Source organism: Bombus pascuorum, chromosome 7 (genome assembly GCF_905332965.1).
Source record: "Bombus pascuorum chromosome 7, iyBomPasc1.1, whole genome shotgun sequence".
NCBI classification, from domain to species: Eukaryota; Metazoa; Arthropoda; class Insecta; order Hymenoptera; family Apidae; genus Bombus; species Bombus pascuorum.
The window spans coordinates 9,151,642-9,728,357 of NC_083494.1; the positions used below are offsets into that span (position 1 = coordinate 9,151,642).

The following is a 576,716-nucleotide window of genomic DNA, read 5'->3' on the forward strand; positions in this document are numbered from 1 at the left end:
ACTTTCAGCCCTAACGAGGCGAGGGGTTAAACGAACGAGCGGTGTGTTCGATTCGAGGGCCAGCATGCGGTGACCGCGTGCATCCGTCGACGCATGTGATTGATCGAACAGCGTGCAGGCATTGCGGTTTGTCTCGGGGCCGACGAGGTTCGCCCCTGTAGGTTAGGGATGGCAGTTGCCGCGATCGCTTTGAACCACCCCACCGGCACACACGGCACAGCCTCCGACGGGCCGGACCGCGCCAAGACTTTTTTCCTCTCCGGCGAATCGTCTCGCTCCGTTGCCTCGAAGCGGTTGCACCTGCACACGCGTGTACGCTTCTTCTGGGACAGACGCTGGGACAAAGAGAAGATAAAAAGAAAGCGGAAGAGGCTAAAGACGGGTCGACGGAAGTAGACTCTTGATAACAGGGGATGAGGAAAAGAAGATTCTTGGAGGAGAGGATGGAGGAGGAGGGAGATAGCGGGATGAAAGGGGAGTGGATGTTTAACGGAGGATGAGGGCTCGAGGAAAAGGTGCTAGGGCAGAAGAACGAAGGGGTAAATATTGAGAGCTTGGAGAGTACAAGCTGCTGAGATAAGCAACGGCTAATTGGGAAGATGTTAGCAAGCGGAAATGTGAAGAGGAAGAAGGAAAAATTGTAAAACTGAATTTATTCGATGATTCTTCGTGTTTGACGATCTGTCGTTTAGAAGAGAACTCTGTCACACGTCGGATGTTTAATGGAGAACGAGGCTTGAAAAAAAAGACGTATCGTGGGAGGCATAGAAAAGGGGTAATATTGTGAGCTTGGTGAATATAAACTAATGAGATAAGCAAGAGCTAATTGGGAAAAAAGAATTGTAAAAAGGAGAGAAATCGTAACGACGATGAGTTACAAGAGTGTTACCGAGCTTATGTCTTTTATGTTGGATGATCTGTCGCTGGTACAGAGTCATATCCTGTTCGTGCGTGGTCCGCTATACGACAACTTTCCAGACGTCTACTGCTGGAGCCAGACGACTCGAGACTTCTGCTTTCCAAGTCTGCTTAATTTGCTTTGCTCCTTTTCACCTGGAAAAATACAACAAACCCATTGAACATCTATGGATACAAACACATATATATATAGTTCTTCTACTTACAAACTTTTCGCCCTCATACAAAGAGCAGAGTAAGCGAAACAACGCTTGGGAAGAGTCACGAAAAGAACAAGGGAAGTAAACTTATAAGATCGGGGAAGGGAAAACTCTTCATCCGAAGAAGGGGTTAACGAGAGGCCGAGGAAGAGACGGAAAGGAGAGAAACCATCGAGGGAAAGGGCAAAGATCAAGTCTGGCGAGAACGAGACGAAACAGAAGTGGAAGTAGAGAAAGAAGAGGAAGATGGTGGCCCAGAACGGGGATTGCGGACTCGCAGGAGCGAATGGACCTCGCCTCTGGGGATGTTCTTTTGACAGTCATGTCGCTGTCGTCTCCTAAGGTCCCCCGGCGGCGTTGCATTAATCTTCTTCTTCCGACCCCGCCTTATTGAAAATTCTACAGAGCGCTTCACAGTTTTTGCTACCGGTTCGCCCTTTGTACCCGGCGCACACCCCCTGGGACGTCACCTACGGATTCACCTGCGAAGTCGATCGTCGCGGCTTCCGTTTCGTCTCGTCTCGTTTCGTCTCGTTTCCTTTCGTTCCGCTGGAACGAGTCTTCAGTCTCGACGAATCCTTCCAAATGACGACCGCCAATCGCACGAGTAATTTACTGCCGACGAATTTCAACCGATTCCCCGACTTCGGTAGGTTTCCAAGTATGAGAGGGAGGAATCGAGACGTGCCTGAAGGGTTGCGAGAATTTACCACCGCAAACAACATATGTTTGGCAACGTGCAGACTATCTTAGATACAAAGAGGAAGTAGGTGTTACTGCCTCGAGGTACAGAATTGCGAACATCTCTGACCTTATCTGCTGATATCTCAACCAGAATGCGCGTTAACGTAAAAAATTCTTAAATAAATTTCTTCGAGTTTTACCACCGATACCTTGCAAAAAGAAGCGAACAAGGGATATCGTGCTACAAGTTTGAAAAAGAAGAACCAATTTTATACGAAGCACCTACGATACCACTGCTACACATTCTTTTCTTCGACTACTTTGCTTCTCGAGAGAATTCAACCTACGATTACTTCCTAATGGTATGTTTCTTCGTGACGTTAATGGTAATGCCTTCTGCTATCATTATACTACAACATTTTTTGCCACTTACGCAATCTAATTTCATGATATTCAGCTTTTTCATTCAAGACATCAAGTAGTACTTAAAGAAATTATCAATGGATACGTAACTAAATATCGAATGAAGAGTGAGACTATATTTTGAATCACTTTCATGTCTCTGTTTTAAGAAATAAACGACAATCAGAATTTCGTTATGACGTACAGTGTAATCTATCTTCCGCGTCCTATCGCCCAAAGCAGAAATAAAAAATCAAGAAGCAACAACCATGTTTCATCAACGAAACGTGGCATTAGCGGCGCGTTCGTTTTAATGTCACCGGAAGTGGCAGACTTCAGGAACAGCGTCGACGCCGCGTAATTGCTCGTCGAAGGGGGAAACCGTACTGCAGCCGAAACTGGAGGCTGGAAACGAAATGAACGATCGAAGTTAGCGGTCGTTGACGCGCGCGCGAGCATCGGAGCCGGCGCGGCGTTTTCACGCGCGTCTACCCTTCGCTTTCTAATTCGATGGGGCAGCAGCGCGTTCCTCGGCGAGGATTCCGCGCGCGCGTCACCACGCATCGCTTGCGCTCGGATACGAGTGCTGCCATGGCGATTTCACGCCTCCGGAATCATTCCCAGTAGCCGTCCCTTGCGAAGCCCGCGCTCTACGCGCTAATGCACCCCCGACTGTGCTTGATTCGCGCGCGAATCGCTCGCCCGGAGCGTGGCTTTGCAGCAAGATGTTTTAGAAGGGGAATGGGATGGTCTTTGGAATTTGGTATGGGGTTCGTTGCGTCGATTCACAAGGAGATTGTGTTAAGAGTAGAGGGCGGAAATGGGTGGACAGGACTGAAAATTGTATTTTAGTGGAATTTGCGCGAGCATAGAGATAATTGGAATACTTCTGTTTTACGTTGTAAAATATAAATCGGGAAATTGGAATTCGCCGGATATCGAGGATAAAATTTGCGATAAATCGAAATAATAAATCTCGAGTGATATCCAATTTCGAAACTGCAGTTTATTTCGCGCTCGTAAAGACACACGGAAAGTATTCGAACACTTGTAGATACGTTTTATGAATAAATTATGTGTGTTATCGTTTATATGGAACATTTTGAAATTTTACAAGCTCTGTTACGAAACTCGACTGTCACGATCGTGTTGATAAAGTTTTTGAAACGAGTCAATCATTGGCTTCAAATTTTGCTAATATAGTTATGACAGTCATCGATGTGCTAATAAAATTTCAAATTCCTCTTGTGTAACACGTAAAATACAGATATAAAAGTCATCCGTGAGTGTTTGTTCAAATACGTTCGCGAGCCAGTGTACGTTTTGAATTCGAGAAGTTGAAATTTCGAAGAAAAAGCAGCGCGATTCTCGCTACCGCGGTGTGTTAATCACGCAATCATCGAAGCGTGCAGCAGAGATTGAAAATTAAATTTGGATCTCGGTAAATGGGTTTGAACCGCGAGACCAGCAAAGTTCACGTTCCTAGACTACGATGTTTGAACGGGGAAATCGGAGTGTGAGAGCTCCCTGGGAAGTTGTGCAACAAACATTCTCATTGTTAACTTTGCGAGCTATTCCACTCATCAAAACGTTACATAAGCGTCACGGGTGAAACGCAAGACTCTACTTTCGGCACTCTCCCATTACGCGGCACTGAGGCTGAGACGAGCTCGGATTTTCAAGATGCCGCGTTTCGGATAAGCGAATCGAAAATTCAGCTGGAAAATGGCGCGGTAATTATCCCTGCTGTTAACTTTCTCGAATAAATCCGCTCGTTAAAACGCGACGCCCACCCCCTGTTCTCATTAAAATCAAGAATAATTAAATCGGATATCGAATTCTCAAGACACGATATATATACAAATTTACCATTAACATTTCTTCCATTATCCCGTTCGCGTAAATGATTCCAATCGTCATCGATCCCATATCTATTACATTTATTAAAATATACAAGATATCAGAAAATATATGTAAGATATTTCGAATGACGAGAAAAATTTACCTACAAAAATGAGTCTTATCTTTCAAGTTACAATTTTATTTTTCGTCAAAAACACGCCGACATCGATCAATGTGCCCCTCGCATATTTTGTTAAAAACTTTACCGATATAATCATGTTGGTCGAGTCTCATTAATAGCGTCAATGAAATTTCAAAATACTTCGTATACCACACGCCATATATTCGTAAAAGGTTGTCGATAAGTGTTCGAATATTTTCGTGAATCTGTACACGATCTGTAATGTAATAGAATAATGTAAAGTAATGAAAAGTAATAGAAACGGTAAAACTGTCCTCGTTGAGTGTAGACATACGAGCGCAAAGGATTGCTCTTTCTGATGGACAAACGAAGATTTCAAACTGCTTCTCCTTGAATATTAATACCGAACACTTTATATTTCTGCTAAACATTTTCTACTATGTTGCTAACAGTCATCTATCCTGGGCTACAATTTCATTTATTCAGTGCCCTTGTCAAGTATAATTCCATTGTACAAAATTATGGCCTCTCTTTGTACTACATATTTTTTAACATTCTTTTGTCCACTACTATTATATCCACGGATTCCGATCATCAATTTTCTATAATGGAACCACCGAAAAGAATTCTGAAAGAATCATCCTCACACCCGTGGAAACACACACCCTAAAGGCCCACCTCGCTGTCGAGGAAATCAGATTGCCGTCCGCCCTTTCGTTCCACGTCGCTCATTAGAATCCACGAGGGCAACAGGGAGAACTGGATCCACGGGGCGCCTGGTAGCCGCGTTATCAATCAGCCTTATCGATAAAGGTCTCCGACCCCTGTGGTGGTCTGGTACACGAGACGCGTCCCCCGACTTTGTCGTCGTCTTGCGATGCCCGATAAACGCGTCGCGACGTCGTGACTTGCGGGAAAGACGAACACTATGAATCTGCTCGTGGACCGAGTTAATCCGGCGTTAATGCGCCGGGAAATTGGTAACGTTGCTCGTCGACGAGGTCCAAGAACCAGCCACTTTCCTTTTTTAACCAGACGACGTTATTCATCATGAAAAAAAGCGGGATGACAACAAGGGATGAGAACGTCGAAGGGTGGCGAACGATTAATTTTAGAGATGGAAGAGCGTTGGCAACTATGGCACGATTTAGATGAAGGAGAATGGGAAAAGTAATGGCGATGGCGTAATTGTTCTTAGCTCGGGACCATTTTAGGAAGCTTTTTTATTCAAAAGAAGAAATAAACAGGTTTTTAGGAAGGTTTGTTTGATTATGTTCGGTAATCGGCTTAAGTTCTCTTTACATTTTTAAATCTTCCGAGATGCCTCTCGTAGATTCTTGATGGGACATGGTTGGTAGTATCTCTAAAAGTTAATTGGAATAACATAAGCATCACTGTATCAGATTGCGGCTTATGAAGTTTCTAATTTTTAGTGACTCGTGTTTTACTAAATCTTAAAAATCTTTCGTAGGTGGATATTAAAAGATACAAGTTTTATATGAAATAGAAAATTTGCAGCTTTAAAATGGTACATAGTGATAAACATTCACAAAGATAAAATTATTTATCGCCAGAAGGAAAGCTTCTCTGCTTATTTTAAATAAAAATTATAAGTTTGTCGTACTGAGAATGAAAGGATAAAAATTCTCTTCCTCTTGCTTTCTAACGTAACTTGCCGATGAACGTCTCTATCTCGAGGACGAGAAAGAATACCGTCGTAATTATTCTTTCGCGGAAGAAATACAACGTGGCTGAATGTTTTAGTTCCTCCTTACACTCGTTTCTGTTCCCGTGTTTCGTCGTCTTAAACCGTTTCCACCGCTATTCCAGCATGGCAAGCGTTTTAAACGGCGATCAGAAGTTGAATATCAAATAGTTGTCGCAAGGAAATTGGATATACATATTAACCTTCTCCCATAAACCCTCTATTTTCTCCTATTCCAAACGAACGAACGTGGTATCGATCGAACGTCTGAACTCTAAAGAAGAAACTTAAAGCAGGCGTCCGGTGGAAAATTCGCGAGCAGAAAAGAAGATAGAAACGAGACTTCTTCATTGATACGTTATCGACGAGACTTTTATCGCGAAAGCAAAAGACGAATGGCGTTGTAATTATTCTCCGCTGAATCGCTCGCGGTCTCGTCGAGTGTTTTAAATCTCCCTCTTCTGTCCTTTCACCCTCTTCCACGATCTCCCAATCGTTCTCAACCCCTCCACCCTCCTCCTCGTCGTTCGATTTTCTTTTCTTTTTTTTCTTCCGGCTCGTCGGTTTGGTACATCATGTATTTTACATCGACGAGTCTCCGGAGGAGCGAGCGACGAAAAACACGGAACCATCTCATGGAAATAGGATGTATTTACCCTTTTGTGCGTGCTAGAATCAATCAATCTTTCGGCGGGTTACGTTGGCTTGTTTTTCTCCGCGAGTAAGAAAACGCGCCGTCGCTCTATTGATCAAATATTGCGCGAAGAGGCTGGCAAAGTGGAAACGTCGGACGGTGAGAGAGAGAGAGAGAGAGAGTCGAGAAAATCGCGGATTTTTCGCTGCTTCATTCTGTAAATCGTCCATCGGATTTTTATCGCGGCGGTTTATTCGCGAATCGTTTTACATGACCACTTTTTCTCCCTTTCTCGCCTTTCTTTTTATTTCTTCTCTCTTCCTTTTTTCCCTCCCCTCCCCCTTCTTTTTTGTTGAATCCTGTGAACGATTCATTCCATTCGATAACAGGACGTTTATTACACGAAAGGATATTGAACAGAAAGGAATCGGTGATGTAACGCTCGTTACGATCGTTACATGGTTAATTAGTGATCAGCGTGGCACACGTGTTATCTTTCGAACAAAGACCAGCCACGCGTTTTCATGACATTAACGGATCTACCGTGACTCTTCGTGTCTAATTATATGTCTTACCGCGCCTCCTCGACCATTGTCCGATCCAATCGGACATTTCTTGCGCGCTTTTAGCGTGTCGACTGCCAATCAAAGTGATCCATTATCCCGAACGATCGACGTCCCGGTCCTGTCACGTACCCGTACGAATCTTGACGATTCGGACGGCTGATTCCACCGAAAAAATGAAACACTACATCCCGTGAGACGTACTATGTCATCGAGGTTGGTAGAAGGTATTTCGTTAATTTTCTTATGTTGCCTTTGGCAGATATTACCTACAGTTTCTATTTTGTATATTTATCTTATGTATTTAGATTTTGCTTCAATTTACAAGTATGTATTATCGAATTATTTCTAAAGTGAAACAGCGTTATTATCAGGAAGATGAAGATGAGCTCGATTACTATCACATTTTTGAAACTGTACTATAATGCTAGAACAATCGACTTGTGTGCGTTTTTAAGTATATCATTGTTTTAACCAGTTGAATTGAAACGTCATTTATAATTTTACAGTTGTGGAACATTGTCAACTACGAGGATCTCCTTCCATACGAGTAACCATAATTAAAACGAAACTCAACGTTGATTTTGTCACAAGTTTCCATTGACTGTAAAGAAAGTTGATAGTGTTAATTTTTCACGAGAATTTTACATTTTCTAATTTTTCATATTCTATCACCCTCCTTTTCATTTGTCTTGCGATCGATGAATTTTCGTCGCGATTGATTAGGGGACGTACACTTCCGACTAATCCTCTTCGATCCTAATCAAGATTTATTCTCGAAGGTGTCAGATCGCCGTAACAAGGCGGAACCCTGTCGCGAGTCTTACGAGTTTCTCGATTGTCGCGTTAATTCCGGCATCATCCAGGGTATCGAGATTAAGGAGATTCGAAGCCGCGCTTAATTTGAGAACCCTCGTTTGCTGTCACGTGTAAACACACGGCCCCTCCGGCCAGATTTCCCATTAGATTAGAGAAATCAAAGGCTTATGCGTCTTGCCAGCACTCCGCCTCCTCCGAAAGCACCCCTTCAAGTATGCAGAATATACCCCCTCCCTCTCCATCATGGAATTTTCTGTTTAACGCCACTATTCTAGATCTCGTCGCCTGAAATTTGTGAACACGCCCTCGTCGGATCTGAGAAATCAAGCAATTCTAATAAAATAATAGCCTCTATGTTTCTATTCTCCGTCTCTGCTTAGTTTCTTTAAATATTGAATTTTGGATTCTTTTCTTTCTTTTTCTTTTTTATTTTCTTTTTTTTGTTTCTATTCTTTCACCTCTACTTTTATAAAAATACAATATCTGGTTTCATTTTCAAGGATACTAGACCACGATCATTGATCCAATTTTCAGATAGAAAATTTATTCAACGACGCTAAATGTTTTTTTAAAAATGATCGCATCTGACAATTCCTAGTCGAATCTGCTGTATGAAACAGTTCTATCAATTTCAATATTTCTCTCATCCATCTTTGTTTCCTTTTTCAATCGCGGGAAATCTAGATATCTGTTTCTATTCTTACGATCCAATAGTTTATCGAATGTTTCCAATTATTTGTGAAATGCGATATCGATCAGATGGCCACCACAAGCTGCTGATTTCATAGGAATTTCTATAACCCTTCGCGTATATTCGCGCTGAACCACAATCTGCCCACGACAAGACGTCATCTTTATTAATCTATCTTTGCCGACGAAATTGGTTCACGATCATTAATCCATTCTCTAGACGGAAAATTTGTTGAAAAACGCTAAACGATCGCCTCTGATGCATTAAAATAGCATTTCCTCCGACGTACCGCTGAAAAATAGCCGGCTATCGATTCGACGCGGCGTTTGTTAATCGTCGACAGAAAGCAATACGTTCACGGGGATGAAATCGAGCGTCGCACTTATCGCGGTCGATCTTTTCACCGCTCCACCCTGGCCTTTCCTTTTTTCAATCCCTTGGTTGATCCTCGAACGCGTATCCCAAGATTCACGTCCCGTTATGATTAATAACGTTTTCCAAAAAAGGAACACTCAGCCGTATGACAGTCGAAACATGTTCGCCGCGAGTTCTCTGCGAGAAAGAGCGAGAGAGAGAAAGAGAGACAGAGAGAGCATGGATCGCTTCAACCTCGCTTCAACCTCGCTTTAACCTCGTCCCTGTCAGTCCTACAACTTGGCAGATTTTGCGCCCCAATGACTACCTCCGCTTCACACGCACCTTTTTTCCTGCTTACGTCGCGGCGATCCCTCGTTTGATGCGCGGGGTTTGGAGCTTTGAATTGTCTTTCTCGTGAAAGAGGGTTTATCGAGCGAATGTAGAGAGGTTAAGCTTTGAGTACGAGTATCGAGTTTTGGGGGTTGGTTTCTGTTTCTGCAAGCTTTCATGCTTGTTACTATGTATGTTGGAGTTACAATATTCTTTTTTAGATGTATTTTTAGTACAGTTAGTAGAGTCGGATTAAAGTTTTTGAGGATTGCGACTATTTACCGGTGGAAGCACCATTCATAGAAAAATGGGCGACCAGGGTAATGTTAAATGAAATAAATGTACGTAAAATAATATGAAACAAAATTAATAAGATATATCTAACATTTTTTAAAAGACAATTCTTTTTTAGTTTTTTTTTTTAATGGACGAGTGAATATACTCGTTGTAATCGTAATATAAAATGAGTTTTTCTTGAATTATAGCCTCGATTCGCGCATGATAGATAAGCTTGTACAAAATACGTTAAAATTTCAACGAACAGAGGGTGCTAAATCTATTCTTTCGAACACGTGAGGGATGATTGAGAGAAAAATCGCGCAAGATCTCATTACTCTGGAGGCGAACTCATGTTCGCTCGGGAATTTCCATAGAAAACGAGAAAACATTCAGCTAGGATACACCGTCGAAACATTAATCCACGTCGGCGGCTACGTGATGACGCCTCCACCCCGCCATTGCTGCCGTTCCCACGACTCTTCGGCGAGGATGGAAAAAAAGGCCTCGTTATGAACGTAAACAGGTACGTGGAAATACGTTTGACCCCGGCAGCACTCGCGAAACTTCTCAGATTTCTTTTTATACGCTGTAACACGGTTGTGATTTCAATGATGTGGGCGTAGGACTCGACGACGGACCAAAGTTTCGTGTAAATATTAATTTTCGGAGAATAAAGCCGGTACTCGAGGAACCAAGCCTCACATAGTGTGTTGCTGGTGCATAATACCGCGCTAAACTGTGACTTTTCAGGTCATCAAAGCGCTCCATTGTTAGCCTTACTCGCGTATGACGGACTACTTGAAAGGAATCTTAGCCGCTGGGTTTCCGAAGGAAGCCGGAAGTATACTTTGAATTTCGCGGATGCCGTGTGGTCAACTACCTCGACAATTATTTAAAGCACCGTTCTACTAAGACTTCGCTCGGTATATCGATCGATCGATGAACAACAAGCAACCTTCATCCATTGTTTCAATTTTGTCTGGTTTTTTCTTTCCCCGTCTGAAATAATGAAACGAGCCTGAACAACAATGACGATACCAACAATGACGCTCGAATTACGAGTAAGAATAAAACAATTATTCGACGCGAGTCTCGTCAATCGGAGCATCGCCACAGTCGCCAGGAATCGCGGCAGCTCGATAATGTTATCGATTCGCGATTCGGCCGTGGAACGCGCTTGCGTGCGCCGGGGTGCGTGCATGCGGAAGTGCACGCATCGCTGCACAATTCGTGATTGCACGCATATGCCGACGACTTGATGACTCGAGCCGTCGTCGAACAAGGAAAATGGTAATTCGTGGTTTCGCGGTCTGTCGCGACGCAACGCGATGGATAGGAATTCGATTAGAGAAAAAATGGAATAAAAAAGATATAGGGGTTGGTTGGTCAGGTCGAAGGCGAGAGGACGATTCGAGGCACTCGAATTCCCTCTCTCTTTCTCTCTTTGTAGAGAGGAAAAAAATCAAAGGAGCCGCGCGTTCCACCTCCCCAAGGCAGAGCGTGCAACAATAAAAGCCAGGGGGTTGTTTCTGGAGAGAGGGTCGAAACGCCACCCCACGGTGTTTAATGTTTTATGCCCGTATATATCCGCGTCCAACTTCAGACGGAGAGAACTCCATCCAGTCGCTGTTATATTTATCACTCTGTTCACCCGCTACTTCCACCCTGTTATCGGTTAAATGGTTATTAAATGAATCGCTTTGAAACGAGCGCGCGCGCTTTCGACGCACCCCTTTTTCTCTGCCCCGTTCTTCTTCCCATCGGTTCATCTGTCTGTGACTTTTCGACTTTCTTTAGGGTTCGCTTGTTTATGGATTATTTTGTTTGTCTCCCTTAATTACGTATGTGGTATTTTTTAAATTGTTTTTCATCGCCTTGAGGTTTCGAATAATGGAATTCACCTTCCTGCTGGTTCATCTGTCTGTGACTGTTCGATGTTTTTTAGGATTTAGGGTCGCTTATGGATTATTTTGTTCGTTTCTTTCTAATTATTTGTTCGATATCTTTCCAATTGTTTTCTATTGGAGAATGATTGAATTTGAGGTTTTGGTTCGAATAAACGGATCTGTATTTGAATAAGCACTATACGAAACGTAATATATAGACTGCAGATATTTATGCATTTACGGGAAATGTAAAGGTGCAATAATGTACAGAATATACGATATACATACATGTATGTTCATTATATCCAAAGTAAAGTACTTGTCACAATATCTAGAAATTGGAACAAATGTCTATTTAGGTTACGTTTCTTTAATTATATACATAGAAACGTGAAAGTGCATAGATATTGACAGTACAAGAACATTTAATGATATATTTACTCGTATTACGCGTTCACTGTCCGCGCCGCAGCGATCGGAAGGAGAATAAGACAGCAAGTGTCAGCCGTTGTGCCGTAACAACCACAAGAGCGCATGATTAGCCGATTCTACTGAAATTCGAAATCATTAAGGCTATAGTCACGATAAATGGCACACTGTCGTTTCGAAGAATACGTCGGAATAATCAAACTGTGTAATAAGTATGCATACATACGTTTCAGTTTTCAGATGTTTCATTCGTTAGAATCTAGTTACGTATTCGTTGTGACGATAGCTCAGCAGATATTACGATTGCATCGTAGAAATTGTAAATTCTTGTTGAAACGGAAGAGATATTTTCCGTAATGGAAATTTTTGATAAGAAAAGTCGTTCGAAGGTGTTCGACAATTTGCAAGACCGCGTTTGAAAGCGATTCGGGACATTAAGTTTGAGGTGTGCTGTAAGTCAAGAACGAAGAGGCCTGGAATTTGCATGCATATCATGGTCGAAGGAGGATGCTTTGATCAGCCATCAAGAAATAAAGGGGAAATTCGAGCGGACCCTAAGTCGAAATTGATTTTACCATTTTGCCGCGTTCTCATTACCGCGCAGCGGTGGAGCCTCCAGCAAATCGCCGATCCACCCTTGTCCTTAATGCAAAACCGATTACCGAAAGTGGCCTGGGAGGAAGAAACGTAATTCCTGTACTATCGAAACACTGGATTATCACTGTGGAATCGTGGTCTTTTTAAACACCAGGTAGAAACACGTAGTTTCCGACGTCTTCACACTCGATAGGAGGAAAGTTAAAGACTTCTCTCATAAAATACTTTAAATTTCACATTTTCATCTCGGAATCATGGCACGAATTCGCATATTTTTATTCATTTTCCTCAATACTTATGTTATAGTGGCGTAGACTGACAGAGAAGCACGGCGACGAGCACTTATCTTCTCCTATCCTTTACGGCCACTAAAAAGTCGCGAAGAATTTCATCTATATTACACATAACATCGACCTCAACCCCTGAAGAATTATGGCTCGCATCTTTTAACTATCCAACCCCATAGACGTTCGTAATGAAATTTCCAACGTTATCTCGACCTGACATCCCGTTCGTCGTAAAACTGAAACGCGAGACAGAGAGTGAAACAGAATAAGGTTTGCTCAGCATCGATTCGACGATTCGAAGTATTCTGTGAAATCGAAACGAATCGTTGGCATCGTCGATAATTATCGCAACGTCGCGTCGTCAGAATTATCGCGACACTTGAAGAAGAACGAATCGATTCTACAGGATGGCGACTGAAGTTCGAAATAAATTCGCGGTTAACGTTTTGTGCCGTTGTCTCGATCGAGGGTTGCCACCCCTGCCAACAGACAACCGGGCATGCTGTTCGTTGGCTCGACATTCTATTTACTCTGGAGACGCCGATATTATGCAATCGATGGCGGCCTCGTGTCTTGTCGAGAGCATCGTCGTTCGACCACCGCCCCATCCTGTTTTTCCATATTTATTTATTCGTTCTGTTTAACCCTTCCGTTTGAATTCCAACTCGTGTTTTTTCAGGCGGATCTACGGTCATTGGTTAATGATTACCCATCGAATTTCTGTTAGCAACCTTCCGTGTTTATCATTTTTTAAATTGTTGCAACTACAGCAAACATTTGTTGAATTTTCGTTGTTTCGTTGGAAATTTCATTGTTTTATACATTTTTCATATTTCATATATTTTTTATATCTCATATAATTTACATTTTTTGTATCTTTTATGTTCTATATATTTTCGTATATTATGTATCATTCTGTACATCCTTTTACAGCCATAAATTTCCCACAAACACATAAACATTCGCGGTCCATTCGCAACCGAAAAGCGGTAAAAACAATTTTTCGAAGCTTCTATAGAAAAAAACACGAGTTTCATTCCGTACCCTTTTACAGCCATAAATTTCCCACAAACGTATAAACATTCGCGGTCCATTCGCAACTCAAGAGCAGTAAAAACAATTTTTCGAGATTTCCATTAAAAAAACACGAGCGTCGAAAACCACGATTTCCATCCTATTGCATCGTGTCCGTCAGCATACGAATAGGAGCTTGTCCATCTTCCTCCGTTTCGCAGCTAACCGCTCATCAATCAAAGCAACATACATCCAAACGCGGTTTCCGCCGCTATGAAGCAATCATTATGCTTCTCGATGCATGATCCTCCCTCTCCTCCATAAAATGAAAAGAGCTCAACCAACCCAGGCGCTGACTTCACTCTGCCATATATTCGTTTTTACAGTTCGACGAAACGTGCGATCGAAGGATCGAAATTTCCGATTTCTGCCTGCATGGTAACGTGACGACGTATCGTCAAACGCGAAAAGAAGCGACTCTCTACGAGGATGGTCCCATCGACCTCGCGAACTTCCATCGTAGAAACAGCAAAACGATCTCTGCTCCCTCCTTTCTTTCGGCCGTGTGAGTTATAGGAACGGTTTGCGGTATCGTTCCAACTCGCCGTTGCATAGACGTTGCCCATATATTCGGCTGGTATTGCGCCGATATTGCACCCTGTCTCGTCGCCCCTGACCCGTCTCCATCCTCTATGTGACCTTGCGTATCTGAGTAGCCTTCTTCTGTTCCAGTGTGATGACTTCTCATCGACTATTTCATTATTCCACTTCTATGGATTTTCGACAGAATTGGAAAGAATTTTTGACAATCACGTGTATTTTGAGAATACTGTTCTCTCGCATTGAAAATGCATTTATAGTTTCGAACGTTAAGATGATTAGAATTAAATAATACGATTATTTAGAAATAGATTAAAATTCTTTCTTACATAGTTGAGAACACTGTTCTCTTGCTCTGAAATACCTTCGTTGATTTATTGAGTTATCGACAGTAGAGACACTTTCTTTGTTTTATCATGGATTTATAGTTTCGAAGGTTAAGATGATTAGGATTAAATAATAAGATTATTTAGAATTGGATTAAGATTCTTTCTTACGTAGCTGCAGTTTCGTATCTTCACCAGTATTTAAAATTTTACCATCACATTATATCGCATATCGTTGACGAAGCATTCGATTAGTATAGTATAGAATAATGCTTGTAAAGTTGCATTAGCTTTGAAAATTTACGAAAATTTACAGAGGAATTTGATATATATATATACCAAACAATTATATAATATTATTCGCATCTCTGCACTTAATACTTTTTAAGTTCCAACTCATTGAGGGCTCAAGGAAGGAATTCCCAGAATAATACCATTCCAGGCAGCTGCAGTGATAATGTTCCTTGCAGACGTTGTATTCGAAACTTATTCGACGCTATAGTGCCCTAAAAGTGTCTCGTCTTGACATAATCTGAGCATTCTACGTGTCTTACTTTAACTATACAGTATACAGAATAACCCATAGATGTAATCTTGCATGGAATTATCTCGCAAAGTATTGGTCATTCGAAAAAAGATTTCAAGTAGAAGTTATCCTATCTTAAGAGAGACATTTTATGACGGACACAAATTTCACCTAGAATGAAAGAATGCAATATTTTACAATCTTCTGTGGTACAATAGAATCTTTTTCTATATCTTATCTGCAAGGAATTCCTTAAAAACCTCCAACTTTCAATCCGCTGAATCAAACTTAATCCTATCCGCAAAAAGGTACTTTGTTAAACTATTCCACTGCGTTCTTCGTACCACAGAGCTCGCCCCTAATCCAGCCAACTGAGATCTATCGGAATACTCGGTAATACCGTTACATCTCTCGCAGAACTAGCTTCCAAACGGAAAATCGATCGTAACCTGCTCGAAAATTCGTCGAGATCCACGCGCCACCTTCTCCTCTCTCTTCTTGCCGTTTCTTGCCGCTTCTTAAGCATTCCATCGGGCCAGGCGAAAACGCATAACGATAATTACCCCGATTAAGTCTTTAATTAAGCCCGGAACGCATTCCGGGAGTTCCATCTTTCCATCCGCCTCGGGGTGGATTCCACGGTGCAACGTTGGCCTCGAACCGAACGACGTCGATTAAGATATCTTTCCTACCGTGGATCCACGCTAGTAAAGAACTTTGTTGATCGTCGTTTCGAAATACGCCGGATTTCTCACTTCCTTTACAACATATCATACTTTTTCACCAATAGAATCCAAAAATACTAGTTTTAAAGCACAGATATCATCATTTTCGAAGTTTTGCCTATATAAAGTTCCGTAGAGTCGTCATGACGACGATCTCTCTTGCGCATTTTTAGTCTTTCGTAGCCCACCAATTTGTTTCTATCAAAGTAAATTAACAACTAACGGTAAACAGGTACCATTTAACGCGTTTGATACCAATAAAATTTGGAATAAATTAGCATATCATTTTCTTTACAAGACAAGTGTCGACTGTTTTTGAAGTCAGGTCCGCACCTTCGCTGCAACAGTTCCCTTTACTGCAACATCAAAGGTGTTTCTACGACCACGCACCACCTCCTTACATCGGTCGAAAATGTGATAATCGAACGCCATATTCGATGCGCTACAAATCAATGTTCAAGAAGGGACTTTGTTCATCGATTTTGTCGTTCGCACGCCGCGCAGCTTCCACCCCGATCCAAGACGCAACGCGTACAAGAAAACATTCTCGCTCACCCAAAGAGGACACCTTAATTACGGTTCAGGTCGAGAATTCGGGCTTATCTTATCCGGGTCGAGTCGGTATCGGGGCCGATGTTCTCCTCGCCGACGTTATTAGCATAACATAAGGCTGAACTGCGTGGGCGGCTCGAGGACCCTCGCGACGACAAGCGCAGAACTCGAGAGCTTGGCAACGCTGCTATGGATCGGACAAGGTCCTTCGCTGACGTTTACTTCTGATTGCGACTAGGTACTGCGACAATCGTTTCGTAGGATGGTCTGCTTTGGGAATTTCGACGCAAGAGATTGTTCTCGGTAAGATCGTGGTCGATATTCCGGACACGTTTCGGGGCTTAGGATATTAAAGATTTAAAGCTCGTCGTGTCTCGATGTTATCCGAGGAACTCGGATGCGAATGGATCAAGCGATTTGAGAATCGTATCGATGGAAAAATAGACAGTACTTGAGCCAGCAAAATCTCTTGAACATTTTTAATCTTGTTTTACTGATCGTCATACTGTGGCGAATATTGTATTAATAGAAAAATTAATTCTAATTTCTTGGACATCTGCAGTGAACATCTGCATTCATCATCTTGACGATGAATGACGTGACCTCAATAATAATCTCTCATGATCTTTAAATGGACATTACTTCAATAGACCTAACTTCACAATCTCAATGATCTATGATGTTGGACACTAATCACAGGATCTCTATCTCCTTCTATGATCTCCAAATAATTTTGATTTCCAACGACGTAACTGCTCGTTGACCTTCCACGATCTACAAGTAATCTTGAATGCAAAATTAATTTCTGAATTGATAGTTTCGAATAGATTTCTGTGGCAGTATGTTTATTAATAGAGTATTTCTATAGTAATATCTTTGGCGAAAGTTTTCTCAAAAAGAAGAGTCGAGTAAAGTTAAAGTAGATTAATTTCCAATTTTGATTACCCTCTGTCATTTATAGTGCCATTATATCTGTTAGTAACTATATTCCTATATATTCCTTTAGAAGTTGTACAATATTGTACTTGTTTATTGCAAGGTACTGTATTTTCTTACACCTGCTTATTCATCACAAAACATAACACGGTTGGTTAGGCAGCAAAATCTTGGAGCCCTTTCTGAGAGCTCGTCATCCCCCAAACGTAATTGACAATATTGTGTATTCTTGGCTATTCGTATTCTGCACCGTTTGCGTTCCACGCTTATCACCGTCCACAGGATCGAATCGATTCTCTTTCTTATCTTCTCGACGGCGCAAACACGAACCAAGAAAACTGACGAACTCACTCTCCCCAGTCTCTTTCTCTTTCCCACCGTCACGACTCTCTTATCGGGGGTTGGGCCTTAACTCGTTCGCGGTCCAAGTCGCAGTTTCGTGGTCGTTGATGCTCGACGAGATCAAAGATTTCGGTATCTATCTTCGCTCGGAGATACGCTCGCTTCGCTTGGAAAATTATTGTGTCCCCTTCTCTCTCATGGCACGGGATGCTATTGTTCCCTAAGACCAGCGGAAAGGATTGACCCACTGTTCGTCGACTGTCTTGGTCGTTTCCAGATATCTGTTCTTCTTTTAAAGGAAAGAGACTTGTTTGCCTGGGCGACTTTAAAAAGAGGATGGATATTTCATGTTTTCCTTGTTCCTCTTGAGGAAAAACACACGACTCAAGCCTGGTTTCCAACATCTCTGGCAAGTTTCTTAACTTTCAACTTCTAACTCTTCGTTACTCTTAGTAAGTTTGTCGACGTACAAATATTAATTACCATAGTGCCATTTGGAAGAGAACGCGGAGCTTCCAGCATTTGGAACGGTTTGCCATCGTGGGATTGCAGAACACGAATTTTATGACATTAGGTACATAATAAAAAGAGATGAAGCGAAATGAGAGAAGAAGGAATTAAGAGAAAGCTACGAAAGATTTTCTTCCTCCTGAGAAGCTTTTACAAATATATGTGTTCACACGTACCAAATTACACACACCTACACGTATAAGGAGTCTAATTTTATAATTAATCCCTCAGATTCTTTAGTCTTATAATTTACCGTACGCAAATTATCCAAGAGACAGAGAGCAAGAATGGTCAAGAGCCTGAAACTTCACAAATATCAAGACATACGACAATATGCAGATCGTGCCGTAAGTCCATAAAAGTAACTTTGTACAAATTAAGGAAGAAACAGAGAGATAGCGAAGAATCAAAGAAACGCTTGATAGCCTCGATCTTTGTACGTACCAAGACGTAAAACGACTTTAATTTTAGAATTCATCCCGCAGAAGTCGTTTTTAGGAAGTCTTTGTAACTTGCTTCATAGAAATTGCGGAAGGCACACAGAGCGAAGAATCCGAGAAACGATCAACAATCTGAAACTTGTATGGTACCCTAACGATTCCTTCAATAACGATCTCCTATACTCAGAAACGATGGAAGTGGTCCGAAAAGCCGCGCGACAACGGTTACAGTTGGACGGCGTGGCAGGACACGGGACCCATATACGCTCGTCGTTACCGGTCGCTTGAATAATGCATGCCGCATATATTGAAGCCGAGTCAAGATTAAAACGACATCGTGGACCTGGGGCCCCGGTTCCACTCGGGAATCGTATCGAAACACGGGGCTTACGATATCGCTCGTAAGGCCCCGGGCACACACGGCTTGAAAAGAAGCAAAGTGAAAGAGAAAGAGAGAGAGGTGTTCGAGTGCCGTGGCCCTGGCTTTGGAACTCGTTTTATCGGGGCGAGGCTCTCCGCCAAAGGACTCGAAAGGTTGATTTTATTAAAAGAATATATGGCTCTATTGTTCTTGCTGGGCGAATAAGAGCAGCGGGAACGGCGTTTTAATTAAGCCAGATAGCGGTGAACAGGAACAAGCTGCATGGGAACAGCCAGCAAAGGGGTTGAACACCAGGGATAAAATTGTTTTTTCGTACAGTGGAATTCGGCGGGGGAGTCGCTTGCACCCGGGGATGTCGTTGATAAGTGGTTTTCGGGAATTGAATGTTGCGTTGTTGGCGGTCGACTTGGTAAACGTTCGTTTAAACGTTTTTTAGTATCGTAAGACTCGAGTATAGACGATTTCGACAACATATAAATTAAAAATGATTTGGCGATACGTTCTTCAATTGATAATATAAATAGAGTAGTGGAGTGTTTTTAGTTGAACAAACTATTACTTTCCATCGTGATTTCCTCGTTTCCATATTTTCCTCGAGGCCACAGGACAAATTTTATTTACCATTTCTATTGCCACAAAAATTTTATTTTCTCTCCCCGAAGCGATTGTTTTTTATCAAAAATATTTTTACTCCTGATATTGCTCAAATTCAATGGACCAATTTTGTGGATTTTTACGTGTTTATATTAAAAATAGATTCTTCTATTAGAACATAATTCTGCCTATGATTTCCCCCAATCAAATATATTTCCACTTATACCTTTTTTAATCTATCAGTGTCATTGCCATAATATTCACAAAGCAGATTATAATTTCTTCAACGAAAAATTTTCGGAGCCAAGTCTATCCAAATTGATCATGCGTAACAGACCTGGAACATATGTCCAAGACGTATAAATCATCTATTATAAACGATCTGTGATGTGATACCGAAAGTAATGCTCGATCAGGTGGAAAAATGGGGAACCTTCGATGACGATTGTCGCGCTCGTTCATGGAAAATCGAGGATTGAAACGTTGCCGGGCCGTCGAATCGCGAGCGTAATCAAGCCTGCGAGCTCTAACAAATGAATTGGAAAATTGCCATCTCATGGGCCACGCAGAACCCAAGTCGAGAGGAGAGCTTGAATTTAACTACACGAAAACGATACACTGGAAGTTGCGTTCGAGCACGTCCCGCTTCGCGGCCATTTCCCAAATGAAACCAAAGGACCGTCGTTTTATTAACGTCTAACGTTCCAACCTAAAATGAAACGTTGCAGCTCTAATATCGCTTCTGACTCACGTCCTTTAATTCTTCTCGTTCCGTTTCTACTCAATCGTTCGATTTTTCTCATGAGATATATTATACGATTTGTGGAAACGCAACTGGTGGTTAGAGACGCGTGAACAATTGACGCTTTATAAATCCACGCAATCTTCGATATTTAGAACAATGATTTTCAAGCTTCTTCCATTTAACGACCACAGGATATATTTTTATTGATTTTCTGACTTGAATGTTACATTGGGATTAAACAGGGAGATTGAAATGGGAGAAAAATAACTGAGAAGTTGATCGAGTTTTATGGAAATTAAAGATATAATTATTAACGATTAATAATTATTAATGATTCAAGCCCATTTTAAATAAGTTATTTAACGTTAGAATTTAAATCTCTGTAAAAAAATCGGAATACCTTATTTCGCCTCTGTAGGCATTCGGTTTTACGTATCGTTTGACCAAATATCGTACAATGTCGGCCTTCGCAGCGAGACAAAAGTTTACAATTTGTCAGTTTGAAAAAAAAGTCGAAGCTCTCGAAAATGGAATTTTCCGAGTACTCGACGCGTTCTATCGAAATTTTCAAGCGTTTGATGCCTCTAACCGCGCGTGAACCTGCCCTCGGTACAAAAGTGACAAAAAAGACGCGAGCAGCCGCGAACGAATTGGAAAACGATGATCGTGTTCGTTTCCAGTTCCGTCGTGGCGACCTTTTCATGCAAAGAATCTCGTTTCGAGGCCAATGCCAGTTTACATAACGTCGCTTTCGCCCGAAATCGTTCGATCGCTCGTTTTGCAAATTTTCTACGCGGCGGAAAATTACAATGTTCGACCCGACGACCTCGTCCGTCGACTCGATGACCCAAATGCGGTGGTGGAAATTAAAATATCAAAGGCACGGCCAGTACGTAAACAGCGCTGGTCGAAAAATGGCCGAACAGCCCGAGAATCTTGCACCGGCGGCCTGCAAACGAGTCCCGATTGTGGAATAAATTTTTACTGTGCGGTATCCTCGTCTTTGGCCTGTTTTTTGCCGGCTGAGAACGACTTTGAAATTCAAGCTCGTGAATACTTGAACAAAGTCGGATTCGACGTGGACCGTGTCGCCACCGTCCTTTGTTGTCCGAGCTTTATAAACGCCTTGCTTCCATCGAAATTGGCTTATTAATCAACGACTCTGTAAATTGAGATTCTTTGAAAAGTCTCGCAGCACTTTGTTTAGAGACTTCTTTGGATGCGTTGCTGCAGTATTGCAGCATTGTTTCAGCACAGTGTTGAATTTTGAAATTCGAGAGAAATATATAACGACAAGTATAGCAGAGTGTGCTAGGAGGAACTAATTAGTTCTCTAGAACCTTACTTGGCTTAATATATACTAAAATGCATACGTGTATATGGGTCTAGGACACTAGAGTATAGAGCAAAGTTACAAAGACAATGACTTGGGAAGCTTTAATACAAAGTGGAAAATAAGTGGAAAATATACGTGCGCAATTTATTTATTGCGTCCGTGTATAAGTTAAATAGTTTCCTTCGCACTACTTTGCGAGCTTATGGTTAAAAGTATACATCAAAATTGTCACTGTTGAAGAACAAACAATTGAACTAAATTACCAAGCAATTTTGCAAGCAATAATACAGACGTCCATATAATTAATAATTCAATAATTTTTATCAGTTAGATCTCTTTAAAGCATTATTAACAGATTCGTATTGTCAATAAGCGTTTAGTTTATCGCTATAGTAATATCGTTCCGCATGTGACGTGGCATCCGCATTTATTTTCATATATCAAATTCACGCAATCAGAAATATTTAACGTCTCAAAGAAACGAATCTTAAAGTTTAGGAAAAACACATATCCTCGAAAGTGCGACAGTTTGCGATTACTTTTCCATCCACCACATATGAATCAGCCATAGTCGCGTCAAATAATTCCACGTCAAACACACGATCGATCAAAAGTTTAACACAGCTGCACGAAAGTCTGGATACAGAGAAACTTCGAATCGACGTCGATCCCTTAAGTCCAGCGTGGTTATCCGAAGGAAAGAAGGAATAAAGTGGACGAAGCTTATCACGCAACGACAGAGCGACATTCGCGAGGAGAAGAGAGGAGAAAACGAAGAGGTCGAACGACGTGGTTGCAGCGGTGTCTTGTACAGAGTCGATGATAACATCCGACAACTTCCGCCGGCTCGGCGGAACGTCGCGTTAATTTTATTCGAGATAAGCCGGGTGGAAAGAACACCACGAGCCCAGGGAGCCAAAATTTATTTACCGCCATCCGTCTCGCGGTGAACGGCCGATCTCTTAACCGATGTCGTGTCAACTTCACCGATCATTATGATCCATCACTCGGCCGGAAGACGCGACCGAACGAAGAAAGGAAAAAATCGATCAACAAGCAAAAAGATACTACTATTTTTGGCCCGGGTTAATTATCTCGATAATACTCGATGGAAGATACGATCATGTATATCGCGTCCAATTCGTTCACAATTATCATCCGTCAACCAAGCAAAAGGGACACAAGATGAAAAAAACAAACGAAATTCAACGAGCAAAGAAGCGTTTCTACGATATTTGGTTCGGTTTAATTATCTAGATAATATTTGATGGAAGACATTCCAGTTTGACTTGCTGGAAAATTGTAGACTCGTTCGGTTGAGAATTAGGCGATACGGAGAGACTTACAAATAGTAAGCTCCGTTCTTTGATCGACAAGATGATCAGGAAGCGATGGTTGTTGAAAGGTGATGAATAAGTGGTGAAAAGAGCGTCGTTGTTCTTTGAGATGAATACTACTTATGTATTTACGAATCCTATTACATAAAAGCATAAGTAAGTTCATTTTCTCAGAGATTTGTCGCGTACTCGTCCCATTAGCGACGCAAATGATCGAAGCTCGAGAAATCGATACTAAACTTATGAAAAATCGTGACCATCTCGCTAGTTTAACAAACTCGGTTCTCTCGCATGTTTCAGCGTTCTCCGGCCGGTATATTAGAGCCTCGTCCTCGCGACTTTTACGATCGCTCATTCTTCCTCCGCAAATGTAGCGATACTAACTGCTCTCTCGTCATTCCTTTTTCCCCTCTTCTCCCTACCCCTCGGCTGTTCCCTGACTTTTATGCCGGAGTTTAAATATATGGCTCGATTATTCTTCGCTGTGGCGCGGAAACTTTTTCGAAAAGGAGATCCCATTAAAGTGCCGACCGCCGCGCGTACCTCGAACATTATATCGACCGAAGCGTTTCGATCTATCAGCCCTTATCATCCGCATGACTATAGAGATTCGCGAACATTCAAGGGAACGTATAGGTACGAGGTTGGATAAGTATAAATTCGGCCAACTATGGGGGTAAACGCCCTCGAGTAGGCTGAGGCTCGTGCAGCCCCTGTTTAAAACTTCCAACCGCACGCAGGAACGTTCCGAGCACGCGAACTTTCGGTCGTTTCCAACTTCTTCTATCGATTCTTGTTAAAAGGATTCTCCGCGAGATTCGAGGGAAAAACGAAGTGGTTTTTCCCTCTACTTGCTACTCTGTTGAAACTGATGCGTTTACGATCTTCTATGTTAATGGGATCTTACGAGGCTATTATTGCGGGACAAAAATGAGTTTCCTCCGAGTATGACGATTATATTTTTGGCTGGACTGTTACTAGACGATTTTTGTATCTATTCTTCGATTGTTAGAAACGTTTTTATTCGTCGGTTTGGACAGCTGGAATAATAAATTGGTAATAAATAATAAGATATGAATTTAATTAATACGCTAAATCGAAATTCTCTGCTGAATATAGGAGGGAAATGATATTATTTTGAAAAACGCTAGAGACGAGAAACTTCAAGCGTACCTATTATCTCATCTGAATTTTATTTTTATCGTCTCTGCTTACTTTTTATTTCCAATAACATATTCTTTAAATAATGTATAGAATAATAATTGATTGATCATTTGTACACGTCCAACTTAATGCAGGTCCCAGGAACGTCTGTTGCCGTCCCATTATTAAATCAATATTCTTGCTATCGTCAAATAGACCGATCGTCTTCTTTTTTCTACTTCATCACCTCGGAGTCCTCGTATCGTATCGTACAAAGCGATCGTAACGATATTTACGTTTTAATGCAACGAGCTAATTTTTTCGTCGCGCGCTGGTGATATCGAAGCAATCGAGCCTTCGTTCTCGACGTCGTAATGAGAGAAACCATGGTATCCGAGGTAAAACGAACGTGTTGTTACGCGAAATATTAAAAACCCTACTGTTGGGGTAGGAGGTAGGGACGGTTGCATACTATGCGTTATTATTAGCGAAATTAGACGTGTATTATTCATTCTTACCGGACGCGTACAATTATACACGGAATACGACGCCCACCCTATACCGGTCGGCCATATCTCGCGTTTTTTAAATGAGAATTTCTGCCAACAAACAACCGTATGCACCGCGTTAAGCTACATTAATTATACGCAAACGCATTGTACGAGCGAGAGAGGGAGAGGCTAGTCTCTCTCTCGCTCTCTGTTTCTCCTTTCTCCCTTTCTCGAAGGGCAAACCGGGAAAACGGGATCGTGAAAATAATTTTCACATTACGCCTGAACTGCAACCTATTGCGTCAGGCTATTACATAAGCGCAAATTATACTTTCGCCTGAATAATCACCACAAAACACCAAATTTGATTCGTGCTATAATGATATGCAGGAACTCGTAGTGCAAATATCTTGGACACTTGATTTGAAATTAAAGTTTCAGGCAGTTTAAAGTTGCACTGTTTTTAGGCTAAAAAACCCTGAAATTTGGAAATTTGTTTACTATGTATTTACTGGTGGAGCTGTGATAGCTTTCTGGTTGCTGTACATAAGCCATGCGGTGTAGCTCAAAAACGAAACAAGCCATTTTTGTGAACGTCACTGTTAGGTAAACATATATTTTTCATTACGATTCTGCAATGGTAAAGAATTATGTAAGAATTTTCTGCAAATAAATTTCTTTATCTTATGGGAAAGTTATAAGATGGAAATTAGAGGACTAAGAACCTGCAAACCGCAAGTCTCAGTTAAAATCACATTATCCTTCGTGTAAGATTTAAAGCGCTGAACAGTCTGGAAAGAAAAAGGTTTTCGTAATTTCGTTTACAGGCTCATAAAAATATTTGCACACTCGTACCCATCTTTTATGAATATATTATATATTCATAGTTTCATATATATATATATAGAAAGAAACATGTTACATATATTGAATCGGTGATACCATTATAATTTCGATCAGAGTCCGATTTAACGGAAGTGAAACGATTCGCTGCACAGAACCAAAGCGAAGAACTTGGTTTCGTCTCTAAATAACTCAATTAGGTTTTCGTCAGGTATTTCCTGGTACCTTTCATACGTCGACGGATTACGACGAGAGGCAACTGATCGTCAAGTTCCCCGATCGATTTTGAGGTTTCCTTGGCGGTGGTAGAGTACCGTGAACTTCTGGGTCCAACGCGACGCGTTTCGAAAGTTCGTATCCCGTCCCATCGACGATTTCAAGTACATCAAATAGAGAGAATCGAATGTAGAAACTACGATTTCTGCGGATTCTTTTATTTACCTCGCGGAGTAACTTCGTCGCTGCGTTTGTTCCCTACCTCCACGCGAAATGGAGATTGACGTTATGGGATCCTGGGATTTGAGTTTCACCGACTGTCATCGGTTTCCTTTCAAATAGATGTTACCGAAGAGTCTACTTCAAGAATAGGTGTTTTAGCGTTCTTCTCGCTGAAATAACGCACACATGCACGCACACAGACACGCGATGTATACATTTACGTTATATAGCACTCGTTGATTTCCACTTTCCTGCAGTGTATATTGTTTAAAACAGAATTATCCTGGGAGGAAAAAAATTGGTTTCTCGTTTTAACTCGTAACAGCAATTTGTCAGAAACGACGTCCCTGGGAGAAAATGACTTTCGAATGAAATTATCCTCGCGTTTCATTCGGTCCATGAAGTCGTTTAACCTTTATTTTAACCTCTCCCTCTCCAACATTTCCCCGATAGAACATCCGTTAAGTACCATTTCACCTGTTAAAGCAGCGAGCTCGGGATTTGACCTGATTCGAGGCAATTTGTCTTGTCCTTAGTCAATTTACGTTTTTATCGCGGACTTTGAAAATGCTCCCTATCAACTGTTCCCTCGTAATCTTTCTCCGTCTCTTCTTTATTCCTCGTAATGTGTTTTATGAGTATCAAAATCTCGTCCTAGCTATCTTCCGGCCTCGCTACCAGATGCGACGGTCTTTTTGTGCTCGTTTCGCGACCAATTTCGCTTTCGTCTCTATTTTACGCGTTACAAATAAAGCGGCGGCTCGAATTCTTGGTTTCATGTGATTTGTGTAATACCAACGTGTATTATTATCTAGCGTCATCCAGCCTCTATTAAATTACGAATGGAAAACAAGAAATATTTATGTCACATTTTCTTGACTTTTTAACTTGGATTTAAAAGTCAAGTCTAATATTCTTTCCCTGCTAATTTTAATTCCAACGTGACTGGCTGCTTTCTGGCTAAGGATAGTTATACCTTTCAAAGAATCCAGTTACTCTTTGTCAAAGATGACGAACACAGTAATCTTTAGTTTTAATTCAAAAAACGGTATTCCTGCTGCCTTATTCTTCATTCTAACGTATATTTTTTAACACGACTCGATGGTCAACGAGGATATTCAGCCTCGAAAGAATCTATGTATGCTTTATGGAAGTAAATGTACAAAGTAACTGTTCTGTAACTTGAACACCAAACTTAAGTTGTTCCGTTCTTTATTCTAACACGTATTTTCGAACATGTTTCAATGGTCAAGGATGGTATTCAGCCAAAAGAATCCATCAACCATTCGTCAAAGTCGGTACACCACATTCGCAATCACCCTTATCAGCGGAACATTTCAACTATTCCGAGCCGTCTCTGCTCGTTTCCTTATTCCTTCACACGGCTGCCGGGTCTGCTAACGGATAAGACGACTTAAGCCCGCAAATTCTGTCCGCGTCCCCGTGAAACCCGAAACTTCCCGTGTGCAGCGGCGCTTTTCCCCCAGCGCGTTTCCTCGTTCTTCGAATTCGAGTTGGCCGAACTCTCTCGCGGTGCGGGACACGGAAAAGCCGAGCAAAAGGAAGCTAGAAAAAGGAAAGGAACGCCAGGAAAGGAGTCGAAGAGGATGGAAAAGGACGGGAAATGCGACGTTGACTGCGTCGTCCAAGCGTCTTTTTTCCTTTTTCTCTTCTTTTTGCTCGGCAGAGAAAGTGAAGGCGTGCCTCCGTATATACAGTGTACTCGTGGCCGCACACGTATGTACACGCGTACGTATGAACACGCGTGCGAACCAGGCGTTCACTTAGCCGACGAGAGCACACACGGAGGCGCACGTACGCGCTTCACGATGGCAAATGCATAATACATGATCGCGGCGCGCTGCAGGCGGTCATGTTTAAGGATGTGTACGGAATATAACGTCCGGGGCTTCCTTTTTCAGGAAAATGAGATTAGAGATTGGCGTACGCGAGTGAGTGAGAGAGAGAGAGAGAAAGCGAGAAGGTGCGAGCGAGCGAGCATACGCTAGCACGTGTGAGCATGTTGTGTATTCGCGCGATCCTGCGCGCGGCTCCTCGGCAATTTTCCTGACGAGAATGTCCTTTCCTAAGGACCAACCTCTCTCGTGTCCTTTCGCAGGTCTACGCGCTTTCACCACGTATGCCACCGGCGTAGATTTTGATGGAGAGTCATCGTGTTTGCAGCATGACGTCTCATGCAAAGGGCAAAGGATGATTCAGGGCATGTCCTGAGCGAGAATGTGCAGCATAGTTCAGGTAAAGGAAGATTGGTTTCGGTCGCCTAGTTAAGTCTTTGGTTCAGATTTAAGGAAAGTACATTTTTTAGGGACGAGGATTTGGATCTGTTTGACGAGGTTATGATTAGGCGTGATACGAACCACTTGGAGGGAAAATTAATCATTTTTTTAAAGTTTTTTTATTGTAGTATCAATATACGTTATTAATGTTTTGTTTTCTCAAAATCAAAGAAACAAGCTTGATGTGACGGAAGAAAGAAAGTTTAGAAATAGAAATGGAAATTATATTTTGACATTTTGTCAGCATTGTGGCTATTTACTTAAACGGTTAAACGATATATGAGAAACTTGAAATTTTTACAACTATGGAATGTCGAGCCTTGGTAAATTTTTATTAGCCGAAGTGGAATTTGACCGGAACGTGATAGAGTTCGAGTGGAAGTTTTAATTAGGTGGAAGTTTGCGCAGCGCTTCGATAAATATTTGTTAACGCATTCGTGTTGCTATTGAAATGTTTTTCTTAGAAATTGTATAGATTTTTCTTCTGCAAGAAATAATTGTATTTTTTTAATTATTCCAAAAATTTCGATGTTGTGCATTTTTGAGCTACCTGAGAAGAATTCAAACTTCAATTTTTTCTATCGTTTATCAGGGGCTAGTTTTCCATCACAACGCGCGAAGAATTTCAAGTTAAAAGTTGCATCGACGATCCAGTAACCCAATTCCGTGTCCTTGCCGCGCTTTTCTTATATTTATCGAGCAACCAGTTTTTCACGCAGCCTTCCGGATCCCTTTCAGGGACTTAAAGTTCCTGATGTCGTTCATCCTCCCCGACCCAATTCGCTTTTTCCTGTTCCCAATGTTTCGCGTCTATGGCGCATCTTATTTTCACGCCGCTTCCACGCGATTCTTCCAGCATTCTCGCTCGCAAATAGATTTTCTGTTCGAATTTCCTCCTCGTGAATAGTATTTCCCTGGAGCATACCGCGACTACGTTATTTAGAAACTTGAGATCCTCCAAAGTGCGTCTGTTTAGAAAGTGACTAAATGAAGATTGAGAGAACAGTGGTTGACGTAGAAGGAAGCAGAGACATCGATAAGAATCGCTAGCTTGTTACCTTCAATTACGTGTATTAACACAAAATGAAATTCGTTTTTCCCAATCATAATGATTCCGTATTTCGCTGAGAAAAGATCCCTTTTTCCAAATCATACAATTTAAAATGACGCTACAGCAGCAAACAGTGAACTTTCATCCAAATATCACTATTAGTCCGGTGTACATATTTCACAGTCAACTAATTCCAATTCAAACCGCAGTAAGGAACTTCTAACGAGCAATCTATTCATTTCGAGCGTAATTCTAACCCACGGACAGTTACGCCGTTGCAGGATAATTACCTGGCACGCTACTCTAGTAATATGTTTATCGCCTCGGTCTCTCGAGTCCACTGCGATGAATAATTTAAAAGGCTGCGATGGCCGCGCGTCGGAAGAAGAGCCTCGCGACCAAGTAGCCGTTCGAGAGAACTCCAAAGACAGAGATTACGTTTCCCGAGCTCTGCCAGACCAGTTGAATTGCAAATATCCGGTCATGTACTCGCCGCGGTATTAATACAGTCTCTGGCAACGCAACGATGCATGGTAATTCCGGCCACCCTGAAACGTTCGCGGTGAAATCAACCCACTACTCCATATCGATGGGCCCACACGCGAAAACCATATCTGCGATATCTTTCCGTCGAACCTCTTGAGAGATTCGCGATTCGACCCGAGTCGACGATAAGTTGAGCCTTTAATAGTCGCGTCGTAACTCTCGGGTAGATTATGTCGGTAATCTGTTGGTTTTTATGGCTGGATTTGGTAGATGAGTTGGTTGATCAGGTTCTAGAAGATCAATTGGGATTTTTGGTTTACGTAGTTGTTTTATTTCGAACGAACTATTAGTCTTATATAGTGACTTTTATTTCATTTTAATTTTGTTCCGCGATTTCTGTGTTAGAAGAAAGTTCACGTTGCCCGATATACATTTGAAATAATGGTTATTTTTCTGAAAGCTTTGTAACTGTAGTTGGAGATATAATTGATACATGCAACCTAGATTCTTCGGAAAAGAAAACTCACGTTATTATAAAAAGTATTGTGAAGATATTCGATACGTCTAACCATTGAACTTCCTAATGAGAGAGACAAGCGAGGAACGTTTCATTAACTTGCGAATTTCCGAATAAAGTCAATGTTCCGAATAATTGGAAAACGAGCATCAAACAATATAAAAGAACATAGAAAATACAAATTTGGAAAAATGAGGTAATCCTCAGTTTCCTTAATAAATCCAATTAACATCGAATAACAGGATTAAAAAATCTCCGGACTGTACAACGAGATTATTAACCATGATAATCACCCATAGCAACCTCAAATTCCAATTTCGGCGGAAAAAGGAGCTCATCGTGAAAGAAGGTTTCACAATGTAGAGAGGGGGAGAAAATTGAACCGCAAAGCGTAGCCATTACGTGCATCCCAAAGTCCCCGAAGAACCGCGGCGAGACATTGTCGAAAATAGTTACGCAATAACTGCAGCCGGATCGCACCGCAAAAGGGTTAACGGCAGCTGGCAGTCGGGTTGGGTCCCCGAAGAACCGCAACGGAGGGTTGGACGTGGCCGCGTCTCCGTTCGATCCCGCGACATTCTCATTTCCTCCGGCTCGCAGACGTCGTTCCGGCGGCGCGGCTCTCGCTTCCAAGGACAGGATGCGTCGTGTTCCCGCGGGGCGCCGGCTACGCTTCCGCGTCGCGTAATAAATCCATCCTCTGTCCTACAGCTGCTCTGCGACTTCGTCGATACAACGCGAATTTCGGACGAATTGCCGTGAATCGTTTAACTCGTGATGAATCTGTATTTTATTATATTTCATTTTATTTCATTCTATTTCATTTTATTTTATTTCATATTATTTTTTGTATTTCATTTTATTTATTATATATTGTGAAGGGGAAAGGCATTAATAATACAAAAGGGGAAAGGTAAGTGAGTAATCAATTAGTAATTATAATCATCACAAACTTAATAGCTAAGGCTAATTCTGGCTAATACGTAATTAACAAAATATAACTAAGTAATTAAATAGAACCTAGAAGTATAATTTTTAGAATCCTAATTTCCACAGGACCAAACGTATTATAAAACACAGTTATTTACCGTAAATAGCAAGAATTTAGATTTCTGCTCCACGATGGGTCGAACGAATTGAAAGAAATACGAATTCTAGAAACCCGATCGACCAATTTTATTACAATCAATCACTCATCCAACAACGAGCATCGAATCAAATCGTCCTTTCTAACTCGCAGGACCCTCGAAACCATTTACGACCGGAAAAAATTCAGGGAGATCCAACTGTCTCGTGAGACTGGACGTCTCCTGAAAGAGCGAGACGTCCGGTGGTAAAAAACGCTGGGGGTTCGGGGCGCGTGGCACGACTCGGCCCAGTCAGCAGCCCTCGACGCAGTCGAGAGCACCCTGGGGTGCACATCAAAAGTTCCGAGCGAAAAGTACAAATGCGCTTAAGGAACTTTCTCCTTTCCTCTCGTCCTTTCGTAAAGGTCCCTTCGCCCTTGTCCGCGAGACGTTCCCGGACGGAATCCTAAGAATCTCGTTACGATATTCCCGGCCTTTTGTCGTCGAACGTGTTAATCCACTCGCGAATCCGAGTTACGTGGCATGGCTCACCGACGGAGGCCAGCGTTAATTAAATTTCTTCGGGACGCCGGGCGTCTTACGACGACGCTCGTCGCTTTCTCGTTCGGGAGTCTCTGTTTGACGTGGCCCGGCATTTTTGGGTAAATACCGGCATAGGGTTAATTCCGTTCGCTATTATCTGCTTGGCCTTCCGTTGTATCGTCGCCTTTAGGCTGTGTATGATGAGCGAATAGCGACGTTCTTCCTTTTGAAAATTTCTTCCATTCAGTGCACAAGAACAGGATTATTATGCTATCGTTTTTATGGAAAGTCGAAAGATTTGAAGATAAAAGATACAACGGCGATAATAAGTATACCGTTGTTATAGCAGTTATTGCATTTTCTTACCGATTAGTTAGGTTCGAGTAAAATCGTGTAATATCTTTGTACGATTAAAAAAATGTTATACTATGAAAATGATATATATAGGACTTGATAAAAAAAAAAAAAAAATCGTTGCATTGGGAAACTGTATATATGTAAATTCGATTACTATTACATTTCCATATTTATATTCGGTTTTCGCAATTTGCAAAATTCCTATCACACGTTGTACGAGTTTACAACATATTTTTGCTCGTTACGTATGCGTTCATCTCTTAATCTCAGGAACTTCTACAATTACGAAATTAAAGATTAAAAAGGTTAATAAAGACAGAATAAATTCGATCCTTGCAAATGTAAATATGATGTAATTTACGTTCTTACAGAAATGAAACGACTCGGAAAATATAAAAATAACTTAATTTACTTTTAACAGAAATGGAACATTTTACATATTTCATATTATTGTGAAAGAGAATTACATTATGTTTATCATGCTATAATTTATTCTTAATAAAAATGAATAGACACAGGAAAGACAAAAAATTTCTAAATGAAAATATTATTACGTCCAACAAATTGACAATGTAAATGATGAATTAAACGTTCACCAATGTTTCGTTTCTATTATTACCACTAACTACGATTCTAATAAATGAATTATAAAAACAGATATTCAACGTTTAAGGAGCAAAATCGATCATCAAGCCCCGACAATTCAATCACATACTCTGATCGCGATCCGCCAGACTCCCTTCCGGTTTTTTAATCGGCCGAAAACACGAACGAAAATAATGTAGCGGGGTGCCGAGGCGAACGTGCCACCCCATCAATCGCTATAGTTTACCGACTCGCCCCCATCCCTCATTATCCGGGTCTCGGTCGACGAAATTCGTGGCGGTAAATCATCCTCGCGTGCTGCCTTTTTAATAACTCGATTCCATAACGAACCCGTTGCTCTATTTATAAACTGGCGGGAGTGTTTTAAATTAAATTCGATCTCGCGCACGCGGTTCGCCCGCTGTACACGTGGCAACACGGTGACTCTTCGTTCGAAAGGAGAGGCGAACACGAAGAAAATCAAACAACGAGAAGCAAAGAAGGAGAAAAAGCGAGAAAGAAATATAGTGAAATAAAGAGACGAACAGAGACGAACGTGGACCTTTACCGAACGGATTATTCCACCCTAAATCGTGTTTTCGGTTGGAACATTGGCATTCGTTGCCGTAAGCCGACGCAGACACACAGGGGGACACCTGCGTGGGCAGAGGGCTTCGGTCCCCCTGCCTTTTGTTGCTCGATATTTGTTTTTTCCCTAATGTTCCCGGAGGCTATGCCGTGGCAAAGAGACGCTATTCGACATCGACTGGAAAACGTTGAAAACTTTTCTCTTTTACTCGAGGCACCACGGATCCGGCGCCAAGCTTGTGTTCCTTCTCTTTCTTCCGCTAATGAGTTTCGTAATTTTGCTCTTGTTAACGAGTTTTTAATTTTCTCCCTTAAATCTATGAGCACGGACTGGCCCCACCACTGCGGCATCTCGCAGCCCGGAAAGGATCCACCCTCGATACTAATATATTTTTCAGCCAAGTCTGGGCTTTTTCCTTCGGTTAATTACAAATTTCTCCTCTAGCTGCCTGTTCCTTTTCTACCCTGTTCTCACGTTAAGGTGCTTGTTTTATCTCTTTGAAGTTTCTCGTTCTTTTAGAGTTGCAAGACTCCTCTAAAGTTTCCTTTGTTTCGTTAAATATTTACTTCACGCGGAAGTACGGCTATGCGACGTGTAACTATGGGTGAACAGGAAGAAAGATCGCAAAAAACCGGATACTTGAGGCCGGGTGGTTAAATTGGCTCGAGCAGGCAGCAATTTGCCGGAAATTTGAATTTTTCAGAACGCACGGCCGCCGGTTGTCGAATATTCCGACCGGTGTATCCGGCCGTGACTTCAAACGAATTAATAGCCACGTCGAACGAGGTTACGAAAAGCGATTCCGATTTTTGTGTTTTTACACGTTTGACGGGTGACGAATGAATTCCGTGAAGAGTAAATAAAACTCCGATTCGGTCGCCTGTGTACGAACGTTTCGAACACGCCATGCGAGATGTACCAGAAAAATCTTTTCTCTTCGATTTGTTTTTTCTCTCTGTCCCTCCGGCGTGCGAAACATCGATTCAAAATCGATTTTCCGATCTGAACAACGACTGGTCGTTGAATATTTCTTTTCTGTCCATTCGTAACGGTGTCAATGGAAATAAAAAAAAATGGGAGAGCGAGAGAGAGAATATAAGTTCCTTTAGATTAAATCGATCCTACACGATGAACGAGACTTTTTAGAAACATTTATCGAACACCTTCCTCGATGTATCGAACGACACGACGATCCTCTCCGGTAGATCGACACGTTCCCTCTACATCGAATCGTTCTCGCGAACGTTCCAATACGATGGTATAAATCCGTGAATGGATCGTAAAATCGTCCCAACCGCAAATTCCGATTTTCAAAGCGTTCGAGCGGACGCTGACCGGATCGTAAAAGTCCAAGGGCTTCTTTCCAAATTTCTTAAGTTATCTCGCCTCACCTCCGATGTAATGGAGATCGGTCGGTTGATAATTGGCTACAGGTTTAGTACGTAATTCTCCGATATATAGCCATGGGCTCGGATCCTGTCCGATAATCTCGAATAAATTGATTCGCAGCGGCACGATCGCTGGACGTGTAAGAGCGTGTAAAATCGCGGCTCTTTAACGATCATGTAAAAATCGATACAGCATGTTTCATAGCTAGGGGATGAATTGGTAAAATTGAAGAGAATTCTAAACTTAGAATTTTTCATATCTGCTTCGCTTATTTCCTCCAGATATATGGAGAATTTATTCATTCGGCATCCGTTAAATTCTTGGCGTCAAATGACGTATCTGGCACATCATGCATTATCTATACGAAAACACGTGATAACGTGCCAAAAATATCGACCGAAGATTTAACGATAGAACTATTAAACTTTAACGTGTACTTGAATACATTGTACATAAATATATAACTTGTACATACGATCAATATACGTGCAATTTGTCGCTCTCACTCACAATCATAAGTTCGATTTCTCTTCCTCCTTCTAATAACAACAAAGTGGTTGTACAGTCGCGTTGTCGAATGTGCACTCTTCCATATAAATGAATGCCCTTTTCGTAAGCGACAACAATATTGTGCAGCAAATTATCGCTAGTTTAGAGTTAATTTTGCCGAAAGCACCTGTATCTATCTAATAATTAAAAAAAAAAAAAACAAATATATGAAACTCCTGATTTTTATGAGTTTAATGCTTCTAGTAATTTTTGTTACTATAGTTTAAATGTCTATTTTACTTTTAATATAATGTATATGTTATATTCGTCCTGACAATTGTAGATATATATGTATATGGAAATTCGAAATGAAAATTCAAACACAACAAGATCGTAGATACTCGTGTTTCTTTTTAAATATCCATGAACATGATCATACGTAAAAAGATTAATTTTACTAAATTTACCGTCTTCGAAATACCGTACGTCCATTAACCAAGTCTTTCATGCCCGGTGCACCGGAAGTCGCAAGATATCTCGTTCCAGATTTAACATTGTACTCGAAGTACACACTTTTTTACACAAAATCTATCCCCGTTTCGGGTATTGTAGAGGCGATTCGTCGCGTGGGACGTTTGAACGAGTGTGTTTGAAATTATTGGTAGCGTCGAGACATGCATAACGAACGCATTCATCGCAATGGGCGTCGAATTTCCATCAAGCACCGGCTAAACGCGTCACCTAGTTGCTAAACTTCGTCGGCTGGCCTCTCGTTAATAATTTGCGGATCTACCGCCACCCACTCGATCGTCCGTTTCTCACGATACCAAGCGGTGGCGTGGCAGTTTCGCCAGCGAAGCGCGAACTTCCTAAAAAGCCACTCGACGCGAGCGCAAAAAGCGCCAACTTCCACCGGTGTGCCATCTCCCTCACGTTCAACTTTTAATAACCGGGCCGGAAATCACGCGTGAAACGACGACCCGTTTACCACCTCCGCGTTACACGCTTCCAACAGATTGACCGAGTTCCTTTCGAGCGTCCTCAACGGTCACCTTCTTTTTGTCTTGGATGACAATTTTTTTTACTACACCTGCTTTGTATTCTGTCCTTCCTTTTAAAAGCGCTGTTTACATCTTCCTTTGTGAGAGATCGTGCATAATAAACGAGGATCGTGGTTCAGAAATTTTGAACATGTTACGAGCAAGGATATTTAATAATAGCATAGAAGACTGGAGAAACTTGCAAGAAATTATTCTGGTTATTTATCTCGATAATGAATGTCAATTGTATAACTTGACTTCGAAGTTTTGCAGGAAAAAACAAGTGTATTTAACGACGCTTATTATCGCATGAACCTTTAACTGGAGTCTTGGAACATAGGTACTTCAAACTAATTTTGCTGCCGAGTTACAAAATTAGACTAAATATCTTTAATTAGATTAGGAGGAGCCTTGCGATTATATTTTACAAATTCATATATCTCAAGTTTCTATTAAATATTATTTTAGCTACTCGTGAGAAAGCTAAGATAATTTGCACAACACCAATTGAGGATTAAAATTGCTTCTACTTAATAAAGAAGATAATACTTCATTCTTAACCTAACGATATTTAGAATAACTTCTCATGCGGACAGGCAATTTTTCATTACAAAATTACTCTTCCGATAAACCGCTTATAGTACCCTCCAACCTCTTATCGAATATCCAATCATGTCACGAACCTCATCACCCTGTCTTACTCAAGTATCATCTATGAACAAGAAGTCAACCGCTGTCTAACCCTTCTATATCTATTTTGCATCAAAAATCGAGGCTAATCGCGACGATCGAAGGGGCAAACCACCCCTTATGAGACTTTGCGGTTTTTCCTCGATCAGCCAGAAAACTTTCAGCCGCCATTGTAGGGGTGATAATTTATGGACAAGACAGTATCCACGGACTTTGTGGATCGAAGAGGCTCGAGAATAACAGAGAACACGAAGGATAGAAGAGGCGGAGATGGTGTACGACGAAGGAGGTGGACGTAAGTGGATCGAGAAGGTAGGTAACGTTGCTCCGCAGCACGTATCGTAAACTGCTAGAACTTCGCCGAGACTTTGGAAGTAGCGCGCAGATATTATTGAAGCCCTTCAAGATTCCGGATAGACGTGTTCCACCGCTGAATATTGTGCTTTATATGTACAGGGTGTTCCCCAAGTTCGGCCCGGCTGGCTTGGTGTTTCATTTCGCGGCAAGAATGACGGCTGCTGTCACGCGATAAATCACAGCCTCCGCTCGACGGCCTGGGAAATTAGCGGGCTTCCTTCGCGACCTTATTCCACACACCCGCACCTCCGTTTTCCCATTATCTGGAATACGAAATTGATATTTAACCCCTTGTCGAACTTCCAGCGAGTTATTAAACGTATCAGTCGAAGGTAACCTAGGCTGATCCTGGGCAAATCTTTCTGAGTGTGGGTGTTTCGGAGCAAGTTTCAGGGATAACTTTGTCTCGATTACTCCATAGACTAATATGCTAATATTTCAATATCATTAATCCTAATTTAGAAATAGGTACTTTCATTTCTTTCTCACGTTCTCCACATCTTTGTAATAATTGCGGGGTTGACACTAGAGCTAGCAGAATAGTCAAAATAACGAATTGATAATCTTTGAACAGTGAGACTTACAACGATATACTTTTGGAGATTTAAAAGTTCTTTTTCCTGCATTAAACCTGTATTTTTACAGATATTTCGTATTTCGATTTCCTTGGTAAAGGTTCTCTACACTTCGATCGTCGATATTTCCAATATTAACAGAAGGTAGAAAAACGACGCTTTTTATAGATCTTTGAAAAAGAAAGCACGTTAAAGAATACGACCTCCAGGGGTGAAAAATTATTCCAGAATTCCTGTCCCTTCCGTTTTATTCAAAATTTTAGACGGCGCCCCTACAGCCACGCGACCCTCCGGGGAATCAACGATTATTGTGCCGGTAATACGGAACTGCCTGCTAATAATAAGCAGCGTTTTCAACCCCTCGCGATAGCAGACGATGTCCACAGGGGGAAACAGACTTTTAGAGCACACTGTGTATGGTTGGTGTAACGTGGCCGCCGCACGGCGCCTAATTAATTTTCTTTGCAACTAACTACGCGCCGCCGCGAAAACGACGAAAATTATGCAACGGCCCATCGAAACTTTCTACACTTTCTCATCATTACTTTGGACGCGTTTCTGCTTCCGAAACTCATCCTTCCCTTTCTTTTTTTCTTTTCGTCTCTTTCTGTCTTCCTTCACCTTTGAATTTCCACCTTCCTCTCGACTCCTTTCGCCCGCGGAAACAGCAAAGTTCGCGCGAGTCTTACGCGTGTTCCTCGCGACGATGTCGTCGAACGAAACTTTCGCAAGATTAGCATTAGAGTTTCTGCCTGCACTGCTGGCTCTGCATTAGACAACACGACACCTTTTTCGAAGTAGTATTCCAGGGGACCGTGTTCTTTGTACGACTGAATCGTGTTACGCTTCGGAATTACGTTTGCAAGTTTTAACGATTCTATATGCAGTTAGCAATGGTGATTGGAAAAGTCTACGCAACATTTGAGTATGATAGTTTTGGGGATATGAGAGGATCGTGAAGTTGGGCGTGAAAGTTTACACGTTCCAAAGTCTCGAGCGAATCGACAGGAATTTGGGGAGATAAGGGCCATAAATCTGAGTGATGGTTACAGGGAATACATTTTAGCTTTGGTTAGGTCCCTATAGAAAAACGGGAAATGCTGCATAGTGGTGTCACTGTATAAGTGAATGTCGCTATTTAATGTATTTTGTGGATATTAACCTAGACTAACGTACAAAGGTCTTAAATCATGTGCCAAGAGAAAATGACTATCTTTTGTGAATAGATTTAGGGATGTTTGGCATTATTCGCTTTAGGAATTATTTAGTTTTCTTTCAAGAAAATGTTCAAGTTTCTTTTGTATTTTCAAGAGTGAAGCCACTTGGTAAATTTTTAATAAACTCGTCTGATATTTTCAGCTGTTTTACCTTCAATATTTTAAAAAGCTTCCTTTCTTCAGAAATTCCTTTTCTTCGCCTGTTTCAAATAAATTCATATGTATTCCATACGTAACTGAAAGCTTTGCTTATTGTAGATTTTTGCAAGAACTTGCAACGATCTACATCTCTAATTTCATTTTCATAATCTCATTGGAAGGCGCCTAGCGGGGATATGTTTGAATACAAGCTTCTCTTTCTTTTGCTGAACACGGTAATTGAAAGAATCCCAACAACCACTTCATCTAGCAGGGCAGAATTCCAAAGATATCAACTTACAACGAAACCCAACCGTCGCAACACCTGTAAAAACCGGTCGAAAAAGAAAGATCGCCGTATGTATTCGCACTGGAGGCGGTTCACAGATAATTTCGAGACCCGGTTATCCAACAACGTGGCTTTTCTTTCCTGCGATCGCAGCCACCTTTCGCTCCGACAGCGAGCAGCTGCGCGCTATCTGCGCTGAAACAGTGTTTCCCGTGACTAACGACGTTTTTTTGTACCAAAGTAGAGGCCTGGTTCCCCCCAAAGGAACGTGTTTTCCAAAATAGTTGGAAAGTGGGACGTGTTCACAGATCCGTATCTCTCGCGCCAATTAATTCTTCAGTGTATCCCTACGCCCATTTCCTCTTACTTATCCCTTCGAAACGACTTCGTTACGACTCCTCCGACTGGTGCCGAATATCGTACAACAAGAAAGCACGCGTTCTCGCGGCTGGCATACACATTTTTGTTTATCCCGATGGAAACGAGCTCGATTTATCGAACTGGAAATACGAGCTAGTCACCGCTAACGACCGATTCTCTTCGACAAAACGACCGACGAATATCTATTAGACCCGGGACAATGCTCCGCCGCTAATTACCAGCAGCTGCTGACGCCACGATCAATTTTCGAGCGGCTCTTAGTAGTACGCTATTCTTTTAGCTAATAAGGCTAACTCAAAGCCGGCCCGAGCTATGTTTCGAGGAAAAATTCGTTTCCTTCCTTTCGAAGACGACCGACCGAATGTCGGCCCATGTGTCGGCCAAATTCTCGTTTTCCACCATACCCCGACTGACCCATTTAATTACCAGGATGGCGACAGATATCCTGAGTCGAGGAATATTTTACGAGACTCTCTTTCTTGGAAGAAAGCACAGGAGAATTCGTTTTCCTGCGAGACGTGTCCCTTACGCGCTTGCGCGCTCTCACAACCGAAAGAAAAGACCCAGTTTTCATCGTATCCTGTCCTCTTTACGTGGTACCAATCCCCGATCGAGGATAATTCATTCCACGGGCAGTTAGCGAGGAGAATAACCGAGGAACTCGTTAACGAACGGCTGATGCTCGGTTTACGGAAGGGCCGGTTCACGCAACGATGAAAACGATGGCTTTGTTCCCAAATAGAGGCATTAAATAAAACACGAGTTATTCGTTGTTGCGCTTGCTCCGCAATTTATCGATGCTGGTGACCTGACGATAAAGCTTTTTATAATTTAGATCACGAGTAATAATGTTGCACGAATCAACGCGAGCATACGTAATTATTAACGTTTCTGGGGCATTCTCAGCGTGTTTTTATGAAATTACATTGGTCTTTTTAGTTTGTAGAATTCCCCACAGCCGCAACCTCCTCGTGTCCATTAGTATGGATATTAAAGTTTACCAATGCGATCGTTATTAAACGCGCGCGTTCACAGAGCAGCTTATACTTTCCCCGTTACGTCATACGTTTTATTTATTGCTAACTTTATGACAGAGAAACGACAAATTATTTCAATATTTTAGGACACTTAACCCAAGCAGGAGAACCAATTTGTACGAAATTTTGATCATTCGATTATTTCATATTTAGAATTTGATAACGTGAATGCTACATGTTTCTTAAAAAATTTATCCGTCAAAAATGTATTTTAATTCATCTACGAACCTTAAATTTTTATATCTCAATTTTACTCTTATCGCAATGATGCAAACGTCTTTTAACGTTTTGAGAGAAAAATCATTAATTTGTGCACGATTGAAACACGATGCCCTGCGTGTCAACAACGATTCTATTCAAAAGAATCGTTTGACAATGGGAATATGTAGTAGGAAAATGTACAAAAACACGTATCGATGCAGGTCGTAGCGAATACATGGTGGGAGTGATTCTATAGAGAATTGAGACACTCGTTTCAAGATTAAACATCATTGCAGTCTCAATTTTCCAAATTTGAAAACCAGAACGGGTGTTAAAGCAGAAAAATCAATACTTGCAGACATTAAGCATACTTCATCCGTCCACGCTTTACATTCTCACGGTCTTTTCAAAAACACACCGATGCAGAATTAAAAAAAAAAAAAAAGAAAAAATGTAAAAATGGAACAAGAGCGTGTTTCACTACGATCCGGTTAAAATCTGTTAAACCAAACAGCGTACCGGTTGCAGCTATCTAAAATGGTAGGTTGAACTCTAGTTGGAAATCATGGTATTAATCGCGACACACGCGAGTCGTTATTGCCACGAGAGTTATCGCTAATCGAGCAATAAATTCCGCGGGACGGCCAGTGAAAAACGGATTTCCCAGCACTATTACGTCGGAAATTCAATAAACCGTCGGTGGCGGACGCAGAAAGAAATCCCACCACGCGATCGTCGAGAAGCTCGAGGTCGGCCAAGCAAACCCCATACCTCCCCGTTCTTCTGTACACGGGCCGGCTCGACGTCTAATTAATTTTCTTTGTAACTCGATTCTCCCCGCAATCGTCAAGGTGGCGCAAAGGTGTTCTAGCCACTGAGAACACTTTCGTTCCGCGAGGACGCGGGCAGAAAGGGCGAACGAGAGACAGAAACGTGGAAAAAGTAAAGAGGAAAGAGAAGCGAAGAGAAACGAAGGGAACTTTCGCCACTGTCGTATTGCGGATTTAATAAAGAGCCGCTCGGCGAAGTTCCGTCTCCTCTCCGAAAAACCGACAGAAAGTAACCGGCCAGGATTGGAACGGGAAGAAAAGAATTTCCTTTTTCGAAGTAATCAGCACCGCTTCTCTGTCGCCAACTTCCTCCGAGCAGTTGTCGTTCGAACGCGCCGAAACGGAGAAGGATTCCGTTGGTTAACCGGGAATAGAACGAGAGAGCCGCGATGGGAAGAGTAACAAGAGTATAGCTAGTGTTGATACTTCGCCTTTCTTTACGCCAGATTACCAGAAACAGGGAAGGTTCTTTTTGTCGTACGTTCGCACGCCGGTTCATTCGGTTTGACGTTTTAAGCTTCACCCTATTACGAATATAAAAAGATTTTTTTTTCAAAGGTCTCTTTCGAACTATTCTTTCGTTTTAAACTATCGATTGGAAAGTTGAAGAAATGGAAGGAAATTTTCTTTGAATGTGGAAGAACAAAGAGGGAACAAGAGGGTGCAAGATAGGAGAGATCGCGTGAACCGATGGTAGGATACGAGCGGCAGCTGCAACAGAGCGCCAATAGGAGGCCGTGCAGCATTTTGGAACAATGTCACTCTGAACTAGAGACCTCGCCCCAGGAAATCGTGCGATCGTTCCACGTCCCTTTCTAGCTTATTTCTCCGTCTTCCTCGAACCTGTCACTTTCCTGATGTGTCGTGCACGCCCTGCTGATATCCCATGCCACCCCGCTGGCCCGGTCTAATGAAATGTGCATCGGTGGGCGTTGCTCGGTCAGGGGCTCTTAAAGACCGCGTTTTACGTTCCTGGGATTCCCCCAGAGAGACAGGCCTTCTTGATAAATTTCAATTCCGTGCTGTCATTCAAGATTCTCTTGCTCCTCTTCGGACCCAAACCGCTACATTTACTTTCGTAGCGAGTTATTGGAATATGTTTCATCATTAATTTCTTATTTTCATATGTTTCTGGGGTCGTATTCTCAATAAAATATCATGGATCGATGTCAGTAATTTTATTTGTTAAATCATTGTGCTGTAAAAGTTGGTCCAATGTAATTATCTCATTGAATAATATTTACTTGTTTGTTAAGATTGTGTGAACGTGGAAGTATTCAAAGACTAAAGATCGTAGAAATGAAATAAACGTTCTCGCTTCTCTTAACGCGCGGTGGTCTGCAGTTCGAAGCTAATGAGGTTAAGGGTTGATTGCCAGTCGAATTTTATATATTTACAGGGTACCGTTATATTGTCATATAGATATATAATAATTTATAGTAATAGTTTAAGTATATAATAATTTAAACGCTACATGGCAACGCTTCGTGTAAAGCATATGACATGATAACATAATAATAATATGTAATAATACGTATAAATAGTTCTATAATTTAAGTTGCGTAATTAATTCTGATCATCAACGAACTTAATGCCAGTCAACGTGTTAATTAGTAGAAGCACTCCCGAACTTAGCGGTACAATGGCATGTGGCGTGACAAAATAGTCACCTTTGCCAGAGAAATCCCCTAAAACAACGATGGTTCTCTATAAAGCAGCGACACGGTTCAAGTACACAACAATGTTCCTTTCCCCTCGCCAAAAACAAAGCAACAACTCCGATAGTATGTTTCTCAAGCCACCTCCAAGCGACTGTGGTCGAGCCAGTCGAACCAGAGAACCAACCTGTCCTGTAGACTGGTTTTTCCGAATCTAATGGAGTTCCTTCGCTCGCCGTCATAACGTAACGAACTTTCAGTCGCTCGAGAATTGTCTCCATGAACAAGGGGCTCGACGAGAGAAAGAAACGCCCCTAATCAATTTCAATTCACGAAAACCTTCCACTCTCGCCGAGAAACCCTTGATCAATTGGCTTAATTCGGTGGCTGGCAATTAATTGGTCGATGTTTGCGAAATTCGCGTAGCCACCAACGCCCTGGAATTCTTAATAGGATCTTTGCAAATTTTTTACGAGCTCGCTGGTAAATCCACCTCGGATTAGTTACCCGATGGGGTGCTGGATTCCGAGCGGTGAAGTTCAGCGCAACACTTAAGAATCTTAAGATTCGTTAAGATGCTATTCGTGGCTATTGCATGTTTTATAACAAAATTCTTACGTTTTGTATTTAGAGTCGATATGCGAGACGCTGTGAAATCAGGCGCTGATCTATTCTACAAATGAAAAAGTAGAGGAAATTGATTAGATACGTTGCAAACATTTTTATGATCTAATTCGAAATTTAAAGCTCCTCATATGATGTCCGTATCATAAATAACTAAATTTATGAAAGTAATAAATTTTTTGAAAAGTTCGATAATATACTCGGCTGAAAGTGATTTATCGTGGTCTGACATCTACAGTTATAATTGTGTCGCATGATACCATAGCAAACTAGTGCGAATTATCCAACAACCAGAACTTTTTGTCGCGCACATTCTTTCGCGAAAGAAGACCATCGATCATTCAATTTCTTTGAATGCCCGTTCCAGTCCGAGAAATCTCAATATCTATCATTACGTGCGCTTAAATACGATAAATTTTTAAATAACGCACAGAAGGCACATATGCTCTATTTAATGAGATTAGTATCGTTTGCCACGTAATATGACATTAAGCATACAGTATCGCGCTCTTAATAAATGGTTAAGGGTGTCGCGACCACTGTCGAGAATTAAATTGATGACGCAACGATCAAAACAACCGGGCAGATCGTGTTCCCGGATAATTTAGTAGAATGGGGGACTGCTACATAGGGGTTAGGAACAGGAAGAAATATTATTAAACCATAATTTCTTCTTGGAACTCTTCCACTATAGTAGTTATATAATCGAAAGTGGAGCAATCGAAAAATCGAACGATTTTGCATGAAGTTTCAAAGAAATTTGTTTGCGAGGTTTATCGCTTTTCGCGACTATCAGCGCGGATATATTCCTCACTCGCCTTCGCAAGCGACTTCCACGTGTTCTGGATTCCCGGGCTGCGTGTACCGATAAATCTTCATAAATTCCGATTCACGAGGTACGCGGAACCGGCTCACGCCATTGTATTCGCCCCTCAAAGCCACTCTGTGTTTAAAATAAGGGCTCGACGGAGTCGATCCTCAACTTAAGCCGCCGTTCGGGACGCGAGTTTACATCGAAGTCGCGTAAGCTTTTCCTAAGAGCGACCCTAGCCACCGATCCCCCTTTAAACGTGCTTTCGTTTCTTCCTATCCCGGAAGAAGGGGAGGAAGGAAGGAGGCCGGGACTGTGCCCTATAGCGTAGAAAGTATATAGCAAGAGAAAGAAGCGAACGACTCGATGGAACGAGGCAACCACAATGTAACACCTGATCGAGATTTACTTTGGCTTTAAGATATATTTATCGTCGGCTTAGTTTAATTGCAATTGGGATGAATGTCATTTGCATTTGGATTCGGTTTGGGTTATTTTAGATCGATTGTGATGTAAGATGTTATTTGCATAGATATACATGTTAGACGATTTTAATTGAAACGTGTGCCATTTAATATGATACCATGATGTCATGTTACGATACGAGCCACGTAGAAGCCAAATTACAGTCAGTTTTTGGAAAATCGTACATTAATTGTATTCGATATAAATCATAAAACGCAGAATATACTTCGGAAAGTGAAGCTTTCAGTTTCATTTCTAAAGCGTAATTCAATTTAATTTAACGCGTCTTAGTTGTAGTAACGATAATTTAACCAATTCTAAATCAAACTTAGTCTGAATTCCCTTGTGTAATTAATTAAGACTTACGAGTATATTTAATTTATGCGCTTATGATTTAATCACAATGTAATCACTAATGAATACATTTAATTGATATCTACGTGGCGTACGATTTGTATAGCTACAGTACGAAATGTATTTCAAATGAAATTCACCAGATTTTAAACTATGTTAAATCAACCATAAGGCTAATTTCCCGCAGGCAATATCTAAATCAACATTATGCTTCGTTTCTAATTTACTCTCGACCTAGAATTCAATTAAGAAGTAGTTCAAAGCCAACCCCAATCTACAATATCGTCAAACCTAAGCTAAACTTCAACCTTCCTCAAATTTACTCGATACTTAATCTAAACCTAACAATGTAGCACAGATAGACCCATCCAAATTCGATCCACCTTTGACCCGAAACTACTCTAACTTTAAAACAATTCGATACAATCTTCAGCGTGCCTAGTCTATCTCAATCTACGTTTAAATCAACGTAACCTGAATAAGCCTAGATTTTCGATTGTTCCATCAGCCTCTAGCTTCACCGAGCTCCACCAGAGTCTTTCTTTTTTCGTTTCTGACGTTCGCGAAACGGCTGTCACCCAAACGTCTCGCGGCGACTTCTCTTTCGAAACTTCCTTCTCGGTTGGTTTTTGTTCACCGTCTCGGCGAAAACGAGCGACACTATTCCGCCTTAAAAGAAGGCTTTTCGTAGTTGTGGGATTCTCGCGACGTGTACCGATAAATCTTCATAAAATCCAATCCACGCAGCCGGCTGGTCGAGTGTCATTGCACTCCTCTCGGGTAAAGAGCTTAATGAGAGCTCGCGGCAAGCCTGACGGATAATTTGATGCCGGAAAAACCGGCAGCCTGCACGGTCTCCCCGCCTAGCTCCTTTGCTCTCCCACTTTTTCTACTTCGTCGCGAAATTCCTCGCTGGAATTATTAATAAAAGGCTGCTTTCTCGCGGCAATTATCTGAACATAAACAAGCCTGATTATTAAAGGAAACATTGATAATAAATTCAGTTGAGACTATTAAAAAATTTACGATAATATAAGGCTCTTTCGCTGCTTTATTCTCGACAGGCAGGTCTCTAACTACAAGGCAATCGCTAGGAATTGATGTCGTTTCGAAGCCTTGATGGCTTTGGTCGAGGATTGTTCGTTTCTTCCTTTATTTATCTAACTTTATTAATCACTTTTTAATTTCACATTATTCTCTGCAACAGGATTTCTACTATTATTTTATCTAACTTCATTGGCTTTATTATTATTATCTTATCTAACTATATCTACCTTTATTTTATCTAACTTTATTGACTTTGTTATTATCTTATCTAACTATATCTACCTTTATTTTATCTAACTTTATTGATCACTTTTTAATTTCACATTATTCTCTGCAACAGGATTTCTACTATTATTTTATCTAACTTTATTGACTTTATTATTATTATCTTATCTAACTATATCTACCTTTATTTTATCTAACTTTATTGATCACTTTTTAATTTCACATTATTCTCTGCAACAGGATTTCTACTATTATTTTATCTAACTTTATTGACTTTATTATTATTATCTTATCTAACTATATTTACCTTTATTTATCTAACTTTATTGATCACTTTTTAATTTCACATTATTCTCTGCAACAGGATTTCTACTATTATTTTACCTAATTTTATTGACTTTATTATTATTATCTTCTCTAACTATATCTACCTTTATTTTACCTAACTTTATTGATCACTTTTTAATTTCACATTATTCTCTGCAACAGGATTTCTACTATTTTCTTACAGTGACTGCAAAGGATGACGATGTGCCAGTACTCTTTATCTATTTATTTATTTAAGCGTTTGTTACAACATTTACGTATTAATTCATTAGATCCAACTATATTTCTCATACGATTTAGTGGTACTCTTATGTGACTACAAAGATTTATCTTGCGAAAATACAACCGCGAGACTGGAATGTAGAACCGGATAAAAAGACGCTTCATTAGAGAATAAAGGTACCAGCGAATATTTTTTATCTCTTCAACTGCGTTTCCAACACTATCTGATAAAGATAACACGAATTCCTTCACGCAACGTACGAAGTGTACAAAGGCTACATAAGACGCACGTTGCATCGCCGGTATCGAATTGATAAAACGCGCAAGAAAGAAAACAGAAGAACAAGACGAAGAAGTTCTCGCAGTTTGTGAGTTTGTCCTAATGATTCGCGATTTACTTTTTCACGGGGGAAAGAATCAAGGGAAAGTTTAATCGCATCGGTACAGTTTGCTCGACACAATCCGCGGTCGTTGATTACTGAGTAATTCGTTTCGTAGCCAGAGTCAAGGCGTAGCCTGTATTCGTAGCCGCGGTTCTCGATGTCGTCTTAAGAAACGTCCGAGAAGGGGAGAGAGTGTCCAGGGACTCGGAAGATAAATCTTCATGATCTGCGGCAGTTCGTGGCTGTGGTTTCCCTGTACCTTCCTCTGGTCTTTGTTTTCGCATAGGAATATCCGGCCAGGGAATACGATTCCATCGACGATCGTTTCAAGGAAAATATCCGACACGACAAAGCAAACGACCGTAGCTGAGTCATTGGGCGTGAATTTTTTTCGGATACTTGCAGATTCCAGCGAATATTAATATTCGATTGAATCGACACAAAAGAATTCCAACGGCTGGTTGCGACTAATAATTGCCATTACACGAATGATCCGCGTGCCGCGCGTACCTTCCTCTTCGAACACAATCGCAGGTTCTCGTTGTTTTATCTCTGCAACGTATGACGCTTCGAACTGGATTCCGGTTTTCCTACAGCCCGATAAATACTGATATATCGTTTTTTCTGCCTCGTCCCCGCATCTCCGCGCGTTTATTACGCAATCATGAGCGAGCGCGAATTTATACGGGCTAATGGAGGCGAGAGCTGCTGCGTGCGGACACCGATAGCCCAACGCAAATGAATGAACCGATGCGCATCCACGAATATCGAGATACACGAGCCCGTGTTACTGCCTACCTTTACATCGAACCTCGCACATCCCGGCTCTATATTTCTCCAATATTTGGTCCAGCCTCTGGACCATCCTCTACAAACGAACTAATATTATTAGCGAAATTTTACCAGTCACAAGATACGAGTTATCAGAATCCAATAAATGTATTTGAACAATAGTTACATGACAATGCTTTTGCACATTAATTGACCAACTAGTAATAGTAGTAAATTAACAAGATATATTATGGATTGTAGGTTATAATATGCACTTTATTTTTGTAAATAATTTGTAAAATGTACTTGTAAAATAGTCATTTCTCTTCGTTATCACATTTATTGCTGTTAGACAAGTATATTTACTGCACAAGTACTTTGTAACTTGCGATACGTCACGCTAACTCGCTCGACATTTTCAATTTTACACATACTAAATTTTTGCAATAAAATATAGGTCGACTGTTCGTGGCGATTAACTCGTGTTCCTTTTCTATCTTTTCATCCATTTTTCTCGTTCTTTCGTTATTATATCGAAGATCGATGTTATCTCGCAATATACGGCAATTTTAAAGATTCTGTACAGAGTTGAAGATTTAAATTTTATGATTTGCAAGCTTAGACGACTCGAATAATCTTATCCTATTATATGATTGGTATGTGATCCAGGTAGAAGAAGGACTCGGTCAAATTGGATACGATTCCGGCGAAACAATTTCACGTTTCCTCGCGGCCCGATTAGAGTGATCGACGACGTGTCGCGTCCACCGTCATCCGGCCCCGTAAAATGCATTTTTCATGAATCCAGAGTGGTGGCCAGTCACACGCTACACCCGTGTGTTTGCTTACCATTATTATACAGTTTGCTGGCCGACAGACGGCCAGAAGCTGACATAACATTCACGAAACTGTGTCCTCCTTTGAGCACGTCTAAAACAACATTGTAGGGACATCGGCTGAGCGGATCTTTGCCTCTCCACCTCTTCTTTCACGTCTCATTTCTCTTCTCTCGGCGGTGACGCGGTCCTCTCTCACGTGCAGAGCACATACGAGCGTGTGCATAGGTTACCCGAGGCGGCCAGGAAGGCGACTCTAATCCCTAACACGATGGAAATTAACGACATCAACAACTTTGTGCCACCGGGCTGCTGTTTATGCGCCGTTGTGTGGCCGACGTTATTGAATTTCAAGCCGTGCGAACGAACCTGGACGAACGCAAGTTTCGAGTCGTTGTCTTTCGGTCTGTTGGGAAATTTCCACGATTCATTTATTTTTTTCGAGCAATTAAAATTTATAAGATTGTTATACAAATTGTAAAATGCAGTGTCGTCACTTGTGATAAGAAATATTAATCCGTTAATTGGGGTAGACGAATCGAATCTCAGGATCGACGATCTATTGGATCTACTAGTTTCTTCGATTCGCGATTTTCCATTTTATACAGCGACTTCTTCGTTCAAAAATCCTTTCATCGATGTACTTCTATTTTTACTGAAAAAATAGATTAATATTATGAATGGGTTATGGGGAAAGTATAAAGTACGTGTTAGTATTTATTAGTAGATGAAAAACGTAAATTGCGGGTATACCTAAAAGGAGACACGAGCGTGTAGGAAATGGACATGTTCGGAAAGTTTTCTAGAAATTTCTAAATGGAAATTTACATGTGTAAGTATTAAAATCAACCCAACCTTCGTCAATGAAAGTTTATGACAGATGAATGACTCGGTTAAGAAGCTAAAGACACCTGCGAGGATCAAGACGATTTAATAAACGACGTGACTCTCTCATTTCAATGAAATTCAGGAAAAAGATTTATACAGATTTATAAGTTTCCCTTCTGATTTCACAAGCACGAAATTCACAGCAAAGCGCGCGTCAGCCCCTAATGAAGTCGTTCCTCGCGGTCCAGCTGTCGTGTCGAGCGTGTACACGGCGAACGAAAAGTCGCAGGCGAAACGCGTGATTAATATACACGTAAGTTTCACGGTTCATTAAGAGACGCGTAGCTCGCAACGTTGATAAACACTTAGCGCTGTCGGGAATAATTTATTTAATAACCGGCCGTACGTGAGTACGAACTTCGCGAAACAAAGTCCGTGTCTACTCGCTCGCGTGTACGCTTCATCCTTCATCCTTCTTTCTATCTTTTTTTCTCATGGCGAATCAGCGGTTAGGCTGCCTTTGAATCTCAAGCAGAAAAATAACCTAACGATCGTGGGCGAAAAAGTTCGTTAATTAGTCGTGAATTCGGGGAAACGAACGATAACGAGGATGTTTTCTTACGCGGCGGCCGCGAGATGCGCTGGCACTTTTATATTTTTCTGATAGGAACTTCCCTCGTGCTATCAACTTTTTTACCTTTCGCCGCCGCCAACTCTTTCTCCGGAATATAAAGCCGGTTCTTCCTCAGTTTCGTTCGTGGCTGGAAACAAAAAGAAAAAGAGGACGAGCCGCTGATACTGCCTTTAAATACAATTTTCCACGACGTGACGCCACTGGCGTCGACCGGGGGATATTGCCGATGGTGGTGGTAGCAGTGGTGCAATCAACGATAAGGTATTCGTACGTGTGCGGAATACACAACCTGTCCCAATTTCGCTGTGCCGCTCCATTTTGCGGAAAAATTCGAGCGTTCAGGGACCGTCTTAATAACGACAGCCCGGATTGAAACGTTTCTCGCCGCGCCAAATCTTCTCCGGGGGATATCATCGGCCAGAAATTTATACCGTGTACGTGTGCCTCCTTTGCGTGTCCCTTTTTCTACCGTTTCTTTAAATGGACCGACTAATTATCGTACGACCGACCCAGCACCCATAATATCTACCGTTCATAATTATTCAAACGACACACCCTTTATGCTTTATATGTACTTTCCTCCCTACTATAAGAACCAAGTAAAGACCTCCGACTATTATTTATACATAGAAATTCTTCTTATCTGAAACTTAACTCTGGTACGATACTTGAATCTTTATATTTCAACTTTATTCTCATTGTAGGTAAGCAACGAAGGATCTTGATATTCTAAGAAAATCGTTGGCACAGATTTGAAACGAGAAGTTGTACCAATTACTTCGTATTTTAAACAAACTCGGGTTTTTCTTCAAATTATATTTTATGAAAGTGCCATCGGCTGGAAAATGCGAGAAATTATGCGACAAGTTTAAATTATCCAAGCGATGCCTTATCGACTTTTAAAGTTGGTCAAATAATTATAAACCATAGCTGAATAAGCTAGAAAATGAAATGTATCATCTAGAACATACACATAGCGATATTCGTTAGTTAATGCAATAAAAATTTTATACCGAGGAGAGTGGCAGAAGGATCGGATCGACCTGGGCTACCATAAAGTTGATTAACGAAAGCGACTCTTCTAGTTCCGATAATTATTCAGTCTCGCGTTTTGATAATGATCTCTCCAAGGACAGGGCCGGTAGTCATTAGCCGCGTAACGCCTGCCGTGCAGGTATTATCGTTTCAATGAACAGTAGAATGCACGGGTTATTAACTCGCGTACGTAAGAGCTCGCGAATTAACAAGGTAATTTGATCACTATTACAGCAGCCTAATTACAGCCATTCTCTTCTCTTTCGTTTCTCTCCCTTTCCATCTTCTGTTGCAAAGTATTCCGTGATGAGAATCTCCTTTCTCGGTGGATGCTCGTTTCATCCTTCGAAAGTACACCGAAGACGTCTTCTTCGCACTTCTCTTCGACGTAGCTACATTGGAAGTTTCGGTTGTCGCGAATTTACGATTGGCTGCTTGCAAATCGGATTTGAAAAATATTTTAACGAAAGAGGGCTGATGTTTCAAATTTGTAACAGCACCGTTACGATAATACTAGTGTCTCCTGAAAGAAAAGAAACACTGATATTTCTACAAAAAGACGTATCATTCGTTGGATTACAATAAGTTTTTCGCGGCACACAATTAATTGTAAATTATAGATCGACTTTTATAATTTTCCAAGAGGTTGATTTATTTGAAAAACTTGTGCAATTGTAACGTTTCATTAAAATTCCGCATGTTATCTTTTATAGAAAATTTATGGAGCAGGAACTGATATTAAACTGTGAATTTATTTATATTGCGTTTTGTAATTTTACACGGCTATTACCGCTTGATACAAAATTGCATGACGAAGCATCAGCTCGCCATTGTAGCTGTTTCTGTTCTAAAGCGATTGAATGGTGAATTTTAATTCATGCAATTCGTAGGTTGGCTGCAGAATTTGTTGGCAAAATAGCCACGGCCAGACGATGAATTTTTTCGCGAAGGGCCGTCGCACGTTTCGCGGCAGACAGTAAAATTGCGGTTGGGGCGGAACGTTGACGTGTGCAGACCGCAGTTTCTAACCGAGCGGAACGAAAATATCGGCGCGCCGTCGAAGTGCACGGCCAATTAAATATGGTGGACACGCGGCGTTCTGCTCCGTGTTTTGCGTTTTCGTTCCTGCTAACGGGAGGAAAAAAAATATTTTAATAAGTGCGACGTAGCGCGAAACCCAACCCACCCTCGCCGCCATTTCCTCCCTTCAAAGCACCGAGTTGTAAATGTCCTGCACTCTTTTAGTTCAATATACCCTTTCCCTTCCGAGTAATTATTATCGATTCGTAGATTGTTTTTACAACGTTGTTTCTTGTTCCTTTTGTTGTTATTTTCTGGTATCCTCTTGCTTTGTTTTTTTATTACCAAAATAATCCTCGTTTCCGTTTTCCTTTTTACTACAATTCTTTTTTCTATTTGTTTGCATTATTTCTCTTTTTTTTTTTGTACCGGTATACAAACTTTTTTTCTTGAAGTGGTAGAGTTGATTTTTTGTAATTGTGAGGATGTTCCTTTTTTTATTGTTTTTAGACTAAATTTTTATTGCCAGAATTGTTGCTTTCGTTATTAGTGTCTTTAGTATTGTGTTCTTTATCACTGGAGCTTCGCTATCTGATTTTCGTTGCTGCAATCCTCTTTTGTGAACTTGCTTTGTTCTCTTCTATATCGATATCCTTATCGTTCTATTCTTTTTCTCATCTGCTACTGTTTTCCAATGATATCTTTCTGTAGTTGCAGCTTCTTATTTAGTCTCCTCCTTATAAATATTCTTTTAATGCTAGTAACTCTCTCTCGACTTGCCTGTCTTTTCCTCTATTGCTGGTATTTTTTCTATCCTAAGGAAGCTAGTAGCTGTACTCCCACTGGAAATATCCTCTCCGAATGTGGAAATTTTTCAAAGCCCCAAAACTTCATCGCGTTGGAGTGTATCCTAAGAACATATAGCCGACGAAAAGAAACCCGTGGGTGTGGTAGATTATTTCCCGCCAACTGATCCAAGCTGTACCTTTAAACTGGAAATGATAGACTTTCGAAAATGTCAAGGTATAATTAAAAAAAAAAAATATTTACCATTGGTGAAAAACGTTTGCCAACCATAATAAATAGGTATCAGTGTCACGGAGGCAGCTGTGAATTCACGAAAGGCAGTCAACTGTTGGTGAAACTAAAATGTGGCCAGTCGACGGGCGTATAATTAGCGGCGTGGAAAGAAGATTTCAGCGATTCCGTAGTTGTAATTGTTCGGAGCACGCAAGGTCGTCGTGACATCAACTATAATTCATTTTATTCGAGCCACGCTAAGCCCCGTGTATCGAGCAATCGCGTTTGTAGCTACGTAGAAATTGTTCAACTGCTGGAATCTTAGCGGAAGAATTATACCTCTGGAGGGAGGCCGGGTGTAATCGCGAATCGTTGGCAAATGATTAATATTTTCTTGGAACACATCGTTCCTGAATCTCTCGAGTCAGAGATTGGTCGGAAAATATTCCCTTGTATCGTCTATAATTAAAATAAATAGATTCTACGTCTATATCTATTCCATGAGTTTACTTAGTAACTTCGAATGATGTTATTATTTACTTTAAGTTCTCTTCTTCGCGGCGATATAGCACGCGCGAAACCACTACCAATGGAACGATTTTAACCCAGATATGTAACACGGGTACTCTAATTTGGAGAACAACTACGCACTCAAACGGTACTTAACCATATCGGAACGTCACGATTTTCAAAGTAAGCACGCTCGAAATCAATTGCACGTTACACACAACCGGTTATCATTTTCATTCAGGGGGAAATCGGTGCAATGGAAAGTCAAGCGTCTGTTTGATCTGTAAATGCAACAAAATTTACAATCGATCGCTCCTCTCCCTTTCCTACTGGTCGAGAATTCTCTTAATTCGTTCGTTCTAATAATAGCGACGCGTGTTACGCGTCCTGGCCCACTCCAATAATATGCCGTGGAAATTCAATTAAACTTCGCCAACTTCATAATTGCGTCGCGTTTTCTTCGTCTCCCTTTTATCATTGTTTCAGCCGCGAAACTTTTCGGCGACAGCCACCGAATTGAAACAGTTTCCACCGCTCTGACTATATCGACATCGCAGTTATTTTTCTTTATGTCGCATCTCTTTCACTCGTTCGTTTCATCATACTATATCTTCATTTCTAATTGCGTCATATGAAAATTCTTCTGTTTAATCGGAGAGTATCATTAAAATCAGAAAATCAGCAAGAATATATTTTCGAATGTAGATCGTTTGTTCAAAGCCTTGCCAGTGACATATCAAAGTTAAATATACGATTCGCCAATGTTAATTGATCTTAAATACTAGACTTAATACTAATTGCTAGAATTAATTAATCACTCTATAAATCTGGGAGAACCTGTAGTAAATATATTAAGACCGAAGAAAGTTACAATCCTTGTTTTTTTAAATAAAAAGGATAATTCATACTTTCTGAAATTTTCGAATTCTGGCTTCGTTGTTTGAAAAGGACGAGTCACACAGGGAAACTCGAAGGTACATCGAAGGAGCTGCCGATAAAACGCGCCGCCGGCGATATCCCCGGAAGCCGAGCGAAAGGGGTTGAAACGAGGCGGATAAAAACGACGATAAGTACTTTGGATAAGGTACACGGCGCGCTCGTTACCTCGTAATTGAACATTATGTCTAAAATATTCCAACACAAATTATATTGAATGGTTCCTTTTCAAACCTAACCGTACAACAAGGGACCAAGGACCTACTATACAACCCTGTACAATAGAAGATACACCGACTATTTCAACGCAGTCTACGTAAACCAAAATCAGCACAGTCTAGGAATTCCAAATGCAGGGAATTTTTTACGAAACTTTGTTTCATTCTCGGGGAAACCAACCCCTGTGGTTCTCAATGAAACAAAGATCGCAGACTGTCGATGAATAATTACGGTCGACGAATTCCAGGGATTGCTCGCGGATGCACGTGGGACATGTCAAAGGAAACCGTGGCCAAGATCGTTTTCCACTGCGTGTAAAGGCCAACGAACCGGCGGTTACGTCGCAAGGTGTACAAAACACGCGGCGCGCATGGCTGGCTGAATCTGGATAAAGATTTCCCTTTTCACCCTCGTCACGGTGAACGCGACCACGTATACGGACACGGAATACTCGTACACGGATAGGAAACGCGAACACGGAAACGGGGTGAAAAGAAAGAAACCAGGAAAAAGGGAGTGAAACGAAACGTTTTAACGTCCGTTCAAGCGGACTCCGTTTCACGATGCAACGTGGCTTCGTGGGAATCAGAGAGACGGAAGAGAGAGAGAGAGAGAGAGATGCATTCCCCTCGAATGCAAATATCCTGGGGTCTCGAGGGGATTGTTTTTAATTATTGTTTATTATCGAGACGATGTTACAGGGCGGCCGTGCTTTGCCCCGTATTGTTCCCCCGAGGGAGAACCAAGCAAAGGGTTAATACACCGAGTGCGTGCCTCGACACGACGAAAAACCTAAAGATAACCGTCTGCTCCCCGTTAAGCTATTGTTTTTTAAGAGGGTCGCAGAGCGCGATTCTTTTCGCCTGTAGACTTTATACGTTGTTTCGACCACTAAGCCACCGACTTTGATATTAAACGAAGGAATTTAGTGGTCTAATCTCGGTTTGGATCGTGGTCACCCCTGCCCCCTTTACTTTCGCGAAAATGAGGGTGTAGATGAGAAGATACAGCGCAGGCATGAAATTAACAAATGGGGAAAATATCGTTGGAAGGTTTCGGATGCTTTGGCAACGTTTGTGTTTGGAATTGTTAGCAAGCTTTGAGTTTGCAAGTTTTACTTTGCTGTGGGTGTTGGCTTAAGAATTTTTCTATCGAAAAGATTTTGGTTTAGAAATGTTGCTGCGCGAAAAGATTGCTTTGAAAATATTGTCGTTAGAGAAGTTTGAATTTGGAAATTTTTCTCGTAGAAAACTCTTCATCCGGGTATTTTGGTCCTTGAAGAATTTAAGTTTGAGAATTTTGCTATTTGAAATGTTTAGCTTCGAGAATTTTACTTTTAGAAAGGATTTCGTTTGCATTTGGGTGAATTCCTCTATTAGATAGATTTTATTATTTTCATTGAAACACGATTTAAATGTTGCAAGCCATTTTTATTCCAAACTTTTTAATTTTCTTGCTGAAAGTAGTCTAAGAAGAGTGTTAAAAATTCCAAGATTACCGTCTCATCTGCGCAAGTTTTTGATCTCTTATGCAAGTGAGAGTAAGATAAAGTAATCTTATCGAAAACTCGATAAAATCGGTTTCTGATCACTCACTTACCACCCTCTATTCCCCTCTCGTTGTATAACCGTACCGTAAAAGCGAAATGCCTCGCGTTAAATCTTTATTATTGCTGGAAAGTGTTATTACCGTTAGTGAACGCGATGTATGGGGTCGTATGCGTGGCCCTGACACGTGCACACCCGTCTAGCCGTACATTACCTATACGAATATTACGCTTTTTACGAGAACTTCAATTTCCCACGGAATTAACGTGTATTTTCGAAACGCCCACGATACGTGCACGGGCAACTATGAAGAATATTAGAGGGCGCGAGGATGAAAATAAAACCAGTGAAAAAATTACCCAAGAAGATCAACAATATTGTATCTTTAACAATTAATCTCTATTAGACTTTCCTGTGAAACATTTTTCAATTTAAAATAAAAAACGAGAGGTAGAAATAAAAATAGGTAAAAAACCTATCGAGGATCAGAGATGGACTTTTAAAAAAATTAGACTATATTAAACTTCCTCGTGGGAGGTTTTTAACTGTAATGTTCTGATGGGACACCAGGGTAAAAATAAAAATAACGGGGAAATTATTTAAAATGGAGCAGAATGGGTGTGTTTCTCTGGAAATTAGACTATGTTAAGGTTCCCTATGGGACGTGTTCCACTTAAAATAAACCGAAGTGGATCCGATACTTGGCCCGATTTAATGCCTCTCGAGTCTACTTCACTTTGAGTCTACTTTCGTATTTATTTTCAATTCAAAGCACGATAGAGTCTGTCAATAAAGAGAAAAAAAAAAAAAAAAAATAGAGGGATGCAGATACGGAGGTACACTGGAACGTTCAAGGACGCTCGATACTACGTCATTCATCGGCGACCTAGACCGCTTTTAGCAAATTTTTTCAGCCCTTTGAGAACGTTCATTCACTTTGTCTCAAACACCCCTTTCCAAGTTAATCGCTTAAAAAAAGAAATCACACTTTTTACAGGATGTATGATCCTTTGGTAAAAAAACTGATGGTTCAACGATGCTTCGAATAAATTTCTAAAATTTCCAAACACTTTGCAAAGGTGCACATAATAAATATAATAACCGACATCCCTTTTGAAGACGATGTTCGATAGCGAGAAGCAAGAAATCGTTTCGCGTTTATAGGAAACTGCAGTGTGGTGGAAGGCTCGGGCCTTTGGATTGTTTTGACGGTGAATCAAAGAGGGTTTTTCCTGTTGCGGAGAAGGGGGCTCGCGTGTTTTGTTCCGTCTCGCGATATTTTATCGGCGACAGTCGGATCGTCTCGCTGTCATTCGCGCCGCTTCTCAACGACACCGTTCATCCCTTGGTCGTTTCCTCTTCGTGGCTTGACAACTTTTTCTCGACGGAATTGCACGTTTCACAAGTGCTACCGTCCTCTCTATATAGATCGCTATCATCTAGTATTCTCTTTTCCAACTATCTTGGCCATTCAATTCGCTTGCACGTAATTGCGCATAATACGAAAGTTTCATCCCCCAGATCGGATATCTGTTTCAAAGATATTGTAATTTACTTTAAACAGTCGGGCCGGCAGCGTTACAAGAGAAGACTCGTTGCAACGAGGAATGCGCAGAGTCTGGTCCGCAAAGAAGCAACGTTCGTTACGTTAGGAAGGGAGACGCGGGCAACTCGGTTTTATAAGGTGTACCGGGAATTCCGGGAAGCCCGCCAGACGAAAAACAATTTACGAGAGTGGAAATATTGCAAAAGTAATCGAAAGGCGCCGGGAAAATTAAAGCCACTTCTTGCCGCTGGAGTCTCGCAACGCCGAGTATTTTTCGCTTGTTTACGCGACCCCGCGGCGAAGTCAGAAATTTGTTGGTTGCCACGAAAGCCGCGTTCTAAAGCTACTTGGCTATAACTCGTCCACGATAATAGTCGTTTGACTGGAACACTTGGCAAAAAGGACAACGTGTAGATTCTACGAGGGGATGGAGTAAAGGGAAGAATAAGACGAAGAAGAAGAAGAGGAGAGATGGAAGAAAAGTCTTTGCCTTCATTATTATTAAAGTCGGCTAGATGAAAATGAACCACGAAATTGGCCCCTGAATGGCAGTAGTCAGGGGGTGGCCAATAACTGTACAGGGGCCAATAACTATATAACTTCCCCCTACCAACTCGCTTGATAACGACACCTAGATCGATATGAAACTAGCTACTCCGACCTCCTTCGCGTTACAGCCACCCTTCTTCTCGCTGCCTTTTCGAATCGACTCGCCCTCCCCACCTTTTCCTCTAACCCCGACCGGTTGAAAGTAGAGGAGACGCAGGGCACCGATTCCTCCACTTTCGTCTTTTAGATGGAAGCGTATCGTTGGATAATTTCGCGTTGCTCGGCGTGGCAAGGCGTTACTCTTTTCATTCGAAATACCGTACATCAGGATGAAATAGAAAATAAGGAAAAGAAGAATTATTGGAAAGGAAGTGAAAGAAAAGAAGAAAGTTGCGCTCTTTGACCCTTGAAAAGGAGTACCAAGTCCGATTCAGGGTGGATCCGCAAGTATTTTTAATTACGAGCGAAAAGAAACGACCGAGGCAAGTTTGAGGGCCGCGCGAGACCCCTCGCGGTTTCTTTATTAGAAGAAGCGGGTCTTCGTTACGCCGAATGATTTGTTTAATGCAACTTGTCCGGCCCAACTTGCTGGAGAATGCAGCGTATACTGTCAATGGAGAGCCTCCTTTCTTTTCACGTTTCTCGCGATTACGCGCCCAGTCCGATTGAAATCAGATTGAAAATGAACCTATTTTTCCCTCTCGTCTACTTCCACTCTCATCCTTAGTTCCCTCTTTCTCTCGTTTCTACTCCTTTTCTTCCTTTTTCTAGAGATTTTTTAAGATGGAGTTGCGTCGGTGAACGACATTGCTCGAAGGGAAGGAGTTACATTCGAAGCTACGAGATTTCTATTGGAGGATTCGTCTGATTACGGTTCGCCTCTTCAGAAACGACGCTTTTTGTCCTCCTCTTTCAGGATCCAGCGTAGATCTAGTTGCCAGGTTCTTTGAACGAATCTTCCCTACGATAGACTGGAACCCATTTCGCATCGTCCTTACGATATTGATAAATACAGGATATTTTTTTCAGGATTTATCTTGCCTATCGGAACAAACGGGAAGTGTTCGTTAATCCCATAAGCCGATTTCCCGGTTAAGCATTGAAATATCGCCTCCGTCAACAAGATATTCCTATAAAGTAGAATCAATCGAAACGCGTTTGTCTTGACATCTTAAACGATGTTTCGCAGAATCCCATTTGTTTCTCAGGTTTAAAGAAAGATGCCTCGACGGAACTGTTTTAAATCCCTAGATCCTCGTAATTCTCAAAACACGACAATACGAAATCCTGTATTACACGTAACAATCTGATTGTTTGGGAAGAATTCACTTTACGACAAAGCAACCTTATCCTTCGTGCCGCTGGCCATATTTCTCCGACAATTAGAAACTTCCGAGTCACGGAATCGCGACGATCAATCTGGGAACCGTGCTCTCCCCAAGAACTTGAATTCCATGTGGCACGCAACGTCGAACAAAGTAGCATAATTTACGGACGAGATAGGAATACACATAGTTCTCGACGAAAATTAACGGCTAGTGAGTGATTCGATTTTCATAAACGCGGTCTGACGTGATCCCAATTCTCGGTCATTTTAGACCCAGGCACGCATCCGTACCGCAGAAGAATCGATTCCGTGCCATTATTAAGCGAGGTCAGTTGGTTGTTGGTTTATCCAAGTTGAATCTTTCAGGGAAGATTAATAGATGGGTTTGTTGTTCTCGGATGATGGATGGAGAAAGTCTAACAAACGGGATATTACAGTTAATTATGTATACTCGTGAGGTAACTTGGGTGGATGGATATTTTTTTGGAATACCTGGAAGATAATACTTTCTTCTTTTCTAATCGATAAAGAAAGCTGCAGCTTCCAATGGAAGAATGTTTGCGCTGCCAGTATCAATATTATGTTACGTGCTGGTGTCACGAAGTACGGCTGAGAGATATCGCAGGGTCAAGAAGCGTCAATAGGAGGATGAAAGAGATAAAATGAGAAACTGGATGACTTGAAGTGATACGATACTTCTGATTGACATTTTAAAACACAATAATACATTCTATCCTTATTAGTATGTTATTTCGAAGGATGCCACACAAATTATTTAAAGAAAGACGAACATACACGTATCTGGATGTTCTGTTGTGTAAATTAGAATTTACTATTAGATTATGAACATTTATACAGCTTCGTATGTTCATAGTCATTGATAAAGAAGTGGAACTTGAATTTTGTATTCTAATTATTGTAAAATATAATTTATATCCTTGTCCATTCTTGCACATCCTAATAACACTTGCCACAAATGTATAAATTTATTATCGAACGCAATATTTATTCTTAATTCATAACTTACAGAAAAATCTCCAAGATTTTACTCTCAAAATTTAATTTATTTAATTTCGATGCCGGTTAGAGACGACTAAACATTCGAAAAGCAAACGAATACATAGCCGGTAGGAAATAATTGTACGGAGCAATTCGCAACGTCTCCATTCTTCTTCGTCGTGAACGTCCCGCCAGTCGCTGGAGCTGCGTGGTGTTTCCAGAGTTCCTATTCGAATTGCCGTTGCAAGGAGAGGCATGCACATGCAGACACACGGAGACGGGCCACGCCGTTATGTCGCGGACGGTGTAAAGTTCGATTCTCGCGTTGCCTGCGGTTTCTCGAACTTTGCCTGATCTGTCACGTCCAGATCGCAAACTCCGCTGGGCCGGATCCGGGCCGAGGGTTAAATCGACCGTTCTCTGCGGAATGGAAACGTTTTATGTACTGCGCGCGAGGCCATCGAACTTCCAAAGCTCTGCGCCACCCCTCCGCCACGCTAATATGCGACGCCCGTGAATTGAAACTTCGACTACGTTTCGGTAATTTCGATCGTCCGCCCATTTCCCCGACGAGGGTTTAATCGGTTGAAAGAAGTTCCACGATCCTTCGATCGACACCGCTTGATGTATGGTGGTTTCGGGCTTGCGAAGACGTGATTTTTCGAAGTTGCGAATTGCCAACGATCGATCACGTTTCTTTGTGTCACGTTCTCTTTGTTTAGAAAGTTGTGAGTACTTGAATCAACGCTGATACAACTGTACCAACGAATAGTGATCGTTTTAATTGAATCTTTCTTTTCATTTCTGATTGAACACTTTTTTCTAAGAAAGCTGGTTTTAGTTTCTTTAATTTCTGTTAAAAATACTATGACCACGAACATCCAGCTTTTCCAGCTTCGAGGATATATTGTACCGATGTTGGAAATACCTAAACGTTGAATTTCGTACAATCGTAGAATCTAATTTTATATTATAATTTTTATATATAAATATTATATTTATAATTTTAGTTTCTTTAATTTCTGTTAAAAATACTATGACCACGAACATTCACCTTTTCCAGCTTCGAGGATATATTGTACCGATGTTGGAAATACCTAAACGTTGAATTTCGTAAAATCGTAGAATCTAATTTTATATTATAATTTTTATATATAAATATTATATTTGTAATTTTAGTTTCTTTAATTTCTGTTAAAAATACTATGACCACGAACATTCACCTTTTCCAGCTTCGAGGATATATTGTACCGATGTTGGAAATACCTAAACGTTGAATTTCGTACAATCGTAGAATCTAATTTTATATTATAATTTTTATATATAAATATTATATTTATAATTTTAGTTTCTTTAATTTCTGTTAAAAATACTATGACCACGAACATCCAGCTTTTCCAGCTTCGAGGATATATTGTACCGATGTTGGAAATACCTAAACGTTGAATTTCGTACAATCGTAGAATCTAAGCGGGAGAATTCCTTTCTACAACCACTATTTGTTACAAAATGGAATTCGATAATATAAATTGGTTAAAAAAAATTGTTTCAACACAACGTTTAATGGGTTTAATGGGCATTTTATCAAAAGCGATTAAAGGACCGGACGCTTCTGAATGATAGTGCGAGTACAGAGGATCACACAACGGTGTGATTCCTTTCACGAGGGGCAACAAACAACGTTGTTCGACGCGGATGTCGAGGCGAGGAAACAGCCGGGATCGCAACGCGGCCCCGAAATTCGTCATCGTATACAGTGAACGTGCGCGTCTTCTATCACATTTCACGTGTCTGGGGAGAACACACCGTTTGACCATGTCAATTATGTCCCTGGTCAATCCCCTGGCCGTCAGCCCGTGCATCTGCCGAGTTTCACGAGCCACTATCCCCCCTGTATATGCCAGGCAAATGCGAACGTTGCCTCCTGGCTTGGCATCGTTGCCGATGTACAATCAGTTCACTGTTCATAGGTCTGCAGCCACGATCTCCGACAATTATCGCGAGAGAAACAGGGGACGGAGGGGTTGCTTCTGTCGTGTTTCAGCGAAAAGCACCCAACTAAGCGCTAAATTAAATTCCTCTTCCGAGAAACTTTTAACGAACAACCGACCTTTCTCGTCTCTTTCCCACCAACTTGTTTTTAATAGCTGTCCCATTGAAACGAACAGGAATTAGACAATAAATGATACAGAGGAATTAAACGATACATCAAGATATTAAAGTTACGCTTTAATTTCATAATGCACTTTATGACAAAATTAAAGGATCCTTTTTTTTTTTTATTAGCTGGGAAACTGTCAATCTTTGGAAATGTTGGCACGTGTATATGTCTGTGTAGTACACATACTTAGATACCAGAATCACGCACTAAACGCATGCAATACTGTTACGATACCGCTTATGTAGGGAATCTTAGATTATTATAACGCTAGTGGCATGCTTTTTATTCAGAGTGCGATAAAACGGCGAAAAAAATTCGTACGTCAACTTTTAGTGAGTCGTTGTAAAGGGGATATTCCCGTCTTAAAATTCGCTGTAAAAAGAATCACAAACAAAATTTATTAAACTTGGCAGAGTCGATTGAATTTATAAAATTTTTGGGCAGAGAATATGATTTTTACGTTCTTCCCCGCTTCGGGATATAAAAATGTCTTTCAGGAAATTCAATTTGCGGATGAGAAAGTGAAGGCTCTGTTCTTTCAAGTGAACCCACATGGATGGTTGTACAATTTTTTTCCAGCAAGTTGCTGCGATTCAAAGATCGACAATCTTATCTCCAAAAACTACCGATCCTGTAATTTCGCTGCAAAATGGATTGTATAATTCTTGTAATATAATAATTATATAAAATTATAAAAAGAAATACGTTGTGATCTATGCCGTGTAATTCTTGTAATATGTTAGCAGTAAATATTTTATAGAATTGCAGAATGAATAGACAACCCAGGATCGTGTCCTTCCATAGTCAATGGAAGAGATATGGCGAAGTCGTAAATCGAATGAGGCGTTGAAGGGTTACTCGTACACAGCTGGACAAATCAAAAGCCGGAAGAACGGGCCCACAAACAAGCTTGTCTTTATATCATCCGACATCGGCTGCTCGTCATTCTCGACGTATTCTTCGCAGATAAATTGACGCCAGGGATCTATGACACCGTGCTCGGTGATCTATCACCGTCCTAAATTTATTGTTCTGTTCAAAGAAACCTTTAAATCTGTCAGATCTTACGAAATCCTAAACTCTAGCTGTCAGATTCATCGGAACAAATTATTAATTAAATTGCATAATCATTTGGCGCACGTTTTCTTAAATCTGCTGCGACCCTCGAATTTCCATATCTCAATCTTCCTCTCATTTTAACAAACAAAATCATGCGTCACAATAAGATTCAAATTTTGCTCAAACTGATGATACTTTTTAACGTTAGAAAAATGTACGTAATTAGATGAAAAACCGACTGGAAGAACGTAACAGAGTTGAAAGGGCACATAAAATATTAGTGATCGATGCTATAGCATTAACATCCTTAGATCAGGAAACTGGAAACGATCCAAGAACGTTCGTATTGCTCTAAATCACGGAAGAGGATAATTACAAACATCGACAGGAGCTAACAGGATTATAAATGCCAGGATGATGCGTAACAGTAGTTTCGACCGTCCAGATCGGCGAGATTCTTCGAGTTTACGATACCGCGATATTAGCTCTCTGGATAATTCGCTGTAAGATTGTCCGTGGTCTAACCACGCCTCTGCAATCACTTTCTCCCATCCATGGGATCTCTTGCTAAGTAATCGTTACGGTTTCAAGGCTGATTACGAGCAACGGGAAGCGTAGAAGCGCGCTAAACCAGGCGACGAAGCTTCTGGGACAAGCTATAAAAAAATATTGCCTCTTCCCTCGAAACTGCTTATACGGTGTCTCGTTAAACGGCGCGTCCCCGTGGGTGCCATAGACTACAGACACGTCGTACATTCCGTAGGCAAATTTAGGAGAGGCGTGAAATCAGGGAAAATTTCGTAGCATCTGCGTAGCTTTAAATCGATCGAGCATACGACGCAGTATCATTTGAACACGTAGTTCCGGAGGAAACAGGACGTGGAAATTACAAGTTAGCAAACGGGTTACGAAACGAAACTTTTTCGCCACGATTGTTTCGAAATTTCGAGTTTAAGTACAATTACGAAGTAAATTTTAATTGTACTCATAGCGCTCTGTTGGTGAATTTAACTGTTCGTTTGTTACGGCTAGTCGCATGAATATTTAAAATATAGTTCGTTAACGAGTGCATCTCTGATGTATGATTATTGCACGTGTGGTCTGTGCGTATGCGATAAATAATCGCACGCGTCTTGGATTGTCTATGAAAGTTTTAGCGGGTTCAAATCGTCGTCATAGATTCTACGAATTATGCGATCCATTCTCCAACTTGATAATTCATGCCCTGTGCGTATTTTAAGCTTTAGTACGTTAAACTTTGCTTTTCTATATTTATTATTTACTCATTATACATAGTCCTGGTCTATCAGAATTTTAATGACTCGTAGTTAGAAACTACTTATTAATACAAATTCATATTTTTATTTTCATCAATGAAACAGAAATTTATCTCCTACAACTTAGCTAGTACAATTACTAACTTTAGTTTTATATAATTTTCCTCTAAGTCTTCGAAATGGACACTTTAACTCCTGCTTCAACGTGTTACGATAATTACCCAATATCCAAAAAATGAAAAAAGTGAAAAGAAGTGATCGTTAAAATATCTGGATCTACGTGCAGGTTTTTCCGCGAACACCGTTGTAAATCACAAACGCGTTGTTACTTTACAGGAATGCTGCTGGAGCGGTTCGCGTAACGGCATAATTTCCGCGGTGAGAGATTTGTAGATGGGAACGCGGACAACCCATGGGTGGGCCAGGTATTTTTCGATCGCAAAGTGAATCCACGAAACAAAATGGACGCTGATGTAGCGGACGTTAATGCTCGGCGAACCGGTATAATTCGGCCGCGAAATTCCAGACGCGAGCTAGCTCGCTCGCCTAGCTAGCGTTGCGGTGTAACGCGTTACCCGTACCGGACCAGATCTAAATTACGCGTACGTTACTGTATTAAATTCCGGGGCTGGGACATACGAGCAGACATTCGGATCGTTACGAACACGTGGCACATTAAATTCCCCCGGGGAACTTCTCCTGACGTGGCGGTATTCGATCGGCCGCCCGTTTGTCTCGATTCCCCCGCTCGAATGGTCAACCCCCGATTGTCACCTGTTTCTTCCTTCCTACTGGTTGATAATGAAATTCGGGTGACGTAGGTGCAGGTTGAACAGCCTAAGGGAAACTCGGGTTGTCGTTGATGAGAAAAGTGGCAAATCTTTTAGGGTGAGATTTCTTGGGGCTCTGAAGGGTGGTTTTATGGATGAAGTTTTGTAACTGGTGTTAACTCTGCAATGTACATGCTTATACAAGATTTTGTTAAAGTTACAGGCAATTGTACTTATTAATTAGAAATTGTGTGCCATTTGAATAAGTGTAAATTAAATTTGAGTGATTGAATAAACCGTTCATCGATTAACTGTATCAGTTAGAAAGCAGTGACAAGTTAGAAATATTATATGCCATCGTTTTGCCAATGTCATTGAAATGAGTTATTTGTTTTTTAAGAATCGAAATCCAATCCTGTATCTGCGTAATGAAATCGAAACATCGATGGAGTTAGTTTGATTTGCGAGAGGCTCGATGTAATTTTGTAGTATGTCAATCGTTACAAATTATTATAATTTAGACTTGCTATACCGAGTTACTCGCAGAGAGCTAAAGCCTGTTACAAAAGAGCAAAAGGAAAACGAATGGGGGGCGCGGTATATCACTACAACAGGGTTAAATATAAAAAGTGTGATTAGACAAATTGACGGATGTTCGCATTTTTGATATTGGCCGTTGGCTTCGACGTGTATATTTTTTCCGCCATTTGTACTATATATGGCGACAACAAAACGGTAGTGGGATTTTAAGAGCAAAAACAGAGGATAAGCGCTCGGTTAACGCAGACCCGCAAATCTAGCCCGTTACGGTAGAGAAAATTTATTTGTGGGGGCCAATCGTACGTAAACTGGACACATGGCGATGTGTTGATTTACAATGGCAAATACAACGTGACAAAAAATGGCTGTACATAATACATCGAGGATTTTCGCAGGATATACGCGCTGCGTATTCCATTCTACTCTCTAACTCTAATCCACCATGGAAAAATGAAAATAATCTAAATCTCAAACAGGAATTCACCCTCATATCAGCATCGATGTCAATAAACCTTTCGGCATACACTATCCGTACGATACAACGTTCGGATAAAACGTAACGCAACTCGCACGACGGTGCCGAGAAAATGAGTACAAACTAGGAAATGGCTGACGTAGTCAGGAAATTCGTCGCTAGTCCACCGGGCGTTAATTCGTAACTCGCCTAACGACGCCCGCTTTCCGCCGAAGACTCCTCAGTCAGCGTTTCGGTGCGCAACAGAGGAAACACGAGGAATTCGTGGGTCGACGAGCTACGAGAAACTTTCCCGACGTACGTTCTGCGTTCTCAAGTTTTCCGCCGCTTCGGTCGAAACTCGTGAAAAGAAGAGGCGACGAAGGAGAAAAAGCCGACCTCGATCCCTAATTTCTTCGTCATTTCGAACATTTCGGAACCACGTTGTTAGAATTTCGGATCTCATCCACAAAATTACCAGATATAGAATGGCGTAGCAAGAATAACTAGGAGAAGAGACAACTCCGTTCTCCGCGGAACAGCCACGTAATCCGTGAAATGAAATTCTCGAGATAAACTTGAACGCGGAAGATGGATCGCGCAACGTGCCTCCATTTTCCGCGCTCTCTGCCCCTTCGAGAGAGCGCACTGTGTTAGACGTCGCTATGTCGCGCACGATTCCCTTCCATTGCATAAGAATATTGTTCGGAGAGAGTGTGCCTGCAATCACGATCGCGAAAACCAGTTCAGACGGATCAACACGCGCGCACGAGAGGCTCGTCGGTGTAAGGGATCACGTCCACGACGGACCACGCCTAAACGTTGCGACATCTTCGCCTCTCTGGCCAACGATCGAGGGTTCCGACTTGATTGTTCAGGATAATCGCAGCGCAACAAGACAGAGATTTTTTTTCGAACGTAAAGCAATCCGAAGACCGTGCATTCGATTACGTTATGCAGCCACTTGCAATTGGTTAGTTGTCTTGAAACAATCTTTTTTTATTCATTATGACGCTTATTCGTGAGGAGAAAATCAAACTCGCGCAGACTCGAACGATCAGTGCCTCGCTTGGTTCTCTTGAGAAGAAATTCACGGAACGTTCTATTTTAGAAAAAAAAATTAATCGATTTTAACGAATCTTGCAATCGTAATATTTTCTATATTGATTGTGAGATTCAAAGAATGATAGCTGTATTTCCGCTGTAGATCAAACATATTATATGATAACGTACATTAATCGATTGTTACATGTTGAAGTGATCGCCACTTCTAGGAAAACTCTACATCTGGTCTTTGATGATTTTCTCAAGCGCTAAGATCATCGATAGCGCATAGACAAAAGAATGCGTCGATGACAGACCATAAGCGGTACACGTGCGACGTTGGCTTCAGGGTTCTTTTAGTCTCAGGGTAACATTGCTAGCGTGCGGATCTGGACCAGCTTACATTGTATTGCACACTTTGTACTTTAATATTCACAATATATATATACTTACAATACCTTACAATTTACCCACGCGTTTATTTAATTCCACATACATCGAATAACCTTAACATTACACAAGCGATAAAAACTAATATGTCTTAATCGTAGGAAACAGGAGTTGAGCCTAAGTGTTAAAACGAAATATATACTTAGGGATTAATAGTACGATCGTTTGGAGAACGACGGGACAAAACGTAATAACGAAAATTGATTCGATAATTCTATTAATCCCGAAACAATCATACAGGAGACACGTCCTGGTGGCAAGAAATCCGCCGATTCGCGGGACCCGCAACGCAGCTAGTAACGAATTTCTAACGCGCGTTTAATTATTACCGATCATTATATCGAGATCAACGGCAGATTAGAGCGATATTAGAGAGAGAGAATCCGCTCGTTGTGGGCATCGGACTGACGGTCGGCTATCGGAAAACGATTACAACATAATTCACAGTATCGATAAAATTTAATTGCACTTTATATAATGTAACGTGCCACGGGAGCCTCGAAACACTCTCCCCGCTTCAATTTATACGGTGTCACTTCCGTGAGTCCAGCTTTCGAAATATTCCAGCGCAACAAGGCGATTTCCGAGGCGAGTAATATAATTCGTTATCGTTCTGCCACCCGTTTTATCATTACCGCGAATCAACCTACGTTTTCTATCTTGCCGACGCGCCACGAAGCCTGACGTTTTCCCGATAACCGCCGCATAAATCCGCCGACGATATCGCGGCACCAACCTACCCGCTGCTGCTGGACGCCGATCTTTGCCAGAGAAATTCACAAATACGATCTCCGTGCCGAACTTCCGATCGCAGCCGAAAACGCGGTAAATTTGAATGGTCGCTCTCTGTCGATCGATTGCTATGATGGTTCGTGGTAATTTTACTGGAAGAATTTGATCGCGTTCTCGCGAAAGAAATTTGAAATATGAACCTCGATTACATGAAATGAAACGTTATGCGGACTTCACGATTTCATTGGTCATTGGTCATTGGTGCGTTGATGGATAGAAGACTAGCGCAAGGAAAGCGGGTTCGATTAGTTATTTCGTATAGATTCAACACGATCATAAAGGTAGGCGCGTATTGGTCGAAAATGTCACATACACTAACAAAATGATACAGCAACACGTGACAGTGAACGATACCGAGCAGTCCGTCCATTGTTCCTGTGCCATCGCACTAATCTTCTCTTCAGCAACGCAATTAATATCGAATATCTCATAGGCCGCAGGACTTATTTAATAAATTTATTTATTATAATAGTAGTATAAACAGTAAGAAATTACAGTGTGAACTTTACAAAGCAGCGTCTAAAATCATCAGTTTCCTCCGCATTTTCATCTACAGAATCGATCAACATAGTTTCTGAATGTCTTATATACCACTAAGTGAGAGAAACACGGGGAGAAAGTTTTTAAACTCAATGCAAAGATCCTGAAAGGCTGACTCGAGTCTTTGAAACAATTGAGAAATTTGGAAATCTATTAATATTATTCGCTGGGGGAAGAAACACGTGCGTCTTAGATTTCGATATGTGGTTAATATTATGACATACGATGTAAGTTTTTAGCGTAAACTTTAATTAAGGGTAGACTCAAAGTTACCAAGAAAGATGGCATTATTCAATTTATCGGCTACGCGTAGCCCGACACTCGTAAATCTGATGGGTTGCTCATTTTTTGTAGGGAAACGATCGATTCCGCCGCGAACAATGCTTCATCCAGCTACCATTATGACGCGGAGAGAGATAGAGAGAGAGGAGGGAGAGAGAGAAAGAGAGAGAGAGACCCAGTTTCGACCTGGTACTCCGCGTGAAACCCGCGGAACGGTTAACGAGGCCGTTTGCAACAAAGCACGGCGCCCGAGGCGAGAGCATAGGTCGCGTACGAATTAAATTTTATCGATTCGCGAAACGCCAGCGGGAAGACGGTAACGAGATACGGGGACAACGAGGACTACGACGACTGCAACGACCGGGACGCGAATCCACGAGAGTCAGGCGTTACTGATAGCGCTGAATTGCTGTAGAGCATCTTCAGTATCCCGCAGATGCAGCCGGAGAATGCGCGCATAACAATTCGAGTGGTTTATGCCGGCGGGAGAAGCTAACTGAATCCAGCGAAAAGATACCGATACGCGGAGAGACATAAGCTAGGTTTCCCGCTCGTATCAGATATTTCTCATCCCTAGCAGTCGCATTTTTCTTCAGCCAGCTCCAGGGAGGAACGTGGAAACGTTTTCTGAATGCCTTAGAGCTGGATGCTGCACCACTCGGCAACCACCTTGCTTCATGCAGTTGTTCTTTTCCGACGTTTGATAAACGATCCTGTTCCCCGGCCGAACGATAGATCTGGCTTAGGTGGTCCAGTTAGATTTTTCCAACGTGATATTCGTAGCTAGCTCGAATTAAGGTAAAATTGAGTTACGCTAGATCGTAGATGGATTAGGTGTGTGCTGGATAAACCTAGCATTACAATGGAAATGCCGTAATGGATGTTCGCGCAACATTGGATTCTGCCGAATCAAATACGATTTAGCTACGAGTTACTAACAGCATTTTAAATTATAGTATTAAATGATTTATTTTAATATTTTTCATTACATTTGTTTCCATATTTATCTTCTCACAGCATTCGTATTTACGAACGTAAAGCTGCATTCAACTTTCACTGAATCTAAACCGTTACTTAATCGTACTATACTCTGTGCCCACATTTAAGGAACGTTTTAAGCTTAAGAGGATAAGCCGGATCCCTGAATCTGTATTTTCGTGGTGAAATCGGCGATTTTTGCATGTCGAGAAGGAGACAGGGCGAAGTTTCTGTGGCGCGGCGTCTAGGCGACGTTCTCAACGTGAAACAGCAGTAAGCGTATTCCACCGAGGATTTTCTCGTACGTCCACGCAGATCTCGTCCCGGTGCACCGTATCCCATATCTACGAAAGTAACTTCGGCTTTTTACGGCGACGATATCGAATACACTGCTCGCGAGTGAAAATTTTTATTCCGCTGCGGAAGTGTCTGTCTTTGACTATCGGTTTCTACTTAAATTAAATCGAACGCACTGGAGAAGCTCCCACAGAGATATCTTCATAATTCCATGGGTTACGCTAACGATATTAAACCAATTAAAGTTAGCGGTCATTTGCACATTCAATATCCCACCTACGATCAATTATCTTCTTTAGGAGAGAGTACAGAAGTGAATAAACGATGAATATTTCTAGCCGAGGAATTTCAAATGAAATATTTCTCGACTAAAAATTTCAAATAAAATATTCAGATAAATGTGAGATTCTCTGTTAATAATTTATTCGACCGTATCATAAAAATAATTTATTCAGTAATACTATCTTTCGTATAACACTATGACGAACTATTCTTTTTCTCAAATTATAGAACTTCTTTCTATATCTCTAATTTCTGGAAGACGTTTGTAATGCGTTATGCTAATACGTTTTTGTTCTACGATGTAACAACAGAGCAAAATTTTACATATCCTCTACGCGTTATTTCATCGCTTAGTCCGTGATAGATTAACACCACCCTCGAAAGAATAAAAATAACAATGGAGGAATTTACGTCAAATCGTTCTAAACAGACAATAAAGGACTAACAAAGCGTAGGTATAGTCCACTTTAGGGTAATATGAGGCGACGCCGCCGAACTCTTTCACGACCGATAACGCGTGGAAGCATCCAAGAATCAGCGCGATAGCGTGGCGACGCGACGGCAAGGAAAACGCTCAAGATAACTGGAAATTGCCAGCCAGGGATCCCAAGTATTCCGGCAAGACATTCGGCGCATACTTCGCCGCAGCAGCCGCGTCTACGTAAAGCTTCCTCACGAAGGGAAGCTGCAGCGGTAGACATAATACCGTGAAAATGTAGAACGGCTTTAAGAGCACTTCTGGGGCCTGCGAGGCCGCCGCCACTTCCGTTCCCCGACAAATTGACAAACTTTCCGCGTTCCGCGGTCGCTTCCCTTAATATCGCGAGCATTTTTCGCCAACATTCACGGACTTTCGACTTTCTTAACGAATAGATTACCTCGCCGTGCATCTGCCTTTTCGCTTCCTCTTTTTCATTTCCCCCACCCCTTGTTTCTCCTAGTATTCCCTTCGTTTTTCCCTCCGTTTCTTCGTTTCGAAGAAAGAGAAGCGCGGAGATTTCTCTCCCCCAGAGAGCAAAGTTTCGCCGTTTGCTTCCTTTTTTAATCAGCTTCGCGCTAGAGTTGCGCGACGAGAACGTTGCAGATAACGCGAAACTAGCTGGGGAGACCGTTGGAGAAGATGCGCGCAGCGCTGAAATTCGAGTGGCGCGCGCCGCGGCGTGAATAGGCGAATACGTTCGTGAGACTCTCGACATGGCGTAGTTGACGAGAAATTTGAAAAAGATAGAGAGAGAGAAGAGAAGAGAAAACACACAGCTGTGAAAGAAAATTCCGCACGCTAGAGCCTCCTCTATCTCCATCTGATGCGGAAGGCACGCTCGCGAGGAATGTTTATTTCGAGACACGTAGCTAGTTTTTACACGCTGCTCTCGCTTCCCTCGCTCTGATAACCGAGCTAGAGCTCTGAAAATCGTTCCACAGTGAGGAAATTCTCCGCCAGAAATGGAAAATCTGCTATTACATATATCATGTGGAGAATTCCCGATTGCTGTCGGTTACAGTTCGGATAGCTTCGTTACTAGTAAGTTCGTAATGGATCTCAATATTAATGAACCTCGATATTAACTGGAAATTCGCAGAGTATCGTTTCCTACCATTTACACGCGCACCTGATAGCGGAATGGAATTTCTAAGTGGAATTTTTTTCGCAAATCTGTGCGTAGCATTAGGCAAACGAACCGAAGAACAAATTTGAAAAACGACGAAGGAAAATTTTCGAGGATTCAGCTTACATCGAGGTTGCGAAGGGAACATGGCGGAAGCAACTCTAGGCTGATAGCAGGTATTTTTCTTCGCGGGACGAACTAACAAACTTTTGGAATTCCGGTCCTGGCTCGTAATACTCGGTGCACTCGGGAGCAAAACGCTGCTCCCTCACCCCGTTCGTCGCTTTTTCTTCGACGCGGAACGCCTTTATGGCGGCTACGGCAGCACGATTCCGAGTGTAACAAACTGGAAGAGCGAGGCCGTTCGGCTCAATTATTTTCGACATTTTTCAGCACGCCCCTCTGCACCATTCGCCTTACGTGTTGCTCGCGTGCACCTTTTTCTGCCTGCCACCTTTCCGCGAAATGATCGCGAGTCGCTCGAAAAACCGTTCCTCGACTCGGCCAACCGCGCGATCATCTCGATCATAATGGGCTACCGGATGATAACGAGTCGTTTGTGAGATGGATGCGCTGTTGATCGACTTGCTCGATTGTTTTCTAACGGGACTATTTTTCTCTTGTTGTTAATAAAATGTTGTATACCTAGCTGTATGAGAAATGGGAAAGTTAGCTTCTAGGAATTCTCTTGGAAGATATTTTAGGATATTGATAAATGGTAGAAATATTGTAACTGCGACGAAAGATGCCACGAGTTCTTCGAATTAAGGCTATCCTCGTGTCGTCGGTAATGGAATATTTTATATATGTATGGCGAAGTTCTGCTTTTGAGAACTTTGGCGAAAGAAATTTTAGAATATTTATAAATGCTAAAAATATTGGAATGTCGTAATAACAATGAGAATATTGCAATGAAAAATGAACGATTGCTTTGCAACGAGACTATTTTTCAGTCATTCTGGATAGAATATTATATACATGTATGAAGAATTTCTGTACTCGTGGAAGTTAGTTCATATTGTGGGAATTTTCTTGGATTACCTTTCGTTATGTCGATAAATCGTAAGAATATTACAATTGATATAATATGGATGGAAATTTCAGTTTCTGCTTGCATTTTCGTCAAGACCGATAGATCGCATTGAAGATTCAATTAATCGGTATGCAAGAAATTGAAACTTTCTGAGACATTCTTTCCACCGGTGGACGGAAGTCGTCGACTAAATATTACCGCAAAATTTCAGCAGTCAATTTCCACCCCGGCTACGCGGAAAGAAATTGCTCAAGTTTGAGCGTTCGCGAGGCGACGACGTTCAAAGTTCGCCAATCTTTCTGCTCTTTTTTCTTTCTTCGTAGGACTGGAGTGAAAGTTGCCGAGTGAAATTCCACGGTAACACTTAACCACGCTTCCATTTACAAATTCTGAACATTTCCTAGTCGGCTGTAAACTTTCTTCTCTGCTACCAAAGTGACATACGAGCTAGTTGTCACCTTCGTTAAAATCTCACAACTATTTCTAACGCAAGAGTAATGGCTGCGTTTCGAATCAATTTTCAGTCTCTCGATTAAAATTTCCATTCCCTACGAGTCATTGTCCGCTCCCACTCGCCTCTATCCCCGTTACCCGTTAAAATATGGCGGTAATATCGCTTGAAATTTCCTGATTCGCTCGTTACAGAATGAAAAAAGCCGGACGAGATCGATAGAGTAGCGGCTGGAAATAGCCAGGATCTCCGATATAAAACCAACGCCGTTCGAACGCGAGCTCGACCAGACGCAATTACTTTAATTAATACAGAAAATAAGCCAGCTACTCACGCGGCAAATAAGGTCGCAAGCAGCAGCTTTTTCCGCGATACCGGCAGCCGCTTGTTTCCAACGGCGACAGCCGCTCGAGTGTCACGCGAGGCCAGACAGGCTTGGTCGAGCGAAGAACCGAAGCTATTGGCCGAACGAAACGACGTAGGGCCCGAGGCTCGACGTCGAATATCGCACTCGTTAACTTGTGCGACACACGAGCACGAATGTACACGCTTGATGAAAAACAACGCGTTTCGCCGCGTAACCCGTTTGATTTTCGGCCAACATTTTTGCAAAACGAACGCGACGGCACAGAAAACCAACGTATGTAGACTGACGGGACGAACGAAAATTTTTACCTCACGTTAAGAAGGATATTGGGAATTGTTTGGAACGGACACGGGGTTCGAAAGTTTATATTCCTGGAGGAATATCTAATTTACGTGGAATATATGATTATCCTGTTGGTACGAATTACTCCTATTTTGCATCATGTTTTATTAATTCACTCAAGACTGATTAGTGAAGTAACGCGTAAAAGTGGAATAATCGTTGAAAAATATAAGTAAAATGTATTTTCTGTGAGAATAAAAACACACATTACAATAATAGATACTTTACAAGAGCCTGCTATAAAAATCGTAAAAATATAAAACAGATTCTTCTCGTTGGAAAAGCAAATATTAGTTTAGTATAATATTATAAATGCATCAATTCCTTCAAACTTCATAAAATAGCAGGATCTCGATGGCAGAAATATATGATGTAACAACAACGTTAGCAAATAAATCTTTCCTTTATGTACGAAATAAATGTTTGGATGAAAAAGATTATATAACATCCTGGTATCTCGTACAGCGTGAATCAAGCAACAATGGAGAATATGGACCCTTAAATCTGTATTCGATCCCCTAACGAACAACCCTCGTCGAATCAACCCTTGCTATGGACCCACTACGTCATCGAAGATAGCAAGGTAGCACGTCATTAGCGACCAGTAGCAGAAGTATATCATTCGGTGTAGCAAGGCCAGACGAGCAAAATAAATCAAGATTCGTGGCTGCGTCTCGAAAATAAGAAAAAATGACTACCTTGTTATCCGTATCGAGCATGGAGATGGCTCGGGAGCGAATAGACTGGCCAGACCTTGACGATGAAGGGAAAGGGAACAAGCCAGAGAAGGGAGAGATACATAGAGCTTTCGCGCAGTCCATTCGCAACGACGCGTACACCTACGTATAGGACAAATAACCGTATAAATTTCACCGCGCGACACGTCCTCTTATATTACATGGAAATGCGCCAGGGGGGTGAATGCTCGCGAAACGACCGACCCTGCTGATTCCTTGCTGCTCGCGTCGATCCTTTCATTGCCACGGGGTTTCCTATCGATTGAAGTGTTCCTTTCTTCGAGGAGCTATTCGTTATTCAGTTGGTTCTGAGATTTCTTCGGCTGCGAAAGCTAACAAGGGATGGGAAAGGGTGGATCTACTTTGAAACGATTTTTACATTTCATTTTCATGGTATCAAATTTTGTCCGTAGTGTCAAGTAAATCCAAATTTGCGACTGCGATTAGTATGTAGATAATAATAAATAGTAATAAATAGAATGGTTACTTTCTGCAGTTACCGTAGCTATTTCTCATATGCTCTCAAAATTTGTATGCGCTAATGTCGATGTTACCTCGACAAACAGGGAAGCTTAGTATTTGCGGACAAAGTAGTATGCGATTAAAACCGGGAATCGTTCACATCAACTATGATCCTCAAGAAACACTTCAATTATATAGGAAACACGAATTGAGAAAGATGCAAAAGATTCTTTGGAAATGGTTGAAATGCGAGTTAATGGGACAGGTGGTAATCTTTCGAGAAAAGAGCAAATAGTTCTACGAGTGATAATAATTCTATTAAATCACCCATCGAACAATAGAGAGAATCTCTTTATTCGTTATACGACCTTGATCAATATTATTCAATTTTCTAAAGTCATAAAGGTAATCGTGTATTGTATGAAATTGTTAACGATTCTATAGTATCGACGTTATCAAGATAAACCATTCTATTATCATTAACGAAACGATATTCAGTTGGAAGATTCGGCACTCTCAACACCCACTTTTGCGCGCGATTATTAAGCAATGAAAAGGATTAAACGTTGCTGGTTTCCAGATCGCAGATAGCTAGTCTTCAGGGGTGTAATGGCGCGTTCGTAGCGACTATGGTCCGCGTGTAACAACGCCGCGTTATTCGGATAATGAAGATATCGGCTTTGTACCGTTAATATGGATATACCCGAGATATTTGGATAATACAAGTGCCATTATGATTCGGATACAGAGAGGTAGACCGATACCGAGGGGTGAGCAAACGTAAATTTATGGAGAGGTCGCGCGCGTTGCCTGCTGTTATTCCCGCTACTCGAATATTTTCTTCGATATTAACATCGACGAGTGTGGAATAAGCAGTCGTGTAATGGAATGGAATAGGAAGTGGCCCGTTGCAGATTATCGTCCGATTCTCGTGTTTCGCTGAGATCACTCTGGCCTTGCTATAATCACCCTCGGTCGAAAAGGTTGCTTTTATTACTGAACGTTCCAGTGTCTCACTATATCTCCATTAACATTCGAAATTCAATTGGAAACACGGTTGAAGAATATGCGGGTTGTTTTCGTTAATCAATTTTGTTAGAATATTCTACGGATGAAAAGTGAGCCTCCCAGGAGACAAATCGATTCACTTTTGTCAGTTGCTTATTGCTATTCGATTGTAGAAAAATAAGTTACCATTTTCCATGAATTACAACGTGCTCTATAGAGGTAAAAAGTTGAAGGGAATCACGTTGCAAAACATTTCTATCGAAGATTAATAAACCCCTATTGGTACCTACGATATTAATTAATTTTAATTGGTACTTATGATAACTAATCAACAACGAAACTAGGACCCAATACGTATATAGATATAAGTGGTAAGAAGAAGTAAGTAGCACGGTAAAACCCTTTCGTCTGTAACGTAATGAATTAAAATTCTGCAAGCTCTTGCAGAAGCAATTCCACTTGTCGATCAATAACTCATTTCGCAAGGTCCACGTGTCGGCTATCGTTAATTACCAAAAGACGCAGTAACGAGGGATAGTCCGGCGTGCACATCAAAGCACCGGCCAAAAGGCAACGATCGTCGCTTTCGAAACGCTGACCGTAGGTACTCTGGAGGACCTTTGACTTTATTGAAGGAAATAAGAGCCCCCAGTCACGAGTGGTTGTGCAAGTAGAGCGCGTGAAAGAGAAAGATAGAGGAACGGAGAAGGGCAAAGAGAGAGAAGGGTCGAATTTGGCCTGCAATCGGATGCTCGCGGGGGGCAATCCGCACTTGCAGCCTGAGGGGGATGTTGCTAGAGGGGTTGGCAAGGATTCATTCATATAGCGAGACCGTGTCTCATTGTCGGGCCGCCGCGGCGGACAAAGCGAGCGCCGGGGATGTGAAGTGCTGTCAGGAGCAGCGCACTCCATTGCGCGACACAAATGGCAACCAAAAGTGGAACTGACGGAAAACGAGAGCCGGCCAGAAAGGGAAGGAATTATTTCCCCGCGCTTCACGCGCGGGATTTTCGCATTTCCGTGGAAAACTTCCCAAAACGAGGAAAACCGACTTGCTCACTTTGAGCTGTGAATTTAGAATTTAGAACTCGTACCGTATCCTAATCGCGCAATGGCATCCGATTAATAGACGTGTAAAACCATCGTCGTATAATTAATTAAAATTGATCTTATGGCGATTAAAACGACGTACAAATAGCAAGATTTTTTGTCTGAATAGGATCATGTTTTTTTTCCATTGGTCTAACTAAATGATGTTTGCGGTTTATCAACGGATGTTCATTTTCCGAAGAGACCGTACGGAATTGCTGGTAGATTTTACTGATTAAACATTAGTAGTAAGCCACGAGTTAACATCCACTGTAGTAAGAGACGCTTGAAAGATTGATGAAATTTCATCTGGTTCGTTTAACGTTGCATTAGACTTAATCAAAATGAAATCTGTGTCTTTGGCCTTCGATTAAAATTTTTCGTTCGTCGTGAAAAGCTTAGTCACAGCGGCGAACTAAGAACTGGATGACTGAAATCCTTCGTCAAACGTATCTGGCCCGGAACAGTTCAAACACGTCGTCGTCGGTGCAGTTATGAGCGTAACTCGATGGTCGGAAGGTTAGAAGGGTGAAGGGCCATCGTCGGTGACCGGAGCTCGTCGGGGGCGAAGAATTAAGCGTAACAAGGTTTCCCCGTTATTACGGGTCGGCGATGCACTCGTCGACTTCTGCTCGTTCTCTGGTTCGCGCGAGTCCACGAGAATAATTAGAAAAGTGGAAGGACTACGGTTCGCGGATGTGCGAGCAGCTTTCAGCGGAACCCGTGTAATTGCTGCTCTAAGAACTCGCCTTTATAACGCGTGGCAAGCACTAGAGATAGCTCGATTCAAGCTGACTCGTGGAGATCTATTAACCTATATCTCGCGCTGTTGCCTGGCCATTGTTTGCCTCTGGAACCGGAAGTCGCGACACGCACACCGTTTACCTACCATGATAAAGGGATTTTGCATATAATAAGGAGCATGCTGGGAACGATTGAATTATATTTCGCTATCAGAAATTATTTATTTCACGAACGTTAATAATGGATAATTGGAATGGTGTATATTTTGAAGATAGTAAATTCGAAGAAAATACCTTTGCTAGAATTTAACGAAAGAGGGTAAAATAAATATTATTCGAGTTGCAAGAAATACTAAGTGTAATTAGAATGGTGTCTGCTTTATAAATGGTAGATTCGAGAAATCTGCTTTTTCTTAAAATAATTAACTTTAATTTGAGCAAAGCGAAGAAAATAAATACTATTTTATCTCCATGAAACATTGGAAATAATTAAAACGATCCCTATTCTACGGTGTCTATAGTGAATTCATGGATCGTAATTTGTTTGTTGAGGATTCCGAGAATATTTATTACTTCGAGTCAAGTAAACAGAATAAGGTACATATTATTAGATGCCGAGGAAGCACTCGCAACTCTCTAGCGACAATTTCATGGAATTTCTATAATAACCTAGGTCCCATTTATTCTCGAGTAATTACGGAAACAGTAATGTAAGAATAACAGCATCGAATGAGCTAGTTGAACGAACAGTTTTTATTTTATCGCTTTGGAGGCATAGTGCTTCCCGTTTCCGATACGATGATTGTTTTTAAATCCTCGGGCGAGAGTATCGGAAAGTAATTATTTTTCCCCATGGAGAAATCACGTTAATGTCGAGCGGGAAGGGTTGAAAAATATCCATGCAACGGGACTGACGTATGCGTGACTCGAATTCCATTTGCCGATCGCTAATACGCACTTGTTGCCCGATATTTTTCAATCAAGTTAATGTAATGGACGCGGTGTCCACCAACTCGCCGCGGCCATCATGGGAATTAATAATGCGGTGGAAATTTGGAACAAGCAAATCCATAGTTGGGACGTGGTCCTTCCGCTCGTCATTTTAGACTTCCACTAAGCGAAAATATTCTCGCAAACTTTGCGAAAATATTTCCACATCACCGTAACCACTGTCCCTTAAAAATTCCCCGAAATTTATATCTTGCGTCGTTTTTCAAAATATTCGCTTCAAAATTTTTACCGAGGAATGCTGGTGGAACAGAAATTTACCATAGTTTCGATTTAACATGAAAATTCTAGAAATTTCAAAAGCTCGACGAAACTTTCGGAACGATAGTTTTTCAATGATCGCACGATTCGTACCTCGAAGTGTCTCTCGGTATCCATGGTTTTACGGTATTGTATCGACGTCCATCGGTTCGAAATCATTTACGAAGCGGACATCTCTGATGGAAGGCAAGGAATAAGGTGGATGACGGGTGATTCGTTGCTGAAAACGAATTGTATCATCGAGAAAACCGTTCTGCTCGCTAATGATACTAAATGTTTTCGTTAACGGCCTTCTTTATGACCCTCCATAATACATACCGGTTGATAGAATTTTAGATCGCGACATCCTTCGTAGATCCGCATGACCGTGTGTGTGTGTGCGTTGCCGATGGTCGATCCGATTAACCGCTCGCTCCGAGAAGATCGATCCCCTCGGTGTACATCGCGGGTTGCTGCTGCTGACGGGTCGGAAGGAATTCGTTCTCCGTGTTGTGATTAAAATATATATAAATAACTTTATTGTTTATAATAAAATGCCCTATCTATTTTACAAATATACAAAACTCTCGCTATGTACATTAAATCTCTCCGTTCGACGAGAAACAAGAGAACGCTCATCGAGGACTGGAGGACACATCTCGTGTTTTACGCTTATATTTATATTTATATTCATATTTATATTTATATATTTATATTTATATATATATAATCTCTCGCAATCCTTAATAATCGATCATTGGATTAAGTAAACTAGTCGAGTTCGAGTAGAAAGAGAAAAAACTTCGTTGCAATTACGAGTTAATAAAGGGTAGTATTCTCGGTGTATGCACGTATTACTGTGTATGTATGTATTTGTGTGTGTGTGTGTATGTCTGTGTATTTTCATTACGCTTCTTCCTTGTTGTTCATCTTCCTCGCCGTCTTCGTTTTATTCATTTCTTTTCTCCTGGTATTTTACGTCTTCTTGCGTTTGATCTTGTTCGATCGTTTACTTTTGTTTCTATATTTCTGTTTTGTTTCTTGTAGTTTCGCGATTTTTTTTTTTTTTTTTTTCGTTCGCCCTAATTTACATTTGCACACTACAAAGCTATCACGAGTCTCAAAAATACGAATAAACCGTTTACTTTAGGTGAAGACACCGTGTTACGGAGTACAATTGCGATAGTAAGAAATACTTCTTGATAATAAGTAGAGAGAAACGTCGCGGCAGTCGGGAAAACCTGCAACAGAAAAAAAGAAGACGAACGGCCGATTAGATGGCATCGCGCTCCTCTATGTTACTTGTTTTCCTTCGCTTCGCTCCCGTTAGCCAAGCTCGAGAAGAAACCGTGGCTTGAAAGATTGTTGAAGTAATTTGGAGTAACGGTGGCTTTCTCATTGCCTCAGCTCGTCTCCGTTACAATTGAACTTGTTTCGCGTCGCATTCATTAAATGCACCGCCTCGGAAAAGAATCTGGTTACAAATTGAGAAATCCAGCGAAAAAAGAGCACATGCCCGAATTCTATATAAATTTGCGGGAGAGCAAAATTTCAAGAGAAATAGTTTCTTTATTTCGCTCTTTCGAATAATAATTAAATCAAATTATTAACCAAACGTTGTGTAATAAATTCATTGTATTACATTTTTTATTAGACTTTATTTTCAACAAGCGATTAATTCATTAGTTCTTATAACTTCGATACGTATTTTAAACGTATTTGGAATGTTCACGTAAATATTATATTGAATATGTTTAGCGAATAAATAAGAAACACAGCAAATTTGTATTTAATTCAATTCGTCGCCAGTAGCTGCACGTACATATTTCTTTCCACTTTTCATCACAGCTCGATAATCGATAAATGAATAATGAAAAATTTCCCCGCTATGTATTTGTTCGCTTTCAATATCAATGAGAGAGAAGAAAAACTGATGCATATTTGGCGTACGCTCTTTTCACTCTGCCCTTTTCACTGTGTTCATCAATTAATAAACACGAATCACCGAGTGAATCAAATTTCTAAAAACAGGCAACAACTTCGTTGGAATATCGGATCTTCTCAAACTGGACCACCGGGAATTCGTTAAAGGAATTAAAATCTTTTGACGATCGATAATTAACGAGTTAAACTGGCGCGAAAGTGAAATAAGTATCCAAGTTGAAATAAAAGAGGGAAATAATTACTCACCTTGTCCACTGCGATTTCCAATTACTTCATACGTAATGCGAATCGATAATACTTCTGGCAACAGTTCACATCTGAAACAGAAAAAGAGAGAAGCGTTCTGTTACACTGCCTATAAATCACGTCAGCGTCGACGACGCTCTCGACGCCGAGACAAATTCCCCGGCGAACGTATTTTCAGGAAATAAAACGCGGAACGCCGGTGGTCAACTGAGAGACACGACGATTTGTACGTGTACCACGAGCTCCGTATGCACTCGATTGTTTCTTGGAGCGTCGAGGATGTAACAGGCGTTCAAAAAGGAATCACGTTCCAGTGGAATTACATTTTTCACGATTTACCGAAGCCATTGTAACTTCCAACAGCGCCATTAACTCTGACTTTCCTATTAAACTTATTGTAAAATATCGAGGAAAATTAGCGACGTGTTTTTCTTTACGAACGAACGTGCATTCATGCGTTCTGAATGGGAAACGGTACAATGGGCCATACGCGGCAACGAGAAAGCGATTAATCTGCGTTTTTACAAAATCACCGATGATCTCGCGCACGAGCGCGAGTGTAATGAAAATTTTCAAATTAATTGCTTTATAAGATCCGATAAAATCCAGCCCGTTGTTAGCGAGAAAAGTAAACAAACCGTTTTGCCAATCGTATACAATACTTTAAGCCTCGCAATTTCGATTTCAACGTCGGCTCGTTCGTTCAGAATTCTGAATGGCGGGATTAAGTGACCAGCCCGATCGTTTCAAGTTTCATTTCGCGCGACAGCTTTTCGAAGCCGTGATGTAAATAATGAAAATTGTAAACGGCGGCCGTGGCGCGCGTTTCAGCTGCGAAAATATCTCTGTAAACCCAGTCGTAACGTGTCTCGTATGTAACGTTTTCAGTACGTGTACCGCTCTATATCATCGAGACGTAGTGGAAACAATTTTCGAAAATTCTAAGCCGGATTTTAACTCGAACAACGTTGATTTATACAAGTGGCAAAACAGCTTAAAGACCTCTTATCTCTTCTCCGTTAAAGCATACAGTCATTATTACCAATAATTCCATCTAAAACAGCGAGTAAACTTTCAACGACGCAACTATCGTACGAAGTATCGAGAGCAGATAAAAACGAGAACGAAGAGGTAGAAGCCATCGACCAAAAAGGAACAGCTGAACGAGTCACGAGACGGTGAAGAAGGGGAAGTCAGCGAGACTTTGTCCTCTTCGTGGCTCGACAGAGACTGCGATTTAATTGAACCGGCTCGGAAAATTAATAATGGTACGACCAAAGCTCGCATCCCTTTTGTTTCCCGCGTCCGCGTGGAAAAAGCGGCCGTTTGTAAAATTATTCCAATAAATGGGGATCAGCGGGATTTTCGCTACGGCACGAGGCGCGAGCGCAATTACATTCATACGAGGAAGTGACGCGAATACGATCGAGAGGCGTCGAACAAAAAATTGAAGAATGGTCAGGAAAAAGTATCAAATTGTAATAAAGAAGTCTGATCGGTGACAAGCGAGCTCTCTATGGAGCTTGTATCTATATAGGACTGAAATATTCAGAAAATAAGTCGTCCGTTATTATTTCGTCGTGGAACGGCGCATTGACCGCCGAGCATCTCGACGTTATTTAAATTATGATAAAGAAATGTAGACAATGGTAGACGCGTACTGTGTAAGCTAAACAACGAGAAAAATAGGTTGCTCGTAATTATATCAACGTGGAACCGGGCGACGACCGCCGAGCGTTTCAACAATGGCCGATATGCAATTTCAGTGACGACAACGCGTCGACTTGTTGGCATTATGAATGTTCACGGGACCAAGTGGCTGCGATTGCCTGCCTATTATATTAACAATTAGGCATAATCGCGGGCTACAATGATTAATTGCTGGCCGTGTGCACAGGCGAATAAGAGTGGATCGATGATGAGAATTTTCACGAAGGAAAATACGTCGGGCCTTGGAACATACGAGCAGAAACCTGGAGTAACGTATAAATATCAAGATACTATTATTCGACTGTTTCATAGAATTATTATTCATCTAGAGCTTCCATTTGTCACCGAAACTCCGCAGATTCGCGATTTATCCACTGCTATTCAGTCGTTTCTAATAGATCATTTCGTTTCGTTTCAGTGATATACTACCGCTATTTTTGTTAGAATGATATATGATAGTAATTTTTATGGTGATACATTGTTTTTGATAGTGATTTTTACGCTGATATAATACACTTCAAAATTGTAACACATTCACCTGGTAATTCTGGCTTTTAGATGGAAATTCATCGCTTTTCGAAATTCGTCTGTATTAATGAAATAATCAATAAATCGAGCGAGGATAGAGGTTTCGATCTGATTCGCTAATATCGCATCCGTGGCTGCCATAGCTAACCGAAACGGCACGCGAAGTAATGCAATCGGTGGAAATTCGATTTGGTGTCGAAAACATCGGATTCACGGTGCGGTGAACGGGTAGATGCACGGCTCTCGGAACTTCCATCTGACCGGTGATTTCTCGTTTTCGCCATCCAACTTCCGCCGCGACTTCGCGTACTGGGTCACGTTCCCATATGCACGTCAATGACACGACGAAAAGTAGTTTAAAGGCGACCGAGGCAGGTAACGAGATGAAAATCTGCGTTCGACGAATGGAACACAATGTTTGACACGCGGAACGTAGCTCGGTTCTTCCAGAGTGATGATTTTTATTTTCGAAGCTTACGTTACGCGAATTAAAAGCTGCAGAGATATTCTTTGCGATACTGTGCTTAGATTCTAGGGAATTATTCTTACAATTTTAAAATTCGCCCGAGGTTAAACATTTCGCTCTTAAGCAAATAAATTTATTCCTCGAAAGGAGCCAACGTACTTGGTCGTGAAAAGTTTGTAATTTCTAGGTTGAATTTAAAGAGTTAGTAAAAGTAAAGTAAAATTACGTTGTCGATTATTTTTACAATATATTCTTCGTGTTAAACTAAGAGATGCATTAAAAAACAATTATTAGAAAAATAACCTATTATCCCGATATCATGCAGAAAACCTGTGTCTGCAGGATAAATTACGCGGATGTGACAATTTATCGCATCCGATCTATTGAAATTTTTAATCACCTCCCCGTTCCAATTCCATTCAGGCTATACCGGATAAAGTCATCTTAACGTTCTGGTAATTATATTTGAAGCCATATCGTCTTTTCGATCGTGAAACGATCTCTATCTGGCGTTAAATGGGTGCTGACATCGGTACCTCGTAACCATACACCGCACCGGTGATCATTTTTCGAATCGGTAAAGGAATTCTCGCGTGTGCGTTTGCAGCTAACGAAGCGATATTAATAACGTGAAAGGCGGCAAGAGCAACGAGACCGGACGCAAAGTAATTTACACGATCGAATTAATCTCTTCTGCATCGTCTCTCTGTGGTTCTTTCCTTTTTTCCGCTGCCCGCGACGCTGTCGCGCCGAGCCGCGCGCTGATCTGGTTGAAAATTCAGGCCAAGAAAGCCAGCGGACTGGCAAGAAGGCCCGGTGTTTGCGCCGGAAAGAAAGTAATATCATTCAAAAGCACCGGAAGTTATTCCCCGATGCGAAAGTTTCCCCATTTTACATTACAGGGAATGGACCGCGGGAGACGTTAGTCGCGGGGAAAACTTCATCTCCGCGATAACTTTTCCAATTATTATCAGATGGCAAATGGACAGTCTTTGTGTTTCTCGCGGCCAGCCTCCTGGTCGCCGGCCGCCGGAAGTTCAAGAAGTCTCGAGGAGGGGAACTCCAGTCGAGCTGCACAATACCGCCGGTGATAAACCTGCCGGTGGAAAATCTATTTTTGACCGAACACTCCGTGTTTTCCAACCACTTGCGCGCACTCTCGGCGGACAAGGATTTCCACCGAAGCGTCGAGTGGACGCAAGTGTCCAAGTACACGATGGACGCGTGCTCCGATTCTTTTCCGATTGAACAATCGCATTATTTTCTTGGCTCTATATAGATGAACCAAAATCTATCCTTCGGAGAAGTCTTCGGAGAAGGAAGGTACATTTTGAATGATTAATCGCCAACGACGGTCAAGGTTCGCTTCCCAACAAGTTGCTTAATAAATAAATATACGTATGGCGTGTATGACGGAGGAACAGGGTGTGGTATATCCGCGAAAAGAGAAGAACCATCAACGTATCGTCGATCTTCATATTTATCTCGCGTTAATCACGATGATTCGTTAACAGAGGCGAGGTAAAATGATCGAGATATACGGCTAGGTAGCTAAATAAATGGCACGAGAAACATTAATTTCATCGTTGAGGTGTTCGTAATCGGCCTGGTCTGCTGAATTAAAAGTAGATTAAGATATCAAGTGGATCTAGGGTGAGTGGACTATACTGGCTGACGGCCGAGACGGACACACTCCATTGTCCTGCAGAGAGAAATAATGAAACGTGGCTGAAACGATCTTGGAATACCACCCTCTCTCCTCTATGGAAATAGAAGTCCTTCCGTGTTTACAAACAAGTGGAACTGGTTCTGAAGGGAGAGGCTGTACGAGTGGACACGCCCTGCCCTATGGCTCTCGAGCGTGTGAAAGAGCCTCCACCGACGAGATGAACAAAGAGCCACTGTCCTTTGTCTCAACCGTTCACGACACGGTGGATATAACGCGGGCGTGTTAATTAAAGCCGATAGCCAGCCAGGCCGCTACCAGTGTGTCGCTGTACTATGGATAATCGCGCGTTAAAAAAAAAAAAAAGAAAAAAAAAAGGAAAAAAGCAAAAGAAAGGAAAGGACCGCGTGGAAAAAGGAAGAAGCGTCGAAGAAGGAAATAAAGCGAGAAAGGAGGACGTACAGAGGGTAAAGAAAAGGAGAAAAAAAATCGAGGAGAAGAGAGACGAAGCGGAGAAATAGAGAGGACGAGAAAGAGGGGGAACTGGTCGGGATTTATTCGCGATTAAAAGGACGTAGAGAGGCCATGTCCGAGGCAATGTGCGCCTCTAATAATGCGCCGCTGCCCGTTAATTAATATCCCGTATAATAACGACATTCCGATTGCATTCCGGTTTGTATTACTTTTATTATCGCAATGACCGGCAATTAAGACATCGCGGGCCACAGGCCGCGCTTCGTCGACCATTATTAACCGCCATTAGCCCGTGTCCCGATCGTCGTTAACGCGCTGTGAAATTGAAATCCTCCATTGTTCCCATGTTTATTAACATTCCAGGCGTCCTAAAGCAACGCTTGCCCCGCGTTACACGTTACCATAAACGAAGAACGAGATGGGGTGGGTGCTCGTTTTAAAGGACAACGAGGGATGTTTGTCTGACTGTCTAATAAGAGCTTCTCGATTATTCCTTCTTCTTTCGTGGACTTTTCTGTACGTACGTACACGTGAGCAAAATGTACGCATTCAATGAAGCTTCGCGTCCAATATTCAGAGTGCGGCTGAAATTTCCTTCCAGACGGAATTCCAAGGAACGGGAGACACAGTACGGCAGAGACAGACAGGGAGAGAAAAGAGTAAAGGACGAGCATCGAGCGAAACTTTCCTCGGCCGAACACACTCTTCCCACTTTCTATCTGTACTTCATGCTCGGTTCATTAAAATTGAAGGTTCCTCGTCGGTACCGTTGCCAAGTCGAAAGTCTGCAGAAACTTCCCCGATGTATCTCTCCGCCCCACCGTCCTTCCTTCCGCTTCCTTCCTCCTTCTCTCTATCTTCCTCTCTCCTCCACGACGACCCTTCCTGAGTTCTCATCCAGCCATCAGCGACGACAGTGACAAAACGTGACGCGGTCCCCGGTATTTCGTTACGTGCATTCGAGTGACGCGGTGTTGTCGCGGGTACCCGTGCAAATGCGAATTGCCCTCCCTCGTTGGTCCCTTCCACCTCGCCACGCGGAAAACACAGGCTTCCGTGCGACCTGAAGCGAGAGCCAACCTTTCAAAACTTTCCGCCGGAGGGGTTGTTCCAACTGCCCTCTCGATATTCGGCCAACATGTAAATTTACCGTGTTTCTTCCGTCTCGTTCCCTCACCCGTACCCGTCTTCCTTTTCGTTTTTACCGTTTTTTGGTACGCTCGAACGGTTTGCACGAGAGACTCGTACCAGCAACAACCGACATCGCGTCGAATAACGTCGCGAAACTTGGCAAACTTTTCGCTGGTAACAGGAATTCTCGTCGGCCGTTAAGAAAACGATCTCGGATACGCTGCGGACGCTACTGCAAACGATCGACCGGAAAGAACTCCAAGTGAAGGTAGGATTTTTTCTAAACCGCCACCGAAAAATGGTTCGATCGGACCTTTTGCATGTGCGAAGGTGGGCTTTGTAAGGTTCGGTAGTTTCAAGTGATCGGCTCAAGGGAGGGAAGAACCTATCGTAGTTTAGATAGCTCGGAGTCGTTAAAACAGTCGAGATAAAGGTAAGACCATGGAATCTGGATCCGAGCTAGAAAGTAGGTAGATAGCCATTTGGCGTTATTAGACTCGGAAAGAGGAGAGTCTAGGAACGAGGACTGGTAGGAGTTCAATTAGTTAGAGCAATCGAGGCAAAGAGTAGATTCGAGCCTCGATCCGGTGACCACCGATCGAACGATTCTTCCTCCTGCCAGGGACCCCGTTCTTCACACTCCTTTCTCTGTGATTCTAAAAATTCGGACCAAGTATTTAACTTCGTCTGTCGGTAAACTGCTGCAGAATTGCAAAAAGAAACGAACGGGATCCTACGTAACGACTTTCACAGAAGTCAACTAACTAACCGGTCGAACCACGAAATTAGAGATCCAAATAAAAGAGATCGAGTATCTCTAATCGAGTTGTCCCGTGGAAAAAGTTCCATTTTCCCTGGACAAGACTGGTGGAAATTGGTAACGACCTGGTGGATGATCGATCGATCGTCGAGGAAACGCGGGGAAATCATCGGGGATAGGCAGTGAACGCGCGGTTTTTGGCCGTGCTAAAAGAATCAGCGGCGAACGGTACGCGACACAGAGGCGAATAAAAATCTAGTTTCGCGTTGCGGACGATCGAAATCGAATGAGAGAACGAGAAAGGATGGGTGGAGTAGCGGAATGGGGTACGCGGAGGCGATCGGGAAAAGCGTCATTCAAATTTCGGCTCGTTGGACGCGCGGCGCGGCTTCTGAAGCGGAATGACACGGCGGAATGACGACGCCGCAATGGCTCGTTTTTTTTTCCGCTTCCAGCTGGCTCTGAATGCGAATCGAATCTATCCGGTCGAAAGGCGACCGACCACGTTCGATAACGAGCTACGGCTTGAAAAATGCCCGACCATAGGATGTGGCACAGTCCTCCTCTCGTCTACCACTTTGCACTCCAACACGCCGGTGCGCGTTAATTTTTCTTTCGTGCTCGAATACGACTTGATTTCCTTTCGAATACGTCGCCACGGGAAAGATAGGACGATTAAACGATATTTGGTTGTGATCCAGTTTTCCATTGGAATTTTAAGCATTTCACTTTCAGCGAACGTGGATCGTGAATTGAGGAATGTGATGTATAGATGGACGTATGAGCTTGTACGTTTGTATTTGATATACGAGATCTTTGACAAGATAATAACACTCGTTAATGATGTACGTGCTGTACGTTTCACGGGAAAGTAGTTTCAACGCTAAACTGAGTGTCATAGCGATCCTTAGAGACGAATTCGGAATCAACGATTTCAAAAATAATCTCTTTGTCGTGAAAATTCTCTGCATTTTTGGTATCAAAGGCAGGATACACGAACTGTCAACTCGTTATAGGAAGCGAATACTTTGTTGGTATTAATTAAAATTTCCTTTAACACGAAAGTTAGGTGAATTAAAAACGACAAGAGATAAGGAATGCACAGTTACATAATAATAAAATCGATGTGCACTCGCATTAGCGTAAGAGCGACAGGTTAAGCGTTAAGTATGCTTTAGTTTACTGTAATTCCAGAGCAACGAAAGAGTATCATCGGCGTGCAAAATAAATCTCCAGCAAACAAAGCAGCGAAATACGTGCGAACGTCGAAACGAAGGTACTCCCTTGACCGAAACGAAAGAATCGACCAGTTACACGGTTATTTTGGTGCTGTTCCACGAGAGAGCACGTTGCACTCGACACGACCCGTTAATTCCCCGTTTTGCAGCGACGATGGCTCGATTTCCTTTCGGCTAGACGAGCGAGGCGAAAAAAAGAGAGCAACGAGTATCGTATATCCGCGAAACGTACGGGATCGCGATGTAACGAGCGGAGGGAAGATTTTTCTCTTCCCTCTGGTGCCCCTTTGCCAGCAATGAACGAAACAAAATGGCAGGCAGAATTATTCGGAATCGATGGTCGCGGCACCGAATAGTCGACGTCCAGTTTAATACGTCCGCGTGTCCCCGACTGCGACCCCTCGGAATTTCTATTTGTAATTGCGCGAAAAGAGTGAAAATGCCGGGACCAGGGCAAAAAGTAGAGAGGACGGAAATAAAACAAGCAAATAGGGAGGGAAAATAGGGAGGAAAAAAGAAAATGGAAAGGTTGAACGCATACGTGGTCATGGAAATTTCGCTTGGAGCCAAGTGAAATGACGCATAGGAATGACGATTCGCAACCCTCGTTCCCTCCGTCCTTTCGATTCGACTATTTTCGACGATCCCATGCCATGGACCCGCGGTCTCTCTGTTCGACCGAACACAGTGTAAGAGCACTTTTCATGCTAACGAATGCACCGTTTTCGATTTGTCGTCCGGTTATACGTACGCCCTCTCGTGGTCTGCTTCGATTTTCGTTTTTCTTCGGGACGTCTGCAACCGGCTATTTCCTTTTGTCTTCTTTTTTTCTGTTTCGACTATAATCTGCCTACGCAGAGAAACGCGGTTCGTTTATACTGGGAATCGAAACAACGAACCAAATCCCAGGGCACTCTTGTTATTTGCATTCCGCGTGCAGTCGGCCTTCTTTTTTTCTTTTTTTTTTCTTTTTTATTTTTTTAAATCGTGCATCGATGTTCTATCGGAATTTTCGGTTACATTTCGAACGCGAGTTCAAATGTAGATTACGCGCGCGTAATTAGCACGCAAAACGTACGTGCAATCTGTTTCGACGTCGATTGGGGACGGATATTGAAACTGGAACAGCCATGATTCGAGTTTCTTCTAATGTTGCTATTGCCGGTAATTACGGTAGTAGTCCCGTTGTAAGTTCCCATTCCCTTTGGTAATGGTAATAAGTTCCTGTGTGTTATCTGTTAATGCGAATTCCGAATCAGAGTGCACGGTGTTTTGGTAATGTTGCGACCAGGATCCCGTCGTGTAATTAACGCAAACGTGTCAAATTCGAAGAACACTTATATCACTCGATCATTTAATATAATATATTCGGTAAATAATACGAAGATCGCAGGAGAAAAACAATGGCAAGTACGTTTCTGTTGGTCTTCCAATTTTAACGTCGATTGAGGATTAAACAGAAAAATTCTAATGCGACATAATTGAAAATGAAAACTTGCAGGCTCGAAAATGTATAAGTCTTGTAAATGGCTGATAGATCGATAACGTTTTACGGAAGCTAAAGATATAAATGTCAAAACAAGTAACATTTTAATACAATTTCAACGTGCTGATATGACGGACGAACGATATGTTGAAAATAAAGAGACACGAAAAATGCATGTTTACCGCCAAAACTAAATATGCGAACAATTCTAGTAATTTTGGATTGATCGACAATGTACATAGCTGTAAAAAAGTAGGAAACGTGACTTATCGTGTTGTTCCCTATAGTCTGCGTATCTTTTCAATATCAAGTACACAATAGAAAAAGGAAATAAGATAAAAGATACACGTAAAACCGTGTAAGAAAAAATACGAAATACCGAAATATTTTTATCTGAGCTGTTGAAATATTGAAGCGGTCCTTCCGCTTTCGAAAAAGGGGAAAAAATAGAGGAAAAGATGGGAACACGATTTTTCCCATTGGCCACGGAACAGTAGCACCGATAACGATCAACCAATATCGGTAAATTCGTGCAAAATTTTTCTTATCGTGACCGGCCATCTGTGCGGACCTTTGCGCGCCAATTTCGACGACGACCAGAAGGGTGAAAAAAACGAGCCCTATCTCGGTCGTTCCTGTACGAAACGTTTGTGCCGCCGAGAACCTGGCGTTCGCCACCCACGATCCTCGTATTCTTTCTGAAAACTGGAACGAGTATGAATTTCACATACTGTGCCGGAGCTGACGTTTTCGCGTGCGCTGACATAAAAGTGGCGATATAAAGTCGGCTGCTTTCCTCGAACCTGTGCTCCACTGTTTCTAACGCGAAATGGTCGACTGCGGAAGACTCCGAACGGTTCGTTGAACAACAGGGATCTGCGTGCAATTGCCTTTCGTGTCACTACGTAGCCTAGAAATTCCCTCCGAGGAAACAAGCAACGATAGATATACGAAATGGTCGATATGGTTCCTTCGTTATAGAGAAGCCCGCTCGTTTTGAATAATTTTCTCCTCTCGTTTAATATTCGAATGGAAATTAACGAAACAGACTGATCCATATCTTTATTGGTGTTCTTCGTTAGCGAGAATATCAATTGAAGATAATTGACTGAAATTCTCGCCTTTGAGTTTCATTCTTTCAGACATGAAAGTCGGCGAACGTTTCGGCATTATTGGTACAAAGATTTTGTCTTTTAGAGCTTTTAAACGTCTCACGTTTTTGATAATTAACGAGGACAGGATTGGTGCATTTTTAAGAATGCTAATATTTATAATATACAAGGATGGAAACAATTAGAGCATCGTTGCTACGAATGGGTTCATTGCTTTAGTCACGAGAACAGAAACGGAAATGTGTTAGACTCCAAATATAAACAGTCCGTTCGAAAAATAACAGAACTTTTTTAAAGATAATAAACCAGAGGCATCGTGTCGAGGAAGAAGATTTTATTCAAAACACGTTCCTCCTATGGCGATACAACGATTTTCACGCTCAACTAATGCGTTACATAACTGTTACACGTGTTTCTATGGAATTCCTTTGAAAGTGCTCGTCACAGCCTTCCAGATATCGCGAATGTTGTTATAACGTTTTCCCTTCCTTGTTATTTGTCGCATTGGAGACAAAACGTAATTGCGCTGTGCTAAATCTGGCGAACAGGGTGCTGCAACATTTTAATTTGTTTGTTCTGAAGGAAAGCAGTTACAGCGGGCGCACGATGAATCGGCGCATTGTCACGCAACAGAATTAAATTTTCCGACGCGTGAACGAACTTTACTTTGATGTTGATTATTATAATTCTACTTCAAACGACGTAAGCGCCGTACAAATTTAACGAAGTGACAATGAGAGGCGTATTTCTATGTGACAACGTCGCCACTGGTTTTTCCTAGTCTTAAGAAGTTCAGTTATTTTTGCCACACTGTGTATGTAGTTGTTCCTCGTACATCAATTGCAGGACAAAAGAGTACACAAATTGTACCCCGCACTCGAGAAACTTTTAATCGAATTTCATAAAACGATATCTTCATTCATGAAGAATGTTGGTTGCTGTTCGGCACACGTAGTTTGCATTTCGGACTTTGTAGCTACAAAATGACCTGTCAACGACTTTGGTTAGCCGATTAAAGTAGTCACTCCAAACTGCACTGAAACTAGAGTTACGTCTAGGCTAAGTGTAGACCAGATCCGAGTTAGCCTATGATAAACTGGATTAGATCTACACGGGACTTGTACACCTCTGAATTATGCTCCACCTAAGTCCAACTAGCATTACGTACATCCTAGATCCAGTCTTACTCTAAGACGGAATTGCATCAAATCCATCCGATATCTGACTTAAATCTGATCGTTGAATTCTCCTCATATATAATATATATATATAGAGAGATAGAGAGAGAGATAGCACTCTACAGCCTACACGATCACTGTCATTCGCAATGAAAATACGACTGGAAGGATCAGCGGTATATTAATCTAGCTCCGAAGGACTGAGAATCGCGATCTTTTACAGAGACCTTTGAAAAATAAAGGTCCATCCATCGCGATGGCTTAGCGCCTTTTTACGCGGTCTGGGCCGTCACACGCGCTCGCTGCTTCCGGTCACAGGCAGTGAAATCACATCAGTGAATCGACCGGACGTGAACGTATGACGGAGAGAAAGAATGGGATAAAGAAGAGTGTAGAATGGCATCGTTTCGCCGCGGTCCCACAAATTTCGGTTTTCCCGTGGAATCCGATTGACATGACGCACCACCTACATGCTCCTCTCGTTTCGTACTTTCCGATTCGTCGTTCACCGTGATCCTGATATGAATTGAGCTATCCGACACGACACAATGTAAGAGTCCTTTCCCTCGTGCGAACGAGCCACGGATTTATCGTGCAGACCGACGGTGACGATCATAGGTACGGCGGTCTCGTTCCACGAAAGGACGATGGATGGATATCCCTCTTTTATATTTTCGTGGCCGGTCGTTTGTTCGCGACACGAGCTCGCGCTTCGTCGCGTTACGACTCTGCTTTTTATCGGGCTAAGTGCTATGATCCTGAATAGGATTTATATCGTTCTCTCGAAACGTATGTTTAATGCATGATTCTTGAAGATCGGAATGATTAAAATTCCTGTTTGGTTTACAATATCGAGCAGTTACTTGGAGGAAGAGTCGAAAAAATAAAACGATGGTCGGAATAAATTGCATATTATATTGTATTGTTTATATCATATTACTAAATTATAATTATTGTATTATAATTGCGTATTATATTATATAGAGAAGCATGGACTAAAACTTTTTCTTCTATTCTAATTTAACTCGATACTTGTACACTAGCACATAGCCTTTATTTTCCAACTCTTTTTCGCAGGTGTGCGTTTTAGTTTCATTCCCGTAGTATCAAACTTTTAGATACGACGCGATGAAATAACGCAAAAGCGAGATTCAGAAAATTGGAATATCAGTAGGACGATTGTGATTCGCTACTGTAATTCAGAAATACCGTTGGGTTTCTGGACCGGCGATCGACATGGCGATCGAGTCGCCCGAAAAAAAGAGGTAGAATCATCGATGAACAGGGCCACGTAAAATTTATCTAACGTCGAACCGACATAATTCAGCGACCGCCACGTAACTTCCTCTTGGACGAGCGAACACGGGACCGGATTTATCGTCCAGCCAATGACGCGGCTGCCCTGTATGTATGAGCTCGTCGCCGGAAGCAGAATGGATGGACAAGCTCTTTCACGTTTCGCCTCGGCTAACGGGGAACGTTGGGCTAAAAGTAACTGGTCCATCTTTCTGTGTGAAACACTGCGAAATTACGTATTAACCCAGAAAGAATGCAATCCGCAAAATACTTTCTATGGTGCATCGCGTTCGATCCTTTATGCGCACACGTAACACTCGTTCTTGCAATTTTCAGTAACCTGCCCCGAAGGGAATCGTGTCAGTTCCTCGATTATATTTGCAACTCAGTCGCTTTGAGGCAGCGTACGAATGTTTGTAGCAGGGATTCCATGGAATTTGTCAATTGAAATTGTACGATAAGAGAATCGAGATAAATCAGAAATATAAATTTCTCGATGGTAGCTGTCGCTAAAACGTGGAGGGCCACTTTCGCTGTAAGTATTTCTTAATTTACAAAAGATTTTCTGCTTATAATAGCCAATAGCTCACTTGTGGAAAAAGAATCGTAATAAACGTAACGAATTAAATCTAATGGAAGCAATGGCAGTTATTAAGAAATTCTATCTCTCGAAGAAGATAAGAGAACACACGACGTAACCCTCGATTTCTTCCTCGACTTTAACCCTCTAGTCTGATTATGATTAAACGCGTTCGATAGACTCGGCAATCTCTTTCCGCAGGAAATTGTTCGATTGTCGAACGAACGATAAGTATGTTTGCCCATCGCCCTTTCCACCCCTTCGTTTACCATAGACGGACGGGGTTGACTTGGAATCAAAGGAGGGAGTGTTTTCGAACGGTGCCGTCAGACTGTTTTAAAACGTGGCGGGAGTTAAGTGGTACGTTCGATAAATTTTTTCGAGCACTCTTTAACTTTCGTCCCTACTCGTATTCGCAGCTCCTGGTGCACGGCTTTGTACTCGTTCGCCACCTACCCTCTTCCTCACCTTTCAACCCTCGTCGAACGCCTGCAAGCCTTGGGTCTATCCCTGAAAACTGCTACCGGATTTTCCAGCTCACCTGACGCGCCTCTCTTTCCCTCTTTCGTCCACTTTTTCTCCTCTGTCCCTTTGCCCCTGCCACTCATACCCCCTCGTGAATCTCCTTTCCCCTTGGTTGTTCTTTTCTTCCTTTGACACTCTGCCATCATCCGCGTCCCTCTTTCTTCGCCACGTCCTTCTCTATCTTTCCTTTTTCTCTCTTTACCACTTTAACTTCCCACCATCTCTTCCCTCTTTATCTCTTTGACGTCTCTTTGCTCCCCACCCTTTACCCTTTTCCCGTTTCTTCTCTCTTATCTCTCCATTAACTTTTTCTTTATATTTTTCAGCTTCTTCCCTTCTTCTCGCCTTCATCTACATGCCACCGACTTTCCGTTCTAATTTCGTTCTCACGCTTCTATTTTGCTTTCGTTACTCCACTAACCCTCTTTCCCTCTCACTATCGAATTAACATAGTTTTCGTAATGGAATTTAAATAGCGATTCGGCGAGCGTAGCCAACGATTTCGAGCAAGTTGCGGAAAAGACGAAGGAAAATTCAATTCTCCAAGGAGCAAGGAGTTTGCGCTGGATTAGCCAGTAATTGGAACAACCGAGATTCGTGACAGTGGCGAAAACAATGTTCGACGCAGTTAAATCTGCGATTGGGGAATCTCGCGGGGAAAGAACTCAATCGTCGAACTCGGCGGAAATCGATTGATCTAGCCTAAACGGCTGGCCCCGTCTCGTCGACGATCGGAAAAAGGTTTTAAAAAGGAATGACGTAATTCGCGATGGGCCAACTTGAATTGAGGCTTACGAAGTAATCGGAAACTTCGAGCCAGGGGCGACACGCTCGCTTTTTGCCGCTCGTCGATCCTCCTGGCAGAGGATCTGGATTTGATCCGAACCAGTCGAGTCGTGGACGACGTATTTGTGACGCATGGAGAAGAATATCACGAAAATTTTCTCGAATTGCACGAGATATGGAAGGAAATCCATTTTCTGGTAAATCCTAAGCTTTCGAAGTTAGATCAAGATTATTGGAAAGCGTAAGAAATTTTAACATGTCTTATTATTGCTGCATACTACGTTATTGCCTATATGTCACTTTCTATATCAACGTTAGGCATTGTGCGTGTCATTTGATTTATGTGAATTTCAAAGTTTAACTTTCTGCGTCTAATCTGAATAGCAATTTGTGACAAACAAAGAAGAATCTTACGACAGAATCTTTCTCAAATTGTATGAAATATAAGGGAAAGCTCGCTCCCTAATAAATTTTCCAGAAATTCTTCCAAAAGTTGGAAATTATAGTAAAAGTGTTCTAAGATATGTAACAGCAGAGGTAAGTATTTTCCACGTTAATTTAAGACGTCGTACATATTCTTGGATACCATCTTCGATATGAATTTTAAATTTCGGCTTGGATTACTTCCGTGCCGTGCTCTATAAAGACCAGCGGATAATCGTCGTTAATTCGTCGTCTAAAATAACAGATTTTAATTAAGCAGAGTTTGCACAGTCTGTGAGCGCGTATTACGGGAAATAGCCGAGGAACTGAATGGCCACGAACCGAGGCGTTCCACCTACGTACACAGAATGTAAGGGCGTACGATAGTCGATTGGTTCGGATTCGATAAGTAGAACGACGCTTGGCTGAGAGACGAGTCCAGGGAAAATGGCGTATGTCACGATTTCCGTTATCGCAGCCACATTCTCCTGGCGAGCAGCAGTTGCATTTCGCCAACTACTTCGAAAGTGCACTCAACCGATCCTCCTGCATCCCTCGTTCCTTACGTTTACTCGTATACTTTACGTGTGTTTGTATGTTCGCCAGAAGCGGTATGGGTCCTCCATACTTTTCGAACAGCATTATGCGCAACTTCCAGCCGTAACTTTTCCTGCAAATACCGGTAAGAAAAGTTCCGCTGTTCCCTTCATCGAGCTCGGTCAAATAATTACTGTCCCGACGAGCTGGCTCGATGGAACCTGCTCGTCTACGCCGAAACTTCTTGAAAACATGTTCATCGCCCTGCATAAGGGATACGTCGGGGAACGTTTGCCCGAACGATTGTCCGCCTGTAACGATCGATTCGATCGGAAGACTCGAGAAATCTGCTGGCGATGGAGAACGTAAAATGCAATGGAAGCTCCATTAGCCGAGTTAATTGGGTCGAAGTAGAAGCTAAGACAAGTATTGTACGAGAATAATGGCCAAATGATAGAAATTATATTTATCGTGGTAGACTTGACGTGAAACGCGGATCATGCATTTTCAAGTATTCTTGATGTAATGTCGTGGAAAACTTTTACGCCATTTATGTTAATCGCTCTTTAATGGAAACTAAGTATATTTTTAGGAAGAGCTTCCATGTGCTGTTTTAGAGATATCTTTCGCATGATGGATTTGTTGGAAACCTTAAAATAAATGGAATCATCGTTGTAAATATATTAGAATACATACGTACGAAGAATGATATCGCAACAAAGGTAATATCAATGATTCTGCTATTCACTACGAGAGTAAAACGTTTGCACGTGAGAGATGGTTCAAGATCTTCGCACGGCACCGTACACCGTACGATAAGAAATTAGACGAATGAAGAGGCATAAAATTAAAGCGCGATTAACTCTGGTTCCCCCACATCGAACAGTAGACCGAAACTTTCGCAATCAGTGCATCAGCATGTTTCGCTCGAACAGAACCCCCACTAACAAAAAAAAGATACACAAACACACCGTATACGTATAGCTACATGCGCATACATACTCGCGCTAAAAACAAAAGAGAACAGAATAAAAATCGCGGGGATTACAGCCTCCATTCCTCGAGCAATTTTTCACCGGTATCGTTCGGCCGCCGAACAGAAATTCTCGTCCATCATATACAGACGCGTCAAAGCTTTCGCGCGACTCTTCGAATAAATCTCGCGACCGCGAAAAATCTAGCGGGACCGAAACCATACCCAGTGGGGGAGGAAAAACCAGGCAACGAGGAAAAAAAACGCAGTCGTGGTATCACAATAAACGCTTGACCAGGCGGCGCGGCTGATAGCGGGTGCCGCGAAAGGGTGGCAAACGGATCGACAGATAACAGCGAACGACAAACTAAAATGACAGAGGAGACACCGCTGGTTTATCCTTTTCTGGCCGCGATCCACGGAATCCCATACTCCTACGATAATATTTTATCGCGTTGCATTCGCCGTTCGAACTCTGCTCGTTGATACGGAAGACGTTAAAAGGTAGGGTAAGAGTGGAGTTGGTGAGTGAAGATAAGCAATTTTCCTATAGTAATTCGCCATGTTCGATTATGAACAATTTTTGAGCGATCTACATTTAAAAACAGACTAATATTTACATCACGAAAACTGTGATTATCTACGAAAACGTAACTTCTACTCGTCGAAAGGAAAGGAGTTTCTCAAACGTTAATATTCTCGGTTGTAATTATCATAATTCAGTAACGTGTGTATACCACTTTATTTCTGAGAATTAGTTTTGATGTTCGCACCGTAGGATTATTCGAATAATTTTCTCGTCTTTCATACTTTCTCTTGTCGGCTTAAAATATGCGACATTTTCTCATTTTTTCGTTATTATAAAGACTAATGGTGTCTCGTAATATACCCACTACGACAAATCCAATTATCCTATGCAAAGTTTAAGAATGAATTGTAAAATGTTGAAGCTTAGGTGATTCGAGTAAGCCTACCTCTTGTGTACATATTTCGTTTAAGCAGAAAAGGCTCGCTATATAATAATGGGTTAGGATAATTGCGAGTGGCGAATCAGCCTCGATGCAACCTCCGCCAAATTGAAGGACTTTCGAACCTGTATGTCCAAGTCCAGGATCTTCTACCACTTGTGAAAAGCTCTGGGAACGAGCAAAAGGGATGAAAGTACGCATCGATGGAGAAAAGGGGAAGTTGGATCGCGTTTCGCGGCAGCGCAAACGGTTAATGTTCGATCGAGGGTGGAGGAGAAGAAAATGTTCGTAGCAATCCAGAACGACTGGAGGGGTTATTCCGAAGGCCGAATGTATAGCGGTAGGAATAAGTACCGTTCCGGACTGGGGAGAAACCTCTCCATTCGATACGGGAATTGGATGTTCAGGATAGAGGATAGAGAGAATCGACGCTGCTCTCAAACAATTCTTCACCGTGTATTGACCGTGGGTAAATCAATCAGAGACAGTCGTTTTGACCTTTACGATCAGATTCCGGACGGTTGCATCGCGAGAGGAATCGAGAGAACGAGCTGGGACGAAGAGTAGACGAGAAGAGAAACGAATGAGAAAGAACGACGCCGAATGAACGAGCTTCCCTGGCAGAAAGAATAGGAGGAAACGGAATGGAAACGCGTGGAGGGAGGAGTAAATGGAGGAAGAGGGACAGGAGAAAAACCGATCGAGTGCAAGGAGCTACGTCGACATTGTTTATCCGATCGCAATTACAGTATCCAGGACTTCATTTCAATCGAGCGGGGCCACTCCGATGAAAATCTCTTACAGGCGATTTAAGTCACCCGGTACTGACAGAGGAAAGCTTCTAAGGAACAAGGGACAAGTCCGAGGATTTTTCCTCCGTGTGCAATTTTGAACGAAAAGGGGGAACCTGCTTATCCGGTATAAATGGCAAATTCGTCGTTCGATGTACGCAAGGAATACATATATCGAAGGCCCTGGCGAGGGTTGGAAATTTATTGGGCAACCTCCCACTATCCTTGGGTTGCGCGCTCGGCGTGCAGATGTTTTATAGAGCACTTTTTATTGGCCCCACCAGTTGTTCGAATTTATTCCATGCTCTGCGTAACTTTTAGCGTGCGAAAGATCTTCTTTTCTCTGCCTGCTTTTTTCCCACGCGAAACGATTTTGAGCGGTTGCTGCTGCTTTCAGAGGACCGACCCTTGGAACTAACGGAATTAACTTTTTCGCCGGTCTGCCTGATTTTTGCCGATCCGCCGTCGCGCCGCCACGTACGAGTTTCTTACTTTATTCGATAGACTCGGAAAGAAAAATTGGGCGGGGACTTTATTACTCTGTTCTATCTCTCCGTTTAATATCCCGAGGAAAAAATTAATCGCGTTGTTATGCCGTGCTCACGATGACGAGGGAACTCGGTTCTGCTCCGAAACACGTAGCTCTCCGTGTCGAATCGCATTTGTCCATCGAATATATTCCGACGATCTCCTCTGCCCTCCCATTTAATTACGTTCGAGAACTCACGGACGCGATCGTAGCAAAGAAGAAAAAGGGAGTCCCTTACTTTCCTTTCGTTCCAGTTTCCTCGGGTTCTACGCAAATTCTACCAAGAACTTTCACGAAAGAGTATTCTACCGGATGTCACAGAAAACCTCTGGACCACGCTGGTCGCCTCCTTTATCCCACTTTGCCGACTTTCCGCGCGAATTCCGCGCAACTTTCGAATATTCCTCGGGTCGCGTTCCCGAGAAATCCCCTCCGGACCACGGGAGGCAGCCTTTAAATTATTAGCTTCCGCGCGCGCGAGCAGGGGCCCCGATAAAAAGCGCATAACCGATGCAAGGTGCGACCAATCATTTTCGGAGCGGGAGAAGGCGAATGAAATTGCCGGGCAAGCTGTGTGTACCTCGACTCTCAGCCGAGGGGCCGCTGCCCTTCAAGCACCTGCTGCTCCGTTATTCCCTCCTCCAAAAACTCCTCAACCTCCATCTCGATGCACCAACCCCCTCCTACCTTCTCTTACCTCTCCTCCTTCTTTTTCCCGCCCGTTTCGCTCAAATATTTCCAAAGAACTCAATGAGCCGGACGAACTTTCAACCGGAAAGAGGTGAAACTTTCTTTGCAACTGAAGCTACCAGCGAAATTCAGTAGTTTTCTAACCCCTCGTATCGATGTATATAAAACGCAAGTGCCGTGGGCCAGATGGCGGTCGCGTTAAAGAACTTTTCCGATCATGATTTTCCAATTTGAATGGAGGGCCACGTGTCTGAGTGCGATTATCCCAGAGCCAGGCGTCCACGTGCGCAGTTTTACGTCCTTCCGTGGCGGATTACCGCGTAATTCGCACGTGGCGACGACTTTGCATCGCGCGAATGATTCTGCGCACCCTCTTCGTTAATACGTGCACCGTTAGGCTACCCGAAATCAACGTTCGTGTAGGATCGTATATGAATCGAATTATCGACAGACAGACGGACGACGAACAAAGGGGTGAATTTTGAAAAATGAAAATGATCGATTCGACGGATCGCTTTTGTGCTGGATTTAATTCAGCGCGGCGGTGTGGCCCGGGCGACGAAACGCGTGCTTCTGCGATTATCAACGACCGATCGATTGACAAGCATTATTGTGACGTTTCCGGCGGCGACGACGCGATTTTTCTATTATTCCACGCCTCGCGGCCCCGGGTTTATTCCCTGGTCACGGTGGAACGCGTTTCATTAGCGAGTAATTGTTGATGAAATTATTCGGTGAAAACAGCGGAGGGAAAAAAATATTACAGGCAACACTAATGAACTACCGTCGTTCGAAAAGAGGTTGCACGATGGAAACGAATATAGTCCGGTCACTTTGTCGCAATTATCGTTCGTCCCGCGGCAGGATATTCAATCAAACGTAATTGCGATTAATTAAAGCGCAGAGTAAACGAGAAATAATATACCGGACTCTTATTAGCGGCAGCTTGGTCGCGGTAACACGCGCACGATTCTCGAAATTATGCTCGCTGGCAAGGGCTGTAATCCATGGGCGGGGGTGTATTTTTTACGATACGCAATTACGACTGGCAGAGCGGCGTGCACACGTTCAAAACGGCTGATATAAATTCTGCAAATGGAAATAGTTGCAGTAACCCGAAATTAAATCGACCGGCGTCATTTCGAACTATTTAAGTACAATGGGACACGGATCGCAATTCCAAGCGACAGGCACGCGGCGGTTAGCCAGATAAATGCCGTGCGTTTCCGTGCGACACTACGCTAGAACACGAGGGCGCTCTCTTGAAATTCTGCCCGAATTTTACCACCGATCTAGCCTCTCTCTCTATTTCACGTTTTTTTCATCCGGACGATTAAAATTGCGAAGCTTCCCATGAATCGTAAAGTAGGTATGCGCGCGAAGTTTGCGACAGGTTAGCAACGTGGAATTCGTTGTTGGTTAGTAGCCAAGCCGAATGAATTAAAGCGCAAATTAATTCTACTGATCTATAATATTTTACAACGACAACGCTTGACGTTGAATATTTGTAAAAAAATCTCCGAAGAATAATGTTATTCACACTTCGACAAATCGTAAATATCCAGCCCCATTAATCACGTGGAAGGATTTATTTTCAGTTCAAAGGCAGCTTCCTCTCCGAGCAAAAAACTTCCAATCTAGATCATCGGCGAGTCTCCGTTCCTTCCTACGCTTTCCTATCTTTCACGCAAGCATTCACCAAGCATCCTGCGAGATACCGGCTTGAAAAACTCCAACGAGGACGCAGTAAAGAGAGAGTCGGTCAAAGCAGGAAAAACGTAAAGACACCGGCGCCTATCGAACACGCCACAGATGACATAGAAGTCGTGCGGAGCTGCTTCGATTTCACGTTCACGATTTTACGAGCGACAATTCGGGGGGTAACTGTTGGAAGCGGACACGAGCACGTGTATCCGGTAATAACGATAAATAATCGTAAAAATCCACTATCGTTCACGGTTGGTTAACCGCGCCTCTTCCCGTCGACGAAGGGCGAAAGCAGTCTCCTAAGAATTCAATGCGCGGGGCATCTAATAAATATCTCTTCCCCAACGCGACACGCATATACCTACACATATGAATTACACGTGGACGAAACACACGTATACATATACGTATATACCGCGGAGGTTCCATCATATAAAAGAAGACATAGTCGGAATGGGGGAAAACGATACAATCCTCCGCGAGGATCGTACGTAGGAAAGTTTCGGTGGATGGAGAGCTTTTCAAGATTTCGGCGCCGCTAAAACGGCCGCGAGCACCGTCTTCGTACACCACGACGTGGGAATAGAGAAGAGAGAAGAGGAGTCGTTTCGTTATCTCGGTCACGTCTCGTCTGGACCCGTGGGTGCCTTTTCTCGCAGGGAAAGAGATACTCGAATATTTGTTGGCCAGGTTCGGCCAACGATCCATAACCAACGGAATCTATATAGGCGCGTGCACGCGCGGCTACGTGCCGCGATACCGACAGAAACGCGTTGCCCAGCCGCTTTTAAATCACCCGTAATTTCGTTCCGAAATTCCAACCCCCGTGGGCACGTCGCGCGGCTCGTACGCTGCGTCGCGTTGCGTCGCATCGCGTTACGCTTTCTCGCCGTTGACACGGGTCTCCGGCGTATCTTCGCACCCGCGCCGCGCTGATATTATCATCCGGTTCGCGTTCGTTCGTTAAAATTCATGGTGTTTCCTATGCAGGAAACGCCGGAGAGATACATAACCACCTCCGCTACCGGGGCGAAAGAACCATGGGAGATGGTGTTTGAGCGTGTGTTTTTTCGTCGGTGGAAGGTACTGACACGCTGTCTACGAGGAGAACCACGTGGAGAATATTAATAGGGTGTGGTGCACCGTCACGCGAGTAATTAAAGCGTCTGTCTGGTAGAAAGTTACGAGCGGAGAAAAAAATGATCGGACGAAAGGGACCGGATCAGTGACTTTATAATCACTCGCCCCATTTCCCACTGATCGTACGGCTGCATATCGTTTCGTTTCTCTCGTTTCTGCGGTCTAATGGAAGAACTCTGAATGCGCGGTTGTCCGTTAATCGGTAATATTATGGAGATACTTTCGACTGGGAAGATAAATCGTCGTCGTGTGGATGTTTTTACATCGGACAGATATGATCCGCCGTAGGGGACCGATATAAAGGATTTAATTGATTTCTTTCTTCGCACGGACCGAATTATGGCGTGTACGATCAATCTTACGCGTATGCCGGCTACGTATCTGTTATCTAGTTCACCAGATAATCGGCGGTTGCGTAAAATGATTAAGCGGCCCCCATTACTCATCGAATCGTCCCCACCTCCGTGGAACCAGCCTGAACCCATAAACGTCAATGTACTTTCACCGAGTTTCAACCCCTCGTTTCGTCGCCTAGGTATCTCTCTCCTTCTCATCATCTTCCTACAGATCTCTTTTTCTCCGGTTCGATTAAGATCGTACGCTTTTAACGCGTCGTCCGCAGTTCCAAAAACGAAGCCAACGAACGTATCTTCGTTTGAGAGAAGCGTGCCGGCAAAAGCCAAGGCTATCAGGCTATACATATTGCGCCCGAGGAAACGTTGAATCATTCGGCTGATGGAATAAGTAGCAGTGCGGTAATTTGTAAAAGCGATACAACCAAGAGATCGAAAGAAGAAAAACGCGAAATTTCATGTCTTGCAGAAAGACGAATACGAGTAACGAGGGTGGAGAAGAAAATGGGATACATTGGCAAAGACAGGTCGTGGACGACAGGCAACGCAACTTGGAACTTAATAATGGAATCATCCTGCAGGCTCGACCTTACGTAAGGAAACCGAAGAGCTCATAGAAAACTAGTTCCCCGTAATTCCTTCTTTGATAGGGGACCGACTGTGTTATCCATCCCCTGCCATTTACTCTATCTCCGTCTTTGTTCCGCTCGCAGGCCGCTTGTAGATACACCGTCGGAGGTATACGTAGTTGGATGCGTCGGCCGAATGGAATCGCGCTCGACCGTAAACTTGACACAATTGTACCTATAGACGTAACTTGGGATTAGCACAATGGCACTACCTCTCTCTCTCTCTCTCCCTCCCTCGTGTCCTATTCCTTCGTCCTTCCGCCGACGTATAAGGGAGAGAGGACGGCTGAATCCAGCAAGGAAATACGCGTGTGTCTCTCGAGAGTGATCTAAGAGGTCCACGAACGAGTGGACCGGCAGCTTGAAGAACACGCCCGAGGGAGAGGCGTGTAACAGCACAGGGTTCGTTTACTTGCAGTTTTCGATTTCCACGCGTGCCTGAACGACACATGGGAAATGGAGGAACGCTGTAACGTTCCACCCTTCTAATAAAAATCGCGCTATAGGACGAAAGAGACGCACGATGGAAACCAGCGATTATATATGTCATCTCTATCGGGAATGTCGAGGTTTTCGATCGGTTTCGCACGGAATAACCGACGGAGTAAAATGGAGAATCAGGCCGCGGTTCTGGGCTTAAGTTTTCGAATCGAACGTATGGGACGAGATCTCGTGACAGAGAAAGATTTCCGAGAAAATGGGGCACAATAAGATGCTGGAAAGATACACAGGGGCCAGCAGGTAGGGTAGAATAGGGGGGGAGGCGGGATAGATGCATGGATAAAGAAAGATGGACACTGATACGCCGTGAACGGCGAAGAGACAAGAACGGGGACGGATGTGCGGCGAGATAAATGGAGGTAAAAGTGGCATGACAAAGAAGACACGGTCGACGTTCTCTCCCTGGAGGAGCAGAGGGAAGAAAGGTGGGACCGTATTGAATCGGTTCATAGGTTTACAGGCGACCACCATTATTTTCGTCTCGCATTCTGGACCCATTGTATCGGGGCGTGAGGCTGTAGAGTGAGCATCTGCCTCCCTCGGCTTCGCAACACAACAGACATACACGCTCACACGGCCGGCTGCTACATCCTCGGCATGGCTGATCGTGCGCGCGAATTATCGGCGCCAGAGGCTCCTTTTTCGTTGTGATTCGAACAAAGAGAAACGAAAAAAGAAAAAAAAAAAAAGGAGAAGGTTCCGTGCATTTGCAAGTTTTCACGAGAACGTAAACAGGCGGAATCGACCAGGTTGATTCCAGGTCGACGTTCGATCGATCCCATCCCGATGCGGCTACGAAAATCCACGTCACGAGCCACCTCCTGGTTCGGGAGTTAATCTACCCTGAGCTTCGATGGATGCTGACTCGAAGGAAATATTTATCGTAAACGACACGACAGCAGACTTTTCGGAGTCAAGTGACACTGAGCACGCGGCTCGGAAATTATTTATTGGAAACGAAAGGAGGTTAAATCGGGATTCCTTATTGAATTTCGAAAGCACGTACTGAACGGAGAGTTTTAATGCGGGGGATGTCAAAGCGGCTTGAAATCGAGATATTGTATTAAAGTTTTCTGAAAGATGATATTAGTGTGCTACCAGTGTGTTACAGAATCTTCCAATTTTTCTCTGATCTATAACAACACGTTTGGAAGATTCAAAACTTGCTGCTGTCTTTATCGCTCTGTACAAGACCTCGCTTAAGGGGCTCCACCCCCATAGTTACATAATAATACGAATTGATAAACGAAGATAGAATACGATAAAATCCCAATAAATTCAATGATACTCGAAGAAGAAGAGACGTCAACCCTATCACAGTACCGATAAAAAGAACCGGTATCGTCTGCAACCTTAAAAAATGACCAACGTTGGTCATCCACGTCCGAATAACGTGTACATAAAATAAATTAGATGCCATGGTATCCTGTCTTATCTCCTTCAAACGAACCGATGTTAAAGGATCGAGTTCACCGTCCGAAACTGACTGTCGCGATAACGACGGAAAAGGTTACTCTCTTCTTCGGTGGTTTCCGCTTTCCGCGCAGGCAACTGCGCGATCACAGGTCAAGGAAAAACGTAGCCTCGAGTTCGAGTTACGTTTTTGTCGATGCTCCGGGAAATTAACTCTTGACCTCGGCCAGGGGAGTTTTATGAAAGCGATAAATCTTCGGCCTTACGTATTTACCCCAGAATACGCGCTAATGGAGAACGTTTTTATCTTGTCCTTCGAGGCCAGTCGTTCGCGATGAATCACACTCGGACGCATCGCGTCACTTTCGCGCTGGTCGGAGCTTCTTTTGCGCTACCGTGCTTAATTAAACTATCGATTAAATCGTATGTACGTGAAAACCCGAGGGAACGACGCTTTCACGGCTGTCACCGACACTTTGCGTCGTTTTTAATCGCGCGTTCCAACGTTTCCTCCGTTCAACTCCCGTCGTACCTTTACGAGCTTTCGAATGATTTGTACGCTCCGGGGCTTTTCATACTCAAGTTTATACGTAATCGTGACGAAATTACGGCCGAAACGAGGCTACGTGATCGCTGCCGTTTTATCACCGTGAAAACCTGTAATCAAACTCCTTAAACGCTCCTTGATACACGGTTTTAAGTAATACCTCGCGAAATACGCCGTACAGAGGTTCGATGTTACGTCGATTAGTATACCTTAACCTGATGATTACGTAGGCTGTTACTTTAACTCGACACTGATCACGTTTTCAGGGATCGTGAAGAAGAATTTCATCTATTTTTAATTTTTGTCCTTTGAAGAGAATCGTAACGTTAATTATACTATAAAGAATGCGCGACTACCACGTCTATAGATATTCATATTTAATTCATTCGTTGCGAATATCGCGTAATCATACAGCTAGAAGTGCATATACGCGTTTAACGATTATATCGGGACTCCATTTACGGGAACAAAATTATAGTTGGTGATCGATAAAACGAATTTCCGCTCGCACCAGCACGTGATTTATTATATGAGTGAAAAATAAATAGTAAACAAAATTGGTAAATTCCTATTGTACGAACTTGAATTACTATTGTTCCCCAGCGAGATCGAATAAATGGAGTTCTATATAGAAAGTGTTTAAATATTTATATGCACATATCTTTCCTATTTATAAAAATTATTTCCACTTCTAGAACAGTAATACCTTCAGCGCCGCTCACAGCGCAAGCTATGTTTAAAGGATGAAGCCCCAAATAATTTCGAAAGTGACAAATGTATTACCTTGACTGACTAAAAATATTAAAATAGAAATAAAGAGCATGTTAATTGCAATGTAGAACTTTTATGAAAAAATCCAGCGTTGTCACTATCCAGTTGATCAGTGAGATCAGGCACGAGTTGCGCGCCGGCTGTGACGGTAATTAATGCAACGGCCGTTAATTACGGGTTGGGAACCGGAATCACGGAGAATTACGGGATGATTTGTCGCGAATAAAATCGCACTAACACGCAACAAGTAAACGTTCGGCGTGAAAACGGCAGAAACAAAAGGAGGATGCGTTGGTGGAAAGCGATGCTGGCCTCTGCTCGAATTTCCTGCGGGACAGTGGGTGACGGAAGGGTGGCGCGTCGTGTACGCGAAATTGCTTCTCTTTGTCCGGGAACGTCGCGAGGCTAGCCGTATCTGAGGGAACCCAGGCGGCCAGGAAAAATTGCCATTGTTCCTCACGGAGGAACGTCGTTTCATGGAGAGAATGGGCCGGAGATCTTGTTACGCGATACTTAATGCAATCATCGAGGAACGAGCATCGCGGCGTTATTGTAAGACGGTAATTGACATGCTAATACGACGTCGTAACGATGTTACGCGCGTGTGTTTACTGGAATTAACAGTGTATCGAGAATGGTCGATAAATAAGCCAGACAGCCGATAGGATGGGAAAAGAAGTATCTCGGGATTAGAAGGTAAACGATGCCACGCTATGCTATGATACGAAAGAAGGAGGAGAAAATGACAAAATAATTCAGAAAAATAGAGATATCTGTCTGTAATTATGTGATTAAATTGCCTTCTATCGAATGCTTTTAAAACAGTTTAGAAACTTTGCCAACCTATGTTCCTCTATTACCGCCGTTTTAAAGAAAAATAATATCCTCATTTTTTCTTATAGTGGTAGATAGGTGGATTACAGAATGAAGATAACCTCTTTCTCCTATCGAGATTCATTTAATTTTCTTATTTTACGGCTCGTTGAGCAGCAATCAAAGTACTCGATCGGTCAGTCGATCGACGAAAAATTGTGGCGTTCTGGAAGATGCTTAAACGATAGCCGGATAATCTAATTTTCCAATTTATAAATGGGAGCGAGCGAACGTTTCTGGACACTGATGTCGATAATTTCACCGTAACGAGCATTTATTTGCACGATACGTTAAATATTTGCGTCGATTTATACACGAAATTATCGAACTACCTTGATGAACAACACACACATACACGTAGGTACACACAGAACGAGAAAAGGGGAGGACGGGTGGGCGAGATACGTGTATCCGTGTATCAGCTTATTAATTAAAGCGCCGCCGCCGAATAGTTCCTCCGTTTCATTCTGAAGTCGTGTAAACAAAGAACGAGTTGGATAAAGAGAATCAGAGAAAGAGAGAAGTCCTCTCGGTTAGGAGACGCCGCGGCAAACATCTGCGATCTCGTTTTCATTTCGTCCTTCCTACCCTTTTTCCCCGAGACCTTACGCTATTAAAGAAAGGAGATGGAAAGTCGGGGGAATTTCGGATTACCAGCGACTGCGAACTTATCATGAAAAAATCAATCGAAAGTTTCACCTTTCGCCCAGATCCGTTGGCGCCAGCCAATGAAGCCTTTTTAAATTTGTACTTAGCTATTCCCTGCTGGGGACGTGTCGGAACTATCGAAGCGGCGTATAATCGATTTCAACGGGTAGCGCGATATTTTCTCCTCGCCTGATCGGCCTCCACGAGCCAAAGGATACCCGCTGCTCGACTTCTCGGTCTCGCCCCTTCTGTAAAAAACCTATCTCTCTCGTCTTACCAAGCTACGAAGTCGATCCGAGTACGACGACTATTGCGCAATGGATCGGACTTGGAACCCTGACGAAATCAACGAATACGATAATCGAAGAGTCTTCTATTTGGTGATCCAGCTGGTCGGAGAGGGGGGATACTTTTAATGACCCGTCCCACGGATAAACCGTTGGCCCTGGTAAAAACAATTAACACGAAGGCGTGACGAATCACGGCCGTAAATTATCGATTTCTCGCGGCGTTGATTCAGCCCCTTTTCATTGAATTACAGCCGGCTGTTCCGTTCCTCCTCGCGACTCCTCCGTACGATCGAACTCTCCCTCTTCGCGCGTGTTCGTATTTCAACGTGTGTGTTTGCTGAATAAATTAACGGTGTGGCAGAAAAGGATGGGGACGGGAGAAAGAGCCGAATGTCGTTTCTTTTTTCGAAGATTCGGGGCACGCCGGGATCGATTGTCATGAAGATGCCTAAAGTCATTGGCCATAAACAAGGGATTATTACACGGAAAATAAAGGGAAAGGAAAGGAGGAAGGAAGAAAAAAGAGAGGAAGAATGGACGAAAAAGGTCTAATGGTACAGAGACACGCACGTGGAACCCATCGAATTGGAACGAACGGAACGAAAATTACACGGTAGATTTAATAAAGCGAGGATCATACGGGGATCCACGCGTAATTTGGTGCGCGGCCTCAAAGTCTCTAATGACGGCCACCAGCCTCTACCGAAGCCAGTCTCGTTTGGATTTTTCACCTCCGCCTTTAGCGTCCTTCTCTCGTCGAACACTGTTTGCCGTTCCTGAGGAATCTTTTCTACGTGTTAATTCGCATCGAGGAACGTCCGCTACAACTCTGCGCCATCTTCTTCCTCTTTTCTTATTTGATTATACGTTACCGTAAATTATCGAACGGTGCGCGTATCGTTTTCCCATTGAAGTTTCCATTGTTCGACAGATCGTAGAGATAAAAGCCGAGAATATCGATAAGCTATGCATGGAACTACGCGCAGAATAGAAATTTTCTTGTGTATCGTATTTAACGCGATTTTATTGTATTAATCGTAGAAATTAATTTGACGTCCTTTATTTCTTCTCTTCTGATAAACTCATTATTATCCTAATTTATCCAAACAATAGCAAATTGTTTCTTGGATCATTGCAAATGCCCCACAACTGTTTGGATTTTCCGTTTAAAATGCATTTGTAATTGATTCCACGCGACGGCACCAAATTAATTCCTACACGTGATGGAAACAGAAGTTGTTGTTTATGTAAGTGGAGCAACAATTCGATTTAATTTAACGAAACCATTCTGATCGGTTGATCGTGCTCCGATATTAAATGCACGTAACGACGACTAGAGTTGGAAAACAAAGCGGGCGAAGCTTTTGTGCTTGGCTAATGATTACACGCGTTCTCGCGCATTGTTAAACGCTAATGCATTTAACGTTTACCATCGTAAGAAAACGAATGCCAGCTGTGCTTGAAGTTCTTGTTTACCTTTACACGGGTGAAATTCCGATTGCGCGAACGTGCCGTTTAATAAAATCGTACCGGGTATGAAATTCTCGTAATTCCGGGCGTGCACACGGTAGATTACAAAAATTACGGTACAGAAATACGAAAAACGATACACAAAGTGGTATAATTGACGGTGAAATTCGCCGAGAAAAATTGGTATTAATTTTAATTGGAAGCGCTCGAGCTATTACAGAAATGATTGAATCCGACTGCTTGAAAAATCAATTGCCAATTTAAGACACTTAGGTAGATTCTGAATATTTATGCAACTTCATATTTTTATGAACATAATATCAACGATGATTTCTTTCATCTATTAATTCCAAGGTGTATATAATTGTAAGATATTAAATATTTTATTTCAAATATTTTACATATCTTTCGCGTAGAATACGCGTCCTCTTCATTTTTGCAGCTTTAAATCCTCCCACGTGCATAAACACTCGCAGTCTAATTATAATACAATTAGGATATATACACATATTTCTTTTACGAGTCTAAGCTTGGAAAATGCATCGTGGCAGCTATTAAAAGTACATTTAGCATTTGAAGAAGCTTATACAAATGTTGAAATCGTTTAAGAGAATGATAATTGAGGATTTAAGAGAAAGATGGGAGCGACTATGAATATCACGTTAACATTTCTCGCACACAGCGCAAGGATTCTGTTTGAAAGAAACTATGAATTTAAGAGAAAGACGAAAGCCACTATGAATATCGCGTTAACGTTTCTCATACACAACGCGAGACTAGTGTTTGAAAGAAACTATGTACAAAAGAGAAGCGCAGCATCCCTTTCTATCGTCACGTTCGGCAGGTTCCCTTAAACTAAAAAATTTGTACCTCTCAAAGGGAGAAAGTTCACGAATATCTCCAATTCCTATCTCGGACAGTTTGCCTGCCTGCGTTCGCATTCGATATTCCCGTCGCACGTCTCGTTACGCCGACATTGTTACCGTGAAAACGAGGATGTTATGATAGGCAGACGCAGCCCGTTTTGCGGATTCACAGAGAAGAAAGGAGCACAAAACGCAAAAGACCGAGGGAGGGAGGTATAGAAACGAAGGAAAGATGACAGGGCGCGGGAGAAAGAGAAAAGAGAGGTACGCACAGAGAAGACACGAGACAAGATGCTGCCTCGCCGACTGTATTCGATCCTCTCACGGTTATCATCCCCTGAATGGACGAAGGAGGCAGAGAAATTGTGGCGCGGCGGTTTGCTCTTTTAAAACGGGCCAGGCCTGAACTGACACTTCGATGACAGGTAGAGTGCCGGCAATTGAAATAACAAGGGAACGCTAAGGAGGAAGCGCTGCTTGAAAACGAAGGGAACGTGGCTGGCTGACTGCTTGCTTGCCTGAATTCCGAAAAGTTTGTTTGAAAGGAATCCGCCGCGATGCTTCGTGGCATTCGTCTTCCGTCCTAGATCCGACGAATTGCAAAGCGGCCAGAAAAATTGTCCTTTTCAAACTCGTCGCCGAGCGTAACAATGGTGAGCCGCAGTCGGCGGGCTCGACGACGCGTTCTCGTTCTTCTCAGCCCTCATCCCCCTCGGATATTATCGTTCCTTCCGTATGAATTAAACGGTCGGGCTCGGCGAAAGCTCGTAAATAATTCACGACCGCGCAGACCAACGTCGATACTCGCTACCTTCCTTCGAGACGTCCTGAGAAAATCTCGAACAGATACCATTTTCTTTTTCCGCGATTTGGCTTTGCTTAAATCTTCGATATACAATATCTATATCTTTTTCTTCCAAGTACGGATTTAACTATGATCGTGATGGAAGAAAGGAAGCGAAGAAATGATATGTCAACAGTGAGATATTATGTTCGATTTTATGACCACAAAATTTGGACGGTCCTCTATGCTGATCCAGGTAGAAATTGAACAGTTAGGCCAGGTTCACGGCGAAAAAATTGCCATTTACCCTCTGGATCGCGTTCCGCACTCCTGTCGCGTCTGTCAATCTCACGAACGCCGCGCCGCTTGCACGCGAGCATTTACCGCGTCCATTAATCAGGCACAAAGGAAAAATCGGCGAACAGCGTCGCTCAAAAACGAGAAAGTAATTAACGCCAAGGGCGGCACGGGGTGAACTGCAAAATCATCGGGCGGCAATAGTGAACAAGAGAGAGAAAGAGAGAGAGAGCAGGATGTAGGGAGGAGACCCTAGTCCGAAATCCTGAAAACCCTACAACAAAAGCTACCAGTCACAGGATCTGGACCTGGACTCGACTGTCCAAAAATTTCTCCCCCCATTAAACGCATTCACTGCGTTCCCCTGGCTGTCGCGCGTGTTCGATTACAATGTAACACCGTAACGAATTTGACGCTGGTACCGCGCATAATTGGCTTCGATCCTCTCCTTTACACGACTGCCTCTCTCCCACCTCTCTAACTGACATTTTCAAACCCGGCCGGTTTTATATCGTCGCTGAAAATATTCCGTGGAAAGGCATAATCTCTCGCAGTCACGACCGATCATGAATCCAGTTTCCCAGTCAATATCGTTAAATCGGCCATATGTATCGTGCCTTAAGTCTAGTCACGTCCACGTTTCTCTCTGACAAATTGATCGCGTTTCGGAATTCGCCATGCTGTCGCAGCTGTTAACGGGGCCAGCCTAATTTCAGAGGGGTCGCTACCCTTTCCAGGGAACAGACTTTCGCGAGATCGTCCGACGTTTGAAATATGATAGGATTAACCACGTTGGTTGATCTCACGTTGCTTAAATTTGCTAATAAAGGAGAATTAGTTTTTATTCTCTTTTTAATTGAATAACAGTGGGACAAGTACTGTCAGCAGCATCTGTTCAGACGTGATTAAAATCTTCAACAATTATGTCGACCCGTCGCGTCGAATCGAGAGACATGCTCGAACACGCGAAAGATTAAAATTGGGAAATCTTGGTTTCTCGTACACGTTACGGTACATCTTAACTTTCGACCCAACACGAATTTCAATGGAAATTACATCGGAGGACTCGCGACGAATTCGTTAAGCAAGCAACTCGCCGGAAAGAGAACGTAATAACCTGGGTAACCTCAAGGGAACGTAATATTCCGGCAGGCAGGTTGGCGGAAACTGGATCGACAAGGTGCACGCAGCCGTGCAACGATAACTTTCTGTATCAGCCGAAACGTAGCCGGACGCGGTTAATTCGAAACGGCGGCGCGTGGAAAATTATTCTCGCGGCGGCGCGCGGAAAATTATTCTCGCCGTGGCTGCACCGGTCTGCGAGAATGTTTTCGTTTCATAAATAAAACGGGGCGCCGCGTATCTGACTGTGGGGTGGATGATAGTACGGCCCGAGTTTACACTCATAACATCTGAAAGTTTGCACCAGTGGCCATGTTAAGGTCAGTCTGTTATTTCCGGTGGCCGCGTTGCTCGTTCGCGCACTTCCGTTCTTCGCCCCCTTCACTCCCTTTCTCCGTCAACCGTTCAAATAAACTCGTGCGTCGACGTTTCGACTGCGAGCCAGCGCGTAGCGCACCGTGTCGATACGACGTGGTTTTCTAAAAAGTTCGCAAGAAACATTTTGGGAAACGGCATTCGAGGACGGAACCGTCCGAAAGGATACGAAATCGGCCATTAAATCCGTGCGGGCGTTTTAACGCGGAACGTATCGATTTGTACGCCGCCATGAATCCGCTGAAAATTCCTGTTCCCTTCTCTGGTGAGTCATATCCGATTCTTTACATTAACCGAACAAGAAGCGAGGGGAAAAGCACAGTAAAATGGGGATCCGTTAAGGGGGTGGTTTGTAAGGATAACAGGGGCATGAGGCAAAGAGAGAAAAAAAAAGTAATCAACGTAACCATATTTTACGGAAGCTGCGTATATGCGGCACCGTATTACACTGGCCATGATAAAAATACCACGTGGTCGAGGGCGGACCGTGAAAAATTTCGCTGAAAAAAAGGTCTAATATAATATTTTTCCCGCATGGCAATGAACGTCGTTGTAATTTCCATGCGACGTTTCCGTTTCGATGATTAAAAAAACCCTGACCGAAGGAAAACGAGTTCGGACAGCTGGGAACAAACAAATTGTGGAAAAACGAGCGACCGCGCAAGGGATAGCTGAAAAGATACATCGAACGCGTGGGGAGGCAATAAAAAGTAACATTTTGATGGCAATTGCCTTAAAATATTCAGGCAACGTTGCGGGCCAGTTTTATAGCTTCCTCGATAAGATACCAAAGATTTAAAAGGTTCCAACATCACAATTAAATTATTCGTAACGACATTGGCTTTGAGCGGGTATAGTGATGGGAATAGGGAAACACAGAACATCAACAGTCACGAACCGGTTCACATACATTTTACGTAATTGTCATTTATATCGTTTCAATACGTTTTATTTACTCTAATCTTTCTTTTCTTTGGCTATCCTATTAACGAACACTGAACGAACAGAAACGATACTCTGTTGAACATTTACAATTCTGTGCAACTTTACGTCAAAGTGCAATATCAAGAGCCATTAAGCCAGCGTAGCCTCGATCCTCCCGCCGCTGCTATTGAATTTTATAAAATTTATTACAAAAAGGTAGAGTAACCAAGAAAAGACATGCGATCGCGTGAGACTTTCGAGAGAACGCGAACAGCCCGCGTTAACCTTGTTCCATCCTAGTTGAAAGCGCGCGTAAGAGCCTGTATACAAAGACGGACCGCCGAATGGAAGGAGCTGAAGCCAATAAAAAAAAAAAGAGGAAGCGTTGAGCGAAGAAAGAAGTTCGATAAGATAAAAAGCAGCACGAAGCGCGTATTAAAAGTGGAAGTAGCTCTTAAGTAAGACGCAAGAAGCACTCTGATGACGAAGTTAGCCGGTGTATACCCGAGACTCGGGATGGAAATCGTCGAGCGCTAAAGCGAAGAGATGCTTTCCAAATTGACCAAACACGCTGCGAGATAAGTCTGTTAACGACTTTACTAAGAGAGGAGTGGCAGAGAGTGGGGCCGGCTGTGCACGGAACTCGAAGAAAAAACTACGAGATGCGTATGGACCGGGTCTAAAAGCGCCATAAAAATTCTGAGCTCTTCAAATATTGCACGGAGATGCAGGTGCACTCTGGATACGATGGCGTGTCCGATAAGATTAGTACGATTTTCGAGAAAGTACCCAAGTTATGAAATAACGTGTTCTATTGCGTGCTATCGTATCACCTTATTGGAATCGCACAGTATCTCATCGATAGGAGATTTTTCGATATTTGCAGAGCAAAAGCATTGCATCGGAGAGATTCGGTAGAAACACTGACCTTTTCGTTAATGAGGAACGCGCGAAACGAGAGTGGATAATGAGTAGGAGGGTAGGGCAAATATTGACGTTTACACCATTTCCACGTGTATTTTTTAATAAAATTCCCGACGGGCCGTTTTGTAGAGGACGATGACCCCTCGCACGCTCGGCGTAATTGCAATTTTAAACAGATTTATTATATCGGGAACGAATTTTCCTCCCTGTTATATTTGTTCATATATTATGGAGAGTGGATAGTAGATTTTAGTTGAAAATCGCTTGCAAACGGATTAAAGAAAATTATGGACGGTATTCTTAGATTAAATGTTTTTAATCCCATTGATTTAGAGGTTGTATTTATTTTTTAATGAAACTATATTGACACTTTTGTTTCGGAAATTTTCACCGAAAATTTCATAACGATCGTTTCCTTCATGGTACGGTCGGCCATTCAACGAATCGCATCGTTTCTACCTTTAACTATTCACCAGTGGAAATCACACTCGGGATCGTCGCTCGTTATTCGCTCATTCATTCCAACGGTGCGATTCATTTCGCGGCGTAATGCGGCGGGGGTTGGCCGAGGGTGCTACGAGACGGCCACCGTCGAAAAGGAAGCGGATATCTGGGCACGTTTTCCCGATCTCCCTCCCGGTTGGAACGTCAAGAGCGGCTCGGAGTGGTTCACGCCTATATAAAGAGGGAGCGAGAGAAAGAGAGCGAGAACGAAGGGGAAATGGCACGAAAGCAGGAAAACGAGGAAGCTGGAGAAACAGAGACGGAGAAGGGATTTTGAAGGAACACCAGCGGCTTATTTGACTCGTTTCATTCGCGAAGTATATATCTCGAGTTACATTTATGCCTGTGGAAAGAACGGCTTTCGAAAGGATTCGCAGAAAAGGAGCGCACAATGCCAACGAGGCGAAAGGATAAAAGCAAACTGCGCTACCCTTATAAGCTGCGGTGACCTGGTGGCCCCGTAAAACACCGAACTGACAATGAGAGGCCACCGAGGATCGACTGGAACTGCCACTAGTTTCGCTGGAAGTGCATTTCACCCGGTGGACAGCTGATAATGCCAATGGCGACTGATACGCCAATCTGAGAATGTAATAGCGCGGTTGTCGATACGCGGTTACGTCAAGCCGATCCATCCTTCCTGTTCTCGCGATCCTGATCTGGAAATGGCTGACCAGGGAATAACGCGACAGATAGTTTGTCGTTTCGAGCGTTTCGTCGCGCCAGGGCGAGAAGTCGTATCGCGTCGTTTCATTATCTCCGATCGATGGCGCACGATTTCTCGATACTTTTGCGATTGAAAATTATGCTCGCGAACGGTTTTTATCGACGTGGACAGATGCAGAGAGCGCGTCGGAATATCCTCTCTTTGTTATGTAAATGCATCGCGAGTTAATAGATTTATAGAAATTTATGAGGGGCTTAAGCGTGATCTACAGCGGCTTCGAACTCGATGAGCGTGGAACAGGATAACAGTGCTCTGTGTGTTTGCCTTTCTTTTTATCCGTCTCCCTTGGTCCTTCCTTCCTCTTACTTTCGTATATTTTCGCTTCCAAGGGAAAGATATTTTCTTACGCTTCTGGACAGTATCTGTAGATGGCAAATTTTGAGGTAACGACGCTGTTCTTCCGATGTGCGTGTAATTAAACCGGGTGGCGGTGTTCCGTCTCGCGTACCACGGATCGTAAAGCTTATCGTGCAATTTGCGTAATGTGCGTAGAAAATTCTAACGAGTAAGAGGCATAGGAGCGTGCGGTTTCTTTCAATTAATTCTGAAGCGGTGGCCACTGACGGTCGCCGACTAAATAAATAATCGTGCATTAAACGCAGTCTTGTTGGGAAAAGAGAGAAAGATAAAGAGAGAGAGTAATAAAGGAGGAGAGATTCTAGAGAATAAAGACCAAAGGAGAAGCAAGATCCGACCGGGAATTAATTAAAAGAGAAACAACCGTTTTCTTTTTTCTCAACTTCCTCGTTTATTGCATTCACAGTCACCACGCAGTCTTTAACTTAACTCGTTTCACTGTCTACCCGACTTTTTAAATTAGATACAGATTATCCTCTTGTCGAGATAGATCCAAGCTTTGATTATTTACAAAATTCAGAAGAAGGCTGTACAGCCGCGACGTGACGCTGACAAAGTCGCAGACTTTACCATCCCCGTTGCGTCATTTCGAAAATCCGTACCGAAACGACCACCCACCGTCAAGGGAAGGGTGCGTCGAGAAAAAAAGAAACCAACGAATCAACCACCGGTACAAATCCTCTTTTAATTTCTAACGTCGCTTCAGGGCCAGGGAAAACGCAAGGCCGGTGGTAATCCCATTTGTCTTCCAGATTCGGTCCAGCCGTTGTCAGGTACAAATGTAAAGGGCGACGAACAGGTACACGCGATCGTAGATTTCTACCTGTTCCGATGGGCGGACGCCTCGAGACAGCCCCCGTGTGTTCTCTTTTCCTTTTCCGTTCGACAGCGCGTTCGGCTCCGGGGATTACTGGCAGATTTTTGTTCCCCGGATGAGAGTTTGCTACGCGAACGAAAACGGCCGCCGGGCTCCACGCAATTAGGAGGCGGGACACGTATTTCGAGAGCCGTACGATCGACGGCGAAAAAGCATTTTTCACCGGCGATCTCGCGCCGGCAATTTTTATCCGCGCGCTTTATGCGCCCTCCGTACTTTCTTTCCCTCTCTCCCTTTTTCTCTCTCTTTCCCTCTCTCTCTCTCTCTCTCTCTTTCTTTCTCCCAGTAACCACCCTCTGGCCGTAGCTGGAAAACACATAAATACAAGGGAATTATGGGACTAAATTACGCGGTACATTTGAAAGAGTGCGCGCGCGCTATGAAGTAGCTTACGACAGGCCAATCGATGGAAACCCATTTTTTCTCGACTCGTACATCATAGCCGAAATCGAAACTGACAACAAAAACCCCGTACCGCTCCGCGTATGGCGTGCAATAAATCACGGTAAAAAGAGCACACGGTCCTCTTTCTCCCCCATAGCGAGAGCCTGACGAAACCCTAGCTTCTCCGTTACCGTCTGCCTTTTTGATCTGATCTTACAAAGAGCCTCCACTCCTTCTATTTCGTTCGACGACAGACTAACAACCAAGGATCCTTCCTCTTTCTACTCATTCTGCAGGAGAATCGCCTTCCAAATACTCGGGACACGAAAATAGGACTATCGACGAGTTTCCGTACGAAGATCTTTACGAACTTTTTCCATCAGAGAGACGAATTTAGAAACATTCCTCTGCATATGTTCGCTCGAATCGCGTGATACAACGATAAGATACTCTACCATATATATCCTGGTAAATCAGAGAAGCCTCGAAAGGAAGCGAAAGTATCTGTTTCCTGTATATTTTCTCGAACGGAAGATAACGTAAATACGAGAATAGAAAATGACTTCAATCACATATCGTTTGATTGAATGCATTTCTAACGTAATCCCGTAAGATCACTGGATCGAAGGTAATTTCAGGAAGAAAAGCAAGACTAGTATCGATGCGGCTTATCAACGGATCAGCCGCTAATGGAAACGTTCGCGGCACAAGGCGTGAATACGCCGAATAAAAAGGGACCATCACAGACGGTCCCTTGTGCCCTTCGGATTTCCCTCGAACGGTCACTGGCCAAGCGGATACGTAGCTTGAGCCGAACAGCTGAAACTGAAGCGTGTCACGAAAAGTTAACACGACCGAGCGAGTTCTCGTGGACGAGGACGGCCACCTGACACGAATAAAAGGAACAAAGTCGGCTGAGGGGGTGCGACGCCATTGTCGCCGCACAATTCCGAGGGATCGGCCAATCAATCGACTTTCCTAATTTCCTTGTTCCACCGACAATGCGTAACCGTAGCACAAATATGTGATTCCGACGAACGTGTTACCCTCCAAAGAGTAAAATTGCTTCAGATCAGACACAGAGGTTAATAACTTTTCCACTAGGGATGAAAGGAAATTGACGAAGTAGAGCAGGCTACACGCGCTAATCGTTTAATTAGATCGCGAATGAACGGTATTATGAAAATTCCATAGAAACATGGATTGAAAGAAGTGGAACAGTAGAACGTCTCGGTTTCATATACCACGGAGAAAATTAGCCATGTGTTATGGTATAGATCGTCAAGTTGCGTTAAAAGGCTAGGCGGTGGTGCTCGGTATCGGGGACATGTTAACGTTAGACGTCGACGAAAGCGAATAGGTTGTCGTGCAAAATGCACGTCGAAACCTGTATTGAATTAAGAACGGCAATGACGACGCCAATGATAATCGATTGAAGGTAATGTCCGTACGCGAAACGAGCGGACGATGTAATTTTGACTGTGTTCCTTTGCACGCTGGCAGGGAGCCATCCGATAAAGGCAACTTAATTGGTAAGTGGGTGAGAATTGTTGCGGACTCGTGAACGGCCCACCACGGAGGGTGAGTTCGATCAATAGAGTTTTCTAATTGAACTCGACGACAACTGGCCCGACGATGACGACAAATTCCACGCGTAATACCGGTTCGTATACTTTTCGATCGTTCCATATGTTCCCGCAAAACCCGCCCGCCGAAGATGACCCCATTCACGGTTCGATCACAATGGTGCGAAATGTGCCGCCGTTAAATCGAGGCCATAGGTCGAGGCTCGTGTTCAATGAAACGGCTACGATCTCGTTAGTTTGTCATTTGGGTATGATATATAATTTTAGAGCATTGCCGTTAGAGAGGATATCGCTGTACTGGTACGTGTTTCGGCTTCTACGAATGGATTCGATCGTTTAAGCGCGTTCGCTATAAATCCGATCGAACCACGGACACATAGTAGAATGTACTTGAAATTCGACGAGCTTGACGGAACAATCGATTCGGTATAATAAAAATCTGGCGAATGACTAAGCCGGTGAACAGTGAGATCCTTTCTTTCGAGACGATTGGTTGGAAGAGGGGCAGGAGTAGCTTAGAATCGAAGCGAACTGGAAATGGAATCGGCATACTTTGCTTGCTAGATATAGCTGGTAAACGATCGATTCAGAGAGCAAACGCTGTTCTTTTGTGAAGCAACCGCGGGGAAAGAAAAAACGTTTATCTTCAAAATAGAAAGAAATCATTGATCTCGGCTCGATTTTCAATCCAGAGTTTGCCTCGATTCTACACCCACTCTCGCGTTTGACTATTGTTGCCGATCTCGACTCGGATGTCCATCGTACTCCTTTCCAACGGGAGGGAAAAGAAAAAACCAAAGGTATTCTTAGAGAGTAAGAAGATTAAATAACGGCTCTTACCTAAATAATGGCAGTTCTACGTCCATTGATGCTGCGCCGGGGGCGGTGGCGGTGGCGGCAATGGCAGGGGTCTCTCCAAAACAGGAACAGGGGACACGTCTGGCATGGCGAACCTTAGCTTCTGCCAAAACAACTTGTCCCCCCACACCAGCACGGTGTGCGACGAGATTCTCTTTTTGAGATCGGCGTCGAGATCTCGTGGACCCACACCGCCTACCAGCAGCACGATCACCGAGCGGCCCTTCCCTTTCAGAGCGTCCCTCAGAGCCGCTTTAAACTCGAATCTGGCCCACTCGCCGTGCAGAAAGTTCTTCGACAATACTAGGATGGTTCGTCTCGAAGAATCGGCCGCTTCCGCCACTGCATCGGCTACGTTGCTACCGGCGCTTAGATCACGGTAGTGTAAACACAGCCGGTAAGAAGTCTCCAGACCAGGTACCAGAATCGTCGAAACGAACGCCTCGTCCACGGCGGAGTAGGAGATGTAGGCGTCGAAGGGTTTCTCTTGATCCTCGAAAGCCGCTGTCTTGTAACACGCTCTGAGGCCGCATCTGCTGGCAGCCCATGTCCTCAGGGTACGACGATGCCTGAATGCACCACACAACAGCGCCACCATGGCAAAAATCAGCACGACGGTGGCGAGCATTAGCGGCAAGTAAGCCTCGAGCGGTCGAGTCTCGATGACCGAGGTCGTGCCTGTTAATGCCGCGCAATTTATGACCGATCCGTTCGCCGGAAGAGTAATAGGTATACCAAGGGAACAGGTGACGCTCCTCCAGTCGCTTATCTTCGCTCTGTTACGGGACATCCACTCGCGTACCCGGTCCAAGTACGAGCACTCGCAACTCCATGGGTTGCTGGACAAGCCGATGTCGACCAAATATGGATTCTGGCCGAGCTGCCAAACAGCGAAAGTGCCAAGTCGATTGTTTTCCAATCGTAACACTTCCAGCTGACGTAGCGGAAGGAACGTTCCGTTATCTATATACGTCAGTAGATTGTTCTGTAGGTAGAGTTCCTTCAGGTTCTCCAGAGGCATCAATTCCACGCCGTTGAGCACGCTTATCTTGTTGTTCTCCAGATGAAGGACCAACAAACGCTTCAGACCGCTGAAAGTATGATTGCGTATAGCGATGATGTTGCTATCGTTCGCGTACAGAATCTGCAGGTTCTTACGGCCGATGAACGAGTGGGAATTCAATTCCCCGAAATTGTTTCCATCGAGGTAAACCTCGGTAGCGTCCATCGGTAATCGGCCAGGGAGGGTTTTGTAGCCGGAGTTCGAGCAATCCACTACGTTCGCCGACCAGGATTGATCGTGATAGCAAGTGCAGTTTGTCGGGCAAGTCATCTCGCAGTCGCAGGCGTCGAAGTCGCAGCAATGACACAGCGCGAAACAATGTGCCTTGTACGTGCAGAGGAATTGAGACGGTTTCGCCTCGAGCAACGGTATGAACGATTTGTGACGATCGTACGGAAGCCTGCAGTACACCGACTCCAAATCCATTACCCTCGGATGTTGTCTCAGCAACAACGAATTGATTCTTTGCAACCATTCCGTTGTACAGTCGCATATAAAGGGGTTGCCACCGATGTAGAACTCTGGCAATTGTCGATACGCGGGCACCTGGGTCAACTGAAACGCAGACAGATTCATTTTGACGATCTGATTCGCGTAGAGATCCACCCTGGTAAGATTCAACTTGTCGAAAAACGTTTGAGGCTCCACGGTCTGTATCAAATTGTCGTTGACGAACAGAAGCTCGATGGAGTCCGGTATCGACCTCGAATGTATCCTCGTTAGCCGGTTGAACGACACGTCGAGCGTCTGTAATCTCATGCCCTGTGGCGCGACACCGAGATCCATAATAAGATTTTTATGCAGATCCATCCACTGTAATTTCTCCGGCAGATAACTGTAATCGAACTGCACGATCATGTTGTCGGACATATTCAGCCAGAGGAGACCAGGTGCGCTGGCGAACATACCGGTCATGTCCTGCAACAAATTCGAGTCCAAACGAATCGCCTGCAACGCTGGATTCGTGGAAAACACGCCGTCCTCGACGACCTCGATCTTGTTCCGTGCCAAGTTTAATATCTGAAGAGCCGGAAGCTCAGCGAAATCCTCCATAGTGACGTTCGTGATCTCGTTTCCGATCATTCGTAATCCATACAGACTGGACATTCCACGGAAACCGGGTCTGTTCAGGCTTCTGATCTGATTTTCGCCGAGGTCCAGCGTACGCAGCATTCTCATGTCCTTCAGTGCGACCGGTATGCTGTCCAAACTGTTCCCGGATAGATTCAGGTCCTGCATACTGGAACAATTGCGAAAGGCATCCGGATGAATACCTTCGAGCTGATTAGAATCGAGCGACAGCAGAGAAAGTGCAAACAATCCGTTGAGAGAGTAAGCATCCAGGTAAGTCAGTCGATTGAAAGCTAGATCTAGCGTGTGTAAATTACTCATGGGCGCGAACGTATCCGCTGGTATCGTTTCGATCTCGTTGTACTGCAAATTTAATATCTGAAGAGTGTAAAGATCTTTGAACAGAGCCGGGTCCAATCGACTTATTCGATTATGAGACAAATTCAGAAGAACCAGTCGAATCAAACCAGAGAACGTGGCGGAATTCAACCAGGCGCTAGTCAACGCGTTTCTCGACAGATCCAAAGCGACAAGCTGATTCATGTCCGCGACCAGGCCCGGTGACAGCACGCTGATGGAATTGTTCTGCAGCCGCAATTCCTTCAGTGACTTGGCCGCGTCCCGAAACATTTCCGTCGGTAACGCGACGATTCTGTTTCCAGACAGGTCGAAGGTCTCGAGGGATCTGAGTCCATGAAGCGCCTCGTCTGCAACCATGGAGATCGCGTTGCTCGACAAGTTGAGCACGCGGAGCCTCTTCAACGAGGAAAATCCGTAGGCAGGGAGAACCGAAATTTGATTACTCGACACATCCAACGATTGCACATCCAGAGAACAAGGGAAAGGCGACGGGGTCGATTCCTGCTGACGTCTCGGGTGTTTCTCCGCGATATCCCTGAATCCCAGTTCGTTGATATCCTTCAACATGTTCCAAGAGATGTTCAGCGTTAGGAGGTTCGATAGCGGGCAAAACAAGTGTTCCGGTATCTGCCAGATGTTGTTCCACGATAAATCAATCTTCTCAATCTGTGGCACCGAGTCGAACGCTCCGTTCTCCAGCTCCAAGCTGTACTTGCTCTTTCGTCCGTTTAAGCTCCTGATCGTTAGATTGCGCAGATCCCTCAGACCGCTCAAAACTTTTGCCGGCCAATGAACCAGCTTGCATCCGGTCAACCTTAACGATCGCAATCTCCATAACTGTACGAACCCTTCCACGTTCAGTATACCATTTTCCAATGATTCTGAATCCTCGCAAACGACGTTGATCGACGTCACGTATTCGCTAGTCGCCTGTGAAAAGTTCGTCCTGAGGGAGTCGTTCCCCGTGTAACGGTGAATACAAGTGAGCGCGCCATCCTGTCGCGAGTCCCACGAACAATACTCTGGTAAATCGAGCCTCGGTGGCAGTTCGCTGGTCACGGCGAGCACGTGGTACACCGGCACGAGAAGATAGTAGCAGTAGGCCAACGACAGCGACACCGATCTCCCGAACCCTTCTGGACCGGAGAGCCCACGCATCTTTAGCGAACTCGTTGCCTTCCCTTGTTTTCGCTCCTCCGTCTACTTCCGGTCATCACACGCCGCTCCCCGGTAGTCCTACACGCTCCGTTATTAACGCACGTTGTCGTCGCTCGTGTACGCCCTCCAATATTTACTCCGAGTGACTGACATGTGTGTGCCCCCCTCTCTCCGGTAATCGATGCCGAACTCGCTATTACTGCTCGAACGCGTCAGATCGTTTCAACTATCCCAACAATTCTTGAGTTTCGTTAATGGGAATTGAAGGGGACGAAGTTCACTGCCAGTCGACCTGTCGTCCGAATGGCGCGCCAGGTTTATAAACGATTTACGAGAGGGTGCTCTGGTACCAGTATTATCGCGTTTCACTGTAGTGCTTCCAAGTAGTTTACACTTTAAAAGAATCACACTTCACTCTGTCGGCGAATCGTTCGATCCAGCGCGCGCGCGAGTGCCCTTCATCAACCTGCCGTTATTACACGTTACGACTCGCGAGACACTCAACTTGACTGAGAAAGTCCTCGACGATGTACCAACGACAGAGTAAATCTGCGGATAATTACGCACGCGTCGAGATGCTCGGTGATTTCAGTTCGCGCATCCCGTAAACTTCGTTACCAACCCCCCCGCTATCAAAATGCTAATTGTTCACGGTGCTGACTCACCGGCGCGAATTAACCTCGTTCCCAGCGACGAGATGCTCATACTTCTGTTTGGCTATGTGAGACAACACTATGCTCGCGTTCCGCTAAAACGCTGGGGGCTCCGTAATTTTTCCAACGAATGTCCCATTCCCATTACCGTGTATCATCGATTCACGTCTCCAATATAATCGACACTTTGTTCGAGGTTATGATTTAAATTTCGTTCACTGAAATTCCATGTATCTGTCGATGAAACAAAACTACACGAGTTCGTGAATGAAAGGAATAAGGAAACGGACAGGCTATCCACGATGTACAATTCCTTAAACCGTGACACCCGGTACGGCGACCACCGCGCAACTGACGGTTGAGATCTCCACAGCATCTAACTCGACGCAGCGTCCACCAATCGTTCCTTCCCCCACCACTGGCGGCAGCACTAACACACCGAGGACCGGCATTCAGCGAGCACGCGCCTCCCGTCGACCGTCCATGGAGTAAGAAAGATAGTCGTGTTGCTTCGTACTCTTCTCTTCCGTCTTTTACTCACCTACGTGGAAATCGCGCGTACTTCTCTCCAACGAACACCGGTATGTTACGTAGTTACGCAGTGTATAGTATACATACGCGAACGTCCAATGCAATAGAGTAATGCGTGGAAAGGGATGCTACACGCAACTTGTTTCTATCTTCTCGCCGTTTGTCCGATCGAAAGTGTTTTGTGTTCGAACTCGCGTGTGTTTCGTGCTCCCTCATCTATAAGGGCTTCGTAGCGTCCGAGACATCTTATACCTCGACATCGATGGCCATCCTCGCCTGTACGATGAAATCTTATTCTTATTGGGACGATCACCCTGGTCTACGAATGCTTGTAAAAGGTAAGAATACAATATGGCGGAATTTTCAGTAAAATCGTAAGTCAATCGTAAAGCTATTGCGCAGCCAATCTTCGCGAGGCACGCGTTGTGCTCTATTTTCGACGCAAGTAGATAGGTTTGTTTACTTCTCCTTGCGTTCTTGGCTGCGTTGGGTTTGGGAATTTTTTGTTTGTTCAAGCAACACTATGTTTTTTGTTCGTTTGCGAAGTATTCGAAATGTAACATAGCTATGCGATTGCGCACGATTCTGCGCAGGTGCAGCGTCATTTGAATTCCGTGTTGGAGATAAATGGCGAATTCTTTCCTTTTATAGTTGCTTTATTTCACTCTAATTGTAAGTGAAACATATATGAACTCGATTTTATATGATTATTTATTATTAATTCAATAACATGTTAGTAATAATATATGAAAGACAGGGGAGGAGGAAGAATGAGAAAAATTAATAGCAAATAAATAGCAGTTATATATTTTATCATAGATGGCACGATTTTTCACATATTTGAAATATAGGTATTTCAATTATCTGTATATATATTATCATAAAATTAGTACCATATATTATTATCCGTATATTATCAGATTTAATATCACTCGATTGGGAATATTTATGGAAATTCGGAGTTTTATGAATACGATTAAATATAAATATACGCGACTACAAAAGATTTGTCTACAGATGAAAATGAAATGTAGAGGCTAATAAAAATACGCTTCGTTGGAAAATAAGGGTATTTACAAAAACCTTCTGTAGCCACAGTATTTAATTCTTCAAATATAACGAGTACTGTACGTGAAATATTTTTTACATTCTACCATGCTGTACATATAAATCTTCAATAAATGCATAAACATTCACAGTCTGGACATTAACAAAGCCATATATATTCATAATAATTTCAATTTATGTGGACAAGAAAAGAAGCGACTTCGCGGTTGGGGCGGTAAACTTGTGCGAAGAGAGCCACGAACCGGTCTCTCGTCTCCGCTTGTCGCTCTCGTTTCTCTATCGCGATCCACGTGATATTCAGAGCACCACCCTTGTCCATGGACTGCTCATAAAAAGGTTTCGATCAATTTTTAAGTGGTCGGTTGTCCGGCGTGCTTTTCTGTTTCTTTTTCTACGCGGCTAAGGACGGCCGAGGGGCAGTCCACAAGGAAAAGGGAGAGTTGAATATTCTGTATGTTCGAGGGTGGGCACGTATTTATACGCGCGGCGATCTTCGCAGACTATCGAGATGTTCGATTTGTGTGTAACACGACGAACTGACTCCGCAGGATCGGGTCCTTGATACGCTTTGAATAAGCCTCGCTGATTCATTCTTGTCCACCCGTCGAGAGACTTTCGACTTGATCGATGATGATCCCGCATGATTTGTATTATGTTCCCTGTCGCGATGAATTGAATTTCGGGGAATCTGCGCGCGCACAAATTCGTTCCTTGCAGCGCATAGAGCGGAGGATAAGCGGTTTCGAAAGGAGCGAAGATTAGACCGCGGTTATAGTCGCGGTTCGATTAGAAATCTCGAGCGCGGCTAAACCATTGAGACTCCCACGCAAATATACGGTCCGTTTCACCGACGTATCCGACGCGAGAGTTTCTTACCGGGAATGATTGATCACCGTCTTAATTGACGCATACCAAGACGAAAGAGATCTCCGGACGGTATCACCTGTTACGAGGAATTATCGGTCGTAAATAAACGTCACTGCTGCTCGATGTTCCTCTTCGTTCATCCAGGACTATATTATTTAATCCTGACAGAGATACTTTATTATTCGACGGTAATTAACGGAGATTCAAAACTGTCGATCCCCTCGGCGTATTACGTAATAATCGGCCGATAAAAATCAGCGGAAACCGAACGGGTATCGAAGGATCTCTCGAAACATAATTAATATCTGCTTCATAGCCAAGAGGGCGAGATCACGCCTTATGGACGATCGTAATTAAAACCGTTAGGAAACTGGAGAAGATCGTGAATCGTTATAACTCTGACGAAAGGCTCGAGGGAGGTCTAAGAAAGTTTCCTTTCAAGCGAGAAGCAGCCGGGGTAAAGTCAACTCTACGAAGTCCTAAACTCCGAGGTTTGCCAGAAATAGGTCTCTATCGGTGAAAGCAATGGTTACGAACACGTTCCTCGACGGACAGGTGCTCTCTGCTGTAAGAAAGGATCAGAAACACTTGTTCGCGTTAGATAACTTCCCTCAGTTTCCTTCTCTTTTGGCCCTTGTTTATCTTATTTATTCTCTGTTTTACCATTTACCCCTTTTCGAAATTGCTTAAAAGGATCTTCCTCTCGTTCTCTGCTATCATAGACGTTGCTACGAGACCGATAAATAGTGGCTGACCTCGCTCGCCGAGCGAAACTTTGCTTCTTCTTTCCGATTCGAAAATCAATTAGCGGCAGATTCAGTTTCCATGTAAAGAGAGAGCGAATCACGTTGGTGACGCGCGATCTTTCTGGGCGGAGTAGCTCTGGTCCGGCTCGAGAATGACGGTGGAAAAGAAGTTTTAATTAAAGCTAGAATAAGAGTTTAATCGAGCAAAAGGGATTAATTGCCTAGGGGTTAAAACGAGCGAGGGGTCAAAGAGAGGCTGCTGCCGGTTGCCTCTTCCTCGATGATTCCTCGTGGCTTTCTCGAGTGGCGTGGACAAGAGAGAGCCGCCCCATAAATACTCGCGTCGAATGCTTCTCTGAAAGCCCTTTTTCGTTCGCAAACAAAACCGGCCGCCTCGATACTCGTGCCAATGGGAATCGATGTTATTAAAAGCTACGAGCTTTCCTGGTAACGTCACAGTCAGCATCGTTCAGTTCTCAAGTACTTCGCCAACACGACTTTTCGTTACTCGTGTATCGATTCTTTGTACGCGTCGCCTACAGCGTAGCTCGGTTACCATTGCGATCCTTAATGCTTGCTAGAAATTATGTACCTGTAGGCTACGAAAATGTCCTGTATTTATGCAATAGCACGTTACATTCGATCGAATCGAAGAAACTTTTGACGAAAGTTTCGTCACTTTACTGTAAGTTTCACGACGTTAATGGCAGTTAGTCTGGATTATAAGATTACTCTATATGTTACCGCGAAGGTCTTCAGCACCATTACTCCGCAGTCTTTTGTGATTTTGCAGAATCATTAGCGACCGTAGAAAAGTTTCGAATGTCTCAATCGACATATATTTTCTAGTTTACGCGGTTAGATGTTCAACTATATGATTTAATAATTTTTAGAATTGAAGCGAATTTTGGTACAAATGCTACGCTTCAGTTACATTAACGCATCTAATTGATTATTCATTAAATTGGTCACTGAAACTCGCGAAATCGTAATATTGTACGTAAACGAGAGAATTGATGAAAACAAGATATCATTTTGAATATGTGGTTTCGTTCTAATTAATCTATCAAATATTACGCGAATAACAGATTTTCCGTTGAATCAGGGTAACTTGATAAGAACACAATCGGGACGCGCGTTTACTGAAAAACATACATCGCTTTTGCGATGTCGTTGATTTGGCGGCCCTTAGAGCGTATAAACCTACCCGGTGTGTTTCTCGTGTTCGTTAAAATAACGAATGTACAATCCAAAGTACGGTGAACACGGTTCATCGATTGGGTCACGTAGTTTTCGAAAAACGGCCAGGAGAGTCCGAAAAACATTTGCCAGCGTATGGACGCGAGGCATCGGCTGCCCGTTGCTCTTCGGGATCGCTTTTAACGGATCGTATAGCGACGTCGATCTATGACGTTCAGAAATTTCTGGTGTAGAGCGTTGCAGCACGGCGGCGCGTCGCTATAATGTGTCGGACAACGGAGTGCTTTACGACGATTTGATTTACATTGGATTTTTCCGAGCTGGCAGCGGTATTTCAACCGTATGGCGGATCGAAAAATCTACACGAGCCAGGCAACGCGAAAACGCTCACACCTTCGTCCATTGCTCTGTATCAAACAAGTTTGTCAGGGTGACTCGCGATACGAAGGAAACAGTGTATAAAACGAATACCGTGTCGTGTACCGCAAACACCTGGTCGTACCTTCCATTTTATGCAACCTGGAGGAACATTCTAATTCCGGAGAGTAGAACAAGAAAGTAGGAAACATCGTATGTTATATAATATAACTAACGATATACGTATATCACATATGATAGTAGTTATTTACAGGAAATCAAGGTATACACATTCTCGAGAAAGTGTATCATAGACAATTTTTATGCATATATTATGAAAATTACATAAAACAGTTTGTAATTTCATTAGTATCGTGATAAAAGACGATTGTCGCGTTGTATTGGTAAAATTCGAAACGAATCTGAAAACGTATATGAAAGTTACAAGATGTTAAACGTAAAGCGTTACCGAATATTAAGGCGTATTAATATGATGAAAAATTGACTCTCTAAGTACTTTGGCGATCTTTGCGAAATATTTACGTAATTGGAAAATTATCTATCTTGTAGCTCGTATGTACATTTTCAGTTTCGTTTCAAACTTTACCAATAAAATCGTGTCATCACAGCGCCAATGAGATTCTAAAATTCCTAGTATAATACACATAATATATTCATAAAAGTTGGTGTACTTTCGTGAGCCACTGTATACCGACGAATTATTCACCAGTCTTTTCGTGTTCCCAATCTGCACGCGACAAGCAAACGAACAACGAAAATAAGAGCGAAAATAAGAGACGAGCGATTGGAAGGGAAAAAGAAATCGTCGGTCCGAAAGTAATTGGCAATCAGTCCGCGACTGTCTTTCAATATTGGAACACTCGGTAGTATTTACAATTTATTGAAAGATCGGGACGGAGCGTAGACGTCGAGCGTAAAGGGTTGACGCGGTACGAGGGGTGGAGAAGAAGATTGAAAACTCCGGGAGACGGTGAAAGTATCGGTATTGGAGAGAGATCGAGCATGGTGGCTTTGGTCGATGAGCTCCGAGGTCCCAAACGTCGCCCGAAAAATTTCCAAACGCAATTTCGCGTCTCTGTTGGACAACGACGGGCGAAACGAAGGATGTAGATGTATATACGCGGGTGTTTCTTTGCGAGTTTACACAAGGGGTAGCGTAGTATGAGAGAATTAATGGTTATCATACCCTGGCTACATTCTACCGCAATTGTTTTTATGTGCGCAGAAGAAGGAAGGGAAAAAAGGAGTTGTAGTAAAATTTTACTGTGCACAGCGATGTACGTACGCGAGAGATACACGAGCGAAAAGTTTTCGAGAATAAAAGGAGCTTCTGCTGCAGAAGGCGCAAACACTTCCAAACAACCGCATTTCGACGCCACTTTCCGCGGTACACGCCCGAAACGAACTGCCGAATGCTGCAAATGAGACAACCACTTCCCGCGGCAACTTGTTCTGTTTAAGAAGATTGACCGTCGGCAGTGCGCGAGCTCTCGATCTCTAAAAATGTCGGAAAATATTAACCTATTTTCTTAAGTCAATTCAAACGCAGAAAACTTTTGCTATAATTATTGAAATCCAACCGAATTATGTTTCGATAATAACGCAATTTATATTCTTTATTAAACGCGAACAACGAGTACTGTTAGCTGGAAATTACTGGTCTTAAAATATGAATAATTCGAGAAGTATCCATCGACGTCTATTGACGTCGTTCGAATAATTACGAATGGTAGTATACGCAGGTGAAGTTCCTCAGGAAAAAGAAGCTAATTCTTAGCAACTAACTGACGGAAGATGCGAATTCGAACTTTAAAGAGACAGTTATTAAAGCGATAAGTAAGATATTTCGAACTATGCAAGGAAGCAAAATTCGTCATTAAAGATACTAAACTAGTTACTTAACATGATTTGTAGCCCTATTCGTGAGACAAATTTCCTCGAAATACGCTTCAAATTAATCGAACGCATTTTGCGATTTCCTTTGTAATATCTATGGCTTCTCAGAATATAGAGAACAGGAATCTCGAGACGTTGACATTAAATTTATCGTGCTATGCATTTCGTGAAGCGTCATCGTTCGTCTGAAGCCGCATCGGCTCGTTAAATCTTCCAACTGCGACGAAGAACAAAATACGCCGGGCAGGGTAGATCGATTCGCGTGCGTGCAATTTTTTACTCGTGCTCGATCCGATTGATGCAAGTCAGATCAATTCAAGGAATGGGTCCCCTTTTTGTTAGAACCGTGTGTCTACTCCGAATTCAGACTCGAACTGTCTCGAGTCCGGCCTTACATCCGTTTCGATTCAAATCGATTTCTCGCCGCGATGCAGTCCGTTCGAATTTCATCTTCCTTTTGTCTGTTCCTCTCCTTTCGCGATAAATTGCTGGGTACAGGAAACACGTGGCGCATTAATTGAAAGACTGGCCAATCGTTTCGAACGAGCGTTACAAACGTTGTATTAAAGACGATTCGAAAATATGTATCAGGTCGTCCAACGACGCAAAGATTTGGGGTACGAAGCTGAAAATTTGTAATAGTCTATTATTATTCTTCTTTGTGTTCTAAAATAAAATTTGCTGTGATAGGATAAAGTAGAGAAGACAAATTTTATTAAGAATATCACAAGGAAGAGAATTTGTGCTCCGAAGAATTCTATTTTTATTTTTGACGGACAACACTGCTGCTCCGACGAGTTGAACAAATTCACTCGAAATAAACAACAGACTCAAACTTTCTGATGAAAAATAATTCTTTTTTTTTAAAGGAAAAAAAACATAATCGATACAGCGCGATTTACCTAGTGATGTTGAAATTATATTCCTATTTTAGACACAGGAGGACGATGAAACGATCGAATATCGAGTGTCTTTCGATTCCATGTATGTAATATGTAATAGAATCGATCGAAAGGAAAGAAATAAAAAGCGGCGAATCAGAGCCACGATAAAATTCCTACCGATTGAAAACCGTGCAGTTCTGTGCTCTTTTTTTGCCAGCCATTCTAGATTGTTAATTTGTCGCATATAACGCGCATCGAATGCAACTATACGACCGTGCATGATCTGGTTTCAATGCGACGGATCCCTCTTTCATGCTGCACTGGTATAACCTGAACGACATTTAACCGGAAACTTGATATCGGTGGACATTCACCGTTGTGAGCTCTTTCAATTGATCGTGCCCTATACGACAATGAGGATCAACAACGTCGAAGAACATGGAGCTGAACGATTGTAGTAAGCAGCGCAGCCTCGAACAAACAGCTAAGAACTCGACAAAGTCTTTTGTGCGTTATTGGGTTAGGGATTCGGTAAACAGAAATGTTTCTGGAAGAATGCTTCGCTTCCTGATAACGATTATCGATACGCGATAGTCAGATTACAACGATATCGTCGTAACATCGACAATAGAAATACAAGTACACAGGGATCTGTTAAACTATAATGGTTAATTATTTTTGATAAATGTTGTTATTACGAATATTATTGATATTATGGGAGTTACGAATAAACAGGCTGTGCTTACAGCTTAAAAATATCGTAGTAAAAACCGATGACAAGTTGCAGCATGTGTACTCGAAAGGTTACACGTTTGAAACCACTTTGAACCTCCACGCATAGAAACCACTTAAGAAGGTCCTTGTATAGGCTACACTCGGCCTTTCTAAATAATCTTACGTCCTGTAGCAACACTTGTCATGATGCATTTACCTTTTGCATTCGTCACACGTTCGGTGGCTTGCATTTACATACATTTTAAATAAATTCTTAGCTTGGGGTGCTCACAAGTCCATATATCTGTCGATGGTTGACAGGGGTGTGTATTAAAAAAATGTTGACCTTCAAATCACCTCAACACTCCACCCTCTAAATCCTCTGAATAACTTGAGAATTCAAATTATGGATATTCTTACTCGAAATAATGGATTCGTCCGTATTCAAATGAACCGTATTCATCGACGTTTTTCGTCGACATTATCGTTTCAAATATCCCTAACACGTTTAACAAAGAATTATCGAGAGTGGTAAGTCGCGTAAGGCGGAAAGATCTTATTCCTCCCTTCGTTTCTACGTTTCCCTGTATAGACGAAAATCAAAAGGGCGTTGACGCATCGACCATAAAATGTTACATTTAGATCGCTCTTCGATACGCAGAACACGTAATTCGAAGTATCCACGGACTGCCGGTCCCGGCAATCGATAGCCTTTCATTATTATTTACTTGGATGGACTGCTCGCGCCGGGATTTTTTTCGCTGTCGGGCTAACCGTTCTGGTAACCGGTAAATATCGAAACGAATTTCCCTTCAATTTTTCTCTCATCCTTCACTATGGCTCCAGTTGCGCGATACCAAACCAGTGGAACGGGCTTCGTATTTGCTTATTGCAGCTCGACGGATCGCGTGAGCAAACATTTAAACGGATCGAAACAAGGGAAGCGAGCGATGAAAGATTGTTTACGATTCCGGAGCACGTACGCCGGGGATACATCTCGAATACGCCAGCGAACGAGACGCTACGCCGTGTAGCTTTATTGGAAGGAATCGGTTGGGGAAAACGTGCAACAATTTGCTAGAGCTACTGGAATCTAACACAGCATCGACGATCAAAACGAACGCGAGAAACGCACCTTGTTTACCGGACGTTTGATAAAATTCCTGAAGGCTACGCGCGTCTCTTTTATAGCGAGGCGTGTCCACATAGGTCGTTCTTAACTGTACCATTACGAAACATCGGTATTGTGCAATCCGCCATAACTGATCGCTGTAAAACCCCTTTAAATGACGATATCGTTAAAGTTTATACGAACTCACAAGAATACCAGAATATACGCGTCACGAATAAATGATCCTGTAAACGGGTATCAATGGCGAATACTTTGGCTACGGAAAAACGACTGTGTCCTAAAATACTCGGTATGTCTCGTTTTAAATCGAAACGACCGTCTCACCACCGAACTGATAAAGTTCAACGAAATCTCAAGAGGCCACTCCTCCTCGCGACCGGCCTCTCTCCCTTTATCTTCCTCCACTTCTTCACCCCGTCGCGAAACGAGAGTTTCACCTTTATGTAGTAGCTAGAAACGTTCGGATCTAATGGAATACAGTCGAACGAATTCCAAAGAGGCGCAGGAGCCGCACAATGGTCGCCCGAAAAGAAAAAATCTCGAATTACTTGCCAGGGAAATTTCTCTAGTTTCACCGGGCTGAGGGAGAGACACGCCGAACGTTACGACGAACACACGGTTTCTCAGGTCGTGCGTCCGGTTCACAGAACCAGCCCGAAAACATAGAATTACCTTCCAGCCGGTCTTATCGGGGCGATGCCCTATGCACGAGAGGCGGTCGCGCGTTTCACGATTCTCTGACGGCGAAACAGCGGATGAAGTCGGACAAAAGCGCAACGACAACGGAAACAGTCGCGGCGATCGATTTTCTCCGGCGGCAGAGCGAGAGCCGGCCCTCGCCGGTGTACACGACATTCAGTCGGCTAATTTCGAGACAATGGCCCATCGGCAGCTTTTATTTCGGCCGCGAGAGCCAAAAAGACCGCGAAATGGAGGCCTGTACCTGCACGTGGGGGGAAGTAGCGGGCGAAACGAGGGAGAGGTTTGGGAACCGAGGGAGAAAGAGACTGACGACGCGCGGTTCGGTCCCTAATCAGCGCAGCTACGTCGTAATTCCGAGGCGCGGATAACGCAGGACCGACTAATCTAATATCGAAGCGAAATTACGCGTAAGGGATGCAAATCCTCCCTTGTACCCTTCCGCACGCTTTCGTCCGTCGGTGTGCGCGTCCTAATAAACTCCTTTCATTAGATCCACCCACTTCACCCCTTTTCCACCCTACTGTGATAGTGGCAGTGACGTTGCTGGTGGAAGTAGAGCCGGTCCCGCCGCAACGAACGAACAAACTGTGCAGTCGTAACACACAGAGGCTTGGCAACAGCTGCGGAACGAAACGAATGCGCGTATTCGCGCGGTTTTCTTCGCCTTCGTTCGCTCCCTTTCGAATATCTCTCTGTCTCGCTCTCAGATTCAATCCGGTTTCTTTTTTCTGTCGCGTTGTATCGTTGCAACAGTAGCACTCTAACGCGAGTCAGGACAACATGGGCAAATACACGCTGGAAAACGCGTACTTATATACATAGAGAGGGTACGACAATACTAGGAGATGTTGGTGATGAACGAACGTCTTACCTAATCCGATGATTGGCTGAGTATAAGTAGGTCGGGAGAAAAAGTTGCAATAATCTGAGGGGTGTTTCGACTGTTTTTAACCGTTGTATCAATCCCCAAAATAAATGCCACCCTATGTAAATGCAGTCTGCGTGAAAGCAGGCCACACTGATGCGTACGGCTTGACCTGTGTTTACCAGAGAACGTTGTGTGGGTGAGCAATTGCATAAAGATACATTGTCGCGCGGTTACATGCGAGCACGAATGAACACAATTTAACCAGCGGGTTTAACCGCTATATCTATGATACGATGTTTGTATGTGTATATGCGAGAAAAGGGGTTCCGTAGACCGGGGAGGGGTAAACGGTGCAACGAGTGACGAATGCAAGCTCGCGTCGGGCAGCAAACAAATATCAAATAAGCGACGAGACTGGCGCAAAACCTCGACGTTTTAATTACTGGTATTTAGTCGCGGCGCTCGAGAACCAAAGGGGCTCCGTCGTTTTCCTATTTCGTAATGCTTTTTCACTCCGAGATTTTAGTGTGGGGAACAGTTTCAATAATAAGCGTTCGACTAGCCGAGAGTCGTAATTTGCTCACAGACCGGAAACTGATTTTCGAAACGGACAGTCTCATTTCGGCCGCGTAATAAGACCACGGAAATCGCGTACATTCAGATTTCACCGTCTGTTTTTCACCGGGACGGATTTACTAATCTGGAAAACCGTAATTGAATCGTGGCCAGCGCGGAAAGCGTGAAAAGAGTTCCATTAACCCTCGACAAGCGAAGTCGGTCGACGAGAGGGATACTTGTTACGCAACTCGATGGAATCGGGTTAAAAGAATGGGCCCGGAATTCACACTTTGCCGAGCTAAACACGCGTTCGTACTTAGGTCAATGCTGGATTAACTTGTTGCAACACCGTTAACTGGAAAATCCAGCTAAATTCCAAGTTTAATTAGAAATCGTAGGTAATATTTTCGAGTAAATGATCATCGTGCCTAAACCTTTGGTTCGTCAGCCGGGGGAAAAAAAAAATGGCGAAGATAGCGAGACCGTAGCTGACACGGTGAAAAAAGTCATGCATAAATTAACAGTTCGTCGAGATTACCTAACGAAAAGGGTTCGATAAACGAGGCAGATATCGATCGGTTCTCGAACGACGCGAGAGCTGACAGCTCGAACGTCAGTGTAGTTTCGCGAGTTTATCGAGAAAGAAAGGAAAAGAGAGGACAGAATAACGGTGCGAATAGAAAGAAGCGAGAAAGGAGGAGCGTTCAAACGATGCGAGGCAATTTTTTTAAAAGGGGTTGTGTTTCGGTTGATGGCACGAGAATACGGTGTTCGCCGAGTAAAATATTTAAAGATAAGCTGTACATCTCACGTCAGCTTATGATACGTGCACGCGAGCTCTGCTACCTGCGCACGATATGGATATCATTAACCGGGCGTATTACGAGTGTCACGGACTTTAACGACCGGTACCTCGTTACCAGATAGGAATTAATTATTTCAGGGTAATGAAGTGTCAAGGGAGGGGACACGTTGTTCGAAGTTATTCGACGGAAGATATTTCCTCCTTAGTGGACGGATGGAAAAGGAGGAAGAGGAGGAGGAGTAAGAAGTAGAGATCGGTACCAACACGTCGAGTGGAGAGTTATTTCTAATTATGGGAGCGTGATCCATGGAGCAGATTACTCGGATCGGAGAGCCATTCGAAGATTAAGGGAAAATTATGGGGCACGGGCGGTCGTGTCACGCGTGGCATCGGTCACTGTAATTATACGCGTACAACCGTATACACGGGATAGGATAGATTGAAATAATAGAGCACTCTGTTTGTTCGAAGAATCGTATTTGCTTTCTGGTTAACAATTTCGCAGAAAACGTGAAATTAACAAGTATTCTCGATAACACACCCAGTGGTGGTAGTAGTAGTCGTCGGCGTGACTCGAAATTCTTCAGCTGCGGGTTGAATTACTCTTCTACGTACACCGCCCGTCGTTTCCGTGTTTCTTTCTTAAAACGAATCCTGCGGCGTCGGTTCCTACTTCGAGACCGATCCGAAAAACCGGCCGTCGGTTGTTCCGTGAAATATAGGAAGCTACTTATCCCACCAACACTTCGCGAGGGTTCATTATCCAACCGCATAATGATATGGCACTTACGTGCGTACGAGCGGCAGCTTGTGCGCCGCGCTCTAAGCCGCGTTTCAAGCCGTGTTTTAAGCCGCGTTTTCAATGGCTACGAGAACTGCTTGGGATGGAGGGCGAAGGGCCTTCATCGAGCGAAAGGGCAAGACGTATGTTAAGAGGGGTGGACGGAAAGGTTTTACCCCTTTTGTCCTTTAACATCTTTGCAAGCGGTGACATGTCAAACGGTCCGTCCCCGTTGGCTGTCCTGGGAATATAAACAAAGAGCCGACGACAGAGCTGCAAAAGCAAGTATAATGTCCCTTCTGACCCCTTGCTTCTGTTCGCTCCTGCTCCGTCTTCTCGATTCTACCCCCTCCGTCACTTTTCGTTCAGACCGTACCTTATTCCTCGATTCTACCTCCTGTTCCTCTTGATCTTTTTCTCCTTTTCTCCGCCCGACTCTCTGCCCCTTGCCCTCCGCTGTCTCTCTCTTTTCTACCTTCTCGCTACGTTCTCTCTGTTTCGCTCGAATCTTCGCTCGCTTCGTCGTACGACCGTCCTCCTTCTCTTCTCCTCTTCTTTCCGTTTCACGTTCGCGTCTCTCCTTCTTCGGCCACGATCCATCTTATTCCGATCCGTGCTCTCTCGCTCCCCAGAGCAAGATTCTTTGCGCCGTAGGAATGAGAACCTCCGCGAGATCTTAATTCCTCTTTGCCAGCTCCATTCCCGGAGTTCTCGAGCGTGAAATCGGCGCCGCTCGTACACCCCGCGCGACCCCTTGCCCCCTCATCGGCCACCCCGCGACAATTCGTAAAGAATAAGACCGTGTCCCATTATCGGATCAAGATATTATCATAATTGCCTGGAGCCCTCGTCGGCCGCTGGCTGGCTCGTTCGCCTGTTCGCTTGCACTAGCAAGAGAGTGCCTAGGGATGGCTCCTGCACTGAAATTAAAATTAAAGCAAATACGACATTAAGCCCGAACCTCCGTGACTCGTACAACTCTAATATTATCTTTCTCTGATAACCATTCTCGCGGCGTAATCGACGATAGAGGCGTGGTATCGAACGAACGCCAGCTAGTAGCGACTTTCTCCGGAGACAGGGCACAATCGTTCGGCCATTTTTATGGAAGCTGATACCCCGTAGTCACCGGAAATTACGCGGTTGCGAAATTTATGCGAGAATTCAGGTTACGCTGCCGCGGCAACGTTTCCTGAAGCATTAAATTATTTAACGATAATGGCTTCGTTTTAACGTTTCACCCTGTTACCCGTTTCGGCGAATGCCCTCGAATATTCCGTAGAAATTTATACGGTCGTCGCACACCGGGACGGGTTTACGATTTTGGATATTGAAATTTTCGATGAAAAGTGACGACTCAGTTTCTCGATATAGTCGGTCAATCGTTTCGAGACGCCACCGTGGCCCATCGGAGCTGCGTGTTCTTCGGATTTCAAAGATTTCCGTGGCAGGAAGGGCATCTATGAGCGTACATATATCTAAATGTACATACGTATACGTATATATCCCCTTTTCGCGTTCTCTTGCGGGTATCCTTGACTCGTGCTGAGACGAGGGAATTGCTAGCACGAACGCGCAGGAAGTTTAGCGTGATCTATTGGATGAGTTTTCCTTCGGTAGCGGAAGCACCGTAGAAATTTAACGAGCCACTCAAAAGGAATATTTTGTTCTTGCGGGCATCACGATGATGGTCGATACGAGATACGTGGCCGGATAATTAAAGTTTTCTAATTCGAGTAGATAAATCGGTGATTCACGATCTTATGAGAAAGGATTCGCGATTTAAAGCTGTTCGTTCTCCAATTTCTCGATCTCACGTACGCGTTTCCAATTTTCGAAAAGCCTTTATGAACTCCAATCGCTCTCATCTTCGGATCAGGTTTGCCGCTTTTCCTTCTCTGTTCGTTCCTTTGCTCTTTCTTTTATTTCTTCACTATCCTCTTCCTCTCGATCGTGGTCGAAAAGCTTCGAAGAAGATTCACCGAGGGAAAAATATTTTCTGTCCGTCTATCTGCTACGGGGCTACATCAAATCTTTTTTTACGCCGAGACGTCCAATATACCACGATGTGTCTGAAAAAACGGAAACCTTGAAAAAACGTATCAGACGGAAACCGTCGGATAATACCTGGATCCTATACGGTATAATCCTCGTAACACCGATATTATCGGTACGTACGCGTATTAAGAACCACCGATACGATCCTGACTGTCGCCAATGTTATAAATATCAAACTCTCGCATAATATCGTTCCCTCTATGCCCTTTACCTTTCTCGTGGAATTAATCAACGACTTCTTTGCTTCAATGTCGGAGGGTAGATTTAAAAAAGGAGACTCACGGAGAAACTGCATCGAGAAGTTAGATGTAATTTGATTAAAATAGAAAACGCAACTACAAAGAGATTACTTAACAAAGAAACACGGACATTGTCGTTGAATGTTTCCCGGCAACAAGAATGGAATAATTTCTTTTGAGACGTCTTAATCCTAAGTAAACAACTCGATTCCTCGCAACAACTTTTAATTGAGGAGAAACCTGCGTACCTTCCGTGGAAAGCCAATGCAAGATATCACGAAGCAGGGATTATTCAAAATCAAGGGTCTGCTTTGTTGGAAGCCTGGTGGCGGCTTCTTTATTTATTTAGATTCTCATTTATCCAGGTTCTCGGAGAATTACACAGCTTTTTGGAACGTCAAACAAGACCAGAAATAGGCCAGTTGAAACGAGTTCAAAACTCACACGCGGTGAGCAAGTATTAGGACACCTGCTGCTATTATATAGAATATGATAATTGATCTAGATCGTTAAGAAGATAATTAGTCCATTAGAATTTTTCGTTTGAAAACATAATAATAGGTATTTAATATAATAGGTGAGACGTCCATTACGACGTTGAACATACCAGTCCTTTTCAAACGAGGTTTAGTAATTTTCTGATGGCCTCGGTTCTATCTGGCTCAGGTTTATCTTATTTCTTTGTAAGTGTGGTAATAGTTATGAACGTAGGTTCATTAAATATACTCTACATCGTGACATTGTTCTCTCAGGGAACAAAGGAATTCGCGTGATTTCGGGGCAGAATTTGGCGAATTTAATTATTTATTTTTTGGAGAATCGCGAGTCTCACCGGTGGTCTCCAGAGGCGAGCTCGGTAGATGGGGATCTTTGTTTAATGAATTACCCTTCTCGACGTGGCATTAGATTAAATCTGAAGCAAGTCGGTGGGCGTGAGGGCAGCTCGGGTAAATTGATACAAACGACACACTGCCCACCCTCTAGCTTCCTTTTCTTCTTTCCAGCCGCCCAGCTTTCTCGTTTTTTCCCTCTGTTCTCCCGGCGAACCACCCTCTGACTTCATCCGCTTTCGTTCTCCTGGCTCGGTCGACGCGATCCGAGCAAGAGGAAGGCGTTCGAAGTTATTTTGCTGTCGTATCCCGCCGATCAAAATGCCGAGAGGCGCGGGAATTAATCTCGGAAGTACTTCTATTCCGTCAAACGTCAGCCCGACACGCCCTGATAAGTGTACGTTCCTGCAAATTGAAATTGAAGATCGCCCGAGCTATATTGGCTCGCCTTTTCCACCCTCTCAGGCGCGGTTTTACGAAATAACGTCTCGCAGGATCGTTTCGTCAAGCATACAAAGGGATGGTTGGTCGCGCGAGCCTAACGCCATACCCTTCCACTCGATACGATATGGTTTCTGGGAGGAAAAAAAGGAAAGACAACAAGCAAACTACACGTATCCACCGGTTGTTCGGACGGTGAAAAAGTTTTTCGATTAAGAAGTAGAGATAGGATATTTTGTAGCGACGACCGCAGGAGGTTCTCGTAACGAGCGAATATTCAACGAGCCGCGAGAGTTCTACCTTCGTCGTTACTTTTATTGCACATTACGACCACTCGACGCGAATAATGTATTTCCGGAGAGGACGCGGAAGTTCGTGGCAAGTTCTATCAACGGGAACGCGCAAATCGTCCAATTTTTTCTCTCGAAACTGCCTCTGCAACCGCACACCCAATCTGTAATATAAACTTGGCATGATTTACGCTCTTACGGTTCGGCTTGTTTTTCGACGCGCTGTTTATTGGCCGTCGGAGCGGACCGTAGCGAAGCGGAAAGCGTCGCGAAAACTGTGAACATTTTTCTCGCGCGGTTTTTCGCACAGTTTCGATGGTCGAAACGACGTCGTATCGACGCGGCCCCGTCGACCGAAACTTATTTATTCACTTCGCGGCTCGTTGAGCTTCGCCTCTCTATATCTTTCTTTTTTCCTCTCGCGGTGGCAGCTACTAAATTAATTTTAGACAGCGGGGACGAAGGGCGGCAGAGAGGGGCATTGGGTCCAACAAATTCCTTCCGACACAGTCAATGAGATGCAGCAAGTTGGGGCGGTAGAAGGGGGTTGAGACGGGGGCGAAGGCTGGTACCACGCTCTGTGCGCTACCTAAGAGAGATTATCCTAAGAAAACTTTGCCTGGAGTTCCACCCGCGTATCCGGGGCGTTACTGCAGTTAAACAATCTACAAAATTGAAATAATATGCAGATGTAATTTCGAGTAACTTTATATCACGCGGCGCCGCGCCTCCGCTGCGCAGAGACCCTTTCAAGTGTCCCTGGGCGCCTGGAACTTCCTGACGAGCCTCGATACTTCCAGTTCGTCGTGAACGAAACGATACTTTCCGCACGGGCATCTCTCCGGACTAAACGACCGGATATTTTTTTCGAAGCAGTTCCAAGCTTCTGTCCATTCACCGTTCTCCTTGGTTTCTCTCGTTCCTTCTCTCGAGACGACATTCTTACTTCTCGCGGAGAATTACTTTTTTTTACACGATGCTATTTAGCTCTGTCCCTACCAAGAAAAATAATATTTACGCTTATTAAAAGTTTCGTCGTTGCACGATCGCTATCGCTTCTAACTGTTCGCTGGATGATATTTGTTATGTAACTGCTACGATGAGTGTGAGTAAACGAGGGGATGAATTAACGCGTATGGATACGTGGTCGCACGAATTGCCTCGTTTTAAATGGCTCTGCTGTTGTGATATATTGAAAGAGTGAGAAACTACCAAGATGTTCAACTAAAAAGCTTATATTACTTGAAGGTTTAATTCAAATACTTCTGTAATCATAATCTCATAATTGACTTTCCAGTGTCTTCGCAACATCTATTTATTTATTTATTTGAACGGGAAATAAAATATTTGGCATAGAATAACAAAGGCAGAGGAAAGGTTAATATTAAGATATAAATATAGGTTAAAGATATAGATTATTTTAAGGAGACCGAAGTATACTGAAATAGATTTATTTTCGAATGAAAGAAGCTAGCATGATTTCAGCATACGATTAAAACAATTAAAGTAACCATGATTAGTGCAGTGTTAATTGGCGTGGAAAAATTATTATTTCTAAGACACCTTGAAGGAACATTAAGAGAAAATTGCTGGATGATATTAGAAGACGGAATAATACGCTTCGCTATTTTAGTTACAAATAAGATTTCAAATTCTCATTATTCTCCTACTGCTGAGAGTCTGTAGGTTTAAATGACTAAGGATTTCATCATAATTATGAGAAAAAGGCGACATAATATTCGATTGCTAGCCTAAGGCATTTATGCTTCCCCCTTTCTAGGTCATTCATGTGCGACGAACAATAGAGAGATCAAATGAGATAGCCATATTCTAAAGCTACGAGTAAGAATATTAGTATGGCAAAAAGATTTGAACGCTGTGTGAATATATATAAGACCAAGAGATTTATAATTACGGGAGATAATACATTTATAACGTACCGTATATGTGAAATTTGATATTAAAAAATAATGTCTAGGTACTTAACACTGTCCAGCGTGAACGAAGGAACACCATTTATACCGTAATTAGGTGTGTAATTGTTTCTCTTATGACTAAATCTGACAGTGCGAAGCTTAGCCAGATTGAGAGACAACTTATTCGACAAACACCATTCATGGAGACTATCAAGGTCACTTTGAATTAATAAAGCATGTTGCGGTTTATCAAGGCTAAGAAAAATCTTAAGATCATCAGAGCGTATAATAACAATACATTAAATATATCGTTAACGAAGAGTATAAAGAACATTAAGCCAAGGTGAGAACCTTATGCAACACCAGAAGTAACCTTTACCTTGAGAAAGGAGAACAAACTATTTGTTTTCCTTCGGATATGAAGTTGGTTAACTTTGAGAGCGGACAGCCAGTGATACCATAAGAGTTTAACTTAAAACTCATCAAAGTCCACGTATACATCATCAATTTGATGCCCACTTTCGATAAAAATCTGATTGTATTAACAGGCATATTGACACATAGACATAAGCGTTCCATAAGAAGAAATAAAAAAAGCTAGTAACAAGCAACGTGTCGGTTGAGTTGGCGCGAGCAGCACAATTTCTTCCCCCGCGTGTTCAGCGTGTTCGCGATGGCATTCGGCGGAACCGAGCATTTCGCCGCAAAAGGGGAGACAGTGATCGGGCGTTGGTACATGCAGCTCGGCTCGAACTTATATAACTCATTACCTGGGATTTCTTGCACGAAGGAATTCCATTCCCGCGACAATTATCCTTGGCCAAGAAAATCGTGCTTATCCGGCTCCCGGTGTCCCGTCAACTAAACGAACACGAATGAGACGGACGCGGTATTACGAATTCTTGGCCGACGTCTACCGTCCATAAGAATTGCTGTAATAACGGAGTCGCGAGGCACTGGCGCGCCTGTGTACACGTGTACGTGTGTCCAGCGTCGAAAATGTCCGGTATGTTGGCTCGTATATCGTGCACGGTTCACCGCGGCTTCCGAAATGCCGAGGATACTCGTGTCGCATAGATACTCCGAGCAAAGAAGAAGTAATATCGATCTGGCATCATCCATCATGGCAACTCTATTAAAGCAACGTAGCCCATTTTCCCTCTGACCCCCTTTTCGCAATCACTTTACTCGTCCTGTACTATGGCACCCTTCTTGCTCGCCTTATCCTATCCTTCTCGACCCCAAAAGTGACTCACCCTTTCCATCTCTACCAAACCTCCTCTCCCTATCTTTCTTTATCTATCGTTTCTGCTACTTTTTCCTCTTTGCACTCTCCCCTCGTGATCGCGGTTTTTCCCCCTTAAAGCATCGCCTCTCTCCCTGACTTGATACTTTCCGAGAATCTCTAACCTTTTTCAGGGCCTTAAAACTCGTCCTCGTTCGTTCACGATCCAAGATTCCTAGGCCGTCGGTGTGCAAGCAAACGATAAGGACAGCTCCGACGGTACTAGACGGATGCCTTGGGCGGGTTTTACACCGGGACTAATTACCCTCCTTCTCTTCCACGGAACGAGAAAAGGGCGTTGGGATTTCGACGTGAAATAGCTCAAGGCACTGATTTCTTTCGCGTTATCGGTGCACTGGGTCACCAGGTTGACTCGATAACCTGGTTTCTCATCCCTGATCATTCGAAACTTTTTCGTTCGAATAGTTCCCCAGATGAATCTTCCAACTTCACCTCAGCGATTCCCTACGACCAGATTTTCTGAATCGTGTCTATTACGAACCCCTTATCGGAGTTACTGAAATGGTAATTTCTAGGAGTGTTTCGCGTCCTATATACAGGTGTCCCGTATTAAGTCCTACTTCAATTCTAATCTCGGAACAACGATCGTAGCTCCTATTGAATGTGATTAAATTATTGTTAGCTTAGGTAACTCGGTTTGCCCGGCTGCCGCGCTGCCAGACGAGAATGCTGGACTTTATCTAACTTCTGCCACGTACTAAATTGACTACTAAAGATTAATCCCATAAGCCCGTTTAGCTATATCTACCCGACCGGTTACATTGTCTTCGGAAAACTGGTAATCTTGTCTCGCCGTTATCTAATCGTCGTAAAATTCGCCCGTAAAATTTGCTTCGTTAGATGTCGCAGAGTCGTGAGATTGTCTTTGTACGCTAACAGGAGACACGTGTATCTCGTTCGTGGTTCGTCAACGCGTGACACTGCGAATTTTCGCTTGGTTACTAGGACGAAAGAGTGGGTTTGAAATGAAGAGCAGACCCTAAGAAATTAATCGACTTCGATATCCAGCCGAGGAAAATAGATCGAGGGTGTGACGCGCAGCTTTTGTCCATGAATTTAGCTTGGTCATTACGGCGATCGCAGATATATTGTTATTAATAACGTTGATGAGCCGATGCGTTCTTCGTGCCGGAGGAAATTGCAAAGCGGGATAAGATAATCGACGCTCAGGCTCGCATTTTATTTTCGTCCCTTTGATTATGAAACGATCGCGGTTCGCCGTGACTGGCAAGCAACGCTGATGTCAAAGGTTACGAACGATCCGATTCCTATGTGGATGAAACTTTATTAGGCTTGAGGAAGAGCTGTAAATAGTAGATACGTATTTTTTCAGCTACGGTAACTCGAACTTAACGGATGAAGTCACCCTTTAATGTTTGCGACCATCCCTTGCGAGATAAATCTCAGCGATATGAAATCTTTCTCCCGCTTCAAATTTACGACGCTTCTCGGCAGTTTACGAGAAAAATACTTATCTACCACAATTTTTCCGATTAATTTCACCATTCGCTTCTCCGACGAAAAACATAAACTGCAAAGAAAATTGATCAAATTATCACAAGATCCCCGATGCAGATAAAGAATCCGCTTGCGTGACTAATTTCCTATAACTCGAAGCTCCATATTCTTTCTTTCTCATAAACGCGCAATGAATCAAGAGTGGCGGCCTATTGTCGTTGTTATCGTAACGACTTATCAAGCGAGTCGAATCGAATTGGTGGCAATCGTCGTGAAACGCATAGATGTTGTCACAGCCAAGGTCCGTGGGGTGTTTAATGTGACACAGGGTACGGACACGTGCGTACGCGCTTCCATGAAAAACAAAGAGCGATTAAGAAGGAGGGGCGAGTGATTTTGTGAAAAATATTATTCTTGGTAGAAATAGCGGGCCGCCATTGTACGAACGCGCATAGAAATGAAAAGAAGAAAAAGCAGACCACGACGAGCTCCTCCAGTCGTTTGTAATACTTGGCTTTGGTCGTGAACGAGGACGCGAAAAGAGATATGAGAAAGATGGAGAGAGACCTAAGGGTTGGGCCAGCCGCCGGATGGTTCTTTCTGTAACGCAGTAAATCGATTTCCTATTATCAAGCCATTCTTCCCTATAAAAGAGCCGAGTAGATAGATTATCCATAGCATTATCAAACCATTCTTTTTTATGGGCGAAGGTAATGGGTCGCCGGAACCAATGACACGCTCCATTCTTGGTCTCGCCACGAGATGACTCGACGCTATCTTGCAGATCTGAAAGACATATCGCTACGCATAGGCGTAAACACCGGTGCCAGCTGGTGACAAACTGCGTACGAGCGGATTTTATTGGGTCGTTCTAACTTCAATTTGGCATAGGAAGTCGCGATATTCGATATTTCCGAAGTTGCTTGCGTTATTGCCGTATGACGCCGTTCCATTTTAAAAGGACGACCCCAGTAATGCTACGCGGAGTGCTATCGGGATATCCGTGCATTAGCAAGAACGAAGAAACATTTCTATTTCATGGAGCGAATCCGTTCGAGTATTTTTCGATTTTGACCCGACGATCCTCAGTTACATACGCGGCGATCGTATAAATAAAATGAATTACGCGAAACAGGAAAAAGGAAAAAAAAGGAAAAGGGAACGTTGTTGACCCGTTTCCGTGATAAAGAGCAGATTCTTCGACAAGGTACAACGCGGAATTCATAGGAGCTTCGATAGTTTATGCGAGGAATGAATTTATAAGCGTAACTCGGTTTTCCGCTCGTTGAAAAGAGCGTTATTCAGGATGTGCTGAAAGGAACGGTGTATGCATCGGAAAATGGAAATTAAAATTTTTCCAGCTACGTTCAAAGACATTCGTTCGCGAATCGATCCGTTCGCGTTTTGACTAAATTACCAAGTTCCGCGGCTCGTATAAACGCAACGTATTAAATTCCCCATTGACAGACTTCGCGTTATGCGACAGAATTTCGCGACAAAAATAATATCGCTTTAAATTATGTCCACGTTTCGGCGATTGCCGGTCATTAAATGTCTCTCTTCAACAAGGGGGTTGACGTGAACGACAAGTGGACGGGTGAAGTTTCGTTGAAATTCATTCGATGAAAGCGGCTTGAGTGACGCGTCACATTATACCGTGTTTCATATTGAATTATAAACACGGCTAGTTTATTAAGAATATGTTTAATAACGAGAAACGTAATTAAACAAACTCTGGTGATCGTTTTTTCTGTTACTCCTTTTTTATCATTAAAATTTACAGCCTGTATTTTATGAAACGTGACACGGTGCACATTACCTTTGGCCGCCTTTGTTATCCTACCATGCGAATTAGTATCGTGAATTTCTTTCCCTGCTCTGTAAACGCTTCGCGAAAGCAAAGAAAAGCTGGCGAACCAACGGGACACGAGGCGAAAAAAGAAGAGACGAGAGAAGAATTATACGAAGCGGTCGTTATATAAACGTTTCCTATTTCTTCAAACCAGTTGGCGCGTTACCAGTCTTTATCCGAAACATCATTTTACGAGCTTCGTTAATACTTTCGTCGTCTGGTTTCGCACATTCTTTTTCTCTCTATAACGAAACCTTCAATTATATTTCCTATTTAGACAACTACGATACTTGGCGCGATTAAAAAAATCGCAGATTTTTCATCGGATTAGTTCGTCGTCTGTATCGTTGATAAAAACTGCCAGCGGTGTACGTATCGCTGAAAAGTCACAATGTTGAGTATTCTCTAAATATTTAACCGAGCCCCGACTGTGCACTCAAACGATTCTTCCTTCCGTTATTCCTAGCTACGCGGCCAAAGAAATCCTAGCTACCCGTCGGTTTTACTTTGTTATAAAATTTTCCTCCGTTCTCCCGGAACAAAGAGGAAATAGAGAAGCCGAGTAGTTGCCAGAGAGGTATATGTACCTGCGCGTTTCACCGTTGCCGCATTTTTCATCGAAAGTTGCTCGTATTCCCATACCATCTAACCGACTCGGTGTCCCCGTCAAGACCTATCTCTACAGTTTACTGGTTGAGCAGGTCACAATGGCTAGGCTGTGTTGCAGCGACGAGAAATGATCGCGTTCGATGAGCTGTCGGTCAAAATCGACATCGAACCACGCGTACGTATACGCGTGTCTCCTGAACGTCGATTTTACTCGTCGATCGAACGTCGACGTTTTATCCCTTTCGAAGAGAATAACAGGGAAGAAACTATTAGATAAGCTTAATGTAGGGACTGCAGGTCGGAAGGGATGATCTCAATCGGATGCAGTGCAGAAACTGTCGGATCGCGTAATTTCACACCACGAAGATTGCCTAATTTTAAGAAGACTCTGGTCCCGAATCTCTCGTGCAGGGAATTTTTCACTCGATCGAAAGAAAGAATTGTCTCGGCCATCCGTTCCGATCCTTCATCCCTCCTTACTCCTCCGTACTTTGCGATCCATCTCTGTCCCGAACACAGGCCGCGTTGTCGCATCCACGAGGGACAAAGATCTTGGAAATGAATTTTTTCTTTTTTGTCCGACGATATCCTCGAGTCTTGACTGGGACTCGTGTGACGCGGTTCGATGTGACGTGTTTCCAGGCCGATGCGTTCGACAGAGTGTCGGACCGATCGTGTATTATTTGCCATTGCTGCCAGTTTATTGATACGCGGACGAACGTGATCCGGTTCCACACTGCAGGCTGAACGAATGTTAATTACTGTTGACATATTCGACGACGCCCGCGTCGCTTTTGCCCTTCGTCCCGGATACTTTCACGCATTGTATTTTCACGCTTTGGAGATTCTCTGAACACGTATAACATCAGCATGAATCGTTCCCTCGATCGATCACTAACGTAGCTCTCCAGCTCGATCGTTGCCTGCCAACCATCGACGAGCTTTTTATTTTTAGATCATCGCCGAATATATATCGTAGTAGATATCTTTTCGTCGCTCGTTTCGCCACATTCGCGTTCCACAATAATTAAACGCAGACTTATTTTTATTGTTCCATTTACATATTTTGCTCTGTGAATTCGTAATTTTCTGTCGGGTTCTCCGTGTACGCCTTAGCTGTGTGTGTATTATATCAGTGCTGTGTTAGGTCGCGGAGCCGCGCGCTCGTTGCGGAGCTTCAATTCATTCAAAATTATCTGCTTCCTTCCTGACCCTTTCTCTGCTGTCGCGAGACAGAGGCAACTTGTGTGCGCTACATTTTGAGAGAATTATGCGCGTTCGTGTCCGCACGGGTTAATGCAGAGCGGCCACCGAGGCGGCAAAACGAAATATGAAGCATATTTTTCGCTCCGCCACTTTCAACGGAAAATTATAGTGCTTGGTAATTAGAGTTTGTTCAAATTCCTTTCACCCGTGTCCCGGTTCGTCGTGCGGGGCTCTGTGTGTCCGCTGCCCGAAAACCAGCCGTTTTCGCTCCAAAATGCGCCCGTAATAACAGCAAACGTGATTTACGTGAAGATTTACCTGGTCCCGGTATTCTATTTGCGATACAAAGGCAAACTGGTCACTGTTCTCGTGTTTCGTGATTTTTCTGATGTCACGCGGATTAAGAAGTAACTGCCGTGTCAACGACGAGCTACGATACACAAAGTTTCTGCTCGATGGAAATTCGAAGATGTCTCTCGATACCTACGTCTAACGATTCAGTTACGATTTTAATTTTACGTTCACGTTTTCGTTCGAAGTATAACGACGAATCGATAGAAACGCACTTAACACACACAGAATGTCTTATTTGTCACTCGTGGCATTTCAATTACTTCAATTTGTCGAAAATAATTTAAGAAGTTTCAGTAATAAATCGACTTCTCTGTAATTATATACGAACAATCATTTTGCTATTATTGTCGTTCAGTGTGTGTACAGTGTGCGTTTGTGATCATAACCGACCATCTATCTGATTAGAGATATAGTCCCATAGGAGTCGATTAATAGTCTACTATACCGTAACTCTAGTATTCAGAGTACTTAAAAAATTCATTAAATCGATCGTGGCAAGGTATTATTTCCTCCATCCGGCGGACACAAAATTAAAATCAACTCTCCGTGATTATCCATGATCGCTTAATGATCGCGTAGAAATAGCGGGATAAGATACTTAAACTAAATCTTCCCCAATGGACGAATCACCTGCTAATGCAGAAATAGGACCGAGAGATCGCTCTTAACGAGATAATGCAAAAACGCCTGGGGCTCGATGCAATTAGGTATCTACCGGTTCGCCTAATCGGCTCGTGAGGCCTGACCGCAACAGGTGAGCGCCAGATATTGATATTACGATTCGCAAAGTCTGTTAGAGAGGAAGATTTATGTTGCGGTGCACGTTCCATTTCGCGAGGTTGGCGCTCGACCGGCTCGTGTCGACGAGGGCTGGATTCGAGCGGGTCAGATCGATACTCTAAATCCCGGCTGGCGTGGCCGTAGTCGTTTGCCGTTGTTCGACGGCTGGCCTACTGACAGCATGTCTTTTAGAACTGTCTCCGGCAACGACTCCGCAAGTTAACTAGACACAACCACTTGTTGGTCCTGCCTCGGCTACGGTCACGACTAATTCGAGCGTTCAAGCGCGAGCCAGCTGCTCGCTTACGATCCCAGGAAATCACTTCCGGCGCCATGCTTCCGACGTTCTCCAAAAACTTGGTCCGAGTGGCTCGATGCTGTAATTGGATCACAAGCAACGTGTGTGTGCTGGTTAGGAAGAATGGAAGGAACTTTGCCCCTCGACGTTCGCTACCATCAAACGGATGGAGATAGTTCAGAATCTACCGTAGTGTTAACTGGTTAAGATTTTGGTTCGTCCACTGGATCTGCTTTTGTAATTGATTTCCTGGATTCTAGCACAATGATCTACCAACTAACAATATTAGCGGAGCGACAAGTTGTAAGTTATATACTTGTATGAATGTTTTCACAATCTTCTAATTTTATATTGAGCAATATAAACAGCTAGATTATAATTTGTAAAATTCACTTGTGTAGAACTTTACTTGATTTGTTGTATTACCATACTTGCTACTGTTACACAAAAGAATTCATTGGCGTTGGTAATTCGTAAATTGTAATTTCGATAACAATACCAATTTTCTGATATTACATATATAAGCAGAGAAGGAAAAGGTACTTTGGATTTCCTTGAAATTGCATTTTTCTCGATAACTAACCAGATAAAACTCTGTTCTGTAAAGTTACCGAAACACGACTAATTCGCATCTTCAAAGAGAAGTCGGTTTTCCATGAATAAAAGCATCATTGTTGATTTCTGTTACACTAAGGGAAACAAAGTGTGAAAGGGACAGAGCGTAAAATTATAGGTGGATAGCAGAACGAAACGTTTCTGGGATTGGTTTCGCACAATGTCCAGGTATCCAGTCGGAATTTAATGTCAGCTTGGTATATGGGTTTTAAATCTTGTCGGTAGCGCAAACCGCGTGACTGCGATTCACAAAGCGCCGATTGTATTATTCGAGTAAGCTGTTTCTCAGGGGTGCGGTCGGTCGCTGAAAATAACTGGAGCACATGTACGTTTCCACCTTCGAAACGGTGTGCACGATTTCTTTTTTTTCTTTTGCGTGCGCATTCTAAATGGCCGGCAGCCGTGCGACTTGTTTAAATTTCAAATTCTCGTTTAATTTATAATGTTGTTTTCTTCTCGCTATAATATCTCCTTACCGAAACGGCGTAAAGCTTTGCTCCTTTCTCTATCCTCGTCCCGGCGTGCTATTGTATGCATATCGTTGTTTATTCATTTCCATATTTCCATGGCGTGCCGTGGCAAAGAAGGAGAGCCCTTGTGTAAGTACGAGAGCTCGCGCGCGCACGCGCTCGAAAGAGCCAGCACGCGTAAAACATGTTTACCTTTTTAAGTGTAATATACATTTCATTTTATTTGCCACCTCATGTAAATTCCTTGCCTGTACACGCGGTAACACGATTTTTCCATCGTCCCAAGCGACAACAACGCGCGATACCAACAGGAAAATATCCTCGACAGCTCGCTGCTTTTCCAGCAATCTCTTTTCCTCTCTTACGACAGTGCGATATTCCCGGGCACACCTGAGTGCCGCCTTATTTACAATGAAGCTTCGATCATATTACCTCGTTGCGCAAACAATCCGAACGACTAAATATGTTAGCAAGGTAGAAATCCTCGTTGTGGTTTAAGTACGTAACATCGGATCTCTGCTTTCGATGAAAGAGAATCTTCATCCTCCGCTACTTCATTCTTTGCACGAACGGTTAAGTTGTTGTAATTGGGTTAAGTTGTTAAACAAAGGATGTTAGAAATAAATCTTACGACGATTACTCCACTTTTGATATTTTATCTTCTTTTCATCTTTCTTTTGCATTCTGTGTATTTTTACATCTTCAAATCTCCTACAAATGTATAAAAACCTAATTATAACCATTTGAAAAATACTTTACCTTCCCATCGAGGATCTCTGAAAGAGAAGGAAAGTGTCATTCATTAACGCGAGATTAGTTCGATTGTCGGATCTTGTATCTTCTATCGAGTGATCCCAAGATCATCTGGATAAGCAGACTGGTCGAAGTGTAAAAACGACTTCACAGTACTTAGAGGAAATAGATTACAGAAAGTAATTAATACCAAGCTGGTTTTTTCATCGTTTCATCTAAAGGAAGAATCGCTTAAGCTGCTTGCTTGAATAAGAAATTAAATTCAAACGATCCGTTCGACGATAGCTATCGCCTAAGTGTTCTCTTGAACATACTAATTTCGATGAAGAAAGCTGAAATCAAAGGATCGCTATTTAAACGAATGGAATGGAATTTCACGTGGGTCAGAATTATACCCAGCCAGGGAGCAGCACTTGAAATTTTAATAACTCATTGTAAACTGTCTCAAACTCTCGTCGGAAGATATTTATTTCCCAAATACCGATCGCGAAACCTGTTGCTGCCGGGCTTGGCGAAATAATCGGAATCCCGTGGTGCTCCGGGGGCCGTCATTATACGCTCGACTTCAAGAAATTGTTCTTGAATCGCTTGTGATAACAGTAGAAAATTATGTTATTTGTTATTTATCGTGCCGCAAACAGAGACCCCTTATAACATCATGTTCCCTGCGGGATATGGACACGTATATAACGGGTGTCTCTTTTAAATCATCCAATCCAATATATCGCGTGTCTACATCAAAATATTATATCTGCCCTTAAATTGAGACGATAGAAGAAAATTTCAGAGGAAATATCGCTAATTTTTTCTTGGACGTATTGAAAAAAAAAAAATAGAACGCTTTATCAATATAAGAAGCAAATATATAAAGAAATCAACGCACGAGGAATATTATTGTGTTAACAGGCGAATGCGAAAAAAGGGGATTTCCCAATCACGCGTCGCACGAGAGACATACTTTATTAGACCAGACAAATTCGTATAAACGGGCTTGTTACAAAACTCCACAGGATTCCAATATACAAGCGCCGCTCTGAAAATCAATCTTGCTGCCGGCAGAGTTTTCGTTCTGTTTTTTGAAAAGTATTTCCATCCGTGTTCCAATTGGCTGGCACATGGTTGACACGGATGTGTGTGCCTATGTTACAATGTTAAAGTTAATTCGTGGTCCACGCACAGAAAGAGAGTCTCTGTTCAACCCTTTTGACTCGATTTACCACAAACTTTTATTAAAATTATCGATTACCGATACGCTTGGAAAGGGAACAAAAAAAAAAAGATGAAAAAAAGGAAGAACCCGAGATGAGGTAGGAGCCAGAGATACGTACGTACTAGGAGCAACGCACACTGTAATTGTATTTTTCCGGCAGTGGCTGCATCACACGTTTCGCCCTTCCCACTTCTTCGCATCTTTTTCGCCGCTTTTGAGCGAAGATCGTGGTAACAAAGGTACGAACCAATAATAAAAATTCTACAAAGACAGCGCCGGTATTTCAGCATGCGCTTTTTTGCGCCGCCGCTTTCTCCCGCTTGTTAGTGGAAAGGGTAGCAGGTCGGAAAGTCTTTCCATCTTTCTTGCGCGTTTTTTAGTTCTGTTCTTGTCGACGTGTTCACGATCCCAGAGGTGGTAATATACCTCTGGAGTCGAAATACACGGCAACGCTTTAAAAATTCTGTCTTCAGTGCGAAGTTGTAACGCGTGCTCAAATAGAAAAGATGTAGACTAATGAAAGTACATTATACAATTTTATGCGAAACAAGCTAGGTGGAATGGACCGAATGGAAAAATACAGGTAAATAAGTAAGGTAAGCTACGAATGTAAATAACCAAACAAATGATAGGAAAACAGTAAACAGAATAAAGTATAAATAAACAATTCAGCAGAGGAGTAAAGAAACAGTTTGGATATTTAAATGAACATGGTTACTACACATATACGTTTACACTAAATACACAAACATACGTCTATATTAAATATACAAATATAAATTTCTTTTACGTAGCATGGTCTGGCGTTACATCAACAACATCACAACAATCTTATTAAAACAGTTCAAGTAAAGTTTCGGAAAGTTTACCACACACCATAGTAAAACAAGTTTTACGTAGTTATCCTATCTGGGAGAAAATATTGGTGTTAGATATCGGAAGAGCAGCTTCATCTAGAAAAGAGGTTGAATGCCAGACAGAAACCGATTCGTCGGGAACCGCAATGACAAAAAAAGCCGCGGTTCCCGCAGAAAACGTTGCACTCGCGTCGAGCAACGATCCGATACTAATTGCGATTAAATGTCCCGATCAGAGCCATGACACGAGGAAACACCGAGGCAATATATCAAGAATTACTTTTGGCTTCGTTCTCGCGATAATAAACGCACAGAGACTCGTCCAATATTGGCAATTCTCGTGGCGCAGGTAGCACAGTCCTAGCCCGCGTATACACACGCATACATATACGCGTATACACGTAAACGCACGCAACACCCGAGACACGTGCACACGAGTTTCCCAGTTGGTTCGTAACCAATATGGAGCCAGCAGAGAAAAAGAGAGGGGATTTTTCCTGTGTACGTACACGGTTATATCGACCGATATTACCAAGGGGCGAAAAACTCGAAAGGACCCTCGTATCGTTCAAAACGCTGGCCTGTGTTTGATCAGTTAGTCACTGCCGCGACTTCGTGGATATTGTTACCGATGGCCCCGGTTAATATTCTCGGATTACCCTGTATATATGCCGGATACGCGGTTTTCTCGGAAATACACCAGTCCGGAAGTGGCTGCCTCCGAGGTAAAACGTTAATAAGAACGGTTTCTCGATCGTCCTTATAATTGATACGCTTCACGATGTATGTACCTATGTATGTGATACGTCGGTCGAGCCAGGATTAAAACTGAGGTTCAAAAAAGGCTGCTTTCGGTTTATCAGGACAGGCTAACCACGTCGAGTAAATTCGCCAACCTCTCTCCACCTTTTCTTTCTCTGTTAACAATCTCCGCTGAACGGGCACGTTTCTGGCTTTCGTCGTGAATCGAGCAAGTGAACTCGAGCACGAAAGAAGAATAATAAATTTAACAGGGGGGAGGGGGAGGCTGCACAAGCTCGAAGCATGATGCTTTATGAGTTTAGAAGAGCTTAATCTCCCGGCAACCCAATATTTTTCTTCCTCTTTCTCTTCATCGCGCTGGTTATTACCACTTCTTGCTTCTCTCGTCGAGCGTGCTCCATTTTTCTCATTTCGTCGGCTAGAGCGGCTCGCGCGATCGACAGTCGAGAGCGGTTACGTTGTCTTCGAAATCTGCCGAATAGGAACGGGAATTCGACGGAAATTTTAAGCGCGTCTACTATTAATGGAATTGAGAAGCGAATTGAGCGGAAGGGCCGATTGAATGTGACGATTTAAGCCCATCCTAACACCTTCGCTGTTACTGAAATATCATTTTCCCACCTTGAAGCTTTCAGCGCGTTAGATATCACATTGGATATTTTGCTGTTGCATAAGAATTATCGATTTCAAAGAACGTTATCTTCTTCCATATCAATAAAAAGTCGTTTCTGCGTTCCCGTCGTTTGAGGTGTACGTAAGGTTTCGGGTTTAATCGATCAGATGTTAAACGACGACGTTTACAATTCTAAGAGGGTACGCGCACACGGATTTTAGATCGTGCATGCTGGCTCCTTTCTCGGTTACTCCCTTCTCCCTCCATTCTACTTCCGTAGGGGGTTCTGCTAATTGAACGCGTAATTGATGAGGCTGCAGTCTGTACTTACACAACGCTCCAATTGTGCTCAGCCAAGCGCCGGCAGTGTGTGCCAATATTAGCGATGCACTCGACGTCCCTATAACGGACCCCTCCACGCACAAATAATGCCCCAAGTACCATAAATACTCGACGGCATCCGCAATATGCCCGGCCGTCGCTGCCGAGACTCTGCTTTCAAAGGCGCCGAGTGTCCTCCAAGGATCCGAGACACGAATACCGAAAGATGTCGCGTCCGCCTCCCCTCTTTTAGTTGCATATGCCGCGTTAATGATTTTTCAAGGGTCGAAAAGGTGTTTCACGAGCTCACAGTCTGCCACGTCTCTCAAAAACCAATGTCGACAACGTCTGCGCGTGCGATGCATTTCTTACCTTGAAAGGGTGCTTGTTTCAAGGTCGACCGTGAAACGGGTTCTTCACCACACGTTTCACTCCTTTAGTAATATCGTGGGTCGATCATTGGTGTATTTGTTTTGTACTTTACGCGGATATTCTGACGCGGAGATGTGAGGTATACTATTTCAATAGCAACGGCAATCAGCGGTTAAGCTTATTCAATTTCGATTCAATGGTCCTTTCATTCCGAGCTCTATCCAAGAGGCTGAATTTATTTTGCTATTTAGCTCCGAATTGTTGACATAAGTATCATTATTCTATTGTTTCAGCATTCCCTCAAATTTCTATGACAAAATTTGCATTTTATTATTGGAAATTGAAAAAAGAAAACGAAATGGACTTTTTGTAAGATTCTAAAGTCTCTGCAGACCTTGGCTACTTAAAGCTGTAAAATACCTCGGTTATCGAAACAGACGACCCTCCTGCTTCATTCCAGCGACAGCAATCAGCCTCGGTTATCTCTGCTGCAAGACTTTATTAACCTATTAATCGAACTCGACTCGCGGAACCTATAAAATCCGCGTCCAAATGGTCTCTACTCCGCACGAACCCAACTTTTTGCCGATATATAAATCCAAGTGACGCCAGCCGCATGAACTCTTTTGCTGACAAATAATGCTTTAAGCGGCGCGGATGGCCGACTGTTCGCGCCGTATATCTCTTTGTCGTTCCTTCGTCCCAGGGAAATCTTTTATGGGAGAGAAACTAGAAAAAGCATCCTCTGGGAATGTTCCGAGACACGAATGTCAAAAGCCAGAAATTACGTCAACGGAGTATTATAGCGCTAGAAGTTCGTGGTCAAACAGCAGGTACAAGTGACGCGTGATCACGCATACTTCATCGGAGACATTATGCGGCCGGAAGTCCGTGGAAACTACTGTACCGCTCGTTTCACGTTCTGCCACTTATCTTCGTTAATATATCTTCCCTACTCGTGTAAATCGTAGCCGCTCGTTAGTCCAAGCCGGGCTACTACTCTCCGTGATTGTATTTCTAACGAGGGTCGTATCTTTCCCTTTTTTCCGAACTATCCGATATTCGGGGCCCGTATATTTACATCCGTTTCCGTTTCGTCTCGTGACCGTGGTATAACCTCGCGTTACTTTCTTGGCTCGAATCTTCGACTCGTATCCTCCGCATCGAGCAAGTTTCACTCTCGCGTTTGAGCATCGAATAGGCGCTTTTATTTATTAAACGATCGACTCGACGGATAACTCGGTTATTCTCGGTCTGCAGGACTGCCTCAAGAGAAGCGAAACTCGCCGCGAGCGGGTGCGCGACGGCAGATAAATAAATCAAACGAAACGTGGTGGAAAGTAACGCGAACGCAGATGCCGTGCTTTCCCAGCACGTGGTTATGAAAAAGCTGCGTTTTGATGCGTGCAAAACATGTCCCGAGGGCGGTGAATCCTTGAACATACTTAACCCCATGTTCCTGCCTCGACGCCACCGTCTCTGTGCGGCCCCGTTGAAGTTACAGTCACGTATACATGCAAATACAAAAAGTCTGACTTTATGAGCTGTATGCGCGCGTGTATAGCGAGACGTACTGGCCGGGTAAAAGGGAGGAGGGAAGGAATGAAAAGGGAAAACGTAAAAGGAAAAAAGAAGGGAGAGGAGGAGGAGTGGCGAAGGGCGTGCTCTCACCGGGGGTGAGTTTGCTCACAGAACTTTTGTAATACGCACAGGACGAGGCCATAGATTTGAATTAATTCGGCGGCGAAGTTTTCCCTGGCAAATAAAAATAAGTCACTGTATCAATTTAATACCGCTTTATAGTCTACCCTGGCATCAGCTTCGTCCTTTCTTCTTCGCGGTCTTCCTGCGAACGGGCATCCTATCTACCGTTGAAAACGAAAGAAGAGCAGACGGCCGGCCTCTGCGTTATTACTTGGTCCGTTGTTCAAGAATTGGTCAAACATCGGGACTCAAATTACCCTCTGTTCCCCTCCTCTTCTTTTCTTCCTTCCCCTTGGAAAAAAAAAAAAGAAAATTCAAGTACCAATGAAATCGTCCACCGGTGCTCTCGCGCCATGCCGTCGGCAAACAAAAAGTTATTAAAGCCGGCCTTTATTGCCGGACCCGCGTGGACTTCATACGTTTCAGGAATTTCGCCCGAACGTCAACCAAAATGAACCGGAACTCCTGAACGTGCCGCCCTTTTTATGCCGGCGCTGTCGGGAAGATTCACGCTGCCACGAATTTTCGTTCTCTCGTGAAGAATTATTAAATGAGCTGTAGAATAATGTTCGAGTGTTTGCCGCGCAATCACCTTTTTAATCGGCCAACCGAGCAAATTGGGTTTAAAAAGGCAGATCAAAGAAAATACTAAGTACACGTTCATCGTTTTCCCAGGTTTTAAATCTTTCTAAACGGTCATCGATTAAGGAGATGTACCCAAATAAACGACGTCGAAGAGATTGTAGCTCGTCCCATTGTCTGGAACAAGCGGGTGACAGAGGGGCCGTACTTGTCATAGGTAAGGCAAACAACGGTGGCAATTTGCCGTGCGCCGGGACCGCACGTTCGACCGTCTATGCGTAATTCGTTTATCCTTAATTCCTCGTTGAGCCAGCTGGAGCGTATTATTCGGACGCATCTCCGGTGGCCGGGGACTTTGTTTCGCATTTACCCTCGCGTTACTGCCACTAGTGCTAGAACGACGCCGCGAGCTGTAGTACATTTTACGGTTGGCTAGCCAGTAATGCAGTAATTAACGTTTCTTTCATGTACTCTTTTGCTTTCACCGCTTGAAACCAGCTGCATGCCGCGCGTAAGAGCTTCGCTCGCTAGCTGTCCACCGTATCGTGCTCAGCCACATATACCCTGGTACACGTGTGTTGCGGCAACACACGGCACAGACGAGCGTATTTACGGAGACAGAAGAGAGTACATTCAACCTTTCCCCTTCTATTTTCACCCTTCCCTTGGACCCAGCCAGAGAGAACCCCCGCGGTGCGCGCCCTTTCCTCTCCGCCTCTTCCGTCCAGTTGAAAAAATAATTACCCCGTAAGCCGGACCGTTTCCGCTTGTGGACCTCGCGTTCTCGCGTCCCTTGCCTGTATACTTGCTTCAACTCGTTCGAGGAATCCACCTACCCGGCCCGTTACAGCCCCTCTTTATCGGGGCAAAAGAGGGTTGTCGACGAATCTTTGATGGAGCTTGTCGTTGGGCGAGAGTAGTCGCAGCGTTGCCTCCACGATAGGGCTTAGTTTCTTAGGCGATTGTTTCGTACGATCGGTGAATGTTTGATGAAAAAACTCGTCTGGGCTTTAAGCTGTACTTTTAGAATGAGATGTACTCGCTCGTGGAATTGAAAGAACTTGGACAGGGAGCCAGAGAAAATTTAGTTATGCGGTTAGAATTGTAAAACAACTGTCTGAGAAATCTACGAAAGATGACATTTGCTTACAAATGACTAATATTCCTCTGTTTGGAATTTCGAGCGGACAGACCCATTCCCTTCTTTAGGAAATTCCGAATTACATGTCCTTCCCGAGCTGTAAACCTAATGACTCCGAAGTCAGGTAAAAATCCCCAGGAAAGGACCAGCTGGAAAGGCACGAGGGACAGACGAAACCCAACGGCAGGTAGGGAGAATCAGCAACGCAGGAGGACAGTTCATCATCAGACATCGTACCGTGCGGGTGAAATACTTCACTCCCAGCAAGATCTTATCACCGCCGTGTTCACATCACACTTATCGGTTTGACTTGACCGGTTGCTCCTTAGTCGATAATTCGCAACATCCTCTGATGATAGATCATAAATGTCCCATGGTTACGCTATGTATTTTTATGCGTTTATAGGAAATTTGAAATTGTTGAGAATTTTGCATCTTAATAGCCGAAATAATGGTATAGGAACACTAAATTTACACTTGGAATTTATATTAGAATAATTGTTGGAATACAACGATATTACACGCACAGGCATAAACACTCTTACACAGACTCCTACACAGGCATTTGAACAGGACACTTACACGGGTCATAATCATTACTGTATAGAGAGTGGGGCTGAAAATATTTAAGGGATCATGGGTCACTACCTACGTCTAATCTGAGAGTAACTGACCAGCAATCAACAATTCTTGCATACATTGTTAATTATGTCACTCGCTTATATACATTTGGTTCTGTAATTCTGTTTAATAAATATCACTGAATATTATTTTAACATAACCATTGTGTCTTCTACAGATTATTAATCTTAACTTTAAAATTAAATTCTAACAATAATTATATATTTCTTTGATAATCGATTTCAAAGATATTCATCGATACACACTTGCACGTGTCACAGCACTTTCTTCCATACCCGACTGTTAACCGTCTAAACAGTTCACATTCCTTTGTTTTCGAGACGCCGCGCACACACACACTTCCATACACTGATATTCATATACAAGTTTTACTACTACGCAGCTAACCTAGTCTAATATCTCAATAGAAATTGCACACAATGCGCATAATATGACGAAGCATATGAAATATTGCAAAGTATTGCGTTTCTTGTAATGCTACCTAGGCGAAGCGATTGAAAATTATAAATTTACGTAAAATTCCGCGGAGTACCCACGACTCTTTAGCAAGAGCGTACATTCAAGACGATCTCAACAAGTACGAGAAGCTTAATCCAATTTGCTCCGCTCAAGGATCCTTAGATCCAATCATCCAGCGATAATCATCGATCACTTACCTCTCTGGTCTAACGAAAAATGTCGAGGATTGACGAAAGTTCACAGCGACAGCGGTTCTCGGTAGCCGACCGACAGGTGCGGAATAATAATACTCTGTTTTCTCTCTCATTTTTGGATTTACACTAGCTCGTGACTCGGTTATCGGCGCCGCGAATCGCGCTTTTACTATCGGATCACTGTATCGCGGCCAAGTGGCGCGCTCGTTCCATTCTCTTGAAATACTGCTTTTTAATTCGCGCTCTCCAGCTCGCCACTTTCTCCGATTGTTAACTTCCAACCATCCCAATCGTCGAGTGTCATCGACAATTTCAGCTAATTCTCTGGAAACAAAAGGGTCAAGAGATAGACGTGTTCGCTAAAAATCCAATGGCCTCGTCGGTTACGAATATAGTACGTCGTCGCATAGCGGTGCTTTCAACGATTGGAGACACTCGGGCGTAAATACGCTTTAAAATCCACCAGAATGTGGAGACCACGTGCCAGAAAAGTCCCAAAGGGTGACACGTCGTCGCTGCGAGGCAAAAAAAGATCAGAAAGAAATCCTTTTCTCTTCTACATCGTTCTTAAAGCAGTGGACGACAGGCGAGAAGTTTGTGTTAGGTCGATCGGACAATTCTGTAGGTTTTGTAGTTCGAAAGGGAAGAAATCGATTCTGTTCATTAGTTTTTTTTATTAATATTCGTTATTGTTTATTACCGGCTTTCGTTTAACTGACAAATCATTTATTCCGTCGTTGGATCTTTCATTCTTGTTGTTAAAATATCTTTTCAATGTCTGTATAACACGATGTCCTAAGTAAATATCCTAAAATAGATTTCCTGTCAAAGTTTTCTAAAGATCAAAACAAAATACGTGAAAATCTATGAAAGCTGCCTTCATTGGAAATTTGTTCAATACTTGTAGATATAAAATACAATCTTCCAGATACATTCTGTTATCATCGCAATTTACCAATCAAAATTTCTCCAACGATATTACGCCATTTTTCTATGTCTCGTGTTTGTGTATTAAAAATGTATAACCACATTTCAATTACCTGCTATTTATGTAAAATATAAAAGCTAAATCTGGCGACGAAGCTTCCCTTAATCTGTTATACGACATGAAAGCCTCGAACAGTATTGTTGTAGATTATTGTAATATCGTAACGTCGATCGGCTGAACAGCTGAGTCAGGGTGTAACAGAAGCGTTTCACAGGTGAAAAATGAAACAGTTACGCTGGTTCTATTACCAAGCGCGCATCCCCGCAGATTTTTCCATTCCTCCACGATGCCACTAGCATTTTTTTATTGGCATATTTTTTACGATATATTTTTATATGAAATTGGAAGGAAAATTGGGCGGAGAATATAGCGGGCGTGCACTTTGCATTCAGCACAGATACCGTGGCCTCTTGCCGGCGTATAAAGCGTGTTCGATCGGCGATCGAAGCAAGCAACGAGACTCTCGTAAAGTCGAGTCAGAACAGTAAAAGAATCGTAGTCAGGGAGTGGACCGAGAACCGGCTGACGCCGGAAAACACGCGAGTCTTAAATTTATTTACCCCGGCGGCCGCCTACCCTTTGTAAGTCTCACGTGTGCGACGTTGGAAATTCTGTTCGCCTCGCCAATCGATGCCTTAGAAGGAAGCGATAGCCACGAGATTTTTCTGACTTTTTCGTTCGTGCAATTCGTTGCGAAAATTTGAAGAGTGGCTCGGAATCTTCGTTGATTTTTATATAATAATCAAGAGCAATGGATGGAATGAAACCGTTCGTAGTAGCGATCCTCTAGTAGCCTTGAGTAGTCGTCGAGCATTTATAAGCATCTACAAGCAATCTAGGAATTGCATGTTTAAAAAATTTACTCTTAATGTTGGGACAACATTTTAAGGTGTATCTTCAATTATAATTTGACTGATTAAAAACATCGAAGCATTCTGTCCATATAAAGATAATTCTTTATGAATTATACACTGGAAGTAATTCTTCGCCCATAAAAATCGTACAACTCGGACGCACTCTTTGTACAATAGTCTGCGTTTAATATCCCGTAATACACGATCGACTGATTTAACACAGCTGGAACTGGCGGTACATCAGCAACCAAGTTGCCTTTCTTTTATAAAGCGGAATTTCTAACAGGGTAGTAACTTACTGGCCGACTCGGTATGTAGATCATGGGTAACGAAGGAAACTTAGAAGAAGCAATTCCTTCTATTCCATTTCAACAAATATTCCACGCGTTTTCTCTTCTTTCATCATATATTCTTCAAATAAATGTTCGCTGCTTCTGGTTGCGTAACACAGAGGCTGAGTTTCTCAATGATCGCACGTCTTCGCAAGGAATGTCTGAAATGTCTGTAAAGAAACGCATTTGGAGAGTGCGTCGGCTCGCGTCCGGAATACGCAATCCAGCATCGTGGAAGACGCAGCTCACTCTGAGGCAAATTCGCATCGCGGCTGAACGCTGTGTTCACCCATAATCGTTGCGGAACTCCCGACAAACTCGTACCCGTTTCTTCTCCTTTCGGGATTCCATTCGCCCTCCGACTAGCGCAGAGAGCTTCGACTAAGCTGGGAAATCGTGGAAACGACGGTGTTTCGTGAGATTCACCGAAGATGATCGCGAGACACCAGCCTGGGATTCTTGCAACTCTATGTGCTCGAAGGTAATAACATTTTTATTGATACACTTTGCGTGGCCACGCGCGGCGCGGATCGACAATCGAGTGGCAGGCTAAGTGCTCGCGTTTATGTTCGCTGGAAATTGCATCGCGGAATGGCCGATAAATGTTTTCTTAGCGGTTCAGTTTTGCGAAACTGGTTCGAGTACCGTGGAATGGAGTTATTGTTTCGCTTACCGGTTATGTTTGCCCGAGCAAAGGTGCAGGAGTGCGTCTTTTCCAGTAACGTTGCCGCCTGTATTTCATTTCTCGAATAGAAATATCCCGCGCATCGGTATGTACATATCTGAAACGGCTCAACCTAACCTTCTTACAGTCCATCAGCTATTATGGCGTTCGCGAATGGTTATCTATTTGAGAAAGCTTTAGGAAAATTTCAGTAGCTTTTGTCTGTTTAATCTGCTCATTCGTACTTGGAAGAATCAGAGACAGAATGATGTAAGTTTTATTTTTTTTTTTTTATTTTATTTTGGTTTTTACAATTTGTCCTGAAGGACATTTGGTAAAGTGTTATATCTCATTGGTAAATAAAAAAATATAGCATGTGGGTGGCTACCCCCAGCGGGGTGCCAGCTTCGTGTTCTAAGTTATATCTTTTATGTGAATGATGTAAGTGAGGAAATTTTTAATTTGAAGAGAATGTAGGTATAGTTAAATCGTAGTACGAAAATCTTCGGAAATATCTTGCTATACCATATAGTAGCCATATAAACTTGGACGTTTGTGACTGTATCCACAATCTAATCAGACGGATACAAATGTTATATCATTATGATAAATGATTGCTCTTGTACCACTTTCCCAACCAACTTCTTATTTATACACCAATCAATAGGAAATTATATCGAACTACATGAAAAATATGCACGAAAATGAAGTCGAGAATAATCGAGATAAAGGACAGAAGTAAAACGAAATGCTGGAATTGCGGAGTAGGCGAACGCGTTACAACCCACTGCAAACACTTGGTAACGTTCGATCCTTGAGCTTAATGTCAATTCTCCCCGCGTTTTACTCCACGAAATACGGATTCCTCTCGGTGGAAGAAACACTTTCATGGTATCCATTAAATTACAATCACCCTGGGATTTTTTGTACCGGGTGGAAATGGTAACGGTGTCGCATCGTGGTCGAGTATTTTACAACGTCTGTAAATAAAAGGAGCACGAACTGACGCACTTCCCGCTTTACTGCGGTATATTATTGCCCGGTTTACGTTTTCCTCGATAACACCGGTTGTATCCATCGCGTTCTTTCCGACCCCCAACTTACGGTCAATAGCTGAAGCGATCTTCAATCGGTCCGAACGGTTTTTACCTCGATCTCGGAGTATCGCGATTCAGGTGCCTCCGTTTGGGTCCCAGGGGAAATTTTAAAAATCCCAATCGACCGCGAAGAAAACGTACGAGAAACTATTCGTCTTGGTAGCTGTATATCTCCGGTCGAAACGCGTATCGCGAATCATTACGTATCTCTGCGTATTCCGAAAGGAGAGAGATCGTTTTTCGGTGCGCGAGTGTTCAAGGATGAAAATAAAATCTACCGTTAGTTTATTGTCACGTTAGATCACATAGCTACCGCAAGAAACGCGAGTCGATTCAATTTTATCCATCTCACCGGTCGACGGTCTCGTTAAGTTCGTTTATCGTCGGATCATATTCTTGAAAGGTTTCTCAAGCACACTCCGCCGAGGAATTTTCATTTTCGGTACTGGTTTTGGTTATGACAGCACTTAGAGAATAGTTTCAGTTTTATCGCTTATCAACGATTCGTCGTCGAAGTGGTTTTGTGACCAGTGATAAAATAGCCGGCGTTCCGCCACTTTGTGCTTGGCACAAAAGCGGTTCCCTAGTTTGTCTAATTGCGGTTTCATACCTTCGTTAAAACGAATATTAAATGGGAATTAAATAACTTTCGACCGGCGAAAGTTAAAATATGGCTGTCACCAGCGTTGGATTTATTTTACAGAGATGAAAAATCGAACAGAAAAAGCTTGTATCCTCTACGTGGTGATGATATTTATTTAAAAAATAAACTCGTTCATATATAAGTTGGAAACTACTAAGCGTGAAATATTTATATGAGTTACAACTACCTGAAGGTTAACAACTGTTATCAGAAATTATAACGCTAATATTGAGTCTAAAGCAAAAATGTCGTATTACCAATAGCGGCAAAAACAATTTCCAAGCGCGGAAGGTTGAAAGAAAAAGACTCGTATACCGATAAGAATACAACAGATGGAAATAATCACAGAATAGTGACGATCGTAGCCGTAAGATCCATCTCCATATGTTCTTGTTCCGTTTATTTCGATGAGCGACGTTCTCGTAAAGACATCAAAGCTATATCCTCGACGGTGAAATAAAGACTACGAAAGTCCATAAAAGTCGAGCGCAGGCCGGGAATGGAGCAGGCGGCGATCGATGCGCGTGTACAGGGCTGTCGCGATCGCATACACTTGCCCAGATATTTTCAATAACGTTTACAACGCGATCGCACGTGAAGCACGTGTAATGGGTCGTTTAACGATCTCCAGAGCGTTCGTTGGTTTTAAACTTTTTTCGTTGGAATTCGCTTTTGGATAGGATCTGCTGTTTCCAAGCCGTAGACGGATTTGAAACATCGAATTTGAAATACGTTGCAGTTGTAAAGAAACATTCCATTCTTCGTTGCTTAAAATACTAGGTAAAATAGATTTTTATGTTGAAATATTAGAGCTTGAGAGAAGTTCGTGTAACATTAAGAATGGTATTCGTCTCGTTATACCCGGCGATATTTCAAGCGTCGAATTTTGTCCTATTCATCGGGCTAACTAAGCTGCAGACACGAGACTATTAATTTCCCGAGAAGAAAGATTCCTGGGAATTCTAATTAACTCGAATATTTTCTTTTTTTTTTCTTTTTCTCCTGTCGTTCTTATGGCTTCATTCTTCTACGATATTTCACACGCTTGATTCACCCGGTAACATTCGCGGAGCCCGCGAAACTAGCTGTTCCTTGCGATCGTTGTTAACAATTCAGACCAACTAGCCCATTTCTCGCTGTACCAGAAACACAGAGAGCGACGGTATTTCAGTGAGAAGTGCGGAAAACTAACGACTATGGAGTTGAAAATGCACGAAAAGATGCAACGGTGCGTATGCATAGACGCTATTCGTGTAAACCATCCCGTGAAACGGGTCGTAAAGCGGCGGAACGCAAACATCCGGTTCGCGAATAGCGCCCTCGTAAACCTTAAAAGACACGGACGACGTTCACCTCGAGCCGAAACGAACGTCGATAAGCACGATCGTAAAAAAATCATTTTCTTTCGTGAAAAGTTGCCGAGATCCTTCTACTTTCGAGATTTTTACGCGGTTCGTTAGACGTTCAACGACGGCTTGATTTTTCGGGGCAAGCCCGAGACAAGCGAAAAACGTGGACGAAACGGATGAATAATGGACAACGAGGAGCGGCCAATGGCGCGCGAATCGATGTGTCGCGGATAAACATACATATAAAATTGACCGTAATAAACGTAGAAACGTTTTATCAGGTTTCGCGGCACGGCGAATTGAATTGTAAACCGAAACGAATCCGTGCGCGCTCTGATCCTTTTCTCTCGCTCTCTCCCTCGTTCTACCCTTCTTCGTTGCTCGCTGTGTGTTTGTCGATTCCTGGGACGTCGCTGCGCTTCGGAAAGCGAATATTGCACCGAAATAAACTGAAACAAATAAATTTTCGCCGTTTATGTAAATAACTGGAGAAGCCGCCGGTCAGCTGCAAATTACGACGACAATCATAAATTCGTTGACACGTCCGTGTACGAGTATTGACCTCACTGACGAAGTTACAACGTGTTACGTTATCGAGAATTATTTTATAATAGAAAAGAATGGCGTGAAATTGTGTTTAGAACGATTCGTCATCACTTCGTTATTGTGTCTGATCGATCATCTGCAGTACAGTAAAACGTTATGCAATTTGTACTACTTACACGCTGATCTTTCATTCCTACGATTTTATGTTTTCCAGCGCGAAATATTTTCAGTCATCTCGGGGAAATTTTTGGCGTGTTATATCCACAACAAAAATTGTATATTTATATGTTACTTCATTTAAAAATTTTAACCAGGAAAAATTCGCAATCGAGAAATTCAAATAATTATTGAATTATAAGGGTATGTAGAGCATATGTAGGGCTGTATTAGGTTGTCCGAAAAGTTTCTTTCGTTTTATGAGGAAATAATAGACGCACAATGCTTTTTGTTTTATATTATTTTGTCGATCCATTTTGTTCTGTTGAGATAAACACATTTCACAGACTTGGTTTCACGTTTCTATGAAGGTGCACTGTTGTACAAAGCACGTTTGCGAAAGAAAGACACTTTCCGGACAACTTAATATAACGTAATCATATTTCTAGCAGAAATTCGCTCCAAAGGGGTAAAATTGTCCCCTAAAAATTCGACTATTTTTCGATTTTGCGTTATAGCTCGCAAGTTATAACAGACAGAAAAGAAGTTCTCTGACGAAAATTGTTTCTGTTAACGAGGGCTATTGTTTGGTAAAAGATTTGTGTGGACAAAAAAATGAATAATTCTCTGAAGAATTCATTTTTCGACGAAAAATCTCAATCAGTGGTTTGAATAATTATGAAACGGCATAAAAAAGCAAATACTTTCTAGAAGTACAAATACAACCTTTTCTGAATTGTGGCTGTATTGTTGAATTGTGTCCCTAGACAATCGAACAACTTCTCGATCTCACTGTACATATCATATGATATGCTGTACACGCAATAGGAAATACCCATGATGCACGCACACGTATGCATCATCTGACGCGAATGTGTTATGCGAAACGAGGAAAAACACGCGTACTTATGAATAAAACATATTATGAATTCTGTTTTCGCTACGACCAAGTAATAAATGATTCTACTCGTTGTTACTGTCGATAGTATTGGAGGTGTGTGATCGACTAGTGAAGATTCATCAATGGAGAAATATTAGTAGAAAAATGTTAGCTTCTTTGTAGTACGCTATAGGTATATATAGACTAACAATAAATACATCTTGACTCTGTAATAATCGCATAAAAATCGTTCGCATAGATTCTGCAATTATTAATTCGTTTACTTATGGTTATATTAAAAATTGCAAATAACGATAATAACGGGATACCTACTAATGACAGAGAAATGGAGTTACCTAATAGAATAAAAAATATGCTTATTAAATTGCATGGAAACGCTTCCTTCTGCGTGAAAAGTTGCGAGTTATAACACAAAATCGAAAAAAATCCGCGTCATTAGGGGCCAACTTTGCCCTTATAGAGTAAATTTGGACAGTAAAAAAATTGCGTAACACGTACCTATATATGCTCTACATATTCCTGAAATTTCAAAATTTTTTTACTTTCCGGGTTGAGAATTTTTTTCAGTAAGTAACAATTTTTGGCTATTGTTAACGCACACGGTTCAGCTTTGGTTATATTATTAGCTTGAAATTGTACGCGTCCTAAATTTCAACTATTCTTTGATATCGCTGGAAGAATTATAAGCGGTGGTGTAAGTAGTCATATTAACAAGAAAGAATAAGCAAACAAAGATTCAAGGCACAACAAATTTTTTATTATAAAATACATATTTCTGACGCGCGTAATAAATGCACCAGCGCATAACGTACACGCTGTATGGAACCTGTTAAAAGCAGAAACTCGTAACATAGATGGGAAACTTGAACAACAATTTCTCATACCATCTCTTGCGTAAACTTTCGTCTCGCGTTAAGCACAAGCCGGATGAATAAATCCGCGACACCGGATCCCGGTAAGAAGAGAATCGCCAATTAACAAGCGAACGTTGTTACGGAAATGGTTTTGTGTCCCGATTACGCGTGTCACGTTGCTTCGAATTACTGGACGATATTAGCAGGCTGACACGTATGCCGAGCATGTGGCCTACTATAAACATAATCGCGCATGTAGATACTTGAGTGCATGCCGCGCGTCTGGCACTCGAAATGGACGATTCAATTGCCCCGTAAACGTGTAAGTGAGTCGTACAACGATATGTTAACTGTAAGGTTTGGCGCAGATGAGCTTTGTTACAATTTCAAACCGATGACGTTATGCGATTGAAGAAATTCAAATGAACAATGCGATGTTCCTGTTTCGATGCTAATTTGTAAGATTCTCGCTTTAACAACGAGTCGGTTAATAAGAGTGAAAATGGTGAAAAGTTGGCAAATCTAATCCGAGTGACACAACGACCGAGTTCTCTCGTGACGTTTGGCGGCGTGACGCTCGTAAAACGTCGCGGAAGGCAAACGTTCGATTGAAAGAAAGGCGCGTTGATCGTAAAATTCGCGGGGAAACAAGTCACGAATGTCGCGAGGAATCGTTGGTGCAGCCATGAAAGAGGATAAACTTTTGCCAGCAAAACAAGGAGAATCCGGTGAAACAGTGCTCTTGTCGCTGGACCATCGGTGAAATGTTAATGGGCGAATGGGCGCGGCACGCGAAACAAATCAAATTTTATAACGGAGACGATATTTCGCGGCAGTCACGGTAGATTAAACGCACGAGGGTCGAATAAGCTGCGCGCGATCGGGCGCCCGTGAAATTGAGCTATGCCGCGATAAAATTCGACGCGAGTTTGGCCGCGATTAAAATCGATTGATGTTTGATCGATGACACGTTCAGAGCCAGGGCCGACCTGTGTCAGCCGGTACTAGTTATGAAATAGCGACTGTGTTTTATCGGAAAAATTCTCGTCATACTCTGTTAGGATCGGGTAATCGAATGCTAGAGACGTATCGTCGAGAGAGAAAAAGAGAAAGCTTGTTTTAAGGCGTGCCACCAACAAACGTGTTCACCGATCATTTTATGACCATTCCGCTATTTTGTCGCCCTCGATTATTGCTTGTAACAAACTCACGAACAGTGCTGCAAACCTAGAAAAATATTTGATGTACCTATTGTACCGTGTTCAAAGAGCTTTGTAGTAAACGCCAACTGCATAGACGAGCTATAACACCTAAAGCAATTTGTTTCTAGTTTGTGCAATTTCATATTTCTACGAATATAATTTTAAAAAGTCCAATCTATATAGAAATTTATTTCATACTGTAACATACTGTATACTTTTGTACTTTTAAATTTTTCATAATTAAACGATAATTAAAAAACGAACTGTTCGTAAACACCAAGACGAACGGACAAAAAGTTTCGAGACAGCCGTGAATCCGGTGTAGTCGTAAAAAGCAGCAAAAAGAAGGATTAGTTCTCTCCATGGTCGTAAGGTTTCCCTGGAACTGTAGTCTCTTTTCATCCAGCAGAAGCAGGAACGCCGGCGCGATTATTGTAGTATTTTCCAAACATGACCCGTTGGAGTCCCATAAAGTCGGCTTTCGTCTCGCACATGGAAGGCTTTACCAAAACAAAGCCGTCTCTTCAGTCGAATTCCACGTTTTAAATACTCTCCTCGCGAGGCCCATCCCTCGTAGACGAAACTTTTCGAAGCCAACTGTTTCACGTTTCGTTCTGTTCCTCTTTTGGGATAGCATCCTCCGGCGCGGCAGCCGGTTGAACATCGACGACAAATATTCAGGTTCTCGTATACTCGTGTAACTGTCGCGATTTACATAGCGACGGGCTTGTCGAGGCACACGAATCGCGCGAAACCCTCGTAAATCTCCAGCCTGGCCGCGAGGAATCGTCGAAAAGACATAACGATTATAAACGCGCGCATTGCACGCGGCTGTCCCCGCGCTCGAAGGGACCACGAGCACCCAAGGGATGCATCAGTCATGGCTGAACGCACGGCTATTAATAAAAGTGGTTAATTGCACGGCTAGAATAACGTCGCTCTCATCCAGACTCGCGTAGAAATCACGCGATTTAACGTTAGGCGTGGCCCCTCTTATAATATAGATTTTCATTTTCTCAGCCGTTGGCATTTTAAGTCTACGTACACACGAGAATCACACGAAATTTTCTTTCATCGCCAACGGGACATTTGTACGTCGCTTCTTTGATTCTTAAACGGTCCACGTGAATCGAAGTCAATCAATTTTAACGAAAAGCGTAGCTTCTTTTTATCGAATAAAAGTTTTTTTTTTTTCACCACTTGGTGACGGTTTGCCCAAAGTTCAAGTGGACCAAAATCAAACGATTTTAACTATGAACATCGTTCCCATTGTGAATAAAATAACGTGGCTGCCAGGTTTACACGAACTGGAGTCACGCAATTTAATAATAGGTGAAGTTTTAATGTATTGCGAATCGTATGTTTCTGTAAAAATTAATAACTTTTGACGTGTACCTCAATTTCTGCAAATGTTTTATTATTTATGAACGGAAGCGTACATTTTATCATAAATCTTGCATTCTAATCTCTTTGGTACAAGTTTCATCGTCATCGTTAATTCTAGTGTTAATGGTGGATGCGCGTAGTTTGAAAACTTACTGCATTTGGTTTCTAAGTCCACATAGACCAAAGCGATACGATAGTTACGATAGGCGTAGCTACCGTTTATCGCGAATGTAAGCTCCCTCTTGATTCGTTAAGCGAACCAGCTTGATCCGGATGCTTGTACGCGCGTATCCCGCGCGGACACTTTTTGTCCGCGCCAGTAATTTATCGCCGGGAAAGTATATTAACTGGCGACTCTCCAACTAGTGACATAGTGGAGGATTTGTTGGATTTGATACGAGCTGGTCGCGGTTTAGTCGCGCGAATAGTTTGCGAGGGTGGACCGACTGCGGAGAAGCAGAGGGATGCCCTTGAGGTCGTTGTTTTAGATAGGGTTGAACTCCAGGGCGATATATATCGTTTTTCTGCCGGTTGTCGCTTCATCATAACGCGTAAGTGCAAATTCATGCCGTTTTTATACAGAGCGATACAAATTTAGTACAACTTTAAGTTTCAATAATTGCATATAAAAAATTGGGATTAATGCGTGGAATCGATATTTAATTTCCTTCTTTATGACGTGTTTAGCTATTTAAATAAACGTTAGCTGTTCGTTGTTTCAACATCACATCGATATATAACGTAAATCATTTTATTCAATAAATTCTTACTCTAAATAGATTCATTTAACAGCCGTACTGAACAATTCTATAACTCTCTGTATAATTCTCTTCTATAAATCTCAGGTTAAAAATATAATTCCTATGACGAGTGTGATTCGAGATCATAGGACAAGAGGTTAATTTCGATTAATTAAAATTCTACGCTGGAATTCTACTACTCTAAATTCCATTAAAAATGCAAACGCTGGAAAAAGACCAATCGCTTCAAATTACAAAACTGTATCCACCAAATTAATACCGTATGGCGCGAGAAATCACACCGCTGCTCACCACCGCTATGATTTCGAGACCGTACTCTGTGTATTCTCCGGGGTGAAATATTTCTCGTCTTATCTTCGTTCATTTCCATCCGTATGAGAGGTGTGGGGTCCCAAAAAGGCGGAGCTGTCCGTGTTTCCACACGTGTCGGTCGGAACGAGCCATACTCCGGAACATGTGGCTCATCGTTCGCTTAAGCCGACACTTCTGTGCCCATGCATTGGCCAGTAACGTATTAGATCCATAGCACGCGGCCTCGTAAACCGCTTCTTTTCGATTTTCCGTCGGGATTAACGACGTCTCGTTGCTTCGTTCTCGTTTACACGTTTACAGAAGTATTCAGAGACTTGCTAACACTTTCTATGAATATATCATTCGTGAAACAATACAAAAAATAACAAGATATTTAGTATTTAAACAGTCGATTATCCGTTGAGTTTAATGAGCCATATTGCTATATGCTTAAGATAGCTGTTCATGCTAATGTTTTACTAAATATATGTCGGAGATGAAAGGACATCTGGGCCTTTCTTTTGGAATGTGTGGGAAGGTTCCTAATACTTTAGTCCAGACTTTTTATTATAGTCGTACCTAAATAATAAAAATGAGAAATATCTATTTATGATTCAATTCAATCATGTTTGCCCGAGGTTTATGACAGTGGGCTTGGGCTCGAAGTGACATAACGGGTCACTGAACATAGCCACGGTTACGGGAGCGACGTGTACCTAACAGAGGTATGAAGTAATTAAATAACTCTCCTTAAAAACAGGGATTGACCTGAGGAATACGGAGAGGAGTATATAAGGGCAGTTCCACTTGGACTGAGGCTCAATCCGATAAGTTCGACTAGTCCAGTGAATAAGTACGTCGAGTCCTAAATCGCAATCGTCATCCCGTTGACCATGTATTCGTTATCGAACTTAAATTCGTCGTCATCGACATCTCGATTATTCAATCACTTGTTAACCTAATACATTCGCTTCAATAAACAACAACGATGGCCAACTCACAGGAAGATTCATTATACGCTCCAATGCCAACCCGAAATATATATTTGCAGTGAATATCTCGTAGGTTTTCAGACCAGTTTAAGATTAGATTATTATAGTGATGACAATCGTGTCTCATAATTGTTGTAATAAAATTTCAAAATACTTTATATAACACGCACGGTATATACAATTATTGCATGGCTAGTGTTGGAATAGTTTCATGATCCACTATACGTGTAGAACATGGCTGGGTCGTAGTTTGTCGTCCAATTGGAACAGCTGTTGTCGTTACCTTTGTTCCTCGCCTTTCTCGTCTCCGCCCCTTTCGTTCGATGAAATTAGGGAAATAAAATTTGCAGCTCGACACCATGGCTGCAGGGTTTCCTGCAGCAAAGTGGCTCGGCGATTTAACGGTAGCGCTCTTCTCTTGTCTCCTGGCGGAAGCAACGCGTTAACTGTTCAATTTTCACCCTCGTCGATCGACTTTGTGCACCGCTCCAAGTTTTTTAATTAATTAGACCATGGAGAGTGTTTTGTTCGTCCAGTCGCGGGGAGACGAGTCTCCGTTAGGAGCGTCAACGGGAGTCGTAAATTCCCGTTACGATCTGATGATCGACACCACGAGTAGGGCGATCCCCTGATTTCAGTTACGACAATAGGGGTGGTTAATTGAAATAACTGTAGTCTCCAGTTATCTATTTTTATTTATTTTGCCACTTTTCACAACACTTGGAACGTATATACAAATATGTTGAGATGGATATCGGTTAACGCGATGAATCCCGATATCGTATGAAATTATTAAACTAGCTTGCCGAATGATTGCAAGAACCGTCCGAAGTATGTTGATGCGAAGAATCGAATATCTCGTTCGCGTGAATTGAAGTAATGCCTCGGTGGCTATAATTGTACTTGAATGACTTGCCGATTGATGAGCAGAGACTTGACTGTCTGCTTGAATGATGAGCAGTAACTTGACTGACTGCTTTGTATAAGAGCAGAGACTTACTTGACTGTCTGCTTGAATGATGAGCAGTAACTTGACTGACTGCTTAATGGAAGAGCAGAAACTTGACTGTCTGCTTGAATGATGAGCAGTGACTTGACTGACTGCTTGACTGTCTTCTTGAATGATGAGCGCCGAGTGACTGATTGCCGAACAGTCTACTTGCTTGTTTGAGGAGTAGAAGAGCCCCGAGTGGCTGATTGCAGAACAGTGAACTAAACTGTTTGAGGAGTAGAAGAGCAGTGACTGACCCATCTCGTCTTGTTTAGGAGGAAAGCTCGGTGTGGGTGTACCCTTGATGAACTAAGAACGCGGATTCGTTGTTCACACATTTAGGTAGAATAGTGAGGGTAACGATCCGCGATGCCCATTGGTTTTTAGCCAATATTAATACATATAATGCAGGAGAAAGTCTCCTGCATATTTGGCTCATGGGTGTCCTTGTTCTTGGGAAAAACCCGCCATTAAATGGACACATCTGTTTTTTGGGAAAAACCCGCCATTTAACGGGACACATCTGCTTTCTCCGTAATTAACAAGAGAGTGCAATAAACCTAATGACTGTTCGAATGACCATCCATAAACCGAATAATATTTGTATGAATCGAAAGTAAGTTGAAAAGATTCGGTTTATGGTGGTTCCCTAATTTACTGCAGGTCAGTTTGATGAGAGATAGGCGTCGGCGGTCAGACCGAAAGGTACGTCGCACTGACCGTCTAGCGCGCCGTAACATACTCCCCCCGTTGAGAGGGTACCGATCAAAAAGATGTGTTTTGTTTGGTGAGGTGGCTCTCGAATTAGACCGCGTTGCTGCTGATTAGGTCGGAGTCATCTGGTATCGATCTGCTCGGTAGTGGTACCATCCGCTTGATGCTCCGATCTATGGAATTCGTTGCTGTTCGAACGGTAGCCGTCCGGATGATGCCGTCTGCGCCGGGATGGACCTTGATGATTCTGCCCAGTGGCCATTGCATTGGGGGGGCGTTATCGTCTCTGAGGAGGACGATGGTCCCTTCTCGAATGTTGTGACTCCCCTTGCTCCATTTGTTGCGTACGTTTAACTCGTTGAGATACTCTCGATGCCAGCGGCGCCAGAAGTGCTGCTTGAGCTGCTGAATATGTTGCCAGCTGGATAGACGATTGGTTGGAGTATCTGTGAACTCTCGATCTCGTAAACATGTTAGTGAATCTCCGATAAGGAAGTGACCGGGAGTAAGGACGAGGAGATCGTTTGGATCGGTGGAGATCGGAGTCAGCGGACGGGAATTGAGGATCGACTCGATCTCAATGATGAGGGTGTTAAGGCCCTCGAAGGATAGAAGCTCGTTACCTGCGACACGTCTGAGGTGTCGTTTGAAAGACTTCACTGCAGCTTCCCACAACCCGCCGAAATGCGGTGAATTGGGAGGAATGAAGTGCCACTCGATCTGTCTGTCGGCTAAAAAAGACTGAACCCTCGCCTTATGATCGTCGGATCGCAGGAGGTTCCGTAGTTCTCGGAGCTCGTTGTTTGCGCCGACGAAGTTGGTGCCGTTGTCCGTTTGGATACTTGAGCAGAATCCTCGGCGAGCAATGAATCTTCGTAGTGCAGCAATGAAAGCCTCGCTTGTGAGGTCACTAACCAGCTCAATGTGAACTGCTTTTACTGCGAGACATACAAAGATTGCCACGTATACCTTTATCTTCCGTCGGTTGTGATTCTTTCGTTCCTTGACGAAAAAGGGCCCGCAATAGTCTATTCCGACGTTGGTGAACGGCCGTGATTCTGTTATTCGTGCTGCTGGGAGATCGCCCATTACATAATCCACTGGAGGTGGATTAGCTCGGCAGCACCGTACGCAGTTCTTCAACGTGCTCCATACTTGACTGCGGCCATCGATTGGCCAATAGGATCTTCGGAGGGCGTATAAAGTGGCTTGAGTCCCGGCATGTAGACTCAGGCGATGTTCGTGCTCGATTATGAGCGTCGTAATCGTTGACTTGGGTAAGATGATGGGGTGTTTCTGGCTGAAAGGCAGTGTTGATTGACTGAGTCGGCCTCCAACTCGTAGCATCCCATCCTTGTCCAAAAAGGGATTGAGTCGCTGTAGCTTCCCTTTCAATGTGGACTTTTGATTGCTTTGGAGCTGTCGAATGTCATCAGCGAAGTAGCAACGTTGGAGCAGTTTGATTATTTTGTTATGCGCAATGGATAAATCCTGCGCGGTTAAGGGGTTCCCTCGATCCTTTGGTTGCCGCCATCGTAGGCAGCGAGCTGTGATTCTGATTAGTTTCGGCCACGAGGAAAATCTCTCTAGTAAACTGTGGTCAGCTGAAATCAAAGACAAACAGGTTACCTTCTTCTGCTCTGGTATTTCGGTCAATGATACAGGGTTCCATTTCGGCCAGTATTTTTCAGCTTTTTGGAGCCATTTCGGTCCTTGTTGCCACATGGTTGATCGTAGCAGATCTTCTGGTGTTTGACCTCGCGAGATGAGATCCGCGGGGTTGTCCGTTGTGGAAAGATGACGCCATTCTGAGGTCTGGGTCTGCCTTTGAATATCTGCCACTCGATTAGCGACAAAAGTTTTCAGCGTGTGGGGCGACGTGTTAATCCAATGAAGAACGATGGTAGAGTCCGTCCAATAAACGATGCGCGTTATGTGTTTTGACAATGCTTGAAGGACGGCGGTGGTCAGCGACGCCAGAAGAAGTGCTCCGCTCAGTTCCAATCTTGGAATGGTTTGAGATTTGAGGGGAGCTACCTTTGATTTCGCAGTAAGGAGTCGCGTCCAGATATGACCATCAGGATTCCTAGTTCGAAGGTAAACACATGCTCCATACGCCTTTTCGCTGGCGTCACAAAATCCATGTAGTTCAATTTCCGTTGCGGACTTGATAATGGTTTTGCGTGGGAACCTTGCGTTATTTAATAAGGGTAATTGCTTGTAATAGTTTACCCATTCTGTACTTACGTCAGCCGGCAGTGATTCGTCCCAATCGATTTTCAATGTCCATAGTCGTTGCAGCAGCATTTTGGCTCGAATGATTACTGGTGCAAGCAATCCAAGAGGGTCGTATATCTTGGCGATTTCGGAGCTGATTATTCTCTTCGTAATGCGAGAAATGAGGGGATTGGTTTTGACGGAATACAGGATCGAATCGTCAGATGAATCCCAGACCACACCTAGAGTTTTTAGAGTCTGAGACTTGTCTAGAAGAAGCTTCTCGTTCATGTCCTGTTCGGGAAGTCCGTTCAGCAGTGCTCGATCATTTGAAGCCCATTTTCGAATGGTCAAACCGGCTAATTTGAGCAATTCCGTGAGATCTGTTCTCAATGATAGTGCCTCGTTTCTTGTGTCTGATCCTGTGAGAACATCGTCGACGTAGAAATCTCGTTGTAGGATCTTTGCTGCTTGTGGATATCGATGTCCCTCGTCGTCCGCTAATTGTCTGAGACACCGTATTGCGAGATATGGAGCCGCTGAAAGTCCGAATGTCACGGTGTTCAATTGATAGGTATCGACTTCGCCCTTATCATTGCGCCACAAAATCTGTTGGAACTTTCGGTCCTCTGGGCGTACAAGGAATTGTCGGTACATTTTTTCGACATCACCTGTAAGGACGTATTGATGCGAACGGAACCTTAGGAGAATGTCGAATAAGTCCTCTTGTTGCTTAGGTCCCGTATGAAGTCGATTGTTTAATGAAACTCCGGTGGTGGACGGTGAAGATCCGTCAAACACGACTCTGAGCTTTGTGGTTTGACTGGACTCCTTGATAACACCGTGACGTGGGAGAAAATATCCTTCGTCAGTTGAATGATCCGTGGCGATTTTTGTCATATGTCCCAAATCCAAATATTCATTGATTACGGCGCGATAGTCGGCTTCGAATTGTCTCGTTGAAACCGGCGGCCGAGAGATGTGGGACGCTTCATCGCCAAGGCTTTAGAGGATCCAAGCGGCGGGGTCGTTTCGTTGAATGGGAGAGCGACAATGTATCGTCCTTCATTGGTGCGTTGGACGTGACCTTGGAAATGTTCTTCGCATTGTCGATCTGCCTCTGAAATATGTGAAATTGGTGGTCCTTCGTCGATTTCCCAAAATCGAGCGAGGTCCGTTTGTCAGTCCGCCGTGGAGGTGTGAAACGCCTGTGCTGAAGCTTGCGAGGTTGGACTCCCCCCGATGCCCCATCCGATTGGATGATCGTGGACCGTCACGGTCCTGGAAATGTAGTGGACTAGCTTGATCCAAGAGGTAGCGTTGAATGGAACTCCAATGTTGATTGATTCGTCTGACACGACGCGGGATTTTGTAGTTGATTGGGAGGCTGGGCTCCCCCCGATGAGCCGCTCGAATCGCGTTCTCACAGTGATGATCCTTGTTAGATAACGAGCGTTGGATGTCGCGGCGTTGGGCGTCGCGGCGTTGGACGTTGTGACTGTGACTTGCCTTGGATCCAAAAAGCTTGCTGCCGTAGAAATGTTGGCTGGTTCGATGATGATGTCGTCATCAGGGCGAATTCGATTGTAAGATGATGGGGTGTTTCTGGCTGAAAGGTAGTGTTGAGTGACTGAGTCGGCCTACAACTCGTAGCACCCCATCCTTGTCCAAAAAGGGATTGAGTCGCTATAGCTTCCCTTTCAATGTGGACCTTTGATTGATTTGGAGTTGTCGAAGCGAATTCGGTAGTACTGCCGAAGGACCGTTGCGTTGAAGGTGCCTGGCCAGCCTTGGATTTGGGATCGTTGTGATCCTCGGTATTGCCAGGATCTTTGCCGTTGAAGTTCACGATCCATGAAGTGTCGTGATATAGCTCGGCCCCTGAATTATCGTGGAACACCTCGGCCCAGGAGGTGTCGTCGTACATTTCACCGTTTTCATCGCGGCAAATGCGATTGACATGTAGCTGATTTGGAGACGCTGGAAGGAGATCTACAAATGACTGGGTGGCAGGGCTCCTCCCGATGAGCCGCCCGTAGCGCGTCTTCTTGATGATATTTGATGGTTGTGCCGGCGTGGCCCCACGATCTATAAAAGACAACATAAGTGACGACTTACCGTCTTTTTGGTTCAACTCCTTCCACCTGATTGGATACAGTGAGTTTGAATGAACAGTTGCAGACATCTGTAGCCACCCTGCTTTATTGCGTTGATGATTAATCAGTTCTGTATCCTTCTGGAGTTGTCCATTTGGCATCCAAGTATTGTGAGGTAGAGCGCCCGATGGTTCCGCATAACCCGGGATATGCCTAAATCTCAGTGTCTGAGGGCAGTGATTAGGCAGGAAATGCGATGATGCGACCTTACTGGTGAGTTCATTAGAGGTAGGCCAGATGAACCATTTTGATTGCTTTAAAGGTTCTTCGTATTCTGATGGTTTGGGCATTGGAGACCGTCCTGGTTTCGTTGGAGCCAGGGTCGACGCCCGATTGAACGTGGTGTACAAAGATTTGCCCGATGTAGCGATGTAGGCAATAAGGTAGTGATCATTCCGATTCGGATCACTCGTGCGTGTGGACTCTTTCGGCCGTGGCGAAGGCGGAGTCCTCAGGTTATTTTCTGGAGATTGAGTTTCCGGCATGATATTTGTTTCATGTGTTGCAAATGCCGTGATGCAGGACAGGTTGTTAGCCGTCGAAGTGATGATCGAGGAGAACCTGTTCCTGCATAAATCGAACGTCATGGATTCCGGAGAGTTTGTCGTTGATTTCGACTTCGGATAGACCTCGGTGCCATTGACGGAGTTTAACACGTTGTTCTCTACTTTATGAATTACCGTGATAGGGCATGAGACATCTTGTAACGAATTCGTAGAGATCAATGGCGGAGCCGAATTGTCGTCTGATGAGATTCTCTCTTCTTCGCGATCCCGCCGATCGTGAAGGATTATCTGATTCAATGCGTCTGGTGACGTTGAATCAGATTGTTGTGATGCTGACGATGCGAACGTGGTTGTCGTCAGGTTGCGTGTCGGTGACGCGGTGCGAGTGTCGAGCGTTGAAGTCCGTGTATCATGCAACGGACTCGTCTCTGGATTTGATACGATATTCTCCATCGGCGGAGTATGAACATAGTTGTCCTGGACGGGATTCAGTTCCTTCTGATCCAGAGACTCGTGAGAGTTAGTCTTCAAATCGCGTGTAGGTGACGAACGACGAACGTTAGAAGTTATCTGATTCAAGGCGATCGGTAGCGTTGAATCAGATCGTTCAGATAATGATGACGCAAACGTGGTTGTCGTCAAATCGCGTGTAGGCGATGAGCTGCGGACTTGAGTAGTTGTCTGATTCAAACCGATTGGTAGCGTTGAATCAGATCGTTCAGGTAGCGACGATGCGAGCTTGGTTGTCAAGTCGCGTGTTGGCGAGCTGCGCGTATTATTATTATTATTATGCAATGAACTTCGCTTGTCATGCGACGGAATTGGCGCTAGATTCGATACGACTTTCTCCATCGGCGGAGTATGAACATTGTTACTGTTCTTATTGAAATCATTCTTACGTCTCTGGACACTGCTGGAAATATTGCTGCAGCGTTCCGGTGGTTTTGGATTCGCCACTGTGTTGGAGGCATCCGTTGAGGAAGAATTAATTTCGTTGAGGTTGTTCAATCGTGTTACCAGCTCTATATAAACATCCCGTAAGTCCTCAGGTTCGTTGTCGTCGATCTCAAGCAATTCGTCAAAGACAATGTTGAATCGTCTCCAAATGTCGTCAACTAGTTTTCGGTAAGTTATTAAGACGTCCTTGTTGTGCTGACCGGACAGTTCGTATTTGTTGAGTAGTCTCCTTATGCTCTTGAAATCGTCGCTTAGATCGATCCACTCCTCATGCAAGGCGGTGATTCTTGATTCGTTTGCCATTATACCGTCGAATGTGGGTATGTGAATTTCTGGCAGCTTAGTCGTTACCGGCGTGGCGGTAGTGGATGACTTGTTGTCTAATTCATGATTAGATGGCATCCGACATGTTGATTGTTGCTTTTTTCTTGCGATGTTGTGGATTCGCGAGCTCAGCTCAGCATAATCCTTCCAGGCTTGCCTTTCCTGTGCGAGGTCCTCGTCATCTAATTCGTCTAATTCTTGTTGGCAGGATTGAAATCTCTGCCACGCATACTCAAGCTGGGATTGAAGTGCACTCACAGACTTGATGTGTGATGCGACGGGTTGATCGGACTCCTCGATGCTTTCCCTTAGATGCTTGATGGCAGCTTTAAACTGCTTATCGCGCCTTCTTTTGACTTTATTGGCTTTGGCGCTGATCGACATTATTATTGACTGAGTTGAAATAGAAACTCCTCAAGTTTTGTTTTATGACGTCCAAGCGTGGAATGGCTGTGGGATCACGTGGCACTGTATGTTCACCGTTTGGAACACCTTTCGCTGGCACGTGAATCCGGCTCGAAGGACCAATGTTTTGTTCGTCCAGTCGCGGGGAGACGAGTCTCCGTTAGGAGCGTCAACGGGAGTCGTAAATTCCCGTTACGATCTGATGATCGACACCACGAGTAGGGCGATCCCCTGATTTCAGTTACGACAATAGGGGTGGTTAATTGAAATAACTGTAGTCTCCAGTTATCTATTTTTATTTATTTTGCCACTTTTCACAACACTTGGAACGTATATACAAATATGTTGAGATGGATATCGGTTAACGCGATGAATCCCGATATCGTATGAAATTATTAAACTAGCTTGCCGAATGATTGCAAGAACCGTCCGAAGTATGTTGATGCGAAGAATCGAATATCTCGTTCGCGTGAATTGAAGTAATGCCTCGGTGGCTATAATTGTACTTGAATGACTTGCCGATTGATGAGCAGAGACTTGACTGTCTGCTTGAATGATGAGCAGTAACTTGACTGACTGCTTTGTATAAGAGCAGAGACTTACTTGACTGTCTGCTTGAATGATGAGCAGTAACTTGACTGACTGCTTAATGGAAGAGCAGAAACTTGACTGTCTGCTTGAATGATGAGCAGTGACTTGACTGACTGCTTGACTGTCTTCTTGAATGATGAGCGCCGAGTGACTGATTGCCGAACAGTCTACTTGCTTGTTTGAGGAGTAGAAGAGCCCCGAGTGGCTGATTGCAGAACAGTGAACTAAACTGTTTGAGGAGTAGAAGAGCAGTGACTGACCCATCTCGTCTTGTTTAGGAGGAAAGCTCGGTGTGGGTGTACCCTTGCTGAACTAAGAACGCGGATTCGTTGTTCACACATTTAGGTAGAATAGTGAGGGTAACGATCCGCGATGCCCATTGGTTTTTAGCCAATATTAATACATATAATGCAGGAGAAAGTCTCCTGCATATTTGGCTCATGGGTGTCCTTGTTCTTGGGAAAAACCCGCCATTAAATGGACACATCTGTTTTTTGGGAAAAACCCGCCATTTAACGGGACACATCTGCTTTCTCCGTAATTAACAAGAGAGTGCAATAAACCTAATGACTGTTCGAATGACCATCCATAAACCGAATAATATTTGTATGAATCGAAAGTAAGTTGAAAAGATTCGGTTTATGGTGGTTCCCTAATTTACTGCAGGTCAGTTTGATGAGAGATAGGCGTCGGCGGTCAGACCGAAAGGTACGTCGCACTGACCGTCTAGCGCGCCGTAACAGAGAGACAACGAGCGAGAAAGTGGCAGCAGGTCGCTCCTCGAAGAAGGAGGTGGCAGAGAGCTTAACGAACGTCTGGTAATATCTGGAAAAGCGAAGGAAGCCAAACAAAATTAACTTTTCACAAGACGTTCGATGGTGGTGCACGTGGGCTGCACGCGATCACAACCAAGGCTTAAGTAGCTCCGTGTACTTGTTCGTCATTCCCCTCCCAGGCTGCACCTGCGAAAACATCAAAGACATTGGGAAAGGGTTTTTAGACAACCTTACTGTCCCTTCCGTTTAATAATCGATCTACGAGAGTCTTCCTCCCGCATTGTCTTTCATTGCCAATTATCCGTCTACGGGCAAACTTCTTCTTGCTCCTCCTTGCCCTCAACCGATGTAAGATAATCAAAATTTTTGTCACTTAAGCAACCTATATAATAATAATGTTATTTACATATTACTATATAACATGTCGTTTGCCCTATGGGCGCAGAAAATATTCAATCACTTACACGTTCATTCGTATGGACCATTCAGAAACCACATTGAACAATTTGAAAATTGAACAGTAAAGTAGAGTTGATTATATTAGTGTCATTTTTTAAACTTTTCTTGCAACTTACTATTACATTTATGATTTACACAAGTAGATAATCAACTGTTTTTGAGAGTCGAACATCAACCATTTATGTAGATAATGAAATTGAGAAATTTAAGAAAAGTGGAATTAATCAGTTTGGTTTTGAGAAGCATATATAATGCTTTGTCTTAATCCATTCGAAACCGGTAACGCATTCTATGCGTCATGCAGTGTCTATACCATCTACCCGGTGACGCACTATATGCGTCATATGAAAAAATTGTCACGCTTAGTCAACACTAGAAGAACAGAAGGCATTGCGTGAAATTAAAGGAATGCTATTAATTCCAGTATAGAGAAGAAATAAATAATCGAAAATCAGAACCGTGGAGGCTGCATGATCGAACTAACGTGATTAATGAAATTTCACAAGTAGCAAGTTACTAGTCACCGGCATTAATAAATACCCTGACGGTTGGTTCCGGAGAAGTCGCGTGTCCTATCGGCCAGATAAACGAACGTGGCTTTAAATACTGGCGGAAATCAGGTTCGACCGTTATTAAATTTCCGAATGCGCAGACTAGTGCAATATCCCGACCGGCGAAAGGGTGCGGCGGAGGGTTGAACGCGCTCGCGCTAAAACGGCCAGGTGGGTAATATTGCCAACTTGTTCATATAGTTACGAACACGCGGCGCTGTTAATCACATCGAATTACAACACATGCAGGCAGTGCATTTTGAGATATGCGAATCTAGTTAGCCGACCGCTGGTGTTAATGCACGTTGCGCTGCAAGAAGGAAAATGGGATAAATGGGCGGCCGCGAATCGAATAATGCATAAACGATCGCCGCTCCCAGAAGATATTGCCCCGGTCGCCGCTGTTTACATGGAAAGCGTAACTGGAAATCGGTGCTGAATCTCGATGCTGTTTGCCGTTACGGAGACCAGACATTGGATTTTCGATTTTCTTTATGGCAACGTTATATCATCATTGTTGCTAGTCATGATTTGATAGGATCCATCATCACGGATCGTAAGAGAATTCGAAATTCCCATCGTTACTTTATCGTTGGATTAGGTAGAGTCAACCATTGGTTATTTGAAAGTTTTACTTACTATCGTCACAAGCGTAGATTTTCGATGGAAAGTTTTTCTTCAAACTTTTCTACGAATATCTGAGATACTCGCGTTCTAATTTTCTGATGAAATTAAGAATTAATACTCTGGTTGACGTCATCAGTAACGTAAATCCTTGGCGAACGAAGAATACAATAATCCTCAAGGTACATAGAACGGTATATCGTTGATAATGCAGCCTGATATTTTCTCAAATGTTCCCATGAACATCTGCAATCGCAGCGACACACAGTCCTCAACGTCGAAATACGCGGTGCATCACAAAGAACGAAAGGGTAGGATTGAGATACGGATTTCCAACAATCGGCACAGTCGTGTAGCGATTCGATCTCCGACGAGGTTCACGGTAAATCCATTATATAAATAAGCGATGAAAAAAGCAGAGTCGTATAGAAAGCTGGCCCCGTGTTCCTTTGGCCCGTTTCCTCGGACCGAGGCAAAGGACTTGGGTTGGAACGCGGAGCTGTCTACCGCAAATACACTGCTTCTCTCCCTTCAATGGCTGGCCGAGCATAACTCTATTAAACTTTGAAATATCCTCAAGGTATCGAGCTTACAATGGTAGCGAAGGAACGCGTCTCCTATGTCAGCGGAACCGCCACCTCCGGACCACCCCTTTTCCTCTTTCCCTTTCAAAACAAACTGTCACATACTTTCTGTATGGCAGAAGCTTTAAAAACAGCAATGAACTATGTTGCCGCTAGGGCAGAATCGGTCGTATGGGGAAGGCAAGGGCTTGGCGCGAAAGGGGATGAAAATAAAGGGCGAAGGAAGAGAGAATAGAGTGGGAGAGGTGGTCGCGGGAGGACAGGCCGCCGCATCGCGATGATAGAGAACCAAAGTATAGTCGTAGTGTACGTGGGTACACGAATGAATGTACACGTGTGTACATTCAGACGAGACGGTCGTTCGTGAAAGCACGAGGCTCGACTACCCCCTTTTCGCGTGTCACCCCTTGCCAGTGCAGGGGTTGTGCGATTTTATCTCCGGCATTCTTCTAGCCAGAGGGTCTCTGGATCCGCGGGCGGCTCATCGTCGGATGCACGCACGTAGCCTCGTGTGCGTACATCCGACGACAAAGATTCAACACGCGACACGACGTAGAATAAATGGGACGAGCAATAGTGTGCGCACACTATGGACCGGTATCGTCCCACGGCTGTCTTTCAACCGAAGCAAGGAAATCTCGAGACGCAGAGCAACCCCTTCTTCTCTTTCCTTTCTCTCCGTGTGTTGGCGATTTAAGCCTTATTCCCGAACGTTTGTCTCCCTCTTTTAAGCAATCCCCACCCCTTTACAGTCGATTCTTCTCCGTTTTAGTTGACGTATAGGTACCTTTTCAATTCTCCGCGGGCGACATCCGTCTTGCTGCGTACAAATATAGACCGAGCGGATCAACGATTAGATCTCTCATCTGATTAGTCTCGGAGACTGCGTTAAGGGCTCCAGGGATGCATGCACGCTCCGTTTCCCCACGAATCCTGACCCAGTCCTCCTATCCCGGAGGTGAGTCGAGATAGTTGGCCAGGTAAAGGACAGAGCTCATTGTCAACGATCATGGGACATGGTACGACGATCGTGCGACAGAGAGTTTAAAGGATCAAGGGTTAGAGCCTGCGGCTCTCTCTGAACGGGCCTCGAGGGAATCTCTTCGAGACGGAGCCTCACAGATGTTAATGCGATTTGCCGTAATCTTCTTCGATTCTCCAGACGACTGTGTTCATTTTTTTCACCTCGATTTTGTTCGCCTTCGGAGAAGATGACTTCTAGGGTGGATCTTAAGAAGGATGCTACGCATCGGTCGTATTAGAGTCGCCGGCAATAAGCCTTTGGTTCTCACGAGTCATATTCGTATAGAATACGAGGTGATTCATCTTTAACGCGAGAAATACCAGAAAAATTGCTTTCTTGAATATTTTTCCTCGGTATGTTTCTTTCATCCCGTAAAGAACAATTTACTATTATTATAAAGAAAATTTCCACCGTAGCCAGCCTGATTTTCACGAAACGAACAAACAAGAGGTGTTCGCTTTTACGAGAGAAGATTTACTACGAGGAAGGCAGGCTTGTTCTTCCGGGCGAAAAGAAACCGTTTTGGGTTGCACGCTACAATTGCAACGGCGGTGCAATTGGAACGGCGTACAAAGCGGTACGAGGAGAACAGGAAGAAAACGGTGGCGAGGAAAAATTGTTGGCAACTTTTGATTTCGCGACATGGTCGAATAGGGGCGATGCAGATTTTTTCTTCTCTTTTCCACCGAGCCGCCGAGTAAATTCAAATTCTGCGCGATGAAAAACCGTAACCGCGGACAAAGGTACCATTTACTCGCGACTGCAGCTTTCAACCATTTGGCAGAAACGCGTTTTACCGCCTTGCGCGCCGTCCAACTCTTTCTGTCCAAAAGACGGAAAAAGCCGAGAACAGATCCTGAGAATCTGGCCATTCGTTCACCGAACCAGCTCCAACCTTGTTCTGTCCAATTACAACTCGTATCACTTCCCTTTGGATAGTTCAGTCCTCTCCAATTAACCCTTAACTTGGCTGTAACACATAGTTTAATGATCGTCACAGAGCAAAAGCTGTCCAGAATATTAGTTTTCATATTCCTCTTGATAACAGGTATCGGAGTCGATGGGACAGTTGATTTCACTCTCCACTCTAAATTTACACGCAGATCGCGTTGCTAATAGGCAATCATCGAGAGTGGGCATCCCTCGAGTAGGGGTGTATAAAATTTCAGCGTGAGACCGAAAGACAAATCAGCGTAGAAGCTGCGTATACAGCGGCACGTATCATCGGAGCTTGTAACCAGGAGCTGGCTAGAGGGGATTGAATAATGCATGAAGAGCGTTTCATTTTTCTATACTGCCGACCGATACAAAGTTTCTCGTCCCGAAGGACCCAAAACAAGCTGCAATCTCCGGCAGTCGATGCTTTGTAATCCCGCTGATTTATGGCGTCAGATTTCGACCAGAAAAACGACAAAAAGGAAACTACGCATGCACAGGTAGACACAGGTATACAGTGCGAAGACGACGAGAAAGAAATGGCAGAGGCGTAAAAGGAAGTCAAAAAAAGGAGAAAAAAAGGAAAGAAAGAGATAGAGAGAAAAGAAAGAAATGGAATAGGAGCAAGGTTGAACGGAAGGAAAGGGGAAAGAATAAGACGGAAAAGTAAGTATGTCTGTTCGATGCTCGAGCACGATAAGCCACGAATCCTTCCCAAGGAGAGAAGGTCCTGCTGCGAGATTATCGGCTGAACCTCTATAGGGAATTCTCGATGACCTTGCGATTAGTATCGAAACTCGTGAATGGAAGAGATTTCAGCCACCACCTACCGTGCCGAAAGGAGTCTAGAATCGGAGAGCTAGCAAAGAGAAACACGTCGCTCCGGACTTGCCGTTTTCAGCCTCGGGACAGGTAAATCCTCTTTCCAGCAACATCGAAACGAATTATCGTAGTCCTGCTGTTGTAATAATACGGTTACAGATAAATGCTTTTAAGTTAAGCGCATTTGAAATTACGTGACTCCTCCACTCGCTGGAAAATATGCGACCGGCGATGCGTGCACGCGTTCTTTCACTGCCTGCTTTTTCTTTTCGCGAAACAAGGATAAGAAGATCAGTAATACAACCTGAGCCATGTTTGAAACGTTCTGTGGTTACACGGCTAGTTGATTTTTAATGGAGTAAATAGAGGAGAAAAGACGTTTAAACTTCCACCTCCGATTTTTCTTCTTGTCGCTACATTCGGATTACAAGCATGAAATTGCTATATATTCGACAAAACACATAAATTTGGAAACTTACTATGGAAACACTATCTTACAACACAGCTGTCCTGGAAAACTTTCATCAAATATTTGTCGAATTAGAAGAAATTATCATTGACACGTCGCAATAGCATGAACTTCGAATTAGTAATAACATCAAAGTAATTAGCCGATCGATCATGCACTTCCGTTCACCGAGCATGTTTATTCGATTCTTCGACCATGAAACGTTTCAAGCTCTTATGTGAATGAATCCGTACGAGTATCAGTTTCTCGAACAAACCAATAATTCCGACAATTTCGTTCGATCGATAGCGTCCAAACCGAACGAGAAGGATGCGCAAAGTGGCGAAACATTGATGAAAAAAAGACACGACGAACCCGGAGAATGATGCTAATTGAGCGTTTAATAAAGGCGATTTAGTTCCTTTTAATCCGGCCATGATAAACGTCACTTCGAAAAGAGTAAGTAAGAGCGACGGTAATAAACGGATTAGAGAGTACTACGTATAATTGCGGTGGATAAACGGCGGCAATTAAGCGAATGCCGGGGAGGGCCATTAAGAACATATTATTAAAGAAGTGGTAAACGGGAGTGCATCCCGGTGACGCAATTAAGCGGCATTTACGTACGCCTCGTTGCTAAATATTTGCAAAGAAATAATTACAGTTGCGTCCGGTGGAAGACGAAGGAGATCGAATTAAGGGTGAGTGGGGAGGAGGGAGGAGAAAGTACGAGGTGAAAAACAATTTCGCGGATGAATCTCCCGGTTTCTTTTCCCTTTCTCCTCTCTCTTTCGTTACATTCTTTACTTTCGTTGCTCGCTGGTCGGTTCGTTCACCGCGTGCCGCTCTCACTTGTTCGTTTTCTGCCCCGTTTCGAGCTCGGCTCGTCGGAATGAAGAGGTTATAAGGCAAGCGGCGCGGAACGATACGTCATTCGTTATAGCTTTTTTCGATGGTCGATCTGTACTTTTTATCTCCGGCCACGTAATAAATTTGGCAACAAATTGCGAGAACACAGCTTGCCTCTCGGTCGCGCGAGCGAAGGCAACTTTCGGCCGTGACGAGGGAACGAAGCCAAAGGACGAAGAGGAAAAGGGAGGCGAAAGCGTCGAGATGAACCACGAGGCGATTCGCTGCCACGGTTTAACCGGCACGTAAGAGCCAGGCGTTCTGCTCTTGCCGCGATTAATGGCCGAACCGGCGCAGATGACGGCATTAATGGCAGAGTAAGTGTTCTAAACTGACTTGATTTTTGCTCGGAGACCCGTGTACGCAACAAGCACACGCTGATTCTCTAACCGGGCACGTAGCCGCTCGAACAAGATCGAACGGCTTCTTACCTTCGCCCTTCTTCCTATCTCTTCACTCCCGTTTTTATCCTGCCGACCATTTTTTAGCGGCACCGTTAGAGACGCGCGTAGACGCGTGTTTAAGACGCGAACCAACTCTCGCTGCTTCGATTATCCGTGGTAACGAGCGGCCGGGACCAGCTCCGAGCAAAGAGGTTTTCAGATAATCGATCAACGAAATGGAGTGAACAGGAACGTTAATTAGTACGAGGGATGTATATTTATTGCACGAGGGGAAGGTTGTTGAGTTTTTCGTACTCAATAGTCTTTTCCTTTCCCATCGACTTGAAACTGTTTCAGCTGACGATTTTTAGGCTCTTTCGAAGTGTATGTCGCAGGAAGATAGGGGTTAGGTAGTGCCATAAGTGCTATTCAGCAGTATGTCTTGGCAATCTCTTGCACACCTAGAAGGAACTTGATGTCGTTCGAACAATTTCAAATTCAATGAGTATCTTTTCTTGCAGATGGTGAGTGTCGTTAGTACGTGTCACGCGCATGAAAGATTCCAAACGAGCTCGAAAATAGCGAGTAGATCACGTGATTCCCGTTGAATTTGCAACAATCCTAAAATCATTAGTCTCTTTCCCAGTGGTAATTCGTTAAATTTATTAAGCCCTATTAACACTTCCATCTCGTTTCACGATAAGCCACGTAACTTCGTTCCGGTGTAAGTCGATCGTAACGAAGTGCACACGCTAAAAAGCTGCTCATAAAACGGCCGAAACAATAAGAAATCTCACGGCGCGAGCATTGTTCTTCCTGGAATCCCTTTCTGGCGCAATTAGCAACGTGACTTCGCCCCTCACGACCTCGTTAGCCATTGTTCCTTTTCATATCAGGGATGATTAATGTCGACTAATCATAACGATCGATCTTGACGCTTCGGAGAGTACATTTAATTCTCTTAGACGAGAAACTCCGTTAAGACTCGCGTTGCACCTTACTCTTTTTTAACTTCCGCCTGTTTCTTGTCCTGTCTTCTTTCCCCCCTCCCTTAGATCCGCTCGTCAGTAATCGCGTGTCATCGCCAACTGTATCGTGAAGCTTCTTTTTGATTTACTACGTAGTATCATATATATCATTTTTTCATATGTTTTCTTTAACATTTATCTTCGTTGTTGGTTTGAGTATCTGTTGACTGCTAGAATCTAGAAAATATCAGTTTGTAGATTTAACAGGAATATCTGAGTAATTTGTTAAGCGATGGATTTCGGCCTGTACCATTCGGACGATTTAATACCACCATCGGTGAGTTTGTTTGCGTACGAGCGATTAATTGACTCGTAAATCAACGGGACACGACAGCCTGGAAGTATCCTATGATTAAGATTCTTAAAATACCGGCTCCACGATACTAAGCCGATTAAGAGACAAGATCATTGCGCGATGCGGTGGATATTGGCTTTTATACGAATATCGTTTTCTAATTGGATCTAATGGGAAATGGGATATTTGTAAAGCGTAATAGGTATAGATAAGAAACAATCGAGCTTCTAGATTGCTTTTGGTCACAAAGAATGTTATTAATCAAAGACTACGAATTTTCATGCATTTACACGATGAATCGCGTTGAGAGGAAAACTTAATAAACGCAGAACCTACAGTTTCGTTTTAATGAAGTTGAATATCAGGCAGAGTGGCGACAATGACGGAGTTTAATCGTAAACTGAGCGCAGTAAGTGTTCGCCAGGAGTTTCATTTAATGCCGTTGTGACACGGGGCGGCGTTGGATGGCGGTGGTGGAACAAGACGAGAGAAAAAAGTAAATAAAAGATGAGAGCGAGTACGAATTACTTTGAATCGCGCTCCGTTGCGCATCGTCGTGTAATTGCATTTACGTAATTCGATTCTAAATCCTGGCAGATTCGCCGGCGTAATTAATTCTCCGCCAACTAAATAGAACATCGGCATCGATCGTCACGGCCACCGATCGTTATTACCGATCTCGGCATGTTACGCGCATACCGTGTTATTTATTGCCAATTAGGATTCTATCGTTCCGTTCCTTTAGCCAGGCTCGAATGATCTGTCGCGTCGGAGATGTCTGATTGCCACGTAATTCTGCGATCGAGTCGACTTGGAGGTTCGAGTGAATCGACATACAGTATCGTTGGAAGCGAGGATAAAATGTAAGGAAAAAGAATTTCTTTAATAAATTGCAACTCTGAGATTATTTCAGAAATTAAGTAAAAGTCGTAAATTTTTTCTTTTAAGAATTTTTTATTTTTAGGTCTCCAGTGAATATGTTTAACGTTTTTATTGGTCGATCGCCAGAAACCGATTTTTTATTTTATTTTATTTTGGTTATTTTACAATTTGTCCTTGCGGACATTTGGTAAAGTGTTATATCTTGTTGGTGAAGAAAAAAAAATATAAATAAAAAATAATATAGCATGTGGGCGGCTACCCCCAGCGGGGTGCCAGCTTCGTTATGTTTAACGTGAGCGTGTAAAGTTCTCAGAAATCAAATTGGCTAATTTCACTTTTTTCTGTTTCTATATGGACCCGTGAAACGTGATAAATTTCCAAAGAAACGAATTATTTGCAATCTTAAGTTCATTTATAACGAGAAGACGACAAAGATAATCGCAGATTCCAAGGAAATTCTTCAAAAATTTGAACATTTAGCACAGTCTTCTTTCTCTTAAATTGAAAAGCTTGTCGACAAAGAGTTCTTATTACATGATACACTTACATGATACAAGTCCTTGCGTATATACACTGTATATTTTGGAAATATATGTAAACTCCTTTTTGTTTTACGGGTAGCACGACTTTGTTTCACGGACAGAGCAACCCTCTTATGTTTTACGGACAATCATTTTGAGAGACACTCATTTCCCAAACGGACGGACAGAGAGCAACATCAGAGATAGACAAGATCACAGAATAATTATTTAAAATTTTGAAGACTGACGGAGAAAGATCGGTAGTTCAGGACGTTGAAAATCGATTCTCGATTTTCAGGTAAACATTGTACAGAACTTGTTATTTCTCGTTTATGTAATTTATTGTTATTTATTGTTATAGATGGGTATCAATTGTTGTTTATTTTTGTATTTTATCTAATTACTCTCACAATAAAACTCGATTTCCAGACTTCGGAATCGATCACCTGAATTATACCAAGATTTACGATTTTACATATATAATCAATTTTGTCCATTTTCTACAATTTTTTCGAATGACCAATTGCCCGAAGTTGGCCTTTAAACTACAAACTGTCTCTCGACCGAGTACCTGTTATGGACGAGTCACTCTGTGGTCTGTCAGTGGTCACTGGTGTTCACCTTCTCCGAAATCATTCTTAGTCACTGCTTGACCACTGCCGCATACCGCGCACATCTCTGAAAATATCTTTGCAATTCTAACTATTGTATCTTGTTATATTCTACAGTTTGGAATTTAGTTGCTAATTTAAATAAAACTTCCAATCATTTTCTCTATATAACGTGAGTGTAGATTATAAAGCAAGTTGTTTGAATATTCTAAATTCAGTCGATAAAATTGGTACAAGGAAGAATGTAGTTTAATAAAAATGTCGTTTCTCGATTGAACGTGTAAAATTGTAGGAAGAAGGATAGGTTCGAGCTGCAATCTGCTCGGCGTTCAATCGATACGGTTCGTATCAGTAAACTGCCAGGTTCAATCCTCGCGCAATTAATAAAGCGGCATCGTTAATAAATAATACGGAGGTAGAAGAGAAGAATGGATATCGCGGTCGCCATGATTTCCTTGTCGTATCCCGTCACGAATAGCAGGTCGATCGGGCCGAAGAAAAATGGCGGCAACAAATTGAAATCCGGATGGAAAAACGGAGCATAATGACGTATCGAGCGCTCCACTCGCAATATAACGAATTAATAAACGAAACAGAACACGGGATACGCGAATATATAGTCGATCGTTTGCACAGTGTTAAAAATAGTCGGGCAAAACAACACATGGACGAAATACACGGACCGTGATAAAAACCAATTATACGCAGCGAACATGGTAAACCGAAAAATGCTTATTACCGGTCGACTAAAAAACGGGTTAATTACCGAACCATCCAGACAAGATTATCCTCGGATACGTTCCATAATATTTACGAATTCCGCTGTTTCCCTTGCCTCGTGTTACGACCACTCTAGTTCTTTCGCTCGAATATTCGACGCGGCACACCTAAAATATCAATAAAGCCAGAACGGATGGAGAAACGAAGAAAAGAGAGAAAGAAACAAAGAGGGAGAGAAAAAAGGGAAGCGATGAAAACGATAAACCGACCGTGATAAAGGTGGACAAGCTTCTCTTATTGGCAAGCTACGGGCTTTCCGAGCGGCTGTTTTTATTACCAGCCGCCACGCTATTGTTGATTATTAAATACGGCTAATAAATCGCGGTCTCAGCGAAAGGGCCCCCAGAGACTGTCGAACCGACAGCTTTCTTGGTTACTCGAGTAACCGGGCGTTAAGGGGAAGATCGATCGACGATTACGATCTACGGATCCGAGTTGCTGCGGTTCCACATCGATATCTCGTGGTAGAAGAGCGTGCGGCTCGTGTTATGGCCGCGAGTCTCGCAAGCTTTACGAGGCTGACCACTTTGTCATGGAGGGCGGCATTGACGTTCCGCGAAACGAGCCGACAATAATTTATAAGAAGGCAATGCCGGGCCGATGCGTGCCGCAATCATCTATGAGAAGAGAGCAGCAGAAACGTTTACCAATAGCATGTTTCACGGGGCGCTAATGACACCATGAATATGTATATACGCACCGTGGGGTGGAACGAGAGCGAGAGTGGTCCATCGTGGCCGTGTATACAGGGTGTCCTCTATCGTTCAACCGGCAACGAGAACGATGGTGAACGACAAGGGAGAGAAAATAGAGTGGAAGCTTTTTGGCCCGGGCAAAAGGTGACGGTCGCCTCGTCAACGGGATAACGAGCGCCGTCCCTTCCTATCTCTTTCTGTCTGGTGCGTACACGGTTCATGGGAAAAAGCAAATAAAATAAAATATTCGCCGGTTGACCGGCCACTTTGTGCCATGAAAAATTGCATGCAGATTGTGTGACGTTTCGTGACTTTCCACGTGGATGAATAATTTATGACGCGGCGGATAAACCGTTTCTAATTAGAATGCAGATGAATATCGTTTGAACAATGTCCAGTAAATATTTGCGCCGAATAATCAGCGGATTATGAGGGGTTAGCTAATTTATGCACGCAGTATTTTTTCTTTTCTTCTTTCAGCAAATGCCTACTCTGAAATGTATATATCGTTTACGAAATTTTTGAAACTCAACGAGAAATATAATATTTCTAATTTTACGTATCTAATTCTTAACGCGTTCCCTGCAAACGACAGTGCAGATCAAATACTCGCGAGAGCGCGTCTACGCAAAAATCACAGGGAAGCCTCAAAGCGACCACTGTCCAAAGAGGCGAGGTTGCAACCGGAAGGGCTTCTAGAGTTGAAATTGAAGCGGCTCGAAGCAAACGACACACCGTGTAGACAGAGTCGGTGAGATTAAGGGAGGGCACCGCTCGAAGCTTGGCTACGAAGGATCTGAAGAGAATGACGAGGAAGTGGGCGTGTCCTTTCTACGCTGTAAAACAAACAAGACCCGTTAATGATGCGAGCTGCTAGTTAGACGCAGGACCAAGCCAGTCGGCTCTTCTCGTTGTCTCTCTTACTCTCTCTTTTCCTCGCTTCCTCTTTCCCACCATCTTTCTCTCTCTCTCTTTCTCCCTCTTCCTCTTTCTCTTGTCGCTTTGCATAGGAATTCGTTTCACGTCATTCACGTGCATTCTTAATACATCGCCCGAGGGTTGGTTTCAGAGACGGCCCTGCTAACGTTCCGTGCTATTCCTAGCCGTTAACTGGATTTCTGTCCTGTTGGATCAGCCTCCGACGATGACTCGAAGCTTAGTGGTTTTCTCGGATGAGATTTAATGCGTGTTAGTCGAGTAAGGAAGAAGGATATATCCCGGGTATAAATTTCCTTGAGGAACCTCAGAGGGGATTCGGAGTTTGTTGAATAACGTGCAAGTGAAATAGAAATATCGTAGAACTGATATTCTGTGAGTTATTTCGTACCAAAGACAGTAGGATACCGTAACATAAAGCAATAAAAGGATAATTTTTGTTTAAAATTCACCATATCCAAACGTATCGGTACACCGAATGTGCCTGCGGAATTATTTAGCCTGACGAGAAGGCGGTTCCCAAGCGGAAGCTAATCGTCCAGACGTCGAAGTTACCCGTTCCTCCGGGTGAATCGTGTCTCTGCATCGTCGAACAATCGCGGTTACCGTAACTAGTTTGCGTCTAATTACACTGATATCGTCGTATAGACGCTCCATTGTTCTACATTGCCGTGAAATGCAACGTCCTTCGTTTACTTCCGCCAATAGTCCCAGCTTTCAATACCATCGACGTATCGATACCAAAAATTTTCCAATTTACAGTCGAGCAATACTTTGATGAAAGATGACGATATCGAATGACAAAAATTCTCTAAAGGAAAGACTGAAATCTCCTGAAAAGTCATCCCACTGGGAGAACCAATAAAAGCTAATGGAAAACACATCACTGATTTAATAAATCGATATGGATATGTATATATTAATACAATAAAAGCACACAAACTTCGACCTTAAATATCATGGATGAATGAAGGGATAAATAACGAGTGGCGAAGAAGTATGGATGGGCTGGTTTGGAAAACTGGTGGCTGCTGTTGAAATAATTTAAACGGGGCGGCCGGCGATGTGCGTCGGTCAGGTGACCAGGGTTCCGAATTACGGCCGAAGCCGCGGTCCTGCTATTTATTAGCATAGTTTCTTATCGATTACCATATTCCCGCCATAAATTTCGATTAGAAAGCGTATCGTAAATCCTGGGAATCAGGTTATTAACCGACAGACCCCGGGCTGCCGACGCTTCTCTCATAAATCGACCTGCAATTTATGTAATCGAGTGCACTCGTACGAACGTTCAAGTAGTCGTTCACAACGCTCTTCTTAATATTCGCTGATAAGACGCGGCCAATAACTACGCCCCTCGATCTCGTATCGATGCTTCACGGATCGTTGCCTCGCTAGCAAGCAAGCACATAGTCAAGATTAGTATAACCACAACCGATACTATTCGCCGTAAAGTTGCGGCAGAGATCGCCGGAACTCCAGGCCATGTCATCTCCTGATCCAGATTAGCAAATTAATTGTTGCGTCGAATACGAGATAGGCTGATACATGGATCTCTCCTCGCGTTTGTTTCTTGTGGGCGTTGCTATCGACTTGCGAGTATAATTCAGGGGAAGATCTTCCAGGTGAAATCTTTTCTAATCTTTTTAATTTTGTAGAAATTGATTATTAGAAAGCTATTTATATATTTTTCTACAGTGGCCACAGGAAGTATATTTATCGTCGTGATTAATGAAATTCAAGTATGTTAGATTTCGCATTATTTAATAATACATACTTTCATACCACTAGAAAATTTGATTTTGATTATGAAAGCGAAAGAATAACGGTATATGGGAATATTTTTGGTAGACATAATACTTTGAATATTTTATATAGATATTTTCCCGCATTATACAGTGTACTTTTACGTTTTTAGATTTCTCATTAATTCATAAACACGTACCGTTAACGATATTCCTAGAATTTCAATTTCTTACATTCCACTTCTGTAGTCATAACTATCCTGCCTAATGACGCATCCAATATAATTTCTTGCTAATAACACACGAAAACCACGGATCATCTACCCGCGACGTCTATTAGCACGACAGCAGCTTGTTCTAAAAAAAAATCGTAGCTATTAGCCTACGCGTATAATTAATGTCGGCAAAACAACAATTACTCCGGCGCAATTACGCGCGAATGGCGAGGGCACACACGTGCCGGAAGAGGCGGCAGGCCACAGGGTAAGCGTGAAGCGGTCAGAAGAGCAGAGAAATAGAGATGGAGAGAGATGGAGAGGAAAGGGGCACGAATCGGGACTCGTTAGTTACAGATTCGCGAAACTAGATTAACTGACTAATTGTCTTGGCAGAAATCTCCGGTCCCTCGGCCTTGGTCCAGCTCGGGCACACAGGACTCTACGTTGAATTCACGGAACAAAGGCCGTCCAGGCGATCGTAATAATCCGAACTATGCGTTCCGTTGGCCCCCGGTCGTGTAAATTCATTGTACGTTCCCTTCCATCCTCTGTTCCACGCTAATTGCGAGAACGCGTGTGTCTATTAACTCTTGCACGCGTCAGTAGAAAATGATAAGCGTATTGAAGCGTTGGTTAAGTTCCTCGAGCAGGTTTAATACACGCTATATGTTGGTCGCGAAGTTTTACCGCAATGCTACACAACACGCAGCGTATTATCGCGCTGATTTTTCGCCGCTGGTTACCCTCTTACCATCCTGACTATTTTCCACGATAAGTTTTGATGGGACGCGTCACGTTTCGCCACGCTGATGACGGTACGCGGCAAGGTTTAATGAGAACGGTGCCGGATTTCGCTGGAAAATTAGCATTTTTTCTGTTGCGCTTATTTTCTGTTATTAATACAAGTACACATGTACGCTTGCCGCTGCTAGAAATTGTGTACATACACATTCCCTTTGTGATCTTTCCGCGATAATTTCGAAGTTGTTTCTCGGAAGAGACGAGTATGGAACCAGTGAAAATTGCAAAGATAGAAGTAATTAACCCGCCAAGTGTACGCCCGTACCTCTAACCTGGTCGCAAAAGTAAAGAAACATAAAAAGTCCGGCGAATATCGTTCGTGAAGCGGCAAACGAAGCGAGTTTACCGCACAATGGTCACCAAGGGTTGCTCGTAAAGCCGGACTTTTCATTGGTCCTACGACGGTTTGTAAATTTATCGCTCGGCCTGGTCCATGGCGACGTCTAATCATTAGAAGAGAAGCTAGGGGTTATTTAATGAGGCGCGCTGTAAGCCTGCTTTCTCTCTCTCTCTCCCTCCCTCTTCTCCTCTTCTCGATTTCTCTTCATGGACCATCACCGTGGCTCGATCTCGTTTTATACGAGATCCCTTTCTCGGCTCTTTGCTCGGTTCTCGTCTGTTCTCTTCTTTTTTCGTTATCGCGGAGGAACCGCTGTCAACGCTGACAAATTACGGCCGGACGCCGCGCCACTTCCCCGGAACGGATATTCATAAGGCGGCTGCGCGCGTACGTTCCGTGGAATTTGCAAATTACTTTTTCCACCGAGTCCGAGAGACACTCGACCTTCTGTCTCTCGTTGCCCCGACCACCGTGGAAACGTGAAGCAACCGACAGATCGTTTTCGTCTCGTACGAGCCGTCGAGCTATGGCCACGAGCATGCGCCAGGCACGAAGGATCGATCCTGATGTGCACGCGTGCCGTAACGAGCCCAACGTGTTCCGTGAGCGTGAGTCTCGGATCATTGATTGTTCAAAGGATCATCGTTTAGTATGCAGGATCCAGCCAGTGGCCCGCTAGGTTAGGTGTACGTACATCTGCTTAAATCCGGCTTACGAATGTCAGTAACCGATGGGAAGGGGAAATGTTTGCCGCCGGACAATGGAAAACTCGTGACATCCCTCTTTCTTTCGTACTCGGCTCTTTAATTATGCACTACGAGCCGACTGGCCAACCTTCTTTACGAAACGAAAGAACCAACTGTGGACGGACACCTTTGCGCTAACGAAGGATAATTATTGTGGTGGATTATAGAGAATTTAGGCGGGTTCGCTCTGTCGAGTAGAGTTTTTAAAAAAGCTTTACCAACATGCTCGATTTACTTGAGAATTCGAACGATTTCCATGGATGGAAAACGACTTGGCAGATAGCCGACAACTTATAGCGTTTTCTGCCAATACGAACTTTAGATGAGCGAAGTTGCATCCGTAATAAAGTAAATGAGAGTAGATATAAGCGGGTTGAAGAGATAGGGGCTGTGGATGAAGATGAGCGGAATTTGTTTCGCGTAATTGTGATTAGAGCTTGGAACTGAATCCTCGGCATCTTCCTAAACGTTGCTCGCGTATTTTATACGGCCAGTAATCTGGTCGCCGGAATGGCGAAACAGGTTTTACCTTGCTCGTTCGAATGAAGACGTTTCCGGTACTTTCTGAAAACTGCGTGGACATTTTTATTTACTCATTTATACTCGCCGCGGAAGTTAGAGACCTCGTGGAACGACGTGCCTCGCAAATCCAGATTTACGGGAAAGAACCGGAAGGTAGCATTGAACCGAAAGAAAGTTGTGTTTTTAATAATGCTGGGATACTTTCTTTAATCTTCCGGAAAATTAAATTCTACTGCTATTTGAGAACTTCATTTCCATTAGTTATTATTTCGTCGCTAGAATACTTTCGTATTTATGTGAACATTTTTAAGCGCGCAACACAATATACAATGTGTATAAAAATATACAAAATGTTCAGAGTGGAGAGATATTTTTATTTGTCGGGATATTTAAAACATATATTTACACGTGGATTATATCCATAAAAATATAACAGTTTAGTTAGATCGATATTTGAAAAGATGTGCCGTAAAAATGATTCACTTCGGTGGAATTGTCATAATAGCTCGATAAGAATACACTGTTTAATATTATCTAATGTTGCAATTCAAAATACAGCTATTCTAAGCTTTATTAAATAATAACACGTATGTATGTATATTTACACGTAGATTATATCCATAAAAATATAACAGTTTAGTTAGATCGATATTTGAAAAAATATGTCGTAGAAATGATTTACTTCAGTGGAATTGTTATAATAGTTCGATAAGAATACATTGTTTAATATTATCTAATGTTGCAATTCAAAATACAGCTATTCTAAGCTTTATTAAATAATAACTGACACGTATGTATGTATATTTACACGTGGATTATGTTCATAAAAATATAACAGTTTAGTTAGATCGATATTTGAAAGAATGTGCCGTAAAAATGATTCACTTCGGTGGAATTGTCATAATAGCTCGATAAGAATACACTGTTTAATATTATCTAATGTTGCAGTTCAAAATACAGCTATTCTAAGCTTTATTAAATAATAACTGACACGTATGTATGTATATTTACACGTAGATTATGTTCATAAAAATATAACAGTTTAGTTAGATCGATATTTGAAAGAATGTGCCGTAAAAATGATTTATTTCGGTGAAATTGTCATAATAGCTCGATAAGAATACACTGTTTAATATTATCTAATGTTGCAATTCAAAATACAGCTATTCTAAGCTTTATTAAATAATAACTGACACGTATGTATGTATATTTACACGTGGATTATGTTCATAAAAATATAACAGTTTAGTTAGATCGATATTTGAAAGAATGTGCCGTAAAAATGATTCACTTCGGTGGAATTGTCATAATAGCTCGATAAGAATACACTGTTTAATATTATCTAATGTTTCAATTCAAAATACAGCTATTCTAAGCTTTATTAAATAATAACTAACACGTATGTATGTATATTTACACGTAGATTATATCCATAAAAATATAACAGTTTAGTTAGATCGATATTTGAAAAAATATGTCGTAAAAATGATTTACTTCGGTGGAATTGTCATAATAGCTCGATAAGAATACACTGTTTAATATTATCTAATGTTGCAATTCAAAATACAGCTATTCTAAGCTTTATTAAATAATAACATGTATGTATGTATATTTACACGTAAATTATATCCATAAAAATATAACAGTTTAGTTAGATCGATATTTGAAATAATGTGCCGTAAAAATGATTCACTTCGGTGGAATTGTCATAATAGCTCGATAAGAATACACTGTTTAATATTATCTAATGTTGCAATTCAAAATACAGCTATTCTAAGCTTTATTAAATAATAACATGTATGTATGTATATTTACACGTAGATTATATCCATAAAAATATAACAGTTTAGTTAGATCGATATTTGAAAAAATATGTCGTAAAAATGATTTACTTCGGTGGAATTGTTATAATAGTTCGATAAGAATACATTGTTTAATATTATCTAATGTTTCAATTCAAAATACAGCTATTCTAAACTTTATCAAATAACTAACATATACTTAAACAATTTATTATTAGACACCCTCAATATCCAAGAAATATCAATTCAATTTAAAATAAAAATAGATAATTTAAACATTTCTAAACGATCGTGTAATTGATAATTCCGTCTTTCGAAGCAATATTTTAAACAAATATCGTGCTCCTAACGAACAGACAACATGAATCTGTATGTAAACATACTCCGACTTGATACGTCGCAAAATCGAGACCGAATTTATTCGTGTGACAACAATAACACGAAACCTCCCCACTTCGACCTCTGGCTGTTATCGAATCGTCGACGAGGGCTCGCCGACTTATATACATTCAGTTTCGTGCGACGAGCCACAAGGGACGGCAAACGATTGTTAATTAGCGTCCGAAAAGAGCGACGATTTCACAGTGTACCGTGAGCGGGACCGTTCAGCGAATCGCCATTGAAATCGATAATAACACAGCGCACGATGTTGTCGAGGGGGCGGGAGAACAACATCAAAGGGTGACGAAGAAGATTCAAATTCGCAATCAACGTGCAACGAATTGCGGGCGGTTTATGCGCGGGGAATCGCCTGTGCAGAGCGTGTTCGCGCGCGTGTAGCACGCGAAGGGCCGCGTTATTCGTGTTGGGACTCGCGAGCCCTCGTTTCGCATAGAAACTAGCTGGTTCGGATAGCGTTACCCGTTCTACGTCCCTAATTCGATGTCAGTGAAGTTTAATTCGCACTTTAAGTTCTTCGTGACGTGAATTTCAGCGGACTAGAGAATTCGAACCATCTGCGCCTCGGATGAACGATATTTCGAGTAATTAAGACTCCAGTATCAGTCTCCAATTACGCATTCGTCTCGGTAAGTCAAAAAGTGTTCTTTTTTCACTTGGATCTTTTCACCTTTCCTCTCTCTCTCCCTATCTTTCTTTCTTTCTTTCTTTTCCTTCTTGAGAATCTTTGAAAAATTATCCTGAAAGAGATGCTTCAAGTAAGGGGTAGAATTTTTCCATTGCTACAACGACAAGTCCAGGAAAGTCTGCTCGAGAAACACTTATTACTTTATACAGACTTGTTTGTCGTTTTTAACCGGTGCATTTTTACGAGACACTTAACGCTTCTTACTTTTGGTCTGTAGGTACTCGTCTTACGTTTCTCGAGCGGGTGAATTCTTTTTACGCATAGTTGTCGGGAGTTTGTCAATGCTTTTTTTTTTAGAAGCTTTTTGCGTCGTTTTGTTAGATATCGTTACGTTAAACTGGAAAGCTTAGGATGGAATCCGTTTGACGTAGAAAATCGCCGATTACATAAATTTTCATTGCTTCTCGGCTTGCCTTTTCACGGATTTTACGACTACTTACGACCAGTTAAAGCGGAAAATCGCGGTAAACAGCGCGATCCCGATTTCAAGAGGACACGGGGAAGGGGCGACACAATAAATTGCAGTCGTTAGACGGAAACACGAATTTGCGTTTCCGTCGAGCCACGTTCCACCGTACTTTCGCAACTTTCTCGCTCTCTGCGCGTTTGCGGCGCGTCGCATCAATCACGATCGTTATCGCGCCGCGAAATTGTGCCGGCGCACCTTTGCAACGCGCGGAAATTTTCGCCCCGTGTTGATAAATCGCGTTCCCCGTGATCGATTCTACGTAGGCAAGCTGTTTTCTGCATTCGGTTCGAAAGTATCTATCCGAGAAGAAATACAGGCCGATGCAATGATAACGCGATTCAAAATTTATTTCCCTTCCTATCGGTCAATGTACAATTTTATTCTTCTTAACAATTCTTTGCCACGAGTCGAGAAATTTATCACCGTATTGCTTTTGTACTACTGAGTGGTCGTAGTAAAATTCAAAGATTATAATTGATGAAAAGAGCGTGTTGTATAGGATTTGTTCTGCCAAATAATTTATCGACTAACGATATTACGTTGTCTCGAAAGTTTCTTTCGTTTTAGAAGGAAATAATGGATGCACAACATTTTTTGTTTTATATTATTTTATTCAGTTATGTACGATCCATTTTGTTTTATTTCTATTATTACGATTATACATAATTCACTAATATTAGCTTGTCCCAAAAGTTTCTTTTGTTTCGTAAGGACATAATAGATGTATAACCCTTTTTCATTTTGAGATGGATTAAACATGTAGGTTATTTGATAATAATCAAGTTGTAATAATCAGTGTATTAAAATTCGTATTAATAGAAGAGATAGTGTACGCCAGTTCTAATTGGCTCTCGCTCAATACTCTTATAAAGATAACAATTCAACTGTCCACGTTCATTTATATTTTACAGTAAAAAGTTAAAAGTCAAAGTTCTTGTATAACTGTGGTTGAAGATTACAAATAACGGCAATAACAATCTGTCAGAGATCGTTTATCTGTAAACCAAAACAATCGTTAGTGTTCAAAAGTATAATGATATGGGAATTTTCTTTTGACTTTTTCTACGCTCATATGCCGCTAGTTTTATATTATTTTATTGGATTTTGTACGATCCATTTTGTTCTACTTTTATTATCATAATCATACGTAATTCAATAAAACAATATAAAACAAACAATATTGTATATCCGTTATTTCCTTACAAAACGAAAGAAACTTTTGGGACAACCTAATATTCGTGAATAGACAAGTTACAGGTTGTAGGCTATAGACTAATCTTCCATAGTTTTAAATTATACGTCGAATAGAGATTACTGTCACGGATAACATAGTGGACATTAGTCTGCCTAATCATACCTCGATAATGTTTTAAATACCAACACACGAAACACAAACGAGAACTGTAGATAAACCATGAAATATAAATAAAGATTTCGTGTCCGATATGCAACCAAAAATCAGAGTTTCTATTCAACAAACAGAAACTTCCCTTTTCCACTCTTCCCTGTGTTGAATCCTAGAAAAATCTTAATTAGTTTTCCACATTCGGAGCTATTATTTAATCGTAAATGTATCATTGACTCACTATACATTATTCGAAAATTCCATCGCAAGCTGAGAATTGGAAAGACAACAACGAGGCGTTGCTTAGTGGCGGACAATATTTCCGCCAACAGGTGCCGAACGATAATTACCGAAGTGGTAGAGCCGAGAGATGCGTGCGGAAGATATACGATGCAGATGTTTCGTTGGTCGGTTCGGCTGACAAAAAGAGAACACGTGGATCATCGACAAGGACAAGGGCAAGGCGGCTCGTCCATAGAAGAAGAGCAAGAAGAAGAAGAGGAAGAAGAAGTACTAGAAGAGAAAGAAGAAAAGAGATGGAGGAGAAGAAGAAAAAATGGGCGTGCGTTAGTCTACGAGCAAAAGAAGAATGAGAAGGTTAGTGTGCTCCGGTCGGTGGTTAGAAAGGTGGGACGATGGGGCAGGTAGAAACGAAGATGGACCATGAAGAGACACAAGAAGGGGCCTGCGAAGGGGAAGAGCAGAAGAAGGAGATGAAGAAGAAGCGAAGGAGGAGCAACACGACCCTCTACCGACCTAATGAGCTCCGAGCTCCGGGACTAAAATAATTATAGAAATTTCCTGCCGATGAACGAAGCACCTTAAGAAAGATTGCCTCCCATTAATAAGCCACAGACGTATTTGCCTCCAGAATTATAATCAGCCCGGTCTAACAGGCCGTTCGTGTTTCCGTGAAATTCGTGTGGCTGTCGTGGCTGGCAGCATAGGATCGGCAGCACGAAACGATTTAGTTTAGATTAATATGCTACGTCGGTGTTCTGAGTACCGAGAGATCATGGCTAGACGGAGAAAGATACAGAGGGAAAGAAGAAGAGGATGGAAAAGGAAAGAGGAAGAAGACTTCGCCTTTCGACCTTATTGATTTTCCTCTCTGCTTGTTCTTCGTCTCTCGTGTATTCACCGTCCCCCTTTTTCTCTCGTTCCCCGTCCAACCTGCTTTTCTTGCCTCTTTACTTTCTTCCTAGTCGTTCGTGCACCAACTGGAAGAAAGTAGACACTCGTATAGGAAGAAGGGCCAAGCAGGAGTTAAACAGCGTGCATAAATCGAGCACGTATTAGTCACGATCCATTGATCAACGTAAGAAACGACGCGTCGTCGATCGGCCGTCATGAAATTAGCGTTTATATTTTTGTAAAGCGTAGGGAGTAGATGGATGGACAAGGCGAAACGGCGTGATTCAACGGAGAATGAGTGGTTCGTGGATGGTAAAAAAGTTTTTGGTTGAAGAGAGGGGTAGCTTAAAAGAATATTAAATCGTGAAGAAGTAAGTAGAAGTACCATTGTTGGAGGAAGTACTTGGGTGAAATAAAACGAGAAGAAAAAGATGGTTCATCGCGAATCTGCTAGTAGGTTCGTGAAGTGTTCATTGAACTTTTAAAGTTCTTTATTCTTCGTCGTTATACTACGGTTATTTGGGAATTCTGAGCATATAGATTTATCAATTCATTCGATATATCTCTTTTATCTAATTCATAAATTAGAGATTTGAAAGGTGGACTCGGTCAACGAGAAATAAAGTAAAGAAACATGTTCGTGATTGGACACCAAATATTGGCAGAAATGACGTTTCCAATGAAATATAACTCGTATAGACAAGGTGACGTTTTAATCATCCCGCAACACGGCGACGAAACGATCAACGAGATCACGTTAATAGGGCGCGACTTGGAACAATCGCGGTGAGAAAGTGAAAAGGTCGCAATTACGAGACGCGCGTGCAGATTTTCGGCTGTAATTAATTACCGGGCGTGAGTTTATTTATCGGTGACCGCGTGGCGACGCGATAATTTTCTCCTGACGATTTATCCGAAATCCCATCCGATAAATAGCGAGCTTTTCGATTAATCGACCCAACATTTGCTCAGGCGTCACGCGTCGACTAAATATTTTTACTAATTAATACCTCCCCTTTCGTTTTTCCGCTTCAGCGAACCTTTCGCTTACAACGATCGATTCGCTCCTCCGGAATAACCAACATGCCAGATAGAAATTTTAATCGTAGAATTTAAATGGAGGTTTCCCTGTGGCAACGTACATATTCGATGTTTGTTCAGGCTAACTCGACATAGTTGAAATCAATCTTTGAAACTCCTTTCCTCAACCTACATTTTTAATCCGGTCTGCGTTCAACAAAATCAAATGCCCCAGTTTTAATTGCCAAATATACGCCGAGATACCACCATTGTAATGATCGTATTCGATATTTGTTTAATTTGAAATCAATCGATGCTCTAGCTTAGCATAATCCCTTGAAACTAGCTCCCGTTAGCTTTGTGTTGAATTCACTCAGTCGTTATTCAGCCAAATCAAATCCAGTTTCAACTCTAATTGCAAAATATTAACCAAAGTACACAGTCTGAAAAATCATACTGGATATTCGTTCAAGTTAAAACACTTTGACTGCCACGCCAAAATCACATGTTTCGCTCAGGACGTTCAGTGTTCTAACACAGTGCACCATTAGATGCAAGATTTCTTCTCATTTTTTTTTAAATCGATGTTCTAATAAAAATGTTTCATTGTTCAGTGGGGCACTTTTTATTCCAAAGTATCTTCTATTTATATTTAAAATATTATATTTAAAATACCCTAACTTTGATTTTCATTCAATTTTTACAATTGTGAGAAGTTCAAGCGCTCCGGTCTCTAATGATCACTGTGGCGTCACAGAGAAACGTAGCAGTCAAAGTGTTAATCTCCGATCGAAGGACAATTTCTATGAAAAACTATCGACACCAAGCTCGTAGCAAATATAATTGATATTCCACGAATCGGAGAACTGAAAATTGTTACAAGCGTCGTTCGCGATCTACTTTTCGCTTATTACAAAGAAACGTATTTGCTCGTAACGCTTAATTGTTTTTGAAAATGTGCTTCGAAATGGGAATTGATCAAGACGTTGGTTGAAGTACGATGCAACTTAACGTAGTCACAGTAGCAGTCAAACTAATCAATCCAACTTGAAACTCCTTTCGTCGTCGTCATCCTTAACCCAGTCATCGTTCAGCTAAAACAAACTCAGTTTCAATTCATTCCTCTACGCCAGCCAGCACCACGGCGAGTTCCGCTCTTCATTCGCCGACCAAATCGTCTAATCCACTGCCCTTATTGAGATATATATATATATATAATTTTGTGTGCTAGACTAGATTAGCCGCATAGTAGTGACACACGTATGTGAATATGAGTGTATGGAAGTACGTGTGTGCGCGGCATCTCGAAAAACAGATGAATGTAACTGTTCCGTTGGGAGTCTGGTATGGAAGATGGTGAGACAAAGAAAGTGCTGAGACGCGTGCAAATGCATATCGACGAAGATCTTGGAAATCGTTTATTAAATAGATCTTAAACTATTTTAATATGAATTCTAAGTGTAACCTTAGTGTTCCTTTACATTTATTTCGGCAATTAAGACCCACAATTCTCAACAACCCTATCACCATCCAAAACCCTGTAACTGACCATTTCATTGTTCCTCGCCTACGTTAACTATCATCGTCATCTACGTCATCCCATCGATTGATCGAACGAAACGGATCATACCTTAGCATCTACTCGCGTCGTTCGCCGTCAAATTGGGCCAGGCTGTTCATCACGGAGGGAAGGGTTAATGATTCGCAAGACAGCCGCGCTGAAAGCGGCCGGGCGAGGGCAGAGGAAGGAGCACGAACAAGTTAGCGGCGCGAGGGGCGAGCTGCGAAGCGTATCGATTGTCGGCGAGATCATTTTTCACTGGAAGCGAGAAGCCGGCTGCTCGGGACAGGGAAAAGGCTCGCGAAACGTGTGTTGGCGCGGACCCGCGATTTGCATATGAAAGCCAACCTCGACTTCTGCCGCTCGTTGTCGCGCCGTTGTTTGATTGGCAGAGAACTCTCGCGTTTCATTCCATCCTCGCGTCTTGTCGTTTTCCAAGGAGCACCGTTGTCTAGCCTGTTTCGCCTGAAACGAACGAAGGTGCGACGACCGTATTCGCGTGGCGACTCCTCGACTTGTCGAGAAACGAACACTTGAATTCTTCGTGCCGGTTCCAGCCTCGCGTGTTTGCCTGCCGGCACCATTTGCATATGCACAACTCGGTGTTTCGATGTTCGCTCGATGTTTTCGGTGTCTTTTCATGTCTATTCCTCCTGATTGCGATTGATCTCGTTGCCTTGGAGTGCCGGCTTTCTTGTGCAATACACACTATTGTGTAAATAGGTATTACGCAATTAATTCGATTTTGAGCTTTGGGGCTTCGATTTAGGGATTACTTAGGCAAGAGTTTGTTATATTATGTTATCCGAAAAGTTTCTTGCGTTTTATGTTTTTTTGTTTTATATTATTTTGTCGAATTACGTACGATCCATTTTGTTCTGTTGAGATAAACACCGCGACATTTCACAGACTTGGTTTCACGTTTCTATGAGGGTGCACTGTTGTAAAAAACACGTTTGCGAAAGAACCTAATACTTTAAACGAGTAGATTGTATAATACTCGATAAAATGTATACGTTCTTGGATAAATTTACAAATCCACTGAAGATCCTTTGTGGGACTAAGTTAAACAATACATACTTATTACACAATAAATTTACAATCCAACGATCCGGATCATTAAAAGTGTCACAACGTGGTCCTTCTTGGAATATAGAATTCCTATGAATAGATCATTGCCTGTGTGAAATGTACATTTCAAAAAGGAGGTAAAGCGCCTCCAAGAGAAGACTAGTCGTTGGAAGTAAGATAAAAGTTGCAGTGATGCCCAAGTGGCAGTGAAGCAGGAACGCGACCGCCGCGCCGACGAGGCAAGATACTCTGTTCATGCTGAAAGCTTCGGAGTAGCTTGCTGATATTTTTTTCACCAGTCGAATAAATCTATCTTCAAAGATGACGCACACGAGAAGATAGAAACTCTCACGTTGGAACTGAAAGTATGTTGGACGTTTTTCATCAACAGGAGAACTGGGCCATCTTTAACGAGTTGTTCGCAACGCGTCGTGAAATTTAGACGTTTACCACGGTGTCGAGTACCTTCTCGCGACAAAAATTACTCCAACAGTTTGCGGCCAGATTTTTTAACCACACCCTGTACTTTCCTCGGGATAAATGTTACGCGCGTACGGTAATTGGCCCGAAATTACGCCCGGCCGGTTTATGGAGATTAAGATCGAGCCGCGCGCCGACGATCACGCTTCGAGGGGCCAAGAAGAAGAAGAAGAAAAATCTACCTCTCGAACAAGAAGAGGAAGAAGCCTTCTCGAAGAAGAAGAAAAGCCTTCCTCTCGAAGAAGAAAAGGGAGGAACTCTCTTCCGAAATAAGAAGAAAGTTTCTATTGGAAAGAAAGAGAGAAACACGATGAAGTAGAGGAAGAATCGCCTACAGCTCGATACGAGGCGAAGATAAAACCAAGAAGAGGCCAACTGGTCGACGTAAATGCGATTTAACGGGGATTCGTAGGCAGCTCGTTGTTTCAAGCTACAATGCCGCGCAATTTCTCGCAATTGATCGGTGGAACGGCGTAAATGGCGTGATCTATGGTTTTGGAAGGAGAACTGACGCTCATCGTCGACTCGCGAATCGATTAAACGCGGCTGTTTTGCCCGGCGCACGTCTGATTTCACGCGCCATAATGAACGTGCCTCGCGAAGGGTTTGGCAACGTATCTCCGACTCGTCGCTGTGGCTACTTCGGAGTTTCTTCGTGTAATGACACAGTGTACAATACCGTAGAAACTCGTAGCACGGTGTTATCGATTTCTCTGCTTTCCGTTCATTTTCATTAAAATGTGGTATCTCGAGGCAATTACCTACTTAATTACATTTTCTATTTGGCAACATGAAGCAATTTTAAAGGACATTTTACCAGACATCAAAGTTTCATTGAAATTGAAACTTTCGAGTGAAAATATAACCTGGCGTTAGATTTCCTCTTGGTACGAAGTAATCGAGGCTGATGGAAGCTGTTAAAGAAGATCGCTCGAGAATCTACGCTTCGTAGAATTTTACGGACGAATGTCTTACACGATTCTCATTCCGATTCAACCTGCCAGTCTCTGCCATATCTCTGGTCCGCGTCAGTTACCAGAAACCACCCGTCCTTATTGGCCTGACCGAATTAGCAGAAGGAGGCCCGTGATCGTCGCAAAAACTCGTATCTTCATCCGTTTGACGAATAACCGGGCCAGTCGAGCGTGGTTGCCAGGGTAGTTAATCAACGAACGAGGACGATGCATTAGCCGCTAGGTATAATTACGAAATTTGTCAAAGAACGTTGGTCCGCGCGGGTCTCGGCACGACCAAAGGAAAGAACAAAGGGCGAGAAAGGAAGAAGATACAGCGGCATTGACAAAAGGGCGGAGGGGTCATAGGTCGTATCGTGGATATGAAATTCCTGCATTATCAAGGTCAAACGTTGGGGAACGTGACTTTTAGCGGAGCTGTTAGCCACGTCACGCACGACTGGCCATGATAACCGACGACACTGGATGTTCTCGGAAGCATCAGTCTTGGTACGATGTCCACCAAGCACCCGGAGGAAAAGATGCACGAGGAAAGAAAGAAAGGAAGAAAGAGAGTCCGCTTTCTCGTGCAGACCACGTCGGGCAAAAAACGATTAAGCCGGCTATTGACATTCCGGAGCGCAAGGCGGAACGCGCGGCAGATATCGTTTGATATCGTAAAATAAATCGAGCTTAAGTGATATCGGGCACCGAGACCGTTCTTTCTGTCTCTCGTCGTTGCAAGGTACCATTCCATGATTCGATCCCGGAACTGGAATTCAACGGGAACGAATTTCGACGATCAACTCCCATAGGTTTTTCTCCTCGCTTTTGGTTCCAAGCTTCATCTTGCTTCTCTTGCTTTTTGTTCCTTTTACCCTATCGCCACCGCGTGCAACGCTAGCGCTCGTAATTCGTTCTATTCGATTTTATCTGACCGTTCGATAATTATTTACACTGGTTAATCGACGATTTCACGTGTAATTACGTTTTAATTTTGAATCGTCGCGTTCGACTCGATTTCGACGAGTTTCGTGGCGGCTGGTTATGTCGACTCGCGACTTTCACAACCGCTTGCCCGACTGTTGAATTATTGGGAGAACGATCGCGTCCTACGATCGAACGACGAAACTGCTGCAGTTCTATGAGGACGGTACTACCACCAGTCATGCTTACAACTTTTCCTATTCAATTATTCAGAAACGTTAGTTTCTGTTCGCGTGATGTTCTCAATTTTGCGAACCAGACACGTAATTAGAATGGTAAAAGACAAACAGCTTAGTTTCATCAATTTATTTAACACGCACAGATGATAAGAAAATCGCAAATTCCGAGAACGTTGCAGAAAGTAATACGTGTGTTTGTAATTTCTCCCCGAGTTTCAATCTATCGACGATGTCAGCATCGGTAAAAGAAACTTTAAGCTCAAGTGAAAGAACAAAACTAAAACACATAAATAAGGTAGGCAATACCTTTAAGAAAAATTATCTCTCGACCAAAAATTAAAGGAATGTTACCCAAAACTTTCTATAATATTGCCATCAGCTTTCTCAATATATTTCTCCACGTATTTTAAAGCGTCAAATTCGCGAAACTTCCGTAATCTTATTAAACCAATATATCAAAGAGTATCCATTCATCCAACGAAAGCGTTATACATATTTTCCCCAACTAATCACAGCATCCCACGGACCGCGCCAAAGGGGCGCATTAACCGAAACCTGCTCCAGAATCTCCTTATTACTCTTTTTAGCGACACTCACCTGTTATCTACCTGGAGCCATCCGGTATATCCTTAACGAGGAGCCAGCGTTGAAACCGAATACACCCGCGTACGTCAGAAGCCCGAAAATATCGTGTGTCCCTCTCGATCGACCAATCGCCTCGCAACCATCTCCCATTCCACCACAGGATCCTCGTACCAGCTAAAAGGAGCTTTTTACGTTTGCGGATCGCGCGGCGTGATGGTGGAATGCAAGGAGCATCCAGGCGGTGTTACACTTGCTGTATGGTGGTTTCCGACCAGCTCCTTGTGTCTCGTGGCAGCATGTGCAACGAAGAAACAGCGAAAAAGGTAGGAACGATCGTATCAGCGAAACGAGTAACCGTTTCAACAAGGGGTAGGGATAGAAAGAGAGTGGAACGAGGAGAGAAGAAAAAAAAGATCGAAAAGAGGAACAGAAAGTTTCGCTACATCGTCGGCTGAGATATTACCGTCCGTAGAATCCATTATGCCAGGCAGCGAATCGTTTTCGTGCTTTTTCTTCGACAGACTCGTTCGACTTTATCGGCCTATCGGCTTCTAGAAATAGAGCGACGCCGTTTCACGGGTTTTTTGCCTGACTGTCGATTCGATCGAGTTCCAGGTAGAGACTCGCGAGGAGACGAAGGGACTCTGAAAAGTAGCGGATATTTATCGAATGGATCCGTGTATTCGGTTGTTTACCAAAGGGAGCATAGCTTGGCTAGGGTGTTTGAATATGCAGGGTGGTTATAACCGTGAGGATAGATTTATGGAAATTGGATCAGCAGGAGGTGGAAGACTCTTCTAGCCGAGTTATCTAGGAATAGGTGAACCTTCCCTGCGGCGTTGAATTGCTTGTGGATTCCTCGGTTTTTAATTTGTTCGACGAGTAATTTGAATGAAAAGCTGATTTACCGTAGCCTCGTTCGTTGGTGCGAGTTATTGCGGTAAAATATTGATACTGCTCGAGTGCCTCGTTAGCATTTAGAGGAGATTTACCTGTTTCACGATCCTGCCCCATATCATGAATTTAACACTGTCAAAATGACCAATTCGTAATTTTTCATTGAAATTTTATGGATTTAATGGAATGCCTCGTGCATGTATTACAGTCGTCGGTAATTATAACGTCAACTTTTTCTGTCGCTTAATTTCTCTGTCAGCATGCGTTTTGAAGTTGGACTTAGGTTCCTTATATCATTAAGAATTGCTTTCTTCTTCTTGGAAATCATACGAATCGACATTACGCGGTTCAAGTACAATGCCTAATATTTCGTAGAAATATTATAATTTTGAAAATCTAAACAATTTTTCGTAAAATACATTTTCGACGAGAGCTTGCATCCTTCTTTGTCCTCTATTATGTATTTTACTTTAAATCGCTTTGGTATACATTTTATCAGAATACACCAGAGTACTGTTACGAAGCTCAACTCGTTCCGGCTGAACAACTACACAGTTCCGTTGCAAACATCTCCGGACCATTCCAACGAACCAAATCAAACTGCATCAAAGATCATCCGATCGATATCCAGTCTATCGGGAAAGGAACTGGAGCAATTTCGTCTTCCCACATGCAGAAGGTATCGATTTCCGTGTCCAGCGGAAGTATGTCACAGCGATAAAGCATGCGTCGCGCGCGAGCCCACGAGAACTCTAGGGCACTCGACGATAGGACCGTCTACGGCGTGGGTGCGTCGAATTGAAGTCGTAAATCGCGCAACTCCACGACCGTGACGGAATCGACGCTGTAAATAGGAAAACTGCAAAACTCAAGCTGTCCATCGCGGTGAAACGAGCCTGCCGACTAGTGTTGCACGCTTATCGGCGCTGATTCTACTTTGACAAGCGCGGAGGATCGCGTTCCAGCTCGCGTAACTGCAAACCGCTCCTTTTCCCTTTCCTCTTCTTCCTTTTATCTGCAACACATTGTTGCTTGTCGACGTTACAGCTATTACGAAGAAGACGGTTTTAGTCTGGTCGAAAGAGGCGAGAAGTCTCTCGCCGGTTAGGCGAGCAGTGATTGCTGGCGGTTTATCGAGGCTGCATCGGCCGTTTCGAAAAATGAGAGGTTGTAATGGAAGAGGAGCGTGAACAGATGTGATCAATTGGTTGCGAGATAGATGGTCGGCGTTCGTGGTGTTTTTTTTTAATTGGCAGATCGAGGGTTTAAGTAGACTGTGATCGGTGAGGTGAATAGGCAAATTGACTCTGATAGATTGCGCGCACCGATCACAGAACTGTGAATAGTCGCCCGATTTCAAGACAAATTTAAACAAAGTTAAGCGTCCGAGCTTTATCGAATAAATGGGTTAAATCGTTAATCGCCAACTATTCGATAAATCTAATGAGATTACGGGGATGGCAGTACGAGCGTAGTCCACTTTTCCGCGCGGAATTTCCGCAGCCGCCGTGTATCAAAGGGATTTTTGAAACGCTTCGTTCCCGCGGGAATGCTTCGAATCGTTGGTAATACGCGAATTTCGAGGAACGCTCTGATAAATACGTCGATCGATGGGGTTCTCGAATCGTGTCAGTCTCGACAGAGAGAAAGAGAGAGAGAGAGAAAAAGAGATTGAAAGGAAGGGAAAGGGACAGGCCATGGAACATCGAGGGGCCGGAAATTACTAGATACCTTGGAGCCGCTAATGTTTATCGTAATATCCCCATTTTCTCGGTGGGTGCTTATTTTTTTCACCTCTCCACCCGCGTGTGTTCTCTACCTCCGCAAGAGAGTGGAACGATCCGGGTTGGTTCGGTCGTTACGATACGCCGGCTGGCAAATATGAATTATTAAATTTGGACAAAGGTTCACGCCTCGACCGATGTACACGAAGCACCGAGTGGTCTGCAATAAGACAACCGAATGCAGCCGGACTCCCTGTAATCAAGCGCAATCACGGCGACTGCTTATTTACACCTCCTGGGACCAGTGAAAGCTCCGTGCAACGAGCCACCACGATGGGACTCGTCTGCAAAAATCGTAAACACCGTGTAGAAGCGGACGAAGCACAAGAAGAGTTCCGGCCACGACTCTAACCGCCGCCGGACGAATTACTTTTTAGCCGTGCAACGGATCGGTATCCGACGCCCGTCGTTAGATCTCGTCGTCTGGCAAAAGGGGAAGAACGTCCCGATCACCGGGTTTCGTGTTAGACGGGGAATCGAGGTTGCTGGAAAATTGCAAACTCCTGCTGAGTGCCGGTGTCCGATGGTGCGCGATTTATAGTTTGCGATACTATGGAGCATTAGAAAGTTGAAGAACGAAAGCATACGCACGATGGTGGATGGGGAAGATAAGGAAGGTCGAAGATTAATTTTTGAATTGTAGGAAAGTCGAGCCGATCATGAAAATTTTCTTCCTTCCACTTTGTCTTGAACTTTGATGGCAATTTTCAAAGTACATGACTGTTGGTGGATGAAGAGGAGGGTTTAATTTCTGAATTCTTTGAAAGCCAAGTGAACCGTGAAAATTTCTTTGTTTCGACTTGGACTTCAACGTGGATGTTGGAAAGTAACTTTCGTATTCTTCTTCCCGTTGTTCCTCTTCTTTGTGCCTGTTCCTCCCTGATGCCTTTAATTTCGACGTATGCTGGTTGCATTTATGATTCGCCACGATGCGTCGTGCCACAACCTCGAACAAGGAACCAACCGGTTTTTGAAACAAAGAAACGACCGGTGTCGCAAGGGCACGAACCACACACCGTTGTGTCTCGTCGTTAGGCGAACAATGGTTGGGCCGCGCGCCGATTCAATGAATCGGTTCTTACGTGTTAATCGAGATTTACATCGTAACCGCGTAATAATACGCTTCGTTCTTGAATGGAGCGTAGTTGATGCCTCTCCGGTTTCAATGATACCTTCGTAGAGGAACTCTCTCTCTAGCCAGGACTCATGCACTTTGAAGATATTTTTAGTGAAATATAAAACGCTTCGATTCGAAGGCGAAGATATTCTTAAATTCCATGAAATCTTTTGATATCAAAATTCACATAATAATAATAATAATCCTACAAAATAATTTTGTAAACCTTAAAATTCTATATCCAAATAGGCTGGAAATTCGATAGGAAGCGACGCGTCATTTGCACGAAACAAACCTTTCTATATTCACGCGAGAAGACCGCGCCAGACGATGAAGTTCGTTTCAGACAGAAGTGTATGTGCGTATACCTCGACTTGGTAGTTCAGCCGCGATCACGAGCAGACACGGCCGACACGAAACATTTGTATCCGCGAATTACAAACTTTTAAATTGCTTGGATAGACGTGCAGGGTCGGACTTGTCCGTGTAATCCGTTCGACCTGTCGAAGATCGGTTAGTTGTTGGACGAGAAAAGGAGGAAAAAGTAGAAGAAAGCTTGGCTGTCTCGGAGGAACCAGTCAGTCCTAGTAGTCGGCCAATCTGTCTGTCCGTGGCCCGGAACAAATTTTTTTTCTTGCTCTTCTTCAACCCCTAACCCGATCTCTCTCCGGTGAACCACAAACTTTTCTATATCCGGTTCGATGGAGCACTCTTTGGCTCGATATTCCTTCCTTGGCGTTCGATTGAAATCAATTATACGTACGCCGCTGTGGCCAACTCTTATACCGATCCTTCTTTCACCGCTACCACTTCCTTTCGGTTGGTAACCATGAAATATTCATTTGTTTGCTCTGCTGCAGAGAGCATCGCGCGGTGCGAGGAAACAACGCCAGATACAAATTGATATATTTACGATTTCATTGTAATACGGAAAGGAAACGTCGGAATTAGTTGGCAGAACATTTGCATTTTTAGTCTTTTAATATTTTCCAGGGTGGACGCAATTCGTGGTACAATTAACGTGCGGAAGATTTTACGGTTTCAAGGGAGTTGAAACGATGAAACGACTCTTCGCCATAAAAAGCTTCGTTCTATCTTCAATCAAATATAAAATATAAATCCGACCTATCTTCAAGTTATTTTTCCAAGAACCGAATTCTTCAGCAGAAACTTCGCTTATTTTGAATCGTGAAATTTTTCTTACCCAGTTTGAACCACAATAGCTCGGTTTACTGTCTATAATTTCCAGAGTAATTACAAGAATACGTAAAAGGATTTCAAGCAATCACGTTGCAACAATGTGAAACGATAGTCACTACACGATAAAGTGGAACATTAGTTTCGTTTGACTAGCGAAGAACCCGAAGCATTAAAATGTTCGTTGAAAGCTTACAAAATTTCTACTAAAACCATGAAATGCCAGTACAATAATCTTCGACGCAGCAGCAGCTCTTCAGCTCTTCCTCTAAAATTCACGCAGAGGAAACTTACGTGTTTCCCGCGAGCAATAACCGTTCCCTACGTCACGAAGTTTGTCGGAGGGTGGTGGCCCTTGCTGCAGAGCAATAATTATTCGCGAAAGGAGGGGGCGGAATTCGCGAATCGAGCTCATAACTCAGACAGTTTGAACGGAGCAGTCGGGCAGAAGTCGTGTCTTGGAACCCCCCGCGGAAAGTTGCAGATCTCCGGGCTTCCGGAAGTTCCAACTCCCCGAGTGACGTGCCCCGTCTGCCACGAGTCCCGGTTCTACCTGGCGCTGCGTTGTTTGCCCAAGACGTTTACAACGTGCATTGCGGTCGATCCGTTCGTCGACAAACAGCGCCGCGATAACGACGTCGACGATATATTGCTAATAGCGGATTCCGAGTTCCCAGGCGGATCAACGACCGGAGATTAATTTTAATGCCCGTTATCCGCGGCACCGATTTATGCGCTCCCCGTTTCTCTTTTTTGCTCCAACTTTCGGTATTTTCAGACACGAGGAGAATAAAAAGAATTGGTTTAAATATTAGACATGGAAGTTAGTTGCGCAACTATTGGAATACGCCAGAATTATATTGCCAGAGCGTGATCCGTTAAAGATAAGGATAAAGTTTGCGAATTGCTGATCAAACAGGAATGATATGCAAAAGAATAGTTTGGCGATAGAAAGTTTATACCTCGATGAAAGTTATAATTGTTAGTAATCATTTAAGCTATAATTAAGTCTCTTGTACGAGCCTTGCACAGGCCAAAGTGGTTAATTCCACTTCCTGAGATTTTGGAAATTTTAATGAAAAACACTCGATCGATGCTCATCGATATTAAATTATGTAACTTCGTAAGTTTTCTTTACTTGTTGTTTCGTACTGCTCATAGGTACCCTATTTATCGTAACGTTACTTCCCTTTCCTTCTTCCACGCTAGTTACTTTCCAATTGTCGATTGTTTAACCTTTCAAACAGTTAGGAGAGAAGTTGCAGCATCTCGAACGGAACCCATTTATCTACCCGGTATAACAATCTAGACCCGAAATCATAAAGTTCTAGGTCCCGATTCACGCACGGGGTATCCCACGCCGATAGCGAAATCCAGCGACTTAGTCCAGCTCGGGCATCGCAAAGACCTTAATCTCCGCAAAGTGAAAACTAATTTCCCGGCAGGCGATAAATCCGGCGTGACATCGGTGGAATTTTTGCGGTCGCGCCACGTTCCAACGATTACGTAACGACGAATCGATTTCGGCTCGAACGGAGGGATAATCGGGGCAGCCGTGGGGCCGGGATTAATTATTGAGAAGCAAAAGGTCGGCTGCTGGAAGGCGGTTCGCCGGTAGTCAGCAGTTCGTGAGCCATGGCACGCCACGTTGCTGGTCCGATCTGCAACGCTCGCAGTTCCCCGCTCAGGTGCAATTAAATCCAAGAGATTCCAGGTTGGATGTGCTAGTCTCGATGACGAAACCCAAATATGTGCCATGTCGCGTCGATCCAAAGCGAGGAACGGGAACACGAAACTGGAGATACGAGGTCGAGCGTGCGAGGATCGAACACGACTCTCGTGACGTTGGTCGACGAATTTCGGCTCTCGTTCGAGACGCCTACGCGACGAGACGGATAGACGTGTTCGCGCGACGACGACGCGTTCTTTGAAGTACCTTGTTATTCCTCCTTATTTGCGCATTCGTTTGTTCGCGTTTTCGAAGACTTTAGATTTATTGGAGAGCTTGTTGGAACGGAATTTACTGGAAAATTGTTGGATGACGAGACCTGCCGCATCGCATGACAAGGCTGCTGGAGATTTGAATGTGGAACTCTATTGAAAAATATAGCGGAGGCTTGTATCGATAGTTGAAAATGCCATCGTCTTTCTATCGCGAATGGTACGGCCAATTTTATCGAAAAGTGTATAAAACGTTTCTATTGAGAGTTCAAAATGTTTACTGTCGTCTTCCTCGTATCGAAACATTTTTCTACCATTCGCAATAATTTTCTTCCTGTCTCCGAGAAACAAAAATTTGAAACTACTATAGGCAAGTTTATTCGAAGATATTCAAAACGTTTCCATCGAGGGAGCAAAATATTGACATCTTTCCACCGCGATTTTCTTTTACTACTTAAACAAATTTTTCCTCTGTAGCAAAGAATCGAAGGCTGCATCTCTTTCGAATCACTCTACGTATTTTGTTCACAACTTTGTAACTGGGGATTTACTACGGTACGAGAACGAAGTCATCTTGAAGCATCGCGTCGTCAGACGGGAACACGGCTATTAAATCGGCCCATTGTCTGGGTGAATATGCGAGCCGATTAATTACGGCAGCGTGATGCGATGGCGGTGCAACGTTGACATTTTCTGAAAGTAATCCGAGCCAAGCGCTGCGTAATGATCGGCGTGGAGGAATTTACGACCGGACAGGATAATAACTTTGGCCTGGTTACGATGAAGGTTCACAAAACTATCAGCGATCACTTGCATCCGCCAGTATCCGTAAAAAAAAAAGAATGAAAAACTTTGGATAGTCGTAATTATGATGATGAATTTTTACGATAATTAGTAGATATTTTCTCACAAAAACAGTTTTGATATTTAAATTGAACGGTTGTAAAAAAAATTCAAATAGATCGTGATTCTAATCCTGTTGTTTCAACGATTGTCAATTAGTTTTTCTACCACAAAAAGAACTTTAATATTTCATTTGGACAATTTTAAACTCGAATACAGTTGTAAAACAGAGAAGCTCGTGGTTCTAATCATAAATTTTAATGATTGTCAATAGATGCTCTTTAGTAAAAAGTACTTTAATGTTTAATTTGAACAGTTGCGCACTTTCAACATGGAATAACGAGATTTGCTCGCGAAGTGTCGGAATTACAGGATCGAGGATACGTTTCGCGAGGTAGACTCGTGATTAATTACGTTGAAACGATAGGAATTAGATAATTGAAATTGACTTTAGCTGCTCGCCGGTTAAAAGCAATTACAGAATACTCGAAACGCGTCGTTTAAATATTTGTTTCGGAGCGCGCCGGTGGAAGCGCTACGTGCAAGCGAAGATTCCCCTCGTCGAATTATGAAGATTACACGGAAACGACGCTTCGTTTCCGGAAACCGTGTGCCCCGCGATTGAAACGTTCACGCGAAGTCGGCGCGCCAAGTAATAATTTTCTGCATACTTTAACGGAATACCAGGTTTTAGAGGTTCGGTATTAGAGGAGTCAGAATTTCTATGGGAACCGCGGAAAATGGGATACTGTGCGTGAAATTGTTCCTGTTATCAAAACCACAGAATTCGAAACTATACTAGAAACGATCGAGATCGAATTGGATTTATGAAAATTACCATCAACTGCCATTCTGCGTTTCCACTTCGCTTTCAAACACTATTTCACGAAATAGTTAGTTCGATAATCGAAAAGATACTGGAATTTCTTCAAACCGAATCTTCTTTCCAATTCAGTTCATTGCGTTTAGAAATCGTTTCCAATCGACATTTATTTCAGGGTATAGTCCGTTTAAGAAGTATTACAATTGAAGACATTTTATAATTTTTTACAAACGTATGCATTTATGAGAAATTCAAAGGTAAAATACCTAAACTACTTGTTAGAATATTTAGTTGATGAAACAAATGTTTGTCCAAGTTCTATGTCTTTGCTTGTGTTCGTAAGGATATAAATCTGCATAAATATCCGCAGTCTATTAGCGAAATATAATATCTACGCGTTTAGTTCCCGTTTCTCAAATTGATTTTTCATCACGCTTAAAAATTATCGTAGTTCCATGTACTTTGCTTAACTTCGAAAAACTTTGGAAAACATTCACTATAGACGCGTTCCGTATGAAAAGCGCCGCGAGAGTTGGCAACCACACAGCGTATAAAGTATTCGGGCTGTACAATACGCGAAATCCGATCGAATCGACGGAGGTGAGACACGTCCGACGGTATTTTATACGGCAAGACGATAACGTTCAGGTGGAAAAATATTTTAGCGAATCTAGCCGGCAGATCCACGCCATTTCGATCTCTACCTTGAATATTAATTCGATGGTCGATTTATTCGAAGATCGATATCGAGCTGAGCGAAATCGCTTTTCGAAATCTAAGCGTTTTAGTTTCTAGCTGCGGTCGATTCTTTACGAATTTTCTTTTTTCTTATGAAATCGTACAATTCGATGCCAAATCACGTCGTTGATTCTTAAATGAAGATTTTACGGACGATATCACAAATTTCTTAAAGTAGTCAATTTCAACGTCAGATTTAGATTAGTTTAAAATGATCAAACCAGTTTAATCAGTTAAAGTGGTGATCCCGTAGTAGCTTGAATCTCAAGAATCTCCTCTTCTCTCGCGGTAATGGAAAGCTGGTACACGTTTCTCTACGTTTTGCTTAATGTATTCCGATTCTTTCGCCTGTTATTTAACCTATTTACTTGGTAGCCGCGTTCCTTTAGCAGCTTACACTTTGTCAATCTTTTTTTTTTTTTTATTCGCCGCGTTCGCATTCAGCCTCGTTCCGCATTGCTTCCGTTCGCATCTTGAAACGACGAAGAGAGCACAATTAGGTATTCTATTTCTGTGAACCACCTCACACCAGGAAATTAGGTTGCGCGTCTGAAAAGCAACGCCTCGTGTCGCATCTTTTCACTCCTCCTCGTTCTCCCGCTCTCGAGCTTTTTGTCTCGCGATACAAGAATCTTTTCTCTACACACACGACCTACTCTCTCTCTCTCTCTCTTTGCATGCATCTTAATTACTCGAAGCTTCTACAGCGTCGAAACAAGCCCAGTACTGTTTCTCAAACGCGACGAATCGCGCTTGCTCTACAATAACCCGATCCTTTCTCTCTCGTGGAAACTTTCGAATTCCCAACCAGAGCCGCCGTGCAACGCAATAAATCACTTTTACCCCGCGACAAAATACCAAAGCAGCAATCCCCTGTAACAGCAAGCGCGAATTTCGCTTGGAATATCAATATGCGGCTCGCACTTCGCCGCCACCTTTTCGCGTTCGCCGCTTTACACACAGAATTTTTACCCATTGTCTCTCGCGCGTGTAGAAATAATTCCGCGGAAGGAATAATAAAAAAAAAAAAAGAAAAAAAGGAGAGCGGTGTAAAGAAAAAATAGGAACCGGGTGTGTGCCAGATTTTTTTATTAAAACTCAGCGCACGCTTCGAACCGCTTCAATTGTACCTACTGGCGCGTGTTCGTCTGCTGCTGTTCGTGCAATTATCGCGCAGCTGAAACATTTTAAAAGGGGAAATTGTTAAATTACACGAAGGGGAGGTGTTCGACGTTTAACCCAGTTTTCTACAACGGGCCGAGAGACCTGGTTTTTCTTTCTCTAGGTTATACGCGTGTGTATGTACGTGAAGAGTGCGGAGGAACAATACGATAAGTGATACTTTCTAGTCTTTACAAGAAAACACTTTCAAAATTCAGCTGCTAAATAGTTGCTAATTTACTTTGTTAATTAATTCCATGTTAACAAAATTGTGTTTTTATTTTTTAATCTGCGCTTTTTTCTATATTTTCAATATTTGGACAGTAATTATTATTCATCGTAACATTGCAATATCGCGGACATTGAAACATTGCTTGTCCTAATAATCATATCTCTGGCTCCTATCTTGCAACTTTGTACCTGACAGATTTTTCCATTTTCAATTATATCAAATTTATTTATGTCAAAATTCTGTTCTCTTGAAGTGGTCATCACTTCTAAGAAAATCTGGTCTTTGAGTTTTCTCAAGCACTGAAGCCATCGACAGCGTATAGACAAAAGACTGGGTCGAAGGCAAACCATAAACTGTAGACAGGTGACGGGTTCAGGGTTTTTCAGTCATAGGGTAACTCTGCTAGCGCGCGGATCTGGATCAGCTCAATTATATTCCGATTTGTATTTACACTTCAGTACTTCAAAAATATATTTTCTACCTTACAATTTACACACGCGTCCCTTTGTATTCACATACGTCTAATAACCTCAACATGTTCAATCACAAAGTGGCATTAAATTCAAACATTGTTCTTTAAGGATATCATGGACTATATGTGTACAGCTATATATGTAACGAAACACAGTCCCGAGATAGTGGAATGATGGCAAAGGTTCGAAAAATGGACAGAGGTGAAAGGGTACGCGTGTAATTCGAACGGAACCGCGCGAAACGCAGGGCGAAAATTGTCGGCATTCGCGTAATATCCTGGCAAATTATAGTCCGCGTCGGAATGGCCGCGTCGTTCCAGCGGCTTCGCGCAGCCGCGCCAGTATGCATACAATCTTAAATGCTTTAAGATGGAAATTAAGCGAAGATTGCGCGCATTGTGTAAAGCCACGTCGAGAGCTCTTGAATACATAATAGAACAGTGTCAACACCTGTTTCTGATTACTTTTGCGAACGGTTCTCTCTCTTCCCTCCTCACCGCTGTCGCCAAATTTCTTTCCCTCTGCGTCGCTTACAAATCGAACTTTATCGTTTATCTGAAACTAAAATTGCAAACGGTCTCTTTCTTACTTTTCCAAGAGCATGGTAGAGTTCTAATTATATCTACCGAAGAGGAACAACAAATTGACAGTGAAAAGGTATACCTTGATCATTGAGCGACATTTTTGTCAGACGAGTTAATTAAACTCGAGTGTTCCTAATTGGAAACAATCGTGTGCTTCATACAATCGCGCTGAAAATAGTTTTGTCAGTTTATAGGTACATATACATTAAATTATCTAATTAACTACCTGAATTAAAATTTGATTTACAAAGAGACGCGCCTGACATTTTGTCTCTTGTCAACGAAACAATTACGATATCTCAACAGCTTTGATTCCCTTTTTATATTTTGCAAATAATCTTCAATCTTTAATATTTGCTTATATAAAATAATTCCAGACAATGTCATACTCATAATGATTCCATAGTTGGTGAAGTTCCTCTAATTTACAGAATTCGCTTCGTGTCGACGGAATATATGTGTCCGCCTATAACGAAACGACATCTCATTTGAAGAACCTCAGCGTCTCCTCTCATCGACAGCTAATTAGCTAATTACCCGATGACGTTTTCCCCAATCGTCGTATCATCGTGTCAATTATCTCCGATATTATTCTTCTCGAGAAGACTTGGAAAACTGACAACGTCGTCAGACGTACCAAAACCATCCACGTTCGTCTGCTTCGTCGAAAATACTCAAACTAATCGAACCATTTCCGATCACGCAGTATCGATTGAATTTTTTATCGGACGAGAGATCGGAATTTGTGAGAAAAACCATATTTTCGTTTGTCACGAGATCTCTGGTAAGATACTGAAATTTCAGAGACGATTTATCTCCAAGGTAATGGAGCACACCCGTTATTATTTCACGCGACAGGCGTAACTCGATTTCGCGAGAAGCTGAGGCCTGCGAGAAGAAACCGATCGACTAATTCATTCAAATTGTTCCATCACGTGCAGCCTATTTTTCTTCGAACGTACCGTTTCCATTGTTTCGGTTCTTCGGCGGTTTCGCGAACGCTTCTGCTTCGTCCGATAAATATTCGAAGCAAAGGCTTAAAATACTATGGAAGAACGACCGTGACAGAACGACGTGGGCGTAATGACCGCGTATTTATTGGAAATTATGCTGCGTTCGATGAAAAGATGCGTCAGACGTGCGCACGGGAAACTTTGTTCGTGATCATACGATTGGAGTAATTGTCAATCGTGGACACGGAAGTTAGTAGACGGTGGTAATTGTAGCTAACTGGTTAATCGATAGTTGCACATGCGAGTTTTGATCGAATGGAAGCAGAAAAGCAAGTTTGAAAAAGTTGGCGTAATTTGCTACCTCTTCTGCGAAATTCGCCGGAAGTTAAACAAACCAGCTACACTTCGTGGAAATTTCTCAATTTTATGATCCTAGTTCGCGAATAGTGCTCGAGTTCTCAAATGAAAAATAACTTCCATTTGTCGTAAGGAGACGCCATAAACTATTATATATTTTTAGACAGATTAATCCTTCGACGATCGAATTTTTTTAACCTGTACAGTAAGTATAGCAAAGCAAATTGTACCTTTACCAATTATTGATGGTAGAAACTCGTCTCTTCGCGTGGATTGTTAAAAAAAGATATAACGCGCTACAATTCCAAACCAGTTTCACTAAGTACAAGTACATTTATCATTCGCTTAATCAACAATATATTAAACATAGAAAGATTAAAAAGTAGTATTCGTAAGATTATCGGTTTTTCCTACTCGTCAATTTATACAATCGATCAACGTATCTTGTGAGTGGCTCGTATTAGTACAGGATATTGTGCCAATCTTATCGGTAGAACGAGTTACGACAAACCAAAGGTACTTTATTCCTTTCTCTCTTTTCTTCCACGATAAACAGAAACAGACCGCGGCCCCGCTTTTTCGAATTCTGCCAATCTTCTACCGACTTCAATTAAACCACGAGCTCCGAAGCAGAAAAAATTCTTCAGCGGGAGCAAAACCTGCGCGAGGTTTTTCTCGTGAAATCACCTTCGCTCTCGGAGGAATGCTACCGTGCAGTCTCCGGCTGCCAACGTTTCCCTCGGTTGCTGTTCGTGGAATCGTTCGGCGCGCAATTGCCGCGAGACCAGAGCATCGCGATTAGCCGGGATGGTGCGCGCGCGGACGAGCCGACAGCAGGAATCTCGATCGACCAGGGCGAAATTACCAGCGGCTAAAGAGGCCTTGGCCGTGTACGAAAGTGTTAACTGGCCCGGGTAGTCCTTCATCGTGGCGATTTTTACACACTCCGAGGCGTGTGCGTGTCGAAAGCGGGGAACAGAGCGAGAAAATCGAAGAGCAAGAAGGAAGGAACGCGACGGAGCCGCGCTCTCGCTCCGAGAGAACGCTTCTAGCGCGGCAAATTATTAACAATCAGGCAGGTGTTTGCGCGGTTCTCGCAAGATTTGCTAACGAGCCGGCATTTTCGAGGTGCCGACTCGAGGCATATAATTATATGCTCGCCTCCCTGCTCGTATGCACGCCTCGATACAGTCGGTTATCTATAGGGTGTTCCAATTACGTAAATCGATCGTTGGTTAGACCGGAGGCGAACAATCGTAGTCAGAGTATACGTGTTAGCCACGGAGCGGCGTCGGAGATGCGAGCGTATTCGCAACCGGTAGGCAGAGGCGAGCGAACGTTTATCGCCGGACGTCGGACTAACGTTACGGCCGTGGAATATTTTGTTTGAACGTTTCGGTGAATTAATTCGAGATTATTCGTATTCTTCGCGCCACGAAGATCTGGCTTCCTGTTGGGTCTGCTGATGAGAGCTCTGCCGATGCTATGGGTTCCTGGGAACGATCTTATCGAGGATTGGTTACGTGATGAAATGGACTTCCTTGGCGGTTGACGAGTAATTTCGTCACTTGTGTTTTGTTTTTTTTATTATTATTGTATTATTAAATGGCGTATACGACATTCGATAGCGGGCATTGTAAAATAAAGTACGGTGGATATTTCCCAATCAATAGCACAGTGTGCAAAAAGAAATCGTTAATCTGCAAACGGAGCCAGGAAACGTTTCAAGGATCCTTTAGGACGCAATTGAAACGCCGCTCCATTAGCTTCTAAAACAATCTCTTGTACCTGGAACCGACGATACTTTGCGTCCGCAGAACCAGCAAAGTAACACTCGTAGATGGTTCCCTTGCAAATCGTTTCTGTTCACGTCATTACCACGAGGATCCTACGCCGCTGGCGGTGTCAGGAATTTTCTACTGCCTCGAAAACGGTGCTATTCGACAAGCGTGTACGAGTTCCTGGATTGTGGCTAGCGGTGATCGTGGTTCGGTCGCGGAAAACTCGAGCGAAATGGGACGTAGGCATCGTTTAACTTAGCCACCCTGTAGATGAGGCGGCTGAATGGCCGCGGCGTGAAACCGGTGGGTATGATTACCCACTTTAGTTAACGATCTTCGCAGCCCCGTGGCTGTTCCGTAAGGTCAGAAAGAAAACCGCAAGAAAGAAGCGAGAAGAGCCGAGCGAAACGCCGGACCTTCGAGAGCAGCTCTCTCGCATCCGGCCAGGCAAGCACAGCTCGTGAATTCCGAGACGCACGAGACGTATCGTGATGATACGAGCGTGATTTTGATCTGCCACGACAAATGGATGCTGCACCATCGATGGCTAATCGAAAATGAGGAAATTTTGTTGAATACTGCGAAGGTTAAAGCCGGTCACTGGACAAAGATCGTTTCTTCTTTGTTGCGATTGGAAAATGCAAGATTTTTGTTTAGGAGAATTTCTTTTAGTTGAACAAATGTTTAGTTGGTAGTCGATTCAACTAACTCGTATCTGAAGTCGCCTGTTGTCTGAATCGAGGCGATTGAATCTATCTGTTTGTACATGAGGCAGCATCGTGTGCACGAAAAATTATGAACAGAGGAGAGGAATCAGTGAATTCTTATTATATAAACAGCTTTTTCCCGATAAGTTCGTATAAACGGATTTCCACTGCGTTTAAATATTGGCGAAGTTGTGATTAAAAATTGAAGATCAGATTTGAACATTTAAGTCGATGTCCTGCATGATTAAAAAGCAGATAATATTTAGATTCCGAAGAAGGAGAAAACTGTACGAGATCGTAGGAGAAAATATGCTTTATCGAAATTCGTCTACTAATTTTGAACGAGCCTGTATAACGCACAAGAATATTCATACCGTATAATGTATCATCAAACACGAAGCGAAGATGCGAAGGAAGGATTCAGACGTGTCCCGTGTCCTTTCCAAGAATCCCACAGTGGCTCGAACAAGCCAAAGGATAATGAAGTGCATACATCGGAAGCGTGCACGGGGTGTTTTCGTATCTCGAAAAAGTGAGCGGCAACACACAACGATAATGTTTAATTATACGCTCTCTTTATACATTATACCGCATAATCCTCTGATATACTCTTTGACTCCGCAAGCTACCGCGAGATCCTTTCTCGGTCTCAGGGAACGCTTTGACTCGACGCCAGTCTAATTCCGACTGCTTACTTTTTGATCTCTCTGTGATTTCTCTATAATTACATTATCGTGATACTGTGTTGCAACTGGCACACACATGTTACCTCGAAAATTCTAAATAAAAAATTTAAAAAATAAAATAAAATTCTCTCGCTATGAATCAGCCAAGTTTACGCGAAACACGTTCGCTCAGAAGCTTTTGGAGCGCGAAGTGTGTTCGACTTTCGACGACACGGTAAATATCTTCAAGTTTCGCCATTTTTTCACCTGCTTCAGGGAGCAAAAATTACCGGCTAAAAATTGACGTTAAAACGCTTTACCCGTGCTCCATCGACGAGGTAAGAAGTCGAGAGGGTCGCGCCATTCGACTTTCCTGCTCTCCATCACTCTCTATCTTCCTCTACCACCTTCTCCCTGTTTCCCATCGTCGGAAAGGCTTCAATTAAGAGAAGCGAAAAGAGACCCTTTCGATCAAACCGCGAGAATAGCACGAGGAAACGCGAGTTCGAAAATAGAAAGTTTAATGCGACGACCGGAGCGAACATGGAATTTCAAGCAAACCAACGAACATTTGTGTTGTCGTAAATAAGTCGACAAAGTTTCGAAGAATATTTTGCCTTGCTTTTTGGCTGAAAATTTAATTTCTTTCGGGAAAACCGAAGACGTAGGAAATCGGTATCATTTTTCTAGAATGCTAATCTTGTTTTTCAAGAAATGCTTTGCAAAGTAATTTAAGAGCAATAGATTCCAAATGTTTGAGAGCGACGTTGTTAGGAGAAAGATGATTTACGAGGGAGGAAGGAGGAAAATAGGCGATATTGGGATAACGAGTGGCGGTCCCTTTGGAAAAGAGTCGTAGCAAAAAGTTGAGAAGTCGCGTAAGATTCCATCCAAAAGTAGCAACTTTTTTATTACGGCCACCCGCTCCCGAAGGACGCAAGTTTCGACGATAAAGAAAAACTCACTGGTCTGGCGATCGACACGCGTGGAAAATTCGAGGGTTACTTTCGATGAAAGAGTGTTATTATCGGACGTCATATCCGAGGGACGAAATATCTCGAGGACTGTCGAGAGAAATAACTATAAAGAGAATTTTCTCAGATTCTTTATTTAGAAGAGTCATTTATAACAACGATACACAATGGTTCGAATACAGCGTTTAAAGTATAAAATAAATACCGAAAATGATACTTTAAATTCCGACTTGCTGTTTAGAAAATTTTAGTAAGAATTTCAAGTCAATCGTTCGTATCTTCTATCAATGGTGGAAGATACCATAACTAGCTGCAAACGAGACATATCTTCGTTCCAGAAAATTTTCTCCAGACAAACGATCGATTCGTTTTTCCTTGTGATTAGTATGTTGAAGATTGAAGAGTATAACGAAATATTTTCTCCATTTGTTTCTTATACATCCCTCCACATGTTATCGTTTTTGCCCTACTTCTACAAACCCTCAACCCACACCAACAAAAAATTTACCATCAGAATTCCTATTAAGCTCTTCCACCTAAGATTTCACGAACTAATTCTCGGAAATTAATTCATCTGGCAATAGCTTCATCGAAAATCGTCTGTTTCCTCTCGGCGTGATGTATTCCTTTCCGATGACGTATCGCTCGTGGGGTGTAGCAGGAGTGCAAGTTGACGCGAGTACGCGACACCACGCTCGATCTCCGTCGTATTTCAGAGCAACGCGACAGCGAATATGCAAAACGCGTGCATGTTCGTAAGCGTGAAATTACACGGCGTATGCACGTTAGTAAAGCCGAGAGAGCGTAGTACAACTGCACGCGAGGTGAAGGGGAAGGCCGAGGTTCGCGATCAGCCAGCTCGGCCACGAGCCGTAAACCCTTATTTTGGAATTTCGTAGCTGCCAGCAACGGCTCAATTAGCGTAATAAAGTGGCTAAATGTGTTGCTGGAATCGCCTACTCCAACTGACTCCTGCAGACGTATACGAGTATGTACATGTGTAGAGCGATCGACCCAGCCCTTCGGATATTGTCAGGCAATCGATATTCTTAGCGCGAAGTGGTTTATGCGGATGATTTGAAGAAACCCGAAGACTGATGTATCTGTAAGAAATGACGGATAGAAGTAGGGGTGAATAGAAGGAAAGCAGGGGTGAATATGATTTCTCTAAGACTCTTTTGATGATTGGATTCTGGATATATTCGCTTGCTCTCGCTTACTGCTTTCTTCATTCTTATTTTCTCCATCTTCCGTTATTATTTCCAGTTAACCTGCAGGTCTTCGTATACTCCACGAGGAGACCATTTTTAATAAGAGAAAATGCTAGACAATTTTTGTGGCAAAGTGGTATAATTTATGTTAAGACGAGTTAGAAATACTTTACCGTTGCTTCTGTGGTTAGAAAGTAAATACGCTATTGTATGACGTTACAAACTTCTGCGAGTAAATACATTTTGTAATTGGATAAAAGAGAATGAGAACTCGTTTGTTACTTCGCACTCCTTTTGCACGAAACTGAAGAAACTAGATAAAACTCGTATAGTGCATCGATATTTTTGTTACAATTCGATCGATATATTTTTCACTGGATTTCCATATAGCCAAATTTGACTGACGATTCCCATACTAAAACGTCACGTTCCATTAACATTTCACGGTTGGTTTGCTCAAAAAGCAGTGGAAACCAAGAAGCTGGTTGGCCAAGTCCGTTCGCGCAGGATATCTTCCGGGTCTCTTTCAGGTGGCTCCGATACGACGACTTTGAATGATAAATGTTTGGCGCGGCTTGCGTACCGTGACCTGATGCACGCCGTGTATACGCGTGTACATTTATTAAATGAGATTTATGCGGTTAAAGTATGGAATCGGTAAACGGATCGCGAATGCCGTTGCCGCGGTGCAGTGGGCTGGGCTTTCAATGGGGGCTTTCGAAGAAAAACCCCAGCCCTGATATCTCGCGCTCTGCCCTTTTAATACTTTATGGTGCTGCGACGTGGCGCGAGCATTTACATCGAATACCTCGATGGCTGTGTGTTCTCCGGGAAAAACCTGGACGCCTAGGATTTTTTCACGGATCCTGGCGAGGTCGTTGAATCGGACACCGTCGATTCATCGTGGCGGCGTTTTCGTTTTTCCACGAAAAAACGATCCCTCGTCGCGCGTTAATCACGATCCGTGTCGTTGACGAGGAAAAAAGTGGAAAAGAAAATGAAAATAGATCGGAAGTAAAAGTAAACGCGTTACGTGTCAATTAAACGTTATTCTCTCACCGAGACACGGTTTTTGCCCTTTTGCTCGCGTGTTACACACCCGATAATTAATCCTGTCGATCGAACAACGTTTCGTATAATTTTATCATTACATTCGACTTGATGCGTACACTGGCATGAGACGGATTCGACGCTAATAATTAAAATCTCTCGGATCAGCGAACCGAGGGCGGTGGACCGAGCTTTCAGCATGGAACGTACCGTGTTATCCACGCGATTCGACAACACCTTCCTGCTGAAATTCTGTTACCGATCGCCAACGCTTTTTCCACATCGACGAAATAGACCGAACGATCGCGGAATAGACTGAGTGAGATTAACGGCGGCCAACCGAATGGAATTCCTCGCGTTAACGTTCGATTTCTCTCCTCCTTTTTTCTTTCTCTATTTCAGAAATAATACAATTTTCTCTTTTAAGCAATATACGTCGAGGTTTAAATAAAAATTGTAAAATAGTTTGAGAGAAGAATTATGCATATTGATGGAAATATAAAACTGTTGGCGGAATTAGAGGGATTGTTATAAATGTAAGACATTGCACAGGCGTTGAAAGTATCTTGGGATCTACGTGGTTTACGAATCGAATACTACGTATAAAGCAATTTCCTTTTTTTTCAAATAACAAAGAAAAATAAACGCTGGAGAGAAATTCGTCGAAGCATCGCGCAATTGCCTGAAATCCGTCCCGATAACGGCATTATCTACGGCTCGTTTAATTAAACGATCCGATAGGGTCGGGGAACGGAAAAGCTCGCACGATTTCCCGGAAATTAAAATAAACACGAGGGTTCGGTGTCTCGCGTTCGTCCACAGCAAAGCGTTTGAAAAATCAATTTTCGATCCACCTGCCCATAGATCTCTCGATCCCAATAACAGAAAAAGGGAGTAAAAGTGAAACAAGCACAGAAGAAACAAACTAAAAGTGAAAAATTGGCTTTTGACGCTAAAACTGCGAATACGTAAAATGAAAACCTTGCATCAAAGAAATCGAAACGAGAGATATACAGAAAAATACATAGTGCATTAATAAATCGCTATAATGCCTGAGATCTATACAAATTTCTATGAACACTTACAAAATATGGAAGGAGAAATGATATTTTACGAAAGATCAAATATTATCTTAAAATCTATACAATCTGTCTAGAAAATTAGAAAAATCACGGATCTCCACAAAATTACATTTTATCTGCTCTGACATTTCCAATATTAAAATAAAAACTCTGAAGACTTTCGATTTCTTCCAAACTTTTGAGTTCCATTGATGAATTAGAAAAACAATGATACCACCAAAAATACAAAGACTTCCGGTGTTATAAAAAAATTACGAGCCACCGGGCGCGAAGAAGACGAATCGTGAAAATTTTGCATGCGATGCATCGATACGAAACATTCACGAAGGAAATAACTCGAGGTGTATGGCGACGCTAAAAGTTTCGTGTCTGGCATATTAATGCGTTAGAAATATGCCGGTTGCACGAGCCACTCGCCGAATTGTTGCGGTGTATCCTCGACGCGAAACAGGCAGGGGAAGGGGACATGACAAATATTGAAGAATCGCGATCGACGTGGAAGACTTTGATCATTCAAGGTTGCTGATCTTTTACACTAACGTCGTCGTTTCACGTGTCTAACTTTTATCTCACACGTACGTATCACTAGCTAACACTCGTGAAGTTTATATTTCGTATTTAATCGTGTGTTCTGCGATTTTTTAAAAAGACGTTGAAATTTTTGTTTTCACTTTTTAATGAAAAGGTAAATAATTTATTTGAGAACCGGGAACATGAATTTATTTGTTTAAAGTTAATAGAAAAAATAAATTAAAGGTGAGACAATATCGATGGTTTATGAGATAAGGTGAAAGAGATAGTCCGTTTTTAATCGACGCGTAATTGAATTATAATATCACAAAGCAAAGGATTAAAAGTATAGCAACGGCTTGTGTTATCGATGTTATATTTAATTCAGCCCGTTTATACACTAACATCTAATTATTCGTAAAATTACAGTCATCTAAAATTTCATTAACAAATAATCATCATCGATTAAATATAGATAATACATTACTCTCAACTATGAGATTAACTAATCACATGTCCATAATCAGTATACATCAAAAATCGAAGCGAAATTTATAAGTAAATTCGATAACCGATGAAATCTGAAATCATGGCATGAAGTGGCGGAAATTTGACATTATCAAACCCTTGTTAAAGCGAACATTCGTTTACGTTGCCACTGATTATCGATAGAAAATCGTCGATCGCAACGTTACGTATCATTAGTGTGATTATCGTATTATTATCTTTACATTGCCATAACATGATCACACTATTGTTCAAACTTTTTGAAAAATACAAAACATCTGCGTTAACTTCAAACGCTCTGCCACATACGAACCCCTCAAATACCAAGCTGATATCATTTTTTATGAACTTTCCAATTCACGAATACACATCATTTGTTTCAAAATAATACAAACTAATGCATTTCCCAACTTTCATAAACTCGTCCCCGAGGATATTAATTCTACGAGGAAAAACTAAAAAAATAAGCAAGGGAAAAAATGAAGAGTAATCGCGATGCAGCGATTTTCCAGTCGATCGGACCCTCCTTTGTATTGACTTTCTCCGATCTGGATGCGCCGGAATAAAACGATTCCGCGCCGGCCATTATTACAGGCTTTTGGGTCCAATAACTCTTCGACTCTCACTTGTTGCTGTGGCGGCGGCGTCGCAATGCCCTTCGCCACAACGATTCCCCTCTCTTCCTCGTCTTTTTTCTCTCTTCTCCATTTTCGTCCCCCTCTCGTCACGATTTTTCATCGTCGAACGAGCAACGAAAGAGCGAAACGAGAATCGATTGGATTCTCGCCTCGTAACGCGAGAAACCGGAAGTTGGACAGGACCCGCAGAGAAATTCGCGGCGGCCCTTTAATTGCGCCGTCCTTCACCGCTCGGAAATGAAAGTTTACGAGTGAGGTTCCGGAGAGTTATACGAAGCTGCTGGCTCGCGACGTAATAACCACGCTGTAATCCCCGCGATCCTGTTTTTCCGACTGCTTCCTGTTCTGCCTTCATAGTCGGAAACGCGGCAAAGTTTCGACTAGACACGCCAGGATTAACGTTGAACGCTTGAAAAATGGGCGAGGAGTTTGGATGGCGCGTGAAGAGTAGCTGTAATTATTTTCTCGAGCGTGTCTTTCTAACGTATGTTACCATATAGTTTGTTGCTATGTCGATTCGCAGTTGTCCAAATTTTACAATATCGCACGTATGCCAAGAGTATACGAGAGGTGTTTTTACTAACTGCTTGATCTGACACAGAAAACTTGTTGCCACCGTCGTTGAATTTTGAAGTTGCTTATCATGTTTTCTGCGATCATTGTACGTGCGCGCTCATAAACTGCGATTAAAAAGATTATCTCTTAGGATTTACCTTGGAATTTCTGATTATTTGTACGATCTTCTTTTGATAAATGACTCATAAAAATAAGTACGTGTCATTCGTTTTTCGATGTGTTGGATACCTGGACTTCGTAAAAACGTTATCAATATAAAAACGATTAGAATAATCTATTGGACTAAGAATTTTGCTAATCTCGATTCTAGCCACGAAACCTGTTCTCTACAATAAACTGGTGAAAATATAGAAATACTTTTCCTGGAGATAGTGAATCATTTATTCGAATCGTTTCTCTCCAATCAAAATAGAACGAACATTTTACGCCGGGCAGTTCGATAGATCGCGATATTTATCCGGCATCGTGGAAGCGGCCGCGATTCCTAGTGAAATATTTAACAAAGAGGAGGGCGGTATCGTGGAGGAATTAATTTTTCAAAAGAGTCGATTAGGTAGCTGCTTCATCTCCGTAAATGCCATAAAAATTCCAGGACGGCCGGCCGGCCGGCCAGCTCGATAGCCAACGTTCTCGATATCGCGATCCCGGTCATCCATACAAATCGGATTTTACCAAATTGGAGTACAATTTTCACGAACGTGGCCTCGAGTTTTCGTGCGCGAAAACGTTTCGCGTGAAGGGTAACATAGACTACAGGCGGGGTAGAAAGGTGGAAAAAAGAAATGGAAGATGGGAAAAGACGCTTCTAAGCGAACTACGCCGGATGATGAAGCGAATCAAGTAACGGTGGTGGCTTACGTGCGATGCAGCCTTAAAGCATCGGGCCAGCAAGCGAGTTTCCTGGAAACGCGTTAGCAACGAAACGTCTGTGCTTCGAATTTTCAAGCGCCGCCGAATTACACCTCCGTCACGGAATCAATGGTAGCTGAGAAAATACGTAAGCGATGACAACGAGGAGGAACAGGACGATGTTGTTCCGAGCGTTCACAAGCTCGCCCGTGGGAATTCTAATTTATTCCCTAGAGGGCCCGAGAAACGTTCAGCAAAAGGGTAACTAAATAGCAGGTTCTCGCTAGCTACATCGCAATTGCTCGAGATTAGGAACGGTCGATTCGCGAAATGTGGATCCTTTGCATTTCAACGAATCGTACGTCAACATTCTAGACGTTATATAATGAAAAGTTACTATAGACCAACTAAGCGAAGTTTGCAGTTAAGTACTAAGGAGATAGAGTTAATCGAAAGATAGAATTTGCGAAATGCGAATCGTTTGCATTTCAATAAATCATAGATCAACATCGTTGATGTTATCTCATGGAAAATTAATATATTATACTAAATTAATATATATACTAAGAAGTTTAGAATAAAATATTAATTACTGGACTTGATCGAAACATAGAAGTTGATAGAATAGTTACAATTTATTTAATTAATTGTAATTTATTTAAATACATGGAATCTTTATCAATTAACAGAATTAAATAATTATGTGGTTTATTATTAAATAATTACAAAGCTGGGAATAGAATATTAAAATGTTATATAAACACTTTTATCAGATCGTTAATACGAACATTGCTTGACTGGCACGAAACTGAAAAATGTACGGAACACATTAATAAAAAATTACAAATCATAGCAGCTAGCTGCTAATGTTCTTTGTCCCGCTTATTGTCGCGTGTCAAGATTCAATGTAGAACATTACCACCATACTGCAATAAGTATTGGTACAAATATTTTATCAAGACACCAATGTCAAAGGAATAGTAGGTCCACTTCTGGAGATATTTGTTGGTTTGGTGTTATAGCTCGCTGGTTATATGATTAGCATAGGGGCAGTTGATTCGGAAGTGGTTGGTTCAGCGCTGATTGGTTCAGTGCTGGTTGATCCAGTGCTGGTTGGTTCAGTGCTGGTTGATTCAGTGCTGGTTGGTTCACTGCTGGTTGATTCAGTGCTGGTTGGTTCACTGCTGGTTGATTCAGTGCTGGTTGATCCAGTGCTGGTTGGTTCAGTGCTGGTTGATTCAGTGCTGGTTGGTTCACTGCTGGTTGATTCAGTGCTGGTTGGTTCACTGCTGGTTGATTCAGTGCTGCTTGATCCAGTGCTGGTTGGTTCAATGGTGGTTGGCCCAGTGGTGGTTGATCCAGTGCTGGTTGGTTCAGTGCTGGTTGGTTCACTGCTGGTTGATTCAGTGCTGGTTGATCCAGTGCTGGTTGGTTCAATGGTGGTTGGCCCGGTGGTGGTTGATCCAGTGCTGGTTGGTTCACTGCTGGTTGATTCAGTGCTGGTTGGTTCACTGCTGGTTGATTCAGTGCTGGTTGGTTCAGTGCTGGTTGGTTCAGTGGTGGTTGGTTCAGCGCTGGTTGATCCAGTGCTGGTTGGTTCAGTGCTGGTTGGTTCGGTGCTTGTTGGTTCAGTGCTGGTTGATCCAGTGCTGGTTGGTTCAATGGTGGTTGGCCCAGTGCTGGTTGGTTCAGTGGTGATTGGTTCAGTGCTGGTTGGTTCAGTGCTAGTTGGTCCACTGGTAGTTGGTCCACTGGTAGTTGGTTCAGTGGTGGTTGGTTCAGTGGTTGTTGGTTCAGTGGTGATTGGTTCAGTGCTGGTTGGTTCAGTGCTAGTTGGTCCACTGGTAGTTGGTCCACTGGTAGTTGGTTCAGTGGTGGTTGGTTCAGTGGTTGTTGGTTCAGTGGTGGTTGATGCAGAGCTGGTTGGTCCAGTGGTAGTTGGTTCAGTTACGGTTGAAGTGGTGGGGATAGTCGTTAACGGAGTAGTACTAGTTGTTGTGGAAGTGTCTCGAGAAGGAAAAGCGTAAGCAGTAACCTCCATCAGAAGAGGCCAACCTGGTTTTCCAATGCCCAACAGGACGACCGACTGTTCTCCAATATAACCTTTTATAGGAACGACGTTTATTATCCTCGCATTCAGGTTGATTACACTGATAAATGAGATTACGTAGCCGGGTGGTGCAGTTACGTCAATTGTGACTGTGTGACTGACACCTGGCATAGGTGGCTGAAAGTAAAAAATACATATATTACAATTTCAAGTAATTAATATTTCATATTAAAAGCAGTACCACTCTGGCTAATATCAGTTTCACATTTTAAAAATCTTGTTTCGATTCGAGCTACCGCAGCTCAAATACAATTGAATGATATTAATTCGACGTGGATTAAATATAAATCTATTACTGTCATTACTTACCTTCAAGATGGGTTGAGATTTGACAAGAACATCACCAGGCATACGTATGCCAAGAATCAAGTTATTACCCCATGCGGAGGCAATCAGCGATAAACAGGCGAAGAGAAAAACGAAGGTACGCATCTTGACGATTATCTTCGGTATTGATCAGTTCGATCGACTTCTCAAATCTGCCGTAAAACTGGCGACGACATCATATATAGTTTCCCCTTATCAACAGTCGGTGACAGTTCCTCGAAGATCGAAGACAATCCATGTTAAGTAAAGATATATCGCTGAATCGAGATAACAATTTACGTAACGATATTTGCTTATCATTGTTTCATCGGACAATTTTCTAAAATGACTGATACCTCTAACGATCTTCTTCTTTCTTTTCGTTTCATTTCATGCTACTGTCTTTGTATATACTTTTTGTACAATAAAAGATAGCGATGCCGATATTTTTCCACTTGGAAGAACAGAAAAAAAAAAGATAAAAGTAGGAAATGGAAAAAGGCAAAGGTTTCGTTCAAAGGTTTCCTTTACTTAAAATATTAATCCCAAGTTTACCTATGCTTATATATTTATCTTTTGACATGTTCGGTTGAAATTCGGCCTTGTTTAATCACAAACAAAGATATAATTTACAAGGGAAAAAGTGGAAAATTTACTTTTGGATTAACGCAGAAGTCACAACTAAGCTTGTGCAACATGATGTGGGATTTTTATCTCCGGATGCAGACACGGAGACTCATCGTCCTAGTATTGTTCATTGTAAACTTATTGGGGGGGTCTAATAACCCGAAATATACGCAATACATGCTGAACTTTGCAATGAATTAAGAGTCACTTTTGAGGTTGTGACGTCAAAAGATGACAAGGCCACATATCCTGCTTATCGTGGTTAAAGAATATCGAGAAAACGAGAAAAACAATATAATTGAAAAGCGATATTCGAAATTACATAAAGTATCTAACTTAAATGGAATATTTCGACACGCGCGGGATCTAACATATGAATATGATTAATAGAGGCTTGTCAAAATGATCGATCACTGATACGGAAACAATAAGTGAGATACATACATCCTGCTTTTTTTTATCGCAGATCGCTTATAGCTGTTACTTTTCGCGATAATCGGTTCTCTCTCATTCTCTCTCATTGTCTTACGATCTCCTCTGATTATAAGTGATATTTTCAATATTTTAACTATCAAAAATTATCGATTGAAACGTAGGTAATATCTAAGAAGTAGATCTAAATTTTAAAACAGTTCAATATATCTTAGCTTCAATTTAATACAATATATCGTACAATTTACTTAATCCATCATTTCATTTTGAATATATTTCCCTCGGGAAGCTCCTCATTTGCAAAGGAAGAAATTCTAGAATTTGTAATTTTCAGTATTTTTAGCGTGACAAAAATGTAAAATATTCTTAAGCAACAATTTGTTTGGGAATCAAATTTTGTTATCGACTTTTCTGTCGCGTACAAAGAGAACGAATACGCGTTTAGTAATTTCCAAATGATCGAACGTCGACCAATTCGTGGATATCGAACGGAAGTCGATCAACATCAACGCATTTCGTTAATTTCTTCGACAAACTTCCGTTTACGAGTCGCTTCTTAAAATTCAGTTCTAACGCTCTGCTTAGAATTTGTATTCACGAAGTCCTCCTCGGCAAACAGCGGCCGATCGGTAGCGTTCCGCTGATCTTTTCAGCAGTTAACTAAGCTAATGCTGCGCTCCTTAACTAGGCATTAATTAGTTGCATTCATACTACGAGGACGTGACTTGAAGAATTTTTTAACGTTACCTCGCTCAAACTTTGGGTTTCTCTTATTTCATGAAATTTATTTCAAAGAAAAAAAAATAAATGACAAAACAGAAAATCAATCCTATACGTACTTAGAAGTGTGAATGACAATCAGTAGAAGTAATATGATAAAATAATCAAACAAAGTGATAAAATAATCGTCAAGGATCTCATCTATGAATTCGAATTACTCAATTAATTTTAATCTTATCTCGATTAGATATTCGGTTCGATTAAGTTTTCGTTCTTGAAATGCTACCTAGTTTCTTTTGTACGATTAGAAGCATTACCCGAAGTAAATCATCCTCTCATCTAACAATTAATACACTTATATCGAGCCATATCACATTTTCCAATTGCAGAACAAATCAAACTATATAAATATCGTTCCATTAGTGTAGAAGCAGTTGTGCACCTACTACATATTTAGCACATAGTTCAATTTTTAAATGTGCTAGTGATCGCTACGAGTAATTGCAGTGAGAAGTGTGTTTTAAAAAGTAGATATATCGGTCTAGACTGGCATTGTTTAGATATTTTTTGCATAGCAGTAAATAGCAGAATCATGTCAACCAATAGAACACTTATTTTAAAAATATTTAAAAATATTATAGTATTAAAGTAATTAAAGACAACTTATTTAATTTTCAGTTACATGACGGTATATAACTGACGCAATTTTAATTAGTTTCACTTAAAAATAATGCTGGATGTTCTCGGATCATTACTGAATGTGTGCGCAAAAACTGATACAAACGAACCACACAGTTACTTCGAAAAAAATCCTAAAAGATATATAACAAATGGCGTTCTAAACGAAACGTGACAGAGACAAAAAACAAAAAGGATTCTTTAAAGTTTCAAATTTGTCGACGACACAACGATTAATATTCATCGTGCGGAAAACATGGCTTTCTAAGGAAATTCTCACCCTCTTGAAAAATAATCGAACAGAGGCGGAAGCAAATGCAAGAAAAGCGGAAGCGGGTCTGTCCCCGTAAATCTTCCTCGCGAGGGCATTAAGACCGCTGACATTTTGGCTCTGTGAAAGCATGGGAAACGTGTAACCGATGTTGCAGGTCGTACACGCATCCCCGTTATTACGCGTGGCACACGGGCTCAAAGCGGTCGGGCTTGCATAAATCTCTGGAGAAATTAAAGTGCACCGCTCGGCCGCTCTACAAAACGGAATTGTGTAGCCGTATGAAAGAAAAATAATTTGTGTACACCAGAAGTCGCGGCACCGTATTTCCCAGCGTTACCAGCCGTCCTTCTATCTCTAGTAATCGGTTTTCGTGTATTCAACGTACTCGTTGTTCGACGATACGTAGTGACAAATATCTAGCTGAATTTCACGTTGAATAGGAAATACCAAGACTTCGGATGAAAGGAAATGAATTATGGTAAAATATTTTTTACGCACTGTTTTCATCTTGTTTCTTATTTTATTTAAGTTTTTTCATGCCATTGTTGAAAATTTACGATTTTTATATTTTCTATACTCTGTATATGATTTTTGAAATGTATCATTCGTAAGTGTTCAACTTCCATGGTGCAAGAAGTTCCATTATATGGTAGATTCTAGGTGCTGGTTGTTTACCCTTAGACGGTGGTGTGCCAGTACAGAGCGAGCCAGTAGAGTGCTCGTAGTCGTTGTTTCGGTGGAGGTGGTGGTTGGTTGAGTGCTCGTAGTCGTTGTTGTTTCGGTGAAGGTGGTGGTTGGTTGAGTGCTCGTAGTCGTTGTTGTTTCGGTGAAGGTGGTGGTTGGTTGAGTGCTCGTAGTCGTTGGTTCGGTGGAGGTAGTGGTTGGTTGAGTGCTCGTAGTCGTTGGTTCGGTGGAGGTAGTGGTTGATTGAGTGCTCGTAGTCGTTGATTCGGTGGAGGTAGTGGTTGATTGAGTGCTCGTAGTCGTTGATTCGGTGGAGGTAGTGGTTGGTTGACTGCTCGTGGTCCAACGAGGGGTTGTGGTAGGAGGGTGTTTAGAAGGAATAGCGAAAACGGTAACCTCCATCGCAAGAGCCCAGCCTGGTCTTCCAATAGCTAATAAGACCATCGAGTCTTGTCCAATATAACCTTTTATAGGTCTGATGTTTACTACCCATGGATTCCGGTTGATTACACTGACGAATGAAATCACGTAGTTGGGTGGTGCAGTTACGTTAATCGTGGCTGTGTGACTGACATGTGGCACTGGTGGCTGAAAGTAAAAAATACATATATCACAATTTCCAGTAATTAGTATATCATGTTAAAACAGGGTGAAAACGCGCGATCCAGCGAGAGCGCCGCGTCGAAGAGACTCCATACGCCGCAGGGGAGCGGCACCGCCGCCCCCCCTAGAAGCGACATGATCAAGAAACGCGGCGCTAGGGGGTGTGGTCCCCACTAGCGGCCCCACTCAGACAAAATGCCTCCCTCTACCTACAGGGAGAAGACGACGAGGGGTGCCCCCCGGTAGTAATTCGCAAGAGAACCCGGGGCACCTCTACCAAACGTCGGGATGATCACCGTGGAGGTTTTAGCCGGTACGAATCCGGCACTACCCGGCGCCCTCTCCGCGGAGGGCGCGGGACGCCTATGAAGGTTTCCTCCACGAAAAAAAAAAGAAGTATAGCATGTTAAAAACAATACTATTCTGACTAATATCAGTTTCATCATTATTATCACTATCAAATTTTAGAAATCTTGTTTCGATTCGAGCTACCGCGGCTCAAATACAATCGAATGATATTAATGCGACGTGGATTAAATATGATACTATCACTGTCATTGCTTACCTTGTAGATGGGTTGAGATTCGGCAAGAACATCACCAAACAGACGTCTGCCAAGAATCAAGTTGTTACCCCATGCGGAAGCAAACAGCGATAAGCAGGCGAAGAGAAAAACAAGGGCACGCATTTTGACGAGTATCCTCGGAATTGATCGGTTCGATCGACTTTTTAAACTTGCCGTAAAACTGTTGCCTTCATATATAGCTTCGCGCTATCGACAAATCAAAGATGACTATCGCCGAGTCGTGACAACAACTTACGCAACTTACTCTCAACCTTTATGGTGCAAGAAGTTTCTGAGATTACATATCTCATTGAATAAAGATAAAGGGCACTTGAACAACGATAATGATTTTAATTAGACTTGCACGATATATTTGTTCTATCTGTCTCTGTTTCTCTACGACGAAATCAACTTTTCGGCCTATAATCGATGACAAACAGAAAATTTATTCTGACACTTCCGAGTGTGTGAGTAATCTGTCAAGTCAGCAGGGTTCGAACGACACAGGTTGGGGAAGATTCTTTAACGAAAAACGCTATTTCGAACGGCTATAGCTGATGGAGGCCGGGTACATTTGCATAAAAGCCCCGTCAAACTCCGTCAACCATCGTCAAGATCTTCGTGGATGTTGGGGTGACGCAACAGACTTACAAAATTCTTCCCTTCGCGACAAATAATCCAATCAAGTCAACCCCAAGACGGTTACAAATTTGGAAAGAAAAATATGGAATTATAAAAATCTAATAAAAATCTTCCTTAAAAAAAACATTATAAATATATATATATGTATATATAAAAGAGAGAAAAGAAAATAATAAAAGGTGAGGATATCCTCTCTCTCAATTGTCGTTCAAGAAATTCATTCAATCGATTTGCTACTCGGCAACAGTATTGGTAGATAGGTCAGATTACCAATTTGCTTATCTACTAAGTCTGCTTTATCTTTACTCGTGATAATCGTTGTAACGTTAAGCATAATCAATCTGATTGGCATTGCTCGTGAACGTGCAATCTACCTTAGCTAGAGAATTGCACGTTTCACTTCCATTTTCGTAGGGAAAGAGCTGGCTGGTGAAACACGAAAGGGTTGGACGTTTTCCCGGTTATTTTCTGCCTGCTTCTCATTATGCCGGGTCGCATTAATCCGTCGAGTTTCCGGCTGACGACTATTAAAAATCTTGCCGGTGTAGTCCGATGCGTAGTCGAGTATCGCTTATATACAGGGTGAAGCGATAAGTTTGCTCACTTACCGATACCGTCACTAATTTTTCCAGGAAGACAAAAAAAGAAAGAAATGGTATTTACTACTGAAAGAAAATATTTCTTTTATATTCGTAGGTTAGTGATGGGAAAGTATTTCTGTTTCTTCCTTTCTGCCGGCAAACTAAATTTTTGTACGAATAAAGTTACATCAGAGATCCTGAGATTATTTCTGTGATTATCTTTTAAATATAAAAAACAGATAAGAAAATTGTACGATATCAAGGAAGATATATTTTTAATCGTCATGTGATCGAAAACATGCCGAAGATTATTTTCGACATTTTTAAAAATTCGACATATGTGAAAATAATTCTTCAAAGTCTTCACTCACAAAAGATATAACCTAGCAAACACGAAGATGGCACCTCGCTGGGAGTAGCTATATCTTTATTTCTTTTTTCTCTCTTTTCACTAAGATATAATACTTTACCAAATGGCCTTCTGGACAAATTGTAAAAACCAAAATAAAATAAAAAAAAAGAAGTCTTCAGGATATTTTAAGGTCTTCATCGCTATTTCTACGAGTACAAAAAAATATTTCTAAAATTATACAATAAAATACAGACGACGAAACACCGAAGATTTGAACATATCCACCGTTATGTTTACAAATAGGTAAACGTATTTATAGAAATCATACAATAGAATATTTGTCAAAATATGGTATTTCATCGGTAATTTTTTAACAAGCGGTAAACTATCGAAGATTATAAAGGCGTCTTCCTTTTTTTCTAACGCCATCATCGATGTTGTTCTACTCTCGGCAATACCTAGCATTTAGGCAACCCTGTATATAGCCACGCGTGTACATGCACACTCGTACCGGTAATTACTCACGTCACGTGGCGACGCGCGACGTGGCGCGGGCCGTTGCGCTTTTTCGTTTTAGTCCTGGCGGCTGCCTGTTGGCGTGAAGAGCTGACAGAACACGTAGGAACATGGTAAACCAGCTTAGAGTGGATAATATCGGTCAGCGGTTTTTTATGACCGCCGGACCGGAGGAAAGTGAAAAACGGAGGGACGGCACACAACCGGGGGAAATGCTCGAGCACGTGTGCATACATGAAATTTTCAGCGCGACCGGAGTGATATTTACGAGTAGTTGCGCGAGGCGAACGAACGCGAGACGGTCACCAGGTTTTCGTGGAATTTTTAAAACTAGGATGCACGTGGCGTTTCGTATCAGGTAAATTCTGATCAACGTGATTCTGTTTTATTCTTCTCGTAAATAAGTACACGTGCATCTTTTACGCTTCGATTTCAGTTCGAGGAAGTATCGATAATTATCGAATTGAATTTTGATCGAGATTTCGATCGAAGTAAAATCTTTGCGACACGCGTGACATCACACTACTGTTTGCCAATGTGCTACCGTGCACTGCTAGGAAAAGATCCTCTGAAAGATTGTTAGGATCTGAATGAGAAAACGCGAAAACTGGTAAAACTATTATACTTTTGGTGGTAATTTATAGACTAGATCAGCATGGTTTCCAAATGGTGTTAAACTCGTTCCTAGATCCTGAACGTTAGGAGAAAAGTACGAAGAATTAATGTGGCGAGTATCGAAGAAAGTTTAATTGATACAATAAATAATAATATAAATAGAATGGAATAAACGATAGAAATAAAAGAATAAAATATAATATTTAGACAGGAGTATTGGCCGAAAGTTTCAAATTTATAAATAAAACCATATATCATCCTTTCTCTTTGTCACGGATAAAGGATTAAAATAAATCGAGGAATATTCAAAAACCCAAAATACTGAAGGAGTCACGTCACGAAGTTATACTACCATAATCAAGAGAGTAACCTTTGAAGCATCGATCGAATCAAGGGTCAGCCTGGAAATCCCGTGAACGCAGCATCGTCACGTTGTGAATCGAGAACAATCCTGGCGAAGGTAAAATCCTCGAGATCTCTTCTTTCATTAAGCGACACGCACGTTTCACGCACGGTCCCTTAATTATGGAGTGCGGCGCGATGAAAAGGACCGAGGGTGTCTTCCAGACGAATCTTCAGCTTAACATCGAACGTTTTCCCAGGACAGAAAATCGTGATATAATCGCGCGACGTGAGTCGCCTCGATCTTTGTTCGTCGAATCTCGACGTTGTCCCTCAGAAAGTACTCGATTCGTTCCACGAATCGTCTATCCAATCGTTAATTTTTCCACTCTCCACCTTTAACTGCGTCAGAACTCGGAATGCTGTGATCGGTAGGTAAAGGGGAAGGTAGGAAGAAAGAAAGAGTTCGATATTGAATTTCTCATTCGACTAATTTCTCAATTAGGTAACTGTTTAATTACCTATAACTTCGATTCCTTATACGAAGAGTTCGTTATCCAATTTCTTAATTAAATAATTGTTTAATTATTTATGCCCCTGTACCTCGATTCTTTTGACACTCCGACAAGTTTATCGAGCGACCAACAAACAGTTCAATTGAGCATCTAATGGAATCGACTGGTGGAACGATATCATCAAACGAAACAGTCACCTTTGATCCAACACCGCGAGTAACCCTCTACCTCACCGATGACGTCGATACGAGCTCGTTCGTCATCATTACCGCCCGCACTGCTAGTAATTAAAACTCTTGCCGGTGACAAACGAGCGTGAACTGATTTTTCTCTGTGAAAGAAGATGGATCGCGCGCGATCCGGCCTCGAACTCGCGGCCCTGCCATTGCCCGGAGAATTATTACAGCCGATATGATTTCTCCTGCTTCCGAATGCCGGGAATTCTCGACGTTGGCCGCATTTGTCAAAGCTAATCCGTAATTCCCGGCGAAGTGGGTCGGTCAATTGGGAAATATTGTAAGTCAACGCTGACGTCGAACGAATCGACGGGGAGGTAAATTCGAGACACGTTCCTAGCTGGATTAGATCGCTGCCAGTTTTTTGCTGTTCCTCCCTCTTTCTCCTCTTCTCTTTGGATCTGTCTTCCTGTAAGGAAATCTAATGACAGCCAGTCGAGTCGTGCGTGAGGGTCCAGGAAAGGAGTTTTGTTTATTGGACCTGGCGAGGGTTGCTGAGGATCGCGTGAAACGTTACGTGGAGATAAATTTCTTGAGCGTGTGCGATTCGCGAAGAATTCGAGAGAAATTCGAGAACTTTGGTGAAAGAGAATTATTTGGATTGTGAAATTCACTTGGTGGATTTATTAAGGCAAACATAGCACGAGTAGTTGGCGATTTCGGAGATTAATTTCAAAGTTCAGGGTCCTCGTCGAATATTAGGACAGGTATAACGACGCGCTCGTCACGAATGTTTCCATAAACATGTCAGCATCGTGGCAAATATCGAATATCGATCAGGGAACATTGGTCCGCCGTGTTTGCGGTCGAGTCGAGCGAGGATAATTAATTCAGTACCGGGTTACGTTTACATCGCCTGGCCGCGGGACGTTCTTTCCCCGATGACGACCACAGATAGATACCATTTCTCCGATCTCTAAACACGCGAGTGCTTTATGACCACGATACGACATTTCATTTTATACGTATGTATAAAGTATTTAATGTACAATTTATTCGTTTCTGTTAGAATTTAATCTTAGAGTTAAGATAAATAATCTGTGGAAGACACAATGTTTATGTTAAAATAATATTAGGTGATATTTATTAAACAGAACTACAGAACCAAATGTATATAAGCGAGTGACATAATTAACAATGTATGCAAGAATTGTTGATTGCTGGTCAGTTACTCTCAGACTAGACGTAGGTAGTGACCCATGATCCCTTAAAGATTTTGAGCTCCACTCTCTATACAGTAATGAGTATGACCTGTATAAATGTCCTGTTCAAATACCTGTGTAGGTGTCTGTATAAGAGTATTTGTGTCTATGTGTGTAATATCGTTGTATTCCAACAGTTTCTTTATAGAATTGAACTAGGATGTCGAAAGAACCAAATGCATTAAAGTACTATAACATTAATCGTTATACCTAAAAATAACAGATAGATAATATTTACATAGGAACTTTTTAGGCAAAAACATGCAACCTAATTAAATAAAATTCTAATTACTTCCATTTTATCAATAACGCATATTTATTTTCTCGAATCCGTAAACAAGAAAATGTATCGAAACTTGAATCTCCGTGTCCTTAATGGACTCTGTGTATACTTGGAATTTATTTTTCCACGCAGTCTCGCACAGTAAATCAATCAGATCGTCCTCAACACTCGATCTGATGATTTCCCTTTCAAAAACAGCTTTCACGAAGTAATCCAATTTTCCCACCATTTGGAGGACGACTTGTGTTCTGAGAAGAAGGAGTCCTTCCTCCTTTCCTCAATTCAAGGCTACACATTTCTACCCGGTCTATCGAAAGCCATCGAGTGTGCCACCCGTGCGTACACAAAGTTCGCCAGTCGGTAAGCGAGACGCGTGATTTCGAGAAATATCGTAGATTATACATCAACGTTTCTCGTTGAATGGCTTCGTGTTCAGTGATTCGTGAACCGCTATCTGGTCCACGTGACCGCACGACCCTTGGCCAAACCAGCACAGTGCCCCGATAATAGTTCTAACCGTGCAACTATATACGTATGGAAATGCCAGTACCTACGTAACCACGCGTACACGGTGTTCGCGAATTTTCTGCTAATTTCCCCATTATTTGCACAATCTCGTAGCCATTCGGATGATTAAAATTGAAAACAACCCCTGTTCGTGGGAAAATCAATTTACATTGACAAATTAGGAGAAAATTCGTATTACGAAGCAATGAAAATAATTCAGTGACAGACACGAAATATTACAGAAAGAGAATTGTTTGATACGAAGGAAGAAAGTTAGCTTCTTTTCTATTTCAACTATTAACAAATAGTATGATATTCAATGCGAATCAAATATATTAGAAACACCCCGTAGCTATGAGTTCGCGTGTGTTCACCTGGAAACGCAAATCGATGTACATGCATATGTATATGATGCGGTTATTATTAGATTTCGATGCGTAAAGGGCGATGGTGTTCCCCGTGAAAATGGGTTTGCTCCAAATCCCCGGATAGCCGTTACCTTTTCTCCACGAAACGAATTCAGCGCCTCAAGGATGTTTCTTCTATCTCGAGCTATCTCTCAACTATAAGACGGGATTGGTGCTTTTACACGAAATTCTGGACCAGAACATGCATGCACGTACATTGTGCCACCGAATAGAAGCAGCGGGGTTAACGTATCAGACTTGGCAAAGATTTAAAGGACCACGCGTCGCTTTTATCGGTATAAAATAGAATCGAGCGGTTCGGTTATTGTTTGATATTCAATTAAATCGCCAAGCTTCGATGTTTACCCACGGATGAAAGCGGTGAATTAAACGTGCGACCGTACATGTATCGATATACGAACCCAGTGAACAACGAATCGGTCATGTAACAGCAGCGCGTTTCAATGTTGGCTTTGAGTTTCGTCCGAATTGTCCCGTAACTCAAGCAAGACTACAATATCGTCGAAATAAAATCAAAATGGGGAATTACCCTCAGGAAGCTGATATGAAACTTCTTCGAAAATAAACTACTTATCTGCATGAGATTATTCATTACAAGAAAAGTAGATAAATCGTATTGTAGAATCTAAACGAGATAATTCAATCGACACATGTATCGATAAGGTATAGCGATTGTATTAAAGCATCAAAACGATCAAACGCATAGAAAATCGGAATGAACGATATACGACAAACTTTTTCATCAAAAAACTCTACTCTATCTCGTCTGCTAGTCTCCATTGGAAATCCTTCATTTCGAAACTTCCACTCGAAACCAACACCAAGCTTGCTCCATCGTTCTCTATAAGCAGCGCTAAATTAAAAGCGATAGCAGGCCGGGCGTAGCGTGAACGCGAGAGAAAAGCCTGCATTCGTATCACCGTTCGTGTGCACCCGGCCATTTCATTACCGCGAAATGGACAAAAAACGTATCTGCTTACGGAGGCGGTTCGGTTAAGATCGATGATCGCCAGCGCAACGCAGTTGGGATGATGCATCGGGACCGGTGACCTGGATCCGTGAGATTAAAGGTTTCCGTTTGGCCATCGGCCGTAGTCTCCGCTGGGACGATACAATTTTATCGACTGCTGTCTCGCTCTGTGGCGAACGTTTTTCTGCATTACGCGGCCGCACCCCACGGGGCATAGTACTCGGCGAATCTTTGAGCCGCTCTCTCGCAGAAACCGATCGTTCTCGCTCGTTCCGTGCATTCCATTGTTCAATCTGCGCGGCTTTTGTGCGCTCGTCGCCGTTCTCTCGACGATCCCATCGCGACAGAAAATGCTCAACAGCAGCGAGAGAAGGACAGAGACACGAGATGGTGGTCGTCGGCGAATCGTCGTTGAACGAAGTGTTTCGTTAATTGTACGAGCCGCAGGTCGAATCGCGACCTGGATATACCCCGATTCTCCGCGAACGATGTTTGGAAACGTCCTGCACTGCCTCGGGTAAGTATGGAATATGGAGCTCGCTGTTACACCGTTTGAAACAACAATCGGGAGACTACACTGGACCGTGTTCAACATTCAAACGGACAATTTCCATATATTCGTTTAATGGTGATAGATGGTTGAATATCGAGACTGAAAATTCTATTTTTTCTTTCTTCTTTTTTTTGAAGTTTTATTGTTTTTATTTATTAGACTGATCGATGTACTGGTAGGATAATGGTTGTCGAATCTTTTCAAATGATCGCTAATCATGCTTTTTAAAGACTTTGTTCCTTTTGCGATTAAATAAACATCGACGAAAATCAAGATACGAACTCACTGATCAGATTCTAAAGCTCAAAAGTTGCCAGTACCGTAGAAACGTCAACGAAATAGATGTCAATGAAATTGTGATAATTATAAAACACGCAGACAATCTTAATGTGAAATTTGCTGACAATTCGTTGAATTTAAAAATGACTCTTTTATGAAAGATAAAAAGTCTGTGTTATATTTTTCACTTGTAAGCGAGCGAACGTTCTTATGTTTCTTACCAATGTGTTATCTTAAATACCAATGCTTCCTAGCGAAGAACAGCAGTTAGTGGCTAGAATTCCAATATTCTGATCTAGACGGAGGTCCGAAGTTGGAAACGGTGGGTGGAAAAAAATTCGTTCCTTCGATTAGTGTTTCGTGGAATTGGGAAGGTTTATGGAGGTAAACGTGGAAAGAGGAATACATTAAAAGCGAACTTTAAACTAGATTTCTCTTTTAGGGTCTTCAGAAGTTTTAGGATAGGAAACGCCCCCTGTCAGATCTTGCAGGTTCCGTCTACCTGCAGCTAGCTAATATACAAATGGTCAGACTTGCGTGGTCACGCACCAAGGAAACAGCACGTAAAGTTTGGTCGCGTTCGAACCAGTGTTTGCACCCCAGGGGACGTCGCCGAGGGTTTTGAACAGTCTGACAGGTTCAGCGATTATTAAATTGTGGAACAGCGTTCGGAATATTCCGTTAATAGTATGCTATTATTCGTCGGACAAATTTAAACGTATCTTGATAAGTTTGTACAAAAGTGAATCGAATATCAAGATTCATCATTTGCGTAATAAAGAATATTTCTGTAGCGATATATTCTTTGCTTTATCAATGCATATATCGGCCAATATCGACATACTTGAGTTTCCAATATCAACTGAATCATTTCTATAGTACCAATCTATACGAGTACATTATGTTATATCTTACGAGCTTCTTACCTCGCCAATTCACAAGTATCAAATTGTGATGCAATACGGAAATCTGATTAATTTTTATAGCAATTGATATAAAACAGCTTCTAAGAGTTTATTATCTTATTTCTTCTTACAAATTACAAAACACTTTCTATATTATCATTAACCTTGTATTTTTATATAGATTTGCATCTTGCCTTTCCAATGAAACTAGTAATCTAAGTCGTTTCTCGAGCCACAGCATACTACAAATTTTCTTACATGATATTGAAATATGGCGTCTGCAACTATCTGTGTATGTATAATGTATAAAAATCGAAGGTTTAAAACAAATTTAGAAGAATAATATTCTACAAGAATGTATTTACCTCTGTATTCTTTCCTCTCCTCCCATATATATTGTCTTCTATTTTTTTTCACTCAGAGAAGTCTCCTCCTACCTCGCTCGAACGATCCGGAATCTCGCGATTCCCGTGAAATTCGAAAGGGACTCAGGGCAATCTCCAGCCTGCTCCTCGCAATGATATCTCGTAAAACGGAACAGAGAGGAAAGGTGGAGGCATCGAGCGGCCGGCGAGTCTCTTCAAAGAACAAGCGAAAATCAAGCACGCGTGTATCAATCTCGAGTGCCAATCTCGACGAGGAGCCTCTCTTATCTTCCTACCTTTGATATCAGAGGTCCGCCGTATGGTAGCGATGCTTTCTCATCTTTGGACTTTCGTCTGAAGCTGACTAGGGGTCCCGTATGTAGCAAACCCTCTCTTCATCTTTCTCGCTTTCTCCCCCTACGAGTTTAATATCCGAGCTTGCAGATCAAATTTCTTGCGTGTTTCCGTGTTGTCGAGGATTTCTTCGCCCGGCAATTTTACCCGCCAGTTTCTACGCGATTTTTTCACCTTTCTCTCCTTCCCCTTTTTTGGGGACGGGAGGGCTAGAGGGTACTTTGTCACTTTTGGATAACGTGACACGCGTGTATTACGTCGGCTGAAAAATTTGAGGGTTCAAAGTACCTGCGTATCTCCTTTTATATAAAATCGTTGTTAAAGGTTGTCGTGAGTTATTTGGAAGAATTTAAGAGTTGCACTGATATTATATATAGTGCGGAGGTGAAGATTTTTATATAAAATTGTGTCGCATTGTTTGATTTGACAGTTTCTGGTATTTTTACCTGTTTAGATCAGACTGAAGTTGGAACTTGAGACTACGAAATAAAGACTGGGATATAGCTAATTATTTATGCAAAATAATCCTCTGATATATCTCGCTGATACGAGATATCTGTATCTCATGAACTCTTTTTATTTGGTCGATAGAACCGATCGAACGTAAGTCCAGAAGTAGCAAGTACTTGTGCACTCTCAGGAAGGCCAATATCTGATAAGGCAATGGAAACGTAATCGGTAAACTTCCTAACTGATCTCCGTGTGACGAGGCTTTCGAGCTGAATTGGAAATTTCCTTGTGCTGGAAACTTTGCTCGTCGAAACGTCCACAACCGACCGCGAATTCATTCGTTCCGAATCAGAACACGCACGCTTCGCAACAACAGTCGTAACGTTTTCGATCAACCGACGAATCCATTCCAACAGCTAATAATTCCAAGTTTAATCGCCCTGAGAGTGAAAATTCTTCACAGTTCCAAACTATCAGAGATCTATTATTCCCTCATTATTTAGTTTAGCTTAAAACGCTCTGTGTACCATTCTAAAACCGAAGCAAACTGAAACTTTATCATTTCCTTCGGCGTGGTCTCTCTTTTTCTTCGTTAAAAGAAATATCTTTGTTAATTCAACATAACTTTACCTTAACTCATCCTATAGCATACCGAATGTATTTAATTATCTCGATCACGTCCCCATAAAAAAAATTCCAAACTTTCGACAAAACACATGCAACGTAGAGAAGAACAAAGGGTCGTAAAAGATTAAAATTCTTCGACGAAGACAGTTCACAAGGCCACGAAGTTCGCGAAACCTTCGTGTCCAAGTGCAGAGCCTCCGGTCGAACCGGAAACGAGCAATTGTCGCGAGGCGTTCACGCGGTTCTTTCCGCCCTCTCTCCGCCCAAAGTGGAAGAAGGAAAGGGTCGAGGTCGAGTCGTGGCTGCATGAAAATTCAAGCGTCCATCGACGCAACTCCGTTCATTAAGTCTCGAACCCGTGTTGCTGCGTTACAAGGTCCGTTATCAGTACGATCCATAGTCCGTGAAATTACGATGAAACGGGGGACAGCGCCTTGTAATTTTACGACTCGCGGCCTATTTAACACCAGGACACAGGCAACGTGCGTTTCTCATAATCGTTCGTGATCTATTCGCGCTATTGCGGAAGGGCTAAACGATTACCACCGGTCGACGGGGACAAAGTCGTGCAGGAGAATACAATACTCGTCCGTTGCACGATCTGATACACGACCGGCGACAAAATGACGGGTCTGTTTCGTGACCGGCCGACAAATGTTCTGAAAAACGGACAGGATCGTTCTGCGCGATGAACGACCGGCTGGGAACGTTTTTGCCACACCGACCACGGTGCGGTGTTCGTGTGTTTTGTCCGCGTGAAAAAGTAGATGTAACGTGGCTAGGAAGATGGCTGTTTCCGGAAAAAGTGGATCATTATAAGGTCTGAGAACAGGGATAGATCTGTTCTTAATTTCGAAATGATTAATTGTTCTTTCTTTTTTCTTTTCTCTTTTCCTTTCTGGTATTTTTCTTTATTGATATCGCACTTCGACTATGGGCGTACAATATACGAGATATTCAAAGTAAAGTACTTATTATAATATCAGAGAGATGAAATTAATTTTCATAGCTGCAAAATTTGTTTTGTTTCCTATAGACGTGTTTACCACTCTGTTTTATTAGTAGCTCTAATAAACTTGTATATGGTATATGAGAATACATATAATTTCTAATATGCTTGTTCACGATTGAATAATCTATTTATTAGCTACTGTTTGTTTCACCAACTCGTCGCATTACGTTTTATTGTGACAGAAATTTGTTTCATTTGAAACGCTAAACGTATTCGTTAATTTCTAATTTATCTGCACTTTCATAATTTATTTCTTAATTCTATCCCCGCTATTTGACGTTTAACTGCATTTCCTTTCGCTATAATATTCTGATTGGTTCGAAAATTTATTTTGCACGTTCATTATGTTACAGATCCCGGTAAATGTATTCGGTGCAGATCCGGTAGATATGAAAATTCGCGGTTTACATCGACAACACAACTCGCATTTAATCACCGTTTCGAAAACGATGTCACAATGTCGATGGTGTTTTTCTCCGCAACGACGAAACGCGGTGAGTTAAGAGTGAATTATAACGGAGTGGAAAAACAAAGGGCAGGCCGACGATAGGGTTCGAGGGAGGGAGGGCGTCGAGGCGTGTACAGAGTAAAGATCCCTCGCGAACCTTTGTTTCTAGCTGGCTTGTCGCCTGTTTGCTTCCGCGACAGGAAATTAACAGCTCGGTTCCGCTCTCTACGCATCCCGTACCGTATTGTTCGCCGTGAAAGTAATCTGGGATTTGTCACGCTCGTGTGTGCCCCGATATTAGACAATCGTGCGACGACTCGACGATTCGACGATCGCTTCGTGACGGAAATTCACCGATTCCTTTGCAAGTTAGCGTGTTCCGTGGTCGTAATAATTCTCGCGGGTAAGTAGCAATTAAGTTCCGACAAGAACTTCCTTGTAATTGGCGTTCGGAAATTTCGCTACTTCGTCGCTTAGTAGTTCATTGGAAACCAGATAAAGGGATGATAAACAGAGTTTGCCTTATTTTACACGATCCAAGATTAAAACGGAGCTGCGTGAAATGGAATAAATTCCGAATTGAGAACGTCGCCGGTTAGGAAAATTGAATTTCAACCATTGATCGAAATATAAAGAGATTGACATTTTTACGTACGTTCCGTTAGAAATAAATTTTGGGTAGTTAACACTAGAACTACCACATCAGTCAAATTGAACGGTTTTACAATTTTATTTTAAAATTCCTACTTCATGTCATATTTTCTTTCCGCAATGATGTAATGACTTTCGCAACGATAACTGCAAGGATAATAGAATGAATTTTATTTTGTTTTTTATGTATTCAAACTCAAAATAACTTTATATTAAGGCTACTTATATCAATACCAGTCAGAATGAGTAGTATTTGTCAAAATGTAAAAGGATCCTGCAATCTGTTTATCGAACCCTAATTAATCAGTTTCCTCGTTTTGCACAACTTCCCACACGTTTTTTTAAATTTTTACTGCGAATCATTCAATATGATGATATCAGTTAGCAGGAAAATTCCGGATCGATCGCTAGATCGCTAGATGCTAACACTAGAAATACCACAGCAGCCAAAATGACTGGTTCGACAATTTTATAAATGTGTCAACTCTCGTTTAGGGATCATGGTCCCAGGTGGATTAATTATATATAATATACTACAAATCTACTACATAACATGGAATTCCTTCTGTAAGAAAGTAATAAATCGATAAATATAGAAATATTCTATTACTACGTATTTTTTAAAGACCAGACATTCCGGCTGGTTAGGGTAGAAATAGCTTCGTGTTAATTATCGGTAATTCTAGTGTAATTAATTTTCTTTTTAAATTAGACGTAGTTTAAATATTTAATGTCTTCTTTTTAAATAAGACGGTAGGTAAGATTCTCGATAGCGCAAGATCTTTGAAACAGAATGTTAGTTCTTCGATCTAAGGTTTTTTCACACCAATTAACGATTCAAAGACTCTTACACCATGTATCGATTATCTCGCGACCAAACACTCTTCGGATCAGCAACTATTAATAACGCGATAATCTACGCATAGCCTTGTGTTTCCAGCCAACAGACCGTAATAACGCGCACAATAACAACGATGAAAAATAACCGCAGCTCAAAATCTACACGTTTCGTTTGCAGGAACAGAAATAATTCGAATCAAATTTATCGTACGACGTAAAGTATAATCGTTAGATTATCTACATTATCGCAACGTAGTTTCTATCGATCCAAAGCGAGGCAGCGTCTCTTAAATTCTCTCCCTCAGATTCGTAAAACAAATTTCACGCTACAAGAAAGCCAAAAAGCGCGTGTTACATTGGGAAAATATGCCGGCTGCTGGCCAAAATGACTGGAACGCGTTGGTTCCAATCAGATAATGGCCAACCGGCCGTAGAAAAATCGTGCTGGAGAATTAATCGTCGCGTTTATATCCCGTTTAACGTCTTCCTGGACGAACGATCCTGCGTTTGGCACCGTGTCAGCCTATCTTGCCACCGCGTATTTTCATTTCAGATGCGTATTCCACGAACAGACTCGATTCGTGGCTACCTTCCACAAAAGTATTTTGAAACACGGTTCTTAGATTAGGGTAAGTTTACAAGAAAAACAGAACAAATGCGTTTTACGGCAGACGCGACGGAGTACTTCCGGTTAGGGAATCGCACGTTGCTGGTGGAATTTTGGGAAATGTTGACATGAGATATATATTTCCTTTCATTCGCGCCCTTACTGTGTTAAACGATTTGTCTCGTCACTTGGATTCTTAATCTCTTAATTGTAATAATTCCTTAATTTATGGACTCATATGACTTTAATGTCACTTTATGATTAGACATTCAGTCGAAAATTATAGAAACTTCTATTTAAGGGGTGGTTGGAAAGCTAAGCTCCTTTTCTTCTAAGGGATACCGCGAAATTTGACAATATTGTAAAGAAGATTTGTGGTCTGTGAGATCTTCTAGATCTTCGCAAGTAGAAGCAAGAGTGTTAAGGGGAAAACTTGTTGCACAATAGGCAGCTTTGCTCTCATGAATCCATCACGAGGCGCCATGCTGACAGTTAATGTTTTTAAATCGCAATATTATCCTTTCCTTTGCACGCGATATCATGCGAGTACAATGATTTTGAAATATACTTTCTGATCAGCCATTCATGAGACGCGGCAACTTTCACCCCAAAGAATATAAATATAAGAAAATAAACCCATATCGCCTTCCTTTTCCATAATTTGGAAAACTGAATTCCATAAAGCCTGTGCGATAAAGTCGCGTCTTATCAACGCCGCAAAGTAATAACTAACATTATTAACTTTCGCGTTTTTCGCGTTAGTACAAAAATATCGTGACAAGAATTGCTTAATCTCCGATCAAAGGACAATTTCTATGAAAAACTATCGACACCAAGCTACTAGCAAAGATAATTGATATTTCCACGAAGGGGAGAACTGAGGATTTTTATAAGTGTTGTTCACGATGTACTTTTCGTTTATTACAAAGAAACGTATTTGCTCGTAACGCTTAATTGTTTTTGAAAATGTGCTTCGAAATGGGAATTGATCAAGACATTGGTTGAAGTACGATGCAACTTAATGTAGTCGAACTGTAGGACAGATACGGAATTTTAATTCCGCAAAGTAGGTCGATACCGGGTGAGCAAGTTTTAGAGTTATGTATTCAAAGTGAGCAGTTTGGTGTCGGGACCTTTTAGACTTGGTTCGCGAAACGGACTAAGAATTTATCGTCGGCGAACAATAAGAGAACAAAGTTCCGTTGTTAATTTGTGAAAACATTTTGATTACTCATTACTTTACCAGATTTGTACGCGGAATATTAAACACTGGCATAATAAATATACACAACGAAAGTATAATTGAATCCAACAGAAGAAATAACAATTAAACAAGGAATTAATTAAAGAACAGAATGAAGTAAGAAATAAAGAAACACGTATCCTTTGATATTCAATTCAACGTTCAGCTTAGGAGAATCAAGGATTATGACTGGAAAAAATAATAGAAAATCTAATTAATTAATTGATACATTCGGTGCATCAAACATAGGATGGCTCGCGAAAGTATTTCAATACTCATAGAACACTTTATGAAAATATGAGACTGTGAAAATTTTTAACGAATCTGAAATATGTATAGAAATTGCGAGATATTTGTTGCAAAAATTCACTTTGTAGAGATCACCGATTCAACAGTAAATTATTTGCTATATTAACCTCTTCCTAGCAGGAATCTATTTCTAGACGCAGACCATTAAAAACTGAACTGATAACGAGTTTGACGAGTTATAGTAAGCCCACTTAATATCCTACTATCTCAAATAATCTTACGCAATTTCTCTCGCAATAAATTCATTAAATTTACAATCTCCATTAAATTTTACTCAAAGTCAACCACCAAGACCACCGAACAAATTATCAAATCTTCCGCTACGCGAATCTTAGTTGATTTACTATGGCCACGAATTGCCAAACAGAGAAGAGTCACTCTCGCAAACAGTCGGGATTATCAGTAGCAACGTTTGCCAACGTTGGAACACCTAGTAAAGAAGAGATCAGTCTCGTTCCGTGAGTCTCGTATACACGTACTCGTTCCCTTTGCAGCCGGTGGCGCGGTTTCAGCGAGCTAATTAACGTAAACACGGGGCCTTGGAGTCCCAAGAGGAAAGTTGGAGAAAGAGAGGAATCCGGATGTTGGTCGCTTTGAAACGCTCACCAGCTACTTGATCACTTTTCGCCGAGAATGGACACCACAGACGAGGTGGTTTCTCCTCGTGAAATTTTTTCCTCGGATATCTTCCGGGAACCAGCCTCTTGATTGTCACTTCCGGGGAACGTTTCACATCGTAGAACGTGTTCCGGAAGGATGCAAGAAATTTGGACCAGATTCTCAGCTCAATGTAGGTACTCGACGGTTTGGTTAAGGCTTTTCTTTGTTTATTAGGGGATTTCCGAGAGACAGAAGAGCCGCCCTGGCTTTTGATCTTCCTTCTTTGCTATCCTCTGTTCTGTTTATGTGCCACGATTCAGGGGAACATACTCGGTAAACTGCAGTTGCACGATGAATGCCTCGTGTAAGAGAAGAAGATACATAAGTGTGGTAGCAGTGTTGGCTTTTAGTGAACAGCTTTTTTCATGAATGAGGTGGTTTTTTGAGGAATAGGGCCATTTACGTTTCTAGAAGAGTGAAAAAAAAGAAAGATAAAAACCTTTGTGGGGTGTATGATGGTATAAATATTCAAATCTCCTGTTCTCTATAGATCAATCTTCTTTACACTTCTTTACTAGCATCTAAAAATGCCTTTGGAGTTGTTACTAGGTTTGCTACAATTATGATATCTATTATGGAGATATTCATATTATCGCTTGATAGAGTAATTTTTCATACGAGCACTTAAGAAAAAACACGTTTACGCCAACACTTTAATTAAGAAAGGAATATTTATAAAAATCTAATCAACATACACTACTATGATTTATAATCCGCGATTAATATCCGCACGTCCTTCTAAATTAGAACTGACATCGAACCCTCAAAACCTAGCTATAAGGAGAGATCAGGAAAACAAATATATCGTTAACCCTTCAACGATCAGCCCTTGAACAAGGAAACTATCGGTTCGCGAGTTTGCTCGACGGTAGAAACCTTGCTGGTTTCCGAAATTCCTATTGTTGGTCGTGTCTTGACGGCGTGGCTCGTATAAATCCAGAGGGAAGAGGGTGATGGTAGACCGCCCCCGTCGGGTTTCACGCGTTAATGCCCCGAGAAAGTGCGGAGCTGAGGACTGAAACAGATTCGTGTGACGAGGGTAATGAAAGGTTGCCGGAAAACACGAAGGGACCTCCGTCGTGTTGATGGAAAATATCTCACCGCGGTGGAGTGCCTTGATGGAAAGCGTTCCGCTGGACGATCCTTCGTTGTCTGACACGATTTTCGGCTTGCAAACGGAAGAAGGATAACGGCGAGAATGGGCGAACCTCTTCTGACCCATTATTCTTTGATGCTCGCGAACCTTTTTGCGTTACTTTGTACTTATTTTTTAAATAGATCATTCTCGTTCTCTCGTATTAAGCTCCCCACAAAAACGGAATCCCTTTCTGTTATAATTTATTACCAGTAAATGGTACAAACGGTGTCTTCAGGTTGTGATCGAGATTGTCATTTTCTATGCTACCACGTTATAAATAGTTAACAGTTATTCGTTTATTTTTATGAATTCGCTTAGTAGTTTACTGTGAGTGCATGTGTATCCTGAAAAATTATCGATACGTATCTCGTTAACAAGAAGTTCCATTGGGACAAGGTTCGCGTGTATAAAAGAGATTAAGGAATTGCACAAGGAAACTTTAATTATCATTTATTCAGATTATATTACGGAATGGTTTAAGTAGAAATAAATTCGAAACCTATAAGAAGATTAATAATATTAGTCGAGCTTACCTCGTGTGCAAGTAATAAATTTCTCATAAAAAAGGATACAATAATTTTCCTACCAATTCAATAGAATTCCTCGTAATGAATTTAATTGAAGACAGTAAGTTATTAGGTATTGAAATATTTATTCAAAAAGTTAAAGTTACCACAACACGAAAATTGATAATGTCAATGCAAGAATGGAACTCCATATGGTATCGGTGGATCGATTACCCAGATCCGGATCGGTGACTTTTCGAAACTCACCTAACCTCGTGAGGCAGCGCGCATCGAGACACGTCTATTTCTAGAGCTAGCATACCCGGTGGTAAATAATGGAAAGGATTTCCCTTCCGACGACACGTCTCGTGTCTTCATTTTACTTGGAAAACTGACTGGCTCGATCGATTTCTCGTCGCCGTGAATCGGATCCCGCCGACAACGCAACGTCTGAAATCTAGGTCGGCCGCCTCTTATCGAGCTTTTTTCTCAAGAATCGACGGAATTGAAATATCTCGGGGACTTAGGAACATCATTTCGATCGCAAAAGTGGACGAATACGTCGCAAAAAGTTCCTTTTCACTTAAGAATATCAGCAATCGAGTCGCAGATATAATCGCCAGTATTTTTACCGAATGCCGTAATTTTATTAATCGTGGAAATTTTTAGTCGCAATCCTTTTTCTATTGTGCAACTTTCTGGGAAATGCATTCATAAGACAAAATTGTGATTTGTATGAATTGCGTTGGGAATCGGAATCCTTTTAGAAATCTCGGTTTTCACGTCTCAATTGATAGTTATAACGTATCAAAAAAGGGGTTCTTAAAAAAGAAAGAAACCTTCTTCTTTTTACGTTTATAAAGTGAATAGAAACTTTATGACAATTCCGCCATATAATTAGAAAATACATTAGATTCCACGTTGTGCTTACCACAAACGTGTATTAGCAATTTTTCCAGCAAGCTTTTCGGTCATAAGCGATATTATAATTGACGAGGGTTGGAAGGAAGCTGAACTGAAAATTTAATTACTCTATGTAAATAAATATGTTGTTCGATCTAATCGTCAATTAAATTCCGCATGCATACATCGTTTTCCACGCACGCGTAATTTAAACTTACCCAGCCATTGCGATTCGATTACATCCCGCGCCGATATTTTACGGGTTTAATTAATATTTCGCGAAAAAGAAGGAGACACGAAATGGGTGAAGGGAGAGTGGGAAGCAAGCAGGAAGTCGTCTATTTCAAATTGTATCGATTCGAATAAAGTTGGCCGTACGTTGGCCGCAGCCAAAATTATGTTTACAACTATCGGACGCAATTTCCGCGGAATAATTACGGTTTAATCGATATACCAACACGACCGTAGCCGAAACTTTTCCCGCGGACGTTCCACGCCACCATCGTATTTGTATTTACGCTGACGCACAATTAATAAGCGTACGTCATCACTTTTCACGCGGAACGTCGAACGTCGATACCATTAATTGGCCCGAATTCCCTTTGACAAATTGCCCTCGTCACTCTCGTTCGATTCTCCGAGGTAAACGATCCTGGAATAACGGGCAACTCTTTTCGTTTTTTCGAAATTCGATCTTAATGCCTTTTCGATAACAAAATCCTGAATTTTTTCACGTTTTTTCTTTCTTTTTCCGACATTTTCGTTTTTAATTCCCAACTATTTAACTTCAAGCGAAATTTCAAGGTGAAATGGAAAGGTAACGAACCTTCTAACGTTCTGTCTAGCACATTGACGACGTTTCAACATTTAAGCTCGATATGAAGTTTCTTCGGTGGCGTCAGTCGGTCGAGTCTGGTGAATTTACGAGATTTGGAAAGAATCGCTCGCATTATCCAAGCACTTTTATGTTACCTGACCATCTGTCTCGAGCGTACGCGTCATAAACGCGAGACCTTACCACGCCTTCTGCCGCGTACGAATTTTATTATACATCTTATGGCGCCATTTGTTGCGGACCTTTTTATTGGTCACGGTTCGTAGCACTTGGGAGACTTGTTGCGGAAAGATTGAAATTGCATGGATGTGGATGAAAAAGCAAATTTCTAATCTTGTCGTCTACCTCGGCAGATATTTTGGACTTCCGGAGAATTCTACGTGTTGATTTTGTTACAATCGTTTACGTGACGAATTCCATGGCTGAATGAGCTAGTATCGTTTTATGAATCACGTTAATCTTTCTTTCGACTAGTCTACCATGATATCATAAATTTCTTGGAGTCAGATAAAAAAAGCAGTATCATCATTCTCTGAGAAAATAAAATTATTTTTAATTAATTGGAGACACTCGAAGAACCAATATTCTCTGCTCGTGATTACTCAGTAGTCAATGCACGTTGCTGAATAATTAGACTTTGGAACACATACCGGGTAACTTTTATAAAACGATCGATTAAGATTTCTCCAAAGCGGGAAGAAATAGGAAAAAGTCGATCGAACAAAAAATACACCGTTCCAGAAGAGAAATCTTTTCATGTATACGGCGACGTCGTAGGTGGCGGCTTCCAGGTGATCTCAAAGCTAACTCAATCTTCTTCAGTGGAACCGTATATTTTTTATACACCATCCTATTCATTTTTTATTTCTCTGAAAAATCGTATTAAGATACTTGGATCGAAAAAATGCTTGGTTTAAAAGATATTTTAATTTTAACGTTGTAAAACTTATCGCATAAAAGACAAGGAAAACGTAGTCAGGAAAGGTATATACTGCGTTGTCTTTCTAACAACGATCTGTCATTCCTAAAAAATGATATAAAGGAAACGAAAGTGTGCATTGCTCGAATAATGCAGCATATGTTTTACAAACAGCAAGAAATCCTTACTCGTCTTTTACAGCCAAAGTTAGGTACAAACTTATGTAATAAGAAATGCATCGTTCGAATAATTATGAGCAGTAGAGTACAACTACATCACTCACATCTTCAGCATTAAGCTACTACCAACCAACGTCTTACACGAGAGACACTATTGTCAGAATAAAGTACGTACAAAACGTATGTAGGCGAAATTCGCGTTCCCATTCAACGTTTCATATTCCACGGAATGAAAACGTTCTTGTAACGAGGTCGTATTACGAGTCAGTTCTCGAGCGTGCACACGCGTTCGTTTGTCAGAGCCACTCGGCGAGTAATATTGTCGCGAGCTCTTCGCCGATCGAAGAACTTTTTAATCTTACCGCGGCGTGAACGAGCAGATGCTTTCAAGCTTTTTGTTCGACTCGACTCAACGCCGGCCCGCCTCGAGCTTTCGATCGAGAATTTTTCCTCTTTCGCCGCGAACTTTCGCTCGAGAGATTTCCAGCAGCGCCATTCGATTTTCCTCTTGCCCCTCATCTTCCTTTCTTTCCTTTCTTTTTTACTCAGCTTCCTTCTCCTTCTTCCGAATGGCGATGTATTAACGATGAGTTAACCGAGATGAAGTTCTTGCTTTTTTCATCCGCACCGTTTAATCGAGTCGTGCCACCTGTCTCGCACAAGGAAGCAACGAGCGTCTTCAGCTTCGAATAATTTACACTCTCCTTTCTTGAATTCTTTAACTTGGATTAAAAATAGGAATATTCCGAACAGAAGTTGTTGTAAGAAAGACCTTATCAGCAGGTTGTTCTTAACCCATCGAATTATCATTTCTTTAAACATTTCGACCTAACGCTGGGTCGTAACTATCAATCGAATCTCGTATTCGGTTCTTGTCGTTCTCACATAAATAATCGTACAGTGTACTGTTTGAACGATATCGTATGACAAAACCTATATCTGTATGTACAAGTGACACCTCGCACAAAGATTCTCTCTAATATCACCGATTCTCAATCACAAACAAAGCCAAAATGGACCCACAAAGCAAGAAATGCACAAAGGGATCCATCAAATCCTTTAAAACCTTGGTATCGTCAAAGAGAAGGAGGATGCGCGTGTAGAACAATATCTGGAGAAGCGAGGCCACGGTCTGATCTCCGGTTTCCGGCTGCAATCGAACAGGGGCAGCTTTCGTCGAAAAGCGAAACGTCAATTTCCTCGAAGCAACGGCGACTAGCGACTGTCCATCCATTGCAAAAAACGTCTGAGACACGGAATTTTGCTCTGGCGCGATTTTCACGCTGGATTTGTCGATTCCGTGAACGCGTCGATTGTTTCATCGCGTAAAAAGTTTTTCGGTAGTCGGGCCAGCCGAAGTGGAACCAGCCGCCAGACACCGGAAGGGGAGGAATGCGGGCCACTGCGAGACGGGAGACACGGTTTTGCCCGTGGAAGGAAAAAGTTCGGCCCGATTAAGTCGAAACGAGCGACGCGAGTCGACGTCTCCTTGGCTACTTTGCCCCGAGACGTCGGCGAACTTTCGATACGGCGAGGAAGGATCCCGGAAGTAACGACGTGGCGTGTCTTGACGAGAAATCTCGCGACCAAAGCATCCTCCAAAATGCCGTTGCGCTCCACGGATTAAAAAACTTCCGGCCCCGTGTAAACGCTTGGAATAACAAGTTCTTGCGGCCGACTAGGGAAACTGGCTTCCGTGCTACGCTTGCGAATTAATTCGCCGATTAATAGCTCGAAGAATCGTGAAGACCCAGTCGTTTCTGCTTAGCCAAATGTTTCCGATATTGGACGAAATTGAGCGTATCGCGAGAAATTGGATGATTTAGCGCACGTTGCGACGTAATATAGAAAGTTTGTCACACGGGAACTCGGTTTACGACACAAGTTTATTTAGTAAATAAGGAGATGAGCATTGTAGGGGATTCTGTAAGTTTGCTTTATGTTTTTCTTCGCCGCGTAATGATCGGATAAATTGGATAAAGAATTTCTTAATTTTGAGAGCAGAATATAATCGAAGGGGATTTCATTACGATGAAATCCAACGATTCATCGAAACGGAGCCCCGTGATTCACCCTAATAAAGACGGTGAAAATGACTTTGTCGACCATCATCGAATAATTGAATTGAACCAACTCGAATTCCATCAAATGACGTGGTTACTACTGTCGAGCACATTTTTAACAAGACTCAACCGTGAAGTTAAAATTACCAAAAAAGACTCGACTATTGCAACTACTCGATCAATAGCAGTTATCGAAAGTATTGAAAATAGCAAAGCCATCATTCACATCACGAAGCAGCACACATTCACATTCCATTTTCAGTCCCCGAACTTTTACCAAATCACTCAGCCATTCAATTCATGGCAACCCCTATCTCTAAGAAATAATCTGCCTAAAAGAGAGCACAAAAAACTCTTTCTCCTCCCGTTTGTATAAAAAGAGTCGATGCGGGAGGCTGACAAAAAGCGGCGATTTTTACGCGATGACTAGCCCCATAGACGAGTAAATTCGTCAAAGGCGAAGGCAATTCGGCCGTGTGTTCCACTCGTGGTCGAGCGAACTGCGCAGTTCACAACTCGAAGGCCGAATTTTACCATGGGATTTTTTCATCTTTCGAGCGCAAACGAAGCGGCAGCCGCTTTCACGAGGGCGATTCTCGTCTTGACGCGGCGCATGAAGAGCCTACCAGCGTTGAGGGATGGGAAGCGCCTGTCTTTTAGCTGCGTTCTCGTTCCCGTACCAGAATTCCGGATACCCTGGACGTTAAAACGACGTGTCTGCAGAGATTTCGTTCCGGATACCCTTCCCGTGACGCTCGAATAACCGGGTGGGGGCGAGGAAACGCTCGCGTGCGTGCAACCGCCGGAATCGGGAGCGATACGTACCCTCGAGGGTGAGGCTTTGTGCCAAGCGTGAAAATGTAATTTTTAGCGCGACTTTTCCTGCTAACGTGGTTACCGCTCGTGGAATATTTTTTTGCCGCTTTACGCTATATAAAGAAAAAACTAAAAGGAAATTCCGAGTCTAAAGACAGAGATCTTTTGAATTTCTTACGACGTTACGGAGATGACGCTAGGTTTTCATCTGTTAAATATAAAAATGAAATTACAGAATTGTATTTATTTAACTATGTCTATCTTTGTAACAAATTTGGAGGAGCAAAGATGCATAGGTTATATGCAAACGTATGTAAAGTATCAAAAATTGCAACTATTTCCACAGAACTCTCTTCCCACTTCTCAATCATATTCGTATTCGTAGATATCTCACACGCACAACACACAACCTTGCCACGCGCAGGCAAATTTCCACGTGGCACTGTGCATCCTATTTCCCCTCGTTACTTCTCTCTCGTTGTCGATACTTTGGTATAAAAATTCGCTCGATTCTTCATCGTTCATCATTCACACGAATCTTCTCGAGTTCACCAAGTTTCGACAGTAATATTTTTACATCGCCTTATTGAATTACTGCATACGGTAAAACACAGACGAGTAGCTTCAGGAAGCTCCATTGGAACCAGAAACCGGAACAAGGATCGTGAAAAGAGGATCGGTGTTTTCGCGGTGCGGGGACACGCAGAGGGGCGCAGACCAAACACGGAATAATATACAAAGGCCGAAGCTCGAACAGAGGGTTGGAGGGATCGCGTTTTATTTACAGCGTGCGCGTGTACGCGTAACCAGCGGCATTAATTGCAAAATCCCGTTTAAGTGTTAACGTAACGTTTGCTTAGGTAGGGAAATTTTGGTCAGAGGTGCACTTAGTCGACGGTACATACGGAATTTAGTTTCTGTATCGCGTTACCACGGTAACAGACCTGGCCTGACCGTATCCCGTTCTGTATCCAGTCCATCCTGCGGTCGGATAGGCCGATCCCCTCTGAGTTTCGGGATGACGTCAACAGAGAAAGGTGGATACGAGAATGAAACGATGAAAAGGGACGAGAAACGTGGACAGAGAGACAAAAGGCAAAGGGACGAAGACAAAGACGCGACGAATGGGACTAGTTACGAGTGCGCCGAGATAGAGAAACCGAAGGGAACAGAGACGATGAATCGTTGCGGAAACTCCGCCGGGAGGAAGCGTTCAGGTAAAATCGCGAGAAACTGGACAGTTTCCTTGGCATCCGCCAACGAACTCCTCGTACCACGGCTTCGTTCGCTCTTTCCTACCTACGAGTTTTCCCCGTGCTGGCTAACGGTAGACTGGATAGGGTGATCGCTGCCAAAAGGGTGGGAGAATACAGGATGAGACAGAGAGGTCGCGTTAACGCGATAAAACGACGCTGACGCGAATTATTATGCGTCGCAGGTTGCGATCTCTGGTGACGGGGGTGGATGAGAAGGAGACAGTGTAAAGCGATCTCGAGATGGGGACAATTGTTTGCATCGTTCAACTTGCGGAAGGTATGATAACGATCCGTGGTTTGAGGAGACGAGAAAATTTAGATGCAACGAATATTATGCGTTTATATACCAGCCAATTTGAATAGAAAAATTTACGCTACTGGATAAATTGAATTTCTGATAAATGATATAAAGCCAGCTCTTATAAAATGAAACAAGTTAATTCGACTAATACTTTTTCATCGTACGCTACTACGATGCTCGAACCAACATATTTGTATGTTATCTTATCTAGCGTTCTATCACGCTCGATAACCTCAATGAGCACTAATTGCCTGAAGCCTCACATGTTTTTCAACGATATTTGAAAAAGAAACTTGGCGTTCTGTCTCATTCCGCGAGCTACGACCTGTACGTACGTAGATGCACAGATTTTGCCTGGTTGGCTACGAATTGCATACAGCCAGGTGCCCTCGGTGTCTAAGAGGCCGTAACGTAAAACGAACGGTTGCACGGCCGTGCACGACGAATCGCGGAACTGTGCACGAGTGCGACACGGTATTTACATTTAATAGAAAATCTCTCAACGGCGATCCTCTTGCACAGGGCGATGGATCCGTCGTATCGTAATTCAATAACGCTGAGTGCGCCGCGCCGGCCAATAAGAGTGGCGTGCAGTCGCTAGAGGAAATGCATACCGATCGACGTTCTCCTCTTTCGTCCTCTTCCTCTCCTCCATTTTCGTTTCGCATCTCCCGTTTGGCCCTTTCGATTCGTTTTTCCGCGCGTACCCTCCCGCAAAACATATCCGGTCTGTATCCTTTGTTCGCGTCGCCATAGGCGAAACAGCAACGCCTGATGGGTTTAATTATGATTAATGCCCGTTGCCGGAATAGATTCCCTCTGGTTATTTCAAGGTGGATCGAAGGATTTTTACGGGGGATCCTTTTGTTCCGTCGTTTCCCCCGAAACAGCGCCTGGAATGGGAGGCTAATGGACCGATGCCTTTCACATCGTAATGAGAGTTTAATTGGAGTAATTGCTGCCCCCTGTTTCGTTCCCCGTATTGTTTCACACCGGTGTAACTTTCAGAACGCGTTTATGAAGTGTGAATCTGCCTTTCATTCGATTCGCGATTGGCCGCCTGCAGCACGACCGTGGCAAGTAGAATTACTACGTCATGGGTCAGACAGGCTGCGTCACTGAACGTCCATTAAATTTCAAACTCCTGCCTTTACCTTCCCTTTCACGTGTATCGTCGAGGAAAATATATATTTGAAAAATCCGTGTTTCCTTATTTCTTGCATACGCGAGATACTCCATGGCAAGCTTTACATGTTATACGAAAAAATGTTGCGAGCTTACTTTGCTTTGGTGCGTCTTTGAGATTTCAAAGCGATCTCCTCTCTCTGAAAGGGTATTACGTTTCTCCCTTTAACTAAACTCGTAGTTTATTCTCTCACGAATTCATCGATCTGAATCTACTGATTTTTCAAAAACACCTATGGTCATCCATTTTAAATGCAAGTTTTGTTGAAATTTCAAACGTCGAATTACTCTGTATCACCTGAAAATCGCAAGCTCCATTAAACCGCTATTAGACATCGTTTCGTCTGATCGTAATTAAACGAAGAACGTAATAACTCGAAAATGAAATACTCGAAACTTGTGCGAGCGGCGCGATGTTAATCCAGCAGTTCGTGTACCAGAGCCAACGGAATAATTCACGAGAACGTCGTGCCAATACGATCAAGTCACTGGACGATTTTAACACGAGGATCGTTCGCTCGCGATTAAGAACAGGCACGAGCAGCTCGATGCTTGCAAGCGGCGCCGATGAATTTTCCATCCGGCGGACCGTCACTGTGAATTTCGCGGCTGCGAAATTCTCGGCCGCGACGCGAACGGAATTTAACGCTTGACGCTTTATTGGATACATCTTAGCGACCGGGATAACGCCTCGTTACGCCGAGCGTAACGCGTTCTCGTGACACGTTTCGTTCGTTCGGCATCGAGAACGAATAGCAGAACAGAAAGGAGACAAAGATAGGATTTTCGTTCTGGCGGTCCATAAAACGCGGCAGAGAGGCCGGCCAAGGTGCCCGTGCTGTAAAAAACTATATAATACTCCCGGTTAATTTTTAAAGCACCACTTACGCCCGGAGGCGAGCCCCGCGCTGGCGGAAGTTTCGTTATCCCCGCCCGTGAAACACACCTTTTTTAATAATGCTGTAAAAACCCTCTCAACCTCGCTGGGAGCCTCTTGGAAAATTACAATTTTCTCTCTCTTTCTCTACTCCGTCCAACCTGCTTCTTTTTCCACCCTCTCCCCTTCTCTCGTGCCATCGTGTGTATCCAGCATGTAATGATTCGACCGTCTCGTTTTTCCTTTCTGCCTTGAAAGCTTCTAACGTTCGTAATCGATAAAAACAAGAACGAAGGACGAGTATGTGGACGAATCGATTTTTACCCTCTGCCATGTAACGATGTTTAACGGTGACGCAGTTATAATCGTGTAGGCTTACGTTGTATTTTTTATTTTGGTTAGTCGATAGGAGAGTTCGAGTCTTAGATACTTTAAATTCTTCAATTGTTTATCATATCATTCGTTGGTCAGGTAATTGTGTAATCACAGAACTAGAGGATAATGAAGACAAATTAATTTCGGAAGGATCAGGTCATCTTTATCGAGTAAAAAGTTGAAAGTTTTGCTAAGTATCTCATACTTACAGTGTGTGTGATATATTTTCGATCAAAATGTGAAGATCTTGCGAATAACTTATATAAAATATCGAAGATGGAATATAATATAGTAAGAAATTATAGAAAATCCAGCAAACTTAAAAAGCTTTATAATTTTAAAGATTCGTAATCCATTAAGTGTCGCAGTTGAAAATTTACGAAATTTTTCAAAAGTCTCGCGCATCGAAGCATATTCGAAACGATTCGAATCTTTCAGCTTTCAGCGTTTGAAACGTTTCAAAGCGTACAACTAGTTGCATGTTAAAAAGTTACATGTTATTTAAAGAATAGTGAAAGTTGGTGGAAATATTCTTTTTATCATTGCACGAACGTACGTTTTAATAAATCTTAAGAGGGAGCGAGCATCGCTTCGGCTGGCTATTAGCCTTCTTGGAGGTAACTCCGTTGGGAATTACTGAATGGCGTGGAAGTAACGCCGTCGAGTTTCTACTTGTACAAACTTTGCCTAGTGGAATGCACAGAAACGCTTAGTTAAGCAGAAATAAGGCCCTAAACGTTGCTGCTAGATTAAATATAAACAGCAACGAAGAAGGTACAAACGAGCCCTGGCAAGGATTCGCTCGTTGCTGCTACTTGCTACCGGGGCTTCCTTTCAGCCTTCGTCTTCGCAGAATATTGTGTCGCTGCAATAGTCGCGACCCATCAAAATTATCTCGGGAATACGATTATTATGCTATTTTAGCCAAACGACTCGAGAAAGTTTGACTAGGAAGTCGTTCGAATGCTCGTGAACCCAGCAACCATTTTAACCAATATAATTTGTAATTTTGTGTATTCTTAGATTCATTCATAAAAATAATTTCTGTAAGTTTATTTATTAAAGCAGAAGAATGTATATAAGGCTTATAAATTCGAAAAGAAACTTTAAAAAATATTTCCGTAACGTGATCACTCTTCTCTGGTGTTCAAATGGCGTTATGCAATTAGTTTACATTCTGAGTGACTTAATTGTATACCTTTGTTAACCATTATGGTATTCGACGTTCTCTCGTACTTGGTAAATATTCGTGTACGTCTTTCTTACAGAGTTTGTTTCATTTTTCAACACTGTTTGCCCATGTAATCGTCATTTAATCATCTCCAACGTTTCTTCCGTTTATTTGCCACTCAACACCTCGAAGAAACACGAGTAACGATAAAAAATTCACGGAAATTAGGATTCTTGACAGGCAGATTGCGTAATTAAAAGTTTCCTTCCGTTCGAGAACCTTTTAAAATTAATTGGACAAGTTTCCGGAGTTGCAGCCGGGCTGGGAATAACAGGGAACCTCGGCCACTACCACCCCCTCGTTGTGGAATACATAAATAAAGAATCGTTTAACTGCATTTCGTGTGAGCCGATCGCCCGAATATCGTCGCAAGGCGCTCGATGTATCGAGGTAAATTTGAAAAATTACGATCGTTTCTCTCCAATTTCTAGCTGGTTTTTTTTTACGAAACAATTTTTTTTATTTAAACGTTTAAAAAAAAAAACCTCTGAAAATGCAGAGAAATTGCGAAAAATTTATTCTACCGAATACACTTTGCTGTCTAAAAAATTTAGTACCTTCAAATGTGAAATTTGAGATCTTTCAATTACGCTAAAACACACGCTGGTATGTTTCCATCGTTCGCTAATATTTACAATAGGATAATAGTAATTAAAATCAGAAAATCAGCAAAAATATACTTATCACCACGTTTCTCGCTTATGATCGTCGAATATGAGAAAATTAGGGAATCTAAGAGTTCGATTGGTTTCCACATTTCGGTGGTGAAATTCCGTGATATTTGAGAGCTACCATTGAATCGGGAAAGCGTCGTGTAATTCCTACCGACGGGAATAATTAGTTCGCGCAGAAATTTCCGCTTAACGACGAATCGATGATATCCGACCGACCTGATTAGCACCGTCTCCTCTTAGTTTCCAAATGGATGCTGCTAACTCGCCGTAAATATCCTTCCGCGGTAATAAATTACTTTCTCCTATTTCTATATCCAGCAACGTTTATTCCCAATATAATCCTTTGTAGTATACGATCAAAATTACGTATTGAATATCGACTTTTATAATAGAATGACTTTCATGGTATTTCACTTATCTGGACAGTCTTTTCGCATCTTCATCCAAACTAGCAGAAAAACATTTAAGAATCCTTTTTACTGTGTTGTTCAAGGTAACGGAAATAGGATACTCCAAATGGACAAAGTGCCTTACGCTGTATCCCAAGCTTTCTTTCATTCCGTTCGATTGGACTGTTAAAGAAATCGTGAAAAAGTGTTTATACAGACCATGTTTCTCCAACATCGCTCTCTACATTGTCTGTCCTTTTTGTTTTCCATCGCAGAGGCAATCAAAGATGAGTCTGCTGTACGTTTCAAAACGCGTCTGAAACGACACTAAGCGGAAAATAATCGATCTTCAAACTTTAAATCTGAATCTCGATAATCACTTAGTTATTTCGAAATAAAAAAATAAAGGAAGAGTAATTAGAACATTAAACGAATTCCTTAATTTTCTGTCTGACGAGAACTCGGAATACGAAGTTAATCGTCGCCGTCTAATTTCAGCTCAGATCTGTTTGCGAAAATCAGCAGGGTCGCAAATCCATCGCGATCTTGGTTGATCGATCCGCGGGATCGAACGCGACGTTGTAACTCGTGGGCAGCGGACGATCAATCAAACGGTATCGGCGCATTATCAGGGTTAAATTAGCGAAACTAATTTCACCGTGAGCCGCATTAACCCGATAGCAGGTCGGACAAGGTAAATACTGGGCCGTGATTGCGTCCGGTTAAGTGTACCTGTACGCCTTAACATAGGCTTCCACCGTGTTTAGAGCACGCACTAATTTGCCATCGACCGCTTTGGGACCGCTGTTTATACTGTGTCCGCCTCTCGAACCGCTTACAAAAGCTTTCCTTCACGAACGCTCGAAACATCGTTTGTCTCCTCAGCAGCGGAATATTCCAACAGGATCGCTATGTCGAAAGAAAGCACTTCACTTTTTGAAAATATTTAACAAAATAAAGCAACAATTTAACAATGAACTGTATCACAAGAAACGTGAAATGGAAATGTTTAACACTTTAGAAACCTTTGTGCGCTTTTCGTTAAAAGGAATCATTTGATCGTCGTAGCAAAAAATATTATTAACTTATCATTCTTGGCTATGAGAACGATAGAATTCGTCTTGATCTTTCTAAATGACGATACTATTGTTCCAAAGGAAAGAAAAGATTTTATTCTTACATCGGTATACCACACTCCACGCTTCGTTATCCTTGATTTTCTACTTCTCCGTTTCCCATTACGCAACAGAGGCATCGGGTAACCAATCTCGCGTATTCAATTCAATCGTTCGCAAGTATCATTTATAGATATTAAAAAAAAGAGGAAAAAGTAATTAAACGAACAAATAAATAAGCATGTAATCGGTAGGAGAAAGAGGCGAAATGGAAGCAGAGAAAATAGAAGAGGAGAATTTGAACAAAACGACACGGAGTATTCTATTTTCATCGCGACCATTGAAATTAATTTTCCATTTCGCGTTGAACGCACGAGTTAAATCCAGGACTCGTTCGAATTTCCGATTAGCCGCGTTTCACGGTCATCGATGATTCCTTTTCTTAGCGTGCGTTGTCACCGTGTAGAATAATTTTACACGGCGACTACCTTCGTACAAGTAATCCTTTTTCCAGATAAAAATAACTGCGGCGATTCAACTCGTGCATAAAGTCACGACAAGGCCCGGCGTGAAACGATACCATTAATTATAGCAGCACGACTGACTGAACGATTGACCGTGCAATTTCAATAATTAAGTCGGACGATTAAGCGAATAATTATCGTGCATTATCATTCATTATTCTATCGAGCGTCCAGTCGCGTACGTTATCAGGTATTGATCCTACTTGGCCCGAAGCAGGTCACATACCGTTTCCAAATGTAAAGCTGGTTAATTTACGTAATGGAAGATCAGATGAAACCGGACACCGAACGTCATAATATTTCGATAATGCATCCGGCATTGGGCGCGAGTTTTCCACGCTCGTAAAACAAACGAGGACGAAAGAAGAGAGAGAAAAACAACGATAGTGTGCTCCATCGAGGGCTATGGTTCCGTGTGCGCCAGATATCGATCAGTCGCGAGCATTTTCATTAAAAATTCGTCGGGTTCTCGCGGTTGATATTTAGCCCGATTCTTCATTCTAAACGCGTCTACGTCTGTTTGATCGAAATCGAATTATTCGGCCGGTCTTCGTTCATCGTATTGTTACTTGTTTTTCATTAATTGTAATTTTATCGCTAGGGGGAAATGCAACTGATTGCAATTGGATTAGTGTATAGGGCAGAAGGATGATTCATTTTAATTACAAACGAATGAATATTCGATTAGCCGAGCTTTATATACGTATTATACGCTGTTTCGCGTGTTTATCGTGCCTTTTCAAGTTTGATCGCGGGGAAATATTTTATGCAATGTACATATATTATATCGTAGATTTTTAGAAAGTCGAGATTTTTCAACGCTGCTTTAATCAGTCGGTAAATGGAAACACGAGCGAGGATGTTGCGCGAGACCGATGACCTTGCTGAATGATTTTCCTGCGTGAAAAGCGGAGTTCCCTCGCCGGAGGCGCTGGCAAACTTCCTCGAGGGCAATCGAAAGTTCGAAAGCGGAGGGTAAAAACAAGGCGGCCCTGAGAGCGTTTCCGGTGACCTTGCCGGGGCCATTTGTCTTCGACTGGCGCGCCGGAACTTTCAATCAAATCGTAGCATTTGGAAACGCCTTCGAGGGTCAGGGATGCCTCTATTTTCCCGGAAATCAAACATTTTTCTGCGAACCGTTTCTTGGAACTTTAATATCATGCTCAGGAGACGCTGCTATATTTCGGTGTCTGGAATAATTGCAATATTGGAACAGCAGTTTCTCTCGAATTTCTTCGTAGGATAAATTCGAATAAAATTGCCAGGAACAGGAAATTTAATAGAAAAATATCAAGCGATCGCGGGAAATGATTAGAAATGGTGTACGTCAAGATTTTAAATATTTTTTAAATAAATTTAGTGACGTATCTTAACTTCTTAAAGGTACCCCTTAGCGTATCATACTTAATTAACTTATAATCTTGCTATTTTGTGAAAACAATGGACTAGCTTACATCATTATTAATTTGCAATTCTCCAAACGACGATAATTACATTTTCGACGAATATAGTTAATCTCCGCCTTATGCTCATACCGAGAAAGAGTCACATTACTCGTAGAACGATCCCATACTCCTATCTGTCTTCTGTATCTTTCTCGCATATCTTAAAATCTAAATAATACCAACCGCCAAATATAGAGAATTATCTCTCGTCACATGTTCCCCTAAAAAATCATCAACCCCAATTTTTCTCAATGCTCGTGCCGCAGTTAGAGCCACGCTTAAACGTGTCACAAAGCGGAGATGCAGCCGAAAAAGTTGAAACGCACCCTGAAGCATCACCTGACGGGTGGCCGGTACCAGTGACATGACAGTAGGTCCCGTTTTCAATCGCAGAATGACAAACGGGACGACACGTGGGGCATGCGTTTGATCGCGAAAGGGGCGAGACGTAGTCGTGGATAGATAGGGTGGATTCAGAGCAGAAGGATGAACGAGTTGATCGTCGGAGCACGGTCTTTTGTGCTTGTTTCTAAGGTCGACTGACTCCATTGCCGAAGGACAGCGACGAGGAGCCGTCGGAAAGCTTCTGGCCTCTTTGTCGGCGCTCGGTTGTTCACCCTCCTCCTTTTTTGAAGCTCTTTGTGCCTGTTTAATTATCATACACATCGTTTGAAGAGAGGAAACGGGGGAAATAGACGAGGGGATGTTTAGAAAGTTTCGGAAATTTGTAGACATTGAGTATATTTGTCTTTTCTCGTATTCTTAGCTGGTATGGGTTATCAGGCCGCTTTTAGGTTCTGAGTATTTCCTAATATTTGTCTTATCTTTTTTATTCGTTGTCTAAATAGATGGAAACCTTCGATTGTTTTGCTAATCAATTTTATTGCTTACAAGCTTTCTACATAGAAATGTTACAAAACGTTACCACTAAAAGGCGATAATAAAGAAAAGAAGATAAGAGCGAATAAGGTTTAGAGATTGAACGTGTTTAGGTAGTCGAACAACCCTAGAGTATGGGTTTCCTGAGGAAATGGCCACTCGACACCTGGCCGTTATAAAACCTATCCCCCTATCCTGAGTATTTCGACTTGCCATCTTTATCTCCTACGTCTTAACGTAACTCTCGAATATCGTCGTACATGGTCTACTCGGCCGAAAGTTTACAACTATGGGTATCATTACTCTTCCCTGGTCCTTTTATTTTCACCGAGGAATCGTTATCAGCCCGCACTGTCCGCAACTTCTCCACGCGCTGTGTTGTTTGTTCTGTGTCTCGCGTAGTCCCACGAGGTGGAGGGAAGAAGGTGAAAAACAAAGGGGCAGCAGAGGAAAAAAAGAAGAGCAGAGGGAAGAGAGAGGAACTTTATTATCCCGGCTAACTCCTGGCAAATTCGTTTATTTGGCGCAGATAGCACAGCCAACGCAAAAGTTTCGGCATTAAGGACGCTGATAGCAATGCGATGGCTGGCTGTTTTTGACGAGGAAACTCGTCGCTCGATGGTCAGCCAACTTTCTGCCGCGTGTCTACTTTAACACACACGCAATGTCCTTTTATTTTCGAGAAAAATTAAAAAGGAGAATGATAAATTCTCTATACTCAACACGAATATAGTTAAAGTTATCGTAACTGAAGTGATTGGTATTCTTGTGAAATAAAGAGATCGCTAGATGATCTTTTCGTACTCGTGTTAAATTAAGATAAAGAAGAGAAAATGAGAAAGGACGATCGGTAAAGGATGACAAAAGAGGACAAGAAAGAACGACGAAAAAAGTTGATAAAGAAAAGAACGACGAGATGGAAGAGTAAAGGTTAGAGAGAGTTCCATCAAAGTTATGTTCCTTCGACGCTTCGACACAAAAACACCGAGGATCCACAAGATTTCGTCATCGTATAAGAAAAGGCAAACTAAAAATTCCAAAATGTTCTAAAAATACAGAAAGATACGAAGGATACTGTATTAAAATCATGTGATTAGAGAGAATGGAAGGTGATCGTTAGCAAAGTTCTGCGGAAAAATGTGAAACATTATTTATAGGATTTTGTCACCATACAAGGAGAGCCAATTCTAAAATACAAATAAAATAAAACAATTCTAAAATATTCTACAAATATAGAAAAATATGAAAGATGGGCATAGAAAAATTATGAAATTAAATGATTAAAAAGAAGAGAAGATGATCACCAGCCAAGTTTAATTAAACTCGATGAGATCGCGTTCTCATCTTGGTGGCTGTTCCGATCAAGCCGACCTTAATTAACCGGTCCGCGATTTTTGGCAAATTTACAGCCTCGCCAGTATCGTTCGCAATTACTCGCGCATTTTCCTCATTCACTGGCTGTAACTCGATTGATTCGAAAACGCGGAATCGCCGGAAGGACACCGTTGAAACGGATCCAGAGTTCGTTCTCATCTCTGTATCTCTCTTTTTCTCTCCGCCTCTCTTTCTCTCGTTCGTTCCGGTCTTAATTCATTCACCGTCTGCAGAATATCGCGTCGAAACTCGAGTAATTCTATTAACGGCGGCCAAGAATGCGAAACAATTTAGCAAACACCCGCCAGACGTCCATGGACCCGGCGTATAAATTTTTCCTTTTAATAATACCGACTAATTGCCGCCCAGTAACCGGAAGCCCGTAGCGTTCCCACCTCTAGCCGCATATTTCAAGATTCCCAGTTACTCCCAGGTTCAGGTTATTTTATCGCGAAGCACGAATTCCTCAAGTTTGTTCCGTTTCATTAGAGCCGTTCCTATTTTAGGGGATATTTAGCAACTTCATTTCTAGATCTCCTACTCCACTTTCCTTTGTGTTCTGCTGATAATGCGATAGTAAATTGAGATAACGTGAATCGAGGAGTTGAGATGGGATGAACGATATAGGCGTCAAACATAAACATTTCCGGTAGAAATGGAGGATGTATTTTTATTAACTTTTGCACTTATATCATTTATAATTTAAACGCTATGAACATTCAACGTTCCTTGTTTTTACAGATTCGAAGGGGAAGTAAACGGTAAAATATTTTTGTGTAAAGTTTATTTATTTGTGTATTATACCTTTATTTTTTAAAATCAAAGTCTAATTGATTTTCACAAGGATATCACTGCTTGGCGATAATTCGAAACACTACGATAAATTATTTCAGTGTTTATATAATTTCTTTCTCGAGTTTGCCTCCTTTTCCACTAAAAGAGAAAAGTCAGATTTTGTTGTTTCATATCATTTGCCATTTCACTTCTAATTATAATCGGTTTCATGGTTATCGTAAAATGCAATCGTTTTAATGGATTTTCGGTTAAATATAGTTAACATCAATAACGACCTATTAGCCAATTTAAGAGTATAACCGCGTTAGGAAATTTTCAAATTTGTTACTCGAATTTTCTTCACATTTTAGAGATAACGTGATTACAATTATCGCAGATTAGAATCTATAGGATTTAGTCAATTTCCGATTAGACGATTAATATGGATAACGTCGTAAGAACATGACCTATCGAAAATCATTTACTAATGCCTCAGTGAATTTCAAGTACATGTCATTAGTTAAATTGGTAGCTGGAATTTGTGGTTGTACAAACGGTGTAGTTTCTGGAAATCATCTCAGGCTACCGCCGGCATTATAACCAGCTTCATCAAGATTTGAGGACACGACATCGATACCAATGCGATGATCGTTTGCACATCGCCCTCCATGGAATAATCCGGATCATACTACGAACTTTGACGCGATGATTTAGGTCACGTTAAGCTACACCATTTGCTTTTAATCGAATTTACTGTTCGAATTAATATTTCTTCCGTTTGAAGATCACGCGACAGATATCCGATATATCCACTTTTGTTAATTTTTTCAATTTTCATGTCGCTTAAGTGGCTGAAAAAATATATTTTAATATGAAATAATTGAGTAATAGGTGATAAACTCAAAACGTTTTTCTAATAAAGGAACAATATTTGTTCAGTTACTACGTTAGTTTAATTTAATTAGTAACAATCGATGTGACTCTCGAATCTCATTAATATTTTTTAAATAATAGAATCGTATATTTAATCTCGAAAACAATTACAAAAATATTTTTGTTATGGAGTTGCTTGACAACGTATCGATTTTTTAAATTGCTCTTCTATAAAATACGAGAAATATGACTGACTTATCATGTTTTTCTCTCCTGTGTTTCTCCATTTGGAAACAATTAATCGTGTACCAAAAAGGTAAACGACAAACTTTCGTTTCCCTTGCTAACTTCTCTTTTAATCTTCTCTTTTAACACGTCGATATTGGCCCACATTTTACATTCTGTCGCGCGACAGAATTTCGATGCGTCGCGCACAGCTCGAGAAAAAATCCAATTGGCCCCTGGACAATGAATGAAAAAAAAAAAAAAAGAAAGAAGGTAGAGAAAGGTACACGTATGCGACCACGTATATATATATATATATATCCAGTGACTGTATGAGAAACGTTACGTTCACCGTGGGAAAATGTTCGACAGTGGCACGCCAGAGACACATAAATTGTTCGTTTCCCGCGGCGAGAACGCATGAATTTATAAACAGCAAAGCGGCGTCATTATTACGGGAAAAATCATATAAATCTTAACGCGTGGTCGAGTATCGTTCCCTCTGGACTGACTAGTTCTTTCATCGTCGAGAATCGCAAGATAAAAGAGATGTGTTGCAGCGAACTCTGGTTCAACGTTTGGTGAAAGGAAAATACACGTAATTTAGATTTATAGCTACTGTTATATCTACATTTTATAATAAACGTAAATAAATTCATAATGTATGGTCCAAATAATTCATTTTGTCAAATTAATTATACGATACAGAGTTTATACGGGGATTAAAACGATATTCCTCCCTTAATTTCCATTTGCCGTTTCCGGAATTTTAACGATTCTAAAATATATTCCACCAGGTGTACAAAATTCGAGTATTTTTACTCTTTCAAATTTAGTCGATACTATACATCCATATCTCTTTGTATTTCCCATACGTAAGTTTAAAGAAACCGCCATGAAACTTACCATACTCGCGCAGATTACACAATCACCGCTCAACTCATCAACTTAACCGTACCTATAATAGTTACTTACAACTTCGTAGTTTAAATACTCCATAAATTCTCCAAAATCATGTCAAAATCATGCACAACGCACTCCTCATACCGAAACCCAAACAACTTGAAAAATCTTCCAAATCTAACCTGCACGTATATTTTTCAGGTCACCAGAGCTACCAGTACCATAATCCGGAAAAACGACTACCGCTGCGAGGCAGTAGAAACTAGTAGAAACGCCAGACCTATATTCAGAAAAGTAGTCGAATTGTCTCGGTGGCCGCAAAGCCACGGGAAAGAAAACGACAGCGATGAGTTGGCTGCAAGAGGGTTGCTGGGCGGAGTGGCTGCAAGAGGGCCAATAAGGAAAATGCCTGGTCGAATGGCGGAGCATCGTGCTCTGCTACACGGTCCATATAAGCGTCCGTCCCGGGAGAAGCCGGTCGCGGTACATCAGATAAGAAAACCTGGTCTCGGAATAGAACCCTATTATGTTTGCTATAAGTGGCCGTGGCCAAGGCTACGAGGAGATGCGAGAGCGGGTCCTGCAGGCGGACCAACAGGGAGATAAGAAAAATGCCTGGGCCGGCCCTCGTCGTAACCGCAGAAGTTGTAATTATACAGTGATATTACTACCGAAAAGAATGAGGGACGACGGAAGCTGGTATACGTGGATGTGGTGTTCCCGGAGACCGCCGGCATTTTACCCTGAATCTGGATGAAGATACGTCGTCGTCAGATAACAGCCGCCACGAGAACGAGTATTTATTGTTGGCCCCAGAAGCCGGTTAAAGGGTGAGTCGTCCATGGCATCTCAATTAACGAGGAATTCGTTGCATGTTGTCTTGTCGACCGGCAGCCAATGCCTGTCTTGCTACCGGACTCTGGTCCACCAGGTTCCGTCTCGCTTACTCCTTCTACCGCGATTCGTTTTATGGCGTGGCCTGACGAAAATATACCCGGTCGATTGGTTCACGCGATACGCGCTGCCTCGAAATCGTGCCACTAAGAGATTCTTCTCGAGATCCAGCACCGCGATATTGGTGCTGAAGAATTGCGCTCGACCGTCCGCTGGAACTGTTTCGGTGTAATTGGACTCGTGGAAGTGCAGGTTTGTCAGATTTCGAACGACTGCTACGAGATATAAGTAGACTCGTAAAATTCTTTCTGCGATGGCTCTCGCTCGGGTAATTAAGGTCTGAAGAAAGGTGCAGGTTGTCACGACTTCGAGGTAGAATAGTAGTTTTATTAACGAATATAAATGGTCGATATACGGATAAGAATGGAAGGAATACGCTCTTTTCATTGAAATGGGCCATTCACGACTGTCGATATTCTTCTTTCTTTCGTATGATTCCTTACAATTTCCCTGTGATTCATACGTCTACAATACATACGTTTTACAAGCTTTCTGCATTTTTTCTTTTTAAATGGAATAATATATCAGACGAAGACCCATGTGTGAGTAATACTAGCAAGTTCTAGATACTTTTAATCGTATAACAAGATTTCACGTTCACATAAATAGATTTAGACACTAGTCGAATACCAACTAGATTCTCATTAGCAAGTTCCACTGTAATCATTTGGATAACCAAAGACAATTTTGCAACATAGTATAACCCCACTATAATGCAGCGACAGGAGCTTACATCTCGATTTAAAAATACCATTTTATCCAGCGCTGACAATAGGAATCTCGTAACTAAAACTGGCAACGAAGGTTCCCGTAAAACAGTTCGAAACTTTACAACAGCCAACGATCTCGGGAGCAAAAAAGGAAATATGGAGGTAAAGCGTCAGACGTACACAGAGTAAATAGTTGGTTCGTCTGGTCGACCAGAGAGAGAAAGAGAGAGATCGCAATAGAGGGAGAGAGAATAAACGCTGCGAGGTAAATGCAGTGGCGCGCGGCTGCAAGGAATTGCGGGTTCGGGTCGCTTAATTTAAGCCGCGGAAAAGAATCCCCCCAGTCGTGCCTGTAATTTGGTTAATTTAATTAACAACGGGTTAATTGCTGGCGCGGCGCGGCCGCTCGTTTCCCTTTCCTCTGTCCGTTCCACCAGCGTTCTTTTGTCATCCTGGCACGTAGCAATTTGCGGGGTCACCGCGCGGATATAAAGCGTCACGAGAACGCGAGTTAAATATCGGGTCCGGATAACGATTCCCGGTTACTCGAACAATCGTAATTGCGCGTATTGCACATGAAGAGAGTTCAGAGAGATAGCCCGGGCTGTTAAACAAGAGCGCGAGGCGATTACGCGCTCGGCCAGGAAGACAGAGAAGCGGTTTTCTGGCTGAGCTCTCCTAAATCTGATTAAAGATACCAGCGACGGGGAAGAAGGGCGAAAAGGAAAATGGGTATTTATTGTTATCTAAGTTCAACGAAAATGAATCAGTCTTGCTGTGTTTCCTTCTCGAGAATTGCCACATCGCCCGCATTCGCCCTCGTCTTCCTCTCTAATCGCGGAAACCGCGATACGTAGAATTTCTTCCGTGTAACGTACAGTAGCGGACAAAAGATTAAGACGAAATGGAAAAAATAAATAATTGATTTACTTTCCATAAAAAATATAAATACAGTGTTCTACATTTGGTATTAACTAATTAGGCATTTGTTTATACACTTACAAAAAAAATTTCATTTTGATATTTTGCTCAGTAGCGAAGTTACAAAAAAAGGAACGAAATCTGTATAATATTTTGTCGGTCAAAAGTTTAAGACTACACAAAAAATATTAAGTTTTGGTAAAAAAATATGCACAATTTTTGTTTAAATTCAATATTTTGTCCAATATCCGTTATTTCTTATCACTTCGGTACATCTTCTTGGCATTGAATCTATTAATTTTTTACATTGATCTACCGTAATATTACTCCAAGCTGTTTCAATTGTAGAGTAAAGTTCATTCAAATTTTTCGGTTTATAACCTTGTACTGTCTTTTTTATGATGCTCCACAAGTTCTCGATTGGATTAATATCTGGTGATTGGGACGGCCACGGCAGCACGGTGATATTTTCTTCTTGAAAAAACTGTTTCACAACCCGAGCCGTGTGCTTCGGATCATTATCATTTTGAAAAATAAAATCATCACTCATATTGTTGCGTGCAAAAGGTAACATTGTGTTCTTGAGTATGTCCTTGTATTGAAAACGGTCCATAATTCCATTGATACGACATATCGGACCAGGGCCGCTTCGAGAAAAACACGCCCACACCATAACGTTGCCACCACCATGTTTAAGAGTTTTTAAAACGCACTGTGTTTTCAAACTTTCGCCAATTCGACGTCTAACGTACCGTATCCCGTCAGAACAGACGCGATTGAATTTCGATTCGTCAGAAAACAATACCTTTTGCCAATCTTCACTTGTCCAATGCTTATGAGCTTTAGCAAATGCAAGTCGTCTTTTTCGATTCCTAGAACTCAGCAGTGGTTTCTTTTGGGGTTTTCGTCCTCTTAAGTTAAAGTCTTCTAATCTTCTCCTAACAGTTCTAGCACTAATTTGTGTATCGTTTTCATAGTTTATCTCCGCAGCAATATTATTTGCACTACGAAAACGATCCTTTTCGCTCAATCGATGAATCCGGCGATCCATTTTCGGTGTTGTTTTCCGTGGTCTTCCGTTTTTCGGTTGATCGCAATACATGCCTGTCTTTAAACATTTATACCAAGCTTGTTTACAAGCTGTTTCTGACCTGTTCACTATATTTGCTATTTCGGTGAAGGTTTTACTTTGCTTTCGCAGCCTTACGATTTGTTCCCTTTCGTTTTCAAGTAAATTCTTTGATTTACCCATAGTCTGTTCCTACCTAAATGAATTTTAAGCAATAAAAGGTACACTAAACAATGATTTTGACATTCCAGAATCAAAATGTTCAAAAACTGTACTCGTACTCACGTTTTACACAGATCGTCTTAAACTAATGTCCACTGTTTCCAAGTGCTAGGCGGTAACTAACTGTTGTAACTCCTACATTGTTTGTATTTAACAACTGACTGTCTGAGGTTACGAAGGTCAAACATACAGCTACGTTATTCCAAAGAGACAAACCGAATAGAAGAACAATATGCGTATAAGATGTTTGTAATCCGGTTTACAAATCATCGTCTTAAACTTTTGTCCGCTACTGTACCATTTAAGCTAAGGTAAATTTACGGGGCTAGTTAAACCTCGTCCGATTCTTTCCGATTTCGTGATGCTGCTCGTCTCGTTGGTGCTAATCGGGCATAACATTTACCACAACCAAATCGACGATCTTATGAAAAATAAATGAAGCAATAGATCGATGTTATTAGAGTAAAAGCTTTTAACAGCGAATAGGACAAATTATCGATAATAGATTTCATTTCATAAGTGTACATTGGTTACGCATTGGTGCTGATATACTATTTGAAATATTGGCAGGCTATTAAAAGCTATTCCGCGTACCTCTCGCAGGCGCAGATAAAACGCAATGATAGGAAAGTAAGTTCGATACATCGATTCTCTGGTTGGGGAGAGAATCGTATCTTAGCTTCGCTCGGACAAACTTTTGATTGTATTCCAATTCTCCATCCAGATACTCTTTTTCTAGAATATATCGCATGACTCGCACAAATAGAACGATTCCTATCTGCCTCACAAATGTGAATCACGCATCATGTACCTTCTACGGCAAAAAGATTACACTTTCAATATTCCGATTCACATTCTACAATCTACATTCTACGATCTATACCTAATAAATAACATTTCTCACAATTTCCATTGCCATCCATGCCGAAACAAATACACTTTCAATACTCAAACTCGCATTCTTCAATAAATACGTAATAAATAACTATTCCTATTATCACCCGACATCATCCCCCTTTTTCCCCTCGAAACTGTGAAAAACATTTTATCGATTTCCAAAGTACACCCTAGACTGAATGTCCCATCGGTTCCAGATTCGCGCCACGAAAAACTCGAAGAAAAGTCGCTGAGGCAAGCGTCGGATCCTACGATTTCATCCTTTCGCTCTATATAGCGTAAGAACCGCGCGCAGGGCTGGAAATCGTCTTACTTTTGACACTGAAAAATATAGTTCTTGGATATATGCGTCGTCCGGACATAGGAGGCCGGATCCACTTATCAAACTGTGCCATGGTAGGATGAGTTCCGACCCAGGGGAACGCTAGACCACGTAGTTCGTGATTGTGTCACCGATATCCGTGACCGACATTTGCAAAGCGATTAAGGGATGTGCCGCCATATACAGTCGCCGACAGGGGTTCCGCATGACAATCGTCGTTACGCGAAGAAACCCTTCGTGCCAGACAGATTATCGTGGAACTGGGGAAATGGCGTTGATGGTGGGACTTGACTTTGTCAACTGAAGCGCGAGGAGAACCATTGTTACGTAAATACGTAATACAACGGGACGGTTGAATCGCTTGCTTTATTAAAGTTCGGCTCATCGACGACTTAATCGACGACTCACTGTCTTTGCAGCATCGTCCCCGTGGTGTTTCTTATAGGAAATTTGGCTCGCTTGTTCGTAGCTTGTCGAAGGTCAGTTGAGATATAGTAGAACGAAAAAGCATAGAAAGAGGAACGGTGGATATTTTGGTAAGAGCATACAGAAAAGATCTTTCAGATTGAAATGAAATAGTTTAGTAGTGTTGAGATTATTAGATGTGTGAACAAAGGAACGCGTGGATAAATTGTAAGGTGGAAAATATATTTTAATACAGAAGTGTAAATACAAGTCGGAATATCATTTGAACTGGTCCACATCCGCACGCTAGCAGTGTTACCCTATGACTGAAGGCCCTGAAGCCATCGTCGCCTGTCTACTGTTTATGGTCTGCCTTCGTCCCAGTTTTTCGTCTATACGCTGTCGATGGCTGCAGTGCTTGAGAAAACTAAAAAGACCAGATGTAGAGTTTTCTTATGACCACTTCCACAAGTAGAAATCGGAGAAAGAAAAGATTAATACACAAGTAGAAGGATGTACGTAGTAGACTCCTGAAGAATCACATTTAATTATCAACATTCTTAAACCCTGTTTCGTATGACCGGTGTTAAAAAGAAAAGAAATGTTCGATAGCCTTAATATGTAAGTATCAGAACTCTACAATTCCATCTGTTTTACAACCAGCGTCCAAATTTCACCCATTTCCTATTTAATCGACCGTTAACACCGTCATTCAGTCACTCTCAACGGGGCCGAATTTTCGCCGGTAAAAATCCCGAATTTCATCCACCATTCACACCCTTCGATTTCCCGTCTGGTCGATGAAAAATGTCACGGCAGCCAAGCGTCCCGATAACTTATGGCACGACCCGTCCCTTGGCAGTTATGGGCCGCGAACAAGCACGGTTACGCTATTGGGACCCCGGAAGCGGTCGGCTACGTCCGACCGTGACGATCGGCAACAGCAACGATAGTTTTATCGAGTAACTTCCATTCACCGCAACTCCCTTCGCGTGATGGTTGCGCTTTTTCCTGTAAAAATCCGCGAGGATCGAGTTTTCATCCCCTTGTGCTTAACACAATGGTGCTTGGATCGTGAATGCCCGGGTCAGTATTCTTTGATCCTCTCGAACGAGATTTCCACGATGGTCCAATTTCGTCGCTTTCTTCGTTGAAACGCTTGGAAATAGGGGTGAAAGGGGTTAATTTAGACTATGAACAGAGATTTAGTATTTTTCTGGGATTTTTATATGGGAAATTTAAGTCGACGTTAATGCCGCTGGCTCGAGGGAAACTTTACTATCTTCCTCTATTATGTGGTTCTTTCTGTTAGAATATTTGGAAAATGAGGATGGAAGAGGTTAATTTGAACCACGGAAAAGGATTTAGTACTTTGCTCAGGTTTCTTCATTGGATACTTATTTCGTGAATTAGATAGCATTCATGGTTACTGAATGCTATCTCTACCATTAGTACTTGATAATATTTGATTATGTTATATGTAGTTATTATAGCATAATAATTCGACTATCTGTGTATCTGATATGATATAATCTAAACTATACTTAAGAAATAGATTTAGAAGTTGGAATGGAATTACAATACGTGAGAGGTCTTGTATTTCCTACGCTATCTAGAATAATAGTAACATCAGAAACACCGATACGTGTTCGAGATGTGGGAGTACCGTGAGCTTCGTAAAGTTTGTTACGATCCAACACAAGAAGCCCGGTGCCCTTGTAGCAACGGATGTAATACGGTTATAATGTTGTACAAATGTTAATACTAAAGGATCAAACGAAACTGTCGAGTCACGGGCCGTAGTCACGGACAAAAGGATCGTGTCGTTTAGTGTATAGGGGAGAAAGCTTCCATGCGGTTATCGCGATGGAAACCCTGCTCTGCCTTCTCCTTCCCATGAATCATAAGTAACTTTGGTCCAGCAGATGTTGCTTCGATTTCAACTTCCAATGTAACTATGATCAATAATATTATAATTTTGAATGCTTTAGCAGATAATCATTTTTCAAAAATAATTTCAGGTAATTAATTTTCTCTGTCATATAATTCAGCTTTAGGAAAAATGGAACAATAGAGAAAATCAAACTATAGGGAGATACGAGAGAAAAATATATCGTTAAATCAAATTTCCATAATTATACGTATTTCCTACTGTCCAAATAGAAACCATTAACAAAATGCGAAATGCTGGAACAAAAGTCAGCGCAAGCGACTACAGAGAGCTATCGTTTGTTAAAGAAGCACTCTATTTACCATCCACAATACTATTATTAAAATTCGTAATTAAACATCGCGACAGGATTATACGGCCGAAGCCTACAATGTTTCACGTTTCATGGAAACAATTTCACCCAGTTTCTCCCTCGTTGCACGTTCTCCTCGCGTATTTGTTACCGGATATATTTACAAAGTTCGGCGAAGCACGTCCCGTATAATGCGTTTTGTGCGCAACTTTGGTAACGCCGCGTTTCGTCATTTTCCGTGGCTGGTTGGGCCACCTTTCGAGGAAGCTAAAGGGAACAGCAACGACGTTGGGAAGAGGCGAGGATCGAGAGACAGGAAGGATAACAGTGATAAAGGAAAATGCACACAGGTCTACGATCGTTTAAAAATATTCCTAGTGTCTTAATCTTGCGAAACAAGACACTGATTCGACGTAATTTTCGACAGCATAATGACAGGGATAAAGTATAGAAGAATAGTACGATGACAAAGAAAGGTAGCTACGGGTCCTCGTGTGTTCCAGAATGAACTTCTCGTGGATTTTTGTTCTCGAGAACCGAGAAACTAGTAAGTCCACCAGAGACTTTTGCTTCGTTTTTCTTTTTCGTCTTTTCGTTCATTCTGTTGGGCTTTTTGAGGCGTTTGCTTCTAACGATCGCGGAAGCGAGCTTCGATGTACCGTAAATTTTTTCACTAAAGCCTTATCATTTACAATCACGAACCATCGCGCCTATAAAAACCCGATGTCCGAGACAGACTCTCGTAAACTCGCAATCACACGACCCGGAGTCTCGATTGAACCCATCCTCGCTGCTGCGAGTCAGAAAAATGGATTTTACGTCGCAGTTTCTGGCCCTTTTCCTTGGAATCAGAGTATGGTATTGTCTGAATTTCTTATTTCTTCGAAGTGGTCTTGAACGTATGATCTATCGAGGCTCAAATTAGAACTTACGAAGCCAAGGTTTTACTGTGATAATTTATAGACACAACTCAATGCAATTTTGCTTAATACAATCTGAATTTCAGATTCTCAGAACATTTCTTTATGAGAATGGTACAATGTTAACAATAGAACCGGTGCATTTTTGATGTTTTGAATAATATAGTCTTCTTGCTTGCGTTATATAGTTTTGTATATATTCAAATATGGTCCTGCTATTAGACCAATCAGTATTCTTAACGTTGAAATAGCAAGGACAGAATCGAAGAACATATTTACAAGAATAAGAAGCTTAACAAACAATTTAAATTTCACACATATTGCTAAAATTGGATCACCACGTCCAGCAATATAACTCACCTCTAATAACTGTTCGAAAGAACTCGTGTAACATTCCAAACGCGAAATGGTAGTCCGTAAGATAATCATCAGACAGTTAATCCAACCTACTGGACGAACTCGACGGGGCGCTGCATCCTGGCGTTCAGATCTACTTCGGCGATTAACACGCTGACAAAGCCTCGTGCACTGTGGATGAGAACGGATCGTCGCCGAGGAATGTCGACGTGGAGGTTTATTCGTTCGAAATGAGATCGGAATCCCCGGTGACCCGTGGCTGAACCATGTTTCGAGAGACGAAAAGCCGCGAGGGAATCGAGCTAACATTCCGGATATTTTCACCTGCGTCGCGTCAGGTGTGTCCGGTGAACAGGCAAGAATCTCAGAGGGACACGCGAAGCCGCTTAAGATCGGTTAAGCCGCTTACCAAAGCAGACTACGTTTCCAGAAACTCAGACTTACAAAGCGTAGGCGTGTACATATACCTTGGCGAACTGCGCCACGCTACGCTTTTCGACATTTTTACGTGAAAATGCTGGGGTTGATGGGCTAGCACGCTCGCGAAACGCGGATATGTAAATACTTTTCCTGATACCGAGACGGCTTACGCGATTTTCCAGGCAGAGACGAGAGACTGCTAACCCTTCCTCACTGGGTCTATGGGCGCACCGTGAATTCGTTTACGGTAAACCGACGCAGATGTCGCGTCGTGGTAAAATTTGCAGAGTTGAAGTCGTGGTGAAAATTACAGAGCTGAGCCAAAGAAATGATTCAAACGAGTGTCTTAATGCTTATAAACAGCCTCGTTCATAAATTCTTCGTAGAAAATGCCTATTAAAAAATGTTATCTTCCATTTCTATCGGCCATTTCTATCCCACAAAAATCCCGAAAAGTGATTTCCACGAGTAGTCTGCTGTATTATTGGAAGCCCAGAAAGCTCTGCTTTCGATCGACTACAATTCCACCGGTTCGAAACAAACTTCCATTCGAAGGGACACGGAACGTAACGCGGAAGCGTGCGATATAAAGCATAGGAAAGGGAATAACGGAAAGAGGTAGGAAGGGTAGGTGGAAGGTAAATGAATGGAATCTCCTGATGAGGGCCGGAGTGGTACTCGTGGCTGACATTCATTTTCCGGCTCTCCTTGACGCCGCGTACCCTTCGTCGCAGGAAGCTGGGCTACAAAACACCGAGTGTCGCGAGTTCCCCTCTCTCTTTTTTCCTGGTTTCTTTCCACACCGTCCAGTGTCCCGTGGACTCTGTCATTGCGCCACTCTTTCCAGGAATCCGAGCAACGTGAAAGGAGCAGATATCAGAGCAAAGGGAAGAGAACAACGACGAAACAGAGCACAGGCAAATTGTCGGTCTTTTCACCATCGGTTAGGGTGGAAGTGCACGCGACATAATGGAACAGGGGAGGTTGGAGTGGCCGCGGAGAAAAAAGGGCTGTTGCTGTCCGCCCACTGGTCGTCGTTCCCTGACGCTATTCGTGTCAGTCAGTTAGTCTTATCTGCCGCGACTGTCGATCTGGAATGAAAAGATACGGGAACACAATGACGACCTTTCCCCGTGGAAAGCAGTTGGTCACGCAGTGAATAAGAGCATCCTTCTGCCACGAATTAATCCGATTCGTCGATGCTTCGTGACAGACTGACCTAGGGAAGTGTGCTTCACTTGCTGTACAAAAGAGTAGTCTTGGAATATTTCAGTGGGAAACGCCTGGCCATGACGTTTGGACTCCAGTTAGATCGAAGATTAACACGCTCCGGTCCGAGTGTACCATTGCTGATATTTCCAACATATATGGGCATACATTACCATAATATTATGCTCTGTCGTATATGAACGGTTGGAAAATATGGACAAATAACACGTGATAGTAAACAAATTACAAATGCACACAAACAAATTGAATATGAAATCGACACTGAAAGTATAAGCAGTAATAAATATGCTGTTATATTATACAATATGATATCGTATATGTACATGACATACATGTGTAAATTGATTGAAAAATCGCGTAAAAGAGGGAGACGATAGGGAATATATTAAATTTCGATGCACGAAGTTAAATAGTTTATTCTCTTAATTTGATCTTTTAATTTTTTAACTATTTCGCTGATTCACAGAAATTTCTAACAAAAGTACAAAGAAGCGTAATCTCGAAATCTTTCTCAAGTTTCTTTCTTTTCTGATTTTAACGACTCGAACTACTTGAACGTCTTTCGCAACTCAATGATTCGTTCAAAAATCTTCCACACCTCAACTATACTGTACTTTTCCAGATATAGAGATTTCATACACTTAATATCGAAGCTCCATTAGTTTAATGTGCATCGATCCTGCTATTTTTATTTCTAAGAAATTTTTTAACAAATTTCCTTGATTTTACAGCGCATCGTATGTGTGTTTCGTAATCTGTTTAGAGTATATCGAGCGTAAAGCGTTTGATGGCAACGCGGCGGGCCATGGTGCTGGCTGGGTTGCCGTCTCGTGGCGCAACAACGACGCATGGCCCTTCTCTGTCTAGGGCGTTTGTGTGTACGTTTCCCGCGGGTAAACGTCATTTTCTTGAGATGTGTATAGAAGTCCCCCGCGAATGCACGTTGAAACATTTCATACTGAAGTAACTCTCTCTCCTTCACCTCCTAAAACCACCGCATGTAAACAGCTTGTTGGGCCGCTTCAGCATTAGCCAATGTTAATAAGGAACCAACATGCGCGAACTGCAGCGCTGAAAAATAGTATTCGGGGATTTAGGAGCTTACCACGCTTCCCTGCCTTTGCTTAGCGGTCTCACAGAATTTCAACTTTACGCTGTCTAATAATTTTCTGCCATGTGGTCATACGTTCCCCCGACAACGCGAAAAGAGAGCCACTTTACATAGATCCACCCTTCTCTCGACTTAATTACCTCACAAACGACATACTTCGTCCTTTAGAAAGTACTCGAATGTCCAACGTTTACGAAAATTGTTCGTAAGAATATCCAATTACTAATTGCTTGATAAATATTATGATAACGAATAAACGAATACAAATTACAAATCAACGAATAATTCTGAGCTACTTCACACCTCAATCACGCTGCATATTTAAAAACGACAGTGAAATTTTCACACGACAACAGACATCACAGTTCACGTATACATTCTCGAAGTTAACCTTTTTTGAGGTTATTGGATGTATGTGAACAAAGGAACGCGTGGGTAAATTGTAAGGTAGAAAATATATTTTAAATACTGAAGTGTAAATACAAGTCGGAATATAATTAAGCTGATCCAAATCCGCACGCTAGCAGTGTTACCCTATGACTGAAAACCCTGAAGCCAACATCTCCTGTCTACTGTTTATAGTTTGCCTTCAATCGATGGCTTCAGTGCTTGAGAAAACTAAAAGACCAGATGTAGAGTTTTCTTAGAAGTGACGACCATTTCAACAACCTTCACTCAGTACCAATACGTTAACCTAAGCATAAGCTCGATTCACTATCGCTTGATGCGAAGTCTTCCACATTCGTTCACGAAATTACGATGCCACACATATTCTTCGTTTCCTTCTTCGCTATATATTTCCTTTGAACTTTTTAGATGAGTATCACGTTTGTGTTCGGTGGGGACGATCGAAGTCGGGATTGATCAGAGAACAGCGGTGTTTCGAGATGGCGTAATGACCAAAAGAAACATACGAAGGTTTCTTTTTGGGAAGGTGAACGCGGTGAAGGCTCACGTGTCTTGGATGAGCTGAAACAAGTCCAGGGTTTCGGTTGCGACGTACGGAATAAATTGGCCTGTGCGCCGATCGAAATTCTCAAGAACGAACGGATCGGAAATGGGAATGACGTATAAAGGAGCCAGAGCACGTAGGGTCAGTTTACCGGGCCAGGCATATCCTGTACACTCTGAAGAATCTCCGGCAAATCTTGTGTATGTCCAGCTCGTCACATGACCCTGGCCAAGGCCTGCAGTTGAATACTGATCGGCCTCCTCAGAGACCCTGAAACGGTTTGCGTCCCTTTGTAAAATCAGTAGCAAACCTTTCAAACCGGCTTTTTTGCTCGAACCATCGAGAACGCAGCCAGGAGCATCCCGTGGCCCTTTATAGTCGACGCTCCTTTTTGTCGTCTTTACCATTCACGTTATGTATCCTCGAGCAGCCGAGATGCGTCCACGTCGTTACGTTTCTCCTCTCCGTTGCAAAGGATAAGAAAAAAGGCCGCGTTTTCCGTATTAACGTGCCTCCTCCGCTCTTTTACGACCAGCACGCTCGCACGGAAATAGGAAACATTTCTGTCTGACTTGTATGTATTTTTCTTCCTTGTTTGAGATGGTACTCCGGCACGAGTGAATTATATTATTTATCACAGAGAGTTGTGTCTTTGATGATTTTTCGTACTCTTCAAAGAGTCACGGTGCATCTGAGAAGAGTGTCCAGTGCAGTGTCCCGCTTGAAAAAGTTAATTAAAATATAATGTGTCCAATAATTGTTACGTTGTTTCAGTAGATTTTTGGTGCAATGTTTTTCTATCCTTTTATGTTGTGTATCCTTCTCAGTTTTCCGATCCTAAATGAGCCCTTTTCATAAATCCTTGGTTTTTGCGAAACACCTAACAATTCCAAACTTCTAGCTCGTAATATAGAAAGAGTTAGCGTAACGTATAACAGCCACTTTATTTTTTGATTTCACACATATCCGTCAAATCAACCGCACAAAGTTAAACGATATATAACGTGTAAGTACGAAAAGACCCAGCGGATAACCACAGAAGAAAACTTCTAAACCCTCGCAATACATAACCGACCGCGAGCTATATACATATACCGGTAGCAAGATTTCCCATTGCAGTGTATCAAGCACGTTGACAGGTCGATCGAACGAAAAAGCAAGATTTCGTCGATTTCGTGTGGAAGTTGTTAAGGTTGATCGCACGTTCACTGTGTGTACCTGTTTCATCGATTCCTTTCGTGGCCGTGTACCGATCAGATAAGCCAGGTAGCCCGATCTCCGCGGCAGTATCTCCTCGTGCTTCTCATCTGATTCTGACAACTTCTTTTACTCCCCCCGCTGGCTTCTTCCCGTCCCGATGTCTCTTGCACTCAGGTGGACACCATTTTCCAGCCATCCTCGTTCAACCTCTGTATTCTCTTTTCGCCCGTTCTCTTTCCATCGTCTTGGCATACCGATCTCGTTCATAAAAAATTCCCTCTTTCGAATCTACCTTTCATCTCGGCACAGAATCTCTGCCGGATTACCACGTACAGCACATCTGCCTTCTAGCGTCGCGGAAATATACTTTAATTTACCGGCTGTCAAAGCGTGCCAGTTCCTTCCGAGTCCCCTTATCAGTGTCCTGTACAATTCTATCCAATCCCGCCCATTCGTGTGCCTCTTACGTCTCTTCTCCTCTCCTTCCTTTCTTTTTCTATCGTCGGTCCTCCCTTGCTTTTTGCCCTCTGTCTCTGCCACGACGACGACGACGACTCCTTCGCCGCACTGTCTTTTCCTCCGCGCGCTTTCCCGAAACCAACCGTCGTCCCCTGAATATAGATTTCCCTCTATATGTATATACAAGGTGACCCGTACAACGCGGTATCTACATCGAAGGCGATCCCACGCGCAGGGACAAGTCGAATTTGTGGAATAAAATTTGTTTGTCGGAAACTTAATCGTCGAGAAAGTCGAAGTGAACTTTGCTAATCATCAACAGGTCAATGTAACTTTCCTGTTTAAGTCCTCGTTGTTAAGAAAATAGAATTTGAGCATGTTCAACTAAGAATCGACCAGGTACACGCGAGCTTGACAAACGCTCAAACTCGATTTTACACTCTATACGAACAAATTTTGTTGTATGTTTTCGACTTACTTATGCACTACCTTATGCGGGACACCCTATATACCATATATATATAGATATATGTATATACGCATAGCTAGACGCTGGCCGCCTCTCTGTCTCGCGAGTTAAAGCAGACGTCACCTAACGTCACCACGGTAATCTATTTACGTCAAGGATATCGAGATAGCTGTACCAGACGAGATTAGCTTCGATCCAACCTTCCCCTCCCTCCTGCCCTCTGTTTCCCGCCTCCACGGTCGGTTAATTTCATTTTTGGTATCGTTAGCAGCTGATCGCGCGCAAGAGGGTCTGTCTGGGCCCCAGCATCTTCCCTCTTTCTCCCATGGCCGCGATACAGTTTGTAATTTGATGGCTGCCAAGGGAATGGAATTACCGCGTCTTTGTGAACGAGACTGGCTTCAGCTTGAGAGTAAGAGTACCAGATAATTCTGAAAATGCTTCGCGCCACCGGGACGTGCGTTCCTTATCTGCCGCGAATACTTGATGAGCCATTACCAAAAACCAAAAGAAGTTGGAAGTGAGTCTCAGGAATGTGACGCAAGAGGATCAAAGTGTAAGGAGATTCTGTGCACGGAGATTTTCCAGGATTGATAAGTCAACCGGGATACCTCATCGAAGTAGCTGAATGGGATTCGGGGATGTAGACGGGGGTGGTTTTGAAATGTTAAAAGGACGAGATAAAATATTTCGTTGGTCAATTATTGTAAAACCATAAAGAAGGTCGTGGGCTTAAAACTTTAGAATTTCTAACGATTTAATAACTTAATTATGACCTTGGCTTGTTTCTTCGAACTTCGATCTATCCTTACGCAATTTTTTACAATTATACTGTTCATCCGTTATCAATCTTGTCGTCGTAGATTTCGTACAAGAATTTAGTTTGTAGTATCGAGAGTCTTTTCCCATCGTCCGAAAATCTTCCAGAAGAGGAACATTTTAGATTCCATCGCTTCGAAATTATTTAAAAAACAACGTCCACAGTACATCGTTCCTTTGGAGTAATCAGCACAGTAACGATCCCTGGAGCAACTACGACAAGTTGCGAGTTTCCCTAAAAAGAAAGTCGAAGAGGAACCGATAATTTAGATATCAGACTGCAGCAGACGCTCAGCGCGACTATAGCCGTTCATCGAGAGATTTCTCTCTTTTGCTGGATCGCGCGCGCGCGCGCATCTAAGCTCCGAAATTCACGCTCCTGCAAGTGTCTCTCGGGCAACCGCGGCACGTTCTCCAGACAGACATTTCCTCTCGAAGCACGTAGCGTCTCGTGGCCGTGCTCGAAGAATATGCACGTTCAAGCGACATACGAGTTCCCCGAGCTGGTCTTCTCCTCTCTTCATCGGCGAATTCGCGCGAGAAGCCTCGCGAATCGCACAGCCTGCGGGCGATTTCTGTACCATAGCGATCCTCAGTAACGTTCCTTCCTTATACGCGGAAAGCTCGAGAGTCTCTGTCTTATCTGTCGCATTTCTCATCTCGATTCAAACACTTCGTCTGCCTCTCGCCTCGTTCCGCCCGCACCTCTTTCCATTTCGCTCTCAATTTCTCGTGGAAGGGTCCGTTCCTCCACGCTTCGTTCGCCTCGTTACGCCAGAACTCCTCCATTTGTCTCTTTTCAATCTCATCCCCAGCCTCTTCGACTTCCTGTCTCATAAGTTTCTTTTCTCTTCATTTTCTGCCGGTTTCTTTTCGTCAAATACTTCAAAGAAGGTATCGCGGTGGGTAAACAGTCGTTCGTCGGAAAAGACAGGCCAGCCATCGGCGAAAGGATTTGAAAGGCGACATCGTTCCCGTGGCTGCGCAATCATTTCCGCGACACGATTCCGCGAAACGAGCGCGCGTTGAATGAGATCGCCCATTCTGATTCTTTGCACGAGCTGGAATAACAGCGAGATGGCATGTTTATAACGTTGATTGCGCGTGGAGGGTTGGAAAAACTCAGGACGAGACGAGGAGCAGTGAAAGAAGAGACGCGTGTCAGTGAAGAGATAATGGTAACGATAAAGAGAGGATGTGAGATAAGAAAGGAATCGAGTGATCGCTAGAACAACAACTTAAATCTATGGTATGTTTATGACGTTGATTATGCGTAAGAAGCTTGCAAAACTAAGAAAAAGAAGAGTTCTGGAAGAAGAAACACATATGGAAGAAAAGAAACCAGAGATAAGAATGGAATCGAGTGATCAATAGAAGAACAGCTTAATCTGTGGCATGCTTATGACATTAATTACGCGTAAGAAGTTTGCAAAACTAAGAAAAGAAGAGTTCTGGAAGAAGAAACACATATGGAAGAAAAGAAACCAGAGATAAGAATGGAATCGAGTGATCAATAGAAGAACAGCTTAATCTGTGGCATGCTTATGACATTAATTACGCGTAAGAAGTTTGCAAAACTAAGAAAAGAAGAGTTCTGGAAGAAGAAACACATATGGAAGAAAAGAAACCAGAGATAAGAATGGAATCGAGTGATCAATAGAAGAACAGCTTAATCTGTGGCATGCTTATGACATTAATTACGCGTAAGAAGTTTGCAAAACTAAGAAAAGAAGAGTTCTGGAAGAAGAAACACATATGGAAGAAAAGAAACCAGAGATAAGAATGGAATCGAGTGATCAATAGAAGAACAGCTTAATCTGTGGCATGCTTATGACGTTGATTACGCGTAAGAAGTTTGCAAAACTAAGAAAAGAAGAGTTCTGGAAGAAGAAACACATATGGAAGAAAAGAAATCAGAGATAAGAATGGGATCGAGTGATCGATAGAAGAACAGCTTAATCTGTGGTATGTTTATGACGTTGATTATGCGTAAGAAGCTTGCAAAACTAAGAAAAAGAAGAGTTCTGGGAGAAGAAACATATATGGAAGAAAAGAAATCAGAGATAAGAATGGGATCGAGTGATCGATAGAAGAACAGCTTAATCTGTGGTATGTTTATGACGTTGATTATGCGTGAGAAGTTTGCAAAACTAAGAAAGAGAAGAATTCTGGAAGAAGAAACACATATGGAAGAAAAGAAACCAGAGATAAGAAAGGAATCAAGTGATCGATAGAAGAACAGCTTAATCTGTGGCATATGTATAACGTTGATTAGGCGTAAGAAGTTTGCAAAACTAAGAAAGAGAAGAATTCTGGAAGAAGAAACACATATGGAAGAAAAGAAACCAGAGATAAGAAAGGAATCAAGTGATCGATAGAAGAACAGCTTAATCTGTGGCATATGTATAACGTTGATTAGGCGTAAGAAGTTTGCAAAACTAAGAAAAAGAAGAGTTCTGGAAGAACAGACGCACATGAAAGAAGAGAAATCAAAGATAAGAAAGTACTCGAGTGATCGATAAAGGAACAACTTGGTCGAAAATAAGCGAGCCAAGGCTGTCTGTGAATCTTCCAGCTCTGTCGTAGTCTATTCTCAAGACATCCAGAATTATCTGTCCGTTTTTCAGCGGATACACGCGCGATTCCTCGCGGGGATGTAGTGAAATTGATCGCCCCCCACCCTGGCTATGTGGTTTGCTCGTGGCATTTCGAATTGTTTGTAAATTGGAATTTAAGAGAATTGCTTTGTCTCTCCGCTAAGAAAATTAGACGATATCTTTTGAAATAGAAAAAGAAAAGAATAAAATTCGGGATAGAATTACAGCCAAGTTAATTTACACGGATTTTTCGGTTCGATTCGGATTGAATGGGAGATCGGTTATTGCCGGAACGAAACTGAAAAGCGTGTTCGGATAGAGTAAGGCGAAGATCGAGCGAGTATAATCCTAATATTCCCTGGACCATCCATTGTCCGGATCAGGAAGTTGTTCGCGGATAAAAGCGCCACGACTCGCTTTTCGAGTGACTAATCACCGTGACTTAGCTCCGGCTTACTGCAACTACGCGGAGACATCATAAATTTCCAGCGATTCTCCGCGGTACAATCGTTGTTGTAGAAATTGAATATCGTACCATCCTTGCATGGTGCGCTGTGTGACGTTTCAGCGACCTAGCGAGAAAACTGTCTGCGCCCAAGAAATATCAATTTCTGGTAGTTTTATGGGATTTTACTGGGCTAATACGAAATGTAATATTTGGTTCAATACGTTAAAATTAAATATCTCGTATATATTATAAAAAAGAAACAACTAAGTAGGATGAAAATAATTAATATAGCGATATAATGTGTAAAAGGCCTAGTTATGGGTGATAAATCAAGAATTTAGGAACATCATAGATTACATTTAAATAATTTTTATGTTTCTTAATGAAATGGATATCATTGATAGATAATCATGTTTTATACATTTGGACCACTATGAAAATTGAATTCTGTCCTGCTTGATTACTGTATTGTGAGCATCAATCGGAAATTCTTTTCCAACAAATACTTGATAACGATATTTGTCATCTGTATTTATATATGCGTTTGCTATAAAATAATATATCGTACAAATAACGTAGCCGACAGCGCTTTCGAAATAAAATTGGGACGTAGAGGAGAAGCTTTTTGCAAGAACCGGGCCAGAGCATCTGTGTAATTAAAGCTTGGCAAGGGATATTTTCACACTCCCCTTCGCTTCGTAATTAAATTGTTTCACAAATTAACAAACTTCCCTGTGTCTCGTCCGATGCTGATAATAATACGAATTTCACTCGTCACTCTGGTAAAACCGGCGTCGACAGTTGGAAAAACGAACATCATCCAAGTTCACACGGAAAATGAAGTCAAAGGGAAATTCATTTTTGCCGGATGCCTTATTCCTTATTAATTTGCACGGAATTTCTCTTCGCACCCTTTCGAATGTATCGTTTATAAAATGAAACGTGAGTACAAATTTCACTGATTCTACCGTTTTAAAGATTCGTAACGAAAAATCAAAGAGCGAAACATTAAACCTTCGAACACTTTGTATCTCAATTGTGCTTTAGTTTCAACGAAAAGAAGAATTTGTAATATCTGGAGACTATCGTAATATACTCTAGACGTTACAAAAATATTTAATAACGAGTCTTTCATATTTCCCACAAATTTAATAAACTTTCTCAAGATAGGAAAACACAGTTCGACCGAAAGTGAGCGAAAGAGCGCAGGTCTCAGCTTAATTACGACATCGCTGCCCAACGACTTTTAATGGTTACGCGTGTCGATCGATCGAGGACGTATTGATCGCATCGTGAACACGACCGGAACTCGAACGGTGCATCGGAACCAACTATCAATTATGGAAAGTTCGATCCAATCCCGCGTCTTAGTACAAAAAGCTGGCGTACCTCGTTTCCAGATGTAAATGCTGCCTTATCGACCTAATTACAGTTCCAGGATTTATATCGTACGAAAACGAACCGGCATCGTGCACCACGATCCCTCTCCTGGGCATACTATCAGGAGTCCATAATTCGTTCGCCTTATCTCGTCGATAGTAATGAATGAACTTTTAACATTATTTCCCCGACGAGGATCGGAGCCAGACTTCGTGCCACCATCGCGTCGATAAAACGCGGTTTGCTGCGCTTAAACCCACGACTTTCGCAGATCGTAACGGTGCTAGACAAAACTCACGATACGTGGCTAGAAAACGTAGGATGAGAAAGTAAGGTGAGGATGAAGACTGTAAGAGCGGAGAATGGTTTGTAGGGTTGCAGGTAACAGGAAGACGTGAACATCGAAGTGTCATGGCGTATGCTTGAATCAGAAGACAATTCTCCACGTGCGCTCTTTCTTTCTTCCAATTTTTACTTTAAAATGAGAATCTTCTTTGCTTCTATCGAGGTTATTATTTGTACGTGTACTTTTAGATCGGTTTCAGCCTATGGCATTTCGTTCTTTGATTATTTTCCAACAAATGTACTGTAAGAATTTTTAAATCGTGTAATACCTGATTGCTTAATCAGGAACACTGACGTCTTTTCTCTTAGATCGTCAAATAAAAACAATAATAATAAATAGTTCATACATGGCACGAGATGAGAAAGGTTGAAAATAGCTGCTTTAATGAAATTTGCTGTTACTAAAATACGGCTGGCTATTCCACGCCTCGAATTGCACGGCTTTTTCACCAGAAGCGTCATCTATTGCCGCGTTTATCAGAAAGCTGCACGATTAAACATCTTCATTCCTCGGAGCTATTAACTCATCACCTTTTAATATTCACCAACAAATAGTCTTTAAACACGGAGGATACGAAACGTTCTGCGCGTCGATTTTCCCTGTTTCCCATGAGGCACGATGGGGAAACAAAGGGAAGAGAAGCACGGTGTCCTTTCAGCGACCGGAACAAGGGGTTTTCTGTCAGGAAATGGGGATTCGGGATCGTTCTTTCTTGTCTTCGCTTCCGCAATTCGGTGGAACCGGAATCGGTCGGCGGGACGGGTATCGGTGACGAAACGATTGCACATTGGCACGTTATCAATGCGATTTACGCGCGAAATCCGCGTGGCAATCTCATGGCGGCCGTCGTTTTCGTTCTTCCCGCGTGCGCTCCATTTATCAAACGCCGACAAAAATTGGACCGGGGGCTCTCGTTAAAAGCTACGAGCGTAAGTACGGTCCCTGTTCAATAAACTATGATTTTTATGGGCCGACGTTTCGATCGTTTCTTGGGATATTTGAAACGACATTTGGATCTGTTCGATGAAATAAGGAGAGCGGAACTGTTCGAGAATGTAATTGCTTGCGGTTACTGATAAATAATCGTTTCTCCAATAGCGCTGATTTATATATATTGGTTTAATTCGATTCTTTCACTGTTCCACCTTCTCGAGTTGTGAATAATTAATGTAATTATTTGAAAATAATCTTATTGTGAATTATAAACGTTTAGGTCTCGTTGTGTATTTGCTGAAGCAGTAATTGACAGTGAATTTAATAATTTTCCAAAATTCCATTAGAGAACAGATCTATCTGGTATTTCTGGTAGTTTTTGATAATTCAATTAGGAGAATGATCTTTCCGCTTCGTCTGGATATTTTTAGGAAATTTAATTAAAAGAAAGACACGTGTCGAGAAAAGGAATTAAAATATCTATTATTTAATACAAGGTTCGTTCCCTTAAAGAATTTTTGTTTCCATTCTTGGCAAAGAACAGCTCAGCTTACGTGAAGAGTGTCTGGTACACTTCATAAAATTTCGCAATCTCCACATTTCCTTTCTAACCTCTCTCTCTCTCTCTCTCTTGGACACAGCGTCTCTCCCTTACAAATTATGGTTCATTTTAAAAAAATGTCTTACACGTTCCTCGGAATGTCGCAATCTCTATATTTCTTCTCTCAGGACAAGCTGTTCGCTCGCGACTTACGATCCATCTGAAATTACACCTTCGTAATACGTTCGTAATAATATGGAAAACTCTAGAAATTCAAATTCTCCTCGATCATTAACAAGCCAAAAATAATATCTACAAACATCCATCGATCACTTTCTCCGTGCTAAAGATTCGAATTTTCCTCAACCATTAAAAATCCAAAAGGGACAAACATACACGCTTTTATCAATCGCTTTCTCTATCGTTATTGTCTACCTCGTACAAATCCAAATGTGAACAGCTTTAGAAATTCCTGTCCGATCGTTAACAATCCGAGAAACACAAACTTGCGAACTTTTACCAACTATAATATTTTTCGCGTCATATTGTTCTCTATATCTCACGAGTGCAAAGAAAATAGCATAAAAGTAAAGCAAGGATAAAGCAAAATGTTCACAACGCTCGTGACAAAATATACGACACACGACTCCGGAATAAACGTCCCATTAACGTTCCCCAAAACGCCATATCCTACGTGTCATCCTAAAACCCCTTTACCATTCACCCTCGAAAAATCTTCACGCTCTCGCTACCTAATAATTCACGATCCGAAAGGTTTTTGTTTTTTCTTCATCCTTCATTCCTGTTTCCTTCTATTTTTCCCTAGTCGTCCGTTGGAAACGTACCGCCAGGCAGGTGCCTATTCCGGATTAACGTCTATTGCCCCGGAACGCCATTACTTCGGCGTTGCATATTTCCCACAGGGCTCAACGCACGTTGCATTCCGGTGTTGTTGCCCGGGCGGAATCGATACCGCCCATACATAACGTATAAATCTGTCTGGTTGATACATAATCACGAGCTGCCATAAAAGTATAATGTCCCGTGCTTGTTGCACGGTTTATCCAACAAGGGCCGCTCGTCGACGGGCTTAACGAAACAGAATGGCGGTGACGGTCAGCGTTCCAGGCGACCGTTTTCTTCCTTGCTCCCGCAAGAACGCTGACAAGCTTAAAATTGCGCCGCTGCCGTACGACGATTTTTGCTCGTGCCAAGCCAGCCGCATCGCGTCATTTTTATCTCGACGATGCCTCCTGAAATTGCATCGTATCTCGCGGAATTTTCATCCCCCGTCAAAGATTAAACGCGAGCGTCGTCGATACATTTTGATATCGAACACGCACTTTCCCAAACCTCTGTGCGTGTCCTGTGATGGAGAATCGAGCAGAAGGATTACAAGTTTCATTCGTTTATAGCGTAATGGGATCATCTTCCATTAGAGTCCGAAAAATACTTATTTTATAATTCAACGCACAACAGGTCTGTATGCATGATACATCTCGTTGATATAAACAAATTACTGTCGAATTTCTGATATACGATCTCGTAATTCAATCTCTCTCATATACAAACTTCGTAAACGTGTGTTCTCGTGATGAATATGTTATACCATTACCATTTGTCTCGATATAAATTTCGTATGTGAAAAACGTGCTGAAGATACAACTACTTGAATGTTCCTATTGAGATATGTATAATTTTGTGTGCTAGACTAAATTAGCCGCGTAGTAGTGACACACGTATGTGAATATGAGTGTGTGGAAGTATGTGTGTGCGCGACGTCTCGAAAAACGAATGAATGTAACTGTTTCGTTGGCAGTCTGGTATGGAAGATGGTGAGCAAAGGAAGTGCTGAGACGCGTGCAAATGTATGTCGACGAAGATCCTGGGAATCGTTTATTAAATAAATCTAAAGCTATTTTAACACGTTCGTCGCCACGTCGCACATATCTATGCGACGGGTATACTTCCGTGGGGGTCCCTTCATCAAAGGATGGTGACGCTCTTCTTGTTCGAGTTAATTAAATATACGACATATATATATATATAGGATATACAACATAAAGGTATTAAAAACACATTACACCATACTTTTTATTAATTTACATTCTGGATAATATATTACATTATCCTATATCGTATGGTATTCGTTAAAAAATTCCAAACACATTTGGGGTGATTTTGGGCACTTCGAACAATAGTTATAAACTTCGTCATCGCTACTCTCCTCACTTTCAAATATATTTTCACGCTGTTTACTGAACATTTTGAGGAGGAAAAAAATCACTGATGTACGTCTCACAAGTATGCTTCTCGACTAAATGAAAGATCTGAGATATCTGCCATGAGATCCCTCGAAATACTCTAGCTGGAGAGCTTATCGCTTTCTCCATTTCAGAAATAAATAATCTTTTCTTTACAATGAATCGAAGGCGATAAACAATGAATCGAAAGCGATGAACGATGAGTTTCTGCTTGTCGCTCTATTTACGTTCTGCGTACCGGCGATCGGATTTGATAATCCACAATTCTCAACAGTTCCAAACATAAGTCTGCATTATCTTAATTAATAAGAAGGAACTGGACGATCTCTATAATCAAAATTATTCGTCCGTTTGTACAATCTCATCTTCGTTTAGATACAAGAGATTTTACCGTACTCTAAAAATCGATCATCTACATTTACAAATTAGAGGAGCAGCGAACGGAGTACGTCTCATCCTCAATCTTTCTTGAAAGGGATCACCCTCGAATTTTCAATTAATTCATCCTTTCCTTAATCGACCTACTCTTAATCCTCCACCACTCCATTTATTTCGTTCCGCTGTATTGATAGCCACCTTCTCGTCTCTGCTTATGCCTGATACAATACTGGAATCTTACATTCGGCTTCGTTTTCGCTAAAAGCTTCAGCAGCTGCGACTTTTCGAGACGGTAGTTTCTTGGTTTTTTGGTCGAAGTTGCCAGAGACTCGCTTTAACGCGACGCGAAAGCTACAGGTCCCAAGGGCGCCGTAGAAAACGCGAACTACTTGTCCCCGGTTTAAAATTTCATTCGTTTGTACACTCGGTATTATTGCCAGAGACTACGGTGCTCAAATGTTGAAGAGACTCGGAACAATAGAGAACCCGAACATCTAAGACAAGCTGGTCGGTCCCAGGGGCTATCAAAGACTGTGATCCTCTTTGCGTTATTCGTGTATTTATGAATTTACGTGTGCTTGTTAGACGCGTGTTATTAACGCGGAGGAACAGTGGAAAATCTGCTACTACGAAAAGTTCCGTTTTTCGCCAGATTACTCGCAAACACGGTTAATTAAAACTCCTTGCAAATTGCTGGCGGACAAAAGTATTGCGACCTCGTCTTGGCCGCTGTCCGGTTCGATCCCTTTAAAGGCAGCGCTTTCGCCAGTTTCAAAGAATCGATTAAGTGAAACAGACCGTCGAAAACTAGACGAGACGCTTGAACTTACCCGATATTTAATATTTAACGGCTGATAATTAGTGCGCGGAGTTTTCTGCGTTTATATGGAAGAAAAAGTATATAAAATGTACGCGGTACGGAAAAATATACAAGCCGAAAGATGAGAGAAATTATAAGTCGTATCTCTAGCGTTTTATAGAGAAACAATTTTAAAACGCAATTCGTTTTTAGAAAATTTTCGTCTCGTTTGATTTTGCGATTATTGTTAGCCTTTGGAACATTTAAAACATATCAATGATATTAGTCTTCATTTGTAGTCTTCATTTATTATTGCAGAAAGAAATCTCTGCCTAGGCCTGCCTAAGGCTTACTCTTTCGACTGTACCCAGCGGAATGTAAATTTGCATAAGTGTCTAATGATACTAATTACGAACGATGATTAAAAAAAAATTCAATTTCTACGATAATTGACGCGTTAAAACGACAACGAGAGGCTGAATGGACAAAAAGCCGTGTGCAATGCAATTCAATGAGGCTCGAACGCAGCGAAAGAAGGGGAATAGGGGACTTTAAATTACAAAGCGCGGGTCGTTACGAAACTGGCGTTGCTGATAGGTCCTAATTAGCGCCGCGAAAGTATACAACTATGCCAGGGTTTTTTGCCGACGCCGTGCGCCCGTTACCAAAGTAATGAAGACAGGGCGCAAAGTTAAAGTGGAATGTTCTACTGTGCGGAAGACTACTTAGTGACAAGTGATCCTCGAGAAGGAGAGCAAGAGGAAAACATTGTTAATTTCCCTTGCAGATTCGAGTGTTCCACCCCCCACCCATCCTCCACTCTGTCTCTTTCCCGTTCTCCCTTAGCCTTGCCCGTGTCCTTTTTCATTCTCCTTCAGACCGGCTATCCTCTCTCCGGTCGTTTCAGAATGCCGATTAAATTAACGTCGTCCTCGTGACGACAGAACGATCGCCGCGGACACTGGGCCAAATCGAATTCGAACGTAATACGCTGCAAAGTGGCAAGACGAACGTCGTTCCGCAACGACGTTCGTTCGGTCAAGAGTCGTTGAGTTTTTGGGTCCTTCACCGACGAATCACGTGATGTCGTTAGAAAGGAAGAAAGAGATTGGAAGGATGGATGAATAGAAGAGAAGAAAGGAAGAGGAAGAAAATAAGGAAAACAAGGGAGAAGAGAAAGTGGATGAAGTAAGATAAGAAAATTGAAAAGGAATAAAGTAAAATAAGGGTATGGAAGAAAGAAACTGAACAAGAGCAAGAAAATAGAAGAAACTGTACGCGTCGCGTGTTATCATTAATTCGAATAATCACAATTCGATTTTATTAACACGTTAATTGCACAAGCTACGATCTAACAAATATTCCTGCATAGAATCTGAATAAATAGAATATTCCCATAGATATCAAATAAAATTGCTGGAGGCTGCAGGTCTCGAGTTGGATTCTTTTCTAATTAGCTGGAACGAACTTGGCTAGAGAAATAATCGTTAGCGGCGCGGCCGATGCGGCCACGAAGAATAAAGGGTCAAGTCGCGAATAAAAGGTTCCGGTGAATCGCCTCGGTGAGATAATTACGAGCCGCGCGATATAATCGAGAAAGGTTCGGCCGCTTTTTAAGAAGCGCTCTTAGCACGTGCGGTTAATGACTCGGCCATCTGAAACCGTGAATATAATTGAGGCAGCCGTGGCGCGGAGCTGAGTCATCCGGCCCTTTCAACACGGAAATTTCCCTTTGAAAAGCCTGGAATTTGATAGGAGAACTCCCTGGCGCGAACTTTCGCCTGCTCGATTGAAATATCATTCGCCACAATGACGCATCGTTCTCGTCTTGTTACTAGCAAGATGTATTGTCTCGCGTATCTTTATTGGAAAACCTGGACATGTTTTATTTTATTTGCGAGAAATAAAATAAATTAAAAATACGAATTTTAATAGTAAAATAGTAATAATCATTCTCACTTTCAACTTTTCGACGATTCACATAAATCTGTACCTCGTTTCTCAATTGTAGCTCTTAACGACTTCACACGACACACATTCTTCCCACGTACAGTCAAATGTCCACGTGACTCTATGCATACAAATCACCACGAGCATTCTCAACATCGCTCCTCACTTGCTGTTGTTCCAGTACTCTCTGTTATGATCGCTTCTGCTCTACGCAAATTTTCACTGCTTCACAATTCACATAAAATTATTCGTCGGAGAATAAATATTTTTACGCATCAATGGTATCAGTTCCTGCTTGAAAATCTTCGTCTTGGACGATTTAAAACCCACTGCTACACGCGATTCAAATTTCCCATTAGCAGTTAACCCAATTACCGAGAAACGGCCACAAAATTCCAATCAATCAAGCGAAACCAATACGGAAGCCCTTTAGACCACACATTTGATCGACCACCCTAACCAACCTCTATCTCTTCTCCACAAAAACAAGAAGATGGCCTACTAAAAAGGAGAGAAAATAAAAAAGAGAGACAGTCCCACCAATCCGATCTCCCTTTATCCTTTTTTCCATGGAGTCCAATCGATCTTTGTAATCCATGGGATACAGGTCGCTAAATAGACGTGCATAGATGGTAAATCCCATCTAGCCTTGAAGCTAGACTTGGCGTACATGCCTTTAGCATATAATTATCGCGTGTATCTGGCCCATCACGCATGGCTACACTTGCGAACGAACGCAACAGCTCAGCCGGACCGGCGGGGTGTTAAAGCATTAGGGGATTCCCCCGATCTGTCTGATGATCATTTTATATTAGCCAAGGGGAATCTGCATGACAATGGGTAGCCCCATTGTGTGATAAGCGCTTCACACTGTGCAACCCCATCCATATGTTAATATTCTACTGTGCTTACGGCGGCCGGGCAACTCGTGAAACTGAATTATATGTACGCGGGAGCGCGTGTGATGCACCTAACTCTCTCTTCCGCTACCCTGTATCTTTCCCCTCTTATAGGGAGCATTACGGTGGAATCTCTTTTTTTCCCTCTATAGAGCAAAGTGGGGTTATTTGAGTCAATGTGATATTCCAGTCATGTTAAGTAATTTGCATTACAGTTTTTGAAAGAATATACTTCTCACAATAGACTGTTTAACTCGTTACAAGCGACACGACAAGTAGTGAAATGTATCGTTCTCTTTCATTTGACAGTTCGTTGATCAGATATATCATCAGACATACTCATTCGAAAGTAAAAAGTTTGTTCAAGTAATGTGAGTAACTTTAGTTGTAATTATTATAGCGTGCGTGTATTACTTTATTTATAGAAATTATTTTATCGTTTGTTCTACAAGTACTTGCTCAAATAATATAATCCTACCATAAGATTATTCGAATCATTTTCTTATTTTTCATATTTTCTCATTTTCAATGTACATCGTATTTTCTCATTCCTACATTATCATTTAAAAACTAATAGCACCTAATAAGGTATTAGAAAACCCTACCTTATTATACGTTACCCTGTATCAATCATGTTTGCTTCTATTCGATTTTATCCGCTTCTGCCTTCTGTTTGGAGCTTGTCTTCCTCTTTGTCGTTCGGTAGAGACTTCCGTATTGGTCTTCGGAAGAAAGTTTCGTCTGATGTGCTTTTTAAAGCGCCAAGCTTGCTGTTGCCTATACTGGAACGTTAATTGGGGATTATCGGGAGAACGAGGCCTTTCAGGGGTGAATACGCGTCAGTTAGGCTGTCTTTGCGGCGTAGAGGCCTCGCGCAGGTTTCCAGACGACGGGAATTTGAAGTACGCGGTGTCGAGAGACACGAAGAATGTCGTATACATCTTTGACAACCGAGCGATTGCGTCAAGGGTTGCAACACAATCAAGAGATTAACATAGATCCTAGTTGCGTTTACCAAGTGTCGTGGTATTTGATGCTTGATGGCATTCGATACTTGTTGGAGAGAGAACATTACAGACGAAACGATAGATTCAAGATGAATTTTAATTTTGGATGAAGCTTCATTTATTCAAATATGATCCTGCAATCGAAGCGAGAAATATAAAATATTTTCTTCCGTAACTTTATATCTTTTGCTACGTAGTTGCTTCTCGTATGCTTGCAACATGTCCTGATGATTAATCGATTGTGTATTTAATGCTTATTTATCAACAGTCTGATCCCACATCAGTCAAGGATTAAGCCCGGAGTAGCCAGGAAACGTTCGCCAAGTAGCAATCTCTTCGATAAGAAGTCTGATCCAACAAAGTTGCCTGATACTTTTTATGCAAAAAAGGCGACTGTCAGACTTTTAAAAGAAACACAATCCGGCTTCAAATTCTTGCGCTTATTGAATGACTCGCTGTCGATCGCGATAACGAAGCGACACAATGCTTCGTTAAGCGGAATCCAAAGCAAGAGACGCACGCATGGACGACGACTTATTGAATTACTTGGCACGCACGGGAAACGAAGTCGTGTAGCTATGATTCAAGTAACGCAAGTGTCCCCATAATTTACAAGCAATCAATAGGATGGTAATGACAGCTTGATAATTTATATTCATATGGCAGGAAAATTGAGACAGTCTCTCCGAAGGACTCTACTAGTCATGGCCAATCAATAACGCTGTTTGCAATCTTGATGTTCATGGATCTAAACCTTGAGCGTATTTCATGGTTGAGCACAAACAGTAGCTAGGCATTGTCGTCCAAGCATTATCATCATCGATCAACATCTTCAGTATCGATCGTATCTTGTTAAAATTATTCCAGATATTTCGAACTGGAAAGAGGGAAAGAAAATAGGTCACATAATTATCAGAAAGAAATTACAGTATGTGAGATATATATAGTTCGATATTCATTTGTTGAAATTCGCAACAGTGTCCGAAATTGTAGTGAATTTTCACAGCACGAGTGAGAACTTAATGGCGTGAAAGCCATTATGAAGATGGTTACCGAAGATAGCGCAGTGAAAATTGCGAAATTTTAATGTTAAATTACTATACTAACAGAGATGTAACGTCGTATATCGAATGTCCATACGTGTATTTCGACGTTATAAAAATGTAGATATGTGTTCCACTGAAGCCAGGTTATGATGGAAAAAAAACCGAAAAAAAGAGCTGACTATCGTCAGACGTGGCTCTAAACCAGTTCCGAAAAACCTACGCGTCACCATACACTAAATCCTCGAACAAACAGGAGCATATAAATCCCGCCCTTATCCGCTACAAACCAAACAAAACCGCATCAGCCTATTTGCCGAGTCCTAAAAGAAACTTGGGAAATCTCCGCGCAACAGGAAGAACCATTTCCACAAATCTTTCGAGACGTCTTCCTTCGCATCGTCGATTACCTCTTTCTTAGGATCAACGTTCCCTCAGACAGCCATCGTCTTAGCTATAGTGACGAAGGGAAAAAGAAGCGAAGATCGAAAAAAATCCTCTACGAGAAACACCCCGTCCTCCCTAGGCGATCGTGCACGGTCCCCAGTCGACGTAGCCTTAATTTCGGCCGAGGCAGACTTTTCGCTGGAAGGGGTAGCTGTACTGAATTCCAACGCCTCGTAAAAGGGTTGGTTGGGCTGTTAACGCGCGAGCGTCGTCGCCGGCGCGGCGTTGAGCGTCGCCCCTTTGACAACGGCCAATAACCCTCGTCTCGTTTCGGTATCGCGATTCCAAAGGCACGCGAGCATTCCGCAGCGTCGCAGCTCGCCGCGTCGTCGCCTATATCCGGCGAGAGAAACAGCCAATCGAAAGGGGGAGAGAAACGTGTCGTGTTACTGCGATCGACCGGCTCAAAGGAGAAATGTTAATTTCGCCACGGCCACGATACCTCGTAGAACGTCGTCAGAGGGATTCCGTAGCTGTTCCCAACGATTTTTCCAGAGTTTTCTGTTACGTCGTTCGTGTGGTAAAGCTATACGTCGGACGTAAGAGGGGACAGACGAAAGGTTTGGGAATTTGGTCCGCATGACCTTTGTTCTTTTAAGCTTATTGGAAGATTCTAACACCGAAGCAGTATATAACGATGCATCTTTGAGTACTTGAGTAATTGTTTGTCAAATAGATAGATGGAAGCTGATTTTTCGTAAGCCTTTCAGTTTGATTTTTGATTATACACTTAGGTGTAGGAAGGAATTAACAAATTTGGATTGTCGTTTTTTATCATATTTTTTAGTCAATTTATACCGAAATTGTGAATGTAATGAAAATAGTAAATTTATAGTTTTTCATACGAATTTTACGAATTTACAATGATACGCTTTTTGGCGATTTGAATAATGTTTGATAAATATGATTTTCATATCACCAAATCAGCATATATTTTGATAGAAATTTAGTACAAGTTTTATATTACAGCTGTCGCCAGTTCGCCATTAACTCATTAAGAGCCAACATTACGTTTATGCATTTCTATTTCAGTAGTTAATTTACGTTATTGAATTTATCGTTCGAGCATTAACATGGTTAGCAAAATTGCTGGTTTCCAGCGGATTTTAGATAATTTCGAGCTAGATGATTTTACTTGCGAAAGATTCGAGCGTCGTAATCGGAGGGAAAATAATTTAGAAAAAGTGATGACCGGAGGAGGTAGGAAGCCAGTGGCGTGTAAACCACGTGATAACTTTGAAGAATAGACAGAACGCTAGTTACCCGTGTTCAACTCTTCTCGTACGTTCCTCCCTATCCATTTGCGTTGTTATTATATATAATCATTCTCGATAAATTTAGTCCTTTAGAGTCGATTGAAAATTTCAAATGACGCGACTCCAATTACCCGAGCCCTTAATTAAATTTTCCAATTTCCAATGCGGAATTAATATTTCAAAGAATTTATTAAACTCAAAGCAATCCTGTCAACATATAAATTAACTTTAATTCTGTATATTTATAAATTCACAATTGTAAAATCTAATGACCTATCGAAACGTACTAACCGACCTCGAAAATAGACGAGACAGATATAACCGTTCGGTCCTGATATAAACGCGGATCGACCTAATTCCTCTATTAATCTGGAACATAAATCGCGACAAAACGGAACGATTGGTTGAGTGAAAATCTGTATCGATAATACAGAGCTGTGTAGAGCAAAAAGTAGACCTCGTGCTCGATACCGGAAATTCGCGATAGCCCGAGAACTAACATTGATTCCATACCACGCGGGCCATTAGATAATTGAGCTAAAACGAAGAAACGAGCGAAGAAAGCACGATGTTGAGGAGCATTTGATTGGTCTAAGAAGGATTTTCGCTGTGGGCTAGAGACGAAATGAAATCGTAGCTAAAAACGAACTGCTTTATTGAACGAAACAGCTTGCAGTAATTGCCAAATAGGAAGTCAAAAAGCTTGCTTAATTCCCTGAACCACTGCTGGTCCAATCACTTTTTCGTTTACCTTAAGAACGAGCTGATCCTTTCGATAACTCGTTAAATTCCTATAAATCTTCTCTGCGATTAATCGAGCTTTTCAAATCCTAATAAACTGACTCACACGAGAACATTTTCATTCACCTACTCGCTCACATTCGCACATTTGCAGACACTTTTTATAAGTTTCTAGTACTTTGCTTTAAATAGCTATTCTTGCTGTATATATATCTGCAGTGAATATCTCGTAACCTTCACGTGCATTTCCAAATTCGTTTCATATTCTACCAACAATCATTTGCTGTCACTGTGGTCGTGTCTCATCATAGCGTTAATGGAATTTCAAAATACTTCATATAATTTGCACAATAAATGTACACGGGAAAGATATCCACGTTAAATGATCGAATACTTTCGTGAGTCATTATATGACTTTATCTATCCGTTATAAATAGATAAACGTCGACAAAATGTTTCATTTTAGAAAACTGTCGTATCGATGCGTTCGTCGAATCGAATTCGCGTCTTCTCTAGCGAGTAGCAACATCACGACGTCGTTCGGAAACTCGAGAGCGTCGCGGAATTGTTATTGACACGCTAAAGCAATAAAAGTTTCTTACGGTGCAAATTTTCGCAAGAAACTCTCCTACCGTCGAATGATACATTCGTCCGACTTGAAACCGCGAATTTCGTATCTTTTTTTTTTTTCTCGGAGGAATTGAGAAACTTCGGAATGGAAGCGATCCACATCCCGCGTTTCAGTAACTTTCGCCTACGATATAATTTCTCGGATACGCAACTCTGAACCATTGTTGCCGTGCCGGTACAAGGACGTCGATAAAATTTTTATCTCGCAAACTTCTGGATTTTTTTCTTTTCTAAAGTTTTTCGATAACCAGCGAATTCGAACAGAGAAATTCAGAAATAATGACGTAGCGATTTCTGTAAGTTTCGCCAGACATTACGGTACTTCGAATAAGAGTGTTGTCAGTAGAATGGATAATAAATGACGTTGATGTCATTGGAGAAGATATAGTGAGATCGTTAGTGATAGACGATACTACCAGTAACTATCCTTAAAAACACTTTCTGTTCTACAGCTTTATCAATTTCTCAAAATGTGCAGCATCTTCTCGTCCACTATCATCCTACACAATTCCCTATTTTGTGCATACTTTAAATACACTTGACGTGTCGGTTCATAAATTAAATTAGCAGCCTAACCCCAATCAAAAACCTTGTACACGATGAAAGAGCATCTTCCGTAGTTTCGATGAAATTAGCGATCAACCGATGTTACTAGTCAGTCTTTTAAATAATCTCTTTCACCAAGTATCGTCATACACATCTTCTGTTCTAAAGCTTTATCAATTTTTCAAAATGTGCAGCATCTTCTCGTCCACGATCATCCTACACAATTCTCTGTTTTGTGCATATTTTAAATACACTTGACGTGTCGGTTCATAAATTAAATTAGCAGCCTAACCCCAATCAAAAACCTTGTACACGATGAAAGAGCATCTTCCGTAGTTTCGATGAAATTAGCGATCAACCTATGTTACTAGTCAGTCTTTTAAATAATCTCTTTCACCAAGTATCGCTATATACATCTTCTGTTCCTCCATTGTTCTCATTTCAATTTTTGTTGTCCGTTTTCTTCTTCTCTTTTCATGCGAAAGAATCAACGAAGACTCGCGAAGAAACTCGCGTTTCCGCAGTCTCGCGTACATCTTGCTCAGAGGGGAATTGTTTTATACGGAAGAAGTATAACGCGGGAGAATGTACAAACCGCTACATGCAAAAGCACACGCGACTCTATTACAGGCGCGCGTAAGTCCTTGCTAGCTGCAGAAGTAAATTTTACTTCGTGCCTTCTAAGTAAGTTTAGCTTCCGTGCTGCGGATAAGTTCTGCCGCGGGGGCTCGCAAATTTTCCTGCAATTACGCGGACGCGCGGATACCACCCGAGCTGGGAGATGCACGAGACGGAAATGCAACGCGTACGCCTGCCGCCTCGACCGGTAATCAGGATTAATTTCGATTCTTTTCTCTCGATGCTGCGTGTTAAACTTACTCTTGCGTTCATGTTGCGCATCGCTTGTAACAATACAACTTCGAGATCGATGGAAATCTTTAACCAAGTTGCGCTACTGCAATGCAGCTATCACGGATTGCGATGGGTTATTCCAGGGAATTCAATAATTCTGCAGAAGCAGGGAATTTTAGTTTGCCCTCAAGTGTTCGTTACTTCTCTGTAACGAGATTGGTTCTGCTCGATTTTTTAATTTACAAATTTTCTGTTCTTACGACGAACGGAACGATGCTTCTAATTCTATGCGTTTGCATATTTTTTGCGAGGAAAATTGTGTATAGAATTTCGATCGAATATTATGATTTAATGAGTCCCGATATAACAATTTAGTTCCTTTTTCTTTCCTTTCCTTTTCTTTCTTTTTTTTTTTTTTTTTTTTTTTCTTTAGATTTTATGGTCATGTTGAAGTTCAGTTTGAAAATTCCAACGTGGTTGAATTTTCTCCGTATCGAAAAGGCAACAAAGGAGTAGAGATGTCGATCATGCACGAAAAATGTCACGATCAAAACGGTGATCGTTTGAAGTCATTTCCCGGAAAATTAAAAGAAAACTGGCGCGTCGAAAAGAACGTACGTGTATCGCTATCTACCTGTGTTGTCAGAAAGGTTGTAAATATATAGAGAGTTTCGTAATAGGGCAATCTCACAAGCGTTTATTTGCACGAACCTTTATGCTCGTGACAGTCAATTTTCACTTTATACCAAAGTGTATCTTGTAATACGAACTTGGTCAAAGCGAAAAATGTTCGAAAACTGTACATTGCACGGAATTGTAATATTTTCCCTTCCATATCAGTTATAAAATATTCTATACTTAATAATTTTAAAATTTTTATATTTCTTCATTCGCATCAATTATAAAACATCTCCTCAATTTTGAAAAATCGAAGTATTGTAATACTTTAACAAATTAATAATATATAAAAACGTTACGTCAATTATAAAATATCCTGTATTCTATTATATTAAAAAATTTCAACACAAATCAATCTCAATCTCAAACAATCTTTCTCCCCTACTTCGCGCCTCGTTCAACTCGTAAAACGTTCCCCTATAAAACGTCCTCAGCCATAGGATGGCACGTCGCCACGTTGCAAAAGGGAATAGAAACTGGGTCGAGCATCGAAGAAGGACGTTCATCAGCATTGGAACGATCGTATGGATCGACAATCGCTGCCAAAACGTTTCATCGGTTTCCATCCGGTCCGAAGAGACGATTCAAGATTGCGCAACGTAGAAATTTACAATACACCGCCGCCATACTGTATAAAGCTGGATTAAACGTTGAATTTCGAAATCATTCGCATAAGTAATTGCAAGATATTCTCAGTATGAAATGTTACACCGCTGATAACAATATCCTCGACCGTACAAAAATCACGCTTTTTCTCTTTGCCGCTAAATCTGTTATTCCACGACCATAACTCGTCAATTTTTGTCATCCACCACTCTCTGATGCGCTCTGTCTCTAACGAAACTTCACAAAATTTGCAAATTTCTGTCTTTGATCTTGCAATCTGGCGTTTTCTTCTTTGCAAAATAACATGTACGTTCTTCGCTCACGTAACACATTAGGCTTCCCATAAATCTCACACAGCATTTTATATAAATCTTTAACCACTCGTCACATTCATCCAAGTATACCCTTTTGGAAGACTCTATAAGGAAGATTTACTGATAAATCCAATAGCACACAATAATCTCCTTTATTATCACATTGCTACAAACAGAGAAAACATGTTACGCGCGACGTACAGGACGTATCTTCACATGTCACATTCTCAGATCGTCTAATTCGTTAAAAAACGACTACGCAAAGCATTTCCTCGCTAAAATTAGCCTGGAAAGCCGTGAGAGATGAGACGCTGAAAAACGTGAGTAGAAGAATCCCAGTAGCGAGGGAAGCGATCCCAAAGGCGATCGTTTTTCGCCGTCCTCCGGTTTTCCGTTTTAATAAAGCGGAAACGTTTTTCTGCGGGGGCGACGAGCAAGATAGCGGACGCGCCACGTGCAAAGAGAGGGTGGACTCCTCGCGTAGTTTCGCTGAATCGAAGCCGCGGCTGCGTTTCCACGGCCCGTCGACGAAGCGCCCTCCGCTAGCGCCAGTCTCCTGTAACCGTTTTCAAGTGTAACGCACCGGGTCTATGGACAAAAAGGTTGTGGAGAGACGCAACGCGCGCCGCTGTGTAAAAAGAAAGCGAAACAGGGGCGGGAAAGGTGGAAAAAAAGGAAACGCGGAGAAATAGACGATAAAAAAAAGATAAAAAGACAGAAAGGGATGAAAGAGAGGAGGTGGGTGAGTTAGAGAAAAGGGGTTGGGGATAGTGACGCGTTGCGGGAAATTGCGAGAGAGGGTACCGTAAAGGTGTTCCTCGCAGTGTTGCAGAAGCGTTGAATGCGTCTAGACAGTTCCACTTCATGCGATGAAAAAACACCGCAAGCAGCTCGCGTCGATGTATAAAGTTTCGTTATTTACGGCCGTGAGCCGGTCCCACGCATCCTCCTGGTCCCGCGTTCTGTATTTTCCAACACCACCCCCGCCCGCTTTAGATCTTGTTCCCTATATATTTCTACGAAAGCTACGAGGAACACGGTGGTGGCATTCGGTCGGCCGTCTAGTCTGGGCTCTTCAAATGACATTGAAACTGATAGCAAGTTTGCGAACTCCTCGCGGTCTACAGGAATGCTTCTCAATGGTATTCGGGACGTAGAATGGAATTTATAGGTTTGAGGTAATTATAGGGGAATTTTAGAAGAACACAAGAATTCTTCCATCTGTCTCGTCGTACTTTATATGAGTTTGAGTAAGAAACGCGCTTGAATATATAAGCGAAACGACACATTTCATTTAACGCTTCTTTGCTCTACCCTTCGTTTTATTATTCTCGCCTTTCTATTCTTTGCTGCGTCTTTAAAACTCTAAGATCATCATTATGGTTTGATTTTGGTTTTTTGATAGACTACCGTATGATGAGTTACATTTTCGCGCCAATATTTCCCGAACATTACAATTCACTTTTTCAAGGCAGACAGAAACCGCATCTTATGGTATATCAACATCGCGAGAGATAAAAATGTAATTATTCAATATCAGAATGTTTGAGAAGAAATATCATGCACGTAAGGATTCGCAGTGTTGCAAGATCCACTTAATCGACACTTACCTTGAGTCTTATACTCTCAGCAATCTCAAGAATCCAGTACGTCTCTCGCGACGAGGTTGCACGACTTCAAGATTCCTCGCGAGCTAACAGCGTGTTCCTCTCGCGAGACTTGGTCCGCATAAGTGGCATTTTTATCAAGACCGCGCAGACTACTTGGTATTTCGCTCGAAATCGATCTCCTTGCTAATTCCGTTTTACCTCTTTTCCTTGTCTTTGCTCGAAGATCGTATCGCCGCTCTCAAGCTCCATTGGCATTATGGAGGATGCTATTAAAAAAGAACAGCTCCCGCGGACCTTGATCGAGTTAATCAAGACGTCAGTTGATAGAGACGTCGATTAATTGATGCGCTGCCTGGTCCTGAGGCGAGCTCAGTGACGCGCCTGTTAACATAGACGTTGATTAATCGTTGAAACCCTTAATCGATACGTCCCGCGGACTGATACACGCGTCTAGGGGCGAGAATGATCTGTCTAATGGTGGAAGGGAGAAGAAACCTCGGTGTATTATTGGCGGAACGTAGTACAGATAATAGAGTGTCTTTTGTTCGTCGATTATTCCCTGTTTCAATAGATTTTTCAACAAATGCAAACAATTATCTGGAAGCTTAGAAAAAAATGATTTATTAAACACTCAAGAGACCATACTTTTGAAGTACACCACGATATATACGTCAGCCAAGATAAAAATTGCATAATTTTATATATTCATAGAGTCCGTGTGAAGGGAAAAAAGGCTGTTAACTCTTTCAACACTGTGAATCCATACGTAAGTTCCGAGAAATTATTCATCACGCGCTATGAATCTACTTATGTGATAAATAATTTTGTTTATCGCTGATAAGGTTAACTTTATTCTTCGAAAAAGTTAACTTTCAAGATACGAAGCAGAATGTGTTACGTAATTGAACATCTATCCTAATTCTTCCATTTTTTTCCTGGAATCCTAACAAACCTGTATCATTCGATATTAACTGAAGCACAGCTAAAAACGGCAGAGATTCATCAACCCCGAAAAAGACACGTTCATCATCCACCGGATCTCTCAAACAACCCCATGAAATCACCATCCATATCGCATAACCAAGGGATAGAACATCCACGTATCCTTAGGCCATCGTTATAGCTTGAAGCGTGATTATTGGACTCGATGGAACGTAACATACTCGTCTGGTTTTGCTGCAACAAAATAGTGGTCGTGATAAATCGTCGGAGCGAGCACGATGAGAGGAGAGCTTATGCAAAAAGCGGCAAACAGGCAGGATTAATTAATTCTTCTGCTCCTTTTGAGAGCTGACTAACAGACTCTCGTGTAACGAACGTACCAGCGTGTTGCGTGTTCGTTTCAAGAGAAAGTCTGTTTTTCGTTACTGGCAAGCAGACGAAAGGGATGAGAAGAGGAAAAGATAGATAAAACGAAAGAGAAACGTGGAATCGCGCGGAGCACTCGGCCGTGCCATGCGTGAAGTGTATGCGTTGGACGTTTGCGGCTCCCATCCCAGTCGATACGAGATCGTCACTGGCCACGTGTGACGCGATCGCTTCGCCGCGAACACGCGACTGCGGCCGCGTGCGGCGGATACCGCTCGTTAAAACCGTCTTTTCGTGATGGATGATATTATTTGAGAGTTTAGCGACGCGTCCACGACTACCCTGCCGACAGACTCAGTCGTTTCTATTTTGTCCGAAACGTAGAACGGTTAGAGAATGTTACGCGGATGAAATTTGGTTTTGTATTTGAAATAAGAAATATGGAATTATAGAATTTTTTCAAGCGTATTAAACTTACAGGAGAGTGAATAACTTTCGGGAAAATGAAGATTCGCACGTTGAAATTGGATCTGCGATCGTAGTTGATCGCTTTAAATGTAACCAATTTTCCCAACAAATTTCCCATTGTGCTTTCTCTTGTTTCATTTCTATAATCTTGTACTCCATAACTCGTGGTATACTCGTCGTAGAGATCATAACGTTTCCGTATTAAATACAAACTGTATTTCACAGCGAAACCATGCACAGGCCATGGACAATTATTCGTCGGGTCAACGTCCTGATGCAAACACCTGAATCGAGAAGACGAATGATTCAGTAGCCCGACGTCCGTAGGAAATTTCGACAAACGCAGTCTCGTTACACATTCTTTTTTAAACTGCACAGACAAACAACCGCGTCAAACGAGTTCGTACATTCGTCCGCTAATTTAAATTGCCGTTTCGCCGGCGACGGGTATTCCTAGGAGTAATCAAGCTCGACTTCGTACAAACGACCACGCACGAACCTTCTAATTATTTTTCGCAGATTTAAAAATTACACGCGATGGCCTCGTGAAATTTGTGCGCACCAAACGTCTCGACGCCCTCGCAGACGGGAAATCCCCTCGTCCCCGTCACGACGAAGATGAAATCGACGATACGAAACGACACTCCGTCGAGCACTTTCGCCTGCTTTCAGTCGCTTAGCAGTGAGCTTTCGCGAAGAATATCGACTAGTCGCGATCACCCTCCTGAAATTTCATCGCTGGCGAGTGTGGAAACCGCGGTTCCGCCTCGACGGTGGCTTCCGTTTGTCGCGCCGGTTTTGTCGACGGATGTCTGCATCCCTTTTAAATGCACCTTTCGATTTCTTACGATATCTTCTGAAAACTTGCCTGTGCGAAGGTTCGACGAAGCGTGAACTTGCAAAATTCGTTGTGGGAATGTACATTTTGGATGATTTAGAGCAGATGATTGTGAAATACAGAAAGTGACTCGTTGCGCTGGATTGCATTGTGATGCGTTGCATCGCGTTCTATTTTCCACTGTTATAAACTGTTTGAAATTACTTTACTATATTATATTTTTGATGTAGAAATTATTTCACATCCCCGTTCTATATATCCGATTTATATAATTACTTTTACTGCAACATGATCAAACTTATTACGTAAAGTAGACAACACACGAAATGGAAAATTCAAGAAGATCGAAACGTTCCATGTCAGTGTCAATATCACAGTAAAACGCACGGAAAGATTATATTTGAAAGGGATAGAAAGACTCTGTACTCAGGACAACGTTAGAACGCATGGCTGACTTGTTCACCCCTCATCGAATGACCAACATCCGTATAAAGACAATTTCCTTTCAGTCGCTGGTTCCGATGTCTCAAGAATCTATACTCACAGCACCATTTATCTTTGATCTGCTCGGCTGAACCTCGCGAAACACAAGGACGACTCGTGTGACGGACGATCTCGAGGACGACGTCTCGTGCCGTTCTCCATTTTTCATTCGTCGAATCGTATCCAAGCAGAAACACATCACTATGATAAAAGCCCTGAACAATATCTGAAAACTACAGAAACTTTCATGCAAGATAGTTATTTCACTATTATCTGTCCATTATCTCTCTACATACAACAAAATAATAAAAGACAGCAAATTGAAAATATATCAGATATAGATGAAAGATCGGCGGTCTGGAAATCACAACGATTTCCATCAACTCAAATATTTAAATTCATAAAAATATCATCCCTTTATATCCATAACTAATTGATCTATGACTTCGTCACCTGCTACGTTTATCTCTTGGTGATTTGAAAACACGTAACGAACTTTTTATAATAAGAAACGCCGAATGCACTGGGATTCTTAGTTCTCCATTTATTGGGAGACAATAAAATTCCAAGATGCAATTTCGAGAAGCAAGTTAAAAGAGCAAACAGCCGTAGGAACGAGAATGAAAGAAACAATAACAGCGGAAAAGTGTAAAGAGGGAAAAGACAAGGCGGTTCAGAAAACCGGGTTGATCGAATTTTTCCCAGCACTTTAGTTCATCATCCGCGGGGGCGCAAACTGGCGGAACGACATTACCGGAAATGTAATACCCATCTTGATTACAGAGCGGCCGTGGGGCGTTTCCGTGGTGATGCTTTCCTCTGTACTGCCCTGCCTACGTAATTTCCATCCGACGACGAAACCACCTTCTTCTGTGGAGCCTGTTTCCATCGTTGGCGCCGCGTTGCACGGACTTTTCCCTTTATCTTACGACGTGCCAGACACTGACATTGTCCCGACTCTATCCCTCCCATTCTACCTTTCACATTGTCACCCCTTTTTCTCATTCCGTCTTTCGTACCCGTTACACGCATCGTCTACCTCAACCTCCCCACCTTATCCAATCCCCGTTGTGCTTTCACGCCCTCGGCACTTTCCTTCCTCCCGTTCCGCTTTCCAATTTATCCCTTTCGCTGGCTCCTACTTCTCTTTCTATCTGGTCTCTTCCGAGATATTAAACCGTAGTTCTGTACCTTTGATCCGGCTGCGCAATGTTCGCAGAGCCTTAAGCCGGAGTACCGGCCTGCTTTCTCTTATCATCGATTGTTGCGTTAATCGACGACCGAATCACGATTACTGTTTAATGGAGAGGAATATTTCGCTGTATAGACGTTAGCAGACAGTCTCTGTCTTTTGAGAAAGGTTGGCGAAAGGGCAGTCGGATATAGTTCGATCCTCTGTGAAATGAACGGGTTAAATGCACCTTGCTTATTTGCGTAATAAAAGTATAATTTCCGGAAGCCTTAATAAACGCGTTCCTTCTTTGTCAGAGTAAATTACGCAGAAGAAAAAGAGAATTATAAAGAAACGCGGTGTAATGATATTTTATTATATTATATTATAATAATAGTTTTCGGAAGCATTTTTGAAAGCTTCAAACATGAAGTAAATTAAGTAGAAAACGTAACGATTATAAAGAGACGCTTCCTACGTGTCTGAAAGAAATTAATAAATTAATTTCTTTAAATTAAATTTCAGAAATTAATTTATTGGTAAACACATTGATTCAGAAAACGACATATGAGTTACGTTATTTACGTTTTTCCATAATATATTGTTTCGCTGCTTGGTTATTAATGGATCAAAATACACAATGGTAAGAAAAAAACTTTTAATAACCCACACGGATCTAAGATCCAGCAATTCCTACGAGAAAGCAGCCCCTAACAAGCCCCAATCTCGCCCTTAAGGACCTTACTTATAACATGGATTTCCGGATGGAGACATTCTCGTTCAAAGTGACCCAAAGTCAGAGGGCTGAGCAAAAAGGACGTTTGACAGTAGGCGGCTCAGTAGTATGGACGCGCGTCTGCGGCGACTCAGTAGTATGGACGTACGTCTGCCACAGCGTACGCAAAAACGCGTCTCCCCTTCCGCGCTGTCTGAATCTCTGCCAGTAGCCCTCAAAGGAACTAGCTTAAGCTGGCCTGTCTGTCGCGTTGAGCTCCCGGTATTACGCGAAAGCGATCCAAAATGTAAAGTCTCCACGGGACATCGAGGAAAAGAGAAACTCGTAGCGAGGATACAAAACGAAATTGACGTCGATTAAAGAACGATCCTTGGATTAATAAAAAATATTTGTAACGTTTAATGAAGATGTTTAACACGAAGTTGAAAGTAGAAATTATACGTATCGATATAACGATATTTTCATTTTGTTTAAACCGGGGAGATATTTTTCAATGTTAGTGAAATCTAATTGATTCGAAAATTTAGCGAAGAACGTGAAATTCGTCACGGACACGAAGATCCAATTGAAACTGACGTCGAAACGAATAATCTGGTTGTTGATGTCGATTCTCAAAGACTCGCAGATCTTTCAATAATTGTTCCGTTGAGGATGAAAGCGAGAGGAAGTCTCGTAGACCTAACTGCGAAAGAGGAGAGAGTTATAGAAGGAAGTAATTTAGCCGGCGAGTAAATATTGGCGCAAACAAAGAGCATCCCGAGACTGAGGAGCTTGCGAACACGGAGGAGTCGCGCTTGCCTGTACGCGCGATACGTATGTATATTACTTTGGAATCGTTGCTAAGAGAGTGTGGAAATCCTGCTGGCGTTCCTTCTCTCGCCGTGGAAAGTTCGAAGGAAACGTAGACAAGACAGAGGCAAACGTTGACTTATACCACTGGACAAAAATATCGAATCATTGCGTGTCTTATACGACGTAACAAATTAGAAAGAAGGTATTTCAGTATTTCTTTTAGTAAAAAACTTGACGAAGTAGAGAATATTACTATTCTTAGTGGATTAACAATAGAACTGTCAGAAGATTCCATACGATAGATTCTCCATTTATTCGAAACAAAATTTAACTTTGTCCTGAATATTTAACTTCACACAATACTAGAGCCATCAGAGTGGTGAAAATAATTTTGAATGGAATTTTACTGCAATTTTCATCGAAATGTTATTTATTCACAGCAATATATTTCGACGGATTTGAGTGATTTATTACTTTGATAAAGGTACAATTTTATACTTTAATCATTGACGTTTTTATTCCCTACTTTTTATGCATCGTTTTGTTTCTCTAAAAAATAAACTATATTTACATTATTTTACATTTACATGTAACTAAACATTACACTTACGTGTACCAAGAACTAAAACCAATCTAACAATAAATAACTAAAATCGCTTCAACAATACTAACTTCTAATTTCACCCTTGATACATAGCTACATGTGGAACTCTGCTCAAGAAACCAAATCAACACATTAATATTTCCACAACGCACTCAACGCGCTAAGGAATCAGACGGTGCCTGGAACCGCGTAAAAGAGGAAAATCTCTCGAAGCGTTTTCTCTGGCATTCCCTCCGGTTGGTTCGTAACGAGATAAGCGGGTCGAGGCTTGTTACGGTCGCCTGAAAAAAAAGGATCCATTTGTAGTTGAAAGTTAACGGAGAGAGGGGGTGGGTGCGGGATCACGGTTGGGAGGAACGTTCCATCATCCGTTTCCCCGGGCTGTGATAAAAACGTAGCCGTGAAAGGGGGCAGCGGGTGTGGGCGAAAACAAAAGCGGCGGCCGCGTAAAAATGTTGAGTGCTAAGAACGAAGTGCGAAACCATAACGGCGGAATGAGATCTCGGGCAGGCGGCGCGCGACAGCCAAGGCTGCTGAAACAATGTCGCACAGCCCCTCGGTGTCTGGTCTGCCGAAAGCTAACGTAGAGAGGATCGTAGGAGACAGCCGGAAAGGACGAGCTGGAAGATGAGAGGAGCCAGAAGTAGACGACAACGGCGCCGACGATGACGAGAAAGCTGGACAAAGGAAGAGGAAAAGAGGAAAAGAAGGAGACGGCGGGGAGGAAGCTGGTTAAGCCGGTGGCTGGATATTGCGCAGTGACGCAAACAAAAACCACCCAACCCCCAAATCCCCCTTCGTGCCGGGTGCGTTCTCTTTCAGAGCGAAGAAAGGTCGTGGAGGTAGCCAGTCAGCCCTTGGATCCGCGTCGACCGAGGATGAACGCCGCGCTATCTTCTCCGCAAAACATATAAACTTGGGTAGCAGAAGGCAAGAAACTTAATTCACTGGAAAATACACAACAGATAAAGGTCTTTTCAGACGTGGTTCGCGGCTAGCACGAGGATAGAGGAAAGGATAGCCGGTTGGTATTGCCGGCGAAACGACTCGGTCGCACGCTACTCTCCATCTTTCTCGCTTATTTCCTCTATTTCTCTTCTACCGCTATTCTCCAGTCTTCTCTGTACCGCCTCTTTTATCCTTCTTCTCGATGGTGTCGTCTAAATGAGGCCGGCCGAGCAAAAGGCGCGGTGTCCGACTCTACGTCCACTGCAACTACTCGCCTCCTTAATGCCCTACGAATAATCGTAAATATTTTCTACGTCAGGCAGCGGTTTTACTCTTCTTTTGCTCTGCCGTTGCTCTCGAAGCGAATCGCACTGGCGGAAGCACGATTTCTCTTTATTTTCTCGCTCCAGCGTTGTATAACCGGACGCGAGGACTGGTTGAAAAATTTATTGCAATTACCGCGGGCGCGCGACGCGATGCTCGCTATTGCTGTACCGTGCTATGCTCGTCGATGCCTATAATCCGTTTCTATGACCGTAGCCCGTGGCATACGTCGAGCCAGCGACTATTCACCCGCCATTTGCCCTAACATTCCGGCGAATTGATCGCGCCGCCTGCTACCGACCAATTGCTCGATTTGCCGGACCTGGCCGGCAACTTTATGTCCAGGATCGGCGTCGTCTGATCGACCGTGGCCTTTTCTACGAACTGCAACCTCCGTCGAGACTTTTACTCGCCCCGTTTAAACGATCGTTCCACGATCACGCTTCATTCTGAACGCGGAAGGAGACGCGACAGAAACAGCCGGCGAGAATCTCGCGGTCCGAATCCCAGCGCGGTGTTTTACGAGGCCGCGACGAATGTAATGCGAATTCGTGTCTCGAGCACCGCTTTTGCTCCTCTATTCCCTCGTAAACAATAGGAAGCAACGTAAAATGGCGCACTACGATGAGCGCTTAACTCGAACGATTAACCACTCGAGACGGAGCCACTGAATCCAAGAGAGGATGGGAACGTTGTTGCGGCAAGACGCGAGCGTTATGAGTTTTTAAGGCGAACAATCTCGCTCGTTTCACGGATATTCCAGAGAATCTCATTCTGGGTTGGATTCTAATTACAAACTGGAAAGCCTGGCGATTCCTCGAGGCTGGGAGCGGAGCTGGATCGCGATCGACGCGAGCCTAAGGGAGTCTGTGCGTTTTGATAACAGGCGGCGTGCAACGAGACACCAGGATCTCCGCGGTTGTTTCTTGGAAATTAGGGACACGCCATCAGCAAGATTTGTCGGGCTGTATGCAAAATTCGTAGCCAAAAATCTCTCATCCGGTAACGTCTGCAACCCCTCGAGTAAGTTTCAAGGGTTGCGACGTTAATTTTACAAGGAAATTGCGAATGTCGTTAGAACGAGGACAAATTAGAAGTTCCAAAGAAAAGAAATTAGGAGGTATTTAAGGAGCCAGTTCTTCGTACTGAGATAAAAGTTTACGAAACGTTTCAACGTATAAACTGATACGTTCTTTTTTCTTTTTTTTTTTTTTTGTTGTCGTGGAGATAGAGAAGGAAGAAGAAGAGAAAAAGAAGAAACAAACAAAACGGCGCGGGTTGTAAATTTTCAGACGGGTGATTCGGAGAATTCGCAATTCACCGCGAAAGTTCGGCGTACAAAAGGCGCAGCGGAGCGTTCGCGACGTTGGGAACCGAGAGAGGTTAAACTTACGTGAAATTAATCCAGAGCAAAAGTGTGCGAGCGAGAGGGAATCAGACACGGAACTCTCAGGCGGCTTGTTATCCCGCGGATGAATATTGTTGCTCATGTGAATACACTAAATAAATTACGACGTTTCAGGAACAGCCGTGGAACATAATTTAATCACATTCCGCGGAAGTGAATATGGAGGTAACCCCCAAATAATTTAATTAAACGCTAAACACGCAGATGTAACGCGGCGAAACGCAGAAAGCGCCGCACACGCGTCATTGTGCTCTCGCGAACGAACGACCGATTGTATCCACGTCGTCTCTTCGACCAAATATATTCTCGAATTTCGGCGAACAATTAACCCCCGAGACACCTTTGTCCTTTCATTAATGTTTTGTGCACCGCAATTTACGCAGATATTCCAACCTTTTGCAACAAATATTCGGTATTTGGTTTCTTTCGCAAGCATCAGGTAGCTTTTCGTTCTTCGTTCGTCAAGATTTAAAGTATTTTTGTGTCTTTTAAACACGTTAAACAACCGTAGATGTGTGAAAAATGCCGTAGAGTACTGTTTCGAGAAGAATTCAAGTATTTAAAGATCAGAGATGAAGAGCGTGATAAGTTCATTTTTGTTGATCTTGTGACTTCCATGCAGCGTGGTAGCCGTACGGGAGTACTTTAATATAACACGGTTGAGAAGACAAACAACCTGTCAAGTCCAAAGATGTAAGCTTTTAAGACTAGATGACAAGTCTACGAAGTTTTCTAACAAATCAAGGAGACGTTACTACAATGTTCAGTAAAGCGATAAAACATACTTAAAAGCCAATGAAAACTTATCTTTAACAATAGCTATAAGATTTCCTAAGAACACGTTTAAAATAAACTGATATCCAAGAAGCTTACAAAGCACATATTTAAAGACACGTAAGAAAGAAACGAAGATATAACTTTACCGTTAAAGTACATAATCCTGTATTATTACAGGATTTCATGAAAGCGTTTTGAACTTTAAAATAGCTCTCCTATAAAGAATGAAAAATGTCTTGTCGTTTTCCGCGTGGTCTTCATTCGTAAAAGGGATAAAGAATGGCGAACGGCAGAATAATTACCGCATGTTGTTGTCGGTGATGAAAAGAACCGTCTGCATCCACCATTTTTCAACAGCTGTCCAACAGATCGATATAAATTAACGAGAATTGACGATACTCGAGGCGAGCCAGTCGTTCGTCAATAAGAGAGACGCGTATGATCGTGGAACACACATACCGATCGCTTCAATTTCACCGACCCTTCCGTCGAACTTCAAAAGCTTTCGCATTTTACGTCACGCACCGCGCCGCATCGCATTACGTCTTCCTTTCTGCCACGTTCACAACGAGATCAAACGAAACGCTGGAATTCGATCGAGCTACCAACGACGAGGGTTACGCTTTCCGGCATTTATTTGCAAAATGGGGCGACCTCGGCTTTGGAGTGGCTCCGAGAATTACTGCAGTGTCGCGAATAACGTATCCGCGATACTTTATATCCCTCTTTTGGATATCGACACGGAGGATGAGGCAAAAGTCGTTACAGGAGAAGAACTGCCTCTGTGAAAGCAATACGGTTACAGGAAAGCAGTTATGAGAAAAGGTAATCGATTATGATGTTGAACGAAACACGCTATTATGTTACGAAATGGAATTATATTTGACATTTATATAGGGTGCAAAAAGATACGCGGTATAATAGAAGCCAAAAGTTGAAAATTTAATGTAAAAGATGATCGGGTATAAAACGCACTGCAACGGTATTATATTTAAGTACAAGTTATAAATGCAATGTACAGGGTGTGAAAAAAGACGTGGTACAACTATCAGAAGTTACAAGTCGAAAATTTAACTCTGTAAACTTTTAGTAATTCATCCAATCAAGGTTTATTTCGGTGTTATGTGTCTGCAACAAATTGGCAAATTTCAGTATTGCAGAATACGAATAATTGTTATCAGCATGAAAACGACATTTTGTCTAGCACAAAAGTTACTAATATTTATACGCACAGTGTACCAATTTTAAGCTTTCTTTTCTCCTTCATTGCAACGTAACATTATCGGATAACGATATCTCCATCAATTGCTGGAACGAACATTGGTCGAAATTCTCTGTCGATGAAATAATAATTCAGCTGTACATGTAAACAACGCTGTAACGAAGTGCGTCGGTTCGATTGGCGATTTGCGAAATGAATTAATCGCTGTTTACAACGGCACGCGGAACGATAACGGCCGTTTCCAATCGCGCGCTTCGGAACATCGACTCGCTGTTATTTTATCTATCGTTTAATCAAGACGCAAACATGGCTAGGAAATGCTGCGGAATCTCGAGCGAAAATATAATGCGAGAATAAAAACAGGAGTAGATAGCCGATAAGGGGGAAGCATGGTTCGTGCAAAAATTATTCCACCTGATAACCCTGAATTAAAACAAGAATACAAAGTTTGATAGTAATGTTTGCCGGGGATTTTTAGTAAATGCCTGAAGCTGGCTTGATATGCAAATGTGGACAAAAATTCGCGGTAAAGCGACGCGACAAAAATGGCGGGACAGTTTTCCGACCGAACGGTGTGAACGCCGCATTATCATTCCTCGCGACGCAGATACGCGCTTTTCCGCGCGTACACTCGCGTTTATTCGCACAAAGGACGTAGAGCAGCGATATACGTATACACGCGCATTCAACGTTAGCTTCCCAACGAGATCAAAGTCGAGACAGAATTTTGCTCCGGGGGTCTTTAACTCGAAGTTACGCGAGGATCGAGGAGGCCGCATTGTATAACACATACATGGGAATTTCGGGATAAATAGAGAAAATGGATGGGAAAGGATCCGCAGGCATTTTACCAGTGATATTAAAAATATTTTTAATAATGCGACAATGCTGCATGATTCTCGTGTTCGTTGGAATATCTACGGTGACTCGCAACAGTATTTGAACACAGGTAGCACAGACAATTTTCATGCATATATTACGTAACTTCATTAGCATTATAATAAAGCACGATTGTCGTAATTATATTAATAAAATTTGAAACCAATTTAAAAATCTATAGAAAAGTTTCACAGGATAGTTAATTATCCTTTGTAAATCGTATTTTAACATTACACGCTGCGTTACCTTCGATTCATTAGCGTAAGAGGATAAACTTCAATGTATAAATAATTAAAAATCGAACCTTTCAACGTAGTGATCATGGAGTTTAAATTCGTAACGATATTATTTTCAGCATTCTACTATTTTGAAATTTGCAACAACGTTGAAGATTATCATGGGGCTTCTCTGATGGTACCGTACGGAACGTTGGAATGCTATGAGTACGTTACGCAACCCTTGTAAGCATTCTATAGAGATTTTTAAATTCTCAACAATGTTGAAAAGCGTTCCGTTCTCTCTCTCTCTCTCTCTCTCTCTCTCTCTCTCTCTTTCTCTCTCTTTAAGAGACCTGTGATGCCTTGGTGTCTCGTTAAAATTCTCCAGAGCGTTTCTAAGTTTCGTAAGACAATTTAAAAGTGTCAACATTGTCGCAGAGTATATAATGGTCTTCCTGATGGTCCCGCGAAACTTTAGAACCTCGTGGAAATGCTTTATACTATTCCCAAGTTTCCTAATACAATTTCGATCTTTTCAGTAACGTTGCAAAACAACGTACCGTAACCCTTTGTATCGCCCTTCTAAATCTTCCACGGCCATAAACCAAATAAATTACAACGACACCGTAAAGTGTGAAATTTGAAGTAGAAACGTTATCCGGTCGAACGAAAGAGAACGAACGATATTCCCTCTGTCTGACTTTAGCCGAGTCCTACGCTCGGCCCGCCGGCGTCACAGCTGGCTTGTGCATAATTTGATTCCCGGATTATTTGTATTTAACAAAAGCCCATTTCCTGACGATATTCCACGGTTAAACGTTGCATCCGAGCTAATTTACATCGGTACGGTTGCAAAGCATTGCGCCAGCTAACTGCAAATGGCACAAAGGCCGGAAGGATCTCCGGTGAAAATAATAGTAACAAAGACTGAGAGGCTGGGTGTTAATGCAATTCATGCTCGAAAGTTCGTGCATTTGAAATTCAATTTATCGGCCGTGTCGCGCGATAATCGAATGAAAATTAAGTGCGGGCGACAAACGAATTGCGAATAAAATAATAAATAATAATAATGTTCGTAACGAAGGGAAAGAGTTTGAGCGCGGGCTAACAGTATGACAAGAGCAACAAAGGTAGAGAAGGTATGAGTGGTAGGAGAAAACGAGAGAGAATGGAATTATTAGCGTAATTTATGGGTCACAACGGTGCGCGAAATTGAACGTGCCACGGGACCTTGTGCTAGTTATAATTAGCGAGCCAGAAATAGGAGAGGCCATCAATGTTCTTACGGCCATTTACCGCTAATGCAACGTTACCTATGTATATAAGACACTGTCAGCAAGTTCGCTCACGTTGTGAACGCTCACGCTCGAGAAAGTAAACTTTTCTCCAATGAAAAGCCGTTACCTCTAATGGTCACGCCGCTGGAGCAAGCTTTATCATCGACAGCGCGTTGTCACCGACGATCTTCAAAGGCGGCTCGTCGTATCGACGATGATACCGGGGGCTGTGCGACAAGTTATATACCCGCCCGTCAGACGCGATCTATTAACGAACTTTCTGATACAATCGGGTTTTATGGAAAACATCTTAAAAACACCTTAGAAACATCTTGGAAAAGAAGCTTCCTACCGTTCGCTCCATATCATTTCTTCGCTAATTCTTTCCGTTTGTTACACATCTGCGTTAACTGAATCTTTTAAGTCTACGATTCTTTGTGTCTTATTCGGGCTAACGCAATATAGACAATTTTATTAATTTGAATTGTGTTTTATATTCTGCGTACACGAAATAACAGATTTTAAAATTTTATTCTAAAATATACATATTTTTAATATAAATCGCAAATTTTTTTGCCGTATTTCGTTATTTTAGTGAACAGCGAAAAAAATTTAACTGGACGGTAAAAGTATAAACAGCGTAATGTACATGACAGTATGCTAGGATCAAAATATCAGTACATCAGTGTGTACTGACCAGGCACTTCACGCATATAAAAGCTGAAATATGACAGAAATATCATACTTGTATTATACTTATCTATTACATAGGCGCTATAGAATAACACCAACCATTAATTTGCTTTCGCTATTGAATAAACGAAAAGTCGTGGAAATTGAAGAATTGACATAACGCGATATAATTAAAATTATATAATACGAGTTAATTAAAACGATATAATACAAGTGAAATGCCATACAATCGACGTTAATTTTGTAAAAGGCATCCACACGGTCGTTGTAATCGCAGAAGAAAAGAGAATGAAAGGCAGCATTTTAACAAATTCGATAACACTCGAAGAGATTCCTCGACGTACCCTTTGTACGTAGAAACAAAGGAACACGCCATATACAATTTCGTTGGTGGTTAATTAATACCATATCAATTATCGGCAAACTAACTACCTTGAAAAGTGCCAATTGAAAAAATGTGAGTGATACGACAGATATGTTACCGTTTACCTAGGGCTATCCGCCATATTGAAATCAAAACTCTACCGAGGGATTTCCAAATTCGACGTTTTATGGATATTTCGCTCGTCAATTCGATCTCTTTCTGTCCTTTTGTCAGCCATCCAGGAATAATAGCGATCGAAGCGAAAGGTATTTATTCAACGAGCCTCGACACAATGGCAGGGGCTGTATTACGCGTTAAGCGACCCCCATCCAGGGGTTAAGAAAGCGCGACGACCCTTTTTTCCCTCGCCTCTCCCAATTGAGATCACAGTTGATCTATTTTAATGGCGCACTTCTCGCCCGAGACACTCTTGAATCGCCTGGAAAGAGATGCTAAAAGACGGTAAAATTGAGAAGGGCTGAGAAAGGCCGGAAACACGCGGAGAAAGGGAAAGGGTAGGCACCATCCACGCTTATTTCTTTGCGCGGCATCCCCCTGAACGCAGGTCAGGGTTCTTCAGCCCGGGGACCCCTGGCGATGAATCTTGGTACACCAAGTTGTTACGTGGGGGACACCGTCGTGTAAATTCAAAGGATGAGCTTTCTTAGGGTTGGTGACTGTTGCGGAGATAATTAAGGGTGCAAGGAAGCTCCAATTATCTCCATGAAATTGGTTCAAAGATTTTTCGTGCTTAAGAGAATTATAGAATGTGTATAAAAATTATAAAGTCATGAAATAGAACGTAATAAGTTTTTTGCTTTCTTCGAACGTAAGAAATCATCGTACTTGGAAACGAAGTCGGTGTAAGAATTCTATAATCGTCAAATAAAATGATGATGAAGGCTGCTATTATGTTAAGGCGAAGAATACGCGCGTATTTCTCCTAATTGCTCTTATATCGAGAGATTATCAACCACGCGGCTTCTCCGACAGTAAAAGTCGTCAGAGCGTAGAAACGAAGACACAAGAAGTTCGAGATCAACATGAAAGAAAATTAATTTCAACCTCTCGATCTCGTTTCTAGGCCGGGAAACTTGAAACTATCTTAAAAACTCTCTAACACCGAGCGTTGAGTTATCTCGAATAAAGAACCGAATTCATTTACCTAGTTGCGTACACAATGTCGGCATTATAAATAATTCACGCATCTAAATTTCCATTGTAGCACCACACAATGAACAAAAAAAAGAGGAGATAAAGTACCTAACTGGAAAGTGTACAAAGGAACCTCGAACGCTGCGTCGAAAGTTCGCCAGGTCCCCGTGAATTCTTAAAATTTCACTGCTCCTCGGGGTGCTCTCGAAGGGACGGCACTGCACCGGCAAGAAGAAAGGGGTGGAAGCGATGGAGCGTGACGGTGGTGGTGGTGGTGGTAGTGGTGCGTGTACACGTCGCCAGTGTGCGACGCCCGGGGCAGGCCATTAGACGGCGACAATGCGCACCCTTTTCCCGACTTTTATACGTATTTCCGCCATTACTGCGCATTCTATGTCGCAATAAATTCTTTCTCCGTCGCATTAAAATTCTTGAAGGGCATTCTGAATACTTGGCGCGGTGCAACGATATTGATGTCCCTCGCTGGGAACAAAACGGCTGCGCAACCTCCCCCTATTTCTCTTCTTCTATCGTTCGTATCGGCGTAACACCGTTTCGAATCCGCTATTTGCCTCTCCTCGTCCTCGTTCCTTCCTTCTTCTCTGTCCTACACGATAAGTACTCGAGTGAGCAGTGTTTCGGAAAAGAGTACGCTCGGTACTGTGTACGATCACGAATAGAAAACGGAGGAAGGGGTGCCATTAGCAGGTACGGTGTTAACTTTCGCTCGTGCCAACTGTTACACACCGTGCTCTCTGTCTCTATCTTTTCTCTCGTTTTGCTCTGTGTCAGGTGTTCCCAAGCGACGACACAGCCTTCTGACGGCGAGAGCACACGTCGATTATGGGCTAAACTGCAGGCTGAATTTCTAACGCGGCCACTACTCGCAGAAATGCGTTCGAAAAGGGTGTTCTTTGTGCGAAAGGGACGCGCCGCGGCCCCTGCTTTTGTACGCGATGAGAACGTGACGAATTTCGAGTAAAAGCTTCTACATTCGTTCTCCATTGCCGTTCCACGCTCGTTCCTGCCTTGTGTACCTTTTACGTGTTTGCTCGCGTAAGAGCTTGTAATCTGTACTGTTCATGTAAATGGAATTGGGTCTTTGATGATTATACGTATAATTTCTGACGTTATGATACTCATGTGCAAATCGTAATGGCCCGACCTTTTTCAATTTGCGACAGTACTTTGCATTTTGATACTTTGTTAAATTATACCGCCGTTTTTGTGTAATAACACTCACCAGTATCCAGATGCTTCCTCTCGATTCGCAAAATTAGTCGTTGAAATTAAATACAGTACTTATTGCCTGTTTATGCAATCAACAAATTGTAAATTCAAATTTGTTATTAGAACATATGGCAATAATATGTTTTACTGTTTGCTGCATATATTGCTACTGTCTACCATATACGATTTAGATACTTTTGCTTCAGGAATGATTTATGATTCAGAAATGAAAAGATTTGAAGTAAAAAAAAAAACCTACATAAGGTTTTGGCAATTACAGACACTAGTTTTATTGTTACATATTATATTATACAAATTCAACTAATTCCTATTGTAATACGCTATGACATTATGTATAAAGAATAAAATTCATACAATTCCATTCATTCATAATCCTCTAACTAAAATACATCTAGTAAAAATGAAGTAAATGTTCAGATACTATTGAACAGTGGTGTATAATCCAATATATTTATTTCTCTCTTATTCGATAAGGTGAAAAAAGAAAGAAAATAGGCTGATAGTCTATGGCTTGAAAGGGATCGTCGAGTCTATAGTTTGATATTTCGTTACCTTCAACGGGACACGAGACGAAAGATGCTCCAATTAAAGCAAAGTTTACCGAGAGTAACCCAGCTTCCTATAAACGGAAATATATCGGCACCCTCCGTGGAAGTTGCACGTGACTCATTCTGTTTGCTCGGTTATTTAAACCGCCTTTGCTTAAACCCCACCCACGCCGCGACTCGAAAACTGTTAACGTTTCCTGAATACAAAGCAGAGTTTCTCTTGTGATAGAAGATAGAGCAACAACGAGTGGAAGTAGCAATGTAGAGTAGCTAATCTTCCTCGGAAGGGAAACGTTCTACCGCAAAATTTCATTCGCGATCGCTTAGCTTTGGAAACAACGTCTTCAGACTACGAATAATTCTAATTGTTTCAACAGCAGCTACGGTAAAAATACAATCTAACCGTACAAAAATTAATCCATTAAAATTTGAAATTTTCTTCTTATTCTTGATAGTAAATTCGTTTGGAAATAATCAAAATTCCAACACCGTTCGGCTGATTAGAAAACGAGTAGACGATTTAGGAGATTCGTTTAGAATCGAGGTGCTATTTATGTCGCGACGCCTCGATCTTAGACTAGAAAAGAAGGCAACGAGCTTTGCATACTGATGGCGACGCGTTTCGCTTCATTTCGAAGAAAATTGCTCGCAGAGTTCGCCAGAACTCTCACGTGACGTCGTTCCGCCGTGTAAATCGTCGAGTCGACGGTCGTCGAACGAGCCGAGAATTTCGAGGAATCAACTCGCAACGAGTCAACATCCTTGAAACATAAAAAAACTGACCGATTAAACTTTCCACTCTCTAACAGGAAATTATTTTAATCACGCTGATGAACATTAAATTACTTAATTTCTCGAAAGCGTTTTTGTTCGAAAATTTCTTTGCGATAATAACAACCTATTATAATTAATACTCGAATTTGACAAATATTCTTGAAATACAGCATTATTCGCGAAACTCGAGTATCGCGTAGCTCGTCAGAGTGACAAAACCATCGGTAGATCGAACACTTTTACCATTTATTCTGTAAAAGCTCTCCACCGCTCTCCACTCGTGCCATTATCACTCGTCGTCATAATTTTTCGAGCACAATCGTGAACAAATTACATCGAAAAATAATGTCCACCCATTCACGTACTATGGTATTTTATTTTTCTCTAACCATCCATGGTTAACGCCTTCTTTCTCGATTTATTCGAACAACCTGCCGCCTCCACTGAAATTCCAGCGAAATCTTGCCGTCTCTTAAATGACGCGACGAAGCTCGCGGTTCGTTTCGTCCTACAATTTACACGGCCATTTAATTCTCGGCCAGTTTACACGAGAACCGGTGTCCCTTTATGCGACGCCATTGACCGCGAAAACGGCGATAAAAGCGTTCTCTAGCCGGAGCTCTCGCAGCGTCTGGCAGGATAAATAAATATTGAAGGAGCAGACCAGCAGCAGCAGTCGGGGGATCAAAGGATCAAAGGAAAAGAAAGTCGTGGAAGAACCGAGACGTCGGTGGCTGCGAAGTCCGTGCTCGATTAAGTGGAGCTCTCTTCGTTACTGTCAGCCGTAATTAACAATGTACATCCGGAACGCTTAGAAGATAAATGGTAAAAGATTATCCCTAATTATGCCGCCGCCCCTATCCTTTCTTACCCACGTCGAACTTTCATGCAAATTCGAGTTTAATTAAATATCGATTGACGCGACCGAACTCGTTTCTTCTAATAACATCGGAAGACAAAGTTTCGAAGCTGAACGGCTAATGAGATTCGAGAGACTCGTTCGTTCGTTCGTTCGTTCGTTCGTTTTTTTATATGCTTTTCCTTCTACCACGATTTCAGTGGTTTGCTTTGAAAATACACGGAATATAAGAAGAAGAAAAAGGAAATGAAGAAAGATCGTCCGTGAGACTAATTGATTAGGGCCAAGGTTCAGGGATGGTCTTCACTGGGTAACGAATAATTGGACGCGATGAAACGCCAAAAAACTGTGAATGCTTCGCCTCTTTTTCCAATCTATACGTATATCCTCGTGTATGGAGGGGTATTCTACTCTCGAACCAAGGGGAATGCTTTCATCTCATAATTACAGCTTCCTTTGTGAGCCCTTGACCCGGAATGTAAATAAGCCAGGTCGAGCCGCCTCCAGGCTACCATTTCATTTTCGAAATAATCACGCGTATTCGCCATTGTATTTTATGTCTGACGCTTGCCAATTTTCGTCAGTCGTGCCTCCCCGAACGAGACTATTACGAAGATCACTTTATATCTATACTCTAGATTCTAAGACTATGTTCATCGTGTCTGAAATTAATCGTTTAGTTAAGTTGCTCGTAGGAAGGTAGCGTAATGTTGTTAGAATGTTGGCGCAATTTCATATTTTCATGGGCGTAGTTAAAAGAATACTAAGCGGAGATTCGCTCATCTATTAAATATTACAACCAATACGTTACTTTGTATATTTTAATATACTTTGGCGTATTACGTCGTGCATTCTGTATTTAAAATTTTCCATAAACGCACAGACAGCTATTGGAATTGATTTTGTACTCTTCCCAAGTTGAATTAAAGCTTCAACTCGTCTACGGAAATTTAGAAAAATTCTGCCAATCGAAACAACATTTTTTCGACATATTATTTCGTTCTGTTCGGAGAACAAATGCGATGGTTACTCGAATCGAAAGTAAAGGTCAGCTATCGCGTTCGTTCCACTTGGTCCGAGGTTGAAATTTAACGCGACCATTAAGCAGCCTATTACGAATTCCAACGTGAACGGCGTTTTAATTTTCATGAAAAATGTAATTGCTGTCCGGCACTGGTTCTCCAGGATCAGCTGAATTTACAGCCGACCAAGTTGCCGGAAAATTGGCCCCGCCATATGCTGTTATTCGCACGCAGCGAAAATATCTGTTGCGGCTTTCCAATAAAAGCGCGATCGCGCGCGAGCACCGTGCAGAAAACGAGAACGGGGATGGGAAAAAGAAACGAGCGGGAAAAAAGGAGAAAAAAGAGACGAGAGGGGGCAGAACGCACGCGAACCGTTACGTTGAAACGGGTGAAAACACGGTATTCGTTTAATTGTTGCGAACGAAACAGCATGCGTCGTGAATTATTGTTCGTAAACAACGAGCACAAATTACGTTTCGCGCAGTTTATTTCGCGCGCCGTTACCTAGGATCGTTCTGCTTTAAGATGATTTAATAAAAATGTTAAAGAGAAAAGAAAGAGAAATCTCGACGATAGATCGTACGTTGCTGTTCCACTAATACAAAATCGACGCTCAAACGATTAAAATTGTTACTATACTATAGAGCTCCATTCGTAGAATTCTTTTAATCTTATATATATATGTCGAAGATGAAAGGACACCGGAGCCTTTCTTTCGGAATGTTTGGGAAAGTCCCCAATACTTTAGTCCAGAATTTTTATTATAGCAGTACTTAAATAATAAAACTGAGAAATAGCTGTTTATGAGTTAGATCAATTATGATTATCCGAGATTTATGACAGTGGGCTTCGGCTCAAAGTGACATAATTGGTCACTGAACGTAGCCACGATCACGAGAGGGACGTGTACCTAACAGAGGTATAAAGTAATTAAATAACTCTCCTTAAAAACAGGGATTGACCTGAGAAATACGGAGAGGAAAATATAAGGGCAGTTCGATAAGTTCGACTAGTACAGGGAACACGTGTGTCAAGTTCAAAATCACACTTTTCATCCCGTTGACCGTGTATTCGTTATCGAACCTAAATTCATCGTCATCGATCACTCAATCATCGATATCACTTGTTAACTTTTGTAATACATTCCCATAAATAAAATATGGACAACTCGCAGCAAGACTCATTACACGCCCCGTTTCCCAAGGACGTCCCGACATATATAATACAGTACTTAGTTGTTGGGCAAACATATCGTATAACGTGGAGGATAGTTTGGAAAACATTACGTGCGCTGCGAGATATTATTCTAAAAATTCTACGATGACTGAGACCAACTATACAAAATAGACGTTCATGGTAGTCGGCCTAGGGATGGTTAATTGGGAAGCTTCGAGCAGGCACTCGAGGAACCGAAGTCATAAGAATTAATTAGGGTCTTGTAAAAAATGCAGGTTGTTCATCATTCCGCGATCCGTGACGATGACGCTTAACTCGACTGTATCTTTGCGCCCTAATTAATTTTTTAGTAACATACGTAAGCATATGTGTATCAGAAAGAGATCCTGAATTTCGAATTCTAGCTTATAATTACGCGTCTGCACGAATTATTTCAAACGTTGGATCGTTCGATCTGCCTGAAATTAATAAACAGATCGGAATAATACATAGATCTCGCGAACGCCTAAAATATCGAATATTTGAACGGGCGAATAAAAATGTCTAAAAGACTGGCGTAAAGTATAACTCAGTTTTGATTCAGTCTCCATAGAAACGGATAGAGTATCGCGAACGATGCTGGATGTCACTGCATCAATCAGTTCCGGACGTTTTAATTTAGAAGCTCGCTACATCACGAGAGCTACTACATATTCAGCCTCGGTGTATCGAAGACTGCTTCTCTATAATTATCTACTAGACAGAAAAAAGAAAAAAGAGAGGCAGGATAAAAGTCGAAGCAGAGTTTGAACACGATATCGCGCGTACAATTTTCCACGAGGAGAAACGAAAGAGACAGAGACGAGGATACATTTTCAAATCAGTGAAGGCTAAAAGCGCTCCCCTATTTTCGCTCCTCGACGAAACGCCTTCGATAACAGACCGGGGAAAAGCGACGGCCAGAAACGAGCCACAGACCCTCCTGCCCCCTTCGCCCCAATCCTTTTTTTTTCCACCCCCAACGCCGGTTTTCCACCCTTCACGAGCGACGCGTAATACCTGTTTCCAATCACGGAATTCAATACGGACCCGATATGCCCGCACATCCGCGCATCTCATATGCAATACCGGATTAATTTACATTCCCGGGGCTCGTTGATCGACGAAAAAATAAACGACCAACGAAATGAAAAAGCAATCTTCACGCGACAATGCGGCGGGAGTTGTGTGTCAGCTTCCTGATTGCTCGTTGACTTGGAAAATCAACTGTACAAATTGCCATCGGTCCACGGGTAATATATGGTTTCCGTGGTGACGAGCATCGCCGACACGTGAAGAAATCGTTTGCGATATACACTGCTGGCAATAAGTATCAGGATGGTAGCTTATATTTATATTTAATATAAATAATTGCATAACTAATATAAATTGAAATAAAATTTACAGATTTAGTATACATCGAATGTGAATCGAATTTCCACTGCTTTTATTTCTTAATTATTTTATCGCAAATATTATGTCATTCGCTTCACACAGTGGCTATAAAAAGTATTTGCGCATCGTAGTAAATATTTATTACAGCATTTGCTAATTAATTAGAGGTATATTAAATTTCGGATCATTTAATGGTACTTTATCATTTAAAAATGAAATGTATAGAGCCTCGTGTAGATTACGTAAAAATGAGAAAATAAATTCCGGGAATTTAATCGATAATTCTTCGAACGATATAAAAGTGTACCGTGACACAATGTACAGGATATAGTCTTGATAATTTATGTTGATTAGATTTTAGTTTGCAGAGGAGCTAATTGCGGGAAAAACAAACTGGAAGCTATCAATATGTACATAAATCATGTACGTTATAACTACGTCATTTACATCTCGACACGATATCTTTGATCTTGTTAATCAACAGTATACTCACGCAAACATCCGGACGAACTTCTCGAACCGGTAGATCCGCTTAAATTTTAATCGAACCACGCAGGTTCCGCTTCCAATTTCAACTACTCGATCTTGGGAAACATGTATAACTAGCTTTACGAAGCCGTAACTATTTCTAAGTTACTGCCGGCATCCAAACGAGCTATGCGATGTCATTACGATGATGCTATAGAATTTGGTAAGTCTATATTCTTAATGATTCGTGCAACGTAATTTCCCTGTTAGAAATATAACGATGGCATTAACAAATGATATCTTGAAACTTAGAAATCAGGTAAAGCTACTTAGAAGTGGTATTTAGATTTATTGTGTTGACAACTAAGTGATTGCGGCTTTTGTCAATACCAGCTAATAACAACATCCGCAATCACTTAGTTACCAACCCAATACAAATTCAAAGTTAAGATTTCTTAATCTGAGATTGATTAATCTAGACAAGATTTAGATGGAGATCTCTAGTAGGATCTAATCAAAGTTCTCTTTAATTATAATCTAAATATACGAAATAAATGCGGCAGGTTCCCAACGTCGAAGCAGAAAAGTCGACCTACAGTCCATGGTCCAGCTGCCAGAGGACAAAAGCGAATTACCATGGATACAATTCATTAGTATATTAATAGAGAAAACCGGGTAGGCGAGACTGAGGGAAATCGGTCGCGATCGCATCGCATCCCCTCGTTAACTCGATTGAAAAGATCCCTTCCCTCCACTTCCACCTTTTCCCATCGCTGGTAATCAGCGACCGGTCGTTTTTAATCGGCGCACGTTTGCCAATTAAACATTAAAATGCGTCGCAATTTCTGGCGCGTCCTGTTTATTATTTCGTTCGCGTTACTTTATATTTAACTCGATCTCGTGGCTGATTGTTTTTAGCGGCGACGCGCCGATTAACTCGCGTCAACGAGTTCGTTGGCTGGTTACTGGCTTTGCCATCGTTATTTGAAGAAAGCGAACCATAAGTCAAGTGTACAGTGATTGGCAAAAGTTCGCAAGCAAACTTTATCGTGTTGCTTTTAAAAATAAGACTGTTTCGTATATCGACGCGAAAAGTATTACGACAAGTATTAGTTCTGATTAAACTGTTTGTAAGAAGATTTTTATTGTGCGTTTAATTTGAGTCGAAAGTGATTTTTAGATTGATATTTCTATCCGTGAATGAAACGCTGTTACAACAGATGTAGTTAATAGAAGATAAATTTTCACTGATATATTAAAGTTACAATTTTATATAATACAATATCAGAACATTCTCGCAACTACTCGATATCAAAGAGCGTAACATACCGCCTAAAAACGGCAACCGGCGGAAGATCGTTCGATGGAAGATTGGAATCTGATATAGGAAGAGCTCACGGTCTTCGAGTACCTGTCTACGATCCGCTATTATTCCCTTACATCTGCAGCGTAACAATGGTTGCTGAATCCTATCAAGATTCAGCAAGTGGTTCGCTGCCCAATTAGAACTTGAAGTACCCCGCCTATAAATAATTAAACGGCACAATACCATAGCGAAAAGAGAGCCAAACCAGCCGAGCCAAATCCAGTTTCACGATAAACCTCGTGCACGTCTGGTAATGCTCGGGCGTGCTTCACATTCTGTTTAAAATATCGGCCGCAATTAGCGATAACGGGTCCCCGATAAATAATACCAGTGACTTGGAGTACGCTGGCATCGCGCAAAATTGCCTTTCGATCGATGAATTTCATTATGTCGCATAATTTCCATGCCACGCTCCAAAGAGGTGGAAAGGGGAAGCTTATCTTGCTGCGCTGATGCAGTCGCGAAGCATCCAGGACAACGACGACGACTACAACGACGATGACGACGACGATGACGACGATGACAACGACGAGAGAGATTGTAAAGTGTGTAATTGCCGGGACAATTATCGAGGCGATCCACAGCGAAACGAACGATCTCTCGTATACCGTCTTGCGATTATGAAACCAGAACGAGAGACACCGAACGAAGTTTCGCGGGACTCGTCCGTCGATTCCCAAAGTCATTATACATTTGCAGTAGACGATGCAGCCTGGCAAATTGTATTCCGCTCCTTTGTTCTAATAGGAAATATTCCGGAAGCTGTACGTATTCTTGGCGCAGCAATCCCTTCTTTTCGTCCTCCGCTTTGTCCGCCCTCGTCCCTATCCATTACCGTTTTTCCCGGAAACACGAAACTGGGTCTCGGCTACGTAGCATAAACTACATTTTCGTACCTTATTTACATGATCATGGAGCACCTCGTCTCTCGGCTGCATTTTGTATTCTTCGCGGGGCAGCTCACTACCGGTGATTAAGACAAATTCTGGGATAAATCGAGGCGGTTTCTCTTTCACGTTCACCACGATCGATTGCTACAGAGGATGGAGATGAGGTTCTTAGAGGGACAATCGAATAAAATAATTTTTTAAAATAGAAATACCGAGGACAAATGTTTTTTTTAGAGAATTGGAAGAAATGGGATATTTTTAAAGGATTCGGAAATTTTATTCAAAGATACTTATCAGAAAATCGAGAAAAGAGCAAAAATATTTATCAAATATGATTAATAGCAAAAGTTAAAAGATTTTTAAGAAACAATAGATGATTTTTTCATATAAGAGAATTTCCAATCTTCATGGAAAGATATATTTTATCTTCTACAAAATTCATTACAGAGCATGAAGAAGGAAATCCTTGGAGGGAGATTATGCGAATCGAATAAAACAATCTTCTGAAATAAAGAGAAGATCGAAGACGGGTATTTCTTTAGAGAGGAATGAACTGTAGTTTTCAAAGGATTCGAGATTAAAATATTCTGCAGTTCTATGTAAGAATGTCTAGCGGATTTCATAAAATCTTTGTCAAATATGGTTAATGGCAAAATTAGAAAGTTTTTAAATAACGATCGATCGCAATCAATAAGAATCTTCTTTAATGTAAGGAAATTCATTTCTTTCCTATCAAGTTCGCTCTCCGCGAAGTATCTGGTGCAAAACTAAAATCACTAGGATCTGTAACAAGGGATAGTTTCTGAAATCTACTTTATCATTACGATAAAACTCGGTCGCCATCGTTGGTAGAAGAAAATCAATCAGGTTCGAGTAGAACTTCTGTCCCCTTGTCTTTCTTGATAACGCGGAAACACAAGTTTTCTACGTAGAACCACGAAACTTGTTAAGATATCGACAAAGATTGTATCATAAGCGTGGAAATTACGTTTGAAACTAATTGCCGTCGACTTCTTTAAAACTTGTTCATGCCAAATCCGAAGAACGTCCGAAACTCTTCGTTGAACTCCAAAACAGAAATAGAACTCCCAAAGCAGACTCGCGGTTAAGACGAAATTAGCCGCTGTTCACGGTGAAGCAAGCCAAACTAGGGCAGAAAATTTGTCAGCCAGGCAAAATCGAGAAATTAACGCCTTGCAACCCTGTGAATTACAAGAATTCTGCGCCCCAAACGAAACAATGAACCCTTGCAAATTAGAATTCCACCAACGTGCAGAAACAACACTCGAGGATGTAAATTATAAGAACTGCTAATTACGATGGTCATTGTGAGAGAACCGTTACAACGACACTTCAAAATTATTAGAAGTCCTGGATGGGTCGAAAAATATTCTACAACAATTCCAACGCACCGTGGATTCTTATACAAATTTATATTTTTATGGACGCAACTGAAAAGGTAAAACTTAAATAAAAATTCGTTTCACGTATTCAAGATTAAGACCAGTAATCTGCTTATTCTCTATATATTCGTACGAATTCTGTGCATTTTTACATTGTCACGTAAATTTCATCTACATAAATGCATAGAAATTCTAATTACTAAATTGTTATATTATTGACATTTCGTATCCTACTTTGAACATTTCCTTCTTCTATTGTGTGCATTCTATCTTCTTCGTGCGGCTTTAAATTTCACATAGGTGCATAAAAATCCACAATTTTATTGTTATTCGTCGTTATATGTTATTAATATTATCTGCGTCTATAGTTTCCTTCCAAAACAACGGTCCCGGAAAGAAAGGGTTAAATTTCGTTTTTGAGACACGCAGCTCGCTCGAGCTTCCTTCTTCTGGTCGAGATCGTCGCGTCAATCGTTACGTCTTCGAATATAATCCGAATAACCGGAAACTCGGTTGTACGCTTGCGTACGCGCCACCGTGTGCCGCTCGTCGACGTCGCTCTTAAGCGAACTGCGATTGTCATGGATGTTCCCCGGGCTTGGTACATACGTTCCGCTCGATTCCCGCGTTACATATATATATATGTATACATATATGTGTATTTGTATATATATATATGCATACGGCTCTGGGCCGCGTTAACACGCGAACAATCAGGTGTACACGAAATTTACACGGGTGCGCTTAATGTGCCCGAGCGAGAGGAAACCAGCGTGAAAAGCTGTTTGCCAAGCCCCATTGTCGTAGACACGGGAGTACGCGCGCGCGTTAAATATTACGTGTGCACATGCACACGATGGCACAGGTGTAACATGCACCAATCAGAAGCTCGCGGATAGACGCTGTTTCCGGGCAGCTGCTCCCACGGGCGCGTCGTTTCCGTTCGTGGAAAGAATTCGCCAAGATTGGTGCCTCCTTTCGTTACAGATTGGAAGGTAGGAGAAGGTAGGGTGGTGAAGGAGGTGATTGAGAGCCGGAATCGAGAAAATGTTGAACTTTAAGTAGGCGAGAGTGGTCGTTGAGAATGATTTTGGTGCTGAAGGAAGTTTTGCGCTTTGATAAAGTTTGGCATACGTTGGAAGAAAGTGGGCAACTCAAGGAAACGATAGGTTTGAAGGTAGGTTTGTGCAGGCGAAGGTGATTGTTCGGAATAATTGTATAGCCCAAAGTTTCCGAGTTTTGACAGAGCTTATATGATATAGAGCAAGAAAAAGGTGAATGAATGTTGAATCGGAATGGACGAGTTGATGGTTTTGGGGATGAATGGCCAAGGGTGGATGTTGTGGGTAATCTTCAAGTCGTGAAACTATGAGATTTGATGAAAGTTAACTAGTGGAAGGAAAAGGAAAATGTGACCTAGAGACCAGAGGAAATAATAAATTTAAGGGCGAGTTTGAGTGGACAGGAATAGGAGCTGAGGACGGCATTGGAGTTGTAACATTATAAGGTTTGATGAAGTTTGTGCAGTGCTGCGAACCTCTAAATTTTCTGTTGCTCTATAAACTTTTATTTTAGTAAGACTAATTAAGAATGATTAAAATTAGAAGGTCGGAAAGAAACGAATTACTTTGTTAATTAGAACTCTGATTGAAAGAAATTATTAGAAATACAAAGTTTGACCACTTTAAAGGCACAAGGGCTACATGAAATGTATTTTTCACAATTGTTGCAGATGGAACGAAAGAATTCCCTGATGAACGGTGGAACGAAATCGTAATTGGATGAAACTCCTTTTGTAGCGGCCACTTCCACCCTCCACTCCCCTCTATCTGGCCATCATCACCCCGTCTCTGTCTGCCCCTTTGGATTCTGGCAAGTAAATTGCATTAATTAAAGCATATGCGAAACACGCCGGTGTCCTAATGAACTGAATCCGGGTAATTAATCGTAACGATACATTGTTATTCGTAACAGACACAGAAGCCGCTGTGTAATTCTTACGCGTCCGCGATCGAAATCGGATTGCAACGGGACGCAACGGCCGCGCCAGATTTAATTAGCGACATTAACGAGAGAAAGCGTTGACGTAAGCGTTCTTTCAGGGCTGCGGCCAAAAATCGCAGGATTTAAAGCTTAATGCAATCCATGATGAAACTTTAAAAGCCATTTTCCCGATGGTATTTAATACACTAGAGAATTTCTGGAGTTATTATACGTGTATATTTATCGATTTTCTCTTTTTATAAAAATGAAAGAGAACGAGAGAATTTTAGTTCTGGCTGTGGGTAAAACATTCAATTAAAACATTAAAACATAATATATTTAATATTAAAGTATTATATTTAGTATATAGTTAAACGTTATCTAGTTACGTAGTATATCTAAAGTATGGATTATCTTGATTTTTCGAATGTTAATAGAATTGAAAATTGCGAAAGAAATTGTAATTTTAAATTAGACACGACAATAGCCAGAGATCCGACAAGATCCGGCAAGTCTGGAAAAATCCGAAATCCAAGCACGTGCGACAAAAAAGTTCCACAATTGCATCTACGATACTTTTAAAATACTCTTCGCAATCTTGTAATTCCCGTCAAAACTAAAAGCAAGAAATTCCAATTCTAAGCACGGATAAGACATCTACAAATCCAACAAAATCCGTGAAATCCCTCAGCCGCTTTTAAGGTACTAAACAATCTCCGCGACACGACTATAACAAATTATCGAGATTTTCCAATTGTCCATAAAATTGCAAATAAAACGAATCGGAATAGAACGAGACAAGAAAAGGGGAAATTCCAATCTCAAATATCCAGGAAGAAAATATCCAAGAATTCATCGAAATCCACAAAGTCTCTGGAAAAGGCGCGATACGTTCCGAATAGAGGTGTTTTAATTTGGAAACGTTTCTTCGCCGGGTCCATCGAGCACACCATTATGATAGTCCAATTACGAGATATTGCCTCTCGGAGTTGAAGTGTTTGAGGAGTGCTGGTCGCGGCGGCGGCGGTTCAATAGGCACTCGAGGAGAGCTTGAAGACCCTTTCACCGTTCGAGTCCTGTCCGATCGTAAGTTATGAAACGCTGAATTTCCTAATTAATTCACCCTTTCGACTCTGACGAGACGAGGCCAAATGTTCGGCTTGCTCTGTAGCGTGGCGAATTTCTTTGTAATGTTATTTTAACGAGGAATTGACCAGGCGAATTCTTAACGAGAAGCAATCGCGTATGGAAGAGAGATACTTATTGGATTTCGTTTAACTCGTCGATTGAGTTGGCTACCAAGCACACGACGAGATGTAAACCGTTTTACGAATACACGCAAGGAAAAGTATCCAACGAATCCTTTATAGCAAAGAATGGAGAAATTGGCTCGGTTCTTTGTCAGTAACGTGAATGACGCGTCAAATTTGGTTTCTTTATGGAATATTCTTTACTTTTATAAGAGAAGCGCGATCTATACGTTTCGTTTTATCAACTAGGCATCACGTATCTTTTTTGTTTATTCAAAATACACGTATTTTAGCGTTCAGAATAATTAAAAAATTCTTCGAAGGAAAAAATTCTTCTATCATATCAATGAAAAACTCCTATATTGTGCTATGAATTCCTACGGGTCAGTCATATTGAGCTACAAAAAGGATGGGTATAAAAATCGAAATAATGTAATAAACGATTCTTTAATCGTTTTGAATAATGCGGTAGCCTTAAAGTCGAATCTTAAAAAATATATCCTATATAAATTTACTACTAAGGATAAGATTTACGATACATTTAATGTCTCTGTATAGTGATACCTACAAAAAATATTCCTCAAAGACCTACGAGAGCCATAAAAAATGATATACAATACGTTAGCCAGGCGTATCGCTGAACAATCTCTCGTCGAGGTAAAAAGCACGGCAAAGAACTCGTCGTTGAAAAATGCATGCCACGATAATTGGTCAGGTATTCGCGAAGCATTCCACGACGTTCGCCGTACGCGCAGATATCTTTTATGCAGGGCGTTTCAACTTTCTTCCGAGGGCGAGTCGCACGGAAACAACGAAGTTTTGAAGATCTGGATCAGCTTGAGATTATCAGGCAAAGGGGAGAAACAGTTAGGCTAGGAACTCGCGATCGGGACATTCCACGAAACTCGAAGAAGGCAGTAGAATTCAATTATAAAACGTTGAAGCGCGATTGAACCCTGAATGCTGAGGAATTTTAACAACGCCATGTATTTCGACGTAGTGGACGCTCGATTCGAAAGCGCCTCGAGGAATCAGAGTGCTAGTTTCGCTCAGACGCTTTCGTCCTCCGATTCCCTCTGCTATCGTATCGTTTTTAATTTCTCTGCAATTTTCTCTCGCCTCGGTGAACATTCGTATATCTTTAAAAAAACAAAGCAAAATGTAGTAAATGGTAGAAAAGTTGCGTAAAAATTAAAAGAACTAGAAACAATCTCTACGTTACTCGTCGCGCAATGGTAAACTCTGGTGCCGTAGTAAGGTTTTCTCGTTCATCAAGAAACACCGTAATCGAGTTTGCACTTTCTGGAGAAAAAAAAAAAGAAGAAGTGAGATTGAAAAACTAGAAGGCGCGAATTCAGCTATCTACGGTGAAAGAAAGGAGCTCTGTCGTTTCGAAAATTCTGGGAAATTTCATTTCTGGGCTGGAATACTTGCAGTTAACGAATGACTGAAAGTACCTGGGTCAGAGCTGGCTTATCCCGTGCCTTTCCTGAGGCTGGAATATACCTGTATTATTTCCATGGTCGGCGAATGATTATTCAGAACTCGTTTCACGATGATTATTCATGTTATTCGTTTTGCATTTCCAGTATAATTATATGTATACTCGTTCCTAATGGTCTATTTGCTGATCCAACATTTTAAACACCTGCGCGAGATGATTATTGAAATATTCGAGTAATTAATTTTCCACTTGTTATTGTTGAAAACCGTCTGCGGTTCTATTTCACATAAAATTTATCCTGACACGGGTAAAAGCGTAAAGCAGCATTGTTTAATCCTAACTGATTATTAGGTTCGTGCGTATGAAATGTTTCTCCGAAGTTTCAATTTGATGCGATAATACTGTTCATTTAATTTTGTTCGATTGAATCGATTACAAACACATAAAAGATGTAACATCAAAGAAGAAAAATTGGATATAAATCGCGTGTATTTCATTTGAGAAATCTTTATAATAAAAATGTGGAAAAATATTTAGAATGAAACCGCCACAGCTGCGTTCCAAGAACCAATGACTCTTATTAATTTGAGATAACGGAAGTAATTAATCGTCGAGAAGGTATATTGAATCGCGTGAGAATTAGTCCGATTAAACGGCCAATATTTTAAAGAAACGATGCGCAACAAAAATTTCATTTAAAATAAACATTTCATACGCGCCAAGTTAATAGATGAAAGATTTAAAACAGCAGCTCCATATTTGCATATAAATTTTAGCGATCAGTTCCTCGAATAAAAGCGCTGCGTGTAATTAAATCTAAACGAATGCCAAAAATTTCTCTCGTAAATTTCCATCGATCTCAAATGAAACGAAAAATTCCTGTTCGAATTCCGGTCACATAATTTCATCGCAGAACATGTATTGTAACGCAATTATCGAAGCTTTCGGTCGAAATTTTTTTGTGTTTCGATCTGTATGCACATGCAGATGCGTCTTTGTGTTTCGCGAGGTTTTCTGGGTCGCGCGCAATTTGTCCTCTCGCGACACGGAAAAACCAGATGTTGCAATCTGCGACCCGCGCGTTTCAATTTCGCGAATATCGCCAGGTTCTTACTCGCGCAACCTGAGTACGCGAATAAGCACGTCTGATCCGTTTCTTCGCTTTGTTCCACACCTTTGTCCATTCGCTGTACGCGAAACTTTCGCGCCAATGTCGCGGTTATTAAAACTCTACCAATCTGGTTCGTGGGAACTATCGAATCGAGCTTCTGTCTACAGACAAGCAAGTTGCGAAGTCGTTTGGAAAGACGGTACAGGCAATTTTGAGTGCAGATGATGCTAGTGTTGAATCGTACAAATGGATATTTTGTGGTTTCATCGGAAAAATATTCGAACACTTGTGGAAACTTACTCCGTATATATTACGTATTATTAGAGTTAGAAATATAAAATAATAAAATTAGAATAAAATATTCGAACACTTGTGTATTATTAAAATTAGAAATATAAAATAATAAAATTAGAATAAAATATTCGAACACTTGTGTATTATTAAAATTAGAAATATAAAATATATATAAAATTAGAAATATAAAATATATATAAAATTAGAAATATAAAATAATAAAATTAGAATAAAATATTCGAACACTTGTGTATTATTAAAATTAGAAATATAAAATATATATAAAATTAGAAATATAAAATATATATAAAATTAGAAATATAAAATAGTAAAATTAGAATAAAATATTCGAACACTTGTGTATTATTAAAATTAGAAATATAAAATATATATAAAATTAGAAATATAAAATAATAAAATTAGAATAAAATATTCGAACACTTGTGGAAACTTGCTCCGCATATATTACGTATAATTAAAATTAGAGGCAACGCAACGAGATGCTATTTACGAATCACGAATGATCACGTTCGTTTTTAATCACGGTGAATTTTCACAGAGATTTGTGATTTTCCGTAATCGCTTTTCATTCCCTCAAACCATAACCATTCTTTACACGCATCGCACAACCTGTATGCTTTGTATTAACGATATCAAATAAATGTTACGACTGAAATCGAAAGAAAGAATTGATATTTTACTCTGAGATATAGATACAAGATATAGAAAAGAAAAGTAAATTATTTTCTGCTTTTAACATTAAGTTACAAAGTAAATTTACATTATATACAGATATTTCTCTGCAAGCTATATTGTAGTATTCTATAAAAAATAATTCAATCAAAATCAAGAATTACGACCATAGCGAGCAAATCATGTTCACGGCAGTGATACCGATCATTGTAATAAAATAGCCTAAATTCCAAATAGAGTTTTCATAGTTCTAATGGCAATATTAATATAAGGACACATGTATATAGTGTAAAATATTTAAACATGAAAATTATGATAGTAAGAGAAAGTTTGAAACGTGACCTTTTTGTAGAAAAAGACGAGAAGAGGTGAGAAGAGTAGAAAGGAACAACATTTGAAGGAACAGTAGCCCGGTTCTAAGTAGAATAAATACCATCTTTTATTAACGCAACATAGAAATTTTACGAAGTGGTACAGATTGGCTTCGACGAAACGTTCTATCTAATACATACATATGTACTTACATATGTACCAAATATGAATTCGTGAAATTGGCGCCGTATGGCTTACAGCAGAGTCGCTTATGGTGCAAATCCGAGGCGGCTGCAGACCATTCAATAATCCCGATGGAACTTACATTTTGATATTACATTTCCATTGTTACTGTTTTATTGTTACATCGAAATCTCAATCAAATTTTGCCAATCCGAGACTAGATTTACATTACTACGATCTATAGATATTTCAATTAAATAGGTTGATGCATACGCAACGTCGTTAATTTAATTATTGAAATAATTCAATTAAAATAATACGATTAAGGAATTGTTCGGGCTTCTCCTTTATAATTTCTTTATTCTGAAACTATTTACGCGTTGAAAAGTTACTCAGGTATGTGTTTGAAAGGATGTGGCTATCTCCATTCGTCTTCCGCGTGTCGCTTACACGCAGAACCCATTTATTCATCTTTATTTTTCCAACTTTCGCTACGTGACGAATAATCATAGAATAGCTTTACGAGGTTTCATTTGAAATATTGCCCCTCTTTCTGTTTGTCGTGGATTATTTTTCATATAATCTCTCTTAAAATATTATCGTCTTCTCTTGATACTGTACAACTCAAATATTTAATCATAACATGATACCACCAACGCTCTACGTTCAACCGACCCAAAATTCACTTCTCTTTATTAACTTTCAACCCTGCTATTGTAAAAAGCATCTAATTAGAAATAATGAAAAAGCCACTTTTCACGTACAACCACGTAATCCTATACAATCCAAATATTTAACCATAACATCCCCCTTTCCAAGATCTGGTCACGACTCAGCATCAAACCGACCCGAGCTCACGACGAACGTTAATCGAATCAAGTATCCCCAAACAGCATCAAAACTCCATCAGCTTGAAAACCGGAGACCTGGCCGAATTACTCGGCATCCCCCTCGAGTCGGACGACTCGCCCTTTCCGCTGTCCCGCAGACTCGACCTCGGAAACCGATGTGCCTTCCCTGTACAGGCAAACTGACACGGTTGTCAGCCGCAAAGCTCGGTTCTTCCGTTTCTTGCTGTGGAAAACGCGACAGGGTAATTCTCGGGCAGAGGCATCTCCTGTTTCCCAGATTAATATATCGCGACAGAAAAGGAGGGAGGGATTTGGCGTCGGTGGCGTGGCGTTTTCGTGGTGGTGACGCAATCAAGCGGCCTCGGCTCGCGGCTTCTCCGCCGGGCGAACGCGGCGTGATTAATTAATCGCAAATGTCGTATCGAAATTTCCGAAATTACCGGATGCAGTTTGCGTTCCGGCGCGGAGCACCTGGCGTTAGGAGGCAGCGTCGATCAACACACAGGGAGAGCAAGAGGTTGCGAGCGAAGAGGGAGGTCTGGGAACTTCAAGGGTTTCGCCAAGTCGAAGGAGGCAGGAGTCGGAGCCAGCTACACCGGAATCCGGGTGCGCGCTTAAATATTAACAGTGTACTCAACGGATACATTAGTAACGCGGGAACAACTTGTATATATACACGCTATACAAGAGCGGAGGTACAAGAGAAAGAGAGAGACAGAGAGAGAACGAGGAGGGGGATACAGGAAGCGTGTACAAGTGTAGGTAGATACGGTTTGGATCTCCTGCTCGGTTTTACCTAACGTCTAGACTCTCGACGACCGTCTAGAGGCGGTTGTGGGAGGTTTAGCCGAACGCCTTGTGTGACGGAGTCCTGGGTAACAAGAAACGTCAAAGGAACTCTTGGCAACGGCTTAGAAACCAGTTTGTGCGCGCCATCGGAAACGTATACCGTACAAATCGACAAATAGCGGTGCTTGGGTAATCGCTGCTATCGAACATGTTTGCTTTCCCTTTACGTACGCGCGTTCGCGACCCGAGAGTCCGTGAAATTAAAAATTCGTCAGTCAACAGGAATAAATACGGTATATCTTTATAGAATCATTTCGTTTGAGATTCGATTGGGAGATAAGACGTATGATTCTTCTTTTCCTTTTTCGGTTTGTTCCTTTTGAAGCGTGTTTGGGTCGTGGAAGGAAAGGAATTGGCAGAATGTCAAAAAGCGAGGCAAAGCCATACGACATGGGCTAAGCGTCGTCCTCGAAAATGCCTACAAATTGCACGCAGTCTCTGAATTATACAGACGGTTTTGCGTGCACCGTACACGAAGTTTTGTAGCTATATAATTCAGTTATCATAAGCTATGCCGCTTAAGTTACTACCACCGCCAGATGTCCAAAATTGCGGTACACGCGTGTATATTTCGCGGCTGGTTACGCTTGCGCCGCTACGTCTCGCGGAGATGGCTTAATAAAACAACCAGGGACCCGCGCTCCCGAATAAAATCGTCTACACAGCCGCATCTACCGGTTTAATTGCAACTACTAATATTGCCTTAATCAGCCGCTGCTACCGCGACTCGCGACCATTCTCTTACGAATATCTTTCTTCCTGCGGCACGCGTTTAATTGGCATATTTAACGCCACGAGAAAAGCTAATATATCTGACTCTTAATGTCTTCTCTGTGTTTCACTAATTACATAGAAATCCTCCACGTAAGAGGATTTTATAAAAAATTTTACGAAAAGATGTTTGTGTATTAAGATTTGAAGCTGAATCTTGAATCTTTTCCATTTCCAATTGCTTTCCCTGCGGTCCTTTCTCTTTTTAGATATTGGGAAATTGATCTTCCGTATTATTTGAATAGAAAGGAGTCTTGCAAAGAGTACGAAAGATTGAAATACGTAAAGATGACAAGCACTACCAAAAGTTACGTAGGACAATTTGAAAAGGCAATAAATGTATCAAATATATCAGGATTCGAGTAAAAGAATCAAGATTAAAGCAATGTATACGAGAAAAAACGAACACCCAAGACAACATCGATTACCGAGCAACAACTCAAGAAGCATCAGCGCAGCGTGAATACACGTCCGCATCTTTTTGCAACGATTTTTTACCAAAGACACTCATCAGTGGAACGTATCACCGGAACAGAACGTTCCCTCTCTTCCTTTTTTCTCCCTGACAACGTGAGACACACGAGTTACGCTCGGCGACTTTCTTTTTCCCGTGTTCAGCAAACGACGTTGAAATGAATTTCCGCTAATTGCCGGTTTATTGGCCGCGCGAGAGCTGCGCGAAAGAATAGAGACGAATTATTTCAGCCAGGCCGACACCGACGACCGATCGTTATCCTGTGTCGGTATTGATTTCATTAATACCGCGAACCGGCTACCTGTGTGACTACCGCGCCGCGAAACAACCGGCCGTCTCATTAAGCCGGGCGACGGCCATTTTAATCTTTCCACTTTTATCCGGTTTCTGTGCATCCCCGGCGAACGTCACCGTGACGTTTCCCAAACGAAACACGGAACGCCATTGGCAACGGTGACAAGCGTACGTCTATTCGAGTTACACACCAGAGTCCAGGTTTAATCTCATTTGCCGCGGAGCTCGATGCGAGGATCATCCGTGAACACGGTACCGCGTGTTCCTGCCTCCGTCGCCTTTTCGATCGCTCCGAATATTGCACAGCACCCGGCTAACGGGACAAATGCGCCGTGAAGCGAATGACACCCTTGGAGGATGACTGAGATTGTATAGGAGTAATAAGTTTAATAGGGACACGTCGGATTTTGGTGAATTTTTATTAGAAATTGGGGGATGATCGTGTTTAGTAAACGAACTCTGTTACTAATTTGACTTTCTTGAAGAGTGATCTATTAAGGCTAGGTACACGATACGATACTTCTGAGTTAATTGCAACGATCTATCGGGTTAAATTTTCTGGGTAAATATTTCGTGCTTTTTTAATAGAACTCTCATCTTTCGAATTAATATTTCATTTATGATAAATATATCTTCTTCGGTTATTAATGTACTATATTCTGCAATAGTGTTATGTAGCTATTATATTAATACAGGTATAGTTACAGGTATTTCGTAGCTAGAATACCAAAATTTATTGTAAAACGTTAAAATATATTGCGTTTATGTATTTACTTATAGTATGCAACTCTTTTTACTATGCTACATGACCAGTCGAATATCTGCATTTTTTTAAGTTTCATTTTTATTAAAGAGATCAAATATTATACGAAGGAATAAAATAGTTTTTATCCAAAATGTCGCTATATCGTCGGTTGGAAATCCGTACTTCCAAAGTTTGATTTTCAGTGGATCTCGAGTTGCGTTTAATATCGCAAACGAAAAAATTAGGTACTTTTTCGTTAATATGTTGCAGAACTTAAAAAATTTGAATATGTAAAATATAAAATATTCCGTGAAAGGGTCGTAGATAGAAGGGAAGTTTCGAAACGTAATGCACCGGAACCACATGTGGAACGATAAGTTGCATCACGATACACGGTATACCAGAGGCGCACAGATTATTCCGAAACATTTGCGTACGAGTTTCGAGTCGCGAGCAGCTACTCTAAATTGCATCAGATCCCGGCGTTTTGCATGAACTCGCTGAGGAATCAGTTTAGCTATATATTCTGTCCCCATACAGTTTTCGTTACGCAGTGATTCGAGGTGGATGGCTACAGAATCTAATTTTGATGGTAACACTTGGTCCTAGTCCACTGGACATTATTTTAACGAGACTAGAGATAATTGTCGCGATATTTATAGAGAAACGTCAAAGTAAGACACTTTGAGATACACTACAATTAGAACTTCAAGTTACTCTACAAGAGACGAAATCTAATTGTAACTCCAAACGTATCTCGACGCACATCTGAACCGAATAATCAAATGTCGTTAAATCATAAACCAGACAAAACTTGAAATTTCTAAAAGCTTTATAAAGTCAAAGACCAGTCAACTACCGTCTAAATCTCATTTTCCATTTTCACAAATTTCCATATCCGCACTTTTAACTCTAATTGTCTGTCATTTTTACTATTCGAATAATCAGCATTTAACAGACATTATCTTTTACAAATATGTATGTATGTCCTAAGAATATCTTTACAATTTGTAGAACCATTTCAAATCTCAATTTCTCCTTTGCAATTTTCAATTGGTGTTAACCATCTACGTATTTCTAGTTCCCCTCCCTTTTCCTCTATTATAGATAAAATACGAAAGTTTATTTGTCACCATCGTGAAAATACATCAACGTCGAACGCGTCACGTCGTCTATGAAACTTCGTTTCATAGGAGAAAATCATAACATTTCGATGAATCATTCAATCGCAAACCATAATAATTTATAAAATATCCTGGCACCATCAAGCTGCTGCATTTCGAAATTAACGAAACCAACTGAGCCTAATATCATTAACCGATCGTAAAATCTGTAAACCGGTCAACTTGCCCGTTAAAATTCGCAAATTTGACTTTGATTAGCCATGCAATCACGTTGAATCATGATCGAAAGTATCATCGACGTGGCTAAAATCCACTGCGCGCGGACTCGTCCTGGAATCTCGACGCGCGGGAAAGAGGTACGCGACAAATGGATAAATCGATTACGTTAATCCAAAGCTATCGACCTGCGTTAGGGGTTTATCTGTATCGATTTCAGGGCGCAGATAGAGAACAGAGTACGCGCACATACGTATAAATAATGCCGCGCACATTAACAATCGGTAATAACATACGTGCCTCTGAAAGCTACATATGGGAGAGGGGCAGCAACCGAGGGACGCAAATATTAATGATCGGTCCCCAATGAACTAGGAATACATAATGCCTATTTGCATGACACCCGGACCACGCCAAGCTTAGTTAATCATTCGCACGCTCTGATGTTTGCTGATTCGGCATTGCTTACACACGCGTTCCCACAAATCAGCCATAGGACTCGCTAATAAATCGATGGTCATTTAATACTTTATGGAATTACTAAGAATGGGTCCCGTGCGGAGTGTACTTAGCTGATTAATTCGATTTTTGTCCCTAGTAGGTTCTCTCCAGGATTCTCTCCGATCGTATGTCCCATGTTGTCCATGTTCTTCGGACGATAGTAAATTTTACAAAGGAAAATTTGAATCGCGCTAGGACGATCAACAGATTGAAGATTTTTATGAATCTGAGAAAAATTTGAAGTTGTTGCATGGAGTATGCAAGTATATATAATAATATATTTAAAGTACAATAAAGTAAAATAAAATTTGTACCTAATTTAAGCTTCTTTAATTATGTTCATAAAGATATTGCGATGGTTTCGTAACATCTGTGCCAAACATTAATCGTGAATTCTAGCGTTAAAATAAGGAAATTCTGGGGATGTAGGATCGATCGATTCGACTTCTGTGAGTAGGTCAATTAAGAGGCAACGTTTAATTCTTCGCGTGTATTAAATCGCCAAAATTTACTAGAAACTGATAATCGAATATTCCAATAAAAGTTCCAATGTCTTATTTTACCACTTAGTTTTACCATTGTCGGGTATGATTGATTCATGAATAATCCCATCCTCGGAATTAAATATCGATCTGCGTTGTAATCAATTAAATTTATATAGTATCTCACCCGAAATAATGAATCTTATGAGAAGTGCCTGCAATTGAAAATTCATATCGTGAGAAATTAATAATTAAAACGTAAATACTTGTCTTCTATTCTCACGGTGGAATTACTGACGAAGAGCAAAGATATATCCGATAAAACATTTTATTCTGTGTTTCGTGTATTCCAATCTGAGTAATTATAACGTATACGTAAACGCATTCGTATCACAATCGAGCAGAAATAAACAAGACAAAACAGGACGTCGGTACTATATCCGCTGTTTATTCTGTATTCGACTCGCGTAACGTAAAGTAAACGGAAAAACTGGATGGAAATGTTTGCTGACGTCATTAAATATTAATTTTACATTAATTTGCTCTTGCGTTACGATCCGTGTTTGCAAATCAGAACGGAAAAAATATCAGTAGTCAATTCTGCGCGGCCGAAACCAACCCCCTTTCGTTATCCAGCTCGATTCTCCATATTGAGATAGATCGAAAAAAAGCCGGTTTGATGCATTATAATTCGTTATTGTCGGTTGACAGAGCGACAAAAATATCATTTCATTCCTCGCGTGAACGTCGGTAAACACGAAATGGAAAATTCCTGTTCCCTTGTAAAAAAGAATTTGTCAGTATTTACCATTAATATTGGAAAAACAACTGCGTGTTTGCGTTGATTTTAGTATTATTTGACGAAAATACAAAGAAGAAAATATTAAATAAGCAAGGGGCGAATCTCACAAACGTATATAGACAATTATTTTACAACGAATACAAATTGTATGGAGGCGGTATTACAGCGAATTATATCAGGAAAAGTGAAGCTAGAAGACGAAAGGATAGGAAGAAAGAAAATAGGAAAAACAGAAGAAAGAATGAAAGGATAAAGAAGGAATTTATTAGTTGATTCCATTGTTCGTTTCTTATACTCTTTTCACGATGAATTATATCTCAGTTTGTAATCCATCATACAAACATCATAATGTCGTACGTATATCAAACGTATCGCGTATGTGCATCGCCGTGTGAATAATTCGACTTAATGTTATAATTTATACACAACTTCACTTCCACTAACTGTAGCTTTTAAATAAAAACGATTGACGCACAGTAAAAGCTCCTGTACAGTGAATAGAGTTTCAATTATATTCATGGTCTTTTTTCTTACCATTTGTTCGTCACGTTATGATCAAACGTTCATAGAACGAAACAACGTTCTAACGAGTGAAAAATGCAGCGATAACGATCGCGAAACACAGGTTGGAGGCAGGAAACGGGGCCAGAAATCCCGGCGATTTGCACGCGATCGTTCGATCAGTGCGCAGGGACGCGCGGATCTCTCGCGAGTCCAGCGTACCATTTTCAAAAACGAGAAGCTACGAGAGCCGGGGATGAAACGAACAAACAAATCGAAGAGGAGACGCAACAATCGAGAGATAGGGCGAAAAAAAAGAGGTAACAGTAGTAGAGGGCGGAAACGAGATCGAACATTTATGCGAGAACAATTGATACGGTTTTCGGCAACAAATTCGATAACGTGTATCACGAGCGCATGAAGTGGCGTTATGCGCGTGGCGTAATGGCCATCGAAAACGGTACGAGAGAAAAGTAATCGCGCCCTTTTTAATTACCTACCCTCCGATAAAAAGGGAACAAAGGTGTAAAAATATTTACGAACAAACAGAACGACATTGGGAGAATGTCGACAGCTTGTATCGCTATGCGGAAAATTATTCATAAATGTTTTACTTGACAAAATGTCGAGTCCCGCTACAACCGCCATCGTATTTGCTTTATTTATCCCGACAAAGGAAGGAACGAGAATCGCGCACGTGCAACCCTCGTAAGTGTAGAATTTTAATTGGCCCACGACCATGCAATTAATTCCGTCAGCTCTGTTATTTGGGAGGTCGACGCCAGTGCCGATTATCGATAGAAATTTGTCTAATTTCCATGGAGAATAGCTAACAAAAATATCTTTCTGTTTTTTAGTTACTCAATTGCGTATGCAGTTCGATTTCCCCTGGCCATCGAATTAGAACTATATGCATGCATATTGTCACTTCTCTCGCTACAATGTACACGTATATTACGTCAGATCGGTGGACAATTGTCCTTGATTGTCTGTTGTCAAATACGTAAACGATCATGTACACATATATAGCAATGTGTATATAAAATACAAGAGTGAAACGTAGAATGAAACGTAAAAATTCAAGGATAGCAGCAAGATTAATTAATACCGACACTCAACCGGAGTTGTTAAAAAATTTTAAACTTCAGATAGAACTACAAGCGGCAAAATCTAAATCGGATTGTTGGACGTCCGATTGAAAGCACTCGTCCACGGTACCCGAAGAGGCCTCTTCGCGGAGAACTTTTGAACGTCCGGGAATTAGCTCGGCCAAAGACCATCGGACTGAAAAGCCGTGCACGAAATTCCAGCGGAGGCTCGTAATTATTAACTCCACTGGCGTAATCTCCGTGTCGTAGAGGGAAAACAAAGCGAAAGCTCGTGGTACAGGGGTGGAAAACAGACCAGGCTGGACGATCAAAAGAACTTGGTCGGGAAACGGAGGAACGATGGTTAAGTAAATCTTTTAGCTCTCCGGGAACCGCAAGAATTCCTCGAGTCGTGGCCAAGGGAACCACAATTTTCGCCGGTGAAAGAGGGAGAGGAAGAGAGAAAGAGAGGGTAGAAATAAAAGAAGGCCGCAGTGGTTGCTCGAAGAAAAGAGCCGCAGGACCAAGCTGCTACGGGGGTTGGCTAGTCCAGAACAGATGAAACCGGCCCAGGTTTCAGAAACTGTACAGCTCCACGACTTTTCTTCTCTTGTTCCGTCGAGACGCGACGATTTACGTAGGACAATTTTCACGTTTCGCTGTAATGGCGGCCGATGGTAGCCCTGAGGCGGTAAGAATAGCCTGCGCTCGTGAGAGAAAAGTTGCGTAAAACGAAGCTAACGGTCTCCACGTCGGCCTCCTCGTCGTTGGAAAGCTAAAGCTTTCCCGATGCTTTTGATGTGGCCTTCTGAATGGGACTCTCCACATACGTCACTCGGAGTCTCGTTTACCGTGGCGCATCCCATGAGAAGCAAGAGAGCTTACCTGGCCCGGCCACTTTGATGCCATCCGATGGGGACCCCGGGTTTGTTAGAACCAGCCACTCGTTTGATGTGGCTAACCATATTTACCGTGAAATTGAACATGCGAGAAGTGAGGAGCCACCCCTCTCGTTCAACATTTATGCGTGTCTTCGCGATTTTTTTCCGCCAGGATCTTCCTCGCGACTGAAGTTGGATTACTGCATGGATGTGGAAGGATGTAAATATAAGGGAGGAATTACCTTGCTATATATGTAGCGGTGTAGGTGTTAAATTTGCAAGAATGTAATTATCTATCGCGGGAGAATCAACAACGTGAAATTGGAAACTTGGGGCAACGACCACCATGTACGTTCTAGCACGAAAAAGTTTTCCAGCGAGCGAGGAATTTAAATCAACGATGAGAAAGTAGAAGCTTTGCTCTTTGTAAAATATACGCACAAAGAGGTGATCCTTTTTTCACGAAATGACAATAATTCGACGATCGACGATTGGTCGGATAAGAAGTCAGATAGAAATTAATGAAGCAGAAATATAGTGGAAAAGGATGATAACGATTGGAGAAGGATCTTCTGACCTTCGAAATTCGTTGACGGTAAAAAAAGAAAAGTATTCGTATGCTCGTGAGACCATGGTTGGCGTGTAGAAAGAACAAAATCACATTTTTACAAATTGCACCCTCGTAAAAGTTCGGCTTGAAGAACCAAGAGTCCACCGGAAACGGCGTCGTAAAACGTAGACCGAGCCGCTGACACGAATATCCGAATGAAATTCCGACAGGAGGGAGCGTTACCGTTTCGAAAATGCTTTCTTAAATCCGTGTCAACGACGAGCTTTCCGCTGCAATGGACGGTGCACCTGGCAGTGCCGATACGTGGCAACCCCCGTGCAACGAAATCTTCCTTCTCTCTCTTGGCGAGAGTTTTATCGGGATCAGTGACGCTTTTTCTGAATCTTCGGTTAGCACGGTATGTTTCATTTCACTGCGTCGATTATGACGCATAAAAACGCCCAACCATTAACCCTGCCGGATGCGCGATAACGATTATTGTTGCTTTCAAAGTTACGAGCCCGGCTCGCCTACCAAAAGTCATCTCGGTGATTCTCCACTCTGTAATTCCAGGGGAAACGTAAGAAATTTTATAGATTTGCTTCTTTTTCTTTTTAAAGAAGAGAGGCTTATATTTAGCACCCGATTGGAGAAAGGAAAGAGCAGGGTTAATATTTGGAATTAAGATGTCGATTAAAGTCTGATGTTCTTTCTGTAGTACAATAAAATTTTGTTAGGGTGTTGTATCGTGCTTGATTTGCGTTCGTTAGTGTTTGTAAGAAATTGAAATTAACTCTCGTAGAAAGTCAATAACTGTATTTTTAAACACGATATTCCCGAATATCGATGTTTGGTTGAATCAAATATCAGGAGCTTTCCAACAAGAAACGAATCAGTTGAGATAATTGAAAGATCGTCGCTATTTGCTTACATATTTTTGTTTAATCATCATTTGAGCTTAATTTTTCTCATACTACCATACAAATAACATAAATAATATCATCTAGCTATTGTGGACAGGATATATCGCTATTAGCCTTTAGAGCCATAAATCTTCATCATAAATCTTCTACGGTTCAAAACCTTCCGAAATAAAACCGATCGCCACGAAACCTTATAAATTACTAAATATTTTTCCACGTTGAGCTTTCACCTCTGAAATCTCTGCGCCAAACTTTTTGGTGTAAAACCTTTGAAACGGTAGCTTTCCGACATGAAGCTCCCAAAAGTGAAAGCCTTCGATCCCGAGCTTTTATCACAGCAGTTTTCCAACCTTGAACTCTACGAACTCCGAATGTTAGCAAATTTTCAGTTTCATCCTTCGAATTCGCTTTCGGTTTGAGTTCTCCTATTTCTAACTATCGTTCAAAGTGTATGCCAGTGAAGCTTTCAGAAGCGCGGGGCTTTTCGAACTGAGCCGCAAGCAGCTTAGCGTCTAGTTGTTTCGAGGCTTGGATCGATAGAACGAACCCCGTCCATGACCGAAGACCGAGAAACAGCAAGCCATTAAGCGACTAACACCATTACGCGCTTTTTCTCATGAAAATCACGGCTGACCATTTATTTTCTTGCCCTACGTTTGCCACGCAAGGGAGAACGAACGATCTCATCCACCCTTTCGCGAAAGTATCGTCCAGATAATCGCATCGAATTATCGCTCGGTAGTTTCCTGCCACGCTTTACGCTCGTTAACCTTTTTCTCGTCTATTGACAAGATATCTCTCAATCTGAGTTTTATTCGAATTTTCAAACAAGATGTTCCATATATTCTTCGACATATATGTATGTAGTAAGCAAACTGTCTCTCAAATCTTTTACCGTCGTAGGCTTTCGGTAATTATGAAAAAGATTCTAGTGCACTTATCAATCTCTGTACTGCGTTATGCAATTGATTGTTAAAGTGCACACGTTTAGTACTTTTCTCAAGAGAAAGGAAAATCCGGAGAAGTGGGACTTAAGGGTGAAATTTCAGTTGAGTCACGAGATGGATCGTAAAATAGGAAAATTCTCGAAACGTTACATCCAGAGGAGCTTCATTCTCCCTTTTTTTAAGACAATATTTACACAGCCCGAAAAATATTCTTGCTGCTGAGAACAAAAGAAGATCGCTCACGGTATTAATCGTTTCACGTTAATCGACGATCCGTGTGTAAATTGTCAATAATTTTCTAACGATACAATATTGAAAAAATAATTTCTAGAAAAAAGAAACAACTTTAAGTATTCTTATATTAAGCCACAAAAAGGAACATTTCCATTTGATAGACACCTTAAGACCTTCGTACTGTGCTGTATGTTATTCACAAACGTGGAAGGATTAATGCAGTGTAGGTGAAGGAAATAAGACAAACGGATCTTTTTAATTAACAGAAACCAATCGAAATTCGAACGCGTGCACAGGTACATATACAGATGTTGGATAGTGGGCACGTAACAAAATATCCTTTGCCTGGGAAACCGCGGAGATATCGAATTTCCGCAGAAATAATATGAGCCGGGACAAGCTGCGGCCCGTGTTGTTATTGAATTATAAACCAGCTTTTCCTCCACACCACGCACAATATCGCGATACCGTAGAAGGTAATCTAATAATAGAGCAAGAATAACTATTATTATTAGCGTTCGGTATTTGGTTCGTGGATAGATCATGCATGCAACCTAGGAAATGTAATCAAACCCCTTCGTTGATGGATTTGAAAATCTTGGAATTTAGGTTGACGTCTCACGATCGTCATCCATCATTCGATTAACATTGCTTGCGAATTAACGAAGCGGTGCCTAATTCAGCCTTGTAACGTTACCGGTTTAAGTCCCGTGGCAAACGCGCAGCTGGAAACCTTAACGTGTCAATCTTCTTGCGATTCGCTTAACCCAGATACGTCCGTAAGCCAAAAAAAGAAAAAAAAGAAAAAAATCAGTTCAAAGTACTTAATTTTGTTTCGTGATCTCTCGATATTAATATTCTTTTAGAAGAATGACGTAGAATTAATGTTCGTAGAATTAATTAATAGCAATTGAACATTTCACTCGATTGAAGGAGAAATAAATCTTGCAGAGAAAAGCCACGAAAAAATATCGAATATTTCTGAGTGTCGAATTTCCGAGATACGTTTCGTAATTTAAAAAATGTCTAAGTCGATTCTTCAAATCAGAGCAATTTCGGAACAAGAATGAGATAATACGAAGAACCGAGGAAAATCCTTAAACTTTTAAATACGTTTCTTCTGCGATAATAGTAGGCAGAGATTCGTATCGTCGTTGAGAACATAGACATTTAAGCGAATAGCAAGAGATTCGAACGTTGAAGAATACAACTATTAAGGATACATTAAAAGAATGGAACTATCGACGATTGGATAGAGGGGCCATTGGCGCACGGAAATGGCCAGGAATGGGGATAGAAACGTGAACGGGGAACGTTTTCGGAACCTTCGATACGCGACGACCGGGTTCCGGGCTATTAACCATCGAAAAAGGGGACATTTATAATAAAAAGCCATAAACCACAGCGAGGGATGGCGAAATACCACTGCAATTGGTAGGATGGCGGAAGCTAACCTGTCCGGGGTGTCCCGTGGAAGTACAATGGCCGGTGAAGGGGCGATTTCGAGGCCTAGCCTGCCAAGTGGTGACACAGGTATAATAATTCGGACCGGTCGGTTAGACCCCGACATCGTTTAAGTGGCCACAGATGGCTGAATACGGCACCTCGATGCATTTACAGGCCAAATGATTCACGCTGCAGAGGATGTTCGACGGACTTAATTAAGCGGAACCACTTGCATCCACGCCATCGACAGACGATAGTCGCTTCCGGTTTGCGGCGAACCGCCTCTAGGGGAACGTCTCTTTCGAGATGGACGCGTGGTTCGATGGTCTATGTTCATGTCAGGTTGCTACCGGCTGTTTTGTGATGTCTTTCTTCGCATGGGTAACGCGGAAATTATATGTTTAAGGATGTTTTCAGAAACTGATTCTCACGGACAAAGTGTGAAAAAGATTGACAGTTGATGATAGAGGCTATATAGGGGTGTTGAGTGATTTAGAGTAAGATGTTTGAGAAGAATATTCTGGGGATCTGATTCTCGTGGAAAAAGTGTCAGAAATATTGACAGTTGATGGTAGAGTTTATATAGGGATGTTGAGAGATTTGAAGTAGGATGCTTGAGAAGAATATTCTGAGAATCTGATTCTTACAGGGAATATATGGAGAAACGATGCAGGTTGGTGAAACAGTTTGCGTATGATGACGTATTGAGAGATGTAGCATAGAATGTTTCAAGAGTATAACGTGAAAATATAATTTTTCCTTTTTCATGGTTCGATAGAAAGGCATTTAAAATTTAGGATTTTTTATCACGACAAACTCAGGTCAATAAATTAAGGCTGACCAAATATCATTTGCATTATTTGGGAATTAATGTAGACAGGCGGGAGAGGACTGGCGTTATGCAAATCACGTGGTGTTATTGGGGGAGGATTTCGTTGTAAATGCGTTATAATGCGCTTTGTTTAAAACGAGAAGCTATCAGTGCATATTTCCAGGAAATCCGTTGTAGAGGTATGGGTACCGGTGATAATTCTAAAGAGTATAAGCTCTCTATAACCGAGTATCGATCAATTAAGCGCGACGAACGACACTTAAATGTTCCGAGCCATGTATAATCGGCCCACTCCATTTCTGTTAATGAAAATTTAATAACCGATTTAATAAACGGTCCAAATCGAGCGATTTTCATCGTGACTTCCACGACGACACACTAACGATCATCGGCGAGGAAACCTCGGATGGTCCCAGTGGTCACTTTAAATCGGAAGTTCCGGCTTTTTCGAAAGCTCTGAAAGCTGACAGAATGCTGGAAAGGAAACAAACAGGCAACATAAAACGAGAAAGGGACGTTGCACGACGAGAATCGAGGAAAAAACAATGACGATTCGCTTGCAACAGTTCTGCAACGCGTTAAATAAATATTCATAAGCTCGCGGCTGTCGAATAAATTGCGAGTAAACAGTCAGGTGGTTCCCACGATATGGAAAACTACTGGCAGTTCGATCTTCTGTGACCATTTTTCGAGCAATCTGTGGTAAACTTGCGCTGTTTCGTTTTGAATATATGGGAGGTCCGCTAACATTTTGGATGTGTATAATAAAGACAAAAGGAATAGCGTTAAAGCAGTTCGAATGACACGGATTTTTATTTGGATAAAGTTGGATGAAAGAATTTGAATGATTTTAGATATTAAGGATCTTGAAAATCCACAAACAAGCTATGCAGCAGGATGTTTATGCAGATTCGTATTTACTGAAGTTTGAAATCAAAATAAACTAAGTTTGTTTCATCCTGGAGGTATTATAACGAATAATTTACTTTGTATATTTTATATTTATATATTTATGCATATATATGCTTATTTAGTTTTGCACTTTTGCAATTCAAATTTCAAATGCATAAATATCCACAGTCTATTCATAACGATATCATCTATACAAGTACGGATCTTGTGCATCCCATTTTGCTTATTAACTCTTGTGTTTCTAAAATAATGCAATTCTACTATACCGAGCCTTCCAATGCAAATTTTATTCCAATCTTTCCATACTTTTAAATGTCCACTTACCCAGACGATTCTTTCAGATTTTAATTCTGAAATTATCAAAGGTATCATTTTCAAATATGAAAAAATTGTACAGTATTTGACACTTTCAAACACGTCCTCGGCAAAGTTTTTTAATAAAATTTTAAAAACATGATTGGACTCGTGACATTAGCTAAAAATTCTCGATCGAACAAAACGAGGTGCGGAGATTAACGAAGAATAAAAGGGTACACGCGATTGAACACGAACGACATCGAATTTTGCGACCAATAAGAGCGCAATATCAGCCGGAAACGGGAGGCAAAATAGCGAAAGAGGAAGGCTGCGACTGACTGCCGTTGGACGTGGCGTTAAGTAGCGACAATAACAATAGGACGTGGCGTAGAAAGAACGTGTAATGGGAAAGTAGATAACGTGATAAGTGGAAATAAAACGCGGGGCGGTCAGTTGCGTTCTTTTACACGGTTATTATCGTCGAAAACGAGGAACCGTGCACGCCACTTTTTCTACTCCCTCGTCATTCTGAATCGAGTCTCGATCGGTTCTTTCCACGTAATTATTTTCCAGATATTTCAACATGTCGTATTTATCGTGTATCCCTCCAAGTGTCTGACAATTGTCTTTTTTTTAACCGTTCAATAGCTTGAAAGATTTTGAAAAACCAGGCTCGCATCATGGTGATTCGTTGTTGCATGACTTAATTACATATAATTCTTAATACGAATACAGATATACTCGTAAAAATTCTATGATGCGGTGAACACGTTGTTGAAGAAACACAAGAATCGAGTATATCAAAGTTTTGTCTTTTTTTTACTAGAGAAAGACGAATATAGACGAGGATCGTTTCTGTCACGGGCCCTTCGAACGTTAAATAAGAACTAAAGCTATGAAGCTTTTCTGTTCTCACAATCCTACGCAGAATAATTTTAAATATTTATATAGGAAACATATCGTTACGGTAAAAGTAAAGGTCACTCTCGAAAATACCCAGAACAAAGTACCATGAGTCACGATACGATTTTATAGAATTAATTTCTCGGATAAATGTTCCCATTACAGGCCATTAAAGCGCGGAATAGCAGAAAAGTTCACAGCCGACCGATTCCATGCGAGAAGTCCGCGATGACAAAAATTAGTACATCCATTAAACGAATGGGATCGGTTAAAAGACCGGAGAAAAATGGAATGAGCGCGTGGCGTGGAGAAATTTGGAATTTTATCGAAATCCATCGAAGCCACTCGAGAGGGTGAAAAGGTAGAAACGGGTGAATTTTTGTACGAGAAAGCACCGTCTGCTACCCCTAGCACGCGCGATCGACCGTCTTCCCCATTCATGTGTCACCGATTCGCATCGGTAAATTGCGGCGATTCGTTCCGCACATGTGTCCAGATCCGATGTCCCCTGTGCCGTGAAAGCTACTTAACGCGATGATCGATATCCTTCCGATTCAATCCGTGAAACGCGATATATCATAGCGAGGATTCGCCACGCGAGAAGAAGTTAATCTGTCACAATGCGAATTCATCCCCGTGCGACTTACACGTGAAGCGATACGGTCCCTGTATAATTACGTTTTCCGCTGGAAATCTAGGATAGTTTACTGTTTTCTCCAATCGTGAATCTTTTAACAGAAAGTAAGAGAACTAATTAACAACCGGTGAAAGCTCGCGGGAACTTGAGCTGAATAGCAATGAATAAATTAAGAGGGTACCTGATAACGGAAATCATAGATATCTTCAGCAATTTTTAAGTGGAAACTCGCGAAGCGTGTAAATAGAAAATCAGGATGAAATGATTTATCGTGCATATTTGGAGCAACATAAGTGTATCTTTTATTCATCAGAACATCCGCGCTGCGGCTGTATCACGGTAAGAGGCACGTACGCTTACTTCTACACGATTTAAGAATATAAAACTATGAATTGTTATTTTTAATGAAACATACATGTACATGAATATTTAGACAAATGGATTCTTACGCAAGTGGTGGGATATTTGGATGCGAAGTCTCAAAAGATTATACATAATAATGTCGATAGCATATCAGTGCTTCGATATATTCAATGTAATCCGTGTTATAATCCATATTCTTTAGAACATATCGTATGCAAAATATCGTAAAATATGCGATAAAGATCGTAAACATTTAGATAAGCGGCCACCTGGAAATTTTTTGACGTAAGGAAATTCCAACGCAACCAATTTTTTTTTTTTTAAATATCCAAGAACACCTATGATTTTCACGCGCCGTTGGAATCTACAGGATGATTTCTCGCTTCGAACGCATAGTTTGTGTTTTCCGCGAATTGTTCATGGAAATCGTCGTGAATCCGGTGAGTATCGAAGAAGACGTGCACGACGATGGAACAGCTCGGAAAGGAAAAATATCACGGCGGTCTAGGGACCGGATGAAAATAATTCAAGTCCCGAGGGGGCCCTTCGCTAAAATTACCAGCCTGGCCGAAGTATTAAACTTGTTAAGATATTTAGAGCCCTATGGAGATTCGCCGTGAATTACGACGGTAAACGGGCGAAAGGCTGCGTAAAATTTCAAGGCGTCGCCGTAGGAGCTTGATAAAAACTCGGCCGTTTCTGGCCGGGGGCCACCGCGAAGAATGGCTGTCGCAGCCAGCGAAAGATCCCCTGTTTCGTTATTTAGGGACAAAGCCAGGCCACAGAGATAACTTAAAGAATGCAAATTTTAACGCAGCAAAAACCCTGAAACTCTAAAAGGTCCACGAGCTTTTCGTTTATAAATTTTTATCTAAATCGGTCTACGATTTAAATTTCGTAGGGCTTTCGACGATTTTATATTGGGAGGATCAACTTTGAACAAATGGAATGCAAACAATGATACATATGTAACTTGATGGAATGCCATCAGCTGCTCGAAAGGGAACATTCTCCGCGCAACTTTCGTGGATTTAACTCGTCGAATTGTAAAGAGGATTGCTGTAACCATGGAGGGGACGTATTGTCATAATGCGAGCAGCTAAATTCGAGACCTAGTTCTTAAGATTGAAGGGAAACTTTCTCAAAAAATGATCGTGAAAATATATCTTCTGAAAGTTGGAGATATTTTTTACGAACACGCATGATCGAATTTATATCAGGCAATATTTCCTTGCGATATCACTGCGAGAACTTTGGACGAGAAATAGCTGAAGGATGCTGTACGCGCGAAAGTGATTCGAGCGGAAAATAAAAAGCATTTGTTCGATGTTCAACGTGACGAGGGTGAGACATAGCTATGTTTATAGGGGAGCTGTGATGTTTCAAAGGAAACCGACTGTTAGAAACATCACGTATATAGGATGGATCTTCAAACGTTGCGATAAGTTACGAATAACCGAAGCGCCTGATTTAATGACGAGTTTACGGCCTGGAATATATAACGGGCTTAGTCAGAGCTCAGTTAAACGTAACTTCGTAAAATGAACCACACCCCTTGCTCTCCACTCGTATTATCTACAACCACGAATTATGCTCTGCATATTGGCTGAACAGATTTTATCTTAATCCTGTTGTTCTACCGGTCATTTTCCTTTTATATTAAAATATTTCTTAACAATAAAGAAACTATACACGGATCGTTGTGAACACGTACGATTTCTCGTATACTTGAATTTTCCTCAAATATTAAACACTTTTCGCTCATTAAAATAAAATTGAATAAGAAATAAAAGTCCGCGATCATATCGTAGATGAAAAATCATTAAAGATGGAAATAATTCTCTATTATTAAAAGCATTTCTTCGTTTTACATCTGTTCTGATTATTCGAAACGGCGTCTAACAATTTACTCTGGAACGAAACGGAATTAATGGAAATAGAAATGGAGGATTGAGCCGGGTGAATATGTATTCATTTACCGGGCAATATAGTTCTTGTGGAGTATTTTGTTACACAGAACTCTGGTATTTTTTCGTTATTGGAACGGGCATCGGAAAACGAGAAGGAAAAGGAGAAAAAAGAAATTGAATAATTTAATAACACGGAGGGAAAACAACGAAAATAAAAACTCTTCCTTTAGAGGGAACCGTGCTCGCGGAGTAGGTGCATGATTTTTTCCTTTCATTTTTATTCCGTCCTCTCCTTTCGATCGGTGCGCGCGTTCCTTTCGCGCATCCGCTTATGGAGAGCTGCATTCGAATAGCGGGAACAAGGCAATAAGAGTCGAACGAGTTAGAAGAAGCAAATTGAAAAATTTAATGGCGTATCGAGAACGACGCAACGGATGATACGGGACGACCTGGAATGCTACGCGAAATATTCCGCCACGTTTGTCTCTTTCTGTTCGCGCGGAACGTCGTTATAGAAACGGAAAAAACGATAATCGTGAGAAATTGAAAAATAGAGAGCTGGCACGATGCATACGCGGGTTGAATGGAAGAGAATATTGTTATATTAAAAATCTAGAGGTACATATATTCCACAGCAGAACAACAGATAGAAAAACATGAAACAAAAAATATGCGGATATTCTACGATGTAACAGAAAATATGTTTATCTTTTTATTGCTATGGCTGCAGATATTACAACGATAATATCTATTCATTAACGAGAACGAAAATTTAGAAATAATTCCGTAATATGAAACTGTACAAGTTCTGCATTCTCTATTGACGATATTTCAATCGTTATTAAAGGATTACAAGAAAAATTGTATAGACGTAGCAGAAAGATGGAAATTTATCAACGTTCTATTCTATTTCCCTCGATCTCATACCCACACAACACGAAACGCTTGGAGAGCAAAATTCATCGAAGAACCATCTACACGGGAATATCATAAAATTACATCATCGATTGTGAGATAAATACGCCTACAAATCACACGAAACCAATCAATTATACCGAACTTAAATCCTGTAGTTTCTTGAACGTTAATCATACATTCTAATATTAAAACTAAGAATTATTAATACAGTTCGATCCCTAAGTGGATTATACATGTGTACGATAATACACACAAGTACGTACATTATCAAAAAATGATAATCATTATCAAAAAAAAAAAATAAAATCCCCTCGTAAACGAGAAAGTATCAAATGAAGAACTCCGTAGACCATTTCCGGATCAACAGCGTCTATTTCCGTGAACAGAGTCGCCAAGTTCCCTCTAACCAACGGTGGTCGACGACGTTTTGACGAGCGTTTACCGTTCCAGGTTAAAACCTCACGCTTTGACCCCGGGCTGGAGGACGGGTCACCGAGGAAACAGACCGTAGACAATGAGAAGAAGCGAGTTGCTGCACCGGTGGTTGGTGGAGGAGGGACGAAGAAAGGTGGGAGGACAGAGGTGAAACGTTGAGAAAGAGAAAGCAGAGAAACCACACGGGTCGCGGGTAAGCGGTAAGTTTCTAACGAGAAGCATTAGCGGAGTGGACGAGGCGACATCAAATATGTAGATAGCGCTACGGGGAATTTCTCCGGAGAACAAAGTTGCTACAACGTAGCTCCGGACTCGGAAACAGAAGGAGGTGAATCTAAAGGGGGAACAAGGGGGAGTGAAGCCAACACGCAGAGAAGAGAAACAAGAGCCACACGGAGAGAGAGGAACGGTCTTGCCTCATCCTTGGAAGGCAGCTCGCGGCATCAGACTCCCTTGTGGTGCGCTTCCAACCCTCCGTACGTCGGATAATAATGGGAAAAGCTGGCGAGCTACGGCCCCCTGCACCGTAGCACGAATTAAGTCTGCGGAAACGCCGCCGCGTCTGGAATTGATTAACCTTCGTAGTTCACGAGACCAGCGAAACCCTCGTGCGTGCTGCACGAGGCAGTTTGGATGCCCATAGCCTTGAAGAAACGATGGATTTCATAGCTATTGCAATGTTTCGCTGATGTTCAGGGGATTCGAGGTTTTAGCAGTATGATAGGGGTCGTGATATAGTGAGGTCGTAAGATTAAAGTCAGTAGTCGAAGCACAGTGGAACTTTGTTTATATAGGGTTACCAGGATTTCGCGTGGATTTGTAATTATGTTTAAGGTTGTACGGGATCGAAAAGTCTGAGAATTTTGTGAGTGAATGGTCATGGAAGCTGAAGAAGAATATGTTGTTTAATTGCGTAGAAACAAGAAGATACATACGAATATTTTTCTACTTTTGTTCGTCATTTTGTTATGTAACTTGAAGCTGAAGAATCTGTTAAAGAACAGACATAGTTCGTTTAATTAGAATTTTCTGATTTATATAATAGCCTGATTCTTAGATAATGGATTCAATTAACGGGAGGTTATTTAATCGGGCGTTAATTGGAACAAAGTTAGAACTTCACGATAGATTGTAACTATATCAGGGCAGAGAAATTGTTACAGGAATTGAAGAAATTTTGTATACGCAGTCAACGTAATTCATTGTTACGATTTGAGTCTTCCGGATCCTCTAGAAATCGTATCTGATCTTTCATCAGCATAGCTTCTCTATGGGTTGAATGACACATTGATATTGGTCTATATCTGCTGGCTCTCGATATTTATATATTTATATACTGTGCTCATATCATGGAACATTGATCACTAGAACGCGAATATTTATGGGAAATTTATACGTGCAGAAATATACAGAATACACAAATGCAAAGATATACGAAATATCCAACATAAAAACATTCGTTACAATATTTAGTGGATAAAAAAAAATTTCTATTCAGATTTTATATTTTTACTACTGTTCATAAAAATATGAATATGCATAAACATCCGCAGTTTATTCACCACCAATCAGATTTTTAATTGGCCAACAAAATAATTCTAAAAAATAACGTTTAACCTACTTCGTGCAATACATTCCCATGAAAAATAGTTATATTACAACTTTTTTCGTTGACGAATTTCTTGAAACATTAGTTACAAGTAAGTGCAACATTATTAATCACGTGTCGTTTAAAATTCACAGTCCCAAGATACAATCGACACTGTTACTCGATAATTCAATTTATAACTTTAATATATCGTGGTCCATACTATGCCATAGTCCATTTGATATTCGATAAATTTGGTAATTCAATCGTATCGAACGAAGTCGGGTCTTCTAGCTTATGATTTTTCGGCGGACATTATTTCAGCGATACAAACGACGAGACTTCCTGTAGTCGTTATCGCGGCAATTTTCAATTCTACCCTTTTTCGTCGCTACCCCCCGATGACTTCATCAGAGCGTGGAACGTAACGAGATGATGCGCCGACACAAAAATGATCCATGTAACGTTATTCGCGTGCACGGCCACGTAAAAAGCACGGGACCATTTCCATTCCGTTCAATCGTTCATAAAGCGAACCAGTTTACCGTGTCACACTCTACGCGCAAATGATTTTCCCCTGTATTTAGGAAAAATATTGTCGTCCCGTCCTGCATCGATGTTTCACTATTTTCCAACACGGATATTCCCAATATCAGCGTCCTTTATTTTTGTTTTTTTTTTCTTTTTTCGTTTAAAATAATTTACAAAAGTCCTTAATTCCCTCAGAATGGATTGAAATTTTGTTTCGTTCCGAAACTTGATTAACGGTAATGGATTTCGAATTAAAACAAAGGATACCTACATCGAATGTTCTATGGCGAGAGGGGAACCCGTAAAACTCGGTGGGAACGAATGATACGACGTGCAAAATTTAGAAACTTTTTCAGGAAAGACAGACGAAACTACGAGAACGGAGTAGTTTTTACATTAGCGCTAACCAACCGGTTAGCGAATGATAATGACAATTTCCATGAGAGAACTTACAATCAACCTCGAACATTGCATCGCATTATGCGGTATTGCTAACTGGGGAATCGTCTAATCCAAAGTTGCCAGGCCAGATAGCGGAATTAGTTAATATGTAAAGCAGCCGGGGCTGTTGGAAATTCCAGAAATTCCGTGTCGTCCTGGAGTTTCGCTTTTCGCTTCAAACCGGACCCTCCCCTCCCTCGCCTCCTCGCGGCCTCTTTTCTCCGTGATTTTGTTTGCATTTCAACGTTATTCCCGTTTACGAAAGCGGCGACGAGCCGTTAAAAATGAAACCCGGTTAGCCAGGCAAACGTTACACCTGAGTATTTAACTATACATTAAACCGCGAGCACGTTGAATGTTTTCCAGTCTCTCGAAACCAGCTGGCAGCTTCATTTATCTGGTTTTTCGACAACAGAAAAATAGTAAAAGTAATTCTTCCCGAGAGGTAGATAAAAATTCCTTTTGATTAATAATGGAAAATGGTACAAGTTGGAACAAGTACACGGTCAGAAATTAACATAACCTTTTGCCGTATATAACGTGGAGGTACATTTGATGGCAGCGGTTATAGTTTCGACCCGGTAAATGAATATTAGATTTGTAACGCGGATTAGCTTGAATTTAAACTTCAGCTTCGGTTCTTTTAACTAAGAAGGATTTATATGCGATTTAACAAAATGTACATGATATTTGGATATAAGGTACTCGTTTAATATTATTTCACATTAAAACTGACAGAATTATTGAAATCACCAAATTCTGTTTTCTTCTTCTTTTTGTTATAGAAATTTTTCATAGATTTACAATCGGTGTATTTTTGAGGATCAGGATGATTTCCAAAAGTTCATTTCTCTCCTTGCATTATCCATTATTCGTTTCCATTCCCTTGACACAAATTTTGTACTTCAATCGCTAATAAAACCCGAAGCAGTTGTTTAAGAAATTTATCTGAAAAAGCCAGAAGCCAGAAGAAAAATCACCAACAGCCAGCTAATAATCATTAAGATTCCGCTAGTGTATTTCCACCCTAAGAAATATCCCCTTCCTAAATATCAAGTCTCTTTCAAACGATCCATCTCGAAAAAACACTCAGTCGATCGCCTCGATTACAGATCGTCATGCAATTAGCGCGCGAATTCGCACCGGCGGACGTGAAAAGTATTCGCATCGTGAGGGTGTCGAAACCGGGCAAAGGGAGAACGTAGAATATAGAGGGGTGGAACGTAGCGAGGGGTAGGAGACAGAAAGAGGAGAGAAAAGAGTGGAAGAGATAGGGCAAGTGGCTGGTACCACGTGCTGAATCAAACTAAGCGTAACGTTTTGGGGTTGCACGAGGGCCGAAGTGTAACGAGAGCAAAGCTACGCGGCAGAAAGGGGCGGGCGAAAGGTGGAGAGAAGAGTCGGGACACGGTATCGGTGAAGTATGGGGGCCAGAAAAGGGATGCTCCTCTCAGCAGCTTTCCCAGTAAGACGGGGAAAAGCGAAGGGTGAGAAAGGGCTGGCAGAAGGTGGTTACTCGCACAGGGAAAAGACGGCGGGACACACAGAGAAGGAAGAAAACGATGGTGCCCGGGACAGAGAAAGTTTCGGTGTATCTCGCCACGTCGTCAAGCTACTCGCCGGCTGAATAGAACGGAGGAACGAGAACGAAACCCGACACGTCAGCCGCGCCTCCACTTAAGGGAATGGAATTTGTCAACGGGTTCCTCGAGACCCGTCGTATAAAATTCAAATGGGCAGAAAAGGGTCAGTGAATCGACCACTGGCTTCTAGTCTTCTTACGTTCACCTTCGAAAGTTTTAGGGCTCTCGTAATAGTCGACGCTTAATTCCGATCGACTTCGGCCGGGAGGATGGACGATGGTTGTACAGGAGAAGAAGAGTTATGTAGAATGGTGAGAATGGTGGATGTTTAAGATTGTTTTAAGAGATGTAAGAGAACTATTCTTTTTTAGTACTTGTACTTGATTAAGCTTACAGACAGTTAGGGTGAGAGGATTTTTCTTCAGATTATATCTGAGAATACTCGGGAGAAAATTTTAAGATATTCTATTATGGTCGTATTTTTGCATAATTCTGGAGAGGGAGAAGTTGAGGAATATTTGATATACGCGATATAAGAGAATTGTTCATTGTCTTGAAGAAGTATAAAGTTATTTATATATTAATAATGTATAATATGTTATATTGTATTTTACTTTGAGAAAAAATGGATAACTGATACAATTGAATAGCGCAGAATGTTTCAGATTTTCGTGACGAGAATCAGTTACAGTTAACGTTGTTAACTCTGAAAGAACTTTCCCAACGAGAAACAAGAAAATGGAAAACGTTAATGTGAAAATCGCCAAGAATTTCTAGACAAAGCTTCTTTTTAAGTGGAAAAATCATTTTTCAAGTGAGTATTATTTTTTATAATTAAATGTCCAGCTTCATGCTGGATTAAAGGCTTCTCTTTCTTTGTGAGATAATCACTTTGAAAAGGTACGTGAAGCTTTCCAGTTATCTACAGTCTTCTGCTGTCGGTTCATCCGGGAATAGAGATTTTAATTAGTAGGTAGACGTCTTTACATCCAAGCAACCAGCCGAACTATTAATTTCCTTCTCGTACCCGTTACTCGCAATTAGACGTTTAACCTTCCATTTTCGATAAACAAATTGTCTCTCTATCGATTCTGTCGTCCCCTTTCTTCTCGCCCTACTGGGTTAATCCCACATAATTTATGAATATGTTCATAACACCCTCGATGGGATTCACGACGCGTATAGCACTAATAATAGACATAGAACTTTCACACGATAGAATATTAAATTTGTGAACGATAGAGTTCTGAATATTTGTGATCCAATATTATAAAAATTTTTATTACAGTATTTTTAGTATTGCTAAAACAGTTCTGAAATGTAAAATGCACAATATATACATAACATATATACACGATATACATTAAATACGATAGAAAACAACGCAATGCGATTCAACTCGACGATCATTAATTAAAAATATTCTAAAATCCAATTAAAGCTTCGAATCTCTATGCATCTTCCTTTCGCATCTCTGACACACGAAATCCAATCACCTGTAATAACCAATCAACGAAATTTCCATTTTTAGAATATTCGATAATTGCGATAGTCGTGATAGTTGTTATCGATTCTATATCGACCCGCTTTAAACAAAATTCACAAACTCCTCGAATATTTCAATAACGATCCAGTTGACTCTCTTTCATCGCCATATATACATTTTAAAAGTGGATCGAAAGAAATATTCAAAGTTCTCGTTCTCAATGCAGTTAAAGTTGCTCCATTGAAAGTGCCAGAATAATTGTCGGTTAAAGAGCCTAAGGCGATTATTAATGCGGAAATTAATACCTCGGCGTTGTTAATTATCCCGGAGGGTCGTCGAAGGAAAGATGGAAAGTCGGTCAACGGGGTTGAACGTCGATGAACAATATTTTTCGGATCATTTTCGGCTTCCTTCGTTTCCCTTAGTTCCTCGTCGTCTTTCTCAATGGCCAAACAGAGAGATCGTTCCCTTCCCTGCGGGAGAGATCGATCCGAATATTCCATAGAATCCTCTATATCCGCAGACGGTAAACTACTTTCGACTCTTTTTGCCCGGACTGAAAGAAGAAGAAGCTGGGGGAGTTGAGAGGCGGTTGGGAGCAGGTCCAGGAAGCTGCATTCAAACTCTGGAATATATATATCCCCCCCTCCATCTCTTTGGCATCGGGAAAACTAACGAGAGGGCATTCCAGGACTTGGCTTAAGGAAGTTTATTTTCTTAATACTGGGCAGGGAGGGGGGAAGGCGTGCATCAGTCTTCCGGTTAGAGTCGCAAACCCGGCATTCAGAAGCTTCATTAGGAGAAGCGAGCATTCAGAGGCCATTTGATTCCTCCGTTGGTGAACTCGCGTGACCCCCCGGCCATTCTAAAGGTTTAAGAGTATCGGTGTCTTTTTAGAATTTCCTTCTTCTATTTTTTTTTCTCTTCTGCTCCTCCCCGGTCTTCCTCCTCTTCGTCTTATTTTAGTTCCTTTTTCGTTCGCCAAGACCACGTAACTTTTTCGAGGTAATTTTATACGGGGATGAAAGACGCATTGGAAGACGCTCTCGTAAAATTAGTTTCTAGAGGCAGAAATTGTTATCAGAAAAGTCTTACTGCTCCAATAAACCCTCACTGAAATTCACTCTTTTTTATTGCACTTTGAAAATCTTTGGAAATTGATACGACGTTGGAAAGTTCGATCAGACGAATGAGTAGATTCCCCTTCGCGTTATCGTATCAAACGTTTCACCTTTAAAATTAAGTAAAAGACCAGGCATATCGTTTTGATTCACTAACGCATTGGCGAAGGTTATTGTTTTCACTAATAAGTGTAATTATACGTGAACTTTTAATTATACAGAAAGACGGGTATTATTTTCTGATAATTTGTTTAAAATAATAGCTTAAAGTTACTCTTCAGCAATTCTTTTTAAAGTATGCTTGAGGGGAATATCAAAAAAAAAAGGAGAAACTGCGATGTTTCTAGTATTAACTTCCAGAGAAGTAGCAGAAAAAGATCACAGAAAATAATTCTACGCAAGCAAACATCAAGAAGGGTAACCATCGGTAACCGGGATCATTATTTAATCCCATAAAGCAACCAGGCTTTTCTCGGCGAAGGTTTTAGTTTTATCATGGCGAGTGCGTTGGAGGCGGTCGCGAAGCGCCAGTCAAAGCGACGTCCGCTCCATTTAACGCTCACCTTATTGACCTTATGCTTAATATTAACGAGGCGACGCGACCAGCCTGCTGGACACACATGTAGTTACGTGTACACGGGGCATACAGAGAAACGTAACTAGCCTGAAGGCCGTTAACCTCCTCATTTGCAGCGCTTTGATCCAACCCTACTTTCCAGCGTTTCCCCTCTTGTGACCCACCGATCCGGCCGATCGATTCTCGAAATCGTCCTACCATCGCATCGCCCGATTTCATGCTAACTAATGTTCCCGACCCCGACCAGACGCGATATAAAATCAAATCGGTTAAACCGGATTGATTTGCATAAATAATTGCGCACATATCATCAAGACACGATCGAAACTGGCTAATTAGTAGAATGTTCCAGTGTAACGAGGCCGCGTCAAGGTGATTACCAACGACGTTGTACGAGTTAAGCCGGACACAGCAACGAGATCGGCCTTTATCTCGCCAGTGGAAATGGAATTATGGTCAGACACAGGCGTTACTAGTCGAAACTTTGAAGTTGCGCTGCAACTGAGCATCCGCGGTAACCATCTTCAAAGTTTTCTGTTTTATTAATATAGAAAATGAAGAGTACCGTTGTTGACTTTTGAACTTGGTACAGTCGCGTACCATCAATCGGGAATATAAGATTTCGGTAAATAATTGAGATGAGAAGAAGAAAGAAATATCTGGCAATAACGACGTTACAACCGGAAGAAATACGTAAAATGGGAGAACCTAGGAAGTCCCGCATAAACCGAGTGAATCTCAAAGTTAGCCTTGGTTGCCTTTACATCAAACTGAAAGGGCGAAAGGCTAGAAGCAGTTTCAGGTCGACCGCGTTCCACACGGTAACTCCGGTAACGGGAACGAGATTACACCAGTCCAGTTTGTTTCCAGTCGAACTTAAATCTCGATCCGAACGAACTGCAGGTATTACTAGAGTTTCGCCAGGAAATTCCTGCGCGAAAACTCGGTATCGGCAACGTCACCCGGCGACCTAGAAACAATTTCGCATGGTAACGATCACGGAATTCTTTCATGCAATCGAGCGTCAATTTTCTACCCGTAATCGATCCTCGCGAACAGCAAACGAGAAATAATCGCGACGATCCAGGCCAAACGTGATAAAAGAACGTGGAGAAGAATATCGGGCGAAAGAGGAAGAGACAGTTTCATTACGCGCGGCGCGGTTACGCGGCCACCCCGTCAGGGACCGGATGACAATGCGAACGGAACGCGCAAATCACCCCCGTGGAATAGAGAACGGCCCGATTCGTTTTAACGACCGTTAACCGGACGAATGGAGAATGCGATGTTACACTTGGCGATCGTTAAAACTTAACGAAATCCAGCCCTCCCATCGTCGTGCCCGCGGCAGTAGAATGGGCCAGTATGCTGTCAGCCTGGAAATCGGGGTCAGCCATGCAGGGGAAAAGGATATAATTGCGCCCTTACTCAACGAGACTGAGTTACAGCTAGATAACCTGTGCTAGTTGTAAGTGGAAGCTCTAAAGTCTAAAGCGAGGTGCTCGATAGAGAGTGAACTGATAGTTGTAGCTGTCGATAGAGTAACGGTGCATAGTATCGTATAGTCGATGAGAAATAAATCGTAAAGCGGATTAGAAGTTACAATTTGGACTTTTGAGGGATTGAAATAAGGAATTTGAGACGTTTTAGGGGATAGAAGAAACTTGAACCTCGTTCAAAGGATCGATACGTTTGGCATACGGTCTTCTTTTATATTTAACGCTCGAGTCGAATCTGTTCGAATAACGAGTTCTGCAATTGTTATAAATGTATAGGTGTTTTGCAAAATTAACGTTCATTTTTCTTGAAGTATATATACTTATATATACTTATCCATTTTCATTATCCTATTTAATTATGATCGTCTAAATGTAAATTCAGCATAAATTATGTTTGATCGTCAATAAGAAAGAATAAACGAGTTCGAATATTTCCGCGTTCTATCTACGATTTCTATCGTTCGTCGTCATAAAAGGAACAATCTTGCGATATGAATAGTATTATCGTAAGATTCCAACGAAGTAAACATGGAGTCATAAGAAAACAAACGTCGTTCTTCGTTTTTCGTTTAATTAACTGGCAGTCGAGTACAACTGCGAGAAAAAGAACGTCGTTTACTGAAAATTGAACGAACATAATTAAACACGAGATAAAAGAAACAAACGCTTGCTTGTCCTCCCCAATATGCATCAAGCTTCTTTAGAACCCATTCATAAGTTGGTGTTATATTTAGCAACGCAAAAACCAGGAAGCGTGTTCTTTCATAAAATAGAATATACCGATTTTGCTTGTACCAAGAACGAGATCTAATGAAGAAAGAACCAACGATGTACCAACTTATTCCATTTTCATTTCAGAGTTGCAGAGCTTTTCGTATAATTAAGGTAGCGCGTGGATGCAAAGTTTTCACAGCTGTAAATTAAATACGTCACCTGTGTGCATTAGAGTTGCACATCAGAAGTTTGAAGAAGCCACCCGAAATGATACGAGCTCGTTGTTGTAACGAAACGAGCGTGTGCAATATGTAATAAATCGTATGTAGTTCCGCGAGTTGGAAAGTATCGTGACGAAGATTCGCGTGGTTAGTCCCAGTTTGGATCGAGGGACATTTCCCCTGGTGAGAATGTCTGTTGGTCTAACCCCCTGGAATTAAGCCTTTGGGGCTGAAACTACGAAGGGTTGATACATGGAGAGCTGGAAGGTTTTTATTGCCCAGGTCGTGAACGGAGAATTGCGGCCTGTGTATCATGAGGGTGACAATGAGAACTTCGATGAGTATGTCGTTTTAAATTAAACCGCTTTAGCGGTGCATTTATATTAGGCTCGTTCGGCATTATTAATAAAGATCACGCGACTTGATATTTTTATTAAGTAAATCTAGTATTCGTAATCTGTAACCAACATTATTTTCGTCATATGTAATATGGAATTAAACCTTCAACATCACTGTGAATGAAATTTCACCCATCTGAATTCTATACTTTCCTACTTTTCGTTTAATGTTAAAGTGTATTTATTCGCCTCGTTGGATTTCTAAAATAAAAATAAAATATAGCGAAGTAAAATTTCATCCATGAAAGCATTAAGATTATAGATTTTCTCCTGGTTGATCGACATTTTCCATAAATAAGTATTGGCAGAAGAAAATTTTCTCTCCCTTTCTCTCCCGTTATATACACGACGATATCGATCGTTAATAATAACGCAATAACATACAAATTAACTTTAATGGAGAAAAAATATCTAGAAAATTAGTGTACTAGATAAAAGTATTCGAATTCTCGGATGATCGTCATTCGATAGAAATTCTTCTTCTATTTGGGGGTCTGTTGTCAGCGTGAACAGCTGAAACTTCCGATAAATCCCATAATCCGGCATGTCACATTAGAAATACGAATTTCTCGTGTTGGCGTTGCAACGGCACACGCTTTGCAGAGAGGAAGATTGCACTTTTTTTATATTAGAGGGGGCGTTGGAATCCCGGAGCTTCCAAGTAACGTAACGCAGACAAATTACACGTGGCAAACCATCCCTTGGCCCGTTCTTTGTGTGCGCACGTGTACAGACCGCTCTATAATTGGCGATACGTGTGCCGCTCACCATGGGGTGATTCCTCGACGGAACAGAGGAGCAAAACGAACAGCGTTTAGCTTATTTATGACGCCATTTTTGGGATTGCCAGCTTAAACGCGCGGTCTATGATCTCTAAGGCGTACTGGAAAACGCTGGAGGGTCCCTTGAATCCAACGAAACATTTCCGTTGCTGTTATTTGATATTCAAATAACGATGGGGATTTTTGTTTATGCTGTGATTAATCTTAATGCCCTGTCAGTGGCACGAGTTTGAATTAAAATCCATTACGACATTTCTGAACATTACGAAAATTAATGGTAAGATGTTTAAATCTAAAATATAGGGTGACTCACAAAATATTTGCTGTAAGACACTAATGTTTACACATGATTAAGATATATTTCATACAATGCTGTGATTTCCAAAAAATTTATTTCACCAGTAAATGTGTTTTAATTTGTACAGAAACGCAGAGTTGTTTCAAACCTCGCTAACAGAATTATTACATATTGTTCATGTAAGATATTAATGGAATTTCAATGTACAGCACATATAACATACCACAAAAGTTTTCTGTATTAAATATTCAAATAATAATGCTATACTTTCATGAATTACCATATGATGGCGGAGCAGAAATTGTTAGACTGAGATATAAAAATTACCGTTTTACTTGATACAACAGAAAGTCTGAAATGAAAAATCTCTCTGATTAATAACATTTAGGATAGAAAACTATAAATCAGCATCACCGGCATAATTCTATCTGAAAATTTTATTTCTCTCGCAGTAACCCTAAAAAATTGAATTTCACGATCCTTCTTGCGAGTCAGACGAAAAGCAGACTAGCCAAATTTCAAAACCACTCTCATCTTCGTAAACGATAAAACGTAACAGTCAAATGATGAGAACGGAAAACATAAATAACAGATCGTACCAAGCAACGTGTTCACGTTTATTTCGCCGTCAGGCCAGGGATCAGTTACCCTTCGCTCGCTATCCACTAATTATGAAGCAGCCTGTACGTATATGCACATACATGAACGTATCACGAGAATTTCGCCGCTTTCCCTCGCGACGCCTCTTCCTTCGCGCGACATGTAATACACTTTTATGTCGCGTGCAAAAGGGTCCGCAACCCCCTCGGATCCCTATATTCCCCATACGATTCCGCCGGTTTGATATGCTTCAACCTTCGGAATCGTCGGGGTCGTTGCTTTTTCCTGGCCCTGCCAGATTTCCCCAGCCAGAAATCTCTTCTCGCGGGAAAGGAAAATTTCTCTTTCCACCCCATGACGGACTGGCGATTTTACGGGGCTCAAGAATTTACTATGAAGGGAATTTACTGCAGACGATTCTCTTATCCTGGTTCCTTCTCTTGTTTCTTTCGACTTATTCTCTTTGTACTCGGTGATGGTGACATCTCATTTTCTCTAAATGTAACTCTGCTAATTGACGTTAGAACTACAGACGACTAAAAAAAGTACAAAGTATGGAGATGTTGCATCGATTATCTATAGATCTTGTAAAAAGTCAGAGAAAGGATGCAACATTGTAAATTTATATAATTTTTGTATAAAATTAAATACTGGTTATTTTGACTATTCTGATCTAATATTAATATATACGTATGTGTATATTAATTAATTACTTAATAAGTTAATAATGTATATGTATAAGTTAATAATGTATATGTATATTACGTTTATTATTTCATGACTAAACGATGATTTATATTTGAATTAATAATAATAAATTATACTCTTGAAATCCTTATTCATACTTTAATTACAGAAGCTTGTTATTTTCTACTTTATAATTTCCATAAAATTACCAGACGCGAATGCGTTAAATAATTAAACATGAATTATAATTTTTGCAGCCTTATCGAGCATTAAAATGTGTATCCAGATATATTCTATATGAATGACTATAATTACCGCGATACGATTATAACAAGTAGATACTTGTAATCAGTGATTATTAATCACATTTCTGTCTCCATAGAAGTCAATATTAATTCTACCAATATGCTATCCGTATAATTCTAAATAACCTGCAATCCGTCACTTTGATCACTTTAATTTCTAAATTCTAATGTTAAATTCTATCGTTAGATATAATTGATTAATTAAAGAATATAAATTCCAGCGTTAAAAGCTTCAAAATTTCAACTGAAACGTATCATTGCTGACTCAATGGTACTCTTTAAATGGATAAAACTCTTGAAAAGTTGTCCAGCCTCGACATCGTCGTCATTATCTTCTGGTCATCCTCGAGAACGTCGAGAACTTCGAATATCGGATGGTGTAGTCTTCGCGAGTCCAAATAAACAATATCAAGGCTGCTCATTAGCATGATGTCTACTTAACGAAAGTTTGGAATTTAACGTAGTTGAAAGTAATCCCGGGGATGCCGACGCAATGACCCAATTACTGCACTCGTAAAGTGCAACGGAGTGAGACGTGAGCCACATGAAAGCACCGAACAGCCGGAAACTTTGTTAGTCTCGTAGTCTTTCGACACGTTAAGAGGCAATACTCGGAGCGCGCACGTGGGTTCCCAATGCTTTTGTTCTTAATTAGTTAAGCCACCCCTTAACAAACGACAGAGGCAACGATACTTGAAATATTCTCGCGGTGACGTGTAATTATTTTTCGCGAGAGTACCGTCGGATCACGTGAGGTGCGGACCGAAACGTTTATCGCCAAGCCACGAAAAAAAAGGGGGTTGTGTGCGGAGGAGGATGGAATCACGGTGAAACGAAAACGTCGGACGTGTACACCGAACGAAAATTTAATTAAATCCAGCGTAAGGTTCCGGCGTTTCGGTATTCGAATCCGATCGCATTAATCCGATCGAGCAAGCAAATCGGTTCCCTAAGTAATTTCATTGATATCGGAACGGACGTTTAATGGCCTCAATGAATTTCCAACTATTTCTCTTTTTTCCACCACCCTTGCCATTTTGTTTCCTTCTTTGAATTATCACACCGTACGCAATTCTGTTTCACGCTTTAAACGACTTTCAACATTTTCATTTCCCACGTTAATTCGTTCTATTTATTTGCGCGGAATTCGCCGCCTAAAAATTCCTCTCTGAAAGTACGAAATCAATGTGAAGCGCGGTAAGAAAAATCCATTCGCCACGGTGCTATTAACCGCCATCCCTATCGACGTTCCTGTTGTCGTCCCCTACATTTTCGTCGACGAAACCGCCCCCTTTGGTCTATAGCACGACAACTTCCGGAGAGAGAGTTCCTCGGCGACGAACGTACGAGGACGAAACGTCAAGCTGGTTCACGCGGCTTGCCAACAACACGAGCTATCCCAGCCAGCCAGGCGCCGCTTTCCGAAATTACGCCAATAACCTGTCCGATATAATGTCCGACTTCAGCGTATTAATTAGCCAGAGCAACAACGCCTGGGAACCATAACTCGGCCACGAAGGTACATAGATCCACGATCGAATTAGCAACACCAATACTGGTGTGCCCGTTGAATAATGCACGAGCTGACATTTCGTCCAATAACAAACGCCCCGTTATTCCAGTATGGTTATTCTTGCCGGCTCGCTGCCTGGTCATTTAATCGGAACTACCTTTTCGGTTGCAGTATCTCACCACTCTCGTGGGATAGATGATAGATACATACAGCCCCTTAGTTACGTCTTCTATAATCAAATTCAAATCGACGGATCGTAGACAAGACTAGCGTGCACCAACCCTGTTGACGTATTGTTACGTATTATCCAATGAAATTTATGTTTTCGCGAGCTATAGGGGGCTGATAACTTTCTTTAACGCGTTAAACGTATTCCTGGGCTTATCATATTTGTACGAATCCCTGGTGTTAAGCCTGACAAACGAGGCAACCAAGCTTCTCGTTATAAGGGCGACGAAAGTCCCTTTTTATCGAAGCGTCGTGTTTCCTACATGGGGATGAATGAGTGGAAATTTGATGAGAGTTTGACTAAATACTGTATAGGGAGGCTCGAGAATCGTATCCGTTCATTTTTCTTTCTAATCTGTTGAAAAGCTTTTCGATAAAAGAGAAATATTTCTTAAAGAATTCCCTCATAAAAAACGGAGCATCCAATTTAGTATATTTCTCCCCTTGTGATCTTCGTATCGTCGGTTTGCTAGGAGAGTGTCACGATTAGAAACAAGTTATTAATTACTGAACTGCATACATAACGATATTTCTCTTTTCTACAATTTAGCTAATAATTTTTGGGTTTCGATGCTCTCTAATTGCTCACTGTAAGAGAAAAGTTAAAAGCTAACAGTTAAAATACTAATGTTGGAATACAACGATATTACACGCATAGGTACAAATACTCTTATACAGACACCCACACAGGCATTTGAACAGGACACTTACACAGGCCATACTCATTACTGTATAGAGAGTGAGGTTCAAAATATTTAAGGGATCATGGGTCACTACCTACGTCTAGTCTGAAAATAACTGGCCAACAATTAACAATTCTTGCATACGTTGTTAATTATGTCACTCGCTTATATACATAAGGTTCTGTAATTCTGTTTAATAAATATCACTGTATATTATTTTAACACAAACATTGTGTCTTCCACAGATTATTAATCTTAACTTTAAGATTAAATTCTAACAATTAAAAAATTAAAACTTCAAATTGTGTAGCATTATGTAATATAATTTTATTAATATTACTGTTCTAGTATCATAGCGCACTCTTAAAATTAATCTTTTTTCATATATTTGAAAATGGACGATTACGGCCGTCGAATGGATGATCGAACCAACTATAAACGAATACAAATGATCGAAAATAATGATATTATGAAATCTAAAAGCCATATTGATTGAATTATTCTATGAAAGAAACGTCCCGTGTATATCAACTGGAATTGTTAGAGAGCCCTATGTTTCGATATTAATAGCAACGCGTGTGCCGGTTCGTTTAGTAAATTATAGATAGAGGCTGGTAACGCGAGTATCATCGAAATTTTCGCCGCAGCGGGTACCAGTAATAAGATAGATCGACATTATGTAACCCCATAATGAACCAACGTGTTGTTAATTACAGCTCGGTGCGCGGTGAACGCAAAACGCACCGGTATTCGCACGACGATTTCATTTTGCCCATTCATGGCGTGTTGCATTGACTGAATGGCTGACGCTATTTCCCACGATGGAAACGCTCCCGTTTCAAAAATCACGAGATTCACGTTGATACGGATTCTCCCGTATCGATTTCTGTACGGAATTTTCCCATCCTGTTTATTTTTCCTCGAACATCATACGACATTGCGTTCGTAATCGTCCGAGTGGCTTCCATCGGGCAATTTATTGATTCGCTGACGCGAAGAAACTCGTAACGATGTCCACGCTAATTACAACAGAACAAGCTGCTAACTTATTTAGCTTACACGTGCCGGCTGGGCCAGCCGCCTGCTCGTCCGCTGGGATAAACTCGAATAAAGATAGATCTTGGTAGTTAGTAAGTACACTCCGCTACATTTCAGGAATCAGAATGCTAGGAGTAGCACTTTCGCCCCGAAATGGTTTATTGGATCTTGAAACGAATATTAGAAAATTAGAGTTTCAATAGAATTTTCGAGAACTTATATAATTGGATTGGAATATTTAATTACAAAATTCTTCGTACTTTGACGCTCCATGTATTAACATTCTCGTTAATAATATGAGGGTACGTAATATTTAATCACAAAAAGGAATATTTAATTACAAAATTCCGAAAACATTTTAATGCCCCATAAATGTTTAGTAAAGTTTCAATGGAATTTTGAATTTTCAGGAGTCATACAATATCATTAAATTGCATTCGAACGTTTCATCATAGAATTCTTAACTCCTTGACGAAAATATCCTTCTTTGACTATTTTCTATTTTTAAACTTTGAAGGAACATTGAAGAGAAATATTGCAAAAATCCACAACACTATAGCGACACAATTTCTACTTAAACGAACAAAGTCAAGACAAACTAGTCTACAGAGTCAAGAGACAAAATTGCCGGCCATAAGACCGCTGGAAATGCGGTAGTGGAGCCGCAATGGAAACTGCAAATCCCGTTCTTTCATGAAACTCAGGCTGGCAACGACGTTGCCCGATGACATCCGCCAAATACCTGAACGCCAAAAGTGCTCTGTGGAACCTACGGACCTCGAAATTAGCTACTTTCAACCATCTTCCAGCCGAGACGAATGGTTGGCCGTAGAAGGCTAGACAACCGGACTAATACCGTGCGTTTCACCGTCTCGCTGGAGCTGGTCCTAATGGAAGCCTAGAATAGCCAGAATCCCAGCTTTTGCTAATTTATTTGTCGATAGTCCGGTGACTGTATCTACGCCCAAATGGCTATTCCTCCAGACAAATGAGGAAACTGCTTATAGGAAAACAAAGAAGTTGCATCTTCGTCATTACGTTCCGTGAACTCAGGGATATTTGCCTGAACCTTCAAATTAGTCGAGTTATTTTAATTCGAACTATTCTTCTTATTTGTATAAAATGGGATAAATGTATACGCTTCTCTTTATCAGTGAAATTAGTTTATTTCAAATTGTTTACATTCAAGCAACTTCATATTGTCTTACAGAATCTAGTGAAACTGTTGTTTAATTTAATTTGAAATGTGCTTTCAGGTTTCACGCTGAAATTCTTCCAATTGTAATCTTGAAGGGAATAACAATTATTGAATTCAATTTTGCGCTTGCTAATTAGTTTCCTAACCAAGTTGCCAGTAACTATAACCCATATTGTCATATTGCCAATAACCCGAGTTTCTCTAACCATTTACCAAGTATACTTTGTCCATCTTACATTTAACAATTGGTTACTCGAATTCAGATGATTTCAAGTCAAGTAAGAACATAAACTTGAAATCAATCTACGTTATTGTTAGTGAAGCCTTTGATTTAAAACGACTCGAGTTTAACTCGATTGATCTAAAGGAGACTTGCGTAACTGACAGAACCAGGTCATAAATACATCTTAAACAATTTCGAGGGAAACATAAAAGCGATATGTTCTTCTCTATGGAATTATCGGTTTATGACTCAGAATCCAAGCGGTTAATCGCTTAATAGCTCATATGGAATCCGTTTTATATCACTTAACGATCGACGTATCGTAAGATGATTTCCAACCAAGCGAAAAGACTCGTTGGCATCGTCTGAATCTCTGCCTCCGTTTCCATCTGTTTCTACGACTTTCCGTGCAATCGTGGAGTTCCCAGAGGTAGTCAGGGAAAAATCGACGATCCATTTGGCCTGGCCTGGCGGAATCGGTCCCACGGGCGAGCCGATACGCCAATCATTTCGTTCCGCAGCGTCACCATCAGCTGCCCCCTCGTTGCTCCGCGTCAATTCTGGATACTGGCTGATTTACTCCGCGTAGATATCCTCGATTCCCTTAACGCGGTCACAGTAGATAGAGCAAGTTCCTGTTCCTGCTTCTCTGCCAGCCACAATGACGTCGAACAGATCATTCGCAGCTAACGTGATTGATAAGCGGTCAGTTTGATAAACAGGAACGTTAAGCGTGCGTGGCAACGACCCTGATAAATCAGAAATATTTTCGTGAGACGGTATTATGTTTCTCGTCTGTTCTTACTTCTCTTTATTTCGCACGTTTTCACATAATTGTTGAGAAACAAGAGAATATCGCCGGATTCTTTATACGTCTGTTGTAAACGTTGGTATAACGAGATAGACGAATCCCGAAGCGCAACAAGCCACGAGGATTCTCACCTGTGCACGATATTTAATCCCTTACGTGACCAGCCTGTAACTGTCGTCTGATATACCGGTTGCATCGTGTCACCAACTGATGTTACGTGCTCCAAAGAAAAAATTAAATATGTACCGTATATACTGTTAATTACGTTTTAAGAAATGAAAATTACGAAATAATTAAAAGATTGTGAAGAAACCTATCAGTTATAGTTTCTTCACCTTCTTCGAAAATTATCTACTATAACATTATTGCTTCTTTTATTCTAAAATGAATTACCTAAGTGATATACGAATAAAAGACGACAGGCATTCTTTGGACTAGATCTTTTTTAATTTTTGAGATTAATAACAAGTGCTTTACGATTACTGTAAAGTAAATTATTTCATCTCTGAAATTCTTATACGTTTAGCTTCACAAAGGTTCTGGTGTACTGTTTTATTCGAAAATCTGTCTTCCTGTTGTCAAGCTTGTTTCTTATCCAATTCGTTTGGATCGTAATGAAAACGTGACACACGTTCGGCAGGTGACAGTAGAATTGTTCTTGGTGAAAGATTTTTTTCCATGGAAATACGATCGCCAGTGTTTTCATTAAATCGTCGCCTGTTCCGGCGCGACAAAAATTGAACTCTTCGGCCAGCTGTTCCGCGCCGTGTAACAACGTGAAACGATACGCAGACCACGGCGTTAATCGCGCGAGCTCCGGCAAAAAAGTGTGCCATCGCGCGAGAAACAAAATCGCTTCCATTTCACCCGCTAATAAAATCCGTATCATATTTTCGTGTTAACGAATCGACCTGCCGTCTGCAGGAAATTGCTATCAACCGTTTAATCGATACTTCGCTCGCGGGGAATGTTTTCGTGAAAACTGACCGCCGTAGTTTTAACTTGTTAGCGCCGCGAATATTAGACATCTTGAAAATAACGTAAAACGATTTAACTTGGGACACTCTGTAAGCTACAGAATTCATTTAGAGACTTAGAGACAACGATCCACCCTATATAGAGACGGATGTTAAATTTCTAGATGTAAAATGGAAGAAAAATGTTTGTACAATTCTGTAATCTGATGTTGTAAACTTGGTATTTTTCGAAATTTAATTTTCTTAAGCAATACACAATAACGATTCATCGTATACTTTATATCGTGAATGCAAAGACGGACTTTGAAAGAAGCTCTTGAATAAACTAATTTCCAAATGCAGAGGAAAATTTTTCAAAGATCCTTTAACGTGAAACATCGTAACGTAGAATTCTCTGAAAGCTCCGAAATTCACTTAATCGAGAGCTACATCGCGAAAGTTCAGAGGCAAACGCCAAATTTCCAAATGCAAAGTCGAAAGAGAATTTTTCAAAAATCCTTTGAAAGCTTCGAATTCACTTAAATGACGCGCTGTGTATGTTACGCGAATTGAAACGCCAAACGAAGGGCAAAGTCAAGAGAGAAAGAGCAGAGAGGAAACTCGACTTTCATTTCTCTGGGATGAATAGCCGCGTATCTCCATTATCTCCTTCCGGGAACAGCATCGATAACAGCATCTAGGCAGGCAGAGAGCAGTAACTCAAACGAGGATAGCAACCGCGGCAGCGTACTCGGAAACCCTCGAACAAAGAACGCGCCGTATATCGACGAGCTTATCGATGCACCTTTTCCTTTTCCGCAGGATTATTCGCGTCTGGAATCGTCCTCGTTTTTTTCTTCTTCCTTCCCGGTCGTCGATAAACGGACGCGTACTATGCCAAATCGAAAGCATGCCGTCCGCCAACACACCTCGACAACCCCATCGGGCATGTAGATAATCCAGGATAAAGGTGGCACATACGTGCATCGAGCATGATACGCGTTCGAAGATGCACGAATCCGCGTATTCTCCGGATTTATACAGGCTGAACGGCGAAGCATTCATCTCGTTCGATCGGCTGAGAGATCGAGGTTGAAGGAGACTACGGATCTGCGTGCATTATATTAATTAAATTCGTCGTTTCAGAACGATTTTACCAAGTCACGTGTATTTCTAGCCAAGCGTTTCCCTCGTTGCGCGAATCGGCAAACTTTTTTCGTTCGAACGTAACGATACCATCGAATTTCCATTATGCATTATTATGGGAACGTCACAATGCTGACTTTGTTCTCGCTCGACGTTGTTTTCAAAGGCGAGCGACACCTCCAATAACACATCAGAGTGCATATCGCGGATTGTTTTTACGCTGCATTCGCATTCGTATTAGAATTTATGTTCGTGGAAATGCCGCGACGTGTATTGTGCAGAATCAGTCTGATAGGAGGTGATTAGTCGCACGATTAATTATTTCCTTTCTTTCTTTACGTATAACTGGGAATAAGAGGATTACGTGTATTCGTCGAACGTTTTATACTATCTTTCTCGTTGAAATCGACACGAATCGAAGATACGCGTGTATCGGTAACGTTATTGAGATTTTCATAATGCGAAGGTCCAATGCTGCGAAGAACGATACGTAAAAGGAGAGGACGTCCAGCGCAGTTTCATGAATACGAAAAAAGAAACAAGGACGAATGCGAAGCCGCGAAGATTTGTAGGCCGGACAACAATATTTATTGCGGGACGTCGAGTCATCTGTAAACATAAAATAACCAGCCGCATCGCGTGCAGCATACGCAGCCCTATTGCAGCCCGTTGGCTAGTCCGGCGCTCGCTTCAATTTCCTTTGAGCTGCGTTGGGGAGACCGAGAATTTGTCAGAATGAAATATCTAAATCCCCGTGTATATTAAAATATCCCAACGACGATGGTAGTGGCTTTACGCGGCATTAGTCCTTTGACATTGTGCGCTGGATGCCGAGTCACATCTAACTCTTTTATGCCTCACAAAAGCCAATTTTGGCTCCCATTTTCTCCAAATGAGAACAGATAATGACGGCGTGCTTTCATTTAAAAACCCGGCTGGAGGGACACATGCCAACATGGAATATTCAGTAACGTAAACATTATGCAAAGATTAACGTATTCGTGGTTTTTAAGCTCCTTCTATTAGGCTTTATCGATCGTGTCGTTCTATTTTGCTTTTGACAAGAAAGAAATTGAGTCTTTTTTAACTGTAACTACCATACGATTTGAAATGCTTCTCGTCATATTTTCAGTACCAATTAATGTTTCCATCTTCTCTTGTAGCTTCTACGTATATTTCAAATACGTAGGATTTACTAAAATCACCAAATAAGCAGGATTGTAAAGATACAAACAAAATGTAGCATGATTTATAATTGGAAGAACCAGGTGCTGAAAATCGTTTGAATTTGAGTGAAACGTCAGTCAGATACTGCAGCGTACTACGTTTAAGTATTTAAACAGAAGTTTCCTAAGCTATTATTTCAAAGTATGCCAAGGGAACTCTTGCAAACGTCAAAGGTAAAATCAACGACAACCAAAGGATTTCGTAAATGCTTATGTATCATCAGAATTACGTTTACTTGTTACATTAATGTCTAGTACACGTATGATGCGTTGCTATGTACGAATATTCTTAACTCCGTCTTAACAAATACGATTGCCTGTGAAGCGTCGTTCAATTCCGCTACTCGCGACACGATGGAAATATTTTCTAGCGACATTAACAATTCTATATACAGGTTATGAGTTATCGTTGATGAAAACACGTTGGAGAGGAACTACCATGGTCGAGGATATTTACATTAATATTTCAGTTAATACTACGTGGCAACGAAATTAATAATACTCTCGCGAAAGATTCAGCATCATAAGAACTATTGCAAATAATATGACAAAATATTCCCATCGTCACGAGCATCGTTCGTAATACAATTGCTCTTCGTAATTCTCTAAAACAGCATCGTGGCCTATCCACCGTGTGCTCCTATATAATTTCCATGAAACAATTGTACTACTACGGTTTGTACACGGCTACGTAAGTATCCACCGGCGGAATACTCGTTTAGAATAATAATATCCCCGCGTAAACATATACACACACACACACATATACATATGTATGTATATATATATTTATACATGAAATTAAATTACCGCTATTATCTCGTCCTTCTGAACGATGCACTATCATGGCACGATGCTCTACACGTCTTAAAATACAACGACGATGGTCGATATACATTTCTAAAATGCTTGACTCAGAAACACAGACAAGAGCCTGACATAATTACTAATATGTATTTATGAACATGATGCAGCAATACTGTGAAAATACCTGAGTATATTTATGTTTTCTCTCCTAAATGGAAGAAGCATTATAGGACAATGCACGCATAATACGTATGTATTTAATAAAACTCATCGTACATATGTAGACGTCTAGACGACAGATACACTAACATGTCGAACGATAGCCTTAACTGGCAGCAACGAGGCATAATTAAGCACGTTAAAAATTAAACGGACATTGCACGAACGGGAGTGGAACGATCTCGCGCGCCTTATCTATCAGTTGCGCAAGCGAAAAAGGAACAAACGAGCTGGTGAATTATCGACTAGGTCTGATAAATTGTTGCCAATCCTCCCCGGAGACTATCTTCCTCCCTTGACTATTTCATCTATAATCAACGACTCGTCAACTCGTTTCGCGACCAGTCAATTTTATGGCAAATTGATCACAAGCGAACTCTGTTGATTTCAACGCATTGAAAACGAGGGTACTGTGTAACAGCGCGCGTTTAAGCTCCCTTCGTTTTGGGAATTTCCTTGTGCGTTTCACTCACAAGCTTTAGAACCATGAATCAGATAGTCACAGCCGATATTCTTCGCACCAGGAGGAGAAAAACTTTTGAAAGACATTGCTGCTGCACGTTTCTCACCACCACTTTCTCCTTTTTTTTTCAATTCATTTTCGTTTTTTATTCGTTTCTTCCCTATCTCGTTAATTTTCACACTTTTTCCTTTTTTTTGTTTCCTTTGCCCCTACTCTCTTCCATTTGTCTCTTGCGTTTTGTTCTTTTCCGGATTTATAACGCGCCGCGTTGCATCCGACCGCCCTTAAGACGGTGAATCCTGCAGTTCCTGTTTCTGCTGCACTTTACCGATATTCTCCGCTTCCCACACCGTGTCCGGAAGTTTAGTTCCCAATGTTTCCGGGAAGAATAGAGACAGCAGTCCCGCGGACAACGCCATGCATCCAAACAGAATCAACGGCAGCTCCGGCATTATTTGTGCCTGTATCATAAAAAGATACGTAAAAACGCGAAAAGACGAAGCACATTATATCTATATATTGTGTGTATTTCTTCCGTGAAAAATTCATTTCGCGAAGATTTATAGATTGTTATTTGAGCACGAAAACTTTTATACAAAAGGCAGTTGGTCCTCTTGCACACTATACCAACTAATGATATTATTAAATTGATAAGTGACAAGTCTTAAGTTGTACTTTACTATCGCAATTCACTTCGAGCAAGAATTTTATCTGTTTCGTTATTAAATCTATTACTGTCGGATACAAACATTTATTTATTAGCGTATCTTATAGTCATGATATTAATGTAATTGTACTAATCCACGGAAACGAAGAACAATGTACAACTGTGTAGGAATAGCTACAATGTAAAATTTCGCGTCTGCAAAAGCCACAAAGCCCATTCTAATTATTTTGCCTGGTCTTTAAGCCTTCCTTAATCCGCAAGCTTAACATATCGATAAATCAGAATCTTTGTTTCGCTCGTATTGTTCGAAAATAAAGCGCAAGCATGCAACAAGCGGCTCGTATCGGTATCGTTCTACGATGTACATTCTTGCGGTGGTAGACTCACCAAAAGAGGAGTTTGCGGTGACAATATTGACCCCATGCGGCCAGTCATGCTGCAAATTCCAAGAAGGGAGTGTCTCAAGTTCGTAGGAAACAGCTCCGCCGTGTAAATGTAAATCGTCGAGAAGGACATCGTAATACACCATTTCCCGCCCATGTACAAGAGCAGTGGTAGAAAGCTCAGCGAACCTGCAATGGATTCGTTGTCTATCGATACTTGACGTTTCCTTTGTAAATTAATCTGTCATCGCTCGAACATTTTCAAACGAATAATATAAAAAGGATGTAAGGCAAAATGCTGTAAATTGCAGAGAGAATTTCAAAGAAAATCCAGGTTACCTGTCGGTACGAATTGTATAGCCAGACAGAACACTCCGCTCAGTAAGAAAGACGAGGAAAGGGTAGCTTTACGACCAATGTAATCGGTCAGGAACCAGGTCAGAAAGTAAGCCGGGATTTCGACGATGGCCACTAGTATGAAATTAACGTATTTGTCACCGGCGAAAGCCACCGAGTTTAACGATAATCCATAATAGACGAAAGTGTTCGTCAGCCAGCAAAACGAACACGCCAACAACCGAGTGAGCATCACCGAACTGTTTAAAACTTGCATCGCTGGTGACTTCTTTTCGGCTTGTATCAATTGTTCCGTCTGAAAAATACGATACTAGATATCGTTTCGAACTCGAATATTTTCCTTTGTACTTCGTTGAAAATTAATCCTACCTTTTCTGTCTTCACCATGTTCAATTCTTTGAACGCTCCAATGGCCTCCTCGGTGATTTGTAGTCCGTTAATACGCGCCATTTTCCGATAAATACTTTCCACCTTTCTGTGTTTTCCATTCGCCAATAACCACCTTGAAAATGGGCATCATTGTGTGTGTTTTTCTTTTTCTTTTTTTTTTCTACAGTAATTTTCGAACGGGGAAACGATTGAGTGTATCTTTGTATAGGACACGCTTTATCGATAACCTATGGCGTAGATAGAAAAAAAGGAACGATGAGAAAAGTAATCTGATAAAATACGATTACAGCTTGAACCAAAGATTAAAAGCAGCCTACACATCCTCGACGATCCCTCGGTATCGTGATCCGTGTTAATTAATTAGAGAGTACCGAGGTCCAATCAAGGGCGCAGTGACGTGAAAAGTTCAACGGTTAATTAGCCGGATGTCGTGAAACGCGTTTAAGGGAGTTCATTTCGAGATCGTTAACAAGGCGTCGGGACAATGCGAATGAAACATTCGCCAGAGGAAATTACCTGACTGATTCCGGGATCAAGACGGGCAATAAGATGGCGAGCAATGCCGGACCGTAAACCATTCGAAGGACCATCCGCCATGATCTCAGCCACATCGCGATCAAACCGAGTAACATCTCACCCACTGCGAACATGCAGCAGATGATCGTACTGGCTAGCACTCTGCCGTTTACTCCTGCCATTTCCATCCCTGAAAATAATCAAACGTTGCTCATACGGTGAACTTGCGGTTATTCGCTAGCAATTTAGGCTATGGCTACAGCGAATGCATTCTCTGACAATCTTATGTTATCATAAGAGTTCAAATTCGTCGTTGTTCAGATGTTTAATTTGTCAGAAATATACTTCAAAAAAACAGCCATCTAATTATGTTCTCAATGAATCTCCGCTTTAATCAGCTACATTTTTGTTGAGATGAAAGCTATCAACTAGTAGGTCAAGGTTTGATATTGCTCTGCGAACAAAGTTAAATTAAAGAAGCAAAAGAAAGCCACCGATATTTTTGTTAATAAAAATGTCCAGCAATGTGGAAAACATTACAAACGTTTATATCGATAAATGATAATCGATGTATATTGTTGGCACTGATTCTGAGATCCGTAAGAGATCAGAGTCGCTTGATCTGATAAATCGTGATAGGTGATTGAAAGGCTTTTCTGACGAATTATTGAAGCTGGCATCATTGAAACGTGCATTATAATACATACATTGTATGGATATTGTATGTACGTATAAATGAAATATTGGTGAAATTATAAGCGTGGCAATAGTAAACTGGAGGGCAGCAATGGTTACCTTCGGTTACGTTTTTCGATATCGAAGGGTTCCTGCATCGAGTGGCCAGTGGCATGTGAAACATGGCCGTTATTTATATCAGCATTATTCACGTCGAACATCTTCCCTTACTTTGCCTCGTTATTAACTCACCTAAAATAAATCCAGCGCTGTAGATACCGGCCGCGACAGTCGCGTCGATAAATTCGAACGCGAGAAACATCCAATAATTCACGGAGAAGGAATGTATCAGGCCGCTGATTCCGCTTAGGAATGTGGTGAGTGTTAGTATCGTGCGTCTTCCGTATCTGAAAGTAGCGAAACGAAATATAAGCGGACATTGAGGATTTGGCGACTAGACAGCGCTTCCCTATTTGTCGATGATTCCCATAAAAACTTCAACGAACTATGTTCTCGATGTAACTCCAGAAGGTTTTTGATAAGAAGAAGAGGAATGAGAAGGTTCATATCGAAAATTATCCTTGTCAATTTTCATATTTTTTCAGAAAAAGAAGAAAATACTTCAACGTCATTTGTTTTCGTTCGGTAGGTTTCTATTTTTTAAATAAAATATTTATCATATCACGCAGTCACTAAGACGAGCTATATCGATATAATCACGAAGTTGCGCAAGATGGAATAGTACGATGGACAATGTACTCTCTTTATAAAATAAGAATAACAAACAGCGGAATAGTTAGAACATCAGTATTTTTGTTCTTCGCGGCTGTTATCAAACTGAAATATGTTGATATGTGAGTCATCGTTTAAGAAAGCAATGATTGTGGTAGTCCAAAATACATAACTGTCTCACTAAAAGTAATAGCCTTAGTAACTTGGCAAGAATTATTCTGGTGAAAAACGGATTTGACAAAAGTTATTCTTCTAGAGAAAATCAACTTTTATGCGGCGATAGATCATTTATGAATTTTTCATCTAACGATTAAAATACACTATTATCTCAAATATTAAAAAAGTCGACAAGAATTGTTCTCGTTACGAGTCCCTGAACCGTTCAAAAAGAGGAATCTCGAAAAACAACCTGCAAGTTCGAATCATTGTCATAGATCTTCAAAGTTCGCCCAAAGTACAGTTTCATTTAAATACAATTTCCCCTTTGGACAATCTCAAGTATTCCCGGACTTCGAATTAGGATTTACAAACCACAGACTCGCGAAAGTCGTCTGTCTGAATACCGGAGTTCCGGTTCTCCAGGGACACTCTAGCACGTGTCATAAAACGCTCTAAAAACCTCGAAGATCGTCGAGTTCAAACTGCAGGAAATAGTCTGGAGAAAAACTTCATAGACCTCAGTATAAATCCGTCACGGTTCGATTTCTCTGTGTTATCGAGCATCTTAATTATCTCTCACACGTTTTTCCACGTTTTATGAGATGATTTCGATAAGCGAATACTAACGACCTGTTGATTTCCACCGAATCTCAGTTAAAGTATTGCATCCACCCTCTTCTTCGATCGGACGTCGTTAGATATCCGGTTCGAATCCAACAGACTCCATTATCTAGACTTGAGAGTCGAACCGATAAGGACTAATTGATAGATTGCGGACTTTTGTAAGTTTAATGGAAATTGGAAAATACCAAAATACATGGAACATATATAACATTAAAAAATACATACAGTATCCAAAAGTACTCGTAATCGTATTATATTACGTAAAACAATTCTCTGCTTAGGTTCTATTTGTTTAATTATATTTGTAAAAATATAATTTGCCTGAACGTCCACGGTCTTCTAATCAATTTTGCTACATATACTCTTTCGGTAATTTCCAATCGAATCGTATTTTTCTATCGTTAGACAATTTCCCAAATTTGAAGACAATTTGAAGACTTGATACGCGTGATTTCTAGTTTCAATTTCATACGAAAGATTCCTTTGGAACATTAAAACGAAAACGAGATAAAAAATTCGAGAGTCGCAAATTTTAATGATTGGTTCTCACTTGTCCGATATATATCCAGCGAAGATCAGTCCGACGAATTGCCCAACGTTATTTATCGTGCCCACGAGCGTGAGTTTCCATCGATTAGTGTCGCAGGTGAGGTCCCACTGTATCGAGAAAATGATAGGATAAACGTGAGTCATCTAAGTAACCATAATTAGCTGCGATCTGTCGATTGCTCGGTCGGTTTTACCTCGCTGAGCACCGTGTTCTCCGATGGATCGTAGATCCACGAATCGCATTTCTGGGTAGCGTTAGTGAAAGTCTGATTTGTGCACACCCCCGTGTGATTCTGAACAACGTATCGGTTGCACTTGGACATCTCCGACACGTTCGGAACAGAGTCCGGCACCCAGGACTCGTCGAACTTCGTATTCAATGGATTCTCGCATTCTGGTACCGCGCACCTATTTTTTAAACAATCATTCATTTATCAAGATGAGAATTTTTTAATGAAGATCGAAATGTTAAGGAGGAGATATGTTTCCAGAAATTATTTTAGTAAATGAATTTTCCTATTCTATATGAATATCCCGGAATATTTTCGACGATAGAACTGATAGTCTTTAATGTGGTAAAATATATATAACTTATTAATCCTAATATGGGAAATGGACCTCCTTCAATAATTTTTTATTGTCTGATGAAAATATCACGAAAGTACTTCGAATCTTCGTTCCTGCTTTACTTCAAAATTTTTAGCGACTGTACGAACGAAAGACGTAACTGTACTGTTAACGCAACACATAAATAATCATTAAAGTAAATCTGGTTCAACGATCCATCTCAACAATGTTGTGTTTTATACATTTATTAATAATTGTTCGAAGTATCCAGCAGAGGTCTATAGAACGTTATTCGAAGAAATTTCCTCTTAAAATAACGTTAAATTTGTTAACAGAGCGCGGTTAGTTGCTTTAATAAAATACAGTTAGCTGCGTAAAAGTGGTCGCTATACGCGTCTAAAGCTCGTCTACCGCGAAAAAGTTAACAGGATGGCTAATAAAGTAATCGATTATCCGTCGCATCGATTACATAATTCAATGTTCGATCACTCATGTAGTCGCGGAGCATTAGGTGCTCCTCGTTGATTGCACTTGACCGGCGCGCATTATTCAAGCCTTCTCGCCAGAGTTTATTCGTCCGAGCACGAGCCATGAACGACACTGATTCGCTGTAGGCGACTAGCCCCGAGTAGCTCGAACAACAAAGGAGGCGCTCATACACACAATAAATTACACGGAGATAGGAAAAAAAAAATGAGAAACACGAAAAGAAAAAATAAAATCACTGCTCGAATCGCTGGTTGCATCATGTGGTAACGTACCTGTATTTAACTTCGCCGGCTGTGAATACGTAGGCAAGCGTGAATCCTGCTGACAAGAACAGAGGTAGGCTGATTATCGCGAACATGATCATTTGATAGTATCCAAAGCGATCCACTTCCTGCTTCCTGTCCGATCCTCTCTTTCCCTCTGCGAAAAACACGGTTTTCCAAACGATCAAACGATATCGTTCGATTCGCCTGGTCTCTAAAAATTCTATCATTCGGAGGGAAAAGCATGAAAAAAAGAGGAAATCGTGAAACTCTTGAACCTTAGAGCCAGCAGATTCTCCGGTGAAAATCGGCGCCTGCCGTTGACACGCGATATTTCTTCCACGAGCTTACGAGAAAGGAAAAAAGACGAAGAAAACCTGATTTTACATCCCCCGCCTCCTCTGGTACGCGTAATCGCGATCATGATAATTTCCTTTTAAATTATATATCAAGCGTCTTGTTTCATTGCTATTAGTCAAGCAATCACAGCGGTGTGGTCTAGCGGCTATTGATTTATTCGTCATCGTTAAAACTAGCTTATTTTGTCTCTCTCTTATTTTCTTATCGGTTAAACGGACATTGTTATTGTTGTGATTCAATTGACACAAACTTAGACCAGAACAACTATCTAATTGATTTAGCTGGCGTCGTTAATGAGTCGCGTAACTAAACAATACAAACCGCTTACTGATTTTCTTTCGAGCACGGTCTTTGCGTAGATCTCTTTGTAATTCTAGCAATAGGCGACAAACAATAGTAAACGATTAACTCGAGTTACGACTAATCAAGACGAATAGACGCGTCAAGCAAATCGCGCCGGTGGGTTGCAAACGGGCACGCGACTAATCGACGTGGTAATTATATAATGCCATGACCTATCTACGATCTACGACATGTAAAAATAAATTTTTTAATATTCTTTGCTATTCAATAAAGTAGACATACAAGGAGACGAAAGTGTTAAGAATGAAATCACTATTGTAACTAGATCGAATGTAGAGTACTGCCATATTTACATTTTTAATTAAAGAAATCAGTAGAAAAGAACTATATCTTTTTTTAAATATATACGATTTACATTTATATAGAATTTCATTTCTTCATAAACTTCAAAGCTTTTATGCAAAGATATAATAACCTGTTTTGCTGCCTACCAGCATACAGATTATTCCACTAACTTCTTAACGCGTTGTATAACGTATGCATTTAGGCATATGTTGCATACCAGATATCTGTTTTCTATTAGGAGGCATTTGTAACATAATATACTTATACATCACCTACGAGAAATTATGTAAATATGTATTGTACCACTTTTCCTCTAGTCTCTTCAACTTCCTTTTCTTAACACACAGAATATACGATTTTATTTTCGTTACTTGCGTTATATTTCAACAAATAAATTCCGCATGCTAGCAAAATTTTTCATGCACATGCAAATCGACATCAAATCGTGCAGATACCTATCGATTCAGATCTAAGACATAAACCTACGTACAATACATACATATAATATTAATAAAACAAGCCATTACCTGTCCCATCTTTGGTCGTCGAGGATTCGCCATTCTGCGAGGAAAAGAGCTTCATGCTGTCCTCCTCGTCGCCTCTCAGGCTGCAAACATACAGAGATTCGAGAATTATGCCTGATCCGTGGGAAACGCTTCTCCATTGACCCTGCTTCGAAGATCAAATTGCTGTTCGATCGTCGACTGCTCGAAAAAAAACGCGCGGGAACGACGCAATTGAACACATTACATAAAAGCAACGAGATCGCGCTAAGGTGCTTCTACAGACGTTCTGCAAGGAGAAAAAACGTAAAAAGGCAAAAAGACGCAAAGAAACCAGTCGCGAACGGGACTTTCACGTCTGTCGTCTGTCATCTGATTAGTCTTAACGCGGCAGAGAAACGAACGATGCATGCAAGACACACGATGGTTCGTATCCGCGAGTTATCATCGTCGTTGCAGATTGTCATAATCGACGTAAAAGCAAAATCGTCGATGTAAAACTAACTGTTGGCAGAGAAGTTGGACGAAGCTGGATGGAACCGTAATCGTTGACACAAGGTCCAGCCGATAAACGCCCGATAAAAGGGAAACGAGCTGCCCGCGTGTTCGCACGAACTCGACGCGCGATCGCAACCAACTGCTCGCGGCGAATCCCGATTTTCTACTGGCGCGAATCGAAGCGAGTGGACACTAAAAGAGAGACAAAGGAAAAACCAGTGCAAACAGAGGCGTTCACATCGTCCGATACATATATACATGAAAATCAACGCGTCATGGAGCCATGCTCTCGAACCCTAGCTGACCGATTTCTAACCGGAACTGCACGCTCCCATTGGTTTTCGTCGAAACGGTTTCAATCTTTTCAAGGATTTCATTGTATAAATAGACTATAAAATGATCTGTATAAGAAAAGAGGAATCTTGATAGACTAGTCGGACATCAGAGCCATCGGTATGATCATCGTTTAGCGACGGTCTTTCATACCATTGACTTTCTAATACGAAAGAGCGCGTCTGAAACTATTGCACGTCTCGATACTCTGTATTTATATGCAGTTCGTGGCAAATCGTCTCCTTGACGATCCTCTCGTAACCAACTGCACGATGCCGATTTAACGTTTCAAGGAGGAAACGATCCGTCGTTACTCTTCAATCTTGTTCGATAAATATGAACGTGGAAGCTGGGCATACCACGGAAAATGAGCACGTTCCCCATTGTCTTCGTAAATCATCGGTTTATTGTTATTTATCGCCGACATGTAACTACTATGTAATTCTTCTTTGGTCTTCTCTTTTTTTTCATTCCGATCGCGCGTTCCCGTATAGATAAATTGTGATTATTACAAGGTGATGTCACACGCAGAGGATTTGGAACAGCGAGAGAACGACGGAACTTGGAACTGTATCTTTTATATTTGTTAATCGTCCCAAGATTCCTCGTTTCCTGAATTACACTTTGCCCTTCTTAACTAAAATGTCCTTCTGAAATTTTACCATTTCCTTTGTGCGATTCTTTTTCATTCAATTTAAAATACATAACTAGTCATTGTTTCGTAAGTCTGTATAATATAAGTCTATTTAAAAAACGAAATATTTGACGAAGGTATTTCCACAGATCTTGAAAAAAGGAAGAATGCTAGAACGTTTTAACTAAGGAGGATAATAGCACTCGCCTGTGACGTTCTTCCATGTTTCGAGTTTTACGTCATGCAAAAAATTCGCCACACGATAGCTCGCAGAGATACGGGATATTATGCGGCATTGTTGCACGCGTGACGAACTACCTAAACGCGAATCCAAGGAGAAGACGCAGTGACATTCGTTGAATTGACCGTAAAGATTGGATCGCAGATGGATCCAGGTCATTTGTCCTTCGCGCGTAATTCCACAATGCCTGCTACTCATTCAGACACTCGGTGGGATTAACATATATTTAACGATATAAACGACCTGTCATAAAGAATCCTAATTCTTCAATAAAGACGCCAATGTGCGCGGTTCGTATCGCATTACTACGGCTACTATATCTTTTCTACATCCTCGAATTTTTCCTTCTTCACTTTGCGCTCCGACCAGTTTTAACTCGGCTGATTAGCAGCTGGTTTTATAACTAGTTCTGTTGCACAAGGTTAGGGAAAAAAATTACTCAAAAACGTAACGAAGTTTTTAAAAGCCTTAAAGAAATTATTAACTCATGCATGACTGGATGTTTGTCGAGCTGTGTGAAGAAGTTCTGCTGACTACTGATAACGGAAACACATTATTGCGAGAAAGACATAACGTGCTAAAATTAAGAACAGCTTTACTGAAAATTTACATTTATCGTTTGATTAATTTTAGATTAAATTTAATCGAGCTTCGATACGAAGATTAGAAACATCGCTAAAAGTCACGTCGAAAGAAATCCTAGATTATCTAAAACATAGCAATTGTATGAAATTCTTCTTACTATTTTACTCGAATCTCGAACAATTAAAATTTTTACTGAAAATCTTCTGCTCAATAGCTGATGATCCGGATAGGTTGCCCAGTCAACTGAATTAAAGTCTAACTCGATTCGTCAATTACAATATCACGATTCGATCAACTGAAACGAGGCGGAACTAAACAAACACAACAAGAGGAACAAACAATATCGAGTATATCGTCTACCTTGAAACGCAGTCTTGTTATACGATCAATTATAATCATCGACTTAAACGCTTTCATCTGATCGCTATTCTTCTTAACTTGACGTGCAATTGGACCTAAGTCTTCAACGAACACGGAACAATTTCCAGCTACCATCTGAGCGAAAAGAATAATTGCGCCCATTCGATGGTACTCTAAATCAAGAACCTATCTCGATCAAGAGACAAACGACCTCAGATCGAATTCCATGTACTCGTGTAATTACGATCGCGTATCTTAGATCGTTCCATTCATTCTGGTAATTCTTGTTCTATGAGAACACAAAAGTTCCCAGGATTAACAGTGGACGAAGGAAATATGATACGCTTCAAGATCTAATATAAACCGATGAAAATATCAATATTCGTTGGACCAAATCTGTTTGCAATATTTTACTATATTTAATATAACATGCTTGTAACTTGCTAACTGAATCAACCTTTAACCAGATAATTCTATACTCGCAGAATCAGATATTAATAAATGCAAATTAAATTCCATTAAGTTGGTTTTAGTCAGCGTAAATTTTAATATAATACAGGGTAGAACTCCGTTTATATGAACGGTATATAGTCAAACAAAATTTTAATTAATCATTAATAAACTCTAATTAAACGAACTCTTGCTATACGAATCAAAAAATCATGCATAGTTGGGAAATTTTATGTATTTCAATTGCGTTGAACTATTACACTGTATCTTATTTCCAAGAAAAATGATGGCATGCAAGAAAGACACAAAGAAATTACTATGTTCAAGAAATTGCTAATCCAAACAACGAATTAACTCTTTCTTATTTAACAGATTGAGAGAAACTACACTCACAATTAGAACCAATTCACGTTCCTATCCGCAACGTGTTGTCGCTCGAAACAGAGTACGTAACACGTGTGAAAACAGGTGTCCAGCTGCTTTTCGTTTCTTTCGCGAACACGCCTACACCATCGTCTGCGTGTCCACCGATTGCGTGTGACTCGTTAACTTCACGGCACGGAGATCGCCGTTAAGTGAAAAAAATCACGGATCGACGCGTGCCAAGAACACTATATCGATCTAGCGACCACGACCGCCTTGTTGCTGCAGCAACTGTCTTTGAAGGTAAACGTATGCCCACAACTCTGTTCTGTTCCCAACGATCACCCGTGAGGCCAGTGGGAGAAGTGAAACAGAAAGAGAGGGGAAGAATCGGTCCTTCTTAAAGTTCTAGCCTTTCTGATCGGTAGGTCACTCGCTCTATCACTGGCCAGGTATCACGTAACTTTCACGTCAATCGCATACGCCATAAAATAATCCGATGACTATTTTGGAAACTTATTGCACAAGAGGCTTGCTGGTTCGAATAAACTGGCGATAAAAATGTTTGAAAAATGATAAAATGTCCGAAAAAGATCGTCGAAATTAAAGAATATACTTAGGATCATAAGCATTAGGATATCTAGTGTAAATTGAACGCTATTTACGATACTATTGAATTGTTTTTATTCTCTAAGTATTTTATTGTGAATCAGTTATTTCATTTGCAACGTGTGTGTCTTATAATATAAAATAAAATAAAGTGAAAGTTTCCCAATGAACGTAAAGAATGGATGTCCTAATTATTTATAGCCGACAGTGTAGCTATGATTTAACGAATATTGAGCAACTTTGTCGAGTCGCGATAAATCCTGATGTTAGAATAGAAGGAATGATAGATGAATAGAATGTCGCGTAAATTCACTTTGCTTGGAATCGTTTGACAAAAAGGACAGAAAACTAATTATAAATCTCCATAGCCTGCAGTGCGTTGTGATTAATGTGCGACGAACAACGCTTACGAGACATTTACAACGCTGAAATTGTATTGCCACTGAATGATTATGTTAAGTAAAACATTGGAACAATATAGCTTCCTGACGGTTCAGTAATTATCAGTTAATTACTAAAATTTCGCGGTTCGACGCCAGTATGCGTAAAGTATGCGACGGTCGATCGTATTTCACAATTGCACGGTGTTTGACGAAAGACATTATGTCGCTCCTTGAGCTTCCAAGGCACTTTAATTAAATGGCACTAAATGGCAATTACGTTGCAATTCTTTCGAAACCTGTAAGTTGCTAAAATCTAAACTTAGAAACGTTTTAAATATTAAAGAACCACCCAGAAGCTTTCTTTTAACGTTTTAAAAAATATCTTATCATAGAATTGAAACAAACAAATATGTGTGTTAACAACGATCATTTCACACGAATCTGTATCTTAAAAGATCTTTTAACGCGGGAGGAACACGAGTGAGTCAGAAAGGATTTAAAGAACACAACAGAGTTAATTGTCACCCTGCTAAGGAAATATGTAAACGAAAGTGATCGCAGTTACCAAAAGCACAATCATAAAATGTTCTAAACGCTCTAAACGATGGAATCATCGTTTCCTCAGAAAAACGCCAGCCCCGTGGCGAAAACTGTCACTTTCTCGCTCCAGGAAATATCGAAGCTCCATACTAGGGAAATCTCCGGATTAAACGTCCCGCGTGCGCTATTATTTTGTTTACGCTGCCACCGTTGCGTTGAAAAGTGACAGGTTTTTGCTTGGTCGAGCAGCGCTAGATCCACATCGGTAGAGAAAACCATGCGCACGATTTCCCGCGGTCGACACACCGACAGATAACGCGATAGATAAGAGAGAACGAACGAGCGCTTGCATTCGCTTGCCCATGTGTGCGTATTTTTGTCTTATTCAGTTCATCGAAAACAACCGGAGAAAAATCAAATAAAACTGGTTTACGCCGGCTTAGAGCGGATGCGACAGCTTAGTTGCAACTAACGTGCGACGGTTTATTGTTACATCGACCGTTATATGCAACGGGTCTATGGAAAAATCGGTTTTCCCCGTCGTCCGATCGTCCAACAAAATTGAAAACCGATATCGGTGGCTCGTTTTCGCTGCTCTCTCGCGATCTGTCTAGCCCGATTCCGCATTTTATCCACCATGTTCCGACCGGATGAACGGAACACGGAATAATGACGGATTAGACGAAATTGTATCTGTGGTAGTTGAATTTTTGCTACGAAATTATAGGAGTAATTATGACCATAAGTCACGCAAAAGGCAAACTAATGCGCTCCAAGTCCGAGCTAAATCGTTTGATCTCTGCGAAATTGAACGCTAATTGCGTAGATTTTCATATGGAAATTTTAACATTTTCGGGAAATGGGGCTGATTACTTTCACTTCTAGGGAACTGCAGCTCGTTCGTATATAGCGCTAGACTTGTTCGACGTGGCATGTATTTGTGCGAAAGTGAAACTTAAGAAACTCGAGGCTGAAATTTTTGAGAAGTTCAATAAAACAAAGTTGACAACTTTGGTTCCTAGAGGGATAGAACTCGTATCGGTATAACGAAATTGTATCGAGTGTGCTTGTCCGATGAGACGAACCTGAGAATCGTAAAACAACTGTGAATGCAGTAATGAACGCCGTCATATTGACGACTATGAAAATTACAGAAGACGGAAAATGCGCAGCAAATTTCAAATTAATTTACGTATTCCTCAGTGGATTTCGTTATTAGTGTTCATGTCTCTCTCGATGCACGATGCTACTATGATTCAATTGCATAGGTATAATCTACTAGATATATCATTCTGATTGTATCGTTGATATCGACATACGATTACGTTCAGACGATTCTCAAATCAGAGCGTCTGAAATTAATCCATGAATCTCGTGACTAAAGGATGAATCCGGTATAAAGAATCGCAGAAAGTATTAAATATCTCATAATGCGAATAACGTTACGAAATTTCTTTACTCGAGGGAATGTAAACTAGGAAATTTGAATTATTTATCACGTCACGATAGTCAAGAAACAAGATATAACTAACTTCATAAAGAATGTCCTGAATCTTTTTCTGTAATACCAGTTCAGAAGAATTTGAAATCTAACAAACAGGATATTGCATTATATAAATGTGTTAGTAGGAAATGATAAGTATGAATTACTAAAACACGGTTTATCGGCTCGTATTAGAAGTTTGCAGCTTATTAAGGATTCGTCAAAATATCGATAAAATATTTTTATCGTAATCAAAACAATATCGAATATCGTATTTGAAAATTTCTTTTATATAATATCATATTTATATCGAGTATCTATCCGATAAGTATTTCAGATTAAATATTTTCGATCAACAACTGTCAACGATAATAAAAGACAAATAAGAGATGAAAGATTACAATGGAAAGGAAAGCGTAAGAAGATTGATAATTGTTCGCTGTACAAATATTTGCGAACTACTACAGTTTATCGAATTAAATAACGTTCCATGACCTAGTTATCCCAGTTAAAAACCAGACGAAAGGGGAAGCGGCATCGACGAGGATAAAAGAAAAAATAAAAAATAGATGATAATGGTCGTTTATCTTGACCGTCGAAGAAAGGCTGCATTCATCGAACGAATGACGATTGCTTAGGATTTGCTTAAAATTTGTTTGTTCAAGATTTTGCGTGATCTCGTTAATGCAAATAATATTCCCTGATGATGGTCGCTCGTTATGGAAACCTCCGATGAATCTTTGACAAATAAACCTATCTCGACCTTTAAAACTTCCACAAAAGATAATTTTCACTTCCTTTAGAAATCAGTTTTACGCGAACACCAAACACTAGAAAATTATAAAAACCTGTGGTGATCCATGGTTTATGTTTCCAGAGATTCGCACTGAGTTATCGTCAAATCTTCACTGAAAAAATATATCGCGTACTCGTTACTAGTCAACAATTTTTTTCCTCGATCATACGATGTATTATCGTGGACTATGTTCGTCATTAAATATCTCCAACTGACAGAAAAATCTTATCTACAGGTTGTTCAATAAAACAAACGAAGCAAAAACGGGTCGCATAATTATTCATGTTCGAGAAATCACGCGTCACAAAAGCTTCGCGAAGGAAACAACTGTTTGCTCATACAAATAACGCTATTTAACGCTTCTACCTCCGAGTTTTAAATCCTCCGAGCTGCACGTCGAGTCATCTTGTTCGATCGCAAGATAAATGAAACGAAAAGATTCGGAAAAAGGTGAGAAAAGGAGAGCATAAATTGGCCGCGTGAATTGGCATTGATTACGAGAATCGCGCCGCTTCTAAGCGTTCCCGTAAATAGGAGTTAAATTCTGCAAACATTTCGAAGGTCGGTTTCGACGCGACACTAATGATTCCCCGCGCGAATTAGTCAGCGAAGCATAATGGCAAGGTAAATGAGCCCACGCCGTGCGTCGCGGCAGCCCCGAGTAATTTCCATTCAATTTCAGTGTGTTCGACCAGATGGTTGACGAACCCTGCTCTATACGAGCGGCCTCCGTTACGTTGTTGTGCGACGATAATCGAACATCGAAAAAAGAACAATCGGTGCGTTTTAAAAAATGTAAATCATAAAACAAAACGTTCAAGTACGCCGGGTTACCTTGTGGAAGTCTGACTAATTTTGCATCGGATCAGAGTCGCTTAAAGAAAACCTTAAACGATTTCCAAAAACGTACCAGCTTATTGCTAGCGCGAAGGTTCTTTTTACGGTTGACATACAATCCGTTCTTATTTTTTTATTTGCTCATTTGCTGTTCCACTCATCTACTACTACTAACCGTATTTCAAGGAAAGTATTATAAGAAAGTATCTACATGTAGACATTGTGATAAGAATATGACAAGAGCATGTGACAACATGAAACTCAAATATTCGTTAATGTGAAATAAATTATGTTTGAAGATACAAGTTGCTCAGAAGCCGTGTTTATGAAATGTTGATCGGTTCTATGAATAGAAGAATGACGATGATAAATATACCTTCTTAATATTTACCTTCGAATTCGAATTTATTATCTTTTTGTGATAAATAAATTGGGAACAGTTTGTTTTCCCTTTATACTAATTATATACAGAGCTATTCAAATTGTATTCAAATTCAAATTTAAGGTAGCATATGAATGACTCGTGTAAAAATTAGTTTCTCAACATATTTTCCTATTTATCCTTGCGCCAAATACACTCAACAAAGACGCGCTGTAATTACTAATTTAGCACAGCACATTCGTCGGATGTAACGAATCATTTCCAAGAGGTCATCGCGGATCGTAGTTCGCGATAATCATCCCAATGATATTTTTTCTTTTTTGAGGAAATCATCAACCACGATAGGACGCGCGACACCGCTTCGTTCTGTTTGCTCCGCGAAATTATCAAAATGCTTTATTAAACACTCTGGTCGATCAAACAAACGGATATGATGGTGTATCGCAAACAAGAAAATTGACAAGAAGACATAAAACTTCAGCCACGAATCGTCCTCGTATGCGAGGTTTAATAAATATGCGCGTGCTGTATGTTGATCCATTCCGAGTGTAAGTCGCAAAGTGTAACGACCGTATTATCTTTAGACGATTCATGACTGAAAATTTCTCCGTATCTCCACATACGACTGTTCCAGTGTGATGCAAGAGGCTTGTTTATAAATACGAGAAAAATAGTAATCACCAGCGAAAGAAGAAAAATAAAAATCGAGTACAAAATCAAACCGTGGATCGTCGTTTCGCGCATGATTATTCATACGAGTAACAACCAGTCGATCGCTGGCCTCTCATGCTTGTTGCGCGTGAAACAACGCGCAACGGTCGACAAATAACCAAAGAGAAGGATAAATGCTCACAAATAAACGTGAAACACGCATCCTTATAAATTACTTACATTCTAGAGCCCATCCTGGACCCCATGATCCTGCCACGTCGAAACTGGTCTAATGTACTCGAGTCGTGAAAAGAGTGACTGCTGTTAAAGCGAAAAAATATTTTCCCCTCCGCGGACGCGCGACGAGGAAATTGTCGAAACCGCTCGACTTGACGCCTCTCTCGCGCGGCACTCTCTTTTGTCCTATATTCTCGCAACTCGCGAAGCTTCAGAGACACTCGAAAGTTTGTCGGTGCTTAGTCGTACAGTGGCGGCAGAAGTTTGTATCCAGTACTAAGTAGGAGGTGGACTGGTGCACAGTGGTCGACGAATGTAACGAAAAGTCGAAAGAGAGACGCGAGGCCTTCGTGGCCAGAAACCGCGGAATTTTTCTCACTTTGATGTCACACTTTCTTATCTGGATTATTATAGTTAGATCGACGATTCTTGATACTCCTAGAAATATGAGACACGTTCTATGAGACTGATTGGACTACCGCGCATATCTCCATGGTTTCTTATATGAGGTCATACGTTTGCTTTCGTCGTTCCCCATTTTTTTCTTTTTTTTTTTTTTTTTTTTTTTTAACGCCATTTCTTTCACTGATACGTCAAAGAAAAGGAAAGTAGAACTTCCTTATTTACTCCGTATCATTACGGAGTACTGATCATGGCCGTGTAGTATCATCGTCAAAATTTTGTAAAATCATCAGAGATAACAGAAGACATTAACTTAATAAACCGCGTTCCAGATGCAACTGATAAACGATTGTTACACCTCCGATCGCGCTTAAGCGATACTGAGTTCTGACTATTCCGTACCGATTCCGTCGCGTTTCCCCGATGGACCGTCATAAAGAAATCTTTTCAGAGAGATACACGACATGTAGTAGGTATATATAATGCTCGATATGTAATTTCAGCATAGGAGATATAGCGAACATTTGTGTAAATATAATATAGATTATATATTCGAAATGCTAATAGTCTAGATCCTTTGCTAGTTCGTAAGAAGTATCGAACGTTATTACGCGATTTTGATTCGCACAAAAACTATTAAAATCGCAAATAGAATTATGCCGTGGTCACAAAGTTTGACGAAGTTATCGATTCGGTTTTGCTTGAGTTTTTATACAGTCATATAGCTAAAACGCGTTTAGTGATTTTTAATCAAATATTGATTCTAGTCAGCAATAGAAATTATCTCAAGTATAACACTTGGAGTAAAATTAATTTATCAAAATACGATCATAACTGATAATTTTTAAACTTAGACATGCTTTCATATACGATTTCCATAAGCTATCCTTATCAGATTACAGAGAAGCGTTCTTAGATCTATCTATGTAACATGATACTTTGTTTCAAACTGAACCGCTCTTTTTTAGTTCCTCGATATATCGGTATAGGGCGCGCGCATTCGACTGCATCTTGGAATTTGTTGTTTCTGATCTATCAAGAGATGCCTGTCATTGTAATTTATGGTATGAATTATATTCATTGTGTTGAATGTCAACGAAATTAGTTAATTCTGGAAAATACATAATTGCAAGTCCGACGATTTCGTTCGTTTCTCAATGAAAGTTCTGTGCATATAGAATTCCTATAATTATATCTTAAATATCTCGCCCGTAATGCCTTGACAAAAGGAATTTGGCTTCTGAACTCACTGCATTTATTTGATAAACAAGCTATCTTTCGTTTGACAGGCTTGTCTAAACAAAAGTATCGGGAAGCATTTAACAATGTCAGCCACCGAAACTACGGTCATTTTCGCAAAACTGGAAGCACTGAAGGACATCAAGTACATATACGAATTTGCATATACAAAGTCTTTCTTTAAACACGATGAAATGTTTTGAACAATCCGAAAAGTTTAACGTGCCTTTGTGCAACGTCACTATAGTGAACTGCAATACGATTCAATTTATATTTTTCTAAAACAAAACTTCTAAATATTTTGTGTATTTTGTTAGGTCAAAAACACTCCAATTGGAAAAGATGAAGCAGAGAATCTTGCAAGAAGTAGAACAAACTGAACAAGAAGAAAAATGTTTGCTAGAGTACAAACAAGAAATGGATCTTCTTATGCAAGAAAAAATGGCACATGTCGAAGAATTACGTCAAATACATGCGGATATAAATGCGGTATGATGAAACATAGATCTAATATCTTGGTTCTAGATCATAGGTGTAATTATTTATGTAACTATGGTAGATGGAAGCTGTTATTAAACAAGCAGAAGAAGCTAGAAATAAAGCAAGAGAGACAGCAAAATTAATCCATAATAACGATTATCAACCTCTAAAACATGATATTGATCGTATGCGCAGAGAATTTTTAGGATTGGAAAGGTTACCAGAATTATATGAAACAGAATCTGATCTCATTTCACCAGAGTAAGTTGAAATGTGAAATAAATAGAAGCTGTCTTGAGTTTAATTACTAAACTATTATAATTATTATAACAAAGATTGTTTGTTCATAGCTACTTTGACCGTCCAATGCAAAAAGCAGAATGGAGGGTCGAAGTAAGGGGAGAAGATTTATTACCACCTCTTACTCTGCACCATCCTGGACACCCAGGTGGTTCTACACCTTTCCTTGCTCCTCAACCTCTTCAAGGTCCAAGTAAGCCAGAACCAAGACCATTGCCACCAGCCCCAGGCCCACCTGCTCCAACATTCAGGTACCACTGGTATATCGCAATTTTATATTATATTTCTATATAATACATAAGTCACATTAGCCAACTAAGTTAGTTGTATCCAATATATTTAACTTTATAAAAATTTTATTGACATTGACAAATAACAAAAGTGCTCTATATGTTATGATACATTAAAATATACTATATATAGTAGTATATTAGCTTTTATGTTTTGTGTCTTTGCTTTTAGGCAACAACCACCCCCTATGAAATCATGTTTATCATGTCACCAACAAATTCATAGAAATGCACCAATCTGTCCCCTTTGTAAAGCTAAGTCGCGATCACGTAATCCCAAGAAGCCAAAGAAAAAAGACTAATTATATTTATAAGTGTTATTTATATTACGAAACATCAAGCATTTCTATCACATAATTCTAAGGGTATGTGTTAATGCTTTTTTTATAACTTAAAATAGTTTGACTACTATAAAAACATGCATTCATGCAAAGTGTATAAAAGTGTTTGCAAAATGTATGTATTTATAGTAATGTTTTTAACTTTTCTTAGAAATTTATTTTTGATTTCTATAATACTTGTATCAACCAGTTGTAAGACACTGAATTTTCACGACGATAATTAAATAATTTTTACCATAATTAGATATATAAATAAATCTGCACGATTCTTAAGATTTTAATCAGTTTTTTATATTCATTTTTATAAAATAGTAATTGATGCAAAAATAATTTCTTCAAATACAAACACATATTGCTTTTGGCGCATCCTTTATTGCACACGTCGTTTTATATAATTATTTTAGCAAATATATATACATTTTAGTAAAACATACTTCACTAACTACAATTATTTTAATACAAAAATTTATAATTTTTTTTTTTAATTTGTAACCTTATCCAACTTTCTTCATTCATAATACTCATTGAGTTTATTCAACTGTAGTATAAAACATCATTCAATTATTTATGGTAAGTACTTATAAATCCAGATTATTCTGTGAAAAACATTTGTAACTGTTAAATTTAATTGCACCCTTATTTTTATATAAATTGAGCTAAATATCAGTCTTTCTATGTTATTATGACAGGTATATTCATATAAATTTAAAAACTATACACAATATTTTTAAACAAATTTTTCGATAAAAAATATACTTGCGTGTGTATATCTGTATAATTTTCATGTATTGAATCATATCATAAAATCATAATAAGTGTTGTAGAATTCTTTTTTTTTTTTTTTTATCATATTGTATTATATGTCATTTTCATTTTGTAATTTTACTTTACGAGATTGACTCTAAAATTGAACAAATTCATTACTTACATTATATTATTCTAAAAACTACACGACCCTGGTTATATTCTTTCATTGTTACCTACATATTTATGTATATAAAATATGTATTTTAAAAAACCTGTAAATATTCATAAAAAATATACTTGCATTTCGTAATATCATAATTGCATTTATATTAAACTCTTAGTGGCAGCCATATGTTATGTATATAAGCTCGAAAAAAATAAAATCGAACTTAGAGTGTAGTACTCACTACACTTTATCACATTCCTCACTTTTGTTATTTTTATGTGAATCATTTGATCCTTGAGCATCATTAGATTTGAAGTGAACTAATGGAATTTCCGCGTCTTTTGGTGGAATTGTTACTTTTGGCGGAACCAACCGTTTGTTTACAATTTGTAACCATATCATACATACTATCAATGTTAAACCAGTAACACTAAACGTATGATATGTTCCAAAACGAGTATAAATTACACTAACAAATATTGGACCTAACACACGAGAAGCACATCCAGCACCTGTCATAAATCCCATCCAAACTCCTTGAGGACGAGGTCCCAATACTTTACTGAAGATAGTTTGTATTAAAGTGACACCTAATGGATATCCTATAGTAGTGAATCCATACCCAATGAAAAACTGTGTGACAGTAAGTTGTGGTGTATAGGTACACCATTCTTGAGTATGTGGACATCCTACGATGTCTATACCATCGGCATCTTTTGTAATGTTGTTAAATGCTATAAAATAAAATAATTTTAATGTCTCTAGATTTAAATATTATATACAATATAAATGAGATGTTCTGTTTATTTCTGTACATACGTCCGTAATCTGCAATTTTCGGAGGGTCTGGCCCCCATGGAATATATAAAATTCTTCCTATTACCATAAACAAAAATCCACCCCATAACATTACTTTACGTTCATTAAATCTGAAAATATTTAAGAAATAAATAAGGAGTCATTTATCCTGCAACATATATCCACAAAAAGTTGGTACCTTTTGCATAAAGGTTCGATCATAACAAATGTGATACATGACATAATAGCCCCAATACTCATTAGTAAACCCATATAATATAGAGATTCCGTTTTCGACCATGCAAATTGATCCATAGTTAAAGAAGTACCAAGTCTATAAAGAAATAAAAGAGTATAAAATATGACATAAAAAGATTTTATATTTTGAAATTGTACTTACGTTTCAAGGAGGACAAAATTAAATACTAAAACAAAAAAAGCACATATCAATGTCACTGCTGCCAGAATGTCTGGTTTTATAGACTTCAGAGTTTCTTCTTCTGTAATTAATAGATGAATTTTTCAATAAAATATTAACATATCTATTTAATTAGAGTATTATTTAATTTAAATACATTTACCAGTTTGTTTTCCTTCATTTCTCATTGCTTCGCGAATAGCAATTCGATGTTCTGTGAAATTCCATGGAAGGAATAAAGCAAAATTAAGGATTCCCATTATAACATTTATCCAACCAGTCATAGTATACATATTAATAGGTACATTTATAAAATATACGCCCTTCTCTCCAAGAGGTGTAACTGCAGCTTGCAAACCAGGACCTACTACAAATCCTAACACCTAACACATTTTAAAACAAGCTATATATAAAATTCTATTAGCACATATGAAGAAATGTTAAATCACATTACCTGAGCCAGAGACACCATTGAAACAGCGTGTGTTCTTTCTACAAATTTTGTAGCTGCTGAAAGATAAGATCGAGCTACTGCGATATTAGCTAAAAACATCATATTATATAAATAAATAACAATTCTTTTTTAACTGGTGATATTAAAATTAAATAAACTGCTAACCAGAGCTAACTCCAACCAAGAATCTAGCAGCTATCATGTACATTTTTTGATCACCTGGTACAATCTCAAGAACACTGTATAATCCTGATGCAAATGTAAATAGAGCTAATGTTGATAAAAGTGGAAGTCTTATAGATCCCCTTCTATCTCCCCACCATCCTACTAAAGGAGAGAATAACATTTGTCCCAAAGGATTTGCTGCAACTACATATCCCATGAACTCTTTACCAGCATCTTTATCCAACTACAACATTAATCCATAATAATATTTTACATATCAAAGTTCATCTTTATTATATCTTTATTATACTTACTTTATCAAGATATGGCCATACTCCTGTGAGTATAATACTGAATCCAAGCGACATAAGAAACATGGTAAAATAAATTGCATAGATGCTTCTCCATCGTTCTTTTCTTTCATCAACAGTTTCTAACTCATCATCCACAGGAATAATATTTCTTCCAAAATAAAATATTAATATATCAATATGTCAAAGTAATTAAATATTTCAGAATTTTAATGTTCTTTTATATAATACCTTTTGTGAAGTAATTTCCTACACCACTCCATTAAAAGTCATATAAAATTTGCATAAAACAATGAAGCACACTCTCTTTTTACAATTATAAATTTAGTATAAATATAAATGTTAATTTCTCACAATCTTTTTAATGTTAGCTGACTTCAATAATAACGTTACAAACCTAAGAAATGATAATATATAATTTTAAATATATATTTTATTGTTAAAGATAATACATATGTCCCCTCTCACATCATTAAACTTTTGTCAAAAACGAATAAATCGCATTTATATCATTTATATTTATATTAGAAAATACTTGTTATAAAAAAAAACATTGTGACATTCTTTTTAAACATTTCAATTTCATCTTGTCGAAAAGGTATTTAAAAATATTTTATGAATATAAAATGATTTACGCTCTCAAAAATACATAAAGAACAAGAAATATTACTTACTCTATTCAATGAATAACTGAACTACTAAATTATGCTTTTATTATCGCATTTTAAATGAACATTTTCGATATATCAAAAATAAAAGATAGTAGAACACAGGATTTTGCGCGTGCTACTTCCTTTTAAAAATTTGCGCACACGCATGTCACTTGAGAATATTACAAACAGGCTAAATTCTCACTGTAGACTCAAAAAAAGTTTGTCCTACGTCATCGCAAGTGTTTGTCGAATTTATTCATGTCCTCTCTCATATACCAAACAATGTACTGCTACAACAAGTTAGATTAATGCATAGACGAATGCAAACGAATGCTCAATTGATTCACTTATTATTATGGATTGTGGAGCATACGCTTTTCATTTACATATGAATATTAATCACTAATCACGTTTCGAAACGACTACTTTCTAGCTATCAACCTTTACTTCAATTCCACACATATATCTCTAAAAATGGATAGTTAACTCGTGACATATCTACATGTCTCTCTTCTTTGTTCAATCACGTTTAATGATATCTGTCGAAGACAAAAAGAACACGTGTTTCAAACCTACTAATATAACAGCTGATTGTCTCATTTAATACATGTATACATATATGAACATACAGTATATATATATATACACATATATAAATTTATATTGCTACTACATTCTTAGCTATATAATATTTCATCTTCATCGTGTAAATATGTACCTATGTTTGTATGTACGTGTTATGCAAATATGTATTTTGTAGTCTTATTGTATTAGTCCTGCGTTATAAGTATGCCCGTTAGATGTTTTATCATTTTACAATAGAAAAATTGATGATTGGATAATTAAAATAATTTATTGAATTAGATTATACATCATGAGAAGTTTCTAACTATTTGACATCTATCTCGTGACTTTTATGACAAATAACCTTTTAAATTATATCTCAAATAGGTTATTTTTTAAAAAGAAATAGTTCATTCCTATTTTTCTTTTATTTCAGTATTCATTGAAATCAGGTCGTCATGATTATATGATGTCAAATTTAATTTAACTCCGTCAAAGACAGCATTTAAATTAAAAAGTAAAATTTAATATAAAAGTGCGCAGTATATGTAATTGTAATAAAATATTCATTTGGTTCAATTATAAACTACCTAATTTTATTTTGGATTATTTTAAGTAACATGCATCAAATTAGTTTCTCCCAAAAATTAAATTGTACAATAATTAATAAAAATTATATTACAATGTAAAAGAAGTACTAATGTTTTTATGAAGAAATTATGTACAAACTTATATTATTTATATTATTAAACTTATATCGTTATACTATTGTAAACAACTATGTGCTTAAATATTTTATTATCCAATAAATGATTACAATCAGTTATAAAAATTTATAGAATACATATTTGCAGGAATTTATTTATAACTTCAATAATCATGATCTGTGATAAGGTTTATAGCGATGATTAGAATAATGTCTACCACGATGTCGATATCTTTCATCCCTATCATTGTTATATCTCTTATTTCTAGGATACCAAGGGTCAGCAATGGGTGGCTTTTTTAATTCCATATTTTTAATTTTTATAAATTCTGTATCTTTCTCGGTGTATCGATCCTTAAATTCCTCTTCACATTCTTCTAAAAATTTTTTTTGTTCATCAGTTAGGTTTTTTTCTCCCATAGCATCCCTTTTTGTTTATGTAAATTTGATAACAACGATAGTATATAGCTGGAAAATAATTAAACATTTTTAAGATATACAAAAATGTAAATATTAAAAAATATTAATCAAAAATATTATCATAATTAAGAAAATAAAAGTAAATTTGGTTTATCTAAAATTCTTCATTGCTTGATGTCTATAAATAGCTTACAATATAATAATACGCAAATCTTTTTGTTCTGTTTATGCAACTGAAATACTAATTTGTTTTTGATATGTTTTTTTAAATTTTCTATGTCACACAATTCTATATATTTATTATTATTATTACCTTAACTATGATTATTTAATTTAAAATTTCGACTGTGTACTCGTCACTTCGTACAAATTCAAAATTCCAAGATCTGATGTAGTTTTGTAGGTTATATTTATATTTACAAACCGAAATTACAATTTTACATCGATCATATCATCTGTGAGATGTGATGCTTTTATAAATAATATTTATATTTTTTAATAAATATAATTATTTTTAAAATTTGAGTATGTTAGCTATTTTTACGTATAAAATAAATATATTGAATTATATAATTAACCAATCATGTTTCAAAACATAATGCGACTTTTAAATAAGTAAAGAGTAATATTTGAATTAACAATTTATTCGAATTAAATATGAAGTACGAATATTAAAACATATTAATAAATATAATGAAACATAAGATAAGTTTGTAGATTACAGAAATAAATAATAAATATATAAAACAAATGAAAATAAAGCGTTTCTATGTATATACATATCAATATGGCACCAAACATGGTATTCTCATGTGAACTAGGCTTAAAAGATTTTGGCGGTACAACCGTCGGCGTTGTGTCCTAACTTACTGTTATATGCATGCTATTCAGCCGAATTTTGTAGTACCCTATACGTTGCAAGAACGAGAAAACGTGTTCATTTGTAATTATTTTTAAGGTACAAATACATTCCTAGCGCATTTATTTGGACATAAATATAAGAAGTTCGTATTTTTTTGAAGAGTAATAACTTCTGTAGAAAAATTCGATAAAAATAATCGATTTTATACAATATGATATCCGCTATTATACCAAAGGCAGAAAGTTACGAGGTGGAGAAACAAATACAGGATGAAAATGATGGGGGAGAAATACCCTTAAATAGTCGAATTATCGAAGAAAATAAGGGCACAGGTAAGAAATAAAAATAATTTACAAAGATACATAGTTCGTAGTTTAAACAATAAGGGTTAAATTTAATTTATATTTATCAGTGACTGACGCTATGATACTTCAAGAAAATAGTAACGATAGGAAAAGACTACGTAGTGGGAAGTATATTAATATAGATCCCACATCTGATTTGAATAAAATTAATGCAGATGTGATTAAACATCCATCACCACAACAAAGGTCCCAGTCAAAAAAAACTGTTAAAAGGAAAAGTGATGGAAGTGAAGAGGTAGAAGCAAAATCTCCTATGTTAATACAAAAAGAAGAAATAATATGTGATAATAACACTGATTTGGTAGTAAAGCAAAAACAATCAGATTCAAGTGATGAACCTGAGAATATCCTAAAGAAAATTAAAACTGAGAATAACGATACAACGAATATAGAAGAATCAAAAATATTGCCCCAGAAACCTGTCAATGTATATCAAAAATGTGATTATTGTTGTCAAAAGTTAACAAGCATAGATATAAAAATATATCCAGGGCATCCTAATGGTGCAGTAGAAGAAATGATTGCATTAACAGATCCTAGATTATCTTTATTCACAGGAGAAGAAGCTATGGTTCATGAAAGTGACCAAAGGCCACAAAATAAATTGACTCACTTCTGGTAGGCATTCCTTATAATAGAAAAATTATATAAATCTATTTTCTCTTAATTAAATTTCATTTTATGTATGTTGTCTTTCTTTTTCTTTTTATAGTGTATATGATAAGAATGGTCATTTGTGTTCTTTTGATACTGGTCTAATTGAAAAGAATGTGGTGCTTTATTTTTCTGGTTATATGAAACCTATTTATGAAGAAAACTCATGTCCAGAAGGAGGTGTGCCTACAAAAGACATGGGACCAATAAATGAATGGTGGGTGTCAGGATTTGATGGTGGTGAATTGGCACTTGTGGGATTCACCACAGCATTTGCAGAATATATACTGATGGAACCTGCTGAAGCATATGCACCATTTATGGATTCTGTAAAAGAAAAAATTTACATGAGCAAAATAGTTATAGAGTTTTTATTAGATGAAATCAATCCTACATATGAAGATTTATTAAATAAACTGCAGGTAAAAATTTTTTCACTTTTTTAACATAAGATATTTCACATTTTGATGTATTAACTTTTATCGAAACATATTTTTTAGACGATAGTTCCACCAAAAGGATTGGCTAGATTTACAGAAGATTCTTTGTTACGGTATGCACAATTCATTTGTGATCAAGTTATTTCTTTTGATGCATCAGCAAGACCAGAAGATCCTTTATTAATTACAAGCCCGTGTATGCGTGCGTTAGTAACGCTTGCTGGTGTAACATTAAATAAGAGGATTGCGCTACGTAGAACGCAGTCTAGAGATCCAAAAAATAAAAAAGTCACGTGGACAAAAGCTACAACTACAAAATTAGTCAATAATATGTTTGAAACATTTTTCTCTGATCAAATAGCTACAAATAATGACAAAGAAGTATTGGTATGTAATCAAGATTCTTATAATAAATAATGTTATATGTATACATACTATGTATAATATATTATTATAGGGACCTAAAAGACATAGGTGTGGGGTATGTGAAACTTGCCAACAGCCAGATTGTGGAATTTGTACAGCTTGCAAAGATATGATTAAATTTGGTGGATCTGGAAGAAGTAAGCAAGCTTGCAACAGAAGAAGATGTCCCAATATGGCTATACAGGTAAGATATTTTAATAATAAGTGGAATTAATATAGAACATTTTCTTTTGTAAAATATACGTATTAAATACTTATTAATTAATTGTAGGAAGCAGATGATTCAGATCAAGAAGACGACGATTTTAATGATACATTAGTAGAAAATGTAAAGATTACTCAAAAAATGATTTTGAAAGAATTTAAACACGTAGAGAAAGAAATTACATGGGTGGGAGAGCCAATCATAGACGATGGACGAAGAACATTTTATAACTCTGTCATAGTTGTTGATGAAGAAATAAAAGGAAATGATTGTGTTTTAATTGAATCAAACGATCCTACTGTACCATTACAAATAGCTAAAGTCATTTATATGTGGGAAGATAAAAATGGTGCAAAACTGTGTCATGCTAACTGGTTTAGAAGAGGTAGTGACACTGTACTTGGTGAAACATCAGATCCTTTAGAATTGTTTTTACTTGATGAATGTGACAATGTTCCATTCACTTCAGTTAAATCCAAAGCTACTGTCATTTATAAAACCCGCCCAAAAAATTGGAATGAATTAGGTATTTATATTATCTACTCTCAAGGTATATATAATGATAAATTTTAGACATTAGTTGATTATATTTCAGGAAATGTATTGCCGGAAGATGAAATACAAAATAAAGATGGGAAGACATTCTTTTATCAAAAAAAATATACTCCAGAAACAGCTCGTTTTGAGGATTGTGCTTCAGATCCCGAATGCCCACGGAAAGAAATCAGCCATCGTTTTTGTCCTGCCTGTGTGCGTTTTACTACATTGCAATGTTATTACACACCAAAAGTCTTTAATAGAGAAGAAGAAAAGAGCAGCAAGGAAGTGACATACAGTATGGTAAAATATAAGGGCGAAGAATTTAGAGTTGGTTCTACTGTATTTTTAATGCCAACGGCTATAAAGTATAAATTTACATCGACGTATCATATTTCTCCCAAAATAAAAAAAGGGAAAGTAGATGAAGATATGTATCCTGAATATTATCGCAAATCATCAGACCATGTGAAAGGATCTAATTATGATACACCAGAACCATTTCATATTGGATACATAAATTCAATCTATGCAACCACTAATAATAAATTAGTTGCATCATCTGATATATGGATTAAAATAAATAAGTTGTATCGACCAGAAAACACACACAAAGGACTCACATTAATGCAACAAGTTGATCTCAATATGGTATATTGGACCGAAGAAGGTAAAATATTACTTAAAAAATTCAGAAATTATATAAGTTAATGTAAGTCAATTAACATATCTTTTAACTAAAAAATTTCAGTTTGTGATGTTAAATTTTCGGATGTAGCCGGAAAATGTTATCTGACGTATTCAGAAAATTTAGATCAGTCTGTAGAAGAATGGACTGCTGCTGGTCCAAATCGTTTTTATTTTTCTCAAGCATATAACGCCTTAGAAAAGACGTTTGTTGATCCACCATACTATGCTATGAATATTGGAAAATCTGTGATTGGGAAAGGGAAAGGAAAAGCAAAGTGCAAAAGTAAAAAATTAGAGAATAGTGATAAGAAAATAGTTGATAAACCTATAGATTATTGTAAGGTAATAAGAAAGTTAAAGACGTTAGATGTTTTTGCTGGCTGTGGTGGTTAGTATAATCCTTAAAATTTAATTGTATGAGGTACTGAAAATTTCCTAAAATTAAAATTGCGTTATAGGATTATCTGAAGGATTACGACAAGCTGGTATTGTTGATAACCAATGGGCAATTGAAAGAGATGAACCAGCTGCATGTGCATATCGACTCAATAATCCTAATACAACAGTATTTTGTGAAGATTGCAATGTACTTTTATCGAAAGTTATGAAAGTAAGTTTAGCTAACAATGCAAAATTATTAAAAAAAATGCGATATATATAACATAAAATATATTTCTATCTTTTGTAGGGTGACCTTTGCGATAATAATGGACAACGTTTACCTCAGAAAGGGGAAGTAGAATTATTATGTGGTGGTCCACCTTGCCAAGGTTTTAGTGGCATGAATCGTTTTAATTCACGGCAATATTCGTTATTCAAAAATTCTTTAGTTGTATCGTGTTTGTCTTATTGTGATTACTATAGACCAAAATTCTTTATTATGGAAAATGTTAGGAACTTTGTATCTTTTAAAAGAAGTATGGTACTCAAATTAACGTTAAGGTGCCTTGTACGAATGGGTTACCAATGTACATTTGGTATTCTGCAAGCTGGAAACTACGGTATTCCGCAAACAAGAAGAAGGTATATAACATTTAAATTATATCGATTAATTGTTTTGGCATATATATTCTTTATTCATTTGTTTCTAGATTAATAATATTAGCTGCTGCACCTGGAGAAGTACTTCCAAAATACCCTGATCCAACCCATGTATTTAGCAAACGGGCTTGCCAACTAAGCGTCATTGTTGATAATAAGAAAGTAATTGATTTAATTAATTAAATTTATGTAGACATTAATACTAATTTGTCTACCTAGTGTATTTATTAATACATTTGTATAAGTTTGATAACATATTTTATGTCTTTTTTGATAGTATTCATCAAATTGTGATTGGATAGAGTCAGCACCATATAGAACGATTAGTGTTCGTGATGCAATGTCTGATTTACCTAATATCCGAAATGGGTGGAATACAGAAGAAATGGCTTATAGCGACGAGCCAATATCCCACTTTCAAAGAAAAGTAAAGAAAATAACAGTAACTGCTAACATAGCATTATTAATATTAACATAACTTTTCTTATATAACTTTCCTTATGTTTGTTTACAGGTAAGACCTAAAGAACCAGATGCAATATTGAGAGACCATATTTGCAAAGATATGGCTCCACTAGTTGAAGCGCGCATAGCACATATTCCGACTGCGAGTGGATCTGATTGGCGAGATTTACCAAATATTGCAGTGCGTTTAAGTGATGGAACATACTCAAAAAAATTGTAAATAACTTTTATCTATAATTTTTTAGATATTAGAACAGAATGATTAATTTAAAGAATAAGGAACTTATTCTTCCTTTGTTATATATTGCAGAGAATATCTGTATCATGATAAGAAAGCAGGTAAGAGTTCTACTGGAGCACATCGTGGCGTATGTAGTTGTTGCGCGGGCAAGATGTGTGACCCAATAGCTAGACAGTATAATACTTTGATCCCGTGGTGTTTACCTCATACTGGAAGACGTCATAATCATTGGGCGGGCTTATATGGTAGATTAGAATGGGATGGATATTTCGGTACTACTATCACTAATCCTGAACCTATGGGCAAACAGGTACGTATTATGTTACTTTTAAAATTTTATTTACAAATATTTAATTCTATTGTTTATACATAGGGCCGTGTCCTACATCCGGAACAAACCAGAGTTGTCAGTGTAAGAGAGTGTGCTAGATCACAAGGTTTCCCGGACTCTTTTCGCTTTTACGGAAATATACTTGATAAACATCGTCAAATTGGTAACGCAGTTCCACCACCATTGGGTGCTGCTTTGGGTTTCGAAATTAGAAAATGCTTAGGAAATGACGATGTCAATCATATAGAAAAGAAGATGGAAGATTTTCAAGATTGATAAGAATATTATAAATATAATCTTTATAAAAATTAATAATAGCATATTAAGTTACAAATTTTCTTTTATCTATATAAATTTATCCGCATGTGTTCAGTAAAAATATGTGGATGTTTTTACTAGTTACATAACCAAAAGTATTATGTGATGCATATTTTTTATGCAATATTAGTCGTAAAAAATACAACGTTTATTTCTATATACTAAATAATTTCCGAGAATAGATAGCAGTATTTTAAGTTAACTTATCAAAATAGTTTTCAATATATTTAAGACTTTGTATGTATTAAAAACCATTTTATATAAAAAACATTTGTGATTTTATTACGTCATATGTATATATTATATCTTTTCAGTTATATGTTAAATTTATTGTTTATCAATATAATTTTAATAATTACAAATAAAGTTTAAGTAATGCACAAAATATTTATTATAAAATAAAAGTTTTATAACAAAGAAATGTGTCCGTAATCTTTAAGCTTGTATAAATTATTTTTATACCAATAACAAATATTTCTCTTTAAATTTTCATAGCAAGCACCCATGCACGTATAGTAAAAGATGATGAAGATTAGTTTCTCTCCCATTCACAACTGTTCAAGTTTGTTTGAGAATAGGCATGGTGTTTTCAATGTACGCATTGTATGTTCGAATAGCTTAAACGTTTAAACAGTATTTCACGAATTCTTTCTTTTATCATGTGGGCTGATACTATTTTAATCGTATTTATTAGTATTTGTACAGCTTTATTAGGAGAAGGTAATGCCATTTTTTTAAGGTATTGTTTTAAGTTTAAGGTTATATTTATTTCTATATTATAATTTCTCGGTTAATTTTGATATTATTGGTAGGTTTAACATGGTTGATGGTTTATAGAACAGAAAAATACCAAAAATTAAAAGCTGAAGTAGAAAAACAAAGTAAAAGACGTAAGTTTTTGATCATGACTATATATGAAGGAACACTGATTATTTAAACATGCACGAAGAAAACTGATCATAATTTTAATAAATTAAATCTTTATCTTTAAATTAAATTCATTTTAGTGGAAAAAAGAAAAGAAGCACACGGAGATTCATTAGATAAACAACAAAAAAAGAAGATTGAACGGGAAGAAGAAAGATTAAAAAACAATAACAGGGATTTGTCTCTTGTAAAAATGAAATCAATGTTTGCAATTGGATTTGCATTCACAGCTCTCCTTAGTATGTTTAACAGCATTTTTGATGGCAGAGTTGTGGCAAGGTTGCCTTTTGTACCCATTAGTTGGATACAAGGTTTATCACATAGGAACCTTCCAGGAGATGACTATACAGAATGTTCATTTATTTTTTTATATATACTGTGTACGATGAGTATTAGACAGGTAAATTCATACATTTCTTGTTTGATATGATTTTGTTATTATTAACTTAATAACCTTAATTAAGAAGTATTGTTGGTTGCAGAATATTCAAAAAATGCTTGGATTTGCACCCTCTAGAACTGCAAGTAAACAGAGTGGAAGTATTTTTGGTCCACCACCTCAACAATTTAAATGAACTTAAATCATTATATTGTAAATTCAATATTTTATGATTCATTGTGTAATTATTATTTAAATTTTGATACCATACTTGGTAAATATTTAAATGTTTATGAATGACCAATATATGATAAATATAAACCTAATATATAATGTTATATTTGTTAAGTATATTTAATTACATATATAATGAATATATATTCAATACTGATGCTTCTTTTTTAATGAAACTTTATATAATACATTATATCAGTGAGCATTATAAAATTATTAATGTTTCAGATAAATATATAAAATTAACGAAATAGACAATTATAAACACAAAAACGATGTTTTGATGTAACAGTAAAAAGATAAATTAGAAATATTTAAAAATAAATAGAGAAAATAATATATACATGTTATAAAAATGTTATAAAGGAAGTCTTTCAATTTAATAATGCAGCATATTTTAGAAAATAGGTATGACTCATGTATTCCATCAAGCAGCTCTTATACAACAATCAATGTTATATACAAACATAACGATCAATCATATACAAAAAAATAACCACTACCTTTAATTCATAAAAAATATTTAATACAATAATAGTATATCAGTGATCTATTTCATGAAGCACATGACCAAATTTATAAGTGAAAATGTACTCTATGAATATTAGACCTCTGAATTTAACTACTTTAAATCATACATACACATTTTTACTAAAAATTGTTGCTTTTTAATATTATTACATACCATTTAAGCCTAAAACAGTCTCTTGTTATTAGAACTAGCGACACTTTATACAAAATGATACAATTATGATATTTACAATCAATCTACATATACGATTAAATGTAAGATATCTTCATTTAATAAAAAGTTATTTAAACCGTTATTTGAACTTTTGGTGTTATAATGTTCCGTGGTATATTACGTTTAATTCGTTTTAACAGCAGTTTAATTACATATATTCATTAGTAGAAAGCGATTAAACACCCAACTGGCAATCGTGAAAGACAAATGCTTCTCAAATTGGAATCAGCACTTCCTGCTTATTAGCGTCATACTTTGAAATCACTATTTGTCATGCCAATAAGATTAAAACTCGCAAAATCCCATTTCTTTGATTATACCAATCATTCTTTCGGCAGTGGCTATCTGTAAACCGTGAACGTAAAGGGAAGACATAATCAAGAGTTCATTTTACATAACATGTCCCAATTTTCATTATATTCTGAAAATAGACCAATAAAAATACTTCTGATGTATTTTCAGAGTTTTTTAAAAACTCCTATTCAAAAACATAATAAAAATTGATGTATAGGAACTTCTTGCTGTCCAGCAGCTGATGAACCTATTGTTTTCTTGTTTATTGTCATTTTAAATTTAAAATGACAGTTTCCATACTTGAAATTCTGCGGGAATAATTCACGAAAAATAAATTTATCACGTATTCTTTCTATAATATTTATCTTTAGCATAATGTGACGCAAATAAATCTGAAATTATTGAATATAATTTAAATCTTGTGAAAATATAACTGTATAAATATTATGCGCTTAATTCTTTGTATCGTTAATAAAAAATTGCACATTATTATTCATCCTTGTAGCTAACATGAGCCGATATCTAGTATAATTTAAAAATTTTAGGATCGTTCAGTTCCATTGATTCATTTCAAATAGAATGAACATTTATATCGTGCTACTGCAGAAATTTCAAATAAATAATTATGTTAATTTTCTTCAAAATGGTGGACAGTTCACTCCGGGATGTAGATATTGGCATTTGTCACCGACACGACAATAACCGTTTTTTGAAAATTGTCTGCATACGGGTGGTTGTTTCCCGTTTCCCCTCCATCCGCCACCGCCGCCCCTCCAACCGCCTCTTCCTGGCGGTCCCCCACCACCTCTATACCAACCAGGTCCAGGAACGCCTCTACCTCTACCATGTATTGGACCAGCGCCTCTAGGACCTTGAAAGTTAGGTCCAGGGCCGTATAAAGGACCAGGAGGGCCTTGGAAGTTGTTTGGATTCATATTATTGAATCCCATATCTTCTGGACCCATCATACCATAACCTTCTTGTTGTTGATTATACATAGGTGGCGGCCCCATCATTCCAGGTGGCACCATTGGACCACCTTCCATACCTGGTGGAAATGCATTTGGCATATTTCCCATTGGATTCATTCCCATTCCATCAGGTACAACAACTTTTCCATCTCCAGTTCTCCATCCTCCTCCTCCTCCAGCAGTCAACGGACCTCCTATTTCGGGACCCATTGGGCCCATATGAGAAGGTCCCATCATTTGTTGAGACATTTGTGGCATTGGACCCATTGAAGTTTGAGGGCCCATGGGTGCCATTACCGGCTGTTGATTATGTGGAAATGTAGGATAATGGAAATTTGAAACTGCCGGTGTTTGAGGTTGCAACTGAGGTTTTGGTTCTGGCCAAGGCAGGGACGTGAAATCTTTCTCGCTTTCTTTATTTCCCGTAAGATCATCCAAAGGAATGATTTTAGGCTCACTATATACATGATGCCGTTCTTCATCGGGTTCTGCCGCAGAGTCTGGAATCCTAAAATTGATATATATATATATACATAAAATAAAATGCTTTTCTAGCAATTGAATTATAAAAAAATATCTTTTAAACAAATATATTTTGTAGAACTCGTATCAGTGAGTACAGTTTATATGTTAAACTATCCAATGGTTCGATGTCCCTATGCTTTTAATATAGTATGCGTATCATTTTTACACGAATATGTAAATTATTAATAATCGTGTATTTTAACATACAATATTGAATTCTATTTTAATAAATGAAACTCTATTTTGATAAATAAACTTTATTATAATAAGAAAACAATCGATTAAAATATACACATACATGCTTCGGTTGAAGTATAGTGCTTGTAAAATTCCTTTCTCTCTGGCATATTGAATATCTTTTTCTCTACTGTCTTTCCCAGGCTCTACTAAAGGTGGCGGTAAATCAATTGGGATCAAGGGCTTCCATCTTGTTCTTTCTTCCATTAAGTCTTCATTACCTACAAGATTAATTTATATCAATCATTTATTAAATTGTTAAAATAGTTCTTTGATGTTTAAAATAATAAGGATATTATTGTTAGCAACAAATAGTTATATTTTTGCTACTTACTCAATTTTCTGGCCATTTGGAATGCTTCTCTTTCATTTTGTTTTTCCATTTGTTTCATATCGGTAAACGTTTTTGTAACGTTTACCCTTTCTGTTTCATCCAACTCGAAATAACGCACCGATTCTAGATCTGTTTTCCATTTTAATGTTTTCTTCGGTCCTTTGCGTTTTTGAAGCAATAAAACGCTTCTCAGACCATCAACGTATCGTATTTCTGGATAAGAACCGATATTATCCTTTTTCATCGATTCAGATAGGGAAGATGTGTCTTCCGGAGAATCGGATGTCTTCTCTTCCACGTCATCGTCCGGTGTTGGAGCTAAAAAGTAACGGAATATTTTTCGATGTTCTTTTCTTTAAGTAGTATTTTTATATATAAGAATATATAATTATAAACAGATATCGGTAAATAAGAGTAAAATACTTACTACTACTCCTAGCGTCATCATCAACATCCGATTTGAATATCCTGTTTTCTTTCTGATCGTCCAGCATCTCTTCTTTATCTTTCTTCACATCTTCATCTGAATTCTCCCTCTCCTTTTGTTCTTTATCTTCATCTGTCTCTAACGTATCTTGATAGAACTATAAAATAAATATTTTCATGTGTAATAAATGTATAAATAAACAAAGAATGTATTAATTTCTATCGGCGATGAAATTTCGTAATTATGTATACCTTAAAGTTAGGCTTGACAACTACGGGTGATTTTTCATCGGCACTTGGTGGTGAGGTGGGTGGAGGTGTAACATCACGATTATCATTACTGGCAGTTTCTTGTTTCTTAGCTTCTGTGGGACCATCCTTCGTGATAGATGTTCTTCGCTTCCTCTTCCTTGGTTCTTTACTCTTCGTCGACGCGGTTAAAGCATCCATAAACATATCGCTTTCTTGTAAAACCATTGCTATAAATAAGAAAAATAATAAATATTTATAGATAAAATAAAATGCAAGAATATTAATCAAAACATATTACCTTAAATAGGGAGAAAGATTTAACACTGTCTTAATAATTACATACAATAAAACGTTTGCGTTAAATGACTGATTTACAAAAATCATAATTTCGAATTAGACTAAAAATTATAATAAAATATTTTGTTAAGTAACTCTAGGAGCTACGCCGCGGAAAAAAAATATTTATAAAAAATATTTCCATGATAAAATCCTATAGAGCAAGCATTAGTTTTATTCAATTGTACAAAATTTTATCACATATAGTCAGCATCAACCTGCAAAGAAAAAGAATGTATATCGCACGAAGACAGAAATTAAACTTATTCCTTGGTAGAGCTGAAACCAGATAACGTTCTAACAAATATTGGGTGAAGAATGAATGAGAAAGACATCCGTAATGAACCTGCAACAAAAATACAATTATTGTCTTTTAATAATACGAAATAGTTTATTTTAAAAATATGTTAGAAGTCATTGCGATTTATTAGTAAAGAAAATTTTTTATAAAAATGTTATATTTAATGTTGAGAAAAGAAATAAAATTTTATTATGCATTTATAAATATAACTATAAAAAGCATTTACATCATTACATGTTTTCTAAGACAAATAGATCAATAAATTTATCAATCGATCATGATCAATTAGATTTGATCCACTGGATCATTTTATTTATTCGAAATTTCAAATGAAATTTAAAACGGAGACTAAATGCGTGCATATTAGGACCAGTATCGAGTATTTCAACGTTGTAAAAGTGCAAGGAATTAGAAAAGTAAACGTTAATTTTGGTGAAGCCTTTTATATAATATAGATATGAGATTATATTTTTTGCTATTAAGATATAAAACCTTTTTCTTTACGATTAATTAAGTACTAATTCAAAATCTTTTAAGTGAACAAGATATTTTATTTAAATTAAAATTTTATCATTTTTACGTTATAATAGATGCGTTTGATTTAGTATCTTTTGATAATGTTATATGGAAGATGATATATTAATTATTGTTTCAAATACAGCTTGTTCATAAATGCATTTCAACAACGCACAAAAAACGAAGACTTTGTACATCCGTTTGGCATTTAATACAATATGTCTTGAATTTTGTAAAAATTGATAATTATTCATTAGATGATACCTAACTGCTGTAAAAAATACGAATTTTGTTCAAAAATTGCTTGCTATCAGACTGTGTTCATATATAGTAAATTAATGTCGAATTCAATAAATATACAATAACAAAAGTCGTTATAGACGTAGGAAGAAAATATAAGATATATCAAATCGATAATAAATCGCATTGATAAACATATCAATATTTTTGGAATGTATTCGATAAAAGTGATAATAGTAAACTGGGGAATAATATGCGGGTTTTAATTATACGGCTCCAATTTTATTTCCATAAACCTTTGATTTATCCTCAAGAGTCGTTTACTTCGTTTTAAAATGTTTCAAATCGTAATAGTACTCTTAACGTATTATCTTATACGCAACAATCAAGACGCATTTTTTTGTTAACATTTCGTTTCATTTGTAAAAAAGATCTTTACGATCGAATAGTACACATTAATATATTGACTAAAATTATTATTAAACTTTTACGCAATGTATCAATAGCGATGGTTTTCTATTCCTTGTGCAAATGCCTAAATAAATTAAAATCTATTATTATTAATTATATAATTTTCATCTTCTTTACATAAGGGACTTCTACATATTTTGTTTTATATAAAAGTGAATATATAATCATTAACGATATGCAATCACAGATATTATAACAGTATAATTGTAATTACAAATAACAACTTAAACTTGAGCAAACTATAAACAAAAGATAATTAAACATTAAAATTAGTGCAACTATTTTCTTTGTATCTTATGTTTCATGAAAGGCATAAAAATTATTATAGATAAAAAAACAACTTTTTTTCTTTAAGGTAATGCCTCGTATATCATAAATTGTAAGAATGTGTATATCTCTTTTAGAACGAACAAAAACGATTATTCTCGAAGTAAAAGAGCGTTTCTAATAGGCAGAAGATTAACTAATTTGATAATATTAGTTTAAATAATGTGTAAATACTGTAAATTTTATTTTTCCATTCCATCGCTTTTTCAAATTCAAATATAAGTGAGGTAAATACCACATGACAAGCATTGTCCACGAATGGCGCGGACCTAAATACGTTGAATGGTTAATATACTATGTGAGCGTAATGCAACTACTACGAGAGACAGAATCTGACCCCATACATGAGTGTCGACATAAAGACTATCGCAAAAACATCAGCCTCGGTATTCCGCCGAGCACACCACGAAAAGTGCACCGTTGCGCAACTCCGTCGCTAACTCCCACCTATCCTCCTTTACGCGTCTTATTCAAATGATTTCCAAATGCTATCTTTTCTATGGTATTTAGTCATCTAAATTATTGAATTTTTTAATGCGTCAATATCATATAAAATTTTTTTCTTTTTTTTTCAAATGAACAACTAGATAAGGAATTAATTGTGCTCTGTTTTATTTTAAACTTTTAAGAAGAAAAATTTTTATGATCAAGTCAAAATATTCTTGCTAACTAAAGAGAACTATTCTTATTTAGGAAAGTTCAGGTATACAATGATACACCATCTCGAAATTACTTTTTAACTGAATAAAACCTATATTATTTAAAAAAATATAGTAAGCTCGAGAGAATAATACTTTAAGAAAATAACAATTTCCTTCAATTAATGACGAGCACAACATGATCATTCTCGTTTCGTTTTTCCTGTCTTCTTCTTTATATTTTTTTCTCGTTCCGGTAATGTTTTTTCACTCGATTGTTAATCCGCGACTACTGGCAAGGAAGAAGACTTCTTCGCCATGTCGACGTTGTCATTGCAACTAGACGATTATCTGTCGTAAGAAGAGGCCCGCTGATCCTAAGGGGCGGCTTGCTCGAAGACGTCGAGTCGATATGCAGCGTCGTATTTCATGCATTTTCGAAAGTGCTTTCGTTCCACGAAATTCTGCATTCTTTTTTTTTTTTTTTTTTTTTTTTTTGACAAACTTTCTTCAAACGTCGTGCCATATTTTTCTCGCTTTTCCATCTACTCGTTCATACATACTATTACTCTCGCTCCCTCTCTCACTTTCGTTCACGCGTTCTTTTTCTCTTTCTCTCGCGCTCTCTTTTATTCTTTCTCACTTTCATAAGGATATCTTGGGACTATGCGCCCACAAATTTCAATTCTCTCTGATGAACGCACGAACGTATTCGAATCATTCTGCAAATCCACTGTAAACTAAACAATGATACAAAATTGAAAAATAACATATCACTTACAAGAATTTGTTCCCTTGTGCAGTGACACTCAAAATGGTGTTATCATGTTAAGTATTATATAATAATTTTAATATAACTATTCAAGCAATACAAATATGTGCAAGAGGAATTACTAAATAAAAATGTGACTTCGCTACGAATAAGGTTAAATGTTATTATTTCGTAAGAACGAACTCACAATTGATCAAAAATTAGCAATAACTAATTTTTTAAGCGTTATATCTTTATTATTATTATTGTCTAGAAATTCAGTGTATAATACCATTTTGAGAGTCCTGATTTTACTTGCACTTTAGATATGTGCGATTAGTCACCGAGAGGATGGAAATCTGGATGGGCTCACGGTATGAGTGTTTGCTTTATCAAGCATTCAGTGAGCAAGATGTATAGCAGAAACCCAAGAGTTAAATATTTCCAGATTTCTGATCAATTTATTTAAATGCTTAATAGGGTGTACATGTACAAGGGAAGAAGTATGGACAGACAAGAGTTGGTTTGTTTCCTTACCTAGGTAGATTAGTAATATCCATAGTGACCTCTATCGGTGTATCGTTCGTCGGAGAACGGAAAAACACACACCCGGGGAATTATATCGATATAAAACACACCTTTTTTCTTTTATCCGAATAATTTTTAGAAGAAACTGCACGATTACTTCCGATGTATTAGTTATCAAAAAATATTCGACTCTATTTTTTACTAAATGGCACTAGTTATCAAACATTTCAACCGTACGATTTAATTAATACTTTATCGACGATTACCTGCTGAATCTTCTTAATATAGGAAATAAATCGATGCTGAAAGAGCCGATCCTAATGTTCTTCATTCTTCTAATGTGACGTTAATTATAGAGGCAAGCACGAGAAATCCGCTCGATCCACTTCCACGTGGGTCAATTGATACAGGTTTTCTTTTACCTTCTATAATACTCTAATAACTTTTATGAAAATAGCATAGGGTTCTAATAAATACTATAAACTAAAATATAATATGCCTGAAAGAAATTTCAAATTAATGAAATAGACAAGAAATCTATGCAAATTTTGTCCAATTCAGTAAAACGTTAACGTTCGCGCAATACATAAAGTATAGAAGTATATAATTTGCTCGTGTTTCTCCTGGACCCAACCACCTGCAAACTCAATATTAAGAAGTTAGTAATAGCACATACAATAGAAGAAACTAGTGTTCAAAGACCAGTTAAAGTTAATAAAGTTAGTAGTTTTCTTTTCCTAATTTGCAATGCTCTTTATATCAAAAAATTCATCATAGAATTAATACTACAATCTTTAAGTGAGGTCATTTTATTATTTGATATTATTTTTTATATCATTTTATATTTTAAAAATTAGAGAAGTTAAAAAAACAAGAATAATATGTAACAAAACAAATTGAACCAATTTATCACATATAACACATATAATCCTAGACTGAAACTTAATATAATATCAAATATAATTTCATCTCAATTCTAGATTGTTTTTATTAAAACACATTTGATAACTGTTAAAATTCATTAAAGAAAAGAGACATATTTATGTTTCTTATATATTTAACATATAATATCTCTAATTTCTTTTTTCTAGTCTTTGAACATTAGAATTTTATAAAAATTTAAGACAGTGTGTACCTTTCTCCCTAAAGAATCAAAATTATATTTGTTGAAAAAATATATATATACATATTTGTGTGCAAAAAGAAATTTTTAAATATAATATTTGAGACACTGTGTAATACTTACGTTTTGGTTTAGGTGGTATTAGTTTGATGCCTCCTTTCTTTTCTTCACTTGGTGGTGTAGTTGGTGAATCCAACGATAACTTTGCTCGTTTATCTGTTGATGGAATAGCTTCTCTAAGTGGGGATGGCCTTTTCAAAGCAGGTAATTTCTGTGGTATGACCTTTTTGTCAATGACTGGTGGTTTCTTTGCTGATCTTGGTGGTGGTGGTTTTACTTCCTCTTCTAAACCTGTTGATCTGAATTTAGAGTTAAATGTTTTCACAGTCTTCGGCCGTGTTGTGGAATCTTGAGAATTTTTTCTACTTTCAATGGAAATAGAAATATTCTTCTTCTCTGGCATTACAACAGCTTTCTTTGAATCAGTCTTATTTTCTTTAGAACTATCTCGAGAGTCTGTTGATGACTTCCTTACAACTACATCCCCAGATTTTTCTTCTTCCAACTTCTTTTTGGGTATTTTTCCGAATTTTGAACTCAGTGCCTGCCCTTGAACCTTTTCTAATGTTGCTTTGTCCTTTTCTGCCTGATCCTTCTTCTGCTTCTCCTTTTCTCGCTCTTTATCAGATTTACTCTTACTAGAACTATGTTTACTGGATGAATTAGATGAATGATGTTTTTCCTTATCCTTGGAAGACTTATCCTTGGAACTAGAACTTTTTGAACTACTACTGCTAGAACTAGGGCGATGACTACTAGATTTGTAAGATATGGAACTAGAACGATGTGAACTGGAACTTGAGGTATGTTTAGAAGAACTTTTGGAGGATGAAGATGAGCTATGGTGATTCTTCTTATCTGAACTACTAGACTTTTTCTCATCTTTCTTAGAAGAGTCCCGATTTTCTTTATTACTAGATTTACTACTTTCACTATTACTATTGTCTTTAAGGTCTTTAATGTCTTTGCTTTCTTTACTTTTAACAACATCCACATCAGGGCTATCTGTGAAATCTACTACAGTTTGTTTCACTTCACTTGAAACTTGGTCTAATTTTTCAGATTGTGCAATGTCCTTTTCACAATCTTGACCACTGACTACACCATCACTAAGTTCTGTAGATACTACTTCCTCGGGAGTTTGTTTCACAGGAAGAGCATCTTCCACAACATCTCCATTAACTTCTACATTTGTACTATTCGTATTTAAAACACTATTAATATTTGTAGCATCTGTCTCCACTTTTGTAAGGATCTGTTTGCCTTCACGAATTGTAATTTTATACACAGGAACTGGAGATTGTGAAGATGCAGATACCACAACAAAAGCTGGCTTTTTTGATTGCTGGGTTGACAATTGTTGTTGTATTTGCATTTGCTGCGGTTTACTAACAACTTGCAATTGTAATGGTTGCACAGTTGTCCTCTCCTGGACCTGTTGTTGGTCTTTTGATTGTTGTTGTTGCTGCTGCTGCTGTTGTTGTTGTTGCTGTGGGTGAAAATGGGATACTGCAATAGTTGATGTAGAATTTGGAATAAATTGCAAATCTTGCACTTGAACTGTTGCATTTTCTGTACCATCCGAGACTTGTTGGATACCACAATGAATGGAATACTGTTGTGTTGATTGAGGTACCAAAGTTTGTCCTAAAACTCCAGTAGTTTGTGCTGGAATAGTCATGATTTGTGCTGGCACAGAATTTGGTGCAGCTTCCCCTTTCACTATTTTTAACCACTGCTCTACCAATCGACTAGCTAATACTCTAACACCTTGATGACTACCTTCTTTTGATAGACCTTTTATTAATTTAGGGCAATTGTTGCTTTTCAATCTTTCTATATCTACTGGACATAACAACAAAAGTTCTAAGAGTTCTTGAATTAAAGCCCAATTTTTTGCAAGAATCCCATCTGTAAGCCACATATGAATGAGATTCCATCCTCCAGCTCCCATAAATCTAAATAAAGAAGAAAATAATGAATTGATCAAATTACTAACTATTCTGTTATAAATTCATTATGCTTTAAAAATATATTAAAAAGATATCTTATGGGACCCACATCAGTGAGTACAGTTCACTAGTAAAACTGTCCAATGGTTTTGAGTTCCTAATTTTTTACTGTAGCATACACTTTGTATTATACACGATTATACAAATTAAAAGTATTCGTGCAGTCTCAGTATGCAATTTGCATAATTTTACTGTACATATAAATATTCAATTACTTATTTTACAAAAAATACTTTATATATGATTTAATGAAAGAAGTTTATACTTACTGGCTAAGTAAATCAGTATTTGTTGTTTTTAATATTTGTATGTAAATGCATTTTGAAACAAGTTTCTTTGAAAACTTTGTCATTAAATTAGCCAACCGGTGAACTTCTTCTTTACTTTTAATACCTCCAGTTGGCCCCAATAAGACACTAAGACATTTCAATAAAGATAGAGGGTCTATACGTGGCTGAAAAAGCACATGCAAAATATTACAAAATATTACAAAATATTACAAATATTATATATTATTATTAAATATTAAAATTTTTACTTTTTTGAGGTTATGTATAATCATATAAAAAAATTTAATCTCTATCAATCAAATTGAAATTAGTCCATCTTTGACTGACTTAACAAAATTTAATGGTCTGTTATATGAAGCAAAAAAATTGTAATCAACTGGTATTTATATAATTGTATATTCAAGTATTATTAGTGTTTCTTCAAATTTAACCTTTACTGAAAAACATTTTTAAAGACATATATCACATTGCACATGAATAATTGCCTTTATAATAATGAATTGATCAAATTACTAACTATTCTGTTATAAATTCATTATGCTTTAAAAATATATTAAAAAGATATCTTATGGGACCCACATCAGTGAGTACAGTTCACTAGTAAAACTGTCCAATGGTTTTGAGTTCCTAATTTTTTACTGTAGCATACACTTTGTATTATACACGATTATACAAATTAAAAGTATTCGTGCAGTCTCAGTATGCAATTTGCATAATTATAGAATTATACATACATAATTATAGAAAAATATAACTAGAATAATAAATAGAATAAGAATTTAAGTATCAAATAAGATAACATCACATAGAGTCGTCGCGCACAAGAGAAAAACGCGAAGATCATTTACTTTGCCCATTCTGCTACTCAATATATAAGTATTACTAATACGTATTAAATTAGTTTTTAAAAAATTCTCATTAAACTACATGAGCGTTCGTATTGTACGATCATTCAAAGTTAGCGAAGCCAAAAATAGGATATGAGGTCATACGAGCGAAGGTTATTGATCTTACCGCTTTCCCCTACCATTACATTTTGTCGTAATTTGTCGTATATGGCGCCCTCTTTAAAAAAATTTACGAAGAAAAGGGAAAGTAACTGGATTTCAATGAATAATTTGACTTACCATTTTGATGATATTCTTGATGATTTAACGCATATTGAAGTACAAACATAGGATCATGACGTAAATCTGTAATGAAACACAAAGATATTCGGTTTTTTTCATGGATACAAGTAATGTACTTTTTCAAGGATAAGCATACACGTACACCGCCATATTGTTGAATCTTTTTCACGCACGTAAAATACAGCTAACAGATTTTTCTATATACGAATACGAAATTATTTTGTCAAAGATTATTACCTATGTCTAAACATATCTCCACCAATAATTATTCGCAAAATATAATATTCCTAATTTGCTTTGCTACCCTCTCATTGTCTTTTCATTTCTATAGGAATCATCTATATCACGAAATCGCAAATACCAATTAAAAAGATTTTTATATCAAATCTTTTCTATTTCAATAATGGTTTCAATATTTATATTCATTTCCTAATAAGAGGTAACTTGAAATACAGAAATTAAGCAACAGAAGCTACAAATAGGAAAACTATTAATCTAAGATGTAAGCTTCTTAGTCAACGGCGATCACTCGATGGTCAACTGGCAAGTCTTCTCCTGCGCAATACCTTCGCGCATGTCCCACCCAAAATGGTTACACAACCAACCAATCACGCACGCGTTTTGAATTTTCTTTCTCGTCGACCAATAACCGAAGCAACCCCACCCCTTTCACTTGACATCACCGAGCAACTGCTATTTATAGCACACCATAATTGTCCATTTGTGCTACATTAAAAACTTACCAAAATTGTTTCTTTTTTAGGATTATGCAATCACTAACACTTCTAATAATACTTTAAATAATATCCAATTATCACTTGCTCATTTTCAAAATATAGTAGATAGCTTGCATGCAATTTCTATTGTAAAAACCAGACAATCCCAAGAAAACCTCAACTTGTATCACTAATACATTATTTCTTTTCACCTTATTTTAGCCTTAAATACCTTCGTATTAATCTCTTCTATCTTTTATTATACCCTCTATGAAATATATGTAAAATTATATAGTAGTAATTTGATAAATGAATAACAGTAACGAATAAACAGACAGTCGTTCTCGATCAGAAATTGTAGAAAAAATATGTATACTTCGGCTTTTTTGAACGACAGAAAAGCCACTCACATTTGATAAATAATTAAATCCTTTTTATGGAAAATATATGTTCACAGATGTGTATATGAAATTTAACATTTCCTATACACAAAAACGATGTGGCCCTACGCTCTGATGAAAATAGGCTACGCATCGGCAAATGTTACAAGATTGTCCAAAATCAGTAGATATCTTCTTGTTGATCTGCCATCTGCAATCAAACATTGCTTAAACTTTATTTTTATTACCTTAATGTCGGTTTTCTTGTAATATCTTGTTGAACGATTCCAAAAAATCTACTCTTAACTGGAATAAAATTATTCTCACCTAACTTCGTAGAAGCTGCCGTTATTCCCAACCGGAAATGCTGTATTTTTTGTAAGCGAGTCAAGTATAAGCCTATTTCATTTACCAAAATTTATTGATAACTCACATTTAAATATTAAATATGAAAAATATATAATTTAATTAAAGTTGGAATATAAATTAATTATACAGGTCTCATAAAGCATTCAATACATTTTTGTATTATATGTATATATATTTGATTCTAACTTGACTAATTCAAAAATTAATCAAATTAGTGTCTTCTATAAAGAAATTTTAATAATAAATAAGAAATACTACGCATATATATTATATATCTCTTTCGAAATAACAAAATTATTTTTACGTTTATATTAAATTTATACAATTTTGAAATATTTTGTCACTACTAGCAACTGATATCAAACTATTTTAAATATTGTAAAAAAACTAAGATGAACAAGGATAAGAATATATAATATAAATTTATTATAATATAAATTTAATAGATTTGTAAGTATTTAAGTAACTGTTATAATGTTTTGTGTTTGAGCGTTTTCAAGTTGAAAAATTCCGGTCTTATATGCGAACGTGCATCATACGCCATATCATATAGTTCAGCAATATACTTCATAATAAAATTGGAAAATTAGCTTAAAATAAAAATTATGCCATTAGCATTGAATAAATTGCAATTTGCTGCATCTCTTTTACGAAGTAACTTAACTCCGAAAGTAAGAATCACAAAAAGATAATCATTGTCAAAGGTCATTTAATGTTTTAAACGATTTTTTAGGTTATACCCGTAAAATTCATACATCCTACATTTATAAAATATGACAAATATATTAATAATGAAGCAGTTCCCATTTCAAAAGATAGAACTCAAGTTATTCCTGTAGAAATTAGCATGAAATATCTAAAAAGTAGTGGTATGTAATTATGTAACATTAATTTTGTTTCAGTATAACTTTAATCACATTTATAATTTCTTGTTTAGCTTATAAGAAAACCTACGGAGAGTATCCAGTTTGGAAATATTATAGAAGAAATTTCAAAGCTCAAATTCCTCCCCAAAAAACACGAAAGACTTGCATTGTATGTATTTTTAAGAATTGATTAAAAGACTTCTATTATTTTATTTCTTGAAATAATTCTACAAATTTTTTAGAGAGGTGGTGTAATTTCTACTGGTAGCCCATGTCCCATATGTAGGGATGAATATCTAATTCTTGATTACCGCAATATTGATTTGTTAAAACAATTTATTTCTGAACATAGTGGAGAAATTTTAAGTTACAAGTAAGTTTAACTTCTTCTAAATTAGAAGTAAGTATAGCAAGAGAATATCTATATAATTATATTGTTTATTTTGCTTTATTTACAGTTATACTGGTATATGTCAAAAGGCTTATAAAGATCTATGTGTAGCAATAATGAAAGCAAAAGAATATGGTTTACTTTCTTATGGTGTTCCCTTCAGATATTATGATTATTCAGAATGGAAAAATTAATGTATTAATCTTTAACTTGTAATTATAAGAATTTGCATTTAAAAAATAAAACATGCAAAATGGATAAAGAAGAAATAAACTGTACATTTGCAATAGTAGGTGGAGGTATAGCAGGAGTATCCTGTGCTAAAAGTATAGCCTTCCTTGTTCCAGAGGAAAAAATCATCCTAATTACAGCAAGTCCGTTAATAAAAACAGTTACAAATATAGTTCCACTTAGTAAAACATTAATGCAGTTTGATATAGAAGAAAAGGACACAGCAGTTTTGATGGAAGCACATGATTCATTAAAAATTATTAATGATTTTGTAATACAAATAGATAGCTTAAATAAACAAGTGCGAACTAGAAATGGGAGAATTATAAACTATAAAATGTTATGTCTTTGTAATGGTGCTAGACCAAAACTGATAGAAGAACATAATAATTTTATACTAGGGATAAGAGATACAGAATCAGTTCTCCAATTTTCTCAAAAAATAAAAAATTCAAGAAGAATTGTAATAGTTGGAAATGGAGGTATTGCTACTGAACTTGTGAATGAAGTAGATGGTGTTGAAATGATATGGGTAATTAAGGATAAACATATTTCTGCAACATTTGTTGATCCTGGGGCTGCAGAATTTTTTATGGACAAGGTATACAAAACTGATCCATGTACAAATACTAATGCTAGTTCATTAACTAAAAGAATGAGGTACACTGTCTCTAATACATCAGTTGTAACAGGTGGACCAGCTTTAGGTCCAGATTGGCATAATAATTTTGATGTAAAAGGTGCTTTCCTTAAATCTGCAAAAGTACAAATAGAATATGAATGTGAGATAATTAAAATTCTTAATAAATCAGAACAAAAGGAAGTTGATCCCATGGAAGAGTGGTCCATATATGTTGAATTAACAAATGGAAAAATTATTGGCTGTGACTTTGTTGTATCAGCAACAGGTGTAATACCAAATTCTGATATAGTAGGTTTGGAGGATATAAAAAAAAGTGAAGATGGGGGGCTGCTGGTAGATTGGAAATTAGAAACTTCAAAACAAGATATATATGCCGCTGGAGATGTGTGTAGTGCAGGGTGGGAATTAGCAAAACATTGGTTTCAAATGAGACTGTGGACTCAAGCACATCAAATGGGACGGTATGCGGCAAAATCAATGGTTTCTAAATTAAAAAATGAAGAATTTTTGCAGGATTTCTGTTTTGAACTTTTCACTCATGTAACTAAGTTTTTTGGTTACAAAGTAGTTTTACTTGGTTTGTATAATGGACAAAAGTTGGATAACAATTATGAGATATTGTTACGAGTGACCAAGGGAACAGAATACATAAAACTTATCCTAGAAAATGGTAAAATGCAAGGAGCGGTATTAATTGGAGACACCGATTTAGAAGAAATGTGCGAAAATTTAATACTTAATCAATTGGATTTAAGTATTTATGGAGAAGATTTACTAAATCCTGATATTGATATTGAAGATTATTTTGATTAACTGTATCTAGGAATTCAACTTAAAAACAGATTTATATGGTATATTTCACTAACTTGATATTAACAAAATATACTTTATCTAGAAAATGCTTGCTTAAATTTTGTTTGAGTAATATTATTATAATTTTACAGATCGTATAAAAATTTAATTAATAGTTAAATATTCATATTGTAATATTTTGTATGGATGTATGTATATAAATATTACATAACGCCTTATGAGTAATAAGAAATAAAATGGTACAGTTACATATAAATATAACTAAATATATTTTTTGTTCCAATTAATGTCTTTAAAGTATATTATTAATATATGCTTTAGGTCTCTCTACAAATAGTTATCTTATTTAATTACGTTAAATATTATGTAATGATGTTAATTTTCATTAAGTTAATTCTTGTTGTAATTTATCATTAAATCTAACACTTTTCTTATCAAAACCGTTAATACTATTGCGTAAAGTAGATTTTGTCAGAGAAACAGATTTTATATCGTAATTTTTAGAAACTGCCAAATTTGCATCAGAATCTTCAATTACACTATTATTGAAACTCTGCATAGGAGTTACACTTTCATTGGAATATTTATTTATATCTTCTATTTCTAAAATTTCACGTAAACTACAAATGATACTTTGCATATTATCAAGTGATTCTGCAACTGACTGAATTCCACCATTTCTACTGCATAATTTACGTAAAGTTCTTGTAGCGAGTTCCATTTGAACAAGACACGTATTTATGGTTTCTTGATCTTTGGAAACATCAAACGTTTGATTAATTAATGTACTTCCAAGTATGGACGTATCTAATGAGAGTTGTTGTAGACTTTCGTTTAAATGTTTTTTTACTGGTGTTATGTTTATTGAAATTCGGCTATTATTTAGGGAGTCCTCAAAAGTTTCTGTGTTTTCATAGGGTTCCCAAGTTTCTTCTGATGTACATAGCTCCTTTATTGAATCTTCTATATCATAGTCTCGCAAACGATGAACCCAATCTAAAAAACGCATTGGCTGCCAAAATGTCTCTCTCATGCTATCTCTATTACGTATACGAATTACTGGTTTCAGACTCTTATTAACAATTATTTGTTGTTGATCAAACTCCTAAAAATGTAACGAATAAACTTATGTAAAAGATATATCTTTTTAACTATTATCTATACAATAAATACAATAAATACTTACATAATTAAGACCAACTTCTCTACACCGTTCAGTAGCTTCTTTTACCAATATTTGCATTTCATGTAAGCTAATACCACCGTCACTTATTGCTTCTGTACTAGCTTTCATTTTGAGAGCGAATTCGGCATCTGCTGCCCTTTCATTTAAAATGCTTTCCAGTTCTTGTAAGAAATTAGATTTATATGGCGCGACGCTAACTTTTTTTTGATCTATTTGTATTTGTTTTAATCTATTATTTGTCTCAACTTCGTTTTCAAGTAATTCTTTTTCCAATTCTAATTCTTTCTTCTTTTGATGAATTTGTTCCAATGCGAGCTTCTGCTCTTGGACCGTGGAACCAAGAATTTCGATTTTACGTTCGTACGATAATTTTTGCGATCCCAATTGCATTTCAACTTCTCGTTTAGCATTTTCTAATTCTTTTATTGCTTTCTGTTTACTTTCTTCTAACTCTGCCCTTAATCTATTGAATCAAAAGTAACATAACGTTAAATACCTTTTAGTCACGCACATTTGTTGAATAAAAAGAGCTATTAAGAATTCGTACTTTTCTTCTTGCACTTTTAGAATTTCTTGATGAGCAAATTCATAATCTACAGCCTGCGCTGAAATTTGTATATTGCTATGTTCATCATAAGGACTTGAGACTTTAAAATAATGATTGCCGCCAATCACTAATCGATCACCATGTTTTAAAATAACTTTGCCAGTTACCACCTACGATATGATAAATAATTTAATAATGATAAAAATAAAATAAGATCATAAACGTAAAATATGTTATACCTGTCCATTCACGAACGTATCTCCTTCCATTTCTGATGATAATATAAGTTTCCCATTACTGTTTTCAATAGTACTGTTGAACGTATAAAAAATCGATAACCATTAAAATTATCTATCTAAAATAATTTATTAAAATTGGTGCATATATAAATAATTTTAATTATATTTGACATATCTTTCCATCAAATGTAAATGATTAGCATTTCATGCTCATAAACACGATGAAAATGTATTTGGAATCTTTTCGGGATCATTATACTATAAAGTGACAACTAAATAATGAAATACTGCCATGCAAATTTTTTTAACCAAACAGATTAATTACAATATTATTTTGGACGACTTTAAATAGATCGTGAGGAAAGCCTGTGAAGAACATGCACTCTTGAGAGGCAGAAAGGAGAAGGGAACAAAAACAAAGTAAAATAGTTTCCTCCAACATAATTCATAAGCGTCAAGCTGAAAAACGAGCACAGGAGGGAAAAAGAGCAACAAAAGTGAAAAACAGAAACAAGACCAACAACCGCATCCTTCCAGGTCATTGAACCAACCAATCGAATAACTAACCAGTGTAAAGGCCTAACCAGTGGTCCATCCAACATGATATCCAAATTTTCGGAAAAGTTCTGACAATCTGAATTTTTTCCGATACGAACAAGTCCTGGAGGAATGAGATACAAAAGCGTACCAGATAACATAGGATCGGCCGCGAGATTTATAAGACAAGGTTGCTTATCTTTCTCACGAAAATCGAGTTCAATAGCGATACCACAGCGACGTAAGTACTTTATTTCAGAATTTTTCTTTTCCTCGGTATCCCGCAATTTCATTTGCCAAGTCCTGCAATTACATGTAGCTAAATATTCAACTCTTCAATTGGTAAACATCCTCCGATCTGTTTCCGGAGCAATGTGACGAAACATTTATTATAGAAAATACACTATATTAATAATGATTATAGATAATTACTCATTGAAACAATTTGATTGTTTCGAATTGTTGTAATTAATGCTCTAAAATAACTATAACAGCTTACGTTGATATTAACTTACATTTCAGTAATCGCAAGTTGTTCTTCAGTCTTCTTTAGCTGGTGCCTTAATTTATCAATTTCTTGTTGTTTCTGCTTAATTTCATCGTTATTTTGGTTAACCGGTGGGACGGAGTCAAGAAGACGACGTGGAAGAATACCAAGTTGCTTTTCGTATCCTTCACGTACACCGCGCAATCGCAATACTTCCGCTTTCAATTCCCTGAGAGAGAGATCACAATTATATTTAAAATTAAAAGCTTTAGGTTAGGCTTGTTGCAAACTGGAAAAACTGTATCGATAATATTTAATGATATTCTTTTGTTTATCTGTCCCAAAGTGGAAAACTTATTTTATACACGAACTTTCGATTTATTACATTCATATTGGGAGGAAATCTGTTATATTTTATTGAATGTAATAATGAATTATTAGTTGTTCATTCATAAAGAATATATTACCGAATTAATTTCTCATGTGGATCTTCATTAATTCGGACACGATTAACAATGGCTCGAGCTTGACAAGCATATCGGAGTGTTGCAAGCGTCTCTTCTACGTGTATATTAGCTGGTGATACTGTTCCAAGCATTGCTGTTCTTGAATTTCCTCCGAGGCTTTCCTATGTTTAAAAAAGGATAAAAGTTTAAAAAATATGTTGAAAAAAAGGAAACCTAACAGTTTCTAATAAATATAAGGGACCGTAGAAACTCTGAAAAAGACAAGTTCGAACGTACATAGAAAACAAAATGAAGTCATTGAACTGCATAAGACTGCATTAATTAAACGAGTGTGAAATCTCAGTTGCATTGATTCGTTGTAATTAAATTATAGAGCTAAAGAAGTGACATTGTTAGATTTGCACGTCGTGTTTTACTCGTTTCGTCTAAGTTAATCTCAATTCTTTTGCGCATAAATAATCATTATCAGTATTCTCTGCATGATAAGACAGCACACGCTCGGTTAAGACAGATTGCGATTTAATCTTTCCTAAGTAATACTTAAACTGTTATCGATCACACCTTGACGTTTATGTTTCTCAATGTTATCCTGATATAATTAATAAACGATAAGACACCAGATAGAACATCAAATTCCTCAATGGCATGTATACACAAGGGTGTGCTAAGTCATACAATGATTCAACAGTGAAAAATGTCTCATACTCCTTTATCTTCAACATTTTTTATATTTAATGAAATCTCTGGCTATCCTTGAGTACAATATAATTTTTAGATTTTATTGCAAGGTTTTATTCATTGTCGATAAAACTTATTGAAGCAACATGCATCGTTAATTAATCGATAGATGTTGGACAGAACCGAATAATTTAAAGAATTTATTAGAGTACTATTTTTCATACGCCATCATTATCAATTTAAGCACTTGAACCGCACTTGAACAAACTACACTTGAACAAACTACACTTGAACAAAAATTTCTAATCAAGATACAATCAAAACATAATTATCAGTTTATAATTATGATAAAACAAATGTATCTATACATGAAATATCTATATGTCGCTATCCTTTCTTTACGTTATTCGTTTCATTTTATTCTTAAGATAACAAAAATATTAATATCTTCTAACTGCGTATCTTTCCTCAAGGTTTGATATAGCAAAAAACTTTTTATTGCACCTTATTCAATGTTATCAGTAAACGCGACTTTATTTCTGTTCATAGTTGCTATTATTTGAAAAATAACTCACAATATACGATTATTTGATAGAGAAATAACATCTACATATTACCAATGTATATATTCGTTTCACTTAATTATATAATAAATCTTGCTATAAAACACATTCTATTCAAGAATTATTATTGGATCATATTTGCTACTTTGAAAACATTAATGTTTTCACAGGTGATAACTATTTAAATAATTTTGTTTTCACAGTAAAATAAAATTTTACGTAAAATACACTTCAATATCCCCCCCTTTTCTAATCGCTAAATGCTTGATAATAAACGAACAAATTGTATTATTATACGAACATGCATTTATAACATGAAAGGTATGCTTATATCATAGGATAATAATTATCGGAAAAACAGTTCTTTAGGCTTTCAACAAGATTCTGGAGATTAGTAAGCATTTACGACGTACTACATTTTATAGTGAGGTACAAAATAAACATTAGTTAATATTATCGTTATACAATTCTCGACAAGTACATAGTAAGCGTGAGGTATTATTGAAGTGTTAATGACGATTCCTAATAATAGCCTTCAAAAATACAATAGCAACGTTGTTTCTTATCTCTTATAAAATAACATCCTAAAAGTCAAGTATATGCACATATATAATGAACAATAAAAAAAAAAACGGCGTAGAGAATTGAAACTAGAGAGAAATTTATTTAACGGTCACGCAATACATTGCCACCACAAGAAATAGACCATGTTGAAGTTGTACAAGATCAGATTAAGAAATTTGTGAGACAATGTCATAGATGAATAAGCGCGGGAAATGCGTTAAACAATCATCAAATCCACAAGAAATTCGCAAAGGTGATTGGAGGAATAGGAGGGGCAAAGCGCCGAGTTGAAGGGCGCGCGGTAACAACGGAGAGGAGAGGAGAGGAGAAACAAGATCCGATGGAGAGGGAATAACCGACTCATAAACATTGCATGCTCAGTGTCAGTACTTCTTTAGTTCAAAGTAAAACACCACGGCAATTCGAGCATAACGTTGTCTTGTTTTTTAGCGGTCGCAGCTTTTTCCTCTCTTTCTTACTCTCGAGTAATATGTAATAACACGAATTCGATAGTCTATCAATAAGTTGTTCTCAACTGGTAAAAGAAAGAAAACCGGAAACAACGATACCTAGCAAATTTTACTGGTAAAACGAGTTTTAGCTGCGTTTTAGAAAATCAGTGCAACCTTGCGTCAGCAGGTTTCATTATAAACTGAAAGAATATAAAAAAGAGCAGATTAAGTCAAAAGTTGATCGAAAGTATCAAGAAGGAAGGAAGATATACACGAGAATTTCTACGAAGAGAATAAATTCTGAATTTAATTATTCTCGAAGATACCTCGGGTTGGAACGATGGATTTAGTCTATGTTCCCGAAATCTTGACCTATGGTTTCTTTAGAGCTCCTCAATACCGGGACTACGAGCAGCCGTGGAATAAAGATTATTTTAATTGTGGTACGTCTCAATCATATGAAAAAGAATCACTTTTTATATATTCACATATAAAAACTTTCTTACTAAAGAGAAAAGAAGGGAAGAAGAGATAATATTGAGGATCTATGATGATCAGTTTGTTATCGTTCTTCCTGGATTTCTTTAGACAGATACTATAATTAAATTTTCATTAATTAACATCACGATAAATATCATTTCGTTATTTACTATACATAACTTCATTTATTCTAATTTCACGCGATCATCATATCAAATACTATCATTGGTATTTGCTATTATTGTTTTCCATGGTTCTCAGCATTTGAATAATCTAACTCGAGAAATTAATATTATTTGCTGACATCTCGTGAATAAAGTTTTCCCTTTATGTCCTTATTCGTATGATATCATATTACACCAATGATTAATGTTTATGCACGTTGTCGTTTTTATCACTTACTTTCCGTATTTAAAGACTTCGAAATATACGACAAAAAATACAACCTGTCTTTACTAATGACAGTTTACGAGTATTTTGAAAGTATTTAAATTGACTCTCAATTTCGAACTATTAATCCGTAAAATGTACGTGCATTCGTCTATCCTGATCTATGATATGTTTCAACAAATGCTTATTTTCCTTTTTAGAGTAAAATAAAGATTCCAACAGAAATGATCAAAACATAAATCAATTAAACAACTCAATAATAACAAATAATCGATTGCATAAAATCGTTACGATTCATCTATCGAATGATTGTCATATTATTCAGTGCTCTAATTAATATGATAATAAGGAATTTCAAGATTCAATTGAGAAAAATGATTTATATATTTTTAATCGATGCCGGTGCATACGTGTAAGATAACTCTTAGATATTTCTGTGCAACGTAGTTGCCCCTCCCTTTGCCTTATCGTTGTGAGGAATTGGTTGCCTGAAGGCAGTCCTCCGCATTATTTATCATATATTAGGTTTTGAAACTATCATTATCGCAATTCGAAAAACGTCATATTACGCACAACGTAAAATAGTGAGAATAGTACAAAAGAATTGGTATCATCGGGAAAGCTTCGTATTCTATTTCATTGAGTCAATCGTCTTCTTAATGAAATTTTGGAAATGCATATAAATTACATATTTCTGAAAATTATATATGTATGTATGATCAAAAGAAGAACGCAGCATCAAAACAAGTTAGATCGTAAACACGAAAAACATGTTTACATCGTTAAGATAACAAATACGGTGAAGGTTGTAATATAATATGCTAGATCAATTCCATTGTAATAGATATAATAATAACGTTATAGTTATTATACTTGCGATTACTTATATTTTGCTACGGCTTGTTATTGAATAAAATAGTCTAATATATATATATTTATATATGCAGGTAAAAAGATACATAGATCTAAAAATATCTTTTGAAATCAGCATGACACATTAACGAGAATAAACAGAAATTAACGATCCTTTTATTTTATTTGCAATAACAGATTCTGCATTTGTATGTGCAGCAATGCTTCGCGTTGTGTGTAGAGAAACTCTCGATTATTCATGTATTTTTAGATGAAATCTTTATGCAATTGATTTACGTAATGCTATAATGAACTTACCGGGAGGGACATCTATTTTGATATAAATTCAATCTATTAATTTTTCTAGCAATCTATCAATGCAATGAAAAAATATCAGAATCAATAATAGAATTTGAATAGGACTAGGAAGATATATGATGATTCTGCATTACTTTTATCTTATCAAGGTATCTTTTTTACTGCCCGTACAAAATATTACGATCTTAGTTATCAAATTTTTATCTATCGGTTCTTTTATCTTCAATAATTATTTTTCTTCACTGTTACACTTTACTAACATAATTTTCGTCATAATAGTTTTCTTTGAACACATGAGTTTCATGCGATACGTGTAACGCATCACATTACTTCATTCACGGGAAGCAATTATAACATATTTTTCGGGTTGAGAATGACTCAAAAACCACGAGTTAGGTCAGCAGATTGGCTACGTGCAACAACGCACGGAGCTACCTTTCAAAAAATCGTTGAACCTTAAATAACCGATAACCAGAATTAACAATAAAAAATATTTTGAGGTGAAAAGGGCACTGATTATAGAAATTGACAAAAAGTTGACAAAAAACCTTAGTTTCAAATAAAAAAGATATTGCTTATTTAACATATTTTATTTTTTCCGAAATAATAAAATTTAAAATGAAATAATAATAGAAAATAAAGTGATAAAAATAGAATACAATGGAAAAAGAAAATTATCTTTCAGGTAAGTCAACACAAGTTCATTCTCAACGATTGCCACAACAACACCATGAACAAAAAGCACTTTCGAAAGAAAATTGTTACTTGTGCCGGGAGAACAAGAGAAGAAGTCTCGCGGCTTATATACGAGAAAAATCGCGAAGAAATTCTTGCCAACAAATTCACGAAGAAGAAGAAGAACATGACTGCACAGACACTAAAGAAGGAATCACGAAAACTGATAAGAAAACGTCAAAGAAAGTTTTAGAACATAACGGATGTATAAAAATGAATAACATAATAAAAAACGACAAATAGAAATAGAATACATATAAAACCATGTTTCAGCATTTTGATATGGTTTCCATAAATTGATACCGAAACAGACGTACCTCGTATATAAGGAATGCAGAATTATTATACCAAACTTCTATGATACATGTATTGTATTATGATGTGATGATTTGAAATGTTATTTATCTTTAAATACTTTTTTCATAGAACGAAAGATTTTAAGTTTATATTTGTATTTGTAACAATTTTATATGTCCAAAAACTGTATAATGAATAATTTATGTTATTTTATATCTCCTCAGCTATTTGATATAATGCATAATTTATTGATTTTTTTTAATAATATTAAAAAGAACATTTTCTACGTATTAATGAAATTAGTAGTTTAGGTGTTATTTTAAATGATACATATATTGTACAAATATTGCAAAAACTCATCAATCAAGTACATAATATATGTATATTCTAACAATTTTGTATAATATATTATTCTGTACATGTGTAACACAAGGTTATGAAGCAACTGATAATATTATCTGTCTTTCTTTTTTCTTCTTTTTTTTCAAAATCTAGCATAACCAATAATTGCATTTACAGTTAATATGAACTGCATTAAGCTATAAATTAACATATATTTATACTATTCTAGAAATGCTTTAATATTTAAAAAAAAGTAGATTAACTAGATATTCAATGAAGAATTGAATAATTTATAAGACTGAATATGTACATAAAGTTATATAAAAAAATACATCTTCAAAAATAAAGTAAACCTAACTTAAGTTTTCTGTATATTGTATAAGAAAAGAAATCATATACATAAGTAATGATTCACTAATCATTAAAGCCATAAAAGCCATTAACAGTAACAGCTTTAATGATTGTTACAACAAAGAACTTTGTCATTGAAGATTCAATAAAAAAAAAATTATTTACTTATGTCGAATCTTGTGTCAGTGACTTAATAACACTTACCTTTAACAGCCATGTAAGAACAGATTCACGATATGGAACAAAACCTCGTTTACGATTACTTGTATTCTCAGCCAAGGATGCGATTACTTTTCCCAATGTAAGCAATGATTTATTAATAGACACTCCTTCCTTTGGAGTACAATAAATTTTCTTATTATATGAATAAAATTACCAGACTATAATCAAGTAATTAAATGTAATATGACATACCTTTAATCTGTCACCACTTGCACAAGTTTGACTCAGTCTTTCACTACCCGCTAAATCTACTAAATTAATTTTACTACGGCGACTAGCATCCACAGATTCATTATTTAATTGATTATTTTTTTGGGTTTGTGTTAATATGATACTAAATATGCTATGGGATCTTGAACTCTTTTCATTCATTCCAGTTGCTGCTGTAGCTCGTTGTGAATTGCCTACCTTGAGCCATGTCTAAGAGAAATATATTTATAACAATTTAATAATCAACAAATAATCTTACAGCAGACGCAATTACAACTGATATTATAAATATACCTGCAAATCTTTGTAATTTTGCACACAATGTTGACTTAAATCAACAATATATGGTCCAAATACAGGATGTTCTCTTACTTTAAGAGGAGCCCTTTTTACTCCACTGTTAACATTTGTTAAAAGATCGTGTATTTTTTCATTATAAATTTCAAAATAACTAATCTCTACTGTAGTTTTAGTATTTGTATTAACAGACACCCTCGTAAATATTTCTTGACAAAATCTTGGAATAATACCAATTGCTTCATCGAGTGATATTGTATTATTTTGTGCAGATTCTTGACCCATCATGCTATAACTTTTACCAGAGCCTGTTTGTCCATAAGCAAATAAACAAACATTATACCCTTCAAAAGCATTTTGTACTAATGGTAAAACCATATTTTTAAATACAATTTCCTGATTAGCATAACTAGGTTCTGATGCATCTATTTGTGATATAAAGCAATGGTCATATGTGAAAGTATGTTGAACAGATTCGCAAGTAACAATAATATTTTGACCATTTACTTGTACGACTGATACAACTTTTGAATCGTTTAGTTCTCTGAAATAATAAAGAATAGAAAAAATATTAAATCATAGTACTTCCTAAAGAAAAGCTCTTGGTATAAGAATTTAATAACTTACTTTGTATTCAAAGGTCTAACACGTATACCTACAGTCAAATTACTATTTTCTCCTTCATATACAGTTTGATCTTCAATACCAATATCGTTTGATTTACCACATGGTGTTTCAACTTGAACAACATTAAAACAATCAGGAGTAGCTTGTGATAAAATGTTGTCACTAAAATAACGTTTTACAGGTGTTTTATTTGGAGGCAAGATATTTATTTTTGAATTGCTTGTAGTAGTATGAATTTTATATTGTTTGGGAGTACAAGAATGCATGGTTAAAGTCTTTTCATTCAATGAAGTAGTAGACACTGTTTTCGTAGAGGTTTTATACTTTGAATCAGATGCTGTATATTCAGGAAATAAAACTTGTTTTCTTTGAAATGTATTTATAGACTTTGAGTGACACAGATTTATAGTATAAGGTGTATTTGTTGATTTCAAATTTTCAGTATCATTGTCAAGTAATATTTTACGCTTTTCTAGTTTTAAACATTTATTTTCAGTAATATTTTGGACTCCTCTTTGAGGTGTATCAAGTATATCAGAACATGTTCCTTCCCTACAAAATAATAAAAAGAATTAATATATGACAGCTTCTAATTTTTTTTTTTTTTTTTTTTTTTTTTTTTAATGTACTAATATAAAAAAAATCTTACTTCTCATTTAAAGAGTTTATATTCTCCTTATCGAAATTAATAGGCGAACTTGAAAAAATGGCATCACAAAATCCATGTCCCATAGATTTTAATGTATTATGTGACATGATGGTGGTATTTCTTTAACTAAACACCATCAGTACGGTAAGATTTGCTTTCCTCTCAACTAACCTCCTCAAATTCTGTTCTTTGACAGTTCACATGGACTATTTGGGAGAATATTCACCAGTTCGTCACAGTTTGGATTCTTTGTAACGAATTTTTTCGTAATAACAATATAAAAATGACATAAACTTCAAAAATTATATTATGCTTAATGGTTCAATACTAACACCGATTGTTCATACATTAACAACAAACTTTGGGTTTAAAACTGATTGATCTATTAATATTTTAGTTAAAATATAATATTTTAACTATTGTTGTAACCATCTTTTGAATTTTAAATTTATAAACTACCAGAATAGCCAATATTAACAAATCAATGCTGCCAACGTTAATCTGTTATTTTTTTAAAAGAACAAAAGTGATAACGCATCAACCTCTGACGTGGCCGCAATCATGACACAATTCTTTAATTCTGTTTAACATCATAACTACAATATCAAAATTGTTACACTTTTACACTTCTGCACGGATGTTAAGATTACACCAACAACGATACGTAAACCGGTTGTGTTTTAATAAGACTGTGCAAAATTATAGAAATGATCACGACTACACAGGATAACCAACGAAGAAGCCATGCGAATAAATGGATTTCACGAATAGCACTTGGGACGTTTTTATTACTTATACTTTTAAACTTGCCGACTCTTTGTCAAACTCATTACCATGACGATTCACCAAGTTTTAAGTATTCCAAGGAAGCTAATGAAATGTACTTAGAAAAACAACATTCTATATATCATAATGAAATTATACATCAACATAAACATGAAGATGATAACTATGACCATCAGCAGAAATCAGTTTTGTCTGACAGGACTTACAACGAAGTGATTTTCAGAGCTACTGTATCTACCTTAATTATATCAGCAGCACCCTTCCTTATTTTGTTCTTTGTACCTCTAGATAATACTAAAGAAAGTGAACCACTGTTAAAAATATTATTAAGTTTTGCATCTGGTGGTTTATTAGGAGATGCATTTTTACATTTAATTCCTCATGCTTTGGTTCCTCATACACATCTGTCTTCCGAAGAAGTACATTCGCATTCACATTCTCATAACCAAGGTGATGAAGAATCAGAACATGGACATGATATGTCTGTTGGTTTATGTGTATTATTAGGTATCATTATGTTTTTAATTGTTGAAAAAGCAGTGAGAATTATTAAAACAGACCATGGTCACATACATGTACATAATGTCACAGAAAACCTGTCAAAAAAAAATAAAAATGATAAGAAATTACAGAAAGGTTCTGATAAATCTGATATAGACTTTAAAGAAAAAGTAGAAAATTCTGAGAATGAAATAAAAATTGCTGGTTATTTAAATTTAGTTGCTGATTTTTTACACAATTTCACAGATGGTCTTGCTATTGGAGCTAGCTATTTAGCTGGTAAAAATATTGGCTATATTACTACATTTACAATTTTGTTACATGAGGTACCTCATGAAATAGGAGACTTTGCTATTTTAATACAAAGTGGTTATAGTAAAAGAAAAGTAAGATTTAGAAAAAGATGAAGTTAGCAGAATAAATTGTTATGATAAGAATTATATAATGTGACTTTGATTTTAGGCCATGATGCTTCAACTTACAACTGCTGTAGGTGCTTTATTAGGAACTTATGTATCGTTACTTGCAGAAGGCATGGGTAAGAGTAAGTTGCAATACATCAATTAAATTCAAATAAATGTTATATTTATCTTAAAATTTAATTAAATATTTTAGGTGATCTTGCAACTATGTGGATTCTTCCATTCACAGCTGGTGGATTTATTTATATAGCTACTGTTTCTGTAATACCAGAACTTTTAATAGATACTAATTTTAGGCAGTCTGTAAAAGAAATTATTGCGCTTCTCTTAGGTGTATATATGATGGTACTTATAGCAGAGTATGAATAGTTTTATATAAAATTTTTTTAACAACATATTGTGATCACTTAATAAGAGTTCATTTAACTGCTATAATAAGAATTCAAAATTAGAATTTATATTTTTACAACGTTCTAATTGTATTGTCTAATGAATGCTAGTGAGTATTCTAATATATTGTATAACATGAATACCAGTGAAAATAATACTGTATAATTATCATAAATATTAGCATTATAAAAAAAAATTGGTACATTTTAGGTATCATTCACGTCACAAATAAAAATAGAAAGATCGTGAAAAGACGCGTTATTAAAATATACTGAAACACTGAAATAATTTATTACTAGTTTCATAAGAAATAATAAACATACAATCACATTCAATATATTTTTCTCAAACATATTACATGTTTATTTCTACAAACCATTTTATGTTTAATTATTGGCAACGATATTTTTAACGAAAATTGTGTTAGAACTTCATTTATGTTGTGAGAAGATATGTTTTTTACACGTTACATTTATTTATTTTTTTATAGATATTGCTTACACTTATATAGACATGTAACTACTGTAAATGAAAATAAACATTGTATGTTTTCTATATGTATACATAAAAACATATTCTCTATATAATTATAAGAATCATAATTTCAATTTCAATTAAAATATTATACATTTTTCTGTAGTTATATCAGTTTTGTATATTACAATAACAATTTTCTACTTTTATCTAAACACATTGTAAAAATTCATAAAATTATATGCAAATTTGTTTTATTAGAGTCAATAATTTTTATATATGATATAGAATTATCTTTCATTCTACCAATTAATTTTTAAATAAAACGTGGATATATAACAAATATATTATAAATATGTATAATATGTTTAATAATTTTTCACTGTATACATTTTCAATTTCAATATACCTGTAAGTTAAACAAGTTAAAGTACTGCAATTTAATATTTACATTTATATTACAATATTAAACTTTCTATTTGTTCAAGACATTTTTTAGCTTCCACTACAGTTTCATTATCATTTCTAGCTTTCGCTAAATTTTCTCCCTTACTACAATTTTTTTTTGCTTCTTCATAAAGTCCTTTTGAAATAAATGCATGTCCCAAGTTGACATGAATGAAACCTAATTCAACCATATCTGGTAACTTGTGTCCTAAAAATATAATAATCTAATTTGGAGCAATTCAAATGCAACAATATTTGTATTGATATTACCTATTTCTGCAGCTTTAGATAAATATTTAATTGTTTCATCATATTTTTGTAGTATATAACAGACACTTGCTAAGTTATTTAATAGAATAACAGTTTGTTCATTTTCTTCACCATTTATTTTTATGGATATATCATAAGCTTTAGTAAAGTACTCGAGAGCATTATTATACTGCGATTGTGAGAAAAGCATAGATGCATATTTTTCTAAATTTAAGCCTAACAATTGTAATGCATCTAGATTTTCACTGTCTTTGGCTAAATGATTTTGTAAATGTTGTAAACAAAATTTGTAACCAGTGTCTGCCTTTCTATATTAACAGAATAAAGTATTTTGTTGCTTTAAATTATTAGATATTGTATTTTATAAAAATTTAAAAAACAGATGAAATTTGTTACATGATTGCTTACTGTTTATCTCCTATTTTATCATATGTATCAGCAATTTTAAGACTAATATGAATAATTGCTAAATCATCCTGTGGAACTCCCTTAGCTATTAGTCTCTGTAAAACTGATTTAAATAGCTTTTCTGCTTTTTTATAGTCATTTGTATCATATGCTAGATTTGCCATTACATCATACACATAAGTTATACCATCATAATGTTGTAAAGTTTGTGCTTGGCGCAAAGCAATATGTAGCATTTGCTCTGCTTTTAGAAATTCTTCTTTCTATAAAGTTTGAGAATTATTGTTAAAACTATATTAAAATAAAAAGTTTGCATTTAATACAATAATGCAACATCGTTAACACTTTTATGATAATATAAGAGTGTTATGTCTAACCTGAATTAATAAAATTGATCGTTTAATTGTCATTGTTAATTCTTCAACATCATCTTTTTCTTCTTTAGGAAAAAATAAATTAAATAAAAAGCTACCTGATAAAATAAAATGTTTAGTTTGTGGCGAATTTTTCCTTTGTTTAATACTATAACATTTTTTCATCTTATTAATTTGTTGCGAATATATCATAAATGTACTTCTTTTTTTATTCAATAGACAGAAATTTACAATATCATAGTTAGACCTTGTAATTACTTGAAAATATTTGAATGTATTCATGATTATCTTTTGACAATACATTATATCGAACTGTGATTGTTTTAATATAATTTTGTAATGATGAATTATATATACTTTTCATTACATAATTTTTTGATAACTATATACATCTACACATACATGGATGAAAGCAAATTCTAATAATGTTTGTGAAAAATAATTGCTTTAAACGAATACTCTGTTCTCAATTCTACGTATATACACACGTGTATCCAAATTTGTAAGTTACAAAGTAGTAGCAACTGTAGCAAGTGAATTGAAAATCAATTTAAATTAATACACATTATGTGTATAAGTAAATGCAAACTCTCTGGTAGATGTATGAGATGTGTCATGTGTAAGAAACTATACCAAAAACGTAGTATGTAATTTTACAAAACAGCGCACATTATTATGTTAATTAATATGTATAATTATTTACTCATGTTCTACTAAGTATTCAGAAACGATATAGAAATAAAAATATATGCACATTTATGACAAATTATTATATATATAATTATATGTAAGTACGATATTGTACAATGTCGTTATAGTATTCTTCGCCCCACCCTTGTTTTTCGTATAGCAATGCTGCACACCTTGATTTCGTGCATTACGTACCTTTTCACCTTACGGATATGAGATAGGTCATATCACAACAGGTAAGAAAGTTTCAGTTGTATCATTTTTTTATATACAAACATAGCAAACATGAAGTATATATATATCTATATATGATATTATCTCCATTAACTTCATGATAAGGATTGCATATAAATATTTCTCGAAGTTTGGTTTCCATGCATATTCGTACTTTATATGTGTTATCATATTTTTTTGCTTCATTGAAACTTTATTATCATGTTGATATAAGTATTACTTAACATGATGACTTACCTTTTTTTATTCTAGAGAACCTTATATGTATTTCCAGTTCATGTTTATGTTGCAAATTACATGTCCATGGACACTCCCTATTTTTTTTTTAAATCACTGTTTAATAACATTTATCACCATATTTAGCATATTTTGCAAATATATATATATTTTAATGTATTTTAATATAAAAATTAGTTTAATGTAATTTATGTGAATTGTTTAAATAAAGACATTTTATAAATTAATAAAATATGAAATATAGATATTTAATATTTTTGAACATTAATTACATATATATATGATTTGCTCTATTTTTTATTATTTCTTTAGTGAAAATGAGCTCACAAGATACAACTGACCATGTATCAGCAGTTAATTCACCTAACATATCTTCAAGAACAAAAAATTGGGTCCAATTTGAAGATGAAGCACCTGTTAAAGATAATAATAGTTTAGAAGAGAAAACTAAAACAAATGCACCAGCTGTAATAAAGCCAGAATCAGTAACAGTAAACGTTGAGAAAATTGGAAAATCTGTTGATAATTCAGATAATCAACAATTAAAAAATCATGAATATAGAGGTGCTGTGATATCAACTGAATCCGTCCAAATTAATTTAGATAGGTCAGGTTTAAGTCGTTCCATTACATCTGAAAGTCCAGATCTGAATTTACCATCTGATGTAAGAGTTTCTGATCCTAAGAGTGCTTCTCTGAAGACTATTGATCTCAGAGATGTATCTAATGGCAGAAGTACTACTAATAATATTATAAGTACACCTATTGGAAACATTAGACAAGGTTTTGCTAATGGGGATACTATAGTTACTCTTTTACCAGTTAATACTAGATGGCCATGGATTACTCCAGCTAAATTTCGTCCAGAATTAGTACCAGAAGAATTAATGGCTCAAGGCTTAACGGTAATTGTTTAATTATATTTTATTTCCTTTACACTGTTTTATAAAAATCAATAATTTTATTTTATATTTTTTTGTATGTAAAGTTATATATATTTATGTATAAGATAATGTATTAAATTTTTACAGCTTACAGTAGAGGATTACGTACATATAATGGAGTTGCTTGTGAATGATGTACGTTTCAATATGTACAATGTATGCTACAAGAGAATTCTTGTGCTTTGGATATTTACTGCATTTATTGTATTACTTGGCTTATTGTTTTCTGGAGTAACTGGTCTTACTTTATTTGGGCTTGGCGTCATGTGGTTAGTCCTCAATGCTGCTGCAATATTTTTTTGCATGTTCATCAAGATAAAATTAAACCACAATCTTGAGAAATGTATGGGTCAAGTGAACAAGCATTTACTTCGACATAAAATATTGCTTGGATTGGATGATAGAGGAAAAATTTCATGTCACAAAGTCAATCTTTGTTTTATATACTTTGATACTACAGATTGCATCGTAAGTGTTACTAAATATATTTAATTTATACTATCGAGGCTTAATGTGATTGTTATATGTATTGTATGTTGTTATATGTATTATTTTTAATTAAAATTAACAATTTTGTTAAAAAATTGCTTATATTTTGTTACATATCATTTATATAATATATTCAAGAACTTATTTTATTTTACAATAGAAAAAATTACAAGAAGTTATAGAACGTGAAGAACGCGAAGGAAGAGTAATTGGTGAAGATGGAAATTCCGAAATGCGACGAAAAAGAGAATTACAACAGCGAATGGATATAGATAACAGTGATATTGTAATACAAGGCAATACAACCACCAGAATTTCTCGCAAGCAGGTATGTTATTTTTATTTTAAGTACTTGTACTATATAAGTTGAATTTATATTCACTTATTTAACATATATTTTCTATAGTATATATGATGTTTTTATAAAGTACATTTTACAAAAATGAACGGTATTTTCCTTGATTTTATAATCATTTTTACAATATTTTATGTTTTTATAAAATAAACTAAAAAAATATATCAGGGTAAAAGCGAACAAGTATTCTGCCGCTATGTACAACGTTGGGCAAAGGATTATTTACGTCGCCGATTGGATTGGACAGTAGACGAAGAAGGTGGAAATCCTTCTTCACCTCGTCACTTAGCATCGGCTTTATGTCCGTGTCAATATATAGAAGAATGGTTACGCAATAAGCCTCATGTTCAAGGCAGAGATTTCTGTCCTAGCTGGAGTAGTTTTCTTAAAGATAGAGGCATTTAAAGCAAAACTATTTGATAGATATAAAAATTAAAAACAGTATTGTTCAAAACAATTTTGATAGATTTAATAATTTTTACTTTGAACTTATTGAAATTAATTTTAATATCAGCATTACGATGGTTTTTAGCAAGACATCTACATTAAATAAAAGATATTTTAAAAGTCAAAGAATTCAAATAAATCTATAGCTATATTAAAAATAGACAAATCAAAATTTATATTGATGAATGACAACTAGAAAAACTAACTTATACGAAATATGAAAACTACTCATAATTATGTACTTAATTATACAAGATTTTTACTTGTAACAATATTAATTACAATTAAGTTTATATATGATATTAATAAGTGAAATATTTTTCTAGAATTATTTTTTGGTGATTTGGATTTTTAATGACACACTTGGTATTGTTTTTTTTAATTATATTTTTTGTTGACTAATATGATATTAAATATGATATTACTATTAAATTTCATATTTGTATAAAACTTGTATAATTACACGTATATGTGTACGTACTACAAGCTTTATTTTTAGTGTTTTATATAATTGTACATAGTATGTAAATTAAAATAATTCAGAATTACAAGCTTAATATACATGTATGTAGGAAATATTTCTGTAAAATGGTAAATGGTAAAAAATTTCTTAAAATATAATACAATCTGGTATGCATTTATGTTTGATTATGTTACCACTTATGCATAACAGATTTTTCAATTTCATGGGCTGACTATTGATGTTTAAGAAACGGATTTACATTATTACTATTATTTTGGCTCTAGGTTTCTGAATGATGATGGTATGTGTTGACAGGAACGGGCGGAGTTGCTGTTGCTGAGGTATGCATCTCGATGGGCACATCACTTTGTGCGCCGCAGACTTGATCTGGTTATAGACTCACAGGAACGTAATAGAGACATCGCGGGTTTATCTGTTCCACCACGACATTGTGTCTCCGCCCGTTGTCCTTGTCAATTTATTGAGGACCATCTTAAGTACAAGCCTAGAGGCAAGTTAATATTTCGTTCGTTCTTTTTGATGCCGAACTTTGGTGGAAAATAGCTAAAATCAGTCATTTCATAATTATAATGTAATCATAATTTGAGGTAGTTAGATCTACTTTTTACACATATGAGAAACTTATATTCCATTATGTAAAAAAATAGAAAATTGAAATTAATTAATATTATATAATTAACCGACATAGGTAGTTACTATCATTAGTAACTATTAGATATCTACACAAAACTACATATTCTATAATATTACATTATTTCTTCTAATGATATGAGATTATAAAAAATTTTTGTTTCAGATATTTATATTATATTCTTGTTTAATCTGGCAGTACTTTAAAAATATGCTAATTTATATAATCAGAATTCATATATTTTATATATGATATCAAATTTTCTAAGATCATTTGTTTCATTTTGCTTTATTTTTAATTAATCTAAATAACATTCACCATTTTACAAAATACAGTGACACATTATGTTAAGCACAAAAAAGTGATAAAAGAGATAGATTGTTAACACTTAAAAAAAAGAAAGCTATAAACATTCCATTATTGTTACATTATTCTTTACAAATCAAATTATTTTAAAATTCTAAAGACATTTAATACATGCTTTTATAATTATAATGAATTTTATATATAATATATATATATTATATATGTGATGCTATATAATTTTCCCATAGTAATATTGGGAAGCTTATACTACATAAATTATATGTGATTAAGAGGAATTTGAATATCATAAAACTGAATATCTTTTGACTTGTAAAAAAAAGTTCCAGTATTCATTTAAGTTAACACAATTTATTCAATTGTAGAAATGATATTAAAGCAGCTTAAAGCAATTTCTCATAATTGCGAATAATTGATTATTATAAATGTTGTAAAAAAAAATACAACAATGAACTTATATATCTCTGAATTCCGTCCTAATTGAACATATCGACGCATTATGTAAAAAATATAATTAATATATTGTATACTTTTATATTCCGTTTAAAAAATACTTAATACCTATAAATGAATAGAGTTGTTCTACTTTTATATAAAACAAATGTAAAGCACTTTTATATATATATTATTGTTACAGATGTTATAAATAAAAATAAACACATAATATATATGTTTTTTTTGGTGGAGGTACAGTTGTAAAAAACCTTTTCATGAATGTAAATTAACTACTTTGTGTAAGTCGTTTGTTTAGCCTTAAATATCTAGATATACTTTATGTGTATAAATATTTTCCTAAAACATAGGTATTTGTCACTAACCACTGACTAATCCAGGGATGTTACTTGCATGCAGCTGGACAAAAGGCAATACATTTTGATATTTCATTTCAACCACATTTTGTGAGCACATGAAAATCATTCATTAAATAGTATAACTGTAAGTACTATTAAATCAAAATTCTTATAATATATGCTTAACCATGATATAGGTAATTGCTTTATATGTTGTTTATACATATAATTACATTATAATCATAAAAATACCATGACACAAAATAGAAAATGTCTTTTTCAAATACATATTTAATTATTTTATCTACATAATATTTTCACATTTTTAACAAAAGATATTAATTTAAAATTTTGTGCATGATTTTTTCAGGATATCCACCTGGCTTTACATGGTGTGCTTATCTTAATGACCCATTAGTTAAGTATGATATTACAGCAGATATCCCTAATTAACAATATTAATGATTGAATGAATGCACAACAGTATTTATTAAGAGATTTGTAAAAAAAATCATATTAATATCCATTATTCTACTATCTGACTTATTTTTTACTATATTCGAGATATAAGCACAACGAAGTTCATATCATGGATATAATAGATAATCCAGATAATATAATAAAGAAAAACAAAATACATTTAAAAAATTGAAATTAATTTATTATTTCATATTCTGAAGCACATGTTCAAATATATACAAAGTATAAATATCATAAACAAATAGAGTTTAATTAATGATATTTACTATTGTAACTGTAGTGCCTATGAACTGCCTATAACTATTATAATGGTTTATATCATGTAGAATATGTAAAGATTTACAATTGAGGTTAATTTAAGCAAAATCACAATTAATTATATGTATCAAATTATTTAAATATATATTTGTTTATATATATATATATATATATATATATATATATATATATTGATATACAAATAATATAGAAGAATAATTATGTATAATATTTATTTTTATAAAAAGTTAATTATATGTATAATAGAGGGGGTATTAATATTTTATATAAAATATCTATATACACATGTATAAATTAAAATATAAATATATGTATTATGATAAGTATTATTTTGCATAATTAGCTAATTTTTAATACATGACATTAATAATTAAAACAATATGAAATTGATAATGATTATATATTAAAATTTTTTCATATGAAGGATTAATCAGTTGTTTTCAGTAGAATTTATAAATATAAAAAATTTATGTTATTAATGCAGCTTGTGCTTGTTTTTTAATATTGTCTGCAAGTTTCCTTATTTCTTCGTTATCAGCTTTCAGCTGTTGTTCCCTTTCTGCAAGAGTAGTTTCCAAATATCTTAACTGTTGTTTTATACTTAAATACATCTTCACCTTTTGATAGGTATCAGAAGTATTTGTGTTTATTGAATGTTCTCCAAAAGCTTTATCTGGGAACAAAATTTTTATTTTCATATAGATCAATATTAATAAATAATAACATAGAATTATTATAAGAAGTAAACATATATAATTAAGCTAACAATGAAGTTATAGCTCAAAACATTAGTTTAATATTCTTGTTACAGTTATTTATAGTAAAGTAACGAAGTAATACCTTTATTAATTATTTTAAATGCTATGTCACCTATAGGAGCATTATTAAGGTCTTCTAATATATGTTCAGAATCCGGAATATGAGGTCTCGGTGGTAAATTGTTCTTTTTATTACTAAACATATTTAATTTGATGCTATATTCGTTCTACTTCTCTCTCTTGCGATCGTTGTAAGTACACACCGGTACATAATCACTTAAGTTTATTAACATCAATATCATACGAGCATAAGCAAATACGTGTCAGGAAGATCAATAGAGAGGTAGATATTTCGTCTGTCTCAAGTTTGTTTCATTCCCTCTTCCCCCGTGCTGGAATTTTTTCTTACAGAGATAAGACATACAAGTACAACACAGAACCCACGACCACTGTCATATAAAAGGCACTACACTTATATACTGAAACCTACCGAAACCTAGGGAAAACCGTCCGAAAATTAAGCTGTTACTATTTATGAAAAATCAACATGGAGGACAATAAGATTCTCGTTTTCGTTCAGCGCATGCGTGATTTGTTGATCTTTCATGTTGATTTTTTAAGACTCAATATTCGGACTGTTTACCCTAGCAAATGCCGAAATGTGATCGAGATCTATTTATATGATCGTGCGACGGAACCTTAAACAGACCATGGCATGTATGGCCACGTATGGCCAATTGAACACACAGGCACTAACGACAGCTATCACATCTATCAATGCTTTGGCATACATACTAGGGTCTAGGCCCACCTATTAATACCTATAAGCTCTCATATAGTCGTTAAGAAGGAAATTAAGATTACATCAAATGAATTATAAAGTTACTGATGTTTAAAGTTGGAATACTCTCGTACCAACTTAAGTATATCTCCTTTAACTAAGCTCCTTCTTGGAAAAAGTATCATCAATGCAAATTATATATACATATTAAATTATGCATAAAAATTACGAAATGAAAATTTTTTTAAATCAAGAAATATAAATCATTTTCGCTATCTTTCGATGTAAATAGTGTGTACTATGTTGGAAGAGAAATAAACAATAAATTATTTTTGATATTATTTAAATTTATAGAAATTTGTATTAAATTTAAAATCACATTATATTTTTTTCAGTAAATATATTTTTTTTTCAGAAATAAATTTACGTAGCTATATATTATTATCATAGAGGAAATTCCTCTCCACTATTATCTGCTATTACTATTACTTCACATTCAAACTTCGTATTACCAGGTATCACATTTGTTATACATTTGTTTTAAATATGTATCTTATCATTTTATAAATTTCTAAGTTTCAAATTAAATATAAATTTTAATATTCTATCTATAAATTTAGTAATTCAATTATGGTAATTAAAAAATTTATAATATAAAAGAACAATATATGCAAGATATTTAATTTAAGAATTAATAATTTATCTTCCTAAATACGTTGTCTGTCTTTATGTAAATCTTTCTCTTTTAGTTTATGTGTGTGTTAAATAGTCAATTGAATTAAATTCATGATATCGCGCAGTTTTCAAACTTCCTTCAGGATCGTGCCGGTAACGTACTACTCTTTGTGTGTTATACACTTTATATGTTTTAGATATATTAAAATAGATCAAACATTTATGACATAGTAAAATAGAATAAAAAAAGTCATTTCGATATTGTTAATATCATAATATTAATAATTTTTTAGCGATTTTTGTGTAACAACGTAATCAACATGCCTCCAAAACAAACTCGAGCTCCAAAGGTTAGACAATTAAACAAATCATACTTTAAATATTTTTATCAATGTAATAAAACAATAATTTTGTGTTAGGATATATATTTTATAAATGTAATTGCAACACTTTGTTCAAAATGTTTTATGTAATTCAGTTATAGAATATGTTACTGCAAAATATTGAGCAATTTATAAAAGAAATATTTACTTTGCTTTTATTTTGAATTAGGAAAATTCTATGGGAATTAAAAGTGAAAAAAAAAATAAAGTAAAATCAGAAGCAACAAAGAAAAGGTCTAAACGTAGTACAGATGATAACGAAGAACCTACTGCAAAGCGTTTCAAAACAGACAAAAAATCAATTTTGAATAGAATAGATACAAATTTAAATGAAATTGATTTTGGTTGTTCAAAGTTAAATGCAAAAGGAAACAAATATAACTTAAAAATTTCCAGTTGGAATGTTTCTGGCATAAGAGCGGTTATTAAAGTATGGTAACAATTTTATTATATTCTGTAGTTTTTAATGAAATTTTATGTCAGTTTGATATTATATTGATTTAGAAAAATGGAGCGGAATATATGTTGAAAGAAGATGCAGATATAATTGCATTACAAGAGACCAAATGTGATAAAAATAAGTTACCTGAAGAAGTTAAATTAAATGGATATCATTATTATTTTCTTGAGAGTAAGGACCTTTTTTATAATCTATTATAAATTTTTATTTATAAAATAACAAATTATATATATGTTATAAATAGGTAAAAAACCTGGATATTGTGGTGTTGCATTATACACAAAAGAAAAACCAATTGATATAAAATATGGTTTAGATAATGTTGAATTTGATAGTGAAGGGAGATTAATTACTGCAGAATATTCAAATTTCTACTTAGTTAATGTTTGTAAGTTATTCGGACTTTATATGGATAAAAATCTGTGGATATTATGTACTATATTTTGTAACTGTATATAGATGTTCCTAATGCTGGTCAAAAATTAATAACATTGCCAAAAAGATTGAAGTGGAACGAAGCTTTTAAAGCTTATGTAAAGAATCTGGATGAAAAGAAACCTGTTATTATTTGTGGTGATATGAATGTTGCTCACCAAAAAATAGGTAGAATTCTTTTTATTTATTAAATTATTCCTTCCTAATTTTTGAAAATTAATGAAATTATAAAGATTAATTTCATAATTTGTTTAGATCTCAAAAATCCAGACACGAATAAAAAAAATGCTGGATTTACACAGGAGGAACGAAGTGGTATGACAGATTTCTTAGATGCAGGATTTGTGGATACTTTTAGAGCTTTATATCCTGATAAGGAAGGTGCATATACATTTTGGTCATATTTTGCTAATGCACGTAGTAAAAATATAGGATGGTGAGTATAAAAAATTTGTTTATTATGAATTTAAATATTAAAAATATGATCTTCATATTATATTTTATAATTTTTTATATAGGAGACTAGACTATTTTTTGGTGTCAAAACAAATTAAGGATAATGTTTGTGACAATGTTATAAGGGATAAGGTGTATGGCAGTGATCATTGTCCTATTGTACTTTACATTAACATATGATTAAATATGTATAACTGAATGCATACTTCATACTTATAATATGTGTTCAAGTAATTTACTAAGTTTGTTGTATTTAATCTATTTATTTCGTGTTCTAAAAATAAAATTTTATTTGAAAAATATCATTTCATATTTATTATTACAGCGATAACATAAAATCTGATTTTTTAATAGAAATAAATATTTGCAGATAATGGATATCTGAATCCTTTTATTTTTCTCTACACTGTGTAAGATACATTTCTAAATAGTATTCAATATATTGAATTAATATAATTTTAATATTAACCTAACATAAATGATACTTTTGAGGTCTAACCTAATCTCAGATATAAAACTTGATATATTTTATCTCTAGTATTTACTACCATTTATGTTTTTTAAATAATTGTTTTCGACGGTTTTGAAATAAATTATAGTACCTTCATTAAAATCTCAATAAATCAACTTTTAACAAAATGTATAACATAAAAATCTTACGATTTTTTATCAATAATGATTGAAGAATAAAAGCAATAACTGTAACAAAAACGAACCAATAAATTTAATTGTAATTGGAAATGACTTCGGCAACGGACAAGATTATTAAATTATATAAATATGAAAGTTTCTTATATTTTCTTCTGTGGACTGGTGCAGTATTATATTCCATTTATAAAGTATTTTTAATTAATTCTTGTAAGAATTTAAGCATTTATTTTATGTCTATCTGTTATAAATGTATATCTATATTTCAAATTATGTACATAACTTTTAGATTTTATTAATTATGATGATTTGTATGGTGATTTTGCACCAGGATGGACATGGATTGGAAGGGAACAAGATGTTTCTGATGAAGAATGGAGAATATGGGTACCATTGATGATAAAATTAATACCTTGGTTATTTTTTCATCACTTTATCAGTCATTTTATAAAGATTATATCAAATTCTATGGTGTGACAATTTAGTATTATTCTATATTTTGTTATTTTTCTCTAATTATTTTACTAACAATGTTATATGTTTCTGCAGCTATTGTGTTGTTGGTACGTCCTTATATCTTTATTATTTTTGTATTATTGTATTGGAACCTTCAGTATGTTATGTGCATTAATACATCCAAGTATACTCTATATTTTAACATATAAACGTGGCAAATCTATTATATGGATGATAAATATATTATTTTTATTTATAATACATTTTCTTAAAATTCCGGGTGGTTCCTTTCAAAATACATTTAAATTAAATGATGAAGAACACTACATTTTAACTCATATATTATGTTGGGTTCAACTAAGAAGCATTAGTTACAGTATGGATAATATAAAATCACATTTAGAAAATAAATGTGATTATATACTCTCTTTTGTACAGAACCTTTTATACAAATTGGCATATTGTTTATATTTGCCTACATTATCCTTAGGACCACTAGTTTTATATCAAGATTTCATTAATTCTGTATGTATTCATATTTTATTAAAATCGTGTTTATTTTTAATTATTGAGAACAGATGAGAAATACGTTTTTACATTCTTACAGGTAAAAGGATCGTTTCAATTTCTGAGACCTGCAAATCTTGGAAATTTTCTTTTTAATGTCATTAGATACATTTTCTGGATACTGTTCGCTAACTTTTTTTTGCATTTTCTTTATTTTAGTGCAATACAATATCATCCAGAGGTAAAGTTATTTTTCTACATATAGTATTTTTCATTGAAAATCTATCTATTTCTTTTCATAAAAACAGGTTGTTAAGGATTTAAATCCATGGGCTTTATATGGATTAGGATATTGTATGGGGCAATTTTTTTTAATTAAGTATGTCGTAGTATATGGACTCAATCACACTTTATGTGCAATAGATAATGTAAAAGCTCCCCCTCAACCTAAATGTGTAGCAAGAATTCATTTGTATTCTGACATGTGGAAATATTTTGATCAAGGTTTATACAAGTTTCTTATTAGGTATGATTAAAATATATAAATATGATATGTAATTATAACGACAATTTTCAAAACAAAAAATTTTTCAGATACATTTATCTACCTTCGTTGAAATCAAATTTTAACAAATTACTCGCTTCGTTTTTATGTTTTACATTCGTTTTTTTATGGCATGGGATGCAGATAAACATTTTTATTTGGGCATTTCTAAATTTTGTAGGATTAAATATTGAAAGTTTAATGAAATTAACTGGTGAAAACAAATATTTTTTAAACATACGAAAAAGATATCTATCACAAACAAATGCGAGACGATTTCATTGCATCTTAACAAGTCCTCTATTAGCAATGTCTGTAATATCTAATTTTTACTTTTTTGTTGGAGAAGAAATTGGAAATATTTACATCTCTAGAATATTACATGGTACTATTTTATTGTATTTTACAACTTATTTACAACTTTATTATTTCAAATAAAAGTAAACAAATATGTATTATATAATTTTTGTGTAGTTCACAGAGTTATTTACTTTAAATTTTTGCATGTTTCATTACAGATACATGGTATAGTACATTTGTATTACTCTTCTTCCTTTATTGCTGTTGTCAAGTTTCTATAGATATAAAAAATTGGGAATTACAAAAATATTCAAAACTATAAAAAGCTGAGAATTACACACCACTATACAAAATATTTTGAGAAAATGTATATTTTGTTCATAATTATATTATCAAATAACTTTTAAACATTTTATTGTTTTAAGTACAAAATGAGTATAAAAATACAATATATAACTAAATTACTTTTTATATTAACATTGTTGTAAGCTTTTAACGTTTATTACAAATGATAATAAAAAATTAGTACAAAGTATATGTATGAATATTTTTTATGTAATTATTATTGTATTTATGATATACTATTAATAACCAACTTTATCATACCTACAAGGCACATTATATTTTGTAATATATAAATTTTTGCGAAAATAATTTGTTACTTCTTTCCTTTTATGTTTTATATAATATTTAATCAATTTATTTGTTTACATGTTTCTACAGAGATACAGGAAATGCTTCTGTCTTATTCATATACCTTAAGACACTGACATTTTTATTTTTGAAACTTTACATTAAAATATATTTTCATTAAAAAGTTTTAGTTGTACTTTATCTTTAGAAAAGATATACAAAATTTTATGTAAATTTTCAATATTAAGCTTCAAGCAGTAAAAAACCCGAATTTGTTATTTATGCATGTTAATTTCACTATTATTTTTATTCATTGATATTTATAATCGTTGTTTTGAGTGAAAGAGAATTTTTAAAAGTCACCTATGTATAATAATTTGAATTTTTGAAATTTGTTTTCTGTAATGAAATACTGCAATATAAATTACTCAACTTTTTTTTAGCAAATATATTCAATATATTATATTATTCCTTGAATATTAATATCTGCAAGATAATAATAATAAATTGTTTATATATTTTTATAAGAAAACGTTGAGAATATGTATAATATCAAGAAAACCTTAAATTTTTATGGAAGACATTTTTGAGCTATATTTGAAGAAATATAAGTATCTCAAAATATTAAAAAAGATAGCACAATGAATATGATTATTTGCTGTTTATAAATGTTGTACATTTTGCGATAAAAATATGATCTATATGTATAAAAGAAGAAAGTGTGCTACAAATAGAAACAGGTAATACATTCTCCATAAATTGCTTAAAATAAATATAAAATATAATGAACAATATTTTTGTAATTCGTTTAAGCAAAATATATGAGAACTTAGAAAGTAACCACCAGTGTTATTAAAAATTTGTTTGGTTAAGCAAATTATGAATTTGTACTACATTTTCCAATATTTGGCACACAACAAATATAATTGTTATTAAGTATCTAAATTTCTACTGTAGTAAGTAAATGAATAATAACTTTTATATAATTGATTTGTTAATATATACATAAAAAATGTTATAGAAAATTTAATAAACGCCATTTTTTCAATTTTAACATCTGGAATGCCTAATAAAAACTTTATGACATCTATAATTTGTTTCCAGAAATTATAGGTTGAACAGTTTTAGAAATAATTTTATGTCACTTGAAAACAATATATGTGTATGTATATATATAAATGCATTTTTATTTAGTTTTTAAACTTTATTATATATCAAAGCTATGCTAATACTGTGTATTTTGTATGATCGAAATCATATAAAAATATTTTATTAAATGCATTCTTTTTTGAAGAATTATTATTATATATATTGAACTTTCTTTCTTCAAATAATAAAAGATTATTAAATCTACACTTCTAACAATATTTACATATACAAAAATTCAAAACATTATTGTAGTATTATTTATACTACAAGTGCATTTTTATTAAAACTGTATCCATAGAAATAGGGAATTTATCTTAAAATTATATCTTTTTTAATGCAAATGCCTGATTCAGAAAAAATGAAAAAACTTTTAATGCTTACTTACTTTTCTCAAATATCTGTTCTTTAATTTCAGTATCAGCAGTATTATTTTGATCAATTTTAAGGATATTATTTTGTAACGTATTATTGGTCAACAACAAAATTGTATTTTGATTTTCATTTTGGTTTATATTAATAGCTTGCATGTGTTTATTCAAGAGCGTAAATTTTTTACTTTTATTTAATTGTGTTTTTGATTGAGTTTGTGGAAATATATTAATGCATTTATTTTGTACTATTATACTAGTTAAAGGTTCATTATGAATATATAAGCGTTGCTCAACTTGGTTTAATAACTTTTGATCTTTTTCAAAAACATAATTTGGAGATGCAATCACTCGATTCTTTATCGAATTTGTTATAACTGTTTGATAATTGCTTAATTTTTTATCGTCTTGCAATAGACAATCTTCATTTTGATTCGCTAAAGTTTCCGTAATTGATATTGTTTTATTAGTAATTTGATTAATTCCTTGCAATGTATTTAAATCTATTAAGTCTTCTGAAACAATCTCATGGGTCTCCATTTCTTGAAAAGGTTTGCAATTAAGAGTAGTAATATCATTATTTTCTTTTTCATATTTGATATGTTCTTGACTAAGTATTATATGTTCATTACTATCTTTGTTCTTCGTTTTAATATGGGTATCTACTTGCATTAATTTTGTTTGTTGTTCACTTACAGAATTATTGGATTCCTCATCAAAATAATTTTCAGTTTCATTAATTATATGTATAGGATTCTTAATTTGATTTTCAGCGAATTTAAAATTTTCTTGAAATTCTATACTATTCTCATTTTCTAAATCATTAACTAAGTTGCTATATTCTACTTTAATATATGATGGTGCTTCATTTATATTATGATAAATTATTTCAGGTTGACCAACATTTTCATGACATATGATTTGATTATTTCCATCTTTAACTATTTCTAACTTAATATAAGAACCACTTTGCAACTGTGGCAATTTATCTTCTACTTTATCTGCATATTCATCTGATAAACTATTTTCATCTTTATTAAAAACTCTATTTTTTATAGATAATTCAGTCTCTATCGATTCAGTCTTATTTAAATGAGGTTCTGAACACACCTCGTAAGTTTCAAAACAATTTTTAATAATTTGTATTGTATCACTTGATTTCCAATTTTTATCACTATCAATAGTATCATTATTTATAATATACTCCTCAGTTGCAGTATTTTGTAATTGATCATTATCATTTTGACAATGCATGATTGTTTTTGTTGCAATTATGCCTTCATCTATTATGTGATCTTTATTTGTATTACTCTTTTTCTTCCTATTAGTTCGAACTTTTTGAAAATCTTCTTCCGACAGATACAGCAACTCTCCAGTAGTTGTTAGAACTTTTCCATGTCTTGTTTTTAAATGACGTTTGTAAGTGTTTCTTGTTTTAAATCTGATTAATATAAAAATATCTTTTTTAATAAAAAAGTGTTATATTATAAATATCTGTAATATATTGTATTCAACATTAGCTCACCGTTGTCCACAATCATCACATCCAAATGGTGCTTCACCAGTATGTCTACGTCTGTGTTCTCTGAAATGTGATGGATGCCTAAATTTCTTTCCACAATCAGCGCATGTAAATCGCGTTTGATTTTGATGAATTAACATGTGATATTTCAAGCTATGTCTTCTCGTAAAAACTGCTCTGCATATACGACACTCATATGGTTTTATTCCAGCATGACTGCGATAATGAGACACCAATGTTGTAGGTGCTGTGAAACTTCGTGGTGGATTACAAATTCGACATTCAAGATTACTTCCAGTTGGATTTCCCTTTTTCTTTATACGATCCATAAAAGCTAATGCCATTTCTCTTTCTTCTTTACTAGTACCTATAAATTTTGCTTTTCCTTTGGGTTTACTAGTTATAATTTCTGTATTTTTGTCACCATTTTCAGTTGACCATGATATTTCTGAAAATAAACCAAAATATTTATATTACATATAAATAAAGAGAAATAAACATAAAAATATGTATTTATATTACATAAATAAGACACGCTATAATATGACACACATACAGGATGCATTAAAGTATTATAATAAGTAGAAATTGAAATTAAAAGAAAGAAAATTGTATTTATTGCACCATCCGTACATTTCAATGTTTTCGGATATAATACATGCATTAAAGTATTATAAATGTTTTATACAGTTACCTGGCAAATAAACGGTATCAGATTTTTGATTGATTTTTTCTGACAATTTTTTATTAATACGTGGATATTCTTTCATATGAACACTGTCAGCACCAACAACCATAAGTACAATCTATATAAGGAAAAAAATTGTATTTAAAAATTACACACGTTATATTTTTATTTCATATTTGCTACTTACATTTTCATCTGTCATATTTTCAAGAGAATTGTTAAATGGTGATGTTTCTTTCTTGCTAGGAATTTCATCTTTTAAGCGTTCAAAATAACTATGATCTCCAAGAACTTTAAAATCCATTCTTTCTGTATCTTTCTGTTCAGAATTATGTATTTTTTTAGAATTTTCTACTGCTTCAACATTTTTCTTTTTATCTAACTCATTAAAAGTCAAATCATTTAACAGAATATTTCTTAAGTAATTTGTTGATTTTTCTGTAATAACATTCTTATTCTCTTTATTTAATGTTTCCTGTGGTTTCCGTGATTGTTGTAATCTGCATTTCTTACTTTGAGGACTAATTTTATAATTTTTGTAACTTACTGACTTTGCAGTAAAAGTTTTATCTATAAAATATAATTTATGTTTTATAATTAATAGATAACTTCTTTCCTTATAAGCAGGTGTAAATGTTATGTTTACTTACATGCTTCTTTATTAGTTTTTAAATATTCTAAATGTTCTGCTAAATGTGCTTTAATAGACATTCTTGCTCTTCCTTCGCTTGCAAAACTAGTATATTTTTGTACACATCCAATGACAAGAGCACATGTATATGAGTACTGCCTTTTTAATTCATCACTTGTGAAAATAGAAAATTGTTTAACTAATTGTGATGCAGGCATAGAGAGAAGCTGTGGCACATTAAAGGTTAATTCATGAGCTTTTCTTTTTACATAATCTGTTTTTGACTTGCATTGTGATGGTAGTGATAATTTACTACGCTTTTTCTCTGAATGTAATGTCTGAGATGCAACTTCTGCGAGCATATCTAATAATGCACCTGGACTATCATTTCCCATAATACCTAAAATGGTCATTATTGCAAAATGAAATGATTTTGTTATTATTGTATACTTTTAAAAAGTTTTTAGAAAAAATTAATATATATTCATTTCGTAAATAAAACAAACCAGTTTATATAATAAAAAATTAATAGTTAATAATTAATAAGCCTACATTTTTCATTATTTAAAATATGACTATACAAATTTTGCAATGTGAAAAAATACATAAACTTATGGAATGAATTTTTGATTCTTTATTAAGGAGTTTCAGTGATATATCTTCATTTTATTCATCGTGTCAAATGTTAATATTTATTGAACAATAAATGTATAACTCTTTATTAACATTATGACATATGACGGTTTTTGAAAAAATTCTTAAATCTTAACTGTGTTATTCTATAAAAATAATAAAAAATTTGTTACATTTTTAATATTGCAAAATATTAAAATATTACGAAAAAATTAATTTTTATTTTTTTTACATATGGAAATCAAATTTGTTTTTCAAGCGTCATTCTAGCAGACGCCATAAGGACGCCCAGCAGACGGTTTTTCAATTCTTCTTTACTATGTTCTTAATAAAGTATGTATATTTTTTATTAATATTACTACATTCAGGAGATGATAATATCAGCTACTTAAAACGAATAAACAAATACCTCCATTATATGAATTAGAAGCATATTCATGGTTTATTTTGGTGTTCATTATGGGATTTGTATTCGCGGCGTATCTTCATTCCACTGCCTTCTGTGCACAACAGGTTCCTTTTTGTTGCTTCCTTGTTTGCTTCCTTTCTTGTCAATCCTGAGTCCTGAATTCAGTATTGCCAATCTGTGAAACAAAGATCTGTATACGCATGTAAAACTTGATGTAAAAATTTGTAGTTTATTTTTATATAACCGAAAATGTTTTATCTCCGAAGATGGTTCTTTATTTAGGTAACAGATTGTGCAATTTACAAATAAAAAGTTTCTATTTTGTTATCATTTATAATTAAGTACATATTACAATATTACAGGTAATATTGAATGTAATGTAAAATTAAATATAGTCTAAATATTAAATATGAGTATCCTTTTATTTTTATAATTATGTTTTTAATATATATTATTGGTAACTATATTTTTTTAAATAAAATATTATTTGTATCAGTTTCTTTATTTAAATAAGTAATATTATATTATATCTACATAATGTCACCATTGTGACTAATTGAACTATCTTTTTAATTGCCATAGAAAACTCAAAATTTGTAGAGAACTATGAGTAATTTAAAGAATATATACATACGCATAGATATAATTATATTTTCAAGTTTGTAATTACGCGTTGTGAATTTGAATATAATTTTAATTAATATATGTAATTTAATGTATTTTAGAATACCTTGTTTATTAGATGTTATTGTTTCTTTATTACCAACAAATATACAAGATAAATATAAATATAATTAATGTAACATTAATTATATAATACACATATACGTACACTCTGTCTCTATTGACACTGACAACCACAAAATAAATCTAATAATTTATAGACACTTCAATTATTAATATAATAGATATTTATTAAAGAACTAAAATTAGGGTAAAAGATGTACAAAGCTTTTAATAGCAAATCCTTAAATAATTTATTACATTAAATAAGAAGTTCCTAACCTCTCATAAAATAGAGATGTACATGTATGTATAGTAGTATCTGTATTATAAAAAAAATATAGTTACACACATATTATAATTATTTATATAGTCTATGTTTTGACCTTGCAGATATTTTAGTATTTCTCTTTTTTTCATTTATATTTCAGTGTAATTTATTACAATTATCTGTTGATTCATTTTTAATTACATCAGTATCAAATATATCTTTAATAATTTCTTGCTTTTTCTTCATGTGGGATGGTAAATCAGGGAACACATTTTCTATCATTTGCTTTCTTCTTGTTACATTATGTTTTTCATAATCTTGTTTTAGAAATTCAATGTTTTCATTATTATCAATAGCTTTCATTGATGCTAATAACTTTTCTTTGTTATAATCAGCCATTTTTGTTTTTATATTGCTTTCAGACATAGTACTAACATCAGTTAATATATCATGAACTAAATCATTATCATGAGATTGTACATTGTGTGAAATCATATCAACATTTTGAAACTCATTCTTATTTAATTTATTTTTCGTTTCTAAACTATAGTTCTGTAGCAGTATATTTTCACTTAATATTCCTACTTCTGTTGTATCTACTTTGTTTATTGTTGCTTTATTTAAATTCTGTGAAGAATTTAATAAATCTTGTGTAGAAGATCTTTTTTGTTTACCATTAAAAAGAGTTTCATTTGTGTGTGATATTTTTGATTCAATATCTACTGGCTCTATATTATTAGTTTTGAATGATGCATCATGTTCATTTTTAAAATATGTTTGCAGTGATGATTCGTTTTTAAAATCATCTTTTTTTATACTTACATTATTAAATTCTTGTATTTTAGATGGAGCTTGTCCAAACATATAGTTTTCTATATTTCCTGAGTTTTTATATTCTGTATGTATATCGTATTGAGCATATATGTTTTCATTTTCTACATTTTTAGTTTGTATATGCATTTCATCAATTAAAGATTGATAAACATTCTGTGATTCATTTAATATATTTTTTGAAGATGTAAATTTTTCTGTTTCTTTATCAGAGTCACAATGAGCTTGATTGTCATATACAGATGAAATTAATTTGAGTGTATCATTGTGATGATTCACTGTCAAGTAATGTTCAATTGATTGTTTTCTTATTTCAGATTCTATTTCTGAATCACTTACATAGGAATTTTTTCTTTCTCTTACTAAAACCCTCAATTTATTTCTATATTTACAATCAGAATCTTTTGAATCTGAAGTGTCATCTGCACTGCTAATTAATCTGAAAGATAATAAAATATGTTACAATTAAATAATTATTTTAAATAAAAATAAATGCAAATCATACAAACCTTGCATGCAGTTGCTTAGAATTGTTAGTAGCATTCGTATAATTATTATCATTTTCATGTTCATTTTCATTTTCGCTTTCACTACCTCCAGATGAACTGATAAAATTTTGACATTTTCGGTTGTTATATATTTTTCTAAATTTAACTGCGCTTATTTGATATTTCTCTTCCTCTTTATGTTGTTTTTCTAATTGTTCTGATCTTTCTAAATCTATTGAAAACTCTGAATTTTCGTTTATGGCGAAATCTATTTCCCTGGATTCTTCTTCTGAATTATTCAATATATTTTTGTATGGCGATTTTTGAAGACGATATCTTCGTACTTGTTCAAAATTTGTCATTGTTTCAGATTTTATGCAGTCTAAAGTTTGATCTGAAATTATCTTTTCCTCTGTTTTGATGTTCTTTTCATCTAATTCAGATGTATGAAGCATGGGCTAAAAGTTATCAATATGAGATGAACATAATATCTATTTTCAGAAGATATAAATAGTATACACAATTATACAATAAAATTTATTTTTACCAAACTGTCTTTTCGGATATCTGTTTGCCATTTTTTGTTTTTACTTGGTATCTTTAATGGATTTGATGAGCTAGAAGAAATCACCGAATATGAAAAAATGATTAGTTTATTAGTATTATATTTTCCACATACCTAATATCTCTTAGATTTGTAAGAGATTGTGTGCCAAAACGTCGATTCTTATCAGGAAACGATAATTGTCCACTATAATATAATTTTCGTTCTCTATTATCTAGTAAATTTTCTAAAGATCTTAACTTTTCTGTTGTTTCATCTAAATGTTTTTGTGTTTCTCTACGCTTAGAAATTTCTAGATGCAATTGTTGTTTTAAACTTTTAGTTTCGAGAGTTAGTTTTTTATGTAGTGTCTAATGAAATAATTAAATGTATAAATATTATGTAAGAAATCAGTTACAAATATAAGATTACCTGTATGGTATCTTGTTGTTGTTGTATTCTATGATTTAAATCAGAAACTTCTATTTGTAACTTTTCTCTCTCTCCCAAATTACGATCCTTACTAAGTTGTAATAGATGCTTATTTTGTGACTAAGGGATAATATATAACTATTAATATTTTCACTTTTTGTTTGAAAACGTTATATATACTAATATCTACCTGTAGCTGTTGAAGCTCATTTTCTTTTTCCTTTAATAAATTACATGTTTCTTTTTGTGAAGTTTTTAATTTTTTATATTTAATCTGAAGTACTCTCAATTCCTCATGATGTGAATTAATAATTCGCGGAAGTTCAGCATTTGTTCCTTCATAACGTTTTAATGCAGAATCTTGTCTTTTCTGTAATGCTCTTAATAATTTGTTTTCAGTTGCTAATTCCTGTGAAAATATATAATTATATTCAATATGCCTGTAATTAACATATACTTGTGATATATACATGAATTTTAGAAATTTTAGAAATTTATGTGATACAATTTGAAATCATTACATTTAATCGATAGTGTGCATCCGCCAACTGATTTTGTAGCTCTTTAATACGTAACATTTTTGCAGACAGAACTCTTTGTTCAATGCTACTCTTATTAGGTTTTGATTGTTCCAAAGAAGGACATTGTCGAACATTACTTTGATATGGTCGTACTGTATATTAAATATTGATGTTAAAAGATTGTTTTAAACATCCAAGGATCATGTATGTTTAAAAGATATTGATAATTACTTCATTAATTTAAACATTAAAAACAAAATATTATAAATCCTTTAATAGTAGAATAAAGTGCCTATTAATTAATGTTTTATGAATTAATGTATTAATTATTGAAATTTTAATACAAACCAAGTAAAGGATGTAGGTTTTTTTTCTTAGAGGAGAGATATGCTATATTTTTGTAAGATGAATTAATTTTGGTTTCCACTGATGGTCTTCCTAAGTTAGAATTTTGTTTTCTGTAAATTATATATATACAAGATTTCTCAAGATTTATAGTAGAAAATACAATTTAAATATATAATGAATATGTAAATAACACAAATATGTTACATGTGAAAAAATTAAATAAAAAAAAAATTAAATTGTAAAACAATATACATATATACTAAAATGTTTGTTACAGACACATTGTCGTGATAATATAAAGTATTCAGTTCTCAATTTACATCACAAATATACATCAAAATATTTATAAAATGCTTAGCACTGCTATGATTACCTATTGAGATTCTTATGGGCATTGAAGTGTACTACAGGCAACGTAGGAACTTCAGTTTGCATGTTTTATTTGCAAATTCTACATCACAACTAGCATAGTTTTTATAAGAACAAATTATTATATCATTACCCAAACTTATTCAAGACTAATCAGCATCCATAGTTGTTTTTAACTGGTTTCCAAGGTAACCAATGCAACAACATTTCTCTAATCAATGGTGTTTAGAGTTATATGTATTTAAAGAAATCTGTTCAAATGAAAATACTTAAAAACATATTTTTGTAAATGACAAATGCATGTATACATATAAGGAATGAAATATTTCAATTTTATTTAAAAATGTTTATATATCATATATTACTATTTTGTGAGAAATCTATATATACATAGAATAAAGAGAAATAATAATAATAATAAATTTTTACTTATCTTTTTATTTTCGTTCTATCGACTATATTTTTCAAACATTAATTGTGTTAATAATTATACTTTGGAAATTTAACCACAAACTTGTAATTTTGTAATAAATTAAAAATATTATATATAATGCACATGTATGTTATTATGTTACAAATTTTTATTATTATAAGTAATTTGCCAAATTTATCATTGCTAGTTGCATTTACAATATACAATAATACATTAAATAATAAATATTTAATCTTATGAAATATTAATTTCGTATTAGAACTGGGAAATGTTCGATTAGAATCAAGTCGACTTTTTGGAAATATTTTTGGCTCATTTTGTTAGATTATGATAAACAAAAAAAATTATAGAAATAAGAATCTATTGTTTAGATATATATAGACTTTTCAATATGTTCAAATGGTTAATTTCAAGTTCAAGACTATATGACATTATTACCTGTGCATTATACAATTTCTGTTTCAAACTCCTGGAGTTCTACAGTTATTATCTTTTTCTTGACTAGATTTGAGCATTCCTATGTGTTGTGTTTCCCACAATTTACAATATAAAGAATTTGGCACAGCTAATAAAGAGTCATGTGTTCCTCTTTCAATCAAACTACCATTATCTAATACAAAAATTTCATCTGAATCCATAACAGTAGATAATCGATGGGCTATAACAATGGAAGTCCGACCAACAGTTGCTCTACGTAATGCTTCAAGAATATTCTGAAAGTATGTTATCAGAGTTAAATATTTATAGTAATAACATTTAACATATAATAGCAACTTACATGTTCTGTAATAGAATCTAAAGATGATGTGGCTTCATCAAAAATTAATATTGGGCTATTTTTTAAAATTGCTCTAGCAATTGCTACTCGTTGCTTTTCACCACCACTTAACTTTAAACCACGTTCTCCAACAGGTGTATCATATCCTTTTGGCCATTTAAGAATGGAATCATGTAAATTTGCCATTTTGGCAGCTTCAAAAACATCTTCCTTACTTTTAGATAAATTACCATAATGGAGGTTGTAAAAGATACTTTCATGAAAGAGAACAGTGTCCTATAATAATTTGTTGATTTTAATATTTTAATTATCTGTAATTATGATTTAAATTGATAATAAATGATAAAATTACCTGAGGAACAATTGCTATTGATTTTCTTAAGATATCTAAATCAATGTCTCGAATATTATGTCCATTTATAAAAACAGCTCCAGATTGTGGTTCAAAAAATCGATATAACAATCTTACTAATGTTGTTTTACTAAAAAGCATATATTATTAATCAATACTTTACTTTTATAAAAATTATGTATATTATATTTAAGACTTACCCACAACCAGATCCTCCAATAATAGCTATCTTTTTACCACTTGGAATAGTAAAATTAATATCTTTAAAAATAGGCTTGCCTTCAACATAGTGAAAGCTAATGTTTTTAAATTCAATATCCGAATTCTTTGAAGTTATGTGAAAGTGCGTTGCATTTTCTTTAGACTGTTATTATATCATAAACTGTATTAATTATTTATAATCAATAAACCTTAGAAAGTATGTATAAGTACCTTAATAGCAGTATTCATTGCCATCAAAGTAAACATAGTTTGCATATCAATGAGAGCTTGTCTAACTTCACGATATACTGAACCCAAAAATCCTAAGGGTACTGATAGTTGGAATAAAAGACCATTAACCATTACTAAGTCTCCTACTGTCATGGTACCTACATTTGATTCATTTAAATATTATATCAAAATTTACATTTTATGTTATGTACATTGTAAACATTAAAAAATTACCTTCTATAATATTATTGGATGCTAGTACCATTATTAAACTAAGTGCAGCGCTAAATATAGCGTTTTGTCCAAAATTTAGCATTGCTAAACTTGTACTTGTTTTAAGTGATGCAATTTCATATTTTTTTAACGATTCGTCATATCTTTCAGCTTCAAATTTTTCATTATTAAAATACTAACATTAAAGATATAAAAATTAATTATTTGTATAGTACAAATACTAAAATTGTATAGAAATATAAATATCATAATTGAAGCATTTGCAACAAGAAGGAGGCAGCTCTACTTTTTTTCATTTTGTTTCATTAAAAAAAATGTGATCTTACACTCAGTGCAAAAAGGAATTAGCTCCAAGTAAAGAGACATAACTAAATACATTGAGAATGAATTTGAACAAGTAAAAATGTTCAATATCAAAAAGCATACATTTATAACAATGAATAATCTTCAATCAACATATAAAAACTTCTTACCATTAAAAATTTCAAAATATAAAGGCCTGTTAGAACTTGCAAAGAAGTGCATTGCAGAAAATAAGATATGGTTCTATAACAAAACCAGAAAACTTCAGATAGTTCTGATGATAGACTTCTGAGAGGATAAGTTATTTGAAGATGATTCTACACCATATCATACTTCAAATATCATTCTTTTTAAATGCATTAATCATTATAGTCATGATTATAATAAAATATAATCTCTTTTTAAATTTCTTTAATTCTTTTAGTAATTTACTATCTTGTTTCTATTTTTGGCACAAAAGGAAAGTAGCTCCAATATTGAAAATCATATTTATTGAACAATAAGAAACGTATAGATTTTATATTTAGTGTAAAAGTACATTAACATGTATATAGATTGACCATAAATTTATAACATGTTTAAAGCAGTACTTGATTTTTGTTGATTTGCTCAAATTATTTTAAAGTGAAGCTGCCTCCTTATTACAGCAGCCCATTCAATTGTAAAAATGAATAAAGTACAAAATATACCTTTACTGTTTCATAATTGATAAGTGAATCTATTGCTTTATTACTTGCTTCATTTTCTGCTTGATTCATAAAAATTCTAAATTTCGTTCGCCATTGAGTAATAGCCAATGTGAATAATGCATAAATTCCAACACAACTAAGAGCAATACTTGCATATTCTGCTCCACATTTTAAATATAAGACTGTACTAACTAATGATAATTCAAAGACAGTAGGAATAATATTAAATACCATAGCATTTAATACAAAATTTATACCACGGCTCCCTCTATCTATTGTCTGCAACAATTTGTATTGAATAAATGATTATTTCAAATAATAAAAATAGGAACAATAAAATTATCTTACTTTAGATAATGCTCCAGTTTGTCTACCTAAATGAAAAGCCATGTCTAAATTATGTAAATGCAAGAATACATTTTTAGCTATTTTACGAATAGAATGATGAGCAACTTTTGCGAATACTGCATTTCTCAATTCACTAAATCCAGCTGCACCAGCACGTGCTACTCCATCTGTTTTTCAATATTATAATATTAATGGAAAATATCTACTCTTAACAATTTATAAATCAGAAAGAATATTCTTTTTATAATAATAATTTATATGATTTTTGTACATACATCCAATAAGTAATGATGTTGCTACTGTTGCAACCGTATCTGACGCAGTTCCTAGACTTAAAATGGCATTACCAGTAGTTGCCATATGTTGGGTATTAAGAGTATCTATTGCACATTTAAAAATGAAAGGAACGCCAACATTTAGAGCTTTCGCACCAACGAGTAAACCCATGGCTATTTTAACTCTTCTTCGAATATCTGGATCATCCTATGAATAGATATATCTATATTGTTACAATATTAATTAGGTCTCTAAGGTAACTTACTTTTGGCCAAATATATCTAAGCATTGCTCTAATCATATTTGCAGATTTAGCTGCCTCCCTTTCTTGAATATCAATACATTCATGGCTTAAACTAGATACACCAGGATGAAAACAATCCCTTTTTTGTTGTCCTGATTTTCCCCCAGTAAATCCAGGTATTACCAATGGAAATTTAACAGAACTTATAACAGATTTCTTTTTCTGTGTACGATCAATTACATTTCCACTGCAACACTATAAAAATAATTAAACTTGTATTGAACATTAATAAAAAATATTATTAAACATTTTAAAGATTCCTTAGATACTATTAATAATTTGTCAAATGCAAAAATATTTTGTTCAAAATTATAAATAAATGAAGATATATCTTATTTCACATGGTAGAAAAGCAAATAAAATTTAATGAATAATACTATTGTTTTTATTAAAGTAGTGTAAAGGTATAAATTGTTTGAATATGAGTCATACAAAACTTAAACTAATCAATTCTATCAAAATTAATCATTTGGTACCTGAAACTGAAATCTAATCATGTATTCTGGAAAAATTAAGAAATTCTCAGTACATATTAGTTTATTAATTCATATAGTTTATAAGCTTAGTTTCTAAATGACTCTTTTACAACAAACATTCTCCTATATACATATTACAAATTATATCTTTATGTTATCAATTATACATTTTTATCAAATTAGTGAAATGTACACAAACTATTATATGATTCATTTAATATTGTAATATATTCTTCTACAAGATTTATTGCAATTGAAAAACATTGTGTATAATATTTCAGCTTTTTCATAGTAGTCAAATGATTTAGTAGTCCATTTTTTTTCAAATTTAGAATTGGTTTTGCTATATTATATGCGTCTATTATATCCTCTGACATAAATGAATTTCCATATAATTTTGCATTCCAATGATTTTTCTGTAATTTTGTATTCATTATGAATAATGTACAGAGTGCATTGTAATTTAAGCCATCTCTTGTAAATGCCATGTTTTGTTGTAAATTATTAGAAATAATGAAATCCAATTTAAATTTTGGGATATCAAAACAAACTTTTACATCAGAAATATCAAAATAAATTTCATCTAATGGATTATCTGATATAAAAAAGCCATAATGGACATATAATTTAAGACTATTATGTGCACCATAATTGATAAAAACTTGTGATCCTAAATTAAATGAATTTAAGGTAGTAATTTGATAAAATTTATTCCCATTTTTATTTATAACTACAGATGCATGTGTTACGGTATGTATATTATGATTAAATAAGTCTAAAAATGGTGCTAAGGCTAAATTATTTGGTTGTTTTATATTAATAGTAATATCTTGATTTTTCTCAATGTTAGCTGCATCTATGTATACAGCTCTTGTATTAACAATATAATATGCCCATTTGTATCTTTCAAATGTAATTATTTTCTTAAGATGTAAGTTGCAATGAGGACAATGAGATTCTCCATTTAACTTCAAATTATTCATAGATCTAATTAATAATCGAAAATCATTATGTATTTTATGGAACTCATTCATATAATCTGTAATTAATGTTGGCAATAAATTCTTTTCTTTTTGTGTACAAAAATCTGGATTTGTTAGATTTCGTGGCAAGCTATTAATATAGTGATACCATTTTGAAGCACTTTCTAAATGTGATTCATACAAAATAAATACTGCCAATAAACATTGAGCACTATAATGTTCAGTGTTTGAAAATAAAATACTGACATTGCTTTGAGATAATGTATATGTTGTTATTAAGATTTCATAAGGTAGTTTGATCAACATATCATTAATTTTAATGTCTTTTAATGTTTTTAATCCTCGTCCTGTAATAAGAAAGTTAAATGGAATAAGATCATAAACTGATGAACAGTTCTTTGTTAATAACCAAGATCTAAGATGCATCAAACTGTCTTCTGTATTTTCTGCTATTTCTTTATTTAGCTTCTTCTTTTGATGACGTTTTCTTGAAGTTCTACCCATTATGTAAATGTTATATCTGCAGAAGCAATAAAGAGATGCTTTGAAATAAATACCTGTTTAATTAACATTACTTAACATTTTATATGTTATTTATTTATTATTAATTAATAAACATTTAACTTATTTTCATGATTTAAACTTGATGCAATAATAATTGTTATAAAACATTGTTATAAATCTTTGATTAATGTTTATAATATTTTATGAAGGTAGAATATGTAAATTAAAAATATTACCCTAATTCCAATGACAGGGTATATTAGATTACGTGTCAAAATGTGAGATAAAACTTCTTCGCGATAAGTAATTTGCCTTCGTGATTTAATTGAACATGTTATAAATGATCTGGTCCAGAGTTTTTTTTCATTATATCCAGTCCGTAACATGCGACGACATAGAATATTACTTAACATTATGCTAGAAATATTTATTCACAAATGACAATACAAAAGCAAAATTCACAAATTAGATTATTAGATCATGATAAAAATACAAATCTAATAAGCCACACCGGCTATTGGTTATACAAGTGTACTATATATGTATATGCATTCAGAGTCTCTGACTGAATACACATGTATGTACTATCAGAGAGAGATACTATCCATCTACAATTTATATGTTCAACAAACGTACAAGTAGCATGTAGGTAATATCAGAGGGGGAATTCCTCTCTGGTAGTATTTAGAAAGGTAATGCCAAGAATTAAGATAGTATTTTTATTAGATTATATGATTTATATTTATACATGATTACCTTTATACATATACCTATGATACATCTTTCTTTCTCTGAACCAAATTGACTAAAGTTACATTGCATTTTATATTAAAATGAACATTAAATCATATATATGTAATTTAAACAATATTTTTTAACTTACTTAAGAAGATACAATTGATACCTATATAATTTGACAAAACAATTTTACAGTTTCAATTTCAGTTTATTTCCTTCTCTGGCATGTATCAAATACTTACGTTTTCAATCCTAACAGTACGTTGTTCTATCTAGAGATGGCGTTTAGGAGAGTTGTTTGCTCTCATTTTGTTTCGATGAATACAATCTTTACTGTGTAATTCCCTGCTTCATATTACGATTGCTTTGTATATAGACACAGAAATTCATATAGTGATTGAGTGCAAACTTAGTTGCTTCCGGGGTACGGGACATACAGTCATGTGATACTTGAGGCCGCATTGATCATTGGTCACTCACTCAATTATGTATATCAGAAGGGGAAAATAAATCAGTTAATCAGTTATACTGATTCATTTTTACTTGATAAGAATAAGATTGCGCTTGCGCAATCACAACCAATCATCTATGCGGCCCCACGTATCACGTTCCCCGGAAACAGCATCACCCCCGTTAGTGCTCGGTCTTCGGTCCCTATAGAGCTATGCCCATATCTATGTCTTTATATTACAATTTTCTCAGTCTTTAATCCTTAATAACTTTCTACGTTAGTTCATTTTTCTTTACATTCTCCGTGTTTCATTCTCATATTTCTATTGCATTACATTTGTACTTTTCCGCTTATTGTTTTATTTTCTTAACTTATACAATATAAAATTAACAATTTCATATAACTGCATAATTGTGGATAAGTTTAAATACCATGAGAATGGACATAATATAGAAACGTTCCTGTAACACTAATTTCATCCTAATTCTCTACATATTCTCTCTACATACTTTTTGCATACTAAACCATAGATATAGAAGTACGGTCCATGATTAAAACATTAGCTTCTTATATAAAAGAATTCATGTACATTGTTCTATTTAATTGAACGATAAAATGTATTATAAAACCATGTATAAATATATAAAATATATATTTGTTTAATGACTTTCCATGATGAAAAATGAATAATTTTTTATACCTAAAGACAAATCACATGATATCTTTTAAGAATAAGGTCAAAAGTGAAAGCCTGAAATGTTAATCATGTGCGTTATACCTGTTGAATGTACAACTAATGTTAATGTCGAGAGAAAACGAATTCCACGGGTGTGTGCAGTACAAAAATGTCTACGAACAAAATTACATTTAATTTATTGAGAAACAGAAATATAACCAGAGGAATCTTATGCAGTGATCATAATGTGAATTGTGAAAGACAAAGAAATATGCACATTTCTACACAAAACAGATTCCATTTACATCAATCCAACAAGGTTGAAGCAAAGCTTGGAGGAAGTCAAAAACCAGATTGGAACAGAGCGGTTTCAGAAGCAGAGAAAATTGTTGGATATCCAACATCATTTCTGAGTTTACGGTGGCTCTTAAGCGATGAAATAGCAAATGTAGCTTTGCATTTGAGAAAACTAGTAGGATCTAATCATCCTTTGTTAAAAACAGCCAAGTAAGAATTTTATTAATGTATTTCTTATAAACCTACAGTACTATTAGTTCTTCTCTATATTAACATTTATTCAAATTTATTATAGAAGTGTTATTTATAATGGACGTAACAACATGCAAGCATGGGGTCTTATTGTATTGTTAATTTCAAAAGCTGCTGGTCATTTAGGCGTAGATGATATGGAGGAAGACAAAGCTGCAGGTGTATTACACAGGTATTTATTATAGCTCTTAATAATATAAAATTTTAAAGCATCATAAATTTGTAACAAAAATGATATTAAACGAATTTTTATTTAGTCAAAGAGCTTTAGCAGAAGTAACTGAAATGATACGTACTAGTCATCTTGTTCACAAAGGTTTAGTAAATATAGAATCTGATGTTTATGTAGAAACATCAGAACTGAATGATATGAATTTTGGTAATAAAATTGCACTACTAAGTGGGGATTATTTATTAGCAAATTCTTGTGCTGAATTAGCAAATCTTCGCAATCAAGATGTATGTATAAAAATTAGGTATTTCAATCTATATAAATTGTTTGTATTATATTTTATATTATAATCGCATTTAGATTGTTGAATTAATGTCAAGTGCTGTGAGAGACTTAGCAGAGGCAGAATTTGTAGGACGTAGAGATAACCAAAATAATCCTTTACCTTCTATACCACCTGAAATTCGTAAGGATTATGCAGTAAAGGAATGGACTCTTAGAAATGTTTTAAGTGCTGGTGCCTTATTAGGAAAATCTTGTAAAGGTGCATTAAAATTAGCAGGACACAGCAATGAAATACAGGAACAAGGTTACAATTTTGGAAAACACTTAGCATTGGCTTGGCAAGCTGGCTTAGATTTAGGTCCATTTATTACAAAAGATCAAAATGTAACATTCAATCTATGTTCTGCACCGATTATGTTTCATATTGAACATGACCCATCAATTTTGACAGAAATTGATAAAGGTTTGGAATCTGTAAATAATGTAGATTATGTTAAGGTAAGCATATCAAATTTAAACATATTTTCGAATGTGTAATAATTTGTTTTCCATTTATGAAACAAGTCATTTTAACAATTTAATATGCAGATTCATAAAATTGTTATGATGGGACCTGGAGTAGAATTAACAAAACAATTACAGAAAAGACATTCACAAAGAGCAATGGAAGTTTTAAGTGTATTTGAAAAGAATGATGCAAGAACAGCATTATATAATATTATTGCAGCTATGGGGGATTTCTGAACAACAATTTCAATTAAAAAGTAATATATTTTATATAATTGCCCAAAGATCAGTTTGAGGACTCCGTCCTATTTTAAGTTTTCAGTTTTAATATATTTATGAAATTTATATTTTGTCTATATTATGAAAAAAATATTATTTAAATTTCAATATATATATATATATATATATATATATATATATATATATATATATAAAATATATATAAAATTAAGATAAAATTGACAAATATGTATAATATATATGATAAGATTGGTACATTTTATAATAAACAAATAATAATAAACAAATGTGTTATTTACATTTAATACCTAATACCGTATTTATTTTTATTGTTATTATTTTATTATTTGATACACATATTTACGAAGAAACGATGTATTTGTGTACATAAGCTAATAATATTCCAATTTCTAATAAATTATTGTATATTATATAAACATTTCGCTAAATAATTTTAAATAATTTAGATCTTTGTAATTATTTAGCATAATTATAAATGTATAAATAATTTGATAATAAATTAAAAATTAGATGGCGAATATCGACTCTGTCACCATACCCGATTGAAGAACCGTACTCACATATATTAATATGTCACGAGCAGGCACGAAACTTGACTCAAAAAAAGTTGTGAGTATACCACTATATTGCTTTATTAATTTTTACAAGACATTTAGATTATATATTATTAAATTCTATTCTGTTGGCAAATAATCATTAAAAAATAGATGTTAAATTATAAGTGAGGTTAGGAATAATGTTTGATGTATAGTTATATGTAATTTCATTCTGTGTGAAAGATATATTAAGCTATGATATGATGCTAATTTATGTATAATAATAAATTTCAGAATTCTGAATTGTTTACATTGACATATGGAGCATTGGTAGCCCAATTACTAAAGGATTACGAAAATGTCGAAGATGTAAACAAACAGCTGGAAAGAATGGGTTATAATATGGGAATTCGTTTAATAGAAGATTTCTTAGCTCGAACTGGATCTGGTCGGTGTTATGACTTTCGAGATACAGCTGAGAAAATACAAACTGGGTTTAAAATATTTTTGGGAATAACACCGACAATCACAAATTGGAGTGCTGCTGGTGATGAATTTTCTTTATGTTTTGAAGCAAACCCATTAACAGAATTTGTTGAATTACCAGATAATTGTTTAAATTTAAAATATTGTAATGTATTAATTGGAGTATTAAGGGGAGCTTGTGAAATGGTACAAATGGAGATTGCTTGTTGGTTTGTACAAGATCAACTAAAAAATGATAATGTAACTGAATTACGAGTTAAATTTATTAAAAGATTAGAAGATGCTATCCCAGCAGGTGAAGATTAAATGATCTTGTTATTAAAGGTATATGTAAAGTTATACATTGTGCACATTTTTCATTATATATATATTTTATAACATTCATAAATTTATTAATTTAATGTTCGTAAATAACTATAATAATGTAATGAATGCAAAAAAATAAATAAATAAATAAATATATATAAATAAATATATATGTATATATATAATATGATTTTTTAATGCTTAAGTACTTTATATAGAAAAGTTTTTTTTGTACATATCTGTTAATAAGTATATAAATGAAAAAATATGAGTTTTTTTATCTCAATTATTTATTTAATAGTAAGAATATTATAAAATAATTTAAATTAATTTTTTACATTGAGTATATATGATTATGGCAAAAAAAATATAACTAAACTGTGTGTAGACATCATTTTTTACGTCAGTTTTTAACCTATACTAATATGTTTCTAGTATTTAGACTTCTTTTTAATAATTTTTTTATAGTCTTTCTTTTATATATTCATAACCTTTAACATTCTGCTTCTATAATATTTACTGAAGTAAAATTAACTTATGTAAAATTACTTAAATTAATTAAAACATCAAACATTTGTAATATAATATATTCTCTTTTTACAGGTTATGGAAGTGAAGTGCAAACGTTGTAGAAAAAATGTTTCTAATAATGAATCTATTTTATTATTTACTTCCCACAATGAAGTTAAGAAAAATCCTATGCATGTTGGATGTGAAGCAAATGATTCTGAATCCTGTTCATATATCTCAATGGAAAAGCTGCCTAAATGGATTGAACATGCTATAAATCAAGTAAAGTTTCTTTTAAAACTATGTTATTGACAATTTAGTATTATTATATGTGATTATAAATATTCTTCAGAATATTTAATAGTATGTAAAAGATAAATATCACATCAATGAAAATAGTACAGGTAAATTTTAAAACTTTTACCTAAAACCTATATAAAATGGTACGTGCATCTTTTACAGGAATCTTGGACAAAAGGTAGACTTCATTGTCCAAATTGTAATAATCGTATAGGTACATTTAACTTCATAAATGAGTTAAAATGTAACTGCAGTAAATTTATTACACTACCAGTCAAAATAACTAATAGCAAAGTAGATATATTGTTTCATCTTAAATAAATCTAATACATTCCAAAGTCATCTCAAATAATGATTTTATTATTTAATAGTAGTTATATAATCTTGAGTTCTATTTCACATATTAATTTTATACACAAATAATATACAAATAAATAAACGAATTAATAAATAAATGTAACAATAATAATTAATTAAATAAACCAATATAATAAATAAATAAAGTATTATAAATGTAATTAACTATATGAATAATTTAATAATTACTGCCACTCATTAATTTTTATCTCTACAATGTAGAAACGTAAAGCAAATCAAGTTTTCCCTTATTTTTATTTAATTTATTTGCAATATTTGTTTTAAGTACTTTTGATTGTATATTTAAATGTAAATTATTTTATTAACAGATAATTTCTATTTTACATTCATACATAACAATTGAATGCTTTTTAATATGTATTGTGTATATATATATATATATAAACATATATACATACACATATACATGCACGTGCATCTAAAAATTTAAATAAATATAAATGCTAAACGAGTACATTTTATATACAGCATAATTAGTATTTTATGCTACACAATGAATAAATTATATCATACACATTAAACAATTTTTTACTTAAAGTATTTATAATTAACTACTAATGCATAGCATTAAAAATGACTTGAATTGATTGTTATGTATTCATAACAAAGTGAAAAAATAAGTTAGACCATACATGTGTTTAATATAAACTGCAAAATTTATTGTTTCTTTTTCTCTCTCTCTCTCTCTATATATATATGTATATATATATATATAACTGTCTAAACTAAATTTATCGCTTGTTCATTGAATTTCAATTCTTTTGCTATACCAAGTTATAGTTGCTCTTACATAGTACATAATATATTAATATGTATAAATAATATAACAATAATAACATATAATGTATATTTGGATAGATAATGTTATTATATAACAACGAACAAAATGTTAACTAGACAATATAGACAATATTAACAGGTACCGTATTTTCTTCTGTAAAATCTTTATTAATGGAATCAACAATAAATTTATATAACTCCAAAAATAATTACAAATGATCTATATTAACGTAATCAATATAAATTTTATATTTATTAGCTTTTGTAAATGGAATAATTATTTTTATATCACTAATATTCATTTAAAAATTTTAATGATAATTTCAGAAGCAAAAATTTATCTTTTAAATTTGATGAAACCAGTTTATTAATATTTCAATATAATTCATACTAAAGTCATTTGTGCATTATATATAAACTATTCTCAAACGACGATAGTTCTTGGATTTATTAAATTTTGTAATGAAGATTGCTAATTATAAATATCATTTATTATGTAATTGTAACGAAAGATTGAGCATTCATGTTAATTTTAATAATATTTCGTATTATTTGCCCCTAAAATAATAATTAGAATATTTTCTACACAAACGAACTCTTTGTTATCCAAGCTGTATTTATTTATCTAATTTTGTATTTGTTTTGTGTTTTTAAAAACAAAATAGATTAAATAAACAAATAATATCGACAACGTTTTAAGGAAGATCAAACAATAATTTAGTAAGTGGACTTGTACTGTAAGAGAGTATAATATTTAATTATATTAATATTTTAAATTATAATTCCTATAAGAGTTCCAAGGAGAGATCGGAAAGTTTCCGGAATCGTCGCTGGGAATTGCTTTATCTGTTATTGTTATTGTCACTCCAAAAACTTTTCAATCTGCTCTCATACTTTTGTTATATAATTGAGGCCACAAAAGAGACATAATCGAATAAAATTCTATGCCCGGCAAAATTATAAACAATCTAGGAGTACATGTTATCATTCGCAATAAAATTGGATAAATTGACCTCAGGGAAATCATAAACTTAATGTCATATATAAAACATAAGATATTTTATAAAAATAACAGAAATAGTACATAATCGACTTGGATTAAAGGCACATATGGTTCACTAAGAAATATCATTTGAACTATTTTAAAAATATGCTTGGACAATACGAGAGCTAGTTGATCCATTGTTGATCGTACTCAGACTACAAGAATAGAAACGATCAATTATCTTTTATAAATGTTCCTAATATTTATAATATATGATAAAAATATCATACAAAATTTATGAAAAAAGAAATGAATACAACTTACATTAATATTGGATCAACCAATTTTAAATATGCAATAGTCTTCTACTATTTCCAGTACATCGTTTGGTATTCAATATATCTTTTGTTCAAGCTCTTTAATGACATTGTCAATATTAAACATATTACAGTCTAATAAAATTTAGCTGCTACAACTGGAATATTTCATCTTGTTGCTGCTGAAGTCTTTGTAATGATGTTTTTACTTTCCTGCCCTGAGTCATAACTACAGCAGTTGGAAAATTATGCATATCACTAGAAGATGACGGTCTTAATGGTTCTGAAGCAGGTGGTATTGTATGTGTATTTGAAGTTATAGGAAGCGAGTTACGTAATTTAGAAGATGCTCTATGTGATTGTACATAGATATCACTATCCTCAGTGCAAAATCTGAAGTGTAAGTCATTAATAAATTTATATACGAAATTTTTTGTGGTATAAATTGTAAATGTATAATTAATATTATTCATTAAATATTAGTAAATGACTTACTCACTGTTCCCCTGAGTACGTTTAACATCTCTTTTAGCATTGGCTATAGAAGAATCCATTTTAGCTAAAAAGTCATTAATTGAACTATCATCATCCATAGATAATGTTATTGATGATGGACTAGAAACCTAAAAATATATTTTATCTTATGCAATATTAAATAATATCTTACTAATAATATAAGAAGGTATATACATTTTGAACTATATTATGTTCAATTTCGTCAGTATTGTCCAATGACAATGGGCTTTCTGAATTGACAGGAATAAACAAATGTTCCCGTAAAAATAAACTATCAGAAGCCCATAATCTGTTAGCTCTTCTTATCTGTTCAGTCTAAATAAAATAAAAATACATGAAATATACTATATATTTTTAATTACCCTTTGTCAGTTATACAATAATGAAATAAGATAAAGGATACATACTGTAACTCCATATTTTAAAGCAATTCCTTGAAGGGTATCAGTTGTTGATACAGTATGTTTTAATAAATTTTCATTTCGTGTAATATGCTTAGCTGTACTACCATATTTTTTCAATGTCTTCCCAGTATCTCTTATGCACATTCGCTCTTCCATTTCCCTCGCCCCATTTCGCTCCATTCTTATTTTTTAAAATAGTACTAGCGCTTATAAAGCGCAACAACCATATCACTCTTTAATATTTATAGACAAGAAATTTGGATACACTTTAAACAACATAATCACATAACCTATACGAATATTTAACAGGATTCAGTTCACATCTTATAAACGTTTCAGTAACATAAATAAATATCACCCACTTTTTGACACAAGTAAGATATCATGTAATTTACCAAAATAATGAAATATTGTTATTAGTAGGATCTGAACTCTAATTTGCCTAACAAATTATATCTTCCAAAATATGAGTACATACAAAATCATTGAAAGACATACATTTTACTTCAATATATGTTCTTTAATAATTGTATTTTCTAAATTTATAATTTCAGCTACAATATGTAACTACAATTAGAATGTTCTCTCAGCTGATCAACGTGATAATAATTTATAGATATTCTTCAACCTGAATGATAATATATGCTTCGTTTTGATTGGACAGTCAAAGGGCGTTACACACATACACACGCGCGCAAGTCAAATTAGTACTAGCTGCTATTAATTTAAAAAAACTTCACTTAAAACAAATTATAGAGATATAAATATAATAGTACAGCGTAAAACGTTCTTGTACTTTGTATATATTGTCAACATAATATAAATAATGTAGATTATTTTATTATTAAATCTTATTACATGATACATTACACATAGATTTATACATATTAAGAAGTATAAACTACATTTTGTATGTTCATTTGTTAAATAAAAAATTATATTATTTTTATTTCGACGTTTTGATTTCATCTTATATATATATATATATATATATATATATAAATTTGTTGAAGGAAAAAAAATAATAGAAGTGGAATTAAATTTTAATAAAAACATGTTCATTATAGTACGTTACACAGTTCATCTATTTTTAAATACAATATATTACAGAGAAACACACAGTTATAATTTACTGTTATTAATATTATGTCTCTTACGTTAGAATTAACTTATTACGATTATTATTATTATTGTTGTTGTTGTTGCTTTTTTGTTGTTATTATATGCCAACCTCGATAAATACATAAGGTAGCATAAAAATCATATAATGGGAGACTAATTGATGTAGGACAACTTTATTTTCGCGTAGTATGTCTTAATCTCCAGTAGCTGTGCAACAGTAACTGTAATATTGGTAATAAATAGTTAACATAGGGATAAATATTATGCTACTGCGGCAGTGTGCTTCCTGGATCCTGGGTAAGGGGTATTTCATGATCTAATTATCAGAACTATATCAACTAATATGCTACAAGACAGACCCCTTCCGCTATCCCAATTAATATTGCTACTTAGTGAAAATTTCATCAATAAGCAGCATTTATATTTGAAATCACTGTTTTGATAAATTGTTGCGGACGAGGGTTATGTGCAAATTTTGGTTTCGTAACATGAATATCTATACGCCCAATTTAATTTCCTAAAGTGGTACTTCAAATGGTAGAGCAATATAAGTTACAACAAAATTGGAAGTGTAACACGTATAGGTAAAACTATCTAGAAAGAATGAGTACAAAATCTGTTCCACCTGATGTATGTTGATAGTAGAAATGTGTATCTTAATTTACATTTCACACATACACTTTAGCAAGAGCATCAGCCCCTGCACTTGCTATAAAAGGTCGTGAAGGATGAAATGCTACGTCTAAAATACTTTCGTCAAACTTTTTACGATGTGCTGTTATTTCTTGAACACAAGTCTTATTATCCATATTCCATAATCTTATACTGCAATCATGGCCTAAAAGTGAGAAATTAGTTATTTAATAATTCTTGATATATTGACATTTCATTTTATTTAATTTGCTATTACTTACTTCCTGAAAGTAAGTATAAACCATGAGGATCTACCGCGAGACTAGTAACTGCATCCAAATGAGCAACCATGGCATGAGCAAGGGTGGCTGATCGGTGATCATAAAATCGAATATGTCGGTCTTCGTGTGCCGCAACAACAAGTGGTAATGTAGGATGCGCTACGACGCGATTTACTCCCTTCGTTTCATTGGCCTCAAGACGAGCTACACTTTCACCAGTTTCCGTATCAAATACCACACAAGCTCTGTCATAGGCTACAACTAATTTATTTGATTCATCTCTAATGAAGTCTACCGACGTTGGTATACCATCTGTAAAAATGATAAGAAGAAAAGGATAATTCTAGACGCGACTATATAAAACATATTTTTAATAATCTATGTCCAAAAAATATACCTTGTTCAGAAACATATGTATGAAGTAATGGTGATTTGCTTTGTGGGCTCCATAGTTTTACAGTTCCATCAGCACTGATTGACAACAATTGTGATCGCAGTTGATACATGCTTAAACCCCAAACTGCATTTGTATGTCCTTTTAATGTTTGACTAAGGACACTTGGTTCATAAGAGTCATATGGATCTATATTGGCTGATGGAAGTGTCCAACAGTGAATCATACCATCTAAACCACCACTGTAGCATTGATTGCCTGTGCTACACATAGCTAAACATAACACAGGACCTGTATGTGATCTGAATGTATATAATGGTTCTACATCTAATGAAGCTGACCTGAAATGGGAGAATGAACATTTTTCAATAGTCCTTATAATAGTTCGTAATTTCAGAATGCAGGTAACCTACTTTTTAGCTGGTAAGGTTTTGTGAAGGTTCCATAATTTAAGTGTATGATCATCACTTGCAGTTATAAGAACGGGATCAGTGGGATGGAAGACAAGAGCTCGAACAGCATCAAAGTGGGATCGCAATGTATATTTTGCATTCCATGTTTTTCTTAAACTTTCCTTTGTAGTGGCTACCATCTATATATAAAATATGTTTAATTTAAATATATTCTATACTAAAAGTGAAATTAAGCTTTCACATAAATTTTATAAAAATATTAAAATTATACATATATTAACATAACATAAATATACATATATTAATATGTAACTCACAATGTAACTCACATCATATGAAGTTTCTGCTTCATTGTTTACACATAATTGCTCTAATTCACCCAATTCTAATGTCGAATCACCTTCCTCATTTAGACGTTTTTGATCTGGATGTCCACCCCTACGTATTGCATCTGTAAATTTTATTTTAATATTACTAAAATATCAATAAAATAGAAATTTGACGATAAAATTATAAGTAAAATAAATACTAACCCCATTCAGATGAATAGCGAATAGAACGTTGTGGTGATTCTTCAATTTCTGTGAGAAGATTTAGTTCATTTAATACTTCTTCAGCTTCTGCATCAACGTCTTCTGTTAAAAGCATAGGTGGCTAAAAGTTAAAATAGAAATAATGTATTAATTAATATTACTTCAATAGAATTCTATAACAATATATATAATAGGACCATATATATGTATTACTTTATTTGGTTTAGGATCCATATTAGTATCATAAGTATCATCTTCTACATCCCCTTCTTCTTCTTCCATATCCATACCTGTTTGTGCCAAAAACTCAAAGTTTGCCATCACAGCTGCTTCTGTATCAAATATCATTGCTTCTATTACAGAAGATGGTTGCTGATAATATAAAAATATGAAAGTATTAATATGTTACTGTAGAAATTTGATAAACATATAATAGTGGAATAAAAAACAAAGTGATGAAAATTCCAACAAAGTTACTTACCTCTACCTTTTTTCCTGGGACTCTACGAACACTGTTTTCTGATGCTTGTTTGTTTGATGGTTCATTGCCATTTAATGCAGGAGTATTCATATCTTCTGAGTCTGTATTATTACTTAAACCAAGTAGAGATCTTACTCTGCTAGATCGTACATCTATTATAGTATCAGTGTAACCAATCTCTTGTAAGTATCTAAAGTTACAGTTATATATACACTATTAATGATACTGTACTTAATACCTATTGTTATATGCAAATAATAATTGTAAAAATTATAAAAGTTATATTTTATTTACTGTCTTAAAATTTGGCGGCCTTGTCTCCAACTGATGTTACTAACGGATGTGAATGGAGCTTCCCCATCACCACCACCTCCGACATCAGAATTAGGACAATTACAAATACCTTCTTCATAAATAGGAGGTTTCGTATCTCCTTGTATTACCAAGTCAGTGCCATATTTTAGTTTGTGATACCTTGCTCTGTAAAAATTACAAAAGGATTGCAAATATATTCCTAATGCCGAAATTAAAAAAAAGAAATATCTCACCGTTCTTGTTTAAGTGCATATTCTAACATTTTTATTCTTCTTACTAAGTCATTCTTTAACCTTTCTTGGCCTTTTCTCTCACCTTGTAAAAAAGCTATCCTAGCCTGCAGAAAAATAATAATAAACATATTATATTTCTTTTAAATCATTCTTAAAGAATTAGTTGTGCCTCTAATGTAATTATTTTGTATTTTATACATATTATAAATATTACAATGTAGCTTTCCTTTAAAATTATCCATTTTATATTACAAAGAATTTACAAAAAAAAAAAAAAAGATATAAAAAATATAGTGTATTAACAGCGTCAGTAACTTTTATAAGAATATAACATAAATATAATATACATGCAACTAAAAATAATGTAAATACTGCATTCACTCCAATATAAGGGATATAACTATTTAAATAAAACAATTTCGTACTTCAGTGGCATGTGTATCATTTGTTACATTAAAATTTAAAGCATAATGTTACAATAAATAAAAAGAATATTGTTATAAAATATTTCTTAGTTTAAATTAAAATAACTTTAAAATTAAATATATACACAAATTGTATTGTGTTAATGTTATACATATTTAAGTTAATCTTGTTTTTACAACGTTCTGTCACATGACAGATGAAGTGACAATAAGAAAAGAGTATTTTAAAGTAAAGTATACAGAGAAATTTTGAAAATTTTCCAAAGAAATTAGGATTATACCTGGAATTCTGCTTTATCAAGCTCCCATTGCGATCTTTCAAGTTCAAAGCGAGTCCATTCATGCTGAATAAAATGTAGAATACCAGGCATAGAGTATTGTGGTCTTTCGTTCTTAGCATCGCCATTAGTACCATTGTCATTCCCTTGATGTTTATTATTTGTTAGTGGAACATTCGCACCACTAGATAATTGTCCATTATGATTTTGAGATGCAGAACTGGAGTTCTCCTCCATCGTGGAACCACAAAACTGGCTCGGTACCTTCATTTCATGACACGGCAGCCATTACAACAACTTTTCTTTCCTCTGGAGCCTAAAGAGTGCTCTCCTGTCGGATTATGTATTTCGATCGAGTATGCGAAAAGAAGTAATTAATACGCATGCGGACGTATTTAATTTCAATGTAACTAATATACTGTGTAGAAAATATTATGGTTCGTTGCTTATCTATCAAAATTTATTTAATTGTTCAACTCTTCCGAAATAGCAAACAAATATTCTCTTCTTCGCACATCTTCGGAATCGTACTTTTCTTCACCATCCTCATACAGTATATTCAGGTATATTACAACCTTATACTGACTTTCTATGAGAGAATATTACACCAATTACAATATAAATTGGTAAAGAATAAATAAGTAAAAAATAAGTATCTGTTATATTAACTACGAATTAAATAAACAAGAAAAATGTAAAATTTCATTTTTTTTTCTGCATACTATGACATCGATTTTACTACTTTATACTAAATAATAGTATTAAGACCTCAGTTGATATAAAAACATGAAAATCTAAATTTTACATAAATGATTACTTATTCTTAGTTAAAATATAATTTTACTAATAATAAAGAAATTTTTATTTAGTATAATATGTATGACATAATATATTTCTAATTTTTCTTGTAAGGCTGATTCTCAAGATTAAAAGACTATACAAACACACGGCAGTATATTTCATTATATGCTAAATGATAAGGCCGACAATGATAATCAGCTGCTAATACAGTATTATTTTATGACTAATATAAGATTTTATGTTGCAGTGTAAAAATTTGTATTTTTTTATATAATGTGATTTGAAAGAGTATTAATTACATACATTATTTTACTAGAAATTATATACTAGGAAGTAAGCTAAAGGTTATTATGCCATCAAATTATAAATATTATAACAATTTAGGATAAAATAAATTATGTAATTATAAATAAAATTGTATTTTTTCAATAAAATTGTTTAAGGAAAGTTTATCAACATAACAAATATTCTTATGAAAATGTCATTTATTTGAGAATATCTATATAAATATGAATACTACAAATACACTGATATTAATCTAATTTTTAATAGACTAAGCAAATAACATCCATAATAACACTAAATGATATGATTAGATAAACATTATTAACTATTTGTTAAATTTAATTGCATTCATATCTTATTTTTTAGTTACAATACTTTATATTACTTTATATAGTTTATCTAGTTTCAATATATGATATAACTATATCGTTCTAGTCCTTCTTGAAAAAGATTTTGTCTTCAGAAATGTATATATATGTATATACACAATTTATGTTTTTCAATATGTTTTTGTTTCCTCCTCTTATGTATGTATATAATATAAAATACAATAGAAAAATAATTTATGTAACTAACAATAATATATTTTGAAGCACATATTATGAATATAAAATGATATATTTCATTTTACTTTCATTTTTATTATATTAGCATGTACATACATAGAATTTTCTCATCACTTATACATTCATCTTCTTTCCTTTGCTTCTTTTTAACAAAGAAAAGTAATTTTTAGTATTATACATTAGTTTAGCAATATTTTGTAGCTATTTCATTAATATGACATTTATTAATCTTGGTATAAATTATAGTCAGTATAACACATGTTTGATTAAAAAATATTTAGAAAATATCACAAAAAAGATATTTGACCCTAACCCATGCTTAATAATACGCGATGTTTCTTGTACTGTTAATAACATATCTTACAAAATGGGCCAATGAAACGAGGCATATATAGTATGATTATTATGTACACTTTGAAATAACATTTAAATAATTTTTGAAAAGAAAATCTTCAAATGTTGAGAAGAAATGTTCAATCATGACTACATGATTATTATTGATTTCACATATTTGTATACATTTTTATGAATAAGGAGTATTTTGGTATCTAAGCAGAAGTTGAAGTACACTTTTGTGTACTTCAGCAAATATCATAAGTTCTGAAGTTTTATACTATAGCGCATGCGTTACTAAAATCTGAGATGCAAACTATCGTATCTCTTTGTGTACTTACGTCGATAGTTTTGTATATTTCTTTTCACGAAATTGGTAGTCTGTGACCTTTTAATTTTATGTATTTTTTAAAAGTAATCAATTCGAAAACCTACTGGGTTCAACTTCATCTTTAATCGTACCCAAAAACATTGAGTATGTTAACGGTTACGAATAAAAGTGGCAACATTGCCTGTCGCTTGTTTAGGTTGCGGTGTTGCAGATACTTCATGAACGAGTATCACAGTGTGTATCTTCGTTTCTGACATTTATCGTAAATATAACGTATTTTTATAAGACAAAGAGCATGTTTAACATTGGTTGAAGACTGGCTGCATTACAACATAACGTAAGTTCACTTACATACACAATTACATGTCGCCATTCAGGAGTGGGTCACTTCAGATTTTTTGATCTAAATTATTACACGATCCGAATAATAATATGTATTTATTTAAAATTCAAAAAAAATTAAAATTTTTAAAATTTTATAGTAAACGTTTTGAAAGGGAAATAAATTATTTAATGTTTAGTTAAATTTTCAAAATTAAAAGGATTTTTTAATTAATTTGTTATATATGTATGTATTTCGTTTGTATAATAATGAGCATTTGAGATAATAAAACCTTATTTTGAACTGTTTATAATGCACTTAAGAATGTGGGCCTCAAGTCCCAAACGTAATGATTGAATCTATTGTAGACATCAAACTATATACATATAAATAGCTGCCATTTTATAGAGCATAGATACGCCATTTTGTGGTTTCGTCGTACAAAATGAAAGTTGATAAATTGATATTTTTAGTATCCGAATTGTAAAATTTTTGGTCTGGATGTGTTTTTCCGGAGATATTTTGAATCGCCAAAGCCAAATATGAAGGTCATTTCTCACGGAAATAAACAGTTTTCAAAAATTGTTCTTATAAACATTTAAACAACAAAGATCTTATCTTTAGAAATCCGCGTAAACGACCGTGAGGCCGGAAAATAAAAAGTAATCTAAACTTAATCCAATACTTACGATTCAGATACATACAGAGTAAGCCATATAGTAGGTTAAGAGTATCAAATTTTAAAAAGGTTTCGTTAAAATCTACGAGGACGTTATACATGAATAGATTGACCAAAAGTTATGTCTTATTTCTGTAAAAAACAACCCATATTTTCGGCTTCAACGACTTTAAAAACTTCTACAAATGTCATTCTAACCGAACATATTGCAATTTGGATACCATAATAGAGCCTACTTTATATTGAATTATAACATGTTCAAATTATAAAATGGAATAATTATTTTTAATACGAAGATAAAATAAAATGACTTTATTGATGCAATGTTATAAAATATTTTTTATTACAAAATTGTATATTCTATGATATTAGTATAATAACTATTAACCTATAAATTTGTACAATACGTTTTATCGTATTACTATTGCATCTTTTATAAGATAGTATAAATCTGAAACAGGATGAGTAATGGAATTTTTCTTTTTAAAAATATCTAATAAATCTTTAATAAAAACTTCATTGCTTTTAATAATGATCTATTGAAAGTTCAGATTATGAGTATAAAAATACTGGATCTATGTAGGCCCGATCTTTATAATGAGTTGTGAAAGTATAATACTTCTCCCACTTAATAAATTCAACATTGTATTACCAGTACGACGAATGTTGATCTCATCAGCGAGTTGAAAAAGAAATCAGTGGGATTATTTATACTAAACTATATATCTAAACTAAAAATGTTTGCAAATTGTGAAACAATGCTCACAGGTAGTATTTTAGTGTACAAACGTTTTAATAGCAGTATTTTTTTAGTATACTTTATATTGGAAAATATGTTTATATAAAAGTATTCAAACATGTACATTTGTACACTTACATTAATGTATTAAATTTGATGAAATTTTGATAAAATTTGCATAAATATTGCTACTATCGCGAAACATTAAGTATTGTTAAGTGGTGCATAAGTAAGAAGAGAGTGGGGGTATCATGAGTACGAATTTCTTAAATATTTCAGATTGTTCAGTATTAATTCAAGAATAAGATAATTGGTATAATTTTACATGTTATGTAAATATATATTTTTATTATAAAATTTTTATTTCCATTACTTATCAAGAATTAATTTATCGGTAGTGAAATGTGACGCCATATTGCTAAACTTCGTGTGCAGTCGTTGAATTTCGTTTGGACACATGTCGGGACCTATGTTCGGCAGTATTCGTTCAATAGAGAAGCTTGTCAAGAAGCCCGCCTTTCTGAATATACATTTTTCGTAGATTAAATCATAATTATTTTAATATATTATCATTTTGTATTAACTGCAGCTATTTGTGTTGTGCATTTGTATTTGATTTTATAAACAAACAGTATTATTGACTTGAATCTCCTAAAGTTTTAAAACGTTAGTGAAACAAATACAAACTGATTTAGTCTATTATGTTAAACCATTTTTTTTAGTACATTATTGATATAAAGTAAAAAATTACATTCAATTATTTAAAAATAACAATCCTATTGTTATTGTCTGCGACAATAAGGTATATTTGTTATTTGAAACACAATGACGAGTATTAGTAATGTAGTATGTATTTCCAATCCGCCATTTTTGTTAATTGAGTACTCATGGGCCAGGGATGGTATATGTTAGCGCGCATCGAAGGGCCCACATTTTATTATCTGTAATACTTGTATGAAAGTTTAAATTCTTTATGTACTTTTACATGATATCTTTACTACTAATATTAGTCATCAATTTCTTGTACGTATTGCACGCTTAATGATATTATAGCACCAGACGGAAAACATTGATTCACAGAAAATAAGGACTTATGGTTCATATAGGTTTAATACATTTGTAATTAATTATTATCGCGAAAATGTTAAATTAAAAATTAAATCTGTTTAAGATATATAGTATCCAAACTGTAATGTTCTGTTATTTAATTATGAAATATGAAATAAACTTTATTTTTGGTTTTGATTGAACTTTATTTCAATTTCAAAAAATTATAGTTTATAATACTGAAGGTTCTATTATTAATTTTTTATCATATTTACCGATTGTAAAATTAAAATAGTAAAAAATTGGTAAAAATTAAAATTATTAACAATACATATTAAGTGATAAGAACTATTATATATTGCTTTATTATGAATTTGCAATAAATTATCACTTCAAATTGATTAAAAAGGTCAAGTTAAGTCAAGTTAGAGGTACAAAAATATCTATGAGATATGTTGTATATGTATATAACCAAGTATACTGATGTATATAAGTATATAAAGTTAATATATGATATTTTAAAATAAAGTTATTCGAAGAAAAGAAATCACAAGTTAAAAATTATTAATTACAGGTTAAAAATTATTACATGAGTAGCTTGTGACATTGTCTTAGATACTATATATTTTCTATGATGGAAGCTTTAAGAAGTGATATATTACATACTCCTGACTCTATACATTCTTTGTCTTGTATTAACACACATAATATTGATGAACTATCAAAAGAAAAAGAAGAGGAGTTGTTATATAGTACAGGTGATGATGGTGATGAAGAAGATGCTCTTTCAGATGATAGTATGCGTTTAAGACTCTCTGATGATGAAATTGAGACAGAAGATATTTTAACACCTGTTTTAGATAATCAAGAAAACACATTAAAAACTAATGAAATTGGTAATCATTATACATTACACTAATTGTAATATTATGATCTGAAAAATTTAAACGACTGTTTTATTTAAATTATAGAAATGACATCTACAAGAACTGAAGATATGGAAATTTCTTCTATCCCAGAAAAAGGTATAATGAATACAAAAGCAGATATAAAGAAGAGGAAACACAATTCAGATAACGATTCGGATGAAAAAATACTAATTGATTATGAAAAAATTGTTAAGAAAGGTGAAAGTGAACTGATGAGAAGATCACGAACAGCTAATGTTTCACGTCAATGGCAAAATTATGGATCACAATATAAGTATCCTAGAAATCCCAATAGTCGTTCTTTTCATTGGATTAATCAAAGATTTCGTCATTCAACACCTAGAGGACGTTATAGACTTCAATATAACTGTAATACAAGATTTTATAATAGATTTGGTCCTTCTGAACGAGGAAGAGGCAATGGAATATTTCATTCATCTAGATTGATTTATGGCCTTAGGCGTCAAAAGAAAGGCTTTAGTTCTAATACAATGCACATGCAAAATAGTTTAACAGAATCTAATGTAAGTCTTATATCTCCATCAAATAAAAACATATCTGAAGAAGTAAATGATAATATTGAAGCTATAAAACTTGATAATGACGCAACAATAAATGGAGATAGTATATTACGTAGCAAATCTTTAATTAATAGCGATAAAAATGACCATTCAAATGAATCATTTAGTGGAAAAGTTGAAAATACTCCTATTAAAAATATTAGAAAAAAAAATTCTGTTAATACTGATTCTGTCAATAATTCATTAGAACTAAAACACGACTTGGAAGAAAATACAAAAATAAAAGTATCTAATGATCTTGAATGTAAAAATATTACAATCCATACTTTGGATGAGAATTCTAGTGAAAGTTCTCTAAATTCTGAAACTGATTCTCATAATGATGATAATAGTAAGCAAAAAGACGAAATAAGTAAAAACAATATGAATAATGCAAATATTGATATTAACGATTTTTGTAATTCTAATAATTTCAAAGTGGAAGCATTGAATATAGACATAAAATGTAAATCTGGTAAAGATGAAACTATAAAATATACTGAAGGAAAAAATAATCAAGAACAATACAAAAGTATAAATAATGAGGAACAAGATGAAATAACTAAAATAACTGATAGAAAATGTAAATCTGATAAAGATGAAGCTATAAAATATACTGAAGAAAAAATTAATCAAGAACAATATAAAAGTATAAATAATGAAGAGCAAAATAAAATAATTAAAATAACTGATACAAATGAAAATACAGAAATTAAAGAAGTCTATAAATTAGAAGAAAAAGATCTTAATAGAAATAGGGAATTAACAGAACTCAGTCAAGAGATAGAACTATCTGGAAACAATTGTAAGACTACTGTTTTAAATTCCGTAGAAGAAAAGGAAATAGTAAATAATGATATAATACTAAATGGAAAAGTAACAAATTATAAGACAGATGAAATTCTTAGGGATAAAAAAAAGAAAATTTCTTCTGAAGATATGAAATCAAACAAAGATTATGAAAACAGTGAGTTTAAATCAACAACTGTATTAAATAATGTAACTAGCAACAAACATGGTAATGTGCCAGAAAAAACAGTTATTAAGAGTGTAAAATGTGATAATCAATTAAAAAGTAGTGATAATAGTACAAATTCTATTGTAATTAATAAATCCAATGCTTCTGAAAATGAATTAACTCGTATTATAATTAATCTTTGGGAACAAAATGTGGATGTTACTGAAAAAACTATAAAAACTACAGAAAATGAAAACTCAATAATAAGTTCTGCAAGTAAAAAAAATTTAAGCGAATACATTGAATCGATGTTGGATAAAAATAGTTCACCTAGTGTAGAACTAGAACCTAGTGTAATCACAGAAAATAATTCATTAGATTTTGTTACTAATACAAAAAATAATAGTGATGATAGTGATAAAAGAACTGTTGAAGTTCCTGTGACTACTCAAAAAAGGAAAAGGCGATCAAAAAGAGAGATTGTTGTAGTAGAGCAAATGAATTGTGCAGAGGAAAAACAAGGTAGGATGTATATTGAATAAATGGAATACACATTGGTTTAAAAATGAAAAGATATCACTTTTCCTCTATAAAAGTATGTTCTTCCACATACAACTTGAGTCAATAAGAACTAACATCTAAGATAACTGGCTATATATTGGCTGTATTAAAAAATGTTTGAAGTGAAATGTATTATATTTAAGGAGCCTGAGAAAATGAGTACATTTTGATTTCTTAATAGCTTATAATTTTTGAGATATTACACTAACATAGAGTTTTTTTATTAGTCACCATATATTTTTTATAATCGATGCAGTTGGACATTCTATACAAAAAAGAATCCAGCTATTTATACCGAAAAACCATTAGTTTGGAAGATATAACTTTAATTCGTTAAATCTAATATATGAAAGACAGGGAAAGATGTGAAGCAGTATTCTTGTATTTATGTTCTTTGACTTTCTTAGTTCGTTCCTATTGAATTACCTTGTATATGTATTGCATTTTTATGAGTATAAAATATTTAATATATCTTTAAAGAAGAGTTAAAAAATTATAAAATTATTAAGCATTATCTTTTTTGTTCACACTTTCGTTGTTTTAAAAATAAATTATATTTTTGAAAATATTGTAATTTGTAAACTAAAGATATATGTTTAATAATCGAAAAGAGTTAAACAATTTGGTTATATTTATTTTTTATTTCTTAGTTCTGTAAATTACTAAGTTTTTATTACAATATTTGTAGCAGTGAGGGAAAGTGGAAGACGGAAGAGACGAACAGCTAAAAATGCAGAAGAGATTATAAGAACAAAATTCCTCCATAGTGATGTAGAATCTAGTGATGATTCAGAAAAGTTCGTGGCTATAAATTTTAAAATGAATCAAGATGCACGTCCTTCATCGCCACCTTCATTAAAAAGGACTTGTTCTGATACTGATACTCCTGTCATGAATGGTAGTGTTAAGAAAATTAAAATAAATTTTGAAGAACGATGTAATGAATTAAAAACACAAGAAAATAATTCTGGCAACATTAAAAACCTTAACTATATTCATAAATTTTTCCGAAGAGACTTGAATGAAAAACTGCCAAAATTAAAACAGGAAGTATGTCAAAAATATAAAATTTTAAATTAATTATTTTAATAATAAAAGTTTTATTATATTTCAATGATGATAATTTCTTTAAGGAATTAGAAGAACTTCTGATACAAAAAATTGTTGAAACGATTACTATGCGCGATGAAATTGGTAAACTAAGAGAACAAGCACGTATATCAGAAAAAAATCAAGAAGTAACACGTGCAAAATGTCAACAATTAGCTAAACAAATTAAAGATTTTGAAATGGTATTAAACCGCAATGCGGCAGATCGGCGCGCGAACAACGATAAATTCAATCCACCAATTAAGATCAATAGATCTGTTGGATTACAAGTTAATTTTGTAACGGTATATATGAACCATTTTGCGAAGTTATATATGATTTTATAATATTTTATTTTAATTTTATTTTATTGTAATATATGTTTATATAGGATCATGTAATGCAAAATTTAAGGCAATTACAACAGAATTCTAATATGAAGTCTCTACATGTTTCAAGTAGTAATAATGCATCAAATACTTCTGTTAATGAAACAAATAATGCAACCAGTCCAAGGAGAGGAATTAAAACAAGATCACCTAGGAAAACTGAGCCAATAACTGGACAAACCTCTGTGGTGGCACAAAGTCATACTCAATCTCCAAACATTATGACTACTATCACTCCTGCAGCTCTGGTTGTTGCTAAACCCCTAGATTCACAACACCCTCTGACATTATCAAATCAGTCTAATGTTCAACAAATTATATCAAATGTAAGTACTTCATTCAAATTTTCTTATTTTTATTACAAATCTAATGACAAAAAATTATTATTGGTTTCTGTAGCAACAGATACAACCACAACAATCACAGCAAGCTATAATTTTAAATGGAAAATTTCCAAATCAGATAAATCGTCAAGGATCCACTACAACAAACGTCACAAAATCTCGTGCAAACGATCTTATTGATCTTACGGATGAAGAAGAGAAAAGTAAAGGTATTAAATTTCATAATTTTCTTATATATTTTTGTATTAAATGAATAAAAGCATATTAAGGAACTTTGGTAATTTATAGCTACTACTGGTGTGCCAGTTGTAACAACTACAGTAACTGATCAACAAGTAAATTTAACACAAAAAACACAACAACCTTGCTTCCAAAGGGTAATTCAGACTATTCCTGGGAATGTAGCCATAACAAGTCAACCGCCTAGTATAAGGGTAGTACAACCTGCTAGTCAGCCAACACCTACTGCTTTAGTGGTAAGTGTATAGTAAGATATGCATATATTATTCATTTCATCTATTATGTATATAATTTTATTATATGTTTACATACTTTTTTATAGAATAATATGAATGCGCCTCGATTAGCATATGTGATGCCAACAAGGCAATTATTAATAACACCAAATTCCAGTCCGGTAAAATGAATATTTTCTGCCATATTTTTACTAAAATGAAGTTGAAAAATAAGGCTTTGTAGTTAGTTTACAATTATATAATAAACATTTTTAATCATAGATACGGCCTGTGACTTCGTGTAGAGCTTCATTTCCAACTTTAACGTATAAAACGGGTAAGTAGTTTCGGTTTAAATCATCAATATAAATAATATATAGATATAATAGAATCTTATTTATAGGAATATCAACTATTGCAAATGGAACGGTTCGATTTTTGACGACTCCAGCTACTTCTAATGTACAGTTAAATAAGGTATACTTTGAATTAACTGTTTTGTTTTAATAATACAGTTATCTATGTCTATTTATGTTTATGCTTGTATGTTTATAACTATATTTGTTTCAGCATCCAGCGCCCTTACCAGATACGCGTAATTATGCTGTAAATCCTCTTTGGAAACTTTCACCACCAGCTCCATCATTAAAAATTTCTAAAGTTGCACATGGTACGTTACAACTTGCAAATTTATACTTATTGAAAATGTTAATAGAATATAAAAATTTATTATTATTATCTAGGAATAGTATTATCTTGGAATATGAATTTGTCGGACAAGTATGCAGATATTGTTAGTTACCAGTTGTATGCGTACCAGGAAATTGCTGGTGTTCCTCCTAACACGACATTGTGGAAGAAAGTTGGCGATGTTCGAGCTTTACCACTACCTATGGCGTGCACACTTACGCAAGTAATTTGAACAGATTGTGTCTAAAAACTAGAGTATATTCCATAGATATTTGTAATGTCTTCCTTTTTGCAGTTTTCTGAAGGAAATAATTATCACTTCGCAGTTCGAGCAGTTGATATACATTCCCGAAAAGGACAGTATAGTATACCTGGAAACATTTCTTTATAAAGTATATGATAAATTTTGAATTATTCTATCAATATTATTTTTACGCACAGTTATAACAATTCATGACTCATGTAACAACAAATTCCGTACAGTCCTTTGCGTTATCGTTCAATTTATTACATTTATTACATGTAAAATATATTTAATTCAATTACAGAAGTGTTTATTATGATCAAATATGATGTATAGATTACATTACAAACGAATTTGTTGTATAGTAGTAAATATCCATTTAATCATAAGTAATTCATACAATCCTTGGTACTATGATACAATTGTAGCTAACGTATTTTTATCCATTATTTTTTATATACCTTTTAATTTATAAAATCAAAAAATACAAATCTTAATTTTGACAATATACATATAGTTTACATCCTTATGTCTTTGCTCACAAAATTGGAGTGTGAAGGCTCCATGCAATTTCGTGCCATGTTTCATGAAGTATTATCATTTGATAGTGTGGAATAAGCAATTATTAAACATTTTAGATTCCGTATTTTGAACTTTAAGTAATAATATAGCATCTAGACAAAAACAGGAAAAAATATTCTAGTCAAAAAGAATTTTTGTACTATTTCAATATTTACCTTTCATAAAGACTGCTACAGTTAAAAACTATATATTTGTTGCATAAATCTGCTATCAATATTATTATTCATTGAAAGTGTTCATAAATATTGCTTCCCCGTGTTTTATACATAAAATACCATTTATTTTTTCTTCCTAAATTTACTTTATTTTTATTGTTACTTATTGTAATTGAATCTCACTAATATATGATTTGCTCAATTTTGATACAATTGTAATAAATTCTAAATGTTAAATGATAAAATACTCCATAGATTTTAACATAAGACAAACTATGCAAATCACTTCATATTACGTATGTAAATATTGTTTATATGTTCTGACTGTTAATATTTGTATTGAAAATATAATGATCTAGAGTATAATTATCTAATATCATATTTTTAAGTTTTATTTTCATTTTTGTGTCAAAAATGTATAATAAAATGACTGCTCATTTTTTATAAGAGTTTATAATAAAAACAATTCCTAATTGTTATACAATTTTAAATAAAACGTTTGTTTTTTTAAAGAAATGAACCAATACATATAAAAAAACAGAATTTTTTGCTAATTCTTTTATGCAATACGAATGTGAGAGATTTCCCTAATATTTATTTATCACAATTTTAGCATAACTTACAAAAGTTTCTTAATCAACAATAGAAAAAAGTCAAATATAGGAACGGTAGGAAATATACTGCCCCTATTACTAATGTAATTTTAAATTAAATTTCGCGCATTTTTGGTAACAGATATGTTAAATTCTGTGATTGTTAGTTTACATAGGTAAGTATCTGTATGATATTTTTATTACAAATTTCTTGCTAATTGTATTATAATTAATTAATTAATAATTAATTTAGAAATAACAATTGGTACAAATCTTCAATTTTATTATACACAAGTGATGTTCAAAATTTAGTTATCACTTAAATAAAAATTCTATAGTTCAAAGATGTAGTTTGTAAAAATAATGTCAGTTACAATTTTTTCTATATCTAAAGATTTACAGGATAAAATAAAGATCTTACATTATAAAAGTGAACAAAATTTCACGTAGATATATAGAAATATATTAGATTTATAGTAAAAATTATTGTAAAGAGAAAAATATAATTGATATACGTTTTAACAAGATGTCATTTACCCTTATCATCAACCAACACTTAAAACCATTTCGAAATTTCTTGAAACTGCACCACGACTCCATATAAAAAATTTACTAGTATTTGGAATCATGCTTTACTAAAATTCTAAACTTTCACTGTATACTAAACTATCTTCTATATTATAAATTATATGATTCTTAGAAATATAGGAAAATATATCAAAGCAAGTATAATTATGATTTTGCAATGTATGTATATCATAATACGAATGTAGCGACAATTTTTTCCGATATTGTAAGAAAAAAGTATAAGCAAGTGGGGGCGGAAGTAGTTAGTCGGTAATTTGTGTATACTGTTTGCAGTACTTTGTGACACAGTATATAAAAAGCCCGTGAAACTAGAAAAAAACTATAAAATCGAGCAATATTCTAATGGGATGATCATACATTTGCAAAGTTTGATATTCAAAATATTAATGGATGTCCATTTCTTTGAATATTAATATGTGTGAAATATTACGTAGCAATTTTCTTACTTTCGCGATATATCTTGAAATGACAACCACAACACAAATAACGTTTGAAGACAGGAATATTTTTCAACCGTTTTAGTAGCAATGCATAATCTGTTTCGAAGAATTTATTTTTATATAGTTGTTTGATTACCAGTTTTACCCTTTTTTCATTAACTGTTTCGGATTTTGATCTTTTTTGAAATTAAGTCAAGAATGTAATATGTCAGCAGATTTATGTCAAAATACAACTATATTGCAAAAACAGCAACTTCGCAACTTTCTAATAGAAATCAATATTCAATCACCTTGAGCTTATATGAAAGAAAACTCGAAAATGCCAACTAAGAGGATGAAACATGAAAAATATTGTAAAACTATGCTAGATTGAATGGATTGAAAATATGCAGTGCCAAATTGTTTCATGGGTGTGACATTTATCAATTTCATAATTTATATATATCTTCCATTACATGGCAAGTGCTGTAGCAAACTGTCTAAAAAAAGTCAGTAAGCATAGCTCTTGTCTGTAACTGGTAGTGAAATCTACATTGATAATTAGGGGATGCCCAGCCTACATTCGCTCGTCATACGACGAGCTCCACTGATGGATATGGGTACTGCCACCAGTTCTGTGACATCTGTCAATTCTTCTAATAAAGTTGCTGCAAGTCAGAAAAAAGTTGATAAGTCTAACAAACTTACTGGAGTCAGATTACCATTATTGCGCAAAGAAGCCAGTGTTATAAATCTTTCATTGACAGAGAGAACTGTAGTAGGAAAAGGAGTGGATGCACCTTTACTTAGACCTGAAAGTAGTGCAAGTTTGGAAGCTCGTGGTAATAGTTGGTTGAGTTTAGGCCCCACAGGATTAAGAAAATGTGAAACTACTGTGGGTTTAAGCACTTCTGCTTTAGAGGGCAGACCTATAAATCGCAGTCGAGTATGTTCTCGCTGTTCCAGTTTATTATCATTGGCATCTAGTTCCCGCTACAGTTTAGCTGCAGGCAATTTTGTTCCTGCAAGTTCTCAACAAGCACTTGGACGTATCTTTTGTAAATTATGTCTTGTTGATACTTCTTTTTCTAAAACATTTAAGATAGAAGGCTGTGGTTGTTCCTATTGTAAAGATGTATGTGCAAACTATTTTGATACATATTATCATAAAAAAAATTATTTAAAATAAATATATTTATACATACATATAGTTATTATACATATGTATTTTACATGTTTTAGTGTATGAAAGCATATGTTGAATTTGAAATTGAAGAAGGTGCATATGAAATTAGTTGTCCTGATGCACAATGTGAACATGGAGCAATACTTTCCATGAAGGAAATATCAAGTCTTGTTAGTGCTGAACTTGTGGAAAAACATCATAAATTCCGATTAAACAGAGGTGTGTAAATAGTACTTTACTTGCTACAAACATTAGTATAACTTAGTTTAACAATTTTTTATATGATATGTAGACGTATCCATGGATAAAGCACGTGCTTGGTGTCCACGTGCAGGTTGCGAAACAATATGTTCTATAAATGCTACTGGTTCAAATGGAACTCCTATTGGGCCAGTTCATTGTCCTAATTGCTCTACAGATTTCTGTTCTATATGTCGGGAATCTTGGCATACTGGTCCTTGTTCAGATATTTCCTTAGGTATACCATTTGATGGTGATCATATCAAATGTTGTCCTATGTGTTCTGTACCTATTGAAAAGGATGAAGGATGTGCTCAAATGATGTGTAAAAGATGTAAACATGTGTTTTGTTGGTACTGTTTAGCTTCTTTAGATGTAAGTAAATTTGCTTATAGCTTATAATTTTCTTAAAAAATACTTTAAATTTTATAAATGTATTGAATAATATAGGATGACTTTCTATTGCGACATTACGACAAAGGACCGTGTAAAAATAAGTTGGGTCACTCACGAGCATCAGTTATTTGGCACAGAACACAAGTTATTGGAATTTTTGCTGGATTTGGATTACTCTTGCTCGTTGCATCGCCGTTACTTTTATTGGCCGCACCATGTATTGTATGCTGTAAATGTCGTGTATGTGGTTCGTCTAGACTTGAACAAGAAGAAGGTGATACTGCAACGTAGGAAAACATTAAAAGTTTTTCAATATTCCTGTATAATTCCTTTCCACTACGATAAATAATTAAATTAGTGTATCCAATCAGTGCACGTAATTGGTGACTTATATAGATATACATTGAATTTGGTGCATCATAAATTGTATGACAAAAAATAATATAAAGGGAATATAATATCTATATTGCGAAACATTTAATTTTATAAGTGAAGTGAAATTTAATAATATTATGTTTTCAATCATTTTTGTGGATGTTACTTATAATCAATAATTATTTTCATTATTTCGACATATTGCAAACTTATGAGCTTAAAAAGGATCAATATATTTATATATATATTTATGGTATGATTGTTCTTATATATATAAGAAATTTACGTTTATTAAAAGCTACTTAATATCTAATTGATATTTAATAGTTACAATTTAAATTTTGAAAGCTAATAAGACTCTTTTACTGTTATCAGATTCTAGTAATATTTTCTCATTTTTAAAATGTCTATGTATCGTAAATACTCATAATTTTTGTTTATGACATTCCAGAAAATTATATTTATATTGCATTGGATTGACTGCCATATTCAAAATTGTTTTAAGTTCTTTTTTGTATGCATCAAATAATAGCTTGTTTCATAATTATTTTATATATATGTGATTTGCTGTTATAATTTTTAGCAATACTCAATATTCTGTTCATGTACTTTTACGCTTTTACTAATATATAAAAAAAGTTTTATGAATATATCCATAAATGTAAAATAATAAACAATGTATATCTATATCTGAATTCAGTAAAACTAAGATATGATTGTTTTAAAATCTTATAAATTGTTGATTGAATTGTAGACCTTTTTGTTTTATCTGTGCCACTTCGTTTAGATTGGCAAATAATTAATTGTATGTATATTTATTATCAATCTATATGAATCGTTAAGCTCTACCAAATTTAAAAACATCAAATTTACGAAAACCTGTGAAAATTCCATTATTAATATATACTTAATATATTTACTATTAATGATATATTTATAAATACCATTTCCCGATTTGAAGGGATATTATTCCGTGTGTGTCTTAAGCAATTCTTTGAATTGATAATAGAATATAGACCAAAAATAGTAAAAGCAGTATGTTATAATACATAAACAATAAAATTAGATTACTATAAAGCATATAAGAAGTCATCCAATTTCTGATTACAATTATATACAATAATACCAGATCTGTTAAAATATTCATTTTTGCCTAAGAAATTTGTCTATCTGTTGTGATGAATTTTTGATATAATTGGTATTACAATGTAAGAATGATTTTCCTCATTTTATATGTGCATATACATGTAATCTCATGTGCACAAATGCATGTACAATGAACTTACAGTGCATATACATATGTATCATACACAAAGTTAGCATTGCCTAATCATAGTATGTGATTAGTTAATAATAATGAATTATTAAATAAAAAATAAAATAGATTATGTAAACGTGCAAATTTCTAAATAGACATACATTTAAAATCTTTCTTGTATCATTGAGTATAACTGTATATAATCTGTATTTGAGCATGTATAACTGTGTATGTTATTGATTATGATATGTAAATATACGCATTATATATATATATATATATATATATATATATATATATATATAATGCATATATAAAAATACCTGTATCTGTGTTGGTGCAATTTTGCACAAAAGTCAGTTTAAGTCGAATATAAATACAAAATAAAGAATATATCAAATTAAAAACTAAATAAATGATTAAGATAAGTCATTTACGATTTATTAGTTGTACATTTTCGTATTACTTCTAATATGATACACAAGTAATTAATGTTAAAAAGTCATGATCTTCCTATAATTACATCTATATTCGTTTTATATATTATTTTTTTAATATATATCAAATATAATATGTTATTGTATTATTTTTTAGGAACGAAATCAATTAAACATCAATGTACATGTTATTTTTACTTTCATGTCTACTAATTGAAATGACGCACGGTTGGAAGGATTAATTAAAATTCAGTTTTTCTATTGTTTTGATTTTAGATATTGAATTTATATACATAGATGTAAATAGCAATAAAAGTGATTCTTTTATTTTTAGAATGATTAATATTCAAAATTAACGCATACACGCATTTATACTGTAGAACTTAATTTTATGTAAAATTTTAGGAAATTAACAAAACAGGGGCAATTTTGAGAATAATGTCAACATTTATTACACAATAACCCATTTATTATTTTTTAATACAATATTTTTTGTAAGAAAATTCAAAACTTGTTTGGGTTAGAATTGATTGGAATGAAACATTTGCATCATTTAAGATGCATCAAATTACAAATAGAATTTTTAGTAACAGCAAATTTCTACTCGAATGAGTTTCATAGGGCTGTATACTTAAAAAATTCTGTCATTATTTAATGCATCTTGTTTGCTAATTTTTAACGGATCGTGGATGAGTTGGAGATTTCATGAATTATACAATGATAGTTCTGTAGTCCTACTAAAAAGCTGTGATAGATCTTAGATTGATATTCACATATGTGGGCTAATTAAAGAAGAGGAAATAACAATCAGTAATCTAAGTCTATACACTACAACATATTAGTATTATTGTAAAGTTAATGTCAAAAGAATGATTAATAAATTTAATAAAAATGAGTAAATATAACTATAATAGATAAAAATAGATTATTTGATAAGACCTTTAGCTCTAAATAAATCTCTCATCAAACCCTTTAAGTACCCAATTTCTCGTTGTAAATCTGTTACTTGATTTTTCAGTTTTTCATTATATTCAGTGAGCTCACGTTCTTCACCTAATATATCTTTTATTTCTTGCTTTTTTTTCTGCCTGTACCGTGTTGCCGCATTTTTATTTTGTTCTTTTTTTCGAACTTTTTTATCTTCGATCGATGGACGGGAATAAGGTTTCTGACGATTCTTCGTTGAAGCACATGTAGATTGTTTCGCACACTTTTTTTCGGATTCTAAAATCCAATCTGGATCCTCAACGGAATCTTCCGATGAAATATAGCTACCACCTGAGCTAGTACAAGGACTAGATGGTGGAATATCTTCTGTATACAACCGTACATATTCGTCTACAACAGCTAAGTCATGTGCAACATCTGTGTTTAGTGGATCCTCTAATGGTACACTTTTTGAATGCCATTGTACAGGTACTTCATTTACATACGATTTTTCCTCTGGAACTACTATGTCATATATGGGTTGATGATTAGGATATAATGGTTGTACAGGTTGTAAAGTAACAAGTAATTGGGTATCCACATTTAATGGTTTATGTGGTGGAGGTGATTGAGGAGGTGTAAGTGTGGAACTTGATGAAGGGACTATTTGATGACAAGCTTCTACATCTTCCAAAACGGTTTCAAACTCTTGTAAGAGAGTTTGTGTGTCATCATGATGGGGAGGAGCTTTTGTAATTTCATTATATGTTGTTGTTTTGATTTGTCCAGTTTCAGCAACTGAGAGCTCCTCAAAAATAGGTAATTCTATCTTCTCCTCTAACCAATCTGAAAAAGGCTCTGTAAAAAATGAATCATTTTATCAAATACAAATAGATAACATTTAGTTTTATAATTAATTTATATGTACAAATAAAAAACAGAAACTGGAGAGAACAGATAAAAGTAAATTTGTGTTCTTTTTTTTTTTACAGATCTGAGTCATAGGAATTTTATATCAAAAATATTGATAGCATATTAAATTTTGATAAATAGCAGTATTTACATGAATTTATTTTATCAAATATATTTGTAATTTTGTGATCAAAATTATTAGAAAAATATGATGAAAGATGTTTCAAGCAAATATATTAACAACTTATTAATTTTCTGAACATGAAGGTAAGTAGATAAAAATTGAAAACAATACTTGTGTAACTTGTTAACTTAGAAGTTAACAGTACTTTTACTTGTATCTTGCATAAAGAATAAGTAGGAGTGGTACATTGATGTATATATAATTTCATGGACGTTACTAGTTTAACTAGAAAAACAAGTTCTTGATTTGCAATTTCTTTGGCTTCTAACACGACAACCAATACTAATACATTAGTAGCATGGTTATGTAGAGCATAATTGTTATCGAAGATATAATATACTTATTAGTAATGTCTAAAGGTATCTTCAAAAATTGAAAAAAAAGAAAAAAAGCCACTTTTTCTTTGAAATTTAAGTTTACAAATTAAATTTCTAAATAAAAAAATCAATGGAAAGTTTTGAAATGTAGTCAGATCCGATTTTCTTTGTTTGTCACATTTCAATTTTCTTGTTCAGTTTCCAGATAAGTAAAATTCGATTGTCAAGGGAAATATCAAAAAAATGTCTACATCAAAACTTAGTCTACAAATAAATCCTATCTCCTAATTCTTGTTGGATCTTGGATCAGAGTCTAACTTTAAATGTTATCTTCATTTAAATACAGAGGGCATGGGGTTAGATAAGAATGTCCTCTTTTTATTGTAAGGAGTTGTTGTAAATATTACTATTTTGCCACTAAAAAATTATAAAATAAAATAACTTTAAGTAAATTTATTCAAAAATAAATTCTGAAGTTCGATTTCTGGTTTTTAAAATAGCATAAATTATTCTTCATCTTTATATATTACCATGATAAAATATTAAATGATTTAAATATTTGGCATACTTCTTTTTTACGCTATATACTAAATATTAATTTAAATATAAGTCCGACGTTTGAGAAAATATTGTGTATAATATGAAAAATATATTTTTCTAAATTAAAAAGTTAGTCATCGAAAATAAAGTTACACGCGGTCAATAACGTTACAGATAATGTATAACTAAAGAAATTTTAAGTTATAGACGAATTTAACAATGTAGTAATTTCATAACAATTGTTTGTAGACATCGATAGATTCGATCCAATTCTGTTATTCGATTATAAGAACAATGTGGCAACAGCGTTCTGATATGCGTAATAAAGATATTTTTTCATTGGAGCGAATGCTAGAAAGAGAGAGGAAATGAAACAAGCGAAAGGAAACGTACCACTGTAACATATAGCAGCCATTATCACGTGTGTCTGTTTTCGCCTAAATTCTTATTTAAAAAAAAGAAAAGAGGAAGGGTATACATGTGTTATAATTAAATGAAATAAAAAACTGTTTTTTAATATATATGGTGGTTTTCGTCGACGTAGAGCAGCCAAGTCCACCAATGGGACGCGAATCGTACCGATTCAACGTCTTTTTACAAGTTTTTGGGAGTTGACAATGATTTCTCGGTTCCACGTGTAGCGATATGCGAACTGCATGCTATTATACAACATTAGCACACTCCAGCATCGAGAAGCTAGGCCTTTTTCTCCGTTCACTTTTAAAGGTGCCAGTATTGTTAAAATTCTTGTTCTAAACACGAATCTTTTTAACTATTATATACATATTATCCAGTTTCGTTGATTGTATTTCTTGCGATCAATTTGAATTATACGATCATGGGATACTACGCACTTCACCAAGCACTTGTCATCAATTATCGATCAATATGATCAATTAAAAATCACCATAAACGATGGTTTCAGTCCAACGGAAACTGGTTTGAAATTTAATATTTATCAGTTTATGTAGTTCGGAGTCCCACTACCGATCGAAACAAATATTGTGAGCACGTGCAATAGGCTAACGTATGTTATGAAAAATTCACATTCGAAATAAATTCGGTTTTGTCTTTTTCAAATGAATAATGTCTATAGACGTTTAAAACTTAAATACAATACAGTATATGATTCACAATAAAGTATTAAACAGTCAATTTTCTCGGCTGTTCAGATCACTGACACCGTCGACGACACACGCTTTAAATTATAATGAACGTGACAGATTCTACTACACTGAGAGAGACGGAAATCTTTCTTAACTCGTATAGAAAAACGATTTTAGCCAGACTATTGATAAATATAAAACAATAACAAAATGTATTAAGTTTGTCAAACGATTGAGTATCGATAGGAAATTGACTTGTAACGAAACTAATAGACAGAATCGTACGATCAGCTTGCAATACTGCGAGAGACCACTCCTGCTTATCTTTGGACTTTCCCCTCTGACGCCCCTACTCCAACACCGTTAAAACACACGTCATTCCCCTATCGGCCTTCAACCAAAGCCGTTTGTATAGAGGTTAACCAGTTTGTCCCACTCTCCTTTCCAGAAAAAAAGAAAGGAAAATAAGATACATGGTAGAGGAAGTGAGAAGAACGAAAGCGATAGGAATACATTGACAATGCAGCTGAACAAAACGCTAACATTTAATTTCTATGCTTTAAGTGCACACAATTTTGAAAACTACAGGACACTAGTTTAATAAATGCATTGGTTATACGGTTTATATATATATATATATATATAAATCAATTAGAAATATTCGTTCACAAACCATTTAATATGTAAAGATATATAATATGTACCACAATATATATGGTTCGTTTTGGACATAGCATATTACAGTAATTTCAGACTTATATCAATTCTACTTATCCTCAAAGTAATTTAAGCATAACAAAGTTTAAAATACAGTTGAGGAAACATGCATATCTTAAACCAATATATAGATCTCTATATATTTTTGCTTGCAAAATATGTGTTTTTTAAGTACATAGTTTGATGTTTATATAAAACAATTTTGTCTTTCCATTATACTTAAAATGAAAGTTGCAGTAGTTTACATTGTACTGATTGTAAACTTGAATTAATAATTATATTTATGTTTAGAATGTATATGAATCTAAAAAAATATTTTGATATATTAACTGATTACAAAAATGAGACGTAAGATATATGAGCAATATGATCCTAAACTTTTAATGTTTCTAATTCATTTGTTCATAAATTAATGTGTATAGGCTTATTACAAGGTCATTACAGTTTGTAAGAATTTTATATGAATATTCTTACCTTCTTTAATCCATTCATCTAATTTTTCCAGAAGTTTTGTAGCCACTTGTGCACGAGTAGGATGGTCCTCATATGCAGCAGATGTAGCAACTTCTTTAGTAGGATCTACAGATTTATCATCAAATAAAAACCAATCATCTTCAAGTTCATTCGACAGTGTCCCACTAGGGGATACTGGCTCGAACTTCCATAGCCAACTCTCTTGGTCCTGATTGGATGCCATTGTCGTTATAATCCCAATCAAGATGTGTTAAAAAAAGATGAAAAGAAATTTGTGTCGGCTGTGCGACGTAGCTCAAAATGAGCGCCATATTGGCTCTGTAAATATTAAATATATGTATTAAGGATAATGTAAACAAATACATATGACAAATTGAATAATTCTGTGTTATTGAATGCATTTTGTTCCTTATTAAATATTTCAAGTATGATATAAGGGAGACACCATATTATTTGAAATTTGAATTGCAAATTTTAAAACAGAAAAAAGTAAAAACATAATGGAAACATAATGTGACATGAAAAATGAATTATTTATTAATCGTAGGCTATTAATACAATACATCATTTATACACGTAATTGTATCGTTTATTCGTTACATAAGTTAAAAGTAATTCATAACCATAAAATATATCTATAAAATGTGAGAAAAAGGACCAATTACATCTTCATGACGCAACATTAGATCATGTCATCTGGCCAAATTTTTTGATCATGTTTCGTGACTTAATCGTGCCATAACCTGATTTTGGAACGTAATGTGTAATAATAACGTAACATTGAGGGGAAAAAATGCATATTAGTTGGTGAAAGGAGTGTTTTTTAAGTTTAAGCAATCTATGGTGGTCTCGGACCTCGGGCATGGATACGATTCACAAAATGGCAGACATCGTACAATGATCCGAATATCGAATACAAAATTAGTTTTTTTTGGATGATAAATATTACTTACTCCATGATTAATTAGTCGTGTCGGCACACTTGCGTGTGCAAGCTGTTTCGTGAACTACTGACTCATCTTGCTCTCGATGCGAAATATAGAAAATATTTAAACGTCTTTCCTTTGTGACACATGGATGGCGAATGAGCGTCTCTTTCGGAGAATTTGACCGCTGAGGTCACGTGATTAGGGAATGCGTACGCAAAGGTGCTCAGTTTGAATCATTTTCGTGGATTTTCTGCGCAGGTTATGTCACTACAATATCGTATATTTTCTCTTTTTTTTTTACTTTCTATGCGTATCGTTATAATTATTGCTTTGATTTGATAGTATCATAACTTTATATATAATTATTAATAATTTAATGGTAGTTTTTAAATGTAATATAAAATACATTACAATTTAAATGTTTTCGTGGTAAATTAAAGAAATTGCGGCTTAACGATTTATAGGAAACGTGTTATCTCTCGATAAAATATGTTTACACGTATCTTTTTATATCTTTTAATTTATAGTCATTAAACTTTATTATTCGAAAAAGAAATACGATTTAAAGCAGAGATTGGGATGGCAAGTCTTAAGGAAAATGTAATATAAATGGAGAATGAAAGGGATATTTTGTAATACATGACATGAATAACGAACAGATATTTTCAATTTGATAAAAAACATTTATTATGTAATCATACTTTCTAAAACACATTTATGAGTGGTTGTTTCGAAATACGCGGGAATTTTAATCCTTGACAATGAATTTCATATTCCTCCATGTGATTAGTCAAGTAATTAATAAAAAATCATATCAAATACATGAAATAATGATATTTCTTTGCACTTCCTACATTTTGTACATCGTGTAACTATGTATATTAGGATTTAACTTTGTAACTATTATCGAATATACATATAATTAAATTTCTTTATCTAATTAATAATAGTACGGAATTGTATCTTTGACTACTACGCATTGTCTGGTGGTTAGTTACTTCTTTTCTGCTTGAAATAGTCATTCCTTAAAGACTTATTCATAAGCATTCCAAATATTGTTCGTGTTTGTACCGGTACAAGTAGTACAATGATCTTTTGAATCCCGTGGCTCCAATAGCCAGTACTGGAATTCGTCTTTCCAAGCGTATTAATCGCATTTTTGGCATATGTGGTCGTACTGGGAACAAAAATACTAGATACCTGTAACGTTATTAATTAATTATAACCATTATCTGCAAATTAATTTACTTATTTTCACGTATTTATCTTCGATTTACCTGTAATCGATCGCTGAACGCGTTTATCTTTGTATTTACGAAAAACGGGGTTAAATGCTGTACAGTTATACCACATTTGGAATATTCGGCTCCGAGCGCCTCAGAAAAGCTTTTGATATAAATCTTTGTCGCTGCGTACACGGTCATTAATGGCAATGGTTGAAATGCCGAACCAGATGATATGTTAACGATAGCACCTTTTCCACGTTTTTGCATTTGTCCGATGACTATTCGTGTCATTAATGTAGTAGCTCCAACGTTAATATTGATGATATCCCATAATGTGTCTTCTGGGACTTCTCCAACATACATCGGATAACTATACTGCACGCCTACGTTGTTTACTGCAATATTGAACTAGCATTATATGTATAACCAGACGAGCATTACGTTAACTACTTCCAATAGATAAATATCATGTTGCGTAAAAAGTAAAATTTATAAACGGATTCATAAATGTAAACAAAATATGCATGAAGATAAGGATGTCTCAGTTACCTAAGATACCGATTGGAATATCTTTCAGTTGTTCTGCAAGCTTCTCAAAAATTTCTTTGCCTTTGCTGAAATCCGCCACGATCACCTCTACTTTGATCGTCGGATTCTTTTGTATAATTTCATTTTTTGTTTTCTCCAGTTTCTCTAGAGTACGACTGATTAGCACCAGGTTTATTCCTTTTGCAGCTAACTCTTTTGCGTAAGCTTTGCCAATCCCATCGGTAGATCCAGTTACGACTTAAACGAAATATTTCTCAATATTTGACGAATAGATATATATTTGAATATATATGTGAATATTTGAATAATTATGTTATATATTTGATTAATTCTTACCTGCCCAATCACCAAACTTTGCTTGTAGATCGACTGGTTTCGAATTAATTATCGGCACGAGGATCTCCCATAGTGCACCACAAATTCTGTTGACAGAATTTGCAAACAACCAAAACACCAGCACGATGACGAATATCCAGAATGCAACTTGTAGCATTTCCCTTTGAAGTAATTATCTCGTTTTATAGTTTCGATCAAAATGATAGGAGGTTGTTATCTGCAAAACATTTTATGTTCTAATTTAAATAAAATCGAGAAGATTGACCATATCAACTTTTTATACGAAAAGATAATTTCGATGATGATGAAGAATCTAAACTATTAGTTCATCAGTTTATATATATATATATATATATATATATATATATATATATATATATATATATATATAAAATATTTTATATATTAATTTTCCATATGTAGAATTACATAATTCGCGTTGTTAATGTGTCATGTTATCTAAATCATTGGATTGTTCTATTTCTCGTAAACAAATATGATAGCAATAATATGTTATGACTATGGTATGGTATGATTTCCACGAAATTCCAGTTCTGCTTTTTCTCACTGGTTAATATATAAAATGGACGATAATCTCTTTAACTCCTTAAGATACTTCGTTTTATTTATCTTTAGACAATGGTTAGGCAACAAAGAGCGAAACGAGACTGAAGCTACTTGTGATAAGTTGACGGTATAAAAGGCGACTGAAGGCTGAACACTTTCTCCAGTTGCAATAAACAACATCACGTGACGAACCAACAAGTGATTATAATTCGACTCCTTACGCGAACAAATACAAAATGATAGAATTATTTCTGTTTTACCTTCTCTGGGCGACTATTTGTCGTCGACTCATGCTAGATCTGTCGGTAGAAATGTGTTTGGTCAGAACTCTTGCATTTTTTATGCATCTCATTAATTTTTTATTCTTTGTAATTATTGATCACATATTCTTAGATTGCAACGAATGGAAAATCCTAAATGCTGGTAATTAGCAAGGTTGAAATCATTATTGCATCTATTTATATACCTTCAGCGTTAATTTTTTTTCACCTTAAAAAAAACGATTTGTATATGAAATAGTCAACAATTTATATTATGATTAAGATTATCCTTTTATGATATGCATGTTTTCTATACCATGTAATTTTTCTATGATTATCTCAACGAATTTAGAGAAGCTTAATGAAGAGAAATAAAATTTTAGTAATTATCTACCAGACGAATTCGTGGCGACCTCAGCCTCGGAAAGTGGGTACACAGGTGACGAAAAAGGATCGCCACGTTTGCCAGCGAAGAAACGAGGATGGAACGTAATAGACGCGCGCGCACAGTTTCTTTCACTTCTACAAACTGGCACCACGTTCCATTCTTCTGTCAGGCGTTAGAGTCAAGGCAATAGCCGTTTGTCCATCGTATCGGTTCGATCGTCCGAAGTATTTCATGTCGCGTGTCTGCTTCGAAATCTTCGGCGTTTCTAGTGACTTTTCGCGCCACGCGTTTGTCATCGATTAATTAAATTAGATTAAAAAATTTGACTGGAGGTGGACTCAGCTAAATGTAGGTTGTTTTATCTAAGAAGCAGTTTATACGCGATATTTTTTGGAACGAATTCCTAAGAATTTTGGGAGGACGTTCGATAAAACTTTTACGAAGGTGCACAAGTCAGCTAAACATGCCACGTAGAATTTGGCAGCGCATGGTGACGCTTAACAGGTGAGTCTATCTCATCTTTCGACCATTCGAGGACGATGACGCGTGTTCGAGTAGTTTTCCGGCTCGAGACTGCTCGCGTGTTCGTGTTGACAGTTAAACATGACGAACATCGATACCTCGTGGCATCGATAATTTTTATTGATGCAAAAGATAAACGTAAGTATTTATCACTATGGTTCTTAATCAGAAGGAGGATTCGCACGATACGGTCAAGAACGAGTTCCAATGCCATTGCATAATGGAATACGAGATTCGATTGGTAACGTCGTTCGATTATTAGACCGCTTTATTGACGTAATGAATTTTTAATGTCTATTATTCCTTCTGCAGCATAGTTCACTTTCGTATTTTAGTCTCAATCGATATCATGGTCGAAGGTTATCGAGAGGTTAGCTCATTTATATATTGAATGAGTCTCGTTTGTTTGCCGTTAATCCTTCGTTCATAATTACTTGGATAAGGAAATTTCGAAATAAATCTAACGATAATTGTTAGAATGATTGTAAAAATGTCGTCTATTTGTCTTTATGTGGTCTTTTTGACGTTAAGAGTTGACGTTAACAGCTGAAGCGTCACCGATAACTAAGGATCAGTTATAACGGGCAGAGTAATTTCATAGTCATGAATATCGATGTCTCCATTCATGAATCAAGAAGATATTTAGATCAGGATGCTTTTTTGCATGAAACTTGTCAATTCCCATAGTTGTTATCTTAAACCTTTGTAGGATATTACAAGTAAAATGATAATATAGAAAGATGCCATACGATGATAAAATTATCTTGATCAGTGCAAAATATTTAATTTTTGAGCAAAAATTTATTATTCAGTCTATCGAGTATTTTATTCAATTTTTATGAATACAGTGTCGTTTTATAATGCTGTCTACTTTTTTATTCCATAGAAAATCGTTACATAACAGAAACTGATACTCTGTTATTATAATCTATTTTTGAACTTACATACTAACGTTTAATAAATTAATCTAAATTTAATCTTTGCAAAGAAATGGTGTCATGGTCTAACAGGGATGTGTATGTATTATGAAATTTTAGAACAGGTCTTCTCTCGAGAGATCGGATGAATTTTTTCTTCGCGGAAAAGTGGTTTAGCTTCAAGTCGTTTCGAATTAAACGTAGCCCACTTTTGCAGCTTGTTAAAGGAGTATGCTCTAGATATCTAGATGTCAAATGTACCGTGCGCTGTCCATTCAGAACCGGCTTTAAAGGACTTTAGTCGGAAAAGAATTCGAAACGGTGGCGCTTGACCTGATTATCGTGTCTTTTGGATTCCGGTTACGATATAGATCGTTCTATGCTTCGACTGCATTGATAATTATCGAATGTGTTTAACTTATTTCTTGTTTTCTTTTTCGCAATGGTTAAATAATTCGTTGAGTTTGTGCACGATTTACGAATAGCGAATGCATGGCTGGAATCGGGAGAATTGACACCAATGACGTTTAATTGAAGTAAGGTGGCTGAGCTGCTGGTATTTCTCAAGCGATTAAAATTGACTCGGCAAAGCATATAACACGATCGCGAAAGCAAACATTTTACGTACCTCAAAATAACATTCTTTCATTCTTTTTTCTTTTCTTTTTCTTGAACGATGTTTTCAAACGTAAGAAATTCCGTTTGTAATGGAACGTATTTTTGAACTTTACAGGAACATTTGAACAAATAAAAAAGCTTGATAAATAATTCTATGTCAAGATAAATCAATGTCCCGGGTGGACGGAAAGGACGATGACAAAATGCCGTGTCTGGGGGACAGTTCTGCTTCTTATCAATATTTCAAGTTTAATGGTAGATGCGAGCGCATTTGGGGGACGCACTTCGACGGACGATGAGAAAAGAAGATCCTTCGAGACGGAGGATTCTGTATACTCTTGGACAGGACCAAACGCCCTGGCGAGATCCGCTTTGGTGGAACGTCAGGAGAGATTACAGTACAATTGCGAGGAGATCTTCGAAGACAGAGACTCTCCGAACGAGGACTTGAATCCAGAATCGTTTAGGAATATTCTCGTCGACGAACAACACGAACTTTTATATTGTTACGTTCCCAAGGTACAAATAAATTCTAAATATAGGAAGCAAGAAAAGGAGTAGGTGATTTTATGAAAATAATATTTTAGCCAAGAATCGAAAGAATTATGAAACTTTTTGATAGGTTCCATTTAAAATATGGATCGTGGAACTTTTTTTAGAAAATGTTTTCACATTATAAGTTTCGATGAGAACAGATAAAAAAAAATTCTTGAAAAAAAAGTTTTAATTTGGATAGAGCTTACAAAATATAAAAATAAAGATTTTTCTATAACAAGAAGAGGTATTTTATTCATCAATATTAAATCAATATTCATTAGTACTAAAAGGTTCTCAATTAGTGTAACAAATACCATCCAATGAATAGTAGTACAACAATATTAACTAATTATTACAGTTATACTCTGAATATGTTATTTATTTATTTATAATATTTGTTTAAATTCAATTCGATACATTTATTTGTAATGAAAATAACAGTTAGGAAGGTAAGAATGTTACTGAAAACATACATGCTATTGACAGATATACATATATTATCTATATGTATATTATATTATAGAATTGCTATGTATTTCAGATTATTTACATTATAAAAAGGTCTTATCTAGGTATTATTCTTGACAAATTCTCTCTTCTGCTCAGTACTTATTATGAAATTATTAATTACTTATATTATGATTTTCATATCTTTTATTCAATAAACATATGAATAATAATTATTATTATTTAATAAAATTAGTACTATTATTAAATATAATTAGTACTAAATAGTTTATTAATTTTATTTATCTTATGGATATTTTTTAATACACGGTTTAAAATAGCTTGTTACCATGGAATTTATATTATACATTCAAAAATATACATTCCATTAAAACATTTTTTAAAGAAGATTCCAAGGATAACATGTCTTTCCATAAAAACTCCACGGGAACAGATATTATCTTAAACGAAACATAAATTTGAGTAGAATTTTTTTTAAAAACGAAAGAGAACTTTTTCTTTCGATCCTTGATTTCAACAGATTCATAATGTTTAACAAAATATCACACATATCGTTCTTAAACATAACTAATAATAATATATTTTCTTGATCTTTAACAAAAAGCTTGATTTCTCTACAATACTTCCAATAATATTGTTCTTCAAACATATTAAGTAAGTAACTGGAAATTGTATAGCAGAGTGTTTTACAACTCGTACACGATCATTACGAACGTTATTTGTTATATTATTGTGGTTCTTTTGTTTCATTTTAAATCGACGGATTCGTGTATCAGGTTGCGTGCACGAACTGGAAACGAGTTTTGATGGTGGCCACGGGGAAATGGCCAGGTAATGATCCTATGGAAATACCTGCTGATCAGGCGCATTCTCCAGGTACCTTTCAAAGGCTCACCAACTATACCTTGTCCGAAATAGAACGAATGTTGGCAACTTACGACAAGCTGATCGTCGTCAGGCATCCTTTGGAAAGGTTGCTGTCCGCCTATAGAAACAAGCTGGAGGCGAAACACGAAAAGAGTTCGAAATACTTCCAAACTCGTTTTGGGAAGAAGATTATCAAGGTATCGCTTGATTTTTGTTTCTTTTTCCCTCTTGCCTCGCATGAGAGAGATATCAAAGGAATTACAACAGTGAGAACGTTCTTTCTTGCAGAGGTACAGACAAAACGCCACTGTAGAATCGCTGAAAAATGGTGATGACGTGACATTTAGAGAGTTCGTACAATTCGTCACAGATGATTCGTCGAATGAGACACGAAACGAGCACTGGAAGCCAATTTACGAGCTTTGCCATCCATGCCTGGTTAATTATAATCTCGTCAGCAAGTACGAGAGCTTAGTCGAGGATGCCACGGAAGTTTTGGAACGGATGGGGGTCGAGTCAGTCAAGTAAGCGTTTACTTTATCCTTGTATAGATCCGATATAGATGAGCGAATTTTTTCGTGTTAGTATTTCACGCGATTATTACACGCGAGAATATTTCACGCATAAACATGACACGCATGATTATTTTACGAGAGAGCATTACACGCGCTAGCATTCCATATTCATTCCAGCAATCTATTGGATTATATAAGAAAATATATATACTTTTTAGGTGTTTATTTGTAGAATTCAATTCCTAGCTAGAAATATATGCGATATTTATTGAAGTAATATCGCGTAGTTGGCGCAATCAAAGTGTCAGACTATGAATGTTCATTCCTTTCAAAGAAATATTCCTACTTAATCCATTACTTTCTATTTCGTTGCTATGTGTATATTGTTCTTTGATCAACACGCGAAACAAAATCGATCGTTTGCATCGATACTTTTGATTCTGATTAATCAAAATTAATTATTTTTATAGTTTCCCAACGAAACCAGTGAACAGTGAGCCAACCGCGAAGAAACTAGAAAAGTATTATTCTACGTTGACGTACAAGCAACTTCGAAAGTTGGCAGATTTGTACAAATTAGACCTAAGGCTGTTCGATTATTCACTGGAGGACGTGTTGGGATTCTCGTTGGCATGACTGAATTTTCATCGAGGATCTTTGTGAATAATACGCTTCAAATTATGAATAGAGATGCGCTAACGGTTAGATAGTTTGGTATTTGTTCGTTTCCATATGTTCTGTTCTCAATACTATATGCAAGCATGACCAGTTCGCGTGCGGTCATTTGTACGGGTCTTTCCATCGTATTTATGCTCGTAGTTATTAATTAATCAATTGAGTCACAGAGAACGATGCTCAAGCAGCATCGAACCGGTTGTTTCACAAATCTTTAAGATAGCCGCTAGTCGAGCAGAGAGATCTTTTTCCTCCTTTGTCGTTGCTCTTATTTTTAAAACGCGCGAAAGCCTCCGTGCCAAGAATTTAAGGTTATAAAAACCGGTTGATAGATTGTTTGTGCCAATGAAGCAATTGTTGATAATTACTTTCGAGAATGATCGTGTTTATAGGTTATAGGTTAAAAATTAAATATCCGGATGTTATTGATGCAAATGTCACCTTACTTATGTAAACACTTAACAGAAGATCTTGTGGATTGTGCCTTAAGCAAACCTGTAACAGAATTCCCGCCATATTTGTGTACCTACGTATGTTAGTAATAAGGATACAAAAATTGTACGACACACATTCCTATAATTAATCAATTTTATAGCGTATACTATAAGTTACCACCCAAGCCTCTCTTTTTACCGATACACTATTGTAATTTCATCGCGAGCGAAATAAAGAAATATTTTATAAAATTGTGTGATGTCCTACATGCTACATATACACGTGGTAAGACTAAAGTGTAGTATTAGTGTGTATTTGATAATTTATTGATTGGTACCTTGAGAAATATTAAGAAACATAGAAATTGATGAATTAGGTGTGCCTCTTGCAAATATTACGTAAGTAGCTGTCCAAAGTTTAGATCGGATTTGTTTGCGAGCTTTGTCCATTATAAGGTTAATGTTTGATTTTCAAGTTAAAATTAGCCGAAGGTCTGGAAATGATGAACGACGTTAGCGTACATTAGCTAAAGAGGAACTGCTCTGCGTAGCTTAATCAAATGTTAAAACTACGCGAACGGGGTTTCGTCGGAGATAAAAATAGCCCTAGCCATCAATCAAATCGAAAGACTCCTATCTACTAAACGCTATTACTCAGGAAAGATCGATTAGAAATTCTCTTTATCTCTTCCATTATCTTTGTTCTCTTTAAGAGATTGTTATAATTTTGAAAGAAAACAATAGATCGTTACGTTGGAATATTTTTGTGAATCATCAATGTTTTTTCTTTTTTTACGGAAAAACTTTTATATTTTTGTTATACTTCGTCACGTGGGAAATACCGTGGCGCCAGCACGTGAATTCTGTCAACATTCCAAATTTGACGCGTAGGCGGGAATAAGTTTCGCTTAAAAATAAGAGTTGATTCCTTTTGGTTTTTAGTATATAGTTAAATGACATCGACCGTTTCTTGCGACGTGTTATAATTAAATTAACGCCCCGACGGTGTACGGCTGGTTTGTGTTATATTGGCCGTAACGCTGATACGCACGTTTACGCACTTGCCATTTACGTTGCGAGCCCTATTTAATGCATCAAACCATTAGAGCCATCTGTAACTTGTACAAAGATAAAATCAGTAAGAGTGATTCATTGATAAATCATTCAATAAAGAAAAAGAAATAAAAAGACTGCGGAATGTTTTGTACGTAGAACTGTGGATAAATCTGTATCTTCATTTCTTCTGACATTCTTTCTCAAAAGGTGTATGAAAGGTATATAAAACACTTTAAATCAAATATTTCTTAGAAAAGTTGAAAATTTGAGATATTAGAGACAATGTAATTCATGACGTATTTTAATATTTCAGGTTTAGTTAATTTCTTACATTGCCATGATGCTTCTAAGAGACCGTTGACTCTTAACTATTCGTGATCGTCACCCAGATGACCTTGAACCCTTGAATATCTTTACGTCGATGATGATCGTGAATCGATTCGGAACATTTTCCACCGAAGTTGTATCCGATATTCACGATGCTTAATATAACTCGAGGTGGCGGAACTCGTTGGTTTCTCACCAGTAAAAGACGGTGGTGGGACCTCGGCCTACCAATCCTGGATCAGATGTTATAAGGGAAGGTACAACGTGTCGGTATTCGCGATCGAATTGGTGGGGATTTCACACGGTTCCTGGAGGAATTTCGGGATCTTCGTTGTATCGTGAATCCTGCGTTGAGTGATCTAGTCGGAGATCGTACGCAAAGTGGCGCGGTGCTTGGTTATTCGTCTCGATCGTTTTCAGATTTCATCGTCTGACTCCAACGTTTCCGGTAATCAGCCGGATCTTTCAGTCGTCGAGCGAATTTTTGAGGGTTTCGTGATCTTTTTTCGAACTTTCGTTTAATCGATCGATTGACGGAAGAGTCGCCAGAAGGAATAAAAAAGAAATACTTAACACGACGATTAATATTTTGGGTATTGATATTTTGAGTATATGTATATCGTGATTACACCTGATATTGATTTTTCCTTAGTGTCGTGAATCATCCTCTGTGAATGCCAAAAAATGCCACAGGCAGCCCACGAAACGAAAAACATCTTAACCACGTACTTTATATTGATCCTCTTGCTGATTTGCCTCTGGTTGTTGTACTCGGGATTGTTTTAACTCTAGAATACATTCCTCGCCATGGTAAGTTCGCTTGCGATTATCCCTTGTAGACAATTGCTACGTAACGCCTGCTTTCCATTGTAGTGATCATTGAAGTCTCCGCAACAATGGTGCTCTCTGCTACTTTACAACAAAATCTCTGCTTCGTAGTAAAGTGTTGTATATTATCATTTTTATTTTTATTGATTTTAGGAGTGAAGTAAGAAGCACGAAGAGTATCACACACGTTCGTCGATAACCAGATATCCTTGATAGATCTACTATTACTCAGGATATGCCAGATACCAGTTTTTCCTTCATCCAATTAACGACTGCTCCCTCTCCGCGTCGCATTTGCGACGATACCTATTTCAAAATGAAGGAGACAAGCGTAATCCACTTAAGCTCTTTCAACGTTCTCTATGAGTTTCATGTTCGTCTATCCTTTTTCCCCATGATTTTATGTATTTCACGGACACGATAATTGGACGCCAAAGAGATAGTTCTATTTCTAATAAAAGGAATAGTCAAATTTAAGGTAGTTTCGTCGGAAACAAGGGCGTGACTGTACTAGTACGATGATCAAAGGGACCCGTATATGTTTCTCTCGTAAATTTGAAAAATTGTACCGCACAGGGACGACTATCGGGGCTGGTTACACACGTGGAAACGCGTTCGCCCGATGGCGAGCTAAACTCTGTGTGTAAATGTTGGAAACCAAATAAAGAGAGAAGAAATACTCGGCCGAAAAATCGAGGAAAAAATATCGAGTGCTCGCGCGAAGATAGAAAACATCTCGGGGTATACGGACGATGGTTAAGAAATACGTGGGTGTTAAGTCGAAAATAGCGACCGATGGTTCCAGCTCTTTTCGTCGCTACACGACGGTGGTAACACGTCCAATGTACAGAAAACTAAATCGGTATTTTCGATAGCACTTCCGAAAATAGACGATATGAACACATCTCACCTATCCTGAATATTTCTACGGTATGAACGCGTCCACGCGATACTGACCGAATTTCCACGGTCATTACGTAACTTATTCGCTGCTATTTGTCGTGGATCGTGTTACCGATTCTGCCGTCGATTTCGAGTGTCTCGAATATTTTTACTTATAAGTAGAATATCGTTAAGGAACGTTAATCGCCTTCCCTTCCTTCGATGTATCACAACGAGAAACATTATCCTCCGCCTTTCCTGCTCCTCCGCCGTCGAATAAACGTACATTTTCCTATCTTTCGTCGCATAATTTCACAAAACTTTCCGCCTTAGATCGCTTTCAAAACGTTCCTATCGTATTACACGGCCACGACGAGAATTAATTACGCTGGCAGGCAACGGGGGAAGCGTGACTTCCGGTTTCGACACGGATCGAGACAAGTACGCCGCACCGAGACAGCAATTAACCATCCTCGCTCGTAATCCAGGAATTCGTAGTTCTTGGGTCTGTTGATTAAAGGTCTGTCCAACTAAGTGACATAATCACAAGGATAAAACATCAAAGCGAAAACACGGCGTGGCAAATATTTTTACTGGTCGATGGGTGGTAAACGTTGCCTCCGTTGGCGTTCCAGTAATCGCTCGAAATAGATCTAATTGCTCCAGATTCTCGCTGACTACGTGTGCTGGTCTGAGTTACACAATAAATCGCGTGTGGAATCCACGTAACGAATCGTTCGGTCAAATTATTAGCTTGGGTATCGGAAAAATCCACAGTTTCGATACAAAAGTATTCTCGCAGGGAGAGAGAACGTTGCTAGATCTGTTCGAGGAATTTATTGAGATTTAATAAACACGTCGGCGACCGTTTACAAAGACCTCGTTGGTTGTGTGGTCTGTTTGAACCTCGTGCCTCTTACGCGCGAAGATTGCGCGACAACATAGGTAAACGAAGTAAACGATTTCCACGACGCTGAGGAAGCTGCATCCAAGGAACAAGCTAAAGATTCCACCGACTGATGCTGAAACGTAAAATAGCTTTTAAAGAAACTTATTTTAATGACAAAATGACAAGAATGTTTAAGCTCGGTACCTAAGAGATAAGTTTTGTCGGCGGCTGATAGAGTTAGCAGCATCTGGAAAGTTTGCGAATACATGTAAACTTTAATCGCAGCACCTTTGTCCGTCGTATTCCTGAAAGTGAATGCGCTCGAAATGAAAAGAAATGTCTAAATTAAAATTTAGAGAATAAATTAATAAATGCGAATTTAACTCACGGGAAGTTAGCTTTCGTCAGAGATATCAAATTAGGGGAATTATCGTAGATCATGTTCTCGCACGGAGTCCTGCAAGAGCAGGTGAAATTCTCGTTCTGTATGTCTTTCACGATACTTATCAATTTCGCATTTCTCTGGATGCATGGCAAATATTCTATCTCGCAACGCTAAAAATCGATCGAATTGTAATTGTGAAGTTCGCGTTAAATATCTGTTTACGATAACAGAATGTATTTACTGAGATGTTGTAGGATTCAGCTATGTTGTCGTAGATGAACGGTAAGCATCCGCATAACTGTATCATGGCTTTGACTCTACAATTTGCGTAACAATTCGAGTAGCGATAAACAGAAAAATATTCCAAAATGTTCTGGTCCTCCGCTATGCATACGGGGACTAACTGTTTCTCCTTATTACGATGTTGAAGTCCTGCTGGCTTTTGAATGAGTTCCGGTTTTATGGCGATCTACAATTCATCGATAATGCATTCTAGTAATCTCTATCTGTTTTATATCGAATAAATTACCTCCAACTCATGGTTCATTTGCAAGGTGTACATATTAGTATTAAGACCAGGATAATCCATTCTGTGATGCACCAATACCTGGTAAGAAAAAAAAAAGGGGGCGTGAATAAATTAATATTTTTAAAAATTCGACTTAATCGATCGTTCCGCGAAGTTGTTTTTCCATACCACCATGCCATTACTATTCACGACTCTCGAGGAATTACGCATGTCGTCTTGGGTGATCATGAACATTTCTTTATTGAACACGAGCTTTAAGCCGCTCCACAGTCCAAAATCAGCGGAACTCAAAGGCTTCGGTTTTGGTTGTCCCCTTTATATTATCCAGAAGGAAATGATCTTGGTTACATTAATTAAACGAAAGAAATCATTCTAGTTATATTAATATAATTTCTCGGACTTCTAGGATATTATCGAGATACTTGCTTCTGGGATCCTACGTAATTCTCAAGAAGATAGTTAAAGGAGCAACATAGTCCGTAAGAACTATACGAATGTTTAATGGATTTAGTGCAATCTATGCGTTCCGTACTCCACCAACACGATTCGAACATGTCCTCGCAATTGATTAGAGTTTTCACGAATCTTGCCACGCTCCACTTATTGGCATCCAAAAATTCTTTTAATTTGTCCATTTGTTTAAACTCTTTATTCACATACGGATGAGTTATAAGATGTCCGTAGCTATATTCAATTTAAAATTATTTTATTTATATTTCTTGATGTTTCTTGATAATTTTGCTTGATATACATACGCACTTTAACATCTCTAACGCGAGTTCTCTGCTCACGTTCTTGGGTAAGATGGAGTTCTCCAAAATGGCCAGGCGTTTCTTCAGAGGAATTGGTATAGATGGACAAATGGTTACAGCAGGAAATGGCGCGCGGAATATCGGGGCATCGAAGGTTTGTATGTACGTATTGGTCGGATTCTCGTTGTAACGACGTAAAAACTGCATTAACATCAAGCTCAAACCTGAAACGAGACGCGCATTTAATCGCTTGTACCTTTTTTGATGATGTACCTCGAAGAAATGACAAGTACAGACGAAACAAGTTAATATGGTAAAGGCCCATAGGATTTTCCCAAGAACTCCGACTTCTATATTCGTTTTACCGAAATATTGCAAACCGTGTACAGAAGTGCTCTCCAGGTAATCTGTTAAAACTTCTCGTGGTGTTGGATTCTTTTCCTCTTTCTTCGTTGATTCGGTTACATCCTTCGTGAGATCTGATTTGACGTTCACATTAATTTTAGCAATTGATTGTCTTAGAATCGTGTCATTATGCCTTGTATCGAGATATAAGAAGTTCCGATTTTGGTTGTTGAATATTTTCGACATGGTTATCGCTGTACTTTTACGGTTTAACAAGTTTTCTGGGTATGTTCCTACTTGATTGTGGCCTTAGTAACGTTTACGAAGCGATACTGATTCTTGAAATGCAGAATAATGCGTTTTATCGTTGCACGACAGGATCGCGTGTCTGGTGTTCATGTAAATTATTCACTAACTATTTGAAAATTTAATAGAACATGTACGGTGTGGATGCTTACCGATCTTATCGCAATTAATGACACACTAAAATATCGAATTTGTACTCTATTCAAGGTTCGAATAGCAATACGTATTATCTTCAGGAATAACCAGTTGAAATTTAAAAAATTCACGATTTAATTCTCTTCTGATATGTAGCGTACAGCCGCACGATACATCGTTACAATACTTTACATATAACAACTTACAAAATTATGACCATTTCTGTCATCACTTTTTATCACTTCTTTGTGTAAGAGGGAACATGTATTCTCAAGCAATTTCACTTCATGAGATGAAAATTGATTTGAGATTACAGTTTCTCCTTCGTGTTACATCGTTCTTCTCTTTCCATTTTTTTTTTTATTTACAACGTAAAACAACGAAGAAAAATGCCTAGCCTACTCAGCGAGTATGAATAAATAAACGAGGTGCACAACTAAATAATACAAAAGGGGGCTGCTATATGTACAAAATAAAAAGGTACTCCCTTACGCTTGAACGTAAGAAAAACTTTATACACATCACAATGCTGTTAACTCGACGATCTTAATCCCGACACGGAAGCTCTTCGAACGAATTTGCGTCAATGAATGCCTGGCACGGTTCGAATGTTCGAACGATTGTCCATGACGTTTCTTTTAGAAATCTTGAAACAGAGCCAGTTGTTCCGGTGGCAAGGGAGGCTGGGAACGCCAATCGGTTTCAGGATAATCGTCGAAACAGCTTGGGTCACCTGGTGCTTTTACTCGTGGTCTTATTGGTGGTGTCAGGGCTCTCTGTGGCACCTATTTATACAAAATAAGTGTAATATAAAATCTGTAAAATCTTACTTTGATAGAGAAAGTAATATCGTTTAGAGAACTAAGATTATTTGGAAAAATATCTCTACTCTAATGGAAAACTAATATCATTCAGAGAACGATTCATACATTAGTATTATTTATTAGTACTAGAAGCTAGTATTATTTAGTAAACTATCCTTGCTTTAATACAAAAATTACTGAGAAAATTATTTATACTTCAGTAAGAAACTAATACTATTTAAAAAACTATTCTTACTCCAATGAAAAAAAGAAACAATTTCACATTGACACTATCGATTTACTCGTGAAATTCATCAATTAATTACCAATGGCCATTCGACTAATTTAAACCAGCGATGCCTCTTCACGTCATCAGCCCCCTGTCTCATGTTCCCTAATCTCTTCGTTCGATCCGCGATCAGAAGCTTCTTGATCAGATCCTTGGCGATCGGATCCATATGTTTTGGCCATTCTATTCTTCCACTTAATATCTTCTCATAGATGCCAAAGGGATTGTCATCGAAAAATGGTGGAAAGCCCGCTAACATTTCGTAGATGAGAACACCGAGGGCCCACCAGTCTACAGCTTTATTGTGTCCTTTGCTCTGAATTATTTCCGGCGCCAAATACTCAGGAGTGCCGCACAAAGTCCACGTCCTACAACCGATAATTTAAAATAATTATTCTTCGAGATATGAGACGTTGCCCTATCGTGAGCAATTATCGGTAAATTTGCCGTATGGCTACATACAGCAACGTTGAAATTGCTGATGTGTAGATAAGAATAAAAAAGACCTCCCGGAGCAAAGATACGATTTAAAAACTTGTAGTTTAATAGTTAAATACGTATGAAATCTATATACGTGGAATATTCCTACATGAACGATTCTAGTTTGAACAAGACAGCCGCACATATTGTTATTAAACAAATGTTTGTGTACAGACGGCATATAGTTACTAAGAATAATTAATAACTTTCCACTTAGATTCCATTTGAATTTGCAAAAACATCTGTAATGTAATTATTATTAATCGGGTAAAAAAGAAAATAAATAGACGATCGTTATATAACGATCGTTTATTATTGTATTAACCATCATTACGACCACTAATATATTAGAAATAATATCCTTTTACCTATCCGTGAGTTTCTTGGAGAAACCGAAGTCCGTAATTTTCAGGTGGCCCTGGCTGTCCAAGAGAAGGTTCTCAGGCTTTAGGTCCCTGTAAACGATGTGTTTGGTGTGCAAGTATTCTAAAGCACAGACGATTTCTGCCGCATAGAAGCAGCTGGTGGGTCCGGAAAATCGGCCAGCTGCTCTCAAGTAAGAGAAAAGCTCGCCACCGGCTACGAATTCTAACAGCATGTATACTCTCGCCTCGTCTCTTCCGCTCCAGAGCCTGAAACCATGCCGATGTTAAAGCGGTAATGGTACAACGGTAGAGATTTCCATAGTAGAGAAGCAGAAAAATGTAATTTCGAATCTAATACAAGAGAATGAGTTCAGTATCACTCTCGTCGTTCTTAATTACGCTTTCTTTTTCAGAAACTCCTTCGTTCGACTTTCTTGATCATATGAAGGCACTTCCTCGCGTTGGAAGCGACAGTTTTCGATCGTAACCAACGAAACAATGTTACAGCTTGTCAGCGATCGAACGAGAGAAAGGAGAAAGCAAATCCGACTTACATGTTCACGATAAAGGGATGCTTGACCTCTTTCAATACGGTGATTTCGTTTCGCACGTGTTCCACTTGTTTCAATCTGATCACGTCTACCATTGAGAGGATTTTCAACGCTAAAGGAGTTCCTTGGTGCCTGCATAGCACCACTCTGCCGAAGGTGCCTGTACCTAAGAATAAAAACTCATTAGAATCATTTAATTCGTTAATCAATGTTTCGCATTACATTTTGTTATACCTCTTACGTGTAACAAATCAATTATTTGTTAATGATCAAGATTGCATATGATTTTCAAGGTTCAGGGAGTGCCTGAAGATAAAAATTCATCAGAAACTCCTGTCTTATTGTAATCAATGACCTGTCACGATCTGTTCTATTGTAATTTATAATCAATGATCTTCGTTGAATTCTGTTACGCCTTTTGCGCATAACAAATCAATTGCTCTTTAATGATCGAGATTATCGATCAGAAATGTGCGTTTGGTAATATGTGTCAATTACTCAAACGTTCCTTGTTCAAGGTAATGGCGCAAATAAAAAGAAGGTATCATTCGTGTTATCGATCATTCGAGGCAATGGGCAATTATCAACGCTCTCTCTAGTCGCATAATCCGTCGTCCGCGGTCTGTTTAATGCACTTTCCCACGAATGCAGGTGACTAAAGTTGGTCTGTTCAACGTACCGCGACCAATTAACAGAACAGCGATGGCCGCCGGGCCGAAATTAACCGGTAAATTGCATTGCACGAGGTGTTCTCATCACGGACGAGCGTTTTGCGTATTTTAGAGTGGCATTATTATAAATGCGGTAAAATTGGCAGACGGTGCGAATAAGGGGCGAAAACGTGTTGTATACACTGTGAAACGATCGCGGTGATTGTCAGTGACAGCTGAAAACAAGTGTCAATGATAGAAAGACGAACAGTTTCCAGCGAAACGACGCTTTAAATATCGTGAAATTTACGTAATCGATCGTCTCTGATTCTTTTCTCGCGATATAAAAAACAAACGAGGAAAAATAGCTTGTTTTATCGACTTGGCCCAAGATTCTGCTACGACTAATCGTCCACTTTCGATCCGATATGATTTTCAAATTATTTTGTTGATTCTGACACGTCGTAAGTATATATGACAGATACATCGATCCCGTGCGAATAAAGAGGAAGTCTTCGAGCGAGAATAGATTCGATCGGAGAAGGTTAATGTTTTAGGTAATACCGTTCATTCATCACGCTGGCTGTGGCTACATCGCTCGAATTACGCGCGCCAGACGCTTCCCCTCGACACGTCGTTTTTTTCCCGTATGGACACTCGAGAGAGGATTTTGGTGTGCGTCCAAAACTTGTTCTACGTCTCGAAAGCAGCAGCCCGCACATCTGTCGTGATCGATCACCGCTTACAAGCGTGTAGCCATTGCTTTACCTGTATAATTCAACAATGACCGAAGTAAATGGGACGAGATGGGATCGATCGCTTATCGTTCTTCTGCGTGCCCGATCATGTAACAACACTCTACTATCCTGGTTATCTAGATCCGATGGTTCGGTGATTAGAACCCGGACGTCCTGTTTGCTATTATATTTCAAACGTAAATTGGAACACCCTGAAAATACATTTACAAGAAACTGGTCTACGGATGCTTCATGCTGTTTCATCGTGCAACGTAATGTCTCCAGTTCTCGTTTCTATTAGCCAACGTCGGTCATTCGAAGAATGGTTACACAAGAGACGAAAGAGTGAAAAATCAACTAAGAAACACCTGCAGCTTGCCGTGTAACTCGAACTTAACGAGCAGTTAAATATACACTCGGTAGCCTCTCACTCTCCAGTGGCCCACTTCCTTGCTTCGAGGGTAGATCGCCTCGTCTCTGATGTTTTCTCGCGGAGAATCAACAGCGCGTAACGAGTAACATTTGCGTTTTCAATTGATCTTAACAAATCTGTACCTCGTTTAAAGGATTCTTAAGCAATTATCAATTAATTCGACAGTACATACTATTAATTCGATCTGTTAGTCGTACAGAGGTAAAGTTACGAGTTCAACGAATCTCTATATAAGTGGTTGAACGGTGTTCTATTCGAGTATCGATATAGAGACGAATAGAAAGTTTTATAATGAACAGTAGGAGTTGTCAGTGAAAGGCGTGAGGATGAATAGCGTCGCGCTCACCTATGGTTTTGATGATTTCCAGATCGTCGATGTCGTATCGCGGCGAATCCTCCTGCGATCCCTCTTCGTCGGACGTCGTGTCCCCCGACATGTTTTATGAGCTACTGTTGTCGACGGTGTTCGGTGAAAGTTGCTGATTTATTTCCCTCTGCGCCCGATGGACACGTGGAAAGAAAGGAAGCGAGGTTCAACGATCCACTCGCGATATTATTAGATCGCGTGGCGACCGGTCGACCTCATATCTGCTTTTCGCAATTCTTTGTGACGGCTTCCAGTGTTCTTCGCCAAATTAACGAGCACGAAGTCCGAACACAAATGACACACAAAGCCGAGGAAGCGAGAATTTAATTTTCACGCGTGACAGGTGTGTAAATCGGATCACGAGCCGGGACAAACGCGAAAAAATGGAACGTTTTCTTTTTAATTTCACAGGGAAAGGAAACACTAAAGGATGCACTGGTATATTTGTCACGCGTGCTGACTGTCAACGACCCTCTTTTCTACAGTTCTTCGCTCGGAGCGGTGAAAATGTGTGCGTTGATTTCACAAGTGTCATTTATGGCGAGCATGCACCGCGAGCCGTGCTAATAGAAAGAAAGAGAGGGAAAAAGAGAACAGTGGTCCTGCACTTTCCTGGTTTCCTCTTCGTTAATGTATGCTACCCGTTTTTACGTGGCCGCTTGACGTTTGTTGATTTAAACAGAGTGCACGTGTTGCGTGTGCCGTCACGATCGCAGCTCTGCCGCTTTAGAAGCGGTCATCCTTGATACTCTGTTGAAACACGGAAGGGAAATGCGATATCTGTTCAGCGACGTCCTTGTACGTGTATTATCGACCGTTTTTGCACACTGTCTTCCTTTCCGATTCAATCATAACAGGTGACATTCGATAACGTACTATACCTTTTTCGAAAGAAGAAAGGAAAGAGAAAATAAACAATTAACACGTGCGCGAAAAAACGCGTATAGATCCACGGTAACCGATTCTCAGGCACCTGTCGCGTGATCGCAAACTGTGGATCGCGATCGATCGGCAAGCCACTGTATCTCGTAACGATCTAACTTGCTCCAAACAGATCCTGTATCGAAGTGTGCGCGAGGATCCTAGCTCGTCTTCTGTCACATGATCTCTGGTGCGGTTCGAATGCCAAGCAGAACTAAACTGGTCACCGAGGGGTCTCAAAAGGCTGTCTATCCTTCTCTTGCCCCCTCCCTCCTACCCCTTCACCCCTCCATCCCTTTTCATCGCGTTTCTCTCCCACCTCTCGTACCGCCACCGGGAGAACTCTCACTGAGAACACATCTCTCGTGGCCCCAGGTCTTTCTCCTTTATTTTTCTTCTTTTTCTGTAGTAACGAGAGAGCAGAGTGATTTATAGGCAGCGATCGCGGAAGATTCGCGGCCGGCCGCGAAGATAAAAGGCGGCATTTAAAAATACGGGTTGTAGCCGCGGAACGAAATCGTCATCGTGGACCCGTTACGCGGTTGCGTCAACGTGGTGCGGATTATAAAAGAGACTCGAAACCAGTCTCCTCTTTCTCCGAGAGGTCGGTAGATTCGTTGAAAACGAGATTTCCGACGAGAGTAATAGACAAACGAGTTCATGGATTTTCTTAAATGGACCTTGTGAATCATCCGATGAGAGTAGGACGAGAGAGTTGTCTCAGAATTTTTATATAGGAACCCTGTCATTTTTCTTGCGAGAAATATATCTTTATTTCAAGGGGGATGAGACACAGCGTAGGATACGCGATCGTTTCTTGCCAAGCGGACATTACGGAAATAGTGATGATTCTCGGAATGATCGCGGATATTGAGAAGCGTTCTTCGAGGCGAGTGTATCGCGATCGAACGATCGAAAACGATACAGAGGAACGGGTTGTAAACGCCTAACGGCTTCGTGTTGCGAGGAGACGCCAAGTGGTCGCGGACGATCACAAATCCGACGAAATTCGGCTTATTTTTGAATCTGGCTATCGTCCAGACACATTTCGCCTGCGAATGTTGAACGGCCTGACGATGAAAGACCTCTCTATCAGCTGTCGCGATTCGTCACCGATTTCAGTAAATCTTTGCACATTAGTCGCGTTACATCTTTGAAACTAATCATCGATTCGAGCCGCGATTTCGCTGAAGACTCGCGTTTCTTTCAGTAGGCGGGCATCGAAATTGGAGCGATTCGCGTTAGCCTTGACGGAGGACGAGTATAATCCCACGGATGCGATACGAATTTGTAGTTCTTGTTACGAATAACGTGCAATATCCTATAAATAACGATGATGCTGGTACTTTAATATTTACGTTTCTAATAATAACACGGCGACGCGTTATCGGCAAACCAGTACGATTTACAGTAGATATGAAACGTAAACGTTCGATCGATTATGTAATAATTCTTGACAGTGTCATGACGATCAATTTGTTTGACCGATCAATCAATACCTGTCACATTTATATTAATGGTCGTAATTATTCACTAAAGTTATTGTCGTATCCATAGAATGACGTGTTACCGTAGTTTTTACTGTTGTGCTGACTGTCATTAATAACTAAAATGAAAATAATGGTTTCCGCGAATCTTGTATTACAGACTCATTCGTTGTCAACGGACTCCAATTAGATTCTTCTCTATATTTCCGTCAGCATCGTTGTTTTCTTTATAAGAACTTCATATATCCGGCCTGTCGTTTGCCTTAAAAACCATCGACGCAATTCAAATTCAATTAAACGAAAAAATGCGTTTAGAGCATGAGTTATATAATCACGCGTCGTTCCTTAGAAGACCTCGCGCTTTCTTTCTCTTTTCGCAGGCAAACTACTGCTGTGTTTTATTCAGACACGATAATAGAACGTTTTTCCTACTGTAATTTCCAGCACATAGGAGAGAATCGGCAATAAAGTCGATGATGTATTTCCAACGTGCGTCTGATCTCGGCCGCGCGTCAATATTTATCTTCTTTATTGCTGATAGTTAAAAAGCGAATGTTGGCTTTTGAGAGGATTCGGAAATAATACATATCGTTCGAGCTCGCAGATAAATAAAATCAAAATTATTCAAGTATTTTTCGGTTGGAAAGACGAGACGCGTTGGCGAGACAGCGATATGATTCTTCCGATTATTTTTATATTTGAAGCGTTAACGGAGCATCTGGATCGACGACGGCTGCGCGCCTTTTCCACGAGTAATTTCCTACCGTCCAAGCATCGACACTGACACGGAAGCGCGGACAATTCGTTTCTTCGGACCGCAGAAATATCGCTTGCTCCTCAAGGACGAGGAAGTTGCAAATCCAAATGACGTTGGTGCTCGCCCACGACTTCTGGATCCGAATCAATGCCAGTATTTCTTCGTTTAGAGAGCGAGGTGACACGTGCTCGATTGGGAACATCGACTGGACAAAGGTTATTTCCTATTCGAAGAACGAGTATCTTATTCCTCTTATTTTATAGACGTTTTACGATACTTCGATACATCGAAACGATCATGGTGAAAGGCCACGAAGTAAATGACACGTTAACCTCGTACGTGATAAAATGTTGCTAGTACCGAGCACGGATCTTACGCGTTAATGTTGCTCGGACAAAAGAGGGACTCATCTGTCGTCCACCTTTCCCCATTGTTATGGGACCGACGGTCTTACTCACCTGACCATAAAGATAAGTTTCATGAATCATAAAGTTAACCATCATCCGATGGTGTAGCATGGGCGTACAAGCGTGTGTGGGTTGCACACGTACTCGGAAGCGGATGGGTACGTTCGTGAATAGCTAATTCGGATTATCAACGTCCAATACCCTATTTTATCTAATACTAATAACATAGCGTAACACGGTAGGTATGTACAGGTAACCACGTATCTGCGGTCCCTAAAAAGAAGTCGTTTGCGGTGACATCACGAGCGAGTTACCAACATCCTCCACGATACCTATATCATCTAACTCTAACGAGTATTACACGCGATATACAGAGTGTATGTACATAGGCACTTATATGTGCGTGTCAAGTTAGCGGTTCCCATGGAACACGAAGGTGGTACGCGATATTTTCAAGCATCTATGCGGTCCCACGGCGACTTCCGGTACTGTGGTGCGTTCGCTGGCTTCCGGTGCGATGACATTTTTCCGTGAAGCATGTGGGTAATGGCAGCGTGGTCGAGTGTGCCTGTAAAAGTAATTATTCCCCATTATCATCACATTATCATCTGTTACGATTTTCTTTCGTTATAATCTGCGGTTTAAGAAGAGAAAAGGAGAGATGGTAGAAACAGTTACTCATTCTCTTATACTCACGTTCGAGCGGCGACAAACGGTTCGCCGGTGCAATCGTTCCTCGCCTTGATTTCTACCTTGATTTATTGTGGAATCATATCCATCCAATTACTCGGGTTTGTCCCGGTGTTGTATAACGACATCCATGTACCTGGAAGTCTAAAACACGCGATCTTAACGTTACGACGAATTGTGTCTTGGAAAGGAGGATGTAACGGATAACCTGGGAGAGTGCTTCTTTTTGACCTTGATCCTTTTACCCGTGAAATGTGGTGCAGGTGTTTAGCTGGACGATCAGGATGCAACCAGGCCCTGTAGCCGTCCGTCGTGCTTCGAGTCAACTTGAAACCGGAAGCGCCGCTTTCTGCCCTGCTGCCCACGAACAATGAGATCGGGAGATTCCAACGAGGACGCGAGCACGATCAAACGCCCTGGTGTTTTATCGACACCGGGCATCAAGAATATTCCCTTCGAAGAAAGGGTTGAAGATCAACCATGGTGAAGTCGTGAATCTGTTTAACAAGACTCCTAGGTGTCTGGATGTCTCCATATAAAATATTCGTATCTGGAAAAATGTGTAACTGTTGAGTCAGCTTACCAGCATGTGTAATGGCGTATAAATAGAAAAAAAAAGAATATCCATGATTCACGAGGACGATATCGTACAATGTGAACGCGTGTAATTTCGTAAGAAAGATAATGGCATCACCTGCATGGCGATAAGTTTAGCTTACCCTAACTTTAGCTTAGAAAATGGACTAGAATCGATGGTGTATAATCGCTTATCCACCCGCTTCTTGGTTTGGAATTTTTGATCAACCGTACGGAAACAATTTGCATTACGAGTATCGTTTCGTTTGTCACCCCTATGATCTCATGCGTGTATGCACAGTAGATAATGCGTATAATTGTGACATATTGCTCGGTCGCTTTCAGCAGACGGTGTGTAACGATGGCAGCGGTCCGACCGGGTTCGTCCACACGATCGATATAAGTGTCAGGAATACAATGAGAAAATCTTTTCACGGCCACTGCCGTCACGTGATTCCTGTACGGACAGCAACAGGTGTGACGCAACAGGTAATCAAATGTGGTCATTATGATTCGTTTGTTATTGTACAGATAAACTCTGTATCCCAATCTTTGGTGAGAATTTCTTTGTATCAAAAATTTCAATAAAACGATCCACTCGTTGGAATCCGAAGAAGCTCGGGAGCCCATACTACTTAAAATTGTGATAAAAATCCTATTTTACAATAATCTAAGTGTCTTACGACGAGCCTCTCAGAAGCTAAATCGATCAACTCCATTTTTTACTAATTTCTTAATTTCTCGATTCTCAAGAAACAGATTATTTACGGTTATAAGGTGAATTTAAAAAAGCAGTGTTCGTAATATCATCACTTTTCTGTACTTTCCAATTTGTGGAATTAATTAATGTAGCTTCTGAACGGCGAATATTCTTGTCTTGGGGGAGAGACGGTAAGTCTGACCCTTAATTGCGGGATAACCAATTAAACTTCCTCTGGGTCCTGAACTTTCAGAGGAAAGGATAACTAATGTACGAAGCAGTGAGTTGTACGGTCGCTCGAAACTCGTCTAAACCCCATCTTACATGCTATTAGCCGGTCGCCGCTAATAGGATGACGCGCGAGAACAGGATTCAAACGATATTCTTCGTACGTTTCCCCAGCTTTTCATTGCGCACAATGAAAAGGGCGAATGCACTTACTTGGTCGGCTCGTGTGACAGGTGTTGCGCGTCGAGTCGCGTCGCAAATCGATCCACACAGAGACCCTGGCCGCATCCTTTTTCTCCGACACTTTCTTCTTTTGCCTGTACGAGCTGTATTTCCGGTTAGGTACGCGTTCCCCGGTCCCCTCTTCCACGTGGACAGCCATTTCTCGCCCGACAAATGTGCGCCTCAGCCTCGTGTCCCTCTATATACGCCATCGCGTCGCCTTTTCATCGGAGAAGGTCGCCGCTTGTTGCCAAGTCGTGGCGAGGAGAACCAGCGAAGCTTTCGTGCACCACGTGCACGTAGACGACCATAGCCGAGAAAATCAGGCATGAACATAAAACGTTATCGCTAAATAGTCCCTTTTCGCGGTTTTTGCCCGTCCATTAAACGTTCGGCGGCGGAACGAGCCGCCTATCGTTGCTGATTCACGATTTCAACTTGCCTCGAGAGCTTCTTACTGCCTACGAGGAACGTGAACCACGTTCCCTACCGAGCTTTAACGATTTCTTATCTCTTAGCATAGCCTGATTTCTCGACGCATTACCAAGTTGATATTGGTTACATAAGCGCGTCGACGATTTCCGGGTTCTCCTCGGGTACTCTCCGGTTGTTTCGTGAGAATCGTGACCGATTGCCTTCGACTCGAACACGATTATTCTTGATATTTAGAAATTGATAAAAAAACGCCGACGACGTTTCGCAGTGAGTCGATTCAAGTCGTGAAAGATAATTTTCCTTGAGCTTAAACCGCGTTGCATAGCCGGACGCTGTGTATGACACGGGAGCTCCACGGGCCCGTTTCTTAAATCCCCCGTGAATTCTTCCAGTGCCATTTACAGAGTCCAAGCACGAGGTTTATTCTCCGTGAAGCTTCTCTTCCTTGATTACATAAAATAATAATATTCGCGGAAGATGAGAAACAGGAGGTATCCAGCGTGAAGATCAATGACCGGTAACATTATGTAATTGAACAGATATCGTTATTAATTGTTCGATTCGCGAACCGTGTCGAATCGCGTATATACGTATTAACGAACTTGTAAAAATGAGGAACGCTTGGTGAATCGTCGAACGATGAACGTAAGAACTGACGGGAAAGAAACGAATTCTTTGCGGATAATTCACGGCCGGGGCATTGTCGGTTGTTTCTTTCTCTCTTCTTGCCTCTTCCGTCACGGAACAACGATCCTTCCCGGAAGCCGTGTCCGCCGTATCTACCGTGGCCTGCCACGATTTGTTCGCCAAGCGTTCACCGCGGCTCTCGTCCTTCGATTCCACCGATTTCCCACCGTTTCTCTTCTCTGCCTTACCCCCCTATGGATTTTCGATTTACCACCTTCGTTCTTCCTTAACAATTGTTCTTCCTCGAATTCGACAAGCTTCGTCTTTTCCTCTAACCTCTTTCTCTTTATTCGTTTCCATCTTTTTGCTCCTTTTTTGTGTCCGCTTCGTTCCACGAAGAGTCACGATTTCCCACGGTTACGCAGCTCGAATCGAGAGCATATCGAGGCCGATAGCGGATAACGCACTGTCACTGCGTTAAACGATCGATTATGAATGGTCCAGGAAGGTTCATTGTGAAACTTATTACGGGACTAAATTGCTAGACGCATACGAGCCTCCGTTCGATCGGACGCTTTCCTTTTTCTGCGTTTTTCCTTTTCTTTCTTTTGAGTTCTCCAAGTAGCTTCTTCTTCTCGGTAACGTAACGCGCGTAGAATCGTTCCGCGGCTTAATTTACAAGCATTAATTCGATCAGAGAGCGGCTTCCAGTGATTTATTATAAAGATGAAACGGTGTGGTATGCAAGGGAACCCGGCGGCCGTGTTTTCCCGTCTCGTTCTCACGATTCGAATCTTCTCAGTGCGCCGTATATACCTGCGATTCTTCAACGACTATCTGCGCGTCTCCTCAGTTCTCAAGCCGCTCTTCCGGTCATGCTATCATTCCGGTTCTCACGCCTGGCTTCGAAACATCGGGACATGCCATGGAAAATAATAGTCTCTCCTCGACAATATCTTTAAACTGCCTTCGTATCGTCTATTCGTCGTCTCTAAAGTCTCTAAAGACGAAACATGGTAATTACAATTGGACGGGTCCATATTTCGAAGAAACTTTTTACTGTCTGGCTACTGTAAGAAACTATAGGAAACCAGGAATTGCGAGAGATAATTTTTATTGACTGCAAGAGACGCGTTATTATCTCAAAACCAAGGGAATTTCAAGTGTGTCACGTTGCTTCGCGTTATCGATAATTTTCGAGCGAGCTATGTAACGACTTTTTACGATTTTTCTCAGCCATGACGCGTTCGTTCAAACGTTTTACAGATACGCGATGATTTATTACGCTTCTACGGTTCTTCTACAATTTTCGATACTTCTTGCATCTTTTAAACATAGAAGTTCCTAGCCTTTGACGTATTCGTTGAAACGTTTAACAGACACACGATGATTAATATTAGTTTCTCTGGTAGCTCGATTAATTGTAAACGTCCATCTTTAATTTCTGTCAATTTTTAATCGTTTTTTCGCATATGGTTTAGCTTTTTCAATACTGGAAGATCGCCTAATTAGTCCGAGAAACAAAGGTACGTGCAGAATGTTCCAATCGCGGTGTCCACGATCGTACGCCGAGACAAAACTAAAGTTTCTTATGTGTCAGGCCGTTCATAACGAAGATCGGTTCCCGTGACTGAAAGCAAATAAGGAAAAGCTGTAATAAATACGTGTTCGAAACTGGTTATACGGTAGAGTCGTATAGAAAACTGCCGGTTTCACTTGGTACCCCTATCTTTCAACCCGTTCCCAAGAGAATATCTTGGCTTTCCGCCGATGTTTTTTTGCCAGGAGGAGGAATTTTTCGCGAGATTCTAGCTACTCGTCAAACACGTAGTCTCTCTTAACCCGATATTCTCGTTTCTATTCTATAAACGAATCAATTTGTATCAACAATGATAGTTGTCTGTAATCCACCTCTCCACCAGACAACGTTTCGATCAAATAATTTTCCAAATGGAACAGGCCCGTCTATGAGAAACAACAAACCAGGCGTGATTCTGCCGTTTTCGCGTCTAAATCTTGCGGTTCTCTTCAAATAGGTCAAACGTCGATCGCGAATTCCTCTCTCGTCGCGATCAGAGCGCGTCTTGGCGTGCCGCTTTACGAACGACTCGCGATTTGCCGCACGTTCCTCCACGTTTTCCGATTGACGTTCGGATCGAATCGACGGCACGTGATACCATGGATCGGATAGAGAGGCAAGGAGACATAAAGAGAGGAAACTATACAGCACGGCATTGTGGCCGATAATAATGGCACAGAATATGCAGACGAAGCGTTAGCGTGCATTTTCTTGTCCGACTATCACGCGTATTGTTTATTGCATTGCACACTTCTGTTGCGTTTCTTTACTGACCTTCGTCAAACTGCTGCGTTTCTTATTCGTAGTTATTTTCCGTCGGTTATTGCGTAACGCTTACAAAACGCCGGCGATTGTATACGGTGGACCAACACGAAATCAACGATGGTAAGTATGGCTCCAGTATAGTCAGTGGAATGTCAATGACGTTGAGCGCGATACACGAAAAATTCAAATACCTTTTCCTATCTTATCGAGTTTCGTCGATCATATTACGGCGAATGAAAAAGAGAAGAGAAACGAACCGGGAAGAAAGAAGGAAAGGTGTCGATAAAAAAAGAAAAAAGGGTGACCGGAGAAGAGCGCTTGGAAGCCACGACAAAAAGATTCGAAAAGATTTCGCCGTAATGGCAACGATAATTTAGGACGAGAAAATGAGACAGTGAAAAAGAAAGGGCACGGATGATTATCAAGGAAGAACCGTAGACGGTGGATAATGAAAGAGAGCGGCAGCTTGAAAACAATAAAATACCAAACAAGCCTGAAACCGCGCTGGATAACGTTCGTAGCTCGCGACTTTCGAAACCATATTAAATCATGACATAGATTCTCGCTCCCCGAGAAACGTGCCCGTTCGTTCGTGTTACGTGGGTGAATTCTTGCCAAGTGATAAATCGATAGATCGTCGTTCTATGCATTCCGGGATACGCTTCGCGTGAAAGCTAACGCGAGAAGGTATGCAAATATCGCTTTATATATTATCGATTTCTTTATTAGTCACGATACACCATGCGATGATAGGTGGCAATTAATGACGTCTAATTCATTCTTAATCAATCCTCCATTGATAATCAAGGAATGATAATCAACGCGATCGATGGTATTCGAGGCTCGATCTATGAACAACTTGGTCGGTACGATCTCGCGAAGACGAACAAATTGTACGAATGGTTAGCTCATTTCCCGGATGATCGTTTCGATTCTCGTTGCGCAATCGTTGAGCGCGACGATGTTTTTCGTGGCGAGGTCGGAGCCGAGGAATAACGGTGACCGTAGCGAGGACAGTGACCCGATGAAAATCTTAGGTACATAAGAAAGAGAAACCGTTGAGAACGTGCCCCCATCGCTAGTACTAGAACGAAATGGATTTCACCGGTGATCGTTCCTATCGATAAAAAGCTCGCGACATTTAAGTCGCTGGACGCGGGAACGAGAGCCGATCGTTCCCGAGTAATAACAGTTGGATGGAAAAATGCCAAGCGATAAGAGATGATGATTAATTCGATATCGCGCGATTATTTTTTAAGACTAATCTTTGTTATGCACTTTGTATGCAAGCCCCAGTGACGTCGGCCTTTGAAAGGTTTTCGATCGACATCGAGTACATTTCCATACCATAAACCATACGTGACATTTTCTAACAGAATACCTTGAGATAAACCACTAAGCAAACTCAGATGTCGCGTGGTTAGAAAAATAAACGATTGATTTTCTATTCGATACCTGTGGAAAGATAATTTCCGATACCTCAGCCGTGTCGTCGAACGAGGATGATGCTTGGTACCGATCGCCATTGGTAACAACCTCTCCTCTGGTACCTCCCCTTCTCTCACTGACCGTGGTAATACCTTCTTCTCCCATCAACATTTCACTGTTGTCCAGTTTCAGCGTCCACATTCAAGTCTCCTATCTGTCTTCATTGCCCGATATATTCCGAACAACTATACAAAACCTCAGAGACTATACGGAACACGACTTTCTCAAGTTTGAATGTTCCATGTTGATCGAACCAGCGAGTCACCACGAGGCGGTATATTTCTTGTTTCCGATGAAAACGTCACGCGATTACGCGAAGAAGCAGCAGTAAGAGCAGAAGAAGAAGAAGAAGAAGAAGAAGATAAAGAAGAAGATGATGATGAAGAAGAAGAAGACTAAGACCAAGACGTTGAAGAAGAAGAAGGAGCAAACGAAGGGAAGAGAAAGGGGCCCCGGTGGATGGTTGGCCAAGGAAGAAGAAGAAGAGCGGCGGTTACGTGCGTATACAAAGGAAAAAAGGAGGCAGGTTCGAGAGGAGGCTTTTAAAGTCGTAGGAGCGCAGCCGGGAGGACTCCGCGAACCGGTTGCTCGAAGTGACGTGAGTGAACTGAGGCTGCAGGCTGGCAGGTAACGCCAGGTAAACTCCAGCCGACCTGCGATACACACGCAAGAGAAGGAAGGTGGCTCGCTGGTCGAGTGGCTGGGTGGCTACGCCGAGCCAGCCAGCCGTAGAGACAGTCAGCTCAGTCAGTCGACCTGGGGAGTCAGCCTGCGGCCCCTGCGGCCGCAGGAACGAGCCACAGGTGAGGGACGTAGTGGAGAGGGTTAACATTTCGTCGGGAAGGGGTCGAAGGGGAAAGAGGGGAAGTACAGCCAGAACGAACGGAGGGGAAGGAAAAAGGAGGTGGGAGAGAAACGAAGGAGAGAAACTTGGTGTGGTGGTGTTGTGTGTGACTCAGCTCGGAATGAGCGAATAGGCCAACAGCATAGCAAAAGCTGTGTCCCGTGGCCTGTGTGCACGGGGTATACACACGTATACGCGTACAGAGTGATCGAGAAATAAGGGTCCGGGTATGGTCTTCCGGTGAAGCGGTGCGGATGATCGAATGGCGCCGATGTTTCGGGCACGTGGCACCGGCCCGCCGGATTTTTGTCAAACTGCTCTCTAGATCGTTCTTCCCTCTGCTCTTTTTATCCTTCTTCTTTTTATATTTCGTCGATGTCGTGTTTCGTCGACCAGAAAAATTGGATGTACCGCATAAAGATCTCTATATACTCGAAACTAAGCAGGGAGGAGGAGTTTATTTTAGAGATACTTCGAGAGCGTTGTATTTTTGCACGAGGGTTTTCCACGGTTCAGAATACAGGCACCTTCAGAAGAGAAGCAAAAAATTGGAAACGAAACGATCATTTTTTAAATTGAAATGGGATTTGTGTCGTATTAGTAGCACGGTATTAATAACGCGGACGATTTACGTGGTACCGATGATTTCACGTGCACCGAACCATAATACGTTGCCGCTCCAACGATTCCATCCGTACCTCGTGGGAATGCGTTTCCACGGTTTATTTAACGACGCCCGCTCCGCGCGTTTATGTTCTCAATAAAATGTCGATCGCGTGATTGAACCGAAGCCGTTCGGTTCTCCATGAAACGTTTTACCGATCGTACGAGCTACTTTAAAATTACCCGTATAATACCTCCGACAATCTTTGTCTATTAGGTCTATACATACAATATATTTTGTACGTTATTGATAAAATCCTCGATCGAGGGAAATTGTCGTCACGATAAATAAACAAATGAAGAAACGGTTCGTACGTTCGGCTTTACTCGCGATTCGATTGCAAATGGTAGACGAACAGTCACCCAGTATATTAGAGACTAACTATACCTGAATCCAGCAGAGCGTGACTTTTCACGTGTAGTCGTGCTGGAGTGGGGTATGATCGTAGCCCGGCGTAGAGTAAGATAGACTTTGATAGAATTTACACGGTGGCTTCGAACAGAGCCAAGAACCTCTGCGATGCAAAGACCGCGATGGACACGGATTGCGACAGGCAATCCTTCATTTTTTTCCCCCTCATAACCCGTGTCCTTCTGTGGACTTGGTCGGTTCGCCTCGCTCATTTATCTGGACACTAGCGACTTCGCATCACTGTTCCCTTTCGTGCACGATGTTATTATTCAGCGTTAAAAGGACTTGCCATTAAATGTCCCGAAAGAGATACGAGAACGAGTATCCTCCGTTCCGATCCATTCTCACCGTGCGATTCTATTCGCACGTTTTATCAAATTACCAACACGGTAATTACCCCCTTGTAATTACCACTACGTGTATAGGGATTATTCTCCTTGTATCCTTTCGCGGCGTACAAACGGGGGAATGATAAATACTTCTCGCTAATTACTCGTCCTTTGATCAATCTTGGTCAAGTTGAATTTATTCAATATATTCTATATGGAACAAAATCATCGCTAGAAGGTGGGTCAACGACACTTTGCAGAGATTCCGTTCGGAACGAACAGTCGGCCAGACTGTTACGGTACTCTTTTTTAATTATCGCTCGCATAGTTGCCCATCGACGGATGGCTAAACCGAGATAGCATGGAACGGACCGCGTTGCAGCTCGTGATTTTTTCACCGGAGGTTGTTTTTCGGTGGTTATTTCCTCGTTTCGAGTGGTTCGGGCATCGCCGTTTCTAGTTCCTTCGAAGGAGGATTACCATGACCGTCGCAGCGCAACTGGTCTATGCGCATGGAGAAATGCAGCTGATGCGCACCGCTGAATCTCGAGGTCAGCGACTCGTCGACGGAGTTAGTGGAGCGCTTAGGCTCGCTCCAGGGATTTTATGAATTGGTGCATGGTCGCTGCGAGAAGATCGCAGTGTGGAAGGAGGAAGAAGCATCGAGGAAGAAGACGCAAGAATTAGAAATGAAAGAATTCTATCGTATTTAGACCGGCCAGCCTGAAATCATCGAAGAAGAATCGCGAGGGAAACGATGGTCAGCATAAACTATGAAAGTTATACGTATGGAAAGAGTCGATAACATTGAGCAACAAGAACTTGCTCGTTGGTTTTATCTTTCCCAATACTTGCTCAAAGTTTTTCTGGTTAACTATATTCTTTCGGTAGCGAATATAGCAAAGACTGTTACTAGTTTCGATAAAGAAGATACAGTACTCGCTTTATCGCCATGTCGTTTTGTACATTTTTCGTTCTCCTTGGTTCACGATAGAAGAAGGATCACATGGTTCAAGTGTTGGATTCCATTATCTTTTTCTTCGTTTGGCATCTTTCAAGGATCGGCATCGTGTACCACCTCTCGTCATCGTCATCGGTAGCAACTTGTAGCGCCATGATTGTCCTCCGTGTTCTATTCTTCGTTCCATCTCTCTGTCCTCCTCGCTTCATGGTGTTCCGCTCACGAGCCACGGAGTACGCAGGTGCATTAACCGGACATTCAGCACCGTAACGCTGGCCTTAGAGACGGGAAGATACCAGAGGAACGAGGGACAAGGAGAGACAGAAACGGGCGAGTAAGGACGGAGAGAGAGACGAAGAAAGTATATAAGAAAGTAAGGAGAGGGGCACCTAAGTACTAGAGTTTGCTGCTAGAGCAGATGGCTGGGATTCGAATTCCTCGGTCGCCCCGTTCTAAACCGCGAAGGCTTAAACCTTAAAGCTGCCCTCGGACGTCGAGACCGAACCAGCAAACGATGCAGCTTATTCGCGCTGGAATGTCTCTGCTTTCGACTACGGTGCCGCGTACCCGTCTACGACTTCGGTTACCATTGGATATCTCGCGTATTACGCTTCATCGCGCAGCTGACCCTCGTTATCTTCATGAATTAATGCTTTAGACGTAATTCGTCTTGCTTTACATAACTGGTAACACGAAGACACGCAACTTTTAACGCGACGATTTAAAGAGTGGAAGTTGCCAGTCGAAATAAATACGCGAATCTTTGTTGTACTTGGCAAGTTGATTCGCTCGTTACTCTGAAACCCGGGTAATTAAATGGGTCAAATTGGAATTATTCCATGCCGAACGTTGTGTATTAACGCTTCGTACACAATGCACCGTAATCTGTATTAAGAATCTGCCGTGTTTGGTCTTTGGAGAAACTCGAAACTCGAGTTGCTAGCGATATTGCGTTCCCGAAACGAGAGTACATTAATCCGTGACAATTTGGAACTGCACCAAAATGGCATGCGTGATATCCCATGCAGGCCTATGAAGAAGCGTCGAAAGCCTGGCGACACTGGCGGCTCGCCAATTCGCGGAGCCGCGTCGTACAGCCAAAGGAAAAGCGGCTTGACCCTCATTGTAGGTTTCAGACAGGTGCTTCGTCTCGTGCAGTTTCTTTGCTGTTGTTGGTTCGCGTCGATCGATCGGGCCATATGCCGAGTTGCGAAGAAGAAGAGTCGCAGTTGATGTTATAAATATAAAGTTGGGGGAATTCGAGACGCAATATCGTGTCTGGCCGAGTCTCCTTGTGGCCTATAGTCTCCATAGTATCGTTCCTCGTACGAAGAGACTGCTCCGTAGTCGCTTTTCACGAGAAACTGGTTTTCATCGCGCCACCGTGGTGATCCCGGTATCGCAGAGGCCGAACAGAGCTCCGTGTTCTCGAGACCTGGTCGCTGTACTCACGGGAGTCGGGTAATGCGGCTTTAATGCTCGAAGATGCAACATGAGACGCGCGTCCTTCCTACCTACTTTAAACGAATTCGATCAGAGAGGAAGAGAAAAGATTTCTTTGCCTCTAGGAGAATTTTATAGAGAATCATCTGCGAGTATCTGGTATAACGATGCATAAAGATCAACCTTTACCTCTTGCTTAACCCCGATTTCTGCTCCACAAGACAATGCAACCGTGGAAAGAGAAACGACGGTACCGAGCGTGAGTTATCTTCGCAAGTTCACGTCATCTGATTCGTCGGCCTATAATCGTTACGTACGAAAAACTGGTTTCCCAGAGAGTCTGATGGTCGCTTTATCTAACGACTATCTTTTATCAGATAGTCCGTAGCTGCGGCTCCGAAAAATGACCGAGCATTCTCTCGATTTTCGTTGGTACCGGTACGGTCAAAAGAACTTGTGTGTGGAACCACGAGAATGCTGTCCACCGCTTCTTTGGTGCATCTTTTAACGGGCGTCAAGATAAGAATCCTTGACACCCATCCTCATCTTCTGCACTGATTGAGTGTAGTACGTAGGAAAGGATGCTCGACGACGAGTGCGTCTCTCGTTGTTTTAATTTAGGGCTCGACCAGTTCCTGCCTGTCGTATCTGTAAATAATATCAGTTCTCACCGTGAATCCTTCTGTTCGCCTCATTCTTGAAACGGTGGCCGGTGGCGGGCAACTTGGATCGCTGTAATTTCTTTATGACCTTAAAGCGATACGTTCTGAATGCTAAACGATTCGTATGCCTTCGTTGGCGTGCCGTTCAGGATGAAACAAAACGAAACGAAACGAAATGAAACGAACGAAATCCACTGGTACATTATGCTTTTCAGAGAATATTTTTTTATACTTTGTGTGAGCAGCCACGTACGTGACGGCCACGTTTACAGCGCTTACCCCTCTGGGAATAACATTTCCGCCGCATTACAAATTCCTCTTTGTCGACTGTACGGGCTGACGGAAGTCGACTATCGTGCTGGTTCTCGACCCTGACCCAACGATCGTACTGCTGAAATCCCTGGACAAATATACCCTTCAGTTACGTAGGTATCTTTCTTCGCTATTTCAATTTGCTTTCGTTTAAAAGTTGATTCCGAAGAAATCGGAATAAAAAGATTTTCAACAGGTTGCTTGAGTGGTCGTAGTATTGTGATTTAACTCCTTGCCTTATGATTTTTTCATGAACGAAGATGTAGTTATTTCTAAAGTAAAGCGTTGAAATATTTTACGCAGTTTGTAGCCGCTGCTCTGGAATTTGAAATTCGGAGTTAAAACTGGGCTAGAATAAAATTAAAGCTGTAAGTTTCATTAAATTAAATTTCATCCACGATCTAGATAGTAAAGATAATTTGATACTACGAGAAAAAGGGTCGTTTCCTCCCCTACTTCATCGTACTATTTTCTATCTAAGGTTGTTAGTCCCTTCACAAATAGTTGAGAAACACGATCCCTCGATTGTCTCCAGTTATGTAGCGCGTTAACACTTCGTAGCATGTTGCTGCGTATTTATAGCGAGACACCGCACCGGTCTCTTCGGTATAAACGTCTGCAAGTGCCTTCAGAACGTATCTAATAATTCGTGGCGTTAGCGACAACATCCGAGGTGATTATGATACATTTGTTTGACTCGTCGATATTCGACGACCTGGTAGTCGAGGGAAAACCTGACTCAGAACTGCGAGCTCTTCGTAACAGGTGTTGGACGACGATGGCGCGGTGTTTGGCTCGCTTCAACAGGTAAGACCTGCAGTGGCGGTGGCTCACAGGCAACGGACCGTTTCGCAGGTGAAGCCCACAGCTGCGAAATAAGACAGAGAAAGAACCACGGGAAAAAGAAATCGCTTTACTTGACACGCTGTGCTTCCGTCAGCTTTATTCAATAGGTTTCGACCAATTGTTTGTCATTCAATAGAACTCATAGTTCAGATTTCCAATATCTACATTCGATTCGAATTCATTTGTTAGTTAAAAGATGTTATTATTAGCGAACTGCAGATATTTTACGCATTTGTAGAGAATTTTAAGTTTGTACAAATTTGCAGAAAGCACGTAATATGAAAAATACTTTCTGCGAAAATGCTCGCTTATTTCTATACACAGAGGATGTGTTTTAGCTGTTCTATGATAGTTTTATATTCATAGCAGAGAACGCAAATAATTTCGATCGATGTACGCAGCTTCCAGATACGTATCTCGGTTCATCGTCATAACCAAAGTGTCTACGGGGTTCCTTCTTACAAATTACGACGCCCGCGGCCGTGGCATATCTTAATCTTGTCAGTAAACCGGCTCTCGCTTGATGCTTTCGATTGATGAGACCTGGCAAACCGTACTAGTAATACCTAGCAGCTACATCGTCGAATCACAGCCACGATCCGCACTACCTCTCGTCATTACCGATCGAAGAAAATCCCTGGTGTAATTTTTAAGATTCTGCAGTTTGATATGTTTCTACGTGAAATCGATCTTTGAAGAACTAGATCTCTTGAAAATTCTCTAACACCGAAGAGATATCCTAATGCTAATCACTCGCGTTACTATGTGGTCGAATGAATTCTAGTCATTAATTTTTCGATAAAAATTCTGCAACAACATTTATACGCTTCTAAAGTCTATGTTAAAACACATAGGTTACATAGCGTCATAAATTCCATAGGTAATAAAAATAAAATTTTTAACGTAAGTAGAGTTTAAGCAAGTATCATATGTGGTAGATGCAATGCAAAATACTTTATCTATTATCGAATAAAATTAGAGCAAGTAACGCTCTTAGCATACGGCCCTTGAAACGTCTCTCCTTATTTTCCAGGCGAAACCTCGTCAATCTTCCGAATGCGAAAGCATTTCCATCTCTTGCTTGCGAAAAATTATTCTCGGTTTATTTTCCAATTAATGCGAAATGTAGGAAGTAGCAGCTAGAAACGATTTTTCCGACGCGTGCTTTCTATCTAGCGAGGAAAAGGTCAGCGTACCGTCATTTGTTCGCCGGTAGAACACATATCGCGCGTGATGTGTGCGCGACGTAAGTGGAGCCCATGGTCGATGGGTACGACGGGCACGTTAGAGGTGCATAAACACACATAGAAGTGGAAATGCCAGGATTGGCAAGAGAGCTGCCGACCGAGTTCGCCGGAGACACGGCTGGCCGCCTGTGGCTTCGCTCTGCCGCTTTTCGTCTTTCCTTTTCTCCCATTCCGTAGACCGTTCCCTCTTCCCTCGCGATTACCACCTTCCCTTTTTCAGATTCTGACGCGAACGTACTGTACACCACCGTGGCTGCAA

At 38.9% G+C, this 576,716-nt stretch overlaps 31 protein-coding genes and 4 long non-coding RNA genes across 76 annotated transcripts; 18 read left to right on the forward strand and 17 right to left on the reverse strand.

Annotated features, from left to right (window-relative positions):
• Positions 1-82,586: 82,586 nt before the first annotated feature.
• LOC132909174 (toll-like receptor 6) lies at positions 82,587-129,689 on the reverse strand. 2 transcript variants are annotated; one of them, XR_009658501.1, is made up of 3 exons: positions 125,023-129,689; positions 84,267-84,337; positions 82,587-83,317 (listed from the first exon to the last, which is right to left on the reverse strand). XR_009658501.1 is itself a non-coding variant. In XM_060963833.1 (2 exons), the coding sequence occupies exon 1, from the start codon at positions 128,690-128,692 to the stop codon at positions 125,039-125,041; it is 3,654 nt and encodes a 1,217-aa protein (XP_060819816.1). In that variant the 5' UTR covers positions 128,693-129,689; the 3' UTR covers positions 121,702-122,518; positions 125,023-125,038. The 2 variants fall into 2 exon arrangements, 1 of the variants encoding a protein (XP_060819816.1); XM_060963833.1 differs by lacking the exons at positions 82,587-83,317; positions 84,267-84,337 and adding an exon at positions 121,702-122,518.
• Positions 129,690-129,808: 119 nt separating this feature from the next.
• LOC132909218 (uncharacterized) lies at positions 129,809-354,575 on the forward strand. Its single transcript, XR_009658508.1, has 5 exons — positions 129,809-130,214; positions 209,057-209,150; positions 261,730-261,870; positions 288,095-288,723; positions 354,409-354,575. It is a non-coding gene; the product is annotated as an uncharacterized LOC132909218 (long non-coding RNA).
• On the reverse strand, positions 243,299-249,922 carry LOC132909193 (salivary glue protein Sgs-3-like). Of its 2 annotated transcripts, XM_060963869.1 has the most exons (3): positions 249,908-249,922; positions 249,643-249,849; positions 243,299-244,870 (listed from the first exon to the last, which is right to left on the reverse strand). In XM_060963869.1, the coding sequence occupies exons 2-3, from the start codon at positions 249,763-249,765 to the stop codon at positions 243,674-243,676; spliced, it is 1,320 nt and encodes a 439-aa protein (XP_060819852.1). In that variant the 5' UTR covers positions 249,766-249,849; positions 249,908-249,922; the 3' UTR covers positions 243,299-243,673. The 2 variants fall into 2 exon arrangements, with proteins under 2 accessions (XP_060819852.1, XP_060819851.1); XM_060963868.1 differs by lacking the exons at positions 249,643-249,849; positions 249,908-249,922 and adding an exon at positions 245,063-245,321 and having other exon boundaries at positions 243,303-244,870.
• A 48,309-nt stretch (positions 354,576-402,884) lies between the features above and the next one.
• Positions 402,885-421,928, reverse strand: LOC132909184 (solute carrier family 22 member 21-like). 4 transcript variants are annotated; one of them, XM_060963850.1, is made up of 11 exons: positions 421,443-421,928; positions 412,082-412,161; positions 410,556-410,703; positions 409,422-409,635; positions 409,229-409,335; positions 407,416-407,570; positions 406,489-406,678; positions 405,952-406,084; positions 405,565-405,877; positions 405,230-405,414; positions 402,885-404,636 (listed from the first exon to the last, which is right to left on the reverse strand). In XM_060963850.1, exons 1-11 carry the CDS (start codon positions 421,466-421,468, stop codon positions 404,460-404,462), a joined length of 1,728 nt encoding a protein of 575 aa, XP_060819833.1. In that variant the 5' UTR covers positions 421,469-421,928; the 3' UTR covers positions 402,885-404,459. The 4 variants fall into 4 exon arrangements, with proteins under 4 accessions (XP_060819833.1, XP_060819832.1, XP_060819835.1 ...); XM_060963849.1 differs by lacking the exon at positions 421,443-421,928 and adding an exon at positions 420,381-420,430; XM_060963852.1 differs by lacking the exon at positions 421,443-421,928 and adding an exon at positions 415,552-415,822.
• A 929-nt stretch (positions 421,929-422,857) lies between these two features.
• LOC132909202 (zinc finger C4H2 domain-containing protein) lies at positions 422,858-424,772 on the forward strand. 3 transcript variants are annotated; one of them, XM_060963883.1, is made up of 5 exons: positions 422,858-423,225; positions 423,398-423,569; positions 423,640-423,821; positions 423,896-424,120; positions 424,323-424,772. In XM_060963883.1, exons 1-5 carry the CDS (start codon positions 423,167-423,169, stop codon positions 424,450-424,452), a joined length of 768 nt encoding a protein of 255 aa, XP_060819866.1. In that variant the 5' UTR covers positions 422,858-423,166; the 3' UTR covers positions 424,453-424,772. The 3 variants fall into 3 exon arrangements, with proteins under 3 accessions (XP_060819866.1, XP_060819867.1, XP_060819868.1); XM_060963884.1 differs by having other exon boundaries at positions 422,860-423,225; positions 423,911-424,120; XM_060963885.1 differs by having other exon boundaries at positions 422,861-423,225; positions 423,911-424,111.
• A 180-nt stretch (positions 424,773-424,952) lies between these two features.
• Positions 424,953-429,051, reverse strand: LOC132909186 (major facilitator superfamily domain-containing protein 8). 2 transcript variants are annotated; one of them, XM_060963856.1, is made up of 10 exons: positions 428,225-429,051; positions 427,782-427,947; positions 427,554-427,701; positions 427,294-427,483; positions 427,075-427,163; positions 426,784-427,003; positions 426,603-426,702; positions 426,402-426,536; positions 426,224-426,333; positions 424,953-426,138 (listed from the first exon to the last, which is right to left on the reverse strand). In XM_060963856.1, the coding sequence occupies exons 2-10, from the start codon at positions 427,811-427,813 to the stop codon at positions 425,645-425,647; spliced, it is 1,518 nt and encodes a 505-aa protein (XP_060819839.1). In that variant the 5' UTR covers positions 427,814-427,947; positions 428,225-429,051; the 3' UTR covers positions 424,953-425,644. The 2 variants fall into 2 exon arrangements, with proteins under 2 accessions (XP_060819839.1, XP_060819838.1); XM_060963855.1 differs by having other exon boundaries at positions 427,240-427,483.
• On the forward strand, positions 428,873-429,608 carry LOC132909217 (uncharacterized). Its single transcript, XR_009658507.1, has 2 exons — positions 428,873-428,990; positions 429,204-429,608. It is a non-coding gene; the product is annotated as an uncharacterized LOC132909217 (long non-coding RNA).
• Positions 429,609-430,699: 1,091 nt separating this feature from the next.
• On the forward strand, positions 430,700-437,355 carry LOC132909169 (DNA (cytosine-5)-methyltransferase PliMCI-like). Its single transcript, XM_060963819.1, has 16 exons — positions 430,700-431,087; positions 431,168-431,738; positions 431,833-432,196; positions 432,275-432,601; positions 432,672-432,824; positions 432,912-433,371; positions 433,441-434,052; positions 434,134-434,460; positions 434,531-434,682; positions 434,761-435,095; positions 435,164-435,275; positions 435,391-435,540; positions 435,628-435,794; positions 435,889-436,129; positions 436,193-437,207; positions 437,306-437,355. The coding sequence occupies exons 1-15, from the start codon at positions 430,967-430,969 to the stop codon at positions 436,424-436,426; spliced, it is 4,326 nt and encodes a 1,441-aa protein (XP_060819802.1). The 5' UTR covers positions 430,700-430,966; the 3' UTR covers positions 436,427-437,207; positions 437,306-437,355.
• Positions 437,049-438,651, forward strand: LOC132909209 (calcium load-activated calcium channel). Of its 3 annotated transcripts, none has more exons than XR_009658504.1 (5): positions 437,049-437,188; positions 437,281-437,358; positions 437,476-437,795; positions 437,878-438,048; positions 438,237-438,651. XR_009658504.1 is itself a non-coding variant. In XM_060963891.1 (5 exons), exons 1-5 carry the CDS (start codon positions 437,128-437,130, stop codon positions 437,968-437,970), a joined length of 456 nt encoding a protein of 151 aa, XP_060819874.1. In that variant the 5' UTR covers positions 437,049-437,127; the 3' UTR covers positions 437,971-438,165. The 3 variants fall into 3 exon arrangements, 2 of the variants coding, with proteins under 2 accessions (XP_060819874.1, XP_060819873.1); XM_060963891.1 differs by lacking the exon at positions 438,237-438,651 and having other exon boundaries at positions 437,476-437,634; positions 437,731-437,795; positions 437,878-438,165; XM_060963890.1 differs by lacking the exon at positions 438,237-438,651 and having other exon boundaries at positions 437,878-438,165.
• LOC132909172 (serine/threonine-protein phosphatase 1 regulatory subunit 10) lies at positions 438,404-452,027 on the reverse strand. Of its 4 annotated transcripts, none has more exons than XM_060963829.1 (10): positions 451,939-452,027; positions 451,642-451,822; positions 450,513-450,578; positions 449,365-449,549; positions 447,147-449,041; positions 441,793-442,019; positions 441,542-441,698; positions 441,115-441,432; positions 440,842-441,001; positions 438,404-440,526 (listed from the first exon to the last, which is right to left on the reverse strand). In XM_060963829.1, exons 3-10 carry the CDS (start codon positions 450,513-450,515, stop codon positions 439,686-439,688), a joined length of 3,786 nt encoding a protein of 1,261 aa, XP_060819812.1. In that variant the 5' UTR covers positions 450,516-450,578; positions 451,642-451,822; positions 451,939-452,027; the 3' UTR covers positions 438,404-439,685. The 4 variants fall into 4 exon arrangements, with proteins under 4 accessions (XP_060819812.1, XP_060819811.1, XP_060819813.1 ...); XM_060963828.1 differs by having other exon boundaries at positions 450,753-451,822; XM_060963830.1 differs by lacking the exon at positions 451,642-451,822 and having other exon boundaries at positions 451,860-451,973.
• A 423-nt stretch (positions 452,028-452,450) lies between these two features.
• LOC132909206 (small ribosomal subunit protein mS40) lies at positions 452,451-453,580 on the forward strand. Its single transcript, XM_060963889.1, has 5 exons — positions 452,451-452,651; positions 452,714-452,849; positions 452,918-453,015; positions 453,089-453,219; positions 453,305-453,580. The coding sequence occupies exons 1-5, from the start codon at positions 452,586-452,588 to the stop codon at positions 453,429-453,431; spliced, it is 558 nt and encodes a 185-aa protein (XP_060819872.1). The 5' UTR covers positions 452,451-452,585; the 3' UTR covers positions 453,432-453,580.
• On the forward strand, positions 453,491-457,367 carry LOC132909188 (pyridine nucleotide-disulfide oxidoreductase domain-containing protein 1). The gene is made up of 2 exons (XM_060963858.1): positions 453,491-454,962; positions 457,249-457,367. The coding sequence occupies exon 1, from the start codon at positions 453,491-453,493 to the stop codon at positions 454,922-454,924; it is 1,434 nt and encodes a 477-aa protein (XP_060819841.1). The 3' UTR covers positions 454,925-454,962; positions 457,249-457,367.
• Positions 455,034-466,791, reverse strand: LOC132909175 (kinesin-like protein KIF14). 2 transcript variants are annotated; one of them, XM_060963834.1, is made up of 12 exons: positions 466,415-466,791; positions 465,766-466,317; positions 465,136-465,682; positions 464,824-465,051; positions 464,614-464,742; positions 458,388-458,548; positions 457,949-458,149; positions 457,464-457,736; positions 456,897-456,969; positions 456,658-456,827; positions 456,111-456,573; positions 455,034-456,029 (listed from the first exon to the last, which is right to left on the reverse strand). In XM_060963834.1, exons 1-12 carry the CDS (start codon positions 466,519-466,521, stop codon positions 455,310-455,312), a joined length of 3,624 nt encoding a protein of 1,207 aa, XP_060819817.1. In that variant the 5' UTR covers positions 466,522-466,791; the 3' UTR covers positions 455,034-455,309. The 2 variants fall into 2 exon arrangements, with proteins under 2 accessions (XP_060819817.1, XP_060819818.1); XM_060963835.1 differs by lacking the exon at positions 457,464-457,736.
• On the forward strand, positions 457,549-458,402 carry LOC132909215 (uncharacterized). Its single transcript, XR_009658505.1, has 2 exons — positions 457,549-457,674; positions 457,956-458,402. It is a non-coding gene; the product is annotated as an uncharacterized LOC132909215 (long non-coding RNA).
• LOC132909211 (uncharacterized) lies at positions 460,334-464,420 on the forward strand. Its single transcript, XM_060963894.1, has 2 exons — positions 460,334-461,087; positions 463,370-464,420. Exons 1-2 carry the CDS (start codon positions 460,985-460,987, stop codon positions 463,660-463,662), a joined length of 396 nt encoding a protein of 131 aa, XP_060819877.1. The 5' UTR covers positions 460,334-460,984; the 3' UTR covers positions 463,663-464,420.
• Positions 466,792-466,910: 119 nt separating the features above from the next.
• Positions 466,911-468,593, forward strand: LOC132909196 (protein catecholamines up). 2 transcript variants are annotated; one of them, XM_060963871.1, is made up of 3 exons: positions 466,911-468,087; positions 468,164-468,245; positions 468,317-468,593. In XM_060963871.1, the coding sequence occupies exons 1-3, from the start codon at positions 467,122-467,124 to the stop codon at positions 468,490-468,492; spliced, it is 1,224 nt and encodes a 407-aa protein (XP_060819854.1). In that variant the 5' UTR covers positions 466,911-467,121; the 3' UTR covers positions 468,493-468,593. The 2 variants fall into 2 exon arrangements, with proteins under 2 accessions (XP_060819854.1, XP_060819855.1); XM_060963872.1 differs by having other exon boundaries at positions 468,164-468,239.
• Positions 468,594-468,931: 338 nt separating this feature from the next.
• Positions 468,932-470,895, reverse strand: LOC132909199 (tetratricopeptide repeat protein 19 homolog, mitochondrial). The gene is made up of 4 exons (XM_060963878.1): positions 470,490-470,895; positions 470,113-470,375; positions 469,705-470,012; positions 468,932-469,642 (listed from the first exon to the last, which is right to left on the reverse strand). Exons 1-4 carry the CDS (start codon positions 470,787-470,789, stop codon positions 469,446-469,448), a joined length of 1,068 nt encoding a protein of 355 aa, XP_060819861.1. The 5' UTR covers positions 470,790-470,895; the 3' UTR covers positions 468,932-469,445.
• Positions 470,896-471,277: 382 nt separating this feature from the next.
• On the forward strand, positions 471,278-476,638 carry LOC132909190 (transmembrane protein 268). Of its 4 annotated transcripts, XM_060963862.1 has the most exons (7): positions 471,278-471,412; positions 471,960-472,552; positions 472,679-473,059; positions 473,241-473,408; positions 474,661-474,856; positions 476,174-476,257; positions 476,483-476,638. In XM_060963862.1, exons 2-6 carry the CDS (start codon positions 471,965-471,967, stop codon positions 476,230-476,232), a joined length of 1,392 nt encoding a protein of 463 aa, XP_060819845.1. In that variant the 5' UTR covers positions 471,278-471,412; positions 471,960-471,964; the 3' UTR covers positions 476,233-476,257; positions 476,483-476,638. The 4 variants fall into 4 exon arrangements, with proteins under 4 accessions (XP_060819845.1, XP_060819844.1, XP_060819846.1 ...); XM_060963861.1 differs by lacking the exon at positions 476,174-476,257; XM_060963863.1 differs by lacking the exons at positions 476,174-476,257; positions 476,483-476,638 and adding an exon at positions 475,163-475,985.
• Positions 476,639-477,159: 521 nt separating this feature from the next.
• On the reverse strand, positions 477,160-478,204 carry LOC132909212 (UPF0449 protein C19orf25 homolog). Its single transcript, XM_060963895.1, has 2 exons — positions 477,712-478,204; positions 477,160-477,544 (listed from the first exon to the last, which is right to left on the reverse strand). Exons 1-2 carry the CDS (start codon positions 477,830-477,832, stop codon positions 477,339-477,341), a joined length of 327 nt encoding a protein of 108 aa, XP_060819878.1. The 5' UTR covers positions 477,833-478,204; the 3' UTR covers positions 477,160-477,338.
• A 22-nt stretch (positions 478,205-478,226) lies between these two features.
• On the forward strand, positions 478,227-481,121 carry LOC132909198 (exodeoxyribonuclease). Of its 3 annotated transcripts, XM_060963875.1 has the most exons (10): positions 478,227-478,356; positions 478,826-478,925; positions 479,160-479,238; positions 479,379-479,435; positions 479,638-479,898; positions 479,973-480,099; positions 480,173-480,316; positions 480,388-480,531; positions 480,619-480,799; positions 480,882-481,121. In XM_060963875.1, the coding sequence occupies exons 3-10, from the start codon at positions 479,197-479,199 to the stop codon at positions 480,997-480,999; spliced, it is 1,074 nt and encodes a 357-aa protein (XP_060819858.1). In that variant the 5' UTR covers positions 478,227-478,356; positions 478,826-478,925; positions 479,160-479,196; the 3' UTR covers positions 481,000-481,121. The 3 variants fall into 3 exon arrangements, with proteins under 3 accessions (XP_060819858.1, XP_060819859.1, XP_060819860.1); XM_060963876.1 differs by lacking the exon at positions 478,826-478,925; XM_060963877.1 differs by lacking the exons at positions 478,826-478,925; positions 479,160-479,238.
• A 343-nt stretch (positions 481,122-481,464) lies between these two features.
• Positions 481,465-483,809, forward strand: LOC132909187 (protein-cysteine N-palmitoyltransferase Rasp). The gene is made up of 7 exons (XM_060963857.1): positions 481,465-481,677; positions 481,757-481,938; positions 482,017-482,448; positions 482,531-482,671; positions 482,739-482,956; positions 483,025-483,359; positions 483,493-483,809. The coding sequence occupies exons 1-7, from the start codon at positions 481,560-481,562 to the stop codon at positions 483,594-483,596; spliced, it is 1,530 nt and encodes a 509-aa protein (XP_060819840.1). The 5' UTR covers positions 481,465-481,559; the 3' UTR covers positions 483,597-483,809.
• Positions 483,336-489,494, reverse strand: LOC132909179 (uncharacterized). Its single transcript, XM_060963839.1, has 6 exons — positions 489,308-489,494; positions 488,285-488,665; positions 487,822-488,204; positions 487,641-487,752; positions 486,950-487,394; positions 483,336-486,865 (listed from the first exon to the last, which is right to left on the reverse strand). Exons 1-6 carry the CDS (start codon positions 489,354-489,356, stop codon positions 485,434-485,436), a joined length of 2,802 nt encoding a protein of 933 aa, XP_060819822.1. The 5' UTR covers positions 489,357-489,494; the 3' UTR covers positions 483,336-485,433.
• Positions 489,495-490,440: 946 nt separating this feature from the next.
• On the reverse strand, positions 490,441-501,291 carry LOC132909180 (iron-sulfur clusters transporter ABCB7, mitochondrial). 9 transcript variants are annotated; one of them, XR_009658503.1, is made up of 14 exons: positions 500,183-500,322; positions 499,689-499,962; positions 497,945-498,178; positions 497,679-497,886; positions 497,404-497,570; positions 497,056-497,334; positions 496,064-496,238; positions 495,830-495,987; positions 495,598-495,761; positions 495,398-495,527; positions 495,046-495,321; positions 494,706-494,980; positions 493,466-493,575; positions 492,908-493,005 (listed from the first exon to the last, which is right to left on the reverse strand). XR_009658503.1 is itself a non-coding variant. In XM_060963843.1 (13 exons), the coding sequence occupies exons 2-12, from the start codon at positions 499,944-499,946 to the stop codon at positions 494,729-494,731; spliced, it is 2,301 nt and encodes a 766-aa protein (XP_060819826.1). In that variant the 5' UTR covers positions 499,947-499,962; positions 500,183-500,322; the 3' UTR covers positions 492,911-493,005; positions 494,706-494,728. The 9 variants fall into 9 exon arrangements, 7 of the variants coding, with proteins under 7 accessions (XP_060819824.1, XP_060819823.1, XP_060819827.1 ...); XR_009658502.1 differs by lacking the exon at positions 492,908-493,005 and adding an exon at positions 493,184-493,387; XM_060963843.1 differs by lacking the exon at positions 493,466-493,575 and having other exon boundaries at positions 492,911-493,005.
• A 54-nt stretch (positions 501,292-501,345) lies between these two features.
• LOC132909195 (all trans-polyprenyl-diphosphate synthase PDSS2) lies at positions 501,346-503,568 on the forward strand. Its single transcript, XM_060963870.1, has 5 exons — positions 501,346-502,318; positions 502,404-502,532; positions 502,618-502,819; positions 502,893-503,315; positions 503,406-503,568. The coding sequence occupies exons 1-5, from the start codon at positions 501,981-501,983 to the stop codon at positions 503,559-503,561; spliced, it is 1,248 nt and encodes a 415-aa protein (XP_060819853.1). The 5' UTR covers positions 501,346-501,980; the 3' UTR covers positions 503,562-503,568.
• Positions 503,569-504,056: 488 nt separating this feature from the next.
• LOC132908924 (trafficking protein particle complex subunit 3) lies at positions 504,057-505,824 on the forward strand. Its single transcript, XM_060963382.1, has 3 exons — positions 504,057-504,194; positions 504,416-504,931; positions 505,517-505,824. The coding sequence occupies exons 1-2, from the start codon at positions 504,156-504,158 to the stop codon at positions 504,911-504,913; spliced, it is 537 nt and encodes a 178-aa protein (XP_060819365.1). The 5' UTR covers positions 504,057-504,155; the 3' UTR covers positions 504,914-504,931; positions 505,517-505,824.
• A 1,278-nt stretch (positions 505,825-507,102) lies between these two features.
• On the reverse strand, positions 507,103-509,620 carry LOC132908923 (lysM and putative peptidoglycan-binding domain-containing protein 2). Of its 4 annotated transcripts, none has more exons than XR_009658460.1 (5): positions 509,107-509,595; positions 508,874-509,014; positions 508,679-508,806; positions 508,191-508,576; positions 507,103-508,081 (listed from the first exon to the last, which is right to left on the reverse strand). XR_009658460.1 is itself a non-coding variant. In XM_060963381.1 (5 exons), exons 2-5 carry the CDS (start codon positions 509,281-509,283, stop codon positions 508,336-508,338), a joined length of 687 nt encoding a protein of 228 aa, XP_060819364.1. In that variant the 5' UTR covers positions 509,284-509,393; positions 509,602-509,620; the 3' UTR covers positions 507,103-508,335. The 4 variants fall into 4 exon arrangements, 3 of the variants coding, with proteins under 3 accessions (XP_060819364.1, XP_060819363.1, XP_060819362.1); XM_060963381.1 differs by adding an exon at positions 509,602-509,620 and having other exon boundaries at positions 507,103-508,576; positions 509,107-509,393; XM_060963380.1 differs by having other exon boundaries at positions 507,103-508,576; positions 509,107-509,393; positions 509,466-509,595.
• Positions 509,621-510,164: 544 nt separating this feature from the next.
• LOC132908915 (striatin) lies at positions 510,165-514,767 on the reverse strand. Its single transcript, XM_060963363.1, has 11 exons — positions 514,215-514,767; positions 513,509-513,612; positions 513,255-513,440; positions 512,961-513,150; positions 512,693-512,851; positions 512,480-512,600; positions 512,276-512,397; positions 511,947-512,125; positions 511,537-511,874; positions 511,140-511,451; positions 510,165-511,063 (listed from the first exon to the last, which is right to left on the reverse strand). Exons 1-11 carry the CDS (start codon positions 514,479-514,481, stop codon positions 510,894-510,896), a joined length of 2,148 nt encoding a protein of 715 aa, XP_060819346.1. The 5' UTR covers positions 514,482-514,767; the 3' UTR covers positions 510,165-510,893.
• A 1,150-nt stretch (positions 514,768-515,917) lies between these two features.
• On the reverse strand, positions 515,918-516,646 carry LOC132908925 (uncharacterized). The gene is made up of 2 exons (XR_009658461.1): positions 516,538-516,646; positions 515,918-516,463 (listed from the first exon to the last, which is right to left on the reverse strand). It is a non-coding gene; the product is annotated as an uncharacterized LOC132908925 (long non-coding RNA).
• A 68-nt stretch (positions 516,647-516,714) lies between these two features.
• On the forward strand, positions 516,715-526,246 carry LOC132908914 (activating transcription factor 7-interacting protein 1-like). 4 transcript variants are annotated; one of them, XM_060963359.1, is made up of 14 exons: positions 516,715-516,864; positions 519,889-520,210; positions 520,286-522,283; positions 523,011-523,372; positions 523,456-523,716; positions 523,803-524,126; positions 524,200-524,353; positions 524,433-524,620; positions 524,707-524,781; positions 524,882-524,936; positions 525,003-525,076; positions 525,170-525,269; positions 525,343-525,512; positions 525,585-526,246. In XM_060963359.1, the coding sequence occupies exons 2-14, from the start codon at positions 519,946-519,948 to the stop codon at positions 525,678-525,680; spliced, it is 4,122 nt and encodes a 1,373-aa protein (XP_060819342.1). In that variant the 5' UTR covers positions 516,715-516,864; positions 519,889-519,945; the 3' UTR covers positions 525,681-526,246. The 4 variants fall into 4 exon arrangements, with proteins under 4 accessions (XP_060819342.1, XP_060819345.1, XP_060819343.1 ...); XM_060963362.1 differs by having other exon boundaries at positions 523,014-523,372; XM_060963360.1 differs by lacking the exon at positions 516,715-516,864 and adding an exon at positions 518,680-518,933.
• A 1,460-nt stretch (positions 526,247-527,706) lies between these two features.
• On the forward strand, positions 527,707-532,926 carry LOC132908918 (probable E3 ubiquitin-protein ligase RNF144A). Its single transcript, XM_060963368.1, has 5 exons — positions 527,707-528,301; positions 528,436-529,005; positions 529,113-529,275; positions 529,349-529,671; positions 529,747-532,926. The coding sequence occupies exons 1-5, from the start codon at positions 528,278-528,280 to the stop codon at positions 529,981-529,983; spliced, it is 1,317 nt and encodes a 438-aa protein (XP_060819351.1). The 5' UTR covers positions 527,707-528,277; the 3' UTR covers positions 529,984-532,926.
• LOC132908919 (activating transcription factor of chaperone) lies at positions 532,190-538,054 on the reverse strand. Of its 2 annotated transcripts, XM_060963370.1 has the most exons (3): positions 537,893-538,054; positions 536,940-537,257; positions 532,190-533,547 (listed from the first exon to the last, which is right to left on the reverse strand). In XM_060963370.1, the coding sequence occupies exons 2-3, from the start codon at positions 537,160-537,162 to the stop codon at positions 532,688-532,690; spliced, it is 1,083 nt and encodes a 360-aa protein (XP_060819353.1). In that variant the 5' UTR covers positions 537,163-537,257; positions 537,893-538,054; the 3' UTR covers positions 532,190-532,687. The 2 variants fall into 2 exon arrangements, with proteins under 2 accessions (XP_060819353.1, XP_060819354.1); XM_060963371.1 differs by lacking the exons at positions 536,940-537,257; positions 537,893-538,054 and adding an exon at positions 535,036-536,042.
• Positions 538,055-538,530: 476 nt separating this feature from the next.
• LOC132908922 (inactive hydroxysteroid dehydrogenase-like protein 1) lies at positions 538,531-541,035 on the reverse strand. Of its 2 annotated transcripts, none has more exons than XM_060963376.1 (5): positions 540,807-541,035; positions 539,980-540,196; positions 539,644-539,880; positions 539,146-539,489; positions 538,531-539,068 (listed from the first exon to the last, which is right to left on the reverse strand). In XM_060963376.1, the coding sequence occupies exons 2-5, from the start codon at positions 540,134-540,136 to the stop codon at positions 538,859-538,861; spliced, it is 948 nt and encodes a 315-aa protein (XP_060819359.1). In that variant the 5' UTR covers positions 540,137-540,196; positions 540,807-541,035; the 3' UTR covers positions 538,531-538,858. The 2 variants fall into 2 exon arrangements, with proteins under 2 accessions (XP_060819359.1, XP_060819360.1); XM_060963377.1 differs by lacking the exon at positions 540,807-541,035 and adding an exon at positions 540,548-540,732.
• Positions 541,036-541,710: 675 nt separating this feature from the next.
• Positions 541,711-546,999, forward strand: LOC132908920 (carbohydrate sulfotransferase 11). Its single transcript, XM_060963372.1, has 5 exons — positions 541,711-541,854; positions 543,367-543,770; positions 545,033-545,320; positions 545,412-545,647; positions 546,109-546,999. Exons 2-5 carry the CDS (start codon positions 543,447-543,449, stop codon positions 546,272-546,274), a joined length of 1,014 nt encoding a protein of 337 aa, XP_060819355.1. The 5' UTR covers positions 541,711-541,854; positions 543,367-543,446; the 3' UTR covers positions 546,275-546,999.
• Positions 547,000-550,664: 3,665 nt separating this feature from the next.
• On the reverse strand, positions 550,665-553,176 carry LOC132908916 (sodium channel protein Nach-like). 4 transcript variants are annotated; one of them, XM_060963366.1, is made up of 8 exons: positions 552,689-553,176; positions 552,403-552,619; positions 552,070-552,327; positions 551,812-551,956; positions 551,644-551,721; positions 551,356-551,583; positions 551,118-551,284; positions 550,665-551,034 (listed from the first exon to the last, which is right to left on the reverse strand). In XM_060963366.1, exons 1-8 carry the CDS (start codon positions 552,984-552,986, stop codon positions 550,710-550,712), a joined length of 1,716 nt encoding a protein of 571 aa, XP_060819349.1. In that variant the 5' UTR covers positions 552,987-553,176; the 3' UTR covers positions 550,665-550,709. The 4 variants fall into 4 exon arrangements, with proteins under 4 accessions (XP_060819349.1, XP_060819348.1, XP_060819350.1 ...); XM_060963365.1 differs by having other exon boundaries at positions 550,665-550,862; positions 550,934-551,034; positions 552,403-553,176; XM_060963367.1 differs by having other exon boundaries at positions 552,693-552,838.
• A 122-nt stretch (positions 553,177-553,298) lies between these two features.
• Positions 553,299-559,018, reverse strand: LOC132908921 (cAMP-dependent protein kinase catalytic subunit PRKX). Of its 3 annotated transcripts, none has more exons than XM_060963373.1 (5): positions 557,836-559,018; positions 555,673-555,835; positions 555,122-555,385; positions 554,311-554,641; positions 553,299-553,966 (listed from the first exon to the last, which is right to left on the reverse strand). In XM_060963373.1, the coding sequence occupies exons 1-5, from the start codon at positions 557,924-557,926 to the stop codon at positions 553,820-553,822; spliced, it is 996 nt and encodes a 331-aa protein (XP_060819356.1). In that variant the 5' UTR covers positions 557,927-559,018; the 3' UTR covers positions 553,299-553,819. The 3 variants fall into 3 exon arrangements, with proteins under 3 accessions (XP_060819356.1, XP_060819357.1, XP_060819358.1); XM_060963374.1 differs by lacking the exon at positions 557,836-559,018 and adding an exon at positions 556,884-557,052; XM_060963375.1 differs by lacking the exon at positions 557,836-559,018 and adding an exon at positions 555,904-556,451.
• Between the last annotated feature and the right edge of the window lie 17,698 nt (positions 559,019-576,716).

Excerpts from the sequence above, each read along its gene's own strand:
- LOC132909174 (XM_060963833.1), bottom strand. The coding sequence starts at position 128,692 with ATGCGTGGGCTCTCCGGTCCAGAAGGGTTCGGGAGATCGGTGTCGCTG.
- LOC132909193 (XM_060963869.1), bottom strand. The coding sequence starts at position 249,765 with ATGCGTGCCCTTGTTTTTCTCTTCGCCTGCTTATCGCTGTTTGCTTCC. Across the intron at positions 244,871-249,642 it reads AATCTCAACCCATCTACAAG|CCACCTATGCCAGGTGTCAG; the intron begins GTAAGCAATGAC and ends TTTTACTTTCAG.
- LOC132909184 (XM_060963849.1), bottom strand. The coding sequence starts at position 420,415 with ATGCTCTTGTCATATTCTTATCACAATGTCTACAT. Across the intron at positions 405,878-405,951 it reads ACATGGTGAAGACAGAAAAG|ACGGAACAATTGATACAAGC; the intron begins GTAGGATTAATT and ends CGTATTTTTCAG. Across the intron at positions 405,415-405,564 it reads TATACAATTCGTACCGACAG|GTTCGCTGAGCTTTCTACCA; the intron begins GTAACCTGGATT and ends AATCCATTGCAG.
- LOC132909202 (XM_060963883.1), top strand. The coding sequence starts at position 423,167 with ATGTCAGCCACCGAAACTACGGTCATTTTCGCAAAACTGGAAGCACTG. Across the intron at positions 423,226-423,397 it reads GAAGCACTGAAGGACATCAA|GTCAAAAACACTCCAATTGG; the intron begins GTACATATACGA and ends GTATTTTGTTAG. Across the intron at positions 424,121-424,322 it reads CCAACATTCAGGTACCACTG|GCAACAACCACCCCCTATGA; the intron begins GTATATCGCAAT and ends CTTTGCTTTTAG.
- LOC132909186 (XM_060963855.1), bottom strand. The coding sequence starts at position 427,813 with ATGGAGTGGTGTAGGAAATTACTTCACAAAAG. Across the intron at positions 427,702-427,781 it reads AGGAAATTACTTCACAAAAG|AAATATTATTCCTGTGGATG; the intron begins GTATTATATAAA and ends TTATTTTGGAAG. Across the intron at positions 426,537-426,602 it reads AATTTTGTCCTCCTTGAAAC|ACTTGGTACTTCTTTAACTA; the intron begins GTAAGTACAATT and ends ATTTCTTTATAG.
- LOC132909169 (XM_060963819.1), top strand. The coding sequence starts at position 430,967 with ATGATATCCGCTATTATACCAAAGGCAGAAAGTTACGAGGTGGAGAAA. Across the intron at positions 432,602-432,671 it reads ATAATGACAAAGAAGTATTG|GGACCTAAAAGACATAGGTG; the intron begins GTATGTAATCAA and ends ATATTATTATAG. Across the intron at positions 435,795-435,888 it reads GGAACATACTCAAAAAAATT|AGAATATCTGTATCATGATA; the intron begins GTAAATAACTTT and ends TATATATTGCAG.
- LOC132909209 (XM_060963890.1), top strand. The coding sequence starts at position 437,128 with ATGTGGGCTGATACTATTTTAATCGTATTTATTAGTATTTGTACAGCT. Across the intron at positions 437,189-437,280 it reads TACAGCTTTATTAGGAGAAG|GTTTAACATGGTTGATGGTT; the intron begins GTAATGCCATTT and ends TATTATTGGTAG. Across the intron at positions 437,796-437,877 it reads GTACGATGAGTATTAGACAG|AATATTCAAAAAATGCTTGG; the intron begins GTAAATTCATAC and ends TGTTGGTTGCAG.
- LOC132909172 (XM_060963829.1), bottom strand. Across the intron at positions 442,020-447,146 it reads AATACCACCTAAACCAAAAC|CAATGGTTTTACAAGAAAGC; the intron begins GTAAGTATTACA and ends TCTTATTTATAG. Across the intron at positions 441,433-441,541 it reads TGATGACGCTAGGAGTAGTA|CTCCAACACCGGACGATGAC; the intron begins GTAAGTATTTTA and ends GTTACTTTTTAG.
- LOC132909206 (XM_060963889.1), top strand. The coding sequence starts at position 452,586 with ATGCCATTAGCATTGAATAAATTGCAATTTGCTGCATCTCTTTTACGA. Across the intron at positions 452,850-452,917 it reads GAAATATCTAAAAAGTAGTG|CTTATAAGAAAACCTACGGA; the intron begins GTATGTAATTAT and ends TTTCTTGTTTAG. Across the intron at positions 453,220-453,304 it reads GGAGAAATTTTAAGTTACAA|TTATACTGGTATATGTCAAA; the intron begins GTAAGTTTAACT and ends CTTTATTTACAG.
- LOC132909188 (XM_060963858.1), top strand. The coding sequence starts at position 453,491 with ATGGATAAAGAAGAAATAAACTGTACATTTGCAATAGTAGGTGGAGGT.
- LOC132909211 (XM_060963894.1), top strand. The coding sequence starts at position 460,985 with ATGGATTTAGTCTATGTTCCCGAAATCTTGACCTATGGTTTCTTTAGA. Across the intron at positions 461,088-463,369 it reads TAAAGATTATTTTAATTGTG|GTAAGTCAACACAAGTTCAT; the intron begins GTACGTCTCAAT and ends ATTATCTTTCAG.
- LOC132909175 (XM_060963834.1), bottom strand. The coding sequence starts at position 466,521 with ATGTCACATAATACATTAAAATCTATGGGACATGGATTTTGTGATGCC. Across the intron at positions 465,052-465,135 it reads AAAATTACAAAGATTTGCAG|ACATGGCTCAAGGTAGGCAA; the intron begins GTATATTTATAA and ends TATTTCTCTTAG. Across the intron at positions 456,828-456,896 it reads ATACGTTCGTGAATGGACAG|GTGGTAACTGGCAAAGTTAT; the intron begins GTATAACATATT and ends ATCATATCGTAG.
- LOC132909196 (XM_060963871.1), top strand. The coding sequence starts at position 467,122 with ATGATCACGACTACACAGGATAACCAACGAAGAAGCCATGCGAATAAA. Across the intron at positions 468,088-468,163 it reads GTGGTTATAGTAAAAGAAAA|GCCATGATGCTTCAACTTAC; the intron begins GTAAGATTTAGA and ends CTTTGATTTTAG. Across the intron at positions 468,246-468,316 it reads TGCAGAAGGCATGGGTAAGA|GTGATCTTGCAACTATGTGG; the intron begins GTAAGTTGCAAT and ends TAAATATTTTAG.
- LOC132909199 (XM_060963878.1), bottom strand. The coding sequence starts at position 470,789 with ATGTATTGTCAAAAGATAATCATGAATACATTCAAATATTTTCAAGTA. Across the intron at positions 470,376-470,489 it reads GATCAATTTTATTAATTCAG|AAAGAAGAATTTCTAAAAGC; the intron begins GTTAGACATAAC and ends CAAACTTTATAG. Across the intron at positions 469,643-469,704 it reads ATCTAAAGCTGCAGAAATAG|GACACAAGTTACCAGATATG; the intron begins GTAATATCAATA and ends TTATATTTTTAG.
- LOC132909190 (XM_060963861.1), top strand. The coding sequence starts at position 471,965 with ATGAGCTCACAAGATACAACTGACCATGTATCAGCAGTTAATTCACCT. Across the intron at positions 473,409-474,660 it reads CCAGAATTTCTCGCAAGCAG|GAACGGGCGGAGTTGCTGTT; the intron begins GTATGTTATTTT and ends ATGTGTTGACAG. Across the intron at positions 474,857-476,482 it reads TCTTAAGTACAAGCCTAGAG|GATATCCACCTGGCTTTACA; the intron begins GCAAGTTAATAT and ends TGATTTTTTCAG.
- LOC132909212 (XM_060963895.1), bottom strand. The coding sequence starts at position 477,832 with ATGTTTAGTAATAAAAAGAACAATTTACCACCGAGACCTCATATTCCG. Across the intron at positions 477,545-477,711 it reads ATTTAAAATAATTAATAAAG|ATAAAGCTTTTGGAGAACAT; the intron begins GTATTACTTCGT and ends TTTTGTTCCCAG.
- LOC132909198 (XM_060963875.1), top strand. The coding sequence starts at position 479,197 with ATGATATCGCGCAGTTTTCAAACTTCCTTCAGGATCGTGCCG. Across the intron at positions 480,317-480,387 it reads TTTCTACTTAGTTAATGTTT|ATGTTCCTAATGCTGGTCAA; the intron begins GTAAGTTATTCG and ends AACTGTATATAG. Across the intron at positions 480,532-480,618 it reads TGTTGCTCACCAAAAAATAG|ATCTCAAAAATCCAGACACG; the intron begins GTAGAATTCTTT and ends TAATTTGTTTAG.
- LOC132909187 (XM_060963857.1), top strand. The coding sequence starts at position 481,560 with ATGACTTCGGCAACGGACAAGATTATTAAATTATATAAATATGAAAGT. Across the intron at positions 482,449-482,530 it reads ATCAAGATTTCATTAATTCT|GTAAAAGGATCGTTTCAATT; the intron begins GTATGTATTCAT and ends ACATTCTTACAG. Across the intron at positions 482,672-482,738 it reads CAATACAATATCATCCAGAG|GTTGTTAAGGATTTAAATCC; the intron begins GTAAAGTTATTT and ends TCATAAAAACAG.
- LOC132909179 (XM_060963839.1), bottom strand. The coding sequence starts at position 489,356 with ATGAACACCAAAATAAACCATGAATATGCTTCTAATTCATATAATGGA. Across the intron at positions 488,205-488,284 it reads AAAAACTAATAAAGAAGCAT|ATAAAACTTTTACTGCAAAG; the intron begins GTAAGTAAACAT and ends TATATTTTATAG. Across the intron at positions 487,395-487,640 it reads TGATACCGTTTATTTGCCAG|AAATATCATGGTCAACTGAA; the intron begins GTAACTGTATAA and ends GTTTATTTTCAG.
- LOC132909180 (XM_060963840.1), bottom strand. The coding sequence starts at position 493,900 with ATGCAAACTGAAGTTCCTACGTTGCCTGTAGTACACTTCAATGCCCAT. Across the intron at positions 493,006-493,117 it reads ATGCACACTATCGATTAAAT|GAATTAGCAACTGAAAACAA; the intron begins GTAATGATTTCA and ends ATATTTTCACAG. Across the intron at positions 492,536-492,596 it reads AACAACAAGATACCATACAG|ACACTACATAAAAAACTAAC; the intron begins GTAATCTTATAT and ends TTATTTCATTAG.
- LOC132909195 (XM_060963870.1), top strand. The coding sequence starts at position 501,981 with ATGTCTACGAACAAAATTACATTTAATTTATTGAGAAACAGAAATATA. Across the intron at positions 502,319-502,403 it reads CCTTTGTTAAAAACAGCCAA|AAGTGTTATTTATAATGGAC; the intron begins GTAAGAATTTTA and ends AATTTATTATAG. Across the intron at positions 503,316-503,405 it reads ATAATGTAGATTATGTTAAG|ATTCATAAAATTGTTATGAT; the intron begins GTAAGCATATCA and ends TTTAATATGCAG.
- LOC132908924 (XM_060963382.1), top strand. The coding sequence starts at position 504,156 with ATGTCACGAGCAGGCACGAAACTTGACTCAAAAAAAGTT. Across the intron at positions 504,195-504,415 it reads AACTTGACTCAAAAAAAGTT|AATTCTGAATTGTTTACATT; the intron begins GTGAGTATACCA and ends AATAAATTTCAG.
- LOC132908923 (XM_060963381.1), bottom strand. The coding sequence starts at position 509,283 with ATGGAGCGAAATGGGGCGAGGGAAATGGAAGAGCGAATGTGCATAAGA. Across the intron at positions 509,015-509,106 it reads CTTTAAAATATGGAGTTACA|ACTGAACAGATAAGAAGAGC; the intron begins GTATGTATCCTT and ends TATTTTATTTAG. Across the intron at positions 508,807-508,873 it reads AACATAATATAGTTCAAAAT|GTTTCTAGTCCATCATCAAT; the intron begins GTATATACCTTC and ends ATATATTTTTAG.
- LOC132908915 (XM_060963363.1), bottom strand. The coding sequence starts at position 514,481 with ATGAAGGTACCGAGCCAGTTTTGTGGTTCCACGATGGAGGAGAACTCC. Across the intron at positions 513,441-513,508 it reads TATGCACTTAAACAAGAACG|AGCAAGGTATCACAAACTAA; the intron begins GTGAGATATTTC and ends TAATTTTTACAG. Across the intron at positions 512,601-512,692 it reads TGGATCCTAAACCAAATAAA|CCACCTATGCTTTTAACAGA; the intron begins GTAATACATATA and ends TTTAACTTTTAG.
- LOC132908914 (XM_060963359.1), top strand. The coding sequence starts at position 519,946 with ATGATGGAAGCTTTAAGAAGTGATATATTACATACTCCTGACTCTATA. Across the intron at positions 520,211-520,285 it reads ATTAAAAACTAATGAAATTG|AAATGACATCTACAAGAACT; the intron begins GTAATCATTATA and ends TTTAAATTATAG. Across the intron at positions 525,513-525,584 it reads TGGCGTGCACACTTACGCAA|TTTTCTGAAGGAAATAATTA; the intron begins GTAATTTGAACA and ends TCCTTTTTGCAG.
- LOC132908918 (XM_060963368.1), top strand. The coding sequence starts at position 528,278 with ATGCAGTGCCAAATTGTTTCATGG. Across the intron at positions 528,302-528,435 it reads AGTGCCAAATTGTTTCATGG|GGGATGCCCAGCCTACATTC; the intron begins GTGTGACATTTA and ends ATTGATAATTAG. Across the intron at positions 529,006-529,112 it reads GTTGTTCCTATTGTAAAGAT|TGTATGAAAGCATATGTTGA; the intron begins GTATGTGCAAAC and ends TACATGTTTTAG.
- LOC132908919 (XM_060963370.1), bottom strand. The coding sequence starts at position 537,162 with ATGGCATCCAATCAGGACCAAGAGAGTTGGCTATGGAAGTTCGAGCCA. Across the intron at positions 533,548-536,939 it reads AGATGAATGGATTAAAGAAG|AGCCTTTTTCAGATTGGTTA; the intron begins GTAAGAATATTC and ends CATTTTTTACAG.
- LOC132908922 (XM_060963376.1), bottom strand. The coding sequence starts at position 540,136 with ATGCTACAAGTTGCATTCTGGATATTCGTCATCGTGCTGGTGTTTTGG. Across the intron at positions 539,881-539,979 it reads AAAGTTTGGTGATTGGGCAG|TCGTAACTGGATCTACCGAT; the intron begins GTAAGAATTAAT and ends ATTTCGTTTAAG. Across the intron at positions 539,069-539,145 it reads CGTTCAGCGATCGATTACAG|GTATCTAGTATTTTTGTTCC; the intron begins GTAAATCGAAGA and ends ATAACGTTACAG.
- LOC132908920 (XM_060963372.1), top strand. The coding sequence starts at position 543,447 with ATGACAAAATGCCGTGTCTGGGGGACAGTTCTGCTTCTTATCAATATT. Across the intron at positions 543,771-545,032 it reads TATATTGTTACGTTCCCAAG|GTTGCGTGCACGAACTGGAA; the intron begins GTACAAATAAAT and ends TTCGTGTATCAG. Across the intron at positions 545,648-546,108 it reads ATGGGGGTCGAGTCAGTCAA|TTTCCCAACGAAACCAGTGA; the intron begins GTAAGCGTTTAC and ends TTATTTTTATAG.
- LOC132908916 (XM_060963364.1), bottom strand. The coding sequence starts at position 552,986 with ATGTCGAAAATATTCAACAACCAAAATCGGAACTTCTTATATCTCGAT. Across the intron at positions 552,328-552,402 it reads CTCGCGTTAGAGATGTTAAA|CTACGGACATCTTATAACTC; the intron begins GTGCGTATGTAT and ends AATTGAATATAG. Across the intron at positions 551,957-552,069 it reads AATTACGTAGGATCCCAGAA|GGGACAACCAAAACCGAAGC; the intron begins GCAAGTATCTCG and ends GATAATATAAAG.
- LOC132908921 (XM_060963373.1), bottom strand. The coding sequence starts at position 557,926 with ATGTCGGGGGACACGACGTCCGACGAAGAGGGATCGCAGGAGGATTCG. Across the intron at positions 555,386-555,672 it reads CATCCCTTTATCGTGAACAT|GCTCTGGAGCGGAAGAGACG; the intron begins GTAAGTCGGATT and ends GCATGGTTTCAG. Across the intron at positions 554,642-555,121 it reads TCCAAGAAACTCACGGATAG|GACGTGGACTTTGTGCGGCA; the intron begins GTAAAAGGATAT and ends TATCGGTTGTAG.